We start from the raw sequence: 576,716 nt of genomic DNA on the forward strand, positions 1-576,716 counted from the left end.
TGACAATGTCGGCGTGTGGAAAGCATCCACTCGACTCCCTCACACCAGTTGGCTTAACCCTCTCTAGACCAGCAGAACCCGCCTGTCACCGGACCACCTGGGTGACGAGAGACGTTGCGTGGGAAGTTCGCGTGTGAAGGAATAGCAACTTTTCACTGCATGCAATTAGAGAGGAAAATCGAATTACTCAGAGTAAGATAGAAATATGAGAGGGGGCTCCTGCCACCTCTCAAACTAAGCGCATTCGGTGTTGTCAGACCATGCTGTCCCCGTATCAGGTCCACAGCGGTCAACAGTTTCCATTGGTTCTTCAATTGGAGGGGCGAGGTTCATCTGTACGTTCTCATTCGGGTTGGGGACGTCTGGTTTTCCGATGTCTACCACGCCTTGCTTTCCACTTCGATCTGTTTTAAGAATTTTTTTGTTTCGTGAGAGTTTTTTCTCCAGTTCTTGAATCTCTTCAGAGCTCTGTTTTCGCGTTTGCCGTTTAGGTTTCACCGGCTGCTGTCTTATGTTGTCTTCCTCAGCATTCTTAAAATCTTCTAAGCGGGTGGAGTTTCGAGCCAAATTGTCTACCGTGCTCTTGGTGGATGATGGTGTGAATAGAGAAACCGGTTCACTGTGAGATTGCTCATTCAGGGATGGTTCTTGCATGTCATTCTCAACAGCAGAGGAATCGGAGAATTTGCTGTGGCTCCCAATATCTTTTGGTGTCTGTTGTGTTGAAACCGTTACAGCTGTCACAATTTCCTTAGGTTCGGGTGGTCTCGCTTCCGTTGAGTCAGTGGTGGCACTCTGGGCTTCTTCTCGAGTTGGATGGTTCTCTGTGTTCACATCAGGGCTTGGGGTCAGGACTTGGCCGCGGGCAGCCATAGCGTAAGTCGCTGGCAGCGCAGTCATAGGCAGCGGTCTCGGCGCCTCGCATGCCTGCAGCTGTAAACACTCAGCGCGGATGTGGCCGGGAGAGTTGCACGCCGAGCACGCCCTCAGCTGGCCGACGTATATAACGGTACCTCGGTATCCACAGACGCTGATGTATGACGGTACATGCTTGTGCAAATAGACCTTTAATTGTCTCACTCCGTTGAGAACATGGAATTTGCGCGCGTGGGACCACCGTTCGGCAACATTACTGAGACCTTTACCGTGCGGCGCTTTCAGTGCGTTTAACTGTTCTGCTGGTACTTCGAATGGTAGTTCAAATATCCTGATCGTTCGTATTCCAAACCCTGCATGTATTACGGTGACTTCGCCTACGTTTCCATCACAATGTTTAAACTTCATAATTCCTCTGCAAGACTCAACTATTTTGTCACATAAGTTAGCATTCCTCAATTTCACAAATACAATGCTGTTCACTATCGAAAGATGCATTCCAATGACATCCTCTGAATCAACTTTCACTTCGTATTCCAACCAATCTTCGATTTCGTGTAGTTTAGGTCGGGCGTAATTACGATCAAACGAGAATTTCAAAGTATCTTGTCTGTTCAAGTGGGCCAACACGGATTCATATTTCAAATTTCAATAAGCGTAGAAGTTCTGCAACGATGCAAGAAGCACTGCGACTTACCACGCTGAAGCACAGCAGACCGCGGTGCACGAAACTCAGCACACGTCCGCACAGCACGGCTGTCGCGGCGTAACAGCTATCAGGGCAGACACAGCAGACTGTGAGGTAAAAATATGTAGAAATACCTAACAGGTTTAGACAAACATCTTCAGTCTCAACATCTAGCTATAAACGAGATGAAACCCATGCAGGCTGGCTATGATATGTCGGAGTTTCCAGTCACGTGAATGACTGTCAGGTTATTTACATACCCTAGACCGGTTGCAGTGCATTATCAGAGCCCACAGTTGATAACTGTACTGCTGTGAGTCACGCAGCAACCAGCACTTCGGGCAGTGGGGTGGAGGGTGCAGCATTTACTGTGATGCCATGTGACAGCTCATGCAACGAAGCGATGTCAGTGTGAACCACTTAGTCCCGTCTTAACTGGTTTAGGGGAGAGTTGGCTGGCTGATGGTCCTACACATCGGCCTGTTCCCTGACCCAAGGTGCTGTGGTGCAAGCTGCCTGGCTCCAGAGTTATGCAGAAACTTATGATCCCACCAGCACAGTGCACATAGACATGGGTGGAGATAGTGTGGGGGTGGCGGCCTGGGGCAAAGGGGAGCATGGACCTTTTCCCTCGCCCAGTGTGATTTTAAATAAAGACACATTTGTTGCTACTACTCAGTATACAGTTCAGATTTCGACTTACAATGCCATATGACAAAATGCTCTAACCAAATATAAATAACTATTTAAACAAGGGCAGTTGCTTAATTTAGAACAGGCAGGATTCAATTACACAGTGACCTAGCAGCTATAAATAGCCCTTCATGCCTGTACAGGCAATTTGTCTCCCTTTGTCCTGTCATCTCAGATTCTGACATCATAGAAGAGCTGTGCCAGTATCAGGCCTCGGATTCTGACGTCATACTAAGGTTATCCCAGTATCCCAGATCTATCATCTTGGTTTCTGATGTTATAGAGCTGCGGCAGTATGCCCTGGTCGCCATGTAGGACCACCATCTTGTATTCCAGGCCAGCCATTTTGGATTCTGATGTCATATTAAGGCTGTGCCAGTACCCCAGGTCTCGGATTCTAATGTAATAGAGCCAGCATGCCCAGGTCGTCATATTCGATCGCCATATTGGATTTTTGAATTTCTCACCAATTCATATTTAGTCCTGCTTACACAGTAGTAGGGGAAAACTGAACCAAAATTTGAATTTTCCACCGAACTTTGAATTTCCCACCATTTTATGCATGGAGCAATTTGCCTTTGGGGTGGGGAAATCCTACAACTCATGGATGACGTCCTGACACGTCTTTGGTGACGCACTTTTCACCAGAACCCTCTTTGCCTATCTACTCACACATGCCACTGATTCAGCTGTTGGTGGCCCTGACCACGATTGTCTTAACTGCTGCGATGGCGTCCTCTGATGTTTAATGCCAAAGGCAGTTCACTGTAGTCCCATAATTCTGCAACATGGGATGGTGGATGACCTCTTGACTTCTTCTTGCTTCACTTCTGCTGCACACTAAAAAAAGGACTGCTGTCTGTTCACTGAACCTGACCTACCTTGAAAGCTCAAACTGATTAATCCTAAGACGGAGCTTGCTAGTTCTCCTAAGAGAAAATCCCATCTTCCATACTCTAAGGCACCTTACTCCGTAGTAAATGTATTCAGCCAGGTATCGAAACCTGGAACCCACATATGGCATCACTTTTAGACGTAATAAGCCTATGTGGATCGCAAACATGCTTATTCAGAAACTCTTGTTAGGATCAGAGGTGACCCAAGATTTGAGATAATTTATTTCTCGGTACACGAGCGGCTGCGTACAGGTGTGAAGCGGTGACGGGGTCAAGCTGACATTTATCAGGTCTCTGAGGCTGGAGTCAGTACAGAATGACTCGGATGTTGTGCTAAGGAGATAGGTATGGTGATGAGAGGGAAATGAGACCCTGGGGTGGCTTGCTGGTCTGATTTTTATTGCTTCTTCAGACGTTAGCAATGAACGTGCTGAAGAGCACTGGCACTCGTTTATAAAAACTTAGACGACGCTTTCTAAATTCTCCAGTCAATGAACTGAACAATAATGTACAGTAGTACAGACCACAAACCATGGAAGTGGCAGATTCTATTGCTCTAACTGACCCTTACGTTCAGGTAATCGTCATATACAGACATGGCTACATGTGATAAATGTATAATGATTACCAATAATCCTAATCCAGAGGTACATACAGGCAAGCTTCGCATCTACTTGTAAGTGTACAAGCTTATCAGAAGATTATGCTCACTCACGTGACATACGGATCATTCAATGCTGGTAGAACTATTCTGGTCGCTGCCGCTCTTCTGCTCGCTGAACTCTTACGGCAAGAAGAAAAGAATGAAAGTAGGATAGAGTTAATACTTTCATCCTTCTTTACTTCCTCTGCATTGCTGCAGATGACGTGTCACTGAGCACATTTGTACTGTGCATGCAGTACACGTGAGGTGCCTAGTTGTTTCCACTGCCCTGTGTGGAATACATAAGTTCTTGTACACTTCACTAACCTGCTGTCTTCATGATGATGATGTCCCCAGCGCAGAAAACATCACGCAGGTCGTGGATTCTTTTTCTTGACGCTGAAATTAACTTCGCAAGGAACTACTGCTACGAATAAACTATAACTCATTTGGGATGCCACTCGCGTTTTTATTGATATAGACACGAGAAACTATTCTTGATCACAACGTATTGAACATATCTTTCCACAGTCATTATATTTGGCTAAAATAACATGAAATACATACTGCCACAGACAACATGTCTGTCTACTGGAACCGTCAGAACTGGAGAATAAAATTACACGAATCAAATACTACTATTACAGACAACATGTCTGTACCTAGCGACGGTCGGAACTGTAGTAAATAAAACTGCATGAAACAAATACTGCTATAACAGACAACATGTCTGTCTACTGGAACGGTCAGAACTGGAGAGCCGGACTGCCCGAGACACTTCGCGCGCCAAGACAGCAAGGCGTGACACGAACGCCACCGAAGTGCATCGGCAGTAATATCGTCAGTCTTTTGTTTTAGTAACACTTTGATTTTAATAATTTTGAAATGACTGATTGATAGCTGGCTGTTGAGAGATGTTTATTTAAAAATGAAATAATTTGGATGACAGGTTTAATTAATAATAGCAACTAAAGTTTAACGTTTTGGTGCCCTACCACCGAACACAGCAGCCAATCACAGAGCAGCAGCATCATGCAGGCGGTCTTTCTCACGAGAATGGTACCTAATCTAACATCTGTCACCGGTACCTCATCCCGTTTGCGTCATCTCTATGCTTCTTGCATCTCCACTGCCCTGGGAATAGCTTCATGGAGCCTAATATGATGGCTGAATAAGCCAGAAATATTACACTCTGCCTTACTTGACGTTCAAGGGACTCTGTATACAGCATTTGGGGCTGTTTGTTTACAAATGGGATGTGACTGCTTAGCTTTTTATTTCCAATTCACAATCAGTGACCGTGAAGTGAACGGTTTCTACATCTACATATACGTGATTACTGTGCTATTCACAATAAAGTGCCTGGCAGAGGGTTCAATGAACCACCTTCATGCTGTCTCTTTGCCGTTCCACTCTCGAACGGCACACGGGAAAAACGAGCACTTAAATTTTTCTGTGCGAGCCCTGATTTCTCTTATTTTATCGTGATGATCATTTTTCCCTATGTAGGTGGGTGCCAACAGAATGTTTTCGCAATCGGAGGAGAAAACTGGTGATTGAAATTTCATGAGAAGATCCCGTCGCAACGAAAAACGCCTTTGTTTTAATGATTGCCACTCCAATTCACGTATCACGCCTGTGACACTATCTCCCCTATTTCGTGATAATACAAAACGAGCTTCCCTTCTTTGTACTTCTTCGATATCATCCGTCAGTCCCACCTGATGCGGATCCCACACCGCACAGCAATACTCCAGAATAGGGCGGACAAGCGTAGTGTAAGCAGTAGACCTGTTGCAACTTCTAAGTGTTCTGCCAATGAATCGCAGTCTTTGGTTTGCTCTACCCACAATATTATCTATGTGATCGTTCCAATTTAGGTTATTTGTAATTGTAATCCATAAGTATTTAGTTGAATTTACAGCCCTCAGATTTATGTGACTTACCGCGTAATCGAAATTTAGCTGATTTCTTATAGTACTCATGTGAATAACATCACACTTTTCTTTATTCAGAGTCAATTGCCACTTTTCGCACCATACAGATATCTTATGTAAATCATTTTGCAAGTCGTTTTGATCATCTGATGACTTTACAAGACGGTAAATGACAGCATCATCTGCAAACAATCTAAGACGGCTACTCAGATTGTCTCCTATGTCGTTAATATAGATCAGGAACAATAGAGGGCCTATAACACTTCCTTGGGGAACGCCGGATATTACTTCTGTTTTACTCGATGACTTTCCGTCTATTACTACGAACTGTGATCTTTCTGACAGGAAATGAGGAATCCAGTCGCACAACTGAGGCGATACTCCGTAGGCACGCAGTTTGGTTAGAAGACGCTTGTGAGGAACGGTGTCGAATGCATTCTGGAAATTTAAAAATATAGAATCAATTTGACATCCCCTGTCGATAGCACTCATTACTTTATGACTATAAAGAGCTAGTTGTGTTTCACAAGAACGATATTTTCTGAATCCGTTCTGACTATGTGTCAGTAAATCGTTTTCTTCGAGGTACTTCATAATGTTCGAATACAGTATATGTTCTAAAACCCTACTGCAAATCGACGTTAGTGATATAGGACTGTAATTCAGCTGATTACTCCTACTTCCCTTTTTGGGTATTGGTGTGACTTGAGAAATTTTCCAGTCTTTAGGTACGGATCTTTCTGTGAGCGAGTGGTTGTACATAATTTTTAGATATGGAGCTATTTTATCAGCATACTCTGAGAGGGACCTGACTGGTATACAATCTTGACCGGAGGTCTTGCCTTTATTAAGTGATTTAAGCTGCTTTGTTACACCGAGGATATCTACTTCTATGTTTCTCATCTTGGCAGTTGTTCTTGACTGGAAATCAGGAATATTTACTTCATCTTCTTTGGTGAAGGAGTTTCGGAAAACCGTGTTTAATAACTCTGCTTTAGTGGCACTGTCATCAGTGACTTCACCGTTGTTATCGCGCAGTGAAGGTATTGATTGCGTCTTGGCACTGGTGTGCTTTATGTATGACCAGAATCTCTTTGGGTTTTCTGCCAGATTTCGAGACAGAATTTCGTTGTGGAAATTATTAAAAGCATCTCGCATTGAAGTACGCGCTATATTTCGAACTTCTGTAAAACTTTGCCAATCTTGGGGATTTTGCGTTCTTTTAAATTTGGCATGCTTTTTTCGTTGCTTCTCAATGTGTATGACCTCTTACTGGACTGACGAAAGCGTCTTGCACTGTACGAATCTATCTAAGTTACAAGGCTTATAGCTTATGTCCATGCTTAGATGATTCTTTTTTTTCTGGCAATCCCTCATGATTCGGTCATTATAAATAGAATACTCGACCAAAAATTTAAGAAGAGGCAAACATTTGTGAAACAATTCCCTTAAGATCTATATAGCGACTAACTCTCTAAACATTGCAACGTCACAATATGCGAGTAATGAACATGGAAGTGTGCAACCGGCCGTTGTGGCCGAGCGGTTCTAGGCGCTTGAGTCAGGAAATGTGCTGCTGCTACGGTCGCAGGTTCGAATCCTGCCTCGGGCATTGATGTGTGTGATGTCTTTAGGTTAGTCAGGTTTAAGTAGTTCTAGGTCTAGGGGGCTGATGACCTCAGATGTTAAGTCCCATAGTGCTTGGAGCCATTTGAACCATTGTTTTGGAAGTCTGCACTCACGAACTCCATCCCCTTGCAACCGTGCCGGCGTGCTATCACTGATAACACAACTTCAGCAGAAATAATTCAGAGACACTGATACACAAACTCGCAGGAACATAAATACTACAAATAATACTGAGTTCGAAAGGATGGGCCGTGAATAAAGTAGGAGAGGCGATGCACAGAGAATACATTATCACGTGCAGTGCGTTTGCTGGGACGGATGTATTTAGTCGAGACACGGCATAAATCTGGTAGCCGCGCCCGTTAAACGCAAGCCACGCAACGCATCGATTCATTAGGCAGCCCGCTTCGTTACGGCCGAGCGACTTCCTAATGAGGTGGAAACTGCCGAGGGGTGGCGGCGGTGGGCGTGGCGTCCCGCACGCGGCAACCAGCGGTTGGAGTCCGGACGACCAATGGCAACCGAGAGGGGCGGTGCCGCGGTCGCGTACGCTGTACGCCCCGCGGATGCTGCGGAGCCAGTGCGGAAGCCGCGGGCGATGTGAGCGCATGGAGGCGGCGCGCAGCGCGTTCTCCATCGATGCCCTGATGGCGCGCGCCGACGCCGCGCCGCCCCCGCAGCCGCAGCCGCCCCCGCAGGCGTCGGCGCCGCTGCCGCTGCAGCTGGGTCTGGGGCTGCCACTGGGGCTGCCTCTGCCACTGCAGCTGCCGCTGCTGTACGGCGCCTGGCTACCCGTGTCGGCGCCGCCACCACCCCCGCAGCAGCCGCCCCCGCCGCCTCCCCCCTCGCACAGCCCACCGGCGCCGGCTCCCGCCCCTGCGTCTGTGCCAGCGTCTGCCGTTGACGGTACCTCCGTCGCAGGTCAGTCCCTAGGCTCGACAAAGAAGGCCAAGCTTGTCCATTTTGGATACTGACTGTGCATTAATTGAATATAAATGGAGACAACCGTGACCAGTCAGTTATCAAATTGTTGTTTATTCCTGTACACTAGTTTTCGAGCCTTTTCCGATAGTAGGGAAGATGAATGGTCGACATCAGCTTATTGGGAAAATTCTAGGAAAGTGTCGCTCGTCTATAAACGAGATATCGTGTAGAACAATTTGTTACCGGTAGGTCCTTCCACACCCGAGTGCTACGAAAATCCTCCATGATCTCAAACGGATATCGCTGGAGGTTAGACGACGTTCTTTTCGAGAAATACTATTGGTTTAAAGTGCCGGCGTTTACGACTGACTGCAGAAATATTCTACAGCAGCCAACGTAGGCCGACATCTCGACTAAAGACAGAGACGGCAAAACACGAAAATTATGGCTCGTACGGAAGCATACAGATAGTCGTTTTTCCCTCCTTCTGTTCGCGAGTAAAACTGGAAAGGAAATGACTAGAAGTGATACAAGTTACCCTCTAACATGCGCCGTTTGGTGCCTTGCGGAGTACGCATGTAGGTATAGATTTCAGATGGATCATATAGGGGCTACGTATTTGTTACTGTAGCGAGATGCTGGTCACTGACTCTGTGACGATAAAATGGGAAACACTTTAATGTAGCTCCACGGGTGACAGTTACATGATTTGTTATATGCAAAAACTAATTTCCTTATTCACTGCATCAGTATGGGCGGTATTGTTGATTGGTGCAGGGGCTGGCAGTTGACCCTCATGCCAGGAATCTCAAGGAAATGTAGTTCTTCCACAAAACAATTGTGTGACCGATTGTCGAGTACTGTTCATCAGTCTGGGACCCATATCAAGGAGAATTAAAATAAGAGATAGAGAAATTTCAACAAAGAGCGATAAGTTTCATCATGGGAATGCTTAGTAAGCGCGAGAGCGTAACGGGAATGCCAAACAAACTCCAATGGCAGACGTTACAGGTTAGGCGTTGCGTATCGCACACACTTTTACTATCAAATTCCGAGAGTACGGTTCCGGGAAGAGCCGGGAAACATATTACTTCCTTCCACATACGCCATGCGAAATTTGTGACGGTGACAAGAGAATCAGAAAATGAGCTAATTCCGAGGTTTGTCGACAATCATTGTTCCCATGCGACATTCGTGGAAAGAACAGGGAAGAGGTGAACAGATAGTTATAGCCTACCAGGCGTACCCTCCGCCACAGACCGTAAAGTTGCCTGCGGAGTGTAGATATAAGTGTAGATTGTTGTCGATATTCACATGGAAGTTTCCATTTTCATTGCTTGTTTACTGTGTAGCCAATAGGGAATGAAAATGGGTGGGAAGCGCCAGCTAGGTACGAACATCAGTATCGCCCGTACTGCCAAAGTAAGTAAAGATATTGGTTTTTCGACACAACTTGCGATGTAGCTGGGGATAGCGTGTTGCTCAGTCAGTCGTATCTTTCTGCCACAGAGCCAGTACCCAGTATCATACTGCGAAATGAGAATGTAAGTCCCGCATGCCCCATCAGAAAATGAACCAGGAGAAGTGTAGGGAAATAAACAAGTATTTCATAAGTGAGTGGTAGCTTTTATCTGTATTTATACTGAAAGATCTGTCTTAGTCGATAAACTACGACAATCTGGTACTTCTATGTCACTCGTATCAGTGAACAGCTATTGTCCGAATAAAATGATGGTGGTGACTTCCACCTAGTGCATGAAAGGTTATCGAAACCAAAGAACGGATCTCAAATTTTAGAGGAAACGGCTGTGAAAACGTAACTCGAAATGGCTCAAAGGCATTTTATCCAATATTGCAACTGCGCCATCACGCTCGTTTGGCCAGGTTGCCAATTAGCTGCGAAATATATAAAAAAAACGTAGGAAGGTGGCTCCAAATGGTCAATTAACACAGTAGAAATACGACACTGAGTATGTTATAATTTAGGGCTATAAAACCCAAGATATGCGAAAACTGTTCGTCATGTGAATTATTTATTTATATATTTCATTAACAGTACAGAGTAACCCACCGCCTTGAAATGTAAGGTGGGTCGGATGCTTCTGAATCTAATAGCAAAGACTTCTCATTTTACAATCTTATTCGTATGCAGTTGTTAATGCTTTTTTTTTAGTAACATAAAGAACGTAACATATAAAGATTTCTCTGAGGTTACAGCGAATTGAATGCTTAACAATTGTTAAAATGGTCCCATATAATTTGTTACTACCTAGTTGATGAGAAAATAGTTTATATAATGCAAATGTGAATGTCGAATGAAGCGTAGGTCCTACTGTATGTTTATAAATAAACTGCAGAGGTGATGAAATGATTTTTCTTTTTGTATTTCACAAGAGCTGCAATTTATTTTTTCGTAAACAGGGACTTCAGAAAGTAAGTTACACATCCCGTCCCACGCTAAGACCATTACACAACAAGAGCGGCGCATTGTCAGAAAAGAGTAACTGTTCCGGGTTTCCTACAGACACAGTTCTGCTGCGATACGAATAACAGATGCTAAACACTGTGGGAGGGAAATGAAGCGCCAACTGGAAACGTGCTCCAAAGCTGAAGTACGTGGGACAGCAGATTCTTCTGGACAAATCGTGTAAACTGCACACAGATTGACGTGGTAACTCGGGCGGTGTGTGCAACGGCGCGTCCAGTCGTAGTGAAATAGTGCCAGAGACGACGGGAAGCGGGCTGTGCGATTTCCTGCAAGCTGACAGAACTTCTGGTAGGAAAGAGCTTTTCCAACAGTGATGATGATCACACAACGGTTCACGAATAGCACCGTGACGAGGGAGCCAATTTTTATCTTCGAGGAATTGTACGATTGCTAGAATATTACAATTGTTGTTTATAGAGATTTAGTGGCTAGGCTGAAAAATAGTGCCATATAACAGTTTAACTTTGAAGTGTTGTGCAACATTCAATAAAAGTTACTTGGCCTGCCATAATAATATATGACTTACATTTTGAAGTCCCCTCGTATGCTACTTTATTTTTTCCTACTATTGGGCTGGTGCATAAGTTCATAGCGTTTTCCGTAAGTTCAATAGACACAACAGACATACATACTAGAGATTTAGTCAGCAATAATATATTCTCCTTCACTATTTACAACAGTCTGCCAACGGTGGGGTAACTTTCCCATTCCGCGACTGCAGAAATCACGTGATTTTAGGCGAAGAAGCTATGTTTGGAGTGCACTTTAATCTGGAAAGGAAATTTCTCGAAGGTTGTTCGGTAGACGGAGCAAGACGTGAAAATCTGAGAGATCGAGATCAACTGAATAAGATGGGTGCGGAATGACTTCCAAACCCAACTCCTGTATAGTGATTCTTGTCAATCTAGCAGAATGCGGGTGGGCGTTGTTGTAGAGTACCATCACTTCACACAAACTTCCTGGACTGCATCTGCAAGACAATAAATGTCAGCAGTGATAATTACACCGCGGGGAAGCATATCGTAGTACACCACACAGTTGCTGTTCCACCAGATGCATAGCATTATCTTTTGCGGATACCGCAAGTTTTCTACAGGGAGCTGGTGCTTTATTTGAGCTCAACCATTCGTTTCTTTTCCTTATGTTAGCATAAAGAACACCATTTATCGTCGCCAGTACCGATATAGGATACGATTGGCCTGTTTTGTTCACGAGCCAATTGATGACGAGAAAGCAGAGATGCACATATCGCCACCCGCTGATTTTTGTGATTTTCGCTTTACGCATGCGGTACGGTACCCATACTCCTGATTTTTGTTCCTTCCCCATTGCGTGAAAACGTCGCATGGTGGTGGAATAATCAGAGAGCATCACATTTTCCAGTTCTCGAATACACTGACGCGGATCATTGGTCACTATTGCGTTTAAACGATTTTCTACAAACTCCGTAGATATCACTGAACGTGGAGAGTCACTAATGTCAAAAGATCTTCCTTAAAACGAGAAAACCATTTTCTTGCCATGCTCTGTCGGATGGCACTATCCCCGCACTCGGCGCAAATGTTTCTGGCTGCCTCCGCTGTTGTCATCCCTGTATTGAACTCAGACAGAAGAAACTGTCGGAAACGTTCCGATTTCTCCGCTTGGCATTCTATTTTCTAGCGTCCACAGCTCCACTCACGATCTCCAGATGACAAAATGATAATATGTAAACTCAAACAACAACAGTGAAGTACAACTCAAAAATGACAATCGATAAATAAACGCATTTAGCTTTGTCTTATTTATGGTACAGCTGCACAGCTACTGTAATGAAAATGAAGAATTACCATTAGCAAAAATAGAAAGACAGAAAATTTCGTTATCTGAGGAATATTTCTCAAAAATAAGTTACACATTTCTTAATAATGACCTTACAATTAGCTTTTGCGCTGAAAGAAGAATTAGGGGAATGAACATAATACACAGAAAGGACGAAAAGCGAAAAATATGATCGACAGAAATTTGTAAAATGAAACGTACGGACGAAAAGATTCAGACAGTATATAAACAAAAGCAAAAACACTCTCCACCTTTACACATCTTAGACGGGAACGACACTATACCGTACACATAATCAGTACTCTTTCGAGTTAGTACCGCAATTAGACTTGTTTATTTACAGTGTTACATTTACACTTACACAATCATGATTTCGGCTTTTAATATTGTGTCCTTTAGCTCGACACTGTGCCATCTTAGGCAATTTATAACAATTAAAACACTTGATAATGGCACTTTAAAAGCCGAAATCATGATTGTGTAAGTTTAAATGTAACACTGTAAGTGTAAATGTAACACTGTAAATAAACAAAGTTCTAATGGCGGTACTGACTTTAAAGAAATATATTATGACTGTGGCCCCACATTATGAAAAAAGTAGTAATCTTTCAATTCTTCATAGAACAGAAAAGAGGAGCTACAGGAAATTTATATAGTAGGTGGAGATTAAGATAAGCTCCAGTAACATTTTAAACGAACGAACCACGTTTATAAGTAAAAAATAAATATAATGCAAACTTAGACACGATTATTCTCGGTGCGCAGATAATTTAGGAGATAATACAGCCCGAAATTTTCTGATCAATGAAGAAACTACTGTCATCTAAGATAATAAAATGTTATCAGACAATGTATCTCTGAGATAAAAATACATCGTACAGTTACATCACAGGTATGTCAAAACAAAATAATTTCATAGTCCACGATTACTGTTAAAGATGCCGTAAATGTGTGTAAATAGTGTCCATACTGCCAACATACAGGGTGTAACGGACGTAAGTGCAGATATTTCTATCGGTGACTGAGGGCGGTGTTCTGAACAATATTACATCAATCTTTACGTCAGCTGCAAACTAAAAATTATAGCTATTACAAGTTGTACGTATTTAGGTTCGCTACTACCTCCAAGTACACGCAGCAAGAGTAAGTCATTAAGACTTATTTTCTCCTGGGCAGTAAGTCGTATGTTGAAGAGTGGACGCGTGGACGCAAAGTGATTAGTTTGTACTAACAAGGTAGTCCACTTAGTGTTGCAGCTCCGTCCGTGAAGAAAGCATCAGGTAGTAAATTATGTGACGTGTTTGTGGGAAGAAAAGATAACCAACACATTGATTTGCGCACACATTAAAAATATCTGCACTTAGATCCGTTATGCCATGTATATATAAGCTATGCTCGAAACTAGGAGCAGAAAAATAAAATAACTTAAAAAAGAATAAATCGCGGTTCTAGTGGAATACACATAGTGCAAATACTTTTCGTATCTGCACTTTATAGAAGCTACGGAATATAAAATACGAGAAATATTCTGCATAAGTATTACTGCCTTTCTTCACAGCTTAATATCGTACAAAGACACGGGGATGACGTTAAAAATTCCGAATCCTCTTACATAAGCTGCTTTCTCCCACGCTCCCAAAAATTTCATTAAGTCACAATTACCATAACACAGCTACGTTGTTTTAAAATATTCGTACTCGAATAAATTTTATCTAGTTTCCCGTTCACTTCAGTGAGCTGTAGTCAGCAGTGAATATGAAGTCTTTCTACAGGGAACAGAGTGTATCCCCCAGGAGAACAGACTTCAACCAACGTTTCAAAATCTACTGACAACTTGTGAAAGCCGGTACACGTGTTGATCGAGGGGAAGTCACGGTTTATTACTGTATTTAAATTGCCTCACCCCCACTCTTAACGAACTACAGATACCGAAGAATCCAATAATAGTAAGAAATATATATAAATTGTGTCAATATGATAATAATAGTAAAATGAAAATGCTATGTGGCGAGGGCCTCCCGTCGGGTAGACCGTTCGCCTGGTGTAAGTCTTTCGAGTTGACGCCATTTCGGCGACTTGCGTGCCGATGTGGATGAAATGATGATGATAAGGACAACACAACACCCAGTCCCTGAGCGGAGAAAATCTCCGACCCAGCCGGGAATCGAACCCGGGCCGTTAGGTATGACATTCCGTCGAAAGACCACTCTTTTTTTTGTTGATCTTATTTTGTTCTATATTGTCCGTTGAATTTGTTAGTGGCGGACGTCCGATGCCATTCGTTCAGGTTGTTCATTGATCCGTTCACTCAGTTTTTTATTACAGAGGATAGCTAAACCCTCTGACCGAACACGCTGAGCTACCGTGTCGGCGTTCAGCTACTAGAGACGGACATAATAGTAGTAATAATAATAATAATAATAATTTGCTTACATCAATTCTTAGTACTTTTTTGCATAACTTTCAAAAAATTACAATTCGGAGATATATATAATTAGAAAAGCATTTGTCCCAAAATTTGTGAAGTACTTGGGTCGCTGCAATAATTTAAGAACTATAATAACTACCAAACGTCACAGCTTCCACAATGTCCCAATTTAAACGGTATAAAAATGGAAGTGTGCACACGCGTACATCATTTCACGTAACACTACGATCGTGGATACTAGTCTGATGATTGTGTGTATGTGAGCATGTAAATGTCTGGGAATACTGTTGGATCTCTGACTCATTTCCGCCTACATTGGGAAAACTAGTCTTTCTGTAATTTATTTCTGTTCTTAGTGGATCATCTTTTCCTATGTGTCTCTCCTTACTCAATTTCCGGTGGACTGTCTATCCTTCCCGCGGACTCACGAAACCTGTCATACGTGTTGTTTGTACCAGGTACGATCAGCCTCGACATTTTCGAGACTTAGTATTCGTGCTACTTGTTCTCCGAAAGCTAACTGAAAATTCTGGAAATTAAAATGTTAGATTGCAGCACACATTTGAACAGTACATAAGGACGAGCTTGCAATATAAATATCGTTTTCTTTACGCATGGATGATGACGTCACTTTGAAACTAGTTCGTGCCAGCAATACCAAATTTCAAAGATTTACTGCAATGCCAGTGTGAGATCATTTGATTGTACGGGGTGTTTAAAAAGTCTCTCCGCAGTGCCGTATGATTGTTAGCGGCGCGCGCCGTATGCCGCAGTGAATATACCGAAATGAAACTCAGTGAAATACAAGTTATTAATTTATTGAATATTCAGTTTTACTTACAAATTTTCACATTAAATGTTGAAAATGTCCGCCCTGTTGTTGAACACACAATTCAATTCGTGTAATCATGTTTCCAAACACAAGCTGTAACATTTCTTCTGTAACAGAAGCAGTGAAAGTGGAGTTTGCAGTTTTCAATTGATCTATGGATTTTGGACGGTTCTTGTAGACAGTTGCTTTCGCCACACCCCTGAAGAAAAAGTCAGATGGTGTTAGGCCAAGCGATCGTGGAAGCCAAAGTCCCTGAGAAATTATGCGATCACCAAAAACATCAGCAAGCAGTGACACTGAAACGCGAGCTGTATGCGCGGTTGCACCATCTTGTTGGAAATAACCGTTCAGTATTTCACTTAACACAAGTTCCCCTATGAATGGGTACAGATATCACTGCAGTATCGTTGTACGTTTATTGTTTCGTTGAAAAATATGGGACCCACAATCCGACGTCTAGAAATTGCAACCCACTCCTATTTTCACAGAATGAAGTGGTTCCTCATGAATACACAATGGATTTGCAGTACTCCACATACGAGAATTTTGCAAATTCATGTACCTGGATAAATGAAACCACGCCTCATCAGTGAAAAACGTTTCATTAATAATATCCCTTCCATTTTATTGAACGATATTTTTGAACCATTGACAATAATGCACTCTCTTGCCATGATCAGTATTTCTCAGTTCTTGCACGACTGTCACTTTGTATGGGAAAAGTTCTAATTGTTTCCTTACAGCTGTGTAGGCCGTTCCGACACTAACATCGATTTCCTGGGCGAGTTTTCGTCGTGACTTGTTCGGACTCACGGACATTTTATCGGAAATATCGAGTAGTTTATCCACAGACAAAACGCTAGGACGACCAGTTCTCGGTGCATCTGTCACTGAACCCGTAATTCGAAATTTGTTAATCAAATCTCGCACAGTATCACGACGTGGGAGTGTTGTCTCCGGGAAAACTGAATTAAATGTTTGAAGAACTGAAACTGTGTATTTACCGCCAGCTTTGAACACTTGTTCGACTAAAAACACACGTTCTTCGATGGTTAGCATTTTAACAGTGACAAAAACGAAACAAACGAACAAAGGAACTAAACTTAAACGTTCACGTCAATGCGTAACGACACACACCAACGATACTACTGACGCTGGCTGAGATAAAAGAAACAGTGGAATGTTGGGAGAGTCCACTTGAAGGGAAGAAACCCAGGCAGGCGAACAATCATACGGCACGCGCGGCTAATAATCATACGGCAGTGCGAAGAGACTTTTTGAACACCCCGTAGAAGTCTTGCTGTTTGAAGCGTCGTCGCGCCACGTTTTTGACCATTACAGAGGAAGGTGTAGGCACCTTGGAGACAAATTTAAAACTTATGCATCGCAATGGAAGTCAATTGCGGGGTTTGAAAAAGTGGTCCTTTTCGTGCAGCAGTGTTTAACGAAGTACTACCAGAAGAAGGCTGCGCAAATATTCTGTCAGATCTTGATAAGATTTCAAAACGGTGCGTACGTTGCCATCTTGCTTTAAAATGTACAGAAACTAAAATTTTTCGCTTCTCAAAACGAAAAAATGTAGTGTCTTATGACTGCAACATCAACGAGTCACAAATGGAATAATCCAACCAATACAGATGGCTCGGTGTAACAATTTCTAGCTACGTGAAATGGAACGATCCCATAGGCTCAATCGTAGGTAAAGCAGGTGACAGACTTCGGTTCATTCGTAGCGTACTAGGAAAATGCAATGAGTCTACAAAGGAGAGTGTCTACAAGAAACATGTTTTACCCATCTTATAATATTTCTCACGTGCGTGGGATCCTTACCAAATAGTAGCAACAGAGCTACGAAATCTGTAAAAAGAAGGGTAGCACGAATGGTCACTAGTATTTTGACCCATGGGAGAGTCACGGAAACGCTGAAAAAACTGAAGAACGGGTGGTTGAAGATACACGTAAACCATCCCGTGAAAGCCTAGTCTCAAGAAGCAATTTTAAGTGAGGAATCTAGGAATCCCTTACGTACTGCTTCCCTAGCGACCGTATGTGCAGTATTATAGTAATTACAGCGCACGAAGACGCGTTAAGTAATCATTCTTTCCGTGCTCCATACTCGAATGGAACGGGAAGAAGGACTAATAACAGGTGCAAATGTAAAGTACTCTCCGAAATACACCGAGTATAAATGCCAAACATTGAGTATCTTTGTATTTGACACTCGTATTCGATGAATACAAGAACTCGCATATTTTATAGTGGCAGTACTAATTCGCGATGTGGGTGCGTTTTCGAATACTTTATGTACTTCAGTGTATCGGTTATGTGGCGTTGCCACAAGCACGCCTGAAGGCGAAATTTCATAATTTCGAAATCGATCGTTTAAATAAAACACCATTAACAAAACATCCGAGTACATTACTCGATAACAGCATATTAGGTACGACTGCTGTTTGTGAATGCACGTAGTCGTCCCAAAATATGATACCATAGGAGACAGTAAACAGAATATAAGAAGAACAACAAACTTTGGAGTTTCAAAATCAGTGACAGTGGATATTGCTCTTACAGAGGAGATAACAGCATTCTGGATTTTGTAGACCGACTCTTGTTGGGGTTTACCGTTGGCGATAAATTACTGGGAACAGTAAAAGCCGCAAGTTATCTAGGAGCATCCAAAAAACAAGGACTGTATACATCTAGATGCAGGAAAGACAGATTCTAGACTGGGGTTAACTAGCCTACTCCTAAGAGGATGTGCTCGTAATTCACCTACGAAACTTAGGAAAAAAGAACATCGTTCTACCGAATCTTGAGCACTGAGTCAGTCGGCGAATATTACCTGAGAGGAGTTGGAGAAGATCGCCGGTCCGAGCCCAAGGGGTAGGGGTTGGAATCATCTGGCCAACCCTCCCTCCCATATCCCAAAGAGAATTTTACTAATAAAGTTTATATTTTTAGATACGTCAGTTTCCAAATTTCTCAGATAATTTTCGGAGAATAAAGTAGCGTCAAATCTGAGACTATCGAAATGTCACAGGTTCTAGAGAATTACAAGCAGTATTTAACACAGGACTTGCCTGGAGACTATCTCACATGGATGAGCCTGCGGCCTGAGCGGTAACATTCCAGTCAGGGAAAGGTGTCTCCATTCATAGGCTGCCAACAACAAATGTGAGGGGATTCAAGACTCCGCAGGCAGACTCGACAAATCGTAGGATGCAGTGAATTAGAAGTTACCTGAGAGTACCTTTCCATTTCATAAAAAACGTTAAGGAATTGTTTTTAAATCTATAAATTAGATGTGAAACCATAACCTATGTGTAAATAGAACATATCATGTAATTTTTCAGGACACACACTGAAGATGCCTTGTAAAAAAGGCGAAACGCGTCTGGATGCATAAATAAAAATAAAAATTTCGATGAATTTCGATGCGCAGCATGCAAAAAAGACATTTTCTTTGAAACAACCGCAATTTAAATCGTAGGATGTTGGGTAAGGCAAGGCAGAAAGGAAAATAAAGGCCCTTAAAAAAATATAAAAAAACACTGATTTTCTCTAATATAGCCGAAAATAAATGTATAACGGGTACTCAAATGAAAACGAGCCACATGGAAAAAAGTAAGTAAACTGTTTATTATTTCAAAATAGTCACCATAACTGTTAATACATTTATCCCACTGTGTGGCAAGATGGTCAATGCCTTCACGGAGAAATGTCTGCGGTTGTCCAAGAACCACGATTTTACCCAGGCGTGCACACCTTTGTCCGAAGCAAATGTACAACCACGAATGTCTTTCTTCAGGGCTCCAAACATACGGAAACTGCATGGGGAGAGATCGGGTTCTATGGAGGATACGTTAGGGCTTCCCAGCGAAGCTTCTGCAGCGTAGTTGAAACAACAGGCATGTGTGCTACAGGAAAGTCACGATGATCTTTTTCTTTGACTGCAGTGGCCCGCTGCTTATTCAATTTCTGGAACACGGCGCCAAATTAATGCTAGCGGCATGTGGACACTTTGCAAAAACTGAGACGCGCCATCAAGTCCAAACGCCCAGAAATGTTGACGGACGACGTCATTCAGTGGCAGGATAATGCCAGGTCACGTGTCTCCAAGGGTCCGCCGACTACGCTGCAGATGTTTCGCTGGGAACCCCTTACACATTATACATACAGTCCCGATCTCTCCATATGCTATTTCCACATTTTTGATGCCCTGAAGAAAGACATTCGTGGTTTTCGATTTGCTTCGGACGAAGAGATACATGCCTGGGTGCAATCACGGTTCCGTAGGCAACCGCAAATATTCTTTCATAAAGGCAATGACGGTCTTGTCTCCCATTGGGATAAGTGTATTTAGAGTTATGGCGATTACTTTTGAAGTAATGGAAAGGTTACTAGTTTCTCCCATCTGTGTCGTTTGGTTATGATGGTCCCTTGTTAGCCGGCCGGTGTGGACGAGCGGTTCTAGGCGCTTCAGTCTGGACCCGCGCGACCGTTACGGTCACAGGTTTGAATCCTGCCTCGGGCATGGATGTGTGTGACGTCCTTAGGTTAGTTAGGTTTAAGTAGTTCTAATTTCAAGGGGACTGATGACCTCAGATGTTGAGTCCCGTAGTGCTCAGAACCATTTGAACCATTTTTTTGGTCCCTTATACTACAATAAACAGCAGTCCCTACCATTTATACGACTCGTAGCCATGGTTTGCAGATGTGCAGCTATTCACAATGATAGTGAAACACTAAAAATGATAAATGCACACAACGACTGTACAGCGTGTTTAAGATAAAGTGTTTCACTGTGTAGTTTACAAGATAAGTGTAATAAGTGAACGGGATGTTTATTTAGATAGGTAAAATAAAGAAATTTACTCTTTGTACTGCGAAAATCGTCTGTTTAGTTATTTTCCTGAGAGTTACAGAACCGAGTTGTAATTTTTTAAATGTAACATTATTTTTCGGGTACCGTACCTCAATCGGCAAAAACGGCAGTGGCGTATTTCATGGATTAAGCTTAAATCTTAGTAAAACAAATCTAACGTACTGTCAGCTAAAGCACTAATGTGATGGGATGCACTGGGATGTTGTGTTATCCGTCTGTATGTCAGTCTGTCTGTCAGTTCGACTATTAGACGCCTTTTACTTACAAGGGAACCTCCCCATCGCACCCCCCTCAGATTTAGTTATACATTGACACAGTGGATAGGCCTTGAAAAACTGAACACAGATCAATCGAGAAAACAGGAAGAAGTTGTGTGGAACTATGAAAAAAATAAGCAAAATATACACACTGAGTAGTCCATGTGCAAGATAAGCAACGTAACGGACAATGTTCGCTGATGAGCGCCGTGGTCTCGTGGTTAGAGTGATGGTTCGAGTCCTCCCTCGAATGAAAATTTTATTTTCTCTATTTTCGCAAAGTTACGATCTGTCCTTTCATTCATTGACGTCTCAGTTCACTGTAATAAGTTTAGTGTCTGTGTTTTGCAACCTCACCGCAAAACCGTGCGATTAGTAGACGAAATGACGTGCCTCTCCAATAGGAACCGAAAACATTTGATCGCAAGGTCATAGGTCAACCGATTCCTCCACAGGAAAACACGTTTGATATATTCTATACGACACTGGTGACGGCATGTGCGTCACATGACAGGAATATGTTGTCGACCCACCTAACTTGCACACTTGTCGAATGAGTAAAAAGATTATTCTACCTTGCCCGATTTAGGTTTTCCTGTGGATGTGATAATCACTCCCAAAAAAGTGATGAAAACATAAGAGTTTGCCACATAAACTGCATCAAATGAATGCAACAGTTTCAGTGTCGCACAGTTTTCCCTGTGCTCTGTCAAAACGTATGTTTTTTACGTTTTCAAATGTTTCCATGCGTAGACCGTCAAATTCTGTATATGTCCAAGCAAATCTGAACATGTCCTGGAATTTTGGAGAGCGAAGTTGATTATGTGTGAGTGCCTGAACTTTGATAATTATCTGAAAATAAAAAATTAAAATTTTCACCCGAGAGAAGATTTGAACAAAGTACCTGTCGTTCCACAGCTGCTCACGCTAACCACGGGACCACGGCGCTAGTAAGCTAACACTCTCCTTGATGTTGCCTAACTTTCCCATGGACTACTCAGTTTGTATATTTTGCTTATTTTTTCATAGTTCCACACAACTTCTTCCTCTTTTCTCGATTGATCTGTGTTCAGTTTTTCAAGGCCTATCCCTGTGCCAACTTATAACTAAATCTGAGGGGGGTGCGATGGGGAGGTTCCGTTGTTAGCAACGGGCGGCTGGGGTGGCCGAGCGGTTCTAGACGCTACAGTCTGGAGCCGCGAGACCGCTACGGCCACAGGTTCGAATTCTGCCTCCGGCATGGATGTGTGTGATGTCCTTAGGTTAGTTAGGTTTAAGTAGTACTAAGTTCTAGGGGACTGATGACCTTAGCAGATAAGTCTCATAGTGCTCAGAGCCATTTGAACCATTTTTGAACTTAGCAACGGGTAGACGTATCAATTGAAATTTATGTCGCATATTAGGAGCTACGGTACCTTGGCGGTGTGTAAAATTTAAGAGCCAACGTCAGTGCAATTAAAAGATACGGCCATTTATGTCACTCGCAAACTCACTGATCAAGACTAGTAGGGTCCCCCCCCCCGTTGCCCTAGAATCATGAAATTTGACAAGAAGGAAGATTCCACAGAACAAATATGGAAAAATTCGAAAATTGTTAATTTGTAATAATGTTGTTAAACTATTTTGTTGCCATTTGTTGTCCTTTTGTCTGTCTTTCCGTCTGTTAAAATGCCTTTTTCTCAGGAACGGGTAGAGGTATCAAGATGAAATTTACGTCAAATATCAAGTCTGCTGTTCCTTCTTAAGCTCCTAAGTCAATGCATTCAAAAGACACGGTCGTTTGTAAATATCCATTTTTTTCAGGAGCGAGTAGAGGTATCAAGTTGAAATTTACATCAAATACTAAGGTTCACGATTCCTTGGAGGCGTATATAATTTGTTCTTCTAAGTCAATGTAGTCAAAAGTTATGGCCATATACGTCACATATTTTGAGACTAGCAAACTCACTCAGCAAAACCTATAGATCACTATTTATCTACATGTCGGGCCCTGTGCTCTAGTGGAGCCGGTGCGGTAGCTTAGCATGTTCAGTTAGAGGGCTGGTTGCCCTCTACAATAAACAGAGCTATTCAACAATGAATTTGAAGGGTTGCCATCCGCCTAGACCAAACACCTATAATAGCGATGAACAAAATGAAAAAAAAAGTGGTGGAAGGAAAACCGAGAGGTCGCGGGATAGAATCTCGGTCAGACAACGGATATCTCAAATGTTAGTTTTAAACTTGCTTTTACCTCTCAAAGACGTGATTCGGGTTCCACGTTAAGCTGTAGGTTCCCTTTTCCTGGCTGGATGACCATGGTAGGTAATGGACACACAAGTCGTCGAAGTGGCGTCCAGTAGAAAGACCTGCACCGGACCATCGAACCACACGAAATTATTATTATTATTATTATTATCATTTTGTACGCAATTATCAAAGTGCGAGTAATAACGTACATTTTCGGTTTCTTTTCTGTCATGTAGTTGATATACTCAAAGCAAATCAAATTTCTATAAATATTACTAAGGGAGCAAGAAACGTTCAAAGATTCTGGAGTAAATTCAACAAGTTGTACATAATTGTCTTCAGATGGATGTTCTGGTGGCGGAATGTTCATTTAAGTGTACTGTTCAAACGAGTGCTCCCTTTCCTCAATGCGCAACTCACTGCACTTTCTAAACGATCTGCGGACAACGTGTGGCAGCAAATAAGCTGACGTTAGTGACTGAAAAACGAGCGGAGATATAATAGTAATTGGAAGAAGAAATCAGTATTTGCTTCCAGGCTCGGTATAAGGGCGTAGACCAGGATAGAAATTTTTTAGTCTAATTTTTTAACTGGCTTAAAACGTTCCTTAGACGGTCTATTTTTAAGACTCATTCATATAAAGTGTGATATAAATGTTGAAATGTGTTGAAACCGCGTTTTACTGCCTGGGGTTCTGGCGCGTCCGACCACTCGAGTGCAACAGATGTAATAAATACTACAGTAGTTACTGACGGAATAGGGGTTTTGTTAGTGTCGGATAATATCGCAGAGGGCATTAGTATCAACTAAAATACTATTCTCAGTAAGATTACCCTTCATAACATGAATCGTTTATGGTAAACAGTCTGAAAGTACGTACTTGTATCGCGTCCGTTTAACTTGCTTTTCATATTAATTTAAACTTGAGTGCTTGAAAATGACAGACAAACTTATTTATACGGACAGAAAAGGTTCGAAAAATAATTCCAGTCCTGCAAAAAAGGTTCGATTAGTAAGCGGAAGCCAGTTAATTTCGTCAAAATGAGAGTGTTTCGACATTGGCGCAAAACAGACCAAATGTACGGTGTTGGCATTGCCGATTAAAGCTCTGTTCAATTTCAATATTAAAAAACACAACTTAAAAATTTAAACGCTTGTTTTTTTTTTAAAATTTTCAAGTTGGCGGGAGCAATAACTCATGAAATATACATGCAATTGCATTATGCCTTTTTGTAACTTTTGAGTCGGCGTTTTTTCTGTTGTAGTACGTAGCATATTTGGGATATATTTTAAGTTCTATTTTAGAGTGCCGTAATTTTGTTAGAAAAACATTGTTTAAGCTTCCTTACGTACTACGGTAGACATTATCAGTAGTTTCAAAACAGTTCTGGAAAGTTTGTTCTAGGCTGAGAATTGTGGCGTTCAGACCTTCCACCAATCGCCCTCGCACTCCGGAAAAGCCTTTCGTCGATGTCGTGTAGTGTCTCTGAGTGCAAGTTTTTGTACTTAAAAATACGTAATACAAATTTTAGGGTGTACAATAAGGTCTAAAATCAGTTTTGTAATTTGTTTGTTATTTTATTGAAAAAAAATCGTGGATATTGTTTCCAAAATCGAGCGTCACCCTGGTCTAGGCCCTAAAGACCGCACGGGATCTGTAACACTAACGAACTACTGAGTCCCTATTCACCCATATGTAAGCCTACTTACACTTAATAATGCATTATTTTACTTACACATAACGATTGAAGGTAACGTCTAATAATATTTGATTTTACTTATTTCAGCAAAACAGTTACTATATAGTTTTAAGCACAATCGTTACAGTCTCAGTTACGGCTTATACCAACAGGAATAAAGCGGAAGAACAAGTTTACATTATAACACTACTACAATCTGCAGATTCAGTCATTAGTCAATTTTTTTAAATTAAAACACGCTCTGAAGGACTATTATAAATAAAATTATCATCTTGTAATGGAATTGCATGATGTACTGAATGTTCTAGTTAATGATGTGGATTACCACAATTTTCGCTCACGTTACTCGTAGCAAGTCCAAAGAAGTGTATTCAGCTTGCCTTTAATGATAAACCTCCATCACAGAGCTAAAATAAAATTTTAATCCACGACAAATACTTAGCTCGTTTAGGAACAGAAACCAGCCAAGTGACCAGTGTGTTCTTACTCTCTTTCTTTCTTTTTTTTTAAGTGGGAGGACTGAACTAATCGCTGGCCAAGATTTTTACCGTCGTTAGAATTATCAGCTTGCAGTACTGACAGTTGCTCGCCGTTGTAGACGCTGACTCTAGCGACTCTCCTGGTATTAATTATGAATTAGTACAGAGCACCTTTCAAATTGAAATGCATAATATTATAAGATTTGACCTCTGGACACAATAAAATTTCGCAATTCTCTCCACACGACTATGTGACACAGCCCAACGTTGCGAAAGTCTGGTATACGTTGTGCTTAGCGGCGGAAATTATCTTGCTCATGCTGAGCACAACACTTGACGATAATGTTGATGATTAGTGAAAACCACCACAGCTGCATTATTTTACATTCATTGTGTTACGACCCGTTTCGTTCGTTCAGCATCATCAGGTTACCAAGCTGTGCTTTTAAGTCACTACGCGAATGCTCTGCTTGTCGTATGTGATGTTAAAGAACAAACAGCTTGGCGGAAGAATGGCGATTAGGCACGGCATGCGGCGTACAGTAAACGTGCTATTGTACGCAGCATGCTTGTCTGCTAGCCATACTTCGGCCAGACGGTAGAAAGAATGTTTTGGATTTGGTCTTTAACTTTACATACGACAACCATACCATTTGTGTAATGACTCAATTACAGCTCAGCAGCCTCATGATGTTCGACGAATGAAACCGCTCGTAACACAGTAAATTTGTAATGGAAATGGAAATGCCGTGTGGCTAGGGCTCCCGTCGGCTAGACCGTTCGCCTGGCGCAAGTCTTTCGAGTTGACGCCACGTCGGCGACATGCGCGTTGATGGGAATGAAACGATGATGATAAGGACAACACAACACCGAGTCTCTGAGCGGAGAAAAATCTCCGACCCAGCCTGGAATCGAACCCGGGCCGTTAGGTATGACATCCCATCGCGCTGACCACTTTTTTTTTTAAATCTCATTTTGTTCGCTTTTGTTCGTTGTATCTGCTCGAGGCGGACGTCGTAAGACATCGGTTTAGTTCGTCGTTGATCGATTAACTCAGTTTTTTTATTACAGAGGGCACGTAACCCTCTGACCGAACACGCTGAGCTACCGTGCCGGCATCCACTCAGCTACCAGGGGCGGACAATTTGTGATAATACAATGGAGGTGGTTTTCATTTATCTTAACCTTAGCGGCGGAAGCTGGAAACCGATACTGGGATATTCATCGGAAGACAATGAGAATTCTGTCGTGTATGAATGGATTGAACTCAAGCATGCATAAAAACTTTATAGAAATACATTCAAACATCGTACACACAAATGGCAAAGGCTGAATACAAAATTAATGAAATACACGTAAAACAGGAATGCAAAAATAGCACTGAGCAAGTAACCTTAGCTTACACCAATAACTGTCAGACTTTTAATTAAGCTATTTCGTTTAGAGCGTACGTCGTTCGGTACGAGGTTATTTCCACAATTTAAGGTAAACGAGTCGTCAATATTGTGATGCAAGTTCGTAAAAATGAACAACATACTATAGTAGAACACAACATGTCGATAACAATATCGTGCCAATTTGTAATACGTGGCATTAACGAAGCAGCATAGCGACGAATGTATTCTTCGAACGTTCAAAAATACACATAATGTTATGCGGACTAGCTATTATCTCTATTACTTTAAAAATAGTGCCTAATCATATGAACAGACTCCTAAACAGTATTATTGTCTTCAGTAAAAGCTGTTAGCTATTAATTTTTCGCCAAATAACTGGGCAATCCATCTGCGGGGCCGCTGACATGTGGTATACGGATAAAGCGTTTCATTCACTGTTTGGCGAAGAGAAGCGCCCATAAATGTTATTTGTGCATAAATTGTGAAGGTGATAAAAGGAAATGCTCCAGCTTTTTCTTAAATACAACAGGGTATTAAATTTGTGTCTGATCTGATTGTTAGACTCTTCCGCCAAAACAGTGACCAAGAAAGAGTTTGAGAACGTTTTATCTTACCGATGGGTAGAGACGGTATACTATATAAGTGAAATATTTGAGTTGTGATTATACTGAGAGGATATGTACGTGAGCTGTGAAGCAAGGTACTTAGGGGCATCCACACTGAGAACCTGGTGAAAAAGCCATAGCATACGCTTACGGTAGTCGTGCAGTTTGTCTTGCTGCAAACTTACAAAGTGCGTGCGTATGCCACTGAAATGGTCAAACAGGTAGATATGGCAGCTTAACGCACAGCACCATTTATAGTTGGCTCTAGCCGTCTAGACTTTTCACTCGTCGAAGTGTGCTGGTTCACATCGCAATTGTGGAAACTCGGCAGAAGGAGTGACGGCACAAGTTTCGGTTTCAATTATGTTCCGAAAGGTTTGTAGAGCATAGATCTAATCGAAAGTCTTCGTGCTTGTGGTGACAATGTTCTCAGCTCAGATGAGGTGGTTATCATTGGCAAGCACTTCATATTCGACAATCTGTCTCTAACGAAATCGTCGTCGACAGCCGTCGAATCCTAGCATTTAGTCCCTTTGGAGTGAGCGCATTTTAACAACAGCTACAGGAAGCGATGGGACTCGTTGCATTATCGCCCACCGTTTCTTTTTACGAAGAAATGTAAAAGAATGTCGCGTTCACCGCGCAAAGTGACATCAGAAATGATGTTGTTACACAGATTTTCACTTTTTTCGGAAAAAATTCTGCTCAATTTAAAAATTTTCTGAAGATTCAGACAGTCACTGCTACATCAGTATAACGAATGTAAACAAAATATTTGAAAACTGTCTTCAAGAGCAGTTCAAGGCTATGTACGTGGCATCAAGGGAGGCTTTGCTTTGTTCAAAATGGTTCAAATGGCTCTGAGCACTATGGGACTTAACATCTGAGGTCATCAGTCCCCTAGAACGTAGAACTACTTAAACCTAACTAACCTAAGGACATCACACACATCCTTGCCCGGGGTAGGATTCGAACCTGCGACCGCAGCAGTCACGCGGTTCCGAACTGAAGCGCCTAGAACCGCTCGGCCACCGCGGCCGGCTTTGCATTGTTGCTGAAATTGTGTGTTACCCGAGAAAACTGACCCATGATTGCGAAGTAAGCACAGAGAAAGAGGAACGGAACATATTATCGTAGAATGAAAACTTGGATTTCTGGTCAGAGTTGTAGCATGATTACGTTTACTTTTCAGATCAACAGGTTCTGTTGAAGTCTCCGCTCATTTCGTAACTCAGAGATCGATTTTGAGTGCTCGATCAATACGCAATAGATTTATGGCCCTTGGTTTATCATAACCTAATTCTTCACATAATAAACGTTTGAGTTGATGTAAAATGACAAACTTTCGGCTGTTACATAAAGTTGCTTGAAATTAACAGTCACTTTACATATCTTTTTACTTGCATTTACTTTATCAGCTTTCTTAAGTTTTTGTATTTAGTCTCTCTGTTAGAAATTATCCCCAGCATTATTAACATTTATTGGAAGTTAGAAACACACCTTATTAGCAGTGACATAATAGGTTCTGTGCGGAATAGCTGCCATAACCTACTCCCGCAAAGTCTCGTAGGAGAGTACTGCTCAATTTGTTTTTCGACACTTCCTTTGAGAAGTCTTCTGAAAGAATTGAAGTACCGCAGTCGGAATAAAGGACCAAATAGTTCGATGCAGGTAACTTGTTTCATACAAAAGAGGACGTTTTCATTCATTAGAATAACGGTTACTTACGCTGTACTTTGACCTGGAAAAATCCAAGTCCAGGTTTGCAATCTATGAACAAAATGCAACCTCTCTGTTTATATGTGTGAACCACATTCTGTAGGATTTTGATGTCACATTTGGACTGGTTTCTGTTTTTGGTTTATTAAACGCATTTCTGTTTTCGATTTATTGAACACTTAGTAGTGGTTACTGACGCCATAAGAAAGACATCACAAGTCAAAATAATAAATAAAGTCACCTCAGCTGAAGGTGGCAATTGTGGAGAGTTGTCTGTGTGCTAGGCAGAGTGACTGCAGCAGCAGTGTCAGATGATCAGATTCAAACAAACAGTATGGCACCATCACTGATGACGGCAGATTTAAGTGGAGTACTCTGTTGTTTAATGTTGAATGATAATAAACAATCATTATGCCAAGTTCTCTTTTATTTTTCAACCATTTAAAATCACCTCAGACATTCGGAGTCGTAGACCTACAGCCCTGGACGTAACAAATCAAAATAAGTATAAATATATCCACGAGAGCTGTGGACTGAGACTTTACTGATAAGAGCTTACTTTTTATGACAATACAACTCCATCAATCCTATCTGGTAAGGCTTACATACCGCACAGCAATACTATAGCAAAGGACAGTCAGGCGTTGTGTAGGCAGTCTGTTAAATGGATTTTTTTTGCGTCTGTTATGTATTCTGCCAATAAAACGCAGTCTTTGGTTCGTCTTACACACAATATTTTCTACGTGATCGTTCCAGTTCAAGTTGTGCGTAACTGCAGTACCTAGGTATTTAGCCAAACTGACAGCCTTTACATTCGTGCGATTTATCGTGTAACAGAAATTTAACGGATTGCACTTAGTACTCGTGAGGACAACCTCATATTTTTATTATTTAGGGTGAACTGACGCTTTTTATCACAATACATATGCCTTGTTCAAATAATTTTGTAACTAGTTTCGATCTTTTGATGATTTTACTGGACAGTAGATGACAGCATCATATACAAACGGTTTAAGAGGTGTGTTCAGATAGGCTCATAAATCGTTTATACAGATTAGGAACTGCAAAGGGCCTATAATAGATCCTTGAGGAACGCCAGGTATCACTTCTGTTTTACCCGATGCCGTTTCGTCAATTACTGCTAACTATGACCTTTCTGACAGGAAATCACGAATCCAGTTGCACAACTGAGACGATACTCCACATGCACGCAATTTTATTGGAAGCCACTGGTGGGGGACAGTATCAGAAACCTTTTGGAATCTAGAAATGTGGAAACCATTTAAGATCCCCTTTCGATCGTGCTCATTACTTCGTGCTAGTTGTGTTGCGAAAGAGCGAAATTTTACGAATACGTGCTTATTGTGTGTCAATAGATCGTTTTGTTCGAGGTAATGTACATTGATGAATTCTTCTCGGGTTACCAACCGAGTGGTGGCGTCGTCTTGTCGCAACGTTTCAATGAGTTTCGTACCCATCGTCTTCGCCAGAAGGTGATGGGTACGAAACTCATTGAAACGTTGCGGCAAGACGATGCCACCACTCGGCTGATAACCCGAGAAGAATTCATCAGTGGAAAACGCCGAGAAAGACTGAAATCGCATGTAATTTACATTGTTAGAAGACAGTGTATGTTTCAGAATCCTTCTGCAAATTTAGGTCAGTGATATGCGTCCGTAATTCAGAGGGTTACTACACGACGATACGTTCCTGTGGACAACAGCATCGTCAGTGATTAATTTGATCGCATCCGATAAATATTTTACATATTATATTGAGAACATTATAGTTCCCATTACGCTTCCACATACGGTGTTATTTTCAGTTCTCTTGAACTTTCGCCATCCTTTATTTTTTGATACTTGGTCCTAGTAATAATATCTCATAAGGAATCAGATATTTGTAAAGAGCGTATTCTGGTTATCAGTTAAGACTTTGACAGAGTATCAAACACCCGTCGAAACGCTATAAAGACGAAATATTCCTACTCACCTTTATCTACTATTTGCAATATATCGTGTATAAAAAAAAACTAGGTGTGTTTCCCAGGAGTGGTTTTTCTTGATTCGTTAAGAGAAACGTCTTTTCTTCCAATAGAGTGCTCGAGCTTAGAATCAGAATACATTCAATAATCCTCCAGCTGGTGTCTGTTATATTGGTCAGAAATTCGGTAATTCTTTCTTGTCTCCTTATTGCAAATCGGAGTGGCCACCGATCTTTGATTCCCGTGGGTCCTTTCGACAAAAGTAATCTAAGATACATGCTGATTCCGCAGCGTTATTAGTTTGAAATGGAATAAATGTGGTACAGGTCAGGACCTGGTGCTATCTTCGATTTGAGTACCCTCAACTGCTTTTCAATGCTGCGAGTACCTATTTCACTTTTTCATTCGTGGTTATTCAGGACGATCAAACATTGGTGGTGGTGGTGGTGGTTAGTGTTTAACGTCCCGTCGACAACGAGGTCATTAGAGACGGAGCGCAAGCTCGGGTTAGGGAAGGATTGGGAAGGAAATCGGCCGTGCCCTTTCGAAGGAACCATCTCGGCATTCACCTGAAACGATTTAGGGAAATCACGGAAAACCTAAATCAGGATGGCCGGAGACGGGATTGAACCTTCGTCCTCCCGAATGCGAGTCCAGTGTGCTAACCACTGCGCCACCTCGCTCGGTGATCAAACATTGGTATGGTAGTATCTTCATCCATGAATATATTTTTAAATGCGAAATGTGGTCTTTCTCTTATGTATCTCTCTGTTGTCCTCATTTTCAACAACATATTGATTCACTGGAAATTAAACGGAACGTTTGGATCCATTCATTGACTTTTCATAGAAAGAGAACGTTCTACTATTTTAAGGTAGAGCTATCTTCAAGATCTGACTGGGGAAATTATTGCAGGTTCCACATATACTTGCTTAGCCCTTTTTCGAGATGCACACATTGTTATTATTTTTTCTCTATCAGTTCGATACATTCTGTTTTATGGCGAGAGTATAGCGATCTATGTTTTCGTAGCATTTGCCAAATGGTAGGACGAGACCTTGGTGGAGCTTTGACGTTTTTAGTACGTGGTACAAGTTTGTCTCGACCACGATTAAAGATGTATTTCAGCTAAAACCATAACTCTTCTGCGAACGTCACATTTGTTCAAAAGACAATCAGTTCTTTGTCTAATTAACATGCTACTATGTGTCTGTCCTATCAAACACAAACACTCTCCATAGCTATTACAAGTGGTGCGCTGTTAGACGTTATTGTAGTAAAGGAGCACTGAAATGGCTGTTAAATTGCTACATGAAAAACAGCTGGCACTACACGTGCGGCTAATTTCTCTGAGGATACCGCGACACTCATCTGCTTTAATCGTGGAATGCTTTCCTGCAACAGGGCTGCAAATGATAATGTTTCTTCGCTTGGCTACGTGCCAGGTGATGGTATGGTATTTTATGTTTTATCGTCTGTAAAACCTATTTATGCAAACAACAAAAGATGCTCGGAGGTTCGAAGGAAGCAAGAGAACAAGAAATGGAACGAGCCAACTATTAAAGAGAAGGAGACAGTTTCAGTTACTTTTTTTGGAAAGTAACTGAACATGTTGATTTAAATAAAAGTATGTCTTCAAGATACAATGAAAATTTGAGAAGAGAAGCCGCTGGAAACATTAATAATATGAAGAAAACAAAATACATGCAGATTTTGGGTAGACATAACATTTTATCATTTCAGATGACAGGTGGCACTGTGATGAACAACAAAATGCTCCAAGTATTTAAAGATTTCTTTAAGTTTATAAACAGTTTAAGAAATGAATCAGAAACAGAGAAAGCTAATAATTAAAATAACGGTATTTTTTAAAATAATTCCAGATTAAGTGCATAAAGATTTTGCTCTGTCAAAACTGAGAAGTCGGCTAGAGGTGATGTAATTTCCATAGAAAGTTTTTAAACTGGAAGGAAACAAATGCAAACGCAACAAATAAAATCATGTACTGAACGTCAGAGTAGCAAACGAATTCTTCGAATCTAGCGTAATGCTGTAATTATTTTACTTCACAAGAAAGAAGAAAGATGAGAAATAAAATATCTATTGGCCTGTCAGTCTCTTCTCCGTGATGTAGAAGATTTTCACCAAAGTCATCACGAAGTACATTGATGAGACATTCAATTTGAAACAAGCAAAGGGAAAAAACCGTTTAGAAGTGGGTATACCATAATGAGCCGTTTACAAGTCGTGAAGGGAATTATAGAATGTAGCACTGAGTATTCATAGGTTTTCATAAAGCTGCAACTCGGTTTCAACAAAATGTTTACTAACAGATATGAGAAACAGCGCATTGATTTTGCCAATGTTAGTATGTATACATTAATGCCACATCTTCCGTTACATTCATTAGATTAGTGGGAAGTTCAAAGGTGGGCAGCATTCATGGAGAGGGATCTGCATTACTAAAACTATGGTCAGTAGTCATCAAGAATAATTTCACGTCCTCAGAGTGGGAAAACGAAGAAGGAACGCGTCTTAATAGAGCCTGATGACATTTTACTATTTGCTCTAGTGCACTTAAATGTTAACAGTAAGTGGGAAACGTTAATGAGGCAAGTTATGATAGGACTTAAATTTTTTGCAATAAGCACATCGAAAAGAAAAAAAAATGTATGAAGTAACTAGAATTAGTTGATTAGTGTTAGTATTTAGAGTGGCTGAGAGCAAAGATTGGATGGACAGCAAAAGAATTAAACGGCTGAGTAAAATGGTGCGATGTGTTTTCGATAAGTTTTGGAAATTGGTCTGCCACCAGGTCACTGATTCATTGATTTTTGAGGGAGGATAACAGGCGTAGCACAGCGCCCCATTCCAGTCCTTATCAGCATTCCTCCTGCGCAGGAGATCTTCTGTAAAGTTTGGAAGGTAGAAGGCGAGGTACTGGCAGAAGTGAAGCTGTGAGGACGGGGCGTGAGTCGTGCTTGGGTAGCTCAGATGATAGAGCACTTGCGCGTGAAAGGCAAAGGTCCTGAGTTCGAGTCTCGGTCCGGCACACAGATTTAATCTGACAGGTAGTTTCAGCAGTAGACCAGTCTATAGTGCGGCTCCGTGCTGTCACGTATGCAGATGGTCGTCACACTGAACAACGTTTGTATCACGGAACGTAAACGTGGTTCGCAGTTAACAAATACTGTCCTCTAATGTGGAAATTAAAATGCGTTTCTTTCAATGGTTTATCAGTTATTTCTCTTCCGCCTGTCCTCTTTTAACATTCTTGAAACTTCGTAAGTGAACTACTACCGAATACACAGCGTCTGTCTTCAAGCGTCTGTTTGTTCAGTGTTGTTAGGTTTTGCGTAACGCTGTCCCTTACCTACGGTTGAGGCCATTTTATCATTCCATTTCACACTGCTACAAAGTGTTACCGGTCCCAGATCGGATCCACCCGACCGAAAAGGCTCTCACTTCTACAGACGTTCTCTCTCCATTGTTACGGCTGTACCGCTGGTGCCCGTGCTGAAAGACGGCGTTACGACCAATATCAAATATTTATAATCCGATGTTTTGAACTGATATCTTCGCTCGACAACGGACTAAATTTCTTTTAATTATACTCCATAGATACTACGTTGCATCAAATTAGCCGGCAGATGTGGTCGAGCGGTTCTAGGCGCTTCAATCCGGAACCGCGCCACCACTACGGTCGCAGGTTCGAATCCTGCCTCGGGCATGGATGTGTGTGATGTCCTTAGGTTAGCTAGGTTTAAGTAGTTCTAAGTTCTAGGGGACTGATGTCCTCAGATGTTAAGTCCCATGTGCTCAGAGCCATTATTTTTGCATCAAATTACGGAAAACAGTGTGCGAAATTTTAAAGATTTTACAGAAGCAAAAACGCACTGCGTAAACTTTGCGTATTGTTGATTTTAGCTCATACCTTACAGTGAATAGAAGGTAGACAAGATATCGAAATCGCATTTAAAACTGAGAGCAGAAAGATATTTCATTACCGAGTTGTTAGGTTTTATATCCTGTGAACGGTGACACGCGTCGCGTCCACTGACGTCATTGCGCATCTCAAAGCCTGTGGTTATAACAATCCTCATATCTCATAAACAATTCTAAATATCGAAACGAGGTTTTTCATATGATAGCACGCAATGAGGTTATGCTAAATACTCGAAACTATTTTATTCACCGAGATATGGAAAGCCGGCCTCTGTGGCCGAACGGGTCTAGGCGCTTCAGTCCGGAACCGCGCTGTTGCTGCGGTCGCAGGTTCGAATCCTGCCTCGGGCATGGATGTGTGTGACGTCCTTAGGTTAGTTAGGTTTAAGTAGTTCTAAGTCTAGGGGACTGATGGCCTCAGATGTTAAGTCCCATAGTGCTTGGAGCTTGGAGATATGGAAGTAACTCTTCTAGAGCAGGGAGAGGTTGGCAGCTCATGATGCAAACAGACGTCCATAGCACTGTAGGCGAACCCGAGCGGAGCATTTATACACATCCTCACCACCTGCGGAACAGCGTACCAGGACGTCCACAGCAGCGAAAGCGTTAACAAGGGTCGGTGTGCGAACCAGCCTGGATGTGGTTTTCAGGCGGTTTCTCGCACCAGCTGAACACCGGGCTGGTATCTGAGTTCACCCTCAGTTACACGACTGGCACATATTTAGAAAGCTTTTGCTAATTTTCATACCAATAATACTATATGCTCACAGTTGGGCTATACATTTCTGTCCTGGAGGGGGGGGGGGGGGGGGGGTTCCGGGGCTGCGACAGGAAGGGCACCTGGCAACCGCTTGCATCAATCGTGCCAAATATTTTAATAACCGTGTCGATCCTACGTCGATGCGGCACAAAGGCAGAAGAAAACGGAGAAGATTCGTTCATGTTGTTACAGCGAGTTAATTACATGATTTGACTCACTAATAATGTTGTCATAGGATATCACTTTTGTGCGTTTTGTGAAGTGCGCTCTTTTACGTTTCTGGATATTAAAACAATACGCCAATATTTACACCATTATGAAATCCTATTAAGAGCTGACTGAATACTTGTGTAGCTTCTTCCGGGTAGAATTTCATTATACAGGGTGATTCAAAAAGAATAGCACAACTTTAGGAATTTAAAACTCTGCAATGACAAAAGGCAGAGCTAAGCACTATCTATCGGCGAATTAAGGGAGCTATAAAGTTTCATTTAGTTGTACATTTGTTCGCTTGAGGCGCTGTTGACTAGGCGTCAGCGTCAGTTGATGCTAAGATGGCGACCGCTCAACAGAAAGCTTTTTGTGTTATTGAGTACGGCAGAAGTGAATCGACGACAGTTGTTCAGCCTGCATTTCGAACGAAGTATGGTGTTAAACCTCCTGATAGGTGGTGTATTAAACGTTGGTATAAACAGTTTACAGAGAATGGGTGTTTGTGCAAAGGGAAAAGTTCTGGACGGCCGAGAACGAGTGATGAAGATGTAGTACGCATCCAGCAAGCATTTGTTCGCAGCCCAGGAAAATCGACTCGCAGAGCTAGCAGAGAGCTGCAAATTCCACAATCAACTGTATGGAGAGTCCACATTGGCACTTATCTGTCCGTAACTACCTGAACGTCAACTACCCAAGGCGATGGATCGGCCGCCAGGCAGCCCGTGACAGAGCACTGGCCTCCAAGAAGCCCTGATCTTACTCCCTGCGATTTTTTCTTATGGGGGTATTTTAAGGATATGGTGTTTCGGCCACCTCTCCCAGCCACCATTGATGATTTGAAACGAGAAATAACAGCAGCTATCCAAACTGTTACGCCTGATATGCTACAGAGAGTGTGGAACGAGTTGGAGTATCGGGTTGATATTGCTCGAGTGTCTGGAGGGGGCCATGTTGAACATCTCTGAACTTGTTTTTGAGTGAAAAAAAACCTTTTTAAATACTCTTTGTAATGATGTATAACAGAAGGTTATATTATGTTTCTTTCATTAAAAACACATTTTTAAAGTTGTGGTATTCTTTTTGAATCACCCTGTATTTAAGTGCATCAGCCGCAAAAATTCTGACGTTACTGTAAATATTGTTTGCCAGTTCGTATGCACATGGGTCCCATCACACTTCCCTGAGGTACACTTGAAGTTACTTCTATTTCTGCCCCTGACTCCATTCGAGATAACATACTGCATACTCCCCACCAAGAAATCATCTCTGCGCTCGCAAATTGTGTTTGAGACCCCATATAGTTGTCGTTTTAATGATAAACGTCAGTATCATGCAGATGAGGTGAACACGGTAAGTGCCATAACACGATTTCTCAGAAACGTCGCTTAGTGGAAGTGGCGTCAAAGTAAGCGAACACGTGTCTCGGCTTATCCGTAGATACTCGACTGTTTCTGAGAAAACTGTGGTCAAAGCGAATAAACATTTCAGCCGAAGCGCTGGCACAAAGGCTAGTGTCCCACCATCGCGCTTTCGCCCTTCGTATTCGAAACCCGATTTTATTTTCATTTTTGTTTCCATTTATCTGCTCATAGCCGTACTACACGAATGTTTTCTAATTTATATTGAAATGTCGTTGTCCTTATTCGTCCACTAATTGTACATCTTGTGCACTAATTAAAATAAAACAATAAATGAATGAGAAAAATATTAGAAATTGTTTTCGGTGAAATTGACGTAGTGTATCTTGATGCATAATCGATTTCAAGCGCTAGTTTTGGGTAAAGTGTTGGGTTATGCGTGGTTCGCAGCGAAATTATTGCCAACACATGAAATCTTCGGCAGTGTTAAATACAGTAGAGCGTCGACTATCCGAACGTCGGTCAACCGAACGACCGCTTAACCGAACTGTGTACTCGCTCGCACCTGTTACTCTCCCACCCTACCGTCCATCATCCCCCTCACTCCCAAACCAAGTTTCCCACAGTAGTTGCCGCACTGGACCACCGCTGGCGGAACATTGCTTCTAAGGGGGCCTTCACAAGGCGCTGCTGACCGGCCAAGCCGCCAGTCGCTGTGTTTGAACAATCAGCACACTTCTGTCGGTTTGGCACTGGCAGTAGAAGTAGCGGCAGTATCAAAGCTGTTCACATCAACAGCTGCGCCACCTTAGAGTTGAGGCGTGCCGCTCCGCGCAGTTTGAAGAATTGCGCGCCCCCAAGAAGAGCTTCTCACGGTGCAGTCACCTTCTGTTCTCTGTTACGACCACATGTGTGCTGCTGCGTGAAGAAGTGAACTTGACGATACAAGATGCTTAAACGTTAACGTGTTGTCCTTTCTATGAGGGACAAGTACGAGATTATTAAAAGGTTAGAAGAAGGTGAATCTGCAACCACTTTATCCAATGAGTACAAGGTGGGGAAGTCGACAATTACGGATATAAAAAAAAAAACAAAAGACAAGCATAGCAAACTTTATAGCTATGCTTGATTCTACTGATGCATCAACAAGCCGTAAAACTATGAAGCTCGCCACTAACACATATCTAGATGATGCTGTTTGCAAGTGGTTTACACAAAAGAGATCGGAAGGAGAACCTATCTCAGGTCCCATTCTCTGTGAGAAGGCAATGCAGTTCAACGAAAAACTTGGAGGGCCTTCGAACCTTAAAGCGAGCACGGGCTGGTCAAAGCGCTTCAAGTCAAGAAGACACGGCATTCGTGAGCTTACAATACAGGGAGAAAAACTGTCGGCTGATTCTTCAGCAGCTGATTCTTTCAAAGTCAAACTAAGGGACGTATTAAGGGAAGAAGATTATGCTCTCGAAAACGTTTACAATGCTGATGAAACTGGACTTAACTGGAAAGCTTTACCGAGAAAAACTCTTGTTTCACGTCATGAATTAGCAGCACCTGGTCCTAAAACAAGCAAGGACCGTATTACAGCTTTGGCTTGTGCTAATGCTACTGGAAGTCACCGACTGACTATGTTCGTCATTGGTAAAAGTAAAAAACCGCGTTGTTTCAAGCACGTTAATATGTCAGGCTTGCCTGTTGTGTACACCTCAGAAAAGAGTGCCTGGATGGATAGTACGATTTTTATGAAGTGGTTTTTGGACGTTTTCGTACCCTCCGTAAAAGCTCATCAGCTAAAGTATGTGAAGAGGTAGAAAACACTACTTCTCCTTGACAATGCACCAACTCATCCGTCATGTGATATTTGAAACGAAAAAGACCTCCTTATTACAGCCCATGGATCAAGTCGTTATTGAGACTTTCAAAAGATATTACAGGAAAGAATTGTTGCGTAACTTATTGTTAGAAAGAGAAGAGGACGGAGAAGGAAGTTTCTTAAGAAATCATAAGAATATTGACTTGAAAGACGCGTCCTACATGATCAGCGCAGCATGGAATAGTGTAAAGGAAGAGAATTTGAAGAAAGCCTGGAATAAAATTTTTGACACAGAAGAAAATTCACAAGGTATGATTGAAAATGACGAACAGAATGATATGTCCGAAATTCTCGGTATGCTAAAAGAAATAGATTGCCACGAATGTGACGAAGAAGACGTTCGTGAATGGATGAATATGGATGATGCAGATCCAGGACACCAAATCATGCAGGACAGCGAGATTGTAAACGTCGTCACTGATAAAGATGACGCCACCAGCAAAAAAAAAAAGGTTCAAATGGCTCTGAGCACTATGGGACTTAACATCTATGGTCATCAGTCCCCTAGAACTTAGAACTACTTAAACCTAACTAACCTAAGGACATCACACACATCCATGCCCGAGGTAGGATTCGAACCTGCGACCGTAGCAGTCGCGCGGCTCCGGACTGAGCGCCTAGAACCGCGGCCGGCCGCCACCAGCATTCCATCAATCAGTGTTCCAGAAAGTGAAGATGAAAGTACACCAACAGCTTCTGAGGCGTTCACTTGTTTAGAGACTGCCTTGTTATGGTTTGAAGCCCAAGATGAAAGTGACCAGTTTCAGATATCTGTAATGAAAAAAGTTCGTGACTTAGCTGCTGGTTAGCGTGTAGGCTTGCTTAGACAGACCAAAATACAGGATTTTTTTTAAACGTTAATTTTGTATACTGTGTGTATTGTTCATGCAAAATGCGTATGTAATATGTATATATTTTTGTTTAATAAACTGTGGCACATACTATATATTCCTGCTGAAGTTGCCTTTGTATGTTACTTTATAATACTAAAAGAGATGCCTCTTTTTATGAATAAATTTACTGTACAGTACTTTTTGGCAAATAAACATGTACAGTTCGATTATCCGAACAAACCAGTTTTCCGAACACCCATGTCCCCCAATTACTTCGGATAATCGACGCTCTACTGTACTTTCCTTTCCCGAGTGAGATTCGTACGAGGAAATGTTACTGCAGTGAATGTATGTTTCGAATGTTTCTGCGTTCGGTAGTGTCCAAGGGAATGCATCATCAAATCTTCCTCATGAATAAAAATAAAAGTTAATAGATGGAAATGGAAATGAGGGTTCGGCTTGTGGGCCGGGAGTCCCCCATTCGGGGAAGTTCGGGCGCCGAGGGCAAGTACTTATTGTTATTCGACGCCACATTGGGCAACTTGCGCATCAGAGATGGGGATGAAATGATGATGAAGACAACACAACGCCCTGTCCCAGAGCGGAGAAAATTTCCTGCCCCCTTGGTGTGGCATTCCGCCGCGCTTACCATTCAGATAACGGGGGCGGACATTAATAGAAGAATTGATATAAGAATGAAATATAAGAATACGAGAATTTAAAAATATTGTAACCGCCTGAAAATAGCATATAAAAATATATAAGAAGTCTATGACACTTATTGTCAAGCGCAGTTGACATTTTACAATTAACACAACTCCCTTGCATCCCCTAACTTGATAAGAAACGTTCCTGTAATAACCTTCTGTGAACATGAATAGGTAAATGAAAAAAGATAAATAATGAATAAAAACAATATTCGGATTTCGAACATGAGGCACAAAACAGAGGCCGCGCCGCTAGCCAATCTGCCACCATTCCCGTTGACATTATTGAGCGCTAAAGAGCTTGTAAATTACGTCGAAAACTTTGACCGTCGTTTTCTCAGGAAAAGGACTAGTATCTATGTTCACTTATTTTAACTCTTCTTCGACTGAGCGAAGTTTCTGGGAAATCTGGTTATGACACTTGCTGTGTTCTGCTGGTGAGTCAAATGCTTTTCGAAAGTAAACAAAAGATCCACTCGATTGCCTTCATCATTTGCTTTGATGATGTCATGCGAGAAAAGCGCAAGTTTGATTTCGGATGATCGATATTTTCGTAATCCCTGCTGGCCGGAGTGGCCGTGCGGTTCTAGGCGCTACAGTCTGGAAACGAGCGACCGCTACGGTCGCAGGTTCGAATCTTGCCTCGGGCACGGATGTGTGTGATGTCCTTAGGTTAGTTAGGTTTAATTAGTTCTAAGTTCTAGGCGACTGATGACCTCAGAAGTTAAGTCGCATAGTGCTCAGAGCCTCGTAATCCCTAGTTATTGGCATTAGAGACGGAGCAGATGTTCCAACTGGGAAGAATAAAGAAGGAAACTGACTGTGTTCCTCAGAAGGATCTGTTCCGACATTCTCTTTAAGAATTTTACGGAAACCACGGAAAACTCAGGTCTGGATGACTGGTCGGATATTTGAACCATTATTCTTCATACTATAAGTCTAGTGTGTCTACATGATTCTATTCATGAGGCAATCTGTTTGATGTGTTCATATTATCTGGCTACCTCGAGCACCATTGTGGTCTCATGTCTTGCTCAGCTGGTGCATATGTATTATTTGTGTGGTAGTACTTCAATCTGTATATCGAGGAAGCAATGATGGAAATAAAAGAAAGGTTCAGGAGTGGAATTAAAATACAAGGTGAAAGGATATCAATGATACGATTCGCTCATGACATTGCTATCCTGAGTGAAAGTGAAGAAGAATTAAATACCGGCCTTAATTTGAGGAAGAAATTTCTGAGGATGTACGTCTGGAGTACAGCATTGTATGGTAGTGAAACATGGACTGTGGTAAAACCGGAACAGAAGAGAATCGAAGCATTTGAGATGTGGTGCTATAGACGAATGTTGAAAATTAGGTGGACTGATAAGGTAAGGAATGAGGAGGTTCTACGCAGAATCGGAGAGGAAAGGAATATGTGGAAAACACTGATAAGGAGAAGGGACAGGATGATAGGACATCTGCTAAGACATGAGGGAATGACTTCCATGGTACCAGAGGGAGCTGTAGAGGGCAAAAACTGTAGAGGAAGACAGAGATTGGAATACGTCAAGCAAATAATTGAGGACGTAGGTTGCAAGTGCTACTCTGAGATGAAGAGGTTAGCACAGGAAAGGAATTCGTGGCGGGCCGCATCAAACCAATCAGTAGACTGATGATCAAAAAAAAAAAAAAGTACTTAGTTTCCGAGATATGACTTGACAAATGGCGGACCTCTGATATTTAATGTACAGGGTGGTTATAATTAAACTTACGCTTCTTGGGAAGGCCTCCATGAAAAACGAGTGCTTGAAGGACAACGAATCTTCGTGGAAACATTTGTAAGAATATGCGATACAGAAATAACAAATAAACCATTGAAAGAAACATTTTAATTTCAACATCGGAGGGTAACATTTGTTAATTATGTACCGTGTCTACTTTCCAGGTTACAAACATTGCTGAACCTGACGACCATTTTCACCCACGACAGCTCGAAACTGCGTTAGAGACATCATTTCTTGAATGGCAGACCGTGGACTGTGCAGCTGACGTGACACAGCTCATGCACTGCTTGATGATCGCACGCTGCGTCCAGCATTCTCAGCCTTAGCTATAGCAAATTCTTCAACAGTATGTGGCTCAATTGGCCGTCGGCCCCTCCACGAGCTGTTCCCAAATCGTCAGTTAATTTGAACTTTCTAATCATCTTCTTCAACCCCGATGAGGAAAGAGGAACTCTCCATATTTTTTCAGTACGTCAATACTCGCGAAGAGCAACACTATTGCTTTCGTTTTGATAAAACCCCTTACAACTAAAGCCCTCCTCGCCTTATCCAGATCCATGTTGAGTTTCTGCAGCTGTAATGCAGAATGATGCCTCTATTTCAACCATACGTGACCGTACCAGTGATGGCGCCTAACGTGAAGTCATGACACCAACACTACTAATAAAGCAAATCCTGCAGCGCACAGTCTGAACACCATTCCTATAAAGTTCGGTACCCATAAGTTAATAGTTTTCCGTCTACACTGGTTAAAGTAGCGAAAGATATAACCACCTTGTACAACCACCGCAGTATGTTAATTAGAACTAAAATGTAACATCGAAGAATAAATGAATGTTTAATGACGTATCTTTCAATGTGAATAAATGTTACGTAGAGGTATTGGTAACTAAATACACAACTGTAAGCCATTATTTATGCACGATTGCGGTGGATATCCACAACTAGTTTGTCCACTACCGTGATTGGCATCCCATGAAGATTTAGACAGACAAGCTCAACAGCCGATTTAATATAATTTAAAGACGTAATCGAGGAATGCTGGGTTGCAGATCTTTCTGCAAGAGACGAGGGACGTCAAAACGAGACGTTAAGTGGAAGAACAGAGACTAGCGTCAAAGCCGCGTCGCACTTGTCATCCCCTACCAACCTAAAGAGAAGTTCATGTATGCTAGGCTGTTTCTTCTCGACATGTATGTTTACTAACTTTTTATTGTATTTCTTTTGCTTCCAGCTCAGCAACAGTTTAGCCACTTACGTTGTTATTTAATTTAATTGCAGTTACTGTTGTGTCTAGACAAGACAGCCTAGACACAATGAGAGGAAGCCGAAAGGCACGCGCTAAGCTAAAGCAGGATGGCGTGAGGTCTGAAACAGGATACGTAATGAATGCTATAAAGAAAAGTACGTAGCTTCTGGAATACTTAACTTTAATCCATCCTTTTGGTACATCTGGAGATTGTGGCGATACAAGTGAGACTCTTTAGATACATGCAATGTTACTAATGGCGCCTTGCTAGGTCGTAGCCATTGACTTAGCTGAAGGCTATTCTAACTATCGGCTCGGCAAAGGAGCGAGGCTTCGTCAGTATAGTCGCAAGCTACGTCGTCCGTACAACTGGGGCGAGTGCTAGTGAGTCTCTCGAGACCTGCCTTGTGGTGGCGCTCGGTCTGCAATCCCCGACAGTGGCGACACGCGGGTCCGACATGTACTAATGGACCGCGGCCGATTTAAAGCTACCACCTAGCAAGTGTGGTGTCTGGCGGTGACACCACAGTTACATATTCATTTGTTGTGTTAACTGTGAATTTTCAATACATCCCACTATCTCTCAGTTACGATTATCACTAGAAATAAGTTAAACATCTAAACGTTCTTATTCTTATGCTGAGGATTTTAATAATTGGCACTCATATTTTACTCGAGTAACTAGAGAAATTCAAATCGCTGCTATGTTTAAAGTATTTAGCTGGTTCCAAAAATGAACAGCATCGAGACAGAAGTGATGACACTTTCTGCAGGACCTGACCATCATTTTGCAGGACAATGCTCAAGCACGTACAGTGCAAGCTGTTACTGATTTGTTTGACTGATGGGGCTGCTAAGCGCTATACTACCTACTGCACTCCCCGTAAGTTCAAATCGATTTCTAAACTGAAGAAAACACTTCACGACATTCACTTCAGAACTGATACAAATTCGTCGGGCAATAGACCGCTCCGCTCGGACTGTCAGCAGAACTGGCACTATAAGAGTGTCCTACGACTTCCACGTCGCTGGCAACGGGTTATACACAATGCTGGTGACTACTCTGAAGGTCAGTAGAACTTTGAAACACGTATCTATTTTGAACGAGCTGTAAATAAGTAGTTCCCACTATTGAAGTTCCAACCCTCGTATATGCCCAAATCTACATTTATAGTCCTGAGTATTCTTTATTGTAAACACCTATTTTGCAATATTTATTTTCTGTAAAACTTATTATTTTGTAATATTTATTTATCTCTCAAAATTGATTTTCTGTAGGAGTACGTAAGTTACTGTTTACTGTAATATGAAATCATTTTATTTTGTTTTTATGTGCTACCACAGTTTTCTGACACGTTCCATATCCTGTGATATTGACACAACATGGCTCACTGGAACAAGAAATAAATAAATAAAATGTGTTGATTGGCGACTCCATGTTGTCTTGTGCACTACGACCAGATAACAGGTATACTTGAAAAAAGAGACAGCATTGGTCGTATATTTTTTACTATTGCAAAATCGATTTTCTGTCACTGAGTGACCATATGTGATTGCCGTAAGCTTAGTGGCAACAGTGCATCCCAATTTAAGTTATACAATATAGCACTAAAGATGGTCACTCAGTGACAGAAAATCGATTTTGCAATAGTAAAAAATATACGACCAATGCTGTCTCTTTTTTCAAATAAAATGTGGTTGCGTGTGAGTCTTAGTGCTAGTGTCGTACTACTGAACTCAAGTATGAAGATGGTGTGTGACAGTGTCGTTGAATGTTCAGTTGCGCAGATCAGTCTTTGAACACTAGTCTGGTCCTAAAAGCAGTGAATGGTGCCCAACAAAAGTAGTAGAATGTTCAGTGGCTCAACTAGCCATCGACTATAAACACAGTCCTGATGTAGTCTTAGGGAATACTCTGGATACAGTTGACAATGTGCGTTGGTATCGTCAAACTAACCTGTTGATACACTCTGACCAGAGCTGTAAATCCGCGTTTTGGAAGTAGATGTTCCTTGGGAACTATTTGCGTGACGTAAGAAGGAAGCATATAGTCTGTGTCGTGTGCGATCTGTGTATCGTGTGGTCCTATATTGCGCCTCTGTGGAGACTGGCCTTGGCGTGTGGCGCCCTCCCTGTGAATGGTTGTGTACCATATATCCTGGCGGACACAGCCAGTCATTAACTTACTGCGCCCGCCCGTTTTTCCATTCAATATTGTTGCTAATAAATTTCTAAATACTTAGTTTTACATCCTCATGAATGTTAGTATGTTTGTTGGAAAGAGGTAGATCTCTTCTAAGCATGGTCCCGATGATAAGAATCATAATTTGATGTACAGGACGCGTAACCGTTGCCTGCCAGTGGGACACTGAGTTCCTATAGCTAATACAATTGGAATCTGGTCAATCTTGGGAGTGTGGAACAGAGTAACTCCTCGTAATATTAAGAAATGAGAATATTTTCCTTCCTCTTCATTCCTTTACGTAACTGTCCAACCAGCAACGTTACAGTGTGGCCAGTGTAACCCCTCATTTGGATGCCACAACTATCAATCCTACATGGAAGCCACCTCTGACTAAGCTGCCCATCTGCGTTATTCTGGAGAAGGGAAAGCCAACTATGTTTGTTGGAGGAACTGCCACTGACGCTACACAGAAGCGACGTGTCTTAAGATTCCAGGGGAGTGTGCCACCCACGCCGCGCCGGAACCGGTGCGTCACCAGCGTCTGTGGTCGTACATGAGAATCGAGACGTCTGTTTGGCAGCCAGCTCGTGTTCATCTCGATAAGCCGGCCTGTCACCTCCGCTCATTGCTAGCCTGCACGGCGGCGGCTTGCACTTCTCCCAATCGCTCGGGAGTTGGAAGACCCACTTCTGATAGAACCGGGGTTTCACAGACTGGAAGTGAATAAGCGTTCCGCCATACACTATTAACACGGTGTTTTCTCGACATTTTGATGATACGTACTTTTTTAAAACGTTGTTATGATTTTTGTGTTATTAGTTATGATTTAAAACTGATGTAACACCTGAATAAAGCAAGATGTTCTCTCATTTTTAAAGATTTTATCAACCTTAAAAATAAACAAGGAGTTCCATCAGAGTATCAGGATTATCAAAGTGTTCCTCAGAGGAGAAATTTGGGAACCTCTGTGCTAGACCATGTCTTCAGTAGGTCTCGTTCTTTGGGAGACCGACATTTGGTTGCCATTAGGTACTGACAGTGTGAATTCTACGATCTGGACGCTTGTGCTTTTTCAGTTAATTAGTATTTGCGAGCTAGCGGGTTGCACTGCTGCCGTCAGTAACGTACCAAAGGGAGCCTGACAGTGTGTTGCGACTTTCGCCGTGCAAAGTATCTTGCCTCTTAGTTCTGAAGTAGGAAACTTTTTCGGGCGTGAAATTTTCGCCTGTTTGAAGAAAAAACCCAACTTCGTCCCTACCTCGAATTAAGAACCGATTTTGGACGTTATTAGATACTATCGAGTTCTATCCTATATGTAAATTTCAAAATTTGTACGTGATTAAATGTCGTGCCCATCACGAGGTAAATATTGGTAAAATTGAAAAAAAAATTTCCGAATCCTATACATAATAAACACAGTGCGATACAGAATTTGGAAATATTCGTTGCCAAGAGGGAATTTTGGTAATCAATGGAAAAAAAAAATATTTCAGCAAGTTTAATAGTTTTTGAGATATGATAAATTTCAAGCCAATTCCAGAACGAGAAAGCTTCACCTTCTTGAAATAAACTAACTTAACTGGGACCCCAATTAAATTTAAGAACATAGTTTTGAAGATTTTGGAGACGCTTGTGGAGATCGATACCATTCCAGATTTTTACATGACTTTTAAGGAAACAGACTATAAAGCGATATTTTGCTGCCGCGGAGAGCTGTGGTGGCTGCCTTTTGCGACAACGTTCCAAGTTTGGGCCTTAATCGTGAGATGGTAACTAATTCAAATGAGACTACAGGAGTCGGAGTGAGGGAGTGAGCCATTGACTTTGCGTCGCCATTGTTGGTAGGTTTCAATTTGAGGGAGAGAGTTGTGTGGAATATTAGTGAATAATAAAGGTGAAATAAATGTCTGCAATGGGTAAGAAGAGGAAATGCAATTTGAGGAAAAATTCTAATTAGAGAATTCAGATGGCAATAAGAAGTTGTTAAGCAAGTTGTGTTCAGGTTTAAAGTGACTCAAGTGTTTCTGTGAACAATCCGGTGTACGTGATAAGAAACAGGAATTGTCATAAAGATGTTTCATTTATACTGCAATGATTTTCATTGGGAATTTTTCAGAATGCCACTGACCAAAGTAAAAATATTATTGGAAAAACAGTGAAGAGTACGAATTAAAACTTGTAAGAGTTGTAATGTCCAATAAACAGTGACTGTAATTACAAGTTGCTGCCAATCACGAATAATCTCAGTTTCAGTACGCAGAATTCCATGGACAATGTGAATCTACATTAAATTCTTTTGAATATTAGGCCGAGTCATTTTGCAACTCAAAAGCAGCTACACAAGAAAACCGTCGTTTCGTCCGTCTTTGTAGCGGTCCTCTCCAGGTAGGCAAAACTGCTGGCTTTTGTTGATGAACTTTCTCATCTACATCTACATACATATACCGCAAGTCACTATACAGTGCATGACGGAGATTACCTTTTACCACTCCTAGTCAATTCCTTCCCTCTTCCACTCCCAAACTGAGCATGGGAAAAACGGATGTACGAGCCCTAATTCCTTTTGTTATCGTTGTGGCCCTTACGCGAAGTATACGTTGGTGGCAAGAGAATCTTTCTGCAGTCAGTCGCAAATGGCGGTTCTCTAAACTTTCTGAACAGTAATCATTTTTTGGACGTTGATGTTCTTTTTCTTTCCGTGGTTACTGCTCTACAACTTTTCTGAATAATATTTACTGAACAAAACTTCTTCTTCTCTCCAGGGATTCCCATTTGAGTTCGCAGAGCGTTTGAGTTATACTTGCGTGTCGATCGAAACCAACGGCAACAAATTTAGCAGCACGCTTCCGAATTCCTTCGATGTCTTCCTTTCATCCGACGTAGTGGTGATACAAAACACTCTAGCAAGACGCAAGAATGGGTCACTCAACTGTGTTTATAGATGAGCTACACGTCCCTAGAATTCCCCTAATAAACCCAAGTCAACCACGTTTCTCCCTTTTTTGCACTTCACGTCACTTTGCAACGTTATGCCAACGTATTTATCGATATGACTGTGTCATTCACTACATCACCAATACCGTATTCGATTATTAATTTGGAAGAAGCACCAAATAAAAATTCTGTCTAAGTCATTGTGCGTATCCTCCTACGGTCACCACCGACGACGCTTTTCCTTACACTACAGCGTCATCAGCAAATAGTAACAGACAGCTGCCCACCCTATCCGTCAGACAACAAGAACGGCCAAATCACACTTGAGCAACGCGAATAACATACCATCTTGCAATGAATGTGTTGACATAGATTTTTCCTAAATCTCTTTAAGAGAGAAAGATGTTAAGAACAGAGGGTATAATTACAAGCCACAAAGAGAAACACTACAATACGAAGGGAAAGGTAAGTTCAGAGAATGTAACATCGGAAGAAGTACTAAAAAATAATTAATTCTAGTACACTGGAATAAGTTCATTCGACTACTTTGCTGATAAAACCCCGTAAAACCACAAAAACACATAAAGCAAGGCAACCTGTACACTACCATCTTTACAATTAAAGTGATTAGAGGTCAGCAATCAAAACAAAATAGAAAATGCACAAGTTTTAGTTTTTGGGCCTACATCAGAAAACCATCCATAGATCTTGTCTAATAAAACGAAACGCACTGAAGATGTTACGCAATTTTCGAATCATGTATTGGTAGAAAAAGGAAAACACAGGGGTTTGCAGAAGGTGAGATTTCTTTAAAAAAAAAAAAAAAAAAGTTTGGTTCGCAAAGACGGAAAAAATGTCAGTAGAAACTTCCAATCCCAGCAAGATGATTAAACTAAATACAGAAGTTTTCCGTACAAGCGAAACATAAATCATATAGCTGTGTCTGTTTATTTTTGCCTATGTTTCCTTTTCTGACGGGCACAAGTGAACAGTTTAAGTGATGATTAGCATATATGAGCTTCTACATAACATGGCACTCAGATTTTCAAAGACAAAACTCATTTCACCTTTTCTGTTATCTGCACGACACGAAATTTCTCCAAAAAAGTATTTCGCGGGATGCACTCCAGCAGGGTTTCCAAAAAGGGCACTGGAGTCAGATAGTAAAATATGCCGTTGTGGCATCCCTCACCTTGTCTCCCGCAATTGGTAGTGCTTACAGATGAATGTCTATTATTCCCCGTGCTGCTTTATCTCGATGGAGCCTCCAAACAGCACGAAGTTTAGAGTTCAATTGTAGTTATACTTTACTTATTAACACAAAGACTTATGACATTTATAACAAATGCTGCCACACTAGGTGCCACAGTGGTTGGGAGACTGAGCGCACATTTTGGACTCTGGTTGATATCCCTGTCTAGCCATCCAGTTTCAGCTTTTCCGTCCTTTTCCAAAATAGTTTAATCAAAATGTCGTGACCGTATCTCTCAAAGGTACAAGGCAAATTTCCTTCCCTTCATTATTACAACCCAAATCCCAAATCTATTCATCTCGAATGACATAGCCGACGACGGGACTTAATACTTTAATCTTCCCTTTTTATGTTAAGGTGCGGAAGCGCCGACGATGAGGTTATTAGTGGCGGTGCAAACGCTGAGATTGAAGTATGGAAAAACTGATCATCTCCTTTTTAAAGCAGCCATCGCGACGTTTGTCTTAAGAGATTTGGGGAAACCGCATAATGTGGTGTCACCGCCAGACACCACACTTGCTAGGTGGTGGCCTTTAAATCGGCCGCGGTCCGTTAGTATACGTCGGACCCGCGTGTCGCCACTATCAGTGATTGCAGACCGAGCACCGCCACACGGCAGGTCTAGAGAGACTTCCTAACACTCGCCCCAGTTGTACAGCCGACTTTGCTAGCGATGGTTCACTGACAAAATACGCTCTCATTTGCCGAGACGATAGTTAGCATAGCCTTCAGCTACGTCATTTGCTAAGACCTAGCAAGGCGCCATTACCGGTTACTATTGATGCTGTAAAACATGTACCGTCAAGAGCGATGTTCACCATTTACGAATTAAAGTTAAGTATTCCAACAGCTACATCCTTTTTTGCTAAAGTCTAACTTCCTTGTCCTGTTCCAGACCTCACGCCAGCCTGCGTGAGCTAAAACGCGTGCCTTTCGGCTTCCTCCCATAGTGGGTTGGCTCTCTTGCCAATCCACAACACATAAAACCTAAATCTTGATAGCAGAAAGAGGCTATGAAGCACGTCCTCCTGCATGCGAGTCCATAGTCCTATTGCTGCGACAGCTCCGTTAATCAAAAACATTCGCTAACTCCTCTTCTGTTACTGCTGTCCGCATCAGCAGCAAGCTACCCTGCACTTGGAGCACAATTCAGTGCTCTGTTGCTTTCAAGAAAAGCTGACGCACTTCCGTCTGTCAATGTCATAATGTTTCCTCAAAAATTAAGATATATGGCCACATCAGGCCGTGTGAAACAGTGAAGCAATGGCTCTCCTTCTTCCGCAATCTACATCACTTGCTTTCGTCATTCTGTCTCTCTCTTCTACCTGTTCTTTCATTTCCATTTCTACTAGCGCTCACAGTATGATCTACCTGCTTATAATATCTCTTTATTGATGTACTTCTCACGAACAAAATAATATTAACTCTGTTTAAATGTAGGATGAATCGTAATTAATGGCGTAGCCGTATACAGATGAAAGTGTACAATACTAGAAGGAAAAAACTCTTAGAGTACAGCCGGCCGGTGTGGCCGAGCGGTTCTAGACGCTTCAGTCTGGAACCGCGCGACCGCTACGGTCGCAGGTTCGAATCCTGCCTCGGGAATGGATGTGTGTGATGTCCTTAGGTTAGTTAGGTTTAGGTAGTTCTAAGTTCTAGGGGACTGATGATCACAGATGTTAAGTCCCATAGTGCTCAGAGCCATTTGAACCTCTAGAGTACATGGGCTCTAAAATGCATACCTTCTAAGCTATGACCACTACTTCTTGTGAAACTAAATATCTTCTACTGAAAGCTCTTCCACATTATGGGAGGAGGTAGTACGGATCAAAACAAGATAAAAAAAGTCTAGTAAACGCAGGCTCTAAAATGCATACCTTAAGAGGTATGACCGATAGTTCACTAGGAGTTTTTTTTTTTTTTTTTTTTTTTTTTTTTTTTTTTTTTTTTTTTTTTTTTTTTTTGGGGGGGGAAGGAGACCAGACATCGAGGTCATCGGTCTCATCGGATTAGGGAAGGACAGAGAAGGAAGTCGGCCGTGCCCTTTGAAAGGAACCATCCCGGCATTTGCCTGGAGCGATTTAGGGAAATCACGGAAAACCTAAATCGGGATGGCCGGACGCGGGATTGAACCGTCGTCCTCCCGAATGCGAGTCCAGTGTGTTAACCACTGCGCCATCTCGCTCTAGGAGAGTTGTATTACACGGTAGCGAAGATGAACAAATGCTCATAGTTCTTAAGGTATGTATTTTAGAGCCGATATTTTCTGGACTCTTTCTTATCCTGCTTCGTTCTACTACCTCTCAAAACATGGAAAGCAAAGAGCTTGCGGTAGAAGATATTTGTTTCAAAGTATTGAAAATGAAGTGTTCGTAGCTCTTAAGATATGCAGTTTAGAGCCCATGTTACTAGACTATTTTTGCTTGTAGTATCATGTACATTCAACTGTATCCGTATACGTCATTAATTATGGTAAACCCTGCATATACTGACTGGAATGCTACGGCTCCTGCCGCATTACGTATTTCAGCCTTCATAATAACGATGTATTGATAATTTTTACTTATGGACCGTCTGACAGCAACTGAATGAAACACAATTTTAGTGGCACACGCGTTTCGCCTTTATTTTCTGCAAGGCCTCATCAGTGGTCTGGAATATGTACATATGTTTGCTATTTAATTTACATTTTTGTCACTGTACCTATAGGTTATAAACAGTTCTGTTGGTTTGGTATTTCCTATTAAGTAGTAATGTTTTGAACTATACTTACAGGTTGCGTGGACAATTTCTTACATATTACGCTCCTGTTGCATTTTTGGTGTTCTTCTTCTTATGAATGCCAATTTGCGGTTTTTCCCACATTCCGCAGCACTATGAACTGACCGCTTGTTTCAATGCAATAATTTGATTTCTGATGCCGACTGTCAAATGTTTTTGCCAAAGATTGAATGTGATTGCCGAACTTTCGAGTGTAATTATTGAAGTATCTGAGATATGTTCGTGTGTGCGTTTGTGTGTGTGAAGGAGTTTTTTTTTTAGCTTATTTCCTTTATTAAGTGTAGTAGGGAGCCTGCGCTGATGTGTGTTTGTTCATTTATCACGTTTGTTTTCTGCTATGGCTTTCTGGATGTGGAAGTTTTCTTGCGTTTGTATAAAATGTTTGTCATGGTTGCTTATTCTCATTATTTTCATTTCTTGTTCCATGTTTGTAGGATGATGGTTATGGTTTTTTAAATGTTCTGCAAATGTGGAATGGTTTGTTTCATACTTCCAACATCTGATATGTTCTTTGTATCGTGTTTCATAATTCCTACATGTCATGCCTATATATACTGCATCACAACTTTGACATTCAAGTTTATATATTCCTGATTGTTGGAATTTGTCCCTCTTGGTAGCTGGCTGGCTTAGGTGTGATTGGAGGGTTTGCCCAGGCTTATATGCTATACTGAAGCCCTGTCTCTTTAGGATGCTTGCAACTCTGTGTGTTAGTTTATGTGTGTAGGTCATGGTGTACCATCTGGTTCTTTTCTGTGTGGTGTTGTCATTGTGTGTGTGTGTGTGTGTGTGTGTGTGTGTGTGTGTGTGTGTGTGTGTATGTGTGTGTGTGTGTGTTGAGTGTGTTTGTAAGTTTTCAGCTTGTGAATTCTCTTGTATTCTGGAAATGTTGTTTGTTTTGTATTTGTGTTTTTATTTTTTGATTGAGCCTGTGTATTACATGTGCGTCATACCCGTTGTTCCTAGCTATTTGTATGATTGTACTCATTTCTTGTTCATAGTTTCTCTTGTTGAGTGGGATTCTGTTTAATCTATGTAACATGTGTCTTAGTGCTGCAAGTTTCTGACTGTGGGGCTGGTTTGATGTGGAATGTATTATTGTGTGTGTGGCTGTTGGTTTTCTAAAGATGTTAAATGTATGTTTGCCATTTTCTTTTTTTTATTGTAATGTCAAGGAAATTTATTTGATTTTTGTTTTCTTTTTCAAGTGTGAATTTTATGTTCTGATGAGCTTTATTTCCGAATAGAGTTCATCTGTTTTTTACTTGGCTCATCTTCTGTCCCTTTAATCCGCGGTCTTCCTTGGCGTCTTCTGTCTGTCTACAAATATTTTCGAATATATTATAGGGTATTCTTTCTTGACCCATTTTCTTTCGAACCAACCAAAAAAGTTATTTGCACTCTGTTTCATCCGTTTCCGTCTCTTTCTTCTGTTTTATTACCCGTACATCCTCATTTTTCCTATGTTCCAAACGGGAGATCCTCGATTCTCGCCATAGAAATTCCATTTCCATGGCTTCGATCTCCTTGCGATTCTGTATTGTATGTAACTTATTGTAATGAATTTACTGTCGAAAATGTAGAATGTCCCTTTGTGTAACGGAGGGCCGTGCGGTCCTAATATTTCCAGGTTATATTAATTAATAAATTGCCACTTGGATACCTCAGCAGGCAAGTTTACATGACTGACATAATACAGCGGCTCCTGTTAATGCTAGAGGCGCGTTGACAAGCGTGGCCGCCACGCCCGCTAGATCGGTCAGAGCCCTGTGATGGCAGTAATTGAGCGGGAACATTTTTTAGCTCGTGGCGAAAATAGATGAAAGTGTGACGCACGGATTAAAAATAAGAGCGGCCCGTGCGTCGCAACGTACATTCACAAGCTGCGGACGTCGCCACCATACATTTTCTGTAAGTTTCGTTATTCTATTGTTTTGCAAGAATGTGCTCGATAGGTTGAAGCGCAGATGTATTGACATCGCAGAGACCACAACTTTGGGTATAAGAAAGTAAAAATAAAACGTATGTCAGGTTGGACTTTTAATACCTCAGAACGAAATGTTGGAGTGTTCATAGTAAGATGATACATACTGCCAAAAAAAAAAAAAAAAAAAAAAACGAATTAGCTCTGAACATTCCACAATTCCGTTGTACCACTTGGATATCGAAAATTCTATCTCTAAAAGACTTCATTTCCGATTAAAAGTTGATCATACAATTTTGATTCTGCATCTCCATACATACTCCGCAAGCCGGCGGTGGGTACCCTGTACCACTAATAGTCTTTTCCTTTCCTGTTCTACTTGCAAATAGAGCGAGAGGAAAACGATTCTCTACATGCCCCCGTATGGGTCCTAATGTCTCGTATCTTATCTTCGTAGTCCTTACGCGAAATGTATGTTGTGGCAGTAGGATTGTGTGTGGTAGTCAGCTTCATATGCCGGTTCCCTAAGTTCCCTCAGGAGTGTTCCTCGAAAAGAACGTCCTTTTCCGTCCAGTGATTCCCATTTGAGTTCCCGAAGCGTCTCTATAAAACTTGCGAGTTGTTCGAGCCTACCAGTAACAAATCTAGCTGTCTGCCTCTGAATTGCCTCGATGTCTTCTTTTACTCCGAGACGTGCGGGATTAGCCGAGCGGTCTTAGGCGCTGAAGTCATGGACTCTGCGGCTGATCCCGGCGGAGGTTCGAGTCCTCCCTCGGGCATGAGTGTGTGTGTTTGTCCTTAGGATAATTTAGGTTATGTAGTGTGTAGGCTTAGGCTCTGAGCACTATGGCTCTGAGCACTATGGGACTTGACTTCTGAGGTTATCAGTCCCCTAGAACTTAGAACTACTTAAACCTAACTAACCTAAGGACATCACACACATCCATGCCCGAGGCAGGATTCGAACCTGCGACCGTAGCGGTCGCGCGGTTCCAGACTGAAGCGCCTAGAACCGCACGACCAACAGCGGCCGGCTGTAAGCTTAGAGACTGATGACCTTAGCAGTTAAGTCCCATAAGATTTCACACACATTTGAACATTTTTTTAAATCCGACCTGGTACGTATTTCAAACACTCGAGCAGTACTCAGGAATAGGTCGTACTATCGTCCTATATGCGGTCTCCATTACAGATCAATCAAGTTTTCCCCAAAATCTCCCAATGGACAGAAGCCGAGGTTTCGCCTTCCCTACCATAATCCTCACATCCCGGTTCCATTTCATATCGCTCTGCAACGTTACGACCAAATACAGAAGCGACATGACTGTGTCAAGCAGGACACTAATAATGCTGCATCTGAACATTACGGGTTTGTTTTTCCAATTCATCCCCATTGACTTATATTTTTTTACATTTAGAGATAGCTCCCATTCATCACACCAACTAGAAGTTTTGTTTAAGTCTTCTTGTGTCCTCCTACAGTCACTCAGCTTCGACAGCTTCCCCTACATCACAGCATCATTAGCAAACAACCGCAGGTTGCCTCCCTATCGTCTCCGTCAGATCATTTATGTATATAGAGAACAACAGCGCTCCTATCACACTTTCCTGGGGCACTCCTGACGATACCCTTGCCTCTGGTGGACACTCGCCGATGATGACAACATACTGAGTTCTATTATTTAAGAAGTCTTCGAGACACTCGCGTATCTGGGAACCTATTCCAAGTGCATAAAGCATTCTCGGACTTCTTGCCGCGTCAGTTTAGGGTAAAACTTCGAGCGTTCGATGATTTCCACCATCGTTTGCGTCGGGAGAACCTATTCAATATTCTCGTAACTTCGTTAATAATCTGCAGTGGGGCACCGTGTCAAATGTTTTCCGGAAATCTAGGAATATGTAATCTGCCTGTTGCCCTCCATCTATAGTTCGCTGTATGTTACAAAAGGGGAAGTTGAGTTTCGCACGGCCGACGCTTTCTAAAATCGTGCTGATTAGTGGAAATAAGCTTCTTGGTCTAAAGTAAATTTATTATATTCGAACTGTAAATGTTTCAAGAACTGTACAGCAAACCGACGTTAAGGATACTGGTCTGTAATTCTGCAGGCCCTTTCTTTTACAATTTTTGTATACAGCACTCACCTGCCTTCTTTTGTAATCACTTGGGATTTTGTTCTGGGCGAAAGATTCGCGATAAATGAAAGCTAAGTACGGGGCAAGTGCCCTGGCATACTATTTGTAAAACCGATTTGGGATTCCATTCGGACCTGGCAAGTTACCTGTTTTCTACTATTTCAGCTGTTTCTCTACGCCAGGGATGCTTGTTATTATGTCGTCCATACGGGAGTCTGTTCCGTGGTCAAATGACGGTATGTTTGTAAGTCCATCTTGCGTGAACGATTTCTTAAATGCGAATTTAGAATTTTAGCTTTTTTTTTACTATCTTCTACTGCCACACCAGACTGGTCTAGTGCCCTAGCGTACTACTTGTAAAACCGATTTGGGATTTCATCCGGACCTGGCGAGTTACCTGTTTTCAACTATTTCAGGTGTTTCTCTATGTCAGGGGTGCTTGTTATTATGTCGTCCATACGGGAGTCTGTTCCGTGGTTAACCCTTTGTTTCCTGACATAAGAAAAAAATTACTTTTTAACATTTTCTTTGCAGAATTTATGCTATTGTGGCCTCAAATGACGGTAGGATTTTTTGTAAAATTTTATTTTATTTTTAACAACTTTTTTCTCTCCTGGTACTCAGAAGTACCGTCAGACTCCATGGACAGAATCACAACATGCGCAGAAAAATGCTCCAATTTTTATAACTTGTAGGTTATTCCACAAAAATGTTAAATATTTTTACATTAGAAAATTAATTAACAGAAATATGATTTCTGATTTTTTTTTAAATTTCGCATAAATTTATTCTAGAGCAGCTTCACAATACATAGTACTTAGCTATACATTTTTGACAATACACACATATCACATATTTAGTGATACCTCATGAGATTGTAGGAGACAGTTCTTTTTCATATTGCAGCACAAATACACTTTACATGTACTACATTGTGAATGTGGTCTCGACTGAATTTTATTTTTCGCACACATCTCACATCGTCCTCTTTTACAACTGAACACTACAAAATGGTGTCCTCGATTGCCAAGACGTACATCCTTCGGAACAGAAACGTTATCCTTCCTTCTCTTTGGGAGAGTTATTTCATCTTTACCAGAGTTTCTCTTTTTGAGATTTGGCACTTGCTGTTCATTCATTAGCCCAAGTGCCACAGCAGGCCTGAATTCCAGCAGTGGCAGTGCCCCATGTAGATCACTGAAAATGACGTAAGCATTGACAAAAGAAATTTCTATTGCTCTCCAGAAGAGACGGTGCCACCATTTCTTTGATCGCTTGTCAAGACCATAAATTGAACGTAATCTGTCTGCATGATCCATACCACCCATGTTTTTATTGTAATCACATACAATAACTGGACATGGTATAGCCATACTAGTTCCATCTTTCTGTTTTCTTGTCACTACGCTCTGTTCAGTGCCATGGAAGTTTGACGCAAAATACACTACTTTATTTTCCTTCCATTGAAATACCGTTAGGTCTAAAGATGACTCTCTGTGATTTCATTTAGACATTTTTCTTTAGGTAAATTCCCTGGCAAACCTTTCCTGTTCGTTCTAATTGTTCCACAGGCAAATGTATTTACGGATTTCTGTGTGAGAAAAAGTGGACACAACTAGTGAGAGGTAATGCATTGTTGCTACAATAAAGTGTTCGCACAACCTGACGGTACTAATAAGTCCGCCTTATATTTTCCACTTTATCTCATTCACTTGTAACGTAATGCTTCAAACTATTATAAAAAAACAAAGAAGGTAAGTACGTACAATGGAAAACTCAACGGAAGTTTCAATAAATTGCGCACAAATTCAGGCAACACCATGGAAACAAGCACATACAACCTTCTGTTTTCACAGCAGCGCGCGAAAAACAATTTCATGCTCTGACCGCCAGAGAGGTCTATGTATTGCACAATAACATCTATGAAACAGTAGAGCAGAGTTATTGTTACGTACCGACAGGCTCTCAGATCACGAAACTGCACCACGAGAAAATAATGAGAGTCGAAACTTACTGGTACTTTTAAGTACCGTCCGGCAACAAAGGGTTAAATGACGGTATGCTTGTACAACCATCCTGCGTGAACGATTTCTTAAATTCGAAATTAGAATTTTGGCTTTTTTTTTACTATCTTCTACTGCCACACTAGACTGGTCAATCTGCGACTGGATGGAAGCAGTAGACCCACTTAGCGATATTACATAGGGTCTCAGTCAGATCTTTTGCTAAGATCTGACAGTGGTCGTTGATGTTTGCTTCGCTTCTCACAGACGCACTAATCTCTACTAACTATTGCCGATCGTCATTTGCAAGTTCTCTTTTGAACTGAGAGTGCAATAGCCTTTGCTTCCTCAGCATTTTCAGAATTTCGTTTTTCAACCATGGTGAGTCTTTCCGTCCTAAATCCACTTACTAGGCACATAGTTCTCTAGAACACAACTCACCATACTCTCTTTAAAGTTTGCCCATAATCCCCCTATGTCCATCTTGCTGCAACTATGTGTAGTCAGTTCACTGTCTAAGTGAAACGATAACAGCTGCTTATTTTCTCTTTCTAATAGAAGCACTCTCCTTGTCTACATGACTGTTTTATTAACTTTCGCAACCATGGTTGCTATAATGACATCATGACCACTAATCTCCGTCCCTGTACTGAGCTGTCGACAAGGTCCTACCTGTTTGTACCTACAAGGTCTAAGATATTTCCACTGCGTGTGAGCTGCCGAACTAGCTGCTCGAGACAGTTTTCGGAAAACGTATTCAAAAATACCTTACAAGACTGTCTGTACCCTCTGCAATGAACCTATAGATTTCCCAGTCTATACTGGGTCGTTAAAGTCTCCTCCATTTAGCACTGCATGATATGGGTACTTATGAGCTACTGACCGCAAACTTTCTTTGAATGGCTGTGAAACTGTCACAGTGGAGTCGGACGGCCGATGAAAACATTTAACAACTCTCTTGGTTTCAACTAGACCTGTTGTACGCGACCAGATAACTTCACTGTTATACTCAACTTCGACTTCAATGGAGATAATATTTTTCAATTGCAATCAACACTCTCCTGCCTATGGCATCTAATCTGTCATTCAAATATACGTTCCACGACTCGGTAAATATCTCAGATGTTTCCACTTTAGGTTTCAGTCAGCTCTCGGCCCCAAGAACAATTTGAGCGTGAGAACTTTCCTGGACGGCAGTAAATACTGGAACTTTGTTACGAATACATCAACAGTTTATTGATAATTTGACAGTCGGTGTGTCTTTACTCTGAACGCGGTCTGACGTCCCTTTCTGCGTATCGACCGGCGAGTGTTCATCAGAGTACCTCAAACTACCGCCTAGCCACGTGTCCACCCCACAACTACTCTTTACACGCGAACCAGCTTCCTTTGTGTAGTGCACCCCTGATATAGTAGGTGTCTCTGCTAAAGATCGTCAAGCACATTTTCTTGTCGTTTCGGCAGATATTTCAAATTTCGTTTTTGCAATGTGTAGCTGGTGTCAGCTCCACAAATACTGTTCATCACATGCGACGCCCAGCGCCGACGGAATGGGTCGTTTTGTTTCCCCTTCCAAAGAAAATGATTTTTAAATGGGAATATTACGTGCTCATTCGATTGAGACCTACCAGATTAATCTAATGCGATACCCGTTTTATCGATATTTCTTAACAGGAAAAATAAATCACAAGGGGTAACTGGTACTCGAGCAACGACTGAGCAACGCGCTTCTATATTTCGCAGCAGTCAGCGGGCCCGGGGAGGTGCTGTCGCCTCTGGAGTGCTCGTTACTGCTCGTGTTTTAATGCCCCTCTTAATACGTATTGGTAAAACGAGTACCGCACTAGACTAATCTGGGATCACACGGGCGAATGGGCACACAATATTCCACTTTAAAAATAATTTTGTTTGTAACGGGGAACAAACTGACCGTTACCATCGCCGCTGGACGTTGCATGAAAGACATGGTGAGCAACATTTGTTTGGCCTGACTCGAGGTACACATTGCAAAAACAAAATAGCAAATTTCAATTTTCGAGAACATGTCTCTCGGAGAACAGCGGTTTTTTTATTACTTAAGAATGGACATGAACACTCATAACCGCAAGAAACGTAATTTTCTTTTTTTTAACGAGGTTACCCGTTTCGGTCTGTTTAAGACCATCTTTAGACCTGCCACCGTGATGGCAGATGGTGGCGGTGAAAGGAGCAGGCGTTATGTCTCCACGAACGCTAGCGTTAACTACGTTAGTATATTGTAACTTTAATACTTTGAGAATAATTAATAAATAAAATGAATTAAGTAAATCACAAATATGTTCGATACTTATCTGTGTGTTTTATAAGCAGAATTTAGGGCTTTTCAGAACTAAATATTGTGTTTAATTCCTTAGAAACTTCGTTCAGTAAACAACTCACTACCTAAAGTGAATAGGGTGTATATCTCGTTGAGGTAACTACAAGTTAATTTAGAACCCAGATATTGCAGTATTCACACAGAAACTGACATCAGACTTTTTATCCTGGTTAATCAACTAATGTTACCTTCGAAAAACCAAAAAGCGTATTTTTCTAATATGTAAAAGGTAGTTCTTTTTCATCCACAAATTTGTTATTAAGATATTAAGTGCCTCAGCTCAATACCATAATATAACATAACTAAAAATTAACAAACTCATTTATCCACGTATATAGTGAGCAACAGGTCTAGTTTCACAGTTATTTATGCGTCGGGTAGATGGTTCTTGTGCATCTACACATAAACAATTTAACAAATAATGCCAGAACTAATGCTGCACTATTCAGTAACACTCCGTCACTAGTAAATGCACGCACAACGCACACGTCCTTTCAACTTACAAGACCGTGACAACATCGCTGTCTTTCTGTTATACAATATTCTTTATGTTTTCCCATTTGTCCATCTGAAAAACCGAGGCGACAACCGTCCATAATCAAGATACTGAGTTCGAGAATATGACAGAAGGTTAATAACTTACATTACAGACGTTGTACATAAAACTGGCCAGTGGCATGAGATATAACATGGAAGTTGACTGCAGAATGCTGGAGCTGTTTTATTAGTTACATATTTCACACGTTTACTTATATAGTTGTAAATCTCAGTTTTTTAAAAATATCATGGATTTATTTATTCCTTTTATTCTTTTACTCAATGTATTAAACATTTAGATTTCCGGGTAGATTCTCGTAACAGTTATGCGAGTTTTTTGGTTAACTGTTGTTGGTAAATGTGCATTAAGTCTATTTCCTACGATTATGGAGACAACTGTTTCTGTAAGAACTAGTAACACCTTTGACAACGAGAATAAATTATGGCAGTTGTACTCAGACGGCACAATTAGAATCTGCAACCCTTCAAAAAGTTTTTTAAACTGAGGCCGATTATTTTTTAAGTCACTATTCTGATGGCTCTTTTTTCTAACTGTAGAGTTAAAGGCCACACTGTACATACGCTAAGGCCTTGGCAGCAAGTTATATTAAATAATTATGCTCTATGGGTCTATAGTTATCGATGCAACTCTTTAAGGACATATGCTTAAAAATATGTGTAAACAAACAGTATATTTACGTATTATTCTGGACTGAGAAGCTCAAGACGTCACTTACCTGATTGCTATCAAAATGCCATAACAGCTCATGTAACTGCTCTCACTGAATAATCTACGGTGATAGTAGCTAACGTTTTCGTCTTTTTCGTCAACGTTTGCCTCGTGGTTCCGATCAAGATGGGAAATCGCCCGCTATCGATTTTGGCTTGAGTCCGCCGCAGCACTCACTGGAAGGCACTCTGTGCACGATCGGTTGTATTCGTGTTTTAACTGTTTGTGTGTTTTGTGTGGGAACCAACACGACATTTTCCTGGACGAGATTGAAAAACCACTCAATAATTATAAAATCTGTCAACAATCACAATCAGGCTGGCTTATTATTACTGATAAAGTTTTTTATTTGGCTCGGATTTATTGAACCACACCGCAGATTGACCACCATTTCTGACAATAGTTATCTCTGTAAACTTTGAAACCTATTGTCATTGATAAGGCGTGACACACGTCTCCGAACCTTGTCGGTTAGGATCTTTGTACGACTACTGTTCGTACAGTATGGTACATGGCCTCTAATGGCGCTCCATTCCTTCTAAACATGTTGGACCTTTCGCGTTGAGACACCAACAAATCGGGCAACTTCACTCACCGTGTGGTTAGGGACACGTTCAAATATGACAGCTCCTTCCTGTTTTGTGACATCTACCCACCTCGTTGCTCTGATTCCACACAACAGACTGGTACGTACGCAGTACTTCATTGTCATGACTTAACGTCAGCGGTGGAGGGTCATATGAGCGCCTGGAACCAGTTCCACACCATCTGCACAGCTCCAAATTCAGTGTTGCGCAGTGTACAGAGAGGCAGGGATGTCCCACTTCGTTGTGGTTCCACGGTACGGTTTTGCGTTTACGAATTGTTTAACGCCAATAGGTTTATTGTGAGACGCTTGAATCACCAGTCTTCGGTTTGTTGTTACAGCTGTGTATCGAATACATTACGTGGAAGCACTTTTCGCTATTTTATCCGCTTCCGTAACGGTGGTTGCTAAACTGACGAATGTGCGGTTGCACTCGATTCCTAGGTGATCGGCTCGAATTCTGGTGGAGGCAGAAATTTTTACCGCCAGAAGATGGTTGCCAACGGGAGTTTGTGGTCATCGAGGAGGAGGGGGGACGCCGAAAGAGAAAGCAATTTCTGTCAAAAGGTGAGGAGTAGGTACCACAGGAGAAAAGAAGAGAGCATGCGACACAGGTCGAAGTACAGCATAGTGCACCTACGAAAAAGCAGGAAAGAAATTTTTGGTGAAGATTCAGAACTGTTGAGGAATTTCATTTTCAATCTCTCCCTGGGGTCCAGTTCCAAGTATCCTTCATACTTCCAATTTAGTGTCTTTTTTAACCAATAAAGGGTTCCTCTTTTACTAATTTCCAAGTCAAATGGACATATTCCTAGAATAAATAACCAAGTATCATAAGGGGCACTGCAGTAGGCGCCCGTTAATCTTAGTAAACCCCCTCGTTGAACTCTTCTCACTAGTGAGGCTGCCTTCACGAGCTGCAATATCCTACGACTGATGCTAATTTAGACTGGTGGTATGCTTCGATTGTCTGATTGTTTTCTCGGGATGCCGAAATTGTCTATTTGCGATGGCTATAATATTGTTCATCACGTTTGTATCTTTACTGCATGGTTCCTCTATATCATGTGCAAAGATATGACGTTCGTTCAGGAATACTCATAAATATCTCGTTACTGCGTTTCTGCTAATCGATACATCATTTAATTTTATTTTAGCGTTTCTTGCTAGGCCCTCTTTCAGCAATAGGTGCTTAGTTTTGTGAGGTTCTAGTGACGACCTGACGCTTCGACACCATCCTTCAAGTTCACGGAGCGCTGCATTACATTTGTCTTTTATAATTCTTCTGGAGTCACCACTTGCAATGAACAGCATATCATATGCAAATGCGCCAGTCATGTCATGTTATCGCTGTCATGTAACTTCTGAAGTGTGGGCTCCAATGCTACATCCCAAAACTCTTGACAGTCTTTTGTTAGTCTTCCTTATTTCCTTTCGTGGACACATTAAAGAATCATGTCCCTCGCACCACCTATTCTCTCAGACAGTTATTCTTCGCCTCTGAACACTCCAATTTCCTAAGGCGACTAAGGAAAGGCGGCCTCCATAAGTTATCGAAGGTGCCAGCAGTACGGATCACAGTCGCTAGAGCGTACGTTGGATAAGTGTCTGTCGCTAGCGAGATCGCCTTATTAATTGCCTCTTCAGTTGAACTGCCTCTTCTAAACCTGCAATGGTGAGGGCTCGTCCTGTGTAGCAGTCTGTGATCTTGTAATCTCTTGCACTATAATTTTTCAAATATTTTGCCGAGAACGTTGAAAAGACAAATTGATCTGTATGATTCGGGTGTAATCGGATCCTTGCCTTGCCCTTTACTAATTATCACCACTTCAGCATTCTGCCACGGCGCACGCCCCTACCTTGCAAGAACCAATCGTTGTACAGTTCGCGCAAGTAATATCTAATTCGTCACATAAGGCTTATATTACTTCGGCTGGGATCCCACGAGATCGTGGAGATCTTTTATTTCCAGTCTTAAACGTTTTTACCTAATTTCTTAGCCGCGTGGTCTTAGGCGTCTTGCCATGGTCCACGCGGACCGATGACGTAAGCAGTTTGGTCCCATAAGATCTTACCACAATTTTTTTTACTAATTTCTTCTCGTGCGAAGGAGTACACAAGTTTATTGTTTCTACAGTCTTCGCATAACAATTTTCCTGACCTACTCTGATCTGTTTCACCCTCTTCTCTGTCATCGAGAAGCAGTGTTTCCAGTTTCTGTTACTGGCCCATCATTCGATCTGAGAGCGGATAAGACTATTGGTGATCGTATTTTCTCCCAGACCATTTTGTATAGTATACCCCAGTGATCGGTTTCTATGTTAATCTACACGAATTGCTTCCTTCGTTCCATTTTTGCTTTCTACAACTCATCCCCAGAACGTTGGCTAACATGTCTGTATCTATGCCGTCCTCGTATTCTTTCTCCTTGGGTTATGCTGCTCTGGTATAGCTTCCTGACTCTTTTTGTTTTACATCTTAATTTCTGCAATACCTTGGTCCAGATGCTAGGTACTCCTGGAGCAGGGTCTACCCTGACAGATATCGACGTTTCCATTGCAGTACGTATGGCCCATATCAGTTCTTCCGCTTTAAAGTCTGCATCATCACCCAGCGATGGACTTCCTGGACAATGAAGCACTCTTCTGAGTTCTTCTCATTTAACTTCCTTGATGCTGTATTCGGACCTTAAACGATCGATAACTGTAGTACCTTGGATTTCCCTTCCAGTGATGGTACAGTGTACGATACTGTGATCACTCGATGTGATACCACTCTCAGCCCCCCAGCCTTTCACACGGTGCGCCACTGTGGTATTTGCTAGAGTGACGCCTATGTTTGACTTTGCTCTGACCTCCCTTCGTAGGTTGGCAGATTGAAAGTTGTATTCAGTACTTGTAGCATGAGTTCCATCTCTTCTTCTAGTTGCCTTCCACGGCCATCAGTCAGGCGGATATATCACAATACTGACTTCGCATCTGCATCAGTGGAACACACAAGAGGCTAACTCGTCCTTCGTGACTAATATCCCTTAGCCTTAGCATATACGAGCGGCGTTTGAAAAGTCCGTGCAAAAATAAAAACTACTTATGTGTTTGGGGTAAACCTTTTTTACTTTTCGACATAGTCTCCTTTTAGACTTACACACTTCGTCCAACGCTGTTCTAATTTGTTGATCCCTTCCAAATAATAGGGATTGTCCAAGTCTGCAAAATAGCTCTTTGTTGCTTCAATCACCTCCTCGTTTGAATAAAATCTTTGTCCCGCCAGCCATTGCTTCAAATTGGGGAACAAATAGTAGTCCGAGGGAGCCAAGTCTGGAGAATAGGGGAGATGTGAAACGACTTGGAGTCGTATTTCCATTAATTTTGCGACCACAACTGCTGAGGTGTGTGCTGATGCATTGTCGTGATGGAAAAGGACATTTTGCGGTCCAATCGTCGGGGTTTCTCTTGCAGCTCGGTTTTCAAACGGTCCAATAACGATGAATAATGTCCACCTGTAGTAGTTTTACCCTTTTCCAGATAGTCGAAGAGTATTATCCCTTGCGAATCCCAAAAGACAGTCGCCATAACTTTTCCGGCCGAAGGAATGGTCTTCACCCTTTTTGGTGCAGATTGTCCCTTGGTAACCCATTGTTTTGATTGTTCTTTGCTCTCAGGAGAATAGTAATGTATCCATGTTTCATCCACAGTGACGAAGCGACACCAGCAGCATTTTAAGTACAAACTTTGAGAGCAGCACTCCGAGTGAGAGAAACAGGCTTGTCGGAGGTTGTCGAGGCTGACAAACAGCGATACGGAGTTGGCGTCCTAATGATCTGACTGAGAACTCTGTCTGAATAAAAAAATAAAAAAATGGGTTTTTAAAGGACTGTGGCTGCGCACTATTTCTCCCTTCCTATAGTCGGCCCACCAATACACCGGCACTTTACAGGCTTCAGCCAATCCGACAATTGGCTCTGCACCCCCAGGGCGTCTCTGGCCAATTACATTCAGATTCCTGCCCTTCTCCTACTCCTTAAGTAGGGATGTATCTGAGATTTACACTAACAAACTCCAAGTTTGGTAGCTACAGCGTTCAGCTGAACGGTAAACGTCACTGCCCTTCCGCTTATGGACAGCGACAACAGTGTCTTGTGCCACTTGGTCCCGCCCAGAGACCGTTCGTGGATGGGACCGCTTTTGTAACACTCTAAGCAGCGTAAACCCACTGACGTTCTCAGGAGCAAGTATCGAGCTTGCTGCCTTTGCTAAGACGTACCTTTTTGTGATCATCTTCTACTGTGATGCCTTAGATCAGCGTCAAGGTGGGCGGATGGAGTTAGCAGTTAATTCTCTGAAGTGAAGTTCTCTCATGGAACAGCTGCCCAGAGTGTCTGCAATCCGTAGGACTCTTGCGTTACTGATGACCTCCGGTAACCTGAACGCTACCTCTTTTGCCTGCTCTCTGCATTGTGTCTTTGATTTCCCATCCTGGAGTGCCCTTGCTGGTTTCCAACAGCCTTAAGCTTAACAATGCACAAGTCATTACATCGTCAATACATGACATCCAGGCCGGCCGGTGTCGCCGAGCGGTTCTAGGCGCTTCAGTCTGTAACTGCGCTGCTGCTACGGTCGCAGGTTCGAATTCTGCCTTGGGCATGGTTGTGTGTGATGTCTTTAGGTTAGTTAGGTTTAAGTAGTTCTAAGTTCTAGGGGACTGATGACCTCAGATGTTAAGTCCCATAGTGCTCAGAGCTATTTGAACCATTTGAACCATGACATCCAGCCTCATGCAGTACGCAGGCACTTACCGTGCCCGTAAGCTGTTCTATTATCTCCGTCAGCGATGATGCGCATATATTAGCCAATCTGCTATTCTCGTCTGTAATCCCATGCTATACGACAAAGCGTCATCACAAAGTGCTTGTATAACGTTTCTGGGGCAAATAATTCATTTCTTCTGGCAGAAACCTGTTTCAATAGCTTCTCCAGATTTTCTACTTCTGTTGGCAGATTGTTCATTTTGAGATGGATTCTGTCTTCGAAATTAGGTAGAGGAAGAGTAACATACTCTTTTGGGTGCTTATTCCTTGCGAGATGTTTTAATGCTGCAGTAAGCGTCATCGACTCTTCCAGCGTAGTGGGTTGCGTCACTTTCTTTATGCTTTCATAAATGTGTTGATCTATTCCAGCTGTGGTCTGTTGCCTGCTTCTCGGCACTAGGTCTTTGTTTCCTGTAATACATTACCACGCCGGTCATCGATCTATACAAAATCAAGAGACAAATGAATGATATTTGCGCCTGCGATAGTGTGGACACGCTAGAGCACAGATCGTGGGACTGCGTGCTCTATGAAGACGTGGCGGGAAATGGCCAACAGCCATTAAGAACGTTGGATCCCAAAACAGCAGTGAAGAACGAGTCCTCCTGGTGCATTTGGACGATACTGCAGCCACAGTATCCAGAGGGCCAAGGAAGACTTCACGAGACATTCAACCACATGTCAGCAAGCTGCCTTCCCGACTAGACAACATGCTCTGCATATGGAGAGAAAACAACTGAGGTCAGCGACAACTGAATAGAATGGTTTCTCATGAATTTACATTTATGTGGTGGAAATGGCCACCGTCGTGTGTAATCTAAAACGTAACAATGAATCATTGAATTGGTTGTCATGCTGACCCATGCCCAAGGAAGCCAGCAGACAATGGATGTTGACTGAAATAGTATGAGGGCGGATCCAGTAGCGGAGAGAACCATCTACAGGTTAAATGCTGTAAAATAAATTAATAAGAACAAAACAGATTCTGTAGTGCTAACAGTAGTGTTAGTTGTCAGGTAATTGGTTTTATTGTAGTTTTGTAGTAGTAGAAGTAGCTGCAGTCTTCGTAGTATTAGCGTTTTTTATTGAACACCACAAACAAATAGTTAATACAAAATGTATTATTATCGAAGCATATGTGATCTGTATGGCCTATTTTAATTTATCAGATAATATATTGTAATTGTGAAGAATAAATAAAAAATAAATCACCAGACTTTGAATCCACGTCCTGCATTAAAAATGAAACCTCTCCGCAGTGTTTCATATTGTGAGGACACGTGAGACTGTTGATGTTCCTCCCTCCGTCGGATGGGGACGTTAATCTCGGCGGAGAGAACTAGGTTTCGTGCGGCATCGGGTGTCATTCTCTCCTCCTCTCATCATCCTACAGCACAAACATGAGACGACACTATACACGCAGCTATCATAGTCGCATCTGTCACATACCGTGAGGAAAAGGACCATTGTACACAGATGGAGGAAACACTAACCGCTTAAGTGGCTGACCATCCCAGGCAATGATGTCACACAAATCTTCCTTTTTCCTTCTCCGATGTTTACTTAAGCTTTTATTAAAGAGAAGTAAAAATGTTTCCTACCTTTATTATGTTTTTTGTTACATGGATACTGTTTGAAACTCCAAGTTCGTTGTAAATCATTCTTGAAGACGTAAAATGGTTTTACCTTGTAGCCAGTATGAATAAAGAAATTCACATTGCCTGTATTTGAAATTTAATCTTCACTTTCATATGAAGTATGTGTTTCTCTGAACTATTTTCTTTTCTCCTAGTGTCAATGTAAGTTATGTCACTAAAATGTGGCATAGTTTCAAAATTTTCTCTTAGACTTTACAATGGTTAACAGTTTCGTTTGAAGTAATCGTAATTAATGTGGTCAAGTATCATTTCACCTTACTCTTGTAAGGCAGCTTTAAGCTAGATGAAAGGTAAAAGAAGATAGAAACCGCAATAATGCGATGCAGACAACGCAGCAGTCGAAAGCAAAAGACAAGAATTAATATCACATGCAGTCATTGTCAAGTGCCATCATATATCCATGCTTCCTTTGAAAAAATTTCGTAGATCTTAAGTATTGAATAATCGTATTGAAACAATATTGTTTGTTCTCTGATTTTTTTTTTTTACAGCCCATACTCCATTTTTGCACAAAATGGTACCCTAAATCTATTCCATACCTGTTTCACTGGGGCGAACACACCCCACGTAACATAATAAAAAACTGGAGACAGAACAGAAAAAACTACAAATATTTGCGTACTCGGTATGTAGTCATGGGGCAGTCCAACACTACGACAGCAGTACCGAATAAAGTATTTAATTCCGTCGTGAAAGAGTTAAGACAGTGCTCAGACTAAATCGTAAGTTTTCTAACTTCCTTCCCTTTGGTGGGACGTTACAGCCTGATGGGAAAAGTAAGCAACAGCAGTCGCTAAAAGTAAACATGCAGGCTGGGTGGCAGTAGGTGTACTAATTATTTCTTAATTTATTAAGTAATTTCCTGGCCTTATAATTATAAATTCATGGTCGATGTATTAGATTGTCATTTCCTTTTGCATAGCCTCAATGATGGAACTGAAATGAAGTTTGATAGACATACTGAGCTTGCATATTATTGTTCTGATACTTCTGAATTCTGTGCATTGTTCCGTAGGACATAATACAGGAAACAAACATAAAGCCACAATCAATTATCTGGTGTAGGTAGTACTTCTTAAGATAAGGAAAGAAACGCGTTTTGCACAGAACTGGTGATGCAGCGATAAAAAACTGGGTTCGTCATTGGGAGGAGCCAGGCTGAAACCCATGTTCAGACGTAGTCAATAGCGCAGTCTGGGTGAAGATAATGCTTTTATCAAACTAACTAAAGAAATTCATGCAAAGGTCCTCTCACAGAACTATTCGTATAGGTTAACCGCTACAATTATTGCATTTGCTTCCCTCTTACCAAAAAGTATGGTATGGCTCTGGGGCATAGTACTGCACCTCCAGCAGCAATTTAAGCAGCTGTTAGCACCACACTGGTACAGCGAAATGTTGCAAATCGGTTACTTCAAGGGCAATGCCGAGCGAGATGCTCCGTAGCGTGCATTCCATTGATCCCAATCCACCGCCATTTGCTACTTCAGTGGTGTCAAACGAGAGCTTATTGGAAGATAGGGTGGTGGTCTGTTGTGTTTTTCTGATGAAAGCTCGTTCTGGCTCGGTGCCAGGGATGGTTGTGTGTTGGTTAGGAGGAGACCAGATGAGGGTCTGCAACCAACCTGTCTGTGTGCTAAACTCACCAGAGCTACACCTCACCTTACCGTCTGGGTTGTGATTTCATATGACAGTAGGAGCCACTATCGCGGTTATCTCACGCACCCTGACTGCAAATTTGTACACCAGTCTCATGATTCCACCTCTTGTACTGTCATGTATGAACAGCATTGCAGCCGGCCGCGGTGGTCTAGCGGTTCTAGGCGCGCAGTCGGGAACCGCGCGACTGCTACGGTCGCAGGTTCGAATCCTGCCTCGGGCATGGATGTGTGTGATGTCCTTAGGTTAGTTAGGTTTAAGTAGTTTTAAGTTCTAGGGGACTGATGACCACAGTAGTTAAGTCCCATAGTGCTCAGAGCCATTTGAACCATTTTGAACAGCATTGCAGTGGGTGTTTTCTAACAGGATAATGCTCGCCCACGTACCACTGTTGTAACCCAACATGTTCTACAGAGTGGTGATATGTTGCCTTGGCCTGCTCAATCACCAGATATGTCTCCAGTTGAGCAAATATGGGAGATCATTGGACGAAATCTCCAGCGTCATCCATAAACAGCAATAGCCGTCCCTGTATTGACCGACCGTGTGCAACATACAAGAAACTCTATCCGAGAAACTGACGTCTGGTACCTGTACTACAGAATGCATGCATTTATGCATGCTTGTATTCAATATTCTGGTGGTTGGGCCTGCTGTTAATGTACTAGCATTTGACGTTTGCAATGGCTTATCACACGCTTACATTAACCTGTGATCTTGCATTGTTAATCAATTAAATAAGTTACCTAGAAAAATATACTCCCGAAACTTCATTATTCTACATTAATTAGTTTTTGTGTCGCGATTTCATGTCCGTCGGTGTAGTCTCCAGGAAAACTGCAGAGTGATGCAGATTGCAAGATTGTTTACACGCTATAGATGTCCCGACTTATATCATTATGGTTGTCAGAGCTGACCAAGTAGACAGTGGCATGAAGGATCTGTTCATGCTGGAGAGCGCCAAGGAAACTTGTGTAAAACCTCGTCACTAGTTTTGTAAAGGCCTCGTCGCTACTGCTATGGAGGCCGAGTTGCCACACAGGCCGAGCTTGTGAGTTCGTGAAACGGCTTCTGGTGCAGTACACCGCTGAGACAATTTCTCCCTGCCACTATTACACAGCTATACCCCATGATAAAATAACAGGATAGGAGAGAGAAATTTCTACAACACTCAAACAAATTAGCTACAGAGTCACACAAATGAGTTAAAAGGATTTATTTATCTTTGTGACTAGTTGAAGTATGAAGTCTGCAACATTGCATGTAATTTAACAGAAAAGAGGCCCTCAATGGCTAAGTGTACATAATCGTAGGTAAACTTCACAGTACATAGCAAATGCAATTTACAACAACTGTCTGTTCAGTTCTAAGAGTTCACTAAACGACGTTTCCTGTCTGAGTCATGTACGGTTCTCGCTGAACAGTGGTGCACTGCAGCTTCTGCGGGCTGATCTCCGAAGTGCTCTCGCTGAGGATGTGAACCCTGGAGACTCACTCTCCAGCCCAGCTCGAAGTATTCATTGTGGAGTAGAATGTGAGCCACCGCCTCCAGTCAGGAGACAGAGGCAGGCAGCAAGTGTGTCGGGTGCCGGAACAGGGCAGGCAGCAGTGGCTTCCCTTCCCGATGGCGGACAGCAACAGCTTCCTGGCCCTGCTATTCAAGCCTCCAGTAGCCAGCAGACTAATAGCGGTCTCTGCACCATACCAGTGATGACAATAAAGCTGGCGGTGCTGCTCACAGTGAGACTTGCGACTCCATAGATAATTGTAGACGATTAGGTCCGCACAGGATCGACTGATATAGCCTCCCCTGTACCATGGGGCTGCTGCAACTGAGAGTGATATTAAGAAAGGCGTAGTATTTGTACTGGCGCTTTCTGTGCACTCTATTGCTGTGGTGATAGCAATGACATGTGTACTAGTTCTTCCGTGCAGTTAGCTTTCCTAGTGACTTTAGGCTTTCGTAGCTTCTCCTTTCTGACTCCCTTTTCCGCTGAATCAATGGCTGAATATTTACTGTTGCGTTATTAACTAGGTTTTATTGTGTCACTCTGCTCTGTCACCAGTATGAAGATCTCTGTCTGTTGCCATGATATCACTGTGCTTCACTTGCAGATTGGGGCGCTCGCCTAGTCCCTCACGTCGCAATCGCTTCCGTGTTCAGCTTGGCCTGCTCAGCACTTCCTTCTAGCTTGCAGTTTGTGGGTCGCTGATTCAGGCAGCTTAACTTCTGGGATCACCAGTGAAGAATTAACAAATTTTTAGTGTTACCTTCCTATACTATTCTGGGATCCAACAAAGCAATGGAGAATTAAAACTTCACAATAGTCCGCAGCTCGTGGTCGTGCGGTACCGTGCGGTAGCGTGCTCGCTTCCCGCGCCCGGGTTCCCGGGTTCGATTCCCGGCGGGGTCAGGGTTTTTCTCTGCCTCGTGATGTCTGGGTGTTGTGTGATGTCCTTAGGTTAGTTAGGTTTAAGTAGTTCTAAGTTCTAGGGGACTGATGACCAGAGATGTTAAGGCCCATAGTGCTCAGAGCCATTTGAACCATTTTGAAACTTCACAATACGCTCTGATGATCAGTCGAAAATCCTAGCTGACTAAGAGAATTAGATGAACAACGATGTTGATCTGTCAACGGGTTGCGTGTGGGGCATCCCACACGAAATCGTCCGTCGGAGATACCTGTCCGTGCACGACAGTGCAGAGTACCAATAAGTTGCAGAAAGAAACCCCTCATAAGGGATTTTACAGCGGGTCATATAAGGGGACTATTCATAGCAGAGATAATGGGTCAAGTGTTCTGGGTAGTTCTTGTCCCAGAGACCATTTGTACACCTGTCAGAAGGACGGACATACTGTAGCTGTCCAACAAGAAAGGGTCAAAATTTAAGCATTACACACTTCCTCCAGCCCAGGAAAATTGAGCAAATCGGTTGGTTCTCTTGCATTAGGTGGGGCCTAGGGTGGACCTTAAACGGCATATAAAAGCGCCATTTATTCGTTGTCGATTCCTGAGAAAACCGCGAAAAATCACTGTTTTGGGTCGAAAAGTATCTATTGAGGGGATAGGCCATTTCTGTAAGCAACGAAGGCAAAGGTCAAATGTGGAAAGATAACATAAAATATTTGTACAAGGGAACTGTACAAGAAGGCAGTATTATACAAATGGAAGAGGATGTGGATGAGAATGAGATGGGAGGTACGATACTGCGAGAAGAGTCTGACAGAGCACTGAAAGACCTAAGTCGAAACAAGGCCCTGGGTTTAGATGACATTCCGTTAGAACTGCTGACAGCCTTGGGAGAGCCAGCCATTTCAAAACTCTTCCACCTGGTGAGCTAGATGTATGAAACAGGCGAATTAACCTCATACTTAAAAAAGAATATAATAATACCAATTCCAAAGACAGCAGGTGCTGATAGGTGTGAATGTTAGCGAACTATTAGTTTAATAAGTCACGGTTGCAAAATATTAACACGAATTCTTTACAGAAGGATGGAAAAACTGGTAGAAGCCAACCTCAGGGAAGATAAGTTTGGATTCCAGTGAAATGTAGGGTCACGCGACGCAATACTGACCATACGACTTATCTTAGAAGATGGGTTAAGGACAGGCAAACCGACGTTTATAGCATTTGTAGACTTAGAGAAAGCTTTTGACAATGTTGACTGGAATACTCCCATCGAAATTCTGGCGGTAGTAGAGATAAAATATAGGGAACAGAAGGCTATTTACAACTTGTACTGAAAACAGACGGCAGTTGTAAGAGTCGAGGGGCATGAAAGGGAAGCAGTGGTTGAGAAGAGAGCGAGACAGTGTTGTAGCCTATCCCCGATCTCATTGTCTGTATACTGACCAAGCAGTAAAGGAAACAAAAGAAAAATTTGGAGTAGGAATTAAAGTCCAGGGAGAAGAAATAAAAGCTCTGAGGTTTGCTGATGACATTGTAATTCTGTCAGAGACAGCAAAGGACTTGGAAGAACAGTTGAATGGAATGGACAGGGTCTTGAAAGGGTGATATAAGATGAATATCACCAAAAGCAAAACAAGGGCAATGGAATGTAGTCAAATTCAATCAGGTGATGCTGAGCGAATTATATTAGGAAACGAGGCGATTAATGTAGTAGAAGAGTTTTGCTATTTGGGCAGAAAAATAACTGATGGCCGAAGTAGAGAGGATATGGCAAGCAAAGCGTTTCTCAAGAAGAGAAATTTATTGACATCGAACATAGACTCATATGTCAGGAAGTCTTTTCTGAAAGTAATTGTATGGAGCGTAGCCATGTATGGTAGTGAAATATGGGCGATAAAGTGTTCAGTCCAGAAAACAATAGAAGCTTTTGAATTGTGGCGCTACAGAAGAATGGATATGTCACGTGACTAATGAGACACTACTGAATAGAATTGGGGAGTAAAGAGGTTTGGGGCACAATCTAATTAGAAGAAGAGATCAGTTAATAGGGCATATTCTGAGGCATCCAAGGATCACCAATTTAGTGCCGGAGGGAAGTGTTGGGGGTAAAAATCGTAGAGGGAGACCACGAGCTGAGTATAGTAAGCAGATTCAGAACGATGTGGGTTGCAGTAGTTATTCAGAGGTGAAGAGGCTTGCACAGGCTAGAATAGCATGGAGAGCTGCATCAAACCATTCTTCGGACTGAATATCTCAACAACAACACCACAAACAACAACAATAGCAGATCGTCGAAATTTTTACCAAATGTTCTTAATATGATAGGCTCGGGGAAGTTGGAAACTTTTTTATATATCATAATGCGTTACGGAGATTCAGAGATTCAAAGTTATAGTACTTATACAGAAAACAGCAAAAACAGGTTTGTAGCCGTTTTGCACAGTGAGCCGCAGTTATTTAAATAACTAACCATAAGTAATGGCTCAAATTTTTACTGTATATTCTTTAGAAATTTATCTAGAAACACCATTTTTCCATTTTTCTAAAATCTGTATCCGTTATCAAGATATCGAAAAACCACTATTTTTAGGTACCAAAGGTGCTAGTTGTGGGGATGACCACTTATATAATTTCTGTTTATGACAAATCGTTGAAATTTTTATCATTTGTTTTTAAGATGGTGTCCTCGGGTAACGTTGAAACTTTTTTAGATATCATTAACTGTTACTGTGATTCAGAGGTTCAAAGCCACCGTACTTATACACGTAAAATATGCATATACTATCTGGTTGAGGTGGAAATGTAGTTTTAACTGATATAGTGTACAAATGGCAAGGGCTCTAGTGTCATCTGGGGTCACCAAACTATGTTTATAGTCAGTATTTTTCACAAGTAAAGTTCTATGACAAATATGCCGAAAGTGGAACTGAAGTAAAATGTAATGGTTGGAAAGGGTCTTAACATGCTTGTAAAGGACTTAAAAATTACTCGTAAAAACTATTTAAAATTGGGAAGACTGTAAATTCAGTAAAATATTTCTAATAACACTTTTACTCTTTTAAGACACAAATGGTAGCCTGGTGTTTTCGATGAATTGCGGTCGAGGAGCAAAGTATCCAAAAAACAAGGAAACGATTTTCTATTAGAATGAGCGGAGTGTGCGCTGATATGAAACTTCCTGGCAGATTAAAACTGTGTGCCCGACCGAGACTCGAACTCAGGACCTTTGCCTTTCGCCGGCAAGTGCTCTACCATCTGAGCTACCGAAGCACGACTCACGCACACTCCTCACAGCTTTACTTCTGCCAGTATCTCGTCTCCTACCTTCCAAACTTTACAGAAGCTCTCCTGTGAACCTTGCAGAACTAAGCCATGTCTCCGCAGTATCCTTTCTTTCAGGAGTGCTAGTTCTGCAAGGTTCACAGGAGAGCTTCTGTAAAGTTTGGAAGGTAGGAGACGAGATACTGGCAGAAGTAAAGCTGTGAGGAGTGTGCGTGAGTCGTGCTTCGGTAGCTCAGATGGTAGAGCACTTGCCGGCGAAAGGCAAAGGTCCTGAGTTCGAGTCTCGGTCGGGCACACAGTTTTAATCTGCCAGGAACTTTGATTTTCTATTAGCTTTATGTTATACGTGCGGTACTTATTTGTGGTTATGTGTGTCGAAGTACATAAATGTGTCGAAATGAATAAATAAATTACAATGCTGCTTACAGGCGTTGAATATGTCAACGGGAACAGATGAAAATGTGTGATCCGACCGGGACTCGAACCCGGGATCTCCTGCTTACATGGAAGACGCTCTATCCATCTGAGCCAGCGAGGACAAGGAGCATAGCGCGACTGCTGGGATTTATCTCTGGCACGCCTCCCGCGAAACCCACATTCTCAACGTATTGTCCCGCACTACATTCGTAGTGCCCCCGCCCATTATACTCATTACTCGCGGCGCGTTGCCGATTCCCATAAGAGTTCGGGCACTGTTTGTGCATTCGCACAGAAGAAGAAGATTGTCAAGTGGCCGAAAGAACAGATACCATCTTAGTATATATATAGTTAAGGCTCACCGGGCACTTGACCATCTTCTTCTTCTGTGCGAATGCACAAACAGGGCGCGAACTCTTACGGGAATCGGCAACGCGACGCGTGTAATGAGTATAATGGGCGGGGCACTACGAATGTAGTGCGGGACAATACGTTGAGAATGTGGGTTTCGCGGGAGGCGTGCCAGAGATAAATACCTGCAGTCGCGCTATCCTCTGTGTCCTCGCTGGCTCAGATGGATAGAGCGTCTTCCATGTAAGCAGGAGATCCCGGTTTCGAGTCCCGGTCGGGACACACACTTTCATCTGTCCCCGTTGACGTATGTCAACGCCTGTAAGCAGCAAAGGGTGTTCATTTCATTGTAATTTCATTCTAACGAGCTGCTTGGTCACCGATGGTGTCTGTTCTTTCGGCGCTACGGTCGCAGGTTCGAATCCTGCCTCGGGCATGGATGTGTGTGATGTCCTTAGGTTAGTTAGGTTTAAGTAGTTCTAAGTTCTAGGGGACTTATGACCACAGCAGTTGAGTCTCATAGTGCTCAGAGCCATGTTCTTTCGGACATGTCCGAAAGAACAGATACCATCTTAGTATATAAATAAATAAATTGTCAAAACTTTGCTCGCCTATAGAATTCGTATAATATAAGCAGCACACCCTGCTGTGTCAGCGAAAGAAAGGGAACCAGCGGGAGAACGCTGCTGCTGGAGCACAAACACGGCGAATACGAACCTCTATAAATACTCTGACGGGGAAGTGGGGGACTAGTTGCCTCAGTCCTCACCAAAATATTTGGTATGACAACATATTCTACCTTTGTTGTACTGGAAGAGAGTAGCAGTGAGGCAGTGATGGTGGAAGAGAGGGGAAACAGTGGCAGTGGGAGGGAAAGAGAAAGGGAGATGGGTGGAGGTAGGAGCACTGGGAGCAAAAGAAAGAGAGGAACAGTGCAATAAAAAATACAGATGAATTGAGGCCTATATAGGCTTGGGGGTCTGAACCCTTCGAGACGGGCGGACTTTAAAAATGGTTCAAATGGCTCTAAGCACTATGGGACCTCACATCTGTCATCAGTCCCCTAGACTTAGAACTACTTAAACCTAACTAACCTAAGGACATCACACACATCCATGCCCGAGGCAGGATTCGAACCTGCGACCGTAGCAGCCGCGCCTAGAACCGCTCGACCACAGTGGCCGGCCGGCAGGCTTTAACTTGTCAATATAGAGAAGAGCGCATTTTGGAACGAAATTTTAAACACGTGAGCATAGGAGAAAAATAAGCTGAACTTCTCCTCCCTCCCCCCCCCCCCCCCCCCCCCCAACATTTTTGAGTTGCCTAGGTATGGTGGTGACAGTGGTAGTTTGAAAGAAAGAGAGAAGGAAACAGTGTAAGTGAGACAGGATACAGTGGCAGTGGGATATACTGTAAATCAATAGGAGAGAAAGGAGAGAATGGGAGAGAGACGTAATAGACTGCGGCAGTGAGATGGAGACGCTGAGTGTGATGGTTTAACTACAAAGAGAGACTGGGTAAAATGATTTACAATGTTCTGTGATAAAAGAGCCCGAACATGTTCATAAGGCAAACTTTTGGTGAGGATGGCGGAATGCAAATGGAGGCATTTAGTTTCCCACTTTTCTGTCAGTCTATTAAAGAGGAACATCTTCGCCTTCTTTGTACACCGACAGCAGTGCTTTCCCGCTGGTAACATCTTGGACGAACCATCCCACGTGAATTGGCCTACTTTCCAAGATTACAAAAGTTTAAGCAGTTATTTACAGATATTAGGTACTTTTTTAGTTATACTAATGGCTAATTCAGTTCATTTTGATGAAACAGAAAGTATGGACATTCACTACTAAAATTTGATGGATATATTCGTATGCTCCTTGTAAAAATCCAATACCTGTCATTTTGCTCGGAGCTGATATGGTCCACAGTTATTACTCTCCAGTGAAAACAATATTTCATACAATTTCTTCCCATGTTATTTCACATTTTCATGAAGTAACATAAATGAAGCACTTCATACATGTTTTTACACACACGAGAACGATTTGCGTAACAATTTTCGTAAATAAAAGACGTTCCTTATGTACAGTACGAGTTAGTACATATCACAGCTAGACTGACAACTGATAGCCGCCTGATGACAGTCTAAACGCAGACTAACTGATTTGGCGTGCATTCATTTCTATGTAGCACATCATGTTTTCCCAAAATGTTCTAGAAGTTGTTTGGTCAAATTGAGGAATACCATAACATCTGATTTTACAGCCAGTATGAATCTAAATATACTTGTGTTTTTTCTATACGTACGAAAATCTGGGAATAAAAATGGTAATGGAAATTGTTTGATAATTCAACTTCACAAGTTTGGTTTACCTCAAGATTTTATGTCACAATAAACTGTTTTTACAGATACTGACTGTGTCTTTGAAATATACTGATGGTTCTTAGTTTAGTGGATAACGTTCGTAATTATATAAATTAAATTTGGAAAATAATCAGTTGCACGTTGCATTAGTTGTGTAATATGTATAATATAGAATGATACACAGCAAATAAAAAGAAACTACATTTTTCATAGATACAAAATCTCTTTGTAAGGTGAAATCTGTAGGCTGACAAAATTTTTCACTGGTTTTCATACACATAATAATTCGCAAATATGTTTAATAACATTGTAAACAGATTTGTGAAAAGGGTATAATTTCATAAATAGTTACACAAATACCATGAATTTCGTATTTCACGACCGAACTCAGAAATTTCGTACGATTTAGAAATCGCATAATCATTGTTATACACAGAACATAAGGCAATCAGTGTGGCAGAAACATGACGGATGTCCACTCATTCCGCACAGATAATTATAGACCCTCTTAGCAGGCCATCTGGAGAGCGTTGCGTCGGTGCTTTGGGAAATAAAAAATAGCATGGATGCTCACCAGATTTAACACTTGTGGACTTTAATATGCGGTGAAAATTAAAACAAGAGGTCTAGAAGGAAACACAGACGACTAACGAAGACAAGAAATGTCGTAGAATGCGCGTCTGTGCTGCCAGGATTCCAGATGAGATGCAACGTGCAGTACTGCACGCCAGGAATCATTTTGTGGGATACAGCAGTGCCTAAGGTTAACATTTTCAGCACTCGATATGACTCTGATAATAATGAGGACGCAAAACGTACCTGAGGTAAGCGTTTGCTTGCATTTGGTTCAATAGGTTAGACATTTGTTAGACTTCTTGTCCTGACGGCTGGACAGTGGATTGCGATGCTGTGGTCTTGCTGTTATTTAATAAAGTTCAACCATGCTTCTTCGAAGCCTGTTTTTAGTGGCACAGAAAAATCCTTATACACTGTGTGATCGAAAGTATCTGGACGCCCCCCAAAAAATACGTTTTTCGCATTAGGTGAATTGTGCTGCCACCTACTGCCAGGTGCTCCATATCAGTGACCTCAGTAGCCATTAGACATCGTGAGAGAACAGAATGGGGCGCTCCGAGGAACTCACGGACTTCGAACGTGGTAAGGTCACTTGTGTCATACTTCTGTACGCGAGACTTCCACACTCCTAAACATCCCTAGGTCCACTGTTTCCGATGTGATAGTGAAGTGGAAACGTGAAGGGACAGGTAAAGCACGAAAGCGTACAGGCCGACCTCGTCTGTTGGCCGACAGAGACCGCTGACAGTTAAAGAGGGTCGTAACGTATAATAGGCAGACATGTAACCAGACCATCACACAGGAATTCCAAACGGCATCAGTGTTCACTGCAAGTACTATGACAGTTAAGCTGGACGTGAGAAAACTTGAATTTCATGGTCGAGCGGCCGCTCATAAGCCACACATCACGCCGGTAAATGCCAAACGACACCTCGCTTGGTGTATGGAGTGTAAACATTGGACGACTGAACAGTGGAAAAACGTTGTGTGGAGTGACGAATCACGGTACAAAATGTGGCGATCCGATGGCAGGGTGTGGGTATGGAGAATGCCCGGTGAACGTCATCTGCCAGCGTGTGTAGTGCCAACAGTAAAATTCGGAGGCGGTGGTGTTATGGTGTGGTGGTGGTTTTCATGAAGGTGGCTTGCACCCCTTGTTGTTTTGCGTGACACTATCACAGCACAGGGCTACATTGATGTTTTAAGCGCGTTCTTGCTTCCCACTCATGAAGAGCAATTCGGGGATGGCGATTGCATCTTTCAACATGATCGAGCTCCTGTTCATAATGCACGGCCTGTAATTGACTGGCCTGCACAGAGTCCTGACCTGAATCCTATAGAAAACCTTTGGGATATTTTGGAAATCCGTCTTCGTGCCAGGCCTCACCGACCGACATCAATACCTCTCCTCAGTGCAACACTCTGTGAAGAATGGCTGCCACTCCCCAAGAAACCTTCCAGCGCTTGATTGAACGTATGCCTGCGAGAGTGGAAGCTCTCATCAAGGCAAGGGATGGGTCAACACCATGTTGAATTCCGGAATTACCGATGGAGGGCGCGACGAATTGTAAGTCATTTTCAGCCAGGTGTCCGGATACTTTTGATCACATAGTGTAGTTCTATTAAAGAAAAGCAAAGTACATGTCATAATTCGATAGCGACAAACGTTAAAAATTACTTGATTGCCGTCGTAAAATTAGTCACATTGTCCATCATAACCTAGTGGAAACAGCACATTAATATTGTAACAAACTGGAAAGTCCCCCTCCCTCCTGCCCTTAAGAATGGCTGAGCCACTGTCGCTGCCAGTGGATCAGCCCTCCCTCAAGCTGGCGTCATCACATCAGCTCACAGTATACGAAGCACCCACGAAATTCTGATTAAACCAATAACCCCCTCCACCCATGGCACCACTGATTGTTTAAAGAAAGCTTCAAATCTCTGATTACTTTACAAATGAGTTACTGTGTTAAACATTTGATATTAAGCGTTTAAAACTTCTAAGACTGACGACGCAAAACTAAAATTTTACCACATGGCTTACGAACATCTAGTAAACACTAATTTGTCTATCATTACTTTGTGTAGCTGTAAGTGAGAATAAGTTAAGAAATGGTTTAAAATTGTGTTTAAAATTTGTTGAAAGTCGCAATGAGCTTTCATTATCAAACCCTGGATGAATATAGTCAGGGCAATTTGTGCTTCGTTTTAAGAAAATCTTATTTTTCCGCATCTCAATTTTTATGACGTCTTATGCCCTGAACTTTGCGTCGCACAATGATATAATATGGCAGATATATTCAGTCGCTGATGTGGATACAGTTTGAAAAATTTGTTGGAAATATTTAGTAAAGAAGTACTAAATTCAAACGTCATGATTGATACTGAAATTTTACTGCATGAGCAGCGAGAATGTGCCAACCGATAATGTTTTTCCTTTTCTTTATTTTGTTGCGGTGTCACCGAGAAATATTTCTAAACGCTATGATATTATATGTAAAGTTTGACTGAAGTTGTTAAGTGCTCTCATTCTCAAATAATGAATGAATATAGTCTGGGTAACTTACGTGCATGAAGCTACGCTGCCCCAGGATATTCCCAAAGTTTATAACTTAAATACTCGAATACCTGTCTTAAAGCATTAACGTAAAATTATACTTTTTTAATGAATAGATTTATATATTTTTAAACTCGGTTAATACTTATATGAAATTCTTAACATCGAATCTTAATCTGCTCATGGAAGGCGTTAGATAGCCAACCTGCAACTGGGATCGGGTACCGGGGCGATCGTTGTAGCCGTTTAGAAATATACATGTGTGACTAAGCGGGAAGTGGAGGCGTTAGTGTCCATCAGGTGCATGTAGGTAACTGGACTCAAATTAACCCCTACTCGTAGAGGAAATCAACCTCACAAAGCTACAAATACCACATAACAAGTGTTACAAAACTCAGAAGACAAATGCACTGCACTCCGTCTTCAGGCCACGAGCGGCCCATCGGGACCATCCGACCGCCGTGTCATCCTCAACTGAGGATGCGGATAGGAGGGGCGTGTGGTCAGCACACCACTCTCCCGGTCGTTGTGATGGTTTTCTTTGGCCGGAGCCGCTACTATTCGGTCGAGTAGCTCCTCAGTTGGCATCACGAGTCTGAGTGCACCCCGAAAAATGGCAACAGCACATGGCGGCCGGGGTGGTCACCCATCCAAGTGCCGGCCACGCCCGACAGCGCTTAACTTCGGTGATCTGACGGGAACCGGTGTATCCACTGTGGCAAGGCCATTGCCAAAAGACAAATAGATCGAGCAGTTATTACATTCGAAGCTGCAGTTCGTCTGAAATCCCCGGTACCCCTCCAGAGTCGAGTGCAGCCCTTGCTGCTGGTCCGTCTACTTGGCTACAGATCTGTCTGGTAAGCACATCACGAGTTTCCTTTGAAAGAACTGATCTGCCAGTCTATCCAGCACAGAAAACAACTCCACACAAACTGGAACATTGCAAACACTCTTGTTTCTCAGGATGCTTTATTCATCTTCTTTAGCTGCCTTGGTATGCATAATTAGTGTTCTGTGTGGACACGAGCTTCTCAGAACGAGGCAGCAGTCGGTGCTGTGAACGGCGTCAATTAGCGCCTGTCGATAACTATTTTGTAGAGATCATTACGTTACAGTTTCATTCTCATTGTTTGATACGCTGTTTCAATTTAGTAAGAAGTTTATATTCAAAAAGTAAGAAGTCAGAGCACTTTCCGCTGGCTACATGTCATACACCCGGAAGGAGTAAAATAACCACCCCCGGGAAAACCAACGTTGATTTTTAAATCGTCGATCGTGCGAAACGCAACTCGCAAGTGCAGTAGGTAGAGGTAGTCATGAGGTATCGATGTTTCTAGACTTTCTAATAGATACTGATCCAGAATCGCACAAACGTATACCAAATAAAATACGTCATGTATGGATTATTTCCCCAGATTTACGACTGAATTAAAAAATTCGTTTCAGCCAAAAAGGAGCACGTTATACTCAGTCGAAATTCGTGTACCAAAACTGCGCCTGCCCCAAGAAAGTGCAAAAGGTGCATTAGTATTCGCTTGTTATTATTATTATCATTATTATTACATATTTTACAAAGCATAATGATACCGTGAGACATCTATGTGTAACCTGCACTATTGCTGCTGTTAGAGACTGTATATTTGTCAATAATAAACTTTTTACAAATTTTGCATTTTCTATGCTACCTATTTTACGATCTGTATCATGGAGACCATTTGCTCTTCTGTCCTCGGCGGAAGTCTCCCGGAACCAGAAAACCGAACGAGATAGCCCAGTGGTTAGCACACTGCACTCGTATTCGAGGGGACGACGGTTCAAACCCGCGCCCGGCCACAGTGATTTACATTTTTCGTGATTTCCCTAAATCGCTTCAGAAAAATGCCGCGATTGTTCCTTTGAAAGGGCACTGCCGATTTCTTTCCCTATCCTTCCACTCTCTTCACATCGTGCGATGTTTAAAAATACCGAGTTCTACCTTCATTCGGAATCCACGTTAAATTATGGATTCCCCTATTACTGGCTGCGAAAGTCTTTTGGAATGTCGAAGGAAGGCAATGGGATACCACCTCCAATAGGACCATGCCTAGTAAACCACTGCGCTGTTCATACCAACCTTCAAGTTGAGTACAGCTATACTTTAAGAGATTTAAAAAAATAAAGACATTAATATTTAAAGATCATAGTCTACTGAAAGCGACGTATCGCCATTAGCGCTCGCAGAACCTGCGAAAGAGAATTTCTCAGTGACGACTTACGAATACCGCGACATTGCCATAGAAATTGACTACTCTCATATCGCTAAATAAATGTAGAGAGCAGAGGCGAACAGTAGGTCGTGATTGTGTTCTTGTAGCGACGTGACATCTACTTGCATGGACATCTGCTGAATTATCGTGTAACTATGTTTCACTTTCACTACCGAAGCGTAGCTGCTTTCTCCCTCCCTCCCGCCTCCCTCTTGCTATGTCTCTCTCGTTCCCAGATGAAAACACAGCGGTGTCGGCACTCAGGCGGAGAGCACAGTTTGCCCTGTCACATAATGAAGTCTAAGTACGATACTGGGAATTTGTAGAACTGTCCCTGGCACAAATTCCTGGAGCTAATCGTCATATGTGTTTTTATGTAATAACTTTTCAGTTTCAGTGCATGCCAGAAGTACTGTCTTGATGGAATTTCTGGCGTCAGAGTGCTGATGTGAAATTATTAGATTATCAAAAATCTGGAATTCTCACTATAAATGCGAAATTAGAACCCTGGAGAAAATTACTCTTCATTATGACATTATGTTGAAATTTTTTGAAACAAGCCGGTTTTACGAAAACTAATATGTATTGCTTCATGTTCCTCATTCCTGCCCGTGCTTAATGGTATCTGCATTAAAGTTAAAGCAGTTACTGATATTAAACTGTCTCTAATCGCTATGCGTCTACTTTCATTAAAATACATATCGCGTGTCAAGAACACAAACTGATTTTTTCTGGGTCTGATAAAGAGTGTGACCTTACAAATATTGGAAAAAGTGTGTAGTTATCTTTGGAATATCGAATGCTCATAGAAATTTTATGTAAAATAACAGTAGACATCATTTCGAGGCAGTTACTTCCCGTTATCCATTCCAAATACTTCTGTGCATCAGAAAAAAAAAACCACCGGCTTTTGGTTTTATTTTTGTGTCTAGATCTGATCTGAGTGCTGATGTCAATTAACGTAAACTATCTTATAAGGAACACCTAAATCAAGATATGTATGTGGCTCACCTAAAATTGAGTATCAATACTATCCCATTAATTTTTGATACCATGTCACACTTTATAAATATCTATGTGCATAACATCAGCATCCAGATCAGATCTAGATACAAAAATAAAATCAAACGCCTCATGGAAAAACAATACCCCATTTCCAAAACTAATAACGTAATATCTCCTTTCACTCTTCATAAAAAAAAACCATCAAATGACTGAAATTACTTGCAATGACCAAGAGCAAACATTACTGGATAAAAGATTAAAATATACTCTCGATCCTAGATTCCACAATACTCTACAAAAACAACTAATAGCATCTGCAAAAGTAGCGCTACACTTAGCAAATATACGTATCAAACAAGAGAATGAAATTACTATCAAAAAAGAAAATGGAACGGAAAGAGAGCTCAAAATCAGGAAAAGCTACAGCATCTTCAGATAACAAAACATTACGCCAAATTAATTAAAAATTAACGAAGAACAATGCCCTAGCAATTAAATCAGATAAAGGTAATAATCTAGTTATCATAAACAAAAATGACTACACACAAAAGGTTAACGATTTATTTAATAGCAGTGGTATCACATAAATAAATAGAAACCCCACGGACAAATTTGAGCACAAACCAAGAAAACCATAAAAGTATGTCATACAACGCTTACAGAATATGAAAAAGGACATGTATACCCATTAACCTTAGAAAACCAAAGCTCCGTGAACATACTAAGATACACAATGTGTTCCTACACGCCATTTAGTAGACAATGTTAATAGGCCCACATACTACATACGCAAGAAATTATACAACCTTCTTAACCAATTTTGCACATGCAACAAAAAACATGCAATAAGGAATCCTAGATCATTGTCTAAAAACATCAAAGACATAAAAATACCTCCAAATGCAAGAACTGTAATTTTCGACGTTACTAACCTATACACGAATATCCCAATCCAGGAAACAATAGATATCATAGAGCAAAACCTATTGAAATGCAGAAAAATCTCAATACAATGCGCTACAGAAATTTTACAACTATCAAAATTTGTCTTTCAACAAAATTACTTCGAGGTTGACCAAAAACTACATACACAAAAAAGATGGAGTCGCGATGGGATGTTGTATTGTTGGAACAATAGCTGACATATTCCTTCACAGCGTGGAACAAAGTTCTTCGAAACAAACAACGCAACTAATCAAAAATTCATATACTATTACAGATGTGTAGACGACACTTTAATGCTCATAGAACATGCCGTTAACGACATTGACGGAATACATACAGCACTGAATCAATTACACCCCAAAATGAAATTTACCATAGAACACGAAACTAGCAGAACAATTAACTTTCTCGACCTAACTATTAAGAATATTAACAACAAACATTGCTTCGAAATTTACAGGATCCCTACCACAACAGACTGTATTATTAATGCACACTAATGTCATCGAAAAACCTACAAACTATCATTCTTCCACACAACAACTTCACAGATTAATAAATTTGCCACAAGAAGATGAAGCAATTCAGATGGAAATAAAACTCTTAGAATATATAGCCTAGCAAAACGATTTGATGCTAAAATAGTAACATAATTATACTACAATAAAAAACAATTGGGCACAATATGCATAAAGAAATGGTGGTGGTGGGATCACTCATGGAAAAATTCCTGTAGTAGATATAGTTAGAGCTGCACATTTTTTAGATTGAAGTCAGCTGATAGGTATACCTGCTTAAAGGAAGTCCCTCTAACTAAGGAATCACCTTCAGAGGACGTCATGTTTCCAAGTAGAGAAGGAATTAGCATATTTCATCAAAATATAAGAGGTATTAGAGTTAGTGAACTGCATATAGATGTTGACTGTGAAGTTATTGATATATCGAAGCACCAATTAAATAATTTGACTGTTCAGAGACTTCATTTACCAGGATGCAGATTAGCTGGCTGTTTGTCAAGGAGTTCCTTGCGGAGTGGGGGAGTGGCCATGTACGTAAAAAGCAGCATTCCATTTGAGTCCATAGACGTATCACGGCACTGCACTGAACAGATATTCGAATGTTGTGCAGGGGCAGTTGAATTTGGTGAAACTAAACATGTAATTTTTTTTGTTTATAGGTCCTCTAACTCTGACTTCAGAGTATTTCTGCTCAAGCTAGAGAGGGCCCTCGATTCACTTTATAGGAGGTACCAGAAATTAGTTGTATGTGGCGACTTCAGTATTAACTTTGTATATAATTGTGCAAGAATAAGGATGTTTGTAGATCTCCTAAACTGATACGATTTGGTGCAGACTGTGGTTTTTTGAACTAGGGTGCAGGGGAGCAGTAGCACAGCCATAGACAATATTTTTGTTGATTCTTCATTAATAGAGGGGAATTCAGTTAGAAAAAGGGTGAATGGCCTTTCAGACTATGATGCGCAAATTTTAAAACTAAAAGGCTTTGCTACTCCAACAAATATCACATATAAATACAAACTATGTAGGAAAGTTAATTCAACGGCAATAGAGAGTTTTTAAACTTTGTCATGCAGCAAGAGTGGTAGGATGTTTATAGTGCCGATAACATAGATGACAAATATAACGCTTTCCTTAACACATTTCTCATGCTCTTTGGGTGCTGCTTTCCATTAGAACGTTCGAAAAGGGGTACTAGCACTAAAAGGCAGCCTGGGTGGCTGACTAGTGGGATAAGGATATCATCTAGAACAAAATAGGAATTATACCAAAATGTTAGAACTAGTCACAATTAAGCTACAGTAGCCAATTAGAAACAGTACTGTAAGGTGCATAAAAATGTTATTAGGAAGGCAAAGACTATGTGGTACGCAAATGGAATAGTTAGTTCACAGGATAAAATTAAAAATATATGGTCAGTTGTGAAGGACGTGTCTGGTCAGCAGCACACGGTCGACGATATAATGTCAGTTCATAGTAAAATATTTCTGTTACTGATAAATCTGATATATGTACAGTATTTAACAATCATTATTTATTTTCTACACGGAATCATATAAATCTCTTGGCAAATGCCTTTCGTAGATTGATGTCTGAAATACTCCTCTGTGGTACAGACAAGGGGGAGACTGAGTCAATAATTAAATCACGGAAGACTAAGAACTCTCATGGATATGATGGAGTGCCTAGCAGAATGTTAAAGCACTGTGCTGCACATGTTAGCCCTGTATTTAGACATATTTGTAATTTTTGCTTTAGGAATAGTCAGTATCCTGAACGATTAAAGTACTCAGTAGTAAAGCCGTTTTATAAAAAGGGAGAAAGGGATAATGTAGACAACTTTAGAACTATTTCTATGCCATCAGTGTTTGATAAAGTTATTGAAAAGGCTGTTTGTGTAAAGATAATTGATCATTTTATATCACACGATTTGTTATCAAATGTACAGTTCGGCTTTAGAAGTCGTTTAACAACTGAAAATGCTATATTCTCTTTTCTCTGTGAGGTACTGGATGGGTTAAATGAAAGGTTTCGAAGGCTAGCCATATTTTTTGACTTAACTAGGGCGTTTGATTGTGTTGATGACAAAATATTGAACCAGAAGTTGGACCATTACAGAATACGTGGAGTAGCTCACAATTGATTCACCTCTTACTTTAGCAACAGACAGCAAAAGGTCATTATTCACAGTGTTGAGAATGGCTGTGATGTGGGGTCTGAGTGCGGTACAGTCAAATGGGCGGTGTCCCACGGATCAGTGTTGGTACCACTCCTGTATCTTATTTATATAAATCATATGCCCTCAAGTTTTATAGGTAACTAAAATATTTCTCTATGCTTTGTAGTAAAAGATGTTGTGGGCAACATTGACTGTTTCAAATAGTGCAGTTCATGACATAAGTTCATGGCTTGTAGAAAATGAACTAACGCTAAATCACAGTAAGACACAGTTTTTACAGGTTTCTAACACACAATTGAAGGGAACTCGACGTTTTAATTTCACAAAATGGGCATATGATTACTGACAGCGAACAGTTCCAATTTCTAGGTGGCCAGGTAGATAGTAAACTATCGTGACAAGCCCACATTCAAGAACTTGTTCAGATACTTAATGGTACCATTTCTACTATTCGAACGGTATCTGAAGTAAGTGATCGTTCAACACGAACATTAGTCTGCTTTGCTTATCTTCATTCACTTATGTCGTATGGTATTATATTCTGGGGTAGCTCTTCCCATTCTAAAAGGAGACTTTTGGCTCAGAAACGGGTGGTTCTGGCAATAAGTGGTGTGAGATTGCGAACCTTTTGTCGACCCCTGTTCACTAGTCTGGGTATTTTGACATTGGCCTCTCAATATACATATTCTTTACTGTCATTTCTATTAACAATATCAGCTTATTCCTAACAAGGGAACCTCCTCATCGCACCCCCCTCAGATTTAGTTATAAGTTGGCACAGTGGATAGGCCTTGAAACACTGAACACAGATCAATCGAGAAAACAGGAAGAATTTGTGTGGAACTATGAAAAAAATAAGCAAAATATACAAACTGAGTAGTCCGTGCGTAACATATGCATCATCATGGATAAACCGAGCTCAGGAGCGCCTTGGTCCCATGGTTAGCGTGATCAGCTGCGGAACGACAGGTCCTTGGTTTAATTAAGTCTTCCCTCGAGTGAAAATTTTAATTTTTTATTTTCGCAAAGTTATGGTCTGTGCGTTCGTTCATTGACGTCTCTGTTCACTGAAATAAGTTTAGTGTCTGTGTTTTGCGACCGCACCGCAAAACCGTGCGATTAGTAGACGAAAGGACGTGCCTCTCCAAAATAATAAAAAAACACATGACGTATTTATAATGGTAACTATGTAAACATGTAAAATCGCTAATCCATTGTCACCCAAGCTGTGAAGAAAACTAGCGTACAGGGAAACCAACTGAAATCAGCTACGCAACTCTAGTGTACATCTAAGGAGAAAGTAATAATTCTAAAAAAGACAGGACATGGCAGCAATGACATTACATTAAGGTAAAAACACCTAACGATGTGTTATAACTTTCCTGATCATAGTTACGGACCATTATATTAAGACCATCGCTTGCTTATGTGTTTACAGAGCACCTGATGGTGGCAGTATGTCGAAATGGGCTTATCGTGAGTGATTTATGAAATAAAAACCATTTAACCGTCATTAGAAGACATATTTTGCACTGCGGGCACCAAAGAGGAAAAATTATGACTCATTTTACCTATACCGTCAATTTCATAAAATCTTATTTTAATAAAATATTATGAATCACAGTCATTATCTGACTCCGACCGGTGCTGGTCTAGTATTTACCGCTTATAAAATGTGGTGAGTGACTGTTGCACTAGACAGAGCTGCCAAACGCGTTTTTCGCCTTGCCCGCAGCAGTTCAGCCTTACACGTTCCCGTGTCTTGCCATCCCCTCATCTGCTGGTGGCGTGCGCCGACTTTTTTCGTGTCCTAGCCACAGCTCCGCGTTTCTTTTTTGTCAGGCTTACAAAACAACGTCATTACGCATCAACCAGAAACAAGGTCCGTTGAGCGGCGCACTGGCGGTCATGAAAGCTCAACACTGCGTCTCGTCTGACTTATTTCACCAGAAAAAAAAAGAAAAAAGAAAAGAGGATGTCGCCTGATCTGTCAACTTCAGATGTCTCCGGCACCGTTTAAGCTATCGTAATTCAGTTTTCACACAGTTGAAATGTAACGAAGTCATCACTAGACGGCTTATAACCTCTTACCATAGCGATGTTAATTATTGAGATACCTGTTAAAACTTTTTCTTTTTCATTTTAAACTGTAATCGTTGCTAGCATCGTGTTTCTGAAACATATATTCGACAGCATTTCACTCTCCAAAACCCGATAAGTAGATTCAGAGAAATTGCGGAATTTAGAACTTGAGACTTCTCCGTTTTGAACAAAAGAGTGACTGGTATCTTTTGCGGAAGTTCGTGATTCCGTATCCAAATAAGGAGAAATGTACCATCTTCTAAGGAAGAAGCGAAACGTTGAAACTCTGCAGCACTTATTCCCTGTTGCATTTATAGAGGTTAAACAGAATCTATAACACTACAGGCTACTACTAAATTAGAAATACACCAATAATTCACTCCTGTGATAGAAATTAGATTTCACCGTGACTGTGTAATAATGGTTAGGGTATCGGTCTATTTTTCGTTTCTCAAAAGATTTATTTTGAAAGGAAGCAGCAGCATAACAAACGGAAATCGAAACGAGGTTCTATTAACAATGAAGTAAACTGTAGTCACGTAAAAGAAACCGGTACCCAGTGTAATGAGGCAAAGTTGTACCAAGTACTAGCACTGTTCATAAAGAAAGTTAACTATTTGTATTTACTTTACTTGCTCTTGAAATTCTGTTTTTACGAGACAGTAGCATACCAAGTACTAGCACTGTACATAAAGAAAGTTAATTGTTTGTATTTACTTTACTTGCTCTTGAAATTCTGTTTTTGCGAGACAGTAGCATACTTTCGCAAGCAACATACCAATGGTTTGACATGAATAACACAGAAATAGTATTAAATGTTTTGGTAACAACTGGCTCTCAATAACACTATCTGTACATTACAGCAGGGAACAGAATGACCATTATAGGCACTTGAACACAGACTGAGGAGCACTACTAACTCGGACACAAGTATCTTTTATCAGTTTAATTATTGAAATTACTGACATGGAAATAGTTTTTAGGTAGTCATATTATCTGTTCAGATTCATCTACTTCTACATCTGCAGTTCACACTGGTATGCCTGACAGAGGGTTTTCCGAACCACTTTCAGACTACTTCAATGCGGTTCCACTCTCTAGCAGCGCTTGACAAAAATGACACTGAAATCTTTCTGTGTGACCTCTGATTTCTCTTATTTTATTATGATAATCACTTCGTTCTATACAGGTTGCTGACAATAAATTATTTTCACATTCAGAGGAGAAATTAGGTGACTGAAATTTCCTTAAAAGATTTCGCGCAACGAAAAAATGGTTCAAATGGCTCTGAGCACTATGGGACTTAACTTCTGAGGTCATCAGTACCCTAGAACTTAGAACTACTTAAACCTAACTAAACTAAGGACATCACAGACAGCCATGCCCGAGGCAGGATTCGAACCTGCGACCGTAGCGGTAGCGCGGTTCCAGACTGTAGCGCCTAGAACCGCTCGGCCACTCCGGCCGGTCCGCGCAACGAAAAACGCCTTTATTTTAATGATTGCCATCGCAACCCGTTTATCATATCTGTGACATTCTCTCGTCTATTTCACGACAGTACAAGCTGTTCTCTTACAGAACTTTCACTTCTTTGTACCACATAAGGCACAAATAAACATATAGTCCGTGAATCAGTAGTACTTTGAATAGTAGTAGCCCATTACTTATTGTGGCGCACAGATCTTTTAAAATGGATAGCTGAATTTCATTTGTACAGTTATTGTAATACGGAAAGCAAAGCTGGCTTGGGTAGCATGGGGGCCCAGAAACTATTCTGTTATTAACTAAGATCAAGGTAGACTAGTTTTGTTACAACACAGTGTGAAAAACACTGTTAATTGCAAACACTCGAAATAAATATATTATTAAAAACCTGTACATTAATTATTCCTTACCAGCCAGTAAATATTCTGACTTATCACAGCTTTCTACAGGAAGCTTCAATACTGAACTGATATTCAATAAGAATGATAACTAAGCTAAACACTTTAGATTATTTATTTGCACTTGTATTTTGGTGAAACTTTAATTGTCGTTTTATGAAAAGAACAGTGGAGTACTTCAGAAACAAGACTCACTGAATGGTAAAGCAACCTAATGCTACAGGAAAGTTATTAAATCTTGTTATACACTCCTGGAAATTGAAATAAGAACACCGTGAATTCATTGTCCCAGGAAGGGGAAACTTTATTGACACATTCCTGGGGTCAGATACATCACATGATCACACTGACAGAACCACAGGCACATAGACACAGGCAACAGAGCATGCACAATGTCGGCACTAGTACAGTGTATATCCACCTTTCGCAGCAATGCAGGCTGCTATTCTCCCATGGAGACGATCGTAGAGATGCTGGATGTAGTCCTGTGGAACGGCTTGCCATGCCATTTCCACCTGGCGCCTCAGTTGGACCAGCGTTCGTACTGGACGTGCAGACCGCGTGAGACGACGCTTCATCTAGTCCCAAACATGCTCAATGGGGGACAGATCCGGAGATCTTGCTGGCCAGGGTAGTTGACTTACACCTTCTAGAGCACGTTGGGTGGCACGGGATACATGCGGACGTGCATTGTCCTGTTGGAACAGCAAGTTCCCTTGCCGGTCTAGGAATGGTAGAACGATGGGTTCGATGACGGTTTGGATGTACCGTGCACTATTCAGTGTCCCCTCGACGATCACCAGTGGTGTACGGCCAGTGTAGGAGATCGCTCCCCACATCATGATGCCGGGTGTTGGCCCTGTGTGCCTCGGTCGTATGCAGTCCTGATTGTGGCGCTCACCTGCACGGCGCCAAACACGCATACGACCATCATTGGCACCAAGGCAGAAGCGACTCTCATCGCTGAAGACGACACGTCTCCATTCGTCCCTCCATTGACGCCTGTCGCGACACCACTGGAGGCAGGCTGCACGATGTTGGGGCGTGAGCGGAAGACGGCCTAACGGTGTGCGGGACCGTAGCCCAGCTTCATGGAGACGGTTGCGAATGGTCCTCGCCGATACCCCAGGAGCAACAGTGTCCCTAATTTGCTGGGAAGTGACGGTGCGGTCCCCTACGGCACTGCGTAGGATCCTACGGTCTTGGCGTGCATCCGTGCGTCGCTGCGGTCCGGTCCCAGGTCGATGGGCACGTGCACCTTCCGCCGATCACTGGCGACAACATCGATGTACTGTGGAGACCTCACGCCCCACGTGTTGAGCAATTCGGCGGTACGTCCACCCGGCCTCCCGCATGCCCACTATACGCCCTCGCTCAAAGTCCGTCAACTGCACATACGGTTCACGTCCACGCTGTCGCGGCATGCTACCAGTGTTAAAGACTGCGATAAAGCTCCGTATGCCACGGCAAACTGGCTGACACTGACGGCGGCGGTGCACAAATGCTGCGCAGCTAGCGCCATTCGACGGCCAACACCGCGGTTCCTGGTGTGTCCGCTGTGCCGTGCGTGTGATCATTGCTTGTACAGCCCTCTCGCAGTGTCCGGAGCAAGTATGGTGGGTCTGACACACCGATGTCAATGTGTTCTTTTTTCCATTTCCAGGAGTGTAGAATTCAATTACTTTTCAGTTCAACAAAATGGGATACTCAAAAACATCGCAGCACTTGGAATACTACCCTGCCCAAGTAAACGGCTAAGAAAAAAATACGATTGCTCAACACTAATTTAAAGATCGCAAACTAATTTTTGAATAAGAAACCACATGCAGTTATACAGTACTCAGCTGATTATTTGAGACGAAGGTGGTGGCTGTGATGATTTCCTATTGATACTGAAAATGGTAATAAAAATAGCCGTGGCTCTTGCTCTGAAAATTCTCTTCTTAGAGTCGGATTTTCGTAGTATAGCGCTAATCAATGTATGTCATGAATGACGAGCCGAAATTCTTCCAGATCTGCGGTTGTATTAAATAATATTCCTGCTCTTCTTCCCTCATTCAGCACACAAGATGATAACACTTTGGATGCTACTAGCCAACACACTCTTGCCACAAAGAAACCTTGCAGTTCGACCGCCAAATCCACCTTTTGTATTGTCGCCAAGTACATTTCGTTGCAGAAGGACTTTCCTTCATGTTTCAAATTAGTATAAACCTACACTATGTCATCAAAAGTATCCGGATACCCCCAAAAACATACGTTTTTCATAGTAGGTGCATTGTGCTGCCACCTACTGCCAGGTGCTCCATATCAGCGACCTCAGTAGTCATTAGACATCGTGAGAGAACAGAATGGGGCGCTCCGCGGAACTCACGGATTTCGAACGTGATTAGGTGATTGGGTGTCACTTGTGTCATACCTCTGTACGCGAGATTTACACACTCATAAACATCCCTAGGTCCACTGTTTGCGATGTGATAGTGAAATGGAAACGTGAAGGGACGCGTACAGCACAAAAGCGTACAGGCCGACTTCGTCTGTTGACTGATAGAGACCTCCGACAGTTGATGAGGTTGGTAATGTGTAATAGGCAGACAGCTATCCAGACCAAAACACAGGAATTCCAAACTGCATCAGGATTCACTGCAAGTACTATGACTGTTAGGCGGGAGGTGAGAAAACTTGGATTTCATGGTCGAGTGGTTGCTCATAAGCCACACGTCACGTTGGTAAATGCCAAACGACGCCCCGCATGATGTAAGGAGCGTAAACAATGGACGATTGAACAGTGGAAAAACGTTGTGTGGAATGACGAATCACGATACACAATATGGCGATCCGATGGCAGGGTGTGGGTATGCCGAATGCCCGGTGAACGTCATCTGCCAGCGTGTGTAGCGCCAACAGTAAAATTTGGAGGCAGTGGTGTTATGGTGTGGTCGTGTTTTTCATGGAGAGGGCTGGCACCCCTAGTTGTTTTGTGTGGCACTATCACAGCACAGGCCTACATTGATGTTTTAAGCAAATTCTTGCTTCCCACTGTTGAAGAGCAATTCGGGGACGGCGATTCGATCTTTCAGCACGATCGAGCACCTGTTCATAATGCACGGTCTGTGGTGGAGTCGTTACACGTCAATAACATCCCTGTAATGGACTGGCCTGTACAGAGTCCTGACCTGAATCGTATAGAACACCTTTGTAATGTTTTGGTACGCTGACTTCGTGCCAGACCTCACCGACCGACGTCGATATCTCTCCTCAGTGCAGCACTCCGTGAACAATGGGCGGAGATTTCACAAGAAACCTTCCAGTACCTGACTGAACGTATGCCTGCGAGAGTGGAAGCTCTCATCCCGGCTAAGGGTGGGCCGATACCATACTGAACTCCAGCATTACCGATGGAGGGTGCCACGAACTTGTAAGTCATTTTCAGCCAGGTGTCCGGATACTTTTGATCACATAGTGTATGTTTCCTATACGTGAATCAGTATTACAAGTAAAGTTTTAACATTTTCATTTTTTACAGAACGTTGCTTTTAAAATTACATTCATAGATTAATTATACTGAGGTAACAAAAGTCATGGCTTAGCGATATACACATATACAGATGGCGGTAATATCGCGTACAAAATATATAACAGGACAGTGCTTTGGCGGAGCTGTCATTTGTACTCAGGTAATTATTGTGAATAGGTTTCCGACGTGTTTATGGTCCCACGACAGGAATTAACAGACTTTGAACGGGAAATGGTAGTTGGAGTAAGAGGCATTACTCATTCCATTTTGGAAATTGTTAGGGAATTCATTATTCCAAGATTCACAGTGAAAGAGTATGCCAAGAGCACCAAATTTCAGGCGTTACCTCTTAACCACGGACAACGCAGTGGCCGACGGCCTTTGCTTAACAACCGAGAGCAGCAGCGTTTGCGTAGAGTTGTCTGTGCTAACAATCAAGCAGCACTGCGTGCAATAACAGCAGAAATCAAAGTGGGACGTCAACAAACATATCCGCTAGGACAGAGTGGCGAAATTTGGCGTTAATTGACTATGGCGGCAGACTACCGACGTTAGTTCTTTGCTAACAGCACAACATCGCAGGCAGCGCCCCTCGGATAGACCTTAGATGACTGGAAAATCGTGATCTAGCTTGATGAGTCCCCATTTCGTTTGATAAGTGCTGATGGTAAGGTTCGAGTGTGGCGCAAACCCCACGAAGCCATAGACCAAAGTTGTCAACAAGGCACAGTACAAGCTAGTGGTGGCTCCATAATGGTGTAGGCTGTGTTTAAATGGAATGGACTGGGTCCTCTGATCCAACTGAACCTGCCGTGCAGTTTAGGGCGCCTTGCCACGGTTCGCGCGGCTCCCCCCGTCGAAGGTTCCAGTCCCCCCTTGGTCATGGGTGTGTGTGTTGTCCTTAGTGTAAGTCAGTTAGATTAAGTGGTGCGTAAGAATAGGGACCGATGACCACAGCAGTTTGGTCCCATAGTAATTCCCACAAATTTCCAATTTTTCCAACTGAACCGAACTTTGGCTGAAAATGCTTACGTTCGGCAACCTGGAGACCATCTGCAGCCATTCATGAACTTCATGTTCCCAAACAACGAAGGGTGACAATGCGCCATGTCACCATGCTACAGTTGTTAGCAGCTGGTATGAATAACATTCTTGACAATTCAAGGGAATGATTTGACTACCCATCGAACATACACTCCTGGAAATTGAAATAAGAACACCGTGAATTCATTGTCCCAGGAAGGGGAAACTTTATTGACACATTCCTGGGGTCAGATACATCACATGATCACACTGACAGAACCACAGGCACATAGACACAGGCAACAGAGCATGCACAATGTCGGCACTAGTACAGTGTGTATCCACCTTTCGCAGCAATGCAACCTGCTATTCTCCCATGGAGACGATCGTAGAGATGCTGGATGTAGTCCTGTGGAACGGCTTGCCATGCCATTTCCACCTGGCGCCTCAGTTGGACCAGCGTTCGTGCTGGACGTGCAGACCGCGTGAGACGACGCTTCATCCAGTCCCAAACATGCTCAATGGGGGACAGATCCGGAGATCTTGCTGGCCAGGGTAGTTGGCTTACACCTTCTAGAGCACGTTGGGTGGCACGGGATACATGCGGACGTGCATTGTCCTGTTGGAACAGCAAGTTCCCTTGCCGGTCTAGGAATGGTAGAACGATGGGTTCGATGACGGTTTGGATGTACCGTGCACTATTCAGTGTCCCCTCGACGATCACCAGTGGTGTACGGCCAGTGTAGGAGATCGCTCCCCACACCATGATGCCGGGTGTTGGCCCTGTGTGCCTCGGTCGTATGCAGTCCTGATTGTGGCGCTCACCTGCACGGCGCCAAACACGCATACGACCATCATTGGCACCAAGGCAGAAGCGACTCTCATCGCTGAAGACGACACGTCTCCATTCGTCCCTCCATTCACGCCTATCGCGACACCACTGGAGGCAGGCTGCACGATGTTGGGGCGTGAGCGGAAGACGGCCTAACGGTGTGCGGGACCGTAGCCCAGCTTCATGGAGACGGTTGCAAATGGTCCTCGCCGATACCCCAGGAGCAACAGTGTCCCTAATTTGCTGGGAAGTGACGGTGCGGTCCCATACGGCACTACGTAGGATCCTACGGTCTTGGCGTGCATCCGTGCGTCGCTGCGGTCCGGTACCAGGTCGATGGGCACGTGCACCTTCCGCCGATCACTGGCGACAACATCGATCTACTGTGGAGACCTCACGCCCCACGTGTTGAGCAATTCGGCGGTACGTCCACCCGGCCTCCCGCATGCCCACTATACGCCCTCGCTCAAAGTCCGTCAACTGCACATACGGTTCACGTCCACGCTGTCGCGGCATGCTACCAGTGTTAAAGACTGCGATGGAGCTCCGTATGCCACGGCAAACTGGCTGACACTGACGGCGGCGGTGCACAAATGCTGCGCAGCTAGCGCCATTCGACGGCCAACACCGCGGTTCCTGGTGTGTCCGCTGTGCCGTGCGTGTGATCATTGCTTGTACAGCCCTCTCGCAGTGTCCGGAGCAAGTATGGTGGGTCTGACACACCGATGTCAATGTGTTCTTTTTTCTATTTCCAGGAGTGTATATAGGACGTAAAAAAATGGTTCTGAGCACTATGGGACTCAACTGCTGAGGTCATTAGTCCCCTAGAACTTAGAACTAGTTAAACCTAACTAACCTAAGGACATCACAAACATCCATGCCCGAGGCAGGATTCGAACCTACGACCGTAGCGGTCTTGCGGTTCCAGACTGCAGCGCCTTTAACCGCACGGCCACTTCGGCCGGCTATATAGGACGTAAGCGAGAGGTCAGTTCGTGCACGAAATCCTTCAACGGCAACACTTTGGCAGTTATGGACGGCTATGGAGGCAGCATGGGTCCATATTTCTGAAGAGGACTTCCAAAGACTTTCTGAGTCCATGCCACGTCGAGGAGTTGCTACACTACGCCGAGCCGAAAGAGGTGCGACACGATATTTGCATGTATCCCATGACTTTTGTCACCCAAGTGTATACTGACATAAATGGGCATAACTAACGGATAAGACATTTATAGAGATGTTACACCAAAGAGCATGATTGTACAGAAGTTTCATAAAATAAGCCGGCCGCGGTGGTCTAGTGGTTCTAGGCGCGCAGTCCGGAACCGCGCGACTGCTACGGTCGCAGGTTCGAATCCTGCCTCGGGCATGGATGTGTGTGATGTCCTTAGGTTAGTTAGGTTTACGTAGTTCTAAGTTCTAGGGGACGGATGACTTCAGATGTTAAGTCCCATAGTGCTCAGAGCCATTTGAACCATTTTTTTCATAAAATAATAAGCAGAGAATGAATACAGGTAAGTATAGATAATATCGATATTGGTGTTACACATGACCCAAATTCAGTGATGTTGCCTGTTAAGGACACATCCGTGAAATATCTGTAGCACTTTAAACAGTGTTGGGCGAAAAAAATTGCAAATACATCAAAACAGCACACATATGAGAATGCAGGCTTTGTCGGCGAATCTTGATGATAAGATCTTCTCGGGTTGACAGTCGAGTCAATGCGTTGTCCTCCGGCAACGTTTCAGCAAGTTTCTTACTTGCCATCTTCAGGCGAAGTGTCGGATTCACTGCACTGCACAAATGAGCGGACTGGCAGAGCGTCCGGTGATGAGGGAGTGTAAGCAGCATGGCTGCTGTTCCTCCTTTGACCTCTTGGGTTGTTCGGTGGCCTCTCATGCGAATGTTCACGTCTCGTCTAGATCATCATAGCCGCTGGACCACAGGTTTCTCTGCGTCCTCGGCGCCGGTCGGGCCAATCAGGCGCAAGCGGAATCGGTGGGCGGCGCGTGGTGGGGGCAGCCGTGGGCGCCGGGTTCTGGCGTCTCGTCTCGGTGCGGCCTGTTTATTCCATCCGCCGCCACCGACCTGCTTTCATCGATGAGGTCTCGTCTTATTCTTGAAAATGCTGCGTTCCACGCTGTGCTGAGTTAGAAGCCACTATCCCGGTTGACCAGACTATCACTGACCCCTATCTCCTCTTTAATAACAGAGCCCCAGAAATATTTCGCTGTGTACAATCTCTTGGTTTCTTCAAATTGAAAGGTGTGTTGTTCACTGAGGTTGTGCTCTGCTACCGCGGATTTTTCCTTTTGTTAGAGGCGAAAGCTTCTCACATGTTCAGAGATGCGTTGTGTGATGCAACGCTGCGTCTGTCCAATATATTGTTTTCCACATTCACAGGAAATGCTGTAGACACGCAGTGTTCTTAGTCCCAAGTTATCCTTCATTGAGCCCAGCATATTACTGATTTTTGCTGGAGGACGGAAGATGGTTTTTATCTTGTTCTTCCGCAGTATCTTTGGCCGTGAGCGGCCCTGCTTACGGGAGGAACGTCAGACCTTTGTTGTTCTCTTCTTCCTGAAGGTTCTTCTTCTTATTATTACTCATCTTGAGAGCACATCTAATCTGCGTTACGGTGTAGCGATTCTTCTGGAAGGTTTTCTTCAGGTGCTGAATCTCAGTAGATAAAATTTCCTTGTCGCATATGACATGAGCTCTGCGGACAAGAGTGGTGAGTACGGATTTCTGTTGTGCTGGGCGATGGCAGCTGTTGGCGTTGAGGTACAGGTCTGTGTGTGTATGCGAGACTGTATACAGCGAAAGGTTTCCGGGACTCTATTATTAAAGAGGCAGTGGAGATATGGGTCAGTGATAGCCTGGTCAACCGAGATAGTGGCTTCCAACTCAGCACCGCGTGGAACACAACATTATGAAGAATAAGACCAGAGCGCACCTCCACCATGAGCCAATTCCGCTCGCACTGATTAGCCCGACCGGTACCGAGGATGCAGAGAAGCCTGTGGTGCAGCGGTTATATAGACCCGGACGAGACGTGATACCGACACTTCGCCTGAAGATGGCAAGTAAGAAACGTGCCGAAACGTTGCCGGAGGACAACGGTTTGACTCGGCTGTCAACATGAAATGATTTTATCATAAAAACAGCACACACTTTATATAAACTACAATACAGAGAACATCATTTCATCAGATTTCCATAATAACAACATTAGTCACATTCTGCATAACATACATCATCTTAAAAAACTATGTTACATACGCCACTGGGTAACAATGGGTACACCCACATGGGAATGACGCATATTTAAACGAACACTCAGATGGCCTAATCACCCGAAACCAGTTCGAAATTTAAAAAAATCAGCAGAACAAAAACAGTGTACTTGTTACAAAAAAACAAAAACAAAAATTGAACATACAATATATAAATGCAAGTGAGAAAATATGTTACAAACTTTTAAATGAATATTTTTTACAATTTATTCAGTATACACAGTTCTTTAATAGAACTTTAAGCAGTTCTTTCACTTTGTTTTAAAGGTAACATTGAACTTTTCAACTTTTTATGATCTCCAAGATATTACTCACGATTTGTCTTTCAGTTTGTATGCAGAAAAAAAGGAAAAGTTAGTACTTTCACCAGATAGGTGATATTTGCTGTGTGAACTGTTTATACAGTTCAGCAAAATAACACAACACTGTTAAAAATAAGCATAACCCTTTCTAGTGCCCCATCATTACTTTAGGCAGTTAACACGAACACTTTTATTTAAAAATCTATTTTTATTAAAGAGACACTTGGCTGGCCACAAATATTTTTGACAGTTTATTTGAAACACTTTTTCTACTCTATTCACGTAGCTGGAAATTATGCTGACATTCCACGCGTTGATAGTCCAATTTATTAAGATGCAGCTCATTTTGCAATGCAGTTTTTTAGTGTGTCATTTCACTTATCTGGGCTGTCCATTTCATTCTATACACCGCTACATCATCATGAATCTGAAACTTAAAGACATATAGTAGCAAAATTACAACAGTAGGTTTTCACAACAGTATAATAATTGGTTAAAAAACGCATTTTGTAAGAATAAACATTTATACAGTTATATTTTTCATATTTTCAGATAGCGCTAATTTTTTTCTGTTCTGCGGACAAAAGGTTTCAGGTCACTCTAATACGGGCACCTAATAGTTTCTTTCAAAAATGTTCAAATGTGTGTGAAATCTTATGGGACTTAACTGCTAAGGTCATCAGTCCCTAAGCTTACACACTACTTAAACTAAATTATCCGAAGGACAAACACACACACCCATGCCCGAGGGAGGACTTGAACCTCCGCCGGGATCAGCCGCACAGTCCATGGCTGCAGCGTCTTAGTTTCTTTCATTTTAGGTTCACCAGATAGTATGTGTCAGTGTGAGGAGCGCCTTGCACTTCAAATTCGCCATTATAAATATCTTTAAATTTGGTTATAAATCTGCTCCTCACCCGCTGATTATGGTAACAGTATGTGTTACTGTACACAGCATAATTTCATTTTCCTGGTCTTTCCATGAAAGTCTTAAGCATGTCTAACTCCATCTCAAGGGATGTTGTGTACATGTACTTGGTTTATATCAGGGGTCCTTTTTCGTGTTGGCATTTGTTGAGAGTATATAATATCATACAGTAGTTCTGTGTTCACTTCAGGGTTCTTCTGACGTGAGTTCATCTTGTAGTGCACAACATTTCATAATGCATTCATTTATTTCAGATGCTTCAACATATTCTTCCTCTGAACTATCTTCAGAATCTGACTATTCTGGGTCACTGATCGTTTCTAGCTGAAAGACTTTTCTTAGAAAGTTAATAATTTCTTTACCTGACCTTTTGTCAGAACTTATGCTCATGTTCACGTTTTATTCCGAATGCTAGTTATTCTGTTTCTGTCACATCATGTTCTTCGTCTGAGGTGTCATCTTCATAAACTCTAATTACGTCTGCCTTTACTACGTATTTTGTATAGTCATCCTCAACTTCAATAATTCGTAAGCATTCGTTCGAATGTACTTATTCTTGTCCAACGATAAGAGTTGGTTCCATTGGCGTTTCGTTAGTCAGGAATGCTTCGTTAGCAACGCTGAGACTTTTATCTTCCTCCCGTCTTCTCCTGACTGCAGCCATCTATCTTTCCCTACTATTAATTTCAATGCTATTGGCAGCCCGAGTACCGGCACCTTTTTCCTCACTATCTACCACATCTCTAATAACTGCTGCTTGCGAACTTTCAGTGGCTCTAAATATTTCAATTTTCTGCTTATTATCGAGACATGTCTTATTCTCGATGTCCCTTTTTTTCTTTTCATTACTACCTAACCTTCTGGTCACTTGATTCCTTTTGAAATCTTCTACTCACATTGTTTTAGCCATTGGTACAAATCATCGATCTGCTCGCACCAATTTGTAATCCCTGACTACTCATTTTCGTAAATTCTATCGTTAATTAATTAGTTGCGGGCGCTTTCTTCCTCGCCCACGAATCCGAGGCACTTTCATTGAATTCTATTATAACGTCTTCATTCTGTTCTGCTGCCGTAACTATAACTTCCGTCCGGGCAGCTGATCGATCTGATGCATTCGTTGCTGGCTGGCACTATGGCCGCGGGCTGCTATTCCCTTCATTGCCTGCCTGCCGTGACTCATTCCTGAACAACCCGTCGTTTCGCTTGTGGCTGTTTGCGGTGCTTCCAGTTGCTCTCTCGTGTACTAAATTCATTACGTCTACGCCAGTGTTGTTTCTCGCAATTGGGGCCACGAAAATATGTCCACTTTAGTTTGGCCCACAATATACGCGGTCCTCAGTTTTCCGCGATGTCGCTGTCGTGATAACCTCGTGCTGCAAATCCTCTAACGCGATCTGCTGGAGTATCTCGACCTCCACCCCTTCCTCTTTGAACCGTATTCACCCGATATCTATCATCGTCATTTTTTCGTTGTCATCGTGACTACCTCTGTTGTTACTCCGACGACAATCACGATTTCCTCGCCAGTGGTATTCCTTCACCTTCAACTCTTTCCAGAAATGCAGAAAAACTTTTATGATTGCTTCATACGTATCTCTCCAAATTCTCTGGCAGCTTTCTCCACAGCTCCCAAATAATGTCGGATTCGGATTGTCTACTTCTTAAGAGTGTCAATTTTCTGTACCGGAATTCACAGAAATCTTTCAGGGAGTTTTGGCCCTATTGGCATAATTTGTGACCATTACGAATTCTTGCCACAAACAATCTTGTTTTTGCTCTGACCGGTATTCTTCGGTAAACTTTTGTTTGAAATCATTAAATGCCCCGTAATCTGTATTTAGGTTTAATCCCCATCATGTAGCATCACGTGCTAATGCATTGCTAAATATGTCAATCTTTTCTGATTTCTTAGATATTCAGGAGGAATCCTTTCGCAATGTTTCAGGAAAACCAATGGGCACCAGTTAGTACGTCTTTTGGCAGGATAAAAGCGTTCTTCACCATCTAATAGTTTATTATAAGACATTCAGTCACACAACTAGGCTTCTTTCTAATTTTCTGTTCAAGGTCATAAATTTTGCCTTGAATTTTGCTAAGTGTTTGGATCACTTCTGTTTGAAATTTACCAAGTGTCTTTTCAGAATCACATCCTGTATTTCTCAAATACGAGATTTCATTTCCACATTCGTCAGCAATTTCAGTTTTCAGACCGCAAACTTTTTGCTTACTACTAAAGGTTCTACCGTTTCTTGGATCATTATGAGTTCTGAATCGAACCTTTCATTGATATCATTAATATACCCCAGCACAGTGGGCACATTGGTAATTATGGAATTTCCTTCATATCCTTGATTAACACAGCCGGCTACTATTAAATTAGCAATACATCGATACTGTTACTTCTGTGAAAGGAATTAGATTAGATTGGATTGTTTGGAGGAAGAGACCAAACATCGAGGCCATCGGTCTCACTGGATTAGGGAAGGACGGGGAAGGAAGTTGGCCGTGCCCTTTCAGAGGAACCATCCCGGCATTTGCCTGGAGAGATTTAGGGAAATCACGGAAAATCTAAATCAGGAGGGCCGGACGCGAGATTGAACCGTCGTCCTCCCGAATGCGAGTCCAGTGTGCTAACCACTGCGCCACCTCGCTCGGTAAAGGAATTAGATTTGACAGTGACTGTGTATTAATGCTGAAGATAACGGACTGTTTCTCGTTTCTCAGAATATTTTTATTGAAAGGATGCAGCACAAAACGAACACGAAACAAACCGATATTCTGTTAGTAGCCGGCCGAAGTGGCCGTGCGGTTAAAGGCGCTGCAGTCTGGAACCGCAAGACCGCTACGGTCGCAGGTTCGAATCCTGCCTCGGGCATGGATGTTTGTGATGTCCTTAGGTTAGTTAGGTTTAACTAGTTCTAAGTTCTAGGGGACTAATGACCTCAGCAGTTGAGTCCCATAGTGCTCAGAGCCATTTTTCTGTTAGTAATAACGTAAACTGTATATGAATGCGTGGTGTTTGTTCTTTAGGAAACATCGTGGAGCCCAATAGCAGTTAGCGAAATGAACAGACACCACGCGGAATCCTCAGATGTGGTACATATTATGTAAATTGAAGGAGAAGGTGAGGAAAGGAAACGGAAGAAGGTATTGATGTCAGCTGCATCATGACTTTGTGCGCCATCAGCGGTGGCGAGCGAAAATGTGTGCCGGACTATGATTAGAACCAATGTTCTCCCGCTTATTAGGCAGTTGCGTTAACCACAGCGCTTCCCCCCCCCCCCCGTCGACCCCCCCCCCCCCCCCCCAGCAGACTATCTCGGCACGTCTTTCGGCCGACCCACATTTCTCCTTAGCGCCACCAGTCCGGAATCCCTGTCCGTACTCCGTGCTCGGTATTTTGAGATACACACAGGACGTCCGAGCTCCTGTGAGAATCTCAGCCAGAATGTTGGCCATCGGCAGAAATTGCCGAAGCCGTCCTGTTCGATCTGTAACAACGTAATTTTATGGAAGTAACTTTCAATATATTTTTGTCAGCATATATAGGATAATCGAAAAATATTATCTTCTGACAAAATGGACGAAATGATGATGGGTTGAAACAAATGCCATCTTCTTCTTACACAAAAACGTGCACCGAGGATAGACTTTTGAAGATAACGCGAAACGGCTACATATGCTGACAGAGGATTCGATCCGATTCGTATCTACCGTTCTCAAGTTACGTTTCCCGCCAATTTGGAAACATATGGTTTCGAGGAAAACGCTTTTTTAAGTTTCGAGTTACATTTTTTGAAGTCAAGTTATACACACCTCTAGCCAGCGACCCCTGTACTATACTACAATCCTTCCAGATCGAAAAGGAGGGCCTCCTCCATCTTCGTGGTCATGATGGTCCTGAGGGCTTTTTCTGCAGCTTCTCTCATTCGGTTCTAGGCGCTTCAGTCTGGAACCACGCGACCACTACCGTAGCAGGTTCGAATCCTGCCTCGGGCATGGATGTGTGTGCTGTCCTTAGGTTAGTTCGGTTTAACTAGTTCTAAGTTCTAGGGGACTAATGACCTCAGAAGTTGAGTCCCATAGTGCTCAGAGCCATTTGAACCATCTCTCATTCGCTGTTCTGCTCGCTTGAGGGGCATTTTCTCTGCTTTTGTGCTGAAGTTGTAAGAGGCTGGTCCGATCTCAAGTTCAAGCACTTTAGTACTATCCATAATGCCTGTGAAGCCGTCGTTGAAATTACATGTCGACTACTTTTTCCTGCTCCGAATGGTTTTCGGGGACATTTTTTCACAAATCGCCTTGTAGCTCGACAACGCAGTTTGTGTCAAAATTGGAATGAACACTACAATAAAGTAGACATCTCAGAGAACATTTTGAGGAAAAAAATCGAATTTTTGAAATTATCAAAATGGTTCAAATGGCTCTGAGCACTATGGGACTCAACTGCTGTGGTCATCAGTCCCCTAGAACTTAGAACTACTTAAACCTAACTAACCTAAGGACATCACACACACCCATGCCCGAGGCAGGATTCGAACCTGCGACCGCAGCAGCAGCGCGGCTCCGGACTGGAGCGCCATAACCGCACGGCCACCGCGGCCGGCATTGAAATTATCTATGAGGACTTACCTATTAACAACTTTCAACCTGTTTTCGCTCTCACAGGAGCACAAACAACGCATCGTTTATGGCATTCTAACGAACCCAGTTCTGGAGTGATCATTTTATCACAGGATGGGAGAGAGCGTGTTTCTGCCTCGTCTGCCTTGGCGAAAATTTCACTCCAATCCATGACAATCGTTAAATTACCGAACACCTCTTTCCAAGAGGTTTCTAATCGAAGTCACATCAGTTTATCAGTACATAAAATGTTACAAATGTTACTTAAACAACAAATTACTTGCCGATTTGTGAAATATACATCGAAGAACAAAACGTTATGACCACTGCCCACAACGAAATTGAATGCCAGTGGTGGTGTTGTAGGCACGGGACACAACTAGGAATGTATGAAAACAGAGTGGAGATGAATGGGGAATCATCTAGTGACAAAGCACCTCCATCTTCCACCGAAATGGGAAAATCCACTCGTTAAGCGATTTTGCCAAAGGGAAAATTAGTGTGTGCCGGTGCCTGGGAACGAACATCGTGGAAATGGCGAAGCTGGTCGGCTGTTTGGGAGGTCGGAGGCTACCCCACACAGTAAAGCAGGTTATTCGACGATCTGTCACAGATCTGACGACAGAGTACAGTACTGGTGCAAGTGAAAATGTTTCGCAGAACACCGTTCAGCGAACATTATTGAACGTAGGGACCAGCAGCAGACGAACGCTTTGTGTTCCAGTGTTGTTACAGTGACACCATCAATTACGATTGCATCATCTGGATGGATGAATCGTGTTTCTTGTTACACCAGGTCGATATTCATGTTCATATATACCGTCATTCGGACGAATTAAACTAAACTAAACTCCGTCCGAACAGGCCTTGAAAGGCCCAACGGAACCGGCCGGCCGCCGTGTCATCCTCATCGACAGGCGTCACTGGATGCGAATATGGAGGGGCATGGGGTCAGCACACCGCTCCCCCGGCCGTGTGTCAGTTTACGAAACCGGAGCCGCTAGTTCTCAAGCAAGTAGCTCCTCAGTTTGCCTCACAAGGGCTGAGTGCAGCCCGCTTGCCAACAGCGCTCGGCAGGCCGGATGGTCACCCATCCGAGTGCTAGCCCAGCCCATTCGGACGAATGGCTGCTAGGAACACACACTGCACTACATACACAGGCTTGTGAAGGCAGTATAGAGGCCCAGTTCCAGACTTCTACAGTCGTAAGGACAGAGCCGGGTGAGATGCGGTGGTGAGGTCCTAATTACGCTCGAGAGCACATCGACAATAGCATATTTATTAGGCAGAAATACAGTATTGTCTTCCAATGCACCGTACTTCAGCCAGACCAGCGGAGTAGCACCTCGTCAGCATCTGAATGCCGTCGTGCAATCGAGTCGCAGTATCGCCAGTGTACCAAAGAGTCAGGTAGCGGTTGCAACATCAAAGCAGCTGTCGACCTGTAGAATCCGGTGGCCTCCATCCCTACATATCGATCACCAAAGTGCTCTCGTGGATGTCGAAGATTTGCACGCAGGAGTCTCGACCCAGATCCACGTGAAGTATACACTGGCTCATAGGGGACAGCTCCCCCCTCTCCCCCCGCCCCCCCCCCTTTGGGAAACTGGAGCCAGCAGCATCGGTGTCTGCCACAGGACTGGAATGAGCAGTAGCGGTGCTCCCTCTCTCGAAGACGAATGACGGGCAGCATCCAAGTCACGCCTCTGGCCGACCTGCAAGGTGATGGTGGCCTCTGCAACCCATCAGTGTCGCCTCGGAGGTTGGTAGTGCAGCTGGCAACAACAATGTCCTTCCAGCCAGACTCGCTGATTGATAGACGATTGGAGTCAGCGAGACGTGCCGATGGTTGACGTACATAGCCTCCCCTCTCACTGCATAGTTGCAACTGACACCGCGGCTGATGGCTGACACTACGCACTGGGCAGTTGGCAGTCAGTACTCGTCAATCAGCAATCAGGAATGAGACATTTATTAAGACCGGTGGGGAATTCATGTTGGCGCTTCTCGTGTGCTCTGTAGAGGTCGGGATAAAAATGGCTCTAAGCACTATGGGATTTAACATCTGAGGTCATGAGTTCCCTAGACTTAGAGCTACCTAAGCCTAACTAACCTAAGGACATCACACACATCTATGCCGGAGGCAGGATTCGAACCTGCGACCGTAGCAGCCGCGTGGTTCCGGACTGAAGTGCCTAGAATCGCTCGACCACAGCGGCCGGCGAGGTTGGGATAGCTATGACATCATGTGTCCTTGTTATCTCTCGCTGTCAGCTCTCCTACTGACTTCAGACTTCTACAACTTCATCTTTCAGAGGTTCGTTTCTGCTGGATCGACACCTGAATATTTAAAACTACTTTCTTACGAAACTCTGCTTTACATCTAGTATGGCAGTATCTCTCGGCTCCCACGATGCTTCGCTCGCAGACCTGGGTACTCGATAGTTTTGCGTTAGATACGTGTTCGCCGCAACTCGCTCACCATTTCCCCCTAGCTGGTAGTCTATTGGTCATTAACACAGGCAGTCTGCCTTCCAGGAGTTGTCGAGGTAGAACTTGGACGAATTTTTAGTATCTGCTGGGTATACTGTCCTTGGGCGTAACAGCAGTATTACGAGATATTCATCTGGGCTTCCACGGGACCCACGGTAGTAGTCGAAGACACTATGACAGGTGTGCACAAAGGGAACATTACTGTAAACCACATGCGTACCATCATGCTTCTTGTCTTTCCCGGCAGTGATGGCTTCTCACAGAGGGCTAACTGTCCATGTCACAAGACGAGAATAGTGCCACAGTGATTTGAGGAACAGGATAGTTATCTCACGTCGATGTCTTGGCCACCAAGGTTGCGGAATGGAGTACACTGAGCTGCCACCTATGGCAGCAGCAACGCCCTTAACCGGGCTGCGCATCGAGTCGAACTGACAATGAGCTCGGATGACAGATACGAGTACACTGGTTGCGATATATGTACTATGTCCAGTGACATTTATTTTTCCATCACGTTGTATATTACTATAAGCTAATTTCGCGTTCTCCCGATTGACGTGGAGGTTAATGAGGTCACGGCCTGTCCGCTAAAATATCTTTGGTCTACTTCACTAGGAAACTACAGACCTGGTGTTTTCATTGCCAACTGTATTGTACGACTTTACTCGTAATAATGTAACATGGATAGTATGGTATTTTAACAAATTCTTCTTCCTCGCTACATTTTAATAGTTCAAGGATAAATTGTATGTGTAACAAATACGCTGATTATTTCCAATGACAATTGTTTTACGTATCGTTGCATATAACTTTGAGCTGGTGTATGTGCTTCCCATTGGTGCACGGATTGTGTGGACGCAGTTTGTCCGTTTAATCAATCGTTCTGTTTTATTGGTGAGCTGCAGACCTGTTATTTAATGATTAGAATGCAGTGTACAATCGTATTGGATGTTCTTATGTAACATAGCATTACGTTTTTAATGAAGCCTCTCTTGTTACAATTTTTTTAAGTGTAGTTTATCAGTACATGCTGTGGGACAATACCGCTTATTATATCCAACGACATTTTGATCGTTTCTTTTCACGTGATTGAGAGACGGTTGTCGAATCATGTTTGGCGGATGTGTTATGTGGGTGCGATGCGTGTGCTTGGAGGAAGGGTTTTTTGGTCTGTTTCATTCGCGAGCTGCAGCTGCTTAGATAGTTTCACGTTCCATTGATGATTTTGCACGATAAATCGTGATGATGTGGAAATAGTCTTTTTTCTTTTTTTTAATGATCGAGAGCGTTGTATAATGATGCTATGTAATTTTGTAACCAATTTAGCATTATTTCCGATACAGCCTCTTCCATCATTACGTTTTATTACACAGGCAGAGTCATCTGCGTTTTGAGAAATATTTGTGCTAAACTTTGCGGGAAAGATTTTGTATGATTAATAAACAAGTAATGTTTCTTCGAAATTACGTGAACTGATGTGCAGCAGCGACATTTAGCTTGCCTGAGTGCAGGCACGTCACTCGACGCTGAATGGCACTGTGCTTCGTGTCCTTAGAGTGTCAACATGTAGGGCGCTGTGGTGGCCATGAGACCCAAAATTTATGATTTTGTGACAATACTTCTATGGATAATTAATGTGACTGTGACGTATACGTAGGTTGGAACTTAAAATAGTGGCAACTATTTATTCACGACCGATACAAAAGATTTACATGTGTGCACCTGTTTACTGTCCTTCAAAGTAGTCACCAGCGTTGTGTAGAACCCGTGGCCAGTGATGTGAAAGGCATAGTATATCGTTAGCAGAGCCTGTTCTGTTGATGGTGCGAACGGAGCGGTCTACTGCCTGTCGCATCTCTGGAACAGTTCTGAAGCGAATGCCACGAAGTGGTTCCTTCATCTTTGGAATCAAATCAAAGTCACAAGGACTTAAGCCCGGGGCGTGTGGTGGATGGTACAGTACTTCCGAGTCCCATCGACCGAAGAGAGCAGCCACAGCTTACGCTGTATGTGCCTGCATATTGTCGTGCAAAATGATGGGTGGGAGGGTTGCGCAGAAAGTGTCGCAGCTTCATTCGCAAAGCTGGTCGCAGGTGATGTTCCAAAAACGAGCAGCTTTGCGAAAGAAGCGGTGACACTTTCTGCGCAACCCACCCATCATTTTGCACGACAATGCGCGGGCAATCACCGCTGAAGTAATTGATGGTGTGAAGGAATAGAGAGCGCGTGGAAAATTCTGATATCAGTTCCGATAAATCCTCAGAGAGCAGCAGCGTAGAGAGACGAAAAATTTGCGATGTGTTGTATATTACATATAGCCTGCGTCCCCTTCAGAAACAAATATAGGTAAACCGAAGCCAATATCCGAAATCCTAATTCAGTAACTAAAGAAGAAGGAAGAGACAAACTTATTTTTCGCTTTTGTGCTTCGAGTTTTGAACTACTTTGAAGCAAAATTGGTTCAAAAGGATTTAAAGTACCATATGTTACAATAAATTGATGTACGGGCGACATGAATAGCTTGCCGTCCTAACGAAAATTCGCTCCAGCATACTTCTTATTCATAATTTTAATATTTGCTTGGAGAGCACCTTGAAAGTTTTAGTGAAGACCTCTCCTTCTCATTTGGAGTTACAGAGGCTAAAGTGAAGTGCAACAGCTTGTAAGGCGACCCATAGGTTTCCTCTGATGTTATTTCGTGAATTGTAATTCTTTTCAACTCCTCGATGTCAAACTATGTTCGCTCCCCACCCCATTCAAAACATCTCTTCTTATCTGCTTATTATCGCAAATCTTAAAAGAATGTAGTGCTGAACACATTTTCGCGATATGACTCTCTAAAAACATTTGTTTACTACAGAGAGCTTGCAAGAAACACACATGAGGGTCAAGTGTAACCACATGTGCTAGTCTTTGCGTCACAGTTAATTGGTGCATTCCGCTGGGAGACATCTTATCCACCTGTGCGTCGTGTCACACACTCTCTGTAGGGTTCATTGTCGCGACGACGTCTGGGTGCTTACAGACGGAACGCAAGCTCGTATTCATTTCAAAGCAACCACTCCGGCATTCGTCTTAGGCCATATAGGTAACCTACCAAAAACCTAAATTTAGATGGCCGAATGGAGATTTAACTCCTCTCCACACGAAAGGGAGCCGTCGCAGATTCAGGCTTTGGTGGTGGCGCGTAATGCAGACACTTTCAGCTTAGTAAATCGCGTTAGCTCAACTTGCAAAAATTGGTAGTCCAGAAAAATGCATAATTTTAAAAGAATTTATTCAAATATTTGAGACGCTCGTGTGTCATGTAATTGATTTAAGAAGTTTAATTGCAACAGATCGTCACAACTTTCTCAACCCCTTAATTTCATCGATATACTCATAAAATCGAAGTGTATACTCACCATTATAAATGTTTCGCTTAACACTACGATTGCGAACACAGGCCTGGAGACTGTGGTCAGACTTTTTATTTCAGTCGTTTCCGACTATGTTCATCAGAGTAGTCCTCCCGTTTTTTATTCTTTTTAATTTTTAAATATTTCTGTCTTGCTTTGCTGCCGGTTCTATCTCTGGACTCACAAACCGTGTCGATTTTGTTGACAACAGTCAGCTACCGTCAGCCGGTCTGGCCGCAAGCTGTTATATGTAGGCTCTCCTTCAACCCCTCAGCCAAGCAAGTTCTGTGTTAAACATAGCTTGTCATTTCCTAAAATTCCTTCTTATTCTCGAGCCACAAGGCTTTAGTGACACTTTTATTTTCCGAATGTTAGCTGAGAATCTTAGAAATTGATATAGGTAAAAATATAAACGCCTGTAGTAAAATACGCCGCGCTGGATTAGCCGAGTGGTCTGGGGCGCTGCAGTCATGGACTGTGCGGCTGGTCCCGGCGGAGGTTAGAGTTCTCCCTCGCGCATGGGTGTGTGTGTTTGTCCTTAGGATAATTTAGGTTAAGTAGTGTGTAAGCTTAGGGACTGCTGACCTTAGCAGTTAAGTCCCATTAGATTTCACACACATTCGAACATTTTTAGTAAAATATTCTTCGAGAATGGGAGTCATGACCCCATGACATCTTGGTCTCTCCCCCCATCCCCCTCCCCCCATCTACCACCCCTTCGGATGCACATCCTGAAGACTGAAGACGACTCAAGTAGTCATAATTTGCTGCTCGGTTTTAGGCTTTGACTTTTAGCAACTTGCAACTTGTTTTCGTCGGGGTACAACCGAAATATTGGTACGTGTACCTCTCGTTCATGAAAGGTCTCGTCATCTTAAGTCGCTGTAGTAGTCTTAGGCCTTAAACTCATCCATAAAAGAACTTTCAAGCTGCTCAGGCAGCGAGTACGCATAACACACAGCTATCAGCACCTGAAGAAGATAACTGGGTAAGTCGTCGAAACATCGCGCAGAAAAATGGAAACACTAACTCGGCTAAACACGCCATTTGTCAGTTACAGCGAGAAAACCTGAGATATGTCATTTCTGCTGCCTGAATTTTTGGGATTTTGGTTTCCCGCCAGGGCCCGAAACGTTGCTCCATAAAAGGCTGCAGTGGAAAATAACCCATCTCATTCAACTTCACTTTCATCACAGACATATTACATCCCGTGAGGACGAAGTCTTTCGAGACGACACTGTTGTATAAAACATTCTTGGACTTCTTTCCGCGTAAAATTAGGGTACAGACTCGAGCTTTCTAATATTACTTCCACCGTCTTCGTCAGGAGCAACTGACTGTCGCTCCTGACGAAAACGACGGGGGTAATCGTCGAAAGCTCGAATTGACGTAGCAAGAAGTCCATTCCTGGCTGTTGATGATCCATTTGTATGTTTTCCTGTCCATCCTGCTTATTTAAAACTAGCATCTCTCCATTACTCACCGAGTTATACTCTGTTTTCGCTTTTAAAAGCCATTTCTTACTGACGCAAGCAATAAGTGGTTATACTGATCGCTCAAAATGCGAGTTTCGGACACACTAGAAGAATAGTTTTTGAAAATCCTATTTAGTTTACGAAAAGCACTCCAGCCCATTTGTACTCTTCAGTTTACTTCTTTCCGTGCCTATCCAGCTTTAACTGTACTAAATATAAAATCTCATCAACTCTTTCTATGTTTTCATTGCTAGTTTGCACTTTTTTCTTATGTTCTATTCATTTTCTGTTTATCTTATCGAAGAGTAAGCACTTTTAAGAAGCCCTAGATTCCTATGTTTGAAACACTACTAAGATATCTTGTATTTCGGGATGACATTTGGACTAATTATTTTTGGTACTTTTTGGCGCTCCAATAGTGGACCTACGGCGTAGAACGCATTTTTTTTGTAACATATGGCCCCTTGTGTCGTAATACTGGCTCATTTCCAGCTGGATATCACAACGACCATTATCGTTTCTCGAGAATACAACCATTACATTCACACTATTAAGTTTCGAAAAATTCAGAATGTCTTGTTCCTGACACGATGCTATCTGTTCTATAAATGATTTGCTGAATTTCACTGTCCCCTATCACACATAAGCCTATGAAAAATGCAAATAAAGAGTGCAGATATGGAAATATTATTACTGAGTGATGAAATGGACGGACCTTTGATCCCAGGTGTTCTCACTTAAAAACACGAATATTTTCACAGCTTGTATAAGACAGACGTTAGTAATACAAAAAGAATAGGTTGCACGTAAAGCATTTTATAGCTGTAATATTATTGCTTCTGTCTCTTGCTACTTCTTTCAGCGCTTCCAGAGTTGTGCAAAAGTGACAAAAAACGTCGAAAATTACAGGGTTCTGCATGAAACAGGACAGAAAGTTGGGGTGAATTGTGACTTACTCACTGAAAATAAGGAGTTTACCTTTGCGCCAGTCGTCAGGTGGCAGTTCATATGGTTACTGGAAGGGTTCTCCCTTGTGCAGCTAGCATAGTTACAGGTATCACGTACTTGGATGTGTTGGAGGAATGGCTTCTTCCACAATTGTGAGAACACGCTAAAAATTTCATTTTACAGCGGGATGTAGCACCACATTGGCACTTGGGTCTAACAGCATTCCTTAACCATCAGCTGCCTCAACCACAGATCATCCATAAGGTGAGTACGAACCTCGTATTACGCCGTTTGCCCCTAAACGTCACCTAATTTCACAGTACGTGATTTTTATTTTGTGGGGGTTTGTGAAGAGCTCCGTTTTTTTGTCACTCCCCCCCCCCCCCCCCCCCCCCAACTGGTGAACTGCGACGTTGCATAGCAATAGTGTTGAATGCAGTTAACTCCGGATGTGTATGTGACGAGCTAGAATGTCGTCTGGATTATTTTGAAGAGGCGTTAATTTACAACTTGTAACTATTTCTGAAAAATCACATTGCTGGATGTCACAGCCAGTTTCGATGAGACACCATACCACCCTCAAATATAAAACGACATTCATTAAGGATTTAAGGATGTGTGTCAAATCGTGACTATGTATATCTAGATCAACGATATACCACTTTACTCCCACCACGTGCTTCTCCCCATTAACTTATTTATTACCTTCTGTCTGAGTAGGATGTTTTTCTGCAATCTATCAATGTGACGTTGTTGGTCTATATTGTTGTTCTAACTAGAAGTTGTCAAGATTTGACACAGAGCCTGTAGTTGGTATCGTTTAATACCTGAAATGGGCTGTTGTCCAACCGAAGCTGGTAGTTTTAAATAAAATGACATAAAGTTGGTATGAAAATCATAATTTTTCAGAAATGTAATCTCAATGTTTGCCGTACATCTAGTTCAAAAAATGGTTCAAATGGCTCTGAGCACTATGGGACCTAACATCTGAGGTCATCAGTCCCCTAGAACTTAGAACTACTTAAACCTAACCAACCTAAGGCATCACACACATCCATGTCCGAGGCAGGATTCGAACCTGCGACCGTAGCAGTCGCGCGGTTCCGGACTGAAGCGCCTAGAACCGCTCGGCCACCGCGGCCGGCGCCGTACATCTAGTGTAGAGCACAATTAACATTTGTGAAAGGTACAAGGAAATTTAGCTCCTAAACAAAATATAAAAAATGGCCCATTGGTTGTATATGTCTGCATGTGAAAGATAGATCCTTCTGAAATGGGATGGGTCTTTTGAAAACAAAAGCTTTGGAGATATGTGCGCTAGTTAAAATTCACTCCAAGCTTTTATCTATATCCGTGTAGGCGATAAAGCCTTGTGAAACTGGGTGACTCTTTTTGAAGGGCCTTCTATTTCTTCTAGTGTGTGAGTGGAAACAGGCCTCTGGAAATATTGTTGCCAGACGACCCAGAATGGAATCGAATTTTTTCATTTATCGTGTGGAAGCCGGCTGTAGTACTCGGTTTCGGGAAGCTCTTTAGAGAAAACTGTTCATTCGTGTACGTGATATAGCACCTTGCGCTAGGCAGGACTCAAGAAATACTTACGATTACGTTCGTGATCATTCTATCTTTTCGTCAGTGTTGCCTCTGTTGCTGTGAGGGAACCTTTTGAATGTTCACTCCGATTTTATTAGTTGGTTATTTACTCATTTTCGCGTACTCATCAAAGTCAAAGTGAACAGTTACCATATTTTAGCTCTTCAACCTTTTTAGACTGACTTTTGCATCGCATTACAGACAGTATCCCTCCTCTGCCCTTCTCATGAACGAAACTACATAAACAGGGAATCATTTACTTTTACGAAGCAATCTCAACTGAATAGAATCATTTTGAATTTTTAACAAATTGAAGGAAAATTTGGGATTTTTAGTAATTATAGTCGTTTTTTTAAAACTCGTATCTAAGGTACAAGGGTCGTTCAATAACCAATGCTCCACATTTTTTTACTCAGAACATATTTATTGTTAAGAGTGATAATTTAGTGACAACATACATCAACATGTCTTGCCCGCATCTCGTGGTCGTGTGGTAGCGTTCTCGCTTCCCACGCCCGGGTTCCCGGGTTCGATTCCCGGCGGGGTCAGGGATTTTCTCTGCCTCGTGATGGCTGGGTGTTGTGTGATGTCCTTAGGTTAGTTAGGTTTAAGTAGTTCTAAGTTCTAGGGGACTGATGACCATAGATCTTAAGTCCCATAGTGCTCAGAGCCATTTGAACCATCAACATGTCTTGTCCATGTCCTATTTTTCTACATAGTCTCCATCACGTTATATGTCCGTAGGCCATATGTGGAAGACCATGTAATCCCTGCTGGTAAACACTCTTGTCCTGTAGACGCAGCCCTGTTTTCACTGCATGACTGGCACTCTCGGCATCTTCAAAGTGTGTTCTCCGTAGGGAATCTTTAAGCGGCCAATTGTCGAAGTGTGATGCGCCGGTCGGCACGTATAATGGTGTCCGCACGATTCAGTATTTCTGGAGCAATGGCTGTGACAGGACGTCACGAGCGTGGCTGATCATGGAGCTCTGTTTCTGCATTTCCTGACGCTGTAACTTTCCTTATCGCCCAACTGTACTCCTATCAACTGCAGCATCGCCATACACTGCACACAAACGTTTATGGATGTTCACCACATTTTCTTTTTTTGCACACAAGAATTCAATAACAGCACGCTGCTTGTACCGTGAGTCGTATATAGACGCCATTTTGACGCTGTACTACGGCTCTGCCATCTGCCAGAACGGTTCGAAACTTCACCGGCGCACAGAACAAACATCAGATGTAAAGCACCAACAAGGACGTTTGTCTACGTATATTAACGGCTTTTAAAAGAAAATGTGAGACATTACTTGTTGAACGACCCTCGTATAATTTTTTTGCATTTCTTCTTTTTTTACTTGTGGGTACTTACTTTGTAAACTAAATTTACATTAAGAAAATATATATACTTTTATAAATAGATTATGTCAAATGCCGATAAGTTTCAGCCGATTCAGCTTTATGTATATGCGATCACTGTTTCTTCGCTCGATTTATTTTGTAGTTTGCGATGGCAATCGGATGTGTCCCAGCCGGCCGCGATGGTCTAGCGCTTCTAGGCTATCAGTCCGGAACCGCGCGACTGCTACGGTCGCAGGTTCGAATCCTGCCTCGAGCATGGATGTGTGAGATGTCCTTAGGTTAGTTAGGTTTAAGTTGTTCTAAGTTCTAGGGGACTGATGACCACAGATGTTAAGTCCCATAGGGCTCAGAGCCATTTGAACCATTTGGATGTGTCCCATATGATTGGAAACAATACCCTACATCTGGCACAACTAATTCTGAACACGGTTAATCACTTCATAAAGTTCCAAGATAGGCCGACGTTCTACAAGATGTATCTCAGTCACATGAAACTCTTACAGTAGATTAGATTAATACCTGTTCGGTAGATCATGAATACGACACGTCGTAATGACGTGGAACGTGTCAGCTTAACAAAAGGTTTCTTTTCATAAGGTAACGCAAAATTTTCCTTTTTTGATAATTGTAAAATTACTGATTTATACCTAAAAATTCATTTATTGAGTAAAAGGGGTTGTCATTCAGAAATTCTTTTAATTTGTTTTAAAATTATGGTTGCCATCTGTCCACTTTTGATGCTATTTGGTAAGTGACGAAAGACTTGTGGAAGCATAATTCACCCCTTTCCGTGGGAAAGTTACATTTGCGAGCTAACATCCCAAAGATGTTCGGGCTCACATGCGATTCCTCTTCGTCGAAATGTCTTAGCTCAAACTCGTCTAGGGGTTGAACCGCACGTGTCGCATTACACGCTTTAAATTAGACACTTGTGACCCTTTGGTTAACTTGACTAGCTGATGGCAAGTTTACGAGATTGTATGAATCATACAACGTTAATACAACGTATAACAACAGTGATAACATTATCGGGAGTAAAATTAACGACCCATAAATTATGTAGGGCACATAGTTGTGATTTGGTTAGAATAATGTTTATTCAGAAATCAAACTAATAGTGAAAGTGGTCGTATTTAGAATTACTGTTACACTCGAGCGCATATCCATTTGATACAGTTCGATCATACACAATCTCATCGCGAATTACAAGTCCAATGCTCCGCCTCTTTAACTACGCGAAAAATTCACACTAGGCGCGCGGCTGCTCACCGCTGAGAGATTAAATCCCGCGATACCACACAACGCGAAATTTTCTAAGTCGTTTCACTTCCTAGCTACCTAAAGACCAGCCGCCTGCTTTCGTGTCTTCAGCAGCACTGTACCCTTTGTTGTCCAGACCAGCACTGTACTGTCCGCTTTTGCGTCTGCACCAGAACTCTACCCTTTGGCCGTCCCCGGCCGCGTTTCCCGTGCGCCGAATATCCTCGCTCAACTGATTAGTGCAGTTCCCTTTCCTGAGGCCGTCCATCTGATTGGCTACAGCTGATTCTACATTATTTTACGTTTTAACATATTTAAATAATCAAAGCTTGATCATTTTCACGTTCTAAATAAAGTAACAAAATATCCATTACATAATAAACCCTAAATTCTTTTACATAAAATCAATACAATTTCCTTCTTAACTTTGAATGTCACGGCCAGTAGCGTTGCACCAATGTGCTTTATGGTAAATAAATACAGAACAAAAGTAACTATTATACACTAAACTTTAAACAAATATTCTATTACCTAATGATTCAATTAGGTGTCATGCTGTCATCGTTCAATGTGTTTTGTGTGGAGGAAACGATGATCTGATGCTTAAGTGAAAATACTGATAATTTAAATTTACTAAATCTGTTAAACAAATAAAGTTACAGAGTTGATATTTACAACATTTGTCATTTTATATACTCTATATGAAATGTCGATCGTTAAGATCGACCAAAGCATTCAGATTTTAGCATTTAAGTCTTTGCTATAAAACTCGTTAAGTTCACTATAACAGTAAATCCTAACCTATTACAGATACGATCAATATTCAAGTTTTATTGGGATCACCATGAAAATTTATGAAGGTTAGGAGATTAAAATTACTGTGACTTCATTCTCTGAATTATTACAGAATTAAATAGTTTTCATAAATCTTTCCCTTTATGGCTGTTCTTAGGTCCGCTATATTTAACAATGCTACGTCTCCCTGGCCACGGCTTCTATGAGATTTCCCTATGACGTAGGTTCTCGTTTCTCTCACTCGCACACTACAGCGCTTAGCATAATAGACTCCTGTGAATTTCTCGATCTCGTGGTGAATCTGCGCTCTTTGTGGCACACGGTCCTGGACGACAGGGTTAGTTTCACAATTCCTGAAGGCTGACTCTTTCGGCAATATATTTAAATGAGAGCGAGATGCTCGTTAACTCACATATTTAACCCAGAATATAGAAGATCAGCCTTCCTCTTTGTATTGTAGCTATGCACATTGCTATTGCTTTTGGGCTGGGATGGATAACTAATAATGTAAAGAAATATCGAAAAAGTGAATGACGTACCTCATCTCATGTGCAGTGGTTGGGCTTGTTGATCGTACCCTCAATGGTAGGAGGTAGAGCTGCACGTCGCTTCGCTGGTATATTTCTTTCCCAATCACCTTCTTTAAATGTGATGTCTTGGCAACACAGACATTACAAATTTATTTTACTTGGTGTCCCTTCTGATTTTGTTTACTGGCTTTATGTAGTAAAGAAAACGTAGGTCATTTAATGGTTGCGAAGCAATTCGAAAGCTTACACTCATTTACTAGTGACGCAATAGGCTAGGTTTTTGTTGTAGCTGCTTTGGAATAAACCATTGGAGACCGCGAGACTGGTAAATAAAGTAGTAAATCTTACCTCAATGTAAACACATAGTTGCCTACTATCTATCTCAGGCAGAATCGAACACTGAGCCCCGTGCTCTAAAGTCGCGCACGTAGGACCACACCCACTCCGACGTGAGTACTTGGGCTGGGATGATCAGGTGCGACAGACAGCTGGGCTCATGCACTACAAGTGCGACGGTATACGTCGTCCAGTGACTCACATGTTCAGCATCTGTCATCCACTTTTGTGGTGGTTCCCTACATTTGGGGCCCCATGTGCCTTATATTAAATTACTTTTTTCGGCGTGATCTACATCGCTTCAGGGGTTTTTCGTTGTTAATAAGAATCACCCTGCATATTGTGAAGCTGCTGCGAATATCTATAGTTCCTGAAATAACTGTCTGAAAGATGATCTTGGGTGGGTCCCAGATATTATTCTGATTATACACTTTTGTGGAATTATTACTTTTTCCCTTAATGCTCAATTATCACAAAATATGATGCCACACGAAAGCAGTGAATGAAAATAGACATAGTAGGCTAATCTACTGATGTGTTTATCGTCAAAATTTGCAGTAACCCTAATAGCTAAAGTAACTGAACTCAAAACGTTTCAGCAGATCACCAATGAGTTTCTTTCAGTTCAATCGTTCAGCAATAAATACAACAAAAATTTTTGAATATTCTGCCTCACCTACAGTCTTCTGTTCAAAGTCTATATTTATTGATGGTGTAATGCTATTTACTGTACTGAATTATATATACTGTGTTTTATCAAAATTTAGTGAGAGTCCATTTGCAGAAACTACTTAATCATTTTCTGAAAGACATTGTTAACAATTCACTCAGCTAATTCTTGATACTTCCGCAGTTTGAGGAATCTGCTGATTTTGTGCATTGTAGGAACTGTTTATTTCAACCTTCTATACTCTCCCTGTTAAAAATGAGTTAAATCATTTGTGCAGTGCTCCACTTATATCACAATGCTTAACGCTAGCAATATTAACGCATTTTCCATAATGTTTACTACCATGGGTGGAGGGCACTTGGTGCCAACCACAAAAAAATTCGTTAGTTTTTGTTAACTTTCATCAACAACATCCTTTTTAAATGGGTGCTAATGTATACGTAGGGTCCAGAACCTGCAAATATCTTTAAGCACAATCTTAGCAATACCAACACATTTCCCATAATGTGTACGTAGAGAGGAAGCATACTTTACGCCCATCACAAAAAAAATGTAATAAGTATAAATTTCATTAATTGTCGTTCAGTTTTATTCACAACATACTTTTTAAAAATCTGTAGAAGTTATGAAGGGTTCTGAACTTCAAAATATGAATATGACATATGCTGCGAATAGTCACATTCACTACTAAAAATTAAGGGTTTTCGTTATGTTTTACTGAAAAATTTAAAACATTTACAGAATGTGGTATATGAAATCATGAAAAACAATAAATACTATTTTTAAAAATTTTGAAATTAAAGTAAAAGATTAAATTAAAACATTTTCAAAAGGTAGGCGTAAACTATTCCCACACCCACTCCTAGTATTGCGAGGGTTAAGTTTATCTAGAAGAATGCCGTGATTTACACAATCAAAAGCCTTTGAGAGATCACAAAAAATCCCAATTGACGATTTTCAGTTACTCACAGCATTTAATATTTGGTCAGTGAAAGCTTCTATGGCATTTTCTGTGGTAAAGCCATTCTGAAAACCAGATTACCTTTTGTTAGAACTTTATTCTTGCAAATATAATTAATTTTCGAAGAAATTTGGATAAAGATGTCAGCAGTGACATAAGGTGATAGTTATTGGCATCAGACGTAGCTCCCTTTTTATACAGTGGTTTAAAAATAGCATATTTCAGTCTATGATGCCATGTTTGAGTGTGTTATAGATATGTGGCTGAGAATTCTGCTTATCTGTTGGGAACAAGCTTTTAGTATTCTTTTGGAAATGCCATCAATTACATGTGATCTTTTACTTTTGAGTGAGTTTATTATTTTCTTAATTTCAGAAAGAGAGGTGGCTAGAATCGTAATTGCATCATATTGCACAGACATTGCCTCTCCCATACGTAGCCTTGTCTTTTTTAATGAACATCTGGATCATATTTTCTTCACATTTGAAAAATGATTATTGAAATATTTTAAACTTCTGACTTCTTGTTAATAACTTTTCATTCAGTCTGATGGTATTATAGTTTTCCTGTGCTCCTGGTTGCTCTGTTTCCCTTTCAACAATATTCCAAATTTTTTAAAATTTTAGTATCAAAGGCGCTAATTTCAGACATAATACACATACTTCAGGACTTTTTAATAACTTTCCTTAATATAGCAGAGTAGTTTTTATAATTTTGACTGTTTCTGAGTCATGACTCTTCTTTTGTATTAGACAGATTTCCATTTTATGTTTACAAGAGATTTTTAGTAAAACGCGTTTTTTACGTAAACCCCTTTCAATTACTTTTTACAGTTGTATTAGGGAAATTGTTTCCAAATACACTCATAAACGTATCATGAAATAAATTATATTTTAAATTAACATGAAGTTTCTGGAACACATCATCCCAGTCTAACAGCTGCAAGTTTTGCCTAAAATTGTCAGCTGTTAAATCGTTAATTAAACACACCATTTTGAAGAACTGTTTTTCATTACTGTATGATGCTATGTCATATACTGTAACTAGCGGTGCGTCATAATCAGAAAGACCATTCTTAACAGGATAAATGTTTATTTCATTAAATTTACCCTAGTCTAAGAAAATGCTATCTATCAGTGCGCTGTTCTTCTGCGCTATCTGAGTAGGAAAATGAATAACTGATATCAAATTCAAAGACCTGAGAAATGCTTCAAGGTCATCTATCCTAACAGACTGCTTCAGAAAATTTACACTGAAATCCCCACAAATAATAATTTGCCTATCATTGCCTGACAGACAGCACGAAAAAGGATCCAGGTTTTTCAGAAATATCTGAAAATTTCCCAGTGTGGACCTTATAACACTACTACAACGTTTGCTATGTCGTTATGCAGTTTACTTAGAGACGATAAGATTTTAGTCCTATCACAAGGAAGCCAAATATAACACTTACTGCCCAACAGATAGTAATGTAGCGGGAAAAACCAAATACAACACAATACTTTGCCGCTTGTTACACTGGCACAACGTGTATTACGAAATATGGTATTACGTAACAGTAAATGTTACCCGCTGGGAAGATTTAAGTAAATTGACCGTGAGTTACCTAATGGATTTGGATTATCGAACCTAAATTTAATATAACAGAAGAAAACAGAAAGCTAAAGATAGAAATTTGGAAAATTGGTTAAGTAAGCAAGTTTACTTAAATGAAATAAAAAAAGGTCGCGAGCCTAATTAGGCATAGTAATATGAAACATTAATTTTAAGAATCTGTATTAAATTTTGGTAAAGGAAAGCTACCATTACTTCTTTCTTAAAGAAGTGCAATGAACTCTACCATAACCAGACAAGTGGTACAGTGACGCTAGCAGTTATAAATAGTATATGCAAGTTCTCACAGAAACCGTTAACGGATTATTTCTTCTCAATAGTAATTACTTTGTTATATATGAATTATGTGATTACCAAAAGTTATGAAAGTCAGTACGAAACCAGAAATTTGACATGGACTTCGTCCTGTTTCAACAGTTACTTTCCAAATAGTAGAAATATAATTAAAAGTCACTTGCAATAGGATTTTTACACTCATTAAGAAGTAATAGAGTTTCTATTTTTATAGATAAGGGCAATTACAGTAACTTTATCTTTCATAGGCAAAGACGTTGGTTGGGGCCCTCAAACTGTCTTTCCAAATTTTACTACACAAAGTACACAAAACTATAGAATTTCTTCAAAATGCAATTAGTAAGCTCATTGTTCAAGAATGATTTCTCATATTAAGCAACACAAAAATGAGGACCCTTAAACTGTCCATTACCATAAAGCAAACAAAACACACTTTTCTGAGACAAATTGTGAGATGCAAATTTTGCTGTTATTCTTTCACTAATTTCACTCACCTTGCAGGACTTTTAACAGTTAATGTCAGTGGTCTTTTATACAGGTCATTAAGTATGACTTTAAATGAAATTTACTTTAACTAACCTCAAAATAACCTGCTTCCTTTTATCATTAGCACAACCAGTAATTTTCACTGACAGAATTAAATGCAGTTAATCTTTGAAGCACAAATACTTTGAATTAAAACAAATCAAACATTATGGAGGTTTTCTTAAATGCAATACTAACTACATCCCTTGATATCAATGAAACCCACAGTATTTCTATATATCTTGTTGGATTTAAAATAAACCAACACCAACAATCGCTTATTTTCAATCGTTTTTCACAAACAGGATACTCGGATGTTAGTAAGTATGTGGAATGGATCCTAAGAGGTATGATGAGAGGAACCAATTCAAGGGTCAGATACACAGTTTAAGATAATTTACCTTATTATTGCAAATTAAACAACACTTAAATGTACTTGTCCATACTTTTACATAAATGTGGCCTCATAGAGTTGCTGAAGTGATGGCGCGATATTGGTGGCGAGTACATAGTGGCTACCTGGTCTTCACTCTGGATGTAATTTGCCCTATTATTTTCTTGTTAGCGACGAAATTACCAACTTTAGAGCCTTTTCCAGTAATAGAGCACCATTTTAGAGTCGTACACACATTAGAGGCCTTTCCATATTAATCCAAGTACTGGATGCTACACTCGGCACTTGCGCTGTCCACTCACTTGCTGCTCAGACCAGACTTTCCAGTAGCTCGCTGCCGACTGACTGTACTCTCTCACTTGGCACCCAGACTGAGCGCCACATCCACCTTTTAGTCCGCGCCAACCGCATTTTGGCGCGCGCCAACTCACTTCCGTTACAAACGGGAAGTACTGTTGCTTTTCGTTTTATACAACGCAATTCCCTTGGTATGAACCAACTTCTACATAGTTGTGAACATACATCTTTTAAAAAATCTTAATATTTAAATACATTAACATGTCAATACAAAAGCCACATATTTATATAACATTTTCCTCCAATTAATACAATTTAAATGCTAAAGAGAAAACATTTTACACAACTTTCCACTTCATTACAACAGGTCAAAGACATTACATAATGAAAAAATACATACTTGACATTAAACAGAATTAATCAGTACAAAACATTTACAGAATTAATTATGGTGTTACAACCTATACACAATTATAATCATAAAAGAATCATTATGTAGTTTAAGCTCACAGCCACATGTGTCTGTATATTGCTCTACACCAAATTCTTTAGTTTCACAATTTTTCACACTGTGATATCTTTTACATATATGGCAGAAGTAGGATACTAGTACCAATACGAGGGCAGGTAAATATAAGGTGACAAACAAACCGCGTTTTTCCTATTGTAGAAAGAATACGGGCATGATATCAGCAAAAAACAGTCATCACACATAATTACAGTGGTCACATTCTTCCGCGAGGTAACACTTGTGCTGAAGACGGGATGCTGAATGCTTCTTTTGTAGTAGCAACACAGCCAGTGGGGCTGTGCTGCAGTGCACAGGCTGAAACTGTGGTTGGAGGCCATGCGACAAAACCATTGTCGAGGTCACTACGCCGGAGCCGTGTGCTGGGCTTGTGCCATCGGCCAGGAGCACAGTCATCGCAGCAGCCGCCAAACGGCACTGATCCCACGAACACTAGCGTCAGGTGCTAGTGTCCCGTTCTCATGCTTCCGGTGCTTTGGAAACCTGTAGCGGATGGAAAAAGGCATTCTAGAAGAACTAGGTAATATGTGTCATGTGCCACCAGAAACCACACTGACCCTGCCTTTGTCCTGGACAAAGTAGCGGATACCTGCGAAACCCTCACCTCTTCCAAAATGATGAGCTGTGGAACTCTCGAAAAAAGGTCCCCCACTCTATTAAACTGATTAACTAATTAATTAAATCGATACCCTCTGTGTGGGACAGTTTTACCTTGTATTCTATTGGTGGATACTAGGACTGGTACATTTAGTGGGAAATTCCGAGACTGGATCCCGGAACTGCCTGATTTCCAAACCCTACTCTTCCTCCTTCCAGATTTTTTCCCTAAAGCCTATTGGTGGATACTGACACACTTAGGTCGTTTGCCAGGAAGTCAGTTACGTTGGATGCAATTGAAAATTTAAGATTTCGTGTCAGTTACGCAACGTCTTTAAACAATTTGCATGAGAGGTTGGACAGATGTGTGCTCACAATACCAGTATCGGAAATAATAAACTGATCAAATGGGAATTGGACATCGCGACTGGAAGTGGTGCTGTATAAAATGATAGTCGGAATTTCAAATTTTGCGGAGAATTTATGTCGTCACGGTTGTAGAATTCCCGATCGCTACAGGTCTGCTCCGTGATTTTTTTAAAGTATTGTAAAATTCCTAAGTTGGCTGTCTCTGGAGAAGGAGGAGGAGGAGGAGGAGGAGGAGGAGGAATGGTCTACTGCATGACAGGGTGGTAACAACAACAAATACCACTGCAAGACAGGTCACCAGGGTGTATTGAGAAGCACTAACCACATGCACTTAAACTACGATGCATTCTATAGTGTCTGGCACAGTTAGATGCAGGAGATTGCGGAAACTTCCGCAGCTCGATGCTGCGCGTTGGCCACGCCGGTAGTTGCAAGCTCATCTCCCAGCATCCACACACAGGCTGTTCCGAATTCTAAGAGGTCGGAGAGAGTGCCACCGTGACCGCCCAACTATCAATCGATCAATTTACATTGGGGGAGATAATCGTCCAACGCAAACACTTCAAATATTGAATCTTCTCAAATTTCCACATTAAAAACGGGGTATATTCGCAACATACGCGATCGCGAAGCCTGTCCAACGCATACTGAGCATTAGTTCGCTATTCACCCGCCCAGAAGACGCCGCGAATGCTGGTGCGAGTTACATTTTGTGTGGCAGCACACCCGCCAAGCCAAGATCTAGGAAATTATTTAACATTGAGGTCCTCCAGCCAATGGAATTCGAGAAAAGTTTGCAGGTATTTTCAGTCGTTGCTTCCAGAAGGCGCTGCATCCTGCAAGACTCTCTGAAACACGTGTTGTAAAGCACAGGTGTCCAGCACTATGTGATAATCAACACTGCTCCCACGGACGAAAAGGTTGGAAAGACATCACAGACATAGGTTGCTGAACAGTAATAAAACATTGCAGTCGACAGTGCGACAAAAAATATGTGAGCATATGCTAAGAGGAGCCAATGAGAGGACATTCTGCGTATCCATGACGATACTGCCGTACTGCCTGCCCTGTTTGTACACTATAGCAGATCTAGTGGAAACCTTGCATTGGTGTTCATGAAGTAGATCTCTCACCATTTACGGTGGGAATACTCGACAATATATGCAAATCACAATTCCACACATCAAATATATCCTCCCCTTACGGCTAGACATACATAATTTTTTACAGGAATACTAATCTGATATTTTCCCACACATATCTGCTGATATGTCGGAAGACTAGCCACAATAACTTTACGTTCCAACAACATAACATTCCCTAGAACTGGGTCCGCAGCTCGTGGTCGTGCGGTAGCGTTCTCGCTTCCCACGCCCGGGTTCCCGGGTTCGATTCCCGGCGGGGTCAGGGATTTTCTCTGCCTCGTGATGACTGGGTGTTGTGTGATGTCCTAAGGTTAGTTAGGTTTAAGTAGTTCTAAGTTCTAGGGGACTGATGACCATAGCTGTTAAGTCCCATGGTGCTCAGAGCCATTTGAACCTAGAACTGGCGTGATTATTATTTATAGGTGTATAGCGTCCGAAAATTAATGGTATGTCCACATTCAGAGCAGCTGGGTGTCGTTTCGCACAGCCTACTATAGCTTCCCAGTAACAAAACCCTCTTGCCACATCGTCGTTATCACATATTTGTCGTGGAATAATGGGCGTAATCAGAATTAAAAAGTCGTAGCGTCGTTTATTTATACGCTGAAGCGCCAAAGAAACTGGTATAGATATGCATATTGAAATACAGAGATACGCAAAGAGGCAGAATACGGCGCTGCGGTCGGCAACGCCTATATAAGACAAGTGTCTGGCGCAGTTGTTAGATCGGTTACTGCTGCTACAATGGCAGGTTATAAAGATTTAAGTGAGTTTGAACGTGGTGTTATAGTCGGCGCGGCCGGCCGCGATTACCGAGCGGTTCTAGGCGCTTCAGTCCGGAACCGCGCAACTGCTACGGTCGCAGGTTCTAATCCTGCCTTGGACATGGATGTGTGTGATGTCCTTAGGTTAGTTAGGTTCAAGTAGTTCTACGTTCTAGGGGACTGATGACCTCAGATGCTAAGTCCCATAGTGCTCAGAGCCATTTGAACCATTTTAGTTGGCGCAAGAGCGATGGGACACAGCATCTCCGAATTAGCGATGAAGTGGGGATTTTCCCGTACGACCATTTTAAGAGTGTACCGTGAATATCAGGCATCCGGTAAAACATCATATCTCCAACATCGCTGCGGCCGGAAAAAAGATCTTGTAAGAACGGGACCAACGACGTCTGAAGAGAATCGTACAACGCGACAGAAGTGCAACAATTCCGTAAATTGCTGCAGATTTCAATGCTGGGCCATCAACAAGTGTCAGCGTGCGAACCATTCGGAGCCGAAGGCACGCTCCTGTACCCTTGATGACTGCACGGCACAAAGCTTTACGCCTCGCCCAGGCCCATCAATACCGACATTAGACTGTTGATGACTGGAAACATGTTGCCTGGTTGGCCGAGTCTCGTTCCAAATTGTACTGAGTGAATGGACGTGTACGGGTATGGAGACAACCTCATGAATCCATGGACCCTGCATGACAGCAGGGGTCTGTTCACGCTGGTGGAGGCTCTGTAATCGTGTGAGGTGTGTGCAGTTGGAGTGATATGCGAGCCCTGATATGTCTAGATACGACTCTGACAGGTGACACGTATGAAAGCATCCTGTCTGATCACCTGCATCCATCCATGTCCGTTGTGCATTCTGGCGGGCTTAGGCAATTCCAGCAGGACAATGCGACAACTCATACGTCCAGAACTGCTACAGAGTGGCTCTAGGAATACTCTTCTGAGTTTAAACACTTCCGCTGGCCACCAAACTCCCTATACAATAACAGTTTTGATCTTATCTGGGATGTCTCGCAACGTGACATTCCGAAGAGATGTAAACCCCTCGTACTCTCAGGGATTTATGGACAGCCCTGCAGAATTAATTGAGTCGATTCCCTCCAGCACTACCTCAGACATTATTTGGGCCCATGCCACGTCGTGCTCCGGCACGTCTGCGCGCTCGCGGGGGTTCTACACCATATTAGGCAGGTGTACCAGTTTCTTTGGTTCTTCAGTGTATTACGTACTTTTTTTACACTATAGTCGGCGTTTAATTGAGCAGGAAGAACTGATACCCCCGGACAAGTCACAGACCCCTGCTACTTCTCTGAAAATCCATTCACGTTCTGACAGCACTGTTCCATAGTTAGAAGGCTGGCTAGTCATTCACCCGTCACTGACTAGGTAAACAGGTATCACAACGAGAAAAACAGCACACTAACTTACATGAGGAAACCCACAACCATTCAGAGATTTCTGGGACTGCACTGAGAAATTCGGTTAGCATAATACCAAAGATTCATCAATATCGAATGACAGTCCATAAATATCCTCTGTACATGTCCCAATCTCCTTTACCGTATTCCTGTGATTACTACGCCAGAAGTACGACACTGTAATTACTTGGCGATCCCATTAAATGTATGTGGGCTGGTAAACCGGAGCTGGCGACCATTGATCTATGTTGCTTCCACAGACCTGTGTAAAGTTTCTGAATGTCCATGCTTGTAGAGATGGTTGCGGTACTCGGCTGCTCGATACAGGATGTCAAATTAAACACCTTTCAGCCGTCTAGTTTCCAACCTTATTTTATTTGGCAACCAGTTTCAGGGTTTTATTACGCCATCTTCAGGTCCCTGTCCGACGTGTAGCAAGATTCCACCTCGGATGTTATTAAAACAGGGGTCAGCAACAATGGTATTAGTAGATTTTTGCTATAGCGGTCACTTCAACCATCATCTGCCATCGCAATAGCAAACATCTGCTAATACCAGTATTACTGGCCCCTGTTTTGATTACAACGGAGGTAGCATTTTCCTACACATCGGTCAGGGGCCTTAAGATGGCGTAGTGAAACGCTGAAGCCGGCCGCGGTGGCCGTGCGGTTCTAGGGGCTCCAGTCCGGAGTCGCGCTGCTGCTGCGGTCGCAGGTTCGAATCCTGCCTCGGGCATGTGTGTGTGTGTTGTCCTTAGGTTAGTTAGATTTAAGTAGTTCTAAGTTCTAGGGGACTGATGACCACAGCAGTTGAGTCCCATAGTGCTCAGAGCCATTTAAATCATTTTTTTGAAACGCTGAAAGTGGTTGCAAAACAAAATAAGGTTGGAAACTAGACGGCTGAACGGTGTATAATTTGACATCCTGTGTAAAGTTTTGTCGCCTGTACTGGAGGAAGACCATATCCCACAGACTACCAACCACAATAGAGGGTTCTTGTGTCGTTGTTTCATAACCAGTCTGATACACTGTCTTCTGCAGTAGCACATCGAAGCGGTGTATCACTACAGCTGTGTTTACAGCCATACATTTTGTTTTTCTACCATGACTTCAAGGTCTGTGTCAGAGATTAACACATTCAGATCCATTGACTCTCACAGAAAGCTGGACACCACGTGGTGTAAACTATGCTGCTCCCACAACACACAGGATGGTTGAAATAAGACAAAACCAGTGTTTCTTATTGGCAAAATGTGTAAGACATCGCAACCTACAGAAACTGGAAGAGTTTGCTGCATTGTAGAGCGTTTCCAAACAGCTGTCTGAAGTTGACGATCTCTACATTTACTCTCATCTTCCACAGTGATGGGGTAACAGATGTCATGGTGCTCCATTTTCGAGGAGACCAAGAGCATTGATTCCTCATACTGGCAGTGCATGTTGCACACAGGTGTATGGTCGCTGTTTCGGTGTCCTAGGTGGTAGTCATCCTGACTTCCAAATCTTTGGACACTGCTTCTTTCATTTTTGTGACTTACAATGCATAGCTGCATGTGGAACAAGACAGGATATACAGCAGGATTTCAGCCCATACAGCACGGATAGTATGCACCATTAGTTGTCAATCCCACCAATGGAGCAATGGAATGGTTTTCATACACCCAAGCGAGCATGTAAGTACCCTCATCATTCCACATTTTTGTTTTATTTTCATCAGTTTCACTTTTTCTCCATTAATTTCGTAATTTTACCAAGTACTTTGGGAGGGCTATATACTTGTGAACTTATCGCGAACCCTGTTACATCACATGACACAAACACAGTTTCTTAGTGTAGGAAATAGCCATCAGCAGAGAGAAGGTGCAAAAACTACTTTCCTTAGCGAAATCACTTTACAAATTCGGTAAGATTTTAATACCATTTGCCATCTATCCCTATGTGAATGCAATCACAGAGTATCTTACATTCGTAGGATAAAGTTGGAATTGAAAGATCTCACCAACACCTTTGATGATTACCACCAAAAACAAACGAATCATATCCATAGTAGCACTCCACCCTCTATTTCGAAACAAGCTGCCCCTTTGATCTCCAGATTTCACCATTAGTACTGCATCATACACGATTTCTCTGGATGCATGCATGCATGCTCGGGAGGTTACCGCTCCTTATTGACATATAGTCGATACGAGCCTGATATATTTGAGAGAGTTATGGTGATATAACAGACAACTAAGAAGAAGAAGAAACATATCGTTTATGCATGATAGAACTCCAGACAGAAGGAGTTTGAAACATTTTACGTAAACCACTTCTGCTATCAAATCTGGAGTATTATTGTAGTGTTTGGATTCAATACCAAGAAGGTACTGAGAAGAGAGAAATCATGGTTCTGCACTTAAGCACGCTATAATGTTAAAGCAGTGTGATTTCCGATGTATTAGTCACGTGGAATGAAATGCTGTTAATACTCCAGTGCAAGAAATATATTTCCAACACCTGACATACATCACCCTCCAAGTTGTCTGTCCCATTCACTACTATGGGAAATTTTAAGATGATAAAACAACTACTTTCTACACCAAAGGAAGAAAAAATAAATAAATTCTTTGTGATACATGCACTACATAGCTTTCCAGAAATGTATAGCTCCCACTATTCTCATCTGATTACAGCTCGGAAATTCTTGCACACACAATATCTGTTAAGCAAATGTAGACACCGGGATTGCAGTACCTTACAAAACCCTGCCACTAAGAATCACTGCAGTCATAAAACTGAAGGCTGGATTTGTGTCCAAGATGTGGCGGGAAAATGGCGTACTTCTCATACATTTTCATTCACCTAGAGGACGGTGCCAAAACAGTTCCTATGGTTTGGTGGACATGATTTATCAGACATTCGTTGCAAGTCATCTGCTGACAGCCATATCTCCCTGTCTCCTGTGTGCGATATGCAGCACCAATATGAGGAATAAATGATCCTCGTGTTTCCAAAACCGGAACACTGTGACATTTGCTACCCCATCACTGTGGAAGATGAGATGAAATGTGAAGGCCATCACCTCCGGACAGCTGTTTGGAAACACTCCACAATGCAGCAAACTCTTCTATGTTGTGATGTCTTACACATTTTTGTCAATAAGAAACACCGACTCTGTCTTTTATTTCAACCATCCTGTGTGTTGTAAGAGCAGCATAGTTTATGCCATTCGATGTCCAGCTTTCTGTGAGAGTCAATGAATCTGAAAGTGTTAATGTCGGTTTAGCATCTGACACAGACCTCGAAGTTATTGTAGAAAACCAAAATGAACTGCTGTGTACACTACTGTAGTCATACACTGCTTCAATGTGTTACAGCAGGAGACACTGTATCAAACTGCTTATAAAACAACAACACAAGAACTCTCTATTGTGACCTGATAGTCTGTGGATATGCTCTTCCTCCAGTACAGCTGACAAAACTTTACACAGGTACGTGGAAGCGACTTCGATCAGTGACCGCCTGCCCCATTGGACCAGAACATATATATTTACTGGGATCGCCAGGTATGGTCGATGTCAACACCCAGACGGTATTTGTTCCCAAAGTATCGGATGAGAGAGATACGGTAAAATCTTATTGAGTTCTCTACCAGCGACGTTAGCGAACTTTTTATAGTTTGTAGTCTTAATCCATCGTATCGCATGTTACAAAATTAGCAAGGAGAGAGAGAGAGAGAGAGAGAGAGAGAGAGACTGTGCTGTCAACGAAGACTTTGACAGCATTAGACTGTTGTATTTCTAGCGTAGTAATCATAGGAATACAATAAAGGAGATTATGACATGTAGAGGGGGCTATTTAAGGACTGTCAATCGACGTTGATGAACTGTAGATGTTATGATTCTTAATTTCTTTGTGCCGCCCGCATATGCTCTACTTTGTTGAGAGATTCCTCCTGTAAGCTTGTGTGCTACTTTTCTTGTTGTGATAGCTTTCTGCCTAGTCAGTGGCAGGTGGATGAGTAGAAAGCCCTCTAACTATGGAACAAAACAAACAAAAAAAATGGTTCAAATGGCTCTGAGCACTATGGGACTTAACATCCATGGTCATCAGTCCCCTAGAACTTAGAACTACTTAAACCTGACTAACCTAATGACAGCCCACAACACCCACTCATCACGAGGCAGAGAAAATCCCTGTCCCCGCCGGGAATCGAACCCGGGAACCCGGGCGTGGGAAGCGAGAACGCTACCGCACGACCACGAGCTGCGGACTCTAACTATGGAACAGTGCTGTCAGAACATGAAAGGATTTCTAGAGAATTAGCAAGGGTCTGTGATTTCTCTGGAGGTATCAGTTTTTCCTGCTCTGGCATACGCCAACTATCATGCAAGAATTTACTAATATAAATACAACACTCGACGGCTTTTTAATTGTAATTACACCCTACATTTCTCCGCAAATATGTGATAACGATGTGGCAGGAGGGTTTTGCTACTGGTAAGCTATAAGCAATGGTTGGCTGTGCGAAATGAAATCCAGCTGTTGTGAGTGTGGACATAACATAAATTTTCGGACGCTATACACCAATAATTGATAACCGCGATACTTCTAGAGAATGTTATGATGTTGGAAAGCAACGTTACTGTGTTCAGTGTTCGAAAGAAAAATGACATGAGTGGGGCTACGCCTCGTCGTAAGGGAGGTATGGAATTGTCGCGGAAAATCGCTATTTCGACGCATTGATAGCCATGTAAGGAGTGGGAGACATTTTACAGGGAAAATTATGTGCACTCACAAGGAGGTTCTAAGTTTATGATGGAATTTGATGTTTGCACAGCGACAGTAGTAATGAGGAGGTATTTCCGGTACTTTGTTCGTTGTCAGACTGCCTCAAATGTAATATTTTGTTGTAAGTAAAAAAAATGGCTCTGACCACTATGGGACTTAACATCTGAGGTCATTAGTCCCCTACAACTTACAACTACTTAAACCTAACTAACCTAAGGACATCAAACACATCCATGCCCGAGGCAGAATTCGAACCTGCGACCATAGCAGTCGCGCGGTTCCGGACTGAAGCGCCTAGAACCGCTCAGCCACCACGGCCAGCTATTGTAAGCAGACTGATAAATATGTGACTGGTTTGCTAGGACGACTCCTCTTGGCATCTGGGCGAGTGGCAGAGCTAGCCGGTGACTGATGCTTCGTTCAGGGATTACCTATGCTTCTAGTCTGTAGGCATTTCCGCCTTGTGGCTGTAGGGCGACTTGGCGGGCGTGAAGCCACAAAAAAATGTATCTTGCTTACACGCTCGTGGTGCTCTCTGGGAAGGTGAATAGCAAACTAATACTCCGTCAGAGTTGGGCAGTCTTGGCGATCACGTTTGTTTCAAGTTTTCTCAGATATTTACGTGGAAATTTGAGAAAATTCAGTATGGCGAGTGTTTGATCTGGACAAATAGCTCCCCCATGCAAATTGATCGATTGACGGCTGAGCACTCACGGAAGCACTCTCTGCGATCTCTGAGCCTCCATATTAGCTGGTGTGCCGGGTGATGAGGGTGCAGCTACTGGCATGGCCAACGCCCAGCAGTGGACTGCGGAAATTTCCTCGATCTCCGACACCTACCTGTGACAACTACTATGGAATGGATCGTGGTTTAAGTGTATGTGTTTATTGCATCTCAATGCAGTCCGGTGGACTCTGTCTCGCAGTAGTATTTGTTCTTGTTACTTTCCTTTCACGCAGTGGACCCTTCCTTCTCCTTCTTCTTCTCCAGAGAGAACCAACCTAGGGATTCTATAGTGCTTAAAAAATCACAGAGCAAACCAGTAGTGATCGAAAATTGCACAACTGTGACGACATAAATTTCCAGCGAAATTTGAAATTCCAACCACAGCACCATTTCCAGCCGAGATGTCAAATTCCCAGTTGATCAAATGATCAAAGGTGTGTGAAATCTTATGGGACTTAACTGCTAAGATCATCAGTCCCCAAGCTTACACACTACGTAACCTAAATTATCCTAAGGACACACACACACACACCCATGCCCGAGGGAGGACTCGAACCTCCGCCGGGACCAGCCGCACAGTCCACGACTGCAGCGCCGAAGACCGGTTGACTAATCTCGCCCGGCCCCAATTTATCAGTTTATTACTTCCGATACTGGTATTGTGAGCACGCATCTGTCCAACCTCTCACGCAAATTGTGTAAGGACATTGCGCAACTGATACGAAATTTTAAATTCTCAGTGGCATCCAACGTCATGGACTTCCTGGCCTACGACCGAACTGTGTCAGTATCCACCAATAGGCTTTAGGGAAAAAGTCTGGAAGGGGGAAGAGTAGGGTTTGGAAACCAGGTATTTCCAGGATCCAGTCTCACAATTTCCCACTACATATACTAGTCCTAGTATCCACCAATAGAATACAAGGTAAAACTGTCCCAGAGGGACTACAGAGGGACGAGTAGGGTAGGGGAGGGGGATTCATGGGAGGAGGGTGGGAAGGGTACGGGAAATCTTGGTCTGTGTATGTCTGCATGTGTTGGATCACAAAAGAAACAGGAAATAACCACTTGAGACAGATATTAGAAGAGAGAGAGAGAGAGAGAGAGAGAGAGAGAGAGAGAGAGATATAGGAGGGGGGGGTGAGAGAGAGAGAGAAAGAGACAGACTGACTGATAGGAGTGGTAGGAAGTGTGTCTGGTATCAAAGGGATGCCAGCACCTAATGGTTTTGTTTGGGGGATGTGGCGGTCAGTGGTGTCATCCCAGCGCATGGTTCCAATGGAGAAGCCCCGACAGCAATTTGATGGTCGGTGAGGCCCGCAACTGCGTTTTTGTGTGCACAGTGCAGGATGGCCCTGAGGCTGTGTGGCCGCTACACAGGAAGCAGTGCGCTTCTGGTCTTACGCCGCAGCTGCAACGCAAGTGTTTTTTCGTGGAAGAAAGTTAGTACTGTAATTACGTGCAGTGAGTGTTTTTGCCAATTTCATAATGGTATTCCTTGCACGATCGAAAAAAAGCTATCTGTATGGTTATTTAATTACCTTTTTATGTATTTTACAAGACCTACACCTTCCACATTTCAATAAACAACCGAGGCTGATGAGCTTTTCCACCAAAGAAAAGAGTGATTCAACCGGTGCGAATTGATATGCAAAGTGAATCTTATAAATAAACAATATATTTTAGTATTATTATGTCCTCGTCAGTGTTACTGAATTTCTTGTAATGGGACACTTCCGCTCCACCAGTTCAACGACTTTTCCTGCCAATTTTTTCTGGGAGTAGTGGGGAGCAAGTGAGTGAGGGGATGAGGGAGGGGTCAGGGATGTCCTCTGCTGGTGGCATTCTGAATTAGCTCAGTTGGTTCCTGCATGTCGCGGTGAGCACATACAGAGCTTTTTCCCAAGAATTTCGAGAACATTTTCCAACAGAATAACACCCATAGTTTACGAAAATAAAGAATACGTCCTTCCACAGCAACAACTCAGCACAGACTGAGCGATTTTCCTTCCAGTTTTTTTTAATTTTTTTGAGAAGGGAGGGGAGGCAGGAAAGTTGGTGGATTTCTCAGAAAGGGTGGAGTTAATTCATTGGTCGATTGTCCGCCCCGATAGCTGAATGGTCAGCGTGACGGACTGCCGTCCTCAGATGCCCGTGTTCGATTCCCCGCTGGGTCGGGGAATTTCTCCGCTCAGAGACTGGGTGTTGTGTTGTCTTCATCATAATTTCATCCCCACCCGGCGCGCAGGTCGACCAATGTGGCGTCGAATGTAATAAGATCTGCACCAAGGCGGCCGGACCTGCCGCGTAAGGGGCCTCCCTGCCAATGACGCCAAACGCTCATTTCCATTTTCCATTGATCGATTTAATTAAGTATTCAGTTACTTTGATATCAAAAGTGTGCTTATGTCAGTGAAGGGAAGGGAGGAAGGGGTTGATGATTTCCCGGTAGGGTGGAGGAACATGAAGGGGGGGGGCGTTGTCAGAAAGACTGATTATCCACAGGGGGTCGTAAATCAATTAACAGAACAATATTAGATTACCCCTCAATATATGAAACCTGCACAAAAAGAACCATAGATTTTGGCTTACTGCTTTCCACCTTCTTGCAGTAGCTTACTTAGTTTTGAAACAATACATTATCGATGACGATTAACGAAATGATAAGCTACGAAATGCACGAGAATAAAATTTTGTTCCGAGTACTTTCTATGAAATCGTTAGAGCAAGATTATAGATCGACCGGCCAGCGCGTTTACTGTCCACGCAGTGAAGCGAGCCCCTGGCTGCCGTGCCGCTCCCTTGCCCCGCCCCGACTGCACGCAGGGCAGCACTGCGGAAGCTGCCCAGGGTACGGCTCCGCTCTACTCTCGTGCGACGCTCCACAACAATCTGAGACATAAGGGCTCTAACCTTTCCTTGGTCAGTTGTTTTACTGTCCTTTGAGCATATTTCGCAGGACCGTCGAAGAGTCTCATTTACTTATTTTTACGAGTTCAATATTCCAGTGTGTGTCTGCCAGGTTCCCATTAACGATAACATTACATCTTTTCAGCTGAAAACTTGAAAATAGAAGCTGGACACATTCATTAATGAGAGGAGGAACACAAAAATACCTGTGCGGAGATATCAATGGCGCATTAACAATCCTTGGTCGCGACAATCAAGATTGTCAAAAAGAGCTTTTAGAACAGTAACAGAGAAGGATGCACAGTAACTGGAGCAGCTGAAGCACATCCAGTAGGACCGGTCTGTAGCTCACCGACACCCCCTCCCCCCTCCCGGTCCTCTGGTTTTCCTTAAACATTAAATGTGATGAGTGTTTTCTTTGAAACCTACCCCGGTCTTTTCCTCCCGTTATACGAGCTTATGCCCATCCCTAATCCCCTCCTCGTCGCCGGGACGTTAAATCATGATCTCCCATCCATGTGTGGAATACTCATCACTTGGTTATTGTAGCTCCTAGAAAGAAACATTATTCAGCCTACGTATTCTTAAAAACCACTACAGTCAGCTTATTATATTTCAGAATACACCAATTACGTTTAAAAACGGCAGAAAGCTCCAAAATAAGATTTCTAAAGCTGAAGTGATAACAAAATATGAAAAGGGTTTTGCAGTTGCACATTACAAGTTGTAAAAGCGTGTATCCTGTGACCATGTCGGCACAAAACAGTAGGTAGGTTTAATGTAAGGGAACCACAAGTACACTAAACCGAACAGTTTTCCAGGTCCTAAACAAACTCCAGTGGCGCACATAATATACTGCATGGCTTAACTTCCTAATGTGTATCACAGCTGCTAGATACATGTTCTTATGTGAACTACAAGTAGTAGTTCTGTCTACAGAAACAGCTTTAGATGAATAGTTTAAGTCGATGGTTTAAATTGATTTAATTTAATAATTTAATTATTAAAATAGTTGGTATAAATTACACGAACTATATTTTAAAGCTGCAATTCTTTCCCCAAGTGCACTCAGCCCTTGTGAGGCAAACTGACGAGCTACTTGATTGAGAAGTAGCGGCTACGGTCTCGTAAACTGACATACGGTCGGGAGAGCATCCAGTGACGCCTGTGGATGAGGATGACACGGCAGCCGGTCGGTACCGTTGGGCCTTCCAAGGCCTGTTCGGATAGAGTTTAGTTTAGTTTAATTCTTTACCCAAAAGCCAGCGAAAAAACCCACTGAAAAAAAGTAACATTATTCCCATACAGATGGCACACAGAAGAACAGTACCTTAGTGAGTCTATGTATAGAGGAAATGTTAAATCTTCTGGCGGCTACTGTGCTTTTATGAGAAGCCACACGGATTGCATAAGGGGCAATCAAATAAAATCGACACAATGGGTAAAAAAGTAAATATACTGTTTATTATTTCAAAAGTAACTGTTAATTCATTGATCACACTGGGAGACAAGGCGGTCATTGCCTCCATGGAAAAATGTTTTTGGGTGCATACGGAACCATGATTGTATTCACGTGTGTAGCTCTTCGTCCGAAGCAAATTGACGGCCACGAACGTCTTTCTTCACGACTGCAAACACATGGAAATTGAATGGAGAGAGATCGAGATGCCGGCCGCTGTGACCGAGCGTTTCTAGGCGCTTCCGTCCGGAACCGCGCTGCTTCTACGGTCGCAGGTTCTAATCCTGCCTCGGGCATGGATGTGTGTGATGTCCTTCGGTTGGTTAGGTCTAAGTAGTTCTAGGTCTAGGGGACTGATGACCTCAGATGTTAGGTCCCATAGTGCTAGGAGCCATTTGAACCATTTAGAGATCGAGATGGTACGGAGGATGTGTAAAGGCTTCCCAGCGAAACTTCTGCAGCGTAGTCGAAATAACAGGCAGACCAGCTCCGGGAAAGTCACCACATCCTTTTTCCTTGATTGACTTTCTCAAACGCGGCGCCACAAGTAACGTAACAGCGGTACGGGGACTTTGCAAAAATCGGATCGCGCCATCAGGCCCAGACGCCCACGGATGTTAACGGATGACTTCATTCGACTGCTGGATAATAATCCACCGACATGTTGCCAATGTTGTTTCGACTAAGATGCGTAGGTTTCGATTGGAAGCCCTTACACATCCTCCATACAGTCCCGATCGCTCCCCATTAGAATTTGAAATTTTCTCGTGAAGTAGTGTGCATGTTCGACGAACACCAAGAATAATGAAAGAATAGTCTTGTATTACGATGTTATTTGCGATCTAGAAATAAAAAGAATTCCCCAGATAATGTAATTTTCATACTCTTTATTTTAGAGTTCCAGATTAGGGATTTTCGTGCTGTGTTATTCATCATCGTCGTTAGTAGCCTCTAGGCTCTGATTGTCTTTTTCGTATTTTTGAGTAGTGTTTGTGGATCTAATAACACTGTGCTGTAGCTGGAAATGGAGAAAGTATCTTTATCCTCTTACATTTAAAAGCACTGAAGGTAGAAAAAAAAATCGGAAAAAATTTCCACTTCCCAATTATCAACACTGAAACACCAGTAGTAACTCAATTCAATTAAATGCTTATACGCTTTATACAGTAGTAAAATACCCCATGTGAGATGTATTTCTAGTCATTCACTTTCCGTACCTAATTATTCATCAGAGAATGTAAGTGAACAGTGTAAAAAATCAGGTACAGTTTGCACATAAAAGTTGTATTGTGTGTAAGATGAGTGTAACAGGAAACATAAGTCATACACAGCAGCTGAACAATAGAGGGGCCATACCTGTATAAACTGCTTGAGTTAACAGGCATAAATCAGATACTTTCCGGTTGCCTTCGCGCTGTAGAAATGTTGTGTAAACCTTGCAAGTCCTATAGCTTGTTGTCACGCAGCCCTCTACTCATCTTGAAACGTGAGTTGTCAAAAGCAAGTTACCAAGCAAACCGCATCAGAAATCAAAATTCTGTCTACAAAAATAACTGTGAAAATCTAATCCTAAAATTATCGCCATATATCCTACTTACAGCATGATGATTTATCAATGTTAAATTACGTAAAGGCAACCGACGAGTGGCATGCGAAAGTGCACCGACACTTACCATCTATAAATAATTACACTGTGGAATTGATACTGAGAGAACTAAAAGCAGTCTGCAATCATACCAAACCAAAAAATATACAAGAGAGGTATAGACATGACATGTTGCCATTATGAAAGGCCTTTAAGGGGCGACCATTCCTGTCGGACGAGGATAGGGAGCAGGCAGTTACGGACTTCTTCACACAGCAGGACACGGTGGTCTACCGAGCGACTATCTTCAACTGTTGCGTGGGTGGGATGGTTGCCTCAATGGTCACGGCGATTTTGCTTGATTAGTATAACGATTCTGGATTGTGCGGACTACGAACGAAATCTGATCGATAGCCCCTTATAAGAATGTATGTATTTATATGCAGGGTATTCCGAAACTATTCTTTCAGATTAATCCAGAAGGAAGCAAACATCGAAACAAATATATTTCGATAAGGAACATATGGTCTCTAAAGTTATCTTGTTACCTTAGGGAACATTTTGTTAGTTGTGCTGACGTAAGCTGTTAAGTCGGTGTCGCTGACTGGGAATGTGTACTGACATTTTAAACTGCTCTGTGTACAGATGGTTGGCTCTGAGGATCTGCTTGGAACTCACTAATTAATTCGTAAACATCATTGTCTTGTGGCAACGATGGTGACATCCTCGTAAACATACCGATTCAGTGGCCATCATTACCGCCTTGTGACAGCAACAATGATCATAGAACGTTTTACGTGTTCTGAAATGGCTGACACGCATCTGGTATAGTGGTCTGTGAATGGAAATGGACGAGCTGCATTGAGACAGTATCAACAGTGCTTTCCCAACCGACGAGTTCCACAACACCGAACATTCGGCCATCTGCATTGCCTGCAACGTGAAAGGGGCACGTTCCATGCAAGTGTGCATAACACAGGTTGGAAACGAGCAGTGTGAAAGCCCGAAATGGAATACGGAATTAAGCGACATGTTGGAGACACTCTGTCTACAAGTACACGACGTATTGGTCACATCCCTGGCGTCAGACATAACCTTGTTTAGAATGTGTTACATAACCAGTAGCTTCATCGTTCCCATCTTCACCGAGCGAGGTAGCGCAGTGGTCAACACACTGGACTCGCATTCGGGAGGACGACGGTTCAATCCAGCGTCCGCCCATCCTGATTTAGGTTTTCCGTGATGCCTCTAAATCGCCCCAGGAAAAGGCCGAGATGGTTCCTCTGAAAGGGCACGGCCGACTTACTTCCTCGTCCTTCCACAATCCGATGAGACCGATGACCTCACTGTTTGGTCTCCTCCCCCAAACAACCCAACCCAACCATTTCCATCTTCAGCACGTGGCAGCACTAGCACCTGAATACTTTCCCCAATGCCTGCAGTTCGCTCAGTGGCTTTTACAACAGACTGCCCTGCACACCTTATTTCTGGCTGAGATTCTGTACGCCGACAATGCTTTGTTTACACATGAAGGCTGTTTAAATATCCGAAATTCGCATGATCGTGTACGTGTGAATCCACGAGGTACTCGATTTCGTGCTCATTAACAGTGATTCGGTTTTAGTGTGTGGGCCATCATTCTCGGTGATAGGGTGATTGGACCATACACTCTTCCATTCCTCCTCATCTGTGGGATGTATCGCGTCTTTGTGGAACATGCGTTTCCATAACTTCTGAAGGTTGTACCTCTGAATGTTACGTAAAAGCTGTACTCCCAGCACGATGGGGCGCCAGCCCATTTCAGCATTGCTATAAGGGATTGTCTGAGAGCCACCTTTGGGAATCGATAAATCGGCCTACGTGGCCCTGTGGCCTGTTCAACCAGGTCACCCGAACTCACATGTTTGGATTCTTCCTTTGGGGGCACATGAAGCTGCTAGCGTATGAAACCGTTATGGAAAAAGAAGAAGAGATCGTCGCTAGAATGCCATTGTGGACATGCCAGGAATCTTCGAACGCACACGATAGTCAGTGGTCCGATTATGCACTGCGTGCATACAGGCCAATGGTCACGCAGTCGAGTAATTCCTGTGAATGCCACTAAAATACCGTCTGTGTGAATCGTCCTTACCATTAGAAACTGCAGTCAGAGACCGTGTGTACCATAACTAAATATATTTGTTTTGATATTCTCTATCTAACGTAGTAATTTGGACGAATAGTTTCGGAACATCCTATATGGACGTTCGAAATCTCCTCCTAAGCCACTGGATTTATTTCAGCCTACTTGATAAAACATCAATTAGAATCTGGAAAGAATCGTTGTGGGGTAATAACCACTTACCTATCAAAAGGGGGGGGGGGAGGTTAAAAAACAATTGTAGCCTTCGATGCATGAATGCCCAGACTTCATTCATTCAGTGCTTGAGAATAAGAGCACTTAGTGACATGTAACAAAATTTACACTTAATTACATACCTTTACGAAACATTTTATGGCTGACAACCCTCACAAAATTATGAAAAAAAAAGTTCGCCGGCCGATGTGGCCGAGCGGTTCTAGGCGCTACAGTCTGGAACCGCGCTGCTGCTACGGTCGCAGGTTCGAATCCTGCCTCGGGAATGGATGTGTGTAATGTCCTTAGGTTATTTAGGTTTAAGTGGTTCTAAGTTCTAGGGGACTGATGACATCAGATGTTAAGTCCCATAGTGCTCAGAGCCATTTTTTTTTTTTGAAAAAAGTTCATCGCTTATAATTTTTCGTTGTTCGTGCACTAAAAGAGCCATATCAGGCATGGCGTTATAATTTACTACTACTTTACTACTAAATGTATTCACGACATGTTTTTCAAACAGTATTCACATATACCTGAAAAAGTATAGCATTGTACGACACATAGTTCACGAGATGTGATGTCATAAACATTGAGCTACGTGAAATCGAAACTACAGTGCGGAATTCGCTAGGGATACAGGCGAAAGAAGTGTAAATATATCAAATTTATGTGTAATATATGTGGGCAAAGTCGAGGGTAAAATACTGCTAAACCCCAGGATCTAAATCAACCAAACTTGGTACACGCGTTAGTTACTATCTGGAAAGAAATAATGCGGAGGGAAGAACCAGCTACATCCTATTAAGGTGCAGTTGATAATGAAGAGAGAGAAGGGGAGGACGAGATGGACAGCCAGAGAGGGGAAAGGAGGACATGGACGCAGACATGGGGGAGATGGGGGAGGAGATGAACAGAGAGAGGGGGCAGGGAGAAATGGGCAGACAGAGGGAAGGGAAGGAGATAGGAAAAGAAAGGAGGGAGACGGTAATGGACCGAGACTGGGGATGGGAGATGAAGAGACAGGGAGGGGAAAAGAGGACATGGACGCAGATATGGGGGAAGGTGGGAGAGGAGATGAAGGGAGAGAGGGGGAGAGAGAGAAATGGGTACGCAGAGGGAAGGGAAGTAGATAGAAAAACAAAGGAGGGAGAAGGAAATGAACTGAGACTGGAGGTGGAGGCAGTGGACAGAGAGCGAGGGGGAAGGGGGGGAGAAGGAGATGGACAGCGAGAGGGTGAGAAGGTGGACAGGAAGATGAGGAAGAGGAGACGGACATGAGTGTGCTTACATCATTTCGGAACATCACAGATCTGTCCGCAGCTGTGAAGTTATATGTATCTGCGAGACTTTTTGCATATAAAATAGCACACTTTTGAAGACCTCCTATCATCCCGAAGCGCTATAAACTTTTTGGCACTCTACGAATGCTAGTAAGTCTAATGTTAGCACTTCTCTGTTACATTCTTCGTGGTAAGTTCTGCAGCCTCGATGTATCAATTAAATGAAATTCTTTCCTACTTCACACTGTATGTTATTTCATTCGGGCTAGTGACGGAGTTTAACTGCTAGATCATTTTCAAGTATATATTTTTAAAAGTACATGAACTTTAAATTGATTCAAGAACGGGAAAACCAGTGCAGGCGCCCAATTTTAATTGACTGCAAGGTGGTGAAGTGGTATTCAAGGCTTGGCACGGATGCGGAGGCGTCACGTATAATGCAATAATAATAATACTTATTCCCCCTCGGAGCGTTTTGTATGGGCACAATGAGGCAAGCAGTCACTTTCGAAAGAGGTATACAACATAGCAAATCACATGGGAACAAATACGATTGTCTCAGTTATGTATAAAAGCAATTAAAATATTAATTTCTAATGCTCTCACTCACAATATCACTCTTTAACGTAGCAATCCACTTTCACCATTTGACTCATTCAACTTCACTTACACAGTCGTTACTCTTCTAATCAAGCTGTGACAGAAGTATTCTTTGCATGAAGGACAGACTAAACACATCACACATTTTCTTGAATTAAGCGCGAGAACATCATTTTCAATTCTTTCTGAAATAAACATAATTCCTGACGTTCTTTATATCGAAAGGCAACTCTTTGAAGTTTGTTTTAGTTGGTATATGTATTTCCCGTCATAAACAATCGTCTGGCCAACACTCAGGAAACTTTAAGTAACATGTTTGTTTAATATTTCAGCATCCTAACTGTAGCATTATATTGTTTCTGGCGTTTGTGCTTAAGCCTTTAAGGCTCGAGTGTACTGTTTTTCTCTCGTCTACCACGTCATTATTATCATAACGTTTCCTTCGTAAACGTATGCTTTAAAATAACCTAACAGATGAAACTAGCCAACAGTACGAATAAAATAACATTTAACCTGAAGCGGGAATTTCAAGTTATCAGCCTTGCTCCAGACACGTCGGCACCTACAGCTGAGAACAGAGTTTTCATGCGTAAGTCACAACATGAGTTACTATCTGTGGAGAAAACCACCAGTTTCTTGGCGTGAAGCACAGTTTGGTATTCTACATTCTACATCTACAGCTACATCTACCAACACATCTGTACATATGTGTACACTCAGTAAGCCACTTTACAGCGTGCGGCGGAGAGATTTTTTATCGGTATTAGCGAATTCCTGTGTTACTCCCTTTGTGTATAAAGAGAGGGAAAGGTAATGATCTATCTGTATACGCTGCTTACCTTAATCTTCTAATGAATCATACGATGGTGGTAGAAGAATTGTGGTACAGTCATCCGCCAATATCGATTCAACACATTAGGCAAACCAGCTGTCGCAATAAAACTACCGCTATTCTTCCAAATATTCGAATTCAAGTTCCCCGAGCATCTCTGTCACGCTTTTGTATAGGCTGCTATCCTAGCACTGGATTTCTGAATTCGTACAATGTGCGCTGTCACGTCTGCTCCAAACACTGCAGCAGTACTCGGAAGTAGTCGCACGAGCGTCTGGTGTGCGATATCCTTTACAGATTCACTAAAATCCTTCCATTCGCCTTTCCTGATGCTAAGTATACATATTCGCCCTATTTCACGCCGCTTCTTCTTGTTATCCATAAATATTTAAAAGATTCGGCATGCTTCAGATTTTTGCCACTAATCTTGTAGTGGGATACAACCTATTTATTTTACAAATTCAAACATGTCTTTCTTACTCCAAGCTGATATTTATTTGGGATCCAGGTGCAAATTCTTTTCATCTGTTATACTGAGGGCATCTTCAGTCGATTTAATATCGAATAATACACATTTGAGGTAACTCTCATTTATTATTCCGTCTCAGTTGGACCTCCATAATTAGATTACATGTTTCGACCGCTCTGGATCATCTTCAGATCTAAGTAGCTCTTGTCTATTCAGAACCAGAGTGGTTCAGAGTAGACAAGACGGGTTCTTACGCAACTACTTAGATCTGAAGATGATCCAGAGTGATCGTAACGTGTAATATAATTAAAAATATTGCTACTGAGAAGGAACAATAAATGAGAATTATCTTAACCGTCGAGCGGCCTCGCCGATTTTTATAATACAGCGGGCGTTTGGCGTTCTTGGTACACATGTACAGAATAGCTGCCTTTATATTATCGCCGGCCGGAGTGGCCGTGCGGTTAAAGGCGCTGCAGTCTGGAACCGCAAGACCGCTGCGGTCGCAGGTTCGAATCCTGCCTCGGGCATGGATGTTTGTGATGTCCTTAGGTTAGTTAGGTTTAACTAGTTCTAAGTTCTAGGGGACTAATGACCTCAGCAGTTGAGTCCCATAGTGCTCAGAGCCATTTTGAACCTTTATATTATCAAGGTAAACATGTATGAGCAAACTCACAGTCTAATCTCAGTTTAATTAAACGAGGAAAATAAACTTACACCACATGAGCTAAAGAACAGTTTCATCCAACAATAATAAAATAAATGTTCATTGTACCACTCTGTTGGCACGTGAGCGTATTACCACACAGTAATGATCCACTCGGAGCATTAAACAGCGCATTTGCATCAGATGCCAGCCAACCGCGTATTTCATTGCTAATTACCTTGTAGACAATTGCCTCATCGTGGGACTGTGCTGCTAGTTCGGAATCTGGGTTATTTTCTTGCACTGATCGTAACTTTTTTCTCACCTAGCTCACCGTTTCTTTTATATTACTACTGCTCACTTGGACATATAATACAGCTTATCACTATTTTAACTGAAGCAGTGATAAAGGGCTAGGTACCGGCTTGCAATTGTGAAACAACACTGGAACGGTGTAACACAATGTTATTTTTGGTTGGCGCACTTTATAAATAGGCGCGCCTGCTAGAGGGTTAAATATCTATACAGTTGCTGAATCTCTCAAGCCGATTATGTCAACTGTAGTCGAAAAACCGTTCACATGAACATAATTTTGCTAAAAGTTACTCATTTGTCCTGTGAAAATCTGTTTCTCCTCTCACCTGATCATAGATTATAGGACGCACGTTTCATTTATGAAAAGTCGACACATATGTACGTGAAAAGCTTTACTACATCTACAGCTACATGGGTACTCTGCAAATCACATTTAAGTGCCTGGCAGAGGGTTCATTGAACCTCCTTCACGAATCTCTATTATTCTAATCTCGTATAGCGCGCGGAAAGAAAGAACACCTATATCTTTCCGTACGATTCTGATCCCCTTATTTTATTGTGGTGCTCGTATCTCCCTATGTAGGTCGGTGTCAACAAAATATTTTCGCGTTCGAAGGAGAAAGTTGATGATTGGAATTTCGTGAGAAGATTCCGTCGCAACGAAAAACGCCTTCCTTTTAATGATGTCCAGCTCAAATCCTGTATCATTTCTGTGACACTCTCTCCCACATTTCGCGATAATACAAAACGTGCTGCCCTTCTTTGAACTTTTTCGCTGTACTCCGTCAGTCCTATCTGGTAAGGATCCCACATCACGCAGCAGTATTCTAAAAGAGGACGGACAAGCGTAGTGTGGAGGGTCTTCTTAGTAGGTCTGTTACATTTTCCAAGTGTCCTGCCAATAAAATGCAGTCTTTGGTTAGCCTTCCCCACAACATTTTCTATGTGTTCCTTCCAGCTTAAGTTGTTCGTAATTTTGATTTTATACATTTCATACTTCGGTTTTCTTTCGCTAATTCCTGTGAAACAGTGGACTACTTATCTGGGAAGAACTGAATGTTTGTGTGTGTTTGTATGTGTACACGTAAGCGCGCGCTTGTGTCTGAGTGTGCGGCTTATAAATGTATAGAATGAAGTTTGGCGTGATGACATGCATACTACTCCATGGGCGGTAACACTGCGTTAAGGCGTTACGAGAGTGTGGTTGTGGTTATTTCTGAAGAATGTTGAACCTGGCTGTCAGAGAGTGGCTACAACAACGACTATGTTCAATATTAACTGCTTCCTCCTCTTTCTTTCAAATTATGGCTGTTCTGTAATGACCTTATCGCCGACGGGACGTACAACCCTAAGCTTTCAATCTATCGGAGGCAATCGAATATGAAGATTACTGCAATTTATTTTAGTGTCTACACGATATTTCACAGTTGAGATGTGGAAACGCTGTTCATAATTGGTATTCCCGGGGGCCGAGGACTGGGAGATCAATACTGCTGCTCGCTATGACGGCTGCGCGGCCAGACGCAGGGACCGGCAGTCAGCTGAACTTCGCCTCCTCAAATATCATACTCAATATTTCTAGCTATATACCTACGCTTTTATTTAGTGGTCCAGGGGGGTGGCGGTTTCAGAAAATGTGACAACGTTTGGAACAGTAATAACCTCTGAACAGGTTTTAGCTCCAACACTGACAGAAGGTGAACAAGATATTGTAACTTTCTTATAAATTCCAAAATGGAGACGTCGATTATGCGAAACCCGTGTTGGACTTCCCTTTCGTGACATACTGGAAGTTATCGATCATGGCAATCAAGTGGAAGCATCACTTCTTTTCCGAAAAACATTTAACTCGGTGTCATACAGAAGCTTATGAACAAAAGTACGATTATATGGGCCACAAACCAAATTTTCGACGGGAGTGAGAATTTTTTGACTGAGGCGACACAGCATGTTATCTCGGATGGCGCGTCATCGACACAAGTAGAAGTGATTTCAGTAGTACACCAGGAAAGTGTATTGGGACCGTTGTTATGGATGCTGTGTATTAATTATCTGGCAGAGAATATTATTAGTACCTCAGATTTTTTGAAGAACCTACCAGTAAGGACATACTATCTGAAAAAGTTCCATATACATCCAGTCAGACTTTGTAAGATGTCAAAGTGGAACAAAGATTGGCAACTTGTATTAAATGTTCACAAATGTAAAATTGTGCGCATCACAAAATGAAAAACGTACTACCATTTGACTAAAACAGCGACGAGTCACAATACCTATGTGTAACAAATAGTTGGATGAGAAATAGAATGGTCATATAGGCTCAGTCTTAGGTAAGGCACGTGGCAGGTTTTGGCTTATTGGCAGGATAGTAGTCAATCTACAAAGGAGGCAAGCACTGCACCTGTAAGGAACCGAGTGACTTGTGCGTCCTTTCTCAGGATGCTAATGAAGTGTGTGTGACACATATCAAATGGAACTGTAGGAGATACTGAATATATACAAAGGAGAACGCTACGAATGGTCACATGTTTGTTTAACAAGAGAGTGTCACGGAAATGTTGAAAAAAACTTGAATTCGCAAAGCCATGAAGACAGGCGCGAATTATTGGCTGAAGCCTCCTTACAAAACTTCAGGAACCAGTATTAAGTGAAGAATCTAGAGGCATTCTTTAGCCTCTAACTATCACTCCAGCAAGTATTCTAAAGACGTTTAGACTAATTACCTATGCACAGAGACATGTAAGCAGTCATTGTTCCACGCTCCTGAAATGTTCTTGTTCCAATGCCAAAACTGAGCAGTTTGATCTCTAACGAAGCCACGTTATTGTCAGCTACCCCACATAATTTATAACGTGGACACTTCAGTCTCTTCCCACCTAGGAGATACAGACTAACGAGTGAGACACGAGCCCTTGTCTCTACAAAAATTTGTTTTGTTCCATTCATTGTACCCAACAGGCAACATTTCGTTTCTGCATACGTGTATGCAGCACTCGTATTTCGTTTTACTAGGAGTGCTATCTAACGGTTGAGACATTCTCTGCGTCATTTAACGAACGCTTGTCCCGCCACTGCTTATCCTGTTTCCTACTCTGATAATCGTATGCCCGGTGCCCTACTTCCCTGCAATCGTAAAATTGGGGCTGGCGGCACTTTTTCTTAACGTGGCCTGTACGTCCACACCTATAACAATTACCTCATAGGACGACACGCTTCGGTCATTTCGGCCTCGGGTAGAAATGTCCATTTCCTCAAGTTGCGTGGCAACTATGATAGCAGCGGCTAAATGACTAGGGTTTCCATTCTGACCCTTCTCGATGTGTCGGCTGAAAGTTTCTGCAAAAACACGTCTGATTCCCTGTTTTCTGCCACTGTTTTGGCATGCTATGTCATTTCAGAGGTTTGTGCGTTAATTTTTATAATTCTACTTCGAAATGCTTCTACTGATTGACTGCGCTTTTGCGACAGCCCATTAAGCTGTTCCCTAACAAACCTCGCAATGTTCTGTTTACGGCGCCGTTTGTGAAGTCCATTAGGTATCTGTTCAACTGTTTGAACTTTATTTGGTTCTACTCTGTACATGACATACGTTTTCACGTCACCAACCAACCGTAACTGGGCCATATACAAGCACTTTTCATCTGTCTCTTGACCTAATTTTGTGGCAGCCTTTAAACGATTAGTAAATCAAGACACATCTTCAGTTATTTTTCCTGAAAAGGGAATCACTAGATTAGCTGCTACAGCATCTACAGATGACATAAGTACATGCAACAAAGTTTTTACATTTACTGGACTCAAATGTATTTGACTACTTCTGGCTTGTTAGGTATCCACCTGTTTCTGTAACGCATCATAACTTTCTAACAATGTGGGTACTTGTCCTCTCAAAGCTCCTGGCATCTTGTATTGTCATCGAACATGTTTCCGGCATTTGTATAGCCTCCATCTGACAATTATACAAATTGTGAGAGATTTCTTCTACAAATTTACAGCCATAGACACTAGAAACTAATCTTTACGTCGTATCATGCTCGACGAAATTCTGTACACTGCTGTGTATGATGGCCAGCTCTTCTGCAGGTATCACCCACAACTGTCACTGTCTTTGTACGTGGCAAATCATGTCCAAATAAATTACAAGACGGGCAGCTTACAGGCTCTAAATTCCATTCAATAGAGTTGCCCTTGAACTGTAACACGTCAGCTGGCTCTTAGGGTTTTACAAAAACACAGAAAATACGAGGGGAAGTTGGAAAATAGGTTTCCCCTGTAGAGTGTAGTGAGAGTTGTGTGTGAAAGGAAAAGAAAGATAATGAGACATTAAAGACAAAGCATATCTTTATTTTTCAACAAAATTTCCAAGTACATTGAGACATTTATACGTACTAAGATGGTATCTGTTCTTTCGGACATGTCCGAAAGATCAGATACCATCTTAGTATGTATATAGTTAAGGCTCACCGGCCACTTGACCATCTTCTTCTGTGCGAATGCACAAACAGAGCCCGAACTCTTACGGGAATCGGCAACGCGCCGCGAGTAATGAGTATAATGGGCGGAGGCACTACGAATGTAGTGCGGGACAATACGTTGAGAATGTGGGTTTCGCGGGAGGCGTGCCAGAGATAAATCCCTGCAGTCGCGCTGTCCTCTGTGTCCACGGTGGCTCAGATGGATAGAGCGTCTGCCATGTCAGCAGGAGATCCCGGGTTCGAGTCCTGGTCGGGGCACACATTTTCATCTGTCCCTGTTGACGTATGTCAACGCCTGTAAGCAGCTAACGGTGTTCATTTCATTGTAATTCCATTGAGACATTTGTCATACCGCTTTAGATGCTTCAGAAAACATTCCAGGAAAAAATCAGGACGTTGCCCATGGAAGAAGGCAGCATTGCTGCCAAAGCGCCTTCCGCCGAGAGTCTTCTCCAAAGCATGAAACAGCTGGAAGTCACTTGGTGCGAGATCCGGACTGTAAGGCGGATGGTGTAGGCGCTCCAAACCAAGATTTGCAATACGGTTTTGCGTTGCCGTCGCTGTGTGTGGTCCCGCATTGTCATCCACTATTTCCGAATCACGTCTTTCAATTTCGACAGAGTGGCACAGTGCCGCGCAGCATTGATGGTTGCAACCTCCAGAAGGTACAGCAGCAAAACTCCTTTGGCGTCCCAGAAAACGGTGAGTAGCACTTTACCTGCAGACGGAGTGCTTTTGAACTTCTTTCGGACAGGTGATGACGGATGTTTCCACTTCATGGATGCGGCCTTCGACTCGGGCGTGTAATGGTGGACCCACGTTTCATCCCCTGTCACAATCCGAAACAGAAGGTCATTGCCATATTCATGGTAACGCACGAACCGTTCCAGGCTGAACGCCATGCGTTGTTCTGTGTGTGTCGGGGTTCGTTGGCGAGGCACCCATGGTGCTGACATCTTCCTGTATCGAAGAATGTCTTGGGTGATCTTGTGAGCTAGCTCATGCCCGATTCCAAGTTCTGCCGCTACTCCATCGATGGTGATACGCCGGTTCGCTTTAATCATGACATCCACCTTCCTGACATTTGCGTCTGTAGTGCCCATGCGCGTCGGTCTAGGTCTCGGTGTGTCCTGCACTTGCTGACGTCCATCACTGAATTGCTGGCACCATCTCCGCACCATTTGCCACGACATCACACATGACCCATACACCTCAACAAGGCGGTTATGAATATCTGTGCCTGACACTCCACGTGCCCATTCATAGCGGATAACAGCTCTCACTTCCACCTTTGACCACGACTTCAAAACGCACCTTCTCTCCATAGCTCCGGGAAAAGACTGAGAGGCTGGCCTCCGCTTTACGCAGGTACTGCGACAGCGCCATCTGCTTGATCGCGGCCAACCTCTACCCAATGGTGTATCGGTGTCTTGCACGTGCACGTTCACCTGCCGTGTCGTCTTTCGCCCATATCACACAACTCTGCCCACAGTCGACAGGGGAAACTTATTTTCCATCTCCCCCTCGTAAAAGGCCAAGTACAGATGCACTCACCAACCCGTAGCGCTGGACTGCTAAGTGAGGCTGCAGTTGCGATACTGGACTACCTGGCTCTAAGGACCACACCCCTGATGTCGGATGCCGCTCCACAGCAACACTTATGATACCAGATTAAATGGGACTCCAACTGAAGTAGTATTTACCCAGGACGAGCTCATGTGCTCTCCTACGGCCCGGCAGAAATGACGTCTTTTTTCTGGTTTTCTCGTTTCATCAGCTCTCTTGGTCGTTTCATAATTTCACCTAAAGGCGTTAGTGAAGCATTATTACAATATTAAACATTTATTGACGACAAAATACAACAGTAGATGCTATGAAGTTCAAGCAGCCAGCGTGGGTAGGGCTGGGGGTAGCATATCACCATGGAAAGCACTACTCAGCACTTGGCATGAGGACAGCGGCGTGTCGGCTCGACATCATAAGGCTGGTCACCTCGCCTGGATGCGAGGTCCATGCCAAGTGCAGCTACACACAGCTTCAGGAGACCATAGTAAGGTCACCCAAAGCCCTGCCATAGACTGCACACTGGGAAGGCGTCTAACAGCTCTGCATGGGGTACGTGATGTACTGCTGAGAAGTACTTGGCTTCCCATCGAGAGGGGGAGGATGGCACTGTCGAAGTCTGTCCAGAAACAGAGGCACCGGGCAGCAGTGGCTCACCCACGTGATGACTGATGATGATCTGCTCCCAGGCCCTGCTGATTAGGGGTACAGAAGGCTTCCTGGATGGTGATAGCCACAGCCCTCTGTCACTCTTCGCTTGGTAGTTGGTGCTGCAGTTCATAGCAACCAAGTCCCTGCAGACAGGACTTACTACTCTATACAAGATTGAAGGTAACTAGGCAAGCAGAGGGTTGACTGACATAGGCCTTTTCTTTTGACAGGATAGCTGCAAACTGAACAGAAATCCACCAGAACAGAAGTAGTATTATACAGGATAAGCTCATTTTACTCTGCTATGGTGAAGTGAAAATGACATCTATGTTCCAGTTTTCACATTTGGTAACTCTCTTGGTCTCTTCAGAATTTCACAGCTTTGCCTTCCAGAGACTCTTCTTTGCCATATGAGTAAACTGAATAGCTACTCTTGCATTCGACTTAAGATTTCTTGTGGCACTTTGTGCAGTCACCTTTATGATGATATTCCTTCATTGCCGACCGGAGTGGCCGTGCGGTTCTGGGCGCTACAGTCTGGAGCCGAGCGACCGCTACGGTCGCAGGTTCGAATCCTGCCTCGGGCATGTATGTGTGTGATGTCCTTAGGTTAGTTAGGATTAATTAGTTCTAAGTTCTAGGCGACTGATGACCTCAGAAGTTAAGTCGCATAGTCCTCAGAGCCATTCCTTCATTGCCACAATGCCATTTTACTACATAGCTTACCTGGGAGCTTGGTCCATTCTGGATGTTGCTTCCATGTTCACTGCTACAGTGTCAGTGATTCTTCCTTGCTACAATTGTAGTTGGCTATTGACCCAATTTGGTCTTCCTCTGCCATTGCCAGAGAGGAACTTTGAAATTTTTCTGGCTACACGAAGTGTACTATTCTGCTATGCAACAATACACTGCTTGAAAAAAATTCTGAAACACTAAAAAGTGGAGGAGGAAGCGAAATGGAACTTCACAGGTTGAAAGGATATGTAATGTTATTTCAGTGATTACAAAACTGAGTCAAATTTACGAAGGACTTTGCAGTCTGAGCTCACTTATCAGCATACCTGTTCTATATGGGATATATTTGGGGATCTAGCTGGCATGCATGTATCTCAATATCACACAAACAGTTCATACTGATACGTGCCAACCACAATATGTGGACGAACATTGTGCTCTTGAAAAATGGCACCTCAGTACTGTCACACGTGAGGTAACACATGAGGACACACGATGTCAGTGACATACCAATGTACTGTAGGAGTTTTCTCTTTAATTACCAACCATGACCAGAATTCATAGCTACCAAGGTTGCCACCATACTCGTCAAAGACGGCTGTCCAGTGTAGTGCAGAACTGTGAATCATCTCTGAACACAATACGACACCATATATCAGTAGTCCACGCTTTGTAGTCACGGAATCACTCCAAATGAAACCGTTATATTGTATTGTTAATGGCAGCCTACACACGGGCCAGCTGCAGCTAGTCTCTGACCAATGTTCAGGATGACATAAAACGTTACAGGGAAGCCATTACTTGTTTTCGGATGGTAGGCAGGTACACGTATGAGGAGATTACAATGTGCTCGGTGAACAATGCAGCGATTCTCCCTTTTGGTGGTGAACTGTGGTCGACAGGAAGCTTGGTGACGAGTATGCCTGCCCTCACGTTCTCATGCAGTCTAGCTTCGAGCCACTGACACACACAAATCCCTCACAGATCTGGATATTGCATGATTCGACCAACTGGCCAAATGGACATCCACAATGAAGTCACTTTCAAAATCAGTCAGGTGCTGATAACACTGTGTCACTGAGATCTGTAATATTTCCAAGTTCTTCACAGTGATTAGTCATTATGTGACGCTGTTAATGACCGTTACATCTCGTATCAGGCCTTGTAACAACACTTGAGACCAACAACACAAATGCATTCTGGTGGCCATTCTACCTGTCACAGAGAACTGAAACACTAGCCATTTACATACCAGGTAAGGGTGTGTATGTGAGCGACCATACATCCTGGATGCTTCGCTTTGTTTGTCGGACAGTGTATAAATTATCGAGGATATAACGTAGTAGTTTCGTGAGGCTGTTTGCGAACAATACTGTGCATATAGAAAGGACGTCAGGCAAAAATCGAACAATGGAAAATCCAGGATGGAATGTAACAATATTATGAAAAGGAAAGGTGCTTCTCACCATATAGCAGAGATGCTGAGTCGCAGATAGGCACAACAAAAAGCCTGTCACAAGTAAAGCTTTCGGCCAGTAAGGCCTTCGTCAACAATAGACACACACACACACAAATTCGCGTGTGTGAGTTGCGTTTGTGTGTGTGTGTGTGTGTGTGTGTGTGTGTGTGTGTGTCTATTGTTGACAACAGTGTTTTTGTTGTGCCTATCTGCGACTCAGCATCTCTGCTATATGGTGAGTAGCAACTTTCCTTTTCATAATAATGGTGCACATAGAAAGGTTGCGACACCAGAAAGATGTATCGATATGCAACAATTCCTGCAAAGTATCGATGAGTGGAGTACGGAATGGCAGTGTAACCGCCCAGAGTGACCTAAAGTGGAATGACAACATGAAACTAGTTTTCGGAAAAATAGATGCCAAGCTGAGATTGATTAGAAGAATTACAGCAAAATGTTATTCATCTATGAAAGAAATCGGCTTATAAAGCACTCCTATGAACTATTTTTAGCACTGCTTGTCCGTTTGGGAGCTTTAGCAGGTTAGGTTTAATATGTAAAGCAGAGAAGATAAAAAAGAGCGTGTTTCAGCACAGGTTCGTTTAGTAAGCGCGAGAAAGTTATGGGAGTTATGGAGATGCTCACGAAACTCCAGCGGCGGTTGTTAGAAGAGAGGTGCTGTGCATAACGGACAATTTCCCTACAAAAATTTCGAAACTAAACTTTTAGAGAAGAGACAAGCAACTTATTAATTACTCACGCAACATCTAACTAGAGTTAACATACTGGATTTGCATTCAGCAGGACGACGTCTCAAATCTGCGGCTGGCCATCCAAGTTTAGATTTTTCGTGAGTAGTATGACAATCTAGCATCGGGATCACGTTGCACTTAAGTGCGGTAACGAAATACGTGGAATCACTGACGTCACACTCCAGGATGGCGTCCACTTGATCTTGAAAACTGCAAGTGTTATTGCAAATTGCCTATATGCAGAAGCAGGGTCAATAATCTTTGATCTTGACACATGCACATATGATGTCATTGATGACCTTGGATGTATGACATCTTCAAGGTGATGGATTGCAGGAAATGCAAATAGAATAGCTAAGTTCAAAAAAATGGTTCAAATGGCTCTGAGCACTATGGGACTCAACATCTTAGGTCATAAGTCCCCTAGAACTCAGAACTACTTAAACCTAACTAACCTAAGGACATCACACACACCCATGCCCGAGGCAGGATTCGAACCTGCGACCGTAGCAGTCCCGCGGTTCCGGACTGCAGCGCCAGAACCGCTAGACCACCGCGGCCGGCCAGAATAGCTAAGTCTCAGGATAAAATTAAAACCATATGGTCAGTCGTAAAGGAAGTTGCTGGTCTGCAGAGACAGGTCGAGGATATAGAATCAGTGTGTAGTGGGAATGTCCGTGTTACTGATAAGTCGCATATATGTACAGTATTTAATAATCACTTTCTGAATATAGCAGGTGAACTAAATAGAAACCTAGTCCCAACAGGGAATCATATAGCGCTCTTAGAAAAAAGTGTTCCGAGACTGTTACCTGAAATGCTCCTCCATGATACTGACAAGAGGGAGATTGAGTTAATAATTAAATCACTAAAGACCAAGAACTCTCATGGATATGACGGGGTATCTAGCAGAATACTGAAGTATTGTTCTATGTATGTTAGCCCAGTTCTCAGCCATATCTGTAACTTTTCCTTTAGGAGTGGTCAGTTTCCTGACCGATTAAAGTACTCGGTAGTGAAGCCACTTTATAAAAAGGGAGACATTGATAATGTTGACAATTTTAGACCTATTTCTATGCCATCGGTGTTTGCTAAAGTTATCGAGAAGGTTGTATATACAAGGTTACTGGAGCATTTAAATTCACATAATTTGCTGTCAAATGTTCAGTTTGGTTTTAGAAATGGTTTAACAACAGAAAATGCTATATTCTCTTTTCTCTGTGAGGTTTTGGACGGATTAAATAAAAGGTTGCGAACGCTAGGTGTTTTCTTTGATTTAGCGAAGGCTTTTGACTGTGTTGACCACAAAATATTACTGCAGAAGTTGGATCATTATGGAGTCAGGGGAGTAGCTTACCATTGGTTCGCCTCTTACTTTAAGAACAGAAAGCAGAGGGTAATTCTCCGCAATATTGAGAGTGGTAGTGATGTTCAGTCCCAATGGAGCACTGTTCAGTGGGGCGTTCCCCAAGGGTCGGTGCTGGGCCGCTGCTGTTTCTTATTTATATAAATGATATGCCTTCTAGTATTACAGGTGATTCAAAAATATTTCTGTTTGCTGATGACACCAGCTTGATAGTAAAGGATCTTGTGTGTAATATTGAAACAGTAACAAATAATGTACTTCATGAAATAAGTTCGTGGCTTGTGGAAAATAATTTGATGCTAAATTACAGTAAGAGTCAGTTTTTACAGTTTCTAACTCACAATTCAACAAGAACCGATATTTTGATCAGACAGAATAAGCATATTATAAGCTAGACGGAACAGTTCTAAAGTTCCTAGGCGTTCGGATAGATAGTAAGCTGTTGTGGAAAGCCCATGTCCAGGATCTTGTTCAGAAGCTAAATGCTGCTTTATTTACCATTAGAACAGCATCTGAAATAAGTGACACTTCAACACGAAAAGTAGTCTACTTCGCATATTTTCATACGCTTATGTCGTATGGTATTATTTTTTGGGGTAATTCTTCTAATTCAAAAAGGGTATTTTTGGCTCAAAAACGGGCTGTTCGAGCTATATGTGGTGTAAGTTCGAGAACGTCTTGTCGACCCCTATTCAAAAATCTGGGAATTCTGACATTGCCCTCACAGTATATATTTTCTTTAATGTCGTTTGTTGTTAGCAATATTAGCCTATTCCCAAGAGTTAGCAGCTTTCACTCAGTTAACACTAGGCAGAAATCAAATCTGCATGTAGAATGCACTTCCGTGGCTCTTGTGCAGAAAGGAGTGCAGTATTCTGCCGCATCCATTTTCAATAAGCTACCACAAGAACTCAAAACTCTTAGCAGTAGCCCAAACTCTTTTAAGTCTAAACTGAAGAGTTTCCTCATGGCTCACTCCTTCTATTCTGTCGAGGAGCTCCTGGAAGAGCTAAAAAATTAAGCAAATTCCAGTGTTACATTGTTGATTTTCTTCATTTAAACTTACGACTTGTCACCTGAATATGTTTTTTTTATATTTCGTTTTATCTGTTTCTAATATCGTGTTATAATTTCATGTATTGACTCGTTCCATGACCATGGAGACTTTCCTTAATTTGGTCCCACGAAACAATAAATAAATAAATAAATAAATAAATCTGAAAACTGTTGGGAAACTGAAAATAAAAATTAGATAGCTCACACACACACACACACACGCACGCACACAGACACACACACACACACACACACACACACACACACACGCACACACAGTGTCAGAAGTTAATGTTCTGCTAACAAGATATGCGGCTCTGGTGGAATAGCCTCATATATACCATTCAGTACCGTCTCCAAGGCACACCAGCTGAGCCCATACTATGATAGTGATGATTTTTCAATTAACCATTTTGCTGAACTTCCGTCCAACTCATAGTGGGACGTTGTCGACCGTAGAGCAAAACCACCACAAGCAACACTGCTGTTTCGACAACCACCTAGCCTTCGGAACAAATCGATAGTCTGTGGTGCAGAATCTTTGACAATAACAGAGGACGTCGTACATGGTTCTGTAAAAAAATTATGGCAATGACCTGTCTCAGGCTGCATAAAAACGACCATTTTCTTGAATTATAACAAATAAAAGATTAGCAAGAACAGGAATTTTATTAGTAGCAATATACACTCCTGGAAATGGAAAAAAGAACACATTGACACCGGTGTGTCAGACCCACCATACATGCTCCGGACACTGCGAGAGGGCTGTACAAGCAATGATCACACGCACGGCACAGCGGACACACCAGGAACCGCGGTGTTGGCCGTCGAATGGCGCTAGCTGCGCAGCATTTGTGCACCGCCGCCGTCAGTGTCAGCCAGTTTGCCGTGGCATACGGAGCTCCATCGGAGTCTTCAACACTGGTTGCATGCCGCGACAGCGTGGACGTGAACCGTATGTGCAGTTGACGGACTTTGAGCGAGGGCGTATAGTGGGCATGCGGGAGGCCGGGTGGACGTACCGCCGAATTGCTCAACACGTGGGGCGTGAGGTCTCCACAGTACATCGATGTTGTCGCCAGTGGTCGGCGGAAGGTGCACGTGCCCGTCGACCTTGGACCGGACCGCAGCGACGCACGGATGCACGCCAAGACCGTAGGATCCTACGCAGTGCCGTAGGGGACCGCACCGCCACTTCCCAGCAAATTAGGGACACTGTTGCTCCTGGGGTATTGGCGAGGACCATTCGCAACCGTCTCCATGAAGCTGGGCTACGGTCCCGCACACCGTCAGGCCGTCTTCCGCTCACGCCCCAACATCGTGCAGCCCGCCTCCAGTGGTGTCGCGACAGGCGTGAATGGAGGGACGAATGGAGACGTGTCGTCTTCAGCGATGAGAGTCGCTTCTGCCTTGGTGCCAATGATGGTCGTATGCGTGTTTGGCGCCGTGCAGGTGAGCGCCACAATCAGGACTGCATACGACCGAGGCACACAGGGCCAACACCCGGCATCATGGTGTGGGGAGCGATCTCCTACACTGGCCGTACACCACTGGTGATCGTCGAGGGGACACTGAATAGTGCACGGTACATCCAAACCGTCATCGAACCCATCGTTCTACCATTCCTAGACCGGCAAGGGAACTTGCTGTTCCAACAGGACAATGCACGTCCGCATGTATCCCGTGCCACCCAACGTGCTCTAGAAGGTGTAAGTCAACTACCCCGGCCAGCAAGATCTCCGGATCTGTCCCCCATTGAGCATGTTTGGGACTGGATGAAGCGTCGTCTCACGCGGTCTGCACGTCCAGCACGAACGCTGGTCCAACTGAGGCGCCAGGTGGAAATGGAATGGCAAGCCGTTCCACAGCACTACATCCAGCATCTCTACGATCGTCTCCATGGGAGAATAGCAGCCTGCATTGCTGCGAAAGGTGGATATACACTGTACTAGTGCCGACATTGTGCATGCTCTGTTGCCTGTGTCTATGTGCCTGTGGTTCTGTCAGTGTGATCATGTGATGTATCTGACCCCAGGAATGTGTCAATAAAGTTTCCCCTTCCTGGGACAATGAATTCACGGTGTTTTTATTTCAATTTCCAGGAGTGTATATTAGATTTAAATTTTTTCTAATTCGGTGACACACACACAGCGGACAGGAGCAGCAGCACCAATGACTTATTTCTACAAGTAGTTGTCTAATATTTATTCATAATTTCCTGCTAAAGCATCAATTGCTGACAAATTGTGACAAACAAAGGTGTCTAGTGAATCAGCACTTTCGCAATGTTTCATACATTACCGACTCGATAAAAATGCATGTGGATTTTCTCAGGCAAGTTGAAGCTTGGAAAAAGAAAATGCGTAGTCTGTGAGTTCAGGTTCGTGTATGCATAAATTTCGTATTTCACTGACTCAAGAAGTTCCAGAAAAGTTGGAATTTGCAGATGTTTTGTCAGCAAGTTAAGACTTGCTGCTGCCTAATCGACTTGTGTGTCGTATTACACCAAACTGAGAGTCGAGTTCAAAGAAGAGGCTCATGGAAACATTGAGTATAATGCGGTCTTCTTAGGACATCCAACAGATCAGTCGCTTACTTACATATGTCTTTATTGGAACGTAAACCTTTGAAGACATAAACTCAAAGATAAGGAAAGAGATTTTCAGGGTTATTTACTGAAGTTTATTGTATTCTCAAGTGCTCAGTTCAATAAATTTTGCATTAGCGACTTTGGGAAATAGGTTTCTAGTGTGAAAATGATGAATTTTGGTTTCTGCTACGAAATATAATCAATTAACCATGAGCGAAAAAAAGCGGTCATTTGCTTAATGTAGTTAGTACGAGTTTGCATGATATGCAGGAAGCACAGTATGCAGACAGTTGTGTTTGTACATTGTAACGACTCACCAGACACCACGCACTGACGCCAGGATTTAAAAGGACAGCTATTAGCAAATATATCTACCAACATGCGTTACAGTTGCACAGACAGGCCGAACTCGCAGCAGTTAAGGACCTCAGACGTGCTGCCTATTGCACTTGTTCTGTGATGCAGCTAACAACTTTTTTCAATCGAATAAGCAGTCATCACAATATCAATGACAAGCCACATTCGTTCTGCGAGATTTAAATAAAGTAAATGGACTCTCTGGAGACGAGAGGGAATTGCTAGCACTGTGTTGTTAAGTTGATAATTTTGCAGTCAGAAGTTATTAAACATATGTCGTATTATTTGTAGCGAACATAGATAAATACATCTGCTCCTTCATATTTTTAAAAAGTTTGTAGCTATACAAATTTAAATTAAAAAATCTTGCTCTTTGATGACGAAATGTTGTTGTTGTCGATGAGTAACCGAGCCGAGATTTTGATCTGTGAAACAGATTATCAGTGATATAGAACCTACTACATTAGAGCATAAACATAGTGTTCTAGATTTTCTAACACACTATATGAGTGTCGTGATTATAGTCTACAGGTGGGAAGTTACAGAATATAGATTCCGTATTTGTGCAAAAACAATGTTTTTTATTTCTACCGAAACAGACTTCGGCACCTTTGTGTCTTCATCAGTGGGTTTTGTTTATTGAAAATTGTAAAAAAATGAACATGTTTTAGGTTGTAACTGATCCAACGAAGTGAGGCCTGAAGAAAGATTTTGTTCGTTTTGCTTCTTACCTTGATTTTACATTATATAGTTTTGCAGGAGCATCTGAATGGTGCTCTGCACTGATAACTTGTCATCTGCCAACCAAACGATGTCAATGTGAATTTCATCGGCTAGTTATAACATTCCTTGACTTTTTAAAAAAGTGATTTTGGCGTGGCAAAATATTTTTAGTATATATCTGTTATTACTCACATTTTGTTGTGACTGATCCTTCTTCCTTTGCGTTCTGTGGACACTGTACGCACATATTAATGTACTTTGTGCAGTTTTGTTTTTTATTAACGCCTTTTCACTTCGCATAATGAAGTGACCACTGTGTCGTTGTGTTTCCTAACCCCGTTGGCGTTCGTTTGATCCCGAGAACACAACATTAACATACACATATCACATAAAACAACAGAAGATCTCATAACGGAATCTGAACACATTATAAAACAACTTAATGTAAACTTAACAAGAGAATTAGTTGCTGCAGAAATAGCATAGATAATCAGAACTCACAAATCCACCTTAATCTCTAATGACAAAACACCAGCCAAGTAGCTAAAACAAAAATTACAAAAAATCCATGTTAACAAGGACTACTGTGATCATCAAGGAAAAGGAATATATAGATAAAACATTAGAGTTTCTGAAGGACAGAAACAGCACCAAAATGACTAGTACCCTAACAGCAAGATATCAGAGAAACAGTCAACAGTCCGCAGCTCGTGGTCGTGCGGTAGCGTTTTCGCTTCCCGCGCCCGGGTTCGATTCCCGGCGGGGTCAGGGATTTTCTCTTCCTCGTGATGACTGGGTGTTGTGTGATGTCCTTAGATTAGTTAGGTTTAAGTAGTTCTAAGTTGTAGGGGACTGATGACCATAGATGTTAAGTCCCATAGTGCTCAGAGCCATTTGAACCATTTTGAAACAGTCAACAAACACTAGTAAACATCAAAAATATATTCTCAAAAACCCAGATAAAACGAATGACACACAAATCCAAAGGCACCCACACTAAAACCCCTACCAAGTGTGCGCAAAGAACATACTCCTTTAACGCAGGTCATCAATTTTAGAAATGCTCCATCATATCATCTTGCCCAACATACACCACATTACTAAAGAAAATGTACACTTTTGAAAACAACAGAAACCTAGAAAACTCAATAGAACTAGTACAGAGAATCAAGAACATAGACATACCAGACACAGCAAGGCTTATTTCATTTGAAAAAATGGAAATGTGTGGTAAGGTCTTATGGGACCAAACTGCTGAGGTCATCGGCCCCTAAGCTTACACACTACTTAATGTAACTTAAACTAACTAACACTAAGGACAACACACACAGCCATGCCCGAGGGAAGACTCGAACCTCCGACGGGGGCAGCCGCGCGAACCATGGTAAGGCGCCCTAGGCCGCTTGGCTACCCCACGCGACCTCATGTCATTTGATATGACATCAATGTACACTTGTATTCCAATAAATGAAACAATCAACATCATCGTAAAAAGACTAAAACACCAGGGAAACACATCAGACTCGCACATTAATGAAATAGCAACCATACTCGAGACCATAACGGTACAAAATTATTTTATGTTCAACAAAGAATTTTGTTCCTAACATGAAGGTCTGCCAGTGGGATCACCAATTAGTGGCCTCGTAGCCAACATATTCATGAACAACTTAGAGAAAGGACCTTCATACACATAATAAGACCAAAAAGTATCAAGTCATACACTGGTACAGTAACGTCGATGACATATTACGCCTGACTGATGAACCACACATGCGCACACATATAGAACAGCTACACAATAAAGTAAACAACTTGCATCCAAAAATTCACTTCACATTAGAAACAGAGACAAACAACACACTAAATTTTCTGAATCTTACCGTACGAAACACGAATAACACCCACGACTTCACAATATTCAGGAAACAGCCAACCATGAGCATCACCATTCACAATCCGTCGAACCACCCGATGGCACACAAGCAAGCAAGCATCAGATTCATGCTCCACAGATTGCACAGAACGCCTTTACCAAAACAGAGTTACACACAGGAACTAAACACAATAAAAGGGGTAACGGAGGAAAATGGTTACAAGCTCCATATGATAGAGAAATTAAACCAACAAATTTGTAAACAGAAAAGGAATGAATGCACAACAGACACATAAAACCTTACACATCACAGATCAACACAATATACAAATGATGACAACATGCAAGACACAACAGTGCAATAACACACACACAAAACAAAATGGCACATACTCACCTACAATAAAAAAATTGTCCACAGAATAGGCAACATATTGAAGAAACAGGGACTTCAAATAGGATACAGGACAGACAGCACAACACAGAAAAACTCAGAATAGAGGAGACACTCACATATATATTCAACAGATCAGGAATATATGAATGCAACACTTGCCAATCAGTATACATAGGACAAAAATGCAAGAACTTGTAAACAGGACACTCAGAACAACTCAGAGCTCTAACAGCAGCCATAGCACATTTGCTGACCACTTAATAGCCCATAACCTCCACCCAACTACAACAGCAACAAATTTAAAAATACTGAAATACAGGCACGGCCTATACCACGAACTGCCAATAGAGGAGAACTTCCACACGCTGAAGGCAGTACCAGAAGGCAAACGAGTTTTAAATGAAAACACTACACTCTGTAAAGGCACATTATTTAACACATTAAAGGAACTTTACAGAAGAGGCAACAGAAACAGCTAAAGGAGCGTACACACACACACACACACACACACACACACACACACACACACACACTCACTCACACAGAAAGAGAGACATCGAAATAAGTGTCCAAGGAATAGAAAAGCAACTGGAATCACTCAATAGAGGAAAGTCCACTGGACCTGACGGGATACCAATTCGATTCTACACAGAGTACGCGAAAGAACTTGCCCCCCTTCTAACAGCCGTGTACCGCAAGTCTCTAGAGGAACGGAGAGTTCCAAATGATTGGAAAAGAGCACAGATAGTCCCAGTCTTCAAGAAGGGTCGTCGAGCAGATGCGCAAAACTATAGACCTATATCTCTTACGTCGATCTCTTGTAGAATTTTAGAACATGTTTTTTGCTCGCGTATCATGTCATTTCTGGAAACCCAGAATCTACTATGTAGGAATCAACATGGATTTCGGAAACAGCGATCGTGTGAGACCCAACTCGCCTTATTTGTTCATGAGACCCAGAAAATATTAGATACAGGCTCCCAGGTAGATGCTATTTTTCTTGACTTCCGGAAGGCGTTCGATACAGTTCCGCACTGTCGCCTGATAAACAAAGTAAGAGCCTACGGAATATCAGACCAGCTGTGTGGCTGGATTGAAGAGTTTTTAGCAAACAGAACACAGCATGTTGTTATCAATGGAGAGACGTCTACAGACGTTAAAGTAACCTCTGGCGTGCCACAGGGGAGTGTTATGGGACCATTGCTTTTCACAATATATATAAATGACTTAGTAGATAGTGTCGGAAGTTCCATGCGGATTTTCGCGGATGATGCTGTAGTATACAGAGAAGTTGCAGCATTAGAAAATTGTAGCGAAATGCAGGAAGATCTGCAGCGGATAGGCACTTGGTGCAGGGAGTGACAACTGACCCTTAACATAGACAAATGTAATGTATTGCGAATACATAGAAAGAAGGATCCTTTATTGTATGATTATATGATAGCGGAACAAACACTGGTAGCAGTTACTTCTGTAAAATATCTGGGAGTATGCGTGCGGAACGATTTGAAGTGGAATGATCATATAAAATTAATTGTTGGTAAGGCGGGTACCAGGTTGAGATTCATTGGGAGAGTGCTTAGAAAATGTAGTCCATCAACAAAGGAGGTGGCTTACAAAACACTCGTTCGACCTATACTTGAGTATTGCTCATCAGTGTGGGATCCGTACCAGATCGGTCTGACGGAGGAGATAGAGAAGATCCAAAGAAGAGCGGCGCGTTTCGTCACAGGGTTATTTGGTAACCGTGATAGCGTTACGGAGATGTTTAATAAACTCAAGTGGCAGACTCTGCAAGAGAGGCGCTCTGCATCGCGGTGTAGCTTGCTCGCCAGGTTTCGAGAGGGTGCGTTTCTGGATGAGGTATCGAATATATTGCTTCCCCCTACTTATACCTCCCGAGGAGATCACGAATGTAAAATTAGAGAGATTAGAGCGCGCACGGAGGCTTTCAGACAGTCGTTCTTCCCGCGAACCATACGCGACTGGAACAGGAAAGGGAGGTAATGACAGTGGCGCGTAAAGTGCCCTCCGCCACACACAGTTGGGTGGCTTGCGGAGTATCAATGTAGATGTAGATGTAGATGTAGATGCAGTGCCCCCAGAACGTAAAAGAAGATGGAATAGCCACAAAAAACGTGAGTAATAACAAATATATAAGCAAAATATTCTGCCACGCCAAAATAAGGTTTTTAAAAAATCAAGGGATGTGTTAACTTGTCGATGAAATTCACATTTACATCGATTAGTCTGCAGATGGCAAGCTATCAGTACAGTAGGTTACGGTAGTTACGCAGAGGTGAAGAGACTAGCATGGTGAGCTGCATCGAACTAGGTTTTTGAATGAAGACCACATCAAGAACAGGTGAAAAATATTTTAGACAACTATTTAACTACATCATTGTTATAAATAAATTGCAAATTGTATGAACTTTCCAAAAACATTGAAAGTAAAAGAAAATCCATGTCTTACTTTTTATATCAGTTACTGCACACTGATTTTAGTACAATGTATAATAAATAACAGATTTTATTTAATCCTCATAATTTATTGATAGTGCATAAGTCACTAATTGGAAATAAAAGAAAATGGTTATAAATAAGTTCTGAGAACATATTTGTTTACAGAAATTACGTTTTTATAATAATTTCGGTTTCCATTTCTTTGCAGTGAGCGAAGCAAACTCGTTGGTTATGGCACTAAAGTCCCATTTAACAGCTTTGTCTCTTTATGGCGACTAAATTTGACAGTCTGCCCTTAAGTCGATTTTTGGCATTTTCAGCTTGCTGAAACTGTGTTGACAGGATACTGTAGTCACTGTAATTGTCAGAACTATTCTCAAAGCTATATCGATGTTTGGAAGAGCATCTCATAACCCATAATTTGACAAAACTTCAAAATATCCAAACGGAAAGCTGTGTCAATGATCTTCATCAGACTCTGCTAGAATTTGATAGCCGCTATTTCGTTAATACCTCAGTTGTATGGATGTTGGTGCTATATTTCACACCAAAATCTGCTGCATATTTTTCGGAATAAAGAACAAAGCCCTTATTTAAGACTTTGCCAACAGCAAATTAGAGTGAGATGATATGGTATGTTATACATGATATCTGTTGCTCGTTTCACTTTCTACCGGTATTCTGTCAAATAATTTAAAGCAGTCCAGCGTAAACAGTTTCACTCCAATCTTTAGTTGGCAGAAATCGGAAAAAATCGGCAGCTTTCGGTCAAATAGCGTATTTGCTTCAACCTTTTACATAGCGAAGTCGCAGCACAAATTCCATTGTTGAACATGAACTAGCTGCGTAGTAGGCAGTTGTATAAACCAGGTGCACTGTTGACAAGAAACCGATGTGACGCCTGTTCAGTAGTAATTTCTTTATGGTGCTACTTGGACGAAATGACACTGTGACAACGAGGGCCGGTCCTAGAACATTTCTCAACATAAGCGACTCACTTAACATTTGAGGCCCCGCCCACCCCTACCCTCTCCCTCCTCCCCCTCACCCCTCTTCCTCACCCTCTCCCACCCGACTACCCTCTTTCTTCATACATTTCCAGCCGTGCCAGTTTTCGCTACTAAATGTGATACGAACTGGATAGAAATATTGCACTGGGCCGCCCTTGGCGCCCTCTCAGTTTGCCATCCGATGTGGCCGCTACTGTGATACAACCTCTACGCCGGCCGGTGTGGCCGAGCGGTTCTAGGCGCTACAGTCTGGAACCGCACGACCGCTACGGTCGCAGATTCGAATCCTGCCTCGGGGATGGGTGTGTGTGACTGATGGCCTTAGGTTAGTTAGGTTTAAGTAGTTCTAAGTTGTAGGGGACTGATGACCTCAGATGTTAAGTCCCATAGTGCTCAGAGCCATTTGAACCATTTTGAACGGCCTCTACAGAAACCCAACAGTTTTGGCGCATCTGGCGCCCCTCTCGCCTGCGTCACTTGGGCCTTGGACCGGCCCTGGTGACAACAACGTACGTTTACAACTCGAACTGAGGGAAAAGCTTTTTCTAGTAGGCAGGGAGGGTAAATTCACGTACTGCTTCCGGTTAATTCTTAAATCGTCTTTCTTTCCTTTATTTGTTTCTTTCGGGGGGGATTTAGAACCAACTTTCCGCCCCTCTGTGCCTGCGCCCTTGGCGGGACCAATCTCTCTATGGCCTCGGTACGACCCTGATCTCATTTGTTAAGTGTACACAATGTAAATATAGTTACTAACTTAGTATCTTTTTGTAGATGTCTGATTGTCTTTATTGGTCACCTCTACTGCCGGCATACCACCGCAAATATCGAAGTAGGATTGTCACACAACGTTTATATCACAATGAGGTGGAGAAATATCTTGCCAATTATCAAATAATTTCCCACATATTCATCTTATGGATCTGCAGCTATTGTCTTTCTTTCCGTGTTTCTAATTAAATTATAGGATATAGGTTCCACCGTTATGCAAAAACACTGTTTTTTTCTTTTTACCCAAACATGTTTCTGCACCTCTGCGCCGTCATCAGTGGCTTTTGTTTGTTGGAAAATGTAAAAAGTGAACATATTTTAGGTTGTAACTGATCTAAAAAAGTGAGGCCTAAAGAAACTTTTTGTTCGTCTTGCTTCTTACCTTGATTTGGATCTGTTTACTGTATTCAAGCCTTGATTCCTTCCACAATTTTCATTTCCCAACACTTACTTCCACTAAGAGGCTGATAATTCATTGATGTCACAGAATGTCCGTTAAAATGATCACTTTTTTTAGTTTAATAGAGCCTAAATTCCTTCTCTCATTTCGATTTATTTTTATTCCTTCTACCCATATAATTTTCAGCATTGTCGTATTTCACGACATTTCAAAAGCTTTTATCTTCTTCTTGTCTGAATTGCTTTTCGTTTACGTTTCACGTCCACATAAGACTTCATTCCAGACAAAAACGTTCAGAAAAACATTCCTAACTCATATCACATACTAACAATTTCTAGTTTTTCGAAACAGCGTTTCATTCTACTACTAGTCTGTATTTTATTGTTTCGTATTCCGGCTATCATCAGCTATTTTGTTGGCCAAATAACAGAACACTACTTTTAGTGTATCATTTCGTAATCTAACTCCGTCAGCATTGCCTGATTTACTTCGACTACATTCTGTTACTCTTGTTTTACTTTTATTAATGTTCATCTCATAATCTCTTTTCAAGGCACTATAAAATCCGTTCAATTGCTCTGCCAAGTCCTTAGCCGTCTCTGACGGAATTACAGAGTCATCAGCACAACGTAAAGTTCTTATGTATTATTCCTGAGCTTTAATTCCCTTTATTTTTCTTCACAGTTCGCTCAATGTAAAGATCGAATAACATTAGGGATAGGGTACACACGTCTCATTCCCTTCTCAACTACTGCTTACATTTCATTCTCGTAACTGCCGACTGTTTTTTGTGTAAGTTGTAAATAACTTTCCAGTCCCTGTATTTTACCCTTGCTGCCTTTAAGATTTCAAAGAGTAGTCCAGTCCACGTTGTCAAAAGCTTTATCTAAATCTATAAATGCTATAAAAGTGAGTTTACGTTTCTTCAACCTATCTTCTAAAATAAGTCGTAGCGACGGTATTGCGTCCCGCATTTCTGCGTTTCCACAGAACCCAAATTGTTTTTCCCCGATGTCAGCCTCTATCAGTTTTTCCACTCGTATGTAAATAATTCGTATCAAAAATGGTTCAAATGGCTCTGAGCACTATGGGACTCAACTGCTGAGGTCATTAGTCCCCTAGAACTTAGAACTAGTTAAACCTAACTAACCTAAGGACATCACAAACATCCATGCCCGAGGCAGGATTCGAACCTGCGACCGCAGCGGTCTTGCGGTCCCAGACTGCAGCGCCTTTAACCGCACGGCCACTTCGGCCGGCAATTCGTATCAGTAGTTTGCAACCATGACGTATGGTTTGGTAGTACTTATACTTGTCAACACATGCCTTCTTTGGAATTAGAATTATTAAATGCTTCCTGAAGTCTTAGTGTATTTCGCCTGTCTCATATATCATGCACGCCAGGTAGAATAATCATATACTACTTCTTCCCTTTCTAAAATATTGTTTTCAAGTGCATTTCTCTTCTAGAGGCGCTCTATATTTATGCCTCCCACCTTCGCTTCTTTGCATAGCACTAGCTTGCTGTCCGAGTTCTTCGTATTCATATATTTGTTTGTCTTTGCTCTAAAGGTCTGTTTAACTTTCATAAAGGCAGCATCTATCTTCCCTCTAGTTATGAACGCCTCTACAACCTTGCATTTGTCCTCTACCCCTTCCTGCTTAATCGTTTTGCTCCCTCTGTCAATCTCATTTTTTAGACGTCTGTATTCTCTTTCACCTACTTCATTTTATGAGTTATATCATTTTTCCTTTCGTCAATTAGATTCATTATCTCCTTAGTTATCCAAGTCTTGTCTTTTTTACCCATGTTATCCTCTGCTGCATTCACTATTTCATCTCTAAGAGCTATCCATTGGTCTTCTTTTGTATTCCTTTCGTCTATTTCAGTCCAAAGTTGCCTAATGATCCCTCCAAAACTCTCAACAGCCTGTGGGCTCTTCAATTTATACAAGTCCCACATCTTTAATTTTCTACCCTTTTGCGGTTTCTTCAGTGTCATTCTGCTGTTCAATAGCAATCAATTAAAGCCACAATCCACACCTTCCTCTGAAAATGCCTTACAGTTTAAAATCTGGTTTCGAAATCTTTATCTTGCAATTAAATAATGACTGAAATCTTCTAGTGTCCATAGCTGTCTTCCACGTTTACAACCTTCTTACATGATTTTTAAACCAAGTATTGGCCATGATTCAATTATGTTCTGTGCAAAACTCTACCAGGTGGCTTCTTCTTTCAATCCTTTTCTAAAGTCCATATTCTTCTACTATTTTCCCATCCCTTCCTTTTCCCACTACCAAATTCCAGTCATGCATGATATATTAGAACAATTTCCTTTATCTCAGCATAAATTCTGTCAGTCTCTTCATCATCTGCGGAACTAGTAGGAATATATACACTGAAGAGCCAAAGACACTGGTACACCTGCCTAATATCGTGTAGAGCCCCCGCGAGCACGCAGAAGTGCCGCAGCACGACGTGACAGACTGGACTAATGTCTGAAGTAGTACTGGAGGGAACTGGCACCATGAATCCTGCAGGGCTGTCCATAAATACGTAAGATTATGTGGGGGGTGGAGATCTCTTCTGAACAGCACGTAGCAAGGCATTCCAGATATGCTTAATAATGTTCATATCAGGGATGTTTGGTGGCCAGCGGAAGTGTTTAAACACAGAAGAGCATTCCTGGAGCCACTCTGTAGCAATTCTGGACGTGTGGGGTGTCGCATTGTTCTGCTAGAATTGCCCAAGTCCGTCGAAATGCACAGTGGGCATGAATGGATGCAGGTGATCAAACAGGATGCTTTCGTACGTGTCACCTGTCCGAGTCTTATCTAGACTTATCAGGGGTTCCATATCACTCCAACTGCACACGCCCCACACCATTACAGAGCCTCCACCAGCTTGAACAGTCACCTGCTGACATGCAGGGCCCACGGATTCATGAAGTTGTCTCCATACCGTACACGTCCATCTGCTCGATATAATTTGAAACGGGACTTGTCCTATCAGGCCACGTGTTTCCGGTCCAATGACGGAACCAGGCGAGGCGTAAAGCTTTGTGTCGTGCGGTCATCAAGGGTACACGAGTGGGTCTTCGGCTCTGGATGATGTTTCGTTGAACGGTTCGCACCTTGACACTTTATGATGGCGTAGCATTGAAATCAGTAGCAATTTCCGGAAGGATTGCACTTCTGTCATGCTGAACGATTCTCTTCAGTCATTGTTGGTCCCGTTCTTGCAGGACCTTTTTCCGGCCGTAGTGATATCGGAGCTGTGATCTTTTACCGGACTCTAGATATTCACGGTACACGCGTCAAATGGTCGTTCGGAAAAATTCCCACTTCATCGTTACCTCGGAGATGCTGTGTGCCATTGCTCGTGTGCTGACTATAACACCACGTTCAAACTCACTCAAATCTTGATAACCTGCCATTGTAGCAGCAGTAACTGATCTAGGGTTCTAACATACCATGTTCCAACCTGTGCCATAGCAGTTTTGTTTTTCCTGATGACATCTTGTGTAGTTCCCGTCCACAGACTCGAATGGGAAGAGTACTTTACCTCTATAATATTTTACCAGAGGGGATGTCGTCATCATTTAACCATACAGTACACCAAGACACTCTTGGTAGGCAAAAGACGCGGCTGTTGCTTCCACTTGCTTTCAACCTTTCACAGTAGCAGCCCAGCGAAGTCATGTTAGCTGCTGTTACAAGACCTGATCAGTCAATCATGCAGACTGTTGCCCTTGCGACTATTGAGAAGGCTGCTGGCTCTCTTTGGGAACCTTGGGGGGAGTCTGCCTCTTCATAAACACTCTTTCATTGTAGGTGCATCTACAGCATAACTATCTGTTTTGTTTTATCTATGTAGCTTACTTTAAGTAAAACCTTTCAAGATCACTTCATTTTTATTAAACCTTCCTTACAAATTACATACTTTCCTAAATCTGTGTAGAAAATTAGATTGCGAAAGACAGTTTTCCTGGAGGGGGGGAGGGAGGGGGGCGGCACCCTTTACACTTTGCCAAGGGTAAAGGATCACCATGGTATGGTTCTAATTGAGATGTACATAACTTAGAATGGCTGTAGGTTCTTCTGTCGTGTTGAGTTATACAGAATAAGAGTAAAGTTCTCGATGTTAACTAAAAGTCTTGGGGGCCGATACACTTTGGTAATACAGAGTCATGAGAAAGTGCTTCATAGCATAGTGCTACATCGATATATTATCACTAGTAGGGCACTGTAGGTCCTGGCCCAAAATGCTGACTCAGTGGCTGTCAGCACCTCCAACTACAGCGAAATAACCCAAGTGTGCATGTCATAGTTCGCTGACAGCAGATTAGCACTTTCTTATCTCCATCCCAGGTATCATAGTATATGGCCACCTGCCAAGGACAAAATGGGGATGCAAGGAAGGGAAGGGAGGGGAGTTATGGGTATCAGGTCATGAGCATCAGCACATTCTTTTCTCCAAGGCCATTCCAGGAATCATGACATCATCATATCCACCAACATGTCAAGGTCACGGCGGGGGAGGGGGATGGGGAGGAACCCACACCCTGTGTCCCATATACCCATGTGCTCCTACCTGGTGGCCAAACACGATAAAGTATCTGAACTACGGAAAAATTTGTAGGTTATATTTGCATCACTGACTTCCAAAAATTCGTTTAAGGACTAGCTCAGCAGTCGCATTGATATATTTCATTCGAATCTAAATGTCATTGACCATGGAGAACGAGAAAGAGTAGATAGCACATTTCTCTAAAAGAAAGTAAATACCAGCATTTGCTTATGAAATATAAGTAACGAATTTTACCTTAAGTAGTATCCCACAAACCCTAAAAACGAGAAATGAAATTCAGTCCTGTTTGACATCATACTTGCTCCTGTCACAAGCAGATGGCTGCAGTGTGGGAAAAGAGTAACTATTGTAGTAGTGGGATGAAGTTGACACTGGCGCACTATTGATATCAAATTAATTATACAAATTAAGTGATTGAGCAATTAGTTATCCCCCACCCCTTGATGACATCATGGGATTTCCCCAGGCGGCACGTGAGTACGCCTCAGGGAACTCTCAGCACCCTCCCTGCCCCTCCTACGACATTCCAAGATGGCGCCCCAGGAAAAAATGGTGGGAATATAAAATTTTGTGTATTTTCACCTTGAGGTTCAGAGACCAACAGAGATAGCTCGCAACACAACTATCAGAGGGCGCTCCTTGCCACCCCTCCCTTTTCTCCGTATCCTTATCCTTTTCCCCTCCCCACCTGGAAGTTGGTGAGAAAAGGACTCATTCTGTACTGGGCTTCCACATAGGACTGACAAGTGGTATACCATTTACTTGAAAAATAGAGTTGCAATTGATTAAGCACCAGACAATATCCGCATCCAGTTTCATCAATAACTACTGGATGTGGACTGGATATTTTTGGTGTTATTCTAACACTGCTTGAACCACTGCTTCCCCTACAAAGGGGAATAATAACAATATAGGGAACTATCACTGAGATACAGAGGCATAGCTGTTGCTGGGAAGAAAATAACATACAATTTACAACAGCAATCCACTGACCCTCAGCACTTGTAAAAATCCTGCCCTATATACAGGACTCCTGTAGCAATGTCATTTGAGAATGAAACACACTTAATTTACGAGTCGCAAGTAACATTTTAGTGAATATAAATATTGGAGATATATCATACTATATTTTTTTACGAATGTAGTGCTCATTATTTTACCTGAACGCCGTGCCTCAAGATGAAACAGAAAACTGACCTGTCACCTCCAGTGCCATCTACTGGGTGTATTGGGTACCTGAAGAGTTGACCAGCTGTGGAACTTCCACACACCACAGGCCAAGCTAGTCTTTTACTTCCAACCGTTCCTAGCGCTCCCGCATGAGCCGGGCTAACTGCAGCGCCACCCCTGACAGATACCTCAGTTTATAAAATCCGAAACGGGATTTTTTGTCAATAAAACTGGAATTTATTACATGAAATGTAGGTTCCTACAGTTTATAGAATTATTTTCGAAGATAGAAGAAATCGGAGCATACACGCTTTTTCACGTCGCCGATGTACCGTTACTTGCTGTGAAAATCCTGTACAACGCTACGGCAGAGGCCATATTTCCTGTAAGTATTCTCTCATCAGGTAGGGAAATCTCTTGTATGTTACGTCCTGCATCACAGGATTAGAATATTAAACTCATTTCTGGCTAATGTTGCAGCGTCAAGAGCATGCTGTACCTCTGTCACAGGATGCCTCCTCATTTTCGAACTCTCTCTTAATGCAACCAAATGGTTTGCCACGTACGAAGTCTATTAAGGTAACAGCACAGAGAAGTTTTAGATACCAGGTTTACACTACGTATCACTTTATAAGTTCGACATCATAGCTCATTTCATTACGTTGATCATCTCACTCTGTGTGGGATCCGCTCAAAGATCTCACCGCATTGAATAAACGCCTGTTAACACCTCCTCACTTTCGAACCCTCTCTTAAAGTAAACAAACGTCTCGTCACATACTAAGTCTCTCAAGGTGACAGGACAGCGAAGTTGTAAATATCAGGTTCATACTATGTGTCACTTTATAAATTCGATAGTATAACTGATTTTATTACGATGATCATCTCGCCCTGTGTGGGTTCCGTTAAAAGTCTCACCACAACGAAAACACACCTGATTGACGCTCCAACTCTCGAATCATATCCATCGTACTCTCAGCCTTGCATACGCCTGCCTAGCGGCACGTCATTGATATCAAATTGATATTAATTTGATCGTGAGAACCCCTTTGCATGGTAAGTAATTTTTTTTCTGCTGTGGGATTACACTCGCCAGGCTTCCGTGATGTCTCTGGATGCTTCCCACAGGCTACGTAGTCACTTCCTCTGATACAAAAATGTAAGTCCTCAAACAGCTGAAGACATCCAACACTATTTGCGTTCTATCTCTCGGGTATCTGGTGGAAGTAAGTCAGAAAGGCTGATACAGTGAGAAACAACAAAATACCAGTATACTGGAATGAAGTTTTCGCTCTGCAGCGGAGTGTGCGCTGATATGAAACTTCGTGGCAGATTAAAACTGTGTGCCGGAACGAGACTCTAACTCGGGGCCTCGAGTTCGAGTCTCGTTCCGGCATACAGTTTTAATCTGCCAGGAACTTTCATACCAGTATACTAAACGCCACATCCCAAACGTGTACGAGTCTGCAGACCTAGGTTTCCCTCAGAATACAGCCCTATAGAATCATTGCTATTGCTTCCCGCTAAATTAGTGGGTAGATGATTCGAGAACTCGAATGGGAATCCCTGGAGGGAAGAGGATGTTCCTTTAGCGGAACACTACTGACAAGGGAATTACCCAATAAGACATGTCGAAACCTACCCTGAAATTTTTTACACCCGAAGAAGACAATGAAAGAAATGCAATGACATAATTTAGCTGCGAAGTGGCACTACAAGTATTTTGTAAAAAATGTTGAAGTTACACATGTCTTCCGCACGAAGAACAGCTTATAACAGCGATTGTACAGCCCTGTTCTCCTAGCGCGCGACTCGGTGAACCACTCATGCAGACCCTCGTAGCGGAATTATCAGGAATTCACAGACACAAATTTTAAGCACGTAAAGCCTGGTTGACAATGGAGCAAATAGAAGCGAACAAATACGAATGCGTATTTGCAGAAAATTCACTACCATTCACGTATGTGGCTAGAATCGTTTATACTAGAAGGAACGGAAGGGAACACGAGGTAGCGAACATTGCCTATGAACGCTGTGTTATTATTTTTTAGTTTTTGGAACTATCAGGCATACAGAATACAACTCTATCTTGTTAGAGGCACAATGCGAAACTTTGCTCTTCAGTGAGGATTATTTTGCATGGCGAGCTCACTGTCCTTGGCGCAGGGAAGAATAATTTAAGTGTCTCAATTTGTATGTAAGCGTGACATGCGTGGAGATTGTGCACTTTACACGGAATCTCTCCTTAACACTGGTCCAAATTTTTTTCTTGTATGTCGGCTGTCATTTTTCCCTGGCTTCTCAATACCATTGACCATTGAGGGGAAATTAATAAACAGAACACTAATCACCGACGTCGAGCATCATCTCAAGAGGTGACACAGCTAGCGTTTCCATAAAGCGTGTAAGGTCTAATGGTCATATTCTTTTTCGTTTTTTTTTCTGAAAAAAGAATGGTCTAGTGGCAAAGTGCGCACTTCGTGATCCAGAGAGCGCGAGATCAAATCATATGCAGACAACAACTATTTCACTGTGATTTTTAACGGAGTATTCACTTATCACAGATGATGGAGGGGCCACGAAAGACATGGTTCGGATTCCACATTAGACTGCAGGGCCGGCCGCTGGTGGCCGAGCGGTTCTAAGCGCTTCAGTCTGGAACCGCGCGACCGCTGCGGTCGCAGGTTCGAATCCTGCCACGGGCATGGATGTGTGTGATGTCGTTAGGTTAGTTAGGTTTAAGTAGTTCTAAGTTCTAGGGGACTGATGATCTGAGATGTTAAGTCCCATAGTGCTCAGAGCCATTGGAACCATTAAACTGCAGGTCTCCATTTTCCGATTAGGTAACTGGGGAAAGTTAGGGATTCGTAAGTAGCTGCAGTGGCGTGCAGTTGAAAGACCTGCTAGAGGCCTACCGGGTACTCCAGTCAGAATTCTCTTTTGCTCGTACTTGTTAGCTTGTTTCCTCTGGTAAAAACCTGGCTTAAACTATAGAAACATTTTTTAACTTCATATAGACAGTTCAATTCTTGCACATGTAATTCTGATAAAAGTAGCTAGCAGAGAAAATAAAATCACGGCAGTGTCTGATGTCACAAACGACTTCCATCAATGAGGACTTGTAATTTGTTGAAATGAAATGTGAATGCAGTACTACATTTTATAACAATTCCTGTGGGCCATTCCTTATAATAATGTTTGAATGTTGTACATTTTATTATCAGTGAAACAGTTCTTTGTTTGTTCTCTGTAGTTGTTACAAAAACGCGAAGTGTCTGTTGAATAACAGAAACAAACATTTTCCTTGCACTAGGCACAACGGACAATGGAAAAATTGATGCAGTCAGGCACTTCGCATATTGCAATGCATACCAGCAATATTTGATCAAATTCGTGATGCGTGGCGAAGAAAACTGGTAATGCACAAACGACTAGAGCTTAAGGATACTGTTCCACTGATAAACCTGAAATTAGAGAGAGGTATCGGAAATAATGTTGTCTGATAATTTACGGAAAAATGTTTTACACTGTTGAAAAAATTCTTTATTGGGGGGTCGAATCGCGCTAGTAATTCCTGGCGGAATCCGCATTACATCTATAGACTTTTTGTCGTCCTCCACAAAAACAGAGGCGTCGTTATGTCCAGACCATGAATTGAACAAAAGAAATGAATTATTTTCTGCAGCTGGTACGAATACGTTTCGAACGAAATGTTGAAAACTATTCTTTCCTATTTTTCCACATTTTGATACGTCGATTACAGGATTTTTGAAACTAAACATTCCATTTTTTATTTTTAGTCTTAGTCTTAATTTGCCTTGCCCGCATCTCGTGGTCGTGCGGTAGCGTTCTCGCTTCCCACGCCCGGGTTCCCGGGTTCGATTCCCGGCGGGGTCAGGGATTTTCTCTGCCTCGTGATGGCTGGGTGTTGTGTGATGTCCTTAGGTTAGTTAGGTTTAAGTAGATCTAAGTTCTAGGGGACTGATGACCATAGCTGTTAAGTCCCATAGTGCTCAGAGCCATTTGAACCATTTTTTTCTTAATTTGCCTTGCATTTCTTGAAGACAGATGTGCAGACGCGGAAACAGTAAACCACTCATACTTATCACTGGCGTTATCGTATATGAACGTGTCTTTGCATTTATTGATTGGGCAACCGACTCCGTCTTTTCTTCACCCCGAAAAGGGTGCAGTGTGCACGCAGTTCTTTCACGAAACCTGACTGATCAGCGTTATACACAGGAGTTGCAGGGATAACAGTAAGTTTCGTCTTTACGTCAGCTGTAGCATTGCCTATCACTGGCAGCTGATCTAAATGTTTACGTGACATAAAACTGGTAACTTTGCGACTTCCTATTCTGTACAATTCCTTGAACCTGCGTAGCCAGGTCGACGAAGCCTGGAGATTAGCAATGTTCATGTCAGATGCAATTCGGAGGGCCCAGTCACGTAGAACACCTTCGGTAACGGTGCATGGCCTCCCACGAGTAGTTCTAAATCTTTCGAACAGTTTTTCATTCAGATGGTTTCGGGTTTCCATTTGGCGTATATTTCTTACTTCATGTGATTCATTCTTCCATTTGTACAGGTCACTCTCCGATTTTACGGAACGAAAACGCTTTTGTACACTGCGTAACTTCAAGCGTTTTTCCCCTCCCTCGTTTAACCAATTTTTCTCCCCTCACTGTACTTGCGAATGGAATAGGAAAGGGAATGACTAGTAGTGGTATAGGATAGCATATAGATATAAATTTAGTCTACCTGTTAAGATGTCAGTCCATCCATTTATATGCACGCAATCCTCACAGAAGATTGTTGTCTCTTATTTATTGAAAAAACAAAAGACAGAAATTGTGCTTCCCTTTCGACACAGTATTACTTACCTGTCGTATTCTCACGAATCTTCCTGTCTTCGATCCACGTGATTTCGACGAGTAAGAGATGTCCCCCCCCCCCCCCCCCGCCCCGCCACGTTACAGACCCCTGCTAATTCTCTCGAAATCCCATCACATTCTTACAGCACTGTTCCATTAGCTAGAAGGCTGACAGGCAGAGAGCTATCACAGCTATAAAAATGGCACAGTAACTTACAGGAGGAAATTCATAACCAAAAGCCACGTTGCGTTCCTCCCTGAGCCATCTGTAAAACACATACACACACACACACACACACACACACACACACACACACACACAGGCAAAGATATACAGAAAACAGAGCAAATGCATTGCAAGTGTAGAATATGTGGCTGGAAATGACTGGATGCAATCGAGTGCAGTACTATACGCTACCGCCCGACCAGCAAAACAGTGCATTTGCGCCAGGTGTTGACAACGGTACTACATTTACAAATGTTTTTAGAATACGTGGCGAGAAGTGCTGTCATGATCGCATGGGCATAAGTGACATACAATCGATAAAATTACGAAAATTGACGAAAAGTACGTATAAATTGATGGAAAATACGCCGAAATGTGGGAAAATTGAGGGAGTACTTGCATGTCATTTTCTTGGTGTAGGACATTTCTTCTATGTGGTGGCAAGATTAATACAAGAAAAAGGTGACATGGAAGCCCCAGGAACCAGGGAATAAGTCATTTTTCGTCGACAGTGATATAACAGCTGGCATAGAATGTTTAACATAGATGACCACCAAATGCAGAGAAATGAATTTATATACTTGTACATCACATCACAAGCCGAGGTGTGATCCCAAAGTTGCCAGCATCCACCTTATAGATTTTTATAAAGTGTCCTTAGCTAGAAAGCGTTGAATTACCAGCTGGGGGACTGCAATATACAACTACAGAATCGATCGTGTGTTTTCACCTGGACTCCTCATCTCCTTACCATCAAACACAAAGCCCACAGTAGACTCCGCCTCCTGAAACTCCTGTCCAGCTGGTCTTGGGGATTGCACCCTTCCACCATCTTTCATACTTACAAATCCTTGATCTGTCCCATCCTTTCTTACTCCAGTGCTGCCTGGATCACCGCCCCTCCTAAATTCTATAAACCCCTCCAAATCTTTGAATGCCACACACTCCGCCTCACATTCTGTATCTGTCTCCCATCCCCCATGAGGATCCTCTATGTCCTCATCCCCTTCCCACATCTTCTCCTTTTCCTTGAACACATTCGTGTCCTCTACACCAACTGCCACCTTGATTCCCCTCACCCCCTGGCGTCTCCTTTCCTCGCCACTCCTTGTCTTCTGTTGCACCTTTACTGATGTGTCCCACCCTCTCTCCATCTCCACACCCTCCACTTCCTCTCCCAAAGGAACTTCCAACATCTCTCCATCCCAGATGATGTGCTTCATCATGATATTTATCCTTCCCTCCAAGTCAGACCCTCCTCTTCCCTCCCCTCCTCCCTCTAGCTCCCTCTACTTCCCCTACCCCTCTGCTGTATCCTCCCTCCTCCCCTCATATCCTTCTCACTTCTCCTTTCCCAGTCCGTGTGCTTCGTCCCAATCTCCTGCCCCTTGGTGTGCTACTGAACGCCTCTTCCTGTCCCACCTCCTTCACCAACCCCCATCTCTCTTTCTTCTCTACCATCTTTCTGGCCTCTCATCCCTTGGCAGACCGTTCAAATTTTAATGCAGTTACTTGGTCATGTTTTGGTGCCCTCCATGTATGTAATGTAAATGCAGTGTCTGTTCAGTGTCGTGGTCCCATACTGTGAACACGGTTTTCAATTATGCCAACAACGTTAATGTGCTACGTTTTCATCAACTTCCATTTTAACTATAAATAGACTTTATGTAAACATGCCTCGTCAAACTGCCCCTTTTTTGTATATTTTAACTCCAAATATTTCCCCTTCTCATGTGTAAATTTCATCTTTTATCCCGGTGTTGTATATATGTACTGTTCTCCTGTGACATTTTATTTATCTCTTGGCTGAAGAGTGGCGAACTGTGCCACTATCATTCATGGAATGAATGACAATAAAGGAAAAAAAGAAAAACATGCAGAGGGACATTGGGTTAGTGTTGTAACATTATTATTACCCGTCCTTAACTTTCTCCCAACAGGAGATATTCCCTTGTAGATCAGCAGGAGGCTACTCCTCTGTACTTCAGTGATTCCATGCTGTCCTATCATTATTTTCTATGTCAGGCTATTGCCTATATTAGCTGGAGCAATTCTCTAATGCTAGATAATACTCCATATCCAGCAGTTTCTGACAAAAGTGTATGGAGTTACTTTCTAGAGCTCGGTCAATTGCAACTCAGACTTTTTTAAATAAATAAAATAGCACAGTGCATACAAAATAAAGACTTATGTCAGCCCTATGTAGTAGCCCAGCACAGACTGAGTTGTTTTTGTATCAATTTCCAGATGGTCAGGGGACAGAAGAGAAGGGGTGGGGGGGGGGGGAGGGGAGGTGAGTGGCGGTCAACAGCGCTCTCTGGTGGTGGTGTGTTGAACTAGGTCAGTTGGTGTCCAAGCCTCAAGGTGAACATACACAAAATTTGATATTCCCACCAATGAATTTGAATTTCCCACCATTTTTCCCAGCCTGCGATCTGGGATTGCGTCATGAGAGTGGGTGGCGGAGGGGAGAGGAAGGGAGGTGAGGGTGCTGGGAGCTCCTTGTGGGGCATCCATGAGCTGGCTGGGGAAAACCCATCACACCATCAGAGGCTCGGTGGTAATTAATTTTCAATTAATTGACTTGCATAATTAATTTGATGTCGATTTGATATCAAAAGTGTGCCAGAACCCAGTTTATCCCACTACTTATTGATCTGGTGGTCCTAATAAAACATGTCCCAGACGTGAATCTGCAGTAGTCTTCTAGAACATCCAGAGAAGCAATGAAGTAATTTCGTAAAGCTTTTAATTTATGAATTACTTGGCTCAGTTTGTTTTTTAAATTCCAGACAATTGCACAAAGTTTTCAACAGAAGTTGTAGAGAATATAATTTTGGAAAAATGATGGTAACAACGTTCACAAACTGTATGAGTGTGTCAGATAATCTTCTTTTATTAATACCATAGCACACGTGAATTCATATTGAAATGGAAAAAACGAAGCTCATTGTTAAGGAAGTAGTACAATGTACATACAGTTACACAATACATACACAAAAATGTTCAAGAATGTCTCCACCGCGTTCAGTACATTTAGCTGCATGTGTATGAACAGATTTTTTTTCTTGTTTCGGTTTCACACTGTTGTTCTTAACTAGGTCTATCGCATTCATAATGTGAGCAAGGGATGCCTCACGTGTATTGATTTTGTCCTCATAAACTATGTCTTTGATCCATTCCCATACACAAAAATCCGCTGGTGTTAAAATCGTGCGATCTGGGTGGCCACAGAAGTGTAGCACCACGACCAATCCATTTCTGGGGAAAACTTTCGTTTAAATGGGTAGTAACAGCGTTGGTGAAATGTGGAGGCGCGCCGTCATGTTGAAAATACATTTGCAATAACGTAGCAAGTGGAACATCTTCGAGCAAGTGGGGCATTTCTTCTTGAAGGAATTGTAAGTACGTCTCACCAGTTAGACGTCTTTACCACACCGAACATTTATGCTAAATCGCTGCTGGAAATTGCGTTGCACTGTTGCATGTGAGTTTGCTTCAGACCATACGTACTCGTTATGTAAATTGTTTATACTATCTCGAGTAAACTGTGCCTCATCGGTAAATAAAATGTAGTTGTGTAACTGCCGATTAGTATTCAATCAGTTGCACAACTCCAAGCAAAGGGCACGATCTCCCGGATATAAATGAAGCACTTTTTGTTTATGGTAAGGATACCCATTATTGTTGTTCAGTGTACGCCATACCTTAGATTTTGAAATGCCTAATCGTTGAGAGATACGTCGTGTACTGGCACCCGGGTACGTTGAACAGCATCCATAACATCCTCGTCATCGTCTTCACGTATCGAGTGCTCATACTGATTATGAAGGCTAGGAAGAGAACCTATCTGCCGTAACATTCGAAATACTCCACTAATGGTTCGCGCATTCGGAATCCTCCGCGTTGTGTAACGAACGCGATATTCGTTAACTGCAGCCGTAGCATTAACATCACACTTGCCATAAATAAACACCATATCTTCGTATTCCTCTGTTGTAAATTTAAAAGGCATCTCCATTTCATAAATAATCTATAAACTACAACAGTTACTATGTGGTTTCACTTAAATACACTGTTGTTGCTATGTTCTTTCACTGAACAATACAGAAAACTAACTCGTTTCAAGGTTCGAAAACGACTGAAACAACCCACTAACGGTTGCCAACAATGACATAAACGTTTCTACATTCCTAAATGAAGGTAATTAAATTTACTTGTATAATAATCTTTGCTTCTCTGGATGTTCTGGAAAACTACTGGAGATATACGTCTGGGACATATTTTATTAGATTCACCAGACCAATAACAACAAAATAAATGGAAATCGTGCTTTAACCTTGCACAGAAATGCGATGGCTTCATGTTAGCGAAGTTGCTAAATTTCAGGAAACATTTTTTATTAGCCATAACTCCGTAACTAAAAATTTGCGGACCTATGTTTAAATGAACTTTTTTCTTTAGTTTTACTTGTAGAATAACATATTAAAATATTTGCATATCTTCGTGAATCACTTTTTATAGTATATTACATCAGTTTCGCTCCACAATTAGGAGTCGCCCAGGATAAACAGTCCACCCTAACTGTCTTATCGAATAGCATAACCCTAGTTATCGCTGTATATGCGACGTGCTACCTCCAAGCGAATATTACATTCCACCTAGGAAAAACTTTATAGAACTGCCGAAGCAGGAGGATTTTCTTAATGTAGATTCATAGTGTAATTCCATGTGGCAGACTAGTATGTGAATCTCACATCCACTGTGCACAAATTAGTGATGACATAGCACGTTCCACCGAGAATGGCGGCGAATAATAACGTACCTGGATAATTTAATGGCATGTTCTCCAATTTGTGTGAAAGAGTGCAAATTTGCGACAAATGGGTTGTGCCGTTGACAGTATTGTGAAGAACAATGTTTCCCCACTGTTTCAATATAACACATCCGTCGGAGTCACAGTAGCTTCTTGTAATCGTGTGCAGACAGAATATAGTTAACGGTCTACCTGTACACAAACAGCAGAAATGTTGTAGAACACCACACAGTGGCCGGCCGTTGTGGCCGAGCGGTTCTAGGCGCTTCGGTCTGGAACCGCGCGACCGCTACAGTCGCAGGTTCGAATGCTGCCTCGGCCATGGATGTGTGTGATGTCCTTAGGTTAGTTAGATTTAAGTAGTTCTAAGTTCTAGGGGACTGATGACCTCAGATGTTAAGTCCCATAGTGATCAGAGCTATTTGAACCATTTTGAACCACACAGTGACTATTCAGTAACTTATTCGTTAATTGGTACCACATGGAAGCAAATGACACAGAGTACAATGGAGCACATCGGAAGATGGTGTTTAATCCAATTGAGGAGACATGTATAGGGTCAAAGGACTTTATCCATCCTGCTCCCATCTATAAGATCGCCGGGACTTGTCCCAAGGCCGTGGGTAAGAGCTGACAGCTCGGAGCATTCCTTGTAACTAACCGCCCGTCACATGCTTAGCTAATTCGCGACTCCCGGCCGACCAAAGCCTCGTGCCCACTCATGCGGCCGGCCGTGGCGCACTGCGAGACAAGCAGGTGCGGCTTGGACACGTAGTTCTTACTGTTATTCCACAGCGACATAGACTCTACCCAGCTTTTTTTTATTAAAGAATACTCTTTACCCAATCCGAGACAGGGATTCTGTTGACCACACCTCGAATTTCTCACGCGTAGTATGGATTTCTCCCTTTTATACGAGTTATTTTCGAAGCCAGAAGAAATCGGGGCATACACGCGTTTTCACATCACTAAAGTATCGTCACTTGTTGTGAAAATTCTGTAATGACTAGAATATTAAACTCATTTTTAGCGCATGACGGAATGGAAAAGCATGCTCTGCCTCTGTCAAAGACTGCTTCTTGACTTTCGAACTCTCTTAAAGTAACCAAATGCGTTGTCCCATAGAGGGTGACAATTATTGAACTACACTCCTGGAAATTGAAATAAGAACACCGTGAATTCATTGTCCCAGGAAGGGGAAACTTTATTGACACATTCCTGGGGTCAGATACATCACATGATCACACTGACAGAACCACAGGCACATAGACACAGGCAACAGAGCATGCACAATGTCGGCACTAGTACAGTGTATATCCACCTTTCGCAGCAATGCAGGCTGCTATTCTCCCATGGAGACGATCGTAGAGATGCTGGATGTAGTCCTGTGGAACGGCTTGCCATGCCATTTCCACCTGGCGCCTCAGTTGGACCAGCGTTCGTGCTGGACGTGCAGACCGCGTGAGACGACGCTTCATCCAGTCCCAAACATGCTCAATGGGGGACAGATCCGGAGATCTTGCTGGCCAGGGTAGTTGACTTACACCTTCTAGAGCACGTTGGGTGGCACGGGATACATGCGGACGTGCATTGTCCTGTTGGAACAGCAAGTTCCCTTGCCGGTCTAGGAATGGTAGAACGATGGGTTCGATGACGGTTTGGATGTACCGTGCACTATTCAGTGTCCCCTCGACGATCACCAGTGGTGTACGGCCAGTGTAGGAGATCGCTCCCCACACCATGATGCCGGGTGTTGGCCCTGTGTGCCTCGGTCGTATGCAGTCCTGATTGTGGCGCTCACCTGCACGGCGCCAAACACGCATACGACCATCATTGGCACCAAGGCAGAAGCGACTCTCATCGCTGAAGACGACACGTCTCCATTCGTCCCTCCATTCACGCCTGTCGCGACTCCACTGGAGGCGGGCTGCACGATGTTGGGGCGTGAGCAGAAGACGGCCTAACGGTGTGCGGGACCGTAGCCCAGCTTCATGGAGACGGTTGCGAATGGTCCTCGCCGATACCCCAGGAGCAACAGTGTCCCTAATTTGCTGGGAAGTGGCGGTGTGGTCCCCTACGGCACTGCGTAGGATCCTACGGTCTTGGCGTGCATCCGTGCGTCGCTGCGGTCCGGTCCCAGGTCGACGGGCACGTGCACCTTCCGCCGACCACTGGCGACAACATCGATGTACTGTGGAGACCTCACGCCCCACGTGTTGAGCAATTCCACATGCCCACTATACGCCCTCGCTCAAAGTCCGTCAACTGCACATACGGTTCACGTCCACGCTGTCGCGGCATGCTACCAGTGTTAAAGACTGCGATGGAGCTCCGTATGCCACGGCAAACTGGCTGACACTGACGGCGGCGGTGCACAAATGCTGTGCAGCTAGCGCCATTCGACGGCCAACACCGCGGTTCCTGGTGTGTCCGCTGTGCCGTGCGTGTGATCATTGCTTGTACAGCCCTCTCGCAGTGTCCGGAGCAAGTATGGTGGGTCTGACACACCGGTGTCAATGTGTTCTTTTTTCCATTTCCAGGAGTGTATATGAAATAAAATTGTCATAACTTCTGAAAGGTTTGCTTTACGACGTTGAAACTACACGGTTGGTGGCAGGGCATGGTTGGAATTAGTACGCTCATGCATGGTTTGGTTTAGCGACGAAGCCCACTTTAATTTGGATGGGTTCGTCAATAAACAAAATTGGCGCAGTTGGGTGACTGAGAATCCACATTTCGCGATCGAGAAGTCTCTTCACCCTCAACACGTGACTGTGTGATGTGTAATGTCCAGCCGTGGAATAACTGGTGCGACATTCCTTGATTGCTCGGTGACTATGGAACGGTACTTGAAGGTTTTGGAAGGGAATTTCATCCCCATTATCCAAAGTGACCCTGATTTCGACAAGCTGTGGTTCATGCAAGACGGAACTCGACCCCATCGAAGCAGGAGAGTCTTTGATGTCCGGGAGGAGCACTTTGGTGACCACTTTCCGGCTCCATTTAGGAGGTCATCGACAGCATCGATATTCAGACGCTTCAGCCAGGCATGCAGAATTTCGCTATTCGCCTGTTCCAAATCATTGTCAGTGATGGCAGGCATATGGAATATGTCATAAACTAAATCCGAATATCTGTAGTGACGTTTACGTGTTGAATAATTGTCACCATGTACCAAGTCTCTTAACACTAGAACTGCGGCTGGATCAGTCATGACTCTTTTCTTAATTCTTTCGTTTGTCACTCCATTGTTTTATTGCGTAGAGTGCTGAATTTCTGTGACTGTTTATTAAGAAAGGTAATTAGCTATTCTGGTTAATTTTATATTATATGGGGAACCCTTAAAAGAGAAATATGAAGATTCACCTAGAACCACAGACAGGTCAGTTCTTACCCCTCCACTGCAGCCGCTATAACAATCGCATAGTTCGTGTAGCTTCATGCTTATTGTTAGAGTGTGCTTGGTCAACAATGGCAAAGCTTCGTTTTATGTCATTGCCTGATGACGTCGCAGTTTTCCAGCTGGGGAGGGGAGGAAGGGCAGGTTGAAACACGTCTGACCGTGTATGCGAGTACTGCGCAACCAGTGCTTTGTTCCATGAAATACGGTTTTAGTAGTGCGTTCTAACTCTGCAAATTGTGCTTGAACATATAAATTTGTTATGGCCAAACGTCTACCAACAGAAGACGACGTTATAAATGCGCTAAATGAGATTTTGCATCACGAATCTGAGCGGAGTCTGCACCTGAGGAAGATTTTCCACAACCTGCAGTTCCAGATTTTTCATCACAAGATGATGCTACTATTAAAGATGTTCTACGGAATATTGATGAGGAAGGCACGCATGTTTATACGTTTGCTTTTATAATAATTATTATTTACGAATATGATGCATAGACACAGATTTCAATTGCAACAATTATGTTTATACATTGCTTTCTTGAGTTTTCACAAGTCTTAGATTACATTTATGAAGGTGTGTATTTGTTCTAACATTCCACAATATATTGAATACAAATGTGTGTTGTAATGTTAATTAGTACTATTACAGGAACACCTCCCTAAAAGGCTAGCCCAACTCCTGACCGTGGAGGTCGTGAACAACGAGATGATTAAAGTTGTGGACTGTTTCAGTTTCCTTCAGGTACTGTAGCACCAGATGGAACGACCTGGAAAGTGGGAGTTATAGCTGGCTGTTCAGCTGGCAGATGTGGACAACGCAATGTTTTCAAAGACCATACAGGACTATCTCCGCGTGCAAGACGAAACACGAATGAAACCTGCTATAGTGCTAGACATCTTATGATAACGGACAAAATTTTGAAACACATTGTAAAATGCACCGAGACCTAAGCACGTTGCGTATTGGGTTCAGATGATTGGACTATGAACGTTGAAGAACTGGAAGCTTTTATAGCTATACTGTACGTCCTCCATGCTATAGGAGCGAAGAGCTTAGAACTATACACATTGTGGTCAATGAAGAGCGGAAATAATTTAGCGAAACGAACAATAGCTCGTGACAGATTCGGAGAGATAATGTGTTATCTCAGATTTAACGTTATATCCACAAGATAAGAACGACTGAAAGAAGACAAGTTTGCTTTGGTATCAGAAATCTGGTATGAGTTCATTGCAAACACACAATGTATCTACATACCGGGTCCATATATAACAATCGACGAACAACTCTTTCGTTCAAAGTGCCGTTGCAGATTCATCCAGTTCATGGCCTCAAAACCGGACAAATACGGGCAAAGCTATTGGATAGCAGTAGCTAAAGACTTCAAATACATTGTGAGTGCTTTCCATTATCTAACAAAGGATGACACTAGGCCGAGTGATAATCGTCTTGGCGATTTTGTTGTGAAAAAATTGAGGCAATCTTATCTCATGTGACACTTCTTCACCTCCTTGGCTCTATCTGAAACCTTGAAAGGAAATGCTTCAATTCTAGTGGGCACCATGAAGCGTTCTCTCAGGGAAGCTCCAGACTATCAAGAAGGTAAAAGAAGTGTTATGCAGCACAGTAGTGTTGAATAAGAATGGCACCACACTGACACTTTACCAGGAAAAGAGAAACAATATGTAAATTGAAGAGGGATCACTGCTATCAGCTGCAGCGGGGCGCGCCGGCCGAAGTGGCCGTGCGGTTAAAGGCGCTGCAGTCTGGAACCGCAAGACCGCTACGGTCGCAGGTTCGAATCCTGCCTCGGGCATGGATGTTTGTGATGTCCTTAGGTTAGTTAGGTTTAACTAGTTCTAAGTTCTAGGTGACTAATGACCTCAGCAGTTGAGTCCCATAGTGCTCAGAGCCATTTGAACCATTTTGCAGCGGGGCATTAAGTGTAATCAGCGATGACGAGCGAAATTGTACACCGGACCGGGATTCCAACCTGGGATCTCCCTGTTACTGGGCAGGTGCGATAACCACTGCTCCATGCGGGACACAGCGCCAGCGCAACTGCACGGACTACTCCCACATATCTGCAGTCCCTGTCCATTATACTCCTGTTCGCTATTCACAGATTCCCCCAGGAGGAAAGTGGTTCCACTGCCCAGAATTATCAATTATTTGAATGCATAGTGTGTGTTCCTTCGAAAGAACAGACACCATGTAGATCCTACAGCTGTAAAACACTATACGTAAATTGAAGAGTGATCACTGTTATTAGCCGCTGCAGCAAACAATTTTAGAATATATGGAGAGAAGTGACCTCATGGTCACATGAGTGGTGATAAGTTCATATGGGACCAAACTGCTGAGGTCATCGGTCCCTAGGCTTACACTCCACTTAATCTAACTTAAACTAACTTACGCTAAGGACAACACACACACCCATGCCCGAGGGAGGACTCGAACCTTCGACGGGGGAAGCCGAGCGAACCGTGGTAAGACGCCCCAAACTACGGGGCTACCCCGCGCGGCTGGCGACATGAGCAGAAGTGTAAAAAAAAAAAAAAAAAAAAATCGGTAAAATTACGGAAACTGGCGGAAAATACGTACAAAATCAGGGAAAATACGCCAAATGTGGGGGAATTGAGGTGGAATGGGGCAGCATTTACATGTCTGCGTGGTGAAGTGAAACATTATTGTATATGGGAACGAGTGGGTGACAGCAGAAAGGAATACGAGGAAATGTTGACAAGGAAGCACTGGAAACCAGGGAAACAGTCGTCTTTCTTGGGCAGTGCTGAGACTGTTGGAACAAATTGTTTAACGTGGATGACTACCAAATGTAGGGTAATAAATTTCTATATGCCGCATAAGAAGCCCAGGTGTGTCCCCAAAGTTATCAGCAAACCAACTTATAGATTTTTATAAAGTGTCCTCAGTTAAAGAGCATTGTATTATTAGCTTGGGGAGTGCAATATATAATAATGGATCACGTGTTTGACCCTGTGCGGGCTGTTTACGTGTTTTAAACTGTAATAAACCGTATCTGCAATGTACATATTTGCACTCTCTAACAATCACACCCATGCAATGTCAGTTAACAAATACTGCTGTGTTGGCAGAAGAACCAACACCGTGTTGCTAGAGGAGGCCGAAATGCACTCGTTTAATTACACGCAGGCTGGCGCGAGGTCTGGAACAGTTAAGGGAATTAATAGTAGCAAATAAAGTACGTAGTTGATGTAATACTTAACTTTGATCCATAATTGGAGAACATCGCTCTTGACGGTACATGTTTTATAATTTCAATATTAACTGGTAATGGCGCCTTGCTAGGTCGTAGCAAATGACGTAGCTGAAGGCTATGCTAACTATCGTCTCGGCAAATGAGAGCGTAATTGTCAGTGATCCATCTCTGGCAAACTCTGCTGTACAACTGGGGCGAGTGCTAGTAAGTCTCTCTAGACCTGCCGTGTGGCGGCGCTCGGTCTGCAATCACTGACAGTGGCGACACGCGGGTCCAACGTGTACTAATGGACCGTGGCCGATTTAAAGGCTACCACCTAGCAAGTGTGGTGTCTGGCGGTGACACCACAAATACCCTACAGAATAGTTGCTGCATGGTTTTTAACAACAGTCTGCACTATGTCTGTTGAGGTAATAGGCATACATGCAAGTTGACAGCTGTCTCTGCCGCTTTTCTGGAAAATAGGACCATCTGCTGCTAAAGTGACATGGATCTGCATTAAAGGATGATAGAAAGTAGATGGACTAACCGGTGAGAGAGGCTGCAACGATGTATGATTTAATGCTAGACTGATCATGCATTCTAGAGAGAGGGAGACGTTATGGCAGGTCAGTTATCACACATTTAACCATTTTTTTCGTTGTTCTTTCGGGGTGTATCAGATGTGTGGTATTACCTGCGTTAGATTCATATTCCAGGGCATGTTCTGTGTGTGACATGGAGCACTATCTATTTGCAATCGTTAACAGCAAACCTCTCCATGCCGCAGTCAGACAGGATTTCCAACGTATGTGTGTTAAATCGTGTCCACCAAACCGATGGAAAACCTGTTTCGACACCCTTCTCTAGACGAACGAAGACGTATGCGAAGTACTACATTCCCCTGCCACATCTTGGACATATATCGAGACTTCAGTTTCATAACTAAAGTGGTTCTAAGTTAGTGGCCGGCCGATGTGGCCGAGCGGCTCTAGGCACTTCAGTCTGGAACCGCGCAACTGCTACGGTCGCAGGTTCGAATCCTGCCTCGGGCATGGATGTGTGTGATGTCCTTTGGTTAGTTAGCTTTAAGTAGTTCTAAGTTCTAGGGGACTGATGACCTCAGATGTTAAGTCCCATAGTGCTCAGACCCATTTGAACCATTTTCTAAGTTAGTGGAAGGGGTTTGTGAGGTACTGCAACCCCTGTGTGTACAATTACTTGACAGCTGTGTATGGAAGAGACTGTTTTCTGTTCTCGAAGTTAGTGCAGCATGGCGTGTAATTTCACATGTCAAACATCGCTGTTATGCATTTGCCTATTTCGTCAAAAGATGTTGTTGTTTCATGAATTTTCCTTTGCTGCTGATTATTTTATAGGACTGACATGAGGATAGTATAATTTCCGAACCGCAATGGGATGTGGACAGTGAGCGCTGAACACCTCCAGAAAGCTATATAGTGCATGTATCACAAGGAATCTATGTTTTATTTTCCTTTTGTTGCAGAAGGTAGTAGTTTTATCATCTTAAAATTCCTCGCCGTAGTGAGTGGGATAGAAAATTTGCAGGGTGAATGTATATTAGGTGTTGTAAATATATTTCTTGCATTGGGATATTAACAGCTTTGCATTCCACACGACTATGATTGTATGATAGCGGAACAAACACTGGTAGCAGTTACTTCTGTAAAACATCTGGGAGTATGCGTGCGAAACGATTTGAAGTGGAATGATCATATAAAATTAATTGTTGGTAAGGCGGGTACCAGGTTGAGATTCATTGGGAGAGTGCTTAGAAAATGTAGTCCATCAACAAAGGAGGTGGCTTACAAAACACTCGTTCGACCTATACTTGAGTATTGCTCATCAGTGTGGGATCCGTACCAGATCGGTTTGACGGAGGAGATAGAGAAGATCCAAAGAAGAGCGGCGCGTTTCGTCACAGGGTTATTTGGTAACCGTGATAGCGTTACGGAGATGTTTAATAAACTCAAGTGGTAGACTCTGCAAGAGAGGCGCTCTGCATTGCGGTGTAGCTTGCTCGCCAGGTTTCGAGAGGGTGCGTTTCTGGATGAGGTATCGAATATATTGCTTCCCCCTACTTATACCTCCCGAGGAGATCACGAATGTAAAATTAGAGAGATTAGAGCGCGCACGGAGGCTTTCAGACAGTCGTTTTTCCCGCGAACCATACACGACTGGAACAGGAAAGGGAGGTAATGACAGTGGCACGTAAAGTGCCCTCCGCCACACACCGTTGGGTGGCTTGCGGAGTATAAATGTAGATGTAGATGTAGACTAATATATCGGAAACTACAAAGCTTTAACATTATAGCATGTTTAAGTACAGAGCCGTATACACTTAGCAATGTGTGTTTATGGTCTATTACCATTTCTCTCTTTCCAATACATACTTAGTATGAAATCAAAGTGCTACAACAATACTACAGAACTGATAGCACAAGTGATTTATGTAAAATGTTTCAAACCCCTTCCATCTTGAGCTCCATCATGCTTAAACAATATGTTCCTTTTTCTTCTTAATCATCTGTTATATTACCACAATACTCTCAAATGTATCAGGCTCGTATCTACTATACACGAATGATGAGTTCTAACCTCCTCAGCATGCATGCATGTAGAGAGATCGTCTGTAACTGGATGGGTCGCGTGAGCAACACTGGTGCAGAACAATCCTCACATGGCAGCAGTTACGGTATTGGAACGAGAACACCAGTCTATATCGCAGGTATCAGTCGGTTGTGGAAGTCTGGTATACGTGTTTCGCTCTTTCCGAAATCAAAATATCAGAGTGGATAGATTACATGGAATTCAGCTCGGTCTGTTCCTTAGCTAGACATCGAATGTAACTGGTATAGTGCGCTGTAGGCTTCTGGTAAGTCCCAAATTAAATAGGAGACAACGTTGGGAGGAGGGCTGCTTACAGAGAGAGGAACGGTTACAAGATGCATAGAGATACCATCTAGAGTTAAGCTCAGGATCCACGAATGCGAGACTGCTTTATAACTCCCACCCATGTAGGGAGAAATGGCCTATTGTAATAAAATCTTACGGAACTTATAAAGTGTTTCGGCAAAGGATAGTAATTTTTGCACCTCTTCCCTGCTGATGGTTATTTCCTACATTAAGAAACAGTATTTGTGTCATGTCATGTAAGAGGGTTTGCGATTTGTCCATATGCATACAGCCATCGCAAAGTAAAGGGGAGTTGGGGAGTTGCTTTAGCAATTATACAGAAACTGAGAATCATGCTGCAATGCCACTGGCTGATAGTATCACGAGATAGACGCGATGAGACGTTTTGTTGACGTGACAAAAATTTGTCCAGAGTGATGGTTTGGAACTCGAGTAATTGTATAAAATACGTTTAAATTACTGGCAACCAGGTAAAATTACGAAAATTGAGGTAAATACGTCAATAATATGGATGAATGAGGGCATTTGCATGTTTGCCTTGGTGTATTCCATTCCTCCATCGGTGTAAAAACCCTACCTCTACATGAAGTTATGCGTTGCAAGCTACACTCCTGGAAATGGAAAAAAGAACACATTGACACCGGTGTGTCAGACCCACCATACTTGCTCCGGACACTGCGAGAGGGCTGTACAAGCAATGATCACACGCACGGCACAGCGGACACACCAGGAACCGCGGTGTTGGCCGTCGAATGGCGCTAGCTGCGCAGCATTTGTGCACCGCCGCCGTCAGTGTCAGCCAGTTTTCCGTGGCATACGGAGCTCCATCGCAGTCTTTAACACTGGTAGCATGCCGCGACAGCGTGGACGTGAACCGTATGTGCAGTCGACGGACTTTGAGCGAGGGCATGTAGTGGGCATGCGGGAGGCCGGGTGGACGTAACGCCGAATTGCTCGACACGTGGGGCGTGAGGTCTCCACAGTACATCGATGTTGTCGCCAGTGGTCGGCGGAAGGTGCACGTGCCCGTCGACCTGGGACCGGACCGCAGCGACGCACGGATGCACGCCAAGACCGTAGGATCCTACGCAGTGCCGTAGGGGACCACACCGCCACTTCCCAGCAAATTAGGGACACTGTTGCTCCTGGGGTATCGGCGAGGACCATTCGCAACCGTCTCCATGAAGCTGGGCTACGGTCCCGCACACCGTTAGCCCGTCTTCCGCTCACGCCCCAACATCGTGCAGCCCGCCTCCAGTGGTGTCGCGACAGGCGTGAATGGAGGGACGAATGGAGACGTGTCGTCTTCAGCGATGAGAGTCGCTTCTGCCTTGGTGCCAATGATGGTCGTATGCGTGTTTGGCGCCGTGCAGGTGAGCGCCACAATCAGGACTGCATACGACCGAGGCACACAGGGCCAACATCCGGCATCATGGTGTGGGGAGCGATCTCCTACATTGGCCGTACACCACTGGTGATCGTCGAGGGGACACTGAATAGTGCACGGTACATCCAAACCGTCATCGAACCCATCGTTCTACCATTCCTAGACCGGCAAGGGAACTTGCTGTTCCAACAGGACAATGCACGTCCGCATGTATCCCGTGCCACCCAACGTGCTCTAGAAGGTGTAAGTCAACTACCCTGGCCAGCAAGATCTCCGGATCTGTCCCCCATTGAGCATGTTTGGGACTGGATGAAGCGTCGTCTCACGCGGTCTGCACGTCCAGCACGAACGCTGGTCCAACTGAGGCGCCAGGTGGAAATGGCATGGCAAGCCGTTCCACAGGACTACATCCAGCATCTCTACGATCGTCTCCATGGGAGAATAGCAGCCTGCATTGCTGCGAAAGGTGGATATACACTGTACTAGTGCCGACATTGTGCATGCTCTGTTGCCTGTGTCTATGTGCCTGTGGTTCTGTCAGTGTGATCATGTGATGTATCTGACCCCAGGAATGTGTCAATAAAGTTTCCCCTTCCTGGGACAATGAATTCACGGTGTTCTTATTTCAATTTCCAGGAGTGTATAAAGATGAAAGATTCGGTGTCAAAAGATTTGGTGGACAAGATGACCGCCACCTAGGTCACCTAAATGGTGATCATATACCTAGGTGCCATATGTCACACCGATATAAGGAATGAATGGTCTTGGTCTCTTCGAAAACGGAACACTGGGACATTTGATACACGTCACTGTGGGACATGAGTTTAAATGCAGAAGTCATCACCTTCAGAGAGCTGTTTGGGGACTGTGAGGCGGCGGGTGAATTTATCTTCACCGTTTACAAAAACCTGGAAACTATTTTTGCAGTCAGCCATAAAGCAATGGAGAACACGCTGACCATAATTTCTTGTGCTCACTGAAAGAAAATGTTCATACTTGCTATTTATTCAGTGGGATCTGGCACTATCATTACAAAAAAAAATCTTCAGTTCTAACTGACAGACACAGTCTGTAAAAGTTCATATGCACGAACATAATAATATTCCTGATAATAATAATAATGTCCGTATCGGAAACAGCACTATTAGCAGCTCAGAGGAGACCTCTACGGTAAGTTCCAAAGGAAATCATGTATCACCATGACTTCTAATGGTCAAAGTTAATTGCGCATCTTAAAAGTTGTGAGATAACGGGCGAGTTGTGGCGCCCTGAAAATATTCTAAGTTCGGAGTTGGCGTGGCCGCACGGGCCGCTCGGCAAGCTGGGGCTCGTCAGCAACCGTGTGGTGCCGAACATTAGCCAGAGCAAGAGGGGTAGCCCCAGCGTGTGGTCCAGGCCAACCGCGTGGCTGGGAATTCCATGTTGACGCTGTGTCAAGAACTGTGCTTCGTATCGATGAAGGAGATTTGTATGCCGGGAGTGCCAAAATGGCGGACTTTGTGAAACCATAATGGCAGACGTTTCACAGTTCATGCAGAAATTAATAATAGCCAGAGGAATCATGACACCTTAAAAAGAAACATGTACATTACCATTATCTGCACGAAGATTCTGATGGTGTAATCAGATTTCCAATACCTTTATTAGTTTAAAGTTTAGTAAATTATAAAAGTAACTGTAAATTGTAAAAGTAAATTATAAAAGTAACACGCAGCAACGAGTTTCCAAAATCTAAACGGCTCATCCGATTTTGTCGATCGGCGTGTCCTTAGAAAGCTACTAGTGTAAACCTAAATTGGTATGAATTACAGGCATGTAACTTGAATAGTACATGAGTTATTGGAGGTCAAAGTGGCCGATTACTATCGATCGCGTCAGGCCATAAGTACTCCACAGTTACACGAAAAAACGGTAGCAGTATGCTTATAAATATATTTAGTCGTCTATGTCTTTGGTTATATCCGATATATAGACTACTACTCATGAAGAAATTGGTCAAATATTTATTGTGTTTTAGAAAACACAGAGACTTTAGGCAACTGGCCTACTTTTGTTTCTATTCCTTTGATTATTTGATTTGTTTATGTATTTGATAATATGTGTTAGAGCGTCTTTATGGTCCAGCCATGGGAATATTTATTTAATTTCAAGTTATTTAAAGGTAAATCCACTATTTTGCATGTGTTTCAATATGTTTTTGTGTGTGTTGGCTTGGAGACATGGCGGGAGTGCTCTAGCCAGTCATAGCACTCGTTACTACGGTAGGTGACTACCGAAGTCAATGGAGAGGCTAGATGGGAGTGGGTGAGGAGGATCAGCTCGCATGGGACAGGGGAGTGCTGGACGGAAAGGCGCGACGGAGATGATTGAGCAGTTTGCGCGTGGTCGCGGGAGGTAGAAATATTTCGTAGTGCCGACTTGTGCACCTGTGAGAATTCCGTGGCTTCTGCAGTGAAGACGTAGTATGCGTTTGGAAGTGAATATATCGTGAGCTATGTTGTTGGTCATAACTAATTTCGTGAAGTAGGACTCTGTTGTTTTCCTGTTATTCAACTTATATTTGATTTAATTGCTGAACCATCGACACCAATAAGTGTTTTACAGTAATAAATGGCATTCTTAAAGGTACTTCTGCTATCGTAGTCATCATTTAAAGTCGTTAAAATAGTATCTGCAGATTTTATTTAATTGCAGTCTTTCAGCTGCGCGGGATTAGCCGAGCGGTCTTGGGCGCTGCAGTCCCGGCGGAGGTTCGAGTCCTCCCTCGGGCATGGGTGTGTGTGTTTGTCCTTAGGATAATTTAGGTTAAGTAGTGTGTAAGCTTAGGGACTGATGACCTTAGCAGTTAAGTCCCATAAGAATTCACACACATCTGAACATCTGCAGTCTTTCATTTATAAATTTCTATGTTACATTCAAAATTCGCAATTACCGAGTGATAGGAACCTTCGACCATTCGATTCATTTGTATATTCATATTGTTTACTGTAGACTCAACAGTATTTGGCTTGTAATACGGCAACTAAGTATCCAAGCGCCTAAGCAGCCAAACCAGCCAAAACTTTTAATATTTCAACTCTGAGTCTGAGGGTACGTAGTTTAGGGTCACATTTTTATTTGAAAGCCCGCAAAGTGGAAAATAATCTCGCCACTTGCCACGTGGTTTTGTCAGCATTACAAGCGGCACACAAACAGTTACCTCAGCAAAATCGAGGCGATCCAGGACGGTGTACAGTCCTCGCGAGTTCACTTCCTACTTTTACCGAAAGCACGTTTGGTAGCTGCCTGGTTGTGACGTCATCCGAGGCGTAACTAACGCAGGTGTTTGACTGACGAGCCAAATTGATACCTCCGAGCGAAGTGATCTCTTCTCTTTGCCTCACTGGCTGTGTTTATAAATGGGCGCAGTGGACCTCCAAACGGAACATATGCTATCAGCCACTGCAGACACACGTAGAAGCATCTAAATGGCCCTTTCTTGGACATGTAATAATTATTATCTCTGTCGTCTAATGATTTACAAACTTGTTTTTTATATATGACTGGGGTTAAGTTGGATTTAGTTACAGAAAAAGTTTAAGCTCAACTGCATTTAAACTTTGCCAGCTAGAATATTTAGAACGGAACCAACAGTAGAACCTGACCTCTGAACTAAAGTCTTGAAACTTGGTACAGCTTTATTACTCCATCAACGTAATCGAGTGCTTTAACCAGAACATTCTATAACAAATACAAATGATACTTAATCTGTTATTAATAGGGATGTTTTCATTTCAAATTTAGATTTTAGTAAATAACTTGAAAAATATTAGAGGTAGCTTAATGGCGTTAGATAGTTAATGTTTTTATACGAAACTGAGGCTGCAATTGAATTTTCAGCTTTCTGAGTCCAATATTTAGCGCCTTCTAATTTTCGTAAAAACGCCAATTTCGAACAAAATATTGCCCCAATCAAGTTGAGACCTGTTACTTTTGATTGTGATGTACATCTGCACATTCTGAACAGTGTTTAGCTTTCTAGCTTTGTTATTTAACACCTCTTATTTTGTCTCAAAATAATATATTTAGTGAATAGTATTCATTAGGTTACTCTGAGACTTCACAACGGTAACATAAATATACTGAAGCATACTCTGACAAAGTTTTGATAAGTTATTTTGGTTTTTAATTTCCTTCTTAGATTATGGTGCGTTGTGATGATGTGCTGCTGGTAGTAGTGAACTGGGGTAAGTCCCGGCACACTCGCTCATCTCTGTACCTCTCACAATGATACAGCACTTGTTTGGCCACATCATCCCCCTATTTATTTTTGTGAAAAATTAATTTTTGAACAAAATTACATATGAGAAGCAAGTGATGTTAGACACTGTTGTGAGTGACCTTACGGACCACTTTCACTAAAACATTTAAGATAGAGAATGGAGAATTACTGTCTATGGCTTCTTCACGATACTGTGTTACGAAAAGTGAAAGGGGAGGAGTCACTGTTGTACGTGTGCTTCTCGGTTTCTTCTGCAATACAGCTTGTCGGCAGCCTTTCATGGCGCCTTCATGTACCTGAGAAACAGACAACATAGCAAGCTTCTGTTCTCAGCTTGCATCTAAGGGAGGACGAAACACATTCTGTTTTCTATTTTTCACTATAATTTAAATAAACTGTTGAGAAGTTACCAGAAAGAACTTATTCTCTCTGGAAGTGAACATAAGTTTTTAAACAGTCACATTTTGGGCTAGTGTGCTATTTGTTTTATGAACTTAGATGTCGCTTTACACATAAAATCGAGTATTATTTGTAAGTTCCATCTTCATATGGCTCAATTATCGTACGGATTAAGGTACTAAAAAAGTCATTTGCTTGACAGCAGTTTCTTTTCTTTATCACACACGTAATCAAAAAACTGTTTTTGTTCTAACATACTCATAGTCCACAATCTGCATTTCTTAAAACCTCCGTTTATCTGTATTGTTTTGTGTATGTGTCAATATTTATCTGCCTATTACAAGATAACGTGGTTCTAAACCTTTTTACGAGATGTGAGGGAATTACTCATCAATTTTCCACCATTTTACCAATTATGTTAGCCTACTGACTTTATTTCTCCTGTTTCTCCCTATTTTTATTTATTCATATATTTGGATGCTAGATCCTCGCTTCTATCTTCGTCAGTCTGCTGACTTCATTACTTGCATACATATTTGGTGTCATCCTCACACCACTTACACACACCTACTATAATTAATATCAAAATGCTTTGGGTTGCCTCTAGTGGCACCATTTTATTACCCTCTCTTACCTACAGACAATCTTGCATCCAACTGAAAATCATTAATTTATGCAGAGTTTGTTTCAGATTTTAGGAATTTCCAGCTTCAATTACTTTTCTTCACTTGAAGTTTCTGTATTTTACTGTTACTAATCTTTTTTGATACTCCCCTTTATTACTTACTTACTTCAGCCATTATTTGTCTATTATTGGTGTTCGAAAGTTACTCACTGTTATTTTAATATTTAGAATTTACTGCTGCAAATTACCTCTCATATTTTCTTGTAAGTTATTATTCGAATATGTCATTATCGGGAATCATTCTTACTTGCTAGGAAACATTGCATACCAATAGCATATGTACAACATGAAGGCATATATTCCTTACAGTATAGAAAGAACAGGTAAAGAGAATGACTCTTGAAAAGGAAATAAAATTTCATCCAGTTGGGACCGCGCAGTGTGCAAAACTGTGTATCGACCAAAGATTGGTCGACTCCCTACAGATAGGGCAGAAGAAGAGATTTAAACTTGAAAGGAAAATAATGTTTCATGCAGCTTGGATCGCACAGTTCGCTAAAGTGTGTATCTGCCAAAGAGTGGCAGACACCCGACAGAATCTAATTACTGTTAATTTTGAAAGGTTTCAGATCTGCCGCGTGGGATTAGCCGAGCGGTCTTGGGCGCTGCAGTCATGGACTGTGTGGCTGGTCCCGGCGGAGGTTCGAGTCCTCCCTCGGGCATGGGTGTATGTATTTCTCCTTAGGATAATTTAGGTTAATTAGTGTTCAAATGGTTCAAATGGCTCTGAGCACTATGCGACTTAACTTCTGAGGTCATCAGTCGCCTAGAACTTAGAACTAATTAAACCTAACTAACCTAAGGACATCACACACATCCATTCCCGAGGCAGGATTCGAACCTGCGACCGTAGCTGTCCCGCGGTTCCGGACTGAGCGTCTAGAACCGCTAGACCACCGCGGTCGGCGTTAATTAGTGTCTAAGCTTAGGGACTGATGACCTTAGCAGTTAAGTCCCATAAGATTTCATAAACATTTGAACATTTTTTGCTTCAGATCTACAATATTTCGTAGACGTAGCTCTCGCTTACTTTTCGGGTATTCTAAACGGTATGCGTTTGCACGAGGCTTACCTATTATCCTGAGTGGTCCTTGATAAACAAGCATAAACTTCTTTTTTACACTGAAATTTTCTTAGATTTTTCTTTAGTTTTGACTAACACTAGTTCACCAATGTTAAAACTAGTGGGGGAAGATTTTGCGTCATGCCTTCTTTTTCTGTCCAACGCTCTTTCACGCATGTTTGCCTAGCCTGCGTCTTCTTCTCATCTAAAGAGCTCTGAGATAGGACTGGAAAATCAACTATGTTTGAGAGAATGTTAGAGGGTTCCTAATTAAATATTAGTTCACAAGGAGCAAAACGTGTTGCATCATGTTTAAGGTTGCTGATGATTTCTTCAAAGTTCTTGATATGACTGGCCCAAGTTGAATGCTTCCTGGCACAGTAAGTTCTACACAATGGCTCGTATTCCCCTGTGTAAAATACGCCGAGATCCTATATTGCGTATTCCGACCTTTTCTAGACGTGCTTTAAATTTCCCAGGTACAAATGCGGACCATTATTCTATAAGAGAGTCTTAGGCTTGCCAATCTTTACAAAATAATCTTTTTCTAGCTTCTTTACCAGCGTTTTGGCATTAAATTTCTTTATTGGATATAGTTTGACATTCTTGCTAAAACCGTCGATCACCACAAAAACATCGGTACATCCTCCTTTAGATATCGGGAGGAGGCCAAAATATCGGCTGCATATAATTCAGGGGTTCAATTGGTTCCACACTGTGCATATCTCCCTGCACTATACTATTTACTGCACATACCTTCTGTCACGCAACACAGGACATTGTACGATGCTTCACTACGATGCATGTTGTCGAAAATCACCTTCTTCCTTAATTTAGCAATGCAGTTCTTGGCTCTGTAATGACCATATCGTAGATGAACCAACGTATCAGTAGATCCACATGTTGTGATGTAAAACATATTTTCCATTCTGCTGAATCTCCTGAGCTGTTTCTTATATCTGGGCTCTTCAGACTTTTCAATGACTGATAATTTGGAAGAATCTGGAAATATACCTTGCCTGCTAATTTCATGGCCCACGAATTTTATTTTGTCTCTAACACACTGAGTCTTCTCTAACTTCATACTTTCTTTTTCTATAGTTTCTAGCACTCTGGCTAGTAGACTGTTATGTTCTTCCCACGTGACAATTGCCAACAGTATATCATCTACATAAACAGTCACCTGATCTAACAATTCCTGCCCTAATAATGAGACATCACTCTTACAGAGGCACACACAGAAACGTTTAATCCAAATGGGACTCCTTTATTTTGGTAGCCCACTCCTTTATACAAAAAGTCTGTATATTTACGTGATTCTTTCGCCAGGGGAAAATTCCAGTATCCAAACGTTATGTCGATCGATGTAATGTACATAACCCCTCGGAACTTTTGCATCAGTTGGTCCATATTTTGAGGATGGTCATTCTCTCTAATTACAATTTCATTTAGCCAGCGTGCGTCAATTAGTAATCTAACGCTTCCGTCACGCTTAGGCACAACAACAAGATGATTATTATAGCATATTCACTAATTGCTTACTCAATGACACCTCATGCCAACATACGTTGAATTTCTTTCCTAACAGCTTGCTTTCTCGAAATATGTGCCTGATAAGATTTCTTGAAAAATATCTGCCCAGGCTTTACAGTCAAACAGCATTCATACCCTTTACTTCACCAGGCGTATTCGAGGGTACATTTTGATGAGCGGTTAATATTTCCTTTAATTATGCCCTCTGTTTATCAGAAATTTGATTTGTTGACTGTATCTTTGCCTCTATCTCTTCCAGGATATAGTTCTTTTCCACATTAGCATTTTTACATTTTCTAAAATTCAGTATCTTCTTGCAAATACCCCTTTATTCCTCATTACTCTAATAAGCAGTTCTCATGCTTCATTATTACTGGCTATATAATTTTCAATGAAAGCCCTATAATAACTCGAGAATCTGGCAAGGTAAATACTAAGTGGCTCTGATCAAAATCAATCCTTCTTTGATATTTTGTTGAAAGATATGTGCCAATTAACATCTCCACCCTTAAACTGGGCATGATTAAACAAGGATGATCTATTATTATGTCACCTGTACCAATTGGTATCAAAGCTTCGTGCTGTACTGGTCTAGAAACTTTTCCAGTAGCACCTATTATTCTTAAACCAATTACTTTCATGATAGTTAATTCACTATTATTAGGAATAGAATCAAAGAATGCTTGGGACAAAGCACTTGCTTCACTGCCACTATCAAGAAGACAACGCACTGTTACTCCCGAGGTGTTAGTTTTTATAATAGGGTGAGTTATTCCACTTTGAATAGGTTCTCATGAAAGCCTTCTAATAAATCTTTTTCAATCTGTCTCCAAGTGAAGTACAGTAATTTGGTTCAGTTGCAAGTACATTTATGCTTAGATTCACGGGGTCATCAGCCTCTACATTTGCAGTTGTCTTTTCCAACCTGTCCACCAATACATATTCTACTTTCATTTGCTGCACATCATAAACTACTTTCTACCTCTAAGGAGCTGCGTCCCTTCGTAACATTACTATCTATAATACTGTAGTCTGCTTTTACAGTTTGTGGAAAGTCAATACAGCAAATAGGTTCCCAGCCCTCGATATTCTTGCTAGCCCCTTCATCTAACAACTCCTCGTGCTCAAAACCGTGCAAAACTGACTCTACTTCCTCTACCGAAAGGTTAGCCTTCAGATTACCATTATTGTCGGAGTTGTAAACCTTTCCTTCATCTTCGTCCTTATCTGATTCAAACCCGTTAATTTGCTCCTCCATATTATCTGTAGCGTTTTCATTTTCCTTCTTGACCCATTTTTCTAATATGTCCGAAATGCTGACAACTACATGATGAGAGTGGTGTAGCACATCACTGGTGCGGCTATTCCTATTTTATCATCACTGTTATCGGTTTGCGTGTGCTGACTTACTGTGGCATGTGTTTTTATTACTCGCTGTGTAACTGTTTCCGCCTGGTGGGCGCCAGTTTCGTCATAGACGGGTCTTAGTTTTCCACACTCGGCCTATTGTGTCCATTCGATTCAGAATCAGAACGGGGAGCTCTCCGTCTTGTCTCAACTGCAAGTTATTTACATCTCTACCTTCGTCATAATAATTACTGCGAAAGCGCGGTGGCTGTCTACTTCCTTTTCCTCTGCCACGTCCTCCACCACAATAATTAGATCGTCTACTCTCAACCTCCATACTTCTAATATTCATGTCCCTACTGTCATTATTTCGGTTATTTACATGATTGTTAGAAGACCTATGAGGGTTATTCGGAAAGTAAGGAACGATCAGTCGCGAAATGGAAACCACAGTGAAAATCCGATGAAGTTTTGCACAGGTGTGTTGGGCAGTGTCTCTAGTATGCCTGTCGATTGCGTTACGTCGTTCTTTTTAGTTCTGAGCGCACAGGGAGCACATAAAGATACCTGAAACAATAGTGTCTCCCGCCAAGTACGAGGGCCTGGTGAGAAAGTTCACCTGAAGCTATGCAATCAACATTACACAACTGACTTCAAGACAATTCTCAGCCGCATTCTGCAGGGGCAATGAAGATGCTCCTGCATCGTTTTCAATGGGAAATGTGTGATTACCCACAATACAGCCCGCAATTGTCTCCCTCTGAGTTTCATCTCTGCTCACATGAACCGCTGACTATGAAGACAATATTTTGGCACAGACAAAGAGCTGTAGGCCAGCGTAGAGAATTGGCGTATAGCACTTGCGGCTGCCTTCTATAACGAGGGTATTGGAAAGTTGGTATAACGCCACGACAAACGTCTAAGTCGGATCTGCGACTACGGAGATAAGTAGCCGGAAATTGTAGCAATCTGTTGTAAATAAAACAGTTTTGATTTTCACTGTTGTTTCCATTTCGCGACCTATCGTTCCTTACTTTCCGAATAGCCCTCGTATTATCACTCTGCACCTGCTCATCAACACCAGCTACTCTTTCCACTCGCTCCAGATACTCAGTGAAACTATACAAATTATCTCTAGGTGCGGAAATGATTCTTTTCTGTCAGTACCAAGGGAGTTTACTTTCTAGTCTCATGATAATCATTTCCGGATTCATCTTTTCTGTAAGATGTAACAGCTGTGAAATCCACTTTCTAGAGAACTCTGATTCACGACCTGGAGGAAACTTTTTTCCACTTCAAAATTCTTCAAAACATCATTTTGTTTGTTGTGAGATCAGTGCTCATTAAGAAATGCAGTTTTAAATTCAGAAATAGTTATGCATGTAATCATTACGTCAGCTGACCGTCGCAAAGATCTCTTGGCAAATGAATTCTTATGAACGAAATTTTCTCTCGTACTGACCATGTGTTAGGCAAAACATCCTCAAAATCATTCCAGAACTGTAATGGATGAATCTGTTTGTCTGGATCAAAACGAAAAAAATCTCAACATCCGATGAAAGCGGCGTCAACTGAAGCAAAATGCTGTACAGTACTATTACAAGAGCTAGTAAAGATTACTCTATTTCCTGTGTTAGTAATACTAGTATTTAGTTCCTTTACTTGTAGTTCTACTGTCTCTACTCTGTCAGAAATCTTTTTATCTACATCCTCACATAATTCCAAACAATCAGATTTCACTTTCGTAATACCCTGTTGACAAGCATTTACTTTAATATTTACTTCCTCAAATCGATTAGAGAAAAGATTGGATTCACTGCATATTCTTTCTGAATACCTCCCTCCATCTGGTCTTTGAAATCTTTGCGAACTTCACCAATATCCGTTTTGAAAATACTATGCAATTAAGTAGCTGTTACCTTACTCTGACTTGCAGATCATTTTTAATAGCTTGACAGAAGCAATTGACAAATACATTAAAAATTCTTGATTTAACTTAATTGCTTGACATCGACGAGCTATGCACCAACCAACTTGATGCGATATGTTGCGACGTAATGCAGGCAGCAGCAGCTCCAGGGGCGACTAGGCACCGGTAAGCGCGTGCAATAGCTTGCAGATAACTTGTAGGTCCACATAACTCGATGATGATGCAGCGTCTTCGTCTAACCTCAGCGTCGGCGGTAGCCGTGATGTAGTGTCATCTTCTCACCTCCTCCTGGTACATTCAAGGTTACTGTGGGTAACATTCACAATTTAGTTTCCACACTTGTGAGCAAATTCTTAACAGTGTTCTCGCACTGGTTTTGGCACATTTCACTTCGGTATCCTGTTGGTGCCTACTGAGTTCCCTGTTTTGTACCGATCACATTCACTGTTCAGTTCCCGAATGATTAGAACCATACGTGAGGCGGAATGTGTGTGAATTCCTAAGGGACCAAACTGCTAAGGTCATCGGTCCCTAGACTTACACACTACTTAAACTAACTTACCCTAAGAATAACACACACACCCATGTCCGAGGGAGGACTCGAACCTCCGGCGGGAGGGGCCGCGCAATCCGTGACATGGCGACGTGAATCGGAGGATAAAATATTGTCGACTTTTAAAACAGCCTGAAAATTAGTTTTTGCAGTCAGCCAGAAGGCGATGGAGAAAATACTGACCATAATTTCCAGTCTGCAAGCCTATATTATTCTGGTGCTCATTGAAAGAAAATGTGCCAACTTGCTATTTACTCAGCGATATGAAGGAACTATGGCTATAAACAAAAGTTTTCAGTTCTGACTGGCAAATATAGTCAGTAAAAGTTCACATGCACGAACATAATAATATTCCTGATAATAATAATAATAATAATAATAATAATAATAATAATAATAATGTCCCTATCGGAAACAGCACTATTAGGAGTACAGAGGGGACCTCTACGGTAAGTTACAAGGAAAATGGTCTCTCACCATGACTTCTAATTGTCAAAGCTAACTGCTCACCTTAAAAGTGGAAAATAATTTCGCCACTTGCCACGCAGTTTTGTCAGCATTACGGGCGGCACACAAACAGTTACATCCGTGAAATCTAGGTGATCCAGGACGGTGTACAGTCCTCGCGAGTTCACTTCCTGCTTTTACCGAAAACGCGTTTGGTAGCTGCCTGGCTGTGACGTCATCTGAGCTGCAACGAACGTAGGTGTTTGACTCGGCCAGATTGATAGCTCCGAGCGAAGTGATCTCTTCTCTTTGCCTCACTGGATGCGTTTATAAATGGGCGCAGTGGACCTCTGAACGGAACATCTGCTATCATCCCACTACAGGCACAGGTAGCAGCATCCAAATGGCCCCTTTCTTGAACATGTAATAATTAATATCTCTGTCATCTAATTAGTTACAAACTTCCTTTTTATATATGACTGAAGGTAAGTTGGATTTAGTTACAGAAAACGTTTAAGCTCGACTGCATTTATACTTTGCTAGAAATTTTAGAACGTAACCGACAGTAGATCATGACATCTGAACTGCCGCTTTAAGATTCCTTGTAATGATTGTTACTTACACTAAAGTCTTGAAACTTGGTACAGCTTTATTACTCTATAAGCGTAAACGAGTGCTTTAACCAGAACTTTCTATAACAAATACAAACGATACTTAATCTATTATGAATAGGGACGTTTTCATTCCAAATTTAGATTTTAGTAAATAACTTGAATCGAATTTTCATCTTTCTCTGTCTAATATTTAGCGCCTCTAACATTTGTATGAACGCCAATTTGAAGCAAAATATTGCTCCTATCAAGTTGAGATCCGTTACTTTTGATTTTGACGTACATTTGCACATTCTGAACAGTTTTATAGCTTTATAGCTTCGTAATTTAACACCACTTATTTTGTCTTAAAATAATATATATAGTGAATCGTATTCATTAGATTACTCTGATACTTCACAATGGTAACATTAATATACTGGAGCATACTCTGACAAAGTTTTGATAAGTTATTTTAATTTTTAATTTCATTCTTAGAATATGGCGCAATGCCACAAGACGCTCCACAGTGCTACTCCAGTTTCTGCATGCTATGATGTCTTCCACATTTCTGTCAATAAGAAATGTGGCCTCTATCTTTTGTTTCAACCATCCTGTGTGTTGTGGGAGCATCTAACTTACAGCATGCGATGAACAGACTTCTGTGACAGCCGATGGATCTAAATGTGTTCATTCCAGTTTAGCACTTCATGCAGCCCTCTAAGCCATGGTAGGAAAACAAAACATATTGCGGTGTTCAAAGTTGTAGTCATACACTGCTTGAATGTGTTACAGCAGACAAACAATGTATCAAACTGCTTATGAAAGAACAACAAAGTAACCCTCTCTCCTGATTGGTAGTCTGTGTGCTCTCTTTCCAAGCATTTATCCCGACTTGCGTGGTCTGCTGTTACGGTTAACCGGATTTGGCGTGTTAATTTAAAAGGGGTGGGCGGATGTCCTTCCTGTCGCCAATTGTTAGTCTATGCACTATAGTCCTGTTACTAAATGGGCGACAAAAAACTTTACACAGGTCTGTGCAAGAGACTTCGATCATGGCCACCTGATCCTGTGTACCAATATGTGTATATTTAATAGGATCTCCACATATGCTAGATGTCAATACACTGACGTTACTTATTTTCGAAATATCGCAAGAGAGAGTCGCGGTAATATCTTATCTAGTTCTCTGCCAGGTGATGTAAGCGAAGTTTTTCTAGTTCGTAGTTTTACTTCGTTATAAAAGTAACGGTAAGAGAGCGAGAGAGAGAGAGAGAAAGAGAGAGAGAGAGAGAGAGAGAGAGAGACAGAGAGAGCAAGAGAAACTGTGCTGTCAACGAAGTCCCTGACACCATTCACTGTCGTATTCGTAGTAATCAAAGGAAACGATAAAGGAGATCAGGACATGTAGAGGGTGATATCATCCGATATCATTCGATGGGTGGAGGACTAGATAGCTTTCTAACTAATGGAACAGTGCTTTAGAACGTGATGGGATTTTGTAGGAGTTGTCAGGGATCTGTGACTTGGTGGGGGACATCTCTTACTCGTGGAAATCATGTGGCTTCAAATGCTATATATCGAAGACTGGAAGATTCGTGACAATAAGGCAGGTAAGCGATTCTCTGACAAAAGGGGAGTTGAGATACGAGCTATAAAATGCTTCTTCCAGATGTTGTGAGCAAACAAATTACAACCTCTCGCATGTGTCTCGTGTAGTGAGTGCAATGAGAAAACTAGAAGCTAGTATGAAGATTCTTACAGAAAGATTATCAACAGCAGAGTTGCATCTTTTGTTTTCTTGATAAATACGAAGGTTCGAATGTTAATAGTGGCAACTATTTATTTACAGATCGTGCAAAATAGATATGTGTTTCAATGTTTTACCGACCTTCAAAGTAGTCACCAGTATTGCAATAACTCGTTGCCAGCGATGTGGAAGTCGTAGGATACCCTTAGGATTGTCACTTGTGTTGACAGCTCAAGTGGCACAGTCTATTGCCCGACGAATTTGTAGCAGCTCTGAAGCGAATGCTGTTAAGTGTTTCTTTCAGTTTAGAAATCGAGTTGAACTCACGAGGACTTAAGTTAGAGGAGTGCAGTAGGTGGTATTGCACTTAGCAGCCCCATCAATCAAACAAATCACTAACAGTTTGCATTGTGCTGCAAAATGATGGCCAGGTCCTACAGAAAGTGTCATCACATCTGTCTCTATGCTGTTCATTTTTGGAACACACCCTATGACCAGCTTCAATTAACAGGATAACAGGTTTGCCTCTGAATTTATGCTTGCCCTTGAATGTATGCAACTCGCATAAACAAAGCATTATAGAACAGACATTGCCCTACTACTCCCAGTCTAACTTCTTTTGAACAGCTACAGATACCTTAGACTTAATTTCGTCAGTTAAATTTTGAACTCTTACTTCAATTCCTTCGACTCTTGAGACTGTGCGTTACCAGTTTTTATTACTTTCCCTAATTCCGCTTGTCTCGTCTTGGCATTGTCATTTAACATCTTATGAATAACCTTTAATAAATCAAGATTCAGATTCCCAGTTACTGGAGTGGTCTGTCCAGTTCTTACTGATGTAAACCCATCGACACTCGGCTTTGGAGAAAGTGTAATTCAGTTCGAATTATCCTCTCCCGTGGATGGTGTATATACAGCATATTCAAAGTTCAGCATGCCTGCCACCACACTGGGGACTGTTGTCGTTGTTTGTGCCTCAGATTCATCACTTATCGGATATTTTATTCTACTATTCGCGCATCCATCACTAAAGGTGACTGGAATATTTTTCGTCATCATACTTTCTGAAATAGCCATCTCCCTAATTGTTCCCCTATTCTCAACGTTGTTCCCTCTTCCTCCCTTTTGGAACCACTACGAGTATCCACATCGCAAACTTAAACAAACGAGAGAAAAAGCACACGAATTCTGACTCATTTCCAACAAAACAAATTGCCCTTCAGTTGCTATCTAATTTCAAGCACACAAATTAATTAACTCTTCACGCACATTGCCTAACGTAATTAATTATATCGATCAGAATCAATTCCTAATAGCCAATTCGTTACGAGCAATTTTGTTAACGTTCCCTCGACTAGAGAAAACATCCTAAACGTGTATAAAAACATAGAACGTTAACGTAGAGAACCCTTTTGCCCAACACTGTAAAGAAATCATCTGAGGTCTGAAAAGATGTGATTAGTACATAAATTTTATCCATATGTAACATATAATTTAACTATTTTACCAGAAAATTCCCTGATATTTTTTCCTGTATTTAACAGAGAAACGTTAACCTACCTATCCTGAATATTATTGTTAAAAAAGTCCGAAATAAGCAGATTTTTGAAATCGAGAGTCCCGTGGATTACACACCACACATACAGACTAACCATTCATCACAGAGAAAGAAGTAGTTCAATAATTGAATAAGGGAAAGTAGATCCTAATTGAGTGAGAGAGAGTCTAGCCTCGATGATCGAATACTTTTACAGAAAATTATTCGCAAATTTATTAAAGAAAACAAGACTGCAATAAATGACAATGAATAGGAACTAGGTCTTGAGAGTAATTCTACCAAAATGTAGGAGCCACCGAAAAGCAATAATAACCATATATCTACCCACTACAAAGAAATGTCGATAAAATACAACAAAAATTCACGACAAGAAAGATCACGAAATCAAACAAGAAAACTCGAGAATTTACTTAAGCAAAGAAACTGGTTCAGTTGCTAGCACAGAATACACAATCTCACTAACAAAACAGGTGGCAACGACTACCAACCATGCACAAAGATAACTTACTCAAATCTGCATAAACCACAGTGGCCTTTTATTAATACGAATACCGAAAGTTAAAAGCATCCGCCCTGCTCATAATCAGTTACACAGTTTATTTAGGAATCTAGTCGCTCTCATAGATCCACGTCGCTTCATGCCCCACAATCATAAACTTATAGAGCACAAAGGAAACACTGCTATAAATTCCAAGAATCGCCAAATTATTCTCAATTCCTGACTTACACAAGGTATCCCGAGTTATTCTATAATAGCTGAAACCTAGTAATAAATGGAATTAAGGACTCACTTAAGCTGAAACTTACAAATTCACGAAATTACAACACTAAGGACTAAAACTAGAAGTTACCCGTTGGACGATTCCCAAAGCCACGAGGCTGCTCGCTAGTCACCGACAGTCCCTACCGTGGACCGGAAGCCGGCGCACAGACAATATGCATATTCTACTTACGCCAATTCAACAAAAGCTCACCGATGTCTCTGTGACACAGAAGGGTTCCCCTTTGCTACACATAAAAGTTGGCTAAGCTGTCCGTACACCCAAAAAAATTACTTCAAGTCCAAAGACATCTGCATTTGCATTTGCACAGATACTCGGCAAGCCACCGTACGGTGCGTGGAGGAGGCTACTCTCCATCACCACTTGTCATTTCCCCTCCTGTTTCACTCGCAAATACAGCGAGGGGTAAACGATTGTCTGTACGCCTCCATACGAGCCCTAATTTCTCGTATCTTATCTTCGTGGTTCTTACGCGGGAGATATGATTGCGGCAATAGAATCAATAGAACGAAAAACCAGTCCAAGCTGCAAATCTTTTACTTTTTATTCATTCGATTATCAGTTTCATGTGGAGATCCATTTTCAAATCATCATAACAAAGTCGAAAATGGCATTTCCGAATATGTCAAAAAGTGCAGTGAACATTTATGCCCTGTAAATGTTCACTGCACATTTATTGACATCTTCGGAAATGCCATTTTCGACTTTGTTATGATGATTTTAAAATGGGTCTCCGATCGAAACTTGTCATCGAATGAATAAAAAGTAAGAAATTGCCAACTTGGACTGGTTTTTCATTCTATTGGTTAACAGAAGTTGCTGAGCTACTCCAGCATGCTGGAAATTTGGCAGTATAATCGTTCGGCAGTCAGCTTCAAATGCCAGTTCTCTAAATTTTTTCAGTAGTGTTTCTCGAAAAAAATGTCGAATTCCCTCCAGGGATTCTCATTTGAATTCCTTCGATGCCTTCCTTCAGTCCTATCTGGTACGGATCCCAAACATTTGAGCAGTCCTCAAGAATAGGTCGCACCAGCGTTCCATATGCGGTCTCCCTTACGGGCGAACCACTCTTTCCTAAAATTCTCCCAGTAAACCGAAGTCGACCATTTGCCTTCCCTACCACGGTTTTCATATGCTAGTTCCCCTCACATCGCTTTGCAACGTTACGCCCAGATATTTAAACCAGTTGACTGTGTCAAGCAGGACACTACTAATGCTGTATCCGAACATTACCGGCGTGTTCTTCCTACTCATCCGCATTAACTTACATTTTTCCGCATTTAGGGCTAGCTACCATTCACCACACCAACTGGAAATTTTTGTATAAGTCGTATCTTCCTACAGTCACTCAACTTCAATACTTTACAGTACACCACGGCATCACCAGCAAAAAACCACAGATTGCCGCCCACCCTGTCCGCCAACTGCCGGCCGCTGTGGTCGAGCGGTTCTGGGCGCTTCAGTCCGGAAGCGCGCTGCTGCTATGGTCGCAGGTTCGAATCCTGCCTCGGGCGTGGATGTGTGTGATGCCCTTAGGTTAATTAAGTTTAAGTAGTTCTAAGTCAAGGGGACTGATGACCTCAGATGTTAAGTCCCATAGCGCTTAGAGCCATTTGAACCATTTGTCCGCCATCTCAATTATGTATATAGAGAACAACAGCCGGTCTATCACACTTCCCTGGGGCACACCTGACGATACCCTAGTCTCTGATGAACACTGGCCGTCGAGGACAATATACTAGGTTCTATTATTTAAGAAGTCTTCTAGCCACATCTAGACATCTAGAAACTCTAGCAGACAACAAACATTCTTGCAAGCCGACAACCAGTAAGATGGAACAAGGAAAACATAGGGTGAGAACGCAAATATATGATGATTTGCTTTGACGTGTGAAATTAAACTCTTAATACGTGTATAGATGATGTGGAGAGTGATTCAGATGTGAAATACTATTCCGATATGGTAATTTAGTATTGAAATATCACTATGGCTGCCAGACATATCACCCAGCTGATGATCTTTCTCTCAGTCTGACAGCGCGACCGCTACGGTCGCAGGTTCGAATCCTGCCTCGGGCGCGGGCCGCGGTGGCCGTGCGGTTCTAGGCGCTTCAGTCCGGAACCGCGGGACTGCTACGGTCGCAGGTTCGAATCCTGCCCCGGGTATGGATGTGTGTGATGTCCCTAGGTTAGTTAGGTTTGAGTAGTTCTAAGTTCCAGGGGACTGATGACCTAAGATGTTAAGTCCCATAGTGCTCAGAGCCATTTGAACCATTTTGAACCTGCCTCAGGCATGGATGTGTGTGGTGTCCTTAGGTTATTTAGGTTTCAGTAGTTCTAAGTTATAGGGGACTGATGACCTCAGATGTTAAGTCTCATAGTGCTTAGAGCCATTTGAAACATCTCAGTCTGAATTGATAGGAGAACCAAGAAGTAAGCGATGCTGTTCAGAAATGTGAAAGTGGGTGTAAATCCCGAAAGTCAATGAAGCGACTTATACAGAGATGTTTTCTCTTGTTACTTCCAATCTTTGTCTAATAGTACCTTTGAAACACGAAAAATCTCTGGTTATTTCATTTTATCCAGACCCCATCTCCATACCTTCTTATCTTGCTGCCTTCTGCCCCAGCCCGCATAAAGTTTCCTTCCTACTGATCGCCAGAAACCAACCTCGGCAGCTTCTTGTTTAAGACTCATTTAGGTTTTCTGTGGTTCCCTTAAATTGCTCCAGGCAAATGCAGGTATTGTTCCTAATGAGAGGTAACGACAGACTACCTGTCTTATCCTTTCATTGCAGTCTGTGATAGTTTTCATTTCTTCTGAACAGCCTGCAGGACACCTCATTAAGGCTCCAGCACCCATTGGTGTGACGTCAGGAGAGTAGTAAGTTGCATATGTAGGTTTCCGTTTGCTAATAGTTTATTTCTTCAGTTAGCTTTGCTAGTTGGGTAGGATGTGTGCATGCTGGTGCAGACGCAGGGGGAGCTGGCCACTGTTCGCGAGCAGCTGAATGAGCTTTTGGCTACGGTCAGCCGTCTTCAGGCTGCTGTAGTGATGGAGAATCTGGCGCGTCCCATGGGACACATTAGGCGTCGCTCGTTTCACACACGTGCTCTACCGCTGAGACACATCCTAGTGTACTCAACACAGTGGATCAGACCTCACAGCAGAGTGAGTCGCGGGTGGTAACACGTTTGCGTCACTTGAGGCGGAGGGCCAATGTGGAGGCTTGCCGTCTGGCCTCGCCTGTTCGCCCTGTGAGTGAACAGGGGGCCGTTCTTCCTGCGGTGTCCGAGCAGGCACATGTAGGCAGGAGTTTGCTAGTTATCGCGAGCTCCAACGTTAGGAGCATTATGGAGCCCATTAGGCAGATAACGTTCAGGGCTGGAAAGAAAGACAGTGTGCACTCAGTATGTCTGCCAGTGGGCCTCACCCAAGATGTGGAGGCAGCATTGCCTGTAGCCATTGAACGTGCAGGATGCAGTAGTCTGGAAGCTGTGGCTGAAGTTGCCACCAGTAACGCCCGTGACATGGGTTCTGACATCATCCTGAGTTTATACAGGAGGCTGACGGAGGTGGTGAAGGCCGCCGATCTCTCGTGTGAGCTGGAAGCAGAGCTCGCAGTTTTCAGCATTGTTCGCTGAGTTGACTGGGCTCCTTTGGTTTGGAACTGAGTGGACGTTCTAAACCAAACGCTTTGTCGACTCTATGACGATCTTGGCTGCAGATTACTGGACCTGTGTTATCGGTTGGAGAACTTTTGGACTCTCCTTGATAGGTCGGGGGTGCGTTACACAAAGGAAGCAGCTACACAGCTGAGTACTCGTGTAGTACACACGATGGTTTTTGAGGCTAGACATAGCGCCTGTGATTACGAAAGTTAATAAATCACTCATGAAGGCAAGGGGAGTGTTTCTGCTAGAAGGAGCAGACAAGTAGTTGTTAGCATCTCACTTACACAGTGAACTGACATCATTTAGTTTCAGTACGATGGACGTAAAGCAATTATGAGCAAAGAGTAATAAGATTTTAAATCGTAGGCTGGAGAGCCATGTGCCTAGCAAGTATATTAAGGACTGAAAAGACCCACAGTGGCTTAGCAACGAAATTCCAAAAATGGTGAGAAAGTGAAGGCTGTTGCACCCTCAGTTCTAAAGAGGACGCGCAAATGACGATAGGCAAAAGTTAACGGAGATTCGTGCGTCTGTGAAAAGTTTATGGTTCAAATGGATCTGAGCACTATGGGACTTAACATCTATGGTCATCAGTCCCCTAGAACTTAGAACTACTTAAACCTAACTAACCTAAGGACATCACACAACACCCAGTCATCACAAGGCACAGAACATCCCTGACCCCGCCGGGAATCGAACCCGGGAACCCGGACGCGGGAAGCGAGAACGCTACCGCACGACCACGAGCTGCGGACGAAAAGGTGATGCGCGGAGCATACAACAAATACTACCGTCATACCTTAGCATAAGATGTGGCCGAAAACCCGAGAAAATTCTGGTTCTGTGTAAAACGCCAAGCGTGGCGAAAGCTTCCATCCAGTCTCTTGTAGAGCAGTAGAAGGTAGAAAAAGAAAAGCCGAAATTTTAAATTTCGCATTTAAGAAATAGTATTGCAGAAGAATAGTACAAAGATATCGTCGTTTGACCATCATACAGAGTCGCATGCGGACGATATAGTAACAAGTATCCCTGGAGTAGAGAAACAAGTGAAATAGCTTAAAAGAAGTCAGTCGCCAGGTCCGGATGGAATCCCAATCCAGTTTTACACTGAGTACTCTACGACACTGGCCCCTTACTTAGCTTGCATTTATCGTGAATCTCTGGCCCAGTTCAAAGTTCCGAGAGATTCGAAAAAAGCGCAGGTTGCTGCTGTATATAAGAAGGTTACACAAACGGACCCACTACATTACAGATCAGTATCCTTCACATTGGTGCTCTGCAGAACATATTATGAGCTAGAATATCATAAATTTCACGGTATATTGATAACTTTTACTTAGGGACCGTCTGACAGCAACTGAATAAAACACAATTTTAGTTCCATACGCGTTTCGCCTTTATTTTCTGCAAGGCACCATCAGTGGCAGGTTGCGTGGACAATTTCTTACATATTACGCTCCTGTTGCATTTTTGGTGTTGTTCTTCTTATGAATGCCAATTTGCGGTTTTTTTTCCCACATTCCACAGCACTATGAACTGAACGCTTGTTTCAATGCAATGTTTTGGTCCCTAACTAAAAATTATCAATATACCGTGATATTACACGCAACTGAGGAAGACAGGACCACAAAAGTTGAAGATATCATAAATTTCCTTGAGACCAAGAAGTTTACGTCCACGGATAAGCACGGCTTGAGGAAGCATCGCTCGTGCGAAACTGAACTTGCCCCTTTCTAACACGATATGTGGAGAACTGTGGATGAAGGGTAACAGGCAGCATTGACACGGGCTCCAGTGCAGATATGGAATACGTTCCCAGTGGCTCGAGGACTTCTTAAGTAGTAGAACCCAGTACGTTGTCATCGACGCTGAGTGTTCATCAGAGACAAGGATATCGTCAGAAGTGCCTCAGGAAACTGTGATCAGACAGATACTATTTTATATATACACTCCTGGAAATGGAAAAAACAACACATTGACACCGGTGTGTCAGACCCACCATACTTGCTCCGGACACTGCGAGAGGGCTGTAGAAGCAATGATCACACGCACGGCACAGCGGACACACCAGGAACCGCGGTGTTGGCCGTCGAATGGCGCTAGCTGCGCAGCATTTGTGCACCGCCGCCGTCAGTGTCAGCCAGTTTGCCGTGGCATACGGAGCTCCATCGCAGTCTTTAACACTGGTTGCATGCCGCGACAGTGTGGACGTGAACCGTATGTGCAGTTGACGGACTTTGAGCGAGGGCGTATAGTGGGCATGCGGGAGGCCGGGTGGACGTACCGCCGAATTGCTCAACACGTGGGGCGTGAGGTCTCCACAGTACATCGATGTTGTCGCCAGTGGTCAGCGGAAGGTGCACGTGCCCGTCAACCTGGGACCGGACCGCAGCGACGCACGGATGCACGCCGAGACCGTAGGATCCTACGCAGTGCCGTAGGGGACCGCACCGCCACTTCCCAGCAAATTAGGGACACTGTTGCTCCTGGGGTATCGGCGAGGACCATTCGCAACCGTCTCCATGAAGCTGGGCTACGGTCCCGCACACCGTTAGGCCGTCTTCCGCTCACGCCCCAACATCGTGCTGCAGCCCGCCTCCAGTGGTGTCGCGACAGGCGTGAATGGAGGGACGAATGGAGACGTGTCGTCTTCAGCGATGAGAGTCGCTTCTGCCTTGGTGCCAATGATTGTCGTATGCGTGTTTGGCGCCGTGCAGGCGAGCGCCACAATCAGGACTGCATACGACCGAGGCACACAGGGCCAACACCCGGCATCATGGTGTGGGGAGCGATCTCCTACACTGGCCGTACACCACTGGTGATCGTCGAGGGGACACTGAATAGTGCACGGTACATCCAAACCGTCACCGAACCCATCGTTCTACCATTCCTAGACCGGCAAGGGAACTTGCTATTCCAACAGGACAATGCACGTCCGCATGTATCCCGTGCCACCCAACGTGCTCTAGAAGGTGTAAGTCAACTACCCTGGCCAGCAGGATCTCCGGATCTGTCCCCCATTGAGCATGTTTGGGACTGGATGAAGCGTCGTCTCACGCGGTCTGCACGTCCAGCACGAACGCTGGTCCAACTGAGGCGCCAGGTGGAAATGGCATGGCAAGCCGTTCCACAGGACTACATCCAGCATCTCTACGATTGTCTCCATGGGAGAATAGCAGCCTGCATTGCTGCGAAATGTGGATATACACTGTACTAGTGCCGACATTGTGCATGCTCTGTTGCCTGTGTCTATGTGCCTGTGGTTCTGTCAGTGTGATCATGTGATGTATCTGACCCCAGGAATGTGTCAATAAAGTTTCCCCTTCCTGGGACAATGAATTCACGGTGTTCTTATTTCAATTTCCAGGAGTGTACATAAATGATCTCGCGAATAGGGTGGACGGCAATTTGTGGGTGTTTGCTGATGATGCGGTAGTGTACGAAAAGGTGTCGAAGTTGAGTGCCTGTAGGAGGATACAAGACGCCTTAGACAAAATTTCTATATGGTGTGATGAATGGCACCTAGCTCTAAATGTAGAGAAATATAAGATCAGGTGGATGTGTAGGAAAAACAAACCGGTAATATTAAGGTAAGCATTAGTAGTGTCCTGCTTGACAAAGTCACGCCTTTTAAATACATACTCATAGCGTTGCAAAGCGCTGTGAAATGGAACGAGCATACAATGATTGTGGTAGGGAAGGCGAATGGCCGACTTCAGTTGATTAGGAGAATTTTAGGGAAGTGTGGATCATCTGTATAGGAGACCAGATATAGGACACTAGTGTGACTTATTCATGGGTATTGGTCGAGCGTCTCGGACGGTCACTAGGTGGCATTAGGAAGATCCGACGCAATTCAGAGGCGTGATACTATATTTTTAGTCAGTAGATTCGAACAATATGCAGGTACTATGGAGATGCTTCAGGAACTCAAATGGGAATCCCTGGAGGGAAGGCTACATTTTTGGCGAAGAACCTCACTGAGAAAATTTAGATGAGCGTTATTTGAAGCTGACTGCAGGACGAATCTCCTGTCACCAATATACATTTCTCGTAAGGACCACGAAGATAAGATATTAGAAATTGGAGCTCATCCGGAGAAAATATTGGCAACCGTATTCCCTTCACTGTGTTTGCGAGTGGAACAGGAAAGTAAATGACTAGTAGTGTTACAGAATATCCTTAGCCACGCACAGTACAGTGACTTGCGTAATGTGTACGTAAATGTAAATGTAGACCTGTGAGAAATGCGTGTATATATGAATTAGGTTATTTTTGTTGTTCTTAGACTGTAATACCATAATATGTCCCGTATCCTTGTAAAAGTGATCCTCGGATGAATAAAACTAGTACAGCTACCAGTCGTCAAACACTTCTGAGCCCAGCATCACCACATCCCCACTTTGACCTCTAAATCTGCTCATTTCCGCCGCGCGGTCTGGGGCGCCTTACCACGGTTCGCGCGGCTCTCCCCGTCGGAGGTTCGAGACCTCCCTGGGGGATGGGTGTGTGTCTTGTCCTTAGCGTAAGTTAGATTAAGTGGTGTATAAGCCTAGGGTCCGGCGACCTCAGCAGTTTGGTCCCATAGGAGCTCACCATAAATTTCCAAAATTTTCCTCACTTCCATGTGGTCAATCGGTATTGTTCCACTTCCCTCACTCCTCTCTTCCTGCTCTCACAGCAGTTACTGCGATTCGTCATCCAAGGACTTGTCGGAAGCGGAATCTTGATATACACCATACCACCATCCACATCAACACCAGGTGTGTTTATTTATGAAAATACTAGCAAAACTTAGAAAGGTCGCAGTTCTTAGTAACTGAGGGGGACTTTTGATTTTCTTAATATATATGAACTATTAAAGGATACAATCGGAGCAGACCTCTTAGATTGTCTGCAGATGATATCGTCTATTATTGTACAGTAAAGCCATCAGAATATCGAAACGAATTCCAAAATTTCATTTGCATAACAAATCACACAAATTTAAAGGTTTCCTACCATATAAAGATAAACATCTAGGGATTAGGGTTACATACAACTTAAACCGAAACCGTCACATAAAAAATGTTGTCTGGAAGGTGAAGCCAAAACTGCATTCTATTGACAGAGCACTTAGAAGATGGAAGAAATCAACTTAAGAGACTGTCTACAGTACGTTTTCCCGCCCTCTTCTAGTCTGTTGCTGTACGGTATGGCATTCTTGCCATATAGTATTGCCCGAGGAGGTCGAAGAAGTTACTGAGCGGGGTAGCGCAGTGATTAGCATTCGGGAGGACGACGGTTCAAACGCGCGACCGTCCATCCCGAATTAGGTCTACCGTGACTTCCCTAATTCGCGCATTCGGGAGGACGACGGTTCAATCCCACATCCGGCCATCCTGATTTAGGTTTTCCGTGATTTCCCTAAATCGCTCCAGGCAAGTGCCGGGATGGTTCCTTTCAAAGGGCACGGCCGACTTCCTTCCCCGTCCTTCCCTAATCCAATGAGACCGGTGACCTCGCTGTTTGGTCTTCTTCGAAAAAGAGCACTGCCGCTTTCCTTCTCCATCTTACCCTCATCTCAGCTTGTGCTCCGTCCCTAATGGCCTCGTTGTCGACGGGACGTTAAGCATTAATCTCCTCCCTCTTACACTTCTCAAAGAAATTGTTGTAGTCGTACGAAAAAGGTATGTGATGTCATAATTACACCAGGAACTGACAATGGCGCCCTCTTTTCAATTTGTATGCGTACAGTGAGGCAGGAGGTTTGAAAGTAGTAAAGTGGTGGTGGTGGTGGTGGTGGTGGTGGTGGTGGGGGTTGACGCCATGTTGGACAAGATGTAGTGTCACGTAGTTTTGTTATGTGCAGGCACGGGAGAGGTCGTCGGCCAGTGGTGGGAGAGAAGCTTCAACAGCGAGACTTTTGTTCGATTGTTATTATTTTTAAACGGATTTTAACCCTCGATTTTGTTGTTATTTCTTCTCAACATACTAGCTACATGGTTCAAATGGCTCTGAGCACTATGGGACTTAACATCTGAGGTCATCAGTCGCCTAGAACTTAGAACTACTTAAACCTAACTAACCTAAGGACATCACACAGATCCATGCTCGAGGCAGGATTCGAACCTGCGACCGTAGCTGTCGCGCGGTTCCAGTCTGAAGAGCCTAGAACCGTTCGGCTACAACAGCCGGCCGTACCAGCTAAGAGTCTTGTAAATTTACACGTGTCTGCTATTCTTACTTAGTCGTAGTTTCAACAGAAACGTATTAATTCGGATAGTTTAGACTGTATAGTGTCTCCCCTGTCTACCAAACATGTAATGGATGCCAGACCACATTCTGTAAGTTAATAATCCGACTCGTGTCTTCTTCAACACTGGGATGAGTTGACGAAATGTTTTTGGGGAAAGATGCCGGGAGTTTTCCTTAGTGTAAGACGCCGGATTGTTTTCTTTGCTATTGCAAGTTATTTCTAGGAACTGTTTCAATTATTCTTCTGAAATTCCCAGACGTTAACAAAGAAAATCTGATCGGAGCTCGTGGGCCGAAAGTGACCTTCAAAATGCCCTTACAACTGTCACTCAAGATGAAATGACTCTGTATATAAAGCAAGTCAAACATTCAAAATTCCGGAAAAACTCTAAAAAGAAGGGTCCTTAAAAATGATAACGAATATCGTAGGCTTGCTATGTACATTAAAAAACCGCAGGTTGCGGCATTTTGCTCAACATAAAGAATACTTACATACAAACTAGCTGAACGCTATAAGTTAAAGCACATTTTTAACAGCAACAAAAAGATGCCCGGGTATGATTGGTTATACAAGTTCCTAGAGAGGAACGCCGATATATCTGTAAGAAAAGCTGAGGGACTTTCTCTCTCACGACCTCAGGGTCTAAGAGAGGATGCAGCTATTTCACTACTTTGAAATTCTTATTGAGAATAATACACTCCTGGAAATGGAAAAAAGAACACATTGACACCGGTGTGTCAGACCCACCATACTTGCTCCGGACACTGCGAGAGGGCTGTACAAGCAATGATCACACGCACGGCACAGCGGACACACCAGGAACCGCGGTGTTGGCGGTCGAATGGCGCTAGCTGCGCAGCATTTGTGCACCGCCGCCGTCAGTGTCAGCCAGTTTGCCGTGGCATACGGAGCTCCATCGCAGTCTTTAACACTGATAGCATGGCGCGACAGTGTGGACGTGAACCGTATGTGCAGTTGACGGACATTGAGCGAGGGCGTATAGTGGGCATGCGGGAGGCCGGGTGGACGTACCGCCGAATTGCTCAACACGTGGGGCGTGAGGTCTCCACAGTACATCGATGTTGTCGCCAGTGGTCGGCGGAAGGTGCACGTGCCCGTCGACCTGGGACCGGACCGCAGCGACGCGCAGATGCACGCCAAGACCGTAGGATCCTACGCAGTGCCGTAGGGGACCGCACCGCCACTTCCCAGCAAATTAGGGACACTGTTGCTCCTGGGGTATCGGCGAGGACCATTCGCAACCGTCTCCATGAAGCTGGGCTACGGTCCCGCACACCGTTAGGCCGTCTTCCGCTCACGCCCCAACATCGTGCAGCCCGCCTCCAGTGGTGTCGCGACAGGCGTGAATGGAGGGAAGAATGGAGACGTGTCGTCTTCAGCGATGAGAGTCGCTTCTGCCTTGGTGCCAATGATGGTCGTATGCGTGTTTGGCACCGTGCAGGTGAGCGCCACAATCAGGACTGCATACGACCGAGGCACACAGGGCCAACACCCGGCATCATGGTGTGGGGAGCGATCTCCTACACTGGCCGTACACCACTGGTGATCGTCGAGGGGACACTGAATAGTGCACGGTACATCCAAACCGTCATCGAACCCATCGTTCTACCATTCCTAGACCGGCAAGGGAACTTTCTGTTCCAACAGGACAATGCACGTCCGCATGTATCCCGTGCCACCCAACGTGCTCTAGAAGGTGTAAGTCAACTACCCTGGCCAGCAAGATCTCCGGATCTGTCCCCCATTGAGCATGTTTGGGACTGGATGAAGCGTCGTCTCACGCGGTCTGCACGTCCAGCACGAACGCTAGTCCAACTGAGGCGCCAGGTGGAAATGGCATGGCAAGCCGTTCCACAGGACTACATCCAGCATCTCTACGATCGTCTCCATGGGAGAATAGCAGCCTGCATTGCTGCGAAAGGTGGATATACACTGTACTAGTGCCGACATTGTGCATGCTCTGTTGCCTGTGTCTATGTGCCTGTGGTTCTGTCAGTGTGATCATGTGATGTATCTGACCCCAGGAATGTGTCAATAAAGTTTCCCCTTCCTGGGACAATGAATTCACGGTGTTCTTATTTCAATTTCCAGGAGTGTATAATGGACAAACCAGCGAATATTTTAAAGTGGATGAAACGGGTTTGCCTCTTAATAATAAACTTTGCTATGTTATTGCTGTTAAGGGAAGCAGATATGTCCATAATCTTACGTGTGGAGAAAAAGGAGGAAGTATCACAGTTATTGTTTGTTGCACAGCTGAAGGGAATTTTCGTCACCTGTCTGTAGTGTCATGGTGAATTAAACGAATGACCGGAAAGATAAGATGCTCCTGGATGTAGAAAAAGTCATCGTATGTAACTACAGACAACTTTTCTGACTGTCTTGAAAATCATTTTATTCTCATGCTGGATGGACATACAAGTCATGCAAGTTCTTGATTTGGGAGCAAAAATTATACCGTCTTACTGTGTTTGCCAAGTCATTCCACTGACTTTCTTCAACCGTTAGATCGGTGTTCAAATCACTGAAGTATTGTAGTACCAAGCATGCCGACGGCGGAGGAACACTCACTCTCTCCCAGGCAACCCCAGAAAATTGGGACGAGCCCAATTACTAGAATCTCTTATTTCAGCATGGAAAGAGAGTGCTGTTGCACAAAATGGAATTATGTCCTTGAAGCACGGTGCACATTCCCTTCTAATCTGAAGGCTTTGAACAACTCGACCTTTTGTTGGATCAAATGAACATCACTAATCACAGTCAGACTATTTCAAACACAGCGCTTCTCCTATAGGCCCAACTCTCAACTTGACACCGAGAGAAGAAGAAAGAGATCTGGAGTCACCTATAGAAGAAACTGCACACCCCACTCTAACTAAAATTCTTCAGCAATTTTCACCTATTCCAATTTATGACAAAAGAAAGCCTAATAAGGAAAGGCAAAAAGCTTAAGTCCTTACATCGCTAGAGGTTGTGAAAGAAAAGAAGATAAAGCAAGAAAAGAAGGAAGCTAATGAAGTACGCAGAAACAATTTCAGAGAGAAGCTTAAGAATGAAAAAGGTAATAGGCCTATTAAACTCAGAGCAACAAAGCGCAGAGACAATAGCAGCCGTTTTTCTGAACTGACACCTGTTTAAGATAGTTTATTAAATTTTTATTTTGTGCACAAAAGTACGAATTTTAACAAAATATCAATGAGTTAAAAATTACACACACACTCGATTTTTGAAAGCGATGAAACAAAAACTACGGCATCTTCACCCAAATTACCCTACAATCTTAAAATTTATTTTTTATCGAAAGGTTACATTTCGGGACAAAACATTAGCAACCACGTCCTCTCTACGACCCTACAAGGCTGTAACAGGAATTATTAAACATCCTGTAAACCCGTGTGAAATCGGGTGGTTCTTTTCTACATAAAAACTTTATAGTTCGATGTATAAGTTAAAATTTGCCTCAAGTTTCTGTCTTTATTCATGTAAACGATGTAGTCTTGTGGAATCAGATGACTCTCTCTGAAACGTATTGTATTTTAATGCTATTATTTAATTTCTTTTAATCGTAAATGCAAAGTGTGTGTTATTGACATCACTTAGTAGTAAAAAATCAGTAACGCTAATGCCTTCTCCCTCTCCACGAGGGGGAGGGAGGATGGAATGACCGACAAAGAAGGAAAGAAAATTGCTGCCCATAGTACTTAGCCACTTGCGGACGTCAGAAGACTACTAATGAAGATTCCAGAAGAGGAATCGAAAGGTCGAGGTGTCGGAAAAGCAGAAGAAAATGGCGCTGTATAATCAAAACCTCCAGACTTATATGAATTGGTTTCCTTAAACAGTACTAAACCGATCGGTGGTAGCTTTGGCCATTGGGACTATTTCTTTGTCCAAACTGCAACGGTACCCAAACCTGGTAAGCCATCTAAGAGACTGGGATTCCGCAGACACCATCAATAAATTTCGCGTCACCGAAAGCTTCGTGCAAAGGCTTACCTACAAATTTCGATATCTTTTTACTCAAACCACTTCTAATTTACCTCGAGGCTGAGGAACCTCTGCTGCCATACAAGAGACAGAAAAAAGTAAAGAAGTGCAATGGACGTGAAGTGTAGTCAGATGCTGGCGAAAGGTCTATCAGAGACTTGCAGGAAGTTCTGGTCGTACAAAAAAATCCATGAACGGATCCAACCTTTCATTCAGTCTCTTGTGAATATGTCTGTTCCTGAAACAGGAAATAGTAAACAGAAAACAAAGAATTAGAATTTTGCGTTCATAGTCAACGTAACCATGCTGATGCTGTCGCACCAATGTGTGACTGTCGCACAGACTTATAAATGAACGATATCGAAATTAGCACCTTTGGTACTGTAAACTATTGAGACTACTTAAAGCGAACAAGGCATCAGGCCCTGAACTGGAATTTAGTTTGATTCTACAATGAATACGCCACTGATTTAGCTTTCATCCTAGCTCACATTTATAGACAATCACTCTCACAGCGAATAGTCCCGAAAACAACGTAGCTAACTCCTGTTTGCGAAAATGACAACAGATCAGATGATTCGAGTTAGACACCGACTAGGTGAGTACCTGGCATTGATTGGGTATATATTTAATCCAGGTCTGTAAGACCATCTCCTCCTTCCCACACTCCCTGACCATTTAAGCCACCTTCCTCTCTGCGAATCTACTTCACCCTCCTCTCTCTGTCCACGTTCTTCACCCTGGTGCCCCTCTCTCTGTCCATCTGCTACTCCGTCCCTCTCACTGACAAACTGCTCCTCCCCACTCTCTCTGCACTCCCCTTCTGTTCATCTGCTCCTTCTCCCTCTGTCTATCTCCTAATCCCCCCTCTCTGTCCACCTCCTTCACCCTCCACTCTCTATCTCCCCATGCCCCACCCCCTCTGTCTATCTGCTACTCCACCCCTCTCTCTGACAATCTGCTCCTCCCCACTCTCTCTGCTCTCCCCTTCCGTTCATCTGCTCCTTCTCTCTCTGTCCATCTCCTCCTCCCCCGTCTCTGTCCACCTCCTTCACCCTCCAGTCTGTATCTCCTCATGCCCCCCCCCCCCTCAGTCCATCTGCTACTCCGTCCATCTCTCTGGCAATCTGCTCCTGCCCACTCTCTCTGCTCTCCTCTTCTGTTCATCTGCTCCTTCGCCCTCTGTCCAACTCCTCCTCCCCCCTCTCTCTCCACCTTCTTCACCCTCCAGTCTGTATCTCCTCGTGCCCCCCCCCCCCTCTGTCCATCTGCTACTCAGTCCCTCTCTCTGACAATCTGCTCCTCTCCACTCTCTCTGCTCTCCACTTCATCTGCTCCTTCGCCCTCTGTCCAACTCCTCCTCCCCCCTCTCTGTCCACCTCCTTCACCCTCCACTCTGTCTCTCCTCGTGCCCCCCTCCTCTGTCCATCTGCTACTCCGTCCCTCTCTCTGACAATCTGCTCCTCCCCACTCTCTCTGCTCTCCCGTTCTGTTCATCTGCTCCTTCGCCCTCTGTCCATCTCCTCCTCCCCCGCCTCTGTCCACCTCCTTCACCCTCCACTCTGTATCTCCTCGTGCCCCCTCCCCTCTGTCCATCTGCTACTCTGTCCCTCTCTCTGACAATCTGCTCCTCCCCACTCTCTCTGCTCTCCCGTTCTGTTCATCTGCTCCTTCTCCCTCTGTCCATCTCCTCCTCCCCCTTCTCTGTCCACCTCCTTCACCCTCCACTCTGTCTCTCCTCATGCCCCCCCTCTGTCTATCTGCTACTCCACCCCTCTCTCTGACAATCTGCTCCTCCCCACTTTCACCGTCCGTCTGCTGCACTCCCCTTCTGTCCAATCGCTCCTTCTCCCCCCCCCCCCTCTCTGTCCAACTCCTCCATCCTCATATCTGTGACCATGTCCTACTTCTACCTCTCGGTATGCCCACCTCTTCCTTCACCCTTTTGTCTCTACGTTTTAACCCCCAAACCTTAGGCGCTTGTAGGTTCTTACCCCACACTATTTCTCCCCAGATAGTAATATGTGTACCAAGTTTGTCTGAAATCGATCCAGCTATATAGAAGGAGATATCTACCCACAGTTTTGCTGCATATGCGTACATCACATACACTTCACAATTACTGAACATATTTCACACGTATCTGTACACATATTTCACCTTATCTCCAGCGAATTTCGTCTGGGATTTTTCGTTTTCACGCAGTTCAATGTTTATAACGTCATAGTTCCTGGACTACATGTCATCCAATGACATAATTTTGCAGATACATCAAGTGCTATATGTGGACACCGAATGCGAAATGTAATATGAATGGAGTTAGCAATAAAGAAACTAAATCAAAAAATCATTCACGATGCGGCTGTTTTCCATGCACCTCAGTGTTTACAACTTTGTACTTTATCTCCTTAATTATATGACGTACACTGACGTAATTTTGCAAGTATATTCAGTGGTATATGCAAATACTTTCTGCAAGATGTGTCGCGAATACAGGTAGTAGTGAAGAGGCAATAAATTAAAACGTCATGCCTGATGTGACACATTTATTGCAGGAACAGCGAAATTGTAGTTAGCGATAAACGTTATCCCTTTCATCATTTGGTGGTGGTTGGCGACCAGAAAACGTTTCTTAAAGGTTAGAAATTATGTATAAAAGTTTGTTCCAAGTCACTAAATACTGGACGAATAAAATCTGGGTATTAGCGCGTCGTGGGCTACACCTCTTTTTCATTCTCACTTTCCCCCCTCTCCTTTGTTAGCTAGGTTGTTCTTACCACAACAGCGATTCTTTACAGACAAAAAATGGTTCAAATGGCCCTGGGCACTATGGGACTTAAATTCTAAGGTCATCAGTCCCCTAGCACTTAGAACTATTGAAACTTAACTAACCTAAAGACATCACACACATCCATTCCCGAGGCAGGATTCGAACTTGCGACTGTAGCGGTCGCGCGGTTCCAGACTGTAGCGCCTAGAACCGCTCGGCCACCCCGGCCGGCCTTTATAGAGAGTAAGTGGTATGTGTACCTGGTTGAAATTGGTTCAGTGGTTTAGGTGGAGATGTGGAATGTACAAACATACGACGTACATTTTTACAACATGTGTAGATATCATTCATCGCTGACACACGGAAGAACGCAAATCGCAGTGAGCGTAGCGCGCGTCAGTATACTTTTGCTGTTGAATCAGTAGTGATTTGACCTAAATTTGTTTTTGCAGCTAACAAATCGTTTCCAAGAAGTCCTAAACAACGTCGCTTGGAGAACACTCTCAGCGGATATTAAAATGGAAACTAATAAAGAGATCTCTGCCGACACTGGCCACACCATGGAGCCAGCCTTAATGCAATATCTTTCAACAGTGCCAACTACCGATTAGCATCAGTTGGGTTCTACCTAAATGTACTTTCAAGAACACTGTCCTCAGAATTATCAACTGGAGATTGAACATCACTCATCACATACAATAGTCCCTTCACAGTTTCTAACAAACAACACCCAGCAACAAAAGTCGAGCCAACGATCATCTTCATCTCATCAGGCACCATCTCCTGACGCAAATGCACCAAAGAAGCCGAAGCCAAGCGAAATGCCTAGTAGTAATGTCGTAGTGGGCGCAGACATGGTAGATACCACAAATATAATCTACAGTGTAGAAGTCCCAAGAGCGTGGTAGTTGTAAGGGCCTGGACAATTCAGTGACCACAGGGGAAACTCTTGCAGGAAGTGACACGCTTCCTAGCAACAGAAACGTGCTGTCAAAGATAACATATATAAGTTAACATACGTTGTCTTCGTAGATGGAGAAAATGGTGAAGTGGGAAAGTTACATTCGATAGTCCTTGGAAGAACGTTGTTTACAGAAAGAAACAACGGACATCGTGAACTATTAATATTTCAGCTATTGGCAAAAATACATATAAAATTGAAACCATAGCTCGACAGTCTGCATACTGATAAAAATTACTTGAGGCCGTTCGGCAGAAAACTTTTGAGCCTTACATACCTAATTTTGTAAAAAAGAGGCATCTTAGTTATTCTCGGTGATCACATGACATTATATAACAAAGACATCGTTTCACAAATAAGGTCTGAATATTTAATAACTACCATCCGAGTGTTAAAAGGCAAGTGAAAGCGCAGAAGTGAAAGTCCATACAACACCTGAATGCGACGTAACACTTAAATCTCAAAAACTTCCGCAATAACTATATTTATGCAGTATGAGCTGCCTGGTTGCTCCATACGTTCCTTCAGTTCTGCAGTGCCGTAAATCTTAGTCTTTGATGTATCCATTGCAGTATATTATGTCGTCGTAGTGCTAGTTGCGCCAAATGCGCAGGAGCACATGAGACTTCACAGTGTCCGTATAGTGGAGAGCCTATTGCAACGGAAACTAAACCATCACCGGTCACAGTTGTCCAATTTATCAGCAACGAAGCATGCAACAATGCTTATGCCTTTCAGGCCTCATCAATGTGTCACTGTGACCATCACTTGCACAGGTTTCTGCCGATGTTCCTATGTCACGAGTGCTCTATAACAGTGACTGGCATAAAGTATGCGAGAAACCAGAAGGTTTGAACACGAAAAAAAGAGGCTACAACAGAGGTTAAGCATGCAGTTATATCGATTCCAGCACCCAAGTGTAACAAAAATATATCATTCACTTGCAGTCCGAACAACTACAGTTATTCTGATAAATTATTCGAATTTCAGAATCCACAGGGTTCTATACAAAGCAATCTAATCTTTCAACTCCTCTGGCCACATCTCACCCGGATCGAAAACTGCTATTCACAGCTTCTGTGCTTTAACAATGAAGGTTTTTCTTTCCCTGAAGAATCTATAAGATGTGGAAAGACACAGACTCTTATATAGCACGCTGTTGAAGACTTTTGTAAATCTGAGAATGGCCTTTAAAGACCTTCAGTAGAATGCAGAATCAGCAATCTCGAACAAAGAATGTCTTTATAGGAAACTTAGCGACAACCACATATCAGTAACTCGTATTTGTGGAACTTTTTTAAGCCGTCTAACGAACTACAATTCAAAGGATATGAAATACGTAGATACGACAGAAACGATGGAAAAGGATACGTTGGCCATTTCAGTTAGGGATACCATTCAGTGTAAGAAATATGACCTCAGTCTTAGGACGGTAGGCGGTTACGCAGTGGGTGCTGTAATTTACTCTCCTAAAGGCGCATTTACCATTGTCACGATTTACAAATCTCCTGAGGATAAAATACGAAACCTTGCACTGGATAATATTATTACCCAACTTGAACTCCAATTTCTCATGTGTGGAGACTTCAATACGCACCACTCAGTCTGGGACTGGGAAATGGATAACGAGCATGGCAAAGATTTGATTGCACTTATAGAGGATCTCACTTTAATATTTATAAACGATGGCTCTACTGTCATGATACATAACCCATACGTAGGACCATCAGCAGTAGATCTGACACTGATCTCTGCTGACACTCACCGTGTTGCGGAATGGATTGTCAAATGCGATCTCCTTAGCTCAGATAATCTCTCTCTAGAAGTTACAATACACTCATGCTCATAAATTAAGGATAATTGCAGAATGTGGTGCCACACAACGTGGCACTACACAAAACTGGCGCTAATAGCATAGGCATATAGGGAACACACACGACACAGAACTGTAAGTCGACAGTATTGGTGATAAGTTGAGAAAACCGTCCCGAAACAAACGTGCAACAAAACGCAACTGTTTCCTGCGCATGTACCCCGACATCAGTATGGGATATGATCACCATGCACACGTACACAGGCCGCACAACGGGTACGCATACTCTGGATCACGTGATCGATCAGCTGCTGGGGTGTAGCCTCCCATTCTTGCACCAGTGCCTGTCGGAGCTCCTGATGTGTGGTAGGGGTTTGAAGACGTGCAGCGATACGTCGACCGAGAGCATCTCAGACGTGCTCGATGGGGTTTAGGTCTGGAGAACAGGCAGGCCACTCCATTCGCCTGATATCTTGTGTTTCAAGGCACTCCTCCACGGTAGCAGCTCGGTGGGGCCGTGCGTTATCGTCCATCAGGAGGAAGGTGGGACCCACTGCACCCCAGAAAAGGTGGACATACTGGTGCAAAATGACGTCCTGATACACCTGACCTGTTACAGTTCCTCTGTCAAAGACATGCAGGCGTGTACGTGCACCAATCATAATACCACTCCACACCATCAAACCACGACCTCCGTACAGGTCCCTTTCAAGGACATTAAGGGATTGGTATCTGGTTCCTCGTTCACACCAGATGAAAACCCGGCGAGAATCACTGTTCAGACTATACCTGGACTCGTCCGTGAACATAACCTTGGACCACTGTTCTAATGACCATGTATTGTGTTCTTGACACCAGGCTTTACGGGCTCTCCTGTGACCAGGGGTCAGTGGAATCTACTTTGCAGGTCTCCAGGTGAATAAACCATGTCTGTTCAGTCGTCTGTAGACTGTACGTCTGGAGACAACTGTTCCAGTGGCTGCGGTATGGTCCCGAGCAAGGCTACCTGCAGTACTCGGTGGCCGTCTGCGCGCACTGATGGTGAGATGTCAGTCTTCTTGTGGTGTTGTACACTGTGGACGTCCCGTACTGCTGGACAAGTTTCCTGTCTGTTCGAATCGTTGCCATAATCGTGAGATCACACTTTGTGGCACACGGAGGGCCCGTGGTACGACCTGCTGTGTTTGACCAGCCTCTAGTCGCCTTAGTGTTCTAACTCTTATAACGTCATCAATATGTGTTCTTTGAGCCATTTTCAACACACAGTCACCACTAGCACGTCTGAAAAGGTCTGCACACTTACTCGCTGCACCGTATTCTGACATGCACCAACACACCTCTGCGTATGTGGATTGCTGCCAGCGCCACGGTGGGACCCTCGCAGGTCAAATGCACCCCATGGTCAAACCCCCAGGGTGATTTAAACCCGCAAACCGCCCAACACAGCGTTGTTTCACCATGTATCAGCATTATCCTTAATTTATGAGCATGAGTGAAAATTCTCCTACAGACATAGTTAATATTACAAGTTATTGTTATTTACCAGTCAGTATTACATTACGAGTTAATATTGTGTACCTAAACAGCACCCGGAAAATCATGGAAGCTGTCACTGTGCAGAGGGCCGGGGTTCGCTTCTCTCCGTATTGTTATCACATTCACACAGTTCAGTCCACCTACCTCGATAAGCCTCTTGTTTGCTCCTGGTCCCTTCCCTCTGTTGTACCTACCGAGTAGAGGCCGCAAAACTAGTTAAAAATCAGTTCGTGAACGTTCATGATAAATGTCGGGCGTTCGGGTTCTGCCTTCTTGCAGCAAGATGTTTAAAGTTCTATTAGCATCAAGTCCGTATTTACGTCTGCACTAGTACAGTCTCTGCAAGATTACAGTTATAAACAGCGAAAGCAGCCAGAATTTTGCAAGTTCGACCAGAAAATTATTCACGATCTAAGCAGTCACTGACCCACAACTTTACGCGAGTGAAACATTCGGCCGATTCAGTGATCTTCTTTTACAGAAGCGCTCGCCATACTATTCCGTCACAAATGCCAAACACGCCACGCGGATTTTCTAAGTGCGACCAGAGTTATTTTTCACACTGAAGCACATAAAATTACCAAACGTCCACTAAAAGGCTTCCAACTCAAGTCGTTTTCTGTTAGCGATAAGCGAACAGAATGTACGTCTCTAATTCTTCATTTCACATACTATTTGCAAAGAGCGATCTAACATGATGTGTTCGGTACAATGGTTCGGAAGTAACTCTCCTAGGCAGTGTTCTCGTACGGATAGCACTCCTCTCTCCGCACGGGAAGCTCTGAATTGTGATTGGCTGTTGATCTGAATGATCAATGATAATTTTCTTTCTAGACAATTCTCGCGGCAAAATCCTCTTTTATCTAATGAAAATTAGAAACTAATTTTACGTAAGCAAAACTTCAGTTTATTACATTAGATTTAGTTATAAACGAAGTATGAAATAATCCCAAAATTAGCAAACTTGTTCCTAACTTTCTTTTGGCTGCCTTTTACAAAAGGATGCTCACTCAGACATATGTTCTTCCCACTCCCACGATTTGGATTTCACACAGATCTTCACAAAACAAAACATTTCGAATTTTCATCTGTCCCTCATTCACTCGCTCAATCACTCCCACGCACTCACATAACAGATTATAACTGACTATTAATTTTAAAACGTTCCAGTATTACGCCAGATTAAAATTACAAATGTTGCAGAATGAAAGATACTAGTTAATTGATTTTTAGGACGTGAACTTTTCATAGCAGCTCCATATAAGGCTGAGGGTTAATCTACTGCCGTTACTAGATCAGTTTTGAAATACCACAATGGTTTTTCGTGAATTCTAGGTAAAATTTTCTTTCTTCGAAACTATGATAAATAACGAAATGTAATTTGGACAATAGTATTTTAACAATAACAAAAATAAATGTGTAAAGGTTCAACAAAATCGGATGATAACTAATGTGGCTATTAGTATAACTAAATGTAGTTTATGTAGATGTATGGGGAATATAAATATTCGTAGCGTTCTACTGGTAGGCTGAGTAGCTGCCACAGGAGGCATCTGATACACGTGCGTCAGCTGCGTTCCAACTAAAGGGCAAAAATAAATAAAAAAAAAAGAGCGAACGAATCACCTGCAGCTACTGGTACTGGGCCAGAGCCAGCAGCAAGTCGCACTTTCAGCTCACTTATTTGTTTTATAGTTTAATTCTTAATTTCTTTGCGTGTTTTTGGGTACTTGCATAGTTTCATTCACAAATTTCGGGCGTATTATAGTATTTGAGAGTTGTAGCATCGCGTTTTAGTACCCGTATAGTGTAAATTCGCGTAGTCGTCAGTCATCTGTTTGTTTTGAACGGCTTGTGAGATAAAAGAGAGGGAAAAAATAGTTAAGGATGGATAGGAACTGCGCCTGTTGTGTAAGGATTCAGGGGAAATTGGTCACCGTCCGTAAACGGCTGGAAGTTATGTTGGCCGTGGTCGACAGGCTCCAGGCTGTTGCCCTGGGCCGCGGTGACATTGGGACACCCGAGGCGATCGCTTTGGCGTCTCTGGAACCTGTAGCATCGCCTGGGATCTCGGATGCCACTGTGCCCTCGGATTCGGACGTCCCTGCCGGTCGATACTTGCCTGACGGTGATTGGCGAACCGTGGCGGGGTCGCGAATCCCTGGGCGGAAGGCGAAAGTTGGTGCTGGCCGTAAGGCTGTACCCTTACGCCTCCGTAACAGGTTTGAGGTACTGTCCACTGCTGAAAGTACTTCTGAGCCAGCAAGGGAGGCCTCGCCTGTTGCTGCAGTGGCCGGTCTTCTTGAGAGGTCCGGACAAGCGCAGAGGGTGGGATTGCTTGTCATTGGGAGCTCCAATGTTAGGCGGGTGATGGAGACCCTTAGGGATATGGCAGCTAAGGACGGGAAGAAAGCCAATGTGCACTCCGTGTGCATACCGGGGGGAGTCATCCAAGATGTGGAAAGGGTACTTGCGGGTGCCATGAAGGGTACAGGGTGCAGCCAAATGCAGGTGGTGGCTCATGTCGGCACTAATGACGTGTATCGCTATGGATCGGAAGAGATGCTCTCTGGTTTCCGGCGGCTATCTGACTTAGTGAAGACTGCCAGTCTTGCTTGCAAGATGAAGGCAGAGCTCACCATCTGCAGCATCGTCGACAGGACCGATTGCGGATCTTGGTACAGAGCCGAGTGGAGGGTCTGAATTAGAGGCTCACCTGGTTCTGCGACCGTGCAGGCTACAGACACCTCGATTTGCACCACAGGGTGGTGGGGTTTCGGATTCCGCTAAATAGGTCAGGTGCTCACTACACACAGGAGGCGGCTACACGGGAAGAGGGGCTGTGTGGCGTGGACTGGGCGGTTTTTTAGGTTAGACAGTCTCGGGAAAGATCGAAAAGGGCTCCAGTCTAAAAGGGTAGAGGAAAAAGAAACGACGAGAATCGACCAAGCAACAATCAGTATTGTAGTTGTAATTTGTCGCAGCTGTGTTGGAAAAGTACCAGAGCTTCAAGTGCTGATAGAAAGCGCTGAAGCTGAAGTCGTTATAAGAACAGAAAGCTGGCTAAAGCCGGAGATAAATTCTGTCGAAATTTTTACAGAGGCGCAAACCGCGTTCAGAGAGGATAGATTAAATAAAGTAGGTGGTGGTGTGTTTGTGTCTGTTGGTAATAGTTTATCTTGTAGTGAAGTTGAAATAGATAGTTCCTGCGAAATACTATGGGTAGAGGTTATACTCAACAGCCGTACCAAAATAATAATTGGCTCCTTCTGCCGACCCCCCGACTCAGATGATATAATAGCTGAACGATTCAAAGAAAACTTGAATCTCATTACAAATAAGTACCCCACTCATACAGCTATAATTGGTGGAGACTTCAATCTACCCTCGATTTGTAGGCGAAAATACACGTTCAAAGCCGGTGGTAGACAGAAAACATCTTCCGAAATTGTACTAAATGCTTTCTCTGAGAATTACTTTGAACAATTTGTTGATGAGTCCACACGAATTGTAAATGGTTGCGAAAACACACTTGACCTCTTAACCACAAATAATCCTGATCTAATAGACAGCGTCATGACGGATACAGGGTTTAATGAAAACAAGGTCATTGTAGCGAGGCTCAAAACCATATCAACCAAAACCACTAAAAATAAACGCAAAATATATTTATTTAAAACAGCAGACAAAAATTCGCTTGATGCCTTCCTAAGAGAGAGTCTCCATTACTTCCAAGTTAATTATGTAAGTGTAGACCAGATATGACTTAAATTCAAAGATACAGTATCGACAGCAATAGATAGATTCATACCGCATAAGTTAATAAGAGACGGGACTGATCCGCCATGGTACACAAAACACGACAGAACACTGTTGCAGAAGCAACGAAAAAAGCATGACAAATTCAGAAGAACGCAAAATCCCCAAGACTGGCTAAGTTTCAAGGAAGCTCGAAATTTAGTGCGGACGTCAATGCGAGATGTTTTTAATAGTTTCCACAATGAAATATTGTCTCAAAATATGCTAGAAAACCCAAAGAGATTCTGGTCCTATGTAAAGTACATCAGTGGCAAAAATCTGTCCATACCGTCACTGCGCGATGGCGATGGAAATGTTATCGATGATGGTGCCACTAAAGCGGAGTTAATAAATACAGTTTTCCGTAATTCCTTCACGAAAGAAGACGAAGTAAATATTCCAGAATTCGAAACCAGAACAGCTGTTAGCATGAGTGACATAAAAGTAGGTATCATAGGTGTTGCTAAACAACTCAATTCACTTAAGAAAGGCAAGTCTTCCGGTCCAGGTGGTATAACAATCAGGTTCCTTTCAGAATATGCAGACACAATAGCTCCTTTCTTAGCAGTCATATACAATCGCTCACTTGGTGAAAGGTCTGTTCCTAAAGACTGGAAAGTAGCACAGGTCACACCAACATTCAAGAAAGGAAATAGGAGTAAACCATTGAATTACAGACCCATATCACTGTCCTCAATTTGCAATAGGATTTTGTAGCATATACTGTACTCCAACATTATGAATCACCTTGAAGAAAATGATTTATTTGCCGGCCGAGGTGGCCGAGCGGTTCTAGGCGCTACAGTCTGGAACCGCGCGACCGCTACGGCCGCAGGTTCGAATCCTGCCTCGGGCATGGATGTGTGTGATGTCCTTAGGTTAGTTAGGTTTAATTAGTTCTAAGTTCTAGGGGACTGATGACCTCAGATGTTAAGTCCCATAGTGGTCAGAGCCATTTGAGCCAAAATGACTTATTTATACATAACTAACACGGATTCAGAAAATGTCCTTCTTGTGCAACACAATTAGCTTTTTATTCCCATGAAGTAATGAGTGCTGTTGACAAGGGATCTCAAATTGATTCTATATTCCTAGATTTCCAAAAGGCTTTTGATACCGTTCCTCACAAGCGACTATTAATCAAATTGCGTGCATGTGGAGTATCGTCTCAGTTGTGTGACTGGATTCGTGATTTGCCGGCCGGAGTGGCGGTGCGGTTCTAGGCGCTACAGTCTCGAACCGCGTGACCGCTACGGTCGCAGGTTCGAATCCTGCCTCGGGCATGGATGTGTGTGATGTCCTTAGGTTAGTTAGGTTTAAGTGGTTCTGAGTTCTAGGGCACTTATGACCTCAGCAGTTGAGTCCCATAGTGCTCGGAGCCATTTGAACCATTTTTGATTCGTGATTTCCTCTCAGAGAGGTCACAGTTCGTAGTGACAGACGGTAAGTCATCGAGTGGAACAGAAGTGATATCTGGCGTTCCGCAAGATAGTGTCATAGGCCCTCTGCTGTTCCTGATGTACATAAATGATCTAGGTGATAATCTGAGCAGCCCCCTGATATTGTTTGCAGATGATGCTGTAATTTACCGTCTAGTAAAATCATCAGACGATCAATTCCAATTACAAAATGATCTAGAGAGAATTTCTGTATGGTGCGAAAAGTGGCAATTGGCACTAAACAAAGAAAAGTGCGAGGTCATCCGCATGGGTACTAAAAGAAATCCGATAAATTTTGGGTATACGATATATCGCACAAATCTAAGGGCTGTCAATTCGACTAAATACCTAGGAATTACAATTACGAGCTACTTAAGCTGGAAAGACCACGTAGATAATATTGTGGGGAATGCGAAACAAAGACTGCGCTTTGTTGGCAGAACACTTAGAAGATGCGACAAACCCAGTAAAGAGACAGCCTACATTACACTTGTCCGTCCTGTGATGGAATATTGCTGCGCGGTATGGGATGCTTACCAGGTAGGACTGACGGAGGACATAGAAAAAGTGCAAAGAAGGCAGCTCGTTTCGTGTTATCGCGCAATAGGGGTGAGAGTGTCACTGATATGATACGCGAGTTGGGGTGGCAGACACTGAAACAAAGGCGGTTTTCTTTGTGGCGAGATCTATTTACGAAATCTGAGTCACCAACTTTCTCTTCCGAATGTGAAAATATTTTGTTGACACCCACCTACATAGCGAGAAATGATCATCATAATAAAATACGAGAAATCAGAGCTCCAACGGAAAGATTTAGGTGTTCATTTTTCTCACGCGCCATTCGAGAGTGGAATGGTAGAGAAGTAGTACGAAAATGGTTCGATGAACCCTCTGCCGCCGGCCGAAGTGGCCGTGCGGTTAAAGGCGCTGCAGTCTGGAACCGCAAGACCGCTACGGTCGCAGGTTCGAATCCTGCCTCGGGCATGGATGTTTGTGATGTCCTTAGGTTAGTTAGGTTTAACTAGTTCTAAGTTCTAGGGGACTAATGACCTCAGCAGTTGAGTCCCATAGTGCTCAGAGCCATTTGAACCATTTTTTGAACCCTCTGCCAGGCACTTAAGTGTGAATTGCAGAGTAACCAAGTAGATTTAGATGTAGATATATTTTGTCAGTGATTTACTTTTACGTAATTCTCATCGCTTTAAACGATGTAACTGCCTCGTCTTTCCGTGCGTCGACGTTCTTATTATGATTGTCGAGTACGCTATCCTGATGCTTCCTTATCTTCTGCTGAGTTATTAATCCAGCCACTGTCATACAGTGGAACGAGCTGGTATGAAATGTTACCGGTTACCACATTCCAGGTAACCATAGGTGCCAGCTTGCCGAGCGCAAAGGGAGTTCAAACCGAGCAGCAGTTCAACATGCAGTCTGCCGTTCAAGGTCAGTTATTTGACTTGCCCTGCAGTGGGGACCAAAACGAGATAAATAGATCTCCCAACTTTTGTCTGTCAGGATGACGCAAGGAAATGGTTGATGCAGCAGCTGCAATATTTTATTCGTTTTGCACTAGTCGCAACAGCAATTCCTGCTGTTACTGTTGTTCGTTTCGGAATTCCACTGCTTTTTTTGCTGTTGCTGCGGTTGTTGTTGTTGTTGCAGTTGCAACTGCTGCTGCTGTGATTTCGGATACGCAGGATCCATGCTTCACAGTGAATAGGTGCACGGAGAGAAAGTTCTCGTCGCTGCTTTTCTGTTCTACGCAGCGTAGGTAGAAGCCGTTTAACTGATTACTCGCACTGATGGTAACGCAGAGACCGGTGGAACAAACGGGTGGCTTCTGTGGACGATAACGGCACAGTGCACGTCGTGAACGGTTAGCCAAAGGTAAAGCAAAAGTCACTGTCAGCGTGCACAAACATTCCAGGAAGAAATACGAACAGAAAAATTTTAAACACAGGTAAGTTCAATCACACGACTATCAATGGCGTGTAACGAAGGCTTCAGAGGATAACCACAACTGCGGTGCCTGGATATTTACGGACACATGCGTCAGTGGACGGGCCCACATCACATGACGCGTCAGAAGTGATGCCCTTCACTGGAGCATACTGCGGCGGTGGTCAGAAATTTGAGTCTCTCTGACCTTTCCTCTTCCGGCTGACAGAGTATTTCGAATCACTATCGGATACTAAAAGAACTACGTCGTCTCTCTTCCAACAACTCCCATTTACAGGTACGTCCCCTTAGTATTTCTGTAACACTTTCGTGTGGGATTCGCCGATCTGTTACGATCTTAGCAGCGCGTTTCTGAATTCTTTCTATCTTTCTTATCATCCCTATTCCATAAGATCTCCAAGTACAGTACCGTACTGCAAGACTCTTCGCACTAGCACCTTCACAGATACACCACACATTCCCAGAACCGTTCCAATAAATCCGAGTCTGCCATCCGCCTTCCCCAATTCCCAGAATTTATTTTACATGATCGTCCCATTTCATAGCATTACCTGTAAGTGTACAATGTGACGTGCTTTCATATATCTACCAGCAAACTTGAAATGAGTCTCTTTCTCTTTACTATAGGCGTTACCTTGTATATATACACATTCGAAAAGAGTTTCCAGTCATTACAGGAAGTGGAAATTTAGTCCAAGTCTTTCTACTGTTCTGGACAATCATCCAGTGACGATAATTTCCTGTACACTACTGCGTCATCAGTGAAAAATCTGATAGTGCTGCTGATCCTACCTCATAAATCGTTCATATACATTGAAAGCATTGGGGACTCTATTATGCTTCCTTTGGGCACACCCGATGTTATTTTCGTTTTCGTGGAATATTCGTTCTCCAGTATAACATGCATAGCACATTAAACAAATACATTTGTACCCTACCTGGTAAAGTAAGTAATCGGTTTCCCGTTCCAAATAAAAGTGATAAGGTTTTTGCTTTTTGTTTGAACACACTATCATTAGAACAAACGTAGCTTAATATCAACGCGTAAATCAAACTATCCACGTTAATCAATGTCTGATAGACACATGAGAAACATAACAAGCGGAAGCCTCATGCACATTCAATTAATTATCAGGCTGACAGTGTAGTATTCTCTACCGACAACGGCAGTTGGGCGGGAGAAACAAGCTGTTTTTGCCATGAGCACGGTCTGATATCAGGTTAACCAGGCTGAGCGCTGAAAATGGTCCCATGGGCTGCTAATAGTAGCGATCGACAGCTTGGCGATCACTATTGTAAAGACAACGCAACAACGAAAAAATTAATGCTAGTACGGCGGCTGAATTCTGTACTCCTGCTGTATTTTCCTCCTGATTTCTTCATCAGTTAAATGCTATACACTGATAATGACTGCTAGTAATACAGGTACAAACGTCGTCAGTGAGCTATCAGCGCTGGCACGTTTGTGCCGACATTTTTTTGCGTTAAAGATAATTTTGTTTCCTCACCCTCACTGCAATGTAATAGATATCTGTGACGAAAATTTTCTCTTAATCCTTAATGTCTGTTATTCCGTCTTTTATTTTCATTTATGTTTGTTCTTATGGTGTTTGTATCAAGATTCAACACGGTCAATGTCGGTTTACCTCCAAGTACCAAAAAATGTCCACCATTTTTAACAACAGATTTGTACGGACTGCAGTTTCCTAGTATCCTACCAATGAACCTATGTGATCATCATCTGGGGAGCTGGGCTGGTTCAACTTCAATTGGAACATAGTTCTCCTTAATTAAACAAACTGGCCACTCGCTCAAGCTCCCGTTAACAAACTGCTCACTTGGGCTCTTTTTTGTTTATTTGTGACATAATTAATAGGCAATAAGTGTCATCGAAACTGAAATTAATGGTCCACAGCTGTCGTTAGGCTTACCATAATGTATAGGCAAAGAAGCGGCCAAGTAGTGCACTTGCATTCATGTTCACCCAGCTGTTTGTTAATGGTCAAGTGCTTTTAGTGTCAAAAGTGAACTATCATCATAAATATGGTAGTTTAGGATTTACTCTTTTCTGTATTTTCCGATTTTTTTAAAGAATGCAATTGTAAACATGCACAAGAAAATATGCTCGAGCTACTCTAGTATTATAATAAATAACGTTCCAGCACATAATATGGGAGCTAGCAACTAGTGCTACGCATAATCAGGCCTAAAAATGTTTAACTAACGTCACATTGCACCTAAAACCACTCTCTTGCTATTCTAATATTATATTCTATAAATTATGCTTATTTATTACGGGTATTTTAGAACCATGACTGTTAATTGAATGTAAATAAGTTACATAAAACTGCAACCAGTTACTTTTTTGAATAATTATGTTTTATTCCATAAACCGGTTTTCGAATCTTTTCAGGTTCAACTTCAGATGGTTTCTGGAAGTTACATCATTATTTCTAGCATAATGCTGGGTGCTGGCTTGCGACAGATGGGCGGCTTTTTTCGTTAGCCTCCGTCTGACTGCCTTCAGTTTGATGTCCAGTTGTTATATCACTATACACACTTTCACACATACTATATTAATTTACACTCTGACAGCGAGACTTTTGCCAGCATCCAGCATGCGCTTTACAACTGTTGCTTGTAACAAAGATCCTGACAAAAAGATATGGCATAGGCCTCCTTGGAACAGACATGTAATTCGTTCTTTTTTACATTATTAAAGTCGATTTAATGGCAAATATGTTAATCAGACTGGCGATAAAATGAGAGCACAACACAAAATAAATATATTACTACAAGAACAACTTCAAGTTATCTGATGTCTTATTCCTATTTGTATAGTAACGTATAATACAGGCAGTTTATAGCAAATATTTTAATCATGATTGGCATTAACACGAATGACCAGGGAACAATAATACAGAGTTATTGTATTTGCAATGAGGTTCAGCTGTTTGTATGACTAGGACATTTATATTTAAATTTTTAAATTAATAACAAATCTTCAAATGAACTGTTGACTTATTTCTGTTGTTATGTTAACATGATCTTGGCTATTAGTAAGAGTAGATTCTGTTTATTTTTAGCTGGAGGTATATGTATAAAAGCTGTAGTGTATGTAATGGAGTAAAGCTGTTTGTATGACTGTACACTTTATATTTAAAAACCAAGAACAAAAGATCAAGTTAACGGTTGACTTATTTTTTTCCTACATTAAAGTGATCTGGAATATTGGTAAAGACACCTTTTGTTTTTTCCAGCTAGAAGTAATATGTATAAAAGTACTGATTTATGTTAACGGTAGAGGGCTTTACCATTTAGAAATATAGTACAGGTTTTATTCTGTGGTAGGATATTAAATTGACACCAGTGTAGTTAGGATGTTAGGAGAGGGATGGGGCGGGGGGAGGAGGGGTTCGTTAGGGAGAGGGAGGATGGGGAGGCGGTGTAGGCTTGGTTGAGTGGTTCCTTGTTTTGAACTAGTTGATCTTCAAAGTTCTGAGGAAAAATTTGTTTCTCAGTTCAATTTGGTCGTTGAGTAGGTAGTCAGGTGCTGTATTTGTGTAGATAAATATTTCAGTTTCTTCAAGAAGGTCAAGTATCGTGCCTTTCTTGGCAAAATGGAGTATTTGGAGATTATCTTCTGTGTTCTTTGCAGAATGATTGTGTTGGGCAAGATGTGAGGCAAAGCCGGATTTATTTAGGTTGTTAAGATGGAGTGCATATATGTGTTCGTTAAATCTTGTTGTGATACTTATACCAGTTTGTCCAGTGTAGATGCTTGGACATGAGTTACAAATGAGCTTTTATAGACCTGACTTTTGATACTGTTGTATAGTGGTTTTGGTGCTGTGTATGATTTTATTTTGTATTTTGTTGTTGGTGAAGAAGCGTATTTTTATGTTGGCAGTTTGATGAGAAACCTTGCCTAGGAAAGGCAGGCTTATAAATATGGTCTTCTTGTTTGTGGGTGGTTGTTCAGCAGTTGGTTATTTTAATTTTGCTGTATGGATTAGTTTATCTGTTATTGCAGGGTTGTATCTATTGCTGGAGGCAATTGATTTTATAATTCCTGTTTCTTTCTGTCTTTTACTTGTGTTTGTTGGGATTTTAAGCATGCAATTAACCATTGTTCTCAAGAATGCTTGTTGGTCTGGATGGCAAGAGGATTTGTGTATGGTAACATTGGTGGTTATTGGCTTTCTGAAAATGAGAAATTAATGCTTTTGTTTTTTATTTGAGATTGTTAAATCAAGATAGTTAATGCCTTGTGGTGTTTCATATTCTACTGTGAATTGAATTTTGTTATGTATTTTATTAAGTTCTTTGTATAGATTATCTATTTATTCTGTTGTTCCACTGAACAGAATGAGAGTATCACCAATGTACCGTTTGTAGTAAAGCAGCTTATCTTTTAGTTGGGTTTGGGATCTAAAAAAACAGTTTTCAAGCTTATTAATATATATGTCTGCTAGCAAGCCCGCAAGACTACTACCCATTGCCTATCCATCTTCCTGAATGTAAAACTTGTTGTTGAACAGGAAGTTCACATGTTCAAATGTGCGTGAAATCTTACGGGACTTAACTGCTAAGGTCATCAGTACCTAAGCTTACACACTACTTAACCTAAATTATCCTAAGGACCATCACACACACCCATGCCCGATGGAGGACTCGAACCTCCGCCGGGACCAGCCGCACAGTCCATGACTGCAGCGCCTAAGACCGCTCGGCTAATCCCGCGCGGTGAACAGGAAATAGTTGTGTGGTAATATAAGCTCCAGGATTTCTATGAATTCGTATATATCAGCTCTACTCACTGTTCTATGTTTGAGTAATTTATTTCTTACTAAACTAATTGTTTCCTTGACAGGTATGTTTGTATGTAGGTTGACTATCTCAAGAGATGCAAATCTAGCTGTGTCTGGGTAGGGGAAAACTTTTATGCTATTGATGAGCTCATAACTGTTTTTGATAGACAAGTTATTTTGAAATACATATGCTTTGCGGATAATATCATTAAGTTTCTCGGTGATTTTATACCTTGGACTATTGATGGAGTTCACAAACGAACATATTGGAGATTCTGGTTTGTGGATCTTAGGCCGCGATCTCAATTTTGGTGCTGATGGGTTCATCACAATGCAGTGCTTTGCTTTTGTTGGTGTCTACAAGAAGTTGCAGTTTTTAAGCAATTTTCTAATTTTATCTTGGAATCTGGGAGCAGGGTCATATGCCATTCCTTTTATGTTATTCTTTCTGAAGAATTCATAAGTTTTGCTAATATAATCTGATTCACATATGTGACAACAGCTGTGCTGCCCTTGTCTGCTCCGACAACGAGGGCATTCTCAGTTGAATGTTTCTTGTTTATGTCACGTAATGTCCTATGTTCAGCATTCATCTTATTGTACATTTTGTTTTGGTGAATGTTTCTCATATTGATGTTGTTTGCCTTATGAGCTATAGCATTTTGTTCATTGTCTTTCAGTTAAGCAGCTGTGCATACGGTGTTTGTGCTAACTATTGGGTCTTTAATGTCGCTTTTATTTAGTGAGGGGCTAATATTTTGGTTAAGGCCTTTGTTTAACGACTTCAATTCAGTACTACTGAAGTATATTTCTGTGGTATTTATCACTTTGTCAAAAAACTTATGTTCTATTTGAGATGAGATACTGGGGGACTTCACTGCATTTTTTGAAATCAGAGTATTTATCTTTTTATCACGTCTTTGTGAGATAAGTACGTTCCTTGTTGACATGTAAATTGATATAATCTAGAAAGACCACGAATACATGAGCAACAAGTTTATGGCTTATTTCTAGGTGCATATTGTATAGCTTTGATTTAAGAAGTTCTTTCTTTTTGTACAGAGATCTGATTTCAGTTTTCAACCAAATAATTCACATCAGGCTTTTGCTATTTTGGCTGACATGCTTTGACTCGTTATTTTTATTCTGATATAATTTGGAGTCACGTGCTCTGAGAGACACTTTTTGTTAAATCTTATTGCAATTAAAATTACATTGCCGAAATTCGCGCATTGTTCTAATTACCTTGCGTGGTAGCAACAGGTTATGCTTATCCATTACGGATATTTTAGAACGATGACTGTTAATTGAATGTAAATAAGTTACATAAAACTGCAGCCAGTCACTTTTTTGAATAATTATGTTTTATTTCATAAACCGGTTTTCGAACCTTCTCAGGTTCATCTTCAGATGGTTTTTGGAAGTTTCATCATTATTTCTAGCATAATGCTGGGTGCTGGCTTGCGACAGTATGGGTGGCTTTTTTCGTTAGTCTACATCTGCCTGCCTTCAATTTGATGTCCAGTTGTTACATCACTACACACACTTTCATACAAACTACATTAATCTGCACTGTGATAGCGAGACTTTTGCCAGCATCCAGCATGCGCTTTACAACTGTTGTTTGTAACAAAGATCTTGACAAAAAGATATGGCATAGTCCTACTTTGCATATAAATGTAAATTGTTCTTTTTTACATGTATTAAGGTCGATATAAGGGCAAATATATTAATCAGACTGGCGATAACATGAGAGCTCAAAATAAAATAAAATAAATAAATTACCACAAGAACAAACTTCAGATGATCTCATGTCTTATTTCTATTTGTATATTAACGTATAATACAGGCAGTTTATAGCAAACATTTTAATCGTGATTGGGATTAACACGAATGCCTAGGCATCAACAATACAGAGTTATTGTATTTGCAAAGAGATATGGCTGTTTGTATGACTAGGAACTTTATATTTAAATTTAAATTTTTAAAATAATAACAAACCTTCAAATGAACTGTTGACTTATTTCTGTTGTTATGTTAACATGATCTGGGATATTAGTAAGAATAGATTCTGTTTATTTTAGCTAAAAGGGAAGATTTCTCTCCAAATAGCCAACCTCTTCAAGACATACAACAGAAAAATAATCTTCCTCACCAACAACAAAATACAAAATAAAATCATACACAGCACCAAAACCACAATACAACAGTATCAAAAGTCAGGTCTATACAAGCTCATTTGTAACTCATGTCCAAGCTTCTACACTGGACAAACTGGTAGAAACATCACAACAAGATTTAAAGAACACATATATACACTCCATCTTAATAACCTAAACAAATCCAGCTTTGCCTGACATCTTGCCCAACACAATCATTCTGCTAACAGCACAGAAGATAATCTCCAAATACTTCATTTTGCCAACAAAGGCATGATACTTGACCTTCTTGAAGAAACTGAAATATTTATCTACACAAATACAGCACCTGACTACCTACTCAATGACCAAATTGAACTGAGAAACAAATTTTTCCTCAGAACTTTGAAGATCTACTAGTTCAAAACAAGGAGCCACTCAACCATCCCTACACCGCCCCCCCATCCCCCCCTCCCTAAGGAACCACTCCCCACATCTCTCTCCTTACACCCTCACTACACTGGTGTCAATTTAATATCCTACCACAGAATAAAACTTGTACTATGTTTCTAAATGGTAAAGTCCTCTACTGGTTTTTAAATATAAAGTGCACGGTCATATGAACAGCTTTACTCCATTAGAAACACTACTACTTTTATACATACACCTTTAGCTAAAAATAAACAGAATTTACTCTTACTAATATCCCAGATCATGTTAACGTAACAACAAAAATAAGTCAACATTTCATTTGAAGGTTTGTTATTAATTTAAAAATTTAAATTTAAATATAAATGTTCTAGTCATGCAAACAGCTTTATCTCATTGCAAATACAATAACTCTGTATTATTGATTCCTGAGCATTCGTGTTAATGCCAGTCATGATTAAAATATTTGCTATAAACTTCCTGTATTATTCGTTAATATACAAATAGAAATCTGGGATCTGTATGAATACCCACCTCTTCCAATCATCTCATGACGATATTGATCAGTGAAGTTAGATGTTTGGGTGAAAATACCTTGGTTCGTTACACTGGTGGTGCAGACCAAGAGGAAAGGGAACATGAAGATAGATTTGAGTATATGCGACTATTGTAAACTAACAAATGCTAAGGTGTTTTTAAATGGAGAATTCTACCCATACAATACCGTATAGCTGAACTGGAGTAATACAGTGTACAGTCTATTACACAATATGTGTTCAAAGTTTTGGCCTTCGCATTAAGAGTCGGTCGATGTATCTGGATACATATTGAACCCACAGCGGTTTAAAGAATTGGCATCTATCTTCATTATAGACACTCAAAGAAAAATAAACGAGAATGAGGTCATTAAGGGTGGTCCTGTTAAGTTCAGTGGCAGAAGATGAGGTCAGTGGACGCCCCTGGAGCGGTAGCAGCAGCAGCCGTTGTCTGATACAAAATAATTTAGTTAAGTTTGTGTTTTTTTCATGTACTTCTGCTTATACGTGGACTATAGGTGTGTATTTTACTGTGTAGACTAGTATTTAGTAAATTACTCTAAGTTTTCGTTTTTGCGTAAATATTAGTGCATATTCTTCTGTGAGTCGAACACCTCATGCAATTTTCTGCCATCTGAAGCAGCTCGTTTTGTCTCTAAATTTAAATCTCATGTTCGCACATAGCATATAGTTTAGATTAGCGCAATGGAGTTTACATATTTATTTCCATCAGTAGTATTTGAGTGAGCAGATTTTCTAATAAAAAGTAACTGTTGATACATCCATTTTCTCGTAAAGAAAACTTTATCCGTTTTAAGCGCATCAGGATCTTGCAATCTCAGCTGAGGATCTTGCGGGCTCAGGCTATAGTGAGAATGCTGCAGAGCACATTTTAGTGTTTATTTTTTCTCCTCGTTATATTTTGCGTCCATTCCAACCTCAGTACCGCCACTGTCAGGTAAAAGTCTCTCTTGTGGCGTCTGCTAGTACATTTCAAGTTAATCTTAACTGCTTTTTTGGTATTTTTTGAATGCTTACAACAAATTTTTACCCAGTACGATGTGGCTGGAAACTGTGCTTGTTGTAATATAACACAAGGAGAACTGGCAGCTATCTATACACAGTTGGATGCTGCGTTGGCTACAGTCGATAAGCTTCTGACTAACGCCCAATGCTGCTGCGACATTTGGGGGCCAGTGGTGAGAACTGCGACACCTTAGATGGTGTTATCTAGTATTGATAACACTTCTGAGCCAGCATAGGTCGCCTCTCCTGTTTGACCAGCGGCCAATTCTCCTGCCCAGTCCAGAGAAGCGCAGAGGGTGGCTACAACGTTATTATCAAGTGTTGATAATACTTCTGAGCCAGCATAGGTCGCCTCTCCTGTTGTACCAGCGGCCAATTCTCCTGTCCAGCCCAGAAAAGTGCAGAGGGTGGCCACAACGTTAGACATGTGGTGGAGGCTCTCAGACAAATAGCATGCAGGGCTGGAAAGAATACCGGTGCGCACTTAGTATGTTTGCAGGGAGGGGGGGTCACGTCTGTGATGTGTGAAGAGGCCCTGCTGGCGGCTATCGAGCGTACTGCGTGCAACCGGCTGCTAATACGAGTAGTGGCATAGATTGGTACGAATGACGTCTGCTGCTTGGGTTATGAGGTCATCTTCGGCTCCTTTTAGCAGATGGCTGATTTGATGAAGGTAACTAGCATCGTGTGTGGGATGCAGGCTAAGCTCTCTATTTGTAGCACCATAGCCAGGGTCGATCGCGAGGCTCAGACGCCTCCATGATGGTATCAGGAGTGAATTTCTCGACCTCCGCTATAGGGTTAAGAACACTAGGGTTCTACTTAATAGGTCAGGCATTCAATACACACGGGAAGCGACTACTGGGGTAACGGAGTAAGTATGGCGTGCACAGGGGGATATTTAGATTAGAGAAACCCCCCTTGCGATCAGAGACGAATCACCTTCCAAAATTGAAGTTACATTAGACACAGTGTTCTCACAGAATGCTCGTCCTCAAACACAGAAAAGGTTAATATGATATTAGTAAACTGCAAGAGCATCCAAAGTAAGGTCCTGGAATTAGTTTCGCTTATTGAAGGCTATAATGCTCAGATAGTATTAGGAACAGAAAGTTGGTTGGAATCGGAACTGAAGAGGAACGAAGTCCAGATTGGAATATTTATCGTAAGGACAGGCTAGTGGACAATGGTGGCGGTGCATTTTCAACTAGCCAGCCTGCCAGCTGAGGACGGTTCCCGGGGTGAAGTTCAGTATCAAAGGTCGGTGAAAGTGTTAATGGAATAATTTTATAGATCGCCTGGATCAGGGGTTGTAGTGGCAAAGCGTTTCATGGGGAACTTACAGAATATGGTTAATAATTTTCCTGATCATGCTGTTCTAATGAAGGGTGACTTCAACTTTCCAGGTATAGACTGGGAGAGTCATGCTATCAAACTGGTGCCAGAGACAGGGATTTGTGTGAAATTATTCTGAATGTCCTTTCTAAAAATTATTTTGAGCTAATAGTTACAGAACCAACTAGTGAAAGTAACGTCTTAGACCTCCTAGCAACAAACAGACCTGCCGGCCGTGGTGGCCGAGCGGTTCTAGGCGGTACAGTCTGGAACCGCTACGGTCGCAGGTTCGAATCCTGCCTCGGGCATGGATGTGTGTGGTGTCCTTAGGTTAGTTAGGTTTAAGTATTTCTAAATTCTATGGGACTGATGATCTCAGAAGTTAAGTCCCATAGTGCTCAGAGCCATTTGAACCATTTTTTGAACAAACAGACCTGAATTTATCGAATCAGGTAACGTACAGGGAGGTGTCGGTGATCAAATCCTGTAATAGCAACTACGATTACGGGTCTTACAAGGAATATTAAGAAATGTAGGAATGTATTTTTTTCTTAGCAAGAGTGAGAGGATGCAAACTGTAGAGTATCTGAGTGTTCAACATCAAATATTCAGTGAAGAGGACGAATATGAGGAGCACAATTGTAAAAATTTTTAAAATATCCTTCAGTTTACCTTAGACAACTATGTTCGAAGCAAGTCTTGTGGGATGAGAAAGACCCACCTTACTTTAACAGTCATGTTGGAAAACTGCTCCTAAACAAAGAGAGCTTCGTCTCAGATTTAAGAGAAGTCGAAATGCAACTAACAGATCAAAACTGATCAAAGCAAAGATAAGGTTAAGGAGAGCAACGAGAGAAGCGTTCAAAGACCCTGAAACTAAAATTTTGTCATATGAACTGAGTAAAAATCCTAAGAGGTGTTAGTCTTATGTACAATCAGTAAGTGGTTCGGAATCATCTAGTCATTCACTCAGAGACCACAGAACCATCGGAACAGAAGATACCAGAGAGACGGCCCAAATACTAAATTCGGTTTTCAGAAATTGTTTCACTGCAGAGCATCGTAACACAGTATATTCTTTCAGTCGTCCTACGAACGCCGAAATAGGAGATACTGAGCTAACCGATCGCGGAACAGAAAACCAACAGCAATAGATTAGTAGTGGAAAGGCATTGGGACCAGATGAAAGATTTCACAAAGATTATGTGAAAGAATTTGCTCAGTTTTTAGCAGCAGTTTACGGTAGACCGCTGGAGCAAGGAAGGGTAACTAGCGACTGCAAAAAAACTGCAGGTTGTTCCCTTTTTCATGAAGATTGTAGAACTGATGCTCACAGTTACGGATCTATATCATTGATGTCAGTCTGTTGCACAATTATGAAACATGTTTAATGCTGAAGAATTATGAGGATTTTGAAGAACGAAAGTATCATCATTTTCTTTGGGCCTTTGTCCTACTTTAGCGCGGGATCGGCCTTGTTGCTATGGATTTGTCAACGTTAGTGTCAGAGGGTTGCCGGATGCCCTTCCTGTCGCCACCCCAGACCGCCCGAGACGGAATTAGTGTACCCCACCTGTCTGCGTCTAGTGTAAGCCGTGAAATAATGCGAACGTTTTCAAATGTCTGCGAGTCGTGTAACTGAGGGCGGAACGTGGGGACCAGCCCGATATTCACCTAGTTGGATGTGGAAAACCACCTGAAAACCACATCGAGGGTGGCCAGCACACCGGCCCTCGTCGTTAATCCGCTGGGCGGATTCGATCCAGGGCCGGCGCACCTACCCGAGTCCAGGAAGCAGCGCGTTAGCGCCCTCGGCTAACCTGGCCGGTAAAGAACGAAATTGTCCTGTATGAAAATCAACGTGCAGTTCGTAAGTAGAGATCTTGCGAAACTCAGCTCGCTCTGTTGTTCCATGAGATCCATAGCGCATTAGACCACTGAACTCAGGTTGGTGCCGTGTTCCTTGACTTCAGGAAGGCATTTGACACCGTTCCGCGCTACGGCGTAGTGAAAAATGTACCAACTTAGCGAGTATCGGACAAGATTTGCAACTGCATTCAAGCCTTCCTTGCAGATAGAAGACAACACATTGCTCTAAACGCAACAAAATCGACTCATGTGTAGGTAATTTCTGGAGTGCCCCAAGGAAGTGTGACAGTGCCGTTATTGTTTACAACGTATATAAATGTTCTAATGAAAAACTCGTATGTTCTTTAAGACTGTTCACAGATGACGCGATTGTGTATAAGAAAGTAGCAACGCCGGAAGACAGTATCTGTTTGCAGAATGACATGCAGAGTTTTGATGAATGATGAAGGGATAGGGAAGATACAACGAAGAGTAGCACCTCTCTCCACGGAATCGCTTAGTCGTCGCGACAACGTTATTAATACGCTCAAAAAACTTCATTGGCAGACGTTATAAGAGACGAGTTGCGCATCACAGAGAGGTTTACTATTGAAATTTCTAGAGAGTACTTTCCAGGATGATTCGGGCAACATATGACTTCCTCCCACATTCATTCCGCGTAATGGCCACGATGAAAAATTTCGTGAAATTAGAACCAATATTCAGGTTTACCGACAATCATTTTTCCCACTCCATTCGTGAGTGGAACAGTGTAGAGTGGATCAGTTAATGGTACCAGAAATACACCCCTCCACACGCATTGAGATGGCTCGTGGAGTATGATGTAGATGTAGATGTAGGTGTAGATGCAGATGTTTGCACAGAATTTGAATCAACAGACAAATTCCCTAAGAAACCTCTGCATGTGCATTGTTGACTGGGATAGTGAAACGAGTAGTGTAAATTAATGAGCAATGCACCACATCTGCAGCATTTCACAACGGGGCCTGAGAGCGCGACCATTATTGCTGATAAACAAGGTTTAATAGATGACTTCGAACAGTTTATGTTTAAAGATCTGGTATTTATCGCTTTTACTAATGTTGAATGCTTAATAGTGACAAACTCTGAGTGTTCTGAGGCTCCTAAACCATTCAAACTCATTAAATGTGCTAAAACTCGGATTAGAATATTATGGTTGACGCGAAATCACCATCTAAAGACGGTGAGGAATGTGGCTTGTCTCTAGAACATGTGCTGACGACGTTTAGGAATTTCGATTACATCAGTACTGTTGTTTACATCAAAGGCAGTGAGAAGAAATACTGCATGAGCAGAATATTCAGGTGCGCTTCAGTACGTGATGTCGAGTTATATAACTGCCCAGCGATCCACCACCTCAAGAAGACGTACGGAGAAGAAGAAGAAGAAGGAGAAGAGGAAGAAAAAACAATGCTCTTATTTCTACTTCAAATAACGTGAAATTACTCTTAAGTTGGGTGACCAATAGATTATTTTATAAAATAAATTATGCGATTGACTTATTCTCTTACCCCTTGAACAACAATAGATTTCCGATGGTGAGTATGAAAATTCAGCCACATACATTCCCTGTGGTTATGTTCAGTCATTACGCCTGGCTGGCTTGTGCTCTCCGCTATTTACACGGGCGGTTCGGCCCCGCGACAGAGCGGTGGCTCGTGTGTGCTTAGGATGGAGGGTGGTTATCAGAGACGTAGGGACCGTTCAGGTGTTTGAGGTGTACTGACCACTACTCTCTTTATGGTACGATGTGTCTGCATTTCGTTAAAGTGGGGGACACAGTCATACTGAATAAAAACAGCACTTACTTTATCAGCTCCGGCAGAGCTGAGTATAGCTAGTGCATTCGTAAAGGTCAGATGCACAGTGAGGCGTTAAGGAAGGCCCTGCCTTGAGAAGAACTTATTGTCAAGACGCAAACTTGTACGAACAGAAGGGAAAGGAATATAAAAGCAGGTCCATGCACACATGTGGCATTTCTGTGTCTGGTCTAGGTTACGGTGTCACCACACAGTACTAGCTCTATTCCTGCCTCACCCTGCAGCGGCACCAGCTGCACGACTGGTAGAGGAATATGACGTGAGCATTCTATGTTCTGATTAGTTGAAAAAATATGATGCCAGCGTTCTGTGCTCTGTTTCGTTGGAAATATCGTAGTTGTGGACTATATTGGTCAGACCTGAAGCTAGGTGTCCCCCACCAGTGGACCCCGCTGCAGGGCAGCACCTCAGTCCTGATCAGATAGCCAGCAGAACCACTTGCAGCGAAGAAGCATCAGCAATCTACTTGTTATTCCTCTCATGAAGAGACAGGCAAGCGAGCTCGCATTGATGGTGGTATTTATCACCAACTTTGTGTGTGTCATTGTACTCGTTCGTTGCTGTACAGCCGAAATTTAATGATGACGATTCTGTGTTGGTGTACTGCTGGCAATGATGGGAAGCGACATTCTTAACTACTTGTTCGCTACTTGTCCTGACAGGGGACCGAGCTGTTTGACACCTGTGGCTCCAGAACTAATAATGGGAGATTTTTGTGATGGTGAGTGCACATTATTATATATCTATATATGTGTGGATACTAATACGATAGTCTGACATATTTCTTCTTCTTTTTTGTAGGCAGCCGCTGGCTCAACAACAGAGTGAGTATTGAAGTGCTCTTGCTTCTATGTGTTTGAGGTTTTTCCTTATGCATGACACTTATACAATAATATCTGTTTGCTGTTTTATAGAAATACTCTAGGTAGATTATATTGAACAACTCACGACGACATTTTCGGCTCTGAGTTCCCAGGGCTTCACTCAACTTGTCGCCGGCCGGAGTGGCCGAGCGGTTCTAGGCTCTACACTAGTCTGGAACTGCGCGACCGCTACGGTCGCAGGTTCCAATCCTGCCTCGGGCATGGATGTGTGTGATGTCCTTAGGTTAGTTAGGTTTAAGTAGTTCTAAGTTCTAGTGGACTGATGACTTCAGAAGTTAGGTCCTATAGTGCTCAGAGCCATCTGAACCATTTTAACTCAACTTGTCAACGAGTGAATATTTATGTAGTCACACATATTACTATTACTACTACATATGCATTCAACGCTTATGAATTTTTCTTCTTTTTCTAGATGCTATTGATACTCAGAATCTTAAATCACAGGCCATGATGCCATTTTTATTCATTTCCTCACTTGGACAGACACCAGTAAAAGAAAAATGCATCCATATGTAATAGTAATTCGTTCTTATTCTACAATAATAATAATAATCCACTCTTGCATTCATTGCTTATGGGATGTTCTTCTTGTTTCTAGGTGCTGCTGATAACAATGAAGACGTGGGGAATGGGCCAAGTCCAGCAGTGGTGATCGAGCTGTCTCAGATGATGACCCCATTCTCCCCCATTAGCTGACAGGGATGGATGCACCCAATGGTAAATGAGCAGATATGTGAGTAATGTTTCTTTTGTTTCTGCAATAACTTCTTTTCATAATTACATGCAATGTTCTTTGTTTCTAGGTGTGCTCACTAATGAAAATTATGATGACAATCTGGAGATGCTGCTTAGAAGTGGTCTGCAAGTGGGCGATAGTGACATGAGGGTTATATCTGACGTTGATGAAGGAATGTACTAGTAAGTACTATAAATCATTATTGTTGATATACGATTTATTTTCCTGAAGTTGGTACACATACAAGATACTTATCATTGCCGTCTTTTCTCGCAGAAAACTTGAGGGAGCCATCTCGAGGTGGACTTGAGCCAGCAACAACACCACCCCCTAACATATTGGTGATACATCCAGAGCCACCACCACAACATCGAGGCTTCTCATAGATGCTGCACTGCCCGTGTGTGAGGCTATCTACAGCACTGTCACCCCTTCCAGACCTCTCATGGGTGCAGTTCCCATATGTGGGACTGTCTACAGAGTCATCACCACGTCCAGGCTCCTCATGAATGAACTCCCCACTTGTGGACCAATCATGGCTGCAGTCCCCAAGTGTGTGGCCTTCATGGACGTGTGGGGGGCCATTACGTTGTCTGGGACTGTCAGTACTGCGATTCCTGTCTGCAGTGCAGCCTATGAGGTCATCATGGCACCATTCCCTGTCTCCTAACGGGGGGACATTTAGTTATAGTTACCAGCTGGCTAGCAGTAGGTCCTATACCCACTCCATACAACTGGAACTGGACCAAGTCAGTGGCAGGGCAGCGTTATGCTACTTGGTTACACATGCATTTAGGTACTGGATCTCATATACTCTAGAATACAATTCTACTGCAGACTACATAGTCCACAGCATTTTCTTTAACGCATGTATAACCATTCTGGAAAGTGGCTCCCTTAAATTTTAAGAGATAATGAAACATGTTTATGTTGGTAATCGTATACTGGACCTTTCCAAACTGCACATGTGCCGCTTTCACTATGACTCTGTGTAGAGAAAATTCGCTGACAGAAAGATACCTTAGATAGGTACAGACAGTTTTATCTACTGGGTTCAATGCTGTGACCCATATAAAGTAACTACGTACAGTCTCATTATGATACTACATCTCAGAACATAAAGGTTATCGGCCTAATGAAAGATGAAGTGAATGGGTCTCAAATCGTGGAGTTTGTTGGTCTCAGATCTAAAATGTATGTCTACCTCACAGAAACAAGAACCAGCCAAAAGTGGGCTAAGAGTGCGCATCATACAGCCTCAAAGGCTCTCACGATGGATCATTACTGCGAGAGCCTGCTACCTGTTGAGGATTCTTATTCTGACCCACATATAGCGCTCCAAGCGAGTATTCCATTACAGGGCCATGGGGTGTATACTATTTCGCAACTTAAAATCAGTTTGTCACGTCATAATGACAAACAATTCGTCTTTGCAGACAAGATCGAGACTCTTCTACACTCACACTACTCACTTGAGTCATTGAGTGTGTGACTGGGTATTTATTTGCAAAACAAGCGTGTGTGTGTGTGTGAGAGAGAGTGTGTACACTGAATATAGTTTAAATTAAAGATTTTCAAACACTTTTAGAGTATTGCACTTGTGAACACAGTACATGCACTCAACTATATGTTTGGTACCACACATATTTGGACTGTACATAACTGTGAATGGAAACCCTTCAACACTGCATCGACAACTACACAGACTCTCCGCAAGCCAACGTATGATGCGTGGTGGAGGGGACCCTGTGCCACTACTTGTCATTTCCTTTTCTGTTCCACTTGAAAATTGAGTGAGGGAAAAACTACTATCTATATGCCTCCATATGAGCCCTAATTTCTCGTATCTTATGTTCGTGGTCCTTACGCGCAGTGTATGTTGGCGGCAGTAGAAACGTTAGGCAGTCAGCGTCAAATGCCGATTCTCTAAATTGTCTCAATATTGTTTCTCGATAGCTACGTTGCCTTCTCTCCAGGGATTCCCATTTGAGTTCCCGAAGCGTCTAAATAGCACTTACGTGATGTTCGACCCTACCGGTAACAAATCTAGGAGCCCGCTTCTGAATTGCTTTGATGTCTTCCTGCAATCCGACCTGGTACAGATCCCAAACACTTAAGCGGTACTCAAGAACAGGTTGCAGCAGCGTCCTACATGCGTTTTCCTTTACAGGTTAATAACTATTTCCTAAAATTCTTCCAATAAAGCGAAGTCGACCATTCGCCTTCCCTAACATCTTTCTCACATGCTCGTTGCATGTCATTTCGCTTTGCAATGTTATACCCAGATATTTAAACGACTTGACTGTGTCAAGCAGGACATTAGTAATTGTAGTGTGTTTTACTGCGATGAAGCAAATTAGAGTATGTTATTATGGGTGGCCAGTATCCTCTTTCTTCAACAAAAATGCACACTTGGATTAATACGGTTCTTTATTTATGTGAACATTTACTTAACTGATTATAGGATCCATATTCTGTGGGACAAGCGCATCAGTAATAGTCTTTTTGCAGACAACTCGGTAGTCTTGCCATTACAAACTTTAGTTCTGACTTAGAGTCCCGCTATGGTCACTAATCTGGTCGCTATGTACTGCCATAACCTGCGATGTGAACTGAGCCCACTCTGCGAAGATACTGTCGGACGTCAAACTGGAGTGAGTCAGTGAGCCGAGGCCGAGCGATTGAGCGAGGCCCGGCCGGACGCTGTGGCCGTGCGGTTCTAGGCGCTTCAGTCTGGAACCACGTGACCGCTACGGTCGTAGGTTCGAATCCTGCCTAGGGCATGGATGTGTGTGATGTCCTTAGGTTAGTTAGGTTTAAGTAGTTCGAAGTTCTAGGGGACTGATGACCACAGATGTTAAGTCCCATAGTGCTCAGAGCCATTTTTTGAGCGAGGACCGCCGGTTAGTGGCGGTGGCCTAAGTACACGCTGTCGAGAGGGCGTTGGCAGCGTGTTGCTTGTGGTGCATCCCTGGCCTCTCTCGTGATTGGCGAGCTCGATCCAGCTCCTACTATCTATATTTGCACTTCATCTTTGCCGACTGTTCTGCTGGTGACAGCTTACACCAGCACAGTAATATTGTATCCGAACACTGTAGGTTTGATTTTCCTACTCATTCGCATTAACCTACATTTTTCCACATTTAGGACTAGTTGCCATTCATCAGACAAACTGGAAATTTTAACTAAGTCGTTTTGTATCTCCCTACAGTCACTCAACTTCGACACCTTACCGTACACCATGGCATCATCAGAAAACAGCTGCATATTGCTGCTCACCCTGTCTGCCTAAGTCATTTATGTATACAGAGGACAGCAAGGGTGCTATTACACTTCCCTCGAGTGCTACTGACGATACCCTTGTCTCTGATGAACACTAGCCGTCAAGGGCAACGTACTGGGATCTATTACTTAAGTAGTAATATCTGTGAACTTATTCCATATGCTCGTACCTTCGTTAACAGCCTGCATTTGGGCACCATGCCAAATGTCGGTCCATGGATAACTTGAGTGCGAGAACTTTCTTGGAGGGCAGTAAATTCGGGAATTTTATTACGAACACTTCGACAGTTTACTGATAAAATTATGACAGTCTGAGCGTCTTTATTCTGAACACCGTTTCATTTCCCTTGATCGATATCGACTGGTGAGTGTTCATCAGAGCACCTCAAACTAGTGCCTGGCCTAAAAGAACCGCATGTGCACTCTACAAGCATTCTGCTACCTGAGTAGCTGCTTCCTTTGTGTAGTGCACTGTGACCTATCAAGGGCAGTCCTACAAATCCTCACACGACGACGCAGTCCTAGAAATCTGTACCCAAGACCATCACAGAGTCGACGAAGCCTTTGGCTGAGACCCTCCATTTGGATCGAAGCCAAAGGAGCCAGATCAATTCTGGGAGCAATGGTGCAGTTTGAGAGCTCTGCTTGCACCTTAGATGTGTGGCTAGTAACCTTCACAATCTCCGCCAGTCGCCTGTACGAACTGAGGATCGCTTCAGAACCCATGCGACAGGCGTCGTTGGTTCCGACGTGAGCCACAACATGCAGACGACTGCACCCTTCATTCTCGATAGCTGCAGGCAAGACTACCTTCACTTCTCGGATGAGGTGCCCCAGCAGACGCACCGTGTGCACATTTTCTTTCCTTCCAGCCCTGAACACTATCGGACCGAGCGAGGTGGCGCAGTAGTTAGACACTGGACTCGCATTCAGGAGGACGACGGTTCAATCCCGCGTCCGGCCATCCTGATTTAGGTTTTCCGTGATTTCCCTAAATCGCTCCAGGCAAATGCCAGGATGGTTCAAATTGCTCTGAGCACTATGGGACTCAACTGCTGTGGTCATAAGGCCCCTAGAACTTAGAACTACTTAAACCTAACTAACCTAAGGACAGCACACAACACCCAGCCATCACGAGGCAGAGAAAATCCCTGACCCCGCCGGGAATCGAACCCGGGAACCCGGGCGTGGGAAGCGAGAACGCTACCGCACGACCACGAGATGCGGGCAAATGCCAGGATGGTTCCTTTCAAAGGACACGGCCGACTTCCTTCCCCGTCTTTCCCTAATCCGATGAGACTGATGACCTCGCTGTCTGGTCTCCTTCCCCGAAACAACCAACCAACCAACCTGAACGCTATCTGCCCAAGGGGCTCCATAACGCGCCTAACATTGGAGCTCCCAATAACTAGTAAACTCCTGCCTCCGTGTGTCTGCTCGGACCCTGCCGAAGGAGTGGCCACTTGTCCACTCACAGGGTGAATGGGCGGGGCCAGGCGGCCTGTGTCCACATTGGCCTTCTGCCTCGAGCTACGCGAATGCGTTACCACCCGCTACTCACCCTGCTGTGAGGGGGGACCCACTGCGTCCGGTGCACTAGGAGGTGCCTCGGAAGCAGTCTGTGGGCGAAACAAGCCACACCTGAGGTGTCCCATGTGGTGCCCCAATTTCTCCGCCACCGCTACACCCCGAGGCAGTAGCCTGAAAATGACTGACTGTAGCCAAAAATGCATTCAGCAGTTCGCGAATTGAGGCCAGCTCCTCCTGCCTCTGTATACAGTATGCACACGTCCTACCCATCTTAGCAAGGCTAATTGAAAGAGTAGCTATAAAAGCAAACAGAATACTAGATACGCAATTTGCTACAACCACCAATAGTCGCAGATGCGTTAATGAGCCATATAGATACCTGTTCAGTGAGCAACTACTGCGCTACCGACTAAATGAATTTACACTTACAAAAACATCAGATTAAACCTCTTAAAGAGAAAAAAAACGAAATTTAATAAATATATTATGACGAAAAACGCAGGTTCGAATCCTGCCTCGGGCATGGATGTGTGTGCCGGCCGCGGTGGTCTAGCGGTTCAGGCGCTCAGTCCGGAACCGCGCGACTCCTACGGTCGCAGGTTCGAATCCTGCCTCGGGCATGGATGTGTGTGATGTCCTTAGGTTAGTTAGGTTTAAGTAGTTCTAAGTTCTAGGGGACTTATGACCACCGATGTTAAGTCCCATAGTACTCAGAGCCATTTGAACCATTTGAACCATGGATGTGTGTGATGTCCTTAGGTTAGTTAGGTTTAAGTAGGTCTAACTTCTAGGGGACTGATTTCTCTGCCTCGTGATGACTGGGTGTTGTGTGATGTCCTTAGGTTAGTTAGGTTTAAGTAGTTCTAAGTTCTAGGGGACTGATGACCATAGCTGTTAAGTCCCATAGCGCTCAGAGCCATTTTTTCTAGGGGACTGATGACCTGAGATGTTAAGTCCCATAGTGCTCAGAGCCATTTGAACCATTTTTGAACGAAAAACGCAGAAAAGGATAAACACTTAACTTGCCGCTCTGTAGTCGTATATCAGCTGGGAGCTGGAGCCACAGAAACACCACAGATGATGGTGCAGACGTAGGTGATAGTAACAACTCACTGTCATAGAAGAACAGTAGTTTTATGTGGCCCTACGACATGTCGCCGGTGGACCACTGCTTCTGCTTCTACTGCTGCGTTGGAGTCTCAAAGTTCGGTTGAAACACGTGGTAGAAACCTGAAGTCTGGTAAGTGTGGTGGAAAATTGAATTGTTTCCGTAAATCAGACTGGTCAATTTCATTATCATCAGGAGACCACTGCAGTGTAGGAGAAAGAAAATATTACTACATGAATAATAATAGTAACAATAATAATAATAATAAACAGAGAAAAATTCGAATGAAACAGACTTCTTCCTTTCATACTCGTCGGAGGCGGATGCTTCATGGTGATGCTGTTGCTCGAGAAAGGTACAGACTAAGACTGTTAACATCTACATCTGCATTTATAACAATTTCGGGTGATATTTTATTCGTAGCTCCGGATTGAAACACTATTTTCGCCAACATAACGAGGCTAAATTAAAGTCACCACCTAATACCGATGATTTCTGTATTCATGCTCATTGGCGTGGAGAAAGTCATTCAGTTCCAAATAATTCATTACGTTAGAATTCAAAATGTGTTCAAAGCTTATACAACTGCTGGGCGTCATAGATAATGGTGGCAGATTTTGTGGATCACTTCTGCTACATGTTGTCGGCTATGCTCCATTGTGCAAATTTAACAGCATCTGAATGTGGTACCTGTATTGCGAAGGGAATTGCTTCCTGACAGGAAGCAGTTCGTCGTAGATTCGTTAAGCAATGAATATTTCCACGCGGTTGGGAAAACGTGCAAGTCTTTCTCGTTTTCAAGATGAGTCGTCGAATAGGTGTACGTAACTGTAAGGCTATATCGCTATTTTATGCTCACGTGTTATGATTCTTTTGGAGATTAAAAATTAAGCATTTCGTGAAGAACACAGCGTCATATTTATTTCTCTTCATCAAGAGCTTATTGCTCGAGGCTGATTTTGTCGAGATGTAACACGTTATTATCGAATTTGTTCCCTACAGAATTTCCTCATTTTTAACAAAATCATATGAGAGAAGTCTAAAATGGTAATTAATACTATTCGGTGTATAAAATGAAAAGTAATGGTCCTGCCTCAATGTATCCATCCAGGATAATGCGAAGCGTCCTGTGTTAAGAAAATTTTCGAACCAGTCGCAAAAATGCTGAGATAACCGATAGGAGTGTAATTCCTTCAGAAGTTGTCGATATAGTGCTGAGTTAAGAGCCTTTACAAATTGCAGAAACACCGATTTAGGCTGGTTCTCTCTACCCACATGGCTCAGAATTTCGTGTGTGAAGGATACTAATTGGGTTTTGCATGACTTGGAAGTCAACTAGCCGTCAAACGAAAATCTTCCTTCCTTCTTCAGTAAGTGGATTCATAGGCGGAAAAAGAAAGTATAAGAAAATATAGTTGCATCATCGATCAATTAGAGAAGGTGCTATTAAACAGTAGGAATTAACAGTTCGATTACCAAGTCTTAGTTAGAGGAAACCGAATGACGATAAGATTGTTAAACGGATGTGTGTCGCTTACAAACGTACTTCGCGCTATGCAGATAATCACCAACATACCTTAGCGGCTAAACAGTCAGTTGGCATTCACGGAAGGCGACGCAAATTAGTTATGGGAGCCAAATAATCGACTGATGAAAGATCTGGAGTTCCATGCCTGGCTGCAGCTTCACTTTAATTGTTGCAGAGGCGGTTCATCTACATGTAGCACACGCATAGGAGCCTTTGCTTCCACGTGTCCCGCAGCCAAATTGCCAACTTTTGCAAAATGAACAATTACAAGTTTTAAATTGAAAATTATGACACTGTTAAACATTGCGCGTGATTGCGCTGTATTTATAAAGCTCCGGAAGTGCTAGTTCATTGACATAAATGTGTGTATTTTCAAGCGATTGAAGGATACTTTCGACGTAGCTCTACTTAATTAAACCAAATTTTACATGTAACTAATTGGCGGAAAATTTACATTAACATTTTCCGATCCACTACGATCAGCTCTACTACAACATCAATAAAATATTACTTCATTTTACTGTAACTCTTAAAAGAGAGTAATTATATGTTTCCATGTCCACTGAATGCCGAAGTTTATTTATTATTGTCGTCGAGCAATAGAACAGTTTATACTTGGATAGTACTGAAGGACAGACACATATCAGTATACATTTAACTTTAAATTTTTGTACGCAGTCCTGACTAATAATACTAGCACAGCCGGATCTGAATTATGTTGATACCGCTCTCTCGATCGCCGATTAGATAGTGCGGCGAGCGGCGCTGCGCGACATCCAGCAGTGGCGGCCTATGGAACGTCTTCACCAACGTCTCTCATTCGTGGATTCCTCTGGTAATGACTGTCTTTAGTTTATGGTGCCGTCGTGAGGTGCCAACTGTATACTGAGACTTCGCTATTAAGAGGACACCACAGGAGGCATGAACATAATAGTATTGTTATGGTTTCAGTAAGATTACCTTATTAGCAACATTTAATACACATGCTCCCGAGAGTGTGGCAAACTCGAGAACCAAAACAAGAGAAAATTAAAAGCTAAGAGAGAAGTATGAGGTCAGAGAATAAACACTAGTCAACGATATCATTGCAGCACATAATGGTATCGTGGTCTTCGACATACTTCAGAACGTGGCCAGATGCGAAGGCTTGTATGCCAATCAACTGTTGTAGATCGAAGTTGAATAGGCCTTTAAAAGTTTATTCCTTGTTTCTCCACTTCAAAAAGTAATAATTTGCCATTTTTGCTGATATTTAATAAGTTTTGATCAATGGGCGGTATGGGTCTCCCGCATCGTCCCCTAGCTCCTCGGAGTATGGGACTTCATCATCATCATCAACATTTCTGACTTTTCTGAAGAAGTGTTTTAATTTTTAGTTTCCGCCATCTATTATGGGAATTTTAAAAACGATTTGTGAATCTTTTGTAACTTTATTATACAGGGTGCGTCACTAACGATTTCCACCAAGAATAACTCTGAAAGTATGACAGAAGCTGAAAAGTTTGTGGGGCAAATTGTGCATGGGAGAACGGGGGCCATAACAAGACATTCGTTTCTTGTTGCTACGGGGGGTCGCTTCAGAGATAAGAAGGTCAACTTTGTTTTTTTTTAAATGAGATGTTATATTTTGGTACTTATTTTCTGATAGCTGCTATCGAGACGAATCCAATGATGTGTAACAGTGAGGCCTCTGAAGGTCAACGAAGGTCACATAGGTGGCATGAACGTCTGTTTACAGACGGTGTTCGAAGTGATGACCATTGGTATCAACGCAATGGTGCAGTCTTCTTATCATGGATTCAGTGGTATTCCTCATCACATCGGCACTTATCGAAGCACAAGCTCTGAAAATGCTGTCTCACATATATTCAGGTGTAATTGGATCGTCTTTGTAAACAATGTCTTTTACGAACCCCACAAGAAAAAAAAAATCCAGAGGCGTCACGTCTGGCGAACGAGCCGACCACGACACATCTCCTCCGCGTCCAATTCAACGATTTGGGAATTGTCTCTGCAACTCATTTCTAGCAATCAGCGAAAAATGTGCCAGACACCCATCGTGTTGATACCACGTTCTGTTCCTTGTTCCTAAAGGTATTTCTTACAGTAACAGACGTAACGTTTCTTGCAGGAATGTGATGTACTTCCTACCATTAAGATTTCCTTCGATGAAATAGGGGCCTATAATTCTGTCCTCCAGAATCCCACATCATACATTCACCGACCACAGCCTTTGGTGTGCAACTTGTTGCAGCCAACATGTATTTTCAGTTGCCCAGTAACGCATGTTATGCAATTTAACATTTCCATGATTCGTGACTGTAGCCCGGTCAGTAAATAAAATGAAATTAATAAATGTGTCATTCCTCTGAATCTGAAATTGGGCCCATCGGCAGAATTCAATGCGACGCATACAATCTGTAACAGTTAATTCTTCGTAGAGCATGATATGGTAAGGATGATATTTATGGCGATGCAGAACACGAACAACACTACTCTGGCTCATACTAGATACCCTTGCGATTTGACGAGAACTAACACAAGGATCCCGAACCACAGTGGCAAGAGTTCCAATTTCTGTTTCCTCGTTAGTAACTTTCCTTTGGCGGATATGTTTCCGATGCGTTAAAGATCCAGTTGTTCTCAATTTATCATACACATATTTAAATGTACGACGTGTAGGGTGGGTACATTGAGGATATCTCTCAGCGTGTAAGTCTCTAGCTCTCACTGAATTTCGTTGGCTAAATGAGAAGCATATCGACTTGTTCTTCGAAGGAATACATCATTCACATTCGCTTGATTCGACGATACTAGTCTTACCGTTCTTATTAGTGTTGTATTGCGAAACCGTCGAATGGTGTTTACACGTCAATGGCACGTTAAATGGATACGCCGTATTCGGTGAATATTTACTATTTGCGCGATATACGAGAGAGAATTGACGGAGCTAGTGCTTCGGTAAGTGCCGAAGTGATAAGGAATACCACTCAATCTATGATAAGAAAATTGCAGCACTGCACTGATACCAATGGTCATTGCCGGCCGCGGTGGTCTAGCGGTTCAGGCGCTCAGTCCGGAACCGCGCGACTGCTACGGTCGCAGGTTCGAATCCTGCCTCGGGCATGGATGTGTGTGATGTCCTTAGGTTAGTTAGGTTTAAGTAGTTCTAAGTTCTAGGGGACTGATGACCACAGATGTTAAGTCCCATAGTGCTCAGAACCATTTGAACCATTTTTGACCCAATGGTCATCACTTCGAACACCTTCTGTAAACGGACGTTCATGCCACCTGTCTGACCTTCGTTGACCTTCAAAGACCTTACTGTTGCACATCATTGGATTCGTCTCGATAGCCGCTATCAGAAAGTAAGTACCAAACCATAGAATCCCATTTAAAAAGCCGGCCGAAGTGGCCGAGCGGTTCTAGGCGCTTCAGTCTGGAACCGCGCGACCGCTACGGTCGCAGTTTCGAATCCTGCCTCGGGCATGGATGTGTGTGATGTCCTTAGGTTAGTTAAGTTTAAGTAGTTCTAAGTTCTAGGTGACTGATGACCTCAGATGTTAAGTCCCATAGTGCTCAGAGCCATTTTGAACCATTTAAAAAAACAATGCTGACCTTCATATCTCTGAGGAGACCCCACCCATCAACAAAAAACCAACGTCATATTACCGTTCAGGTGTCAAGGAAATCTGCCCTAAAATACTAAGTGGATAACTGTCAGTCATATGGGGTAATAAAAGTTTTGTGTATTTCTTGTCAAATACGGTTACTGGGGCACGAAACCTTTTGGAATCATTCTGACACAGTTATATAAAAATTAACAATATATTTTAGAATTTTGCCTCCCCTTGGAATAATTTCTGCGGACGCCCATGGTTTCTTTCACTAATTTTGCGTTCAGACACAATGTATCACTAGCGTAATTTTGTCTACGTGTTTTAAAGTATGTATGTAAATCTTTCATCCATGCTTTAAGTCTTACCTAGTCGGATAAGCCGGTGTTATCTTTGTCTCCCACTGATGTCGCAGTGTTAGGTTTCCAGCTCCTACTTCGTAGATCAGCCTATCCCGCACCGCTATGTAGTAACATTTTGCTGTGTAATTAGGAAATATTGAGAGCGTCGTGAAATTTCGTTCTATTCAAATGTCTAAAAATTGGAAGTTTATAATTTGCTGCATTAACTGTCTAACGCGTGCTCTAATTCGAGGGCTGCTCCTAAATTAACGTAGGGTTGGCTGTTAAAAGAAGAAATAATAGATAAAACATTTTTGTGTAGAATTTGTACTTATCGGTACATGTTGACATCACTATTTCACATAGTCACCAAATTAAAACATCCCCTCATCAAATAAAGGTGCTTCCTGGTGCTTCAGTCAGTTATTGATACCATCCTTCAGCTGATCACCAGTCGTGAAATGCTGAGTAACCAGGCCTTCATCTTGGGGAAAAGTTAAATTTAGTGTGCGTTTATTGTCTGGACTGTTTCTTAGTTTGAGAGTTCTTTCCTTTGACCCACAACGGACACTCCAGCCACCTGTGTCATTTACATCACACCCTGCTCTGCTCCAACTACCTGGAGCACTTCCTCTGGTCCACCACGCCATGTGCAACATCCCCTCCCAACAGTACCATCCCCATTTGCAGTCGCTTCCTTTGCCTGGCTTTCCCTTCACATGGCCTCTTCGATGTATTCTACCCCATCCTTTGCCTATCCCACACTTCCAGATTCTCCCATATGAGCCACCTACTCTTTAACTACATCAAAATAAAATCTGTTGAGCTACCGTTGCAATGCCTGAAACTGTACTACAGTCAAAATGCGGCTGAACCTACTCGAGCCTCCCACAAGAACCTGCACCATGCCGCATCCCGCCGCCTCCAATTCCCCAACCCCCACCCTATCCCACAATCACCAAAACACCACAGGAGGGCCTTAATACAGACCCCACTACTAGTACCATAACCAAAAACCCAGGAACAACTCCTGACCCTACCAAATACCCACCCTAAATTCCTAAATGCCAAATCCCTCACTCTAGAAACACAAAAATAAATCATTCAAATTACACCCTGCAAAGATTCTGTCCTCATCAAATCCATGAGTCCCAACTTCACTTTGACCTCCTCCTCAAAATCCCACACATTACCTTTGGCCCTCATTCCTCACTCACTTCCTTCAGCGCCACCTCCACATCCAAACAACCCCCCAGCCACCTTGCCATTTCCATCACTCATCTCCTGATATACAACTGCTGGATTAAAACCACCTCAGTCCTATTGTTGTCAAAAATACCTTGTTTATAATGACCATCTCATTTGGATTCTGCAAATTCCCCCACCTGTCCTCACTGTAAGGACTCTCACTTCCTCAAACAGTGTCTCAACCTTGCCTCGCCTCCAGCTGCAACAACTGCAATAATGACCATCCTATCTACTTGGTCAAGTGCAAGGCTAAACCCTCACTCATCAAACTATAATTAACAGTTCCTGTCCATCCTACTGATCATCCTATCCATCCCAATAGCTCACTCCTTCCAACTCCCACTGCTGAAGACATCATCAGATACTTCACCATTGTCATCCAAAATATTCACCCTTTCCAACGACCACATATGCTACAAGAGATTTCTCTTGCTGCCACGATGTTTTTCACCTCAGTATCCAGGCCAGCTATTCCTTAAACCGAGTCCACTTTGTTTTCACCCATCTCAACACCCTTGTTTATACCTCTCCACCATTTCACCCATCATAACCCACTCCCTAAGCTCCCATCATAGTGCAACAGCAACACAGCATTCTATACCACAACATCGCCTTCCTACCCATACCCACAGACAAGCCCTCTTTCATGCCTACTCTGTCCCAACACAACATCCATAATTTCATCGTTAATGAAACATTCCTCCAACCATATCACACCATGCGAATTTCTCCTTGTATCATCCACCATACAGATAATCCCATTGCCTTGGCCAGGGGTGGAGTTGCAATCGACCTCCACAGACACATCCCTACTCAGCCACAACCCTTACTCAATAATCCCACTGGACACCATATTCTTTGCCTCTGCCTCAAACTTAACAGTTACCTGTGTTATTATGTACATCTTACCTAATAATCCAATACCCTGCGATTTGCTGACCAACATGGCTGTAACTTTTCTGACTATATTATTGCTGCTGATCTCAATGTCCATAGTAGATCCATTGCAGAACTCTGGTGTTGCCGTCACTTCGCAGACTCCCTCCAAGGAGACATTGTCCCCATTCCACAGCACACTCACAGCACAGCACACATTCCACACCCCCCAGATGTTGTCCTCACATCGCCCAACCTCCTTGGCTGCCTCACTGCAGAAGTCCTCGATCTAACTGGAAGTAATCACCTACATGCTCCCCTCAGCATCTTCTACACACAATCTCATCCTTGTGCACCCCATATCCCTCTCCATCTAAAAGTTCTCCACAACTATTCCTGTACCAACTGGAATGCCTAACTGCCATCCATAGATACCCAGGATGGAAGCCACCCCCAGCCTCCCAGCAACCCAATGATATCTTCCATGCCATGGCCTTCCTGCAGCAGACATTGTCAGACACAATATCCGCCCATGTCCCTACCAAGGCCATATATCTGCAGTGTCCCACTCTCCCACACAAGCCCCTCTCTTTCTCCAAGGATCCCGTACAAAGACATATCAGGAACTTACTAAATGCCAAAAACTGAGGGGAATGGCGTCATACATGCACCAGGTTAAATGTCACACTACCCATTAACTCTTTCAAGGACTGGGAAGCAGTCCATCGACTGACTGGCAATAACTTCATTCCTCACTACCCGCTCCTCGACAACAACCACCCCTTGCCTGAATACCAGAACAAAGCTGACCACTTAGCATCCTCTCTCTCGACATCTTCTCCAACCTTGAGGATCCTCATCTTGATTACTCCCCTCTTCCTTACCATCCACAAATGTACTAAAACTGCTGCCCCACCTCTGGCTCCCAGTTTCCAGTACTTGGACAACATACCACAGCCGGCCGGTGCGGCCGTGCGGTTAAAGGCGCTTCAGTCTGGAACCGCGTGACCGCTACGGTCGCAGGTTCGAATCCTGCCTTGGGCATGGATGTGTGTGATGTCCTCAGGTTAGTTAGGTTTAATTAGTTCTAAGTTCTAGGCGACTGATGACCTCAGAAGTTAAGTCGCATAGTGCTCAGAGCCATTTGAAGCCAACATACCACAAACATAATTAAATACACCAGTCACAGCACGACATGAAACATGTTCTTCACAGCAATTGCAACACATTCCCTTGTCATAACCACATCACCTATCAACCCCTTAAAGAATGCCCTCCTGCCTTTCTCATCACCCTTGCAACCTGTTATACGACTATCCTCTCCACAGGTTACTAAGCATTCCAGTCTCCTTTCCCAACTCCAAACTTATGCACTTCCAATTAATTATGTCTCTCTTATTGTATTCTTCATCTTTAGTCGCTCATCCTCTGTCACCATTAACAAATCGACTCCCACATCATCCATCCCACTGTAGGTGTGCCTCAAGGCCCTGTCCTCTCTCCTCTCCTCTACCTCCTCTATATGGGCAATATGCCGAAAGCACCTCCACCATTTCACCTCTTTCAGTATGCTGATGACACCACAATCCTCACTTTCTCTTCTACACTCCAGAATTCCCAACAATCTCTCCAAATATATCTCAGCCATTTTACTTCATGGTGTAACCAATAGCTCCTCAAGATCAACTCTCCAAAATCCAGACAATAATTACTGGATGCACCACCCACACCTTCTGTCTCCATGACTTCTACCTTACCATTTATGACCATTCTGTCCAAGTAACCAATGCACTAAAGCTCTTGGACAAACAACTGAATGGTAACTGATGTGGAAACCATCTGACAGAGAACCCATAGTAAACTAAAACTATTAACTGTCTGAATTTGGGGATTGCACCCATCTACTGTCCTCCATATGTGTAAATTATTAATCCCTTCTATCGTTTGTTACGCAAATGTAGCATGGATTTCTACCCCACCCAAGTTCTATTGCTCCAGATCCTGAAGCGCCATGCGCTCTGCCTCACTTTCCACATCTGTTTACCTTCCCCATAAGAATCCTTTACCAGCTCAAGTTCATGCCTCTTATCAATCACATTGAACACCTCCATACAGTCTGCACTATCTGCAGACTTCACTCCAATAATAGTGTTGTTTCCCTTTACCTTCCAATCCTCATCTGCTGCCACGCCTTTACCAATAGATGTCACCTACACATCCTCCACATACTCTCCCAAAGGTGCCTCAATCATCTCCCCCTCTCAGATCACAAACTCCGCACTGACATTGATCCATCCAACCAGCTAGTGATCAACCCTACCCAATCCACTATATCAGGGCTTCCTCTCCCTCCCCTTCCCACGCTTCCTTATCCCCTTTTCTTCCACTTGACTTTCTTTCTCCACCCCCTTTTCCGAATAACTATTAGTGCCACCAGTTCCCCAGTTCCCCTCTCTACTGCACTCCATCTTCTATCCCACCAGCTACTCCTACCCCAGTAGGGGGGCACTGGACCGCCAAAGACATAATCAGTCCTTCTGATCCCAATGTCGTCGCCATCAGTTCTCTTCCTCACCCAAAGAACCTGAGTGAACTGCAGGTGTTTTTGGCAAAGTCAAATATTACTCCAAGTTCCCCCCCCCCCCAGGCAGCCCATATTTCTCAACCCCTCAATCATTTGCATAAAAAAGGAGTGCCCCGCACTTGGACTCCAGTAGTGGGGCAACAGGGGTGTGGCCCCACTCTGCATTGTTGCCAAATTTATTCAAAATGGTGGCCATAAATGCGACAGTGTCACAGTGACATCATAGTGAGTAGTTCAAATTTTGGCGGGAAAATAGGTCAGTTGAACTACCTCCACGAACCTATACCCCCTCCCCTCTTCCCCCATAACGCCCTTCCCCACCTTGAATTTGGTGGGAAAAGGACTCAGTCTGTGCTGGACTGCCAGATAGGACAGACATAAGTCTTTATTTTGTATGCATTGCTCCCTGCCTCCCTCCTCCTCCCCCCCCCCCCCCCCCCCACCCCAATAGCAAATTGGTGGGCAAAGCACTAAATCTGTGCTGGGCTGCTGTATAGGATGGACGTAACTCTTTATTTTGAATGCACTCTTTATTTAAACAATTTGAGTTGTCATAGACAGTAGTACCCCCTAGCGTGTTCAACAGGAGGTCTGGAGTCCAACTGGCCTAGTTCACAACAGCACTACTAGGGGGTGCTGTTGGCCCTCCCTCCTGCTCTCCCATGATATAATCCAAAGTGTCTATATGGGAAAAATGGCAGGAAAAGGGATCAGCCTGCGTCTAGCCACTGGACTGGGAAGATGGATGTAATTGTTTACTGTGTTCAGTGGATCTGATATCTGTGCTGGAGAAGCTGTTAGCTTCTGATCGTTTGGACAGTATAATTCCGAAAGTAAAGAGCAGAAATTGTATCTCTAGAAACTCGAAACTTTAGTGAGGTGCAGCGAGATGAGACATGCTGCAAACCACTGAAGAATTAGAAATTTATCTCGTCTGCCAAGATCTTAATGTGAAAACTCGAAAATAGAGGAAGTTGGTAGTTCCACTCTATTTTATTTTTTATTTCTTTTTAACGAATACTGATCTCAATGATATAACGGACTGCAAATCATCCTTATACTTCACTAGGTGTTTCTCATGTCTAGAGAACCAGCAAAAGTCTCTTCCACTCATCTTTCATTCACATAACACACACCACAATTGATGTTCTCTCAACCAAATAAAGACGGCAAATATTTAGAACCAGTCAACTGCAAAATTTACATGGCAGGACATAATTGTTCACCACAAACAAACATCAATATTGAATCTTCTCAAATTTCTATGGAGAACATGTGCGATCATGAAGGTTGCACAATATATACTGAGTATTAGTTTGTTTTCATCTGCCTGGACAGCGACAAAGTTAGGTCAGCTACATTCCTGTATCCCAGCCCGTCTAGTTCCGATGGCTCCCGTCGTAAGTCGGAAATGTCAATCGTTCCAGCTACAGCAAACGCCGCTGCATACGGCCCAAGCGCCAGGCAGAAGCTTCCTAAGAAACCAGCCACATATATTTTATCACTGTACTTACAATTAAATATTACGCTCGCAGCCTTGATCCAATGACATTTGACAATGAGTGAAGTATCGGAAATATCCCCTTCTGGCCGACGGTACCTCTAGAAATATCAAAATCTGTACCATTCTTATGACTGGACATAATTTTCCATGTAAAAAATATCTTTCACCCTCTGACAGCTATCACAATTTTCTGCATCAAATCAATACCTCCCCTTACGAAAGGACATAGTCATTTTCTTTGCATATGTTGGAACATTGACCACTGTACACGCATTTTACAAATCTATCATACATCCATGACTAAGTATAATACTTCGCTAATAACTGAATGCTGGTGACACCAAACAATACTGAGAGAAAATCCGCGATGTAAGGGCATGCCTCATCCGTTTTTCTTGTGACTGGAAGCGGTGTGTCTTAGGAATAGAGACATAATCGTCTTACAAACCACCAGATGTTAAAAACACGATCGCAACGGCTGTGTTACTGCCACAAGTGATCTTGGTTCTACAGGTCACACAAATATCGCTAACAATATCCATGTTAAAAACTACGGAAGCTTTGTAAATCTAGGTACGGTATTGCTTCTGAACGAAGTGGGTTTCCACACAAATACCATTATGTTGAATATAGACGGTAATTGTGGGTTGTGTGTATTAACAGACCAAAAGTGTGGGTGCACGTCAACAACAGTGTAAGCTCGTTGTAAAATCATCGAATTTAGAAGTGATTCGCCTAAGAAATGTGGTTTGAAGCCAGTATTTGCAAATCACCCGTGCCACTAATAGGTATTTTTCCAGTATTTGTAACACATTCTATCGGAATGCCAAATTACAGGTTCTGCAATATATCCATTCTGTTATAGATGAGGAAGGATGATGGTCGATTGAGAATGATCACATACAGTAGGTGGTGTGCTATGTAACGAAACACTTTAAAAAAAGTGCAACCTCAGATTGAAGTTGTAAGAAATGTACAAAATCCTACGACCAATACACAGGCTTTTCAGATCAATGGTGTTAAACTTTCCAATAGCTATGCTGTCCGTGATTTGAAAACAAGTCTCTCCATTCAATCACATACTTGCGTTGGATCCTATGGAGATGTCTTTTAATGATTACAGCCACTAGTGAATCATTCATGACACTCTTGTACCTCGACATGAGTTACTTTTTCGAACCTATCTCATACAGTAAATCTCCAACGGGTTTTTTTAGTAAGCCCCTCTGCATCTTGCAACTGTTCCTCAGTCTCTGCCCAACCATCCCTACAGCTCTGTCCAGATGATCGTTCCAATTTAAGATGTAACCGAGCAGAAGATGGAAAGCACTATCTTCTGCAACCCATGTTGAAACAGGGTGAGCTAAGTTAATGCGACAGGGCTGTGTTTTGACGACTTGGTGGAAATATGAACATGTTTCTGTAGCTCAGCCAACAACGTACGATGTGTAAGGCCAAAACCAAACGAAGCTATCTCCTGCAATATGAGATGGTAGTAGAAAAAGACAGCACAAGCAGTTACCGGAACTGGGATAAGGACGAGGATTTTGCTACTGCATTGCAGTGCATTTCCAATCTACATACAAGTACTGCAGTCCGTAGGATATATGCGTCCCTCAGGGGATTGGCCAATTATAGCCTGTACCGTAGGAGGACCATATCCCACAGACCATCAGTCGCAAGAGAGGGTCCCTGTGTTGTAGTTTGATACATTGTTGTTTTTTTTCTGCTGAAACACATCCAAGCAGTGCATGACTACAGGTTTATACACCACCATACGTTTTTATCCATTGGCTCTCATAGAAAATTGGACTTCACGTGGAGTAAGTAATGCTGCCACTCACACAACACACACTGTATGATTGAAATAAAAGGCGTAGGTGGTGTTTCTTATTGACAAAAATGCAGAAGGCATCAAAACATACGGAAACTGTAAGAGTTTTGCGGTGTTGTTGGGAAGTCGCAACAACTGTGGTTGAAGGTGACTGATGACCTCTACATTTAAATTCATCTTTCACAGTGGCAGGGTAACAGATGGCTCAGTGTTCCATTTGGACTGATTCCTCATACTGCAGTGATGTATGTGATCACTGTTTTGGTGCTAGCCATCCCCAGAAGGTGTTGCCCCCTCCACCAAGACACTTTCTCCACCTCAGATAAGCGATGTCAGTCAGTCATTATATGGTAATCAACAGTATACCAGTGGATGGATGGGATGGAAAAGACACCGTTGATGTACTGTAATAAGTATATCAGTTTTTCCCAGTTTCTATATCGTCACTAAACCACTCCACCTTTAACTTTGCGAGTACCATTGCGAATCTAGACAGATGAGTGCAGTACATCAATTCATTGTTAATTTTCAGACATATACACTAAACTATACCAGACAGCGATCTACATATTTCTAGCACTTCAATAACACTGCATATTTTACGATTACGATTGCCCATTTTCCCTATACGGATGGGAGCCACAGACCATTCTTGCATTCTTAGGATAATGTTAGAAGTTGAAAGATCTCCACACATTTCATACCTGTGACAATGTCACCAATTTAATCGGCAACTGACCAGAAGTAAACCGCTTCACTCCACATCTTGTGAAGGAACAGAGTGAGCCAAGTCCGTAATTGCTGTTTCGCATCAATCTTACTGACGGCACCCATCGAAGTGCACAAAATCTCTCCAGACGCACGCATGTTGAGGAGGTTAGCACCCCTTATCGGTGTACAGTAGATATGAAACTTTTGTGATGCTGTAACAGATGGTTAATAAGAAACATGTAACTCTTTAGGCATTCCCAGCGATCTAATCACATCTTGAGTTGTCGAACTGTAATACTTATATCAATTAAAAGTAGGTTTATATTATGTAATTGTGTATCTGCAATTATGAAGTGCATATTCTGTGTTATTTAAACTACTTGATTTGTGGCAAGAAAATTGGTTTTTTAATGTATGTATAAAAAAGCAAAAGGATATGTTAAAATTATAAATTATTATATTATGAGCATGTTCATAAAAAGAAAATGTTTATTGAAAGCTGGTTCATGCTTAGGGAACTTGTATTTGTAACATGTAAAAGCTGTAGGGAAGTCCCTCCGCAATGGAAGTGGCAGGACGCGATGTAAAAGGTGGTTTTGGCGGTCGAACTGAGCGGCTCCTTTGTGTGAACGGCACGTAGTGTGCGACTAGCCGTTCCACGGTACACTTCGACGATGCTAAGAGAGGCAGTTGGAAGCTGCTTTATAAACGATTTGCCTCGGATGTGGGTCTGGCTATTATTTGGTATTCTCGGCATAAACGAATGGCTCTAATATGTCGGAAATCCGACGCCAGGAAGAGATTATACAGAACACTCGAACATCAAGAGCCGTGAGTACAGTTAGCCGCCATGTCGCTTGCCAACAGTCTTCGCCACTGCTTCAGAATCTTCATACATTCAGTAATGTATATGGGCATGGGCCAGTTAATCTGTATGCTTTTTCAATAAAAATCAGAAAAAACTAAATTCATGTCTGGAACCATTTTTTCTAACCTGATCATGAACCTATGCAGGGTCCTCACCTAAGTGCTACTAAAAGCGAGTATCTTGACTTAAGTGAACAACTCTTGCATTCAAGTATTTAAAAGTGATTTCTTTGTCTAATGTAAGAGTAGTAAAAGGTAAAGCTAAAACCGCAAAAGTGGAGTTGGATAGACTTTTGCTAAAGTATACTTAAGTTTCTTACAAAATATAGTTTTGTAGGACTACAGCGGAAGATTGTGTAAATAGTACTGCCTAGAATACCTGATTTACAGATGATAAAAAGGCAAATAAGTTATACTCATTTTCAAAAATAGTGTGTTATTGATTTCTGTCATGAATGGTTCCTTTTTTGAAGTTAATTAAGCCCAGTGTTGTATTTTATTGTCTTGCAAAGTAAATTATGAATTACTCCAAGTGAAGTGAATGATTAGCTTTTGCGAATTAGTCTTTTCTACTGTAATAATCAAAGAACATTGACTAGTGAAACTATACTAGTTTATGGCTCCCTCTCATATTCTCCACCCATTAGGAAAAAATCGAGCTATTACTGTTGTTAAGGAAAACTGATATATGTAGAGGAGCTTAAACAGCGTATTTATGATATTATTCATCTTTATTTGTATTTTTTTATTTCAGTCATGATAAAAGCCCCTCATGTCCAAATTTAATTATGCACTTTATGAAGCAACGTTTCAGTATAAGATTAAGTAATGCTCTTGAGTGTAGCTCTCATTAGTATGAGCTTGGTGCAAAATTACTTCCTATAGTTTACTGGTGTGTGCGTTATTGGTAACTGCTGCTAAACACAGTTCAGAGTGCACTGTGTCAGTTAGTATCCTGTTTGCTATTGACAGGGTTCAAAATGGTTCAAATGGCTCTGAGCACTATGGGACTCAACTGCTGTGGTCATAAGTCCCCTAGAACTTAGAACTACTTAAACCTAACTAACCTAAGGACAGCACACAACACCCAGCCATCACGAGGTATTGACAGGGAAATCTCAACGAAAGTAACTTCAATAACCAATATTCAGTTTTCTTATACATATATTTCCAAAGTAATGTATCTAATTGGGATGGCGACCGATCATTTTTTTCATTCACTTATGATTTTACCACTTTCATTAACTCCAAAAGCATCCAACCACATGTTCTGTAGTTGCAGTGCAATTGCTGTGTTTTCTGTATGTCTCTGTGTCACGAATGATTCAGGGATGAAGGCGGAGTGGCTTCAGTTCTGTTGTCGGCTTCACGTGGTCACAAAAAAGGAAGCCTGAGATATTTCCCGAGAGACGGGAAGTGTGCTTAGAATTAGCGCACGCCCAAGTGCGGGCCCTGACCATTGGGGCAAAAGACTCGTGTTGCATACCGGCAGACGGCGGGACGCGATGTGTCCTTAGCTAAGAAGTATTGCATTAGCAGAGCAGAAGGAGTATTTCCATGTAGGTAGTACACGCACGTGTTGTGTTAGATCTTTATTTAGAAGCAAATCCAGTAGATGCATGCTTATTTGACTATCGTACACTGAGAGCCAATTAACCAACCAATACAAGCTAGACCCAATCGATGTCAACAGCTTTCACCTTACTATCCCGTACACCTTGATCCGAATTATAGTGCCATTGTCTCTAGGCTACACGTCGATGGGATCTGCGGCCACTCGCCTCCTCCACTGTTATTTATTAGTGGGTGGGTTATAACCCCATTAAAAATCCATGCAAATGAAACTAAGCCTGATGTGTTCTTACACTTTAGCTCACCGATCTGTTAGTTCTTAGCGTTTGCGTTACTTCCCTTTAGATGTCAGTAGATGAATCCGGGACCGACAAATGCTTTCTCCTTCAGCTCACTCTAGATGCTTACTGCCGTGTGTTTTACAGCAGTTAACGTTTCCTACATAAGTTTAAGGATTTGTAGTCCTGTTAATGATCAATACATTTGGTTAGTTTCAGGTTAACTGTCAGCCTCACTATAGGTCTTCCCACCTGCTTGGAGACAACTCCATCAAATCCAAACGTCCTACGTATAAAACAAACACGCCACAACCAGCTGTACAGTGCATGGTAGTGGGTGCATTGCACCAGTATTATAAATTACCCTTCCATCCCAATCTCACACGTTGTATGGATAAAAAAATAATTGTCTGTATACTTCCATACATGTCCTAATCCACCCTAATTTTTCTGGGAGAAATACATCGTCCTTTCCAGAGATTTTTTTTTCTGTTACATATTCGAATGGAGTACACCAACATATACGATCGCAGCAGCATTCGCCTCATTCTTCTGCGTCACAAATCAACCATTTAACACGAACAGATCTGAGTTCTTAGGATTGGCAGAGAGCGATTATGTAGTGTTGAGCTGTTGTATCAATGTTACTGTTCACCAATATGTATCGTTTAATCACAAAGAGGTATATGTGTATTGGGATAGCAGCTGATAGTGACCTCAAAGTTATAGTGAAATTTGAGAATGTATAGTGAGGTGCGAAGATGGAGATCATTCAAACAGAGTGGGAGAAGCTGTGTGGCAAACAGACATATATATCGAAGGGCAATTGATGGCTAAGTACTTCACATTCTGTTCCCATGTTTGACAGCAACAGTATTAGTGAATCAGTGCATCAGTTCTCACTGTGCTTGGTGTTGCTACGTGAAACTTAACAGTTCAAGAGTCGTTGTAGAGCACACTCCTAAAGCACCAATGTGCCCACATACGTCATTAGCAGGAAGCGGTAAGTGCTGTAGTGGACTGAGAGCAGATCTATGGCATTGTCTTGCTTTAGATAGTGGGAGCATTGAGCTGGAGATGTGCTGTTTGTGATTTTGGTCACTCGGTCATTCTAAGATCAACCTAATTTCATTTCAGGATATTAACCGTACTCCAACAGGTTTTAGGTGCGATAAATGTGAAATTCAAAGCATACAAAAAACAATTATTTGCGAAATGCTGTCGCATGGTTTCCAAACGTCAGTCAGTGTCATTTAAGTACAGTGATGCTGTGTATGGTAATCCCTCCCACAACTAACAAATCTTCCACTAAAACTATAGCGCCGGCCGAGGTGGCCGAGCGGTTCTAGGCGCTACAGTCTGGAGCCGCGCGATCGCTACGGTCGCAGGTTCGAATCCTACCTCGGGCGTGGATGTGTGTGATGTTCTTAGGTTAGTTAGGTTTAAGTAGTTCTAAGTTCTAGGGGACTGATGACCTGAGAAGTTAAGTCCCATAGTGCTCAGAGCCATTTGAACCATTTAAAAACTATAGCCTTTTATGCCATATAAAACCGTATAGTCCTCCTTCTGGTAGCGAAACGTAATATTTTAGGAAAAAAAGTGGTAATGCAATGGCACAGCGGAATGTGATGCATGTAACTTAATCTCCAAACGTCTGTTAGAGTTACTTAAGTATAGTGATGCTGCGTGTGCTACACACTCCCACCGCTAACAAATGTTCCACTAAAAGTGCAGTCTTCCGTACCATATGCATGCATATTGACTGCATTATAATTTCGAATTGTAATTTGCTTATGAAGAAAAAAATCCAGTAATCCAGCGATGCAAAGGAATTAGACATCTGTAACATAAGTTCCAAACGACTGTTAGGGCTATTTAAGTACAGTGATGGTGTTTAAGGTACTGCCTTCTATCATTAACAAATGTAGCAATATGAATATAATTTTCTGCACCATTTACATTCCATACTGATTTTTGAAATGCACTCTGTATCACTAGCATTTAGACAGAATCAAACTCAAAGAGTCCAATTTCCATAGTTATAAATCAGAGCTTTAAAATCAAATTCTTTTTAGTGGAGGAAGATGTAAACTTTCGTCCCAAACGTTATGTAGTCGCACATATCCATTCCGATTATCCGAATCCATAAGCTAGTTCTCATCTGTAGAAGGCATTTGCTATAATAGTGGCTGATGGTACATTTCAACGTCGACCAGATCTACTTTAGATGGATTTCTTATATTACCACTGCATCCATACCAGTATCTCCTAATATACACCATACTTCTGATTATGGAATCTGAGTACATAGACTTCCTCATATTAAAGTACTGATACATGTCATTATCCCTCCATCCAACGTACAATGCATACATTAAGAAACCAGGCTCCTTCAACCGCTAATTCCGACTGCATCTGCTGCATAATATTTTATACCAAAGTAATATGATGCATGGCCACAGACAGCACTAAGATTTTCTTATTCTACCACGAATACACCCCAATACAGGATATGGCTTATTGGGGTGTATATGTCGCAAATTACTTGTTACTGGATGACACGGAACTCTGTAGCATAGATCTGAACGATAGTACTCTACTGGAGGTCTAAATGGTGTTTTTTTTAACCCTATGGAAGACTGCATACATTGATAGAACGGTGGTACTGTGCATCACTTCCATGCGTCGACACTGAAAAGTTACTACTCTTCAACGCAGGTCAGAAGGTGTTAAGAACACAGCGTAATCATAGCTATCATATTACGAGCACACCTAAGTGCGACTGATGTAGGGGGAAAAAAACAAGAAAAATACGTATTTTAACGGTAATTCATTATTCTTCACAATGTTGAATAACAAATTATAAAAAATGTATAATAAAATAAGAATATCTCTCAAAACAACGTTGATGTCGTCAAAAATGCTCTTACTGTAGCTAAAATAGGTCTCTGACACACAACACATGGGGAAAGAATAGGTTCACATTTAAGGCAAACAGCAATACGTCTGCAGGGAAAGAATATTACTTCCACTTCTTTCTGGAAGCAGATTTTGTGCAGATGAGCATTGTCAGAAACTCTCCCGGCCACATGCGGTTCTGATGCTGCTTTCAGAAGATTTGATGGTGATTTAATATTAGCTGCTGCTTTTACAGTAATTTTTGCATCTCTATTCTGACAAATATTATCCATGAAATCCATAACCCTCGTAAGAAGCACAAACAAGCACTTGGAAAACCACACAGCATGTTCAACTCATCAGTTATTCGTTTGATCCTAATATTTCAACCGTTCACCACAATGGAAGCACACGGTTTCATCTCCATCACCACTATAAAAGAATCCAGCTTCACTAAGTTTATCGGGACGTTTCTTAATAGCTAAAGCCCAATCTTTGAAAGATGCCAGGCTTATATCTTATGTTCTATATTTAGGGTGAGCTAATCGAATCTCATACACATAAAACACTGAACTGCATAATGCAGCTGATTCAGGAAATGAATGTGGGAGTATCTCGATTCTGCTCAGGTTACAAGTATCATACAAAAACAAATAGTTCGACCCACCGATATAGCTCCCCAACGCTCTCACACATGCACCATGTTATAGAGCCACCTGCTTTCAAAGCTACCTTTACGTATAGACTATTCTAAGGACCCAACGGGTCCACATTTCTGTTCACGTGATTATGATGGCACTTCTGGCTACATATTCTATATTTGTTTATAAATGTGAGAGTAAAAATGAAAAATGCTGAGATTAGACCTGAATCTTTCTCTACCCTAGCAGTAGTTCTGAAATGTGCGTGGAGGTGCGAGGCTTTTGCTCCAGAGATTCAATGGATAGTGCAATGGAAGCACTGTGACACTGTTAGAATTGTATTATGGAGGTATATTCTAAATGAGAAATAGGTGATGTACTTCTCACGATACACTGTGCTGTCAACAAAGACTCTGACACCATTACGCTATCGTAGTTCTAGCATGGCAATCATAGGAATACGATTAACGAGATTAGGACACGTACAAGGAGATATTTATAGATAATCTTTCTATATCTATGAATTGCAGATGTGCCAGATTTTCTTGATGATGTCCGCCAATAGTAAAGGAGCATCAGTAAGGCTTCCTTGGTCATTAAAAAAGAAACTACATCTCGTGTAGCGATCATAGAGGAAATTAGGATATATACAGAGGCATATCGACAATGATCTTTTACTTGATCATTACCCATGTAACTGTAATAGGAATGAAAAAATTAATAATACTGCTATGACGTAGTCCACACCATGCAGTGGTTTGTGGGATATGTATTTAGATGTAAGCTCTTATCTAATGGAGGGCTGTAACACTGGTAGGCTAAAGCGATTTGTGGAAGACTGACGATTGGTGGGAGTAGAAGCTGCATGTAAATAGATGTAGCTATTGAATATAAATAGCCAAAGACACTAATGTTCCATTACACCATTGACCGCAAATCACTGGAACCAGCACTAATAGTAAAAAGAATATCTGACCTAAGCATCCTAATGGTTGTGAGTTTCTTCCTGTACGTTAGTGTGCTATTTTTCTCGTTGTGATTGTTCTCTACCTATCCAGTGATGGGTAGAGGGTTAGACAGCCTTCGAACTAATGGAACAGTGCTGTTGGAAAGTGGTGCGATTTCGAAAGAATTCGCAGGTCTCTGATACAAGCTACAAACATTTAAAAAATTCGTATATTCTCCCTCACGTAAATCACGTATGAGAAATACCTTTGTCTTATCGTCAAAATGTGGTTACTTTATGCTTGTAAGGAAGAGTTTCACTGTCGTCATTCAGTTACACAGCTGATGGTTGTCCATATTTTCAACTGCGAATACTTTTCATGTATTTCATGACGATTGTAGTTGCCGCAGTGCCTGGTCCTTCGGAGATGCGGGCATCTGTGAAGGAACATTGCATCGTAATTCGGAATAGCACAGCCACTGCAGTATTGTATACGTTTCACTTCCGTAGAAGACTACAAATAGCTTCAGAGAAACTTTCCTAACGCATAAAATTATCTTCGATGTCACAAAATCCTTCTTTCGAGAATTACTTTTATTTCTGTAGCTAATTTGCATTTAATATAGTTTCTGCTTCGGCCTTTGTCAGTTATTTTGCTGTCCAAACAGCGAAACTCATCTACTACTTTTGATGTCTCATATCCAAATCCAACTCCATCAGCATCGGACTGATTTAATCCGACTACCTTTTATTACACCTGTTTTATTTTTATTCATTCAACTTATAACCTCTTTTCAAGACACTATCAGTTCCGTCCAGCTGCCCTCCCAAGTCCTTTGCTGTAACACACAGTATCACAATATCATCGGCAAACCCCAAGTTTTTATTTCTTCTCCTAGAATTTTAAGTCCCCTTCATAATTTCTCTTTGGTTCGCTCGCTTCTTTCCCACTGTATAGATTAAATAACTCGAGGCATAGATTACAACACTTCTCACACTCTTATCAACCACTGCTCCACTTTATGTCCCTCACCTCTTGTAGCTACAGTGATAGAAAATGCGTTTGGGACTAACCTGGGATTGGTCTGTACCTTTGGATTAATAACGTAGCATTTACCCCCTGAGCTAGAGAATTACGGTAAATTTACGCTACTGGCCATTAAAATTGCTATACCACGAAGATGACGTGCTACAGACGCGAAATTTAACCGACAGGAAGAAAATGCTGTGATATGCAAATGACTAGCTTTTCAGAGCATTCACACAAGGTTGGTGCCGGCTGACATGAGGGAAGTTTCCAACCGATTTCTCATACACAAACAGCAGTCGACCGGCGTTGCCTGGTGAAACGTTGTTGTGAAGCCTCGTGTAAGGAGGAGAAATGCGTTCCATCACGTTTCCGACTCTGATAAAGGTCGGATTGTAGCCTATCGCGATTGCGGTTTATCGTAACGCGACATTGCTGCTCGCGTTGGTCGAGATCCAATGACTGTTAGCAGAATATGGAATATGTGGGTTAAGGAGGGTAATAAGGAACGCCGTGCTGGATCCCAACGGCCTCGTATCACTGGCAGTAGAGATGACAGGCATCTTATTCGCATGGCCCTTAACAGATAGTGCAGCCACGTCTAGATCCCTGAGTCAACAGATGGGAACGTTTGCAAGACAACAAGCATCTGCACGAACAGTTCGACGACGTTCGCAGCAGCATGGATTATCAGCTCCGAGACCATGGCTGCTGTTACCCTTGACGCTGCATCACAGACAGGAGCGCCTGCGATGGTACACTCAACGACGAACCTGGGTGCACGAATGGCAAAACGTCATTTTTTCAGATGAATCCAGGTTCTGTTTACAACATCATGATTGTCGCATCCGTGTTTGGCGACATCGCGGTGAACGCACGTTGGAAGCGTGTATTCGTCATCGCCATACTGGCGTATCACCCTGCGTGATGGTATGGGGTGCCATTGCTTACACGTCTCGGTCGCCTCTTGTTCGCACTGACGGCACTTTGAACAGTGGATGTTACATTTCAGATGTGTTACGACCCGTGGCTCTACCCTTCATTCGATCCCTGCGAAACCCTACATTTCAGCAGGATAATGCACGACCGCATGTTGCAGGTCCTGTACGGGCCTTTCTGGATACAGAAAATGTTCGACTGCTGCCCTGGCCAGCACATTCTACAGATCTCTCACCAACTGAAAACGTCTGGTCAATGGTGGCCGAGCAACCGACTCGTCACAATACGCCTGTCACTACTCTTGATGAACTGTGGTATCGTGTTGAAGCTGCATGGGCAGCTGTACCTGTACACGCCATCCAAGCTCTATTTGACTCAATGCCCAGGCATATCTAGGCCGTTATTACGGCCAGAGGTGGTTGTTCTGGGTACTGATTTCTCAGGATCTATGCACCCAAATTGCGTGAAAATGTAATCACATGTCAGTTCTAGTATAATATATTTGTCAATTGAATACCCGTTTATCATCTGCATTTCTTCTTGGTGTAGCAATTTTAATGGCCAGTAGTGTATTTTTTAAGGCATACTAATAAGATGAAATTAAACCTCCAACGCACCAATTCAGAGAGCAGTAAAAGAATCAGAAGGGAGCAACTAGCAAGAATGAAGGAAACAAATGGCAAAGGTGTTCCGTTCTGTGAGACTGCGACGCGAAGCAGTTGGATGCAGCCTTTGTTCGGTCTTCCAGAAGGAGATGGAAATGCTGCTGCGTGACGCATACCAACTGCACCAGCAGGAAACAGCCTTATCTCGCGGCGCGTGGAAAAGAAAGGAAAGGAAAGGTCTAGCTTTGCTATCGACACATTCCCAATCTTTACCGACACACGGCGAACATCAAACGCGTTGCCAGGTAGCGGCAGTCACAGATACGTCAAACAATGAATGAATACACGGACGGATCGGGCCGTCCGTCCGGCCCCTGTGCGCAGTACTCGGATCCTGCGTAGCGTGCACGATTTCGAAGGACCAACGGTCTCACCAAGCATCTTGACGCAGTCGTAAGAAACTGGAGTCGTATTCGAGACTACGGCGGTTCAAATTTCTGCGCTAAAAATCAAATGTAGGTATCTCGAAGACAGTGACCTCCTCATTGACAGCCAGCGTGGATTCGTCACATAACATGAGATTTCAAAGTGAATCAAGAAAATCAAGTAGATACAGATTTTTGACTTTTGATAAGCGTTTGACTCTGCACCTTACTTCCTTTATTAACAAAAGTATGAGTATATGGGCTGTCAAACAAAACGTGTGATTGAGTTTGCTATTTTGAATCAAGAGTCATCAACAGAACTAGAAGCAGCTTCAGTCGAGCCTGAGAGAACTATGTTGGGAAGCTTGCTGCTCATGATGTACATATAGTAAATGACCTGGCAGACAATATTGATAGCAGCCGGAGACTTTTTGCAGATGACGTAGTTGAGTATAATGAAGTACTGTCCGAAGGCAGCTACAAAAATATTCAATCAGATCCTGATGAAATTCCAAAGTTGAGGAAAGGCTGGCAACTTGCTTTGAATGTATAAAATTCTAAAATTCTGTAAGACTAATGGGGATATTGATCGTATACAAAGAGGGGTGGCACGAATGGTCACAGATCTGTTTGAGTCACGACAGAGCGTCGCTGATATTTTGGGGAAAAGAAAAGCTGAGTAGCCATATTCTTCAAGATAGTCAACATTTTGATTTGCAGCTCCTTGTGTTGGCCGTGTTTGCAGTTAAAATCGTTGGATGTGAGGTCCGCCAGTTACGCAAAACACCGTTTTTTCTCAGTATCCAAACATATTTCGGCACCACTGTACCATCATCAGTGGGTTTTCGTTTTTATTTACTCTGTAATGTGAACATTTTTGGTAAATGATTATAAAATTATGTGCATCTTTAGTTCAAACAACAGATCGTTTCTTTTTGTAAATACCTTTACATTTGGTGTGCACGTATTTTCTGGATCACTTGTGTGTTAATTAGTACAGGTAGCTTGTCATCTGCAACCAAACGATGTTGATGAGAAAGTTTTTTGCTGGGAGTTAACTTATCTTCTAGAATGTAATTTAGTTTGTCGCGATGTAAACTAAATTACATTCTAGAAGATAGGTTAACTCCCAGCAAAAAACTCGTGCACACCAAATGTAAAGGTATTTACAAAAAGAAACGATCTGCTGTTTGAACTAAAGATGCACATAATTTTATAATAATTTAATAAAAATGTTCACATTGCAGAATAAATAAAACCGAAAACCCACTAATGGTGGCACAGTGGTGCCGAAATATGTTTGGGTACTGAGAAAAAACGGTGTTTTGCATAACTGGCGGACCTCACATCCAACGATTTTCTTCAAGACAGATCCAAGTTTCCCAGGAAGCCTGCTTACACAATTTCAAGATCTGGTATTACATGAAGGAACTGGAGATGCTCTTAAACCCCTACGTATCGGTCCTGTAGGTATAGTGAAAACATATTAGACTAATTTTAAGCACGCATGAAACGTTTTAGTATCCCGCCCGAACATATACTCGCGTTAGCACGCCGCTTCCGGCATTCGCGAAGGCGCTCCGGCCCCATACCAAACCCACCACGAGGATGAACGTCAAGAGCCGGTTTTACGGCTAGCCTAGATGTGATTTTTAGGTTTCCCACATCTCGCTAAGTGAATGCCGAGTTGGTACCCCACTCAAGTCCGACCTCTGTTACTCGGTTCTCAAACACTTGGAGAAACGTTCTCACATTTTCACATGAGATAATAGTAGAAGCAGAAAGATGTGCAACACTTACGTGCAGGATTGATTGTATTTCTGTCATGTAACTTCTATGTTCTCCGCTGTATAATGTATTTCTTTCTTTCAATGTTCTTTGATCCATCACATATGTAAATCATTGTGCTTATTGGATCTTATATGCGCTCAACGGCGAGGTTACAGCGAATTGTTCTTATTATCTGTATTGTTATATAGCCAGAACTAATATCTGAATGTAATTTTCGAAGCTGTGTTCTTTCACAATACTAATTTGTCCAAGTAATATGTGTAACATTGGTTCATGCATATGGAAAATAGGATAAACTGTATGTGAAACCTAGAGGGAAGTTCCTCCGCAACGGAAAACTGGAGGTGGAAATGTAAAAAGTGAAGAGCACTTGCCAGCGACAGGCAAAGGTCCCGAGTTCGATTCTCGGTTCGGCACAAAGTTTTGATCTGTCAGGAAGTTTCATGTAAAAGGTGGTTTGGCGCGAAGTACCGCAAGAAGTCTTTGCGCCACATATAGTCACTGGTCAGCATTTATCCAGTTAATATCTTAGGTGCTAAATGAGTCAAGAATAGCCGCAAGATCGTATTAATTATGCCTGGGATGCGGGTGTATATTGGATATTACACCATGGCCTTTATTAGTTTGCTCTGAATCATAAAATTTCGGAGCGAAGATGATAATTTACAGAGCAATCTTACATCAAGGGCCATCGTTTAGTAAGCTGGCCAGTCGTGCTCTCAGCTTTCGCTCGTTCATATATCCAGATCGGCAAGTTACTTATACATACATTGTTCCAAAATGTGAACTAAATAGTAAAAATATGTACATGTTCCAGGCCATTGAAGATGCCTTGCAAAGGTTAAAGGAGGAACGCGTATGACACGAAAATTGTGTTTCATTCAGTTCTAATTAGGTGATCCAAAAGTACAAGTAAAAACTATAAACATACCGTAATTCGTATTTAGCTTTTGCTATGTTTTCCTAGTAGTATAGATTTTTAAATTTCGTATGTGCTTTTCTGTTTAAGAGGTTTAATCTCGTCTTCTGTATCTGTATGTGCAAATTCATTCAGTGTGTAGCGAGTAGCTGCTCATTTGGTTTGTTTTGAAGACAAGCGTCCGTTCCCTTACTAAACCGGTCACTCAGGCCCTCAGCTGTGGTCTGAAAGTTACGTATTGAGCTTCTCCTGTTTTCCTAGAATTTCTTAAATATTTCTCATGTTTTTTCTATCTAAGAGGTTTAATATCGCATTTTTAACTGTAAGTGTAATTTAAGACAGTCTGTTCAATCTGGTCCAAATGACTCTAAGCACTATGGGACTTAACATCTGAGGTCATCAGTCCCCTAGATTTAGAACTACTTAAACGTAACTAACCTATGGAGATCACACACATCCATGCCCGAGGAAGGATTCGAACCTGCGACCGTAGCAGCAGCACGGTTCCGGACTGAAGCGCCTACGACCGCTCGGCCACAGCGGCCGGCAGGCAGTCTGTAGCGCAGTTTTCATTTTTTCTAAACAGCCAGCTACACAGTTCATTAACCTTCTGAGGCCCAAGGTCCAGTACATTGCATTTTGCAAGTGAATTATGTTATCGCTAGATGTCACAAATAAACTGTGCATTGCCTATTGTGGCAAGGCAGACCTGACATCTGGCGGCCAGGCAGTGAAGTTTTTGGAACTCTGAAGTCGTATTCTGGAATGTTACGATCATCTTAGTTAAATGGCCTCACAAAGAAGCAAGTTTATGTGCGAGCGCATCAAATGTTATAACTTACCCGCTACTAATACAATCGTAGGTGGACATACGTTTTGGTACTCAGCCATCTACGTGAAGTATTAGCTTCCATAAATTTCAAGGGTGGGCGGCAGCCCAAGCCCTTCTCTGCATACTAGATCATACCGAACTGGAAAATTTTGTATATTTGGATAATTGGAAACTATCAGGTTTGATGTAACTCAGTCAGATTACGCAAGATCAAAACATATTATCACACAATAAGACGAGCAATAAATTAATAAAGCGTGAGCTATGCGTTTCCGTGGTGAAAGTTCTCTCTCTAATTATATTTCATAGCCATCATTACCCCTTTTTGTAGCTTGTAGGAACAACATAAGTATTCTGAGGAAATGTAAGCATTCTGCCCACCGTATTTTACAATGATGGTGACAGCATAGTAAGTTAGAAAGAATTTTCATTGGAAACATTTATTCTTAAATTGGAACAGTATAAATAAGAAGGGAGACATTCTAATCCAATAGCTGGCTCGTGTCTGAGCATTAAACAACTTAACAGAACACTTTAAAATAGTTCAACGTTGTTCATCGTGACCAATTATATAGGGAGTGAAAGGAGAGGAAAACGAATATCTAGATCCATGTATTCCAGTTGGAGTCACACATGAAAATAAAGTTCCGAGAGAAATTAACCATCACCATAAGCATGCAGTTATGGCAAGGAGATATATACCAACCAAACAACTGAAATAAATATAAGCTAAGGGAATTCACGTTCACAGTACCGATGATAAAAGGCAAGGAATATGTGTGTGAATAAATTACTCATAGAACACTTTTTCGAAGCAGATAAACATCACGAAATTACAGAGACAAGAAAACACGAATACGAAGGTTAGACTAAATCATCAAGAAATAGCGAATAGATCAACGAGACTAGGAAAGCTGAATGCCCCCACTGGTTAACGCAACAAGTGGTCCCCGTAAACAAAAGGGGATAGCCAAATACTACTGGTGCTCAGGTAGAATGATAAATGCTGATCATTTAATCTAATTAGGATCACGCATTGAAATAGAGAAATTCTGGTTGACGACTCACTAAACGAAGAACATGTGGAGATAGTAGGAACAAAGTACACGTGGAAATTGTTATTTCTAATCCCACGTAATGCTGAGGAGGGAAAAGATACACAAGTTACGATGGAAATAAAGACACGAAAACACAATTGTACTCACATTTACACAAGGTAAAGATCGCCCTAAGTAGGCCTAATCAACACGTGGTGAACATTCCACGTCACAATGTTGCAAAGAAACAGAGCAAACACCGATTACCGAATAAATCGAAACCCCTCACACAAGAGGAGCACCATGTTTTTAATATTGAACTCACCCTGGAAAAGGAGATAAAACGCTACAGTTAGGCTGAAGAAATTACATATTCACAATGAGTTAAAAGCAGCAAGACCGCGCTTGAGAACTCACCAGCAGCAAGGAGCAGAGACTCAACCGGTCTCACCAAGAGCTAGCAGCGGGGTGCCTCTCTAGCTATAGCATCCAGAGAACAACCCGGGTGAAACGAAAATACCGCCGGCCGTTGTGGCCGAGCGGTTCTAGGCGCGTTAGTCTGGAACCGCGCGACCGGTACTGTCGCAGGTTCGAATCCTGCCTCGGGCATGGATGTGTGTGATGTCCTTAGGTTAGTTAGGTTTAAGTAGTTCTAAGTTCTAGGGGACTGATGACCTCAGATGTTAAGTCCCATAGTGCTCAGAGCCATTTGAACCACTTTTTGAAACGAAAATACCAGAGTGGTCCTTTCCGTCATCATTATAGTGTAATAAGACTCGGAGAATGGGGATAGACTCGTTTGCCACTAAGTTGGTTAACCTGTATCCGCCAGCAGATGGAAAGGAGCTAGTCTGCTACACGTCTTGCAAAACCGAAAAGACACATATACTCATTCATTCGTTCACACAAAACGTAAGGTAAAAGAGGGCACATAATACAGGATGTCACTATACAGGGTGTTACAAAAAGGTACGGCCAAACTTTCAGGAAACATTCCTCACACACAAATAAAGAAAAGATGTTATGTGGACATGTGTCCGGAAACGCTTAATTTCCATGTTAGAGCTCATTTTAGTTTCGTCAGTATGTACTGTACTTCCTCGATTCACAATCAACACGTGTGGGCTGACGAGAATCAGCACGCAATTGTGCAATCACGTCATCAACACAGATTTTCTGTGAACGTTTGGGCAGGCATTGTTGGTGATGTCTTGATTGGGCCCCATGTTCTTCCACCTACGCTCAATGGAGCACGTTATCATGATTTCGTACCGGATACTCTACCTGTGCTGCTGGAACATGTGCCTTTACAAGTACGACACAACGTGTGGTTCATGCACGATCGAGCGTACTGAACTGTCAAATGAAAATTGTGACCAATATATACACGATGGATATTTGAGGCTTTAAAAGGTCTCTGGAACCATATAGTTTCATTTAACATCCATTATTGATGATACTCCAGTTCGTGTAGACGAAACTGATGAGAGAGAAGATGATATACCTCTCGTTGCATTAACAACAACAAAAAACCACCACAACCAACGGCTATCCAACAGCTAACACCATCAGCATCAGCGTCTCGAACACGATGGACACGGAAGGGGCATTTCTTACCTGGACATGAATAGATTTGCTTGCAGTATCCTCACATAAGAATGTACTGCGAGAACAGATGGCCTGTTCGAGTAATTAGCGACAATATGTCACGCACGTGATTTTTCACATTACAAATGCCTCTGAAATTAGTGGTTGATGAAACTGTTCCAGGGAAATGAACGTAAAACAGATCACCTTTGGAAACTATGACCACTTATTGATAAAATCGGAAATGGCTGTCTGATGCAAACAGGGACAACTATGTATGTGTAGATGAGACTGTCGTGCCTTTTTCTAGTGTATGCAGGCTCAAAAAATTTGTTATGGACAGACCAAGCCCAGTTGGCCTGAAAGTATTTCTTTTAACGAATCCAAATGGAAATGTCTTAGATTTAATTTTCTGCCAGAGTGAAAGTATTTCCGCAGAATTAGCAGCTTCTGGGATTTAGTTGGAACAGTCTTCTAGACTTACTAAAAGTCTTACGCCTGATTATTGTGTTTCCCATATCGGTATTCAGGCTGCATATGAACATCATGGTTGTTTGAGCCTTGAATAGGTCACTGGAACCATACAGTTTCATTTAATGTGTTTAGGTAGTTTCGATTAATTTACATTGTAACATGGGACACTTTAAGAAAAGTGTGATATTTATGTGGTTGTGTATAGAAATATAAATTCCAATATTTGTGATCATAAACAGTAAATTAAGCACATGAAAAAATTTGAAAATGTAATTTAATGTTTTACTAGTACAAAAACAATGCTTGAGACCCAAAGTCTAGTATACTGTACCTCCTATTCTGGAAAAAGCAATATTGAAGAAAAAAAGAGTTCTATTTTTAATATGTACTTTAGGTATATTTGGTTTCATAACAAGAGTATTTTAAATAAAATTACAGAAAAATACCTGTGACCCTCAGGATGTTACGGCATCAGTGTTCAATGGTGACACATATGGAGCGTACGAAGTTGCATGGCCAGGTTTCTGTCTGCTCTCATAATTTATGTCTTCAGTTAGTCTTGCTAGGATGGATAGGATGTGCGGATACTGTGTGCAGACGCAAGAAAAGCTGGCTGCATTTCACGAACAACTGAATGTGTAAATCGCTATGGTCAACTGACTTCAGGCTGGTGCCTTGGGGTGTAGCGATAGTGGAGAATTTGGCCGGCCGCTGTGGCTGAGCGGTTCTAGGTGCTTCAGTCCGGAACCGCGCTGCTGCTACGGTCGCTGGTTCGAATCCTGCCTCGGGCATGGATGTGTGTGATGTCCTTAGGTTAGTTAGGTTTAATTAGTTCTAAGTCTAGGGGAATTATGACCTCAGATGTTATGTCCCATAGTGCTCAGAGCCATTTGAACCATTTGTGGAGAATCTTGCGGATCGCATCAAACACTTCAGATGTCGCTTTTTCGCCCAAGGGATCTGCTACTAACACACCTCCTAGAGTACCAACGTAGTGGATCCATCCTCACAACAGGGAGAGTGATGAGTGGTAACCCATTCGTACTGCTCAATACGAAGAACCAATGTGGATACTGACTGTCCTGCCTCACCTATTCGACCTGTGAATGAACAGGTGATCATTCCTTCAGCAGGGTCTAAACTGGTCTTCGTGGGCAGGGGTTTGCTAGTTATTGGGAGGTCCAACGTTAGGTAAGTTGTGGGGCCCCTTTATTCAGGTCTGGAAACAAGTCCAATGAACACTCGGTATGTGTTACGGGAGGCCTCATGCAAGACGCGCAGGTAACCTTAAGCCGTCGGCACACGGACCGTGCTGTCGAACGTTAACGTTGAGCGTGCCAAGTTGAACGTGCTGCTGAACGTTCAGGAACGATGCGATTTGTGCATACGGTACGTGGGCCCCAACGTGGTATACGCGATCGCAACGCACTCCAGCGGCAGTTGAGGGATGTTTCTAGTTCGTAAATCACACTGTTTACTCAACGGGTGCGCGTAATTCCCACGTTAGCTCTATTAAAACGCGCATTTCTTCCATCGTCCACGAAAAGGAAAGTACCATGTCCAATCAGTAAGGACACAGGCTTATAAAAGTTCCGTTACAGACAGTGCGTTACAAATTTGTAATACTTCTCCGCGTAAGATAAACGTTATTTCATGATTCCCACATTTTAAAAAACTCCAAGGTCATTCTTACTTTATCACTGTTCCTACCCAGTAGCAGAATCTTTGCAACATGTGAATTACGAAGCGTAAAAGAAGAAGGAGTAAAATATCTTTAAACAAGTAGCGCAAGCTGTCCTTTAGATTAAGCCAATCGAACAGTCACCCCCCAAAAAAAGGTGAACTTGTATTTACATAACATCAAATATTATAGTCTACGCTTGTATTAAACTAATAATAAAGTATCGGAACCTAATAAAAACGTGAATTTTAAGAAAAAAAAGTGGTTGTGGCAGGACGCGAACCATCGCCCCACCGAATAAATCACCTTATAGAACACTGACGCTCTTCATTACGCTAAACCAACATCTGCCGTGTTGGTACTAATCATAGTATGTTAACGCGTGCTAAAAACACTAATCGTAGATATGTTACTAACTGAAATTTAATTATAACAAATTGTACCAAGAACAATGCCTTTTGGGTGGATCTTCAGTGTGTCGCTGCCTTCAAATAGCCTACTCTCATTATACCCAAGTTACAATTATTCTTTTGCCGCGAATATGATGTTTCTCATTATTTTATTGGAACGAATCACACAGTTAACAACGGGTTTTACAGTGATTCTCAATTTGCTGGTGCTCGAAACGGCATATATACGTATAGACTTTAAATGAATGCCAATATGGCGCCTCACAACTCTGTACTGAAGGGAGACGGCGTGCTTGTGACGTAGGTGGCGTTGGGCCATCTCATTGGTCAACGCTCAGACGCACGCTCAGAATATCTGACATGACAGATATTCCTCTGCACGTTCGAAAAGACTCCCGAGCGTGCTATTCCATGCTGTGACGTCAGAAACTCGGCACGCTCAACGCTCAACGTTCGGATGCACGGTCCGTGTGCCGATAGCTTTACCTGTGGTTATTGAGCGTGCAGAGTGCAGCCGTCTGCAAGCTGTGGGTCACGTCGGCGCCAACGACACCTGTCTCATGGGTTCTGAGACCATCCTCAGTTTATACCGGATGCTGTCGGAAATGGTGAAGGCTGCTGGCCTCGCGCGTGGGTGCAAGCAGAGCTCGCAATTTGCAGGGTTCCCAGAGTTGACTGAGGACCTTCGGTTCAGAGCAGAGAGGAGGGTCCCAACGAAAGACTTCGTCGACACTGTCATGGTATTGGCTGCAGATTTCTGCACCTTGTGTTATCGGATGGAGATTTGTAGGACTCCACCTGATAGGTGATGGGTGCATTACACAAAGTAAGCAGCAACTTTGGCAGCAGAGTACTTGTAAAGTGCACATGGGGTTTTGTAGGCTAGGCAGTAGTCTTATGCACTCTGATGAACACTCGTCATTCGATACACATTAGCGAAATCAGACCGCATTGAGAGTCAAGACGTTTCGACTGTCAATATACAGGGTGAGTCACCTAACATTACCACTGGAAACACCTCCCAAACCACAACAAACACCGAATAACCAATTCCGCAGACCGAAAGTGAGAAGAGGGGCTGTTGTAATTGGTTAATACAAACCGTTGAGAAATGCACGGAAGTCTCGATTTTCAATACATAACATATGTTATTTTTAATGGAAACCTGTTATTATTTTTAGCACAACTTAAAATAGAAACGAATACTTAATCAATGCTGTTTGTTACATTCTAAAATGTTAATTACATTCAGAGTAAAGTTGACGCTTGAAACCACAGACGTTTATTCGCGTGTTGTAACAAACAAGATCTGTAGGGGTACGTTTACGAAGACCACGATGTTTACGAGTTTGGCTGTCACCGAGACTGCATGCAGCGCTCGCTGAATTGGTCCTTGCGCTCAGAATAACTGTTGTACACTGTGGTACCGGAAGTCTGTGATAGTGTACTGTACGCAAGTAAGAACAGAAGTATGCACCGTAGGAACGTGAGAAGGTCGCAAGTACATCAGTGTGTACAGTGTTGTGAGAATTGTGAAAATGGTTTATTCTAACCCTGAAAAGGCAGAGATGATATTTATCTCTGACGAGTGTAGACAAAATGCAGCTACAGCCTGCAGGTTGTATGCAGAAACGTATCCAGAAAGAGATCATCCAACGCGACGCACATTTGGAAACATCTACAAACAATTGTATGCTACAGGTATATTCGTAATAAGCAAACGGGTCAGTGGGCCAGTAACAAACCCAACACAGGAGAAGCAGGTGTAGTTGGTGTGTTAGCTGCTGTTGCCCTTTAACCACACATGAGTTAAAGTGACATCGCTAGAGGCAGTTCAATGAGTCAAAGTATTGTAATGCGCATACTTCATCGTCACAAATTTCACCCTTATCATGTGTCACTGCATCAGCAATTACATGGAATTTCTGTCAGTGGGCATTAACAGAGAGTGCGTTGCAGTTCTACCTGTTTACCGATGAATATTGTTGCATCTAAATTGTCTGTACGACACATTAAATATATGTTTAACGTAATATAAGCAAAATCTCTTCGAAAATTGTATTTCGTACGCATTGCAAGCACAATGAGACATTAAAATATGCTTAAACCAAAACGTTGCCTTACGACCCTCAATTCCTATAATTTCTAAACAAATGCTGCAACATGTACGCAAGAGGTTTTATTCTCTCTCTCTCTCTCTTTCTCTCTCTACACAGGGTGGTCCACTTATCGTGACCGGGCCAAATATCTCACGAAATAAGCGTCAAACGAAAAAACTACAAAGACGAAACTTGTCTAGCTTGAAGGGGGAAACCAGATGGCGCTATGGTTGCTCCGCTAGATGGCGCTGCTATAGGTCAAACGGATATCAACTGCGCTTTTCAAATAGGAAACCCCATTTTTATTACATATTCGTGTAGTACGTAAAGGAATATGAATGTTTTAGTTGCGCCACTTTTTTCGCTTTGGGATAGACGGCGCTGTAATAGTCACAAACATATGGCTCACAATTTTAGACGAACAGTTGGTAACAGGTAGATTTTTTAAATTAAAATACAGATCGTAGGTACGTTCGAACATTTTATTTCGGTTGTTCCAATGTGATACATGTACCTTTGTGAACTTATCATTTCTGATAACGCATCCTGTTGCAGCGTGATTACCTGTAAATACTATATTAATGCAATAAATGCTCAAAATGATGTTCGTCAACCTAAGTGCATTTGGCAATACGTGTAACGACATTCCTCTCAACAGCGAGTAGTTCGCCTTCCGTAATGTTCACGCATGCATTTGACAATGCGCTGACGCATGTTGTCAGGCGTTGTCGGTGGATCACGAAAGCAAATATCCTTCAACTTTCCCCACAGAAAGAAATCCGGGGACGTCAGATCTGGTGAACCTACCTGTCATGAAATATGCTATTCAATACCGCTTCAACCGCACGCGAGGTATGTGCCGGACATCCATCATGTTGGAAGTACATCGCCATTCTGTCATGCAGTGAAACATCTAGTAGTAACATCGGTAGAACATTACGTAGGAAATCAGCATACATTGCACCATTTAGACTGCCATCGATAAAATGGGGGCCAATTATCCTTCCTCTCATAATGCCGCACCATACATTAACCCGCCAAGGTCGCTGATGTTCCACTTTTCGCAGCCATTGTGGATTTTCCGTTGCCCAATAGTGCATGTTATGCCGGTTTACGTTACCACTGTTGGTGAATAACGCTTCGTCGCTAAATAGAACGCGTGCAAAAAATCTGTCGTCGTCCCGTAATTTCTCTTGTGCCCAGTGGCAGAACTGTACACGACGTTCAAAGTCGTCGCCATGTAATTCCTGGTGCATAGAAATATGGTACGGGTGCAATCGATGTTGATGTCGCATTCTCAACACCGAAGGTTTTGAGATTCCCGATTCTCGCGCAATTTGTCTGCTACTGATGTGCGGATTAGCCGCGACAGCAGCTAAAACACCTACTTGGGCAACATCATTTATTGCAGGTCGTGGATGACGTTTCACATGTGGTTGATCACTTCCTGTTTCCTTAAACAACGTAACTATCAAGCGAACGGTCTGGACACTTGGATAATGTCGTCCAGGATACCGCGCAGCATACATAGCACACGCCCGTTGGGCATTTTGATCGCAATAGCCATACATGAACACGATATCGACCTTTTCCGCAATTGGTAAACGGTCCATTTTAACATGGGTAATGTATCGCGAAGCAAATATCGTCCGCACTGGTGGAATGTCACGTGATACCACGTACTTATACGTTTGTGGCTATTACAGCGCCATCTATCACAAAGCGAAAAAGTGGTCCAACTAAAACATTCATATTTATGTACGTACTCCACGAACATGTAATAAAAATGGGGGCACCTATTTGCCGCGCGGAATTAGCCGAGCCGTCTGGGGCGTTGCAGTCACGGACTGCGCGGCTGGTACCGGCGGAGGTTCGAGTCCTCCCTCGGGCATGGGTGTGTGTGTTTGTCCTTAGAATAATTTAGGTTACGTAGTGTGTAACCGCAGGGACTGATGACCTTAGCAGTTAAGTCCCATAAGACTTCACACACATTTGAACAGTTTTGGTTCCTATTTAAAAAACGCAGTTGACATCCGCCATCTAGCGGACCAACCATAGCGCCATCTGGTTTCCCCCTTCAAGCTAGGCCAGTTTCTTTGTAGTTTTTTCGTTTGATGCTTATTTCGTGATATATTTGCCCCGGTCACTATAGAATATTCACAAAAATGGTGACAAATAGTAATGTAACGGAATAATAGAATGATAAATTTCGATATTTGTGTCTGACAGTGTACCAATTTCAGATGGACAGACTGTACCGCGGACAGTATGTTGGGGAACTATGTTTCCTCCCTTGTTTTAGTGTAGCACTTTTGCACCATATATATAGCAGTCAGAGTAGCTCTTTATAGCGTTATGCCGATACAATATGCCGTTAGTTAACAGTTTGCCTGTACGCCAGTAGACAGACGGCAGAAACGTTGTTAAAGATACTCAGCGATTGTTCTGTAAGTAATTCATTAATTGACACCAGATGGAAGCGAGTTGCACTGAGGAGTGGTACTCCCACTCAGCATTCACCTATTGACGGAACCATCACAGCTCAAGTGGATTCGACACCAAAGCTAGTAGATCTGACAGACACAGTACACATGTGTTGGAGACCCATCACTAGGTTGGGTGCTCGAATACAATGGGTGGAACCTACTAGAATTGAGTAATGGTAAATTGTCATATACACGAGAGTGTCATCATTAACCGTATGACTTCCAGTTCTCACAGTATAAATGATTTGACTGTAGCAGGAAGGTGGAGCTGCAGCGATGTTAGTGATCAACAACAAGCTGATACTGCTTATATAGTGCTCTTAAACTATTTCATTCTGTGTATGATACGTCGTAAATTTCACGTGGATGGCTGTATACAGCAAGCCTATCAGTTTACGTCACAATAGTAGCAAATAGAGATACGATGTAAATATTAGTTGCTAATGCAAATGTCCAGACCTGGTCTGTATCTCACAGGATGTGAAATGGATATAGCTACATATGTGAAATTGTTTGCAAAGAGATGAATTTATTGTGCTTTATGGTAGGAACGTAATAATTTGTGAACCGTGGAGTTTACATGTTGCTAAGGCAAAAATACACTGTTTGATGATACTGCCCTAATTATGCTGAATGAATACTCTGAGTGTAGATGCTACGGGTTCCCAATACAGAAAACTCGAGGAAATAGTGAATATACATTTAACATAGGTACAACCTCATACTGGAAGCTAATTGTACACAGACGAATACCCTCATCCATGTGTTGTTCAGATGATATGTTTAGCGTATCGGACTCAAGTTTAATACTTGGCACAATGTCTGCTGTAATCATATCATTTTTCGTTCGACAGATAGCACCCTCAAAATCAGAATCCTTTACACGAATTAGAAACATTCGTTTGGAGAACTACAGTGCTTATGCTGTCCTTGATCATCCTTTTCATGCAAATGCTGAAACTACCACCACAATGAAGACTCTGTTTCATCACCATTACTGGTGTAAAACAGCCCCACTTCACTAAGCTCATCTGACAGTTGCTTCGTACCAAGAGGCCACTCATCGAATGGAGCTAATCTAGCCTCCTGCATGCTGTATTTAGGCAACACTGGTCCCGGCACAGTTTCAGCTGGATTTTATTGGGGCACTGGTTCTGGAAACTGGAAAATAATGTGGACATATTTTCATTCAGTTCAGGTATATATATAATATTATTTTTTTGCAGAACGCATATTGACAAATGTATTTCTCTGGAAATCGCTGATCTTGGTGTGGCTGAGAAATTTCACGGTAGAAACAATGTGGTCACCCAGACGCATGTGGTGTATTTCTGTGGAAATCACACACGTGGAGTTATCAGGAGCCGTCACTCATTCCCACGACCGTGACACTGGTATGCACTGCTCTGCACCTGTCATGAACTAGAATCACAATGCCCACCCCCGCACCATGTGTAAAATCGCAGCAGTAAAATCGGAGAACTGATGATTCAGCACAGTAATACCGAGCCTGTTGCGACCTGCTGGTGCTACCTGAGAGACAGGTCTGTCCTAAAGGTTCTTCGTAATACCAGGGTATGCAAAGAACCTGAGAACTGATGAGTCGGCACCATGTCTGTTGGGACCTGCTGGTGCTACTAGAGAACAACTGGGCCCCATGGTTAGCAGCTACAGTTGTGCTACGTATGCTGGAGGCATAAACGCCACAAAGCGAGTTCACATTTCAAACGCTGTGTTCACATCAGTTTACGTTTTCTACGACTGGGATTTTACCATGTACAGAGAGGCTCGAAAAAAATGGTTCAAATGGTTCTGAGCACTATGGGACTTAACTTCTAAGGTCATCAGTCCCCTAGAACTTAGAACTACTTAAACCTAACTAACCTAAAGACATCACACACATCCATGCCCGAGGCAGGATTCGAACCTGTGACCGTAGCGGTCGCACGGTTCCAGACTGTAGCGCCTAGAACCGCTCGGCCACTCCGACCGGCTCAGAGAGGCTCGCTTGGGACCCAGGATGAAAGCAGCAATCGACGTCTGGCGCTTTGATCATTATATGACTCCTGTATATAAGAAGAGTAAACGAAAGGACCCAAAAAATTAGAGAGGGGTATCCTCAAAATCTGTCTCTGCAGTATTTTTCAGCATATTCTCAGTTTGAATATAATAAATGTCTTTGACACTGAAAAGCTTATGTCCACGAATCAGCACGATTTTAAAAAGCATTGCTCGATCAAAACTCAGCTTACCCATTTCTCACATGATATACTGCGATCTCGGAATGAAGGGCAACTGACAGATTCCACAGTTCTGGATTTCTGAAAAGCATTTGACATGGGCCGCACTGCAGACTGTTAAAGAAGGTTCAGGTTGTACGGAATAGGCTCCTATAAATATGAGTGGCTCAAAGTCTTCTTAAGTAATACAGCCTAGTACATTGTCCACGTCGGCGAACGTTCGTTAGAAACAAGGTTATCGTCGGGAGTGCCCCAGGTAAGTTCGATAGGACCAGTCTTATTTTATGTACGGGAGGGACGTTCACGAAGTAATGGAACACAGTGTTTTTTGAAAGCGGGTTGGTTTTATTCTAATACACCATACGATTCTCCATTCTATTTTTCAAAATATTTCCGTTCAAACAGATCTCCTTACATCACTTTACTGGGAGTGCCTGTAGGCTCGCATGGTACCACTCTACTGGTCGACGGTGAATCCAATGTCTTGCTGCATCATTAACTTCCCCATAATCCGTGTACTGTTCCCTGTAGGGTGCATCGTTCATTAGGCCAGACAGACGGGATTCGGAAGGTGAAAGATCTGGGCTGTAGGGTGGATGAGGAAAAACAGTCCAATGAAGCTTTTTGAGCTACTCTCGGGTGCTCAGACTTGTGTGCAACCTTACGTTGTCATGGGTGTGGGAAAGTTAGTTTGCATTTTTTTGACAATGAACGGGCTGAAATCGTTTATTCAGTTTTCTGAGGGTAGTACAATGCACTTCAGAGCTGACTGTTCCACCATGAGGGAGGAAGTTAAACAGCATAACAGCCTCTGAATCGCAAAACACTGTTGGCATGACTTTACCGGCTGAGGGTTCATCTTTGAACTTTTTCTTCGCAAGAAACGTGATATGGTGCCAATTGCCACGATCAGCCTCGTAGCATGCAAGCAATTCCACACAGATGATCCTTCGTTGCTCTTTATGGTCCTCTGTTAGGCGGCGAGGAACCCCACAGGCACACAAGTATCCCCACTGACGGACGTGTGTCAGCACTACCAATAGAGACGTCCAGCTGTGCAGCGAGCTGTTTGATTGTGATCCATTGATCACCTCGAATGAGAGTGTCCTCACGTTCCAACATTGCAGGGGTCGCTGAGTGCGGCCAGCTAGTACGCAGGAGATTGGACAGATTTGTCAGACCAGGTTGCGATGATGGCAAACACCTCACCCAACGACTCACCGTGCTTTCGTCCACAAAAAAGTCCCCATAGACATCCTGCAAACGCCTATGAACATATGTGATACTGTGGTTTTTCGCTAAAAGGAACTTACTGACAGCTGACTGCTTGGAAAGCACCTCCTTTATAGAAGCCATTTTGAATGCTGTGTATAGCAGCGCCACCTGTCGGAACGTCAAGAAAGTATATGGGTAGAAGTGAGAATATTCCACGATGTCCCGCAGCAAATTCGGCATATTTTCAAACGAAATTGGCCCAGAGAGAAAAAAGTGTTGCATTACTTATTGATTATTCTTCATACACCGAAGACCTGGTGGACATTGTGGACAGCAATCTACGGTAATTTCCTGATGGTGTTGTGAGGCATGGGAGGGTGTCGAAGTTGAGTGACTGTACGAGGATACAAGATAACTTAAATAATATTTGTTATTGTTGTGATGAGTGGCATCTTGTTCTAAACGCAGAGAAATGTAAGTTAATGTGGATGAGTAGAAAAAACAAATTCATAATGTTGAGAAACAGCATTAGTAGTGTCTTTCTTGACACAGACATGTCATTTAAGTATCTGGGCGTAACTTTGCAAAGCAATACGAAATTGAACGAGCATGTGAAGATTGTGGTAAGGAAGAGAGAATTTTGGGAAAGTGTGATTCATCTCTAATGGAGACCGCATATAGAACCTTAGTGCGACCCATTCTTGAATACTTTCCAACTGTCTGGGATTGGGTGAGGTCGGATTAAAGGAAGACATTGAAGCGATTCGGATATACGCAGTTGGATTTGTTATTGATAGGTTTCAACAACATGCAAGTATTACAGAGATCCTTCAGGAAGTCAACTGAAAATCCTTGGAGGGAAAACAATATTCTTTTCAAGGAACACTGTTGAGGAAATTTAGAGAACCGGCATTTGTAGCTTACTGCAGAATGGTTCTACTGCTGCCAACACACATTCTAAATATACCATATTAACTGGTTCAGTTTCTTTAATTGTACGTGGATGAAGTTTGCTGTGGGTATTTATTCCTTTTCTACACACAAATAGAATAAAATTATTTGTTTTTATTAATCCCAAATCCTCGATATTTGTATCGTTTGGTACTGTAGAAAACAGACTATTAGATTTAGAAAACTTTGTATCTACAAATTTATAACGCCTGGTCGTTTTACAGAAATTAAATTCTCTGTCTCTTCGAAGATTGCTACGCAATGAGTGGGCAAGGAATTAAAACTATATGCAGATAGAACAAATTTAATCCATTTTTCTCTTTGTTCTTTATTATCTGTTTTAATTTTTATTTGTAATCCTGTTAATTTTTATGTGTTTCTGTTGCCCCAACAGAATTATCAAAGAGATTGTTGTAAATAATATAACTACTTTGTAGAGTATCTGTTAATTTTCGCCCCATTTTAGGTATTGGTACAGAATAAAAATGTTTTTGCGAAATATTTGCTATTACTTAGTACTAATTCTAAACAATGTAGTAATGGATCACATGTTTGTTGTTTTTGGGAATCTGGGTTAATATAAGTTCAAATTGTTGGTTCTGCTCTTGTAATTTCATTTTCTTTGGCTCATTTAGAAGCAAATGTTTCCTTTAATCTTCTGTCTGGACAATTAACAAATCTATAACGTGGTTGCCAAGCTGTTTGTTTACTCCTGGACTTGTTAACTGACAAATAAATATATTGAAGATGTTCACTCTAGAATTAGTATTTCTCCATGTTAAACAGTCTCTTCCCACTGTGTTGTTGTTGATAACTATTACGTTACATTTTTCTTTATATTCCCTTTGCATTCAGAACTTATAATTATATCTTAAATATTCGCACTTTTCTTGTTTATTAAAAATACCAGCAACATCTTGTGTTATGTCTAAATATAATAAGTAATAGCATTCTTTTTTAAGTTCTCCTAAAATTTCTGGTAACTCTCTTAAAATGTATTTAATTTAATATTAGTTAATTGTATTTTGTAAAGAATAGCAACAGGATTATTATATTTTTGCTTTATAATCTCTATTAACATTTGTGAATATTTGAATACTATACACAGAGATAAAATATGTTTGGAACTGAATAACGAATTTACAGTTATTTTGGCAGACAGATATTTGAAATTAATTAGTAACTGAGATTTTAAATTTTTTTGAAGGAGGGAATATTAAACAGATATAAAGGAATGAAGAAACTTAAAAATGATGATAATGAATTTCATGATCTAGAATTTTTGCTTTAAATTCTCTGACTTTTTCATGGAAATCTCTTGAGGAATAGCCATCCCCCACTGAATTTGATATACCAAAATGAATTTTTTGAAAATTAATTCTATTGCATTCAAAATGCCCATTAATCCCGAGTAACATTTTATTTCATTCTAAATAGATTTTAATTTGGAATGAAAAATCTCCTCTAATATTTTTAAATTAATTCTAGTGCATTCAAAATTGGCTTGGATTTTTATATATGGTTTAAGTTGGTACATTTAGCACACATACGTTTTTATTGCAAAACCTTTTTTATAAACTAATTAAATGAATTATATTATATTACATTACATTATGTAAAAGATTTTTATATAATCTTTTATGTTATAAAAATGTTGTACATAAAGTAAATTAATATTCTTAATTTACTTAATTTGTAAAGAAGGGTTGTGCAATAAAAACAGGCCACAAGCACTCAATGTACCCACTTACTACAGTTACCAATAACGAATACTTTTCTAATCTGTGTGTCTGTAATTTGTCTGTGCTAAGCTCTAATTTCCACTGAAGGTGGATATCGAACTCGTTCTTTCTGAATGTACTGGCCAAATATCCCCATCTTGCCTAACAGCAACTTGGTCACAAATGTCACCAAGGCGCAAATTAAAATAATTCCTAATTTTGTTCTCACAACAGTGCAATACACAAACCATGAAAATGCGAAATAGATTCGTGTCCCATTTCACATCCCCGTTACTCCTGTCACCAGCAGATGGCTGTACTGTAGAAAACGAGCTGTTTTCTTACAAGCAGATGGCTGCACACTAAAAGGAGAGCTAAGTGCATTTTTTGTACCACGAATTTGCTTGAGGTTATACATGCCACCAGTAGATGGCTGTACTGTAGATATGTGGATAGTTCATTCTTTTTACCATGAGTAGTTATCACTCTCACCAACGGCTGGCTCCATTCTAAATAGTAGAACAGAGTTGTTAATTATTTTCCACATCTAAGTTGTTAAAATATTCTAAAATGTGTGCAAGAAACGTGAGCAACACGAAATTGTGATGTTAACATCAATTATATAGGGCCTAGTTGAGGTTAAGAACGTGCTGTGTTTAATTAATCTGCTGACACAATATAGGAAAAATTCATCTGTGATGTAAAAGAAAGAGCAAGTTAATTTCCACATATATACATATTCACCAAATTAGTGTCTATATTTCCAAGCCTAATAACAGTTAACATTTTAGGAGGTAGGCCTAAATGTACGATGTCGCAAAACAAACCTGACCAGGTTTGCAAATTAGAAATATACGTGTAAGCTAAAATACGATACTAATCAATCAAAGTCTGAATGAAGCTAATTAAGTCTGCTCTTGAGGTAAAGCACAAAGCGTCTTCAGATTAAATCCTTCCGCATTTAAATTGTTCTCAAGCAACTTTTTATGAGGAACAAAGATAATACGTTGTGTTGTTTACTAGCAAAAATATAATCGATGCTACCGATTGCCAATTATTGCTATTATTACGACTTACACAAGCCTACTAAAAGCTTTGTACAATAACAACAGTTTGTAATCATAACTAGGGTGGCAAAGGTCTCTAAGAACTTTAAATGCTGTTCATATAACTTACGGGTTTGCTGACGGGTGACGTCGTCGACCACCGCCGATATTTCGACAGGAGCACACCCCGCCATTCTCAAGGCACACCTGCAAGGAGGAAGCAATGTGCAAGGGAATTTAATACCTCGGTTCACAGAGGGGAAACAAGGACGATATCACACACAGAACAAGTAACCGCAGAGTCAACACACAATCAAAGATAATCAACATCAGAAATATCGATAGTGACCATTAATCAACAGGTGAGGTAGCACTAATTCTTTCCCTCTGTTTTTAGATGAGAGATTGAGCCGGATTCCAAGCAGCATTTAAACAAAATCCACCATCTCTGTTTATAAGGTTGCTTGATAGTTTGATTTCAACAGCTTCCTTAATAATAGTATCCCAATAGCTGGACGTGCAAGCCAGAATCTCCGCGTTGTATTCCATACGATGACCGGTGTCAAAGCAATGTTCTGCAACAGCGGATTTGCTCGGCTGTTGTAAGCGTGTATGTTCAATACACCGGTCTTCCACAGTCCTGATTGTCTGACCAATATATGACATGCCAAAACTGCAAGGTATACGATACACAGCAGCCTTACGCAAACCAAGATCATCTTTTACGGACGCCAGCAGGGCCTTAATCTTACAAGGTGGTCGAAAAAAAAAATTTCACATCATATTTCAGCAAAATACGGCCAATCCTGTTGGAAATTCTTCCTGCGTAAAGCAAAAAGACCGTAGACTTAGGTGCCACTTCGTTGCTATCGTCACTCACCCATTGCACAGAAGGCTGATAGGGCAACGCACGTTTGATCTGCTTCTCACTATAACCATTCTGACGAAAGGAGACTTCGAGATAAGATAGCTTAGCTGCCAAACTTTCAGGGTCTTAGATAACGTGGGCCCTGTGAACCAAGGTACGAAGTGCTCCTCCACGCTGAGCTGGATGGTGACAACTATCAGCTAGCAGTTACAAGTCAGTGTGAGTAGGCTTCCTATGAACAGAATGTGCCAACGTACCATCAGTCTTCCTTCTGACCTTCTGTTACTTAAGTTTTACTCTACTGTATGAAAGTCATCGACGTCAAGCAGCCAACCCCAACTGTATTATCGTGTAGTATAAACAAACATAGGTGTCGTAGTACAAGCGAGATGTCACCTCCAAGTGAACATTACGCTCCACCTGGGAAACTTTATAGAACTACCGAAGCAAGCTGGTTCCATTAATGTAGATTTGTAGTGCAGTTTCGTGAGGGAGAATGGTATATTAATCCTCGGTGCGCTGTGTATAAATTAATGTCATCGTAGCAATTCCACAAAAAATGGCGACAAATAATAACATAATTAATAATTTAATGATACATTCCGTGGTTTGTTAGTGAGAGAGTAGCAAACCACAGCGGACAGACTGTGCCACTGACGGTATTATAGACACCAATGATGAGTCCCTGTTTCAGTATAGCATTTCTAGTCGCATTTGTCGGACTCAGAATAGCTTATTATAGCCGTATACAGATGGAATATAATTAATGGTCTACCTGTACGCCAACAGACAAACTACAGAAAACTTGTGAAACACCGCACAACGACTTCTCTGTAATTTATTCGTTAACTGACGCGACATAAAAGCAGCTTCACAGTGTAATGGTTCTCTTACTCAGCACTTGTCCCTATCAAGTTGCAACATAACATTGCCTGAACCGTTGCCCCGGCAAGGGGATTCGGAGCCAATGGTTGCAGAACCGAAGGAGTCACGGCATGCAAGTGTAGGAGACATATTACTGTATTGAATGTTCGAACACAATGAGTGGAATCTGCTATAATTGAGTGATTGTAAATTGTATATCATACAAACGAGAGCATCGTCATTCAACATCTCTCGTCCAGTTCTCATGTGTTGTCAACGATTTGACTGCAGCAAGAAGGTGGAGCTGCAGCGGTGTTAGTGATCAACGACAAGCCGACACTGCTAAGATAGTGCTCTCAAATCATGTCATTCTGTGTACACGACGTTCAAAGTCATCGCCATGCAATTTCTGGTGTATAGAAATATTGTACGGGTGCAATCGACGTTGATGTAGCATTCTCAACACCGTCGTTTTTGAGATTCCCGATTTTCGCGCAATTTGTCTGCTACTGATGTGCGGATTAGCCGCGACAGCAGCTAAAACACCTACTTCGGCATCATCATTTGTTGTAGGTCGTGGATGACGTTTCACATGTAGCTGAACACTTCCAGTTTCCTTAAATAACGTAACTATCCGGCGAACGGTTGGATGATGTCGTCCAGGATACCGAGCAGCATACATAGCACACGCCCGTTGGGCACTTTGATCACAATAGCCATACATCAACACGATATCGACCTTTTCCGCAATTTGTAAACGGTCCATTTTAACACGGGCAATGTATCACGAAACAAATACCGGCCGCTGGCGGAATGTTACGTGATACCACGTACTTACACGTTTGTGACTATTACAGCGCCATCTATCACAAAGAGAAAAAAGTGGTCCAACTAAAACAGTCATATTTCTTTACGTACTACACGAATATGTAATTAAAAATGGGGGTTCCTATTTTTAAAAAAACGCAGTTTCTATCGTTTTGACCTGTGGCAGCGCCATGTAGCGGGCCAACCATAGCGCCATCTGGTTTCCCCCTTCCAGCTAGATGAGTTTCGTTTCTTTAGTTTTTTCGTTTGATGCTTATTTCGTGAGATATTTGGCCCGGTCACTATCAATGGACCACCATGTATACAGTACACAACCCCACGTATGCGCTTTGTGATATCTTGTACACATCTGATAAGCAGTGCTATTTGTAAGTGTCTGAATCATATGCAGTAATGTTCGACTACGAGGTACCGATCTTATTTGGAAATTCACATTGGCAGGCAGAATTTATATCACCACTGCGGATTCTACTATTGTGACATAACATGGTACGACTGCTCCCTCTCTCTCTCTCTCTCTCTCTCTCTCTCTCTCTCTCTGGGGATAAGTCGCGGAATGCATAATACCCCTTTTATTTCGTGAACGGTTACTCATATATAAATGCAGTTTTTGGTAAATGATTGAGTTTCTTATTTTTATTTCTTTGTTAATGTTTTTAGCACTAGTAGCAACAGCGATATTGAAGTAAGCACGTTTTTTTCAAAATAGAACCACATACTTTTTGTAACTTCATTCGATAGTTCTTGAGAAGATAATTACAGTGATATAGCGCTTGTTAGTGTTGACGTTGAAACATGTCATACAAAAATTTGAGAATGTAGAATCTGAGAGCGCGGTGCCTGGAATCGGCATCAGCGGTGCAAACACCGCCTTGAAGAGCTTTCGTGCTACGCTGGTCAGAATTTCAACACATTTGCCCGTTTACTTGTCTGAACTGGAGGCCGTTCGTTTCCGCTTCAAGATTCGTTGCGTGCAGACACCTGCACCAATGAAGAGAAGTTGGATATACTAGAGTTTTATATGGTGAATGTGAAAGAAATACCGTAAAAACAGTACAGCGGTATAGGGCTATCTTATCCGGACCACCAATGTTCGACGCGCCAGGCACGTGCAGGAGTTATTAAAACGCTAAAGAGGACAAGAAAGAAGATTGCGACTGACAGAGAACATGAAGAAGCTGTTCTGGCTACGACAGTAATGAAAGCGCACAGTGATATGAGACATATTGCCGAGGGATGTGGAACAGCCGATGAGTGACATTCGCATTTTGCATCCACAGAATTTCCATCTCTATCATCTGTCACTACATCAGCCACTTGACGACCGTGATTTTGAACGTCGTACAGAAATTTGTCGGCTTGCCCTTCAACAACTGAGAGACGAAAGTATCATTTTCCAACGTGTGCTCTTTACCGATGAAGCAACGTTTACCGACCACGCTAATGTAAATTTGCATAACATGCGCTACTGGGCAACACAAAGTCCACACTGGCTTCGTCAGGTGCAACACCAACGGCCGTGGAGCGTAAAGGTATGGTGCGTCATCATAGGAAATTACATTGTGCGACCTTACTTCATCACGGGCGTTGTAAATGGGCATTCGTACGCACACTTTCTGACGAACATTCTGCCGATTCTTCTGGCGCAGGTACCACTGGATATTTGACACTGTATGTGGCTACAAAACGTCCAGTACTCACGTGTTGTCAACGACTTGACTGTAGCAGCTCACTCGTCCCGTTTTGCCACGTAAATATTAATGAGAGCTTTCCTGGGCGTTTGGTAGGGCAAAATTCTGTTGTCAAATGGCCTGCGAGGTCCTCCGATTTGAGTCCTCTTGATTTCCTTCTTCGTGGAGCACTCAAAGATGTAGTCTATGACGAAGTCCCAACTACGCCAGACGAAATGTGTCGTCAAATCGCCAGTGCACGCTCTACCATACCATCCACTGTAAATACTTATGTTCATCGCTCTTTCGAACGACTGCAAATGAGCCTTTCAGTCCATGGTTAACAGTTTAAACACACCCGTAAATAAAGGATAAAGGTATTGTTCTGGAAGGCAAAATTTATGTTAAGTAATTTGAGTGGTTACCAAATCATTGTTAGTCAATTGTTTACTTCATTTACGTGTTACGAAATTTCGTTGCAATGTCCAATAAGTGGACAGCGTGTATTGCAGATAGCTGTCATTACGCGCTTACGTTCAGCATGAAACGACATTTAGTCGATAAAAATATTTATTTTGTAGTGTACAGGTGGGCACCAAAGTATTTTTAATAAAATGGTTAGTTCAACGAATGTTTCACATAGAGTTGTCCGGCAGCATGTATTTTACCTCTAAAAAGCACGTAGCAACGGACACTAAAAGATAGGTCAAATCTTCCTTCTAACATTGAGATATTTACTACAGTACTTGCTTTTCGCAGCGTATAAAATCTCTTTATTTTTGAAAAATGATCATTTGATTTCTCTGTTTCAGCAGACGTAAAACTGGGAGGATACACAAATGTGAAATAGTTTTCCAAAGCCCACTGTGATACGTTAGACTCTAGCCTATGTCGTAATTCCATATACAACATTCATAGGTGAACCTGCATCAAGGTCGCAAGTTGATTCAAGGCGGAATAAAGCTTCATTCTCCTAGCGCAAGCCTACCTCACGTTATACAATTACGCAACTTGGTCAGAGACGCCTGCCTGGCACTGTTAGAACCACAAATGCCGTTTTCGGGCACCGTGCTCTCACATTCCAGGACATTTCTCAAATTTGTTACGACATATTTCAACGTCAACATTAAGAAAAGCTCTATCACTGTAATTGTCTTATCAAGAGCTTTCGAATACAGTTATGAAAATCATACGGTTCCATTTACAAAAAACAGATACTTACTTCAATATCTCAATTGATACTAGCGCTGAAACATTAACCACTCAAAAACATACGTGCCCCTCGACGCTCTAATATTTGCAAAAAACCATGTTTCGATACGTGTAGCCTAACCGTTCACGAAATAAAATATATGTTACGTCTTACGTGACTTACCATGTGGAATTTGTGATGTATTATACACAGAATGACATGATTTGAGAGTATTATGTCAGCAGTGTCACCTTGATGTTGATCACTAACACCGCTGCAGTTCCACCTGCGACTGGGCACAAGAGAAATTACGGAACGATGATAGATTTTTTGCACTCGTTCTGTTTAACGACGAAGCGTCATGAACCAACAGCGGTAACGTTAACCGGTATAATATGCACTATTGGGCAACGGAAAATCCACGATGGCTGCGACAAGTGGAACATCAGCGACCTTGTTGGGTTAATGTATGGTGCTTCATTATGGGAGGAAGGATAATTGGCCCCCATTTTATCGATGGTTCCAGTTGCTGACCTGCTATATTGTAGCTAAATGATAAAAGATCTTTCTTTCCATGTATTCGCAGCGCATTACACTTGTCTACATTGAGACTCAATTGCCATTAGCCGGCCGCGGTGGTCGTGAGGTTCTAGGCGCTCCAGTCCAGAGCCGCGCTGCTGCTACGGTCGCAGGTTCGAATCCTGCCTCGGGCATGGATGTGTGTGATGTCCTTAGGTTAGTTAGGTTTAATTAGTTCTAAGTTCTAGGGGACTGATGACCACAGCAGTTGAGTCCCATAGAGCTCAGAGCCATTAAATACCATTAAATCAATTGCCATTCCCTGTGAAACGTTCCGAAGATTTTGTTCCATTGTGTCTAACTTTTGAAGCTTTTGCTGTGTTTGTCTCTGATTTTGTTCCATTTGTTGCATTAATTGCAATAATAATGTATTAGTGTCTGGAATCTGTTTCTCTATGCTTTTCGGCAGTGCATTTTCACCGGCAACATTCACATTTTGACAAGCAGAAAATGTGTCTTGACTCATCTGAGAAAACGGTGACGACCCAAAACCTGAGTCTACAGTATTTGCAATATTGTGTTCTGTCATTTCGGATTCCTGAGGCGAGCTGTTGCCGACCGATCGATCGATAATGCTTCCCTGTTCACTACTTGTTTCACTGTCTACACCATTATTTGCCGCCCGCTCCATTTCCCTATGCACGATTACCAAATTACTACTTCGAATGTCTGTTAATTCATTACACTGTGCTGCTGATAAGCTACGCTCGTCGTCACTATTATTTCTCAGTTTACTTTGGAGCCTAGTGTTACGTTTTTCACACGCCATTATTGTCACAATCTTTCACGCGATAACACAGAAAAGCACAATTTGAAGAGCAAAAATAAGCGAATACATTAACATAGCACTGAAAATAATATCTAGTTAATTGCAAGCGCAGCTGCGAAATACTTGGTGCAAATCTGCATGCATGCCACAACTGTTTTACTGTACAACAATGAAATACTGCAACTACAAAGGAGATTCTTTCTACAATTACGCGCTAGCAATAAACAAAAGCTACACTAATTACACAAACTACAAGAAAAAATCAGAAGATTCCAGTGAGGTATCCTCGGCTAAGGGTCGACATATGAAACGTGTTGTGGTTGGCAGGAGAGCCAACACCGTGTTACTAGAGGAAGCCGAAAGGCACGCGTTTTAGCTCACGCAGGCTGGCGTGAGGTCTGGAACAGGACAAGGAAATTAGAATTTAGAAAAACGGACGTAGCTGGTGGAATACTTAACTTTCATCCATTAATGATGAGCGTCGCTCTAGACGGTACATGATTCAATATCAATAGTAACTGGTAATGGCGCCTTGCTAGGTCGTAGCAAATGACGTAGCTGAAGGCTATGCTAACTATCGTCTCGGCAAATGAGAGCGTATTTTGTCAGTGAACCATCGCTAGCAAAGTAGGTTGTACAACTGGGGTGAGTGCTAGGAAGTCTCTCTGAACCTGCCGTGTGGCGGCGCTCGGTCTGCAATCACTGATAGTGGCGACACGCGGGTTCGACGTATACTAACGGACCGCGGCCGATTTAAAGGCTACCACCTAGCAACTGTGGTGTCTGGCGGTGACACCACATTCCTCCCCCGCAAATCGGCGTACGGTTGGTTGTGGCTTAAGGCTTCCGCCCGCCGTGGGGAGGACCCCATGTTGACGTATGTGACGAGGTGGGGAGCCTAACAACAGGCGAGGCTGTGCCACACGCACCCTGCCATTCGGACTGCGGGGAGCTAGGAAACGCCTGAAAACCTGCTCCAGGGTGCACGCCAACATGCGGTGTATGCGCCCGCAGAGAGACAGGAGGGGCCTAAGGGTCGACCTCCATCGGGCCGGGGCATCCGACGGGCGAAGACGACATACGGTCCGGAGCGGGCAAGAGTTCCATGTCGGAGGACAACTGCTCACGGGAAGCGATCGGCGGCGCGTGACCCAGGGAGGCGCCCGGCGGTTGCAGCGACGCGTCCACTGCGGGCGTTGCCGGCGGGATAACAGGCGGCGGCGGCGGCGGCGGCGCGTCGCCATGGGGCAAAATGGAAGGCAGCGTCGGTAACACCTGGGGCCGAGGCGAGCCAGTAGATGGGTCCCCAGGGCGCTGACCGGAAGGCACCGTCACTGAAAGCAGACGGGGAGCGGCAGATCCCGTGCGACGACAGAGGCGCAGCTGATTGAGATGCCGACGCACCTCACCAGAGGCCCCCGAAACCAGATACATAGCGCGGCCGAGGCAGCGAAGAATGCGCCCTTCGAGCCAACGCCGTGAACCTCGATAGTGGCGGTAGTAGACAACGTCGCCTGGGGCAAAAGCAGGTGTCTGCCGCTGCACAGGAACCTGATGCGGCGGATGTAGCAAAGACATCAAGGTTCGATGCCCAACTCAGCCGGCGAGCGATCATCTCGGGGCTGAGAGCGATACGACGATAAAAAGAGCAATAACGCGTCCTCCCGAGAATGCGACTCTTTCATCTTCAACATCTGTGACTTGAAAGTCCTGACCAATCGTTCAGCGGCACCGTTTGACTGTGGCGAAAACGGCGCGGACGCCAGATGTTGAATACCATTGGCCTTGCAGAATGACTGAAATTCTGCGGACATGAATTGTGGGCCATTGTCGGAAACAATAGTCTGTGGAAGACCTTCAATGCAAAAGATAGCAGATAACGCTTGGATGGTGGCAGATGACGTCGTGGAAGACATCCGGACAACAAAAGGAAAATTACTGAATTAATCTACCACAACCAACCATCGAGCATTCCAGAATGGACCAGCAAAATCGATGTGTAAGCGTTGCCAAGGGGAAGTGGCTTTTGGCCATGCAAAGAATTTCCGCGGTGGTGCTGATTGTTGTTCGGCACACACCATGCAAGAAGAGCACATATTCGTAATCGCGGCATCGATTTCGAACCAAGTACAGTGCTGACGAGCAAGTTGTTTCGTTCTCACTATACCCCAATGTCCTTGGTGGAGAAGCTTTAAGACAGAGGACTGTAACGAATGTGGGACCACGACCCGGGACTGATCATTATCAGAACGCTACAGCAAAACACCACGTCGTACAAAAAATCTCTCCTGGTGAGCAAAGAAACGGCGAACCAACGGATCCTCGATCCGTGATTTTGACAAGGGCCATTGCATAGCAACAAAACGCAGAACGGTAGCAAGGACAGGGTCGGCAGCTGTGGCTGTAGCTACACGACGAAAATCAATCGGTAACGATTCGACCACGTTATCGGTTTCCGAATCAATGAACATGCAAGCAAGTTCGGAGGAATCGAATGCTCTATCCTCAGCAACAGGCAAACGGGACAACGCATCGGCGTTTCCGTGCTTAGCAGTGGACCGATACAAGACATCGTAGCGGTACTGCGAGAGGAAAATAGACCAGCGAATGAATTTCTGCGCTGTACGTGGAGGTACAGGCTTGGACGGATGAAAAAGCGATGTCAAAGGTTTGTGGTCTGTGATGATGATAAAGTGCCGACCATACAAGAAATCATGAAACTTTGTAACACCAAATACGAGAGCCAATGCTTCTTTCTCGATCTGTGAATAATTTCTTTGCGCAGACGAGAGCAATTTGGAAGCAAAGGCAATAGGGCGATCGTGCGATCCATCTTTGTGCGCAAGCACAGCACCGATCCCGAAATCCGATGCATCCACCATCAACAAAAGGGGCTTCTGGGGATCGAATGGCGCAACGCAAGTATTGGAAAGCAACGCCGATTTCAACTGGCGAAAGGCGCGGTCGCATTCCGTCGTACAGACGAACGGAACACCTTTACGGCGTAAGCGATGAAGCGGAGCTGAAATGGAAGAGGCATGCGGCACATATCTGTGATAATAGTTAATTTTTCCCAGCACACTCTGTAGCTGCTTCAAATTCTGCAGCGTAGGCAAGTCTTGTATGGCACGGAGGTGCTCGGGACTGGGATGTATGCCTTGGGCATTGAGTACATGTCCCAGGTAGGGCAAGGCACGAGCAAAAAACACACATTTGTCCTTCCGCAAGCGAAGACCATTTTGTCGCAAGACCTGAAATATTGTTCTGAGTTTGGCTAAATGTTCTTCTTCCGTCTTACTGGAGATCACAATATCGTCCAGATAGTATGCTGCAGTAGGGACCGACGCACAAACAGTTTGTAGATATTGCTGAAACAATGCAGGGGCGGATGCACACCCGAATGGCAGTCGTTTGAATCGATACAAACCAAGATGCGTGTTAACCACCAAAACGCACTGGGATTCTTCGTCCACCGGTATTTGCAAGTACGCATCCGCTAGGTTCAACTTCGAAAAATATTTACCCGGGCACAGTTTGTCAAAAAGATCTTCCGGGCGGGGTAAAGGAAAAGTTGCAGTCACTAGTTGTGGATTCATTGTTGCCTTGAAGTGCACACAAAGTCTCAATTTTCCGGAAGGTTTTGGCGAAATTACTAAGGGTGAGAGAAGCCTGCACACGTTCAATTACACCTTGTGATTTCAAATCGTTGCGACCTCATCATGCAATGCGTGGGGAACATTGCACGCTCTGAAAAATTTCGGTTGCGCATTTACTTTCAGTTCCAAATGTGCTTTATAGTGCAAAAATGTCTGCAAATTCTTCACATAGGCGAGAAACACTGTCGGAAGGCACAGTCTGGTTCACTGATAGGACCTGATTTACTATAGACAAGTTAAACAACTGAAATTAATCGAAACCAAACAAGTTCACTGCAGAAGAAGAGCGAAGGACGTAAAATGGCACAACTTTTTGTCTGTCCTTTGTATGTTGCAAGAAGGCTGCACTGTCCTAACACAGGGATCGCTTGACCTGAATAGCTAGTTAACTTAACAGTTGCGGCACGCAACGGAGGTGTGCCCAGCAGTTTGTAAGTGTCTTGATTGATCAGTGAAACTGCAGCCCCGGTATCGAGCTGGAATGGTATCACTTTGCTGTTAATGTCCAAGTCCACAAAAAGTTTATTGCCCTGCTGACGACAAGAGCGACTGTCTCGTGCAATGTGAACTGACACTGGTACAAAATCACTTGCGACTTGATGGGAGTTCCGGCGATGTCGACGCACACTATTTGTGGGACGAACACAGTCCTTGTTAGAGAGAGTGGCACTGGGTGGAGTGGAATGAACGATATGAATTTCCATGGGCGAAGTTTCGCGAGCCTGAGTATCCTTGGTTCGATTCCGATTCCGGCGCGAAGCAAAGGGCCTGGAATGATTTTGAGTTTCCGATCTGACCTTTTTCTGGCAAACACTGTGAACATGTCCTTTTTTATTACAGTAAAAGCAAATAGCTTGGCGTGAAGGGCAATTCTCACGCGAATGTCTAGTAGCACACTGCGGGCATGATTTTAGCACTGCATTTGCTTGCCGGCGCAGTACACGTGGCTGAGAGACTGGCGGCAGCGGCGCGGCCAGGCGCGAGCGCTGTTTACTGTTCCGTGCAGCTCGCCCGGCGGGCCGGTTAACCTGACACATGGGTGGCGAAGTTGCAAATGATTCCTGAGCAAAGTCAAGTGTGTCCTGCCGATCCAATATGTCCATCACTTGTTGAAGGGAGGGATTGACTAGTTTCAAAATCTGTTCCCTTATACGAACATCAGAAACGTTCTGTGCAATTGCATCACGTACCATAGTATCTGAATAAGGGAGTCCACATTGACACTCAAAAGCACAATCCCTAGTAAGGCCTTGCAAGGTTGCAACCCACTCCCGATTAGTCAGACCTGCCGTACGTTTTGTACAAAAGTAGGTATAATGTTTGGCAACTACATTGACTGAGTCTTTGAAATGTACATCTAATGCAGACAAAATTTCGTTGTAGGACAGATTTGCTACGTCGCGTTGGGGAAATAATTTGACTATCACACGGTACGTTTGTACGCCAACTGAAGACAACAAAAATGGCTGCCGCTCGTTACCTTGAATTCTGTAGGCGGCGAGATGGAATCCAAATTGGCGTGACCACTCCGTCCAGCTTTCCAGTGCAGCATCAAAAGAACGAAAAGTTGGTGCAATTGCGTGTTGTGGCCTCGTTAGCGGTGGAGCGGCGGCTGCCGCATTGTTTTGCATCGCACGGTGACCCTGGACGAGCTGTCCAAGGGCATCCAGTAAGGCCTGCGTCTGCTGATTCTATAAGCGATAAAATTCGGACAGTACATCTGGAATGGTGGCGAAGCCATTACACAAGTAAATCAGGGCAGTATAGTTAAGAACGCGGTATTGCCTCGTCGCCAATGTTGTGGTTGGCAGGAGAGCCAACACCGTGTTACTAGAGGAAGCCGAAAGGCACGCGTTTTAGCACACGCAGGTTGGCGTGAGGTCTGGAACAGGACAAGGAAATTAGAATTTAGAAAAACGGACGTAGCTGGTGGAATACTTAACTTTAATCCATTAATGATGAGCGACGCTCTAGACGCTACATGATTCAATATCAATAGTAACTGGTAATGGCGCCTTGCTAGGTCATAGCAAATGACGTAGCTGAAGGCTATGCTAACTATCCTCTCGGCAAATGAGAGTGTATTTTGTCAGTGAACCATCGCTAGCAAAGTCGGTTGTACAACTGGGGTGAGTGCTAGGAAGTCTCTCTGGACCTGCCGTGTGGCGGCGCTCGGTCTGCAATCACTGATAGTGGCGACATGCGGGTCCGACGTATACTAACGGACCGCGGCCGATTTAAAGGCTGCCACCTAGCAAGTGTGGTGTCTGGCGGTGACACCACAAAACGTCCCCTTAGAAAAATTATACATGACTGTGCTTAAACTGACACACAATATTTTTTAGCGCAACGCAGACTGACTTTCAATAATCCCTACAAAAGAATGGCCCTGTCTAACATTAACCTATACCTTTCACAAATCACTTACCTCACAAAAATCTTCGTTACTCGAACTACTGCAATACAGCGAGCGCCACTACTGCCAGCTAAATAAAAGGTTCAAACTACTGAAGGCACTAATTACTGATAGCCATAGTTAGCAAATGATAGATTTTGGTAGAGAACAAAGAATGTATTTACCTTAATAGTGTTCAAAAGTCATAATATATATAGCAGTTCATGACATCCATTCTTACAAATGTACTGTTTCTGATGCATACACGCCCAGGTCGGTCATCCGCTCTCAAAACTCCGCCATCTCTCTCCCCACATCCACGACTGCTGGCGGCTCACCTCCAACTGCGCAACGCTACGCGCTGTTAACAGCCAACAGCCCAACACTACAATGGCAGACAACAAAGCAAACTAGTCACAGACTGCACACAGCACATCCAGTGATTTCCATACAGAGCGCTATGTGGCGTTACCAATATAAAAACCTAAACAGCCTACTTACACCTGCACCATGCGCAATTCGTTGCAGATCCTCCTGCATTTCAGTACATTTTTCCATTGTTACAACCTCTCGATATACTACAGCAACATCCGCAAAAAGCCTCAGTGAACTTCCGATGTTATTCACAAGATCATTTATATATATTGTGAATAGCAACGGTCCTACGATACTCCCCTGCGGCACACCTGAAATCACTCTTTCTTCGGAAGACTTCTCTCCATTGAGAATGACATGCTGCGTTCTGTTATATAGGAACTCTTCAATCCAATCACACAATTCAGCTGATAGTCCATATGCTCTTACTTTGTTCATTAAACGACTTTGGGGAACTGTATCGAACGCCTTGCGGAAGTCACACGACATCTACCTAGGAACCCCTGTCTATGGCCCTCTGAGTATCGTGGACGAATAGCGTGGGCTGGGTTTCACACGATCGTCTTTTTCGAAACCCATGCTGATTCCTACAGAGTAGATTTATAGTCTCCAGAAAAGTCATAATACTCGAACATAATACGTATTCCAAAATTCTGCAACTGACTGACGTTAGAGATTATAGATATACAGTTCTGCACATCTGTTCGACGTCCTTTCTTGAAAACGGGGATGACCTGTGCCCTTTTCCAATCCTTTGGAACGCTACACTCTTCTAGACACCTACGGTACACCGCTGCAAGAAGGGGAGCAAGTTCCTTCGCGTACTCTGTGTAAAATCGAAGTGGTATCCCATCGTGTCCAGCGGCCTTTCCTTTTCTGAGCGATTTTGTTTTTCTATCCCTCTGTCATCTATTTCAATATTTACTATTTTGTCATCTGTGCGACAATCTAAAGAAGGAACTATAGTGCAGTCTTCCTCTGTGAAACAGCTTTGGAAAAAGACATTTAGTATTTTGGCCTTTAGTCTGCCATCCTCTGTTTCAGTACCATTTTTGTCACAGAGTGTGTGGACATTTTGTTTTGATCCACCTACCGCTTTGACATAAGAGCAAAATTTCTTAGGATTTTCTGCCAAGTCAGTACACAGAACTTTACTTTCGAATTCGTTGAACGCCTCTCGCATAGCCCTCCTCACACTACATTTCGTTTCGTGTAATTTTTGTTTGTCTGCAAGGCTTTGGCTATGTTTATGTTTGCTGCGAAGTTCCCTTTGCTTCCGTAGCAGTTTTCTAACTCGGTTGTTGTACCACGGTGGCTCTTTTCCATCTCTTACGATCTTCCTTGGCACATACTCATCTAAAGCATATTGTACGATGGTTTTGAACCTTGTCCACTGATCCTCAACAGTATCTGTACTTGAGATAAAACTTTTGTGTTGAGCCGTCAAGTACTCTGAAATCTGCTTTTTGTCACTTTTGGTAAGCAGAAAAATCTTCCTACCTTTTTTAATATTTCTATTGACGGTTGAAATCGCCGATGTTATAGCCGCTTTATGATCGCTGATTCCCTGTTCTGCGTTAACTGTTTCAAATAGTTCGGGTCTGTTTGTCACCAGAAGGTCTAATATGTTACCGCCACAAGTCGGTTCTCTGTTTAACTGCTCAAGGTAGTTTTCAGATAATGCACTTAAAAAATTTTCACTGGATTCTTTGTCCCTGCCACCCGTTATAAACGTTTTAGTCTCCCAGTCTATATCTGGTAAATTAAAATCTCCACCCAAAACTGTAACATGATGGGGAAATCTATTCGAAGTAATTTCCAAATTTTCCTTCAGGTGTTCTGCCACAACAGCTGCTGAGCCAGGGGGCCTATAGAGACGTTCAATTACCGTGTTTGAACCTACTTTAACCGTGACCTTCACCCAAATTATTTCACATTTCGGATCCCCATCAATTTCCTTCGATACTATTGCACTTTTTATCGCTATAAACACGGCTCCCCCTTCACTGCCCAGCCTGTCTGCGGTGTACATTCCAATCTGAGTTTAGAATTTGATTACTGTTTACATTTGGTTTCAGCCAACTTTCCGTCCCTAGTACTATGTGGGCATTGTGAACGTTTATTGAAATGAAATGATCGTATGGCATTGTTGGCCAGGAGGCCCCATGCGGGGAAGTTCGGCCGCCGTATTGCAAGTCCTTTTTAGTTGACGCCACTTCGGCGACTTGCGCGTCAATGATGACACCCAGTCATCACGAGGCAGAGAAAATCCCTTTCCCCACCGGGAATCGAACCCGGGACCCCGTGCGCGAGAAGCGAGAGCGCTACCGCAAGACCACGAGCTGCGGACTGTGACCGTTTATTAATGAGAGCATTTCTGAGACCTTTCTATAGACACTCCTGCAGTTTACTATTACCACATTAATATTGTCATTCCCTGTTGCGTTTTGCCTACTGGTACCATGTCGCGTCTCAGGAGGCGTCTTGTCGGGCGTAAGGAGGGAATTCTCTAACCTAAAAAACCCACATGTGCACTCCACACGTACTCCGCTACCCTTGTAGCCGCTTCCTGCGTGTAATGCACGCCTGACCTATATTTGCACCCCAGATCTCCGCAGAATCGTCTGAGCCTCTGGTTTAAAACTTCCACTCGGCTCCAAACCAGAGGACCGCGATCAGTTCTGGGAACGACATTACAAATAGTTAGCTCAGGTTCCAAACCGAGAGCGAGGCTTTCCGCCTTCACCAACTGCGCCAACCGCCTGTATGAATTGAGAATGACCTCTGAACCCAGACGGCAGTCGGGTGCACCCAGTGCTCTCTATCGCCGCCAGCAGGGCCTCCTCCACAATTCGGATGAGACCCCCGGCAAGCAGACAGAGTGAACACTGGCCTTTTTCCCGACCTTTTCCCTTTTTTTCCTAAGGGGCTCCATCACCTGCCCAACATTGGAGCTCCCAATCACTAATAAACCCCTCCCCCTGTGTGCCTGCTCGGACCTTGCTGAAGGAGCGGCCACATGTTCGCTCAGGCAGAGCGGGCAATGCCACACGGCCAGCCTCCACATAGACCCTCCGCCTCGTGCGACACGAACGCCGCTGAACCCGCCACTCCCCTTGAGAAGAGGGTGGCCCAACCGCGCCGGGTACCCGCGAAGATGTTCCGACAGCAGGGACCGTGAGTGAAGCATGTAACACCTGGGGTGTACCATGCGACGCACCCGACTCCCCACTGCCGCTACACTCCGAGGCAGCAGCCTGAAGACGGCTGACCGTGGCCATCAGCACGTTCAGCTGTTCATGAACAGTGGCCAGCTCCTCCTGCATCCGCACACAGCAGTCACACATCCTATCCATCCTAAGAAATCAACAATTTACTGCAGATAGTTAAGTAATCAACTGTTACGTAGACTGCTAGTTCACTAAAGGCGGCTGATAGCTGACTAAACTGTGGCTAATAGACACTTCTTGTTGGAATCAATGAAAATAACTCTAGCTGTCCCTGGACTGTATTCAATACAAACACAAAATCTATGGAACACTATAACTAGTAATCAAAAACTAAAGCTTCCTAAAAGCAAAAACACATGGAAGAAGAAGTGACAAGTAATAAAACCACAGTTAATACTTAAATTTACGTAGCTTGCTGCACAGGGGATGTGAAGCAGACGGCAGCTACGACGGCACTTTGTACTATTATATTCCGACTTAACGGGGAACTGAGTCCTGAGCGGGAGTACCACTACTCTGAGCCAAGTGCTTCGATGTGGTGTCAATTAACAAATAACTTATAGAGTAGTCGTTGTGTGGTGTTTGACAACGTTTTTTGTTGTTTGTCTCCCGGTTCGCAGATAAACAGTTAACAATATTCTATCTGCATACGTCAATATGGCTGGCCGCTGTGGCCGAGCGGTTCTAGGCGCTTCAGTCCGGAACCGCGCTGCTGCTACGGTTGCAGGTTCGAATCCTGCCTCGGGCATGGCTGTGTGTTATGTCCGTAGGTTAGTGAGGTTTAAGTAGTTCTAAGTCTAGGGGACTGATGAACTCAGATGTTAAGTCCCATAGTGCTTAGAGTCATTTTCGTCTATAATGACCTACTCTCAGTCCGAAAAATACGACACAAAAGTGCTATATTAAAATATGGGAGAAATATTGGTCTGTATAATTCTGTCAGTTGCTGAGTCTGAATGTCATGATTTGACACACTGTCACACACACACTGCAGAATTTACCATCGAATTATTTCGTTAGGTTATTATTCACCGCCGTTTTTTGTGGAATATCTTATGACCTAATAAATTTATACACACTGCACATGTGATTCATATACTGTTCTGTCTCACGAAACTACACTATAAGTTTACATTAATGGAACCAGGCTGCTTCGATAGTTCTATAAAGTTTCCTAGGTGAAGCTTAACGTTCGCTCGTATCTGACATCTCATATAATCAGCGACACCTATGTTTATATTGAATAATTAGACAGTTGGGGTTGACTAACGTGGATGTCTTCCAGTGAATAGTTATATGCGAGTTCACAAACCCAAGAGTAACAAAGTTATTGGTAAGCACCTTATAGATTGTATAAAGCATCGAGACATCCAACTACCAGAAACATTTACATCTTCTCTGGCTAAAGAACATGGTATTACCAGGCTAGAGACCACTACAGAATGGATCGTGTGTTTGCTCTCTTTCCAGGACTGTTTAGGTATGTACACAACGACGTGTGTCTTTCTTTTCAACTACTTTATTATGGAATACAATTATGTCACTTTGACAATTGTTTGTAATTCCACACCGCTATCGCTACTGTATTGACATTATTTAGTCCTGCCATCCTGATTAAGGTTTTCTGTAATTTCCCTAAAGCGCTTTGGGCAAATACCAGGATGGTTCCTCTGAAAGGACACGGTAGATTTCCTTCCCCATCCTTCCCTAATCCGAATATGTGCTCCGTCTCTAAAGCGCATGTTGTCGACCGGACGTTAAACACTCGTCTTCTCCTCCTTCCCTAGTAAGACACATGTGTTGTGCATGTATGTATGGTAGTTTAACACATGTTTTATTGTTTTCGTTATCCGTAGTTTCCCAAAATGCAGCTGCACATATCGAAACACACTTCAGCTATTTACATACTGTTGCAACGCAAACATTACATTTTCTGAAGCATTTTTGAATACTATGCTATCATAGACGTTCAGTTGCATCTTACAGGGTTTGGCCGTGCGGTTAAAGGCGCTGCAGTCTGGAACCGCAAGACCGCTACGGTCGCAGGTTCGAATCCTGCCTCGGGCATGGATATTTGTGATGTCCTTAGGTTAGTTAGGTTTAACTAGTTCTAAGTTCTAGGGGACTAATGACCTCAGAAGTTGAGTCCCATAGTGCTCAGAGCCATTTTTTTTCTTACAGGGTTTTTGTAGTACCTAATCTCTACTACATCCTAGATACTCGATGTGAACGTATTACTTTGCGTGTTGTCAACGTATTTTGCAGACACTTGGAAAGGTGTGACATCACAGTTGTGGAAAATAATACAGTACATAAAAGTTTTAGAGAAAGTTACCACCATAGTTCTGACTACAAACTGCTGTTGTTGTACACAGCCTTCCCTTTTTCTTGGGTTGTTAGTAATAATATCAATGATTGGCTCTCAGTAGCATCGATTATAGTTTTTCTAGTGAATAACACGACGCATCATCTGTGTTCCTCCTAAAATGATGCTTGGGAGCAATATAAATGTGAAAATATTTAATTTGAGTGTCTATTGTGTCTTACATCAAGAACAGGCTTACTTAGTTACATTCAGAGAGTCAATCTGCTTGTGTGCTTGTCTCCTCACGGCAGCAGTTCAGCTTACTTGTATATATATGCAGATATAAGACTGGAACAGGCTTACTTAGTTACATTCAGAGAGTCAATCTGCTTGTGTGCTTGTCTCCTCACGGCAGCAGTTCAGCTTACTTGTATATATATGCAGATATAAGACTGGAACAGGCTTACTTAGTTACATTCAGAGAGTCAATCTGCTTGTGTGCTTGTCTCCTCACGGCAGCAGTTCAGCTTACTTGTATATATATGCAGATATAAGACTGGAACAGGCTTACTTAGTTACATTCAGAGAGTCAATCTGCTTGTGTGCTTGTCTCCTCACGGCAGCAGTTCAGCTTACTTGTATATATATGCAGATATAAGACTGGAACAGGCTTACCTAGTTACATTCAGAGAGTCAATCTGCTTGTGTGCTTGTCTCCTCACGGCAGCAGTTCAGCTTACTTGTATATATATGCAGATATAAGACTGGAACAGGCTTACTTAGTTACATTCAGAGAGTCAATCTGCTTGTGTGCTTGTCTCCTCACGGCAGCAGTTCAGCTTACTTGTATATATATGCAGATATAAGACTGGAACAGGCTTACTTAGTTACATTCAGAGAGTCAATCTGCTTGTGTGCTTGTCTCCTCACGGCAGCAGTTCAGCTTACTTGTATATATATGCAGATATAAGACTGGAACAGGCTTACTTAGTTACATTCAGAGAGTCAATCTGCTTGTGTGCTTGTCTCCTCACGGCAGCAGTTCAGCTTACTTGTATATATATGCAGATATAAGACTGGAACAGGCTTACTTAGTTACATTCAGAGAGTCAATCTGCTTGTGTGCTTGTCTCCTCACGGCAGCAGTTCAGCTTACTTGTATATATATGCAGATATAAGACTGGAACAGGCTTACTTAGTTACATTCAGAGAGTCAATCTGCTTGTGTGCTTGTCTCCTCACGGCAGCAGTTCAGCTTACTTGTATATATATGCAGATATAAGACTGGAACAGGCTTACCTAGCTACATTCAGAGAGTCAATCTGCTTGTGTGCTTGTCTCCTCACGGCAGCAGTTCAGCTTACTTGTATATATATGCAGATATAAGACTGGAACAGGCTTACTTAGTTACATTCAGAGAGTCAATCTGCTTGTGTGCTTGTCTCCTCACGGCAGCAGTTCAGCTTACTTGTATATATATGCAGATATAAGACTGGAACAGGCTTACTTAGTTACATTCAGAGAGTCAATCTGCTTGTGTGCTTGTCTCCTCACGGCAGCAGTTCAGCTTACTTGTATATATATGCAGATATAAGACTGGAACAGGCTTACTTAGTTACATTCAGAGAGTCAATCTGCTTGTGTGCTTGTCTCCTCACGGCAGCAGTTCAGCTTACTTGTATATATATGCAGATATAAGACTGGAACAGGCTTACCTAGTTACATTCAGAGAGTCAATCTGCTTGTGTGCTTGTCTCCTCACGGCAGCAGTTCAGCTTACTTGTATATATATGCAGATATAAGACTGGAACAGGCTTACCTAGTTACATTCAGAGAGTCAATCTGCTTGTGTGCTTGTCTCCTCACGGCAGCAGTTCAGCTTACTTGTATATATATGCAGATATAAGACTGGAACAGGCTTACTTAGTTACATTCAGAGAGTCAATCTGCTTGTGTGCTTGTCTCCTCACGGCAGCAGTTCAGCTTACTTGTATATATATGCAGATATAAGACTGGAACAGGCTTACTTAGTTACATTCAGAGAGTCAATCTGCTTGTGTGCTTGTCTCCTCACGGCAGCAGTTCAGCTTACTTGTATATATATGCAGATATAAGACTGGAACAGGCTTACTTAGTTACATTCAGAGAGTCAATCTGCTTGTGTGCTTGTCTCCTCACGGCAGCAGTTCAGCTTACTTGTATATATATGCAGATATAAGACTGGAACAGGCTTACTTAGTTACATTCAGAGAGTCAATCTGCTTGTGTGCTTGTCTCCTCACGGCAGCAGTTCAGCTTACTTGTATATATATGCAGATATAAGACTGGAACAGGCTTACTTAGTTACATTCAGAGAGTCAATCTGCTTGTGTGCTTGTCTCCTCACGGCAGCAGTTCAGCTTACTTGTATATATATGCAGATATAAGACTGGAACAGGCTTACTTAGTTACATTCAGAGAGTCAATCTGCTTGTGTGCTTGTCTCCTCACGGCAGCAGTTCAGCTTACTTGTATATATATGCAGATATAAGACTGGAACAGGCTTACTTAGTTACATTCAGAGAGTCAATCTGCTTGTGTGCTTGTCTCCTCACGGCAGCAGTTCAGCTTACTTGTATATATATGCAGATATAAGACTGGAACAGGCTTACTTAGTTACATTCAGAGAGTCAATCTGCTTGTGTGCTTGTCTCCTCACGGCAGCAGTTCAGCTTACTTGTATATATATGCAGATATAAGACTGGAACAGGCTTACTTAGTTACATTCAGAGAGTCAATCTGCTTGTGTGCTTGTCTCCTCACGGCAGCAGTTCAGCTTACTTGTATATATATGCAGATATAAGACTGGAACAGGCTTACTTAGTTACATTCAGAGAGTCAATCTGCTTGTGTGCTTGTCTCCTCACGGCAGCAGTTCAGCTTACTTGTATATATATGCAGATATAAGACTGGAACAGGCTTACTTAGTTACATTCAGAGAGTCAATCTGCTTGTGTGCTTGTCTCCTCACGGCAGCAGTTCAGCTTACTTGTATATATATGCAGATATAAGACTGGAACAGGCTTACTTAGTTACATTCAGAGAGTCAATCTGCTTGTGTGCTTGTCTCCTCACGGCAGCAGTTCAGCTTACTTGTATATATATGCAGATATAAGACTGGAACAGGCTTACTTAGTTACATTCAGAGAGTCAATCTGCTTGTGTGCTTGTCTCCTCACGGCAGCAGTTCAGCTTACTTGTATATATATGCAGATATAAGACTGGAACAGGCTTACTTAGTTACATTCAGAGAGTCAATCTGCTTGTGTGCTTGTCTCCTCACGGCAGCAGTTCAGCTTACTTGTATATATATGCAGATATAAGACTGGAACAGGCTTACTTAGTTACATTCAGAGAGTCAATCTGCTTGTGTGCTTGTCTCCTCACGGCAGCAGTTCAGCTTACTTGTATATATATGCAGATATAAGACTGGAACAGGCTTACTTAGTTACATTCAGAGAGTCAATCTGCTTGTGTGCTTGTCTCCTCACGGCAGCAGTTCAGCTTACTTGTATATATATGCAGATATAAGACTGGAACAGGCTTACTTAGTTACATTCAGAGAGTCAATCTGCTTGTGTGCTTGTCTCCTCACGGCAGCAGTTCAGCTTACTTGTATATATATGCAGATATAAGACTGGAACAGGCTTACTTAGTTACATTCAGAGAGTCAATCTGCTTGTGTGCTTGTCTCCTCACGGCAGCAGTTCAGCTTACTTGTATATATATGCAGATATAAGACTGGAACAGGCTTACTTAGTTACATTCAGAGAGTCAATCTGCTTGTGTGCTTGTCTCCTCACGGCAGCAGTTCAGCTTACTTGTATATATATGCAGATATAAGACTGGAACAGGCTTACTTAGTTACATTCAGAGAGTCAATCTGCTTGTGTGCTTGTCTCCTCACGGCAGCAGTTCAGCTTACTTGTATATATATGCAGATATAAGACTGGAACAGGCTTACTTAGTTACATTCAGAGAGTCAATCTGCTTGTGTGCTTGTCTCCTCACGGCAGCAGTTCAGCTTACTTGTATATATATGCAGATATAAGACTGGAACAGGCTTACTTAGTTACATTCAGAGAGTCAATCTGCTTGTGTGCTTGTCTCCTCACGGCAGCAGTTCAGCTTACTTGTATATATATGCAGATATAAGACTGGAACAGGCTTACTTAGTTACATTCAGAGAGTCAATCTGCTTGTGTGCTTGTCTCCTCACGGCAGCAGTTCAGCTTACTTGTATATATATGCAGATATAAGACTGGAACAGGCTTACTTAGTTACATTCAGAGAGTCAATCTGCTTGTGTGCTTGTCTCCTCACGGCAGCAGTTCAGCTTACTTGTATATATATGCAGATATAAGACTGGAACAGGCTTACTTAGTTACATTCAGAGAGTCAATCTGCTTGTGTGCTTGTCTCCTCACGGCAGCAGTTCAGCTTACTTGTATATATATGCAGATATAAGACTGGAACAGGCTTACTTAGTTACATTCAGAGAGTCAATCTGCTTGTGTGCTTGTCTCCTCACGGCAGCAGTTCAGCTTACTTGTATATATATGCAGATATAAGACTGGAACAGGCTTACTTAGTTACATTCAGAGAGTCAATCTGCTTGTGTGCTTGTCTCCTCACGGCAGCAGTTCAGCTTACTTGTATATATATGCAGATATAAGACTGGAACAGGCTTACTTAGTTACATTCAGAGAGTCAATCTGCTTGTGTGCTTGTCTCCTCACGGCAGCAGTTCAGCTTACTTGTATATATATGCAGATATAAGACTGGAACAGGCTTACTTAGTTACATTCAGAGAGTCAATCTGCTTGTGTGCTTGTCTCCTCACGGCAGCAGTTCAGCTTACTTGTATATATATGCAGATATAAGACTGGAACAGGCTTACTTAGTTACATTCAGAGAGTCAATCTGCTTGTGTGCTTGTCTCCTCACGGCAGCAGTTCAGCTTACTTGTATATATATGCAGATATAAGACTGGAACAGGCTTACTTAGTTACATTCAGAGAGTCAATCTGCTTGTGTGCTTGTCTCCTCACGGCAGCAGTTCAGCTTACTTGTATATATATGCAGATATAAGACTGGAACAGGCTTACTTAGTTACATTCAGAGAGTCAATCTGCTTGTGTGCTTGTCTCCTCACGGCAGCAGTTCAGCTTACTTGTATATATATGCAGATATAAGACTGGAACAGGCTTACTTAGTTACATTCAGAGAGTCAATCTGCTTGTGTGCTTGTCTCCTCACGGCAGCAGTTCAGCTTACTTGTATATATATGCAGATATAAGACTGGAACAGGCTTACTTAGTTACATTCAGAGAGTCAATCTGCTTGTGTGCTTGTCTCCTCACGGCAGCAGTTCAGCTTACTTGTATATATATGCAGATATAAGACTGGAACAGGCTTACTTAGTTACATTCAGAGAGTCAATCTGCTTGTGTGCTTGTCTCCTCACGGCAGCAGTTCAGCTTACTTGTATATATATGCAGATATAAGACTGGAACAGGCTTACTTAGTTACATTCAGAGAGTCAATCTGCTTGTGTGCTTGTCTCCTCACGGCAGCAGTTCAGCTTACTTGTATATATATGCAGATATAAGACTGGAACAGGCTTACTTAGTTACATTCAGAGAGTCAATCTGCTTGTGTGCTTGTCTCCTCACGGCAGCAGTTCAGCTTACTTGTATATATATGCAGATATAAGACTGGAACAGGCTTACTTAGTTACATTCAGAGAGTCAATCTGCTTGTGTGCTTGTCTCCTCACGGCAGCAGTTCAGCTTACTTGTATATATATGCAGATATAAGACTGGAACAGGCTTACTTAGTTACATTCAGAGAGTCAATCTGCTTGTGTGCTTGTCTCCTCACGGCAGCAGTTCAGCTTACTTGTATATATATGCAGATATAAGACTGGAACAGGCTTACTTAGTTACATTCAGAGAGTCAATCTGCTTGTGTGCTTGTCTCCTCACGGCAGCAGTTCAGCTTACTTGTATATATATGCAGATATAAGACTGGAACAGGCTTACTTAGTTACATTCAGAGAGTCAATCTGCTTGTGTGCTTGTCTCCTCACGGCAGCAGTTCAGCTTACTTGTATATATATGCAGATATAAGACTGGTCTGGTTAATTTTGCAATATTGAATCCTTAGGCTTACCTTCTGAAATGTCAAGTGTTATTAGGTACGGAAATATAGCATTGGAGTACAAGCTTTAGAATTCTGTGCAGTAATTTGGCGAAAATGTGTAAATCTGGAAACTAACTTGCTCTTTCTTTTACACTGAAGACGTATTTTTGCAATATTATGACATCGCATCAACTGATTTGAGCTACAGCCTTTTTTCGGGTACTTAACCTCAACTAGGCCCGGGATAATCGCTTTGATAACTTTTTCTGCCGCCTACGTATTTCACATAAATTTTAGAAGTGTTTCAATACCTTAGACGGGAAAAATAATTAATTTACGACTCCGTTCTGTTTCTTTATAATGGAGCCACCTGATGGTGACAGTGATAACTACTTATGATACAAAGAGCGAACTATCCACCTTTCTACACTGCAGCCATCTGCTGGTGGCTTTTTCCCTTGGCATGAGGCTCGATATACTGCTGCTGATGTTATGGTCCCAGAATGACCTCCTGGTCAGCCTCGAGGCTATATACTTCTCTCCTTGCCACACTACTATCATCTAGATTAACCTGACACAGTGGTCGAGCGGTTGTAAGCGCTACAGTCTGGAACCGCGCGACCGCTACGGTCGCAGGTTCGAATCCTGCCTCGGGCATGGATGTGTATGATGTCCTTAGGTTAGTTAGGTTTAAGTTCTAGGGGACTGATGACCTCACCAGTTAAGTCCCATAGTGCTCATAGCCATTTGAACCATTTACTTATCACAGGTGGAGTTTACAATACGTTTAATATCTGGAACAAAATTTCTACATACAGACAAACACAAACAGTTACGTAAATTTTCATCACTGATGTTTGCTCTTAACCGAAACTTATTAATTCAGCAAATGGTTTTCCAGCTCTCGCTATATTAAGCGTAGTCTTATAACTTGCACATACCGCTGGGCTATTATTGTTGTCGTCCTGAAAACTTGAAAACAGTGATCCATAAAATGTTAAATCAGTTAGATGAGAGACATGACGAGAGAAAGTCGCAGATCTCTGATGACAACAGCAACTACGACAAATTCAAATGGCTCTGAGCACTATGGGACTTAACTGCTGTATTCATCAGTCCCCTAGAAATTAGGTACTACTTAAACCTAACTAACCTAAGGACATCACACACATCCATGCCCGAGGCAGGATTCGAACCTGCGACCATAGCGGTCGCGCGGTTCCAGACTGTAGTGCCTAGAACCGCTCGGCCACTCCGGCCGGCCAACTACGACAGATTCATCTGGTATCGTCAGATCGCTCTTCTTAAGCTCAGTCAATTCCCCATCCGCTCAGAATCCGACAATAAATTGTACTCGTCCTTGTGAAATTTATTATAATGGCCTTCAATACTAAACTTCCGTTGACCAGCGAGAATACTGCCACATATTAAACATTTCGAATTTTCACGTTTTTGCACAAATTTAATTCTCCCATTACTTTTTAAAAGATAGCAAATCTCCACTTCTCCGTTTCTTGAAATACAACGTTCACTACATAGTGCTCGCTTCGCATCACCGACCGCAGCTTAGCCTGGCACTACACTGCCGCAACCTGCCAGCTGTTGCCACAGCCCCGGTCGACGCCTGCACGCGAGCAGCACACGTGCAGCGCTGTGCGCTCATGAGCCGCGTGCAACGTTTGCCCGCCCCTGCATAGTGTATAACGTTGAAAACAGACTGATATTCTCGTTTTCCACTATCGTCTAGATTGTTGTACGCTGGTCTTCGCGCACCAGAGCCTCCACTTGTCTTTGGATTACCTGTTCTTCTCAAAAACGTGGCCTTCCGCTTTGTTCTTCGTTATTCAAACTTGCTTGACCTCACTAGAAGAGTATTAACCACCTAATTACTGTGTCATACGTCTGAACTGCAGAACATACTGAGGTGGTCCTGCGCCCTTGCCAGTACTGTCAACACTGGGCTCTCCGCCCCCCCCCCCCCCTTTTTCAGGAAAAACTATCTTTCTGCAATTTTTTCTACATACATTTAGGAAATTTTATAATTATAGAGTAGATTTAATTAAAATAAAGCGTTATTTCCAAAAATTACTTCAATGAACCATATAGATGAAATGGTACATATAGCTCCAACCACAACGAAAGGCGGATTAACGCTTCATTCCTTAAGAGGGGCAGCAGTCTTTTCAGTACATGTAGGGGCAACAATCTCCATGATTGACTGATCAGGCCTGGTAACATCAGTGAATTTGTTCTTGCTGTGCTGCCACTGGAAACGCCTGAAGACTGGGAGAAACTACAGCCATGACTTCTTTTCCCCTAGGGCTTTTCGCTGTACTTCGTGGTTAAATCATGATGACCTCCCCTTGGGTAAAATATTCTAGAGGTAAATCAGCTCCCATTATGATATCGGGATGGGGACTACTCAGGAGGATATCGTATTCAGGAAAAAGATAACAGGCATTTTATGAGTCGGAGTGTGGAATGTTTGATCCCTTAGGCAGGTAGATGGGTTAGAGAATTTAATAACGGACGTTGATAGGTTGAAGTCAGATGTAGTGGCATTTAGTGTAGTGCAACAACAGGAAGGACATGACTTTTGTTCAAGTCAGTGCAAGGTTATCAATACAATATCAGTTGGGGATAATGCAGGAGTAAGTCCGATAATGAATAAGAAAAGAACCACCACAGTAGTACACAGTTTATATGCCGACTAGCTCCGCAGATGATGAATAACAGAATGCAGAAGACATAAAGGAAATTATTCAAATTGTTAAAAAGGGATGAAAATATAATGGTGATTGGTGAGTGGAATTCGGTAGTAGGAAAAGAAGACGTGGAAAAGTACTAGGAGTACAAAGACTGGGGGAAAGTAATGAAAAAGGTAGTCGCCTGGTAAAATTTTGCACTGAACATAAGTGAATCGGAGCCAATGCGTAGTTTAAGAACCTTATGGATAATGTAAAGTTTCAGACTGATTATGGAGTGGTAAGACAGATATTTCAGAATCAAACCTTAAAGAGTAAGACATTCCAGGGAAAAATATGGACTCTGTGCATAATTAATTGCACAAAATTTGGTTTGTAGGACGTCAACAAATGAGAGACATGATTAATTAATTTAAAGAGCTGCGCTTCTGTTCCACTATCAAATTAATCAATCCATGACCGGGTTTTGGATTGTTCAAATCCCATTTTCAGGTATATAATCAATTGTAACATTCTGAAGGAGAAGAGGGAAGAAATATAATACAACATGTTTGGAAAACCAGAGGAGATGATTAATAAAAAGAGGGAACTCACTTATTGCACTCCTGGAAAATGAAATAAGAACACCGTGAATTCATTGTCCCTGGAAGGGGAAACTTTATTGACACATTCCTGGGGTCAGATACATCACATGATCACACTGACAGAACCACAGGCACATAGCCACAGGCAACAGAGCATGCACAATGTCGGCACTAGTACAGTGTATATCCACCTTTCGCAGCAATGCAGGCTGCTATTCTCCCATGGAGACGATCGTAGAGATGCTGGATGTAGTCCTGTGGAACGGCTTGCCATGCCATTTCCACGTGGCGCCTCAATTGGACCAGCGTTCGTGCTGGACGTGCAGACCGCGTGAGACGACGCTTCATCCAGTCCCAAACATGCTCAATGGGGGACAGATCCGGAGATCTTGCTGGCCAGGGTAGTTGACTTACACCTTCTAGAGCACGTTGGGTGGCACGGGATACATGCGGACGTGCATTGTCCTGTTGGAACAGCAAGTTCCCTTGCCGGTCTAGGAATGGTAGAACGATGGGTTCGATGACGGTTTGGATGTACCGTGCACTATTCAGTGTCCCCTCGACGATCACCGGTGGTGTACGGCCAGTGTAGGAGATCGCTCCCCACACCATGATGCCGGGTGTTGACCCTGTGTGCCTCGGTCGTATGCAGTCCTGATTGTGGCGCTCACCTGCACGGCGCCAAACACGCATACGACCATCATTGGCACCAAGGCAGAAGCGACTCTCATCGCTGAAGACGACACGTCTCCATTCGTCCCTCCATTCACGCCTGTCGCGACACCACTGGAGGCGGGCTGCACGATGTTGGGGCGTGAGCGGAAGACGGCCTAACGGTGTGCGGGACCGTAGCCCAGCTTCATGGAGACGGTTGCGAATGGTCCTCGCCGATACCCCAGGAGCAACAGTGTCCCTAATTTGCTGGGAAGTGGCGGTGCGGTCCCCTACGGCACTGCGTAGGATCCTACGGTCTTGGCGTGCATCCGTGCGTCGCTGCGGTCCGGTCCCAGGTCGACGGGCACGTGCACCTTCCGCCGACCACTGGCGACAACATCGATGTACTGTGGAGACCTCACGCCCCACGTGTTGAGCAATTCGGCGGTACGTCCACCCGGCCTCCCGCATGCCCACTATACGCCCTCGCTCAAAGTCCGTCAACTGCACATACGGTTCACGTCCACGCTGTCGCGGCATGCTACCAGTGTTAAGGGGATACGGAATCACCTATCCCCGCAATGTTAATATATGCCTACTATAGGGAACATTTTCTCACAAACTACTGGAGACAGAGAGGTAAAAATTTTACTGTATGTGCATTCATATGTTACAACAATACTGAAACAACAGTTTATTGTCAAAGTATTTTCTTACAGAGATATTGTACATTTATTTTTAAGTAAATTTTTTCCATCGCTTTTTACTAGACTATCACCCCTAAGTCTTTTGTAAATCAAGTAATTAAAAAATCGTTGTTTCAGTATGTAATAGGGACCTATGTCACTACGTCATAAAAATTTCAGACTTCTAGGTTGACCAGTACCTGAGATAATGTTCCTAGATGAAGTAAAAAGTAAACTTACGGGAAACGGAGAAAGAAGATTAAAACATTCCTGATCCGTAGCTAATACCCCCTTCACAGTCTTCATAATCATCTTCAAGTCTTCTTTTGGCACCCCTCTGCACCTGTCTTGCTTTTTTCACTAATGTCTTGATTATATTATCAGCATGCCTTAGTCTGTGCTGATCTAAAAAGAACATAGCACGTACCGTATGGGAACCAACACACATACCCAACTTTTGAAGGACCTGGCATTTAGTTATATTTCCAAGATTGAAGGTTGCCACAGCATCATACACACCAAAATGTAGTGTATTAATTCCGACAAACACTGTTTTTGGGAGACGATGCCATATCACACTATTCAAGCACTCGTTGGGGTTCTGCGTTTTTCCGTGAAGACATTTCATCAGAAGACTTCTGTCAGCCAGATCTCTGAAAATGGGCTTTATTTCTGCCATGATGGCTGATGGTAGACTGTGGTGGTGAATGTATTTCTCTCCTGTTGTTAGTCCCCTATTGTATTTACACCAGCTGTTTTCACCTTTGGGGCACAAACCATGTTGTGGATGCTCATCCGTGGATGCGGTGTGGAAATATAAAGCCCATATAGCTCTCCTCATTTCTTCAAGATTGCCTGTATTTTGCCTGATTGCAAGGCCATAGCAGTTCTGAATGTGGTCTATTATGGAATCAGTCAATCTTCCTCTGCCATCCAAGGTTTTCCCATCATCTAGTTTTTTCCCTTTCATAACTGATTTTAACCTTCTCAGCCTGGCACCCATTCTCTTCTGCACATGTCCTATACATTCAAGTTTGCTTATATTTACACTGTTCCCATATGGTTTGCTTTCCAAAACTTCTTTGAATGCTTTAGAGTCACCATCTCCCAGATATTTGACATAGCGAACATTATACCACTGTGAAGAGCGATGAAAAATTTTCTTCACCCCAGCAACCTCCATGCCACCACTACTACCATAATAATTAGCAATACAGTCATCACTGTGTTCATTTTTCAGCCTACCTGTGCACCTACAGTATTTAGACATTATTGCAACATCAATAACCTTGCCAGTATCAACACTAGTTGCTGTTACAACACCATTGTTGGAGGTGTGGCCCCTTTTCTGCCACGTGCCATCAAACGCCACTGTGAGGTCACGACTGCCGTCATTTTCTTCCACTGCTTCTTCCACAGCAACCTGCATTGACTTCTGTGCTACATCTTCAACTGCAGATCCTAGTACATAATTGTAAGCTTCAAACTTTGAAGGTGCACTTGGAAGATTTAGAACACCACATAGCATATCACCAGTTGCTTTGCCCTTACCAATTGCTCGCAATCCATAAACTAACCTAATATTTACACTATAAAGTTCAGTTTTCTTGTATCCATTATTTACAGTTACTGAAACCGAACTTGGAAACTTACAGCTGTATTTACAAACACTGCATATTAAATTAAACTGGGCAGCCAGGCCAACATGGGATTCTACTTTCAGAGAAACGTTTCCATGACATTTTTTGCAGCACAAACTGTTTTCAAGAGCTTCACACAATATATTCGTATCAATGAGTTCAAAAACTTCATTCCCTCTATCAAGTAAATTATATTTCTCTTCCAAATCTCTTAGTTTTTTATGAGAAGCACTGTTTTCATTTGGTGTAAGTTCGTTCGGCAAATCAGTAATAAGTGGATTCACATTTTCCAACAGTGATGATGATGAACTGCTTTGCTTTGCTAATGAATCATTATTTCTTTTCTTTTGCCAGTTCACATGCTTTTTAAATACTTTTGCTTTAGCTCTAGGCATTTTCACTGCGAAAAATGAAGCACTAAATACGAAATAACTCAACAACAACTACTTTCTTATATCACACTGTTTACAAAACAGTCCCGCCACAAAGTCAAAGAGTAACTTGAGGAAACCAGAGAGAAACATTTTCGGGCAACTAGTGTATAAATAGTCGCTGGAAACCGGGATATTTGAATCCATGTCACTTTAAAGGTACTGCCAAAAAGTTCATGGTCAGCCACGAGAGACGTGTATAACTAAAGCGCAATACCCGATCTCACAAATATATAAAAATAAAATAGTTATAATTGTAGTAGAGCTATGTATGATACGTCATTTTAAAGAGGAAACATGGCAGAATATAATACGCCAATAAAAAAAATTCGATTTTTTAACCCAAAATCCGATTCCGTATCCCCTTAAAGACTGCGATGGAGCTCCGTATGCCACGGCAAACTGGCTGACACTGACGGCGGCGGTGCACAAATGCTGCGCAGCTAGCGCCATTCGACGGCCAACACCGCGGTTCCTGGTGTGTCCGCTGTGCCGTGCTTGTGATCATTGCTTGTACAGCCCTCTCGCAGTGTCCGGAGCTAGTATGGTGGGTCTGACACACCGGTGTCAATGTGTTCTGTTTTCCATTTCCAGGAGTGTATATTGGTCATGCCCAACATATGGTTTGGCCCGTCAATGCTGGGCTCAAAGTACTGCATCTCAGGCGGAACTAGAAAAAAGAGGAGAGCGCCTAATAATCAAACGCCCAGACCGAAGGACGAAGGAAAAAGGAGCCAAAACAAAATACTGTAGTCACCCTGTTGGCCGTCGAACAATCGCTCGCTTCAAAACTGGTCGTGGATTCATTACCGCAACTGAAGCGGATCTCTTTAAATTAATTTATCATTATTTATTAGTTTTGAACTTGAGACTAAAACTTATAACGTCCCCTTAGAAAAATTAATGAATTACTGTGCTGATAAACCAGTTACGTTATTTGATTTCCAAACAGCTGAGCAAAACTGAACGTACTCAGACATTTCTCTCTTTACTTATTCTGATCATCACTAAACTGACACACAATATTCTTAGCGCAACGCAATCTGACTTTCAATAATCACTACAAAAGAATGGCCCTGACTAACAATAACCTATACCTCTCATGAATCACTTACCTCACAAAAATCTTCATTACTAGAACTACTGCAATACAGCGAGCGCCAATACTGCCAGCTAAATAAAAGACTCTAACTACTGAAGTCACTAACTACTGATAGGCATAGTTAGCAAATGAAAGATTTTGGTAGAGAACAAACAATGTATTTACCTTAATAGTGTTCAAAAGTCAATATATATATATATATATATATATATATATATATATATATATATATATATATATATATCAGTTCATGACATCCAGTCTTACAAATGTACTGTCTCTGATGGATCATCCGCTCTCAAAACTCCGCCTCTCTCCCCCCACATCCACCACTGCTGCTGGCTCGCCTCCAACTGCGCAACGCTACGCACTGTTAACAGCCAACTGCCCAACACTACAATAGCGACTGTTCCAACAATGCCACCCAGCTACAGACTGCACACAGCAGAGTCAGTGACTTTCGCATTGAGCGCTACATGGCGTTACCAATATAAAAACCTAAACAGCCTACTTACAAACTGAAGAACTTGCAAAAAGATAGGAAAGTGAGGAGATGGGGTCTTTCAAAAATTGTAGCAGTCAGCGGTTGTTCAGGGTGTCAGAGGGAGCATTAGGCAACGTCTGACTGAAACGGGGGAATGCAATACAATAGAAAATGAATGAATAGTTTTGAGAGATGAGTTAGTGAGGGCAACAGAGGATCACGTAGGTGAAAAGACAGGAATTATTAGAAATACTCATATTAAAAAGAAGATGATTAATTTAATTGAAGGATTCAGCGAAAGAAAGTGATACCCACGAGAGCGTATTTTGCATTTGACCATACTATGTTTAGCTAAATTGCAAGACGAGATCAAAAATACAGTAATACAAAGCAATTTGTAAAGTGGAAAACATTTCTAACAGTATATATGGATCTACTTCCTGGCAGAATGTGGTGTATTTGGAGACCCAACAGATAATATGATCAGACTAACTCCATCTAAATTGCGGTTAGCAGTCTCTTCCGTTGAGCCTTTTAAATGGCGAAACGAAAAAAATACAAAGACGTCGCAAATGCGGCAAACGAAAGGAAGTAAAGACTTCTACAAAGTGAGATTGACAGAAAGTGCAAATGGTTCAAATGGCTCTGAGCACTATGGGACTTAACAGCTGTGGTCATCAGTCCCCTAGAACTTAGAACTACTTAAACCTAACTAACCTAAGGACATCTCACACATCCATGCCCGAGGCAGGATTCGAACCTGCCACCGTAGCAGTCACGCGGTTCCGGACTGCGCGCCTAGAACCGCGAGACCACCGCGGCCGCAGAAAGTGCAAAAAGATTAAGCACGAAGAGGTAGAATACAAATGCAAGGCTGCAGAACCATACTTAACTAGAGGAAAGATAAATGCTACCGATAGGAAAGTTAAAAAGACTTTTGGAGAGAAGAAAAGCAACTGCCTATATATCATGGGCTCAGATAACAAATCGGTGCTACACAAAGAAGGGAAAGCTGAACGTTGGAAGGAACATACATAGAGCTCCTACAAGGGAAATGAACTTGAAGGCAGTATTATAGAAAGGCAGAGGAAGTATGTAAAGATGAGATGGGATATTACGAGAAGAATTTGACAGAGCACCGAAAGATCAAAAATGGTTCAAATGGCTCTAAGCACTATGGGACTTAACATCTAAAGTCATCAGTCCCCTAGACTTAGAACTACTTAAGCCTAACGAACCTGAGGACATCACACACATCCATGCCCGAGGCAGGATTCGAACCTGCGACCGTAGCAGCAGTGCGGTTCCGGACTGAAGCGCCTAGAACCGCTCGGCCACAGCGGCCGTCACCGAAAAAAACAAGGCCCCTGGAGTAGACGACATTCCATCAGAAGTATTGAAATTCTTGTTAGAGCCACCCATGACAAAATTGTTGTAACTGGTGTGTAAGAGATATGATGCTTGCGAAATACACTTCGACTGCAGGAAGATTCTAATAATTCTAATTACAAAAAAGACGGGAGTTGACGGGTGTAAATGCCACCGAGCCATTGAGTAATGGTTGCAAAACATTGACATGAATTATTTGCATAAAAATGAAAAAACTGGTAGAGGTTGATCTTTGTGCAAAACGGTTTGGGTTCCTGAAAAACGCAGAAACGTGTGTGGCAATACTGATGTTACATCATATCCTAGAATGTAGATTTAGTGAAAGCTTTCGACGATGTGGACTGGAGTACACTCCTTGAAATTGTAAAGATCGCAGGGATAAAATGCAGGGACTGAAATATTATTTACGACTTGTATAGAAACCACACCGCTTAGACTCGAAGAAAATTAAAGAAAAGCAGTCGTTGAGAAAAGGTGTAGCCTATCCCCGATATTATTCAATGCGTACACTGAGTAAGCTGTGAGGAAAATCAAAGAGAAAGTTTGAAAGGAACTAAAGTTCAGAAAGGAGACTTTGGAGACTTAACTGTTTGCTGATGACGCTGTGATTCTTTCAGAGACGGCTAAGGACTTGTAAAAGAAGTTGAACAAATTTGATAGTGTCTGGACTTGTAAAAGCAGTTGAACAGATTGGACAGTGTCTTGAAAAGCGATTATAAGATGAACATCAATACAAGTAAAACAAACGTAATAGAATGTATTTGCAGTAAATCAGGAGACGCTGTGAGAATTAGATCATGAAATGAGACACTAAAACTAGTATATGTGTTATGTTATTTGGGTAGCAAAATAACTGATCATGGTCTAAGTACGGAAGAAATAAATTGCAGACTGATAAAAGCATGAAGAGCTTTTCTGAAAAAGTGGAATTTGTTAACCTCTACCATATACCGAAGTCTTGGGAAGTCTTTTTCTGACGGTATTTGTCTGGAGAGTAGCGTTGTATAGAAGTGACACGTGAACGAAAGGCAATTCAGAGAAGTAGAAGGTAGATGGTGATGATAATGATGATGACGATGATATTTCGTTTGTGGGGCTGTCAACTGCATGGGTATCAGGGCCCGTACAAACTCGCAATCTTTGCGCTGTCCAGTCTCGCCACTTTCCTGAATAATGATAAAATGACGAGGGAAATACAAACATCCAGTCCCCGACCACTATGGGAATCGAACCCTGGATCCTCTGATCCAGATGCAGCAATGTTACCTACTAGACCACGAGCTGCAGAATAGAAGCTAGAAGCTTTTGAACTGTCATGTTTTAGGAGAATGCTGAAATTAGATAGGACGATGAGAAAAGAAATAAATCGAAATGGCGAAAAAGAAGCGATCGGTTGCTGGGACATATGACGCAGCAAGAAACTGTCGATTTGGCAATGGACGAGTCACGTAAAAAAATTGGAGGGAGATCAATGCCTGAATACAGTAAGCATGTTCAAATCGATGTACAGGGTGATCCAAATGTCCATTAATTTTTGAAAATCTAATAATTCACGAAGTAATATAGGTAGAGAGATAAAAATTGACTCACACGTTTGAAATGATTCAAATGGCTCTGAGTACTATGGGACTTAACATCTATGGTCATCAGTCCCCTAGAACTTAGAACTACTTAAACCTAACTAACCTAAGGACATCACACACATCCATGCCCGAGGCAGGATTCGAATCTGCGACCGTAGCGGTCGCGAGGTACCTGACTGAAGCGTCTAGAACCGCTCGGCCACCTCGGCCGGCTGCAAAATGGTCAATAGATGATATTTCATATGACAAAAAAGCAATAATTAGCATGACAATTGATTTTTACCAAAGATGATGTTCTTCATAACACATGTGCAACAAGTCGGCCATCATAGCCGGCCAGAGTGGCTGTGCTGTTCTAGGTGCTACAGTCTGGCGCCGAGCGACCACTACGGTCGCAGGTTCGAATCCTGCCTCGGGAATGGATGTGTATGATGTCCTTGGTTAGTTAGGTTTAATTAGTTCTAAGTTCTAGGCGACTGATGACCTCAGAAGTTAAGTCGCATAGTGCTCAGAGCCATTTGAACCATTTCTTTCGGCCGTCATTCACCAGCAATAATTGTCGCGCGACAGTGTTGTTAACAGCACTGTACAGCCTAGGAATAGGTATAGAGGGATTGCCAGCCAGACTAGGGATGATGAGGCTGTGTAACATATCGGCATGCCTTGCACCGTCCCGCTGACAGTTTGAGACACAATGTCCCACATTTCCTCGAAGAAAGTGAGTGCGATTACGACTGATATGGCAGATACACACCACACCAGTACTTTCTCGTCATGTAATGCAGTTTCCACGACAGTTCTAGGATTTTCGGTACCCCAAATTTGGCAGTTGTGGGTGTTGACAGACCCTTGGACTGTGAATTTAGCTTCGTCGGTTCACAATACGTCAACCAACCAATAATCATCTTCCCCCTTTTTTGAAACACCCACACCGATGTGGTGATGAGCTCAATAAATTTTCCATATCTTCCTGAACTGTCCGAACAGCGGTAATACTTTTGTCTATGTGACTATGGGATCATCTAAGAAACCCGTGGCTTCGAACATCCTAGTCTAAGAAAGTCTGTTCGGGTTTGCTGCCGGATCCTAAAATCGACTCGATTCAATATTTCGGCGATCCAACTGTTGGCCATCTTCAGGAGAATGCTGCTTCTGCTGCTGAGTCCCGCTGAGAAGTGATGCCAAGGCTTTTTTTTTTCTTTATTGCCATTTTGAAACCTCTATACAGGCAGGCCTGCAGCAGCAGACTACGCCGCTCTTTGGCCGCAGAAAAACACAAAGATACAATGAAGACAATTAGAGAAAAAAGATGGTGGACATATAAACGGAGACAAACACTTTTTAAAATACAAGGTGCCGTTCACGGGCGTAGAGTCCAAGATAAAATTGTTCAGACACTTGGACACAGACAGAATCGAAAATTGTCACACGTGAACGTAGGTGCACAAAACGAATAACACTGAACCACTTAAGCACAAAACGACGGCACACACAGAACACGAGGCGTTGATCTCCGGCGCGCGAATGTTCACTAACCGTGTAGGAGTCTGGGGACCTGCCAAGAGAGGAGGAGGGGGGTGGGAGAGGGAGAGGGGAGAGCAGATTCCATGGGCAGGGGAGACAGGGGGAAGGGAGGAAGGGGGAGGGGAAGCCCGGGGGGAAGAGGGGTGGAGGGAGGGGACGGGGGAGAAGGAAAAGGAAGGGAGGGAGGGTGCCTAAAGGAAAGGACACAGGAAGTGGGGGGAGGATCAAAGTTGATAGGAGGGGTAGATGGAGGGGAGGAGGACATCATCAGGGAGGGGGAGCTGGTGGAAGCCACCTTGGGAGAGGGTAAGGAGGGTGGAGAGATGGAGACCGGGTGGGACGTGGGAATACAGGCGCGGCAGCGGGCGGGGGTGGGAGAGGATGGGTAAGACAAGCGGGTGAGGAGGATCGAGTTTGCGGGAGGTGTACAGGATCCGTATCCTTTCAAGGAAAAGGAGGAGGTTGGGGAAAGGGATGAGATTGTACAGGATCCGCGTGGGGAAGGGGAGACGGGTGCGATAGGTGAGGTGGAGAGCATGGCGTTCAAGGATTTGGAGGGATTTATAAAAGGTAGGGGTGGCGGAGATCCAGGCCGGATGGGCGTAACAAAGGATAGGGCGGATGAGGGATTTATAGGTGTGGAGGATGGTGGAGGGGTCCAGACCCCACGTACGCCCGTAAAGGAGCTTGAGGAGACGGAGTCGGGAGCGTGCCTTGGCTTGGATATGCCAAGGCTGCAAATAGACATCTTATATAGGCCTCCATACAGTACACGGCGCGTGCGCCGCCCATCACAGTTGCTGCTCCCCAACACTGGGCATGTGGCGCCGCCAATAGTAGAACCCTGGCGCCAACGATATATCGCACTCAGAGACGATTTTCGAATACTCGGACTGGCCGCACCGAAGAATGTTCTGTTTTGATGTGGGATAGTACGGGAGTCCATGTCCTGCTAAGAGGAAACCCATTCTCTCTATCAATCAAAATTATCTGCCAACCTAGTTTCAATTGTCTCTTTAAAAACACTGTTCAAAAACGGGCAGTGTTGGCAACTATAACAGTTTCGTCAAATTTCACACGGGTTCCCTCGATTAAGCAATTTTCTGCTACTGCCGATTTTTCCGGCTGTTGTAGCCTTGTATGACGGCGATGTTCCATACACCTGTAGTGAACTGTGCAAATCGAAAGGCCTATCTAAGCCTTTCCACATCGACATGGAATTCTGTATATACCAGACTCCCTAAGCCCCAAATCATCAGTTCACAGAGCCGAAGCTTTGTCATCATGCACTGTCATCCACGTATTTATTAACTGGCGACTCCATAGAGTGATGTGTGCACAACGACCATATGATTAGTAAAATTAGAAGAAAGGTCAACGTTGTTCGTACTTTTGGTGATTTATTAACAGCAAAGTCGATTTTCTATCACATAATGATCATCTTCAGTGTTTTAGCGTGCAAATTAAATCTTGTAGGCGCTGGTGTCTAGTCAGAAGCAGTAACAGAAGCTCTAAAACGTTTCATAGCTTCTGATACTGCTTCTAATTAGACACCAGTGCCTACGAGATTTAATTAGTACGCTAAAGCACTGAAGATGATCATTATGTGATCGAACATCGATTTTGCTGTTAATAAATCATCAAAATTACTGCCAACGCTGACCTTCCTTCTAATTTTTCTAATCCACGTACTTTTCATTTAACAGCAACATTTTTGAATAGAACAACGAAGTGGCAAAGCTTCGGTTCTGTGAAAGATGATTTGGCACTTAGGAAATCTGGTATATGCAAAATTTTATGTCAATGTGGAAAGGCTTACATTGGCTATTCGATTTGCACAGTTCATGACAGGTGCCAGGAACATCGCCGTCATACGAGACTACACCAGCTGGAATAATTGGTGGTAGCAGAACTTTGCTTAAACGAGGGACACCATGTGAAATTTGACAAAACTGTGATAGTTGTCAACACTTCCCGTTTTGGGAGCAGTGTTTAGAAAGAGGCAATTGAAATTAGGTTGGCGCATAATTTGTTTAATAGAGACAATTGGTTTCCTCTTACCAGGATGTGGAACCCCGTGCTATCCCGCATCAAAACGGAACCTTCTTCGGTGCGGCCAGTCTGAGTGTTCTAAAAACGTCTCTGAGTGCGATATATCGTTGGCGCCGTGTTCTACTAAGGGTGGCGCCACCTGCCCAGTCTCGAAGGGCAGCAACTGTGATGGGCGGCGCATGCGTCGTGTCCGGTACGGAGGATTATATAATACGTCGATTTGCAGCCTTGGCATCAGTTCTCAGCGGTACTCAGCAGCACAAGATGGCAAACAGCTGGATCTTCGAAATATTGAATCAAGCTGATTTTAGAATCCGGCAGCAAACCTGAAGAGACTTTCAATGCGTATTACGCTGGGAAAGCCTATGAAGTAACATCGTGATCTTTTTATTCACAGTGACACTTGGCACAAGACCTTTACCCTTTCGAATACCCTTTTTATGGCAATAGACTACGGAATAGCAGATCCTGCATTCCGATACTAACAGTGCCTTTCCAGAATGGCAGGAGAGCTTCTGTAAAGTTTGGATGGTAGGAGACGAGGTACTGGCAGAAGTAAAGCTGTGAGTACCGGGCGTGAGTTGTGCTTCGGTAGCTCAGTTGGTAGAGCACTTGCCCGCGAAAGGCAAAGGTCCCGAGTTCGAGTCTCGGTCGGGCACACAGTTTTAATCTGCCAGGAAGTTTCAACAGTGCCTTTTCTGATAAAGTCAACCTGCCGCCATTGCTGGTGCATCTGACTCCCTCTATCACTACAGCTGATTTTATAAAGGATACTAATCTTGCTGTCCAGCGCCACCTTTTGGCCGGTCTGAGCATCTCATTTCAGGTGTGTGACAAGTTTTATCTCTGTACATACATTATTTCTCGAATTTTCAAAAGTTGATGGACTTTTGGGTCACTCTGTAGCTTGCAGTAGATATGCACAATTGAAGAGGCTTGCACATGATAAAATAGCATGGAGAGCTGCACCAAAGCAATCGTCAGACATAAGTCCACAATAACAAAAACAGAAGAAAAATATTACACACAGCTAATGAAATGCATCAGTGCTGTAAATAAATTGCAAATTGTATAAACCTCCTAAAAATGGTCATAAATTTTTAATTCGAAGGAAATGAAAGGGTCAATAAAAAATGTTGAGAACATATCACTTCCCTAAAATTACGTTTCTATTCTAATTTTAGTTTCCTTTTCTTTGGTTTCAGCGAAGCACACCCATTGGTTATGTCGTTGAAGTCAAAGTTAGCAGCTGTGTCGTATTTTATCGGCAAGATAGCTGGTTTTGACAGTCTACATTACCTATATTTGACCTAAAATGGTTTTTCATCGTCTTTAATTTGGTGAAACGTCATTGAAAAAATACTGCAGGTCACTTTAATTGTCGTAAATATCCTCAAAGGTATTTGGATATATGGATATTTCACCTATTGTTCTATCAAATAAACTGATGGAATATAGCCTAAACAGTTTCACTCCAGCCCTCAACTGTCATAAATCAGCGAAAATCGTATTTGTTGAGTCAGATAGCATATTGCTTCAGCACCACACTTGCTAACCTTTGAGATCCTACAATACCTTAGTAAACTTGCAGCAAAAACTTCACTGATGAACGTGAGCTAGCTGCGTAATCGGCACCTGTATGAACCACATGCACTGTTGATACACATCCATGTGACGCCTGTTTGGTTGTAGTCATTTATTTATACGCTACTTGGACGAATGGATTCTGTGGTTCAAATGTCTCTAAGCACTATGGGACTTAACATCTGAGGTCATCAGTCCCCTAGACTTAGAAGTACTTAAACCTAACTAACCTATGGACATCACACACATCCATGCCCGAGGCAGGATTCGAACCTGCGACCGTAGCAGTAGCGCAGGTCCGGACTGAAGCGCCTAGGACCGCTCGGCCACAGCCGCCGGCTGGATACTGTGACAGCGTGCAATTACAGTCTCAGGCCGAGCCAGGGCAGATGCTGAAAACGAATATACAGGGTGTTACAAAATGGTACGGCCAAACTTTCAGGAAACATTCCTCACACACAAAGAAAGAAAATATGTTATGTGGACATGTGTCCGGAAACGCTTACTTTCCATGTTAGAGCTCATTTTATTACTTCTCTTCAAATCACATTAATCATGGAACGGAAACACACTGCAACAGAACGTACCAGCGTGAATTCAAACATTTTGTTACAGGAAATGTTCAAAATGTCCTCCGTTAGCGAGGATACAGGCATCCACCCTCCGTCGCGTGGAATCCCTGATGCGCTGATACAGCCCTGGAGAATGGCGTATTGTATCACAGCCGTCCACAATACGAGCACGAAGAGTCTCTACATTTGGTACCGGGGTTGCGTAGACAAGAGCTTTCAAATGCCCCCTTAAATGAAAGTCAAGAGGATTGAGGTCAGGAAAGCGTGGAGGCCATGGAATTGGTCCGCCTCTACCAATCCATCGGCCACCGAATCTGTTGTTGAGAAGCGTACGAACACTTCGACTGAAATGTGCAGCAGCTCCTTCGTGCATGAACCACATGTTGTGTCGTACTTGTAAAGGTACATGTTCTAGCAGCACACGTAGCGTATCCCGTATGAAATCATGATAACGTGCTCTATTGAGCGTAGGTGGAAGAACATGAGGCCCAATCAAGTCATCACCAACAACGCCTGCCCAAACGTTCACAGAAAATCTGTGTTGATGACGTGATTGCACAATTGCGCGCGGATTCTCGTCAGCCCACACATGATGATTGTGAAAATTTACAATTTGATCACGTGGGAATGAAGTCTCATTCGTAAAGAGAACATTTGCACTGAAATGAGGATTGACACATTGTTGGATCAACCATTCGCAGAAGTGTACCTGTGGAGGCCAATCGGCTGCTGATAGTGCCTGCACACGTTGTACATGGTACGGAAACAACTGGTTCTCTCGTAGCACTCTCAATACAGTGACGTGGTCAACGTTACCTTGTACAGCAGACACGTCTCTGACGCTGACATTAGGATTATCGTCAACTGCACGAAGAATTGCCTCGTACATTGCAGGTGTCATCGTAGTTCTAGGTCTTCCCCAGTGCTTCGAACGTCTTCCTGTCGGGACACCTACGTTCTGGAAATCTGTCTCGATACAAACGTACCGCGCCACGGCTATTGCCCCGTACTAATCCATACATCAAATAGGCATCTGTCAACTCCGCATTTGTAAACATTGCACTGACTGCAAAACCGCGTTCTTGATTAACACTAACCTGTTGATGCTACGTACTGATGTGCTTGATGCTAGTACTGTAGAGCAATGAGTCGCATGCCAACACAAGCACCGAAGTCAACATTACCTTCCTTCAATTGGGCCAACTGGCGGTGCATCGAGGAAGTACAGTACATACTGACGAAACTAAAATGAGCTCTAACATGGAAATTAAGCGTTTCCGGACACATGTCCACATAACATCTTTTCTTTATTTGTGTGTGAGGAATGTTTCCTGAAAGTTTGGCCGTACCTTTTTGTAACACCCTGTATAACTCCACGATACTGCACTTCATCGATGGGCTGTTGCGCCGGCTCCAGTAGAGGGGTCTTAGGCATTGTGGTGCGGGCTTTTCAATGTGTATCCCGACTGCAGACCTGTGCCTGCGAACAAACAAATGATTTGTTTCGTAACTTTGCTTTTTCCAGGTGACAGTTACACGTTTATGTCTAACATTCCCGAATAGTTGTTTTCATTATTTGTGCGGCTGAAAAGCAAATAATTCGATGCAGCCAGGCCAGTCTCCTTTGCAGGAATGAAATAACAATAAATAACACAAGATAGTTGTGACTCCTGTGAGTTGCAGATGGTACTCGAGCTTTGTGGTGCTGTGTTGCAGACAGGCGCGGCGACATCCAGCACGCGGCCGTGGGCAGCAGCAAGTCCCGGCGGCGGCGCACCGCCTTCACCAGCGACCAGCTGCTGGAGCTGGAGCGAGAGTTCCACGCCAAGAAGTACCTCAGCCTCACCGAGCGCTCCCAGATCGCCGCCGCCCTCAACCTGTCAGAGGTGCAGGTGCGCACTCCTCTCCATACGTCATAGCACAAACGCTGTACATAACACTGTTTACTTGGAAAGCTAGATCAAGCCCCACACTCTCCTAAGGATTTGATGTTTTGCGTGCATATGGAGTATCGTCTCAGTTGTGTGACTGGATTCGTGATTTCCTCTCAGAGAGCTCACAGTTCGTAGTGATAGACGGTAAATTATCCAGGAGAACAGAAGTGATATCTGGCGTTCCGCAAGGTAGTGTCATAGGCCCTCTGCTGTTCCTGATTTACATAAATAGTCTAGGTGATAATCTGAGCAGCCCCCTTACATTGTTTGCAGATGATGCTGTACTTTACCGTCTAGTAAAATCATCAGGCGATCAATTCAAATTACAAAATAATCTAGAGAGAATTTCTGTATGGTGCGAAAAGTGGCAACTGGCACTAAACAAAAGAAAAGTGCGAGGTCATCCACATGGCTACTAAAAGAAATCCGATAAATTTTAGGTATACGATAAATTGCATAAATCTAAGGGCTGTCAATTCGACTAAATACCTAGGAATTACAATTACGAGCAACTTAATTTGGAAAGACCACTTAGTTAATATTGTGGGGAAGGCTAAACAAAGACTGCGCTTTGTTGGCAGACCACTTAGAAGATTTGACAAACCCACTAAAGAGACAGCCTCGAAGGGAACGATCTATTGATACGTAATCAGCATGGTTTCAGAAAACATCGCTCTTGTGCAACGCAGCTAGCTCTTTATTTGCACGAAGTAATGGCCGCTGTCGACAGGGGATCTCAAGTTGATTCCGTATTTCTAGATTTCCGGAAAGCTTTTGACACCGTTCCTCACAAGCGACTTCTAATCAAGCTGCGGGCCTATGGAGAATCGTCTCAGTTGTGCGACTGGATTCGTGATTTCCTGTCAGGAAGGTCGCAGTTCGTAGTAATAGACGGCAAATCATGGAGTAAAACTGAAGTGATATAAGGTGTTCCTCAGGGAAGCGTCCTGGGACCTCTGCTGTTCCTGATCTATATAAATGACCTGGGTGACAATCTGAGCAGTTCTCTTAGGTTGTTCGCAGATGATGCTGTAATTTACCGTCTAGTAAGGTCATCCGTAGACCAGTAACAGTTGCAAAGCGATTTAGAAAAGATTGCTGTATGGTGTGGCAGGTGGCAGTTGACGCTAAATAACGAAAAGTGTGAGGTGATTCACATGAGTTCCAAAAGAAATCCGTTGGAATTCGATTACTCGATAAATAGTAAAATTCTGAAGGCTGTCAATTCAACTAAGTACCTGTTTGTAAAAATTACGAACAACTTCAGTTGGAAAGACCACATAGATAATATTGTGGGGAAGGCGAGGCAAAGGTTGCGTATCATTGGCAGGATACTTAGAAGATGCAACAAGTCCACTAAAGAGACAGCTTACACTACACTCGTTCGTCCTGTGTTAGAATATTGCTGCGCGGTGTGGGATCCTTACCAGGTGGGATTGACGGAGGACATCGAAAGGGTGCAAAAAAGGGCAACTCGTTTTGTATTATCACGTAATAGGGGAGAGAGTGTGGCAGATATGATACGCAAGTTGGGATGGAAGTCATTAAAGCAAAGACGTTTTTCGTCGCGGCGAGATCTGTTTACGAAATTTCAGTCACCAACTTTCTCTTCCGAATGCGAAAATATTTTGTTGAGCCTAACCTACATAGGTAGGAATGATCATCAAAATCAAATAAGAGAAATCAGAGCTCGAACAGAAAGGTCTAGGTGTTCGTTTTTCCAGCGCGCTGTTCGGGAGTGCAATGGTAGGGAGATATTATGATTGTGGTTCGATGAACCCTCTGCCAAGCACTTAAATGTGAATTGCAGAGTAATCATGTAGATGTAGATGTACATTACACTTGTCCGTCCGCTGCTGGAATACTGCTGCGCGGTGTGGGATCCTTACCAGGTAGGATTGACGGAGGACATCTAAAAAGTGCAAAGAAGGGAAGATCGTTTCGCGTTATCGCGCAATAGGGGTGAGAGTGTCACTGATATGATACGCGAGTTGGGGTGGCAGACACTGAAACAAAGGCGGTTTTCTTTGTGGCGAGATCTATTTACGAAATTTGAGTCACCAACTTTCTCTTCCGAATGTGAAAATATTTTGTTGACACCCACCTACATAGCGAGAAATGATCATCATAATAAAATAAGAGAAATCAGAGCACGAACGGAAAGATTTAGGTGTTCCTTTTTCCCACTCGCAATTCGAGAGTGGAATGGTAGAGAAGTAGTATGAATGGTTCGATGAACCCTCTGCCAGGCACTTAAGTGTGAATTGCAGAGTAACCCTGTAGATGTAGATGTGTTTGTCAATGGAATGACCGGTTTCAAACAGCTCCCCAGGCTAAATTATCTTGTGCTTACCGCTTCATCCCCCCCCTAACTTATGTAGCCTCCCTCTACTTGAGACTGTTTATAGCCTAGCCTTGTTCTGCCTTGACAACTTTAACCATTGGTCACCACCCACACCCTCCACTTCCAATACCTGTGCTGCAACTTTCTTCGAGGGCGGAAAACTGTTATCGCCACATTAGAATTAAGCGTAGGTAGTAGCTGTTGTTGTCCTCAGAAAGCGTCTTCATATCTGCATAACTACCTCAACCTACTCCATTTGAACCCGCTTAGTGTATTATAGAATTAGGTTAATTAGAGATTAACAAGCCTTTGGAGCTAGCAATGATATTACGATACTAATTAATTTTTTCTACAACTTCATTCACGATTGTAAGTACCTTGCGAGGGGGAACGAGTGTATCAAACAGCAGTGATACCGTGGTACACATTCCATACTTTATGCTGGTCGTAATTTTAATTAATTCAAAGTTATTAATTTTCCCCAATAAAGGCGTTTTCCGTTGTAAGGAAGCTATTTGTGCTAAATTTGAACGGCCTTTCGCTCTTGAATGCACCAAGCCATTGTGAGCGTTAGAAGAACATAGTGCTGGCAACCTAACGTAACCAACCACGCCTCCCAAAACTGTGCAGATGAACACATTTAGTTTGGTTATGAAGATGAGAGCCGGCTGCGCAGTTAGCCGTTTTCTTCGAAACCCGTGTTTTAAATAATAACCACATCAAGAGGTCTGCGTCACTGAAACTGGCATTCTTCTGGCATCAAGACGCGTTTCCGTGGCTGGTACAGTAGTCTCCAGATCATTCAGTCCTATTGTTTAGGTGACATGTTGAGACAGTTGAACTGAGTGATACAGGTACCAGAAGGTCGATGAAAGATGTCGATTAATTGGAGGAAAACTGAATGATATTCTTGTCGCTAGTATCGACATCAGAAATGGGTAGCACTACTGGTCACAGGGCTGTTCAAATGTGTGTGAAATCTTATAGGACTTAACTGCTAAGGTCATCAGTCCCTAAGCTTACACACTACTTAACCTAAATTATCCTAAGGACAAACACACATACACCCATGCCCAAGGGAGGACTCGAACCTCCGCCGGGACCAGCCGCACAGTCCATGACTGCAGCGCCTAAGACCGCTCGGCTAATCCCGCGCGGCGGTCACAGGTTTGTCTGATCTGTGGGATAGCGTCACAGAGGTACGGAAAAAACTGAATCTGCAGACACTTGAAGATAGACACAAACTATCTTGAAGTCTAATTACAAATTTCAGGAACTAGCCTTAAATGATGAAACTAGGAACGTACTCAACTTCCTACTTATCGCTCGCCTAGGAATCGTAAGGACAAGATTAAATTAATTGCAACGCATGCAGAGGCATTTAAATTGTCCTTTTTTCTGTGCTCCAGACATGAACAGAACGGGAATAAGTTCAAATAACTGATACAGTAGGAAGTACCTTCTACTACACATTTTAGTGGCTTGCAGAGGATGGCTGTATACGTAAATGTAGAAATCACATCAATCAGAATTACGAAGGCAACTCGTAATTACGATAGCATTCGGACGACCGATGACATCATGCTGCCACTACAGAATATCTCTTGTTTGTCCTCACATGTTTTATTTCGCCATTTTGTGCTTGTCCTCTGATTATTTGTGCATGTTGGTTTTCGTCATTGACCGAGACGTGCCTCTCGGTCCAGTAATAACTATCTCTTAGTCAGGCAATTTTATAATCTCATTCAGTGTCATTTTACATTGTTCAGTAATGTAAGCTTCATTATTAATATATTTTTGGGTCTTTATCAAAATATGCATACTTCATTGAGACTGTACTTCACTCTCAATGAAGTATATTTCCGCTACCTCTTGACGTCGTTAATGTATCATGCACTTCACTGTCACTGTGAGGACAAAGTTACACTCCTTCTACAGTATGATGCTTTATGTCCTGTGAGGGCAGGGAGGAGGACAGTGGATGATGCACGCAGCTGTAAACGCTATTCCACATTTTCACATCCCCCCCCCCCCCCAAATTACCAAATCGACGATTGCTTAATGCCTCAGGGCGTGTCATATTAATTGATCCTTTTTCAGTGAAGTTATGCCCTAAATGTATTTCCTCCCAAATCTGATTCAGTAACTCTTCATTAGTTACACAATTTGCCCATATAATCCTCAAAAATCTCCAAAACAGTCTTCTTAACACAGAACTCTATATTCTATTTCAAGAAACGTTTTTCAGAAACACTTTCCCATTGATAGTCTGCGTTTTACAACTTTTATACTTCGCCCATCATCAGCTGTTTCGCTACTCAATAGCAAAACTTATTTACTACTCTTCGTACCTCATTTCCTAATATAATTCAGTGAGCGTCGCCTAAGTTACTTTATTGCATCCCATTACCTTTGTTTCACTTTTGTTGATGTTATTCTTATGATCTGTTTTCAAGACACCATCTATTCCTCTGAACTTATTTTCCAAGTCCTTTTTCATCTGCCGGCCGCGGTGGTCTAGCGGTTCTGGCGCTGCAGTCCGGAACCGCGGGACTGCTACGGTCGCAGGTTCGAATCCTGCCTCGGGCATGGGTGTGTGTGATGTCCTTAGGTTAGTTAGGTTTAAGTAGTTCTAAGTTCTAGGGGACTTATGACCTAAGATGTTGAGTCCCATAGTGCTCAGAGCCATTTGAACCATTTGAACCTTTTTAATCTCTGAGAGAATTAAGACGTCATCGACATATCTCTAAGTTTTTATTCCTTCTCCCTGGACTTTAATTACTTTCCAAAGTTTCTTTTTTATTTTCTATACTGCTCGCTTAGTGTGTTGTTGTTATGGTCTTCAGACTGATTTGAAGCAGCTCTCTATGCTATCCTATTCTGTGCAAGCCTCTTCAGCTCCAGGTAACTACTGAAACCAACATGCTATTTATTCTGTTTACGGCATTCGTCCCTTGGTCTCCCTCTACAATTTTTACTACTCACTTCCCAACTGGTGAGCTCTTGATGTCTCCGAAAGTGTCGGAAGTTATCAATGGTTAATTCAAGACAAGGGACAAGAGGAATAGAGGACTCACAGTTCCGGTAATAAGAGAACGCTGTAACTGATAAATAGTAGGTTATTAGTTCACGTTATGGCCGAGATAACAAACTTATCTGAAGGTCACTCATAAGGACTTCCGATGTGAGGTGACACACTTGTGCTAGTTAGATTAAATATCACACCCATCCTTCCCACAAAATCATCCCTGGTCTACCTACACACTTAAGGCAATTATATAAGGTATATTCATGGTCATACATAACTTGATACCGATCGTGTGAAGCAAAATTAGCGGGAAACCCCAATCCCTCCCCTTCTCCTCCTCCCCACACACACCTCCTCCCTGGCCCAATAAGATTTTAACTCACCTCTGCTTTTATAACTAGAGCACTTGAGTGGGTCGCGTCATTGTGAAGCTGTGCAGCACAGGGAGACGATCATAATGGGGTTATTTCTTAGTAAGAAATCGCATTGTAATTGTGTTTAGTCATGTCACTCGAGGTCTAAGGAGTGTGTATTTGTTAATAACAAATTAAATTTCATATTATGTGATTCTCGCCATTCGAGTCACCAGCAGAGACTACACCCAGGAATATATGTAACAACTTTCATTTTTTGTCTTTTCCCATATATTCCACAATTTTACGTATTTCTCCACATTGTTTACAATTTTTCGTATTTTTTCACATTCTTACATATTTATCCATGTTTTCCTCAATTTTACGTATTTTTCCAAAGAAGAGAGTTCAGTTCCACTGTTCTCGACGTCGCGTCGACATAGCGTCCGTCACATCATGTCACATCGACATCACGATGACCGTAGCAAATCACGATACGTCATGAGCTCAAAAGTATCCGAATGATCTGAATTACTTATCATTAATAAGCCATCACTAGTGTGTGTATCTAATGTCACAGTGCATGTGTTAAAAAATGAACATGTTCCCCTATTATACATCTACAGCTTCATGATTAATCTCTAATTCACACTTAAGTGCTTGTCAGAGGGTTCTTATAACCACTTCCAGACTATTTCTCTACCGCTTCACTCCCTAACAGTGCACGGGAAAAATCAACACCTGAAACTTTCTGCACGAGCTCCGATTTACCCTATTTCATTGCGATGATTATTTCTCCCTGTGTAGTTTGGAGATAATAAAATATTTTCAAATTCAGAAGAGAAAGTGGTGATTGGAAAGTAGGAAAAGATCTCGCCGCAATGAAAACGGCTTTGCCTCAGAGTAGCGTGGAGTTCAGTTGGAGCAGCAGCAGCTCAGGTGTGCACAGTTTGATTACGTCGTTTAGTATTATGCTATTTAACTTACTTCTGAGTGGAAGTGAACAGTAGCTGATCATTATCTGTTTCTACCAGCAGTATTCATTTTTTTGTAAAGACTCTTGCATTTGTGGTTATTTGCTTTCATTGAGTTCAATTTCCTGATTTAAGTTACACTGCTTGTGGTTCAGACAGTAACTGATTCATCTACATCTACATCTACATATATACTCCGCTAGCCACCAAGCGGTGTGTGGCGGAGGGCAAAATTCGCGCCAAAGTCGTATTTCCCCCCCCCCCCCCCCCCCCCCCTCTGTTCCACTTGCGGATCGCGCGAGGGAAAAACGACTGTCTGAGCGCCTCAGTACGAGCTCTAATTTCCCTTATCTTTGAATGGTGACCATTGCGCATCTTGAAAGTTGGTGGTAATAATATATGCTCTACATCCTCGGTGAAGATCGGATTTCGGAATTTAGTGAGCAGCCCCTCCCGTTTGGCGCGTCCTCTATCTGTAAGTGTGTACCACTTCAAACTTTCTATGAGATTTGTAACGCTCTCGCGATGGCTAAATGTACCAATCACGAATCTTACCACTCTTCTTTGGACCTTCTCAATCTCTTGAATCGACCCAACTGGTAAGGGTCCCATACAGATGAACAAAACTCTAATACTGGACGAAATAACGTATTGTAACCAATTTCCTTTGCTGAAGGACGGCATCGCTTCAGGATTCTACCAATAAACTGCAATCTAGAGTTTGCCTTCCTGTTACTTGTGTAACCTGATCATTCCATTTGAGATCATTTCGAATAGTCACATCCAGATACTTGACGGATGTTAGCGCTTCCAAAGACTGGTCATTTATTTTGTACTCGTACATTGATGGGGATTTTCGCTTTATTGTACGCAGTAGGTTACACTTACTAATATTGAGAGATAAGTTCCACTCATTACACCACGCATTAATTTTCTGCAAATCCTCATTGATTTGTTCACAACTTTCGTGCGATACTACTTTCCTGTAGACTACAGCATCATCGGCAACCAGTCTAATGCGGCTGTCAACACCATCAACCAGATCGTTTATGTAAATCGTAAAAAGCAGCGGACCTGTTACGGGGCTGGGGCACACCTGAAGTTACGCTTGTTTCAGTTGAAGTCACCCCGTTCAGGACGACATACTGCTCCCTTTCCGTAAGAAAACTTTCTATCCTACCGCATATGTCATCGGATAGACCGAAAGTGCGCATTTTTTTGATCAAGCGACAGTGCGGAACTAAGTCGAACGCCTTTCGAAAGTCGAGAAATGTGGCATCAACCTGGGAGCCAGTATCTAGAGCCTGCTGTATATCATGCACAAAGAGGGCCAGCTGTGTCTCGCATGACTGCTGTTTCCTAAAACCGTGCTGGTTTCTGCAGATGAACTTCTCAGAGTCTAGAAAGGTCATTATGTCTAAACACAAAATATATCCCATGATTTTACAACAAATTGATGTCAGCGAAGTTGGCCGGTATTTTGTGCATCCTATTTTCTACTCTTTTTACAGATTGCTATGACCTGGGCCTTCTTCCAGTCCCGTGAACTTCCCGCTGTTCCAGTGATCTCTGATAGATGATGGAAAATAAAAATGCTATATTTGTAGCATAGTCAACATATAATCTTACGGGGATACCGTCTGGGCCAGATGCCTTCCTAGAGTCTAAGATCTTAACTGTTTTACAATCCCAGATACAACTAAACGCTATGTCAGCCATCCTTGCGTTTGTTCGATAATTGAAAGGAGGAGTGGTGCTGCAGTCCTCTACCGACAACGAGTTTTTGAAAGTTAGGTTTAGAATTTCGGCCTTCTGTTTATCATCATCAGTTACCTTACCCGTACTGTCAGCAAGAGAAGGTATCGAATTATTTGTAGCGTTCATAGATTTTACGTACGACCAAAACTTTTTGGGCTTTTTTTTAGAATCTGCAGATAAAATATTGCTTTCAAATTCGTTAAAAGAATCTCTCATTGTCCTTCTGGCAGCTGCTTCCATTTCGCATAATTTCTGTTTGTCAGCGGGACAGTGACTACTTTTAAAACGACTGTGTAAAACTCTCTGCTTTCTCAGCAACTTCCTAATTTGTTTGTTGTACCAAGGTGGATCCTTTCCCTCTCCTACATTTTTGCTGGGCACATACTTCTCAAGCACATGATGGACAATACCTCTAAATTCCGGCCAAAGGTGGATAGGGACTGAACTTGTGGTGTAAGGTTTCAGGGTAACTAGCCACTTTCTGTAAACTGCTGGAAGATGTTTTGGCCATGGTCGACAGCCTTCAGCCTGCTGCCCTGGGCTGCGGTAGCATTGGGCACGTGATACGAACTCTCGGGCCTATAGCACTGCCTGGGATACATGTTGCCACTGCGTCTTCCGATTCGTACTTCCCGGCTGGTTACCTGAAGCAGTGGCGGCATCATGACCTACTGACTTTCTGGGCTCAATTCGAAGTGGAACTCATCACGAAGATAAATCTACTCCAGTCAATGAGCTTCCAGGCAGATTAAGTGTCTGCACACGCCCCGGACCGCGATGGGGGTACCAACCGGACTATCACCCACCATATGGACAGACAACAAGGATTGATGGTCTCAGATGCTACTTCTTTTTATAGCCGGACCGCTTTCGTTGTAACCCGTGGGGCCCTTAAAGCACAGCGGTACATCGACGATATTCTACTCGCCGTTGTGTTGACCTACATCGCAAGCCTTCCTGGGCTTACGTTTCAGTAAGAAAATGCCCTTCCGCACACGAGCGAAAGTTGCTACAGCTTGTCTTTGTGCTAGTTAAACCTCACCTTGGCCAGAAAGATCGCCAAACCTCTCCCTTGTTGAGAAGGTTTGGAGCATTAGCGGCAGGGCGGAATTTGGCACAAAAATCCCTCAGCAGGAGGTGGACCAACGCGTTACTGATTTGTTCAGTTTGTTGCTTGAACTAATCATTCAATTTTTCCGAAGTTGTAATCTTTAATTTGTATGTGCGTGTACTTCACATATATAGATCTCCATCCATTCAGATAATTCCTTCGTGGTGTGTCGAGTGTATGGTTTTTTTTTTTTTTTTGAGTGTATTTACGCATTCGGAGGAAAACGTCAGAAATTTAAATTTCTTGAGAAGATCTCGCCGCAACGAAAATCAGCAAACCTTTTGGTATAGATCTTTCTTCGAGATAGCGTCTGTATATTACTACTAAGTGTAGGGATACTGTATCAGCTTACTCTGAAAGGAACGTAATTGGTATAGCCCCCGCACCGGGAAACTAGGCTTAATTAAGTGATTTAAGCTGCTTGGCTACATGGTGGACACCTAATCCGCATTCTGGAAGATTTACTTCATCTTCTTCGGTGAAGAAATTTCAGAAAACTGTGAGTAATAACAAGGCTTTAGTAGCGCTGTCATTGGTAATATTACCATTGGTATTGTGCAGAGAAGATATTGATTGTGTCTTCCCGCTGTAATACTTTACATACGACTATTTTTTTTTTTTTATTTTCTGCCAGATTTCGAGACAGAATTTCGTTATGGAACTTGTTAAAAGCATCTCTCATTGAAGTCCACGCTAAATTTCGAGCTTCCGTAAAATATCGCCTGTGTTCGGGCTTGTATGTTTTTTAAATTTGCCATGTCTTTTTCGTGGCCTCTGAAACGGTATTCTCACCTATATTGTGTAGCATTGGATATCAATACCTTGTTTTATTAAATTTGTTTAATTTTTTCGTTTTAAATTTCTCAATTGCCGCAGATACTGTTTCTTTGCCTATAAGCTACATCTGGTCAACACTTAATATAGTTAGATGCGATGTAGTGGAGACTGTCTCTTAAGAAAGCGTTAAGCGAATTTTTATCTGCCTTTTTAAACGAATATATTTTACGTTTACTTATGGTTGATTTGCATGTTACAGTGGTTAGTTTCGTCACAATGACACTGGTCAGTAATCCTTGTATGCGTCGTGATGCTCCAATTTGCTCAGGATAATTTGCTGCTAAGAGGTCAAGTATTTTTCAGCAACTGTTTTCACTTCTAGTGTGGTGCTGAACTAATTCCTCAAAATAATTTTCGGAGTACAATTTCTATACGATATTTTACACCTAATACCTGCTTTGAAAGTGTATTTACGCCAATTGTCAGCTCGAATTATAATTGTAGTGTGGTACATATTTCAGATGATGCTGAATAAGTTTTCTTAGAACTGTACAGCAACAGAAGCATCTGAGTCTGGGAGACAGTAAAAGAAACAAATTATTAAGTTATTCGGTTTGTCAGTTATAACCCTACCCATACTAAAACGAACTATGTACCTCAATTTCGCTACAAGAGATACTATTTCTACTAGCTGTAAACATGCAGCCACCAACTGGATTTAATCTGTTGTTTTTTAACACCTTTAAGTACTTCGTAAAAATATCTGGTGAACTTATCTCCAGATTTCGCCAGATTTAGTTATCTGTTGCAATTTGAGCTTCATTGTTGTCTATTAGCGCTTGTATGTCTGGGTCTCACAAAAAATGTTCAAATGTGTGTGAATTCAAAATGGTTCAAATGGCTCTGAGCACTATGGGACTTAACTTCTGAGGTCATTAGTCCCCTAGAACTTAGAACTACTTAAACCTAACTAACCTAAGGACATCACACACACCCATGCCCGAGGCAGGATTCGAACCTGCGACCGTAGCGGCCGTGCGGTTCAAGACTGTAGCGCCTAGAACCGCTCGGCCAGCCCGGCCGGCGTGTGTGAATTCCTAAGGGACCAAACTGCTTAGGTCATCGGTCCCTAAACTTACACACTACTTAAACTAGTTTAAACTAGCTCATGCTAAGAACAACACACACACCGATGCCCGAGGGAGGACTCGAACATCCGGCGGGAGGGGCCGCGCAATCCGTGACATGGCGCCTCAAACCGCTCAGCCATTCCTCGGGGCTTTGGTTCTTTCCTGAGACAGATACGACATTTTATAACTACAATAATGGCTGTTGCTACACTATGTGATCAAAAGTATCCGGACACGTGGCTGAAAATGACCCACAAGTTCGTGGCGCCCTCCATCTGTAATGCTGGGATTCAATATGGTGTTGGCCCAACCTTAGCCTTGATAACAGCTTCCACTCACGCAGTCATACGTTCAGTCAGGTGCTGGAAGATTTCTTGGGAAATGGCAGCTCATTCTTCACGGAGTGCTGCACTGTGGGGAGGTATCGACGTCGGTCGGTGAGGCCTGGCACGAGGTCGACGTCCCAGAACATCCCAAAGCTGTTCTATAGGATTCAGATCAGGACTCTGTGCAGGCCAGTCCATTACAGGGATGTTATTGTCATGTAATCACACCGCCCCAGGCCGTTCATTATAAAAAGGTGCTCGATCGTGTTGAAAGATGCAATCGCCATATCCGAATTCCTCTTCAACATTGGGAAGCAAGATGATGTAGACCTGTGCTGTGGTAGTGCCACTCAAAACAATAGGGGTGCAAGCCCCCCCATGAGAAACACGACCACACCATAACACCACCGCCTCCGAATTTTACTGTTGGCAATACCTACGCTGGCAGATAAGGTTCACCGAGCATTCGCCATACCCACACCCTGCCATCGAATCGCCACATTGTGTACCGTGATTTGGCGCTCCACACAACGTTTTTCCACAGTTCAATCGTCCAATGCTTACGTTCCTTACATCAAGCGAGGCGTCGCTTGGCATTTACTGGTGTGATGTGTGGCTTATGAGCAGCCGCTCAACCATGAAATCCAAGTTTTCTCAATTCCCTCCTAGCTGTCTACTACTTGCAGTGGATCCTGATGTAGTTTGGAATTCCTTTGTGATGGTCCGGAATAGACGTGTGCCTATTACATATTACGACCCTCTTCAACTGTCGGCGGTATATGTCAGTTAACTGACGAGGTCGGCCTGTAAGCTTTTGTGCTGTACGTGTCCCTTCACGTTTCCACTTCACTACCACTTCGGAAACAGTGGACTTACGGATGTTTAAGAGTGTGGAAATGTTGCGTATAGACGTATGACACGAGTGACACCCAGTCACCCGACCACGTTCGAAGTCCGTGAGTTCCGTGGAACGCCCCATTCTGCTCTCTCACGATGTCTAATGACTACTGAAGTCGCTGATATGGAGTACCTGGCAGTAGGTGGCAGCACAATGCACCTAATATGAAAAACGTATGTTTTTGGGGGTGTCGGGATAATTTTTATCCGTTCCTGATTTCGTCCTGGACCCTTTGAGACTGAAGCCTTTTCTATAATCTCCCAAGAGCCTCTAATTTAAAAAGACGCCCCAGTCAATTCGGCAAAGCTCCTGCTACCCGTGGATGGTGGACTACTGAAGTATTAAGTGGAACGCAATCCCATCACCCTATGGCACAAGTTGAGAAATCTGCAAACCCCAAGGTCTGAGCTGCTGATTCAGACCCTCCACTCGACTCCATACCAAAGGTCCACAATCGCTCCTGTTCACGATGCTACAGATGGTGAACTCTGCCATAATCTCGCAAGCGAGAATAGCTGTCTTTATCACTGTAGCTATTATTTCCATATGTTGGTCTACCTGTCGTGATCCAATTAACATGATGTGTGTATCTATAGTTCCCGTAACAGCAGCGCCACCCCAAATGCATACTCCACCATCGTAGGAAAGAATATTTAGCGAGTACTGCCGCGCGTTATCCTAACAAAATACATCGATAAACAAGTAGCACAGCATCACAAAACAATATAATCAATATACCAAATACGCAGTGGTTACATTCTTTCTGGATTAGGAGTGTGTAAAGTCATGATAGCGAATCACTGAAGCAATTAGAAAGACCACATAGCCCTTTCTGCCGCCCTCTGTGCTGCCCAGTGTCACATTGCAGCATGACTGCATGCCCTGCTATACTCGTTGGCGCACCGCTATCTCTCTCTGCCATAGAACTAATTACATTAAGTCACCTCACTTGAGTTCTACGAGGGCTGTCCAGAAAGTAAGTTACGATCTCCCGCCAAATGGAAACCACTGGGAAAATCCGGTAAAGCTTCGCACAGATGTGTTGGTCAGTGTCTCTAGTATGCCCGTCAATCGTGTCGCGACGCTCTTTTCAGTTTTGAGTGAACAGTGAGCACGTAAAGATGCGTAGGGAATAGCGTCTCCCGCCAAGTATGAGGGCCCGGTTGGAGATTTCGCCTGTGTCATGCAGCCCACATAACACAACTGTCGAGCAGTTCCTTCTTCAAGCCAATTCTCGGCCGCACACTGCAGGGCCAATGAAGACGCTCCTGCAGCGTTTCCGATGAAAAGTGTTTGATCACCCACAATACAGTCCGTAATTGGCTCCCCTGAGTCTCATTTCTGCTCACGAAAACCGCTGACCATGAAGACAAAATTTTTCGACAGACACCGAGCTGCAGATCTGGCTGAAAGGACAGGCGGCTGCTTTCTATGACGAGGATATTGGAAAGTTGATACAACACTACGACAAAGCTCGAAGTTGGAGCGGCGACTATGTAGAGAAGTAGGTGGAAGGTGTACCTAACTGTTGCAAATAAAATGTTTCTGGTTTTCACTGTGGTTTCCGTTTCGCGATCGATCGTAACTTACTTTCTGGACAGCCCTCGTATTACGTCATTTAAGGCACCAGTAGAAATCGCACCCAGGTAGATATGGAAGTACTTTCATCCCACAATATTTCTGATTAATCCATAGTTTCGAAACATTTTCGTATTTCGGGTCAATATCATGATGTTTTCATCAACTCACAATGCATACATCATCCTCCCAATTTACTTATCACTGATAAACTACGACTCTGTTACTAGTGTTGTGATATCACAGTGTTTAAAAACTGCCATGTTCATAGAAATAATGACATCATTTTCTCATGGCGTCATAATAAATTCTGTAAACACTACCGATTTCTAAGCAAAGATAATGTATAAGGAATACCACACTGGAAAAGATAAATTCATGACAAGTTATTACTGCATAACTACACTGCATGACATCGAGTAAAATTCTGAGGCTCCCAGCCAAAGAAGTAGTGCTTATTGATTCTTATGACTTACGAGTTTGTTTGTTTTTTTTTCAAAATCTTACTCTATCCACACATCTAACTGAACTGTATGCGTTCATCATTTTGGTGTGATTAGCCTCACTTGAACACCTAGCAGAAATACTGCAGATCGATGTATAAGCCCTTGCAAAGCAAGTTGTATAATTGTTTGGGTAATCATCATCTCTAAACTGGCAGCTTACCAGAGTGGTCGCACGGTTTCAGGCGCCATGTCACAGACTGCACAGCCCCTCTCGCTGGAGGTTCGAGTCCTCCCTCTGGCATGGGTGTGTGTGTTGTTCTTAGCATAAGCTAGTTTATGTGAGTTTAAGTAATGTGTAAGTCTATGGGCCGATGACCTCAGCAATTTGGTCCCTTAGGAATTCACACACATTTGAACATTTCACCTAGCACCTGCCACAGAAGACGTCGCTATGGAAATTCAGGTCAAGAGAATACCATCCAAGCAAACTGCACAGCATGTCATAGTTTCCGGTACTACTACCTTTACTTAGCAAACATAGTACAAAGCAGCAGAAGCTGGTTCATTTCTCGACAGAGGAAGAGTAAGAAGAAGAAGAAGAAGAAGAAGAAGAAGAAGGAGTATCAGACTAGTTAACATATTAAACGACTGGGATTATACTGTACACAGATAGAACATGTTGACTCCAAACAGCTGCTTATCGGTTACTTTTTGAGCAGTGTATTGCAGACAGCTCTAAAATTATCTCTACAGTTGTCGAAGAAGATCACAGATGTCGTGTGTTAGTAAGATCTTCCCTGACAAAAAACTGTGGTACTTATTCCACTACATAAGACGCAGACCAGTGAGCAGTAGACAATAATAGAGAATGCAGTACAGCAGCTTCTCAAGGAAAGGCGGGTCGCGTGTGTAATAATAGTATTGTGAACTGCCCACAGTTTTGAATGTTAGACACTGTTGCGTGTGTGTTATTTTATTGGAACGAATTTTACATGTGTAAAAAAAATGGCCTTGCATAGAGCAGAATTTTTTAAATGTGAAATCAATCCACTATTGTCATTCATACCAGCCTTCAGCCCAGAAACACATAAGAACATTTTGTGTTTTATAGCGGTGTGAATACGAACTTTGGTTTCGAAATATATTAAGGAAGCGCTCCTGAATCTGTGTAGAGTATTAATTCAATGCTGCAGCTAGCTATCTGGAAGCATGTGAGACAGGCGTTATAGCCAAGAGATCTTAGGGGACCACTAACATATCCGAAATCATCCTGAGAAAAAAAATCACAGGGTGATAAAATGTTTCACTAAACAAGCTGTCTCCACAGTGCGCTGGGGTGGGGCAGAGGGAATGGGAGGCTATATCCCACTAGATGCTCATGTCTGTTAACAGTGTTTGGGTGTCGTAATAGCTGCTGCACATCCCTGGCCTGATGCATAAATATGAAGTTAGGGCTTAATTTCTTGAGAGTTATTGTTAGGCCCTTCAGTACTGAGGGTTTTGATTGCTGGCCATTCGTATCGCCTGGCTGCTGTATAAAAAAATTTCCAAATGGGTCCACTTTTAAAAATCAAATAATTTTTTGTCTTTCTTTTTAAGAAATTCACAGATACTATGTTTATGTATTTCATTAATATATATCAATCAAAGACTTGAACTTGGAACCTTTGCCTTTCGCAGGCAAGTGCTCTACCAACTGAGCTACCAAAGCACAACTCACGATCTGTCCTCACATTTTTGTAGATTTATCAAATAAAACTTTTAAAATATATTTTATGATAATGTATTCTAACTCCTCCAAAACTTTGATGAGACCCATTTATATAGAATTAAATTTTTATTTTTTTCATCTTTTACATTTCTTTAAAAGTCGCTCGATTTTTATAAAACAATTTAAATGTTCAATTTCTTGGCAATATGTACACATTCTGAATTTATGTGTTCTTCAATATTTTTCATATATCTCTAATTTTTAAATGATAATAATAAACTCCAATATTCATCAGTCAGAATTCATTGTCAATGCTCTTCATAATAATATTTAGAAATTCACATTCAACATACACAAGGAATATGACTTATTATACATATATATTTTTGATATTCAATTAAATGAGGTCTACATGTTATTCTATAACCACCTTTTGTTTATTTCTGTCATGTAAATTGTCAGTTAATATCTCAAATGAACACTTTTTACAAATCTTAGATTTGATGGCCTACATTCATTAAGAAAAGAGTTTAATAGAAAAAAACAAGAAATCAAAAATTTCTAATAAAAAATTTTACTAGAAAATTGAGTGATTAAATATATAAGGATAAACAATTTTTTAAAAGTATTCTTTTACTTTATATTTTGGTATCCAACTATCTTTAAAATTATCAAAACCAAGAAATTTACCAAGACTTTTACCTATTTTCTTTTTTATAATTTTTTCAACAAGATAAATAGTTTTTGTAGTACTTATGCATAAAAATTTTATTTAGTTGCTTCTCCATTTAGATCTCTTAATTGACTAGAAGAGAATTGCTGTTTTTTTATTTTTCATTCATTTTTGTAAGGAAAATAATGAGACATTTTAAAAATAAAAACTTATTAGAATTTTTGAAAGCGAGTTATATAATGGATTCTAGAACATGAAACTCATTAATTTTTATATTTTTTCATTCCTTATTATTTTAGATTAATATTTCCTTCCTCTAAATAATTAGAATTATATTCATTAATTAATTTGTTATATCTTTTTGACAAAACAGTTTTAAATTAATTACTGAGTCCCAAATGTTTTTGTCATGTCAAGTATTTAAATATTCACAGCTAGTAATATTATACACAAAGTTTATTCTGGTTCAGTAATTTTTTAAACAAACTAAAATTGTTAGCATTGTAGCTTTCTTAAGAAACAAATCCATTTATAAGGAAGGCAAAACTACATATTTATTGTTTCAATGTGTTGTTTACATTTGATACTAATTTCAGTAAGCCAAACAAAAATATTTTGAATTCTTATGGAGCAGTTTTCACAGTATTATTTAATTAAACAGCCAAAAACTGTGATTTGTGGACTAGTTGTATTGATTGGATGGTAATGTTCATACACTGGGGTGTAAACTAGCCTGCATCCATAGTGGAATACTACACCTGCACCCTGGGTAACACTAAATAAGCTAGAACAAATTAGCAGCTAGACCAAATATTGAATTTCCTGGTTAAAAACATGCAGATATATCAAATCGAAAAGCCTTAAAAAATGGACCTTTTCAGGACGAACTTATAAAAAAAGTTTGCCCTTCAATATGAGTAAGCCATTTAACCATAGAAGGCATTAGCCGAGCTAAAAGCGAACACATCCCAGAACTCCTTGTAGATAATGATATTGACATAGCTCTAATTGAGGAAACACAAGCTCCACCTATGGAAGACCTGCGTAAAAAGAGAAAGGATCCCTAGCTACAGCCTTATGGTTGCTATATATCAGAGTGTGTAGTGTGTTACCACTTATGGAGGAGCAATATCGAGCATGCTCGTCTCATTTCAACAAATACAGAAAATGAGATCCATTATGTCTTGGTACAAGTGCTGGAGACCTTTATAAATAATATTTACAAGCCACCAAAAGTGCCATGGCCACTGGGTGTTCTGCCAGTTACTGCCCTCCCATCTACTTATACTGGAGATTTTAATAGTCACCGTGACAATGAGTCTGGTATTGCGGTCAACGACTGAGCTGAAAATGAAAATCTGTATCTGGTTTATGACGCAAAGGATTTGGGAACTTTCAGATCGGCTGCTTGGTGAAGAGATTACAACCCTGATCTCTGCATTGTGTCACGGGACTGCAGAGGGAATCCAGTGCCTATACCCTGATAAGTCATACATAACTTCCCACATTGCCACCACAGGCCATTAATCTTTGCTATAGGGCTCTGTGCCGATAGCGAGCTATGTACCGCGAACTAGATGGAAGTTCTGCAGGGCTGACTCGCAGAATTTTGCTGATCACCTAGATAAATAAATATATTTGATTTATTCCACCAGAACCTAAAAATTACCCTCGATTTGTCAGGGCTGTTCTTGCTGCTGCTAACAAGTTTATCCTTCGTGGATACAGAAAGGATTATATTTAGCTGGGTGGAATGATCATTGAGAATGACTTATGAATAATATAGCGAAACTGGTGACAGCGATATTGCAGATGAACTCCACCAAAGTCTTGACTCTGCTAGAAGGTTACGATGTGAGATGGTAGAAAATGTAAACTTTAAACATTTAACTAGAAAAGCATGGATTCTTCTGTGTAAGCTTTGCGGAGTCTCCAATAAAACCGGTCAGAAGCCCGGAATTTCAGATAGCCAAATCGCTAACAATATACACACACCAAGAAAAGTTTTGCATATCCCCAGTTCCCAAAACTCCTGAAGATAGACATTGATTGTGGATGTTGTATCGGAGATGTCACTAAAACTGCCCAAATATGTAAACAACCATGCTTGAGCAGCGCCTATTAGACGGAGGGGGTCCGACAGCCGGTCAGTTCCAGGCATTCCACCAGGAAGGAGGTACACAGCTCATGTTGTCTGTAGCTCAACCAGTGTCGAGGCGTCTCGGAGTGAACCAAAGCGATGTTGTTCGGACATGGAGGAGATAGAGAGAGACAGGAACTGTCGATGACATGCCTCACTCAGACCCCCCCCCCCCCCCCACCCAAGGGCTACTATAGCAGTGGATGGCCGCTACCTACGGATTACGGCTCGGAGAAACCCTGACAGCAACGCCACCAAGTTGGGTAAAGCTTTACGTGCAGCCACAGGACGTCGTGTTACGACTCAAACTGTGTGCAATAGGCTGCATAATGAGTAACTTACTCATGACGTCCACGGCGAGGTCTGTCTTTGCAACCACGACACCATGCAGCGCGGTACAGATGGGCCCAACAACATGCCTAATGGACTGCTCAGGATTAGCATCACGTTCTCTTCACCGATGAGTGTTGCATATGCCTTCAACTAGACAATCGTCGGAGACATGTTTGGAGGCAACCCGGTCAGGCTGAACGCCTTAGACAAACTGTCTAGCGATGCAGCAAGGTGAAGGTTTCCTGCTGTTTTGGGGTTGCATTATGTGGGGCCGGCGTACACCGCTGGTGGTCATGGAAGACGCCATAACGGCTGTACAATACGTTAATGCCATCCTCTGACCGATAATGAAACCATATCGGCAGTATATTTCCGAGGCATTCGTCTTCATGGACGACAATTAGCGCCCCGATCGTGCACATCTTGTGAATGATTTCCTTCAGGATAACAACATCGATCGACTAGAGTGGCCAGCATGTTCTTCAGACATGAATTCTATCGAACATGCGTGGGATAGATTGAAAAGGGCTGTTTACAGACGACGTGACCCACCAGCCACCCTGGGGGATGTACGTCGAATCGCCGTTGAGGAGTGGGACAATCTGGAGCAACAGTGCCTTGATGAACTTGTGGATAGTATAGGCATGCATCAATGCAAGAGGAAGTGCTACTGGGTATTAGAGCTACCGGTGTGTACAGCAATCTGGACCACCACATCTGAAGGTCACGCTGTATGGTGGTACCACATGCAATGTGTGGTTTTCATGAGCAATAAAAAGTGGAGAAATTATGTTTATGTTGATCTCTATTCAAATTTTCTGTACAGGTACCGGAACTCTCGGAACCAAGGTGATCCAAACTTTTTTGGTGTTTGTAGTTGAAACTTCTACATCGTTCCAAAATAAAACTAGAACTCGCCTTTCTAAGAGCTCAGTGCCTAAACGAAACAAATTTCTCTTCGCCATTTACATTGAGTGAACTGGATGAGTCCTTAAAACAAACGAAATATGGTAGAGCACCTGTTTGGATAATATACACCCGGAACTTCTGATAAATGTAGGTAATGGTGATCCACTTCTTCTCCAACATCCTAGATAGTGGATCACTTCCCAACGAGGCAATAACGTCAATTTTTAAACCAGGTAAACCAGCTGACCACCCTCAAAGTTACAGAGCTGTTTCCCTTTTCAGCTATACTTATAACCTCCTGGAGAGGCTCATTTATCATAGTATTAGCGGTTTGGTTCTGGAACATATCCCAACTGAGCAAGTGGGTTTCAGAGAAGTTGTTGAGACTAGGTACTGGCCCTAACAACTTTCATAGAGGCTGGTTTCCACAAAAACATGAAGACATCTGTCGCGTTTTTAGACTCAACTGCAGCATATGACACTGTCTGGAGAGGAGCGATGATATAAAAATTACTAAAACAGTCTGATGCCAGAAAACTGTACCTCTCATCAACAACATGATAGACAATAGATATTTCCATGTTTACTTGGGTGAAAATATGAGAAAGGAGAGGAAATTAAGTAGTGGGGTACCACTGGCCTCTGTCTTAGCCCCATATTACTCAACCCATATACCTCCGATCTCCAAAGTACCAGGTCAAAAAAATTATGCTATATGGACGATATCACTCATGATTGTAGGACCTAGGATGTCGGACAAGTGGAGTCAGTTCTCACAGATCAAGCTGTTATGAGTTCCTATTTTAGAAAGTGGCGTCTTAAACAAAGTGCAAGTAAAAATGAAGTATGTACATTCCATCTGAACAACAGACAAGCTAACGCAGAACTCAAAGTGAAACTTAATGGTAACTCTCTTTGCCATAACAAATACGTTAAGCATATTGGTGTCATCCTTGACTGCACCCTTTCATATAGAAAACAACTTGAAAATACAGCTGCTGAGATAAAAACGTGTAAGAATATTATTCAAAAATTGTATGGAATGACACTGAGAGCCTTAGCAGATACCCTAAGTGCATCATCCACTGGGCAGGTCTTCTCAGTAGCCAAACCCAGTGCGGCTAAACAATGACCACACCAACTTGATCGACATCCAGTTGAACCACACTATGCAGTTAATAACTGGGAAAATAACAACGAGCAATGGTTTATTGGCTTCCTCTGTGAGCAACAGCTGTCCACCTGCAAGCCATAGAAGTGAGGTCTTGCTTAAGGCATACTGCAAGAGCTACAGGAGAACCTGGACTTAGCCATACAGGACGACATACCAAGTCTATTACGAAACAGACTCTGTTGAAGAAACTCACTATTATGACAAGCAGCACAGCTAGATGCCAGTAATACTGGAGTGAGAGACTTGTGGGAACAAAATTGTAACTTATTGAAAATCCAGAGTAGTGTGAGCGGTTCTGACAGTATAACTGTAAGAGTGCTGGCACAGACCTCGACAGGAAATTATGGGTCAAACTGAACAGAGCTCACCCTGAGCATGGATGATGGACAGGCTCTCTTTACAAATGGGATGCTACAGTGTCTCCAGTTTGTGACTTTAGGGATCCGAACTTGGCAATCAAGCATGTTAGAGATGAGTGCCCCTTGCATTCCTAGTAGGGGTGTTGTAGCAACCTCATGAAAGATTAAGATATAGCTCTTATATGGATGAGAAATGTAAATATTGACATTTAGTTAATTTTATATGTAGTTTTATATTTTTGTGTTCTTGTTATATACTTATACTAATGTTATATACCTGTATTATTAAACTGCATGTGAGCCATATGAAGAAATAAAATAAAACCAAACAAACTTAACGAAATATTGAAATCATTAAACATCGAATCTCTGTTCATATTCTTACCAAGAAAACAAATTTTTAAATAAAAGCCTAATTGAAATTAATAATATTCTTTAATTTCCAGTTACAAATGTAAATTGAACTATTTGTTTATGAAGTATGTTAGTATCTTTAGTTAGTATCTTTAAGATTACTTAACTGATTTTTGTATGGAGATAAATACATTTTTGAAAAATAATCTGAGAATGCTTTTTTATTTCTGTTTTGTATTGTATTTACTTAATTCTTGTTTAGCAATATGATTATTCAGTTGTGTTATAATACTTGTATATTAAGCATTTGTGGAAAGATCCTTTTATTGTTTTCCTAAATATTTTTTGGTATTAGCATCATAGATACTGGAATGAAATTTTCATTCTACAATGGAGTGTGCGCTGATATGAAACTTTCTGGCAGATTAAAACTGTGTGCCAGACCGAGACTGGAACTAGGGACCTTTGCCTTTCACGGACAAGTGCTCTACCAACTGAGCTACGCAAGCACGACTCACGGCCCATCCTCACAGCTGTACTTCTGCCAGTACCTCGTCTCCTACCTTCCAAACTTTACAGAACCTCTCCTGCTAACACTTTTAATCTGCCAGGAAGCTTCATATCAGCGCACACTCTGCTGTAGAGTGAACACTTCATTCTAGAAACATCCCCCAGGCTGTGGCTAAGCCATGTCTCCGCAATATCCTTTCTTTCAGGAGTGCTAGTTCTGCAAGGTTCACAGGAGAGCTTCTGCAAAGTTTGAAAGGTAGGAGACGAGGTACTGGCAGAAGTACAGCTGTGAGGATGGGGCGTGAGTCGTGCTTGGGTAGCTCAGCTGCTAGAGCACTTGCCCGCGAAAGGCAAAGGTCCCGAGTTCGAGTCTCGGTCCGGCACACAGTTTCATCATAGATACTAATTAGATCACTCACTTTCTACTAACCTTCTACCTTTAAAAGAAATGTTAGTCTTAGTATGATGGAAAATTTTAGTTCATTCATTATGAAACATTTTAATTGTGTTATCCACCTAATTGTACATTATTCCTAATTTATTTATGTCAACAGTGTATTAATTTTTGATTCTGTTTCTCCTAATTTATGTTCATCAATTTTTTTATTAATTTTTTAGTCTAAATCTCATTCATAACTAATCAAATTTTACATTTAATTTTTTAATTCATTTTTATTAATTTTGATTCTAATTGTAATTCAAATTAAATTTCCTTTCTCGTATTTAATTTCTTCTAAAATTATATTTATTTTAGATTCAAATACAAATTAATATTTAATATATTTTCTACCACACTTCTGATTTTTTAAATTCATTTTTATTAGTTTATGTACTAGTTTATGTCCTTATTTAAATTTAATTCTTATGACTGAAAATTTTCTAATTTTTTCTTTAGTTTTTGACTCGAATTTTACATATACTATTTTCAATTTCTTGCCTAATATGTCCATGCATTACATTTAAAAGATCTTGAAATATATAATGAGCTGATATCAGTTTTAACATCAACATAACATAAATGATCACAGATTAATTAACCAAAATTTTGTGTTCTTACAACATTAAAATATAAATCATCTATTTCCAAATAATTAATTATTTATGTTGCTATATTGAAGCTAAATGAAACAAATCAAATTTTTTGTTTCTCTGATTATAGTAATCCAGTGAGTATCAACATTATCAGAAATACCTGAATTAAAAAATACCACACTCAAATTTTTATTTGTTAATTATTTCATCAATTACTAAAACGCCTTTTAAGTGTTTAAGTTTTAATTCTTTAGTGAGATTTTCTAAATAAAAATTTGATACAGGTTTAGTATTCTTTTTTTATTTTTTAATATTTTTATACCATTCCCTTTATTTACTATTCCTAAATCAGCTCATTTTTGTTCTTGTAAATCTTTATAATATTTATTTTACTTTGAAGAGATGATGTAATCGCTGGAACCACCAGCTAATGAACTGATTATACCTAATGCTCTTAATGCAACCGACAAATAATCACCTTCAAATTTGATAATCCCAAAACTGTTTCTTTTCTTATAAGATAGTCAATAGTTTTTCAGTATTCTTCCTGGTTTGAGCATTAGAAGAAAGATTATCAATACTACCTAATTGTTCATTAAGTTGTTCATTTTTAAATCCCTTAGGCTTACTTTTATCATTCAGCAAGCATGAATAATCAATTGTGAAGTCATTCATTTATGTAGAAAAAAAATTTATATAGGTTTTATGTAATAAACATTTTAAAAAAATTATGAAAATATTATATTTTAAAAAAATTGTTAATTCGTTTCTAAAATACTGTTATAGCAGCACCATTGCAATCATTCTAATTATTATTTAAAACTTATTTCTAAATGTGGATATCTCTTTCAAATTGTTACAAATGAAGGAAAATACGGTTTACAAATTACTTGAGCACCAAAGAGTAATTCTGGTAGAAAAGAAGGAATAATACCTGTCCCTCAATGAGAATAATGGTTATATTTTATATACTTTACACCTTATAAATTAAAATTAATATTAATCACTTGGAAAGGAATTAATGTTGGCAAATTATTAGTAATATTTTTCTTTAACAGGAATACTTATATTATTAAAGGCTAAATATTCTCCAATTCTTTTATATCCATATATAATTTAACACCAATTTCTGTAATAACTTTATTAAAAATTTAAATCTTTGAGACATACATTACATTTCTTAAAATTGATTTTTTTTAAATATTTAAAATCGTATTGATCAACAGGAAGTTCTATTTCTTTATCCTTCACAATTAAAGCATCTTTCCTATAATTATCTTCTATAGGTGCACTTAATCCTTTTTTGAGGAATGATGATTACACTTAGTTCAATGAGCCATCACATTTATTAATAGTAGATTATTATTAGAATGTATCCTAAAATAGACTGGGAACCATAAATAATGGATTGTGAGAAAAAAATTAAAAATCAACATAGTAAGCCTTTCCAAATTCAGAGAGTAATAAACAGACCAAGTGGATGTCGATAAACAACACTAAACATTGATAATTATATTTTAGCCCCAGGTTTCTTAAACTGGAATAAAATAAATCATCTATATATTTTATTCTAAAAGAATGGATGATCTAAGGTAATCAGAATGTATATAAAATGAAAAAAATTCAAAATAAAAAATTTAAAAATTGCTACTCCTGTTGAAAAAATGATGAAACTGTACCATAACATGAATGTGAAGATAATTCAGATTTCATATTTCGTGATTTTATTCTGAAAAATAAAGATGTATTTGAAGAATGTTCTACTAAAGGAATACTTAAAGGAATAGAGTTTTTATTTAACAAAAACATATTCAAATATACCAGAATAAATACCAAGAGATAATTGAAATTGCTTACATTTTTGAGACAAGATGATATAAATTCGTTGGTAACAATTTAAAATTTGACGAATTTAAATAAATGTGAAGTAAATATTTGAATGACAATAAAGTTGAATTTATTACAATAGATATGACAAGAAAATATTAATAATGGGAAACACAGAAATAAAATTCAAGATTCTAAAACCATAATTTTAAACCTTAAACATAAACATTAAATGTTAAATGTTAAACATAATATGTTAAGAAATAATGAATATTACTGTATTTATCTTTAATGAATCTTTGCAAAATATGATAATGAGGTTGTTTAAAATGCTGAACAAAGTAGGAAAAGAATTACAAAACGGAAAAACCTAAAACAGAATACAAAAAATATAAAAAAGAAGTTCAACCTGTTGTTGAGACAATCTATTTTATACAAGATTTAAAAACAATTGAAGAGAATAAAGAAGCTGTAAAAAATATTGTTACACATCATCATCAACAATAGAATTATTTAGTAAAAGTTAATGATATAGAGCAATCAAACAAAATGATGAAGATTGTACTTCAAGCAAATCAAAAATATAAGACTTAGTCTATAAACATAAAGATAAAGAAAAAAAAAATGAAAAATGAAGAAGCATTAAATTTTACAAAAATAATTGCAAGTGAGAGAATGGTAGAATATGTCACCAATAGCGAAAATACGTCTTTTGAAATAAGACCTGTTGGCACATTGAAATCTGTTGGATTATTGCCACTAAAAATTGATGGTGATAAATTAAGATATGGTCATAAAACATCTGAATGAACCGACTTATGAATGAATGTTGTAGCTAAAAACCAAATAAATAACTAGAGATGATACGAATAAAAAAAAGTTGATTCTTTAGATTGAAAAATTATGCAGATTTCTTATATAATTCAGGTTCGTTATATAATGAAAATAATCCAATTAAACCAAAATCAAGTAATGGTAATAAAAATTAATATTTGATAAAAGAAATTGTCGATTTATTTATAAGAAAATCACCAGTAAATTTATATTCAAGTGAAGGTGAGAAACTTGGTGAATGATTTTTTAAAAATGTATGAAAAAACCAAGAAAATATTTAGATGAGTGATGTTACAGATTTAATTGATAAATCAGCAATTATTCATGGAGAAGAATTATCTGGAAATAAAAATTATTATATCTGAAAAAGTCAGAATAACGAAAAGTTAACAAACAAATATAGTGATTTTATTATTAATAATGTAAAAGAAAAACCTTACTCAATCATATTCTTGAATAATTTACCTCACATATTTTGGAAACTGGAGAAATATTGAAAAAGATTAGTTAGTATTTTAATTAATAAATTTGCTTCTGAAATGCATATTTCCAGCTGGAATTACTGTGGGCCAGAAACAAAATTAGAAGGCCGACTTTCTAGAAGCAATGAAGGTATAAATCCTTAAATGAAGCATATAAAAAAGTAGATATTATATGTAGGGATAATAAGGAAAGAGCTATGATGCAGACAGAGAACTTCAGTTAACAGCAAAATAAAGTATATATGCTGAAGATGCTTCATTTGGCGAAAAATTATCAACAGCAGCAGTTAGAGGAGTAATGCATGGAAAATAAAAATTAGGAAATGGGGGTTAATGATAATGGTTGGGAATATGATTTTTTATTGAGATATTTCTATTAAATTTTTATAAAATTTTATCTTTATAAATGAACAAAACTGAAACTATCAATTTTATTTTTGTCCTGTTAATGAAAAAAGTAAAGATAATTTAAATTTTCATAATAGAAATTTAGGAATTAATATTAATACTGGAAATTGCTTGGTTCACCCAAAAATGCCAAATTATATAAGAAATTTAAAATCGTTGAAACTAATTGATGAGAGTATCCTACATATGCTGGAAAATCGAATAAAAATTTAATTGATAATTATGTTGAAAAATTATTTTATTTTGTAACTATAAGATAGGCAAATAATGCATTATCAAGAATAGAAGATCCTTTTATTTCTTCATCAATTTTATTAAATTTAACTGCATCTCTTCCTGATAAAATTGAAATCGAATGAGATATAGTTAGTAATAGTAAAATAAAATGTAAACAAAATAAAGTACGTTAACCATTATAAATTTTTGTCTTTTAAAGCATCATAAAGAAGGATATTTAACTGTTAAATTTACTTTAAGTTCTAACAATGCAGATACTATTCTTAGATGGTCTGATAAAAATTATGCTGGAGTCTAAACAAATAGCACATTTCAAAGTGAAGAAAAAATTGTTATTGAACGTATGGAAATTAGAGTACCTGCTGTTAAAATGATCAATTATGAATTAGAGCTACAACAAGAAAACAAAAAAATCCTAAAATACCAGTATCCATCTTTGAAATGCAAACTGTACAAATCACAGGATTGACTAATGAAAATAATTATGAGATAGATATAAAAAATCCTCATAATTCATTAGAATTTGATATGCACTATTTTTGTTTGTTATTTTTAAACCAAAAAGAAAATATAATCAATTGGTTAATCTGTCATTGTTTGGTAATGTTAATTTACGAAATGTTTATTTTAAAAAATGGATGAAATGCAGATTTTCCTCAAGAAATGTAGAATTTTGATCCATGAAGTAATTTTTGAAAAAAACATAGGATTCATTTTGTTATTTTACATGAGTTTCACAATTAAAAGGCGATATCGATATAAATCCATACAATTTCATTATGCTATAAATATGACTCAAATAGCAAATCAAAAGCCAACTATGAAGTAATGTGCTACTTTTAATGATAAAATTCCTGATGATATTTTAGCTTAGATAACTTTTTGTGAAAAAAGAATTTAACTTATGATGTTCAACATAGAATATGTATTGCGAATTTTTAAAAATATTTATATTTTTCGGTTACAAATTAGAAATCTTTAAAATACTATAAAAATATCAATTCATAATATTTTAATAAATTATTAAACTCTACTCTTATTTCATCAGAAGTAAAATTAAAATTAAATTGATGAGTAGTTTCTGTATTTATATGGTAATTCAAAAGTTTTTTAATGTTATAAAGAAGAGGGCATTTCAGTCTTCTATGTCTACCTATATTTCTATCAAGTTTTCATTATTATGATAGAAACGAAATTTAAATATATTTGAGTCGTAATAACCTTAATATACCGATAACAGCCATTCCTTTTCATGCCTTTTAAATGATCTACAATCAGAGATAATTTAAAATAATAGTTTCAAATATCTGATTTAACTTGCTCTACATCTACATCTACATACATACTCTGCAATCCACCATACAGTGTGTGGCAGAGGGTACCTCATACCACAACTAGCATCTTCTCTCCCTGTTCCACTCCCAAACAGAACGAGGGAAAAATGACTACCTATATGCCTCTGTAGGAGCCCTAATCTCTCTTATCTTATCTTTGTGGTCTTCCCATGAAATGTAAGTTGGTGGCAGTGAAATTGTACTGCAGTCAGCCTCAAATGCTGGTTCTCTAAATTTCCTAAGTAGCGATTCACGAAAAGAACGCCGCCTTTCCTCTAGAGACTCCCACCCGAGTTCCTGAAGCATTTCCGTAACACTTGCGTGATGATCAAACCTACCAGTAACAAATCTAGCAGCCCGCCTCTGAATTGCTTCTATGTCCTCCCTCAATCCAACCAGATAGGGATCCCAAACGCTCGAGCAGTGCTCAAGAATAGGTCGTGTTAGTGTTTTATAAGTGGCCTCCTTTGCAGATGAGCCACATCTTCCCAAAATTCTACCAATGAACCGAAGACGACTATCTGCCTTCCCCACAACTGCCATTACATGCTTGTCCCACTTCATATCGCTCTTCAATGTTACGCCCAAATATTTAATCGATGTGAGTGTATCAAGTGCTACACTACTAATGGAGTATTCAAACATTACAGGATTCTTTTTCCTATTCATCTGCATTAATTTACATTTATCTATACTTACAGTTAGCTGCCATTCTTTACACCAATCACAAATCCTGTCCAAGTCATCTTGTATCCTTCTACAGTCACTCAACGACGACACCTTCCCATACACCACAGCATCATCAGCAAACAGTCGCACATTGCTATCCATCCTATCAAAAAGATCATTTATGTAGATAGAAAACAACAGCGGACCTACCACACTCCCCTGGGCACTCCAGATGATACCCTCACCTCCGATGAACACTCACCATCGACGACAACGTACTGGGTTCTATTACTTAAGAAGTCTTCGAGCCACTCAGATACTTGGGAACCAATCCCATATGCTCGTACCTTAGATAGGAGTCAATATATTTGAGTCATAATATCCTTAATATATCGATAACATCCATTCCTTTTCATACCTTTTAAATGATCTACAATCAGAGATAATTTAAAATAATATTTTCAAATTATTTCTTTCAAAAAAATATTTTTATCAGATTTAAATTTGTCCCATACATTAGTTACATTTTTATTTCTTCTGCTTCTATTGTTTCACCCTCTTTAGGGTACGCTGGATCAGTCATTTCTTTGTGTGTTGTTCTTTTATAAGGCCCAGTGTTTCTTCATTCTTTCTTATCTTCTTTTCCTTTCTTCTTCTGAGATGAATGGTTTGGACTTTTGTATAGATTTGTCTTGGAACCTTGTGTTTTCATCTTTAGTAATTAGTTTAGCTGTTCGATCGATAAGTGAATTTTCTGAAATCTTTAATTCTACTAGGTCTTTCTCAGTTTCTTTAAACCAGTTGGGTTTCGTTTTGTGGGTACGGAAAAAGCCAAAGATTTGTTTGGTTAATCTGTTGGAATTCATTCTGAGAAGATCTGAAAGTATCTCAAGGGTTTTCAGTTTTCTTGTAGAGATTTTCATTTTTGATGTGTATAATCTTATTGGCTTGAAATTTTGGTCCTATGATTTTTCTTAAAATTTTTCTTTCCTTTAGCTCAAATTTCTCCACTTGGCCTTTGAAATTCATGTTTAGTTTTTGTGGTGCATATAGTGCTTGTGGCTTAATCCCTGTCTTGTAATATGTAATTTTGGACCCCCATGAAAGATATTTTTTGTTGTATGTATTTTTTGTTAGTTGGAAAGCCAATTCAAGTTTATTTTTTCTAGATTACATTTCTTTGCTTCCCCAGCAGTCCAAATAATCCATTCTCTGAGATATTTGAATTTTTTTCCTTTTTCAATCTTTTGTTCTTGAACTACCAATGAACCGAAGACGACTATCTGCCTTCCCCACAACTGCCATTACATGCTTGTCCCACTTCATATCGCTCTTCAATGTTACGCCCAAATATTTAATCGATGTGACTGTATCAAGTGCTACACTACTAATGGAGTATTCAAACATCACAGGATTCTTTTTCCTATTCATCTGTATTGATTTATATTTATCTATATTTATAGTTAGCTGCCATTCTTTCCACCAATCACAATCACATGAGTGCTTGATGTTTGTCAGTATCTTAGTTTTATCAGAGGAGATGTGAAGACCTATTTTAGCTGCTTGTTTCTTTAGTTTCAGGATTTGCTCCCGTGTTTCTTCCATTGTTTCACCATTCAGGGGCATAACATCTGTAAATGCAATTCAATTTACTTTAAGCTTCTCCTTTTTGCAACCCAGTCTTATACCACTCTTAAGATTTGTGTTCTATTCTCTACTTTCTCAAGCATGCAATTGAACAGCAATGGTGAGAGCCCATCCCCTTGTCACACTCCCATTTTTATTTCAAAGGGTTGTGATAATTCGCCCATAAATTTAACTTTCGAAAATGTGTATTTAAGGGTCGCTTTTATAATATTAGTTGTTTTCTTATCCAAACCCATTTCTTCCAGGTCTGATAACAGAGATTCTCTATCAATCGAATCATATGCTTTTTGGAGATCAATGAAGGAGATTTCATATGTCTTTTCCCTTGAGTTTTGGTATGCCATGATGTTTTTGAGGTTCAGTATTTGTTCTGAACATGATCTAACCTTTGTAAAAGCTCCCTGGTGTTCCCCAATGTGTGGGTCGAATTGTGGCTCTGCCCTGTTCAAAAGGAATTTAAGAAAAATCTTGTATGTTATATCCAGCAGTGATATTCCTCTGTAATTGTTGGGGTCTGTCTTCAAACCATTCTTGTGGATAGGGTGGATGAGAGCTGTTCTCCATTCTGTGGGGATCTCTTCTTCTTTCCAGATTTGATCGAAAACACACTGAAGGGATGTAATTGGGTTTTTGACAACTTTTTTCCATATTTTTATTTGTTATAATTTTTTAAATTTTAAAAATGGGAAACATTTTCGAGAGCTAATTTATAAAAATTTTTGTTATATATTTAAGGAAACAATTTATTAAATTTTTCAAATAAATGAATTAAATAAAAATTGAAAAATTTAAAAAATAAAAAGTAAAAAAATGAAATCTATTTTATGTGTGAGATTATTAGTTGTTTTATATTTTTTTAAATTAGTAATTTAATTGATATATTTATTCATGTAATTTTGTCAAATTTTAACTAATAAACTGAGATGAATGGTTACAAGTTTTTAGCCACAAAGATTTTCAATAGTGTAAGATGTAAATTGCTGACTGCCCCAAGATTTTGGGCTGCATCACAACTTCCATCTACTACCAAGAGATAGTTCGTTGTAAACTACTTGGGACTGCAGTATATGAAGTTTGTCATTTTCAGAAACAGAGGGATAAATGCATATACTTAGAAATAAAACAAACTCGTTATACAGATGGGATAATCAGTCGAGTAGGTATGAGAGAGTGAGTGACCTAATATGTGTTTTAATGACGAAAACATGACGATTTCTAGAGAGAGAGAGAGAGAGAGAGAGAGAGAGAGAGAGAGAGAGAGAGACATGATGAGAAAATTATATTGTCATACTTGATCCTGTGAGTGCAATAGGAATCTGTAACGTTATTTTATTCTGAACTCCACCCAGTACATACTAGCTGCAAATCATATATCTTTGGAACTGCCAAAAAGAATTGGATGCAGAGTAAAGTCATATGATTTGAGAAGTGATACTGTATTTATCCTCACAGTTCTGCAGTTCAACACAGACTGAGCGAGTTTCCCACTATTACCACAGGTGGGCAGGTAGGGGGGGGGGATGGAGAAAGACTTTTGAGGGGTTGGATTTCCCAGAGGGGTGGTGGAGGAAGGGACCTACATGCTGCCTGGAGAAAACCCATTATGTTATCAGGGGATGGGGTAATTAATTGACAATCAATTTAATATCAGAAGTGCACCAGTAATGGACTACTGCATAAAATACGTGGTCTAATCTTGTACAGCTGACTGACACTAGTGACCAGTGTTATCGTTCTAATAACTTAACTGCCATTCTGTGAAGACTGTTCTGTATCAGTCTTACTGATGTCACCAATCCAATTACACACAATCACTCCAGGTGCATGCATGCTGAGAAGGTTAGCACTCCTTGTTGGTGTACCGTAGATACAACCTGATACATATGAGGATGCTGTGGTGATAAAACAAACGATTAAGAAGAAAGGAATATGGGAGCCCTATTGTACTGGGTGGGCTTAGTATGTGATTGGGACAGAGCTTGTAGATGAATCCACCACATGTTACATCAGGGGTAGGGTTCGGAGGTGGATAAATTACGTGTTACAGCCTGGATAGGGCTCGAAGGTGAATCCACCTGTGATATATCTGGAGCAGAGTCTGAAGGTGGATAGGCTCAGAGTATGGCCTGCGCCACCCCCCCCCCTCACGCCCCCACCGCACGCACATACCAAACTACAGCACAGCTGCTCTACGTGTTGACAACTTTACTACATTTACAAGCAATTTTTGGATATGTTTCCAGAAGTAAGGTCATGATCACATGAGCAGAAATGACATAAAATCGGTAAAACTACGAAAAATATGCATAGATTGAGGGAAAATACGCTAAATGTAGGAAAACTGAGGTAGAATTGGGGAGTACTTACATGTGTACTTGGTACAGGAAAAATTCTTGTACATAGGAACGAGTGTGTGACAGCAAGGGGAATATAGGAAAAAATCGACATGGAAGCACGGAAAAGCTGGAATAGGTAGCTTAACGTGGGCGATCAAACATAATACAGTAATAGATTCATATAGGAGGGATCACAATCCCAGGTATGAGCCCGAAGTTATCGGCAATCACCTTATAGATTTCTATAAGGTGTCTGGACATACGACTATATGAACTTCACGTATTCCTTAGTTAAAGATCACTGTATTACGAGATTGGGGACCGCAGTATACAATTACCTAATGAATAGCTCATATCTACAATACACCAATCATGAGTTCTAACCTCCTCAGCATACATGCGTCTAGAGCTACCGTGTGTAATTGGATGGGTGTCATAAGTAAAATTGGTACCGAATAGTGTTTGCATAGCGGAGGTTATAGTACTGGAATGAGAATACTGGTCACTGGCGTCAGTCTGTTGTATAAAGCAATATGTCAAAGTGTATTGACTATACGAAAATCAGCTCGTTGTCTTCCTTCATGGGACTTCAAATTTGATGGGTATAGTACCCTCCTACTTCTGGTCATATCTAAATTAAATCAGAGACAATGTTGCAGGGTGGGTTGGTTACATCTACATCTATATCTACATCTATAACTACATCTACATCTACATCTACGTGATTACTGTAAAATTCACAATGAAATGCCTGCCAGAGGGTTCAATGAACCATCTTCAAGCTGTCTCCCTACCGTTCCACTCTCGAACGGCGCGCGGGAAAAACGAGCACTTACATTTTTCTGTGCGAGTCCTGATTTCTCTTATTTTATCGTGACGATCATTTCTCCCTATGTTGGTGGCTGCCAACAGAATATTTTCGCAATCGGAGGAAAAAACTAGTGACTGAAATTTCATGAGAAGATCCCATCGCAACGAAAAACGCCTTTGTTTTAATAGTTGCCACTCCGATTCACGTATCACGTCTATGGCACTATCTCCCCTATTTCGCGATAGTACAAAACGAGCTGTCCAACTTTGTACTTTTGCGATGTCACCCGTCAGTCCCACCTGACGTTGATCCCACACCGTACAACAATACTCCAGAATAGGACCGACAAGCGTTGTGTAAGCTATCTCTTTAGTAGACCTGTTGCACCTTCGAAGTGTTCTGCTAATGAATCGCAGTCGTTGGTTTGCTCTACCCACAACATTATCTATGTAATCGTTCCCATTAAGGTGATTTTTAATTGTAATCCCTAAGTATTTAGTTGAATTTAAAGCATTCAGATGTGTGTGAATTACCGCGTAATCGAAATTTAGCGGATTTCTTTTAGCACTCATCTGAATAACTTCACACTTCTTTACTCAGGGTCAATAGCCACTTTTCGCACCATGCAGATAACTTATCTAAAAAGTTTTGTAATTCGTTTTGGTCGTCTGATGACTTTACAAGTCGGTAATTGACACCATCATCTGCAAACAATCTAAGACGGCTAATTAGAGTGTCTCCTATGTCAGGAACGACAGAGGGCCTATAACACTTCCTTGGGGAGCGTCCGATATTACTTCTGTTTTATTCTATGGATTTCCGTGTATTGCTACGAACTGTGACCTTTCTGACACGAAATCACCAATGCAGTCGGACAACTGAGGCAATACTCCATAGGCACGCAGTTTGGGTAGGAAACGATTGTGAGGAACTGTGTCGAAAGCCTGCCAGAAATCTAAAAATACAGAATCAATTTGACATACCCTGTCGAAAGCGATCATTACTTCATGAGTGTAAAGAGCTAGTTGTGTTTCGTAAGAACGATTTTTTTCTGATCTGTGTTGGCTCTGCACCAATAAATCGTTTTCTTCGAGGTAATTCATAATGTTCGAATACAGTATATGTTCCAAAACCCTGCTAGAAATCATCGGAAGTGATATGGGCCTGTAATTCAGCGAATTGCAGGCCGGGGTGGCCGAGCGGTTGTAGACGCTACAGTCTGGAACCACGCGACCGCTACGGTCGCAGGTTCGAATCCTGCCTCGGGCATGGATGTGTGTGATGTCCTTAGGATAGTTAGGTTTAAGTAGTTCTAAGTTCTAGGGGACTGATGACCACAGATGTTAAGTCCCATAGTGCTCAGAGCCATTTGAACCAATTCAGCGAATTACTCCTACTTCCCTTTTTGGATATTAGTGTGACTTCGCAATTTTCCAGTCTTAAGGACGAATCTTTCTGTGAGCGAGCGGTTGCATATAATCGCTAAATATGGAGCAGCATACTTTGAGAGGAACCTGACCGGTATACAATCTGGACCGGAGGCCTTGGCTTTAGTAAGTGATTTAAGCTGCTTTGCTACACCGAGGATATCTACGTCTTTGTTTCTCATCTTGGCAGTTGTTCTTGATTGGAATTCAGGAATATTTACTTCGTCTTCTTTGGTGAAGGAGTTTCGGAAAACCGTGTTTAGTAACTAAGCTTTAGTGGCACTGTCATCAGTGACTTCACCGTATTTATCGCGCAGTGAAGGTATTGATTTCGTCTTGCCACTGGTGTGCCTTATGTACGAGCAGAATCTCTTTGGATTTTCTGGCAGATTCCGAGACAGAATTTCGTTGTGGAAATTATTAAAAGAATCTCGAATTGAAGTACACGCTATATTTCGAACTTCTGCGAAACTTCACCAATCTTGGGGATTTTGCGTTCTTTTAAATTTGGCATGCTTTTTTCGCTGACTCTAAAACAGCGATCTGACCCGTTTTATGTACCACGAGGGATCAGTACCATCACTTATTAATTTATGTGGTACATATCTTTCAATTGCTGTCGATACCATCTCTTTGAAATCATTCCACAACTTTTCTACGCTTACATGATCAGATCGAAAAGAGTGAAGACTGTCTTTTAGAAAGACGTTAAGAGCATTTTTATCAGCTTTTTTAAATAGATATACTTTGCATTTCTTTTTGATGGTTGTAGGTATTACAGTATCCAGCCTAGCAGCAACTGCCTTGTGGTCGCTAATCCCTGTATTCGTTACGGTACTCTTTTGTCCAGGATTATTTGTTGCTAAGAGGTCAAGTATGCTTTCGCAGCCATTTACGCTTCGCATGGGCTCAAGAATTAATTGCTCGACATAATTTTTTGAGAAAGCGTTCAGTACAATTTCTGATGACGTTTTATGCCTGCCACCGGCTTTAAACGTATAATTTTTCCAGCATATCAAGGGTAGATTGAGGTTGCCATAGATTATAATTGTATGAGTGGGGTACTTATTTGAAATGGGACTCAAGCTTTCTTTGAACTGTTCAACAACTACATCTAGCGAGTCGGGGGGGTCGGTAAAACGATCCAGTTAATAGTTTAGTCCGACTGCCAGGAATAACCTCTACCCATACCATTTCGCAGGAACTATCTACTTGAATTTCACCACGAGAAAAAACTACTTCTGACAGCAATAAATACTCCACCACCAACTGTATTTAATCTATCCTTTCTGAACACTGTTAGATCGTTTGAGAAAATTTCGTCTGCACTTATTTCCGGCTTTAGCCAGCTTTCTGTACCTATAACTATTTGATAGAGAGTGAGTTAAGAGATCCTTAGCTGATAGGTTCGATGAAGAGGCAGCTCGTTTCGAATTAGTGAACAGAGTGCGGCTATGGATGTGATTCGTTTGTTGATTGGCAATTATCAAAGCTGTTGGTGAAGTCTTTCAATCACCAACCTTATCCTACGAGTGTGAGAATACTTTATGGCTCCCATACACATACTGGGAAATTTTCAATTGTAATGAAATCTTACCGTATTTATAAAGTGTTTCGGCCGAGGAACGCAGTTTTTGCACCTTCTTTCCGCTTCTGGCTATTTCCGACAGTACGAAACAGTATTGTGTCATGTGATGTGGGCAGTGTAACAGGGTTCACGTTATGTCCACATGCATATAGCACTCGCGAAGTAATGGTGGTTTTGATTTAACAATGATACAGAAATTGAGAACCATGCTATAATGTCACGTCCGCAGCTCGTGGTCGTGCGGTAGCGTTCTCGCTTCCCGCGCCCGGGTTCCCGGGTTCGATTCCCGGTGGGGTCAGGGATTTTCTCTGCCTCGTGATGACTGGGTGTTGTGTGATGTCCTTAGGTTAGTTAGGTTTAAGTAATTCTAAGTTCTAGGGGACTGATGACCATGGACGTTAAGTCCCATAGTGCTCAGAGCCATTTGAGCCATTTGTAATTTCATTGGCTACACACTGTCTAAGCGATGACACATTTTGTTAACGTGAGAAGTGGTCAAGAGCAGTGGTTTTGAACAAGTAATTGGGTAAAATACCTTGAAAATATGGGAAAATCTGATAACATTGTGAAATTGATGGAAGCTACGTAAAATTGAGGAACAATACGACAAAATGAGGATGAATGACGGTAATTACATTTCGTTTGTTTACATGAAAATCATTCCAATTCTCTCTCTGTTGTGATGGCTCTAAGTAACGGAAGTACATCGAGCGTTTCAAACCGCATTTCACTACTGGAGTCCAACAAACGCGCCATCCATTGAACTGTGAATCATTGCAGTGATACTGCAAGGACAGAGTGTGGATCCATACCAACAGTTACTGTCAGATCGATTTTTGAGGATGCAACGCTCATGATGAAGTCTGGAGACAGATCCACTCATTTATGACATCACAGGTGGAGAACACCTCATGACTGTTCTCCGTTCTGATGGGCTGGAAAATCTTTATGTTAAATGACTACTTGAATGATATTTTCGGAGAAGTTACACTTTCTAAATTAAGTGTGTCAGTTCTTCCTGCTGTGTCATGCGCCGACTACTGTGCAGAATGTACATAAGATTAATAAAAGACGTGAGGGCTTCGTAATTGTAATTGCGCCCTTTATTCCTATACAGATATGTGATAAAGACGATGTGGCGGAGGGTTTTGCTACTGGAAAGCTGTGGTAGGCTGTGTGAAACGACTCTCAGTTGGTGTAAGTGTCGACGTACCATTATTTTTCGGACGCTATACACCTATAAATGATTATCACGCTACTTGTATGGAATGTTATTCTGCTGGAATATAAAGTTACTGTGGTTGGTGTTCTGATGTATTATCAGATGTGTGTGGGGAGTCATCAGATTACTATTCCTGTAAAAAATTAGGTATGTCTAGCCGTAAGTGAAGAATACATTTCACATGGGGAATTGTGATTTCAATGCATTGAATAGTGTATCCAACCATAAAGGGTGAAAGATTAATTTTGTAAACACCTGCACAATACATCGAAGCTAAGGTTCAATTGGAGCCTTTTAGCGCAGAAAACGAGTTGACTATATGGTTGTAACATCATGGATACACGTCCTCTTATTGGCTCTCCTAAGCAGATCCTCACATGTTCTTATGTTCTTTGTCACACTATCTGTTTATTACAGTGCACCAGCCCACATTGGTGATGTAATTCCAACCCTTTCGTCTGCAGGACCGCTATTGATCATCACATCGTGCCGATGAATATGCTTTACAACAGTTGTTTGAGGGGGTCTTGGAGGGATGCAGCTCCTTCCGGAAGTGTTGGAATACTTTAATGTCAAATAATTTCCTAGAGCTGAGGAGGATCGAGTCACATAGCCAGTGCAGGTGTAGACATAGGACAAGTTTTTCGGATGCTACACACATGTAAAGGATAATTGCTCTGCCTGGCTGAAATGAGTGCATGTTGGAGTGTAAAGTTAGTGTGGTCAGTACTGCGACATATGAGTGGGTGGGACTATGTCCCATCATAAGGGAGGTGTAGATTGGACACGCAATATTGCTTTTTCAACTCATCCTCAGCCGTAAGGCGTATGAAAGATTCTACAGGGAAAATTATGTCCAGTCATGAGAAAGATATCTATTTACGATGGAAACTGATATTTCCAAAACCACAGTCATCAGGAGGTATTTTCGATAGATCGCTCATTGTCGAGTATCACCAGATTGGTGCTGAAATCGTAATATTTAACTGTATTTACAGCAATAAATATGTGACTGGTTTCCTAGGACGGCTCTGCTTGGTGTCCGGGAGAATGGTGGAGGTAGCATTTTGTGCGGACGTATGGTGGAAGTAGGCGGTAGCCGGAACTCATGGTCATTTCTGGCTTAAGGCGTGAGCCGCCGCTGAGCCTCATGAACTCGTTAGGAAAGGTAAGAGGGTGCAACTGATATAACTGCGTTGCCTTCTGGGTTGGTGAATTGTGAACTAATACTCAGGATTTGTTGCGCAGCCTTCGCAATTGCGTGTGTTCCCAGTATTCTCCTACTTTGTTGTGGAAATTCGAGAAGTTTCAATATGGCGCATGTTTGGACTGAACGATTTCCTCCCTCCCTCCCCTCCCCATCTAAACTAACTGGATAAGTGCTGGGCAGTCACGATGACAGTCTCTCTGGCCTCTGAGCGTCTTGTAAGGCCAGTGCGCAAACAGGAAAGAGTGTTTTTAGGAACCAATGAGAGTCAAACTTTGAACGATAGTTCCGGAAAGCCTTTGATGACTAAGAGCTGGTGTGATATGTGACGTCACTTTTCTTTGTCGGCGCTGGAGACTGTAGTGAGACAAATCGCTACAAGTCACTCCCTCTTTGTGTGTCGCTGATCCAGCAGGTCCAGCACCCCATACTCCCTGGAATGGAATCAGTGTACCTCAACTGTCTGCGTCTAGTCTAAATCGTGAAAGAGTGCGAACGTGTTTCAAATGTCTGCGAGCCGTGTAACTGAGGCGGAACGTAGGGACCAGCCCGGTTTCACCTAACAGGATGTGGAAAACTGCCTAAATACCACATCCAGGCTGGCCAGCACACCGGCCCTCGACGTTAGTCTGCTGGGCGGATTCGATCCGGGGCCGGTGCGCCTACCCGAGGCCAGGAAGGCGCGCTTTAGTGCCCTCGGCTACCCTGGTGGGTGATGTTTTTGAAATAAATAATGCTATGTAGTTAGTATATGTAGTTGAAAATGCGTGCACCTCACACACCAACAACTGAACTTTTCCCTCAAAATAAATAAGATGAAGACTGTGTCTTCCTCTCCAGCAGCTCAGCACAAACCGAGTCTTCTTCCTGCTAATTCACAAGTGGGGAAATGGGAGAGAGGAGAGGGGAAGTGGGAGAAGGGGGTAGTTAAACAGCGCCCTGTAGTGGTGGTATTGTGCTGTAGTGCTCCAAAATTTGAAATTTTCACCATTTTGAATATGTAACTATTTTTGAAGTTCCCACCCTATTTTGAATTTAGGGTCATTTTTTCTTTTCTTTTAATTTATTTGCACAATTATTTTAATAAATGTGCATACCAATTTAATTGTGTCTTAGCCGTATCTGCATCCCAGGGAGAGGAGGTGGTCGAAATACCCAACAAGAGCCGCCACTTAATAAACTTGTCAACAGTGCAGAGCATACCAGAATGAACTTTGTGCCCCTGCTGATGTATACGTGTTATTTCTGCTAGATAACCCCACCGAAGCGATGAATGCGTACTATTAGGTGGATGTGTGGACAGACTAACATTTTGCAAAAACAGAAAAAGTACCAAGTCACAAAAATCAGACACTGCATTATTGGCTGGAAACATCAGAATTTTACTCAATGTCATGCAATCTAGTAATGTAGTGGTGACCTGGCACAGGTTTATCTACTACAGTGTGGTATTCCTTATACATTATCTTTGATTAGAAAACGATAGTGCTTACACAACTTATTATGACGCCATTAATACGACGTGAAGTCATTTTTTCTATAAATCTGGTAGTTTCTAACACTATGACATCACACACACTAGTAACGGAGTGGTGTCGTAGCAATGATAAATAAGTCGGGAGCGTGATGCATTGTTATTGGCTGAGAATATCATGACCTTGAAACGAAATTCGAAAATGTTTGGAAAATATGGATTAATAAGGAAAAGTATGGCTGTACTTTCATATCAACCTGGTTGCTATTCCTGCTGGTGCCTTAAATAACGTAATAAAACTCAAGTGATGTGACTTACACTTAGTTCTATGGAGGAGGGAGACAGTGGCGCGCTGACGAGCACAGCAGGGCATGCAGTCGTGCTGCAATGTGGCGCTGGGCAGCGCAGACATGGTCTTTGTAATTGCTTCAGTGACTCGCTATCATGACTTTACACACTAATAGTCCAGGAAGAGCGCAGCAACTGCGTATTTGGTACATTGCTTATATTGTTTCGTGATACTGTACTTCTTGTTTATTGATATATTTTGTTAGAATAGTGTACTGCAGTACTGGTCATACGTTCTTTCCTACGATGGAGAAGTATATGTTTGGGGTGGTGCTGCTGCTATAGAAATTATAGACTCACACACATGACGTTAATTGGATCGACAGGTAGACTGACTACGAAAATAATCCTTTTTTTTTTCAACTAGCTACTGCACACACCACTGTATATTGACACTGCTTACTGATGCTCATAGGGCGTCACGACAAGTAGTAGATGTACGGCGAAGGAACTTTTTAGAATTCGAGGTCATAACAGCAGTGGATAAAGTGGCAGTCGTGCTCCAAAATTCAAATTCAAATTTGTGTGAAATCCTATGGGACTCAACAGCTAAGGTCATCAATCCCTAAGCTTACACACCACTTAACCTAAAGTATCCTAAGGACAAACACACACACCCATGCCCGAGGGAGAACTCGAACCTCCACCGGGACCAGCCGCACAGTCCATGACTGCAGCGCCCCAGACCGCTCGGCTAATCCCGCGCGGCAGTCGTGCTCCCTCTGAGCTCACTAATTCTGGAGATGAGTTGAGGAACACACTTCGAGCTTCATCTGCGAAAAGTGTAATTCTAATCTTGTTTCATAATGAAATAAATTTAGTTCTGTATTAAAACAGTTTTTTATCCTTTATTTTTTATGTTAAACCTAAGTTGCCACTTTGCCTGTTTTTGTCGTTCAAAGTGACCATTTTCCCGCTTTGTGGAAATTATATTGTTTAAAGTACTTAATTTGGTCCTAAGACGACTAAATAAACTATTCGATATAATACTTCAACAATTGTAAATTGGAATCACTCATTTCTGTGCATTTCCCTCTAATGCTACTCAGCTCAAAAAATAAAAATATCTTAGCCTTGTCGCATTGCCAGGCTCTCCCCTATGTGATGCTCCCCGCGTGTCAGACAAACCTGTGACCATTCGTGCTGCCTTCGTTTGTATGTATTCGACACTCCTTGTTAATACTGTTTTGCATGGGTCCCACACACTTGAGCAATATTCTAAGAGGGGACAGATAAGAAATTTGTAACCTATCTCCCTTGCACACTGACTTAATTTTCCCAGTATCCTGCCAATAAACGCAAGTCTGTTACTATCCTTACCTACCACTGTGTCTATATGATCGTTCAATTCCATAATCCTACAAACTATCACCCATTTATTTATACGAATTGATGGATTAAATTTGTGATTCAGTGATGTTTTAGTCGTAAGATGCCACTGTCGACGCTGAGAGCTGACCCCGACAGTGAGGGAGGAATTGACCGTGCTCTTTCCTCAACCGGAGGTGGGTTGTAGAAGTGGTGGTGACCGGAATCTCGTGGCCATCCGTTAGTGAAACACGCCTGATAACAGTCTTTTATTCATTGTGGCACAGAGAAAGGACTGCAGCAGACGCGGATCTATTGTCTCTCTACGACGTAGTCGGCTGGCGACGCGCCACGTGTCTATGCCAGCAACCCCGCGGTCGTCAGCATGGCAGCCGAAGCCTAATGCCACAGTCGATATGTGACAGATGCAGCTCCTGGCTCAGAGAGCGAGCATGGAGGAAATGGACAGGGACTGGGGATACGTGGCACTCGATGGGATTGTGCATCGGCCGTGAGGCGTGCCGAGGTAGTCCGTGCAGTTGCGATAATGCCGTGCAGTGGTTACCGCACCTGCCTAGTAAGCACGAGATCCCGGGTCCAAAGCCTGGTCCGGTACACGTTTCCACTCGTCGCCGCTGATTCCGCCAATGTCCCATTCCAGCTGACGGTAGTGACCCCCTCCCTTTCCTTTCCTTTCTTCCCCTCTCCGCCTTCAATTTACACTTAGAAAATGTAACAGGTCTACTAAAGAGACTACCTTCACTAATCTGTGCGGTTTGATTTTCTCATGAAATTTCGATCACCAACTTTCTCCTCCAAATAAAAAAAATATTCTGTTGATGCTGACCCACATAGGGAGAAACGATCATCATAATAAAATAAGAGACATTAGAGCTCGCGCGGAAAGATTTGAGTGTTCCTTTTCTCCGCGCGCTGTTAGAGAGTGGAATAACAGAATTTTTCTGAAGGTGGTTCGATGAATCCACTCTCAGGTACTTACGTTTGATTTGTAGAGCAGCCATATAGATGTAGATGTGGATGTAGATGAGTGTACTTTCGTTAACAAGCTTTGCTTTGGTAGAGAGTCAAATGCTTTTCAGAAGTGCGTGTATACATCTACATTTACTCCGCAAGTCACCTCATGGTGCGTGATGGCTGTACTACTACTAGTTATTTCGCTTCCTGTTCCGTTCGCAAATAGAGCGACGGAGAAGCGACTCTCTAATGCCTCCGTATGACTTCCTATTTCTTAAATTTTATTTTCGGGGTCCTTACCTCTTTACATGAAATGTACGTTGGCGGCAGAACGAGGGTTGACTGAAGGGCAATGCCTTCTTCACCTTCGTAACTCTTCAACAGTTGACAGCATTGGTATGCGGCAGGTACTGGCTTGTTCTGTAGCCTCTTCTCTAGAGCTCCAGTTGGCGGGAAGCCTTAGCATTGAGCAGCTGTGTTGTTACAGTGTAAAGTATGGAACCCTGCGCAGATGGTCGGTCAATTCGATTTTAGCAACGTGCAGTCACTGAATTCTTGACAGCAGAAGGTGTCACCCCAAAGGAGATTCATCAGAGAATGAAAGCAGTTTATGGTGATTGTGTTGATGTGAGTACTATGCGTCATTGGGCGAGTAAGTTTAAAGATGTTGAGGCGGGAATATCTGTACTGAGTGACAAACAAATAGTTGGTGAACGTTCTATGACAGCAACCACCCAGTTTCACAAGCAAAATGTTGACAGATTGATTCAGGACGATCGTCGTATCACTCAGAGAGAAATTGTAAGCACAAACGGCATTTCGTAAGAAAGTATGGGTCACATTATTACTTTACTTGGCTATCGGAAGCTCTGTCCGCGATGGGTACTCCGGATGCTGACTCCTGAAATGAAAGTGTACAGACTTGAAATTTGCCAGGAACTCCTCTCACGTTACGAAAATGAAGACGCACGATACTCACATCAACACAATCACAATAAACTGCTTTCATTCTCTGATGAATCTCCTTTTGGATGACCTTCTGCTGTCAAGAATTCAATGGCTGCACGTTGCTTAAATCGTACTGACCGACCGTCTGCTCAGGGTTCCATACATTACACTGTAACAACACAACCGTTCGATGTTAAGGCTTCCCGTCAACTGGACCTGCAGGAAAGAGGCTACGGAACAAGCCAGTACCTGGCCCATACCAATGCTGCCAACTATTGAAAAGTTATGAAGGTGCAGGCATTACTTTCTGTCAACCCTCGGAGAATCGTTATGTAGTCAGCCTCAAATGCCGGTTCTCTAAATTTTCTCGGTAGTGCTCTTAGGAAAGAATGTCACTTTCCCTCCAATAATCCACATTTGAGTTCCCAAAGCACCTCCACACTACTCACGTGTTGTTCGTACCTGCCGGTAACAAATCTAGTAACCTACCTCTGAATCGCTGCGATATCTTCCTCTAATCCGCCCTGGTGCGGATCCTACATACTCTAAGAGAAGTCAACAATGAGTCCTGCTTATGTCCTATATACGGTCTGTTTTACATATGAACCACATTTTCCTAAAATTTTCTCAATAATTCGAAGTCGACCATTCGCCTTCCGTACCACAATCCTTACATGCCCATACCATTACATACTACTTTGCAACGTTACGTCTAGATATGTGCCAAGCTGCACGCTGGTAATGCTGTATCCGAACATAATGTTTTTTTTCCTGCTCATCTGCATTAACTTACACTTTTACACATTTAGAGCTAGCTGTCATTGATCACACCAGCTAGAATTTTTTTTCTAAGTCAGCTTGTATCCTCCTACAGTCAGTTAACAACGACACCTTCCCGCAGACCACATCAGTAAACAGCTTCAGACAGCTGCTTACCCTGCCAGCCTCATTATTTGCGTATATAGAAAATAACAGCTGTACTATCGAACTTACCTGGGGCACACCTGAAGATACCCTTTTTTTTATGAACACTCGCCGTCGAGGACAACATACTGGGCTCTGTTACTTAAGAAGTTTTCAATAATCGCTCGAATATCAGCGAACCTACTCCGTATGCTTCTATCTGCGGTGACAGTTGACAGTGTGGCACGGTGTCAAATGCTTTACGGAATGTGGGAATATGTAATCCGTCGGTTGTTCTTCACCCATAGTTCGCAGTATATCATGTGAGGAAAGGGCAAGCTGAGTTTCGCATGAGCGATGCTTTCTAAAACCGTGCTCATTTGTAGACAGAAGCTTTTCCCTCACAAGGAAATTTATTATATTAGAACAGAGATATGTTCAAGAATTCTGCAGCAGACCGGTGTTAATAATGTTGGTCTGTGATTCTGTGGGTCTGTTCTTTCACTGTTCTTATATACAGGTCACACCAGCGCTTTTTTCCAGACGCTTGGGACTTGGGTCTGGACGAAAGATTCGCGACAAATGCAGTCTAAGTAAGGGGCCAATGCTGTAGAGCAATCTTTGTAAAATCGAACGGGGACTCCATAAGGACATGGCTATATATTTGCCTTCAACTGTTTGAGTTGTTTCTCTGGGCCAGGGATGCTTCTTACTATGTCCTCCATACGAGAATCTATGCATTTCTCAAACGACGATATGTTTGTACGATTCTCCTGCATGAATGATTTCTTAAACACGAAATTTGAAACTTTGACTTTACTTTTACTGCCTCCTGTTACCACACCACTCTGGTCAACGAGTGACTGGATAGAAGCGTTAGACCCCACAATTTTACGTAAGACCATAATTTTCTCGGGTTGTCAGCAAGATCTTTACCTAAGGTTTGACGATGATATTTGCTCAAGTTCCTTGTATTCATCTTTTATAGACACACGAATTGCTATTAAGTTTTGCCTATCGTCATTTAAGCGTTGTTTTTTGAACCAGGAATTCAACAGCCTTCGCTTCCTCAACATTTTTCGATTTGTTGTTAGGCCAGGGTGCGTATTTCCCGTCCTTAATCCAATTCCCACGCACATACTTCTCTAGAGAATGATTTATAATCCGTTTAAACTTTTCCCATCATTCCTCTACGTCCATCGTACTGGAACTAGATGATGTCACTTCACTGTCTCAGTGAGATGCTAACAACTGCCTATCCGCTCTTTCTAGCAGAAATATTCTTCTAGCCTTCTTGATCGATTTATTAAGATTAGTAACCAAAGTTGCCATGATGACATCATGGTAACAACCTCTGCGACATGCCGCACGCAAATATTAACCAGAAGCCCGTTACCACAGTGCAGCTAAACACTAAACACATTACCGTTCGACAATGAAGAAACCAGGATTCATTCCCCGGGAGGTAACAGACTGGTCTCGGTACCGTTTTTGCATAAGCGACCCGTAAACATTATTGTGCCGGCTCAGACGGAACGTCTGCCTCCCTTTGCTACCTGTCTGTTATTCCCCACTCCTCAGATCACATGTCAAAGAGGTTACATGACCTCGTGATGTCTCTGACACCGCCGTGGTCGACTGCAATAATGCCTACCACTGGCATACGGTCCCGAGCTATTGCGGGAGATGAAACATGGTGCCATAATTTGCAGACGGAAAGTAAGACTTAACAACTGTTAAGGGACGGGGGTAGATTTTCTTAGGAAATTCCCTGATGACAAACCATATTTGTGACATACGAAATTTAAAATATTAACGGTCGATTGGCCTTTTGGCTATGCATAGCTGTCTGGCTCGATGTCCTCATAGCGTCTAGCCATTAACATCTGCTTTCGTGCTCATTGGCTAAGATAGTTGAAGTACCAGTTGCAGAATATGATTCCCCTGCCAGACAGGTAAAGCGCTGGTAAGGTAAGTCAATCACATGAAAGTATATCTGGAAATGGTAGTCCTACTGTAATTAAGGCTAAAAGATACAAACTGATAAATCTTAAGTTACAGTTAAGACTGCCGAAATCTGCATAGTGAGAATGGTAGGAGACTCCACATAAATCAATAAATCATCACTAGTTCGCCAAAATAACAAAGTCCCATTAGTTGAACTTGGTTCAAATAATCCCAGAACAGCAAGTAAATCAGATCAAAGTTCCTTGAAGCACATCTTACCATAATCGATCACAGTTAAAGATCATACTAAGTACCTGAGTCAGACTCTATACTTGCCTCGGAATTTTACTAAGTGTGTGCAAATTTTAAAGTATTCATGAAATAACTGTCAGTTTACCGCAATAATTGCTCTGCAACATTAAGTCTCACCTCCCTACCATCTAGACACGAAGTATTCTCCCTATCCTGTCTTGACACGAAGTTTCTCACCGTATCCCGCCTCCACACCAATTGTTAGCTCAACCCTAATGCAGGTGGCAAAACTGCTGGACAAGAGAAAGATATGTACATAAGACGCGAACAGCTGCAGTAATCTGAATGAATTTTCACATTGCAGTGGGATGTGTGCTGATCTGAAACTCCCTAGCCAGCCGCTTTGGCCGAGCGGTTCTAGGCGCTTCATTTCGGAACCACGCTGCTGCTACGGTCGCAGGTTCGAATCCTGCCTCTGGCATGGATTTGTGTGATGTCCTTAGGTTAGTTAGGTGTATGTAGTAGTAAGTCTAGGGGACTGATGACCTCAGATGTTAAGTCCCACACTGCTTAGAGCCATTTGAACCTTTTTATAAATTTTTTTTTAACTCCCTGGCAGAGTAAAACTGTGTGTAGGGTTGGGAGTTTTGCATGTTGCGGATAAGTGCTCTACCAATTTCTGCTTTTTCCTTCTTCTTCGTTGTATCTATCAACTTCTTCATCATTTTTCTCGTCGTTTGATCTGCACGAATACCTCTTCAATCAAACTACCCGAGCACGACTCACGAAGCGTCCGCATAGCTTCAATTCTGGCACTACCTCATCTCCAACCTTCAAAATTAGTTCTGGAAACAATCCCCCCGGCTGTGGTTAAGCCGTGTCTCAGCAATGTACTTTCTTCCAGGAGTCGAGGGGTTCTAGTCCCACAAGTCTCGCAGGACAAGTTCTGTGAATTTGGAGGTTGGAAAAAGGAAGGACAGAAGATTGGGTTTAACGTCAGGTCGACGTCGAGGTCATTAGAGACGAAGCAAAAGCTCGGCTTGTGCCAAGGATGGGGAAGGAAATCGGCAGTGCCATTTCAAAGGAACCATCGCGGCATTTTCCTGGAGGGATTTTGGGAAATCATGAAAAACGTAAGTATGGATGACGGACGCGGATTTGAGCCGTTGTCCTCTCGAACACGAATCCAGTGTGTTAACCACTGCAACACCACGCTCGGTGGAAGGTTGGAGGTGAGGCGAATACTGAGGACATTAGTGTTTATAATTTTATTGTTAGAAATTTAGAATTTGTTTCTGTTAGCGAAAATGATATGCTATTCTGTGTTACTGTTTTTGAAACGGTATTATTTATCTCAAAATGTTTCTAATCTATCTGTAATTTTTCATCTCCTTGGTTGTAGTAAAAGAGTATGGGCTAGCAACTTTGCTCTGTATTAATCTAATGAAAATTTTACTTAACCTTGTGTATGACAACCAAGCATAATCTATACTGCGCTAACCTATATGTTGTCTATCTTTATGCTAATTGACATCAGCGTGGCCATTTTGCACACTTGCGCGTATAGGAAATTCATTACATCCACTTTTTTATGTTTCGCATCCTGTGGTAAGTCTGGTACAGTGTTCTTAATAAAATCCTGTAAGACGTTATGGGAGAACATACGGACACATTAATCAGCATCGATAGTTTCGCTTATGAAAGTTATATTTTTAGCCTAAACAACCACATTAATTTTGATTACTGATCACAAACTCCCGTTCTCGGATTTTACCTCGAACTGTTGAACTTAAAAATTATTTACTAACGAAAAAATAAAAGGATTAATCACCAACGAAAAAATAAAGCGTTTTCGCAAATACGTTTACATGAACTTTTTTCCTTGTTTTACGAGGGTGTGTTGAAAAGTAAGAATTTTTGATGTGAAAACTTAAAGCTTTTTAAATAATACAAACGTTATTAACATTCTACATCTTTATTCTTCATGTTTTACGACGGTGCTGGCCACTACACATTGAAGTTTGAATAGTTTGGCTCGAGCCCCCACGTGCTATGGCACGAAAATATATGTATTTGTTACACTCAGCTTAATTGAGCGGCCCAGAGATGTGGTTGGTCTCAATGTTTGGCTACGTTTTTCGTCACAGGGTGCCAGCTCACACCTGTTGTAAATTCAATTTTTAAGCTGAAATAAAATGTAAAAGAACAATGCTGGCAAGTATTGCGGTGAAATTGAAAATGTTAAGTCACTCACGTTGATTTATAATTATAACAAGTAGTTTATTTCTATTTTTCAATATATTCACTAAACACTTAAAACGCAGCCTGAGGGGCTTTTAGATAAGGGCGGCCCTTAATAACTGATGCTACAACACTTCACTATGAAATTCATATGTCTCGATCACGACACTCGAGAGTCTGTTCACAATTCACAAAATACACTTTTGTCTGCTGTCCTAAACCACTATATTGCGCTCCACTTGGTCGCTTTCGAACGTGACTACCAACCCACTACTACCGACACGACCGGCTCTTAGTGTCGCTCAGAACCAACACTCCTGTCATCAAAGATGGCCGCCCTATCCACATTCGAAACGACTGCCTAACTCAAAACAATGTTTGACAAAGATTACGAATATTCTAAAACTAAACACTAAAACATATATGACATGTTGAAAAATATGGAAATTTTCTTGGCAATAACAATTTAAAGTCCAATTTTTTGTATCTGTCACCGTTTCTTCACAAGTAATGTTCTTGTGGCGTGATTTTGCTTTTCCCTGATTTTTAATACTAAACATAAATAAACAAAGAAAAATACATACTCAATTACTGATCTACCTCTTTAAACTTTAGGATGCTGCCGCCAGTTTCGTCTCTTTAAATTTATTTATTACCAAAAACGCAGTTTCTCTGTCTAATCCCTTATTACGATCTCTCATTCAAAAATGGTACATATTCAGCTAAGTCGGCTATGATTGCTCGATGCAGCTTTACTAGCCACATCCTTAAACACTTTGTTCATATTAACCGGCCAAAGCATTGCCGAGATATTAGCTTTTGACCTTCCATAAATTTACAATTTTCAAGACGACAATAACTTTTAAACTATTATATATTTTTGTGATGCGTCTAGATAGTTTAGCTTTACATATTTTTCTGTCCATGAGTGCCAACTCGCACCTCTGTGTCACTTTTAGATTTGTTTTTATCAATTTTTCTCTGGCATATAAATTACTCCAAGCGCGAAAACAAGGCCATACGCGCCCCTGCGCGTAAACGCTAGCCGCTTGCCACGCCACGTGCTCTGCGGGGGGAAATTGACGCTTTAATCTCCCCCCCTCCCCCCCCCCCCTTCAGCTTGTACGCTCAGAGTTTACATATTTATCTCACAATATAGTCACCATAGCGACCAACACATTTCTCCCGGTACACCAGTTTGTTGATACTGTCTCTGCAGAATATCTGTCCTGGTGGACAGAACCACAATCTCACTTCTGCTTGCACCACTTCATCACTTCCAAAGTGAAGTCATCGAAATTGTTCTTTGAGTTTTGGAAACAAATGAAAATCGTAAGGGGTGATGTCGGGTCTGTATGGAGGATGATCAATGACATGGACCCAAGGCGTCTGATTGTTGCAGACGTGGCAGCGTTCGTATGTGGTCTAGCATCGTCATGCTGAAGAAGAGGGTGCTCCATGTGTAGACGATCTATTCGAATACGATACTAGATTACATCACGCTGTCTGTTTCTCACGCACAGACATAGTTACGTTACACACTGCCCCGTTACACGCTACAATTCGAAGCCCTCTGGTAACAAAGGACGGCAAATATATACAGGGTGAGTCACCTAACGTTACCGCTGGATATATTTCGTAAACCACATCAAATACTGACGAATCGATTCCACAGACCGAACGTGAGGAGAGGGGCTAGTGTAATTGGTTAATACAAACCATTAAAAAATGCACGGAAGTATGTTTTTTTAACACAAACCTACGTTTTTTTAATGGAACCCCGTTAGTTTTGTTAGCACATCTGAACATATAAACAAATACGTAATCAGTGCCGTTTGTTGCATTGTAAAATGTTAATTAGATCCGGAGATATTGTAACCCAAAGTTGACGCTTGAGTACCACTCCTCCGCTGTTCGATCGTGTGTATCGGAGAGCACCGAATTACGAAGGGATCCAAAGGGAACGGTGCTGGACCTTAGGTACAGAAGAGACTGGAACAGCACATTACGTCCACATGCTAACACCTTTTTATTGGTCTTTTTCACTGACGCACATGTACATTACCATGGGGGGGGGGGGGGGGGTGAGGTGCACGTACACACGTGGTTTCCGTTTTCAATTACGGAGTGGAATAGAGTGTGTCCCGACATGTCAGGCCAATGGATGTTCAATGTGGTGGCCATCATTTGCTGCACACAAATGCAATCTCTGGCGTAATGAATGTCGTACACGCCGCAGTACATCTGGTGTAATGTCGCCGCAGGCTGCCACAACACGTTGTTTCATATCCTCTGGGGTTGTAGGCACATCACGGTGCACATTCTCCTTTAACGTGCCCCACAGAAAGAAGTCCAGAGGTGTAAGATCAGGAGAACGGGCTGGCCAATTTATACGTCCTCAACGTCCTATGAAACGCCCGTCGAACGTGTACCTCACCCCTCATAGTAACGTACATGTGCGTCCGTGAAAAAGACAAATAAAAAGGTGTTAGCATGTGGACGTAATGTGCTGTTCCAGTCTCTTCTGTACCTAAGGTCCATCACCGTTCCCTTTGGATCCCTACGTAATTCGGTGCTCTCCGATACACACGATCGAACAGCGGAAGAGTGGTACTCAAGCGTCAACTTTAGGTTACAATATCTCCGGATGTAATTAACATTTTACAATGCAACAAACGGCACTGATTACGTATTTGTTTATATGTTCAGATGTGCTAACAAAACTAACTGGGTTCCATTTTAAAAAAAACGTAGGTTTGTGTTAAAAAACATACTTCCATGGATTTTCTTATTGTTTGTATTAACCAATTACACTATCCCCTCTCCTCACGTTCGGTCCGTGGAATCGATTCGTCAGTATTTGATGTGGTTTACGAAATATATCCAGCGGTAATGTTAGGTGACTCACCCTGTATACGTCAAGGAGTAATGATGTGGAATGTTAATAACACACTGCCCCGTTACACGCTACAATTCGAAGCCCTCTGGTGGCAGAGGGCTACAAATATGTATACGTGAAGAGTAATGATGTAGAATTTTGATAATGTTTGTTTCATTTGAAGTGGTTTAAGAGTTTTCACACATAAAATTCAGAGGAATTACAGCACGTCCTTGTAGTATTAGAACTCCGCAACCAAAATTTGTAAACGTACTTTTAAAACACCCTGTACATGACTTCTATACGGATATAAAAATATTGTTTGAATACTGTTTCACTCTTCAGTTTTGTCTCTACATTACTGTTCAAGGGGTGAGTATGTCTTTTGATATTCCATAGCGTTCTACGTATGAAAACATCTATTTGTGCGTCAAATACGCCATTGAAAGAAAATAAATATTGTGTCACGTATTGCACATGAGGTTAAATAAAACAGCAAAAAATGTGGATGCAGGTGCTAGTTAGAGAGTTATACAAGAACCGAGAATTTACAATAGATAATTATTAGTGGGCCACTATTCATTGAAATATTATGTCAGCTGCAATTTGAACGTACTTGGAACTCTATTGTGCTAAAAGCGAGCGAACTGACTGTATTTGTGTCAAGGTATCTAAGAAAGCTAGTTGTTAATTATAGTGAGGGAAACATAAATACTGTTCATTGTAATGGCAAATAAAATTTTAAGTCTTCCGATAGGGTGTTAAATTCGTTCATTTTTATTTTAACGAAAGAGGGAAACAGACTTCTAAATAAAGGTTTAGAATACATCTGTCTATATTCTTTCTCTGTTGAGCACACTGTTGGCCGTATGAAGCTTCCTGGCAGATTAAAACTGTGTGCCGGACCGAGACTCGAACTCGGGACCTTTGCCTTTCGCGGGCAAGAGGAGACGAGGTACTGGCGGAAGTAAAGCTGTGAGGACGGGCGTCAGTAGTGCTTGGGTAGCTCAGTTGGTAGAGCACTTGCCCGCGAAAGGCAAAGGTCCCTAGTTCGAGTCTCGGTCCGGCACACAGTTTTAATCTGCCAGGAAGTTTCATATCAGCGCACACTCCGCCGCAGAGTGAAAATCTCATTCTGGACACTGTTGGCCGTTAATGTTGCAACGTCATGACGGCGATATTGCTGCTTACATTGATTTGAATCCCACGACTGTTATCCGAATATGGAATCACTCGGTTCTGGAGGATTGTACTCAACTCCAGGCATAATGTCAACGAGCCCAAGTGGTTAACGCCAGAGGGGGCAAAAATATCCTTTCGCTCATCCATGCTGTACTTGCCACTGCAAGGATAACGAAAGATGCCATCTTCCGTTTTGCCACACACTGTAACTACCTCTGGTGCGCATCTTTGGTAATTTGATGGATAGTTGTTACATTTCTGGCATGTTTAGGCATGTTAGTATGCCTTATCTGCAAAGACTCCGCGGTTCTAGGCGCTTCAGTCCGGAACTGCGCCACTGCTACGGTCGCAGGTTCGAATCTTGCCTCCGGAATGCATGTGTGTGATGTCCTTAGGTTAGTTAGGTTTAAGTAGTTCTAAGTTCTAGGGGACTGATGACCTCAGATGTTAAGTCCCATAGTACTCAGAGCCATTTCTTTACGACGACTCCGTGACTTTATCTGCCAACAAAACAGTGGAGGACTGCATGTAGCATGTGCTGTCGCGACCTACCTCGATAAAGAGAGTGTTCATCTGTGGCCCTGGCCAGCACTTTCTCCAGATCTTTCAGTCACTGAAATCAACTGGTCTCGGGTTGCAGAGAAACTGGTATTCCAGCCACTACGATTGATGAACTCTGGCAGAGAGCTGAAACAGCACGGGCTTACATACCCGTGTGTGTCACATGAGCAAAGTGCGACAGGGCGCCCATCTGGAATAGAGCTATTGTTACTGTCAGAATGTGGCAGTAACACCTACAAACCTAATCCTGTATACTTCCGCCGGCCGGTGTGGCCGAGCAGCTCTAGGCGCTTCAGTCTGGGACCGTGTGACCACTACGGTCGCAGGTTCGAATCCTGCCTCGGGCATGGATGTGTGTGATGTACTTAGGTTAGTTAGGTTTAAGTAGTCCTAAGTTCTAGGGGACTGATGACACCAGATGTTAAGTCCCATAGTGCTCAGAACCATTTGAACCATTTTGTATACTTCCTGCTGTACTCTGGACACGCAAGAAGTGCTAGTTCGTTATCCACTATCTTTCTGTGTTTGCAATTTTAATAACTAGCAGGGAACAGGCGTCACAGCTTAACGTCTTTAGTGGTTTTGGATGAGTCAGAATTCGGAAGTTATTGTTCCAGTGATCGTGGTAAATACAACCCAATGGAAGGAGGAGAAGCGTGACCTCTGGGGACTAAGGGAGAGCGCTGGGAGTCGCTGGCCATCAGTATGTATGGCGGGGCGGGGAGGAGGCGGACGGTGCTGCGGCGGCGCGTTTGAAGGCGCGGTGGGCGGAGTCGGGCAGCCGGCAGCGCCTGCTGTGGTTTATGCGTGGGCGGGCGCTCCGCTGTCGCAGCACATTTCCGACACTCGTCAGCAGCCGCCGCGCTGGATCGATCTGCGAGTAATCCCGACAGCCTCTCTAATGGCGCCCTTCGCGCCTGCTGGCCGCACCGGAGCGACTCAACCAGGCAACAGGCTGGCCGCACAAACTCTATCTCCTTTCTTCTCGCCTAAATTTCTGTCTTCATCTCCTCCCTCCGCCTTCATCGAGTGGATATTATTCTACCTGTCTACATATATACTACTGGCCATTAAAATTGGTACACCACGAAGATGACGTGCTACAGACGCGAAATTTAACCGACAGGAAGAAGATGCTGTGATACAGAAATCATTAGCTTTTCCGAGCATTCGCACGAGGTTGGCGCCGGTGGCGACACCTACAATGTGCTGACATGAGGAAGGTTTCCGACCGATTTCTCATACACAAACAGCAGTTGACCGGCGTTGGCTGGTGAAATGTTGTTGTGATGCCTCGTGTAAGGAGGGGAAATGCGTATCATCACGTTTCCGACTTTGATAAAGATCGGATTGTAGCCTATTGCGATTGCGGTTTATCGTATCGCGACATTGCTGCTCGCGTTGGTCGAGATCCAATGACTGTTAGCAGAATATGGAATCGGTGGGTTCAGGAGGGTAATACGGAACGCCGTGCTGGATCCCAACGGCCTCGTATCACTAGCAGTCGAGATGACAGGCATCTTATCCGCATGTCTGTAACGGAACGTGCGGCCACGTCTCGATCCCTGAGTCGAAAGATGGGGACGTTTGCAAGACAACAACCATCTGCACGAACAGTTCGACGACGTTTGCAGCAGCTTGGACTATCAGCTCGGAGATCGTGGCTGCGGTTACCCTTGACGCTGCATCACAGACAGGAGCGCCTGCGATGGTGTACTCAACGACGAACCTGGGTGCACGAATGACAAAACGTCATTTTTTCGAATGAATACAGGTTCTGTTTACAGCATGATGGTGGTCGCATCCGTGTTTGGAGATATCGCGGTGAACGCACATTCGAAGCGTGTATTCGTCATCGCCATACTGGCGTATCACCCGGCGTGATGGTATGGGGTGCCATTGGTTACACGTCTCGGTCACCTCTTGTTCGCATTGACGGCACTGTGAACAGTGGACGTTACATTTCAGATGTGATACGACCTGTGGCTCTACCCTTCATTCGATCCCTGCGAAACCCTACATTTCAGCAGGATAATGCACGACCACATGTTGCAGGTCCTGTACGGAACTTTCTGGATGCAGAAAATGTTCGACTACTGCCATGGCCAGCACGTTATCCAGATCTCTTACCAATTGTAATCGTCTGGACAATGGTGGTAGAGCAACTGGTGCGTCACAATACGCCATGATGAACTCTCGATGAACTGTGGTATCGTGTTGAAGCTGCATGGGCAGCTGTACCTGTACACGCCATCCAAGCTCTGTTTGACTTAATGCGCAAGCGTATCAAGGATTTTATTACGACCGGAGGTGGTCGTTCTGGGTACTGATTTCTCAGTATCTATGCACCCAAATTGCGTGAAAATGTAATTACATGTCAGTTCTAGCATAATATATTTGTCCAATGAATACCCGTTTATCATCTGCGTTTCTTCTTGGTGTAGCGATTTTAATAGCCAATTGTGTAGATACCCTGAGGGGTTGGAAACTGTTGCACTGTGAAACAGCAACATGATATTTGTTTAACTTTATAGAGATGTTCATCACATAGCAGATATCAAACAATTAAATTTACCTTCCATTCAGAACTGTTGTCCTTCATGATCAGTATGAGGTTGTGACACCCAAACAATGTTTGTGTGAAACCGAGTTCGCTCTGTTTGTGTACGAGACCCTGAAGGAGTAGGTGCTGATTCCGAGATTGATCCTGTGTTCCTTGACTTTGGGAAGACGTTTGATACAGTTTCGCACAGTCACGTCGTTAACCAATTACGTAGCTACGGAATATCAGACCGGCTTTGTGATTGGATTGAAGAGCTCCTAGAAAAGAGAGTACAGCATATCATCTGTAAAGGAGACCACGTAAGAGCACTTATGCCACCTGTTCTCGAATAACAGCTTGAGTGTTTGGAATTCCCACCGAGTTGTGTTAACTTAAGACATCGAAGCAATTCGTGAGTGTGCTACTAGATTTGTTACTGGTAAATTCGATCAACATACAAATATTATGAAGATGTTTCGTGATCTCAAATGGGAATTCCTGGAAAGACACGACGTTCTTTTCGCCAAACACTGTTGTGAAAATCTAGAGAAACGGCATTTATAACCGAATGGAGAACGATTATCACCAACTTACATTTCGCGTAAGGATCACGAAGATAAAATAAGAGAAATTAGGGCTCTAGCTGAGGGATATAGACAATCGGTTTCCCTCGATCCGTTCACAAGTGAAACAGGAAAGGAAATGACTAGTAGTAGTAGTACAAGGTACCCTCCGCGATGCACCATACGAGAACCTGCTCAGCATTATGTAGATGCAGATGTTGATTCCTGAAGGAGAGATATCTTCAGATATAAAATAACTTTCGGTGTACTGCCAGTACTTTGTCCTCCAGCCATACACAGAAGAGCACCGAGGCATCTAGGACTGAGGTGCAACTGAGCTGAAGTTATCCTGTACTAGAGGCACAGAAGGCAAGACATGTTTTATGCTTCTGCCATACGCGATAGAAATAATTCTCAAGTCCACATCCATCCACCAAACGCAGATACAAGTGAGCACATGTTTCCTGTCAGCAGACAGTACCTCGAGACAGCAACGGGAACCTCTTCCAAGAAGAGCCAAACTGAATATTCTACACGTTGTCGTAGTTATAATTCACTGGATTGAGGACTGGAGCAGAATTAAAGACTGATCAGTGCAAGTGAACACTGATCTGTTGCCATAAGTCATCTTTATACTACAGTTAAAATAATGTGAAATTTCTGTTAATTAATTATTGTAAAACATTTCAATTTCCTGGCAGATTACAACTTTGTGCTGGACTGGTATTCGAACCTGGGACATTTTCTGTCAAGTGAGACGAACTGCCTTTACAGCTTTACTTCTTCCAATACCTCGTCTCATGAAATTGTTGGTAATCTCTGTTGCCAATAGCTGATGCCTGACAGTATTTCGCTCTGTGACGACACTCTATAGCTGCTGCTTGCGAGCTAGCCATCTCGTAACAGGACTGCTTTTGGTGGTAAGGAGTCCTCTTCCTGCTAAATTTATGTTTTTGACTCCACGTTGTTTGGTGCATTAAGCACAAAGGAAGTATTATAACACAATTACTGTTGAAAATACATACAACATACTTACAAGGGGAGGCCGCCAATTGTGAAATTCAGATTCGGTTCATACTGCGCATAATAAAAGCTCATGGCCAGAGATGTAATGTGGCAAAGCACCAAAATGCACTTCTCAGCCGTTGTCGAGAAAATCGACAGTTAAAATAAACCGTTGCGGTGAAATACTCTCAACGATTAATAATTGTCTACAGCGTCGTGGCGCAGCGGTAAACGCCCGGGTTCGTAATCCGAAGGTCGCTGAATCGAATCTCGCGCCACGCAACTTTTTTTTTTTTTTTAGTATTTCTTTTTTGTAATTCAAATGTGTGTACACACACACACACACACACACACATATATATATATATATATATATATATATATATATATATATATATATATATATAATTCCCGGCAATCAGTTGCAACAATTATGCATATAGTAAGTTGTTGAAAGTCGTTTGTCGTGGAAAAACTGGCGACTTCGAACATCATTATGTTTTCCGCAAACAAAGTTGTACTTCAAAAATGTTATTAATTGTCTTTATAATGTTAACCACGTATAGTTAACGGAAGACGTAGAAACGATATTCCGAAACGAATACGTATAGCGTAAGTCGAACTTTCGAAATAGAATAGAAACCCCACGAACAAAAATTTGCTGTGGCAGGTATGAAATATAAACTGCGTTACTCGCTCGTTACACTTGAAGGACAGATGTTGAATGGGCCGAAACGAGCCGCCGCATAACAGCGTAGTTGCCTGACAACTTCGAAAGAAGGTAGATGCGGTCCCTAGCGCAACTTATAACATCGTCGAAAATCAGTGCGGACGTGAGAGCTTTGGTACACCATGTTAAACAACGGAGAAATGGAGGCGGTACAATTGGAGAGCGATCCGCCTTCACCAACATGCATAAGCGATTCATTAATAGTTTATATATATATATATATATATATATATATATATATATATATATATATATATATACTTACTTACTCACTTATCGCGAATGGACCCAGAAGGATCACGCAAAGCTTTCTGACGTCGTTTCTTCCATACTTCTTTCATTCGTTCTCCATGTTTTCTTTTTCTTTCTTCTGTCCATTTTGTTCCTGGTCTCTTTAGTGCTTCCTTCTCCGACAATACAATCCACTTTTCCACCTTATTTCTAAAAGTTTTTCTATCTTTGACATCTTTAAGTTCAATATTTGCTTTTTGTAAATCTAATTTTACTTTGCTAATCCATGGTGTTGTTGATTTGACTTTTCCTATGTAAGTGAGAATTCTGTTGGTGAGTCGTGTGGGGGGAAGTCTAGTGACATGTCCATAAAATTTTAATCTTCGCCTTCTTATGTCTGCTGCCAGGTTTGATATAGTTTCTGTGGTTCTTCTTGATTGTATCCGGTATCCTTCTTCTGTTAATTTTGGACCTAAAATCTTTCTCATAATTTTGCGTTCTTCTTTTAGTATTTTTTCTAAATCACATTTTGTGTGGAGTGTGAGCGTTTCACTAGCATATAGTGCTGCTGGCTTAATTACTGCGCAGTAGTGTCTGATTTTTGTGTTCGAGGAGATGCATTTTTTATTGTATATTTCATGTGTCATACCATATGCTCTCTTCATTTTCTGTTGTTTGATCTTCTGTGCAACTTTCTCTCCTCCGGTTGGCTCCAAAATTTCACCTAGGTATTTAAAATGTTTTACTCTATTTATTTTTGCATATTTTGTGTTCAAACTGTGTATATGGAATTTCGTACAGAAAAATTCTGTCTTTTGAAACGAAATTTGTAAACCTACTTTATCCGCGCATTCCTTAAGGATCTCTATTTGTTTGGTGGCGATTTCTTCATCATCTGCAAGTATGGCCAAGTCGTCCGCGAATGCTAAACAAGATATCTCCACGTTGTCTTTGGTTCTACCAAGATGGATTGGTTTCCAGTAGGATTGATTTTTTAATTCTTTTTCCCATTCCTTAATGACTTTATCCAGGACTATATTAAACAGAAGTGGAGATAGCCCGTCACCTTGACGTACTCCAGTTTTTATGAGAAAAGGTTCAGAGATTTCTCCCCTGAATTTAACTTTAGATACAGTGTCTGTCAGTGATTCTTTGATAAGCCTTAGTGTTTTGGAGTCAAGTCCAAGTTCCTCTAAAATGTTAAACAAAGATTGCCGGTCAATTGAGTCATAGGCTTTCTTAAAATCTACGAATGTACAAATTATGGGGGCATTTCTAATTGCTTTGTGTTTTAATATTGTCTTTAAATTAAATATTTGTTCTATGCATGAGCGACCGGGGCGAAAGCCTGCTTGATAATCACCAATTTGGCGTTCCAGCTGCTCTTGTGTTCTTTTCAGCAGGCATGTTGAGAGAATTTTTTGTAAAAGTGAGATTCCCCTGTAGTTATTGACATTTGTTCTGTCTATATATATATATATATATATATATATATATATATTTGAATTACAAAAAACTAATAATAAAAAAAAATGTTGCATGGCGCTAGATTCGAACCGGCGACCTTCGGATTACAAACCCGAGCGCTTACCGCTGCGCCACGACGCTGTACGAAATAATTAATCGTAGAGAGTATTTCACCGCAACGGTTTCTTTTAACTGTCGATTTTCTCGACAACGGCTGAGAAGTGCATCTTGGTGCTTTGCCACATTACACCTCTGGCCATGAGCTTTTATTATGCGCAGTATGAATTGAATCTGAATTTCACAATTGGCGGCCTCCCCTTGTTAGTTAATTGTAGCGAAATGTAGGAAAATTTGCAGAGGGTAGATGCTTGATACAGGAATTGGCAACTGGTTCTCATCACAAACAAATGTAACGTCTTGCACATAACTGGACCGAAATCCCCATGATTGGAAGGTATATGATTGCCGAATAATCAATGGAAGCAGACACGTCTATTAAATATCTTGCAGTAGGAGTACAAAACGGTTTAAAGTGGAGCGATCCCATGAAACTAACCGCACGAAAGGTAGATGCCAGACTGAGATTCATTAGCAGAATCGCCTGGAAATGTAACCCATTCACGTAGGGTGTAGCAAGTCAGGTTTTTGTCGGGTCACTTTAATTCATCTTTTATAAACTTTGCTAAGAGTAGTGATTACTGAATGTTTCGCTATTTAAACTGTTAGTGCAAACAAGATAAAATACTAATAAAATATACACAGCACTATGCAGCTGGATTTATAATAGACTGTACCTAGTTTTAAAATGAAAATAACTGTCAATGCAATGTTGACGTTGACTGTGATTGTAAATGACTTCACAAACTGCATACAAAAGAGAAAGGCGAGGCACTTCAGTAAACTCCTCACATCACGTAGGATGTGGCACATTGCAGCATGTAGCGCCCCACCGCCAACGTATTCTTCTTTATGAAAAAGCATCCAGAAATTATTGATATACGTATTGCCTTTGCCATCCCTAGTTTAAAGTGCTGTTGACAAAAAGATAAATAGAGACGGAGAACAGGCTCGTTTAAGACGTGAATGGGAAAGGAAATCGGCTGTGTCCTTTTCAGAGGACTCACCCTGGCATCAGTTTAATCTGATTCCGGAAACCAGGGAAAGCTTAAATCTGGATGGCTGAATGGAGGCTAGGACCCCCGCACTCCAGAATGCTAATCGAATGTGTGTCGAGTGATCTACACGCTACGTTGCACGAGCAAGACCACAGTTTCCGGAAGTCAGTCAAGTTAATGTCACTCCCATTTGTCCTTAGGTCCTCCCCCACTTTAGCTCCCTAATCCATCATAAACATCCTCACCCCCATTCCGCTTAGATCCCTCCTTCCCTCCCTCTGTCTCTCCCTCCGTATGCACTTGCTACTTGCTCGTGCGCGCGCGCACACAAACACACACACACACACACACACACACACACACACACACACACGCACGCACGCACACACAGAGCCAGTTACTGGCTATAGCTGCACAAACCGCTAAATAATTCCATTTGCATTTCAGTCTTTCGTGTGAGTTTTCAGTAATTTATCAACAGGGAATTAAGGAAAGAACGAGATACCCTTCGAGTGACTTCTGGTGTCATGTTACAGCTGATGCAATTATGAACATCATATGCAAGGTGGCTGGCGACGCGTGTGTGGTTACCTCTCTCTTCCAAACCCACTCCCTGCCCCCCTGCTCTCCCTCCACTACACTCCCCTCACCCCACATTTCTCTCGTCCAATAGGGACCATCTGATGTCTGTACATAGTTCTGAAAGGATCGTAAAGAAGTACTACAAGAAGAAATTGGCCGAAAAGCGAAAGAAGGTTGAAAGTATTTTTCCATCAATTAATAATACAGTACTGGCCATTAAAATTGCTGCACCACGAAGATGACGTGCTACAGACGCGAAATTTAACCGACAGGAAGAAGATGCTGTGATATGCAAATGATTAGCTTTCCAGAGCATTCACACAAGGTTAGCGCCGGTGGTGACACCTACAACATGATGACATGAGGAAAGTTTCCAACCGATTTCTCATACACAAACAGCGGTTGACCGGCGTTGCCTGGTGAAACGTTGTTGTGATGCCTCGTGTAAGGAGGAGAAATGCGTACCATCACGTTTCCGACTTTGATAAAGGTCGGATTGTAGCCTATCGCGATTGCGGTTTATCGTATCGCGACATTGCTGCTCGCGTTGGTCGAGATCCAATGACTGTTAGCGGAATATGGAATCGGTGGGTTCAGGAGGGTAATACGGAACGCCGTGCTGGATCCCAACGGCCTCGTATCACTAGCAGTCGAAATGACAGGCATCTTATCCGCATGGCTGTAGCGGATAGTGCAGCCACGTCTAGATCCCTGAGTCAACAGATGGGGACGTTTGCAAGACAATAGCCATCTGCACGAACAGTTCGACGACGTTTGCAGCAGAATGGACTATCAGCTCGGAGACCATGGCTGCGGTTACCCTTGACGCTGCATCACAGACAGGAACGCCTGCGATGGTGTACTCAACGACGAACCTGGGTGCACGAATGGCAAAACGTCATTTTTTCGGATGAATCCATGTTCTGTTTACAGCATCATGATGGTCGCATCCGCGTTTGGCGACATCGCGGTGAACGCACATTGGAAGCGTGTATTCGTCATCGCCATACTGGCGTATCACCCAGCATGATGGTATGGGGTGCCATTGGTTACACGTCTCGGTCACCTCTTGTTCGCATTGACGGCACTTTGAGCAGTGGACGTTACATTTCAGATATGTTACGACCTGTGGCTCTACCCTTCATTCGATCCCTGCGGAACCCTACATTTCACAGGATAATGCACGACCGCATGTTGCAGGTCCTGTACGGGCCTTTCTGGATACAGGAAACGTTCGACTGCTGCCCTGGCCAGCACAGTGTCCAGATCTCTCACCAACTGAAAACGTCTGGTCAATGGTGGCCGAGCAACTGGTTCGTCACAATACGCCAGTCACTACTCTTGATGAACTGTGGTATGGTGTTGAAGCTGCATGGGCAGCTGTACCTGTACACGCCATCCAAGCTCTGTTTGACTCAATGCCCAGGCGTATCAAGGCCGTTATTACGGCCAGAGGTGGTTGTTCTGGGTACTGATTTCTCAGAATTTATGCACCCAAATTGCATGAAAATGTAATCAGATGTCAGTTCTAGTATTATATATTTGTCCAATGAATACCCGTTTATCATCTGAGCAATTTCAGTGGCCGGTAGTGTATTATTAATAATATTGTTGTTAATCATTTACAAAATATTAGTTTGTACTTACGTTTCATTATCTATCCCAGCAGTGCAGTGAGCCCCTCATCCAATTGTAGCAGAAGTGTTACACCAACACTCAGATGATCAAGATCCCATTGTCCGTGCTGCTGTTACAGCAACAGCTCACGGATGACCTTACAAGTTTATAGGACCTGCTGTCGTTCGACAATTCTGTACAACCACTGAAGCTTCCTCAAGTTGTTGAGCCTCATCTCGGGTCCTAAAGAGTACTATTATTTGCCAGCAAAATAATGTGACAGCTGGTGCTTCTAAACGTGTGAATGTAGGCTTAACCCCTGGCAGTGACTTTGGAGTAGTTATACGGGCAGAAAATGTTGAAAACGTTGGTGCTAAAGTGCAGTATTCAAGGTGCGAGTGGGACAATTTGTGCATTGTGAGGGAGCATGTAGAGAAGAAAAAGACAATGGATTACGATCTATCTCATACACCAATTGACAATCAAATATTAGGGAGGATGGTTTGAATAATGGATATGCGTAGTGTAGCTGGTCTTGAATTAACTTTAGGGGAGACATGCATTTACAAAAGATGCTCACGAATAGTGACTTTAGATCTGTTATGACCCCTCTACCTCACGGGTCGTAACGCGCCAGGATGACTGAGACATATGGTTTGGGAGGTCAAAGTGAATCACGCCAGGACACACAAAAACACACATACAAGTTTGGCATTAATCTTTATTCCGCCGAGAATACACAGTGCCTCTGCTGATCCAGATGACGGTGGAGTGGCGTGTGTACGTATGTCAGCATACACGCCAGTGCGGGGAAATAGCTGCAACAGCACTCTGCCGCTCCGTCCTCGTGACGGAACAGCTCCTGTCCCAGGCCAGCAGCGTGTGTTGGCTGAGCTGGAAGTCTCACACCTGCTCTCCAAAGGACGTCTGGCTATCACCTAAAATGTCTCTTGTGGTCGCCATGTAGTGCGCCGAAGGGTAACAGCCAGTAACTGTCGTTGTAGTAGGGCTCAGCAGCTCCAGTAGTCCGAGCAGAACTGCTCAGTCGGTGACAGCCTCGACCCTGGGAGGCCATGAAAACGCGTCCCAACTCCTCCCTTGCAGATGGCAGCTTGCAGTCCTTCTGGCGGTGAGAGTGGAGGCTGGGCATCCTACTGTTTCCCACACATCAAATTCTGGACCTGCCTCACCGAGGCTGTGGTGTGTCAGAGAAGTAGAACCTGGCAGTTGATTCAGTGACCTGGTTGGCCAGTGAAATTCATCACCAGATGGCCGTCGTGGATGGCCTGCAGCTTTAACAATCGTCAAACTCTTTGCTTCCAGACGCAGACAGAATGGCGACACAGCTGCTCGCCCTTAAGCTCCGGTCTCCCTTACTTATACTCCTTTCCTTACTCCCCTGACATCATCTCTCTGGAGTGGACGAGTGGAGTGGTCCTTAATAACTATAATGTCAGCTTTTTCTACCCCACTCTGGCCCCCACATTCAGGTTACTAGCTGCTGTTGTAATTATAACTCAGTGCTGCGCCTGATTACTCCACATCTGTATGTTCAAAGGCTCAACCGTTATGGCATTGTTAGGGAATATGGTGCACGGACCAAAATCATCTCTGAGGGTATTACCCACTCAAAATTTAAAGTATTTGAATAACACACTCAGTCCAGAACTTGTGCAGTCCTTGGAAAAAGTAATAGAGTCCCAGCAAGGGAGAATTACGACGGTACAAATGTGGCCGTCTACACACTATTCCTGGGAACAACAGCAGCTCAAAGTGGTAACATAAGGGTATCGAGTGCCATTTCTGGCATGTTTTTAGCAGATTTTTTCATACTGTATTTGTGGGTAAAATGTAAGCAGACACAGGCTGTAATCAGGTAATGGCTGACCGTCTTCCATTCCTCCCTGTGACTAACAGCATGTCCCACCGCCACTGTCTCTTCTCTCACTTCCACTCTCACGTTTTGTCCTTCTTTCAAACTGCAACTGTCTCCACCAGCAGGGGGGGGGGGGGGGGGGCTGGTGTTAGGAGCCTAGTTACGTATTGCTCTACACCTAAGAGTTTAAATTCTCCGTCAAAAATCCGCCCAGCCCTGTACCGATGTTCGCTAGTCAGGGAGCATCCAGACCCCTCAGGCCTATGTATGGTCTCCCTTGACATGTATTATTTATTTCCACTGTCTTCTCTCTCGTTTGTTTCCACTGCTTCCCTCACTACCCATCTCTCATCCTCTCTTATTGCCACTGTCTCTCACTGACCTTGCAATTGCACTCTGGAAAAACGGCTAAAAACCTGTTTTTGTGCTTTTCTGTGTAAGTACGACAACTTTGAACGTCTGGATCGCGTTAACATATACTGATATAAAAAAATTCGAAAGTCATATTTCCCCCCCTCTGTTCCACTCGCGGATCGCGCGAGGGAAAAACGATTGTCAGAACGCCTCAGTACGAGCTCTAATTTCCCTTACCTTTGAATGGTGATCATTGCGCAATATGAGAGTTGGTGGTAATAATGTATGATCTACATCTTCGGCGAAGATCGGATTTTGGAATTTCCTGAGCAGCCCCTTCCGTTTAGCGCCTCGTCTATCTGTAAGTGTGTCCCACATCAAACTTTCTATGAGATTTGTAACGTTCTCGCGATGACTAAAGGTATCAGTCATGAATCTTGCCGATTTTCTTTGGACTTCTCAATCTCTTGAATCAGACTCAACTGGTAAGGGTCCCACACAGACGAACAATACTCTAAGACTGGGCGAACTAAAGTATTCTAAGCAATTTCCTTTGTTGAAGGACTGCATCACTTCAGGATTCTACCAATAAAGCGCAACCTATAGTTCGCCATACCCGTTACTTGCGTAATCTGATCATTCCATTTGAGATCATTTGGAATAGTCACTCCCAAATACTTGACGAATGTTACCGCTTCTAAATACTGGGCATCTATTTTGTACTCGTACATTAATAGGGATTTTCGCTTTGTTATACGCGGTTGGTTACACTAACTAATATTGAGAGATAACTGCCAGTCATTACATTACGCATTTATTTTCTGTAAATCCACATTGATCTGTTCCCAACTTTCGTATGATTACGCTGCCGGGGGGCACACCTGATGTTACGCTTGTTTCTGTTCAAGTCTCCCCATTCAGGACGACTTACTGCTCTATGACTGTTAGAAAACTTTCTATCCAACCGCATATGTCATCGGATAGACCGTAAGCGCGCACTTTTTGGAGCAAGCGATAGTGCGGAACTGAGTCGAACGCCTTTCGAAAGTCGATGAATATGGCACCAACCTGGGAGCCGGTATCTAGAGCCTGTTCAAATGGTTCAAATGGCTCTGAGCACTATGGGACTCAACTGCTGTGGTCATAAGTCTCCTAGAACTTAGAACTACTTAAACCTAACTAATCTAAGGACATCACACACATCCATGCCCGAGGCAGGATTCGAACCTGCGACCGTAGCGGTCGTGCGGTTCCAGACTGTAACGCCTTTAACCGCTCGGCCACTCCGGCAGGCTAGAGCCTATTGTACATCATGCACAAAGAGGGCCAGCTGTGTCTCGCATGACCGCTGTTCCCTAAAACCGTGCTGGTTTCTGCATATGAGCTTCTCAAAGTCTAGAAGGGTCATTATGTCTAAACACAAAATATCTTCCATGATTCTACTACACATCGACGCCAGTGAAATCGGCCGGTATTTATGTGCATCATATTTTCTACTCCTTTTATAGATTGCTATGACTGGGCCTTCTTCCAGTCCCGTGGAACTTTCCGCTCTTCCAGTGATCTCCGATAGATGATGGATAAGAATGGTGCTATATTTGTAGCATAGTCAACATAATATCTTACGAGGATACCCTCTGGACCAGATGCCTTCCTTACGTCTAAGGATCTTAACTGTTTTACAATCCCAGATACACTAAACACTATGTCAGCCATCCTTCCGTTTGTTCGATAATTGAAAGGGGGAATGGTGCTGCAGTCCTCTGCCGTTTTTGAAAGCGAGGTTTAGAATTTCGACCTTCTGTTTATCATCATCCGTTACATTATCCGTACTGTCAGCAACAGAAGGTATTGAATTATTTGTAGCGTTCATAGATTGTACGTACCACGAAAATTTCTTGGGGTTATTTTTAGAATCTGCAGATAAAATATTGCTTTCAAATTCGTTAAAAGAATCTCTCAGTGACCGTTTGAAAGCTGCTTCCATATCGCATAGCTTCTGTTTGTCAGCGGGGCAATGACTACGTTTAAAACGACTGTGCTAAATTCTCTGCTTTCGCAGCAACTTCCTAATATACAGGGTGATTCAAAAAGAATACCACAACTTTAGGAATTTAAAACCCTGCAACGACAAAAGGCAGAGCTAAGCACTATCTGTCGGCGAATTAAGGGAGCTATAAAGTTTCATTTAGTTGTACATTTGTTCGCTTGAAGCGCTGTTGACTAGGCGTCAGCGTCAGTTGATGCTAAGATGGCGACCGCTCGGCAGAAAGCTTTTTGTGTTATTGAGTACGGCAGAAATGAATCGACGACAGTTGTTCAGCGTCCATTTCGAACGAAGTATGGTGTTAAACCTCCTGATAGGTGGTGTATTAAACGTTGGTATAAACAGTTTACAGAGAATGGGTGTTTGTGCAAAGGGAAAAGTTCTGGACGGCCGAGAACGAGTGATGAAAATGTAGCACGCATCCAGCAAGCATTTGTTCGCAGCCCAGGAAAATCGACTCGCAGAGCTAGCAGAGAGCTGCAAATTCCACAATCAACTGTATGGAGAGTCCTACGAAAAAGGTTAGTTATGAAACCTTATCGTCTGAAATTGGTTCAAGCACTGTCTGCAGCTGATAAGATTAAAAGAATCGATTTCTGTGATTTTATCCTTGCTCAAATGGAAACAGATGAATCTTTCGTTTCAAAGATTGTGTTTAGTGATGAAGCAACTTTCCACACTAACGGGAAAGTCAACCGTCACAATGTCTGTATATGGGGCACTGAGAATCCGCGGGAAACAACTCAGTATGAACGTGACTCGCCTAAGGTGAACGTTTTCTGTGCCATTTCAGCCAATAAAGTTTTTGGTCCCTTTTTCTTCAAAGGTGCTACTGTAACTGGACTACAGTATCTGGAGATGTTAGAGAATTGACTGTTCCCTCAGCTCAAACAAGAAGCACAACAATTCATATTTCAGCAGGATGGAGCGCCACCACATTGGCACTTATCTGTCCATAACTACGTGAACGTCAACTACCCGAGGCGATGGATCGGCCGCCAGGCAGCCCGTGACAGAGCACTTCATCACTGGCCTCCAAGAAGCCCTGATCTTACCCCCTGCGATTTTTTTCTTATGGGGGTATGTTAAGAATATGGTGTTTCGGCCACCTCTCCCAGCCACCATTGATGATTTGAAACGAGAAATAACAGCAGCTATCCAAACTGTTACGCCTGATATGCTACAGAGAGTGTGGAACGAGTTGGAGTATCGGGTTGTTATTGCTTGTGTGTCTGGAGGGGGCCATATTGAACATCTCTGAACCTGTTTTTGAGTGAAAAAAAACCTTTTTAAATACTCTTTGTAATGATGTATAACAGAAGGTTATATTATGTTTCTTTCATTAAATACACATTTTTAAAGTTGTGGTATTCTTTTTGAATCACCCTGTATTTGTTGTACCAAGGTGGGTCCTTTCCCTCCCCTATATTTTTGCTAGGCACATATTTCTCTAGAAAGTGGTGGACAATACCTTTACATTCTGACCAAAGATACTCAATATCTTTGTGTCCCATGGTGAATATTTGGAGCTGACTATGAAGATACTCATTAACGACACTTTTATTTGCCTTCCCAAACAAGAAAACTCTACGCTGTTTCTTTGCAACTTCCACTGACATAGAAGCCACAACGACATTATGGTTGTTAATACCTTCTTCTAGATCAACTTCCTCAAAAAGATCAGGTCTGTTTATTGCCAAGATATCTAATGCGTTCCCATATCGAGTTGGTTTTCTAACTAGTTGCTCAATATTGTATGTTGAGAGCGCTCCTAGAATAACTTCACACGAGTCTTTGCTTCTGCCCTCTGCGATAAACGTGTATTTTTCACAGTCAATCGACGCCAGATTAAAAGTCTCTCGTTTCAATACATTCCATATAGCTTTAAGTTTATTGTCAGAATCATTGATTTTTGACTTTTGTATGTGTTCCTCCGTTTTTTAACAACAAGAACAAGTAATTCAACTTATGTGTCCAGTTGCTTGCAATCATAGCAAAACCCCAGGAACTTTGGGTTGAGAACTGTGAAGCGCACTCGCATATTGCAGTATGTACAGGACAACCACCTTCCCACAAATTTGGTGTGAGGGAAGCCATGGTGTGATTGTCGACGTGTGGTGTTAATATGCTTTGAACCAAATCGTTAATGCTTACTGGAGTCATTACCACTACCAAAGTAGAATTGCCGCTTATTACTCGTACTAATGCAACAGTCATTTCTCCGACTGACGTGTGATAGGAGCTGATGAACGCACGAGCGTGTATGTCTCGAATTGATATATATTACTTGCTGTTCACATGGTCATCATTTCTTCTGCACCACAATTTGCCACGACACTGCACTGGCCTTGGTCTACACGTGTTGCAATTTTTCGCAGATGCTGCGTTTCTGTACACGCTGTTTGATGATAATTTGAGTTTGAGACGCGCCTTGTAGCATGTCGCCTGAGCACTCGCTGGAGCGGTGGATGCATGCCACTGTGTGTGACCAGAATACTTACTTTGTAAGTTTTGAATGAACAGATACATGCAGTTTTTTAAAGAAATATATATATTTATTTATAACCCTGAGCGGTCAGACATGATGGAGATTAAGAAGGAGGACGTTCATTTTCCTAATGAGCAATGTACATCAGTATTCATATTACATGGACGTAATTTCTCAATATGCAGAAAGATTCGCATGGATGCCTGGCTGCAAGCAACCATCCACCACAGATACTTCAGATATCGTGTAGACGACGTTCCCAAAATCAGTCCCACAATTATTCATGAGCAGTGTTGGCATCAAATGTTAAATACATATCGTTAATCTGTAAGTGGGGCCGGGGAAAAATATGAGGTGAATAAATGACATACACAGTTTTAAAAAAGACCACATAATTTATTGATAGTACAACTTAAAGGTATTCGTACATTTGCTGAAGCACACATGTAACTAACTACTGCTGCCGTTTTCATCAAACATTTCCTTGAGTCCCTAAATTGCTGGGCACCTGCACTCCTCAAGATTCTGTATTGACGCACTCTTGAAGATATCACGCAGCGAGAACACTTTTTCACTCCTTTTGACGTAAACTATGCTGTCTGTGTCATCATATATTCAGAGCGTTTTCACGATATATTTTCATACAAAGATTTCTTATCATCTCACCATTTTCCATGACAATAGTAAGCCGCGGAACGGTTCGCTGGGTCTGTGAACAGTTCCTGTACTTCATAGTTTGGGCAAAGCAACAATTGTGGAATACTTCGTTAATATTTGCACAGCGTTGGAGAAAGCAGCGAATGCAACATAATTAACACATCCACACTCATCTTAAAATCCCTGTACGCCCACAATCATGTTCGCATTCTGAGAAATCATTGTGAGATATGCTGCATGTGGTGCGAAACCTCTATGTTTCTATTATCTATTGCGTGATTCCTGTGAGAAGTCAGTAGTGTACGAGGCATTCATTTAATAGTAACACATATGCTGTGGTTTCTGGAGGGCAGTTCTGCAATGTTTCAAATTCAGTACCTACATTTCTAGATTCCACTACCTTGTTTCACTTGTCACAGTCAATCACAGCTATTAATGGAAATTCTATAAAGCTCTTAAGACTTGGCATACCTCCAAATTCATCACCCTCATAGTAAGAAGAGTGAAACCTTGCGTGCATACTATACATTAGACTGATTTTTTATTGTTTTGTCAAACTGTAAGTTATTCTATACAAAATACTCTGAATTTAGGTACACTTTAGCACTGTTTAGTTTGCAGTTGTCAGATACACTTGAATCCTTTTTTGGATTCTCCCTCCTCTCTGTTTGCCGGCCGGAGTGGCCGAGCGGTTAAAGGCGCTACAGTCTGGAACCGCACGACCGCTACGGTCGCAGGTTCGAATCCAGCCTCGGGCATGGATGTGTGTGATGTCCTTAGGTTAGTTAGGTTTAAGTAGTTCTAAGTTCTAGGGGACTTATGACCACAGCAGTTGAGTCCCATAGTGCTCAGAGCCATTTGAACCTCCTCTCTGTTTGTAGTGTTAGAATAATAAATCTAAGCGTTTATAGTTGACAAGGTGCCTTAATGGTCTGTGAACGTTTTGATGTCCATGGAAACATTAGATACTTCTAAATTTCCCATGAACGGAAAGTTAAAGGTAGCTGGACACCTGCATTCAATACATGCAGTCACTTCAGGTGCTCTTCCTCTGATACCGATGAATGGGATAGTTCTCGTACCAATTTATATAGTACAATTTTACTCTTCTCCTGCTGCTCCTTCAACCTGTGAGCTATTATCATTAGCACATTGAACTAGAATCAGCTCATTTTTGGTGTTCATAATGACGCAATTATTATCCTCAAACAAGCCCATTAACATTTTAAATAGTATGCAAGCGATAAAGCTACCATCTATCGATCTATGAACAATCCTGTATGTTGTAAAACATCCACGTCAATATTTTATGAGGTGACAAAGGTTTTGAGGATTTATGTGATTCCAACATTGCTTGTGTGGGTGAGATTGATACCATACCAAGTTCATATCTTATTTCTTCAGACAGAAAGACAAATGCATTATGTGTAAGCCATTATGAGAGTTGGTTGGCAGCCCTGAAGCCAAGCGGACGCGCGTGTACGAAGCTCTAACTGAAGCGTTCAATATTGAAATAAGAGCTACTTTAGTTAATATTACGTAGACTAGTGCGTTAACTTCTTATCTAATCTGTCTATTGGAGGTTTCGCTTTTCTAAACATAATTACATCGAAAAGGAAGTATTTCGTAAGGCCGGCAGTCGCGAGTTTGTTTACATACTTAGGCGTAAATTTCGTACGAGCGTAGATATTTGTTTTCGACTAGACTTAGAGCTTCAAAGTTAAATTAATTCGTGTCTCTCATCCAGAATTTGTGTGGTTAATTAAAAGTTTCTGAAGCAAGTTTATAAGCTTGTTTACATTAGTGTTTAGTTACGTATTAGTACAGGTTACGAAACTATTGTGTTGTTGAAGTTATTTTCTGATTTTGTGTTACGTTCTACTATGAAACCACGTGTGACAAGTGTGGTGGTTGCCGTAGAAATTTGAAAGAGGGGGTTTTCTGTATAGACTGTAGGTTGTGGTTTCATTGGGGCGAGTGCAGCGGAGAGGAAACGAGGGTAGATAATGAGGCTCTTCCATGGCAGTGTAGGTTATGTAGAAAGGACAGAAAAATCGCGGAACAGGAGGCAAAGATTTGTGCCCTTAAGGCTCAATTAGAAATCGCGAATTTGGAATTATCTAAACTAAGGGAGGGAAAGGACTCTGGGCGCTGGGAAAAGGTAGCAAGCAAAGGGCGAAAAAGGGAAACAGTTGATAAAACTTTTGAAATTCAGTTAGCAAATCAGTTTGGCTTGCTATCTGAAGTAGAGGAGGAAGGGTCTCATTCAGATGTAGTTGAATGTAGGTTGAAGGAGAATACTAGCTTAAAGAAAAAAGACAGGTCGGGATCAAACCAGAATAGGAAAAGAAGAATTCTGCTTATAGGTAGCAGTCATGGGAGGAGTGTAGGCCAACAGCTTCAGGAGAAATTAGGGACAGAGTACCAGGTCACAAGTTTTGTGAAACCAAGTGCAAGCCTTAGCCGGGTGACAGAAAACTTAGGTCAGCTATGCAAGGACTCTGAGAAGGAAGATCAGGTAATTATAGTTGGAGGAGCAGGAAACAGCTTGGTTAGGAATCCAAGATATTGTATTAGGAGTGACCTGGATAAAATAGGGGCAGAAACTGGGCACAGGAATGTGGGGTTTGTGGATGTCTTTCAGCGCCATGATCAGCCCTGGGTAAACACTGCTGTAAGGCGTGTTAACATCGAGCTGAACGGGATGCTCCAGACAGCGGCAAAGTCTCACGTGTGTGTTGTTCCAGTTGATGCTATTGGTAGGTGGGGTTACACTACACATGGCCTGCATCTTAATACGAAGGGGAAATATAAGTTAGCTTCTCTATTAGCAGATACTGTAAGGGGGCCACAGTTACAGAAGGGGTGATCCATGTGGTTATTGGGACCAGGCAGACGGGTTTTTTAGGTTAAAACCAGACAGACAACAACCAAGGAAAATAGAAGAAAAGAAACTTCATGCACAGCAAATAGGGATAAAGCTAAGGGTGGTATCAACTTACTTCACCAAAATATCAGGGGAATAAAAAATAAAGTACATGAGCTGATAATTAGTTTAGATGACCTCTAAAATAAGAATGAGATAGATACACTTTGTCTGTCTGAGCATCATGTAACTGTGGGGATGGAAAATGTCGGTATAAATAGGTATAATTTAGCATCTTACTCTTGTAGATCTAGTATGGATAACGGAGGACTTGCCATTTTCATAAAACAAGGGTATAAATACACAACTGTTGAAGTAAGCCAATTTTGTGTTGATCAGCACTCTGAGGTTTGTGCATGTGAACTTCAGCTAGATAATGTAGTATTGATATTAGCAACAGTGTACAGGTTCCCATTAGGAGACTGGGAGCTATTCATAAAAAAGCTAGACTCCCTATTATGCTGTCTATCAGACAAAAAGGAGAAGTTATTAATCTGTGGTGATTTCAGTGTTAACTTTCTAAGCAATTCTGATAGTAAAAGTGAACTAGAAGTGTTGTTAACAACATATAACTTAGAATCAGTAATCAATTTCTCGACACGTATAGCTCAGGACAGTAGTACTCTAATAGATAATGTATTTGTACAGCAAGATGATGTAGATCAAACACATGCTTTCCCTGTGGTAAATGGATTATCTGACCATCATGCACAACTGATTAACTTACAAAACCTAACAGGGTGTACACTTCAGAAACCATTAAGTAAAAGTGTGAGGCTGCTCAACCCGGTATCTACAGACCACTTCAGAGAAAGTTTAGGAAAAGTAAACTGGGAAGATCTATATAATGAGCCAAATGCTAATGATAAAGGCAGCCTATTACTTGATAAATTTATATCCCTATTTGAATATTGTTTTCCTAAGAAAATTACTAAATGTAGCACCACAAATTTTTCAAAGAAACCTTGGAATACTACAGGTATTAAAGTGTCTTCAGAAAGAAAAAGAAAACTGTATGAGACAGCAAGAACTAGTAAAGATCCAGATATAGTTTTACACTACAAAAATTATTGCAACATACTAAGAAAAGTTGTAAGGAAATCAAAAAGTATGTATGTTAGAGAAGAAATTAACAACTCCAGTAATAAAATCAAATCAATATGGAATGTTGTTAGAAGGGAGACAGGAAAAGTAACCACTGGGGTAGGTAGTATTACTGTTAAAGAGAATGAGACCATCTTAACCAACAGTACACAGGTAGCCAATGTATTTAACAATCACTTCTTAAGTGTAGGAGAAAAAAATTTGTGAGAATAGTTCAAAAGAAAAAGCCAAGTATGGAAGAGTCAGTTTTGAAAATTTTTAGTCATATTAAGTTTCACCTAACAACCTCTTGTGAAATAAGGAAAATTATTAAATCTTTGAAAAATAAATATTCTGCTGGAGTAGATGACATCTCTAACAAGTTATTAAAACAATGTGGAGCAATTACAGCTGCTGTTTTGAGTCACATATGTAATGCATCACTGACTCACGGTATTTTTCAACTCAGCTTAAAATATGCCATTGTCAGGCCTCTCTACAAAAAGGGGGAAACCACAGATGTCAATATTACTGGCCAGTATCCTTGCTTACAGCATTTTCAAAAATCTTTGAGAAAGTAATGTACTTAGTGGTTAGCCACCTCAACAGTAATGAGATACTTAGTAAATCACAGTTCGGATTTCAGAAATGTTGTTCCACTGAGACAGCAATATACAATTTCACTGTCCACATAGAGTCTTTAAATAGTAAAATATCACCAGTAGGAATATTCTGTGACTTATCCAAAGCATTTGATTGTGTGCACCATTACATTATGTTAGAGAAATTACAATTCTATGGTATAAATGGAACAGCATATGAGTGGTTTAAGTCGTATCTTCAGAACAGGAACCAAAAAGTCTCTTTACATGCTTCAAGTGATTCAAAGGAGTTTGTCACTTCATCTAACTGGAGTGAAATTACATTAGGTGTTCCACAAGGTTCGGTCATGGGTCCCCTCCTGTTCTTGATATATGTGAATGACCTCCCTTCTTATGTGAAACAAGATGATAAACTGACACTGTTTGCTGATGATACGAGCATAATTATTAATCCAGTAAAGAAAGTCCAATAGAAAATGATACAGATAAAGTCTTTGGAAAAGATATTAATTGGTTTTCTGCGAATGGGCTTGCTCTGAACTTTGAAAAAACATCAAATTTTCTGCTGCAAAAAGTATAATTCCTTCAATAAACAAAACACATCAGAAGAAGTCAGTAGCTAGGGTAGAGCATGCTAAGTTTTTGGGTGTACATATAGATGAGAATCTTAACTGGAAAACTCATATTTTAGATCTCCTAAAGCGACTAGGTTCAGCAACTTTTGCAACCAGAATAACTGCCGATTTTGAGGATTTAGAAATTCGTAAGCTAACATACTTTGCATACTTCCACTCTCTGATGCCATACAGAATAATATACTGGGGCAACTCAACACTTAGGCAAAAGGTATTCACTGCTCAAAAGAAAGTCATAGTTCATAGTTGCACATCTTGTAGGCATCTGTTTCAAAAGTTAGGAATTCTTACAACTGCTTCACAGTACATTTACTCAGTAATGACATTTTTCTCAACAACATGGATCAGTTTAAAATCAACAGTGACATTCATGATTACAATACCACAAAAAGAGATACCTACACTATCCTTTACTTAACCTACCTTTGGCGCAGAAAGGGGTAAAATGTATTGCTATAAAACTTTTTGATAAATTACCAGATGAAATAATATGTCTGACAGACAGCAGTAATAGTTTCAGAAACAAATGGAAATCATACCTCCTTGACAACTCCTTATATACCATAGATGAATTCTTGAATATGAGTTAATAAACCTGGAGATATAATTATGAATTCTGAGCCATTGAAGGGAATGGGATAGATAATAGAAATATTTAGGTATAACACTATAATGTAAAAAAAAAACTTGTTTCTTGTGCGCATTTCTTGTGTGTTTGACACGCTCCACATCATAACGGTTTTCCATGCTATTGATCAATGGAACACGTAACTAACTAACTAACTGATGCTGCTGATGGCAGAGTGCTTCCATTCTTTTTCATGGTCACATATCTTCCTTCCAAATGAGCAAAGTGGCAGAGTGGTTAGCACACTGGACTTGCATTTGGGAGGACGACAGTTCAAATCCCCATCTGGCCATCCAATTTTAGGTTTTCTATAGTTACCTTAGATCACGCGAGACAAATGGCGGGATGATTCCTTTGGAAAGGGCATGGCCTGTTTCCTTCGCCACCCATGCATAATTCGAGATTCTACTCCATCTCTAGCGACCTCGTTCGCAATAGGACATTACTCTTGTCTCCTCCGTCTCCATTTTCCTCCAAAATACAGGAAACTGTGGTTTGAACATGTTAACTCATCTTCATGTTATCAAGGATTCTTATCTCATCATTATTGTTAAACATTGTTGAAGCAAAAGGTGTGTTGGTGAAATATTCCTGACAAGTTATCTGATTTTCATGTTTCACTGGAGTTGATATATCAAACGACGTCATTGCATGGTTTCAATCCTATCGATTTAAGAAACTTGTAATTCTCACACGTTTACGGGTTCTTCTTCCACTGCAAAGTGGTGTTCTCATGACTGTGTACATTGTATTTATACTTTATACCCATGCTGCTGCTGCAGATGAAGATATGTTGTGATTTTCCCACCAATAAAGTCAACTAGATTGTCGTTATGATCTATGATATTCAAAACAAGATGGTATAACGTCTAAACTTGCATTGGGAGGTATACTGAATTGCCAGGCCCCTCCGTAGTTTTGTAACCCGAACACAGACTAGGAAAATATCTGTAGATTTCATGAATTAATCTACCATTGAAGTATGAATTTGTTGCATTATTACACTCAACATGGATCATGGTAATAGATAGAATATCCAGTTACTGATTAGAGTCATAAATTTTATCAGTATTATTCTTCAACACTAATCTCCTTAAGAAACCTAGTAGCAATCCTATTGAATGTTCATGCCTAAAATTCATTGTGTGTTTTGTTGTTTTTATCTATGCTCTAAGCGTATTAACGTTTACACTTAACTCAAAGCCTTGTAAAAATCGTATTATATACACATTCAAACTGCAATATTTTATTAACCAGAAGGTATTTCCACAATGTCACCACCGCCTAAATGCAGTTCATTGTTCTTCTCTGTGCTATTAGATATGCTGTCATATGCTTCCAGACCAGTCAATGTAACTACCTCCCTTCCCACTCCTGATTAGATCTATTGAAAAGAAGTAGATCTCTGTTATAACGATGAGTATGAGCGTACAACGTACACTATGTGACCAAAAGTATTCGGACACCCCCAAAAACATACGTTTTTCATATTAAGTGCATTGTGCTGCCACCTACTGGCAGGTACTCCATTTCAGCGACCTCAGTAGTCATTAGACATCGTGAGGGAGCAGAATTTTACACAGAGTACGCGAAGGAACTTGCCCCCCTTCTTGCAGCGGTGTACCGTAGGTCTCTAGAAGAGCGTAGCGTTCCAAAGGATTGGAAAAGGGCACAACAGGTCATGCCCGTTTTCAAGAAGTGACGTCGAACAGATATGCAGAACTATAGACCTGTATCTCTAACGTCGATCAGTTGTAGAATTTTGGAACACGTATTATGTTCGAGTATACTGACTTTTCAGGAGACTAGAAATCTACTCTGTAGGAATCAGCATGGGTTTCGAAAAAGACGGTCGTGTGAAACCCAGCTCGCGCTATTCGTCCACGAGACTCAGAGGGCCATAGACACGGGTTCACAGGTAGATGCCGTGTTTCTTGACTTCCGCAAGGCGTTCGATACAGTTCCCCACAGTCGTTTAATGAACAAAGTAAGAGCATATGGACTATCAGACCAATTGTGTGATTGGATTGAAGAGTTCCTAAATAACAGAACCCAGCATGTCATTCTCAATGGAGAGAAGTCTTCCGAAGTAAGAGTGATGTCAGGTGTGCCGCAAGGGAGTGTCATAGGACCGTTGCTAGTCACAATATACATAGATGACCTTGTGGATGACATCGGAAGTTCACTGAGGCTTTTTGCGGATGATGCTGTGGTATATCGAGAGGTTGTAACAATGGAAAAATGTACTGAAATGCAGGAGGATCTGCAGCGAATTGACGCATGGTGCAGGGAATGGCAATTGAATCTCAATGTAGACAAGTGTAATGTGCTGCGAATACGTAGAAAGATAGACCCGTTATCATTTAGCTACTAAAGAGCGGGTCAGCAACTGGAAGCAGTTAATTCCATAAATTATCTGGGAGTACGCATTAGGAGTGATTTAAAATGAAATGATCATATAAAGTTAATCGTCGGTAAAGCAGATGCTAGACTGAGATTCATTGGAAGAATCCTAAGGAAATGCAATCCGAAAATAAAGGAAGTAGGTTACAGTACGCTTGTTCGCCCACTGGTTGAATACTGCTCAGCAGTGTGGGAACCGTACCAGATAGGGTTGATAGAAGAGATAGAGAAGATTCAACGGAGAGCAGCGCGCTTCGTTACAGGATCATTTAGTAATCGCGAAAGCGTTACGGAGATGATAGATAAACTCCAGTGGAAGACTCTGTAGGAGAGACGCTCAGTAGCTCGGTACGGGCTTTTGTTGAAGTTTCGAGAACATACCTTCACCGAAGAGTCAAGCAGTATATTGCTCCCTCCTACGTATACCTTGCGAAGAGACCATGAGGACAAAATCAGAGAGATTAGAGCCCACACAGAAGCATACCGACAATCCTTCTTTCCACGAACAATACGAGACTGGAATAGAAGGGAGAACCGATAGAGGTACTCAAGGTACCCTCCGCCACACACCGTCAGGTGGCTTGCGAAGTATGGATGTAGATGTAGAATGAGGTGCTCCGCAGAACTCACAGACTTCGAACGTGGTCAGGGGATTGGGTGTCACTTGTGTCATACGTCTGTACGCGAGATTTCCACAATCCTAAAGATCCCTATCCGATGTGATAGTGAAGTAGAAACTTGAAAGGACGTGTACAACGCAAAAGTGTACAGGCCGAGCTTGTCTGCTGACTGACAGAGACGGCGTACCGTTGAAGAGGATCGTAATGTGTAATAGACAGACATCTATCCAGAACATCACACAGGAATTCCAAACTGTATCAGTATCCACTGCAAGTACTATGACAGTTAGGTGGGAAGTAAGAAAGCTTCGATTTCGTGGTCGAGCGGGTGATCATAAGCCACACATCACGCCGGCAAATGCCAAACGACGCCTCGCTTGGTGTAAGGACCGTAAACATTGGACGATTGAACAGTGGAAAAACGTTGTGTGGAGTGACGAATCACGGTACACAATGTGACTGTCCGATGGTAGGGTGTAGGTATGGTGAATGTCCGGTGAACGTGATCTGCCAGCGTGTGTAGTGCCAACAGTAAAATTCGGAGGCGGTGGTGTTATGGTGTGGTCGTTTTTTTCACGGAGGGGGCTTGCACTCCTTCTTGTTTGTTTTGCGTGGCACTATCACAGCGCAGGCCAACATTGATGTTTTAAGCACGTTCTTGTTGAAGAGAAATTCGGGGATGGCGATTACATCTTTCAACACGCTCGAGGACCTCTTCATAATGCATGGCCTGTGGCGGAGTGGTTACCGACAATAAAATTCCTGTAATGGACTGGCCTGCACAGAGTGCTGACCTGAAGCTTATAGAACACCTTTGGGATGTTTCGGAACGCCAACTTCGTACCAGGCCTCAACGACCGACATCGATACCTCTCCCGAGGGCAACACTCCGTGAAGAATGGGCTGCCATTCCCCAGGAAACATTCCAGCACCCTATTGAACGTATGCTTCTGAGAGTTGAAGCTGTCATCAAGGCTAAGGGTGGGCCAACACCATATTGAATTCCAGCATTACCGATAGAGGGCGCCACGAACTTGTAAGTCATTTTCAGCCAGGTGTCCGGGTACTTTTGATCACATAGTGTATTTAAACCTCAAATGACGTAGGAATATGCATACTACTTGTTTTTATGCATTTGTCAGAAGAAACTTTAGACAGATATGACCACGGAGCTATGAATCGACGTATTAGTAGCGTCGAAAATCGTAGAACACCTGGCTCTAGTTGATAAAGTGTCGGCACAATTCTTCATACAATCTTAAATCACTGTCTGAGTTATAGTAGTAGATAGTATTCAAGTTATTTTTAGCGTTCACAATGCAGTGAGTGCCATATTCTCATTTAACTTCTAAATTGGCAACTCCACATTCTCTAGATTTCCACATCGTCTCTGGCAATGTGTTCCACATAAACACTCCATTAACCATTAGGATTTTGAATTTTCTGACATATTTAATCAGATCTGTATTGGTAAGCTGTCTGTCTGGTAGTACAGTCAGGAAGCTTTTTTTGTTTTCAACTGGTGATGTTCTTTCTTGTATGGTTTTAATTATAGACCTTTACTGATAGCTGTGTCTGCCATTGCTCTCTTATACCTTTTAGCTTCCTGCAGTTGCCCCTCCACATTTTTTAAGTGAGCAGGGTAGCACAATGGTTCGCACACTGGACGCACATTCAGGAGGACGACAGTTCGAACCCGTGTCCAGTTGTCCTGATTTAGGTTTTCCATGATTTCCCTAAATTGCTTAAGGCAAATGCCGGGATATTTCCTTCTCCATCCTTCCCTAATTTGAGCTTGTGCTCCATCTCTAATGACCTCATTGTCACTTGGACGTTAAATACTGATCTCCACCGCCTCCTCTGCATTTTGTTCACTGTTAGAGCTATGATGGCAGCTCCTCCAGCCAAAAAAGCATCTGCTCATAGCCCTGTGAGTGCTGGAATCAGAAACAGAATAATCCCACCTAATGTCTTAGGTATTGGTAGAACCCTTGGCTTTCTATTGCGACTTTTTCTTCATCTCCACCTTCATCTTCATTTTCATCATCATCATAATCTTCTTCTTATTATTATTCTTCTTCTCTTTCTTCCTGTCTGCTTCAAGGCACTTTTAGCTGCTGCCACCATTGACTGGATGCAGTTTTTTTTTGTTTTGTTTTTGAACACCCTGCAGCTTTTTTCCTTAGTGTATGATGAAGTGCTTTCATAATTTGCTTGAAATGTGTTCCAGCATCCAATTTAAGTGCAGCTCAGACTGCTTTATCAACTATGAATGTTACAATATGTTGTCCTATACCTATGTCCCTTGTCACACATTTGCCTACTTTTATTGGCTAATATTCTGTCTCTAACACTACGATCTTTATTTTAACGTAAGCCATATCATACACCTAGGAGGTGTTGTTTAGTGTATTAATTTTATCAATACGAGCTAGATGTATTCTGATCTTCGTTCCATGTTCACAGTAGTTGTATCTACGGATATGCAATCCAACTAGTAGCTTATCGGCAATAATACCACTATCTCTGATGTGCTCCCCAGGACCCACTTCATACTACTTCATAGCTTGAGGTTTATGTATCCTGTTTATATAAAAAATCATGAACATTCACCCCCCTATTGTGCTTTGATTGGAAGCTGAGACATTTCACAAAACCCTTCTTCTCTCAACATCCTACAACACACTCTACAAGAAACACATGCCATACAAAGTTTTCTGTAATTCCTCCATGTAAAAACTTCCAGCAATTTCTTCAACTTGGCTGTTCTTTAAGATGTAAGTTATCGGGTTCGTACATGGGATTTCAGTATTTGAATATCTCTGTTGACCAGTTCAGTACATAAGACTTTTCAAATGCAGTTTCGTATTTCGATGCACTCCAAATGACCTAAATTGAATTCTTGCTTACATGTATCCACCATCTCAATACGATTTTAAATTGTATTTGGAAGTTTATTATTACGTTCATCAGTAGGTTTCAATGAAATGTCTATTGCAAAATTCACTTCCATGGTCCGTTTCAAGATTGTCAGGACATCCATTCATCCCTATCTGCAGCAGTTGTTCAAACACTTGTGCAACTTCCTCTCCTGTCCTCCACTTCACAGGCAGGGCCCAATCAAATTTTGAATGCACAGCTATAAGCATTAAAATATGTTTCAAACCTTAATTCAGTTGCGAACAGACATAAACGTTCTATGATTTCATTTTGGTCATTGTAGTGTATATACTGCAGAGTGTGGAGTCTTTTATGTTTAGTATCAATACTGTCACACATGCTATATATGTACTCACCGCTGATACCATGTTTGATAATATTACTGCGTATCTTACCTTTATAGTCTTTTCTTCATCCCTTTGGGTAGTTTCCCTTCCTTGTGTGTTAATCATATATAATATTTCAACATATGCTTGCTTCCCTTTCTGTAGATACTTTTCAGAACTTCAAATTTTGAACCATATTAACTTAAGTGCTGGTGTTCTCGCAAATTTCGAATTCGCAACCTGTATTGCATCCTTGATTAAATGCATCAAGTTAGTACCTAGCACAATGGCTGATCATTTCTGACTCCATACAAAGCGTCTAACTCTCTATCATTCTGTTCATTAACATAATCTTTAATAGTGTTTCCTTCCTCTTCTTCTTCTTCTTCTTCTCCATATTCTTCTGCTCTTCTGGCCCCACCTGTAATTTGTAAGAGCCTTTTCAGATATTCAGTAACTGGTATAAACATTTCTGATAGACAATGTAATCATTGCAACTGTTTTAATTTTAGCGATCGTGATTTCCCCCAAGTAGCCTTTTGTGTCTCAATAACTTTTGTGCTTTATCAGTGGCATGACATAGTATACTTAGCTATGCTGTCTTGCTCATGGCTAGCTTGTTTACTCCACGTCTTGTCTGCCAACAAAGAGGCTGGTTCCTGGGAGAGCACCTGTCATAGACTTGTCTCCATTGGGGCTGCAATACACGGCTGATATTCTGCTTCCATACGCCCTAGGAAGATTTCTACTTCATACTTGGATTCCATATCTTTCTTATTTTCTGGCATTGCTATTAATTTTGGAAATTAATTTAACCCTTGACTAGGCGCACCCATGTATAAAGTGCTCCAAACACAAATAACATTGTAACTCTTCAGGCTTTCCCGGCGATCTAATGACATCTTGGGTTGTCGGGTGTTCTGCCGGATATCAGCGTCGTACTTGCACGATATTTCGGTCACGTAGCTCGAGACCTTCATCAGGTGCGACCTGAGACTGCTCCTCGAATGGACCTGGTCCAGTATTTATGCCTATGGCCTTCCCCCTCCACCAACGGCTGCAGGCGCTTCCTCTGTGGTCCGCGCCCATTCCCTGTGACCTGCTGGAGCGTTGCTGCTCCGTTTTCCGTCCGCTGCGGTTCTAGGTGTTCCCTCTGCGGTCCGCGCCCACCAAACCCGCTCCTGGGGGTTTCATCTACGGTCTGGGGTACCAGGCGTTCCCCCTGCGGTCCGCACCCGCTCACCACGACCTGTTGGAGCGTTGCCGCTCCGTTTTTCGTCTGCTGCGGCTCTGGATGTTCCCTCTGCGGTCCGCGCCCACCAGTCCCACTTCTGGGTGTTCCATCTTCGGTCTGGTGCTCCTGGCAGTCCGTCAGGGGCTCGTTTACCATCTCCATGTCTCTGGTTCTTCTGTCTGTGTAGTGTTGCAGCTGGCCCCGTTGCTCCTTTAACAATTCCAGAGCCGGATCCCAGGCTCTGCTTAGCTGGTACCCTGTGTCACGATTCATAAGATCGTCAGCCATTTTAATCTCAATCGATTCTCTTATAACACTGTCCCAAAATCTGGCTGTTTGTGCTAGAATCTTGGTATCCTCATACTTCATGGCATAATCTAGTTCTAGACAGTGTTCAGCCAGCAATGGCTGACTTAGTCACCTGTCGTAATCTAGTGTGCCTCTGATGTTCTTTGCACCTGATCTCCACAGTTCTTGTCGTCTGGCCAATGTAGGACATGCCACATTGACAAGGTATATTGTAAATCCCTGGTTTTCGTAACCCCAGGTCGTCTTTGACACTCCCCAGCAGTCCTCCAATCTTGTTGGATGGACAGAAAACACACTTGATATTGTGTTTACGCAGGATCCTACTGATTCTGGCAGAAATAGAGCCAGCATAGGGCAGATATGCCACCTTCCTTGCTTCATCTTGGTCTTCTTCAGGAACCTGTGGTATAGTGGCTGGTCGGAGTGCCCTCTCAATTTGTCTGTCCATGTATCCATTCTCGGAGAAAACTGTTTTGAGACGTTCTATCTCTATGGGTAGATTCTCTTGGTCTGATAGGGCACGTGCTCTGTGGACCAAAGTCTTCAGAACCCCATTCTTCTGTGCAGGGTGGTGACAACTGCTGGCCTGCAGATATAAATCAGTGTGTGTAGGTTTTCGGTACACACTGTGGCCAATTGATCCATCTGCTTTCCTCTGGACTAGTACATCCAGAAATGACAGCTGGCCATTCTTCTCCAGTTCCATGGTGAACTTGATATTAGGGTGGCATGAGTTAAGATGTTCAAGAAACTCATTGAGCCTGTCCATCCCATGTGGCCAGATCACGAAGGTGTCATCCACATACCTAAAGAAGCATGTGGGTTTAAATGTGGCTGTCTCCAATGCCCTCTCCTCAAAACTCTCCATAAATATGTTGGCAACCACAGGGGACAGTGGGCTGCCCATAGCTACACCTTCAGTTTGCTCGTAATATTGGTTTATGTACAGGAAATACGTGGATGTCAGTGTATGACTGAACAGGTCCAACAGAGCACCATCAAATTTCTCTGCAATCAGCTCTAGTGAGTCCTTCAGTGGGACCCTGGTGAACAGCGATACCACATCAAAACTAACCATGATGTCCGAATCTGTGATGTGCAGTTGCTTGAGGCGTTGCAGGAAATCTTCTGAGTTGCGGATGTGGTGAATACATTTCCCCACATATGGAGCCAGGAGACCTTTCAAGTACTTGGCTGTTGTGTACGTAGGTGCCCCAATATTACTGACAATAGGACGTAGGGGCACACCCTCCTTGTGTATTTTAGGCAGACCATACAGTCTAGGTGGCACTGGCGCTTTTTCCCGTAGTTGTCTGATGATCTTATCGGGCATCCCTGTTTCCTTCAAGAGAGCACTAGTCTTCTTGGCCACCTTGTCCGTGGGGTCACACTCCAGAATTCTGTATGCAGGGTCCTCCAGAAGTTGGCGTACTTTCTCATCATAATCCACTCGCTGCGAGATGGCAGTGGAGTTCCCTTTGTCTGCTGGCAGTACCACAATGCTGTTGTCTTCCCGTAGTTTCTTGAGTGCAAGCCTCTCCTCGGTTGTGATGTTCGATTTCGGCGGCCTGGCCTTGGTGAGGGCCCTGCAGGTCTCTCGGCGGACTTCCTCTGCCACATTAGGTGGAAGTGTGGCTGCAACTTGCTCTACTGCACTGACGAAACCTGAAATGGGTACGTTTCTAGGGGTCGTAGCAAAGTTGAGACCCCTGCTGAGTACCTTTAAGGTTGTATCATCAAACTGTATGCCACTCAGATTCGTCACCGTGCGTGTCTCTTCCATCTGCTGTGCTTTCTTGCTCATGCGGTCAAACTTTGCAGATTGGCAAGATGAGGCATTCCTTCTAGCACACTCAGCTAAAGACCAGGAGGCACAGTCTACCCAATCCCAATCTTCTCTTGTTAAGGAGGCTGCCATGTACAGATGAATGTGTAACAGCTCCCTGGCCACAACATCTAACCTGTGGCGCGTATCTCCAATCCTCTCTCTCACCAGTGCCATGCCAGCTCTGCGTTTTATCTTGTTCGCCGCTCTGGAGTTGATGTGATGTCTAATTCTGGCAAATACTGGTACCACTTCTCCATCTCGACACCTCAGCAAAAAACTGAGAGAACTCAGCATCTTCCCTTTCTTCTGCCGTAGCTTGTCCAGCTTCTTGATATTCTGATACATCTCATCCCCGTAGAGACTTTTGATGTAACTCTTCAGGCTTTCCCGGCGATCTAATGACATCTTGGGTTGTCGGGTGTTCTGCCGGATACCAGCGTCGTACTTGCACGATATTTCGGTCACGTAGCTCGACCTTCATCAGGTGCGACCTGAGACTGCTCCTCGAGTGGACCTGGTCCAGTATTTATGCCTATGGCCTTCCCCCTCCACCAACGGCTGCAGGCGCTTCCTCTGTGGTCCGCGCCCATTCCCTGTGACCTGCTGGAGCGTTGCTGCTCCGTTTTCCGTCCGCTGCGGTTCTAGGTGTTCCCTCTGCGGTCCGCGCCCACCAAACCCGCTCCTGGGGGTTTCATCTACGGTCTGGGGTACCAGGCGTTCCCCCTGCGGTCCGCGCCCGCTCACCACGACCTGTTGGAGCGTTGCCGCTCCGTTGGCTGACGATCTTATGAATCGTGACACAGGGTACCAGCTAAGCAGAGCCTGGGATCCGGCACTGGAATTGTTAAAGGAGCAACGGGCCAGCTGCAACACTACACAAACAGAAGAACCAGAGACATGGAGATGGTAAACGAGCCCCTGACGGACTGCCAGGGGCACCAGACCGAAGATGGAACACCCAGAAGTGGGACTGGTGGGCGCGGACCGCAGAGGGAACATCCAGAGCCGCAGCAGACGAAAAACGGAGCGGCAACGCTCCAACAGGTCGTGGTGAGCGGGCGCGGACCGCAGGGGGAACGCCTGGTGCCCCAGACCGTAGATGAAACCCCCAGGAGCGGGTTTGGTGGGCGCGGACCGCAGAGGGAACACCTAGAACCGCAGCGGACGGAAAACGGAGCAGCAACGCTCCAGCAGGTCACAGGGAATGGGCGCGGACCACAGAGGAAGCGCCTGCAGCCGTTGGTGGAGGGGGAAGGCCATAGGCATAAATACTGGACCAGGCCCACTCGAGGAGCAGTCTCAGGTCGCACCTGATGAAGGTCTCGAGCTACGTGACCGAAATATCGTGCAAGTACGACGCTGATATCCGGCAGAACACCCGACAACCCAAGATGTCACAAATAACATTGTCTTGTACTCTTCCATTGCTGTTATACGGTTGAAAACCCATACCAATTCCTTCATTGTTGCTTCTTCTAACACAATGAAAACTGTTGTTGTCGTACGTCCAAGTGAACAGCAGTAATATAAAGTTAACAGTGAGCAAAGTAAGAAAAATTTTACGCTCTGTACAAGAAAATAACACAGATTACAAGGTAGCAGCACGATCTCATAATGATGCAGTTTTTAAGACATAATTAGTAATCGAATGAACAGTTGGTTGGGGTATGATGCACCTGTGCTGTTTAATGCGTTGAGTAGGCCTTCACTGTGGGGTAACACTTGTATGCTTCAACAGAGTGATATAATGAAAGTATATTTTATTATTGGTTAAGTAAACAGTGATTAATCTCATACAATGTAAGTTTATTTTATCATTATTTAAACAAACTAAGATTAAACTGTAATTTGGCTCACGCATATTAACCTTGGCAACATAAAGGCAGCTATTCCTTACATGTGTACAAAGTATGCAGCTCACCAGCTTGTTATGAAAAACGGCGCACCTGCTCGATGGTTAAAGTCTATAATATAGTGCTAGTTTAACATCTTTCAGTGGTTAAATTTTCAGAAACCAAACTATTAACAAATTCATTAATTTGCATATCACATGACGGCTAGAGACCTTAAAGTGTTTTCGCATTTTTAATTCAGTTCTGCAAACCATCGCCTTAATGGCAGATGTATACTGGTGAACCAAAACATTATGACCTCCTGCTTAATAGCTTATTTATCCGTCTTTGGAGGGAAATACGTCACTGATTCTGCATATCAGGGATCCGAGAGTTTGTTGTTGAGTTTTTTAAGGTATATGGCATTATATGTCTACGCACAATTCATGTTATTCGCGTACATAATGGGCCACTGATTTGTTTACACAGTGATGGTGCCAGATGGGCTCCATAGGATTTACATCAGGCGATTTTTGTCACTCAGACAGCAACGTGAGTTCACTATAATGCTCCTCAAACTGCTGTAGCATGGTTCTGGCACCGTGACATGGACAATCATACTGCTGAAAGGGGACATCCCTGTTATGGAAGATATCAAGCATGAGGGGATGCAGGTGGTTCGCAGCTGTCAGCGTGTCTTCGATTACTACCACAGGTCCCATACAAGCACAGGAGTATGTCTCCCGTAGCATAATACTGCTCCCAGCAGCCTGCGTTGGAGGCACGCTGCTCGCGTCGAGCCACCGGTCACCTCAATGAAGGCATTTGTGGAGACGACCATCGACCTAGCGAAGGAGATATGTGATTCACCTGTAGAGCAGACACGTTTCCACTGATCGATGGTCGAATCCCGATGGTTCCATGCCCATTGCAATCGTAATTAATGATATCGTTGGGTCAACATGTGAACATGTAGAGATGGTCTGCTGCGAAGCTCCATGTTCGACAATGTTCGATGAGCAGTGTGCCCTGAAACGGTTGTCTGTGCACCAGCATCGTGCTCATTCAGTAGACATGCCACAGATCACCATCTATCCTAATTTACAGAGTACATAAGCCTCCAAACCCCACGTTCTGTGAAGAGTCGTGGACGTCCAATCATTTAGCGCCTAGTGATAGTTTCCGTGTGCTTCTACTTCTTTCCGTAGATGCTCACGACAGTAGCACGTGAACATTCGACCAGATTCGCTGTTTTCAAGATACTGGTTCACAGGCTCCGCGTAATAATAATTTGTCCTTTGTCAGAGTCGCTTATCTCAATGGATTTCCCCATTTGCAGCCCATATCTTCGCTAGGGTGATCTCCTATCCATGTCTACTCCGCTTACAAACTTCTGTTAGTGTGTCACGTGCCCGCAAAGCCACCAGGTGGCATCCAACGTCGTGCTGGGCTGTGGTCATATTTGGTTCACCAGTTTATGTATTACTTTCTATTGATGAATTTTTTGTATTATCTGTTAGTGATGTATCTGTTTTCTCAAGTATATAACTTACATGAACTTGGATTTCATTAACTTTGCCTAGTTTCCCCGTCCTTCCCCTGCTTTTCCCCCTTACACGGTGACCCTGCCACATGCTTGGGGAAGTGAATACCCTCAGGGTGTGCTAATAGTGACAGAACTAGATTAGTTTTCCCTCAGTCAGAAGGCCCAACAGTCAAAGAACGTATGTTATTGGGGAGTTACAAACCATTCCTTGTCTTCTCTAGGTTTCCAGTATCATTGCAGAACCAGCTGGCTACCACAAAGCTCCATTGATAGGGGTGCTTCATCCACTTAGTCATGGTGGGGTCTATACCATTACACTAACGTGCACGGGGCTATTATAGCTACTCTTATTTATTTATAAGCTCCTACATATAGCAGGGTATGCAAAGGTACTTAAGATCATAGTTCTACGCCTCCAATTAGTTTACACATTTCATCTTCTTGTATCAATGTGCAGCATGAATCGTGGAGCTGAGCGATGCTGTCTTGTGATGGGTGAAGAATTACTTCTTCCCGTCTCCAACAGTTTTTTCTACATTTTCTCATAGAATCGAATGGCATATGTTTGCCATCTTTGCCGATAATCTAGACCATGTAGAGCAGCATGGCTACAATACATTAAATTCTTAGAATTGTGCTCTTGTAGATACGTCCACTCTCTTCTATTAATTCGTTTAACTGCTCATGGGAACTCTCCTAATCTGATAGGCTGATCACACAATAATGATGTGTAGGAGACAGTGTTTCTGTGGAATAAAGGAGAAATTTGCATTGAGATACGATTCCATTAATCTAGGTGTAGAATTACTTCGAATTTGCTGTATCTTCGATGTTGAATACCATGACTGGTTAAAACTCACGCTCCGACAGCACTCTCACACTGACGCATTCACAGGTAGTCTTATCTAACCTGTAACTGACTATAAGCAGCATCGTTTGCGATGATATCGTTAGTCTTTGAAAATTCTCTCACGTCTAAGTGATCGATTTATCAATAGCTGTTAATGAGTATTTAGATCTGGTAAAAAAAATCTTGTGCATGAAATTATGGTTTCTATCGCCTTTTTTATTAGTGATGTAGAATATTTCTTTCTTACCATGAAGCTGAGACACACTCATCAGATATATCTTGTCGGGCGGTGGGTTAATAATAAGAAATAGGAAAGGTTGGAATTAGGTAATTTGTTCGCTTCTTTTACGTGAACCTGAAAACTATTTCTGTGGCCAGCCAGAAAGCGGTGGAGAACATACTGACCATAGTTTCCAGTCTTGCCCACTGAAAGAAACACTTCTATTTTATATTTACTCAGAGGGATCAGGAACTATGATTATGAATGAAGATTTTGAGTTCTAATTGACAGATATATTTGATAAACTTTCACACTCTCAACATGGTAATATTTCTGATGACAATGCTAATAATAAATACGATGTCTCTATCATAAACAGAACTACGAGCAGTTCAGAGGCGACCTCTACGGTAAGTTCCCAATAAATGGTATTCGGCCCTGACTTCTAGTAATCTAAGTTAATTGCTCGGCACAAAAGTGGAAAATAATTTCACCATTGGCCAAGCGGATTTGGTATCATTACGGGCGGCACACAGACAGTTACTTCCGCGAAATCTAAGCGTTGCAGGACGGTGTACAGTCCTCGCGAGTTCATTTCCTGTTTGTACCGAAAACACGAGTTTAGCTGCAGTCTGGCTGTAACGCCACACGATGCAGTGCGTTAAGCCGGCGTTTGATCGTAGCTGGGTGCGAAGCGAGGTCCCGTTTCTGCCTCTCCGGCCGTATTTATTTGTATACGGGCGCAGCGGACGGCCTAGGGGCCTATGCCCAAGTAACAGCATCTAAATGGCCCCTTTCTCGGACACGTAATATTTTATAGCACTGTTGTGTATTAATTTAGAAACCTTCACAATTTTTATGTGAAATGAGTTAAGTAGGCTTTAATCACAGAAAAAGTTTTAGTTCGAGTGCATTCAAACTTCGGCGTCTAGAAATTTTTAGAATGGAACTGACAGGAGAACATAATCTCTGAACTATAACTTTAATAGACCTTATTTTGGTTGTTATTTACATCAAGGTCTTGAAACCTGCTGTAGCTCTATTATTTAATGGGTTTCATTAGGTGCTGTAATCAAAATTTTCTACCATTAATATAAACGATATGTAATATACTACAAATAAGGACGTTTTTGTTCCAAAATTAGTTTTCAGTAAATTACTCGAAAACTATTAGAGGAAGCTCAATATGGTCACATACTTCTTCTGTGATTTTTATATCTAATTGAGGCTTCATACAAATTTTTGGGTTTCTAGCTTTATATTTAGCCCAACTTATTTTTCGTAAAAATGTGGATTCTGACTAAAATTTTGTTCCGATCAAGTTGAAACTTGTAACAATTGAGTTTGACATACATTTGCATATTCTGACCAATTTTTGGCTTTCTTGCTTTAATATTTAGCGCCATTTATTTTTTTCTTGTAACGACGTATTTAGGGAAAGATATTCATCTGATCACTCTGAGATTTGACAATTTAAACATTAATATACTGAAGCATGTGTATACAAAGTTTGGAAGAGCAACTTTAATTTTTAATTTCATTCCTAGATTATGGCGCAATACTTGTACGTTACGCACAGGCGTTATGATGACGTGGCGCTAGTGGCAGTGAACTGGGGATGTCCCGGCACAGTCTCTCGCCTCTGTATCTCTCAAATTATACAGCACTTATTTCGCCACAATCTGACGTCTTACGCCCTGTTTCGTGTCATATGTGTGTCTTGTTGACTTTCACATGTCATGTATCGTACACATGCGAAGGCTGTCACTCGATGCATGCTGTGGAGTGTACAGATTCTTTTTAAAATTGAGATTTCCCTTTACACAAATATTTTTCTCCAACTTAACAAATACTCTGAAATTATTACATCTGTTACGTAAGATCTTAATTTGTCTCCCCAGCATGTCCCTAAAGCTGTTTTAACTTTGTATATCTTCTTCCTCTGCAACAAGTCTTCTCATTGTTAAGTGTATATTTTGGAGCCAAGTAGTCATATAACATCCTCTTCCCTTCTTTCCCTTCGGTTCCCACTCCAGTATCATTTTTGGTAGTATGGCTTCCTCAATTCTTCTTACCTGCTTGTACCATGTTTTCTTTATTATTTCGTCGTTTCTTATTTTCTCTTTTCCAGAAACTCTTGCTCATCTTCTCCAGAAGTCCATGTCTCCTACTTACAGGTTTTTTTATGTGTTTCAGATTAGTAGTCCATGTCTCCAATCCATATGTAACTATGCTCTCTAGTATCTATTTATGTATGACTCTTTTGGTTTAGTTTATTACATTTCTGCTCCATAAGATTGAGTTGAGCGTCCCAAGGACTTTCCTTCCATTGCTAATTCTTTTATTAATTTCTACCTCTGATTTTCCCTCCATCTCTAAAATGGGTCCTAAATAACTGAAGCTATCGACCGTCTTTATTCTCTTCCCCTCCATGTATATATCATCTGGATCATTAGTGAGGTAGTCTGTTTTCTGATAATTAATCTTCAATCCCCAGTTTCTGTATTCCGTTGAAAACTGATTACATATTTAATTTGCATCTTCATCTTGTGCTATAAATATTAATCACTAGCAGCAGCATTGTAACAGCCCTTTGCTTGTTACAAATTTCTGTGAAAGTGTATTACCAGTTTTTGCTTGACATACGTTATCTTTATATACTGCTTGTATTATTTCAATGAAAGGACACTTTATGTTCACCATATGTAATGTTCTCCAAAGTAGTTTCCTTGGGACAATATCATACGCTTTTTTCATATTTATGAATATTAGTTATATATTTTTTGATTATTTCCTATGTTTCTGTAAGATATGTCGTAATGTGAAAATATGGTCTACGCGTGACTTACCAGCTCCCCAGCCACATTTTCCTTCCTGGGTTTCAAACTTTATTTCCAAGTTATTTCTAATTATTTTCCCAAATATTCTCATTAATGTGTTTATAAAACAAATTCCTTGATAGTTCGAGCAGCTTTTGCGATCCCTTTTCTTGAGTGTGGTATTAATATGTCCTAGCTTCATTTCCTTGGTTACTGAATCTCCATGTCATAGTTTATTGAATAACATTCTTACTAGTTTCACAGTTTGTTCACCACCATATTTTAAGAACTACAGACGGATACTGCCTTGTCATACAGTTTCATCTTGTAGGCTGTCAACACTAAAGTGTCGATTTTGGGCTTTCTGGGCGTAATTCGTTTTAGTGTTGTTGGTATCATTCTTTGCGTTCTTCCAGGCCCAAGAACTCTTCATTTTTACTAGATAATGATTTGATCCACACTGAGCTCCTCTATAAGGTCTACTGTCTGCTGCCTTGAAACTACTTGCCTGTCTAATGTTAGTATAAACTATTATGGAATGGAGTTCCCTGGTATTCTGTTGCCAAGTATGTTTATGAATATCCTTGTGTTTAAAAAAATTGTTGGTAATTTTCAGATCAAACTATTCACAAATTTCAGTCAGTCGTTCTCCACTGTCATTATATTCTTTCCCTCCATGTTTTTCCACTATAATGCATGATTCTGTAATTCTACTCTTCCGTCATATCCCATATGATAACCAGTTCCTTCCTCATCCCGATTTTTTCAATAGTCTCATAAAGATTGTCCAGAAATAATCCTTCTCTTACTCTCTTGTATCATCCGTGGGTGCATTTACTCCAATAATTACAAGTTCCCTGGCAAATAGAGTCATTTCCAACATAATGATATTTTCATTAATAAATTCCTAATTTGTGATTATCTTTTTCCATGCTTTCTTTATCATAACGGAGACCCTTGTTTTGGCTCTTACCACTTTGGAAACCCCACTCAAAATATGTACATAATTACCAAGTTCTTCGCCTTTCCCATATCTCTTGGTCTCGGAGTGTACGAAAACATCCATTTTGAACATGTCAAGTTCTGTAGGTAATATATTCAGTTTTGAGGAGATATCACGCACGTTCCATCAGCGAAATGTCATTTTACTTTTGTTTTGCCCAGTTCCTCATTCAAGATTCCAGCTTTTTAGAGGCATATTATTAGGTGTTTTAGCATTTTAATTTTTTCACTTGGGTGAGGAGCTGGAACACTGCATAACCCACATTCATGGGTACCAGGTAATTTATTCTCAAGGTTTTCTTCCTTTAGCCTTTGATAAACAATATCAATCTACAAGGCAGCAGCCGCTAGTTTTTGTCACCCCGGTATTATATATCACCAGCACCGACCATATCATTCCCCTGTCCGCCACTTGGTGTGGTGCCTGATGGGAGACTAGCAACTTCATGGAGAGTATACAAACATGCATGTAATTATACTGGAGGTGTTTGAGTATATGTCATTCGTTATGCAGTTTATCAACATCTACATCTACATTCACACTCTGCAACCCAGCGTGAAGTGCATGGTGGAGGATATGTCCCACTGTACCAGTTATTTTAGTTTCTTCCCATCCCACTCACGTATGAAGTGCAAGAAGAATGATTGTTTGAATGCCTCTGTACGTGCTGTAGCTATTATAACCTTGTCCTCATGTTCCCTATGTGAGCGATGTGTAGGGGGTTGTAGTATATTCCTAGAGTCGTCATTTACAGGCAATTCTTGAAACTTTGTTGGTAGACTTCCTTGGGATTGTTTACGTCTATCTTCAAGAATCTGCCATTTCAATTTCTTGAGCATCACTGTAACACTCTCCCATGGGTCAAACAAACCTGTGATCAACTACGCTGGCCTTCTCTGCATATATTCAATATCCCTGTTAGCTGTATTTGATATGGATGTGACATATTTCAGCAATGTTCTAGAATGTGTCGCAGGAATAATTTGTAAGCACTCTTCCTTAGATACTGATTGCACTTCCCCAGCATTCTATCAATAAACTGAAATCTACGACCTGCTTTAACCACAACTGAGCCTATGTGATTATCCCTTTTCATATCCTTACGAAGAGTTACACCTAGGTCCGCAGCTCGTGGTCGTGCGGTAGCGTTCTCGCTTCCCGCGCCCGGGTTCACGGGTTCGATTCCCGGCGGGGTCAGGGATTTTCTCTGCCTCGTGATGACTGGGTGTTGCGTGCTATCCTTAGGTTAGTTAGGTTTAAGTAGTTCTAAGTTCTAGGGGACTGATGACCATAGATGTTAAGTCCCATAGTGCTCAGAGCCAGCCAGTTACACCTAGGTATTTGTATGAGTTGGGCGATTACAACTGTCACTCATTTATATTATAGTCATAGCATACAAGTTTTTTCGGTTTGTGAGCTGCACAATGTTACATTTCTGAACATTTAAACCAAGTTGCGCCACACTGAAATCTGATGAAGATCTCACTGAATAGTTCTGTAACTTATTCCAGACAATGCTTCATTGTAGATAACTGCATCATCCACAAGAAGTCTGAATTGACTTCTACATTTGACGATGACACTCTATCTAAGATAACATGTTGTGTACTCCCTACCAAAAAATCCTCAATCCTGTCGCAGACTTCACTTGATACCACATACGACCGAACTTTTGACAATAAGTGTAGGTGTGGTACTGAGTCAAATGCTTTTCGGGAACCAAGAAACACTGCATCAGCCTGACTGCATTGATCCAAAACTTTCTTATGTCTTGTTAGAAAAGTGCGAGTTGGGTTTCATGTGATTGATGTTTTCGGAATCCCTGCTGGTTGGTAAGGAGGAGGTTATTCCGTTCAATATACCTCATTATGTCTGTGCTTAGAATATGTTCTAAGTTTCTACAACAAATCAGTATGAAAGATTTTGAACGTTAGTTTTATGGACCACTTCTGCTGCCTTCTTGTAGACGGTTGTTACCAGTGCTTTTTTACGAGGTGTATTTGCTCATGTCATACGCCATTTTTGGTGTATTTACACATGTCAAACGCCATGTTACACACTGACTCGGAGTGTTTGCGAAAAAATAACACACTTTCCCATGTACTTCAGGTGGAGGTGAGTTAAAATACGCCATTTGTTATGCATTTTGGGAGATGTACTTATATTTACGCATGTCGTACGCCATTTGTTGACGTATTTACAGATTTCATACGTTAGTGTACTTACACATTGCCTCGGTGTGTTTTCAAAATAATAACACACTGCTCAGTTAGCATTGTAGGGCCTCACCTTAATAGTACGATAATAAAGTCATTTTTAAATTGTGAGCATAAATTGCGTGTTTTAGAGACTGGTCTTCTCACTGCAGAGCACAGGCTTCGAAAGATTCCTATTGGATATTGGACGAGATCAAAGCGAGGGGTGGCAGGGAGATAGATTCTGACTGGTAAACCTCCCCCTCCCCACCCCTTCCTAGGGGAGGGGGACGTGAAACGTGTCGCCATTGACCTTGAATATGACTTTAACAATTGAATCAGCTGCAATACGGCAACAAAGATTCCCATCTTGACATTCTGCTGTTACCTGCATCCACATGAAGTGCGTGGCAGAGAGTGATTACCATTATTCCACATATAAGGGTTTTTTCCTGTTCTGTTGGAGCGCGAGGAGAATGACTACTTAAAAGCATATGTACGCATTGTAATTTGTCCAATGTTGTGTTCTCGGTGCCTTCTGGGGTAATGGAGATACGTAAGGAGCTGTAGTGTATTCTCCGCTTAACACTATTTCCGGAAAACTGTGAATACTGCAAGATTTTGTAGGGTAGGTGACATGCGACAGTTCAAGTTTTTCCACTTCTCTGTGATTCTCACCTGTGATCCAAAAAAATTAATCATGCACTTTGCACTTGATCACAGCATGGGAATGTAGACAATAGTATAATGTCAAGGAGAGATTCTACATTGTCAAATTACAGCTGATGCAACTGTAACTGTTAGAGCAGAGTAAGTACACAGATATTTATAATTTTCTGGTTGCACTTGTGGAAGGTGTTTTTCTTATTTTTTGTGTGGACTCCACAGTTTTTTCGTATTTAGCTGTCCAAAATGCGTAATGAATTTGTGTACTTAATTGCAGGGAGAATTTATATAAACTAATATTCACAAAAGCTCGAGGAGTCACAATTTTTTTAAGATAAATGTTTAACGAATCGTATTAAAAGTAAATTAGACCTTTTTATGTTATCAGTTCATTCTATTTCTTAAATTTGTTCCTAAATGGTGCATATCAATGAAAACATAAGCGCTATTGAAAACTACATTTTTTTCTTCATGCTCATAGTGGATTAGGTATGCCCCCACAACAGTTGGATTGTCTGCTCCCTCCTTTTACTGTCAACATATTCCAGTACAATATCCTGTATAAAACAATTGATTGTTTTATTCCACAGCCGGTGTTGAATATCTTAATGACACTTAAAAGTCGGATACACTTAATGTTTTTAAGAAGAGTGTTGTAGATACAATCCTGCACACTTCCAAAATTGCCAATGGCTCCGCCGTAAAAATTGTAGCGACTTTAGGTAGGTTGAAAGATTTACTGACCTGAACTTGAGGGCAGAGGAAATGAGGTGCAGTAAGTGGCAGTTGAAAGTAGCAAAACGAAAGCTGAAGTTTTAAATTTCACGTTCAAGAAATCGTCCACACAGGAGAATCGTACAGGGTGCGACGAGGGAGATTTATTACTAAAAAAAAAAAAAATCAGAAAGTATTAGAGACATCAAGTTAATTCTTTTTTCTTTACAAAGAGTAATATCTAAGGTTTTGTTCCATTAAGTTTTGAAAATTATATCTTGAAGGTGATCTCCGTTCTGCTCAATGCGTTTGGAGAGTCGAAATCGGAATTTTCGGTCCACTTTTTACAACAAGTCTCTGTCCGCGCAACATGGTCATCGATGTTCGTGGTGTGTGAGCTGTGGCGTCATCTTATTGGAACCAGACATTATCCACATCCATTTCTTCAGGTTCTGGAAGAAAACTCTGTTCAATCATCTGAACATAACGCTCAGAGGTGGCCGTCACTACTTTATCGTTCTCTTCGATAAACTATGGGACAATAATACCAACTTTAGATAGTGAACACCAAACAGTCACGCGTTCTGTATGCAGGGGCTGCTCATGAAGTTCTCGGGGCTTCGTGCCACTCCAGTACAACATATTTTGGTTATTCACGCAGCCAGGCAAATGAGAATGTGCCTCGTCGCTGAAGTACACTAAGGTGTCATGAGGCAACTCATCGATCAAGGTTTCACACGCATTTTTTCGTGAAACAAAATCACGTGTATGAAGTGTATGTACCACTGACAGTTTATATGGATGTAATTTCAACTCTTGATGAAAAATTCGTCTCACTGTGCGTTCAGAAATTGCAAGGGCAGCTGCATGTTTGCGCAGTGCGAGATACAGAAAAAACTCAACGAGGGGGCGCTAAAGATATCTTGAGCTACCTTTACTTTAACCGTACTAAAAAATAATCAAGTCACATGCAAAGTTTAAGAAAGTTTTATTTAAACTGATTATACACATATACAAGGTAATGCCATCTTCTGATATAAGAAAGTTACAATTGTGGTTCTCTTCCTTAATGGTGAATTCTATGCGCCTATTCTTCCTGGCAAATTACTTACATCGTCAATAGGACAATCAATGTCAGGGAGAGTGTTCAATAGAGCTCTTGACTAATATTTGCACTTGCACTTGCTACAACTAGGACTTTTTACTTATTCAAAAAAATGGTTCAAATGGCTCTGAGCACTACGCGACTTCACTTCTGAGGTCATCAGTCGCCTAGAACTTAGAACTAATTAAACCTAACTAACCTAAGGACATCACACACATCCATGCCCGAGGCAGGATTCGAACCTGCGACCGGAGCGGTCGCTCGGCTCCATACTGTAGCGCCTAGAACCACACGGCCACTCCGGTCGGCTTACTTATTCATTCCTTAGTCTTAATATTTCTGCTTCTGAATGTAAACTAGCTTTGTATCCACTCCGGCCGGCTTACTTATTCATTCCTCAGTCTTAATATTTCTGCTTCTGAATGTAAACTAGCTTCGTATTCGGCAAATAGTTCGTATTTATAACTCTGCGTATCGAAGGTTCTCTGTAGAAAAAAACAGTAGAATATTTGCGACTGTTCTCGAAGGTATGTGTTAGCTATCTATGTACCAGACAGAAACGTATAAAATATTATGACGCGGGCAGGCGTGCTACGTAGGAAAGCAACAACTACTCGATAGCTCGATTCAGTCGAGTCGACTGACGAAAGAAACGAACGAATAGCGTGCGGGCTGACTGGCGGGGTAAACGCGGGTGGAAATGCGTGCGGCCCGCTGGGGGGGGGGGGGGGAGGGGGGCGAGGGGGGCACCCCGCGTGCCTCCATATTTATCCGCACTGTGTTTGCGTGCAAATCGCTTGGGGGAATTCAAAATCGACATCCTTACCCTCTCGATGTTTTCAGGCTTTCTGGTGGTTCTTGAAGGTTCTGGTTTCTTTTTGTGCACACTTCCAGTATCCATAAAGGTGTCTCCCCACATAACAATTGATTTGCCATAAGGAACACGACCTGCAGGCGCGATGTTGAGCTGTTTCCTGAATGTACGCTGAATTCTGATGACCGAACATCCATTCGAAAAGTAGGCCGCAACGGCGAACGCGCCCTCCTCTTTTGCTCATTGCATGATCGCTACTAAACTAACCTTAAAAAAAGTTAAGTCTCGCACTTTTGATTGCACTGAAACCCACACAACGATGAGTAACACCCGCTGTGTGCCGCGCATTTCAAATAAGAAAGTTCCCACGCCGCACCCTGTACAAACAGACCATCATTTGACCCTCGGACAGACTCCCGTATGGACGATATAGTAATAACCATCCCTGGCGTAGAGAAACAACTGAAGGATTTGAAAGCAAATGAATCACCAGGTGCGTATGGAATCTCTGTTTGATTTTACAAAGAGTTCTCTACGGTATTGGCCCCTTACCTCACCTGCATTTATCGTGAATCTCTCGCCCATCGCACAGACCCAAGCGACTGGAGAAAAGTGCAGGTGACTGCAGTATATAAGAAAGCTAAAAGAACGGACCAGCAAAATTACAAACCAGTATCCCAAACTTCATATGGAATAAGTTCACATTTCTCTGCCTCGTGATGACTGGGTGTTGTGTGCTGTCCTCAGGTTAGTTAGGTTTAAGTAGTTCTAAGTTCTAGGGGACTGATGACCATAGATGTTAAGTCCCATAGTGATCAGAGCCATTTTTTAAGTTCACAGATGGCTCGATGGCTTCTTAAATAATAGAAACCAGTATGCTGTTCTCGACGGCCAGTGTTTATTCGAGACAAGGGTAACGTGAGGAGTGCTCAGTGGATGCGTGATAGGACCGTTGTTGTTCTCTATATACATAAATGATTTGGCTGACAGGATGGGTGGAAGTCTGCGGTTGTTTGCTGACGATGCCGTGGTGTGCGGTAAGGTGTCGAAGTTGAGTGACTGTAGGAGCACTTAGACAAAATTACCAGTTGGTGTGATGAATGGTAGATAGCATTAAATGCGGAAAAATGTAAGTTGATGCGGATAATTAGGAAGAAAAAAACGGTAATGTTCGGATACAGTATTAATAATGTCCAGCTTGACACAGTCAAGTCGTTTAAATATCTGGAAACAATGTTGCAAAGCGATATGCGGTGGAAGGAGCTTGTGAAAACTGTGTTGGGAAGACGAATGGTCGACTTCGGTTTATTGGGAGAATTTTAGGAAGAAGTGGTTCACCTGTAAAGGAAACAGCATATAGGACGCTGGTGCACCCTATTCTTGAATACTACTCGAGTGTTTGGGATCCGTACCAGGTCGGATTGAAGGTTCAAAAATGGTTCAAATGGCTCGGAGCACTATGGGACTCAACTGCTGAGGTCATTAGTCCCCTAGAACTTAGAACTAGTTAAACCTAACTAACCTAAGGACATCACAGACATCCATGCCCGAGGCAGGATTCGAACCTGCGACCGTAGCAGTCACGCGGTTCCGGACTGAGCGCCTGAACCGCTAGACCACCACGGCCGGCAAGGATTGAAGGAAGACATCGAAGCAATTCAGAGGAGGGCTGCTATATTTGTTACCTGTACGTTCGAACGAAACTTAAGTGTTATGGAGATGCTTCCAGAACTCAAATGGGAATTCCAAGAGGGAAGGCGGCGTTCTTTTCACGAAACACTATTAAAAAAATTTGGAGACCCGGCATTTGAAGCTGACTGCCGAACGATTCTACTGTCGCGAACATTGATCGCGTGTAAGGACCACGAAGATAAGATACGAGATATTAGGACTCATACGGAGGCGTACAGACAATCGTTTTTCCCTGGCTCCATTTGCGAGTGGAAGAGGAGGGAAAATGACAAGCAGTGGTACAGAGTACCCTTCGCCTCGCATCTTACGGTGGCTTGCGGAGTATCTATGTAGATGTAGATGTAGATCTAGGTGTAGATACTGGTACGCAGTTTATAGCCCCTATTTACTGCACTTTTTTCTCATTTTCGTCCAGACTACCACGTCTAAAAGTTGGCTACTCTACACTCAAAGCATCAATAGTTCCGGTACACATAATCCTGTCAGTTGTTTCCGGACAAGGCTTCCTTACCTCAAATTCATGCATATATGTTTCTCCATCGATCCTGAAAGTTTGTAACATCGTCTCGGAATCACCCCATACAACATGTATGTTGTGGGTGCACGTTGTGTGGGGTATAGCAAGTTTCGGAACTGAGACCACTCATGTACAATATCTGATAAAAAGTATCATGACACCCCTATGGAAAGCGGAATTTACCTCCACGTGTCACTAAAGGCGGATCCACAAGTATGAAAGGAGGCGGGGAGCACTATGTTGTCAGTAGAGAAGCAGTCGATCAGGAGAGCTCAGTGCTTGGAACATGGTCTAGTAATCGGATGTCATCTGAGTAATGAACCCATCAAGAACGTTTCAACATTTCTAAAACTGCGCAGGTCGGCAGCTGGTGATATGATTGTGAAGTGGAAACACGAAGGGACAAAAACAGTTAAACCAAGACGAGGCAGCCCTCTTCTTACAGATGGGCAGTCTAACAACCCTACCACAACAAAGGCCAAAAATTAATTATGATGTGTAGTGTTACTCACGCTGCTAAATATTGCATTTTTCGGGCAACAACAAAGTTATATTATGTGGCAGGTGTCATTAGAGCACCGTTAATAAAGTCATTTCATGAAATAATGGATAAACTAGGCACTCATTTTTTCGTGTTTCCCACGCTGATCTCTTTGTGAACTCATGGCTCAATCGTCGAAAATCTAGGTGGTGATGATTCCAAGCTCGGGTGCAGAAAGGCCTATGTGTTATTCTGCGAAGTTTTATAGATGTTTTTCATAAACCATTCTTGAAGATTAAACTCTTGCAAGTTAGCACAATGGTGATGTAAAAAAGTAATCAGCACTCCGAATTTAAGTTACACTTCTTTTTTATTACTTTTGTTGCAATATCACGTAACACACAAAACATCACTTCACAATATAAAACATACTTGAAAATATCTTCCTCACCGTTAAAGTTCACATTTTATAAACTGACTACAATTTGCGTCTTTTCAACATGACGACCAAGACTTGACTTTCTAATAACCGCTTACACGCCCAAAAATCAGAGTTACAAATACGTCAAAGATAATAGTGACAAAAGAAAGAATACACATAAGAATAATGTCATTGCAATATAAACATATCGATGTATCAAAGAACCTCTACATTAATGAAATCAAATCTGAATGTTGTCACAGAAATATGTTAACTACTTTACAGAAACACAGTAGAATATTGCTGGTATCGAGAGATTGAGGTGAGCTGCCGTAATGGTTACGTAATTCAAGTACCATTACTGCAGAGGGTGGCTGTAAATATCGCACGTAATCAGCAGAAAAGATCATTTCTGCGTTTCTACGTGTTACCAACAGGACAGGAGGCACAGTGACTCTGCGTAGTGAGTTAAAAACAATCGGGTGCAAAGGTCGAGCGGCTCATAAGCCACACTCTTCTGTAGTGAATCTATGCGACTGCTGACGTGGTGTAAAAACCAGCACCACTGTACAGTGAAAGATTCGAAACGAGTGATTTGGAGCGATAAGTCACCTTATATCCTGTGGCAACCACATGAAGGGATTTGGGTTTCACGAAAGCCTGGAGAATGTTACCTGCCATAGTGGGAAGTACGGAGGAGGTGATTTTACGCTATGTATTTGTTTCTCGTGACTAGGGTGAGGTTCCTTTTTGCGCTTAAGAGTCCGCCAGATGTGGAAGGATATGAATACATTTTACACCATTGGGTACTGCGTAAAGTAGAGGAACAGTTCTGAGACGATGATTGTATCAGAAAAACTACAAACCCTCTCCTAAATCGGCATCTGTGAGGCAATAGTTTGTAGACAACAACATTCCTGAAACGAAATGGTGTGCACAGAGTTCCGACTCGAAGCCAACGGGACATCTTCAGGATGAGTCAGAAAGTCGACTTCGCTCAATACCTTCTCTCGTTTCGGATTTTGAGGAGGAATGGGCCGCCATTCCACCACAGATATTGAAAGTGTTCCCAGCAGAGTTCAAGTCGTAATAAGGGTGGCCAAATTCCATGTAATGTATGGTACGGTGTTTGCTTACTTCCGCTGGCCGCAGGTATGATTTATAAGTAATATTTGAGTGCAGAAGCACATACATATATTGAGTTTGTCCCTATTTTTGAACTGTTCGCATCATATCTTTGTTTCCGGCATCGGCAGGAAAAGTGGTGTGTTTTGGAAACATGGAGTGCTGTAGTATGTTTGAGTAGTAATGATCAGTGCAAGCAAGAAGTGGAGCTGTCCCCAGGTGACGAACTTGTAGGTTGGCGGACAAGTAACGGTCAGCGCAATCCTGAAGTCACTGTTACTAAACGCAGCACTTAGTCGTCTATGATATTAGTGGCAGCTTCGATCAGCGTATAGGTGATGTCCCCTACAGTGAGAACAAATAGCTATAGCTGAGGCTTAGGATTCGACAAGGTGGGGCGGCTGGTAAATATCCAAATTGCCGTTACTTCTGTTATGCCGTTGTGAAAGACATGTAACTTGTCTGTGTGAGCTTTACATCTATCTTTGCCGTTTACAAGAGCCTGAAAACTATTTTTGCGGTCAGTCAGAAATCGATGGAGAACATACTGATCATAATTTGCATTCTGCAAGTCCACCTAAATCTTTGTGCTCAGTGAAAGAAAATGTTTCTACTTGCTATTTACACAGTGGGATCAGGAACTATGACTATAAATAAAAGTTTTGAGTTTTAACTGATTGAAATAGTGAGCGAAATTTCACATGCACAAAATATATTAATACCCCTAATAATAATAATAATAATAATAATAATATCTCTTTCGCAAACAGCTCTATTAACAATTCAGAAGTGAACTCTACGGGAAGTTCTAAGTAAAATAGTCTATGGTCCTGACTTCCGACCACCAAAAGATAATTCCTCGCCGTAAAAGTGGAAAACAATCACGCCAATTGCCAAGAGATTTTATGATCATTACGGGCGGCACACAAACAGTTAATATCTCTGTCATTTAGCAATTTACAACCTTCTTAACTTTTATACAAATAGAGTTAAGTTTGCTTCAATTACTGAAAAACTTTTAGCTCGATTGCATTTAAATGTCTACTGGAGTTTGTAGAACGGACCCGACAGATATGACCCCTGAACTGCTTCTTTAACATTCCTTGTATTCATAGTTATTTGCAATACATTCTTGTACATCGGTACAGTGGTATTATACTATTATTGTAATCGAGTGCTGTAATTAGAACTTTCTATTACAAACACAAATGATACGTAATCTGTCATGAATAGGGACGTTTTTGTTTCAAATTGGGATTTTCAGTAAATAACTTGAAAACTAATAGAGGTTGCTTACTGGTGTCACATATATAGGGTTTTTACTTGTAGCTGAAGTTACAAGCGAATTTTCATCGCCGGCCGAAGTGGCCGTGCGGTTAAAGGCGCTGCAGTCTGGAACCGCAAGACCGCTATGGTCGCAGGTTCGAATCCTGCCTCGGGCATGGATGTTTGTGATGTCCTTAGGTTAGTTAGGTTTAACTATTTCTAAGTTCTAGGGGACTAATGACCTCAGCAGTTGAGTCCCATAGTGCTCAGAGCCATTTTGAATTTTCATCTTTCTGAGCCTGATATTTAGCGCCTTCAATTTTTCGTAAAAACACTTATTTTGACCAAAACATTGCTCTGATCAAGTTGAAACTTGTAAGTTTTAATTGGAACATACTGACCAATTTTTAGGTTTCTAGTTTTATTATTTAGCGCCACTTGCGTTTTTCTTACGTTCGTATATTTTGTTTAACATATTCATTTGGTCATTTCTGAAACCTTACAATGTTAACAGTAATATATTGAAGCATGCACAGTCGAAGTTTGGAAGTGGTGTTTTAATTTGCAATTTCACTCTTAGATTGTGGTGCAGTCCATTGTTTGTCAAGTACAGTCGCCTTTGATGACGTGGTGCTGGTAATGGTGAAGTGAGGTAAGCCCAGCGCACTCGCTCGTCTCACAAGGGAACCTCCCCATCGCAACCCCCTCAGATTTAGTTATAAGTTGGCACAGCGGATAGGCCTTGAAAAACTGAACACAGATAAATCGAGAAAACAGGAAGAAGTTGTGTGAAACTATGAAAAAAATAAGCAAAATATACAAACTGAGTAGTCCACGTGCAAGATAGGCAACATCAAGGAGAGTCTGAGCTCAGGAGCGTCGTGGTCCTGTGGTTAGCGTGAGCAGCTGCGAAACGAGAGGTCCTTAGTTCAAGTCTTCCCTAGAGTGAAAAGATTACTTTCTTTATTTTCGCAAAGTTATGATCTGTCCGTTCGTTCATTGACGTCTCTGTTCACTGTAATAAGTATAGTGTCTGTGTTTTGCACCGCAAAACCGTGCGATTAGTAGACGAAAGGACGTGTCTCTCCAATGGGAACCGAAAACATTTGATCGCAAGGTCATAGGTCAACCGATTCCTCCACAGGAAAACACGTCTGATATATTCTATACAACACTGGTGACGGCATGTGCGTCACATGATAGGAATGTGTTGTCGGCCCACCTAACTTGTACACTTGGCGAATGGGTAAAAAGATTCTTCTACCTTGCCCGATTTAGGTTTTCTTGTGGATGTGATAATCATTCCCAAAAAAGTGATGAAAACATAAGAGCTTGTCATATAAACTGCAACAAATGAATGCAACAGTTTCACAGTCGCACAGTTTTCCCCGTGCTCTGTCAAAAACGTACGTTTTTAACGTTTTCAAATTTTTCCGTGTGTAGACCGTCAAGTCCTGCATATGTCCAAGCAAATCTGAACATGTCCTGGAATTTTGGAACAGAGACGTCAGTGAACGAACGGACAGATCATAACTTTTCGAAAATAAACTCTTCACTCGAGGGAAGACTTGAACCAGAGACCTCTCTTTCCACAGCTGCTCACGCTAACCACGGGACCACGGCGCTCCTGAGCTAACACTATCGTTGATGTTGCCTATCTTGCGCATGGACTACTCAGTTTGTATATTTTGCTTATTTTTTTCATAGTTCCAAACAACTTCTTCCTGTTTTCTCGATTGATCTGTGTTCAGTTTTTCAAGGCCTATCCACCGTGCCAACTCATAACTAAATCTGAGGGGGGTGCGATGGGGAGGTTCCCTTGTCAGTACCTCTTACAGTGATATAGCGCTTGTTTCGCCTCAATGAGGTCTGTTACAATTGATGCAACTCATTTGGGTCGGACATTGTTCGCTGATGTGCCTATATTGGAGGCTATTAAAACATTGCCTCTCATCTGGCGCACAAGGATGTACAGGGCATCTAGTTCCACGAATAGCTACAGCGTCCGGTAAAATTTTAGTGTCTAACTTTAACAAGTAGGTTTGCAGTTTGTGAACTTGTTCTTCACCAATCCTTACCATAGTGCACACTAAATCTTCTAAGACCTAGAACGGGTAATACAGATTGCATGCACTCCAAAATCTCCGCTTCTTCAAGTTCTGTATCACCTTTTCGTATTTCTCCTTACTTGTGGACAACGAAAGAAGGGTAGCGAGTTGCTATATTTTTAAATTTTAATACTTTGCTAAATACTAGGAAACTGGTCTATCCTGGACTTTTTAATTCAACCTTCCCTTTTCGTTTTTCCAACGGAAAATATATTACTTATGATATATTAATTTCTTTAGTTTCGGTAAGAAATGGCTTACGATTTTTCCTAGAGACATTGGGAGCAGACAGTTTATGTGTTATCCCAAACTTTCCATATAAACTACGTACCGTATAGACCACCATCTGAACGGTTGTAGAAGTTAGTAGACCTCTGAGTAGTTACAGTCACCATGGGAGAAATGTTTATTACATTTTGTTGGTAGGAATCGGAAGCAAAAGCTACATTTAAAAGGTAATCAGTTACAGTTGAAACATTTTTAGCAGGTGACAACTTCATAAACTTCTGCAATAAAGGTATCTGAGTTCCGTAATTTAAGCCTTTGCCGCTTATTTCTCGCGCTGCGGAAGTCTTCAGTCTGTGTTTCATATTGAGTCATAACAGCCACTAACGAGTAGCTGGTAGCATCCATCGTGTTATTTATCATAGCTCCTGGAGAAGCTTGGAGAGAAGCTGGGCAGTCAGTTGTAGTCAGTGTTAACCAGAAAAGGCGTCGAAATCACCACCCCTTCAGCACATATCCTACGATACACGGTGAGGCTAGTCATCACCGAGAGAAAATCTAAATGGTATAGTTTGTTACAGATTACTGTATAAAACGTAAAACCAGTATTCAGGAAACTTAATGCACCACACAGAAGAACGACATCGGAGGATGTCTAATCACTTACGCGACGTTGAGTGTACTTCTTGTGACGCGTCTTGGAAAAGAAAATAGTTCATCGGTCACCAGAACACGCAAGCGGCTTTTTTTCGTGCGTCCAAACATGTTTTTATAATCGAGAAACAAAAACGAAAGCAAGACAGAATACTATTTAGTCCATGTTGGAACCTGTGAACTCCGCGACCGACAACCAGCCACGAATACTTTTTAAATGTTTTATTTTAGTAACATAAGCAGTTTCAGCCTACCACGCATGCCCATTTTGAGGTGGCTAATATTTCTCGTTACACAGATTTTCTGACCAACAGGATGTCATCTACCCAAAACTGTACAAGAATATGTGAGTAGTTAGCGCCACTTTATAAGTTGTTTCATTAATAAAAATACGTTAAAGTGATTTTATTTATTTATATATGATGCAACATTGTTGTGTTCACTTACATAAATTCCAGTAGATGTCGAATTGTTTAGTTGTGCACCATATGGTTTTCTAGTTCGTTGTATATGTAGTTGAATTCCACACACCATACATATTGTAAACAAATTACTGTGGCTCACTTTATAATATTATTAAAATGCATGTTGGGCACCACACATGTGCTATACATTTGATTCTTTTGTTTACATTACAAAGTTTATCATTAAGCAAGGATACAAAGATTTAATTCGTTAAATATTGAACAAGGATGTAAACTGAGCAAATCTCATGTACAACATGAAACATGTTAATGATAAGAAAATGTATGTATTCTAAGAGTAAACTTATTATTATAGGACAAATTGTTTTAGTAGGGTTTTTTCTCAGGGGAAATTACTGACTAAATACTGATTGCGTATTATGAAGTAGGTATATATTTCCACACATCTGTATATACAGTTATTCGATTATCACAGTTTATAAGTGAGTTGCAAAAAATACAAAATTACAATCTGGGATGGCGGAATGAGAACAACACATTTGTTCATCATCGTAGTTTATATTTATACACACATCAATAAAAGTTTTGAATCACCTCGGTTCCGAGAGTTCCGGAACCTGTACAGAAAATTGGAATAGAGATCAACATAAACATCATTTCCGCCATTTTTATTGCTCATGAAAACCACACTTTGCATGTTGTACCACCATATAGCGAGATTTTCAGAGGTGGTGGCCCAGATTGCTGTACACACCGGTACCTCTAATAGCCAGTAGCATATTCTCTTACAGTGATGCAGACCTGTATTCGTCGTGGTATACTATCCACAAGTTCATCAAGGTCCAGATTGTCCCACTCCTCAACGGCGATTCGGCGTATCTCCCTCAGACTCGCTGGTCGGTCACGTCGTCCATAAATAGCCCTTTTCAATCCATCCCAGGCATATTCAATAGAGTTCATGTCTGGAGAACATGCCGGCCGCTCTAGTCGAGCGATGTCATTATCCTGAAGGAAGTCATTCACAAGATGTGCACGATGGGGGCGTTAATTGTCGTCCATGAAGACGAATGCCTCGACAATATACTGCCGATATGGGTCCATTATCGGTCGGAGGATGGCATTCACGTATCGTACAGCCGTTACAGCGCCTTCAATGACCACCAGCGGTGTACGTCGCCCCCCCCCCCCCATAATGTCACCCCAAAACAGCAACGAACCTCCACTTGCTGCACTCACTGGACAGTTTGTCTAAGGCGATCAACCTGACCGGATTGCAACCAAACATGTCTCCGACGATTGTCTGGTTGAAGGCTTATGCGACACTACTCGGTGAAGAGAACGTGATGCCAATCCTGAGCGGTCCATTCGGCATGTTGTTGGGCCCATCTGCACCGCGCTGCATGGTGTCGTGGTTGCAAAGATGGACGTCGCCATGAACGTTGGGAGTGAAGTTGCGCATCATGCAGCTTATTGTACACAGTTTGAGTCGTAACACGACGTCCTGTGGCTGCACGAAAAGCTTTATTCAACATGGTGGCGTTGCTGTCAGGGTTCCTCCGAGCCATAATCCGTAGGTAGCGGTCATCCACTGCAGTAGTAGCCCTTGGTCGGCCTGAGCGAGGCATGTCATCGACAGTTCCTGTCTCTCTGTGTCTCCTCCATGCCCGAACAACATCGCTTTGGTTCACTCCGAGACGCCTGGACACTTCCCTTGTTGCCGCGCGGGGATTAGCCGAGCGGTCTGGGGCGCTGCAGTCATGGACTGTGCGGCTGGTCCCGGCGGAGGTTCGAGTCCTCCCTCGGGCGTGGGTGTGTGTGTTTGTCCTTAGGATAATTTAGGTTAAGTAGTGTGTAAGCCTAGGGACTGATGACCTTAGCAGTTAAGTCCCATTAGGTTTCACACACATTTGAACATTTGAACTTTCCTTGTTGATAGCGCTTCCTGGCACAAAGTAACGATGCGGACGCGATAGAACCGCTGTATTGACCATCTAGGCATGGCTGAACTACAGACAACACGAGCCATTTACCTCCCGCCTGTTGGAATGACTGGAACTGATCGACTGTCGGACCCTTTCCGTCTAATAGGCGCTGCTCATACATGGTTGTTTACATCTTTGGGCGGGTTTAGTGACATCTCTGAACAGACAAAGCGACTGTGTCTGTGATACAATGTCCACAGAAAACGCCTATCTTCAAAATTTCTGGGAACCTGGGTGGTGCAAAACTTTTTTTGTTGTGTATACAATTACATACTGATATCTTAAACTGCAGTGGTGTGACTGTTAGGGGTGCAAATTCTGATTGATTATTGTGAACAGTAAAAGGAAACTCGGAAAAAGTTTATTGGCTAGTTCCAGCTGCTCATGTAGAACGTGGTGAGGTGAGCTAAGAGTGTGTGTATACATATTACTAGTTGCCCTGAGGGTCCATTTTCTTGCCTTTGTTAGTGCCATGTAATATCTCTATGTTATCATTAATGAAGAGACAGAGTGATTCATGTGAATGGCTATTACAGATTTATTTAAATTTTTTAGTCTGAAAACATTCATGTGTTCATGATATGTTATACAGAAACTCCTGCCCATCTGTCCAAGATAAAAGCTTGGGAGACTGTCACGCCTAAGGTCGTGGTTTTGGTGCTGTGGATAATGTTTTGTTGCACATGTTTTTTAGTGTGGGAACTTATTTGTACTCCTGTCTTTTGGAAAAATATTGGAAATTTGGTATAATATTGTGCCTAGGAAGGGAATGCATGCAAATGGTTCCTTTCCTGCTGCTGGTTGTGAATTTACTAGAGATGATTTACCATCATTAATTTTATTGTACAGACAACCAATTATTTGTGGCTTATAGACATTATTTTTGGCTACAGTTTTAATAATATCGATTATTTCACCTTCACAGATGAACTGAAGGGAATTATATTTATATTGTTCAACATGAATCTGAAGGATGTCATTTTGTGGTGAATTTGATGCGATGAAGAATTTCATCTGTGGTGATTAGTTTTCCAGGAATTTCAAATGCAAGCTTTTGATTCAACTTTTTTTTATTCTAAGATTAAGAAAATTGATACACTTTTCCTGTCTGATGCTCAAAAGTGAATTTGATATTGTGGTACATGTTACTCATGGCATTTGGAAATGATTCTATTTCGTCTACTGCATGATCGACCAAGATGATAGTATCATCAACATACCTTTTGTAATAAATCAGTTTGCCAGTTAAATGCGTATAGGCCCTGAAAAATTTATTTTCCAGAAGGTTACTAAAAATAATGGCTAAAAGGCCTGCAAGACTTCTTTCCATTACTATGCCATTTGCCTGCATGTAGGTTTTGTTGTTGAATAAAAGTAGTTATGTGCTACAATTAATTTTATCATCTCTATGGCTTAGTGTATCTCTGCCTTGCAAAGCTGTTTGTTTTTTATGCAATAGCATTTAATTATTTAAATACTTTCTCTGGCAGTTATATTTTTCTACACGTTTACAATGTCCAGGAATGCAAATCTGATACTGTCTGGTATGTGTGCATCGCTTCTATCATTAATAAATTGTTGGGGCTTTCCAATAGAGAAGTTTTCTTCAAATGTGTAAAAGTTACTAAGGAAATATTTAAGCTTCTTAGAGGAGTAATAAGCTGGGATGTTCCTTGAATTAATAATTGGACTTATTGGGCACTGACATTTATGAATCTTTGGCTAACATCTTAGCTTATCAGGTACAGGGTTAGTGATTAAGCAACGTTGAACATCGGCATCTGATAAAAGTTAGTAGGCATTTGTACTTAATTTCCTATGCTGAGCTTGATATTTGGGTGTGGGATGAGTCTCCATTTCTTTAATGTTGTTTTGAAGAAATAATTGTAAGGTTTTGTTGATATAACCTTCTTCATACATAACTACTGCAGTATTGCTTTTACCTGCATTAACATCAAGGACTTTGTTATCTCTAAGTTTTATATTAATGCTAGTGAGTCTTTTTGAATCAGTTTCCCAGAACTGTTTAATGATTGAACTTACAGTACTTTTTTCACTTGGGCTTAGTTTGGCAATGTCTCATACAATTTTTGGACCAACAACGAGTTCTTTGTGTTTTTGTCATTACGCTTTCGTAGAATGTAATGCCTGAGACCCTTATGTAGTAAACAAAATTAAGCTTAATCAAGCAAAATGTTGCTAGAGTGTATTTCTATCTCATATGATTAAAATTCTGTGGGGTTAGAAGTGTCAGTAGGACAATATGTTAATTTTGAAATAAGTTCACTGCAGACCGTATCAAAGCACAGATATGCCGACTAAAACGGTAATTGACGGTCGAGTAATATCGAGGCGGGTGTCACTGTAAGTGATGTCTTCGTTTTTGTAAAAGCGGAAGATAACTCTTTCTTACCCAACGATTCAATTGTTTTATATCGTGGTGTCTTGAAAAATAATGAAGAGGAAAGACTTTAAAACCACAGCTTCAAAGTAAGCATACTAGACAAAAAATTTGGCCTCCACAGGAGACGTCACACTAATACCGCGTAAAACTGCTTTTAACATTGGCCTTTTCCTACTCATGATACTAGATCTTCTCTAAAAGATGCTTTTTTTTGCCAGTATCTTAAAAAGTGTATTCCAACCAGGTGCTACAAAACATTACTTGATAATGGGCAAATTACTTGCCCTGAAGCTATCTAGTATACTTAAAACGCTACCCATTTAGGAGAGAATTGGGGAATCAGCATAGCGTCACCCCAGGCTGAAAGCAGCTCCCTTCCCCTTAGCTACCGAAAAGTAGCTCTAGCATCCACAGTAACTCACAGGAAACGATATGATGCAAAAAAAAAAGAATAGAGAAAAGGCACAGGAATTTTTACCTTAAAATTATCTGTATTTTCTTTTGGCGATGTTTTTGTACACATTGAAAAATCATTTCTTATATCTCCCACTGTCTATGTGTGCTGACTGAAACCATTACAGATTATCTGATGCCTCGTGGTGGTTGTGTGTGCAGGTGAAGATCTGGTTCCAAAACAGGCGGGCCAAGTGGAAGCGCGTGAAGGCGGGCCTGACGTCTGGTGCCGGATCACGCACCACCGGAGCGGGTCCTGCACCCAAGATCGTGGTGCCCATCCCGGTCCACGTGAACCGGTTTGCTGTGCGCAGCCAGCACCAGCAGCTGGAGAAGTGTGCTGGGCTGCGCGCCCCACACCATCGACCGAGACCCGCCACGCCACCTCCAGGGCTGGCCGCCATCTGAACGACAGTGGCCAGCCTTGTCCACATGCACCGGTTCGCCGAAATTCGCCAGGACCAACAGCTGCTCATCTGGGCCGGCCAGTGCACACTGTTGGATCTGCAGTGCTCCACTCCGCCACCTACAGACTTCGCCTTCATTTGAGGGCCACACCACTGTCGCTTCTATTCTGGCATGCGTAAGGGTGCCAGAAGCAACTGTTTCACACCACCACATATGCAGCACCTCACTACGGCATCTGAAGCACTCACTATTACCTGGGAGTCACACTACTGTAATGACCATTCTGTTCCCTGTGTCTCTTATTGTAGCGAGTTACCAGTACCTTCAGCAGGACTGCACACATTACTGCGCCAACCACAACCTCAGTTCCACCAGCACTGTGGTTCCTATCGTAGTGTACATGAACCAAATTGTGGAGTGCGACCAGAACTCGGATTAGCACAACAAACTATGTGAGCCATTCTACAGCACATCTGACTGCAAAGCCCACAGTTTGCAGCTGAGGCTCTGCTGTTGACCTATCACCTGCAGTTACACAAAACGGAAAGTGCTATCAGTCCTGTCACGAAGGTAGAGCAGCCCAGCACTAGTCGTCATGTGTAGACTGTTCACCAGAAAGATGACTGCTATTCCCACTTCGTTCATCGTAGGGAATGTGCATGCCTATTCATCACTTAGTGTCCTGCTAAAGTGAGAGTCTCTGTAATGTATCTGAAATACAGAAAACGTATACACAAGAAGTTTATTCCAATGATTCACTATATTATTCTGGACCTCGAGTAATCATCAAGGAAACTTTGACAGAGTGGAAATGATGCATCCAATATACTTTAAAACTACTCACAAAACACAATATCTAGTTCACAAAGACTCTATTATGCGTACTGTCCTATTGAGAAAGCGCATTCCGAAGGCCAATATAGTGAATTGGAATCAAACACAAAGTCACACCACATTATTGACCTAAATCAGGACTATGTTCAGTACGCTATGCTACACCATCCTGCTATTGTGACCACAGGAAGATATTCTGTACTTTCAGTTACGGAACTTCTTATAATCTCCTACCTCAGTTCCAGAATTAAAGTATAGTGTTTGTAAGCGTTCCACAGTTCCTCACGAGTAACAGTGATCCACTGATTGAAAATGTATCAAACATCTGAATTCCTTCAGGCCAAAGAAGCTAAGAATTTTCTTTTCATCGCACATGACTGATTTACTTTCAGAGAAATACTAATGTTTATCAACCTTATAGGTATGAAGGTATTGTTTAGGGCCACCTGTACATTTGTTGCCTTAAAGTGAACTGGGAACTATCCTATTAAATGCTGATACGTGGCGTCATTTTCAGAGGCACGTAAATAATGAAATAATGCGTTCCTTTTGTCTTCATGAAGATTGTCGGAAAAACTTAGCTGGCATGTATCACTGTACGTACCTCACATCTCAGTAAAGAGTTGATATGGAAATAATTGGAAAGAAGGAGAGAGTGAAAAAGTCCTATTAAAATCTTGTTTTCTACGACAGCGAGAATCCCCATAGTAGCTATCAAAGCTGCGGTATCTGAGGTCGATTTTTCGTATTCCAAAATCCATCACTGTATTCTGATGCAGCTCATCAACATTACAAAGTTCAGTGCCGAAGCCTATGCAGAACTACACAACAGTTGGCAGATGTCACGCACATCGCCGTTAGAAATTGCGATTAATTCCAATTTGTATTCTCTCCGTTGAGAGATACCTTACGAAAGCTTTAATGGTAGTGCCCTAGTCGATTTTAAAAAGGATGGGAGAAGATATCAGCCATGTTACTGTTGACGAAACGAAAATTTTTTCTTGAAAGACGAACCTCAAAATGTACTGTTATCTGAACGAATTTCCTCTGGGTGTGTGTTACAATGAGCAGCATACTTCTGCCACTACTGCTCATTGTTCATTTCCTTACTACAGAGGCCACCAGTAACAAGGCAAAACAATAGCACAAGAGCTTTTATTTCCCTTTCTTTCCTTAGCTACAATACTACAGCAACTGGTAATGAAGTGCTGGCTCGTTTTCAAGCAAATTGCAGAAAAGAGGCGATGAGAATGGAAGATATTGGCCACCTGCTTTTGTGTTATACCTGTCGCTTCAGCGTTCGCCTGCAGTGTTTTAGGAAAACACGGGGCTACATGAATGACACTGACTACTGCCAATTACAACCTCTGTGCCACCTCACTTTGTAAAATGGTTTACAACAGGCGTGAAGCGAAGTTGATGTCACATATATGAATATTTGGCAGTTTATTCACTGATAATCCTTGTACTACTGTCCAGATACGCTTCATTCTTGACAACAGAAGTTCACGATCAGGCACTCTGTCTCAAAGATAGTTTCACGTGCCAGTACAAACTCACAAAACCTCATATGGCTCTATGGCTCATCAGGTTCTGGAAAAGTCACATTCACTTGATCTTGTTGTTGTAATAGTATGTAAAATCTGGAATGTGAAGAGCAACAGTTCCAATCCTAACACACTTCAGTTACCTTTGTATTATTGGATTTCGATTTTGAGCCACTTTATAAGGTAAAGAACACATTCCAACGTGTACGCTTATCCTGTTACCACAGTAAACCCACTCTGTAACACTCGTCACCAATGATATGTGTGGTGCCTCGCCTATTATTGAATTTTTATTCGTAGATGAAGTAAGAGAAGCTACAGTAAATTTGTTCACAATATTGGTCAAGACTGCCTACCGAACCACTTTCACAGAACGACCATTATCAATAATTAACCGTGACTTAATCATACTACAACATAAAGATGAGTTTCTTTTTGAAAGACGGGAAGCCAGCAAGCATTTCAACAAGAATTCGGCGTTCAACCACAATACTTCCTTCCAAAACTGACTTCCAGGACAATAACTAATAATGAAATGGACTTCATATCAACTTAAGTGAGACTACGAGTGTTCAATAGTGACGATGGAAAAAGTAAGCGGACTGTAGTTCTCATAAACAAATGTGCAGTCACGGACTGACTAGTCTGTTCAATGAGTAACTAATCTAATAAATGTAATATGTGTAAAATATTCTTGATTAAATTCATTTTGTGCAATAAGAGTCAATATGCCGACTCTCATTGATAAGTATTTCAGCTGTTTTCAGTGTTTTTCATTATAACCTTGCAATGCGAAAAACGAGAGATGCATGTAATTTGATCGAATATTAAGATTATGTTCGATCTAGGCCTTTTCATATGCTCTGTTTTGTTTTATGGCTGGTCGCTTATTTACTGTGTGTGCCATATGGTATAACGATGTGAGATTATTCAGTCCTAGGGAAATTGTTCTTATGTACTAAAGAGTAAAATGATTGTCTGTAGGCTATTTGCATCTAAGAACGGTGTACAGCAAGAATATTCATAATAAAAAACGATACAAATAATGCAGATTTATACATACTATTTTCATATTCTTAGAATTAAATTTCTCATCGTACAGCAGTAGTTATTGCTACAAAATTAATGTAGTGTTTCTTCAGAGATTTCTTGTATCGAATTTCAAACATTAATTTTTAAAATCCAAGAATGATCGTATTTTCATGGCTTTCGTCCGTTTATTCAGATCAGACCAGATTAATTCTCCCTCATTGTATGAGATTAAAAATAAAAGCTGATGTTAAGTCTGAGAGTCTTCAAAAGAATCAAATCGTTAAGAAAGCCTCAACCAACATAGACTTTAAAGTTTTGTAGGACTTTTTGTCGTTTATCAGATATTGTATATCATAAAGTAAGTGATAAAAAATATTTGTGATGACGTTTTCAGCTATTTTCTAAGTAAAAGCTGACTGAAGTTAAGAAAGACATAAACTTGTCTTTAAAAGTAGTGTCATTGGACGTTCCTTCTTGTGAACTATAGAAGTAAGATAAACAGTGGCCGTGCGGTTAAAGGCGCTGCAGTCTGGAACCGCAAGACCGCTACGGTCGCAGGTTCGAATCCTGCCCCGGGCATGGATGTTTGTGATGTCCTTAGGTTAGTTAGGTTTAACTAGTTCTACGTTCTAGGGGACTAATGACCTCAGCAGTTGAGTCCCATAGTGCTCAGAGCCATTTTTTTAAGATAAACAAATAAATGTTGAATGGCTCCAAGTCTGGTGCAAGTTTTATAATTTGACGTCACATCATTTGTGTGCGTATGAGCTAGGCCCCTTATTTATCTCTAGCATCATCTCATTTGGGCTCAGAGGACTGAGTGGACTCTGTTTCAGACCTTTTCACCATTTATTAATTTAAAGTATGAGAGGTGGGACTTGTGTATAAGCAATCAATAACGCTGGCAACTAGAACACTACTTTTTTTCGTCATGCATTACACTCGTCAAATTGACCAGCCTCAGCCAAGGTTCTCTAGCAAACAGCTTTTTCCATGCGATGGGGCCAGTAGAGATTCCGCATTCTTAAATTTACACATAACAACTATTCTTGAAAAGAAAAAAGAAAAGTCATTTTGGAGACAAAAGTACTATTGTTCGAAGAAACAGATAAACTACTCTTCAGAATGGAAAGGAACTATTCTCCAAAACGAAGAGAGACTCGTCCGCAAGAAACTAATGACTCCTCTGCTAGGTACTGAAAAGCCTTCTTCGAATTATTAAAATTCTTTATCTAATAAATTAAACTTCTCCTCATAAAAGTAAATTTTTCGAAAAAATGTAGCTCTTCTTCAGAAAAAACTAAAAACTGTACTTCGGTGAAACCAAACACTATTCCTAGGAGGAAAAAACCTAAGGCGTTTCTTTGAAACAAGACGAAACTGGAAACTTTTTGAAATAAACTGAGACCCAGGTACCCAACGAAGAAACACTTGAAAGTTTTTTTGCAAGTGGCGCCATCCCTGTGATACTGGGTGGTTAAACTTAAACTGACGGTGATCCGAGTGCTGCTGCGAGGGCTGTATGCATTGCAGGGCGCTGACACATCCTGGGTATATTCATTAATCGGTGCGTTAGCGGTGTATGCCGAAAAAGTAATAGTTCCACCTTCCACCACCATCAAAATATGGCGCATTAAGCGGTCAGAACGTGGAACGTTTCCTGTTTTCTCATCATTATGTTGTTTGTTACTTGGCAATGCGTTTTGATTTCTTTTGCGAAGTGACTGTTGGTGTTAAGGGATAAGAAGATTGAAGTTTTCTGTACGTAACCCAATCGCTAGTGAGAAGAAAGACCGTGCACTGCTGGTAAAGTTGTTTTATCAGAACGGTAACAACAGTAACATGTCACTGCGGAAATGTCACCGACAGAAACAGCTGTGAGGCCCCATGTCAGTAAATGGGCTAAATAATATGCACAAGAAATTTGAAGAATCAGGTGAATTATGTAGTGCGGCAGGGAGAGGAAGGCCGCCCATTCCAATTGCTGATGAAGTTATTGTGGCTATAGCCAATCGTGAAGTATATGCCTCAAATTCTGCAGCCAGTGATTGAGCTGTCACGGAAATTCTCTCTGCCCTTGTCAACAGTTCAAAAGATTTGGCAGCGCATTTTGCTGTGATGTCTCTATGAGTTCAGAATGTGCTCCAAATGAAGCTCTAAGATAGGCTACAACTCTCTGACTTAGTCCTTCGTTTTTTGGCACACATGGAAGTGAATGACATACGGTCGGGAACTATTCTTTGGACGGACGAGGCTCATTTTACTCTGCACGCTGTTGTGAAGGCTTATGTGTTCTACTCCGCCAAATATTATACAGGAACATCCACTGCACTCAGCTTATGTGACTGTATGGTGTGGTTTCACAACCTCCTTCTTTCTAGGTCCATTTTTCTTCGAGGAGATGATATCTCGTGGCCCTGTTAGGTGTACAGTGATACCTGCACATAATAAGGGCCACCTTATGCCACATGTGCTTCCAGCCTACAAGATGGGGTAACACCACATGTCGCCTGCCATGAGGAAGATTTGCTTCGAGAAATCTTCGGTAACCACTGCGTCATCTCTAGACAATTTCGAGATGTGTGACCATTCAGATCACCGACCTATATCCGTATGACTTCTGGTTGTGGAAATAGTTGAAATATCTTGTGTCTTGGAGGTATCTGAACTCTTCCTGATCTGAAGTATAGCATACGACGAAATACCGCTCTGAATACACCGGATATGCTACGAGCAGCTTTAGATTATGCCTTGTTACGGATGCAGCATGTTTCTGAGCTGGGGAACAGATTAAATAACCAACGTTATCTTGTGTTTGATCGTTCTTCGCCTTTACCTGCAGGCACACCACATTCTGATTGCCTGCAGAGCCTTATTTTCGGGAAACTGTAAGAACGACGAAGTGTGACGAGAGTAGCTCAGGAGACTGGTATTGCTCGGAACATTGTTTCACGTGCATGGGTAACGTACCGAACCACTGGCACTGCCGTCCCGAGGGAGAGGAGGGCTCGACAATGGTCAACTATAGCAGCAGACGACCGCTGCATTGTGCAACTGCTAAGAAGAGACCCACCAGAAACAACTGTTGCAATAAATTTCAACCACATTTAACAGGACAACAAGGCACGCAGTCTCATATTCCGCACTGACACGGCCACTGCATAGGGGTGGTCCCTGCTGCCGACGACCAATACGTTGTGTCTGTTCGTATCCGCGCACTAGCAGCACCTTGTGAGATTGAGGCAAGAGCATTTGAACCTGACGTGTGAGGAGTGGAGTCGCTTTCTCTTCTCGGATGGAAGCAGATTCAGTCTGAGAAGTGATTATGCATGTTCCCTCATCTGGTAAGAGCTGGGAACACGTAATGCACGCGGGAACGTTGTGGAACGCGAACGTTTTGGTGCTCCTGGTGTTATAGTGCGAGGAGATATAATTCTGCATGGGCCTACTGATCTCCAGGTCTTTGAAGCCGCTACACTCCCCGGTAAGAGTTATTGTTACATTGCATCAGTTCCCCATGTTCGTCTTTTGAGGGGTGCAGTCGGTTCTGAGTTCATTTTTATGGATAACAATGCACGACCGCATCGAACTGTGCACAGGGAGGAGCTCGTGGAATGAGAGGATATTCATCGAATGGACTGGTCTGCCCATTCCCCTGTCTTACATACCACCGAGCGCGTGTGCGTCGCTTTGGAGAGACGTATTGCACTATGTCCATATGCTCCAGCGACCATGTCAACCGCGCTGATGGGAGAATGGAACGTCCTACCACAAGAACTTCTTACTAACCTTGTGAATAGCGTGAGAACACGTTGAAGAGCCTGTATTTCCGTCTGTGGTGACCACACACCTTATTAACAACCACGTCCCACCTTCTTTACTATTGAGGGCACCATCATAAATGGCGGAAACTTCAGCGAATATATTGTACAAAACAGCCATGTGCGTTCATATTGAAGCGTATTTGTTTCACTCATTTTATGTACTATATTATAGTAGTTTATTCTATGTGCAGTGGAAGTTTCATCGACCCATGTTGCTCGGCAGTGACATATCATGTGAAAGTCACTTTCATCTTTAAGTTTTACACATCAGTGTAATAAATAATTCTAAAATCTAAAGATAAGGTAGGTTAGAAAAACACACAACACAGCAAAAGACAAACGAACAGAATAAACACGATTTTAGGAAGGAAGAAACAAAGTATTTGACGAGTTTTTAACACTTAAACGGCATGTTTTTGTAATACACAAGGAGTACTTCTGCAGCGTGCAGTGTGTAGTGTCCAATCCATGATATTACGACCAAAGACCAGTGACGAAGCTCTTCGAACGTTTTAGAGGCTTAGCATAGCCAAAAATTTTAAGAAAACCTACAGTTAGAATTAGTATATAACAATGAGTTGAAAACAGTGTAAGTTTCCTTTGTATGTTTCTACAGTTTCACTCGATCCATTCGTGAGTTGAGTTCACTGCATTATGCATATTATCTAGTTAAGTAGCTCGCTGGAGGCTTCTACAAGTAGCAGTTATTTCACGCAGCAGCCAGCAGGGCGAAAGGAAGTTAAGTGTGTTGTTGTGGCGCGGCAACGAGGCTCGCATCAGCCTTGAAGCTATGTGTTATTTTGTGCTCTGTTCAGGTCTGGTTTAACAAAACTTGTTTTAGTAGTATAATTAGTGAGTGCAGGTGATTAACTGATTGTATTATGACTTGTGCAGAGGGAACACTTGTGTCTTTATTTCACGAATTAGATGACAAACAGTTTTAAAGCTGGACTTCCGAGACAAGCGATTCAAACCGCACTTATACATTAAAGCAGTTGATGGGAACAAATCAGATGACGTAAATTTTCTTGCTTCTGGCTTGCTTGGCGTTCTCAATGAAACTCAATCCCTTTCCCTGCTTTGCTTTTACAAACAGATATTTGTGTATGTTGGCCAGCTCTATGATTTCTTCAAGACAAAACTGCATGTGATATTAGTATATGCAAATCTGAAATCACCAAGACCCGTTAAGGGATATGAATTCAGAAAAAACTGTGGCCTCATGTATTGAAAGTTATAACAAAAAATTTCAAAGAGAAATAAGTGTTAGTGAGTGTGACTTTCAGTTCTTTAAGACGTTATCATATGAGATCTTACATAACATGATCGTGCAAATGGAAATGCGTTTTATTGATCTTCAGGATATTCGCTTTATAGAGTCGATTGATATGAATCAGTTTGGAAATTATAGATAAAATGAATACAATGAAACTGAGCAGCCTTCCCAAGACTTGCCCATTCTTCAGTAAAGAACGACTGGACAATTTACAGACAAAAATTAATATTTACTACCTGCAGACCTTCTGAAGTTTATAATCGACAGGGATCTTCAAAATATTTATAACATTTAGTAAAGTTTATCAAATTCATTCTCACATTTCCTGTCACCACAGCTTCTTTTGGAAAAAGTATGTGAGCCCTTAAAAGAATTGAAAATAGTCTTCGAAATTCAATGACAAACCATAGGTTAAGTTCTTTCTGCACAACTGACAGAAAAAACCTGTCTAAACAAGTTACAAGTGATCAGAAATATAAATATAACGTGATCGATAGCTTTGGTACCAAGAAGACTCGACACATGGATCTCCTGTGTAAAAATGTATTAGGTAAGCCTAGCCACAATTGATCCATTAGCTTGAACTCTGACGAAGACAGTGCTATAACAAGTCAGAGATGAAAAGTAGTCAAAGACAATGATGCAACAAGACAGGCATGGAAGTAGATAGCACTAAAGTATAATCTTTACCACCAAAGGTGTATTTACAGATAACAACATTGCTGGTTACAGTTGCTTAACCCCAGATAATCAAGCAACCAGTCTGAATGTACCAAGGATTGGTAACTGTTAAGTAATCTATGTAAAAACTATTAGTAAATCGTTGCAGCCTATCCACTGGAGGAAAAATTCACAACCATGAATCCATTTAATGACTCGTTTCCTGATATAGGTGTTTGGTCGTGTAGTGTTGCATTGTGCCCTATGAAAACATCTAACAATTAGCTACGACGCTTAAGGAAACCGTTAGTGAACGATGTAGTAAACGCATTAAGAAATACAAATAATTAAATGAAAAAAGAAGAATTGGTTATGATAACTCAGGATATTAAAATAAGCAAACCATCTTATCAGGTTTCGCTATCGATTTATTCACAGATGACAAATGTTTACTTTTAATGGTGCCTTACACTGGATAATGTTATGCACATTGCTATAAATGAAATCAGAAATAATTGCCCCTGCAGGTGAAGTAGGGCGTTTGGAGGCAATGACTAACGTTAACCAGATGCATTGTGCATTTCCCTAATTCGACTAGACTGCATAAATTCCTAATGCTCTACGAAGTCAACCGGGACCCTATGCAAAGTGCAGTTGGTCACAGCAAACGTCAGATACTGTTAACTATTACAGTTCGCTAAATCATAAACTGATATACTGAGAAACGACTAAGTGCCAAATTGGTACACATCGAAAAATTTGTAACAGTGAACACACGTGAACATATGCAGAACTCTGGCTGCTCAATTGTTACCAGCAACCTTACCCAAATAGCTACGACCATCAGAAGTACACTATACCACCTCTATTTGTTCTTTCCCCAACTCTGTCAGGTGTCTGCTGCTGAAGCCAAGTAAGCTCGTAAGTTCTAGACCACCGTTCGAAATCATTTATAATAGTTTTAACAAGCTCCATTTTGAAAAATAAGATATATCTTTGAAGTTCATTTATATTCCATTATTACACAGAGTAATTTTATGTGTAGCTCAGATCATGTTTTCAGATAAGTATTTTAAACTATAAATCGGAGCTGCAGGATCCTGTTCATGTTCATTTATTTATTTTCCATGTCTCTGTGGCACCATTCTAGTCAATTTACTTTCTTAAAACGTCACATTCCCATATATTCATATTACATACATTAAATAACTTGGGATATTGTGGTAAATCGTTGGTGTTGTTGTTAATACTTAGTGTAAAGTTGGAGAATTCATTGTCTTTGCATACGGACAAAGATAATTAAAGAATTTGTTTCTGATATTTACTTAATCCGTCCTGCACTGCAACAAATGAACTCATTATATAGCAGACTTGAAACGACAGCAGACAGCGTGTCATACTGAATTGTAGCAAGTTACAACTTTTGTTATTGTTGTTATTAACTATTTCACACATATATACTGTCAGAAAATTTGTTAATGTTTATCGCACAAACATCGTGATAATTTCACTGAACTAGTCCATTGATAACAATTTCAACACTGTTATTCGATTTTATGGTGATATTGTAGAAGGTATTTAATTATTTCTGTGTATAATACACGCACACACACACACACATACACACACACACACATATATATATATATATATATATATATATATATATATATATATATACACACTCATGGAAATTGAAATAAGAACACCGTGAATTCATTGTCCCAGGAAGGGGAAACTTTATTGACACATTCCTGGGGTCAGATGCATCACATGATCACACTGACAGAACCACAGGCCCATAGACACAGGCAACAGAGCATGCACAATGTCGGCACTAGTACAGTGTATATCCACCTTTCGCAGCAATGCAGGCTGCTATTCTCCCATGGAGACGATCGTAGAGATGCTGGATGTAGTCCTGTGGAACGGCTTGCCATGCCATTTCCACCTGGCGCCTCAGTTGGACCAGCGTTCGTGCTGGACGTGCAGACCGCGTGAGACGACGCTTCATCCAGTCCCAAACATGCTCAATGGGGGACAGATCCAGAGATCTTGCTGGCCAGGGTAGTAGACTTACACCTTCTACAGCACATTGGGTGGCACGGGATACATGCGGACGTGCATTGTCCTGTTGGAACAGCAAGTTCCCTTGCCGGTCTAGGAATGGTAGAATGATGTGTTCGATGACGGTTTGGATGTACCGTGCACTATTCAGTGTCCCCTCGACGATCACCAGTGGTGTACGGCCAGTGTAGGAGATCGCTCCCCACACCATGATACCGGGTGTTGGCCCTGTGTGCCTCGGTCGTATGCAGGCCTGATTGTGGCGCTCACCTGCACGGCGCCAAACACGCACACGACCATCATTGGCACCAAGGCAGAAGCGACTCTCATCGCTGAAGACGACACGTCTCCATTCGTCCCTCCATTCACGCCTGTCGCGACACCACTGGAGGCGGGCTGCACGATGTTGGGGCGTGAGCGGACGACGGCCTAACGGTGTGCGGGACTGTAGCCCAGCTTCGTGGAGACGGTTGCGAATGGTCCTCGCCGATACCCCAGGAGCAACAGTGTCCCTAATTTGCTGGGAAGTGGCAGTGCGGTCCCCTACGGCACTGCGTAGGATCCTACGGTCTTGGCGTGCATCCGTGCGTCGCTGCGGTCCGGTCCCAGGTCGACGGGCACGTGCACCTTCCGCCGACCACTGGCGACAACATCGATGTACTGTGGAGACCTCACGCCCCACGTGTTGAGCAATTCGGCGGTACGTCCGCCCGGCCTCCCGCATGCCCACTATACGCCATCGCTCAAAGTCCGTCAGCTGCACATACGGTTCACGTCCACGCTGTCGCGGCATGCTACCAGTGTTAAAGACTGCGATGGAGCTCCGTATGCCACGGCAAACTGGCTGACACTGACGGCGGCGGTGCACAAATGCTGTGCAGCTAGCGCCATTCGACGGCCAACACCGCGGTTCCTGGTGTGTCCGATGTGCCGTGCGTGTGATCATTGCTTGTACAGCCCTCTCGCAGTGTTCGGAGCAAGTATGGTGGGTCTGACACACCGGTGTCAATGTGTTCTTTTTTCCATTTCCAGGAGTGTATATATATATATATATATATGTGTGTGTGTGTGTGTTATATATATATATATATATATATATATATATACACTCCTGGAAATGGAAAAAAGAACACATTGACACCGGTGTGTCAGACCCACCATACTTGCTCCGGACACTGCGAGAGGGCTGTACAAGCAATGATCACACGCACGGCACATCGGACACACCAGGAACCGCGGTGTTGGCCGTCGAATGGGGCTAGCTGCACAGCATTTGTGCACCACCGCCGTCAGTGTCAGCCAGTTTGCCGTGGCATACGGAGCTCCATCGCAGTCTTTAACACTGGTAGCATGCCGCGACAGCGTGGACGTGAACCGTATGTGCAGCTGACGGACTTTGAGCGATGGCGTATAGTGGGCATGCGGGAGGCCGGGCGGACGTACCGCCGAATTGCTCAACACGTGGGGCGTGAGGTCTCCACAGTACATCGATGTTGTCGCCAGTGGTCGGCGGAAGGTGCACGTGCCCGTCGACCTGGGACCGGACCGCAGCGACGCACGGATGCACGCCAAGACCGTAGGATCCTACGCAGTGCCGTAGGGGACCGCACCGCCACTTCCCAGCAAATTAGGGACACTGTTGCTCCTGGGGTATCGGCGAGGACCATTCGCAACCGTCTCCATGAAGCTGGGCTACGGTCCCGCACACCGTTAGGCCGTCTTCCGCTCACGCCCCAACATCGTGCAGCCCGCCTCCAGTGGTGTCGCGACAGGAGAGAATGGAGGGACGAATGGAGACGTGTCGTTTTCAGCGATGAGAGTCGCTTCTGCCTTGGTGCCAATGATGGTCGTATGCGTGTTTGGCGCCGTGCAGGTGAGCGCCACAATCAGGACTGCATACGACCGAGGCACACAGGGCCAACACCCGGCATCATGGTGTGGGGAGCGATCTCCTACACTGCCCGTACACCACTGGTGATCGTCGAGGGGACACTGAATAGTGCACGGTACATCCAAACCGTCATCGAACCCATCGTTCTACCATTCCTAGACCGGCAAGGGAACTTGCTGTTCCAACAGGACAATGCACGTCCGCATGTATCCCGTGCCACCCAACGTGCTCTAGAAGGTGTAAGTCAACTACCCTGGCCAGCAAGATCTCCGGATCTGTCCCCCATTGAGCATGTTTGCGACTGGATGAAGCGTCGTCTCACGCGGTCTGCACGTCCAGCACGAACGCTGGTCCAACTGAGGCGCCAGGTGGAAATGGCATGGCAAGCCGTTCCACAGGACTACATCCAGCATCTCTACGATCGTCTCCATGAGAGAATAGCAGCCTGCATTGCTGCGAAAGGTGGATATACACTGTACTAGTGCCGACATTGCGCATGCTCTGTTGCCTGTGTCTATGTGCCTGTGGTTCTGTCAGTGTGATCATGTGATGTATCTGACTCCAGGAATGTGTCAATAAAGTTTCCCCTTCCTGGGACAATGAATTCACGGTGTTCTTATTTCAATTTCCAGGAGTATATATATATATATATATATATATATATATATATATATATATATATATATATGTGTGTGTGTGTGTGTGTGTGTGTTCTTCATACAGTCAGTGTGTCAGCAGACTGCTCAGTGTTTTCAACCACATGGTGGCCCAATTTCACTCATTTCTACAATCCTGAAATCTAGACTGCTTCTGCTTACTGGCTTGTCAGTTACTTATTCACACCTTTGCTCAGTTTTCTGTGGTCCCAGTGATGGATCTCGCTTCAGTGTCTGGCTTAGCTGCTATACTGTAACTTGTTAGCCACATACCACTCAATTAAACCTTCGATTTCCGTGGCTAATTTATGTGTTGGACATTACACTTGTAACCTCACACATCCTTAATTTGTGTAATACTAGCTTTCTACATATGACACAATAAAGTAACAATGAGCCAGCGTTTTCTTATTAACTTAATTAGATAGTTACTTATAATACAGAAACATGTTATCGTTTTTGGTGGTGGATTATCCAGCATAGATATTATTTAGGACAGAACACACACACACACACACACACACAAGTGATTTAATTAAAAATAAATAATTGTATGTAGGCTTGCAATATATTGTCATTTTGGTTTTTATGTACAGCAGTCCATCATTAATCCACTTAGCTACAGCCATTGACACTCCACCTCTATCGCCAGCAGAGTCATCTGTTAACATATAATAAAATTACCAAATAAATCATTCTTTTGATGATCAGATCCGTGAAATACAGTGTTTAGGCTATACTAATCATGTGTACATCTTGCATTAAGGCTAAGTAACACTAGAAGAAGCAAATACATACACTATCGAGTCACCACTTGTCAAAAGGCTGAATAACCACATTTTGCTGTGTGGAGCGTTGTAAGACCTGCAGGAAGAGTGTCAAGGAGATTCTGGAAGGTAATAACAGGAATGTGGAACCATGCTGACTCCAGTGCTATGGTCAGCTTCACAACAGCCAAATCTAGGTGGACCACAGAATCTCGACTAGGTACAAATCTGAGGAGACTGGTGGCCAGAGGAGCATAATAAAGTCATCCTGGTGCTCTTCGAACTACACACATACACTCAAAGCTGTGTGACACTTTGTATTTTCCTGCTGGTAGATGTTGATTGAGCATAAAACTTGATTCATCTGAAAAGGCCATTGTTCATCACTCAGTGGGCGTTGAGTTACAGTTTTGGCATTCAAATTCCAACCTTGGTCACTGATGAATAGCAGTCAGCATGAACCAGGAGCCTGTTACATAGGCCCATACGCAGTAAAGTTCATTGAATGGTTCTTGAGGAGGCTCTGTTGGTGCAACCCCTTGGTTCATCTACGTGGTCAGTTGCTCGATAGCTGCACATGCATTCACCAATACATATCTCTGCAGTCATCATTCACGGCCCATAGTGCATCATAGTTGTCTCAGAGGCAGTTTTGGATAGCTCCAATTTGCCATGTACAGAATATTTTAACCACAGTGGCTAGCAAATAGTTTACAAATCTAGCTGGTTTGGAGGTGCCTCCACCAATGATCATGCCTTTTCAGATGTCAGATAAATCACTCTGTATCTGCATTATGACGACGACTGTTCTGGTTTCAGTGTCCCCCTACACCCATTGTATACCCTCCACTGATAGTGCTGTCACCTGCCATCTGTGTGTGCTAATTGCATGTTGATGTCGAACATTAATGTGACTGGACTGTGTAGTAATGCATTTACTACAATCATCTGCCTACCACTTTTGTTTCCTACACACTTCAGTGCGCTCCATAACTCTATCAAACATATTCAAGCCACAGCTTAACCTTTAATCACGAATGTGATAATCAATATGTCACTCAGTTTTCAGTTTATTACACACATCAAGAAAAGTTTTGCATCACATCGGTTCCGAGAGTTTCAGAACCTGTACAGAAAATTGGAATAGAGATCAACAAAAAAACATTTACACCCTTTTTATTTCTCATGAAAACCACTCATTGATTGTTGTACTACCGTACAGCGAGACCTTCAGAGGTGGTGGCCCAGATATTTGTACACACTGGTACCTCTAACAGCCAGTATCTTGCATTGGTGCACGTCTGTATTCGTCGTGGTATACTATACACAAGTACCTCAAGGCACTGTTGGTCCAAATTGTCCCACTCCTCACCGGCAATTCGGTGTAGATACCTCAGAGTGGTTGGTGGGCCACGTAGTCCATAAAAAGCCCTTTTTACTCTATCCCAGGCATATTCGATAGTGCTCATGTCTGGAGAACATGCCGGCCACACTAGTCGAGCGATGTCGTTATCCTGAAGGAAGTCATTCACAAGATGTGCACGATGGCGGCGCGAATTGTCATCCATGACGACGAATGCTTCGTCAATATGCTGCCGATATGGTAGCACTGTCGGTCGGAGGATGGCATTCACGTATCGTACATGCTTCCATGACCATCAGCGGCGTACGTTGGCCCCACATAATTCCACTCCAAAACAGCAGGGAAATCCACCTTGCTGCACTCGCTGGACAATGTGTCTAAGCAGTTCAGCCTGATCAGGCTGCCTCCTAGCAAGTCTCCAACGATTGACTGGTTGAAGTCATATGCGACACTCATCGGTGAAGAGAACGTGATTCCAATCCTGAGCGGTCCATTCGCCATGTTGTTGGGCCCATCTGTACCGCGCTGCATGGTGTCGTGGTTGAAATGATGGACCTCGCCATGGACGTTGGGAGTGAAGTTGCGCATCATGCAGTCTGTTGCACACGGTTTGAGTCGTAACACGACGTCCTTTGGCTGCACGAAATGCATTATTCAACATGGTGGCGTTGTTGTCAGGGTTCCTCCGAGCCATAATCCGTAGGTAGCGGTCATCCACTGCAGTAGGAGCCCTTGGGCGGCCTGAGCGAGGCATGTCATCGACAGTTCCTGTCTCTCTGTATCTCCTCAATGTCTGAACAACATCGCTTTGGTTCACTCCGAGACGCCTGGACACTTCCCTTGTTGAGAGCCCTTCCTGGCACAAAGTAACGATGCGGACGTGATCGAACCGCGGTATTGACCTACAGACAACGCTAGCCATATACGTTCCTAGTGGAATGACTGGAACTGATCGGCTGTCGGACCCTCTCCGTCTAATAGACGCTGCTCATGAATGGTTGATTACATCCTTGGGCGGGTTTAGTGACATCTCTGAACAGACAAAGGGACTGTGTCTGTGATACAATATCCACAGACAACGTCTATCTTCAGAAGTTCTGGGAACTGGGGTGATGAAAACTTTTTTTGATGTGTTGAATTCGGTGATCGAGTTTATGTTAACAAATCTAGTAATAATCCTACCCCAAACACCATATTTAGCACCTGATTCCATAGATACGTTGACATAGATAAATAAACCACCTAAGATTAATTTCATACGACAAAGATAATTTAGGACAGCTGAACCTGTATTTTTTCACGTTCATCAATGTGTACTCCCTCAAATCTTCACTTACATAGCAACATGCACAGATTTCTGTTGCAAATTTCAGTTCTTATTACACATTTTCCTCCACACCATTCTTATAAAGAATTAGAAATAGTTCAGATCCTCTATCTGCAGTTAACATTCTTGCACATACTTTGAAGCACTATAATTAGTTCCCATTCAACTTTACATTGGCATACAAAGAAGACATATGACATCATTTGCATATGCGCTGTGCACATTCTATCATACAGTCCATTTTAGCTCAACTACATGTAATGAAAACCCGAAGAACTATTTACAGCTATACTGAAACGTGATCTACATGAACACACGTTCATCCATACTGAATTATTCAGCTTACTCCTACTTTTATTTTCATTCGGACAATTGCAAGCATCCTTTTCAGTCCAGTGGTTTATATAATCACCCAACACACTATCACATAATTACACGTGATGAAATCGTCAAAACATTTAAAGATATCTTAAGGCCAAATTACAATCGGAAAATAAAATTCTAAGAACTGAAAGCTAGACAAAATCCTTTCGAAAAATTCTTTCAAACATTTTATAGTCAACAAATTGTTCAGAATTTGACCCCACATTTCAGCTACCACTTCTCCCTCCCTTTGTGGAAGTTTAATCTTAGCGTCGCCACTCACCCCAGTTACAAAATTATCCTTACCTGCAGCCAAGAAATCCTCTGTATATCTGTTCTCCCCACTGGATAGTAAGGTACGAATAGTCTGCCCTACAAGATGTCCTACCATACAATTAGCTCGTCCTTCTGCTATAATATTAGCAGTTTTATTCAAAGTATTTATTTGCCCTTTTAACTGTCTTTTACCACATTTTGCTCAGAAGCTGCAACAAGGGCAAGCGGCTCGACTCTGTAGTCGTGTGAAAGCTGCAGTGAGGAGGCATTTCAACATGAGGGCGACGGTGTGTGAACATTCCGGCGCTCTGAGAGCTACGACACAGATAGGCAGCAGCACTGGCAGGTGTCGGCGTGGACAGGCTAGATGGCTGCGGATTCATGCTGAGGCGTTGACCCACAACAACGTGGGCAATCGCTATGGCTAGGTGTGTTCAGATGGTGTTGCGAATGCAACGGCGCTGTAATACTGTTGACACGGTTGGGCAACAACACGGCCAGGCATTGCTGCAGACAGGCCTGAGGGCTGTGGTGTGGTGAAACTGCGGCCTTGGCCTGCATCGCCACAGACAGACACAACAGCTGCAGGGTGGTCAGATGGCAGCATGCGAATACAACGACCCAGAAAACGCTGTGGCACATACAGTCAGTGGCGTGGGCAGACGTCGGTATGAATTGGTTTAATGGCTATTGTGTGGAGATACTGTGGCGTTGACCTATGTTGCGAAAGACAAGATCTATGGCTGCAGTATGGTGAGGTGGCAGCGAGTCAATGTAAGAGTCTTGCCAAAGCAGTGGCTATACTGTGGCGTTTGGCTGCATCGCCACAGATGGGCACTACAGCTGCAGCGCCGTCAGCTGGTGGCGTGCGAGTGCAGCGACTCAACAAAAGCTGTGGCACAGGCAGGCAGCGGCGTGGGCAGGTGTCGGTGTGGCAATACAACTGTGTTGATCAGCGTCGCCACAGCTGCAGCATAGTGAGGTGGTTGTGTGTGAACCTGCAAAAGACAAAATAGAAACAAGCAGAGATGTGACACAACGACCCTGCAGGAGCCAAAATACAAACAGGCAGACGTTTGGGCAGGCATCAATCTGACGGGTACAATGGCTTTGTTGTGGAGACGGTATGGCGTCCATCCGTGTCACTGTGGACAGGCGAAAAGGCTACTGCACAGTCAGTCAGAGGATTGTATGTGCTGTGATCCTGCGACAGATACAGCACAGAGAGACAGCAGTGTACATGCAGTGGTTGTGGGAAGTTTAGGGTTTGGATAGGCAGCGACATGAACACAGTGTCCTGGTGAAGATTGGCATGACGTGTGCTGGCACGAACTTGTGGGCCGCGCTGGATTAGCCGAGTGGTCTCAGGCGCTGCAGTCGGGGACTGTGCGGCTGATCCCGGAGGAGGTTCGAGTCCTCCCTCGGGCATGGGTGTGTGTGTTTGTGCTTAGGATAATTTAGGTTAAGTAGTGTGCAAGCTTAGGGGCTGATGACCTTAGCAGTTATGTCCCATGAGATTTCACACACATTTGAACATTTGAACGAACTTGTGCGACACAAAACGTGGCAGCACACAGGCAGCATACGCACTATGAAGAATTGTGTGTATTGCTGCCTACTGCTGTTTCAAATCTGCACCAGCAAGTACCAATTGCTGTGCTATTGCTGCTGGTGCTGCTACCGCATTGCCTTTAGCTAACAGCTACCTCACTGTCTGTCCAAAGCCATAAAGTATTTCTTGGGACATCTAATCCTGTTATAACTCTTGGAACTGAATGTAAATTAAAGTGATGAGACAAACCAGTTACAAAATACAGATGGTTGGTAACTGTCTGTTAAACTGATGTACAAACACTACGCGAGAAAATTTAGAGAATTGGAATTTGAAGCTGACTGTAAAACGATACTGCTGGCACCAACGAACATTTCAGGTAAGACCATGAAGGAAAGAAAGAGAATTTAGGGTTAGTATGGAGCAATACAGACAGTCGCTTTTCCTTCACTGTGTTTGTGACTGAACACGAAAGGAAGCGACTGTTAGTGGGACAACGTAGCAACTGCCATGCATCGTACAGTGACTCGGGGATTAAGTATGTAGGGGTAACTGTAGATAATCTATTTGTCAGTTGAATCCACAATGGAGGGCAAGAGAGATTTCCGTAAGAATTAAACTCCAAATTCTGAGAACAAACGTGAAAACCACATGAGTGAGAAACTCGGAATTACCGCTACAGTCACCTAGAGTTTGCAACTCTTTGCCAGAAGAAGTCTTAAGATCATCATTAAAATCTTTTGGCTGAATGTGATATCCAGGAAAGACCTACGAAATGGAACGAGATAAGAAACTATCACCATCCACATAAACAAGAGGAAGAAGATGTGTTTCGAACAAAACATCTAAAAAAAGCCAGAATTCTGCAGAAACATACTGGGTAAAAGGAGACGAGGAAGACTAAGGATATGATGGAGGAGGACAGTGACAGATGAGGCCAATAAGGACGGGAAAATGTCTGCAGAATTGAAGATCCTCGTCCAAAATAGAGGGCACAGATATAACGTCGACAAAACCCTATATTCTGCATAAGAGCAACAGTAAATAAGAGAAAGTGGTAACCGGAGGTTTTTAACTGTGTGCTAATTTGATGTACTAGTTGATGTACTAACTATCTGTCAGTTGAAATAATTTACTGCTGCCAATCCATCGGAGGGTGAATTCACAACCATAAATCAACTAGGAGTGACTCGTGGGCTAGCGTCAACGTCTTTGACTACTAATCAAAACGTCCTGTGTCCCGAATAGTCTGAGATCTCGTATACCGACAAATGCGAATGGTATCGCATTTGATGGCACTAGTACAGTGTATAACAAGACATCAACGATTCTGGTGGTAGAGGGTGAAACTCGGTATAAAGGCAGTCGGCTCTGTGCGGTGTTAGTGCACGCACCACACCGACAGTCGCGCTCGAGATGCCGCACGAGGAGGATAGTTGAAAGGTGGCTACACTGAGCCACTGCGCCAGAGATTGCGCCAAAGAGTATTATTCTGCCGCCTCCACAGTGCCTGTTAAGAACTCGTAGTAGTCAGTGCTTGTCGAGAGCTCGTACTAGTCAGTGCCTGTTAAGAACTCGTAGTAGTCTGTGCTGAGATGTTGTAGCAGAGAGTGTTTGTTGAGATGTGCTATTAGGCAGTGCTTGCTGAGATGTGATATTGGAGAGTTCTGGTTGAGATATAATGTAAGGATTAGAGTGATTTTCATCAATATAAATGAGGTAATAAACTCCGTATCTTTTTATTTCAGTATCCTAAATAGTGCGTCATTACAGGTTCAGTCAACAAAGCATCTGGCATGTGTTCTTGTATTAGAGTTTAATTCTGCTTTCCTTATGCAATTATAGTATTTGTAATTTTCTTTTATCACGTCAGTATAAATGGTATTTGAAATTTCTTGTCTTGTTGAAGAAGAACCGTGCCAGATGTGTGCGTTGAGTCACACTCCCACACACAGAACAATTACATTTGTGCTTTGGTTTTGTAGGTTTTATAGTTGCTGGGGACTTAATTAATTAATTGTGTTAACGAAAATTTTCATTTCATTCTTGTTGTTGTTCTTTGCAGTCAGATAGCGTAATAATACTAGTCAGGGCCAACCGATTACGAGACACAGCGTAATCGGTGATACAGCTACTAAAACAAAAAAATATTTTCAATCATTTTTAATTAAGCCCCCATGCACGTGGCGACCGCTGCTTCGGATCGTCCCTTGGATTCTTCTGATTGTAAAAACAGTAGACGGTAATATTGTTGTAGTAATTTGTAGTTAGTAATTGTAGTCTATTTTGCATGTGTAGATTTGGTAATTGTCATTCTTCTAATGGTATTTTTTCTCAGAATTTGATTTGTTGTCTTGTTTACGCGTTTGACAATCTAGTACAATTATGTCAATTGTTTGTTAATCGTGTTTGAGGGAAACATTTCATGTGAATGGTATTGTTGGAGATAAAGAGTCATTGTGTGTAATTTTCGTACAGTGACGAATTTTTTTGTTTTGTAAATGATTACGCGATCAATGAAAAAGGCAAAAATGATGAATAGTGAGAATGACGAAATTGTTGAAATGGCGAACTCGCCAACACAGGACAACAGTATGATGAATAATGGAGTTGAAAACAATTTAATAAGTCGGGAAGACAGTCCGGAACCATTTCAAAATTTTTCTCAATCAGAAAATTCACAGAATCCGAGATTAACGACAGAAGATTCTGGAATAGTATCGAACACAGATAGCCTTATGGCTATGCAGAAGGAAGTTAGTTTTGCGGGAAATGTTAGGGGCAAAAAGAATTCTGAACCATTTAATATGGAGCAGTTCATGAGTGCTATATTAAATTTGGGATCACAAATAGGAACAATTAGAACTGAGATGGGGACAATGGAAACACGGTTAGGATCTGAATTTAAAACAGAGATAGGAACTTTACGATCTGAATTAAAAACTGATATGGGAACAATGGAAACACGGTTTGGATCTGAATTAAAAACAGAGATGGGAACTTTGGAAACACGGTTAGACTCACGAATAGGGACATGTTTCAAAAATATGAAAGATGAGTTAAAGAAAGAAATCAGAGAAGAAGTACAACCGATTTTGAATTCTCATAATAATAGATTAGTTGCAGTAGAGATTAGACAAAGGGAACAGGATAGAGAACAGGAGGAAAGAGATCGCGTGATAGTACAGAAATTTTCAGAGTTAAATTTACAACGCGCACACGATAAGGAAGAAATACACTCCTGGAAATGGAAAAAAGAACACATTGACACCGGTGTGTCAGACCCACCATACTTGCTCCGGACACTGCGAGAGGGCTGTACAAGCAATAATCACACGCACGGCACAGCGGACACACCAGGAACCGCGGTGTTGGCCGTCGAATGATGCTAGCTGCGCAGCATTTGTGCACCGCCGCCGTCAGTGTCAGCCAGTTTGCCGTGGCATACGGAGCTCCATCGCAGTCTTTAACACTGGTAGCATGCCGCGACAGCGTGGACGTGAACCGTACGTGCAGTTGACGGACTTTGAGCGAGGGCGTATAGTGGGCATGCGGGAGGCCGGGTGGACGTACCGCCGAATTGCTCAACACGTGGGGCGAGAGGTCTCCACAGTACATCGATGTTGTCGCCAGTGGTCGGCGGAAGGTACACGTGCCCGTCGACCTGGGACCGGACCGCAGCGACGCACGGATGCACGCCAAGACCGTAGGATCCTACGCAGTGCCGTAGGGGACCGCACCGCCACTTCCCAGCAAATTAGGGACACTATTGCTCCTGGGGTATCGGCGAGGACCATTCGCAACCGTCTCCATGAAGCTGGGCTACGGTCCCGCACACCGTTAGGCCGTCTTCCGCTCACGCCCCAACATCGTGCAGCCCGCCTCCAGTGGTGTCGCGACAGGCGTGAATGGAGGGACGAATGGAGACGTGTCGTCTTCAGCGATGAGAGTCGCTTCTGCCTTGGTGCCAATGATGGTCGTATGCGTGTTTGGCGCCGTGCAGGTGAGCGCCACAATCAGGACTGCATACGACCGAGGCACACAGGGCCAACACCCGGCATCATGGTGTGGGGAGCGATCTCCTACACTGGCCGTACACCACTGGTGATCGTCGAGGGGACACTGAATAGTGCACGGTACATCCAAACCGTCATCCAACCCATCGTTTTACCATTCCTAGACCGGCAAGGGAACTTGCTGTTCCAACAGGACAATGCACGTCCGCATGTATCCCGTGCCATCCAACGTGCTCTAGAAGGTGTAAGTCAACTACCCTGGCCAGCAAGATCTCCGGATCTGTCCCCCATTGAGCATGTTTGGGACTGGATGAAGCGTCGTCTCACGCGGTCTGCACGTCCAGCACGAACGCTGGTCCAACTGAGGCGCCAGGTGGAAATGGCATGGCAAGCTGTTCCACAGGACTACATCCAGCATCTCTACGATCGTCTCCATGGGAGAATAGCAGCCTGCATTGCTGCGAAAGGTGGATATACACTGTACTAGTGCCGACATTGTGCATGCTCTGTTGCCTGTGTCTATGTGCCTGTGGTTCTGTCAGTGTGATCATGTGATGTATCTGACCCCAGGAATGTGTCAATAAAGTTTCCCCTTCCTGGGACAATGAATTCACGGTGTTCTTATTTCAATTTCCAGGAGTGTATTTGAGAGAATCGAGGAATCCGTACCAAATGACAGAATAAATAACTTAACACAACAATATGAACAGTTAACTACCAAATGTGTTAATACTGAAATCCGAGTCGCGACACTTACGGAAGACGTGAATAAACAGAAAGAACAAATGGGTGATTCATCGGAAAGAGTTGAGGAGATTTCAGACAAACTGACAAATCTTAGTTTACACGGGGACAGAGATTCGGATGATACAGCTCCATTACCATTTGCACAAACCGAAGAGTACCAGAACATAAATAAACATGTTGAAAATCAGGGAAAATTTAATGAACGCGTGAAAAGGGAAATTGAGGCTTTAAAAAAGCAAGTCAAACAAATAGAAGGCGAATTTGTAGGAAAAGACAGTAGAAGAAACTTAGAATCACAGATAGCAGAGGGGTATGAAGAAAGTAACTTATTTCATTTACGAGAAGCAACAAGAGAGCGCCAGGCGCGCGAACTTGACAATAATCGACATTCGGACTGGGACAGACGCGGTAGGTCTTTGTCGCCACGAGGCGAAAACTTTGACTATAAACACTTTTTGACTGTTCGGAAATTTAAGATCTTCCGCAATTCTAAGAATGACATACATCCATGTGCATGGTTAGATCAATTTATGTACGCACTTCCACCAAATTGGCCACTAAGTCACAAACTGGAATTTATGTGTGGATATTTAGAAAACGAACCGGCGACGCGGATGCGCACACTCATTAGAGATTATAATAATCTAAATGATTTTTATCATGCATTTCTATCGGCATATTGGTCCGAAAACACGCAAGACAGAGTCAAACACAGTCTTATTATGCAGCGTAATTTCAAACAGTCTGAGTTCCGCACGCCAGCGGAATATTTTGAAGACATGATTCGAAAGAATCAGTTCCTTTGCAACCCTTACAGCCCGACTGAATTAATTCGCATTTGTTTAACTAAGCTGCCACAATCCATAAGACAAATTGCTTTAGCCGGAAGATGTAAAGACGACATTGAGACTTTTAAGACTTTGTTGCAAGAACTTGAGTATGACAACGATGACGGGACCTCTTGTAACTTTTTCAGTAACAGTATTTACAATAGATTTTCAGAGAAAAGAGATAGTGATCGGAACGGGCGTTATATGAGTAACTTTGAGAATGACAGACGTAACAGACAGGACAATAGATACCAGCCCTATGACAATAACAGACGTTCTAACAGAAATTACACAGACAATTATAAAGCGGTAATTCGTACCGGAATGATCAATCATACGGAAACAGTAATCGGTATCATCAGGACAGAAATTATTCAAACCGTAGTAGAAATTCTTACTACAGAAATAATCAGGGTAGTAGATACAACAATAATTTCAGAAGTGACAGTCGAAATTATACAAGAAGTAGTTATGCAGACAGACAGGAAAACAGAAATTTTAATAACAGACAAAACCAAGAATTTGCATCTAACAGACAGAAGGGACCTAACTGGCATTCTCCACGTGACAGAACTTCTGAGAGACAAGTGCAAATCGTTGAAATTGATCCGCGAAATGACGCGAATAATCAAAGACGTGACGCAAACAATCGACAATGACTTGCAGCTTCGGCTTCTGGCAGCAATATAGACGGTTCAGAAAGTAATGACACTACGACTTTACACTACGTACGCCTGGAAGACATGAGAGACATTTTGTTAGATGAAAAGGAAAATAATGTAGACGCATTTTCACATCCTGTTATTGAAGTATGTGTGGGTAAGAATAAGTTCACTGCAGTTTTAGATTCTGGGAGCCCATTGAATGTCATTAGTGAATCAGTTTTTCGTATATGTGAAAGAACTATTGCCTGTCCTGTGTTACCTATTTCTAAAACTACAATTCGAGGTGCTATTTCTGGAAAAAGTGTGGAAGTCAAACAACAGACCAACTTAAATTTCATTTGTCAAGGATACGAATTTTCTGCTAATTTTATTATTGTTCCGTTACTCAGTACCCAAATTATATTAGGTATGGAGTTTCTTAACGCGCAGAAGGCAATTTTGAACTTTAAAGAAGGAGGTGTAGATTTGACTGTTGCCGGAATGCCGAAATGTTTGAAATTTTTCGAGTGTTTAACAAGATCTGAGTCAGATACAAAATGTTTAAGGTTTCTTACTTCTGATGTTTTCGTTGAGCATTATGTCGACGATGTGTTCATTCATGACAATGACAATAGATACAGAGACGCGATGGATGATATAATTAATAGCGAAGAATTAATTAATGAAAAGGTTAAGAAAGCTGAAGTGCCAGATGACGTTGCAAGAGAAGAGCTGCACCACATTTTGACTTCACATGCTACAGTGTTTAGTCATCACACAGGAACTATACAAGGCTTACATTATTTATTTAAAGTAAAAGAACACACACCATTTCGCGGGAAAACGTACGCTATTCCTTTGGCTTACAGAGACAAGGTTAAGAATGAACTTCAGTACATGTTAGACCAGGGCATTATTGAGCCTGCAGTCAGTCCTTATATTAGCCCATTACACGTTGTTCTTAAAAAGGATGGGTCAATTCGTTTGGTTCTGGATTCCAGACAGATAAATAATATCATCATTCCTGAAACTGACCGTCCACAAAATTTAGATGAACTTCTTCAACATTTTCATGGAATTAAAGTTTTATCCACGATTGATATGCGCGCAAGTTTTTGGCAAATAGAACTCCACCCTGATTGTAGAAAATATACTGCCTTTTTAGCCTTTGGTAACTGTTACCAGTTTCGGAAATTACCGTTTGGACTTACTGTATCTTCAGCAGCATTCATTCGTAGTTTAAATGAAATTTTACTTGTTTATCTTCGTGACAACATTACTTCATATGTTGACGATATTCTTATTGCTAAACATTCTTGGAGTGAGCACAACAAAATTTTGGATTCATTATTACGTATTTTTGCAAGAGTTGGCATTACAGTGAACTTAGAAAAATCTGAATTTGGTCGTTCTCAGGTGAAATTTCTCGGTCACATTATTTCTACAGAAGGTAGTCTTCCTGATCCAGAGAAACTAGACGCTATTCAGTTCGCAATGACATTCCTTTTAAACGAAAATCGGTCGACAACTCTGTTTGGTTAGTTTGTATTCCTGATGAGTGGGTTAATAAGCTGATTTGGTATACGCATTTCAGTTATGCACACTTTGGTCCCAGAAAATGCTTTCATAAATTACGGGAAAATTGCTACTTCAGTAATATGGAAAAACGTATTCGATCTGTTCTGGCCAAATGCAAATTATGTCAAAAGGCTAAGCCGCCAACAGTTTCTCACAGAGCACCGTTGTTTCCTATCATTCCAGCGAAATTAAAGGAGATGGCTGCAGTCGATTTGTTCGGTCCAGTGGTTCATTCTACTAATGGTTTTGCGTACATTTTCGTAGCAGTGGAGTTGACGTCAAAATATGTGTGTTTTACACCTTTACGCAAAGCAACAGCTCGTTCAGTATCTAACGCTTTTATCAAACATTTTCTTAAAGAAGTTGGTCATGTTGATAAGGTTATATCAGATAATGGATCACAGTTTCGTTCTAAAATTTGGCTTCGTACTCTACAGCGTCGTAAAATTAAACCAATTTTCATTTCACTTTTTCACCCTCAATCTAACGCTTCAGAGAGATGGATGAAGGAAATCAATAAATTGTGTCGTCTTTATTGTCATCAGAATCACAGAACTTGGGATCAGTATCTTCATATTTTTCAAAACATTCTGAATGAACTTCCTAATGATTCAACTTCTTTACCGCCTATATTGATATTAAAAAACAAAGCACCGACAAATCGCATATCTGAAATCGTTCCTTTTCCGCCTTCACGGAAACTGCGGCATTCTGAAGTTGTGAACATGGCTCTGCAAAATATTGCATCTGCGGCTGCTAGAAGAGAGAAATCAGCTAAGCGTCCTGGTCGTTCAAAAATCTTGTCAGTTGGTCAGAAGGTGTTAATTAAGTCCCACCGTTTGTCTCACAAAGGAAAAGGCTTTTGTCGCAAATTTTTTCTGCTTTATAACGGTCCATATAGAATTCGTAAAATTATTCATGATAACACTGTCGAAGTAGAAACTCTTAAATCTCGACGCTCTAAAGGAATACATCATATATCTAACATAAAAATTTTTGTGGAATGACATACTTTCGAGAAACTCACAGCTACATGTAAACATGCGGAGAGTACAAGGATACCGCGCTGTGTTTTGGCGGCGGCACATACCCAAAGCAACAGTCAAGTCTGCGCGCCGCACAAGGCAGTCGTTGACCGCGAACAATTGCTTTCTACGTCACGCACCTACAGCTGATCGAGCGCTCAGTGCGAATGCACTGACAGCCGTAAACAAATACACAGTTTAATTTCTCCGATTAAATTCAGTATAAAGCTATAGTGACTTGATGAATTATGTTATTAACATTCAGTATTTTTCAGGATACGGTTCTATAAAATATTTAAGAACTTCAGGTAAATTCTGTGCGTGTCCGACGTTAAGACGACTTGCTATCGAGAAATTTTCAGGAAGAATGTAATTTCGAAGAAGAAACTAATAAACTAAAAAGGGTAACTATTAATTGAGTTCATTTTTCAGGTAACATATTTCCACTTAGGTACGTACTTTAGACGTAATTTGCTGCTCGCGATTACGTGATTCATACTTTGTGCTAATTTCATGTTCTATGAAATTACTTGTGAAGCGACGTGCTTGCGTACGTTAACTGATTTTGACAATGATTATTAATGAACTGGGTTGTAACTTGTGTATATTATGCATCGCTTGACTGCACTGCTTTTTCACTGTTGTCATATTTTTTTAATTATGTGCCTGCAGTGCTTATTTATTTAAATTATAATTGTCACCTGATTAGTTGTGCTGATATGTATGTAAGTTATACTTTATGATTTATCTGCTTGCGCCTTCATGTTTACTTAATAAGATGACATATGAACATTTATTTGCTTATGCTGATATGATGCTAATGACCTGTTTATTATGTTAGATAACATATGTTTGCTGCTATGCGTATGGATTGCATATTTTTCCATATCTGTTGTTGTCACAACCACTCTTTAATTTGGTATATAGCAATGCTGATGTACAGTGTACGAACATAGAGTTTAGGTTACACTATGGTATAGGTTACAGGTTGTTCGCTTGGCAGAGCCTCGTTGTAAGGATTGTGCTGCATCCACTTGTTGACATTCTGTTCTCTACTGGTATATTTACTCGCTATTGCTTGTTTTGCTTACGCTCAGTGCCTTATATTTTTAAGATAAGAAAATGAACTGCTATAATTCGACGAACGACATTGGTACAAAGAACTTCATAGAAGTCACATGAGCTGAGGTTTTATGGAAGCTGTATAACTTTATGCTAATAGGAAGGAAGCTAACGACATGACATACCATTACTAGGTTTAGACCATTAACAATTATTACACTGCATCCTTCGTGAGCAATTGAAATAGGAAGTGACACTTGACACAAGAAATACTCCACATGTTTGCTTCTGCCATCATTCTTGAAGTGATGTACACACTGTGAAATATTATAATCATTCACACTCCGTAATCGTACTTAATTACTGAGAGTTATTCGAACTAAGTCTGTTAGAGGTCATGTATGCATTAAGATTTGGGTCAGACGGATTACACAGAAGTTGTGTGTTGACAATGTGTCTTCGGATTGTATGGGATGATGAGGTTTGCACTAGGATTTTATCTGTACTTGTTCGAGGAGACTGACTAGAGGAAAGAGTTGTTATGGAAGTGAAATGATATTGGTAATAAGGTTTATATGTATCGACGCATTGAAGAGGTATTATTGAGGTATTATTGAGATTGTGTGAAGTTGATGATTATTGGAGTTTTGGTGGATAGGAGGTAAAGTAAGTGAGGAGCACATATTGGCAATAAGGTTTATATGTATCGACGTATTGAGGAGGTATTATTGAGGTGTTATTGAGATTGTGTGAAGTTGATGATTATTGGAGTTTTGCTGGATAAGAGGTAAAGTAAGTGAGGAGCATATTTTTTTTTTTTTGTTGGTCTTATGGAACAAGGAGGATGAAGATAGCAGACTAGAACACTAAAGTAGAAGGAAGATAGTCTATACACACACTTTGTTAAATCACTAAGCAGTATATACTTTTTTTTGAAGAGAGGAAGTATTTGCATATCTTGGCTCACTGACAGTTGTTCAGCAACAGTACATTTGATCTGGCTTGGCAAACATTGGTCTTGACATGATGACAATGACGTTGACTTAACTATTATTGACTGTTATACATTGCTGCCACTACTACTTGATACACATGATGAACATCAGATTTTGACAGAATTGCATTTACACAGTTAACACTATTCAATTACACAGTAGTACTTAATGTGGATGAAAGATGAGTGAGTGTGTTTTGTGTGTTTTCCTTTCCTAATCCTACCCACCTATTTCCTAAATATTATTTTATTTGTTTGTTGTGGCTTGCACTAACACCCATAAATATTATAGGTTTACTGATATTTGAGTATTTGTAATAGTTAATATGACAATTATCTGACATCATTTGAGTGTTTGTTATGATTTGTATGTTTAGTGTAAAAGCATTTGTATGTGCATTCAAACTATTGTTCATGCCTGAACTATCTGATCAGTGATAGTGAATCTTATGGACTGTTACTTGTACTTTTTCTACATGATTGGTGCCACAAGGGCATGTTTAATTTCTGCTGATGAACTGTCTGATTAGTGATAGTGAATATTATGGACTGTTACTTGCACTTTTTCTACATGATTGGTGCCACTAGGACATGTTTAATTTGTGCTTATATACTCTGATGAACAGTGTGATCAATGATAGTGAATATCATGGACCGCTCTCTGGACCTGCTCAACATTGCTAGGTGCAACTGATGGACTACTTGTATGGAAATGAAGTCACTTGTTGCTGTCTGCACCTACTCAACATTGCTGGGTGCCACTGTTAGAACTGTTTCTACTGAAATGATGTCACTTGCCGGTGTCTGCACCTACTCAACATTGCTGGGTGCCACTAATGGAACTGCTTCTACTGAAATGAAGTCACTTGTTGGTGTCTGCACCTGCTCAACATTACTGGGTGCACAGATGAAGCTACTTCTATGGAAATGATGTCACTTGCCGGTGTCTGCACCTACTCAACATTGCTGGGTGCCACTGATGGACTGCTTCTACTGAACTAATGTGACTTGTTGCTGTGTGTACCTCTTCAACTTTACTGGGTGCCACAGATGGAACTGCTTCTACTGAAATGATGTCACTTGTTGGTGTCTGCACCTGCTCAACATTGCTGGGTGCAACTGATGGACTGCTTCTACTGAAATGATGTCACTTGTTGGTGTCTGCACCTGCTCAACATTGCTGGGTGCAACTGATGAACTGCTTCTACTGAAATGATGTCACTTGTTGGTGTCTGCACCTGCTCTCAACATTGCTGGGTGCAACTGATGGACTGTTTCTGCTGAAATGATGTCACTTGTTGGTGTTTGCACCTGTTGACCATTGCTGGGCTGGAATTATCAACTATTTTTTTTTTTTTTAATAATTAAAAGTATTTTATGTGAACATTTGTATAAACAGATTTTTTGTGTATTGTGCAAACTATTATGTAAAGCCACATGTATGAAAAGAATTTGTATTGCCTACTGTATTTTATATATTAGGTTATTGAAAGGTCAGTGCAAAGCCAATATTTTAACTAATTATGTGATATTTACGTATTAATATTATCTTTTATTTTGTCTGTATTTTTGTGAACGAATTTGGTGGGATTTTCACCACCAATGCTGGCAAAAATACCATCAAATTATGGCCTGTGGAGGAGGGGCATATGAAAGGTGGCTACACTGAGCCACTGCGCCAGAGATTGCGCCAAAGAGTATTATTCTGCCGCCTCCACAGTGCCTGTTAAGAACTCGTAGTAGTCAGTGCTTGTCGAGAGCCCGTACTAGTCAGTGCCTGTTAAGAACTCGTAGTAGTCTGTGCTGAGATGTTGTAGCAGAGAGTGTTTGTTGAGATGTGCTATTAGGCAGTGCTTGCTGAGATGTGATATTGGAGAGTTCTGGTTGAGATATAATGTAAGGATTAGAGTGATTTTCATCAATATAAATGAAGTAATAAACTCCGTATCTTTTTATTTCAGTATCCTAAATAGTGCGTCATTACAGGTTCAGTCAACAAAGCATCTGGCATGTGTTCTTGTATTAGAGTTTAATTCTGCTTTCCTTACGCAATTATAGTATTTGTAATTTTCTTTTATCACGTCAGTATAAATGGTATTTGAAATTTCTTGTCTTGTTGAAGAAGAACCGTGCCAGATGTGTGCGTTGAGTCACACTCCCACACACAGAACAATTACATTTGTGCTTTGGTTTTGTAGGTTTTATAGTTGCTGGGGACTTAATTAATTAATTGTGTTAACGAAAATTTTCATTTCATTCTTGTTGTTGTTCTTTGCAGTCAGATAGCGTAATAATACTAGTCAGGGCCAACCGATTACGAAACAGCGTAATCGGACATACAGCTACTAAAAACTAAAAGTATTTTCAATCATATTTAATTAAGCCCCCATGCATAGTGTTACTGCGAAGGGTGTGGCGGATCGCTGCCCGTCGGAGCCTCCTCAGGCAACCGACCCCCCACTTATGACGGATAGGCAGATGACTCAGGTTGACGCATCGGACTTCCCATAGGGTTTCCGCGAGCTCTCTGCCACAGAGCTATTCCTCATAATTGACAGACTGGGACATGCCCATGATTATCTGGGCCGTGCCTATGACGAAACGCGCCTCCGCACCTATAAGACTTACCAGTGACCACGTGAGTTTCCTCTGTTGCCGCGCGACCTGCCTTGCGTGGCTACGCCAGAGGCGATTGTACCGTCGCGAGCCCCGCCAGACGCCACAACTCAAGATGTTGCTGTCCCTCCAGAGGCGGCCCTGAAGGGTGTTGCGCCGCCGGAAGTGGGTAATCAAGCAACCAGTGCCCCGCTGGTTGCCGCATCGGTCAATCAGCCAGGAAGCCGTTACTACGCCAGTTTCTGCCCCACTAGGACAGACTGGCCAAGACTACACTGACTGTACAGGACAAAATTCAGCTCCAGATGCACTGGACATTCCAGAGGCAAATATGGAATCACTTCCATCAGCGGAGACGCCGATGGACGTACAACAGACTTCGCGTAAGTGTTCGGCCACCACAGACACTGACGAATCGACTGCAATCATTTCTTTACCTGACAAAAGGCAAAACAAGAAGTAGGCTGCTACGTCGGACGCCCCTGCAGCGCCCACGGCAGCCACTGAAGATGATTTCACTTCCACTAACCGGAGGCGCACTGTCAAGCCCATACGGCTTGAGCAAGTGCAACCCCCGCCCCTGCCTACGTCAATCGATTTGCAGGGGTGCCTGAAGAGGGCACGGAAGCTGAGCCCGCTCCTCAGGTGCGAAAGCCATCCCGACCACTGTCGGTAGTCATGAAGAGGACAGAGGACTTCATGAGCTTCCGGAGGATGGTCAAAGAGGTCGTTGGCGTGAAGTGATTCAAAGTTACTGGGAATGACCTTTACAAGGTCATCCCCTCCATCATTGATAAATACAAGAAGCTTATGGACTTCGTTAGGGCACAGGGGCTGTATTGCTACACGCACAATGCAGAGCCCATCAAACTCCTGAATGTGTTAATCCGCCACCTCCCCCTTAGGATGGACCCCAGCTTCCTGAAACAAGAGCTCGCTGACCTGGGCTACGCCGCTCGCACTGTCGAGCAGATGAAGTCCCCCAGAACGCACAAGAAAATATCGTTGTTTCTCGTCGTCCTGGTTAACAACTAGGACAACCCCAAGATTTTCCAGTTAGAGTCGATCGCGGATATTGGTGTTACAGTAGAACCCCTCTGGGCCAAGGGCAAGAGGCCACAGTGCCACTCTTGTCAGGGCCTGGGTCACGTGGCCTACAACAGTACCATGCCTGCGCGCCGTGTTAAGTTCGCAAGCCCGCATCAAAGTAAAAAGTTCCAAAAAACGAGACGATCCCCCTCAATACTGCAACTGTAGCGAGCCGCATGTGGTTAGGTACAGGGGCTGCAGTGCTTTTAAAATACGCAAACGTGGCAAGGCGGTACGGAAAGTGCAGCCTGGTGTTTTGCGGCCATTGCTAAGGGGCAGACTGCGGAACAGCAGGCTCCACCCCGTGGGGAGCGTCGCAAACCTCCCCGGCCATCGCAACCAGCCTAAAGTACACAGCCTGTTCCTAGCGCTGACAGGTCACCCCCTCCTCCCCCAGCTAGTGGTTCAAATGGTTCTGAGCACTATGGGACTCAACTGCTGTGGTCATAAGTCCCCTAGAACTTAGAACTACTTAAACCTAACTAACCGAAGGACAGCACGCAACACCCAGCCATCACGAGGCAGAGAAAATCCCTGACCCCGCCGGGAATCGAACCCGGGAACCCGGGCGTGGGAAGCGAGAACGCTACCGCACGACCACGAGATGCGGGCCCCCAGCTAGTGATGAGGACGGACGGACTGCTCCTGCCACTCACAAGGGAACCTCCCCATCGCACCCCCCTCAGATTTAGTTATAAGTTGGCACAGGGATAGACCTTGAAAAACTGAACACAGATCAATCGAGAAAACAGGAAGAAGTTGTGTGGAACTATGAAAAAAATAAGCAAAATATACAAACTGAGTAGTCCATGTGTAAGGTAGGCAACATCAACTGTTAGCTTACGAGCGCCGTGGTCCCGTGGTTAGCGTGAGCAGCTGTCGAACGACAGGTCCTTGGTTCAAATCTTCTCTCGGGTGAAAATTTTAATTTTTTATTTTCACATAATTATCAAAGTTCAGGCACTCACACATAATCAACTTCGCTCTCCAAAATTCCAGGACATGTTCAGATTTGCTTGGACATATACAGAATTTGACGGTCTACGCACGGAAACATTTGAAAACGTAAAAAACATATGTTTTGACAGAACACAGGGAAAACTGCGCGACTCTGAAACTGTTGCATTCATTTGATGCAGTTTATGTGACAAAATCTTATGTTTTCATCACTTTTTTTGGAGTGATTGTCACATCCACAAGAAAACCTAAATCGCGCAAGGTAGAATAATCTTTTTATCCATTCGCCAAGTGTGCAAGTTAGGTGGGTCGACAACATATTCCTGTCATGTGACGCACATGCCGTCACCAGTGTCGTAAAGAATATATCAGACGTGTTTTCCTGTGGAGGAATCGGTTGACCTATGACCTTGCGATCAAATGTTTTCGGTTCCTATTGGAGAGGCACGTCCTTTCGTCAACTAATCGCACGGTTTTGCGGTGCGGTCGCAAAACACAGACACTAAACTTATTACACTGAACAGAGACGTCAATGATGAACGGACAGATCGTGACTTTGCGAAAATAAAGAAAGTAAAACTTTCACTCGTGGGAGGACTCGAACCAAGGAGCTTTCGTTCCACAGTTGCTCACTCGAACCACGAGACCATGGCGCTCATCAGCTAACATTGTCCTTTATGTTGTCTATCTTGCACATGGACTACTCAGTTTGTATATTTTGCTTATTTTTTCATAGTTCCACACAATTTCTTCCTGTTTTCTCGATTGATCTGCGTTCAGTTTTTCAAGGCCTATCCACTGTGTCAATTTATAACTAAATCTGAGGGGGGTGCGATGGGGAGGTTCCCTTGTCAGAACCTCGCTCACGACCAGAGCCAGTTGAGCCCTGGCCCCCAGGCACTTGCACCCCCTGCCACCTCGGCTGCGGGCGCTGTTGCCGGTGATCTGCAAGTTCTACTGCAGACCTTAAATAGGATTACGGTTCAACTCCCACCACTTCTCTCCGCAGTCACGACGGCCCTCCAGGCTGCCGCTCAGTCCCCCAGCCATGGCAAATAATAACATTCGTGGCCTGACCGTTTGCATTTTTAACTGTAATAGTCTCCTACCACAGCAGAGGGAATTTCGTGAAGTTCTTCGTGGTAAGGTAGCTGATATCTGCCTCGTTCGCGAGGCATTCCTAAAACCAGTTGTTCGTGTTAAGGCAGCAAACTACGGCTTCTATCGCAGCGACCGGCTGACTGCTGGCGGTGGTACGGTTTTACACGTTAGGTCGTCGTCGCGGCACTTTCCTGTGCAAATGCCCCAGCTAGAAGCCCTTGAGCCCACTGGTATGATTGTACACACCACAATCGGCAAAATCACCTTCGTGGCAGCCTACCAGCCTCTGCAGGGTGTACTGCAAGAAGCTGATTTCGACGCCCTGCTGGCCGTGGGGGACGACTTTTCATCGCAGGGGACTTCAACGCGAAGTCCACACGATAGAACTCTCGCCCCACCAATGTCAGCGGTCGCCGATTAGAACGTGTTTCTCTGCGACACGGCACCATTATTCTGAGGCCCTTCGGTCCCACTATCTACACAGTTCATGGACAACCTGATGTGCTCGACACCGCCATTCTGGATGGGGTCGATCAGTTTACGTCTACCCCAAAGAGAACAGCTCACTCATCTGATCATGTACCAGTGATCTTTGACGTAGATGTCATTGGAGCGGCGGGAGAGGCTGGCCGTCCGACAACAGAGAGGTCGATGTCGAGCGCTTTCAAACCGAGGTATTGACATACCTTCCGGATGCACCTGATCCTGTGGAGGTGGGAGCCGAAGCGGCCATCGCCTCTCTAAATCAGGCACTTCAACGTGCTGCAGACGTTGCCACTCCTGGACGTTCACATCACCCACGGGTTAGGTCTCACTGCCTCCCACAATCAATTCTCGAGGCCATCGCGGCCAAAAACCGCCTTTTTCGTGAGTGGCAACTCACGAGGCAGCCAGTGACGAAACATCGCATAAACCGCATGCGACGTGCCGTCTCCGCGGCGGTCTTAGCACACCGCAACAAGGCTTGGGCTGACCTTGACGAGACCCCTGACCCGAAAGATGGCAGTGCTTGGCGCGTTATGCGCGGCTTCCTGCACCGCAGGCAGCGCCTCCTCCCATAGAAGTCTGGCCAAGATTACCTCTGTCAGCCGGTGTCCAGGACCAGCGCCCTGGCGGACGCCTTCGAGGCTAACTTCAGGCCTGTGGTCGACGCTGTTGACATGGCCCACATCATGGTCGTGGAAGAACGTCTTCTAGTTGCAGGAGAGGAAGATGATGCCATTGACCCCATTACCGCCGAATAGGTCGCTTCGCTACTTCGGACGCTTAATGCCCAGAGGGCTTGTGGCAACGACGGCATACCGAACTTACTACACCGAAATCTGAGTTTTATCCATATCTGGCGGATATTTTAAACCTGATACTGGCTTCAGGTGTTTACCCTTCCGTACGGAAACATGCGGAAGAGGTAGCCATCCAAAAGCAGGACAAAGACCCTCGGTTGTCGTCCAGCTACAGGCGTAGAAGCCTTCTCCCATCGCTCTCGAAGGTATTCGAGAGGCTATATGCGGAGCGGCTCCTTCGACACCTAAACCAGGAACATCTTCTATCGGACGAGCAGTTCGGGTTTCACGGTGAACACGCCTCATCCCACCAGCTGCTCCGTCTCGTGGAGTCTAATATGAGGGCACTGGGGACGAGGAAATACCTCAGGGTGGTAATCCTAGACGTCTCCCGTGCCTTCGACGTCGTGTGGCACGACGGACTCGTGTACAAGTTGTTTGTGCACGGGGTACCGACGTCGCACGGGGTCCGTATTTGGCCCCCCGCTTATTTATTTATTTATACATGAAGTTCCGTAGAACCAAATTGAGGAGCAAATCTCCAAGGTCATGGAACATGTCAGTACACGAAATTGCAACATAAAAGTAATAACAGATAAAAATAAAATGTTTATGATCCTGAAAAAAGTCAATCCATAAGTTTAAGTAAATGCAATCAACATTAGAACAAGAATCAGCTTAATTTTTCAAGGAACTCCTAGAGAGAATAGAAGGAGTTACCCAAGAGGAAACTCTTCAGTTTCGATTTGAAAGCGCGTGAATTACTGCTAAGATTTTTGAATTCGGGTGGTAACTTATTGAAAATGGATGCAGCAGTATACTGCACGCCTTTCTGCACAAGAGTTAAGGAAGTCCGATCCAAATGCAGATTTGATTTCTGCCGAGTATTAACTGAGTGAAAGCTGCTTATTCTTGGGAATAAGCTAATACTGTTAATACGAAATGACTGTAAGGAATATGCAGGGTGTCCCAGCTATCTTGTCCACCCAAAATATCTCTGGAACAAACACAGCTATTGGAAAACGACTTTCACCGGTATCAATGTAGGGCTGGGGCTCGTGAATGTACATATTTGGAAACATTCTAAAACGAAAGCATATATGTTTTTTAACACAAACTTATGTTTTCTTAAATGGACATCCTATATTTTTTCTTCAGCAATCCATAGCATGACAAAGCACATACACAATGGCGTTGATTGCGTCCCAATATTCCCATTACATCCCGAGATATTGAGACGCGAAGTTGACGCTTGAAACACCCGACATGCGCTGCTAGCGCACGTCCTGAGCCTCAGGCGTGAACCCCATGCTGCCCGTAATCGCGATGTGATTGACATGTGTAATCACACCTCCATACTTATCAAGAGGTCCGAAACGAATAATATGGTCTGCTGCCATCAACTCTCATAAGCACATAATGGTTTCCCTCTTGCACGTTTTACGTATCTACGTACACAATATGAACCAGTACCGATCGGTGTACACCCGTCAGGTTGTCTTATTTATCCTGCACACCCAAAATAAGGTTTATCTAATGCGTTATATGACCCATTGTGCCTGTCGCGCAGGGCCTGGCTCTACCTAGTCAAGTGTCCAACGTAGTTCCCACTACTGCCACAGTTACCACTTCGCCTTGTTTATGATTTGCGATCCATGCAAACTCCTGTACTCCACCACCCTCAGAGCATCCCATTTGTTGTTGCTTTGGCGTGCAGTACACCGCTTGCCAGTGTAGTCGTGCATCAGAGAAAACTAGTGACGGCACGGAGGTAGTACACATTGTGAATAAACGTTGTGTTGTGGAACTTATACTGTACAGTATAATGTACACACATGAAGATATGGTAGAAATGCTGCTGATCTATGGAGAATGTGCGTTGACGGGAAATACGTTATCAGATTGCTTGCTTGTTGATAGTACTGTTAGCGAACATTATGATTATTAAGTTAATATGTCTGTTTTCTACCCTAATCTACATACCTGTACTCTACCCTGTTGCAGGTGGACCAAGTGCTGTTCAGGCAGAACGACAGTACAGAAGACGATTCCCTGACAAGCCATCGCCTTCGCGCCGGATGTTTGGTCGTCCCACATCTCGTCTACGTGAAACGGGAAGCTTAAATCCAAGACCTCGACATCGTCCTAGAACACGCACAGATGAACGTGCTGAAGCTGCTGTGCTCACTACCATAGCTGTGAATCCTCATATCAGCACACGTCAAATTGAACGTGAAGTTGGTGTGTCGAAATCAAGTGCACAGCGTGTTCTTAAACGTCATAAATTTCATCCTTACCATGTTCATTTACACCAGGATCTTCATGGAAATGACTTCCGCAATAGGGTAACATTTTGTCGGTGGGCTCAGCAAAATCTTCTGACTAATCCAAATTTTTTGCAGGTGTTCTCTTTACCGACGAGGCATCATTCTCCAACAAAGGAATTGTCAATATGAGGAATATGCATTATTGGTCCGCAGACAATCGAAAATGGCTCCGTCAGGTAGAGTATCAACGTCCGTGGAAAGTTAATGTTTGCTGTGGGATTATTGGAGATACCATTATCGGACCTTTCTTTATAAATGGCATCCAAAGTGGCAGATAATACTCCAGATTTATACGACACAATCTTCCTGTTCTCTTGGACACCGTACCTTTGAACCGGAGAATGGTCATGTGGTATGAGCATGACGGATGCCCTGCACATGACGCCTTACGAGCACGACGACTTCTGAACCGTAAGTTCCCTGATAGGTGGATTGGACGAGGTGGCCCAGTTAGGTGGCCTGCCCGATCTCCGGACCTTACACCGCTGGATTATTTTCTTTGGGGAGTAGTGAAGGATGCTGTTTACCAACATGAACCAACAACACCAGAGGACGTGAAGCAACGCATTATTGATGCTTGTACAGCCATCAAAGACGAAACAGTAGCACGAAGTAGGACATCCTTCATCCGCAGAGTGACCCTATGTATGAGAGCCAATGGGCATCACTTTGAGCATGAGATGTGAACGCTATGTTTAGTATGTAGTGCTGGTATCGCAGTGGAAGTTTCTACAAAGGGCCATTTTACCCAGTGATGTTAAGAAACATTTGTTTGCAACAATTTGTCATTTAACGCATTAGATAAACATAACATTGATAATTATGTGATAATAAAACTAATTGGTTAAACATGTTTACATTCATCTTCTATGTCCTACCTGAACTTCCCAAATCAAAACATTTTTACCTAAACAACGGTGGAACTTTTAGTCCACTTGCTCGTTTCACTAAAACCATCAACATGAATTTTACTGTTACGAGTGAATGATTAACTGTCACTTGCGCTAAATATACAGTAAAGTAAAGTTTTAACGTTGAACGGCATTACCTTTTTAGTAACGGATTAACGATAAGCGAAGTTAACTTTGTGACTAACGTTGCGGTACACAGATATGTTACAGAACCGCATCAACCCTAGCCTATGGGATAAATACCTGCTGGAATGTACGACATTAATGCAGGATGGCAGCAGACCGTATTATTCGTTTCGGACCTCTTGATAAGTATGGAGGTGTGATTATACATGTCAATCACATCGCGATTACGGGCAGCATGGGGTTCACGCCTGAGCCTCAGGACGTGCGCTAGCAGCGCATGTCGGGTGTTTCAAGCGTCAACTTCGCGTCTCAATATCTCGGGATGTAATGGGAATATTGCGATGCAATCAACGCCATTGTGTATGTGCTTTGTCATGCTATGGATTGATGAAGAAAAAATATAGGAGGTCCATTTAAAAAAAAACATAAGTTTGTGTTAAAAAACACATATGCTTTCGTTTTAGAATGTTTCCAAATATGTACATTCATGGGCCCCAGCCCTACATTGATACCGGTGAAAGTCGTTTTCCAATAGCTGTTTTTGTTCCAGAGATATTTTGGGTGGACAAGATAGCTGGGACACCCTATATACACTCCTGGAAATTGAAATAAGAACACCGTGAATTCATTGTCCCAGGAAGGGGAAACTTTATTGACACATTCCTGGGGTCAGATACATCACATGATCACACTGACAGAACCACAGGCACATAGACACAGGCAACAGAGCATGCACAATGTCGGCACTAGTACAGTGTATATCCACCTTTCGCAGCAATGCAGGCTGCTATTCTCCCATGGAGACGATCGTAGAGATGCTGGATGTAGTCCTGTGGAACGGCTTGCCATGCCATTTCCACCTGGCGCCTCAGTTGGACCAGCGTTCGTGCTGGACGTGCAGACCGCGTGAGACGACGCTTCATCCAGTCCCAAACATGCTCAATGGGGGACAGATCCGGAGATCTTGCTGGCCAGGGTAGTTGACTTACACCTTCTAGAGCACGTTGGGTGGCACGGGATACATGCGGCCGTGCATTGTCCTGTTGGAACAGCAAGTTCCCTTGCCGGTCTAGGAATGGTAGAACGATGGGTTCGATGACGGTTTGGATGTACCGTGCACTATTCAGTGTCCCCTCGACGATCACCAGTGGTGTACGGCCAGTGTAGGAGATCGCTCCCCACACCATGATGCCGGGTGTTGGCCCTGTGTGCCTCGGTCGTATGCAGTCCTGATTGTGGAGCTCACCTGCACGGCGCCAAACACGCATACGACCATCATTGGCACCAAGGCAGAAGCGACTCTCATCGCTGAAGACGACACGTCTCCATTCGTCCCTCCATTCACGCCTGTCGCGACACCACTGGAGGCGGGCTGCACGATGTTGGGGCGTGAGCGGAAGACGGCCTAACGGTGTGCGGGACCGTAGCCCAGCTTCATGGAGACGGTTGCGAATGGTCCTCGCCGATACCCCAGGAGCAACAGTGTCCCTAATTTGCTGGGAAGTGGCGGTGCGGTCCCCTACGGCACTGCGTAGGATCCTACGGTCTTGGCGTGCATCCGTGCGTCGCTGCGGTCCGGTCCCAGGTCGACGGGCACGTGCACCTTCCGCCGACCACTGGCGACAACATCGATGTACTGTGGAGACCTCACGCCCCACGTGTTGAGCAATTCGGCGGTACGTCCACCCGGCCTCCCGCATGCCCACTATACGCCCTCGCTCAAAGTCCGTCAACTGCACATACGGTTCACGTCCACGCTGTCGCGGCATGCTACCAGTGTTAAAGACTGCGATGGAGCTCCGTATGCCACGGCAAACTGGCTGACACTGACGGCGGCGGTGCACAAATGCTGCGCAGCTAGCGCCATTCGACGGCCAACACCGCGTTTCCTGGTGTGTCCGCTGTGCCGTGCGTGTGATCATTGCTTGTACAGCCCTCTCGCAGTGTCCGGAGCAAGTATGGTGGGTCTGACACACCGGTGTCAATGTGTTCTTTTTTCCATTTCCAGGAGTGTATATATTGAGAGGCCAATGTCAAAATACTCAGACTCGTGAACAGGAGTCGACAAGAGGTTCGTGAAGTTACACCACTTATTGCACAAACCGCCCGTTTCTGAGCCAAAAATATCATTTTAAAATGGGAAGAGTTATCCCAAAATATAATGGCATGCGACATAAGCGAATGAAAATAAGCAAAGCAGACTAATCTTCGTGTCGAACGATCACTCACTTCCGATACCGTTCGAATAGTAAAAATGGCAGCATGAAGTCTTTGAACAAGAACCTGAACGTGGGATTTCTGTTCAGTTTCACTAATCATATGCCCATTCTGTGAAGTCAGAACGTCAGGTTTTGTTGAACTGCGTGTCAGAAACGGTAAAAACCGAATCTTACTGTGATTTAGAATTAGTTTATTTTCTATAAGCCATGAACTTAGGTCATGAACTGCACTATTTGACACCGAGCCAATGTTGCACACAACATCCTTTACCACCAAGCTAGTGTCATCAGCAAACAGAAATATTTTAGAGTTACTCGTAACATCATTTATATAAATAAACCAGTGCTCCAACACTGATCCCTATGGCACCCCCACTTGACCGTACCCCACTCAGACCCCACATCACAGCCATTCTCAACATTGTGAATAATGACCTTTTGCTGTCTGTTGCTAGAGTAAGAGGTGAACCAATTGTGTGCTACTCCCCGCATTCCATAAAGGTCCAACTTCTGGAGCAATATTTTGTGATCAACACAATAAAATGCCTTACTTAAATCAAAAACTATGCCTACCGTTCGAAAACTTTTGTTTGACCTATCCAGTACCTCACAGAGAAACGAGAATATAGCATTTTTAGTTGTTAAACGACTTCTAAAGCCGAACTGTACATTTGATAACAAATCGTGTGATATAAAATGATCAATTATCATTACATACACAGCCTATTCAATAACTTTAGCAAACACTGATGACATAGGAATAGGTTTAAAATTATCTACGTTATCCCTGTCTACCTTTTTATATGAGCGGCTTTATTACTGAGTACTGAAATCGTTCAGGAAACTGACCATTCCTAAAGGAAAAAAATTACTAATATGACTAAATGCAGGGCTAGCGTGAGCAGCTCAGTAATTTAATATTCTGCTAGTGTTTTCATCATAACGACGAGAGTCCTTAGCCTTCAGTGATTTAATTATTGACTCAATCTCACCCGTGTCTGTACCACAGAGGAGTATTTCAGACATCAATCTCTGCAAGCCATTTGCCAGGAAAGTTTTATGATTCCCTGTAGAAACTAAATTTTTATTTAATTCACCAGCAATGCTCAGAAAATGATTGTTAAATACCGTACATATATCTGATTTATCACCAACAGAAATATTTTTACTACGAACTCACTCTATATCGCCAACCTTGTGCTGTTGACCAGACACTTCCTTCACAACTGACCATATGGTTTTAATTTTATTCTGTGAATCAGCTGTCCTATTTGCATACCACATTCATTTTGCCTTCCTAATAACATTGTTAAGCCCTTTACAATACTGTTTGTAATGGGCTACTGCAGCTTGATTGTGACTACTTCTAACATTTTGATATAATTCTACATGATATCCTAAGCCCATTAGTAAGCCGCCCTGGGTGCCTATTACTGCTAGTACCCCACTTAGAACGTTCTAATGGAAAGCAGCTCTCAAAAAGCATGAGAAATGGGTTAAGGAAAGCATTATATTGTCACCTATGTTATCGGCACTATAAACATCCTGCCACTCTTCTTCCTTGACAAGGTTTAAAAAAGTCTCTATTGCTGTTGGATTAACTTTCCTACCTAGTTCGTAACTACATGTGACATTTGTTTGCGTACAAACGCCTTTTAGTGTAAAAGTTTATGCATCATCGTCTGAAAGGTCATTCACCTTTTTACTAACATAATGCCCATCTAGTAGTGAGGAATGAATAAAAATATTTTCAATGGCTGTGCTACTGTTCCCCTGCACCCTAGTTGGAAAACACACAGTCTGCATCAGTACATACGAATTTAGGAGATCTACCAACATCCTTTTTCTTGCAGCATCATACAGAAAATTTATATTTTAGTCACCACATATAACTGATTTCTGGTACTTCCTATAAAGTGAATCAAGAGCCCTCTCTAGCTTGAGCAGAAATGCTCTGAAGTCAGATTTAGGGGACCTATAAACAACAGGAATTTTAAGTTTAGTTTCACTAAATTGAACTGCCTCGCACAACATTAAAATATCTGTTCTCTATGGACTCAAATGGAATACTGTTTTTTACGTACATAGCCACTCCCCTACCCCGCAACATACTCATTGAAAATTGACATATATATACCAAATTTTAAACTTATGGTCATGTATGCCGCCACGCCCCCTATATTTATGTTACAGAAACCAGTATTATTTCGAAAAGAACTGCTCTACTCGCTCTTCACGGTTGATTCACCGTGAGTGGACAGAGTGGAGTTGGCCCTCTACATGGTTGACACTGCTCTGTTCACTCGCAGTATGAATGTGCACCGCCTCGAGCAGCCTTTGAAGTACTTATTGCTTGTGCCACCAAGAGGGGCGTCTCAGATTTAATGATACAGGGTACTTATAAATGTTGGAAAAATCGAAAATCTTTATAACTTTATTAAATTCCGTAGTCTTTCCTGATTACATTGATATATACACTCCTGGAAATGGAAAAAAGAACACATTGACACCGGTGTGTCAGACCCACCATACTTGCTCCGGACACTGCGAGAGGGCTGTACAAGCAATGATCACACGCACGGCACAGCGGACACACCAGGAACCGCGGTGTTGGCCGTCGAATGGCGCTAGCTGCGCAGCATTTGTGCACCGCCGCCGTCAGTGTCAGCCAGTTTGCCGTGGCATACGGAGCTCCAGCGCAGTCTTTAACACTGGTAGCACGCCGCGACAGCGTGGACGTGAACCGTATGTGCAGTTGACGGACTTTGAGCGAGGGCGTATAGTGGGCATGCGAGAGGCCGGGTGGACGTACCGCCGAATTGCTCAACACGTGGGGCGTGAGGTCTCCACAGTACATCGATGTTGTCGCCAGTGGTCGGCGGAAAGTGCACGTGCCCGTCGACCTGGGACCGGACCGCAGCGACGCACGGATGCACGCCAAGACCGTAGGATCCTACACAGTGCCGTAGGGGACCGCACCGCCACTTCCCAGCAAATTAGGGACACTGTTGCTCCTGGGGTATCGGCGAGGACCATTCGCAACCGTCTCCATGAAGCTGGGCTACGGTCCCGCACACCGTTAGGCCGTCTTCCGCTCACGCCCCAACATCGTGCAGCCCGCCTCCAGTGGTGTCGCGACAGGCGTGAATGGAGGGACGAATGGAGACGTGTCGTCTTCAGCGATGAGAGTCGCTTCTGCCTTGGTGCCAATGATGGTCGTATGCGTGTTTGGCGCCGTGCAGGTGAGCGCCACAATCAGGACTGCATACGACCGAGGCACACAGGGCCAACACCCGGCATCATGGTGTGGGGAGCGATCTCCTACACTGGCCGTACACCACTGGTGATCGTCGAGGGGACACTGATAGTGCACGGTACATCCAAACCGTCATCGAACCCATCGTTCTACCATTCCTAGACCGGCAAGGGAACTTGCTGTTCCAACAGGGCAATGCACGTCCGCATGTATCCCGTGCCACCCAACGTGCTCTAGAGGGTGTAAGTCAACTACCCTGGCCAGAAAGATCTCCGGATCTGTCCCCCATTGAGCATGTTTGGGACTGGATGAAGCGTCGTCTCACGCGGTCTGCACGTCCAGCACGAACGCTGGTCCAACTGAGGCGCCAGGTGGAAATGGCATGGCAAGCCGTTCCACAGGACTACATTCAGCATCTCTACGATCGTCTCCATGGGAGAATAGCAGCCTGCATTGCTGCGAAAGGTGGATATACACTGTACTAGTGCCGACATTGTGCATGCTCTGTTGCCTGTGTCTATGTGCCTGTGGTTCTGTCAGTGTGATCATGTGATGTATCTGACCCCAGGAATGTGTCAATAAAGTTTCCCCTTCCTGGGACAATGAATTCACGGTGTTCTTATTTCAATTTCCAGGAGTGTACATTATAGCGTTTCAAATGAAAAATGATCTAAATATACGAAATTATAAAGTTACGGTCATGTACGCTGCACGTCCGCTTTATTTCTGTTACAGAAACCGGTATTATTTGGAAAAAAACTGTGAACTTTCTGTTTCCAGTGATTTATGTATGATACGTTGTAATATGTTTGTAACAGCGCAGGTTTCTAGTGTCTATGAGTGATTATCTTTGCTAGTATTTGCATTTGTTTCGCTGCAGCAGTTTGTTCACGTGTTATTGAATGTTTGTTGCCAAGGTGCTACATATATTTGTGGAAGTACATATCCTTTACTGTGCAATAAATACTAACTATGCCACGCATCAAGAAATTCAATAAAAGGAAATTCTGTGGTAACCAGTTCACAAACAGTGCAAGCTACACTATTAAAAGCAACCTACGTATCAGTTCTTCAGGGAAGAAACTCCCACATGGCATGCCTCCTGGTGATTCAAAATTTTGCGTTAACAGTGACGGCGTTTGTAGTGGATTTGTTGTTGTTGATTTGGCTCAAATGGCTCTGAGCACTATGGGACTTAACTTCTGTGGTCATCAGTCTCCTAGAACTGAGAACTACTTAAACCTAACTAACCTAAGGACATCACACACATCCATCCCCGAGGCAGGATTCGAACCTGCGACCGTAGCAGTCGCGTGGTTCCGGGCTGAGCGCCTAGAACCGCTCGGCCACCGCAGCAGGCTGTCGATGTGGGCATCTTATCTTTTTTGATAAAGGATGTGGCGAAATGTAAACAATGTGATGGTGTATGCTGTCTGGAAATAACTGCACAACAAAGTAGCAAGGGGGGGGGGGGTTTAGCGTCAGATCCTGCAATAAATGTACCTCGAAAATGACTTCGAACGTTGTGCATAATTCATATGATGTGAATTTGAAGTTAGTGTATGCAATGCGTGCAACAGGAAAAGGAAAAAAGGCTGTCCAAACGTTTTGTGGTTTGATGAACCTCCCACCTCCTCCCAGTAGGTTCAGCAAGTACATAAAAATACTTTTAGGTGCCTTGACGGTTGTGTCTAAAGCATCTATGAAACGTACAGTAGAAGAAACTGTAAATATTAGTGGAACCAGGGACATTGATGTTGCACTTGATGGTACATGGCAACGTCGAGGACATCGTTCCTGGAATGGTGCTGTAAGTGCTACTTCTCTGGAGAATGGAAAAGTTGTTGATCTTGAATGCTTATCTAAGTACTGCCACACCTGCCATGGTAACACTGAAGGACATATTGAACATCACTGTTCTAAGAATTATAGTGGTTACAGTGGAGGTATGGAATGTGATGGATCTCTACAAATATTTCAGAAGTCGGTGCTCGTTTGTAAAGTTAGATATACGAAGTACCTAGGCAATGGGGCGTCTAAAGCTTTCAATAAAATTAATGAGTTCAGTGTTCATGGTAATACCTTGGTAACAAAACTGGAGTGTTGTGGACAAGTGCAAAAGAGGATGGGTGCTACATTGAGGAAGCTATGAAGAGAAATGAAAGGAAACTTGGCATCTGATGGAAAATCTCTGTCTGGCCGAGGCAGATTGACAGAAACTGAAATAGACCTTCTTCAGAGTAATTATAGACTGGCCATTAGACGACTTGCACCTCTGAATGACGTTACAGCAATGAGCAAAGCTGTATGGGCCTCCTACTTTCGTAAGTTGTCCACAAATGACCACCCTGTCCATGGACTTTGCCCTAAAGGAGCAGGTTCTTGGTGTTCTTACAAAAAAGCAAAAGAAAGTGGTCAAATATACCGTCATAAGCATTCTCTTCCTGAGTCTGTTATGAATGAAATAAAACCAATTTTTAGAGACCTGAGTGACCCTGTTTTGCTTAGTAAATGTCTTCATGGGGGCACTCAGAATACAAATGAAAGTTTCAACCATTGCATATGGGAAAGATTACCCAAGGATGCTTTTGTAGGATTGAATACATTAAAAGTTGGTGTACTAGATTCAGTTATATGGTTCAATGATGGAACGATAGGAAGGTTGGAAGTCCTGAGAAATTTAGGCGTAAAATGTGGTTCTAATATGGAAGATCAATTGCTTGCGTGTGACAGACAACGGCTGCATGAAGATGTAAGATTCGCTCTTCAAGTTACTAAAGAAGCAAGAAGTGCTAAAAGGAATGCCAAGAGGAAGCTTGAAGATGAAGAAATGCTGCAGAATGAAGACTGTGCTTCAGGAATGTTCTGAGGCACAGTTTAATTGGCCCCATATCATTATTCGCAAAATCTCGCAAGTTGTATTTTTGAGAATTCAGGTACAAATATTTCCTAAAGTTTATAAGGATTGGTCTAATTTTTTTCTGTAACTTGGAATAGCCCATACTTATGTAGTAGACCTAAGCTTTATTGCAGAATCAACCAAATTACAGAAAAAATATCATTTTTATCAGGAAATAAATTATAAAAATTAAAATGTAAGATGTGATATTTTTTATCCTTGTAATATACATAATAGGTGGAATTAAATAGGTCTAGTACCTCAGCCAGCATCTCATGCATATCTGGTAAAAATTTGGTGACCTTCAAACGTATAACATTGGATTAAATGGTACCTCAATTTGAGGAAGCATTTTGGAAAAAAAATTGCGTCAGTTTCTGTGTAATTTTTAATAGCTCTAAGCAGTTTCAAAAATATTTAAAATACTTCTAATTTGTTTAGAAAGTGTGCTGTATTACCTGATATCAACAAAAAATCTGTAAGACATATACATTATAGACACTGACTGAAAGAAATAGGTGTTGAATTTCGCAATATATTGATCCGGAAAAGTACCCTGTATCCTTAACGCTGGGAAGAGCCAGGTGGTTACCTTCACAAGACGGGAGGTACCCCCTTCACATCGGGGGAAGCCCTATCCTGTGGTCCAAAACTGCGACAAATCTCGGTGTGCGAATGGACCAGCGGCTTACCTGTGTCCCACATTTTCAATGGTTCAGGAACAGGGCCATAGAGAGACTTTGCCCCCTATACCCCCTGCTAAATCCGGAGTCGGCCTTGCCTCCCCATCACAGCATCACACTGTATCTGGCACCGGTGCGCCCAGTGTTGAAGCACGCGGCCGTGGTGTGGACAATGCCGCCGACTGCTGGATACAGGATACTCCTGGACACAGCCTTCTGAAATGCCTTCACGAAAGAAGACAAAGTAAATATTCTAGAATTCGAATCAAGAACAGCTGCCAACATGAGCAACGTAGAAGTAAATATCCCCGGAGTAGTGAAACAACTTAAATCACTTAATAAAAACAAGTCTTCTCGTCCAGACTGTATACAAGTTAGGTTCCTTTCAGAGTATGCTGATGCATTAGATCAGTACTTAACAATCATATACAAACCGTTCGCTCGATGAAAGATCCGTTCCCAAAGACTGGAAAGTTGCACAGGTCACACTAATATTCAAGAGAAATAGTAGGAATAATGCATTTAATTACATCTACATCTACATCTACATCTACATTTATACTCCGCAAGCCACCCAACGGTGTGTGGCGGAGGGCACTTTACGTGCCACTGTCATTACCTCCCTTTCCTGTTCCAGTCACGTATGGTTCGCGGGAAGAACGACTGTCTGAAAGCCTCCGTGCGCGCTCTAATCTCTCTAATTTTACATTCGTGATCTCCTCGGGAGGTATAAGTAGAGGGAAGCAATATATTCGATACCTCATCCAGAAACGCACCCTCTCGAAACCTGGCGAGCAAGCTACACCGCGATGCAGAGCGCCTCTCTTGCAGAGTCTGCCACTTGAGTTTGTTAAACACCTCCGTAACGCTATCACGGTTACCAAATAACCCTGTGACGAAACGCGCCGCTCTTCTTTGGAAGAGGCCCATATCATTAACGTCGATATGCAGCAGGATTTTGGAACATGTATTGTGTTCGAACATTATGAATTACCTCGAAGAAAACTGTCTATTGATACACAGTCAACATGGGTTTAGAAACCATCGTTCTTGTGAAACACAACTAGCTCTTTATTTGCATGAAGTGTGGAGTGCTATTGACGATGGATTTCAGATCTATTCCGTATTTCTGGATTTCCGGAAGGCTTTTGACACTGTACCACACATGCGGCTTGTAGTGAAATTGCATGCTCATGGAATATCGTCTCAGTTACGTGACTGGATTTGTGATTTCCTGTCAGAGAGGTCGCACCTCGTAGTAATACACGGAAAGTCATCGAGTAAAACAGAAGTAATTTCTGGCGTTCACCCAAGGTACTGTAATAGGCCCTTTGCTGTTCCTTATCTATATAAACGATTTGGGAGACAATCTGAGCAGCCGTCATAGGTTGTTTGTAGATGACGCTGTCGTTTATAGACTAATACGATTTAGAAAAAAAATTGGCAGTTGACCCTAAATAAAGAAAAGTGTGACGATAAATAAGTCTACTCTAAAAGCCGTAAATTCAACTAAATACCTAGGTATTAGAATCACGAACAACTTAAATTGGAAGGGACACATAGAAAATGTTGTGGGGAAGGCTAACCAAAGACTGTGTTTTACTGGCAGCTCACGTAGAAAAGGTAACAGATCTTCTAAGGAGACTGCCTACACTACGCTTGTCCTCCTCTTTTAGAACATTGCTGTGCGGTGTGGGATCCTTACCAGATAGGACTGACGGAGTACATCGAAAAAATTCAAAGAAGGGCAACACGTTTTTTATTATCGCGAAATATGGGAGAGAGTGTCACAAAAATGATACAGGATTTGGGCTGGACATAATTAAGAGAAGGCCTTTTGCATTGCGACGGAATCTTCTCACGAAATTCCAATCACCAACTTTCTCTTCCTAATGCGATAATATCTTGTTGACACAGACCTACATAGGGAGAAACGATCACCGAAATATGCGAAATCAGAGCTCGGGAAATGAGAGCTCGTACGGAAAGACATACGTGTTCGTTCTTTCCGCACGCTATGCGAGATTGGAATAGTAGAGCATTGTCAACGTGATTCGATGAACCGTCTGCCAGGCACTTAAATGTGATTTGCAGAGTATCCATGCCGATGTAGATATACATACTCTCCTTACAGCGGGTGCAAAACAAGGCGCTAAAGCTGGCCCTGCGCCTCCCCCGGTTCTATCCCTCCACCTTTCTGCATGAAGATACCGGACTTCTGACGTTGCGTGATCGTTTTTGGCTCATTGCACATCAGTTCTAGGACTGGGCCACCAACCACACCTGTTGCGGGAGAGACTCACTTCCCGCCGGCCGGTGTGGCCGTACGGTTCTAGTCGCTTGAGTCTGGAACCGCGTGACCGCTACGGTCGCAAGTTCGAATCCTGCCTCGGGCAAGGATGTGTGTGATGTCCTTAGGTTAGTTAGGTTTAAGTAGTTCTAAGTTCTAGGGGACTGATGGTGCTCAGAGCCATTTGAACCATTTAGACCCACTTCCCAAAAGCCCCAGTTAACACCCCATCAACCAAGACCACCCCCACAACCGACAGTACATTCCCTTCCCACATAGTTAGGTCCTGCAGGCACAGCAAGCAAGCGCTTACCCTGCCCCCACACGTGCCTTAGGACGGCACGTTAGTCATACAGACAGCGGTGTTAGTGTGTGGGTGCGAACCTTTACTATAGATAGGAAACAGACACCATTAGTGACAGTGCGTGTTGTGTATGAGGATGAGTCAAGTGAAAACCTTAAATTTGTAATAACAAATCGAAATTTCGCGCCGTTATCCTGAAAGTTGGTAAGTGTGCTACAAACAGCGTGCAGAATGGCCTGTACGTGGCACCATACTGCAGATGCACACATATCGTCGCAGTATCAGTATAAAAATGGCCGCCCCACTTGTGACTTGCACCAGGGAAGAACAGCGTTCTGTTATTCGGTTTTTTGATGGAGTGAAACCTATTGAAATTCATGGACGAATGAAGGTTCAGTATGGTGATGCATGTTTGTCACAGCAGCAAGACTACGAATGGACTATGAAGTTAGCAAGTGGTGTGACGTCAGTGGAAGATGCTCCTCGTCCAGGTCAGGCACAACGAGTTGTGACTCCACAGAACATTGCAGCAGTTGAAGCCACAGTGAAGGAAAACCGCAGAATGACACTGGATGACATTGCAGCATGTTTACAGACTAGTTATGGGTCAGCACACCACATTGTGCCTGATGTGCTCCAGTTTCACAAAGTGTCTGCAAGATGGGTGCCACGGCAGCTGACTCCTGAAATGAGTGAACGATGTGTTGATGCTTGTGAAGAACTTCTTCGGCGCTTTGAACGAGAAGGTGATGACTTCGTTGCAAGAATCGTTACTGAGGACGAAACCTGGGTTCACTTCCACCAAACGGAAACGAAGAGAGCGAGCAAGGAATGGCGCCATTCCACATCAGTAAAACCAAAGAAGTTTCGAACAGAACCATCAGGAGGGAAGGTTATGCTGACTCTCTTTTGGGGCAAAAAAGGCGTCATTTTGGAGAATTACATGCCTAGAGGGACCACTGTCACCAGTGCATCACACACAGGTCTCCTAAAAAATCATCTGCGGCCTGCAATCAAATCGAAGCGACGTGGATAGCTGTCAGCAGGTGTCCTTTTGCAACATGACAATGCAAGGCCCCACACTGCCCGTAAAACAGTTGCAACAATCACAGACCTGCATTTTGAGTGTCTTCCTCATCCATCATATTCACCAGACCTTGCCCCAAATGATTTCCATATGTTTGGACCACTCAAAGACGCAATGGGAGGAAAGAAGTTCCGTTCTGATTAAGAGGTACGCCACGCGGTGCATGAGTGGTTGCGCGGACTACCAAAACAATTTTTTTAAAGGAATTTATGCACTTTGTAAGCGCTGGAGGACTTGCATTGAGCGTGGGGGAGATTATGTTGAAAAGTGATACAGCTTTGTACCACTTCTGCACAATAAATAATATTTAAGGTTTTCATTTGATTCACCCTTGTACGTAAACCGCGATTGTGGCAAGGCCACATGGAAGACAGTTATCGTGTGATAAAAAAGCGAAAATCTGTGCGTACTAGGAAATGGGGCCCTCTAAGCGTCAAATCGCCAACACGGCGAACCGATCAAGTACAGTGATTGGTAATTTCGTTCCGTTGGGCAGAAGGGAAAATACGGACAAAGTAGAAAATTATCTGAGTTATCTAAATGGTTACTTTCGCACAAAGCAAGGGCCACAAACCGTTATTTTTCTCAACTTGGTGCTGATTTACAATTGCCAGTAACTGTCAAATGTGTACGACAAATTTTATTACAAAATGGTTCAAATGGCTCTGAGCACTATGGGACTTAACATCTATGGTCATCAGTCCCCTAGAACTTAGAACTACTTAAACCTAACTAACCTAAGGACATCACACAACACCCAGCCATCACGAGGCAGAGAAAATCCCTGACCCCGCCGGGAATCGAGCCCGCGAACCCGGGCGTGGGAAGCGAGAACGCTACCGCACGACCACGAGATGCGGGCGTTTATCACATTCCAAATACCTCGAAGTCGAGACACGACAGCAGAAACCTGCTCTAACAAGGGAAAGGTCAGACGTGTCATGTCGAAACCTGTGTTGCTTTTTCTTACCACTGTGAGTTAACATTGCAAGAAGTCTGTATGCAGAATTTTAGCTGCTGACATGACCTGGAAGTCTGTAAACAATTTTCTGAAGTAAGACATTATTGTCGCACGGTTTCCGCGCTTATAACTGCCTCTCGTACAACCCTGACCTCTCTCGCTACGTTATACCAACGCCATCTAGGGACAACGTGGCGTTAGCTATGCGCCGCTCTCTTGCCACAGCAGTGAGAGAGCTGATTCCCCCAGTGAAAGCGATCGTATGATAATGAAACATTCGTTGACAAATATGGCTGATATGTTATCTACAACATTCTTTCCAAAAATCTATGAAATAGACACAAATAAAAATAAGGTTCAGAACACGTCAAAATTTTATTTCTTGTAATTACCGCAAAAATGCAAAATATTGATACAATGTTCAAAACATAGTTTTTTTGTGCACCAAGAACATACAAGCAAAGACGACATATGACAGCCCTGCGAATCACAGACGTTGTTAGATGTCCGTAGACAAAACTGGGCTGGTGTTAGGAATGAATCAGGCCTAGTATCAATATATTTCGAGGAGTGCCACGCATATTTAATCAAATTCTGAAACCGTGGGGAGGAAAATTGATAATGTACTACTGATTGCAGCTTGAGAATATTGTCACGGTGATAGACAGGAAATTGCAGTGATCTGCACACAATAATTTTCTCTGTTAGTTTTCTGTAAAATTCCTTCCACTGACGAAAAAATTCTCTGTCTAAAGGTTGAATTACGTTCGTCGTACCGGGTGGAATCTGAATTATCTCTATTTGTTTGCCAGGGTGGGCTCGAAATAGTCTTTAATGAATCAGACCTTTTATGACCTGACCACGAATCTAGAAGGAGAAGAGATTTGTTCCCGCAGAACGGAAGAAAAGCATGACGCATGAAAAGTATAACGTTTTCATTTCCCATCTTTCCAGACTTCGATGCGTCTACCACAAGAGTGTTTGGGTAGAACATTGTTCTTTTGACACGTGGTCCAAAACGTCCAGTTGGTTCTCGAAGACACACATATAGTTTAGGCAGCAATGAACCATCCAGACTAATTATGGGCATTATAGTGTATGAATGGGTGAGTGCAGTCGTGGACTGCGCAATCGCCTCAATATGTTTTTCCCCTTTGAATGACAGTGTTCTTTTCGCACGCATTTCTTTTTGAAAACCTGACTGATCTGCATTGCACACGTACGATTCGCTAAAACTACCTATCCTATTTTTTGCATTCGTAAGAAAAGCTTCTGTCATATCGATTTGTGTCACTTCATTTTCCGACCTGTTTCTCGATACAAATTTTGTTATTTTTCTTGCCACAATTTTATGTGATTTTTTGAAGCGACTAATCCAACTTTGAGAAGCTGTAAATTCTTTAGCGCCTTTCGCGTTTGCAATCTCTAATGCCCAATCAAGCAAAGTTGTATCGCTGACACTAAATGACTGTTGTCTGGCATCGGTAAATAGCTCAAAATGTCGCGCATTTATCTCCGTCGCAATTTCCAGTCGACTCTCACACGTCGTCCGGCGACTTCCTTTTTCCATCTATACAATTCACGCTCAGAACGGACAAAGCGATACTTATTTTAAACAGTACTGACACGTAGGTGTTTCTTACCACTTTCGTTCAACCAATACGTCACCGCTTTTTCTTTGTCTGATAACGTAATTGTAGTTGCTGGTGTTACTTTAGGAGATAATTGATGATGGTACGTGGCACTATCACTCGAAGAGTCTTCATGAGTTCAACTTTCGTCGGTGTTGTCGCCGTCTATAGATTCACAGTCTGCAATATCGATTGTTTCTGTTGTTTCTAGCCACATGTCTGCGCCATTTACATGCTCGTCTAGAAGTTTAACAACCATGTCGCACAACACATAATCTTCACGCGTGTTTTCTGTTGATTGTTTCATTTGGCGTCTGTGGTATATCTCCATGGCAAGCAGCAAAACATTTACAGGATTCACTATCACCTGTGAGGGGAGATTGAATGTTCACCGTAAAGTGGCTTGCGGAGTATAGATGAACATGTACAGAACATCTTTCACATCTCTAAGCAGTTTCAGGACGGTATGTTTCGAAATACGTACCAGAAATTAAAAGGACGTGCATGCCACAGAAACGAATATTCGATTCCCCTTTCCACCAAAACCGTGCAGCGATATTCCTCTTTAATGAACGCCGCGATAAGACGGCCGCACTTCCCGACCATGCGCACAGCGCTCGCGACTCGCCATTTCCAGGGGTGGCCTGCCGTCACTGCAAGCGCCAAGCAGGAAACACAGCCATGTTCGTGATTATTTTTAGGTGACTTCCAGTTCATGTCAGCAGCTACAATTTTGCTTACGGACCTTTTGCACAGTTAAATAACAGTGCTAAAAAAAGCAATACATGTTTCGGCATGACAAGTCTGACCATTCCCTTGTAAGACCCAAACATAAAGAAGCTAAATTGGAGTTTGCTGAAACACACATTACATGGACTACAGAATAGAATAAAGTGATTTCAGTGATGGGAGGAAGTTTAATTTAGATGGACCGGGTGGATTTCAGTATTATTGGTATGATCTGAGAATAGAGTAGCATGTAAGAATGAACAGAAATCTTGGTGTTGGAAGTGTTACGATTTGGTCACCCTTCTGCAATTAAAGTAAGTCACACATTGTTTGGCTGAACATTAGAATGAACTATAACATGTACACTGAGATTCCACAGACTGAATTGATTGGAATGTACGACTATTTAGGGCACATGAGTCTAAAGTTTCATGAAGATAATGCATCTGCGCATGTTTCTGCTACAACCAAAAAGTGGTTTGAACATGAAGATATGGATGTTTTGCAGTGGCCTGCACGTAGTTGGGACTGGAACCCCGTATAGAACCTTTGGGGAATACTTGCAAGGAGCGTTTATCGCTATGGAAGAAAATTTGAGGCCGAATGGGAGCTGAAAAGAGTGATACTAGAGGACTGGGCGGCAATTCCAACCAAATTTGGTGGTACACATTATCACTTACCGTCTGGGAATAATCGCTGTTGGGGGTAAGAAACACTCACCTATGGAAGCGGTGGGGGGGGGGGGGCGCTTAAAAAGTAGTGTAGCTCCAATACCAATACTTTAGTCGTCCAGTATTTGATACTGAGAGCACTTAGAGACTTTCAACAAGCTTTGCACATAATTTCAAACCATTATCCCACGTCTTTTTTCTGACAACCCCCACAAAATGATGAAAGGAAAACAGTCTATCGCTTAGTACATTTTCACTATTCTTGCAGTAAAACTGTCGCACGAAGCATGACATTTTAGAGTATTACTTCTTTACTATCAATGGTACTCGCGACACATTTTGCAGCCATCAATCACATGTACTAATGAATGCACCAGCAAAATTATGTCACTGTACGACATGTAGTTCAGGAGACATAACGTCACAAACATTGACATGAGTGAAAAAATACCGCAACATGGATAACGTTTTAACTGTATTCTCAGAAAATTTCAGGGACAGTATCCACATATATCGCTGAATGTACCTACATAAATATATTGTTGTACTACACATAATTCAGGAGATATGACGGAAAATACTGTGATGCCTGAAAAACTGCCGCATCATGTAAGACGTTTAAATTTTTAATTTGTTCCTACCAATTTTATTTGCAACACTTTTCGAGGACTGTATCCACATTTGCAGCTGAAAGTGCCTGCAAAAATATATGGTAGTAAGACAGGAAATATGACGTCAAATACAGAGATATGTGAAAAACTTCCGCGCTGGAGATATAGGTGAAATATGTGTACAAATAGGTGTGAAATATATTGAATTTATGTAAAACATATTTAACATGCGCGTACGCAGGTAAAGTCACCGGTAAAAAGCTCATCCTAAGCCTATGGAACTATTTCAGCGAATGTGGAACACATATTAGTTACGATCTGGAAACAAATACTTTGAGGGTACGAACCACAACCCTTCTCTTAGGGTGAGCGTGATACAGTAGAGAGAGAAGAAGAGAGGAAGAGATGGGCAGAGGGGGAGGGGCAGATGGACAGAGGGAAGGGGCAGATGGACAAAGGGGAGGAGCAAATGGTAAGAGGGAGTAGGACGGAGGAGATGAACAGAGAGAGGGGCAGAAGATGAAGAGAATGCTGGGTGGTGAGGGGGTTGAGGTGGTGGATGGAGGAAGCGTGCACTAGATGGACATTCGGTGAGGGTGAAGGAGGATATGCACAGAGAGAGGGAGATGGAAGAGAGGAGAGTTGTAGTAATAGAAGGTAAGGATGGGTACGTACCTGGGCAATGCCAGTTTTGAGTAAAAAGCATCAACAACAGTGGCCGAAGACTTCCAGCATAAGATGTCACGACATTCTGTCAACGGCGTTCTCAAAGAGGATGGAGGAGCAAACAGAGGTTGAGGGCACTCTCTAGCCTTTGGGGTAGGAAACTGCCCCCTAATTGTGGATTCATCAACAACGATCAACGGCAGGAGGATGCAAATGGCAATCGACACCACTGCTTTAAAAACACTTAAGGTATAACCACAGGGCGTGTGCCCTTTCATTGAAACGTTTCATGATGATCTCTCCACTGGAATAAGATTCCGTATTAGTCCCCCATTCCGACTTCCGGGAGATGACTGCTAAGGGGGAGGTGACTAAGAGGGAAAAGATTGATAAACTGACGAAAGGGTAACATTTAATGAGACGTGTATGCAACAGCCAGAGATTTGAAGATGGCAGGGAAGCTAGAAAATCTAAAAAAGAAAATGTTAATACTCAGTCTAGATATAGTGTGGATCAGTGAAGTGAAATTGAAAGAAGGCAAGGATTTCTGGTGCGACGAACATAGGGTAATATCAACAACAGCAGAAAATCGTATAACGAGAGTAGGATTCTTTATGAATAGAAAGGTAGGGAAGAGAGTGAACTGGTGTGAACAGTTCAGCGATAGGTTCGTTCTCATCAAAATCGACAGTAAGCCAACGCCAACAACAATAGTTCAGATATACATGCCGACGCCGCAAGAAGAAAATCAGGAGACAGAGAAATTATATGAGATTGTTGAATGGGTGATTCAGTTCATTAAGTGAGATGAAAATCACATAATCATTTGGTATGCGAATGCGGTTGTAGGAGAAGGAGCAAAAGAAAGGGTGACGGGTGAATATGGACTTGCTAGTAGGAATGAAAGAGTAGAAAGACTAACTGAGTTCTGCAATAAGTTTCAGTTAGTAATACGGAATCACAAGAGGAGGAGGTATATGTAAAAAAGGCCCAGAGAGACTGGAAAATTACATTAGGAGTATAGTGTTGTTAGACATAGATTTCGAAAACAGATATTGTATTGCAAGGCGTACTCTGGAGCAGATATAGAACCAGATCACAATTTAGTAATGATGAATAACAAACCGAAGTTTGAGAGCACAGTACGGCAGCATCAGTGTGGAAGCAAGTGGGATGCAGAAGTGCTGAGAAAGGATGAGACACATTTGAAGTTCACGAAAGATGTAGAGGCTGTAATAGGGAACAACACAGTAGCCAGTTCAGTTGAAGCGGAGTGGATATCTGTAAAAAGAGCAACAGCAGAGAACGAAACAACAAACTCACATATTAGGAAGGTAACTGTGAAGAAACCTCGGATAACAGAAGAAATACTTCAACTGATCGACGAAGGAAGGCAGTACGAGTATTTTCAGTGAAAGACAGGAATCACTTCGGAATTAACCAAATATGAACTACAGGGAGGCCAAGGTGAAATTGCCGCAGGAAAAATTTGAAGAAGAACAGGAATCACTTCGGAATTAACCAAATATGAACTACAGGGAGGCCAAGGTGAAATTGGCGCAGGAAAAATTTGAAGAAGAAGAAAAAGAAATGATCGTCAGGAGGACTGACTCATCATGTAGAAAAGTCGAAACAACCTTTAGTGAAATTAAAAGCAACGGCAGCAACCTTAAGAGTTGGAAATTTCACTGTCGAACGTAGAGGAGGGAGCAGATAGATGGAAAGCTATATTGAAGATCTCCATGAGATGGAAGAATTGTGTGTTGACGTGATAGAAGAAGAACTCGGAGTCGATATGGATGAGATAGGGGATCCACTATTAGAGTCATAATTTAAAAGAGCTTTGGAAGACGTATGATGAAATGAGGTAGAAAGGATACATAACATACAATCAGAATTTCTAAAATCATTGCGTCAAGTTGCAACCAAACGACCATTCAGGTTGATGTATAGAATCCATGAGACTGACGACATAACATCAGAGTTTCGGAAAAACATCATCGACACAACTCCCCAGATGAAAGAGTTAATAAGTCCGAGAATTGTTGCACAATCGACTTTACTCTGATGCACCCTAGTTGCTGACAATAATAACATACTGAAGAATGGAAACCAAAATTGAGTACCTGTTAGACTGCGATTAGCTTGGCGTTAGAAAAGGTAAAAACACCAGAGGTAGTACTCACGGTGGGCTTGATAGTAGAAGCGAGACTGAAGAAAAATCTAGACACGTTCATAGGATTTGTCGAACTGGAAAAGACGGTGAACTATGTAAAGTGGTGCAAAATGCTCGAAATTGCAAGCTAACATCTCAAAGATGTTCGGGCTCACATGCGGTTCCTCTTCGTCGAAATGTCGTGGCCCAAACTTGTCTAAGGGTTGAACCGAACGTGTCGCATTACATGCCCTGAATTAGACACTTGTGAACCTTTGAGCCGGCCGCGGTGGCCCTGCGGTTCTAGGCGCTGCAGTCCGGAACCGCGGGACTGCTACGGTCGCAGGTTCGAATCCTGCCTCGGGCATGGATGTGTCTGATGTCCTTAGGTTAGTTAGGTTTAAGTAGTTCTAAGTTCTAGGGGATTGATGACCTAAGGTGTTAAGTCCCATAGTGCTCAGAGCCATTTGAACCATTTTTTTGATCCTTTGATTAAATTGTCTGGCTGATGGCAATATCCTCGCTCAATTGTCTAGTGCAGTTCCCTTTCCTGAAGCCGCCCACCTGATTGGCTACAGCTTATTCTGCATTACTTTACATTTTAACATATTTAAATAATCAAAGCTTGAGCACTTTCACGTTCTAAATAAAGTAACAATAATATACATTACATAATAAACGTTAAATTCTTTTACATAAAACCAATACAATTTCCTTCTTAACTTTGAATGTCACGGCCAGTAGCCTTGCACCCATGTGCTTTCTGATAAATAAATAAAGAACAAAAGTATCTATTATGCACTGAACTTTAAAACAAATGTTCTATTACCTAATGATTCAGTAAGGTGTCATGCTGTCATCGTTCAACGTGTTTTGTGTGGAGGAAATGATGATCTCATGCTTAACTGAAAATACTGATAATTTAAATTTACTATATCTTTTAAACAAATAAAGTTACAGAGTTGATATTTACAACGTTTGTCATTTTAATGATGCGCTTCTATATGAAATGTCGATCGTTAAGATCGACCAAAGCGTTCAGATTTTAGCATTCAGGTCTTTGTTAGCAAACTTGTTAATTTAACTTTAACAGTAAATCCTAAACTATTATAGATATGATCAATATTCAAGCTTAATTGGGATCACCATGAAAATTTATGGAGGATGACAGATTAAAATTACTGTGGCTTGATTCCCTGCACTGCTGCAGAATTAAATAGTTTTCATAAATATTTCCCTTTGTGGCCGATCTTAGGTCCGCCATATTTAACAGTGCTACGTCCCCTTGGCCACAAAAGCCTACTACTGAGTTTCCCTATGACGTAGGTTCTCGACTGCTTCACTCGCAGACTACAGCTCTTAGGTCTCAACAGACAACAGACGCCTGCGAATTTCCCCGTCTCGTGGTGAATCTGCGCCCTTTCTGGCATCCGGTCCTGGATAACAGGCTTCGTTTCACAATTCCTGAAGGTTGACTCTTTCGGCCATATACTTAAATGAGAGTGCAACGCTCGTGAACTCACAAAATTATAAGAGAAATAGAATAAATTATAGGAAAAGACTAGTAATATACAATGTGTACAAGAATTAAAAAATGACGTAAGAGAGGGATACGTCTTTCGTCCTTACTGCTCAATCTGTACATCGAAGAAGCAATGACGGAAATTAAAGAAACGTCCAAGACTAGGATTGAAATTCAGGGTGAAAGGATATCTATGATAAGATTCGTTGATCACTTTGGTATCCTCAGTGAAAATGAAGAAGAGTTACAGGATCTGTTGAATGGAATCAACTGTCTAATGAGTACAGAATATGGACTGAGAGTAGACCGAAGAGAGACGAAGGCAATGAGAAGAAGCAGGAGTGACAGTAGTGAGAAGCTTTTCAAAACTGCTGATCATGAAGCAGACGAAGTCAAGGAACCCTTTTACCTAGAAAGCAAAAGAATCCCTGACAGACGGAGCAAGGTAAACATAACAAGCAGACTAGCACGGGCCAAGAGGGCACTCCTGGCCAACAGAATTTCTTAGTATCAGACATAGACCTTAATTTTTTGTACAAAATTCTGGGAATGTACATTTGGAGCACAGAATTGTATGACAGTGAATTACGACCTACGGATAAACCGGAACAGAAGAAAATCGCAACATTTGAGATGTGGTGATACAGAAGAATATTGGACTTACAAGGTAAGGAATGACGAAGTTCTCCACACAATCGACGAATATAGGTACCTGTGGAAAACACTGAGAAGAAGAAGGAATAGTACAGTGGGACCAACTACGAACATTAAGAATTCACTACACCATCTCTGCTTGGGCTTTCCTCAACTCTGTCACGTGTCTACCACTGTAGTCGCGTTACCTTTTAAGGTGTAGACCACAACTCGAAAACATTTACTAAAGTTTTAAATATTAAATTTTAAACAAATAAGATATGCCTCCAAATTTATTTGCATTTCATTATTCTACAGATTAATTTTATATATAGCTGAAATCATGTTTTTAGACAACTATTTTACGCTACAAATCCGAGTTGCAGGAAGCTAGTCAAGTTCATATCTTTAGCAAGCGGAAAAACGCTCCCCTTGGAGCACAAAAAGGCGAATATGTTCCTCTTCTAAAGACTGGCAAAAAAGAAGGGAAGCTGCAGCCAAAATCATCATTCACCTTCCTCACCAAAAATTTTGGCGTGCGAACGTATTCGAGTTGTTTCAACGTAGAAAATTCTAAATTTTTTTACCATGTCTCTCTTTGTAGCTAAATCTTCATACTCAGCATCTCCTTCTCACTGCCACAGCCTATATATGCCTCTCCCACTGCCCTCAATTCCTCCCATTGATTAACAGTATATACCACTGGCACTGTCTCTTCTCTCACTTACACCGTCTCCTTTCGTCTTTCATTCAAACTGCCATTGTGTCCTCCATACCACCGCATTTCAAAAATTCTGAGGGGCGGGAAATCCAACTTATCTTTTGCCCTGTATCCACGTGTTTAAAATTTGGTACCAAAATGCGTCTTCCCCAATACCTACTTGTTAAAATTTTGACGGTTTGGGAGATTCCAGCCGCCCCCCCCCCCCCCCCAAGTCTTTGCTCTCCACTCATACGTATTTTTCATTTCTAGTGTCTCCTCTCTCTTTTGCTCCCACTGCATCTATCTCCACTCATTTCCCTTTCTCTTTTACTGCCGCTGTCTCTCACTGACCGTCAATATCTCCTCTCTCTTTGGCTCCCACTGCTATTGTCTTCATCCATCACGTTTTTCCTTTCACCGATACTTGCTATCTTCCACCATCACTTTCTCTTCTCTCTTTCTCTCCCAATGACTCCTCTTTCTTACACCGTCACTGTCTCTCTGCTACTCTCTTTCAGCATAAAACAGCACTAATATGCTCGTATGTTAAATTTTTTCGCGAAAAAAGCAGAAAGAGGATTGAGGTATCTCGTTCCTCACTTTTCTGTCAATCTTTTAAAGAGTAACATACTGGCATTTTTTGTGCTCCGACAGGAGCATTTTTCCACTGCTTCCCTTCATTTCTCTGCTACAGCAGGTTGTGCTGCTTACATAAAACGAATTCCATGGTTCAGTAAATTTTTGACAGTTTATATAATTCGACACTTTTATCTAATCTGTCACATATAAACAACAAATAAGTGCGGGTAATATAAGGTCAACTACAGAACTCGTTTACGTTTTATTTTCCTGGATACTTTGCTCATCGGTCGCGATTCATTGAAAACGCCCCGCTTATGATTTATATCTTACTGGAGTAAAAATGTCATTAGAAGTGAAGGGCTCAGTTGTAAAACATGGTAAGTGACACTTTAGTGTATTAAAGTTATTGGATGTAAAGATTTATAAAAATATATTATATACCGGGTGATCAAAAAGTCAGTGCAAATTTGAAAACTTCATAAACCACGGAATAATATACATAGAGAGGTACAAATTGACACACATGCTTGGAATGACATGTGGTTTTATTAGAACAAAAAAAAGGTATTGCTAGACGCGTGAAAGATCTCTTGCGCGCGTCGTTTGGTGATGATCGTGTGCTCAGCCGCCACTTTCGTCGTGCTTGGCCTCCCAGGTCCCCAGACCTCAGTCCGTGTGATTATTGGCTTTGGGGTTATTGGTTTCCAAGCATGTGTGTCAATTTGTACCTCTCTATCTACATTATTCCGTGATTTATTCAGTTTTGAAATTTATACTGACTTTTTGATCACCCAGTATTTACAATTCATTGTTTCTTCATATCATTATTAAAAATTTGAACATTAAGGATTGCACTGGTAGGGTTACAAAATGGAAATATTTTTATAATGTAATTAAATTCAGTAATTTTAAGGTGTGAAATCACTCATGCTGGTATTCAAATTTCTCTTTCACTGATTTCATCTTTTGCTTTGGATGTCTCAGCTATTTTTAACGCCTTGTAATAAGCATGACGAAATTCCAGTATGTAACTGTGAGAAGACAGAATATCATTCAGTTTCGTTGCCTCGATGGGTCATGGATCTCTGCGAAGAATTTGGAGACAGCATTTGAAGCTTTAAGAAATTGTGCTGGACGAACTCTTTGTCTTATTAGTGATATAGCATTCATCTAACCACGGTATGAATTTTCAAGTTCCTGACTTGAAAACTCCATCTTAACAACATTCATAACTCCAAACTTTTTGCTATAACATGTTGTGCAAGTCTGGTTGAAATTGTTACGCATGTCTGTAATCTTTAACAAAATCATCTGCGGTCATTCGGTACACATTCAATGGATTCTTCTTCTAACACTTTTTGCAGACCTCTTTCCATTCCTTAGGCGAGAATAAACACTGACAATGATTCCGTAGATATTTCTCGACGACATAAAAATCACGTTCAGAAGGCAACATTGTATGCCCTGCTTGCGGAAATGTGTGTGAGACAGTTTTGAATCTACCATTTGCTATGAGTTTCAACCATACTGCAACAATGGTCCAGATTTTGATTTGGCCTCACTACTTTTCAGATATGGCTATCAACTTCACTCCACGAATAACATGTCGCTCAAAGTGCTTCAGTGAACCACTGCCAGTTTCATTTGCTCCTCTGCCTGCAGCTCCTTCATCCCACACATAGAACTATCATTATTCTTCTGAACAAGAATGTATGTTGAGATTGTACCAGAATGGTTTCTTGTTGTAGAAAGCAGGGCAAGTTGAGAGTTTGGGGGTAGGTAGGACCTGCTGCAAATCAAACGTAATGACGTAAATACCTCCATCTTACTCTGACTCTTCTATATCGAGCATAATACCATTCCGTCCTGCTTTTGCTTTGCGCCGATGTAACTCAACTTACCCAGATGAGGATTTTAATATGTTTCGGTCTTTCTCTGTTTTTGCCTTGTCCATTTTTATATTAAGGCGATCACGTCAGATTTACAATTTTAATGGATATTTTGTGATCTCCTACAAAAATCCGTCGAAATTTATCAATGGATAAGGGCGATTTCTGCAGTTGTGCACTCTTTTCTTGGCATTTATCATAACAACTTTCTATTGTGTTCTCCATGCTCGTGAATTTCCCGTTTGGACTGTCAACTCTTTTTTAATGGCTTTCATATGTTGGGAGTTTAGTTATGGAATAACCGACACATTCAGTATCTGCATTTGAATACTTTTTCGATGACGCTAATGTTTATCCTTTTCAGCTCCTGGGAAGTTTTACAGCCTTCTTTTATTTTGGATGATAATTATCCCAAACGGCCTCTGCTGTTTTGTAGTCCACGAATATTAACTATCGCCGTCGTCCGCCCCCGGTAGCTGAATGATCAGCGTGACGGATTGTCACTCTTCTGGGACCGGGTTCGATTCCCGGCTAGGTCGGGAAACTTTCTCCGTCCAGGGACTGGGTGTTGTGCTGTCCACATGATCATCCTATCATCCTCATCGACTGCAGGTCGCCGAAGTGGCGTCAAATTGAAAGACCGGCACCCGGCGAACGGTCTGCGCGACGTGGGGCCCTAGCCATACGATTAAATAAATAAAACTATCGCCGTCTTAAAATTTCAATGCTTTTTCCGCTAGATGACAATCCATCACTCGTGATGGATTGTCAGTTTCCTTTGTTTTTATCTTTGTATCGGTTACTTGTTTGCAACCATGAAAGTTGCGACGGGCAGTAAAATCCCGTGCCTGTTAGCACGGCCCGTTTGCACTGGTATTAGATGTGGCCGCCAACACAGCTATGAGGAAGACCGCTGCGGTATCGTGAAGGACGAATTTCAGGGAGTTAAAGAGTTAGCGATATGGAGCACCTACAGCGACGGTGCACCACGCAGCAAAGGAAATAAGTGTCGATTTTACGAGGGCTGCCCACAAAGTGATCCACCGCATTTTTTTCCTCAGCTACAAATGCGAAACGTTACTTTTTCTAGGAACGTTTCAAAATGGCGTCTATAGGAGATGTACGTTACAAGCAACGTGCCATCATTGAATTCCTCACTGCATAGAAAGAAACTGTGAGGAATATTCACAAACGCTTGTCAAAAGTCTGTGAAGCATCTGCTGTCCACAGAAGTACAGTTAAACGCCGGGCACGGAGGGTGCGGTCATCAGAAGGCGGTTTGGCGGAGCTCCACGATTTACAGCGGTCGGGTAGACCATTCACGGCTGTCACACCTGACCTAGTCCCTCGGACTTCCATTTCTTTGGGCCATGAGGAGGTGATTCACACAGTGAAGCACTGGCTCCGTCACCATGACAAGAATGGGTTCCGATAGGAGGAAGGCCATGGAACAGGATGGAGATTACGTGGAAAAATAGGGTGTGTAGCTAAAACACCATTCTTTCGTATGTGAAATTTTCATTATTTTCAATAAAAAATTGTTTAAGAAAAAAAATGTGATGCATTACTTTCTGGGCAACCCTCGTAGTTATCTTGGTTTCAAGCCTATTAAGCTGTCCCTGTTCCTGTCTTTTGCCTGGATCATTTTTTTTTCGTATTCTTTGGGTGTACTTTTCTCTTGATAAAATTATAGTCATAGCAAAGAAACTTTCAGCCACTGAGGTTATCGAGCAACTTAGGGAGCAGGTAGAGAAATCACAGATAGAATAAATAAGCTCGGAGCGACAGAGAAGGAGCAGTAACATCCTAACCCACCCACCTTTGATCGTAGTGCTGTGGCATTGGTTATCCTGTTTACAGGTAAACAGAGGGAAGATGTTTTTATCTTTTTTGATAATTTGGCTACAGCAGCAAAATTGGGGGGATAGAGTAAGGAGCATTTATTAAGCATTGCTAGACTGAGGTTAACAGGAGATGGTAGAGCACATGTTATGTTTAATGAGAATCTGAGGGAGGGCAACACATTTAACAGAGAGATAACGATAGAAGAGCAATGCAAGATATTGTCGGGAACAACTTACTACGATTTTTCGTAAGCGGGATGAATCGATTGAATGTTTCGTCTACGGTATTCGTAAAATCAATGTAGGTACCTTTGAGCCACAGATGATGAGAGGATTAATTCGGTAATTTTGCGGGAAGCAGAGCGGAGGGTTCTTGACGCATTTTTGAGGGGTTGCAACCCGAAATATCAAGAAAGGTTCGCTTGGATTTCTTAAGTATTTCAGTGAAGCAATGGATATCGTACTATCGTTAGAGGAAATTGAGTCATTGGCTAAGTCACGTGATCGTCGGGCAGAGTTTAGTATGGTCGTAAACTGTTTCCGGTGTGGTCAAAAGGATCATGTACAAATAGACTGCAAACAGCCACCTTGCAGGTATTGTAGGAAATTTGATCACTCGGATTGGCAATGTCGTAAGAGGAATCAGCAACAACGGAAGTTTCAGTCGCAGGGTAGATCTTACAGGCAACAGTTGAACGGCGCAGGGGGCGGGGTGTCCACTGTGCCACGCTCCCAGTAAGAGTTAGCGCGTGTAAGAAAACAGTGGCAGACTTCATTAATTAAAACTTCCGGGCTGAATTGCCGTGGTCCGTATATAAAACCGCTTCTCCTTCCTGACGTTTCGTTGCCTACTGCGGGCAACATCTTCTTAGATGACTGGCTGCTAGGCGCTGGAGGTCCCGCTTATATAGAGCGCTTAGATGGCGCCACCACTCATCACGTGCTTTCGACTTTAAAACTAGCTCTGGATATCTATATCTGGGACCTCCAGCGCCTAGCAGCCAGTCGCCGACTCACCTCAGAAGATGTTGCCCGCAGTAGGCAACGAAACGTCAGGAAGAAGAAGCAGTTTTATACACTCCTGGAAATTGAAATAAGAACACCGTGAATTCATTGTCCCAGGAAGGGGAAACTTTATTGACACATTCCTGGGGTCAGATACATCACATGATCACACTGACAGAACCACAGGCACATAGACACAGGCAACAGAGCATGCACAATGTCGGCACTAGTACAGTGTATATCCACCTTTCGCAGCAATGCAGGCTGCTATTCTCCCATCGAGACGATCGTAGAGATGCTGGATGTAGTCCTGTGGAACGGCTTGCCATGCCATTTCCACCTGGCGCCTCATTTGGACCAGCGTTCGTGCTGGACGTGCAGACCACGTGAGACGACGCTTCATCCAGTCCCAAACACGCTCAATGAGGGACAGATCCGGAGATCTTGCTGGCCAGGGTAGTTGACTTACATCTTCTAGAGCACGTTGGGTGGCACGGGATACATGCGGACGTGCATTGTCCTGTTGGAACAGCAAGTTCCCTTGCCGGTCTAGGAATGGTAGAACGATGGGTTCGATGACGGTTTGGATGTACCGTGCACTATTCAGTGTCCCCTCGACGATCACCAGTGGTGTACGGCCAGTGTAGGAGATCGCTCCCCACACCATGATGCCGGGTGTTGGCCCTGTGTGCCTCGGTCGTATGCAGTCCTGATTGTGGCGCTCACCTGCACGGCGCCAAACACGCATACGACCATCATTGGCACCAAGGCAGAAGCGACTCTCATCGCTGAAGACGACACGTCTCCATTCGTCCCTCCATTCACGCCTGTCGCGACACCACTGGAGGCGGGCTGCACGATGTTGGGGCGTGAGCGGAAGACGGCCTAACGGTGTGCGGGACCGTAGCCCAGCTTCATGGAGACGGTTGCGAATGGTCCTCGCCGATACCCCAGGAGCAACAGTGTCCCTAATTTGCTGGGAAGTGGCGGTGCGGTCCCCTACGGCACTGCGTAGGATCCTACGGTCTTGGCGTGCATCCGTGAGTCGCTGCGGTCCGGTCCCAGGTCGACGGGCACGTGCACCTTCCGCCGACCACTGGCGACAACATCAATGTACTGTGTAGACCTCACGCCCCACGTGTTGAGCAATTCGGCGGTACGTCCACCCGGCCTCCCGCATGCCCACTATACGCCCTCGCTCAAAGTCTGTCAACTGCACATGCGGTTCACGTCCACGCTGTCGCGGCATGCTACCAGTTTAAAGACTGCGATGGAGCTCCGTATGCCACGGCAAACTGGCTGACACTGACGGCGGCGGTGCACAAATGCTGCGCAGCTAGCGCCATTCGACGGCCAACACCGCGGTTCCTGGTGTGTCCGCTGTGCCGTGCGTGTGATCATTGCTTGTACAGCCCTCTCGCAGTGTCCGGAGCAAGTATGGTGGGTCTGACACACCGGTGTCAATGTGTTCTTTTTTCCATTTCCAGGAGTGTATATGGACTACGGCAATTCAGCCAGGAAGTTTTAATTAATGACGACGCCGGCCGTGCAAGCTTACATGTTATGATTAGTGGCAGACTTCTTTCTGAACGGCTATATAGGGGATAAATTATGTGAAATGTTGTTGGATACCGGTTCTCAGGTATCGGTTGCAAGTAAGTGAGTATTTGGGGCAAACAGATTAAGTGCACCGCTCTGGACATCAGGTGGCGTAGGTGTTGGTCTCAGGGACTGGGTGTTTGTGTTGTCCTCATCATTTCATTATCATCATAATTCGTGACAGTAGGTAGATTTGATTATGTAAAAAATTGGACATCGTCATCAACTTGGCGTTGGGTTGTTGAAGTTCCAAGTGGAGGAGGTTAACTTCCAAGTGGACGTAGAAGCTCTCCCCGCGATTAGCGGTAGGTAGGACGCGTTTCTCAGACTTAATTTCCTGATTGCTCACCGCGCCGTAATTGACCTGGAACGGCATACGTTAGAACTGGATGGAACTTTGTTTCAGCTAGGCTCTGCAGCCGGAATACCTTCACTGTCGCAAGGTCCGCCTCGTGGTTAGGGGAAACCAATTAAACTGCGTACAAGGTCCCTTAAGGTAAATTCGCGGGATCGCATACCGAAAGATACAGGAAAGGTAGTCTGTACTGACGTTGGTACTGACCTGCCAGTGAGCTCGTGTGTATCTTTGAACATTTAGCAGATAATGAAGTACTAGATGCAGTTACTTATTTTATACGACGCAGGGTGTCCTACGTTCAAGAGATAGGCGGTAGAGAGTAGTTCCTGTCAGTATTTATAATTTTGGCCCCGAGGAAATAAATTTTTGCGTGGTATCATGGTTGCGAATTTAGAAGTGTTAGTTGAGGATGAACTAGGCCATGATTTTACAGCAAACTACACAATGCCAGGAGGGTTTGTCGACTGGTCAGCCGTAGGGAGCAAGGTAGCACACCTGGAAGCACAAGATAGAGCATAAGTGAAAAAACTGTTGAGTGAGTAGGTGGAATTATTTAATCCGTCTGGTCCATTACCCTCAACACCGCTTGTTCAGTACCAAATTCCTACTGGAAATGAAGCACCCGTCTACAAATAACCGGACCGAATTCCAAGGCATTTACAGCCGATTATGGAAGAGTTTATAGATCAGTAATTTAGAGATGGCATCATAGAGCCTTGTTGTAGTCCCTGGTCTGCTCCCATTGTAATTGTAAACAAAAAATCACCAGATAGTGATAAAGTATATTGTTTCTATTGCGATGACCGGTTCCTCAACCAGAAAATGATATCGGATGCGTATCCTATGATTAATATAACAGAGACATTGGACAACTTGAGTCAGTGCCGGTACTTCACTCGCTGGATTAACACCAGTTGGAAGTAGCACCAGAGGACCGACCGAAAATTGTGCTCTCAGCGCCGACTGGGCATTTCCAGTTTCGCCGCATGCATTTTGGACTTAAAAACGCGTCGGAAAACTTTCAATGTTTGTTGGATAGCGTGTCACGTGGATTAAAACCAAAACAGTGCATTGTATACCTGGATGACGTAATTTTGAATTCAAAGAATATTCCTGAACGTCTGAAGCGGTTGCGCGAAGTGTTTGATCGTCTGTGCGCAGCACGGTTACTGTTGAGTTTAGAGAAATGTCATTTTGTATTGCAAGAAGTGCGGTATTTGGGTCGCATTACAGGACAGGACGGATTTCATACTTACCCAAAACTAGCTGAGGACGTTCAAAATTTTCCAATACCCACCAAGGTAAAGGTATTGCAGTCTTATTTGGTGTTCGAGATTTTTTACCGTAGGTATGTTCCGAAATTTGCAGAAATTGTAAGACTTATCACGCAATTACTAGGCAAAGGAGTGAAAGTTCATTGGACAGCTGAGTGTGAGCCGGAGTTCCGGAAGTCAAAAGATCTGTTGACATCTAGTCCCGTCTTGGCCTATCCGGATTTTGAAACACCGTTTATTCTTTCTTGTAATTCAAGCGACTTTGTGCTAGGAGTTATTTTGTTTCAGGAAGGGGGACAGGAGAATCCTATTGCATATGCTTCACGGCAGCTCAATAATGCTGAACGAAATTATTCCACTACGGAGAAGGAAATGCTCGCAGTGATTTTTGGAATTGGGTACTTCCGATGTTACCTCTATGGTAGCTGATTTAAAGTAGTGACTGATCACGCAGCGCACAGGTGGCTTTTAGGACTTAAAGATCCAAGGAGTAGATTTCCGAGATGGGCCTTGTGGTTAAGCGAGTTCGATTACAAGGTAGAGTTACGGAGAGAAGGGTAGCGCAGGATTATTGGTGGATGACGCATAGGCAGGGTGTGGACCGTTACGTAAAATATTGTGTTCTGTGTGCACAAAGAGCAGAGGTTAAACACTAGAAAATTAAGCCACAGGGGTTGCCGGAAACTGATAAGCCCTTCCAAACGATGTGACTGGACATCCTAGGACCTCTAGCACAAACTCCACAGGGAATCGTTACGTATTAGCCATTATTAACCATTTTTCTCGGTACGTCTCCGTGATAGCTTTACCGGGCCAGCAAGCCACGACCGTGTCTCAGGGTCAAGTGAGACAGTGAATACTTCGGTTTGGGACACCTGAAACCATAATCACGGACCAGGCCGTAAATTATATGTCGGAATTAATGCAGCAGCTAAGCAGGCTGTTGCGCATTTAAAAATTATGGACGAGAGCTCTGCATCGTCAAGCTAACGGTTGCACAGAATGAGTGTACAGGACAATTGCGAAATTGTTGAGTTTTTACATAAATTCCCCGTATAATAATTGGGGCGTCCTATTGGCCGATGTCGTCGCTGCATAGAACTCGCAACTTCGGCGGAGCACAGGGTTGTCCACGTATGAAGTAATTTTTGGGTACAAGATGCCGTCGCCCTTTGAGGTTTGCAAAGCACCGCCGCAAAAAGACATCTCGTCAGTGAAGAATTTCTCCAGGAGAGTGAAGCTTATCTGGTGACTGAAACATAAAATGAATACGAAGGCCTTAGAGAAACAGGAAAGGGATCATGAAACGAAAGCAGTGTTACCTAAGTACCATGCGGGTCAGTGGGTTATGTTAACGAATCCTTATGTGCAGAAGGGGAAAATGAAGAGGTTCGTGTCACGGTATAATAGCCCTTACCTTGTAGCAGAGGTGACGTCACCGGTTAACGTTAAACTGCAGCTCCCCACCCGCCCTTCGATAGTCCACGTAAGCCGAATTCGGTCGTTTAAAGGGGATACGGACAATTTGCCTTGTGTGACCCCATTTTCCGTAGAAGGATGGAGAGGAACGGTGGAAGGGGAGGAGAAAAGAGAAAAACCAAAGCGAAGGAAGCAGGATAATATGGCGAATCATCAGTATACGCTAAGTCCGAGATCAGGGATGCGGGGCTGACATAAGGATTTTCTTTTCGCTTAGCAGCTACGATAACGGGAACCATAGCCGTCAGTATGATCCATTCCTTAATTGATGTACCTGACCTACCCTCCTCGGTTTTGCCCCCCCCCCTCCCCCCACCGAACACCTTTCGTTTCTTAACGGTACCATTGACGAGGACCTGCTCACTTCTCTGGATCAGATGATTTCAACCCAACATGGTCGTCTTACCGTGTTACGGTGAAAAGCTACAGAAGTAAGCAGCAACATAAATGGGAAATCATTGGTTCATCAACATCAGCCGCTAGTGTATTTCTTGTGGTGATCGGAGTAACGTAATTCTTGTTCAAGAGAAGAGTTGTCCAAATTCTAGCCCCCCGAACCTTCAGCCTAAGGGTTCGAACCGATCAGAATGGCACTCCTCCGACAAGGCAGTGTAATGAATGAACAGTCATGGAGGCTAAGACTGTGTGTGCCCAAAGGACCCTAAGGAACAGTTGTGTATAAGAGGGAGAGCTGTAGTGTAATTAATAGCGACAAGCCACAGTCTCAGAGGAAGTGAACTGTGTAAATATGGTACAAGTCCAGTATTGGTAGAGACTTCAGAACCAAGTAACTATAGTCGGTTGTAAAACCGAGCGAGGTGGCGCAGTGGTTAGACACTGGACTCGCATTCGGGAGGACGACGGTTCAATCCCGCGTCCGGCCATCCTGGTTTAGGTTTTCCGTGATTTCTCTAAATCGCTCCAGGCAAATGCCGGGATGGTTTCTTTTAAAAGGGCACGACCGACTTCCTTCCCCGTCCTTCCCTCATCCGATGAGACCGATGACCTCGCTGTCTGGTCTCCTTCCCCAAACCAACCAACCAATCGGTTGTAAATAGATATACGTAGAGGCAGATTGACGGGACCCATTCATTCGTAGTAGGAGGGACTGTAGAGGGTCAAAAGATGAGAGTGATTAAGTTAGTTAAATGCAGGAGTTTTGCAGTAATAAAGCTAGTTAAAATGTGGAGAATATTGGGAGCCAGAGGTCGTATGTGTGTTGCATTCGGTTGCGCGGTTCAGCGCTACAGCACCGTGGCGTAATTAGGTCGACGGAGCGCCGAGTTCAGCAACACGAAGGAGAACGCTGTGTCAACGGCAAGCTCACCGCACAGCAGAAGACATGACAAGAAGCATGCCTGGATGTCGACATCGAGGGCGATAATCGGGTCAGTTACTCCAGCTGAACAACACCAGAATATTCCACCGACCTACTGGGGAAGAAGAACAGCAGACATGAGCGGCAGAACGCCGTATTTAAGGACCGGCAGCCAGCTCGTCAACGTTGTCCGTCGTGAGGTGTTGGAGTGAAACACAGCCTCAGTCACTGAGCGCCGCCACCAGTCCGGAGTCGTCACTGCCATCGCAGTCATCGTAACGGTCGCCATGGTAATGCAGGTCGTCAACTGGCAGGCGCCCGTCGTGGGAGTCATCGCTTGGTGTGCCCTGTGGTAACACACTGAAGCCGTCGTCGTGGGACGCTGCCACCACGAACGCCGTGACCGGGGCAGGAGCCGGGGACCCCGGCCCGCCGACGCCAGACAGCCGCCGCCGGGGGTGTCCGCTGTCAAGCTCCCCCAGCCGAGAACACGACAGAGGCTCATGACGCGTGGTCCCAGCTGCTGCAGTTAGGTCCCTGCAACGTCGGAGCGCAGCTGTCGAGGCAGCAGATTCGAGTTTCGCCAGCGCAGCTTCAGACACAGCAGCGGGCGAACGTGTAAACGCGTGCCGGTCACCTCCATCACGGCCGAGAATATTACGAGTGGAAGCAAACCTCGCTCAGAAGGCCCGCAAATACTGTATTGCAGCTGATCAGTAAAATGGTTCAAATGGCTCTGAGCACTATGGGACTTAACTTCTGAGGTCATCAGTCCCCTAGAACTTAGAACTACTTAAACCTAACTAACCTAAGGACATCACACACATCCCTACCCGAGGCAGGATTCGAACCTGCGACCGTAGTGGTCGCGCGGTTCCAGACTGTAGCGCCTAGAACCGCTCGGCCACCACGGCTGGCTGATCAGTAAATGTTGTTATTCTGTCATCAGGAGCCATCCGTGGACACACCCTCACCATCCTCTTTCTCACGTCCTGCAGGGAACCGACGTTCGAATCTAGCGACAGGCAGTGAAGTCCCGTGCCTGTTAGCACGGCCCGTTTACACTGGTATCAAACGTGGCCGTTTACAGATTACAGCATAGACCTGTTGAAAACGGTATATTGCTCTCTAAATAGTGTCCCAGATCCCAGTTAACCGTCATGTGCTGGGCGAGTAGTTTGGTATAAGCTGGTTAATGAACTAACTAGCTAGAAACATCATCATTAACAGCGTCAAGTGATCTGTCATCACCGTCAACAACTTATCAATAGTAATGACGGTAATAATAATCAAATTATCCGGTAACTTCACACTTCACAGTGGATTTTCTCGAACTAATAAATTTGCAGAATTTGTGGAAATTTCAAAATGGCTTCACATGGTTCAAATGGCTCTGAGCACTATGGGACTTAACATCTGTGGTCATCAGTCCCCTAGAACTTAGAACTACTTAAACCTAACTAACCTAAGGACATCACACACATCCATGCCCGAGGCAGGATTCGAACCTGCGACCGTAGCAGTCGCGCGATTCCTGACTGAGCGCCTAGAACCGCTAGACCACCGCGGCCGGCAAAATGGCTTCACATCGAGGCTATGATGCCTAGAAGAGTCTTTACATCCTGCTGACATGAGAATAGCACAATCTCCGCTCAGAAGCTTGCTTCTACTAAACCATTTAATAGACTCGTATTTTTTCCACCATGACTAATTTTGTAAGCTAAGCACGTCACCCGTTACAGCACAATCCTGGGCTGGGAAACGTGGCCACAGTGGTCTGGTGGAACGAACTATCACAGGTGCAATGCGTGGGTTCAGGCGTTTACTTTTAAGAGCCACAAACAGATTTACTTTACCTCTCGTAACCTCAAGAGAAAGACGTTATAATCCAGAATCCGCATTAAACATCACGTTCCTTCATTACAAACTGGGCAGAGCCGGTTTACGTTGGGAAATGACATAGCGGAAGTCATGGTAAACAGAAATATTGTCGCCAGTAAACTTACTTACTTCAGAAAATGTTATTTTATTTGATGAACCGATAGCCATTTAAAGGAACGGGGCCCTTATTTTACTTGTACTTGATTGAACTGGAGGCGCTGAAAAAATTGGTGCTGGACTGTGATTCGAATTCGTATTTCCTCTTTCGAGGATCTGAATCTCTCGGAACAGTATAGTTCAATCATTTCGTTCCTTTTCCCAAGACTGCAATCTTCTCTAGGTGTCCTCCAAAGGGAAGTATGTGGGTCCGAATCCTAATCCAGTACAGAAATATTCAAAATTACATTTCAAGCCCTATCACTTGCACACCGGCCTGCTAGTGAAAATTAACGTGCATTTTTAATGTATGTTCATGTGTTGCCAACAATCGCATTAGGTGTCGTTATTTCTGGTAAAACACGCACACATCTTACTGCTGGTGAGTAACCAATTGATACTTAAGCTATATAAAGAAGGAAGGTAGGTGTGCGGATCGACTGTCGCTCAGGCGCAAAAATTTGTATCCTTATTTTAGATTCAAACACCTAGCAGCTGGTTAGAAAAACCAATACGTAACATTTGATTTTACTTAGTTAACAATCCGATTACGTGTTGGGATCGTATCTCTGTCACAGAACTTCACATCATGCGCTTCATCTTTAAATGCATGCACACTTTGTTACTTCTGGAGGTGTATCAGACATCTTTCATGGAAAGTTAACTGGAACGAAAAGGTCTTGATAGGAATCCCGGTTTATTACAAAAACTGTCGTACTTTTGGTTACTGATATTGGCGAAAATTTCGGTAATTCATGACTCTGCATGGCTAGTCCTCAATATGACATGATTAGATTAGATTACATTAGATTAATTCTTCTTTCATAGATCATGAATACGATATTTCGTAATTCACTCTCTCCCTCTCTCATTCTTTTTCATTTTTATCTCAATCTCTCTCTCTCTGTCTCTCTCTATCTCTCTCTGTCACACACACACACACGCACGCACACACACACACACACACACACACACACACACACACACACACACATTCGTTTTTCATTTTTATTTGTTTGTTGTGCTCTGCTATCGGCTAGTCAGCAATATGATTTGTTTAGTTTAGATTAGATTAATATGTTCCATAGATCATGAATTCGACATTTCGTAATGCTGTGGAACGTGTCATTTTCATGAAAGATATCTTTACATACCATGATTCAATTTCTTTACAACAATTTTTTACTCTCTCATTCTTTTTTATATTTATCTCTCTCTCTCTCTCTCTCTCTCGCTCTCTCTCTCTCTCTCTCTCTCTCTCACACACACACACACACACACACACACATTCTTTTTTTATTTTTATTTGTTTGTTGTGCTCGACTATCGACCAGGCACGAAAATGTCCGTGAATGAGTTTCTTAGTTTTGAGTATACTTACGAAAGAAATATAAAAACAACTACGAGAGTTACTGATTTATGATGCTTAGTTTGCAGTCAGTTCTGAGTATTATTAGTAACTATGCTCCAGTCCCTAAACCTAGTTACAGAAATGCGAATCAGACGCATTACGTATTGCAGGCCGTGGCAGCCGCATCTTTGAGACGCCAGCTATGGTCACTTCCCAGCCAGCTGTAGGAACACATCGGTTCGTCTTCTTCCTGCTGGTACTGTAACTGAGTTTTGGCAACAAGGCAACGTATGTTTAGCAACTCTGTGATCGACGAGTTACTTCGTGCTGTGCACGGAATTAAGCCCTAAACTTCGCCTGATTTTTCCTGTCATTTCTATTGAATAATCTGAGTTATTATCGCTTGAGGTGTAACAAAAGACTGTAAATTTACGGTTTTCAGCCCAGGAAAGTCGTTGCACGTGGAAATCGCAACTAACGTCGTCCTTTAAATAGCGGTTTACGAGTCCTAGTCACTATTGGCCTCGTAAGAGGAACCCAAGACACATACCTCTTTGCTACCTCTGTGGTAACGTGCTGACCCGTAAAAAAGCGTTCGTTATGGTTCACTGTTCCAGTCTCGCTGACTTTAACGTTTTTATCCATTCTGTGAAAGAGTTACAAGCAGTCAGATCAAACATCTATAAGGAAATGACAAGAAAATACTTTCGGCTCATAGTGCAATGGTGAAAAACTTACAATGCTGCACAACAGGTAACGCCTCTTTCCGCTGCTGACAAGCAAGTTTTGGGTTTCTAGGAATACATAACTTTATATATGAAATGGCACATTTGCATACCTCTTGAGTATGACACAGCATACCAGTTAAACACAAACCCAATCGAAATCTAAGTGAGTAGTCTTTTACTAATTCCTGCTGATAGAGGCACGATTGTGTACAGATACTCAGTTTTATTAAAACAGACTTTCACCATAAAGTTGTCGTGGATAGTTTTATTTCATTTCTTATAATGCTGTGCACAATTTTCGTAAGGTTTCTTTTAGTGCTGTTAAAACAATAGTAAACATGAGAGAGAAATTAATCATCAACGATATATGCGAATTCTCTGATGTTATCTATAACAGTCTGACATTGCACATGCAGTTTATTGATTACATCCATGCAGCAAACTTATTCTGAGTTAAACGCGTCAAACAAGGTTTGAAGAAGAATAAAATGCCACTACCACACGACAGCTAATGTAGAAAATACTTTTCTGACGTATTTTGGCACAATGCGCTCTCCCAAGTTTCGAGATGCATCTGCTGCCTGGCCGTCTATTAAACCTGAAAAGAACAAAATGTCGCAGAAGTTAGCCCTTTTTCCACATACGACTATTTTGGGTTGAGAAGTGAAGAGAATTATGTTCTAAGTTCCATTAGATTGATAACTTCAGCAAACAGCAGAATTGCGTTTTAAAAGATGTAGCAGTGAATGTACTCGAAGTCACGACATATTACCTTCGCTTCGCGACACTTACCATTACACTAGTAGCTAACATGTACCTACAGCAGCTCCAGAAGCCAACAACAATTCCTCCAGAACTTCTGCGTTCCACAGTGCTGTGAGATAATGCATATGGCTGGATCTAGACTTCTGAGAGACAGACAGTTACAGCTTCTCTTTTGCACTGTACGACGTTTTCAACAAACAGATAGCGCAATAGAGCAGCTCAAGTGGAAAGGAACACTTCCGGTTTAAATTTCTGCATCCTACACTGTTGGCAGTTCTGTACGACGTTTTCAACAAACAGATAGCGCAGTAGAGCAGCTCAAGTGGAAAGGAACACCTCCGGTTTAAATTTCTGCATCCTACACTGTTGGCAGTTCTGTGTAGGTGGCAGTTATGTGATTTTATTTCGGTGATTATAAAATAGAGTCGGATGTATACACTGGGTAGCCGAGGCAGCTAGTTCAAGGTGATTCGGTCAACCAAGTAAATGAATGTACTGAACATGCTTCAAACTTGTGGTGTCACCGCCAGACACCACACTTGCTAGGTGGTAGCCTTTAAATCGGCCGCGGTCCATTAGTATACGTCGGACCCGCGTGTCGCCACTGTCAGTGATAGCAGACCGAGCGCCACCACACGGCAGGTCTAGAGAGACGTACTAGCACTCGCCCCAGTTGTACAGCCGACTTTGTAAGGAACAGTTCACTGACAAATACGCTCTCATTTGCCGAGACGATAGTTAGCATAGCCTTCAGCTACCTTTGCTACGACCTAGCAAGGCGCCGTATTCAATTGATATTGAGATTCTATTAATGTATCATCAAGAGCGATGTTCTACAAATGTGGATTAAAGTTAAGTAAGCCGGCCGAAGTGGCCGTGCGGTTAAAGGCGCTGCAGTCTGGAACCGCAAGACCGCTACGGTCGCAGGTTCGAATCCTGCCTCGGGCATGGATGTTTGTGATGTCCTTAGGTTAGTTAGGTTTAACTAGTTATAAGTTCTAGGGGACTAATGACCTCAGCAGTTGAGTCCCATAGTACTCAGAGCCAGAGCCAAAAAATGGCTCTGAGCACTATGGGACTCAACTGCTGAGGTCATTAGTCCCCTAGAACTTAGAACTAGTTAAACCTAACTAACCTAAGGACATCACAAACATCCATGCCCGAGGCAGGATTCGAACCTGCGACCGTAGCGGTCTTGCGGTTCCAGACTGCAGCGCCTTTAACCGCACGGCCACTTCGGCCGGCGCCAGAGCCAAAGTTAAGTATTCCAGAAGCTACGTACTTTTCTTTATAGCATTCATTACGTATCCTGTTTCAGACCTCACGCCAGCCTGCGTGAGTTTAAGCGCGTGCCTTTCGGCTTCCTCTCATTGTGTCTAGGCTGTCTTGTCTAGACACAACAAAACTACTACAGGGAGCCTGTGTGTCAGAATTCTCATCCAGTGTGGCGCAACAGCGTTACGATAGAAAAATGACTCACAGAAAAGTGGATTTGGTGGTCTGTTGGACTGACGTTAGGTTCATATACTTATGGTTTGGGTTCGATTACAACTTCGCCTGATGATTTTTTTACAGCGAGAGACAGATTCTATTCTCTTCTGGCTACGCAAAGTGAAGAAGGTATAATGGCATTGTGGTCTGAAAGTCACATTAAACATGATGTTCCTTCTGTTGTGAGTTGGCAGGAGAGCCAACACCGTATTATTAGAGGAAGCCGAAAGGCACGCGTTTTAGCTCACGCAGGCTGGCGTGAGGTCTGGAACAGGACAAGAAAATTAGACTTTAGAAAAACGGACGTAGCTGGTGGAATACTTAACTTAAATCCATTAATGATGAGCGTCGCTCTTGACTGTACATGATTCATAATATCAATAGTAACTGAACATGGCGCCTTGCTAGGTCGTAGCAAATGACGTAGCTGAAGGCTATGCTAACTATCGTCTCGGCAAATGAGAGCGTATTTTGTCAGTGAACCATCGCTAGCAAATTCGGTTGTACAACTGGGCGAGTGCTAGGAAGTCTCTCTAGACCTGCCCTGTGGCGGCGCTCGGTCTGCAATCACTGATAGTGGCGACACGCGGGTCCGACGTATACTAACGGACTGCGGCCGATTTAAAGGCTACCACCTAGCAAGTGTGGTGTCTGGCGGTGACACCACACTTTCTGTACCAAGTAGGCGTTAGGTTGAACCACAATAGAGTCAGGAGTGGCGAAATGTACACTCCTGGAAATGGAAAAAAGAACACATTGACACCGGTGTGTCAGACTCACCATACTTGCTCCGGACACTGCGAGAGGGCTGTACAAGCGATGATCACACGCACGGCACAGCGGACACACCAGGAACCGCGGTGTTGGCCGTCGAATGGCGCTAGCTGCGCAGCATTTGTGCACCGCCGCCGTCAGTGTCAGCCAGTTTGCCGTGGCATACGGAGCTCCATCGCAGTCTTTAACACTGGTAGCATGCCGCAACAGCGTGGATGTGAACCGTATGTGCAGTTGACGGACTTTGAGCGAGGGCGTATAGTGGGCATGCGGGAGGCCGGGTGGACGTACCGCCGAATTGCTCAACACGTGGGGCGTGAGGTCTACACAGTACATCGATGTTGTCGCCAGTGGTCGGCGGAAGGTGCACGTGCCCGTCGACCTGGGACCGGACCGCAGCGACGCACGGATGCACGCCAAGACCGTAGGATCCTACGCAGTGCCGTAGGGGACCGCACCGCCACTTCCCAGCAAATTAGGGACACTGTTGCTCCTGGGGTATCGGCGAGGACCATTCGCAACCGTCTCCATGAAGCTGGGCTACGGTCCCGCACACCGTTAGGCCGTCTTCCGCTCACGCCCCAACATCGTGCAGCCCGCCTCCAGTGGTGTCGCGACAGGCGTGAATGGAGGGACGAATGGAGACGTGTCGTCTTCAGCGATGAGAGTCGCTTCTGCCTTGGTGCCAATGATGGTCGTATGCGTGTTTGGCGCCGTGCAGGTGAGCGCCACAATCAGGACTGCATACGACCGAGGCACACAGGGCCAACACCCGGCATCATGGTGTGGGGAGCGATCTCCTACACTGGCCGTACACCACTGGTGATCGTCGAGGGGACACTGAATAGTGCACGGTACATCCAAACCGTCATCGAACCCATCGTTCTACCATTCCTAGACCGGCAAGGGAACTTGCTGTTCCAACAGGACAATGCACGTCCGCATGTATCCCGTGCCACCCAACGTGCTCTAGAAGGTGTAAGTCAACTACCCTGGCCAGCAATATCTCCGGATCTGTCCCCCATTGAGCATGTTTGGGACTGGATGAAGCGTCGTCTCACGCGGTCTGCACGTCCAGCACGAACGCTGGTCCAACTGAGGCGCCAGGTGGAAATGGCATGGCAAGCCGTTCCACAGGACTACATCCAGCATCTCTACGATCGTCTCGATGGGAGAATAGCAGCCTGCATTGCTGCGAAAGGTGGATATACACTGTACTAGTGCCGACATTGTGCATGCTCTGTTGCCTGTGTCTATGTGCCTGTGGTTCTGTCAGTGTGATCATGTGATGTATCTGACCCCAGGAATGTGTCAATAAAGTTTCCCCTTCCTGGGACAATGAATTCACGGTGTTCTTATTTCATTTTCCAGGAGTGTAGAAACTCTATCACCAGTAATCTTTCTTATACTTGTTATTTATTTCTAGTGACGAAACAAACGCTATGTGTGGCCACAGGACACTTATTCCATCCTTTATTTGAGCTTCTGTATGTCGATAAAATTGGTTCTGAACTGGGAATACAACTCACACCGCCCATAACGTGGAATTTGATCCCTTCGCGACAATACAGCTCGACTACAATTTGTTGTTTGTTCAAAACTGCAGATTCGTCAACATCTCCACATATTGCGCGTGAATAGGTTCAAATCCTGGCCCGGCACTAAAGTTTTCACTATGTATTATCAAGCTCTAGCATGAGAACACCTCTCTGCTGGTGGATAATAATTTTGATTTTTAATGTATTTTCATTCGTTGTCAACACTAATGATATCTGACGTTTTCGACTCCCAGTGAGACACAGGATGTTATTCCACGCTGCTGGTGGAGAAAAATTCGGTAGATGACGTCTCTTTGTGTGTAGTCAGCAACGATATGTGTGGGGTTCGATTCCCAATCAGCACTGATCTCTTCGTCATATTATTTCTAGTTCAAACATGCTCACAAGTCGCTGCTGGTGTAACAAACCCATATTTAACCCTCGCTTTCTCTAGAATATAACAGCGATAGATGCTGGGTTGGAGACCTGGGAAGGAAAAAATTAATGTTTCGTCTCGTCGTTTCAGTTACAACACCTAGCTAATGCCGAGAAAATCCGATATGTTACAGTTGATTGTGCTTCGATAACAATCCGATTAGGTTCAGGGTTCGAATCCCTGTCCAACACAAAGCTTTACCTCACGGCATTTCAAGTAAGTTACTTGTGAAGAAGCAATATTTGACATCTCTCGTAGTTCGTTAATAGGAACAATAGATGCTGGGTAGCAATTCGCGTCTGTTAAAAATGTTTACGTTATGTAATTTAAAGTTGATATTTGCTAACTGATAATGTCTAAAATCAAGGTATATCACTCTATGTATGCCTAGTCAGGTATGACTGTTAGTTTCCGTCAGTCACGAAATCTTTGCTTAGTCTGCATGACCTGGGCTAGAAACCATATGCAGAACGAGACGGTTCGTCGTGTCATTTGAAGTTCATACATATTCTCAACTAGCTGCTCGTGAATAACTTAAATTTTTAATGTCAATTTTTGTTAAATAATAAGTACGGTATGTTACTTTGAAGAGGAAATCATGAATACAACGAACTTACTACGTGCATTACCTATCTGACGTGATAATCAGAGTGCTAACATTTCAGGTATGTCATTTATTGTAATAAATGTGAGCTTACAAGCCTTAAGGACAGTCGTATCAGTGATAAGGTGTTCCCTGATATTTTTAGTATCGTGGTATTACTTTACATCTTGAGTTATTGCGATACAGAGCAGTGTTCTCTAGTGGTGACTTGTTGGAACCATTTTCAATAGTCAATCGACTGTACCGAGGAGCGATTAGAGGACCTGCTATACAGCTGCGTTATGTGGGTTGCATGCGAATCAGGCGAAATGCAATTCAGATCGTTCGAACACTTTTGAGCATGACTGTACATATACTACTAGTTTGTAATGACTGCCTAGTAAGTAAGAATGATTCCCAAAAGCGACTATACCCAAATGATGAGATATAAGAGAATATGAGAGGCAGTTTGAAATAGTAAATTCTAAATGCTAAAATATGATGGGTAAAATAATGGCCAAAGTAAACAAATAATAAAAAAGATCCACAAAAAGTATTAGTAATAAAAAAATACAGAGACTTTGTGTTAATGACAGTAACTGAAGCTGAAAACTGCTAAAATCTGAAAAAATAGAGTCTTCATAAATCAATCAATTTATGTTGGAAGTAATGTTATCTGTATGTATTAGCAAAAGAGAGTAATAACATGGTGCCAACAGAGGCAAGCCAAAGCATTATGATTTTAATTATAGGAGGTTTTTGAATGTTGTGTGAGGATCATAATGAGGGTAGTAGTTTAAAGGCACATTTGCAGGATGGGCGCGGATATATAGCAAAAGTTACTTCAGAATATAAATAAAGAATTACGTAACATATTAATTAATATAAGAGGTTGTATCGATTGTTGTGTGCAACCGCTGAAAGTTTAGAATAATTACGCAGTTCAGTTGTCTTGCCGACGAGACGGCACCTTTTATGTTCTGGAAGCCACCCTGATCGGACGTATATATATATATATATATATATATATATATATATATACACTCCTGGAAATGGAAAAAAGAACACATTGTCACCGGTGTGTCAGACCCACCATACTTGCTCCGGACACTGCGAGAGGGCTGTACAAGCAATGATCACACGCACGGCGCAGCGGACACACCAGGAAGCGCGGTGTTGGCCGTCGAATGGCGCTAGCTGCGCAGCATTTGTGCACCGCCGCCGTCAGTGTCAGCCAGTTTGCCGTGGCATACGGAGCTCCATCGCAGTCTTTAACACTGGTAGCATGCCGCGACAGCGTGGACGTGAACCGTATGTGCAGTTGACGGACTTTGAGCGAGGGCGTATAGTGGGCATGCGGGAGGCCGGGTGGACGTACCGCCGAATTGCTCAACACGTGGGGCGTGAGGTCTCCACAGTACATCGATGTTGTCGCCAGTGGTCGGCGGAAGGTGCACGTGCCCGTCGACCTGGGACCGGACCGCAGCGACGCACGGATGCACGCCAAGACCGTAGGGTCCTACGCAGTGCCGTAGGGGACCGCACCGCCACTTCCCAGCAAATTAGGGACACTGTTGCTCCTGGGGTATCGGCGAGGACCATTCGCAACCGTCTCCATGAAGCTGGGCTACGGTCCCGCACACCGTTAGGCCGTCTTCCGCTCACGCCCCAACATCGTGCAGCCCGCCTCCAGTGGTGTCGCGACAGGCGTGAATGGAGGGACGAATGGAGACGTGTCGTCTTCAGCGATGAGAGTCGCTTCTGCCTTGGTGCCAATGATGGTCGTATGCGTGTTTGGCGCCGTGCAGGTGAGCGCCACAATCAGGACTGCATACGACCGATGCACACAGGGCCAACACCCGGCATCGTGGTGTGGGGAGCGATCTCCTACACTGGCCGTACACCACTGGTGATCGTCGAGGGGACACTGAATAGTGCACGGTACATCCAAACCGTCATCGAACCCATCGTTCTACCATTCCTAGACCGGCAAGGGAACTTGCTGTTCCAACAGGACAATGCACGTCCGCATGTATCCCGTGCCACCCAACGTGCTCTAGAAGGTGTAAGTCAACTACCCTGGCCAGCAATATCTCCGGATCTGTCCCCCATTGAGCATGTTTGGGACTGGATGAAGCGTCGTCTCACGCGGTCTGCACGTCCAGCACGAACGCTGGTCCAACTGAGGCGCCAGGTGGAAATGGCATGGCAAGCCGTTCCACAGGACTACATCCAGCATCTCTACGATCGTCTCCATGGGAGAATAGCAGCCTGCATTGCTGCGAAAGGTGGATATACACTGTACTAGTGCCGACATTGTGCATGCTCTGTTGCCTGTGTCTATGTGCCTGTGGTTCTGTCAGTGTGATCATGTGATGTATCTGACCCCAGGAATGTGTCAATAAAGTTTCCCCTTCCTGGGACAATGAATTCACGGTGTTCTTATTTCAATTTCCAGGAGTGTATATGCGTACTCATAGTTGCACACAGCAACAAGCAACAGAATTTATGTAAGTGTCTATATATACATCTGCATCTACGAGACTACTCTGCAATTCACTATTAAGTACCTGGCAGAGGGTTCAATGAACAACCTTCAAGGTGAAATTAGAATTATATTAATACCTTCAGCTGTAACGGGCGTTGATATATATCAACAGAGCCCGCATCTCGTGGTCGTGCGGTAGCGTTCTCGCTTCCCACGCCCGGGTTCCCGGGTTCGATTCTTGGCGGGGTCAGGGATTTTCTCTGCCTCGTGATGGCTGGGTGTTGTGTGATGTCCTTAGGTTAGTTAGGTTTAAGTAGTTCTAAGTTCTAGGGGACTGATGACCATATATGTTAAGTCCCATAGTGCTCAGAGCCATTTATATCAACGGGGACAGGTGAAAATGTGTGACCCGACCGAGAGTCGAACCTAGGATCTCCTGCGTACATGGCAGATGCTCTATCCATCCGAGCCACCGACGGCACAGAGGATAGCGCGATTTCAGGGACCATCTCGCGCACGCCTCCCGCGAGACCCACGTTCTCACCTTGTATGTCCAAACACTACATTCGTAGTGGCCCACCCCAACACACTCATTACTCGTGAAAGAAGTTCTTACCAAGTCCCGTAAGAGTTCGGGAAATATTTGTGCATCTCCACAGAAGAAGAAGGTCATGGCCGGTGTTGCTAGAACTATATACTTATATGGATATATCCATATAAGTATAACTACAAGATGAGTCTCTGCCGTTCCAATCTGGAACGATAAGCGGGAAAAACGGCACTTAAATTTTGTACGCGAGCCCTGATTTCTCTTATTTTATCGTCATGAACATTTCTCACTATGTAGGTGGGTTCCAACAGAATATTTTCGCAGTCGGAGGAGCAAACTGGAGATTGAAATTTCATGAGAAGATCCCACCGCAACGAAAAACGCCTTTGTTTTAATGATTGCCACTCCCATTCACGTATCATGTCTGTGGCACTATCTCTCCTATTTCACGATAATACGAACTTTTTCGATGTCATCCGTCAGTCCCACCTGATACGGATCCCACACCGCACAGCAACACTTCAGAATATGGAGGACAAGTTCAGTATAAGCAGTCTCTTTAGTAGATCTGTTGCACCTTCTAAGTGTTCTGCCAATGAACGGCAGTCTTTGGTTTGCTCTACCCACAAAATTATCTATGTGGTCGTTATAATTTAAGTTATTTGTAATTGTAATCCCTAAGTATTTAGTTGAAATTACAGCCTTCAGATATGTGTGACTTATCGCGTAATCGAAATTTAGCGGATTTCTTTTAGTGCTCATTTGAAGTACTTCACACTTCTCTTTCTTCGAGGCAATTGCCACTTTTCGCACCATACAGATATCTTATCTGAAGCATTTTGCAATTCGTTTTGATCAACTGGTGACTTTTCAAGACGAAAATGACATAATCATCTGCAAATATCTAATAGGGCTACTCAGATTATCTCCTATGTCATTAATATAGATCAGGAACAATAAAGGGACTGTAACACTTCCTTGGGGAATACCGGATATGACTTCCGTTTTACTCGATGCCTTTATGTCTATTACTACGAACTGCGATCGTTATGACACGAAATCATGAATTCAGTCGGACTACTGAGGTGATATTCCATACGCATGCAATTTGGTTAGAAGATGCTTGTGAGGAACTGTGTCGAAAGCCTTCTGGAAATCCAAAAATTTTTAATTTCACATTCCATGTCAATAGCACTCATTAATTCATGAGTATAAAGAGCTAGTTGTGTCTCACAAGAACGATATTTTCTGTGTCCGTGCTGACTATGTGTCAATAAATCGTTTTCTTCGAGGTACTTCATAATGTTTGAACACAGTATATGTTCCAAAACCTTACGTCAGATCGACGTTAGTATATAGGTCTGTAATTCAGCGGATTACTCCTACTTCCCTTTTTTCGTATTGGTGTGATTTGAGCAATTTTCCAGTCTTTAGATACAGATCTTTCTATGAGCGAGCGGTTGTATATAACTGCTAAATATGGAGCTATTGTATCAGCATACTCTGAGAGGATCCTGACTGGTATACGGTCTGGACCGGAGGCCTTGCCTTTATTAAGTGATTTAAGCTGCTTTCCTACCCCGAGGATATCTACTTCTATGTTTCTCATCTTTGCAGTTGGCTCTATGCACTATGGCTCTATGCACTATGGCACTTAACATCTAAGGTCATCAGTCCCCTAGACTTACAACTACTTAAACCTAACTAACCTAAGGACATCACACACATCCATACCCGAGGCAGCATTCGAACCTGCGACCGTAGAAGTAACGCGGTTCCGGACTGGAACGCCTAGAACCTCTCGGTCACAGCGGCCGGCTCTTGGCAGTTGTTCTTGATTGGAATTCACAAATATTTACTTCGTCTTCTTTGGTGAACGAGTTTCGGAACACCGTGTTTAATAACTCTTCTTTAGTGGCACTGTCACCAGTGATTTCACCGTTGTTATCGCGCAGTGAAGGTATTGATTGCGTCTTGCCACTGATGTGCTTTATATATGACCAGAATCTCTTTGGGTTTTCTGCCTTTTTCCAAGACAGAGTTTCATTGTGGAAATTATTAAAAGCATCTCGCATATTTCGAACTTCTGCAAAACTTTGCCAATCTTGGGGATTTTGCGTTCTTTTAAATTTGTCGTGCTTTTTTCGTTGCCTCTGCAACAACGATCTGCCCCGTTTTGTGTACCATGGGGGATCAGCACCATCACTTATTAATTTATATGGTATTTATCCCTCAATTGCCGTCGATACTATCTCTTTGTAATCATTCCAAATCTTTTCTACGCTTACGTGATCAGATCGTAAGGAGTGGAGACTGTCGCTTAAAATGGCGTTAAGGCCATTGTTATCAGCTTTTTTTTTTTTTAATAGCTCTACTTTGCGTTTCGTTTTGATGGTTCTGGTCATGATACTCCCTATTTGTCCAGGATTATTTGTTGGTAAGTGGTCAAGTATGCTTTGGCAACCAGTTACGCTTCGAGTGAGCTCAAGAACTAATTGTTCAAAATGGTTTTCTGAGAAAGCATTCAGTACAATTTCGGATGACGTTTTATGCCTACCGCCGGCTTTAAACGTATAATTTTTCCAGCATATCGAGGGTAGATTTAAGTCGCCACCGACTATAATGGTATGAGTGGGGTACCTCTTTGAAATGAGACTCAAGTGTTCTTTGAATTGTTCAGCAACTATATCTTCTGAGTCGGAGGGTCGGTAAAACGATCCAATTGATAGTTAGTCCGATTGTCAATTTTAACCTCTACCCTTACTATTTCGCAGGAACTATCTAATTCAATTTCACTACAAGGTAAACGACTTCTGACAGCAATAAATACTCCACCACCAACTGTATTTAATCTATCCCTTCTGAACACTGTTAGGTCGTTTGCTGAACTTATTTCCGACTTTAGCCAGGTTTCTGTACCTATAGCTATTTGAGCTTCAGTGCTTTCTGTTAGGGCTTGGAGCTCTGGTTCTTTTCCAAAACAGCTACGACAATTTACAACTACAATACCGGTCGTTTGTACAACCACCTTACTGCGTTTTACCTGCCCCCTTTCAGACGGACGCCCTTTCTGTGATTTCCTGAAACCCTCTAACCTAAAAAATCGCCCATTCCCTTCCACACAGCCCCCGCTACCCATGCAGCCGCTTCCTGTGTTTAATGGACTCCTGACTTATTAAGCGGAACCCGGAAACTCACCACTCGATGGCGTAAGTCAAGGAACATGCAGCTTACACGGTCACCGGAACACACAATTGATTGTTACCAATTTCATGCATAATGTCACTTTCAGGATTTACATTATCCCCACTAGTTACATCAACTGACATTCTTGAAGCTGATTGTACTCCACTGTCCGTAAATAACACAGAAATATCGTCAAAAACCTCCTCTTTTACTTTAACATCTACTCCTTCTCTCTGTTCAGGTGTGCTAGTTCTTGAAGCACTTGCACTGAGTGGGAGTTATTCCTGTTCTATCGTATTTACAAAATCACTTTTCATGTTACTCAATCTTTCAGAACACACACACACACACACACACACACACACACACAAATGTAACAGACTTATCTTTCGTTGAATGCTGCAGCCTCGGCGTGCTGAAACTTCGAGTCCGATCTCCTTCGTCTGCTGTACCAGTTTCAGGGTCCCCATTCTTCGTGTAAGTTGGCAGCGCTGCCCTGCCGTACCGCTGCTCGTTGATACAGCTATGACGCCGTCAGCTGCTTCGATGCGGTCTCGTTGTTATTGTGACTGTTTAACACGTTCTTCTTTCTTGTAAGTCTGTCCGGCGACTCGAAACGGGTTCCGCTCAAAATTCCACGTGTATCAATTTATTACTAAATTTTTCACTATCGTTCACTATACGGTCTTTCACAAAATCTCTCTCAACCACGGATTCAATGTACTACGGCTTTTTAACTATTTTCCTGGCACAGATGCACCATGTGCGGCGGCGCGGCTCCTTTCGTCTATTACCTGCACCTACCAGCGAACTCGTTGCAGCAGATCGCCGGTGAGAAAGCCGAGCAGAAACCTACCGTACGATAACACGCACCAGGCTGCACACAACGCCACTACACTACTGGCCATTAAAATTACTACACCACGAAGATGACGTGCTAAAGACGCGAAATTTAACCGTCAGGAAGAAGATACTGTGATATGCAAATGATTAGCTTTTCAGAGCATTCACACAAGGTTGGCGCCTGTGGCGACACCTACAACTTGCTGACATGAAGAAAGTTTCCAACCGATTTCTCATACACAAACAGCAGTTGACCGGTGTTGTCTGGTGAAACGTTGTTGTGATACCTCGTGTAAGGAGTAGAAATGAATACCGTCACGTTTCCGACCTTGATAAAGGCCGGATTGTAGCCTATCGCGATTGCGGTTTATCGTATCACGACATTGCTGCTCGCGTTGATCGAAATCCATTGAGTGTTAGCAGAATATGGAATCGGTGGGTTCAGGAGGGTAATACGGAACGCCGTGCTGGATCCCAACGGCCTCGTATCACTAGCAGTTGAGATGACAGGCATCTTATCCGCACGGCTGTAATGGATCGTGCAGCCACGTCTCGATCCCTTAGTCAACAGATGGGGACGTGTGCAAGACAAAAACCATTTGCACGAACAGTTCGGCGACGTTTGCAGCAGCATGGACAATGAGCTCGGAGACCATGGCTGCGGTTACCCTTGACGCTGCCACACAGACAGGATCGCCTGCGATGCTGTACTCAACGACGAACCTGGGTGCACGAATGGCAAAACGTCATTTTTTCGGATGAATCCTGGATGTGTTTACAGCATCATGATGGGCGCATCCGCGTTTGGCGACATCGCGGTGACCGCACATTGGAAGCGTGTATTCGTCATCGCCTTACTTATGTACCACCCTGCGTGATGGTATGGGGTGCCATTGGTTACACGTCTCGGTCACCTCTTGTTCGCATTGACGGCACTTTGAACAGTGGACGTTACATTTCAGATGTGTTACGACCCGTGGCTCTACCCTTCATTCGATCCCTGCGAAAACCTACGTTTCAGCAGGATAATGCCTGACTGCATGTTGAGGTCCTGTACGGGCCTTTCTGGATACAGAAAATGTTCGACTGCTGCCCTGGCCAGCACATTCTCCAGATCTCTCACCAATTGAAACCGTCTGGTCAATGGTGGCCGAGCAACTGGCTCGTCACAATACGCCAGTCTCTACTCTTGATGAACTGTGGTATCGCGTTGAATCTGCATGGGCAGCCTTACCTGTACACGCCATCCAAGCTCTGTTTGACTCAATACCCAGGCGTATCAAGGTCGTTATTAAGGCCAGAGGGCCGCGCGGGATAGTCGAGCGGTCAGGGGCACTGCAGTCATGGACTGTGCGGCTGGTCCCGGCGGAGGTTCGAGTCCTCCCTCGGGCGTGGATGTGTGTGTTTGTCCTTAGGATAATTTAGGTTAAGTAGTGTGTAAGCTTAGGGACTGATGACCTTAGCAGTTAAGTCCCATAAAATTTCACACACATTTGAACATTTCAACGGCCAGAGGTAGTTGTTCTGGGTACTGATTTCTCAGTATCTATGCACCCAAATTGCGTGAAAATGTAATCACATGTCAGTCAATTCTAGTATAATATATTTGTTGAATGAATACCCGTTTATCATCTGCATTTCTTCTTGGTGTAGCAATTTTAATGGCCAGTAGTGTATTCTAAGAACGGGGGAAAGGTCTTAATATTGAATGAAAGGTGCAAATACTGGCAAAACGTAGGTGTATTCTGTACGTTGATAATGTACACGTTCACTGCCAAGCCTGTGCTAATTCTAACACAGTCATGCACAAACCCTTTCGTTCACGTTTGCAAGTTTATGGTAACGTTTTTCCCGAAATCTGAACAGCACGGATTGTTCTTAAATGTAGGTGCTCGCCATTCTATTAAGTTTACCGATGTCTAATTTACTCAAGCTTTTAGTCACTGATCTGCTCAATATGCCATGCGGAATTACTGTATTTTCTCATACATAAAATTACTTAAAAAATCCGTACTTTCTAAAACACAAACCTTCACTTTAAAACACTTTTGAAACATGCAGCACAACCAAAACCGGCAAATTATAACTTCCTTCGGAGCTCATACTACACACGACCATTGAAAGGCTGGGCTCCGGCTTCTTAGACTGCTGTAAGTATTCTCTATCTCTAAGAGAAAAGACGTGCGAAGACTACTCTGTACTGATTGGTCAGTTTTCTTTATGGCCAATAGAAAAACATTATTCTCCCACGTTAGTCCGCGCTTTTCATGACTAACGAATCAACAAATAACACACTTTCGAACTGTAGTTTTTCCCGAAATAAATGTTTAACATCCTGATATTTTGTTTACACTTTACATTATTAACTATTTTCGTTTGAACTCGAATTTGCTTTTCTTTTACCATAAACGTACTTAACAAACTATGATACAAAGTTCCCTGTCGTCTGCATTCACACTGTCTTCAAACTTTCTCACACTACATCAGTAGAATAATGATCTACATATTTACTTTAGACCACATTCACGTAACATTCACACTACTAAAAGTATATACAAAACTGTACAAACAAAAGTAAACGAAAAAGCCTGCAAGAAATAAACAGAACAATTCACAAAAACATTCTCTTGCCTGTTTCTTGAATGTCTCTGTGCACTACTGCCCTGTTGCAGATGAAAATTAGAATTGCGTACTTAACTGAACCTGCTTCAGACCATCTGTCACTGTGCACACATGAATCATTCTCCCCATACACAGGCTCTAGGCAGGAGCGATATAAGGTGAGATGCCGCACACCCCCTATGATTATAAAATTTTTTCCAAAAAATTTAGAATTATATTAACTATCGATCATGGCTTCAAATTATAAATCTTTCAAAAAATTCTCGTTCTTATAAACCAAAATTACAAATTTCTTACTCCAGACGTGACAGTCTACAACTAACCTAGCCTAAGCTTATAATTTCTTTGTGAAAAATCATTTCTTACTTGACAAAATTGATGCAAATTTTTAAAACAAATTTTAATAACTTTTTCAACATCTTTAAATTCATGCTCCATGGAAGTCTTTTGAAGTTAACTACTTGTCCACTTTTTTATTTGAAGGCACTGCGATTTGAGTCCTTCCATTTCGTAATGGTGTTTTATCCTACATCGGTGCCAGCACATCACTACCATCTTTTTGTCACATACATTTCCCTGATTTTTATTATGGCACCTTTGCACTGTAGCATCCATAACATTCGTCCATTCTCCACATATCCATCCTTCCAGGTTTTACATGCAACGTTGCCCTGAAACCATACTTCTATCTAAGACTACTTTCTTTACATACATCCTAATACACAATCACTTATTGTTACAAGAAATTATTTACAAATTTTATATTTCGTTTAACTTGACTTCAAATGGAAGTAAATTTGCAGAGTGCTGCTTCTTTATTTTACTTTCATCAACAATACACTAGAAATTTTTTTTCGATTTCTTTCCTTTACAAGACTGAATGAGATTTTTTTTTTTTTTAAATGAGTTGCTATTGAAAGCAAAACTTAAACTTCTTCTTTAGTTTAACTCAACTTGAGAACATTTAATTGTGAAAAACACATTTCACACAAAGCAATTACTTATAAACATTTTATAATACATAGTTACCACTTTTATGCAGTGTCTCACTTCACTTCATTACAATTTGATCCCTATTTCTCTCATTATAAAACTTATGTCGTCATAAGACACCATAACACCCTCTGAGGCTCTCAAACACTTTAGTTTCACTGATAGGGAAGAAAATTAAAGATGATAGATTCAGCTCAGAATGACTTAAAAGGAAGATTGAAAATACGAAAAGAAGCTAAAATAGCATTGTCAAATACTCGAGCACCTGGTGTTCGTCAAACATATATCATTGCATCGGTTACAACGGCCTCTGAGGCCTCCAAGCTTAGCTCACATCTAACTCTGGACTAATGTATCTTTTCAAATCAATAACGTTTCTTAAGCCCAATGGTTTCCCTGATTTCCAGTATACTCATCCATTTGCATTTGGGTGTGGTTTTTCAGTAATCCTAAGTGGACTCAAATATTCGTCTATTTCTTCTTGCACACCTTCATTTACTCAGGATCCACCCCTACATAATTCCCATATTCATTGTAGCCCTCGAAATCCTCTATCCTTCTACAATACCTAATCGGTACACTGGGTAATTCTTCTTTGGTCAAATTATTTTTTCGAAATAATGGTACAACCACATCTTTCACATTTATTTCAAAGATTACTACATTTTCATTAAAATTTAATCTCCCTTTCTACTGGTTAAAGAAATCTACGCCAATTACCATTTTTATACATAGATCAGGGATTATAAGGAAGTTATGAAGTATTTGTACACCATTTATTTTTACTGGCAACAGGTCTTCGTGTTTAACAGGTTTTTTTAACTTTTCCTGTAGCTACCTTTTTCTGCACCCCCATTACTGGCATTATTACAAGTTCATATCTATTTGGCAACGATTGTAGCTAACTTTTACTTACAGCACATAAATCACTGCCACTATTTGCTAAACACTGTACTTCTTTATTACTCACCTGCAGACTAATTACTGGCTGACTCAACACCTTCCTTTCATTGCTGGTTTCAGAACGCTCCTCCAGCAAATCGTTCACAACCTCTCTTCTATCGAACCCTTCCCTGTTTCCAGATATTACACAGATTTTTGCAGAATTACCCTCATTCCTTTTTCTCCCCCATTCTGTCCACTAACGACAGCTCAAAACTTTTTACCGAGTTTCGCCATTCTCCCTTTTTCTCTCTTTCTTCCTCTCTCCTACAATTAATTGGCTGCCCCCATTCTGGTCACCATTTTCCTGCCTCTCCCTTATAGCCCAACAAATGTCGTTTTTTATAGACGCTAGTATTTCTTCTACACTGACATCACTAATCTCCCTTAATTATGTAGCTTTTGTACTTTCTCCTTCCCCAGAACATGACTCGACGTCAACTTGGTTGCTTAAGACTTTCTGGCAGTCAGGCTCTGTCACATTTTCCGCTAATACACCACTCATTTCGTGTACAATACAGCGCTTATTTTGTTCATGTCTGCCAAAAAAATCCCCTACACCACCGTTAAATGTACAGATTTTTATGTAGCTCGTTTCGTCTGTTGTTACTACCTTCTTCTGCTCCTCATAATACTTGTCTGTTTAGTGCTAACACGTGCAAAGGGTTTTGCTACCGGGTAGAAATTACTACTTCCCGTCTTGTAAACGTTAGCCCTTTCACAGATGGCGTTTAGTGTAACTGATTCTGGAATTCATAGCAACTACTTTTTACAAAACTCATTAAGTTTTCTAAAGGAAATAAATTGAAAACAATTTTCTAGTAGATTTCATCTTGTTGATTAAAGTAAAATAAAGAAGTAACACTCTGTTAATTTACTTTGCTGGATAGCGCCACCTCCCAGCACCTCTGCTCCTGCTATTTCCACGGTACACGCAATTCTGTTAACGTTTACATTCTGCAGCGGTTCTGCACTATTTGGTGGTCTGACATTACGATTTGCATGCTCCTCCTCATGCAACAACTTCTCAGCTCCCTCCAAATAACTAATAAGTTTATGAACGTCACCCTTCGGAGCTACAATAATTTTGTTTCGACAGTTCATGGGCAGTTTACCTTCCAGGCCCATAACACCTCGTTCTGGCTCGACTTCACTGTTTAAATATGACAAATTTGTCATCCACTTTAATGCGAACTTTCTTACGCTTTCCTTTCTGGGATTAAACTTTTCCCCAGCCCAGAAGCTATTTAGCAGCTACATTTGTTTTTGCTTGCCCAACATTCTTTAAAAAAAACGCCTCTTTAAATTTGTATAGAGCATCGTACTGTTCAGTAGAGAAAACCCACCAAGTTCATGCATTTCCCAAAAATTTAGACGTAATAAACCCTATTTTTTGTCTTTGTGACCTCAAACTACGTAGAACACCTTCAAAGTCATTCCAAAATTCTTTTGGATGTACATTCCCTGTTGAATCAAAACGTAAAAACTGCCTGTTAGTGACATATGATATTTCAGACGATTCTGCTACAAACGTACACCCACTACTGTTAGTTCCATGTCTGAGGTTAGTTACAGCATGGAATAATCTACTGCTATGCTCATAAAACTTATTTTCAACCAACATACTCGACTGAACCCGCTTCAGACTATCTGTCACTGCGGACGCATGAGTCATTCTCGCGATACACAGGGTCTAGACAGGAGCGGTATAAGGCGACATGCCTCACTGAGTACAGCTCTCCTCTGGGAAATTTTCAACTAATTTTGAAAAAAAAAACTTGGATTCTTTATTGTGCTATCTGTCAGACAGAGGGAAGCAAATTATTGTTTGTGGGGATTTCAATGTATATTTTCTGATAAAGTCCAACAGAAAGTTTGGTTCTTTCAATTTGACGTCAGTTATCGATTTTCCTACCCGGGTGGTACAGGAAAGCAGCACACTGATGGATAATGTTTTATAGAATAAGAAAAATTTAACCAAATAAAAACTTTTCCTGTTAAGAATGGTCTGTCTGATCATGATGCACAGCTTGTTTAAAGTATGCGACATAGCTCCATACAGTAATGCAAAACAGTCCTCCAAAATAATGCGTTCAATTAGCGATTTAATAATTGGAAATTTTTGGGAAAGTTTGCAACAGCTAGACTGGGATGAGATGTACAGGGAACCTGATGCTAATTTAAAATTTAAACTATTTCATGATATCTTTGTGAGTATATTTGGAAACAATTTCGCTAAGAAAACAGTTGTATTATTAATATAAGAATCCATCTAAAAAGCCATGGCTTACTAAAGGGATGAAAATATTTTGTGATCAGAAAAGAGATATTTACCTTATAGATAGGTGGAGTAATGATCCAGAAACAGTGAGACATTATAAAAACTACTGTACTGTATTAAGATATGTTATTAAAAAGTCCAGAAGTAGGTGCATTATGTCTGATAATAAACTTAAAACAAAAAAATGGTTCAAATGGCTCTGAACACTATAGGACTTAACATCTGAGGTCATCAGTCCCCTAGAACTTAGAACTACTTAAACCTAACCAACCTAAGGACATCACACACATCCATGCCCGAGGCAGGATTCGAACCTGCAACCGTAGCAGTCGCGCGGTTCCGGACTGAAGCGCTTAGAACCGCTCGGCCACATCGGTCGGCTAAACTTAAAACAATTTTGAATATTGTTAAAAGGGAAACAGGGCAAATGACAGCACAGGATGACTGTATTTCTCCCAAATTCAATGAAAAGTTTGTTAACAAGAAGTCATAAGTTAGGTTAGGTTAGGTTAGTGGTGTTTAACGTCCCGTCGACAACGAGGTCATTAGAGATGGAGCGCAAGCTCGGGTTAGGGAAGGAAATCGGCCGTGCCCTTTCAAAGGAACCATCCCGGCATTTGCCTGAAACGATTTAGGGAAATAACGGAAAACCTAAATCAGGATGGCCGGAGACGGGATTGAACCGTCGTCCTCCCGAATGCGAGTCCAGTGTGCTAACCACTGCGCCACCTCTCTCGGTTAGTCATAAGTGGAAAACATTTTTAATAATAATGTTTTAAGTGTTTTAGAGAAAATAGGACCCAGTTATTCATTAAAAAATGCACGGCAGTATATGGAAGAGGCAATACCTATGCAGTTTTGTAAAACTGTTATTCAACCCACTTCTCTTACAGAAATTAGGAAAATAATAAATTCACTCAAAAGCAAAAGCTCACATGGAATTGATGGTATTTCCAACAGAGTACTAAACGTTTGTTCCCAACAGATATGTAGGATCCACAGCCACATATCTTGTAGCTCACTGGAACAGAAAATTTTTCCAGATGGACTGAAGTACACTATTGTTAAACCATTGCATAAAAAAGGGGACAGGTCTGATGCTAAGAACTACCGCCCGATCTCACTTCTGACAACTTTATCCAAAAATCTCGGAAAAGTAATGTACTCATGAGCAGCATTACATATTCGTAAAAATGACAATTTGGTTTTCAGAAAGGCTTTTCAATAGAAAATGCTATAAATGCTTTCACTGATCAAATATTAAATGCACTGAATAACCGAACATTACGCATTGGCATAGTTTGTTACCTCCTAAAGGGTTTTAATCGTGAGAATCATGAAATTCTTCTAGATAAGCTTAAGAATTGTGGTATGAGTGGGACACTGCACAAACAGTTTAATTCATATTTAACTGGAAGAATGCGGAAGATTGAAAATAAGAGTACAGATAGCCTGCAAAAATCAGCAGAGTGCTCTAACAGGGGAGGTATCAAGAATGGTGTCGCACAGGTTCCAGTCTTGGGGTACTTATTGTTTTTAATATATATTGATCACTTGCCACTGTATATTCACAAAGATGAAAAGGTAGTTATTTTTGCTGATGATGCAAGTGTAGTAATCACATCCAAAATAAAAAAAACGAGAATCAGGTGAGGAAATTATAAATAACATCTTTCAGAACATTATTAAGTGGTTCTCTGCAAGTGGACACTTTTGAGAAAACACAGTATGTACAATTCTGTACAGTAAATGGCATAAGACTATTGGTAAATGTACACTATGAACAGAAGTCTGTTGCTAAGACAGAATATTCAAAATTTCTGGGTGTGTGCGTTGATGAGAAACTGAACTGGAAGAAACACATCGATGATCTGCTGAAATGGTTAGGTTCAGCTACTTATACTACTTACGATTATCATATTAGTAAATTAGCCTACCGTTCAAAATGGTTCAAATGGCTCTGAGCACTATGGGACTTAACATCTGAGGTCATCAGTCCCCTAGAACTCAGAGCTACTTAAACCTAACTAACCTAAGGACATCACACACATCCATGCCCGAGGCAGGATTCGAACCTGCGACCGCAACAGCAGCGCGGTTCCGGACTGAAGCGCCTAGAACCTCTCGGCCACAACGGCCGGCTAGCCTGCTGTGCTTATTTTCACTCACTGCTTTCATATGGCATCTTATTTTGGGTTAATTCATCATTAAGAGAAAAAGTATTCCTTGAATAAAAGCGTGCAATCAGCATAATAGCTGGAGCCCACCCAAGATCACCTTGCAGACATTTATTTAAGGAACTCAGGATATTCAGACTACCTTCGCATTACATATATTAACTTATGAAATATGTTATTAATAACCCATCCCAATTCAAAAATAACAGCGAAGTACATAGCTACAACCTAGAAGAAAAGACGATCTTCACTATTCTGGGTTAAATCTGACTCTGGCAGAGAAAGGGATGAATTATGCCGCCACAAAAATCTTTGGTGATTTGCCAAACAGCATTAAAAGTCTGACAGATGGTCACCCAACATTTAAAAACAAATTTTAAAAAAAATTCTGAATGACATCTCCTACACAACAGATGAATTTTTAGATATGGAGTAGTAACTGTGAAATATATATAGGCATCTTATGTTAAAGTGACACGTTCCACATCATTACGAAATGTCGTCTTCATGATCTATGGAACAAGTATTAATGTAAGTATGTATATATGTACTATTGGGCTGTTATTTGCAACTTCATGGTGCAGCTATGTACTTTCAAACTAATAAGCTGTTTTTGAGATACATCCCATTTCATACTCTTCAGTGTGACACCGTGTGTGTAGCAGTGTTCTGTGACACGTCCACAGGATTACAAGAAAACCATATTGCTCATCTAGAGGCTGAGAACCAGTTTGCTGAGTTTTTAAATCTTGTGGAATAATTGCATTTAGCTACAGTGCTTAATTTACATGTCGACTACGGGGAATTCGATTACATAGACACCAACACTATTTGTGACCTCATAGCCAACTTACCAAATTTATAATGTGCCTGACTAAAGAATTAGGTGTCATTGGGGTAAGATTTATAATTACAGTGCTTGCCTCTAGGCAGACAAACTTTAACTGACAAGGGGAGGCCGCCAATTGCGAAATTCAGATTCGATTCATACTGCGCATAATAAAAGCTCATGGCCAGAGGTGTAATGTGGCAAAGCACCAAGATGCACTTCTCAGCCGTTGTCGAGAAAATCGACAGTTAAAAGAAACCGTTGCGGTGAAATACTCTCTACGCTTAATAATTTTCTACAGCGTCGTGGCGCAGCGATAAGCGCTCGGGTACGTAATCCGAAGGTCACCGGATCGAATCTCGCGCCATGCAATTTTTTTTACTTATCAGTTTTTTTGTAATTCAAACATTAATGAATTGCTTATGCACGTTGGTGAAGGCGGATCGCTCTCCAATTGTACCGCCTCCATTTTTCCGTTTGTTTAACAGGGTGTACCAAAGCTCTCACGTCCGCACTGATTTTCGACGATGTATAAGTTGCGCTAGGGACCGCATCTACCTTCTTTCGAAGTTACTAGGCAACTACGCTGTTATGCGGTGGCTCGTTTCGGCCCATTCAACATCTGCCCTTCAAGTGTAACGAGCGAGTAACGGAGTTTATATTTCATACCTGCCACAGCAAATTTGTGTTCGTGGGGTCTGTATTCTAATTCGAACGTTTGACGTACGCTATACGTATTCGTTTCGGAATATCGTTTCTACGTCTTCCGTTAACTATACGTGGTTAACATTATGAAGACAATTAATAACATTTGTGAAATACAAGTTTGTTTGCGGAAGACATAATGATGTTCGAAGTCGCCAGTTTTCCCACGACAAACGACTTTCGACAACTTATTATATACATAATTGTTGCAATTGATTGCCGGGAATTATATATATATAATCAGTGCGGACGTGAGAGCTTTGGTACACCCTGTTAAACAAACGGAAAAAAGGAGGCGGTACAATTGGAGAGCGATCCGCCTTCACCAAGATGCATAAGCAATTTATTAATAGTTTTTATATATATATATATATATATATATATATATGTGTGTGTGTGTGTGTGTGTGTGTGAATTACAAAAAACTAATAATAAAAAAAATGCATGGCGCGAGATTCGATCCGGCGAGTTTCTGATTACGAACCCGAGCACTTACCGCTGCGCCACGACGCTGTAGAAAATTGTTAATCGTAGAGAGTATTTCACCGCAACGGATTCTTTTAACTGTCGATTTTCTTGACAACGGCTGCGAAGTGCATATTGGTGCTTTGTCACATTACACCTCTGGCCATGAGCTTTTATTATGCGCAGTATGAATCGAATCTGAATTTCACAATTTGCGGCCTCCCCTTGTGAGTGATAAGAAATGGTGGCAGATATAAATCGCACAATTGTCTGGCGATGGATACGGTACTTAGACTTTCATAAAGTGACGTTTTCTAGCAGATTTTTCTGATAGAGCTATCTACACTGCTCTGATCAGGGTTATTAATAGCCTCATATCTGTACGATTGGCACGTCAGCGCTGCGTGCCTATCGTGGTATGACCATCGTCTGCATGAAGGGAATGCCCTACTGTGAAAAGCTGTGTGAAACTCCTATACAGGAATACTGGAGTTTTGTGTGTTCTGTAGACCAATGTAGTACTGCTCTATTGATTTCACTTTAAGACATTGAGCTAACGACTTTTTGATCGTATTAAATCATCATCACTGTCGCACCCACAAAATATTAGATCCCTTGTATGCAGCGTGAAACACTTATAGCATTTGAGAGGCTCTGTCAACTCTATACATAGGGGTATGTTTATCTAACCATTTGCTTGACATTTATTGTATGTGAAAGAGAGAGATACTTTGGTGATCTAGAGTTCGTTGCTGTCCTTTTTCTCAATTTTACTGCAGTTTCGAAATCAAACGTTGTTGTCCGGCACCCGTCTACTTACATCAAGAATGATAGCCGTGGTACTGGGAATGCTGTTATGGAGCGGGTATCATATGTTGGATTGTGCGGAAGTATGTGGACGGGCAGCGGCAGTCACTACAAGACAGTTCTGCTATGAACGAAAGAGTTCTGTATACGATGGCCTCGGTCTAGTGTCTGCATATCATTGAAGGTTTCGGTATGCTGACACCCCCTACAATTGTTAAGGTATGTATAAATGCACGTTCTTACTCTAACACACACACACACACACACACACACACACACACACACACACACACACATACATACATACACGCAAGTCAAAACAATTTCGGCCCTGATGAGGGGCCTTGCAGCAGTAGGCGTTGATAGGGTGGCGATCTCGTCACGCCGTCTTTGTTTGGATAAATAAATGTCCCTGCCCTATTACATTCTACAACATACAGACGTATGGTTTAAGGTTTCATGCCTCATCCTAGTAGAAGTTGGTACATAACAACGTTGTGTCAGTACACTTTGCTTACGAACGTATCAAATCATCAAAGCTAAGCGGATGTATATCTCTGAGTGAGTCATGATTTCTCCTATCTTCAAGGTTCATACGTGAGATGTGAATCATTCTGATGCCTGTCTAAGATCCGTGAACATAGCGTGCGGAACTTGATAGCTGAAAGTATGCCAGGTGCTGGAAATATATATCCTACACTGTAATGTACATCTTCATCTACATCGACATACATAGTCAGCAAGGCACCACATGATGTGTGCTGAACGCTAACCTGTTCTATTACTAGTCATTTTCTTTCCTGTTTTGCTCGCAGATGGAGCGAGGGAAAAACGATTATCTGTATGCCTCCGCATGAGCCCTAATTTCTTGTATTTTATCTTTGGGGTCCTTGCGTGCAATGTATGGTGGCAGCAGCAGAATCGTTCTGCCGAAATTTTATCAAGAATGGTCCTCGAAAAGAACGACGCTTTGCCTTCAGGGATTTCCATCTGAGGTCCCAAAGCATTCCCTATTGATCTTCCTACTCATCAGGATTAACTTATACTTTGACGCATTTGGAGTTGCCATTCACCACACCGACTAGAGATTTCATCTAAGTCATCTTGTATCCTCCTGCAGTCACTCAACTACGATACCTTCTCATGCACCACAACACCAACAAACTACTGCTTACCCTGTCCCCCGGATCTTTTATGTAAATAGAAAATGACAGCGGTCCTATCACATTTCCCTGGGGCATTCCTGACGGTACCTTTGTCTCTGACGAACACTCGCTGCCGAAAACGACATACTGGAATGCGTTACTTAAGAAGTCTTCGAGCCACTCACATGTCTGGGAACCTATTTCGGATGCTTGTACCTTCGTTAACAGCCGGCAGTGTGGTACGTTGTTAAAAATTTTACGGAAATCTAGGATAGAGAATTCGTCTGTTGCCCGCCATTCATAGTTCACAGGATATCACGTGAGAAAAGGACAAGCCTAGTTTCTCAGGAGCGATGGTTTCTGGAACCGTGTTGATTTGTGGGCAGAACATTTCCCTGTCAAGGAAACTCTGTATATTAGAACTGAGATTTTGTTCAAAAATTCTTTAGAAAACCGATGTTAAGGATATTGGTCTGTAATTTTGCGACTCCGTTCTTTTACCCTTCTTATATACGAGAGTCACTGTGGTTTCTTTTCAATCTATTGGGACTTTTCCTCTGACGAGAGATCCCCGATAAATGCAAGCTATGTCAGAGGCCAGTGCTGTAGAGTACTCATTGTAAAACCGGATTCGGATTCCATCAGGACCTGGTGACTTATTTGCTTGCAGATCTTTCAGTTATTCTCTACATCAGTGATGCTTCGTACTATGTCTTCCATAGAGGAATCTGTACAATGGCCAAACGACGGTATGTTTAATAAATGCCAAAATAAAACTTCGGCTTCGCTTTTATTGTCTTTTATTGCCACACCAGACTGGTCAGCGAGTGACTGTATAGAAGTCCGTGACGCACTTACTCATTTTACATAGGACCAGAATTTTCTCGGTTTCTCTGCAAGATCTTTTTCTAAGGTATAATGGTGGCACTGTAAGCTTCGCTCATCGATCTTTTTACAGAAGCACGAATTTCTATTAAATTTCGTCTGTCGTCATTTGCGCGTTCTCTTTTGAATCGAGAGCCTTTGCTTCTTCAGCATCTTCCGATATTCGTCGTTAAACAACGGTGGGTCTTCTCCGTCCTTAAGTCAATTACTCGGC

The 576,716-nt window shown here is 42.5% G+C and overlaps 1 protein-coding gene and 1 pseudogene across 1 annotated transcript; one reads left to right on the top strand and one right to left on the bottom strand.

The window, feature by feature from the left end:
• Window positions 1-7,793: 7,793 nt before the first annotated feature.
• LOC126470747 (homeobox protein GBX-2-like) lies at window positions 7,794-474,247 on the top strand. The gene is made up of 4 exons (XM_050098754.1): window positions 7,794-7,962; window positions 8,116-8,283; window positions 354,858-355,033; window positions 470,527-474,247. The coding sequence occupies exons 1-4, from the start codon at window positions 7,794-7,796 to the stop codon at window positions 470,770-470,772; spliced, it is 759 nt and encodes a 252-aa protein (XP_049954711.1). The 3' UTR covers window positions 470,773-474,247.
• LOC126472098 (5S ribosomal RNA) lies at window positions 83,936-84,053 on the bottom strand (annotated as a pseudogene).
• Window positions 474,248-576,716: the final 102,469 nt, after the last annotated feature.

This window comes from Schistocerca serialis, chromosome 3, assembly GCF_023864345.2.
Source record: "Schistocerca serialis cubense isolate TAMUIC-IGC-003099 chromosome 3, iqSchSeri2.2, whole genome shotgun sequence".
NCBI lineage: Eukaryota > Metazoa > Arthropoda > Insecta > Orthoptera > Acrididae > Schistocerca > Schistocerca serialis.

Excerpts from the sequence above, each read along its gene's own strand:
- LOC126470747 (XM_050098754.1), top strand. The coding sequence starts at position 7,794 with ATGAGGTGGAAACTGCCGAGGGGTGGCGGCGGTGGGCGTGGCGTCCCG. Across the intron at positions 7,963-8,115 it reads GTGCGGAAGCCGCGGGCGAT|TGCCACTGCAGCTGCCGCTG; the intron begins GTGAGCGCATGG and ends TGGGGCTGCCTC. Across the intron at positions 8,284-354,857 it reads TGACGGTACCTCCGTCGCAG|ACAGGCGCGGCGACATCCAG; the intron begins GTCAGTCCCTAG and ends GCTGTGTTGCAG.